The sequence below is a fragment of the Doryrhamphus excisus genome, chromosome 1, assembly GCF_030265055.1.
Source record: "Doryrhamphus excisus isolate RoL2022-K1 chromosome 1, RoL_Dexc_1.0, whole genome shotgun sequence".
Taxonomy (NCBI): domain Eukaryota; kingdom Metazoa; phylum Chordata; class Actinopteri; order Syngnathiformes; family Syngnathidae; genus Doryrhamphus; species Doryrhamphus excisus.
The window spans coordinates 38572722-39003112 of record NC_080466.1 but is presented as its reverse complement, the minus strand read 5'-3'; the positions used below and the strand labels follow the sequence as shown (position 1 = coordinate 39003112).

Sequence of the window (430391 nt, the reverse complement as noted above, 5' to 3'; positions counted from 1 at the left end):
AGAGCAAGTCAAGTCCATTTTATTTCCAACCAGCTTGGTCATGTGTGGATCCACACATGAGCAAGTCTTAGTGACGGAGGCAAGGAAAGATTCCCAAAAGTGTTTCTGACCCCCAACATGATTTGAAATCAGATCTGTCAATTTTCAACCCCGATATGATGAGCAGAGTATTTACATATCTGTGTTTTTCCACTTGCAAAACATTACAAAAATCCTTGTTGCTAGTTGTAAAACCATGCCATGTTTTTGTGACCTCTGTCTATTATGTCTGTAAATACCAGAGGGGTTGACTGAAGTCACAATTTTGATGACTTTGCACTTGACTTGACAATATCATCAATGACTTGCAACTTGACTCTGACTTTGACATCAATGACTCCCTACTTGACTCTGACTTTGACATCAATGACTCCCTACTTGACTCTGACTTTGATATCAATGACTCCCTACTTGACTCTGACTTTGACATCAATGACTCCCTACTTGACTCTGACTTTGACATCAATGACTCCCTACTTGACCCGGACGACCCGAATAGATTGTTACATTGTTAAACTGGGAGACAATAAACGGTGCTTATGTAAGTACTCATAAATTTAATTCCTAAGACTTTGGGTTTGATTCAAGCTGTTATGTCTTGACTTGAGACTTGACTTAAGATTAAAGACTTCAGACTTACAAAACATTAAATTGTTCAAACCTCTGCTAAACACTCTTGAGACTGTCCAACTGGTCTGAAATGATGCTGCCTGAGTACCGACTAGAACTACAAGAAGAGATCACAGTTCTCTGGTACTTGTGTCACTGCAATGGCTGTCCCATTTGCGTCTCCCAGAACCTCAGAAGTAGAACGGGTAGGTTGAGCTTTCAGCGATCAGGCTCCTCTTCCGGGTTCGGTAAGGGGTGGAAGTCTTTTCCAAAATCCAAAATTCTCAAAAAATTCTTAATATTACACATCATTTCTTGTCAAAGCATCTTCCTGCTGGAATATATAATTTACAATTTATATCGCAACTCTGTGGATATACAGTATGCAATTGTGAATCTAATGTTCCATCCTTTTTACTGCCTTTCTGTATACCTTTCTCCTTTGTCCCTAATTGGTCGATTACTCTCCGTCCTGTTGGAGGTTTGCTCCTTCGGAGGGAGTTTTTCCTTGCTTTGGTGGTGGAAAAACATGGTAGCGAACAAGCAAAACATCTCTGAAGAAGCACGGGCGAGACTGCCTGTAAGTCATTGACCATTTATCTAATGATTATAGATTATAAAAATTGACTTGACACTAGATAATGCAACATTAGTTAACTTAAGCAAGTTCAAAGGACTTAACTAACATTCTGTTCAACATATAGGTAAGCAAAGACTAAGTCTAAAACTGGGGGTCAGTGGGTCAGAACTCCATTACACTGGTCCTGTTTTGGACGGCTTGACTGCTGTTTGGATAAAGAGGTCACTCTATTAATGTTTTACTGAAGTTAGCCAATCAGCATTCATCCTCTGAGGTGAAAGGGACCATTCTTCCTCGTTTGAGTATTCCACGTTGACACAGGTAATAGAGTACCAGTGTGGTTAGAAAGTTTCCAAATCCTGTTGCAAAGCGGCACTGCAGGCCCATCTGTCAAGTCTTGCTTCCAAAATAACCGTTTGTTCTCCACCATTGCTTAAATTCTCATTAATATGAACATAAAAGCTCAATGTGGACTGGAAACGTATGTTGGATTGATCACTTTTTGGCATAATGACTACATGTTAATATTGCTTGACTCTTCTTTTATTCTGTTTTCTGGCATTTTTGCACAAGAACAAGTGAAATTGATTAATAATTGTTTGATCTTCCTAATTGAACAGGTTGATAGGCCATTTATTTTATCATGGAGTGTATTTTGGTTGGGGAAAAGGTCTTTTTTTTCATTTGAGATGACTTTTTTCCTGACCCTTTTTGTTGCTCTGTGCTCACTCCTAGTATGACAGTATGTGTTGGGTTGATAATAAGACAAAAATGCTGACTATTCAGTTTTTCTGTCCTCATACAGTAGGGGTGTCTAAACTTTTTCCATTGAGGACTACATACAGAAAAAAAAGGAAGATGTGGGCCTAATGTTGAATTAAATTGAAGTCTTTCTTTTGTAAAAACAAGCTGACCCAGACCGCACTTTGGACACCACCGTCACATAGTCGATGGATGTCTGCCTTATGGCCGACAAATACGAAAGCGTTTGTTCCTCTTGCTATTTATACTGCAGTGTAATCCAGCGGGGAAAAGATTTGTCTACTGAGCTCTCTGGGTTGTCCGATTTGACGTGAACAAACTGGTTAAACGTCAAGCTGGAATTACCGAAGTCACAACAGGTTATTTTGTTCCGTGCATACAAAACATCTGACAGCAAGCATACATTCCTTACGTGAGACCGGGGATGTCCAAACTTTTTCCACAAAGCCCACACAATGACAATTTTTTTGGTAATATTTTGACTTTATTTTTGTCAAACTACAGCTATTTTTACGTTTTGTTGTTTTTTTCAATGGGGTTGCACGGCGTTCGAGTGGTTAGCACGCAGGCCTCACAGCTCGGAAACTTGAGTTCAATTACACCCTCGGCCATCTCTGTGTGGAGTTTGCATGTTTTCCCCGTGCATGTGTGGATTTTCTTCGGGTATTCCGGTTTCCTCCCACATTCCAAAAATATGCTAGGTTAATTAGCGACTCCAAATTGTCCATAGGTATGAATGTGAGTGTGAATGGTTGTTTGTCTATATGTGCCCTGTGATTGGCTGGTGACCGGTCCAGAGTATACCCCACCTCTCACCCGAAGACAGCTGGGATAGGCTCCAGCACCCCTGCGATCCTCGTGAGGATAAGCGTTCTTCTCGTAATGTTCTTCTCGTAATTATAATTTTATTTTACTTTATTATTGTAGGACGCCACACATGTCCGCAAAGTCAGTCTTGTATGGGGTAAACAGAACAGGGGCGAGCACAGTTCCTTGCGGTGCTCCCTTGCTGCTGGTCAAAACGTCGCACCTGCAGTTCCCCAGTCGCACGTACGGAGGTCTGCCAGTCAGGTAGTCTGTGATCCATGCCATTCGGTGTGATCTATACTCCGACCCATGTCAGTTTATCCCTGAGGAGCTGAGGCTGGGAGGTGTAAATGTAATCCTCACAGCACTACTGTCTCTTTCCAGGTGAGCGCGAGATTGGTGAAGCAAGAAGATGATTACATCCTCAACTCACACTTTTTCCAGGTATGTAAGATGGAAAAAGGTGCTGGAGCCTATCCCAGCTGTCTTCGGGCGTGAGGCGGGGTACACCCTGGACTGGTCGCCAGCCAATCACAGGGCACATATAGACAAACAACCATTCACACTCACATTCATACCTATGGACAATTTGGAGTCGCCAATTAACCTGAAAACCGGAGTACCCGGAGAAAACCCACGCATGCACGGGGAGAACATGCAAACTCCACACAGAGATGGCCGAGGGTGGAATTGAACCCTGGTCTCCTAGCTGTGAGGTCTGCGCGCTAACCACTAGTCCGCCGTGCCGCCCTGCAGGAGTAATAAACTCAAATAAAACAAACATGTCATGGAGATACTACTAGAAAGTCAAGTTCAAGTTGGATTGAATGTTATTCAGGTTCACCACAGATGCTTTTAGAGAAGTAGGAAGAGAGAAGTGATAAAAATGTGACATACTTTGAAGCACACATGCTTGGAAAATGTTTTCTATGGGGTAAAAACCGCATGATAAGTTCAGTACACAGGTGCTAAACACATTAACACTAACCCTAACTAACACATTCAAGTGATTAATCATGATAATGGAGTCTTTCCAATTGCTGATGAGTCGTTTCACGGTATGACTCCATAACCTCCGTCAGCATTTCACCTCAATGATCTCTTCTATACGTCATTGTTGTGCTTTTTCCTGTGCTATAAATAGCCCCTAAGGTGCTGAGACAGTCTAAATTTACTGTTCCATTCCGTCTTATAGTTGGACAGTTTTGGTGGGTGCGGAATGGTGACTCAGCGCCATGTGGACTGCTTTGCTTTGTGCTGGAGTAGAGCGTGGAAGTGATATGGGTGTGGAAATGTAATGACTGACTGGATCATGGATAAAATATACTGCATATTGGCTTTTGGTAGTCTTACATAAATTGTGTGGTGGATAAGAACGGAGCTGTGTGTGCTACTCACTTCTTTTTTTCCCCACTTTACAAAATAGCCATTTGTAGAGCACAGGCCCCTTCAAGGCCAAGCAGAAAAGGAAAACGAATTAGTTGTGCATTTCTTTATGACTCAACAGGCTATTTCCTGGAAAATGATGTAAAGAATTACCAATAGGGGGCGGCACGGCAACCTAGTGGTTAGCGCGCAGACCTCACAGCTAGGAGACCAGGGTTCAATTCCACCCTCGGCCATCTCTGTGTGGAGTTTATATGGTCTCCCCGTGCATGCGTGGGTTTCCTTCCACATTCCAAAAACATGCTAGGCTAATTGGCGACTCCGTAGGTATGAATGTGAGTGTGAATGGTTGTTTATATGTGCCCTGTGATTGGCTGGCAACCAGTCCAGGGTGTACCCCGCCTCTCGCCCGAAGACAGCTGGGATAGGCCCACGACCCTCGTGAGGAAAAAGCGGTAGAAAATGAATGAATGAATTACCAATAGACTAAGTGACCCAAATGGCCAGAAGTGGAAAATAAGGACTAGGTAGTATTGATATCAGCTTGACAATCATGGCAAATATCCATTTTGTACCATGAACTTGTAGTATTTGTCAAACACAGTTGTTTGTGTGTGTGTTTTTAGCATTTGCCACATATTTTCCTTTGCATTTGTTTTTTTTTTGTTAATCTTGCAGCATTCATGCGATTGCAGCATTTCCTGTTTGTACTTCTTTTGTGGTGTTTTTTGTTTATTTTTTTCTGATTATAGTCATGATCAACAAATTAAAGACAAAATAATTCAAAATTCCGAGTAAAAACTACAGTTATCAGTATCAGCATTTAATTGACTTAGTATCTGATCGATACCGCAAACCTGCAGTATCGCCCACCCCCTTTAGGATTCAGGACCAATCAGCTTTTGTTTGCTTAGTGCCATGCGCGTGTATACGGGGAAGTCACCTGTGTGACGTCACATGTTTGACTCCTAGACATCCCTCACAGCCACCGTGTCGGTGTGTTCAGTAGTGGTGGTTGCAGGAGGACCAGACGGGCGCGCACACACACACAGCCGGGGTCAAACACTAACTCACTACAGAAGCTTTACAAGTCGACTACGCCTCCCGGGGAAAAGTGTAGGGGAAACACTCGACGCTCGCAAGGCACTTTTTCGGCGGAAGCGGTAAGTTATAATGTCTTGTGAAAGTTACTCTTTGGTCTGCGTGTGACTTTTGGGTCAACATATTTATTCACAATGTAAAATAAGAGAATCATAGGACGTCGCTTTTTGTGTTATTCCACTTGGCAGTTGAGTGATATAATCCCGGTAGTGGCACTACTACTACTACTACTAGTAGTTACTTTCGAACCGGCGAAAAAAAGAAAGGTTTCAATCTCTAAATATTTCCTTCGTTCAGTCCATACAAAAGTTCTACCTTTCATGTTAATTCATGTTTGTATCGACAACAGGCATTAAAATGTATAAATACCTTCGGCGCCAGCTCGTAGTCAATGGCAACCAGGCTAGTGTGTAAGCTAGCTAACTTTTAGAAAACTCAAAACTAGAATGTGTTTAAAATGAGACATTACAACGTTGTCAAATGGAGGTTTTATTTAAAAGAAAACTTTCCAGGGGGCACTGTAACCTTGATATGCATGGAGGATCAGGTTGCTTGATTATTATCCACTAGCACTTTATGTTCTAATCCATCTTTCAGCCATGTTAGAGAACACTAAGGCACTAAGCCTTTCAGATTTCTTATGTCTTCTTTTAAATTAATAATTCAATGTTAGAAAATGGTAACTTGAACATGTTAAGCACCAACAGGGTTAGAATGAGACTGGTTACTTTTCTTCCTCTGTTTATGAACACTCCAACAGTGCATTCAAAGCAGATTTTTTTTAATAACACCGAAGTCACTCACACTGTTCACATAACACCCGAAAGACAAACTAAGCACATTGATAAGAAAATATTAAATGAAGATGCAAGTTATTGATTATTATTTGATAAGAGCAGATCCTTTCACATGTTCAAGGATCTTTATCCGAGGAGATGGTCATGCCAGTGTAGTGGCTTGGACCAGACATGATTTTTTGCAATGTCTGGTTTCACTTCCATGGTTGGTGGCTTTACTTTTCTTTGGGGTACTTCCATCTCAGGGAGCCTGCCTTGCGCTTGGGAGTCATGATGAAGGTATAAGAGAGAGAACGAGGGTAACGTTGTAGCTCTTGAGCGAGTCTTGTATTTGCAAATGAAATTGTTTTAGTAGAAACTTTTAAGTAATTAATGGCGATGCATCATAACCAGGAAATATCATCAACCGAGGACCCTCTGTCTCAGTAATTGAGATATAGATGATGCATGCTTTTGGAATTGTGCATGTGTATATCATATTATAGATGAATGGATGGACGAATGGATAGACTTCCTTTATTGTCATTACACAAAAACACAGCAGTGAAATTGCCAACAAAATGTCGTTGCCTGGCTCCTGTAATACACCAGAAACTTAGTAGATAAATAATAATAATAATAATAATAAAGAGAATAAATAGATGACACCGAATATAAACAACGTAATGCACAGGAACATTATGTTCCTTAATGTGATTTTTGTTGAGCATTAAACCATCACAATTGTCATCACCATGACGAATTCTACTGTATCTATCGAAGTTGCACAGTGCCAAACCATTCCTGCATCGACAGCATTCTCTTTGCTTCTGGAAGCAGCAGTCTTTCTGTGAGTGTAATACTATCTGCGTGCAGGTAGCACTGTGTCAATATTAGCTATTGGCATCATAAGTCGCTTGGAGGACGCTCCCTGGACATCTGTTTAGTAAGAAGTTGCTCACATGGAACTTTAAGATGATTTTTCTTGTTGAAATAATAATTCTACCCTGGCAGCCCGGTTTAGGATTATTCGTTAAAGTGAGAAACACCCTGCAGATATGAACACATGCAGAGAAAACACACACACACGCACACACACAGAGTGGAAGGGTTCATGTTATGCTGGTATAGCAGGTTTGACAAGCTGTCAAAGATTTGAGTACAAGAGTCACAAAAGATAAGTAAGGTGTGTGTGTGTGTTTGTCATTCAAACTGCTATTTTTCACCTATTTGTGATTTCTGCATTTGGAGCTCTGCTGGTCTTTGTTGATGAAAAGTCTTGTGACCCAGTCTGCCGCTGACTTGTGTGTACGTATGTATGCATGTATGTACGTACGTGTGCGACTGGAGGGCAAGGAGAACAAGTGTTAGACATTAATCTTGCTTAGTTAACCAAAGGAGGGCTTTGATTCTGCCCAGCAGCTCTGCTGAGTTTCATTAAAGGCTGCTTTGTTCAAGGTTATTAGTGTGTGTGCTCACAGGATGCTGTTACTGTACTAATATTACATGCCGCTGTGCTGCAGCAAAAATGGCAGATTAAAGACGTTTAGTTTTTACTTTCATTTTCGGTAATGGGGTCAAGGAACACATTCAATGAACCTTAGAAACTAGTACCGTATACTGTGTCTTTCTTGTATTATATTCAAATATAACATCATTATTTACTTACTTATAGCTAACAATGGACGTCATGGGAAATACCTAGTTTGACATACATAAAAAAACTTCAACGGTGTTCCGTTTACATAACTGACAAGTATATTAACCAAGCTACAGTGATATTATTATTGTAGCAGCTAACATAAAAAACAATTTTAATCTCGCGTACTAACACAATGTGTTGCTAATTGCTAATCTCAGCGTGATTCACTTATGGAAGAGTGGATACCTAGCTCTCAATTTTGCTACAAAGACTAGCCGTCAGCATTTATTTTTACCTGTGCTGGAAGACACAGCCATCCCAATGACAACGGGCATCATAAGTGTTTGTTTGGGTAGTGTTGTTAATCATCAAAATAAGGCTAGATTCTGCAAATATTACATGGTATCATCAGTGTACGTGATCACAGCATGGATATCAAACCATGCAACGTTGTTTGAGGTTTTTTTTTAGAGCGATTCATAGTCAAAATAGGTGTATCCCAATGATGTCTGATGTCAGCTAGCTCATATTAACTCATTTTCTTGTGTTATAATGCACAGAAAAGGGAATGATAAGAATTCCAAAATAAAAAAAAAATCCCCTTTCAATTACATTTGGCAACACCACATTGCCATGATTGCAAATTAATTTCTGGAAGTCGATTACAGCACACACAAGGTTATTATTTATTTTCTATTTTTGGCTTATCCTTCATCGCCTTATTAAACTGTATTTGTTTGTCAATTGGCGCACATTTTCCTTGTCTGGTAAGTGGCAACGGCACACCAGAAGCCACATCAACTAACTGGCATCAAGCCATTACTGTTTAAGTTCCTTCCGCCTTTGCCCTTACTACTATGATACGCTAACATGGCAAAGAGGCTTATTGCTGCGTATTAGAGCGGTATGCTAATATCCTGTAGAAGGAGAAGCACACGTGTGATGTGTAAGATGGGTTAGGGTACTAAGGATATTTTTTTTTACACACTGTAATAATCTTTTCAGTTCCTGTTGACTTGAGTATAAAGTGCTTTAGGCACAAACAACTTACAGTACGCAAATTATGCAAACACTGTCATTTTGTTTCTGGAAAGAATGCGGCGTATGTGATACACTGTATTCAATGTTGCCTTTCAGGCGTGCAAATGAGCACCTAACAGTGCAAAGTTCCACAACCTGTTCCACCAGCTTGCTTACTGCGTATGCCACATTTTTCATCACTTGAATGCATAACCAAAATTTGTCGTGCATCTGTTGGCATGACCTTAAAAACTCACATTCATGGTGGAGTGGAATTTATCTTTTTAAGTTATGCCTTCAGGGGTGCCCAAACTGAAACGAAAACCCTGAAATCTGAACTGCTGATAGTAATAACTAATAATAAGATAAAGTATTCCAATGTGAAAGAGCTGTATTTTGTACATTTTTCTTTTGCTTGTGTGTTTTTTTTGTATTAGTCATTAATTGTAATTATGGTTAATTAAAAAAACTCTAAATTGGACTTGTTGAAACTAGTGGAGACCCTGTATAATGGTATGATGTAACATGCAGTATGATGTAATTGCTCGTTTCATTCACATCCTTATGTCGGTTGTCTTGCTGAAGGATGTTCAATTTAGTGTAGCCCCAGGAGCATACACACACACACACACACACACCATGCACCATTTACAAGTAAAGGTCTGTTATAAAGTTTTCTTTCATCTAGGGTCCACCAGCCCAGCTTCCAGAATGTAAACTGGAAAGCCCCCCTCCCATGTCTCGCTCTTTTCCCGTCCCACCCTTTCACCCTTTGTATGTGTTCACTTTTTCCAGCTCCTTTGGGGATATAAAGCACACTTTTTTTTTCTATGTCGCACAGTATTTATATTTGCTAGAACTGAGAGGTATAATTATTCTATGACATTATAAAGTTGGTTAAACAGCGACTATTGTGAGCGAGCCTCTCACGCCTCTTGACTTGACGCAGAAACAGTTAAGGGTTAGTCAGCACAACAACAACAACAGAGGCGTGTGTCACTCTTAGTAAGCATCAAAAATCCGTTCTTAAAAGTCTACAACAAAGACTGTTCTGTAATCTGTAAATATACTGTACATGCCTTCTTTTGTGTGCAATGGAGCTTGTAAATCCTTGCAAAGCTGGGGGGGTTTCCAGCACGCACAGGAGGCTTGATTTTCAAGTTTTTCAAGATTTAAAGCTTAAGGTTTTTTTTTTCTCTTGTTGTTATCTACACACTGAGAAAATGTCAACATGGCCTTCATTAAACTTCTCTTTTAACACCGATGCTTTGCTGATGATGAACTGTGGTCAGCACCCTCAATTAAACCAAGTAAACTTTTATGACCTTGCCATCGGAATGGAGAATCATTAGGAACCAGAAGTGGAACAAGGAATTAGAATCATTAGAATCCGAATGAAATGATGCACAATCCCACTCATAAGCACTTCTTACAGTATATAGCACTGCTTCTCAAATAGTGGGGCAGGGCCCCCCCTAAGAGGTGCAGGGGAGGGGGGTACTGTCAGGGGGAGAATCGAGACGCTTTCATTTCAATGCAGACCTACCAACATTATATTATGAATATGCTTGTATGCTCTCCATTTTGTTGCAATTTCAGATAAATGTATAAATATTATCAGTTTCTGTAGTATTTCAAATCGGAGGGGGGGGGTGTTGCGGGAAAAAATACTTCTGTCCCTTACAGGCGGCATGGCGGAAAATAATTGAGAAGCACTGGTATATAGTAATACGTGACGCAACCCACAAAATGTACATGCAATGAAATTCAGCTTGAATGAAGTCGGGGGGTGGGTTGGTGGGGGGCTTTATGCCTTATGGCATACCATAATATGAGTCTTTTTTTTTTTTTACAAAAAATGTTTTATATTATGATTTGAAATAGAAAAAAAGACAAAATATGTCATTCAAACATAAACTGCAGTATTAGTATTATAGGTTAACTATTCATTCATTCATTCATTTTGGGGGTGTTGGAGCCTATCCCAGCTGTCTTCGGGCCAGAGGCGGGGTACACCCTGGACTGGTCGCCAGCCAATCACAGGGCACATATAGACAAGCAACCATTCCCAGGTTAACTATTGTGCAACATATTTTATTTTGAATATTTTTTCAAAGTAAAACACATCTGAAATGTCAGTAATTACATTTTTCATCACTACTTTCTTTTTCGGCTTAGTCTTAGTGTATTGTTGCTGCTGCTCTGTATTTTCACTCATATATATCTTCTCACATAACTAAAAGGTAGTTTCCAAAATGATGTAATAAGATGGAAATTTCGACTTCCTCGCTTGTTCCCATCTGACGACACTGTTAGCTCTCTTCCTTTTTCTGTTTCTGATGCACGTAAACATCTTTTACTTAACTGCCAATCTGATGTTATTCCAGGAGGCTGAGGTGAGCTGTTGCCATGGCACCCTTCCTGCGTATCGCCTTCAATGCATATGATGTAGGCGCTCTGCCTGCTCTGTCTGAACCCCCCATTTGTGCCATCAAAATAAAGGAGTCTGTCAGCACAGGTGTGTATAGCAAATGCATACAGTGCGTTCTCTAACCAACAATAGCCGATAGAGCACCAGTAACTCGTGGAGTTGCTGACAAAAGAAATACATTTATTTTATACAAACATTTCAAATAGGAATCCGACCGAATCCTAGCCGCAAGACCACCAGGGACTGACTTTGTGGATTTCATAGTCACACCTACTAAGTAAGATAAGATATTTGGATTAGGTAGTAATTTAGCTGCTGAAAATCCCTTGTGATGAATGGAACTAATTCACATTTATGCACAAGGAGGCCATGCAGGGATGGGAGAGATGAATTTTAAGATGCTATGTGTACCGTACTATCCATATTTTTACAGGGAACTGGCCGGTGGTCTCCAAAGTGCGGCGCAAGAGCCATTTATGGTCCGTGACTGTCTTTTTATTGGCCGATGGCACTTTCTAAATGTTGCATTTAACAAGATAACTACATAAACTAAAGTACAAATGTTCAAAAAGAGCTGTAATGGAGTTTAAAAATTTTATGGAAAACGTATCGTAAGTCAATAATATGAGAAACAAAAAAGAAAGTTGCAATTCTAGGAAAGTGAGATTGGATAGAAGTTACAATGTTGGGATCATAACGTCAAAATATTCAGAAAATATAGACATAATATTACAAGACAAAATGGACAAGAAGAAACTTTAAAAATTTGTAAAAAAAATATATATATAAATAAATACAATTAAATCAACAAAAAAGGGTAATAGAAGCTGAAAAAGTTCATACTAATATTAGCTAAATGGCTTAAGTAAAAATAGCTTTAATAATAATAATAATAAAATCAAATAATAGATAAAATAATAATAAAATAATAATAATAAATAATATAATAATAAATGAAATAAAAAATAATATCTACAAATTATTTAAAAAAAATTATAAAATAAAAATTAAATACAACAAAAAAGCAAAGCTTAGATGCAGGCTGTCTATGTGAAAGTGTGTCCTAAAGTAGCCCTGGCATCCTTTTGGTATGTGGCCCTCAGTGGGAAAAGTTCTCTGCACTTCATGTACAATACACATATTTAGTTATACACTAAATATTGCTATTCCTATGTCAGGTTGGCCATTTTGTTGGTCTTGTTCTCCCAAACTAATTATATTCTTATTTTTGACAGAGCGAGGAAAAACATTGGTTCAGAGGAAGCCCACCATGTATCCAACATGGAAGACCACATTCGATGCTCATATTTATGAGGGGCGTGTCCTAGAAGTGGTTCTCTTGCAAGGAGCTGAGCAGCCATTGGCCAAGGCTTCAGTTGGCGTGTCTGTGCTAGCAGAACGCTGTAAAAAGTCCAAAACCAATGGTCGTGCTGAGTTCTGGGTGGACCTGATGCCTTCTGGAAAGGTTCAAGTGGCTGTCCAGTATTTCTTGGAGGACAGCGATGCGAGTAAGTCGGCCATTTTCAGTAATATTAACTGTTCTGTATGTAAAGTTCAGGCTGTTAGATAAAGTTAGACTTTCTCCTGTGAAATAAACATAAGCAGGAAAAGCAAAACACATACATTCCGTGACCGGGAATAGAACCCAGGCTTGCAGCGGTGAGAGTGCCAAATCCTAGCCACTAGACCACCAGGGACTATGTGGCGACTTCCACTATTGCACAGTCCATTATGGGGGGGTCGGAGGGCAGGTTGGAGCGGGAGAGCAAGGAAAATGCTCTTCTTCAGTGTAGCTGCATGCGACTCCATTTTCCGCCGGGTGCACGTAACCATTTCCCAAGTGAGTGTCATATTTACAAGCCAACCCGTAGTGCATCATGATCACGAAATGCTGTAAACCGAGGACCGCCTGTATTTATCCACCTGCAAAAACAACCCTGTATTCTGCCATTGTTATTTTGAATGTAATATACTCACATATGCACAGGTCCGAACTGGTTTTTCAGGAATGATTTGAAAAATAATTCCATTCAGCAGTAGTTTTAGCACCTGTCATTTATAAAGTACTTTACACTGTTCAGTTACTTCAATATTAAAAAGTAGGGACAGCTCATTGAGTTTAAAAGTGTCTTTCTTCGGTGGAATTTATTTAAAAAATCATACACAGGAAGAGCAAGGTAGGGATGTACATTTGTACCCTTCTCTTCATGTATTATTTATGTCTTGGCTATGATGTAATAAACAGCCGACCAGTCAAACTGTAAATGATTACTTCTTAATCTGCTCCGATACGAGCTAGCAGGGTGTGTCTGTGTCGCTGCTGGTAAGACGACCTTATACCTCGGTCGACGCCATGTAATGTGGCAGAAAGATAATGATACAATTTTACTCACTCTAGCAGACACTAACAGTTTCAGTCTGCAAATGCTAACTAATGTTAGTTTTAGATGAGAATACATGCTAATAATTTGTTAGCCGTTGGTCTTATTCAGAGGCAAGTAGCCCATTCCGGGGGGGTTGTGAGTGGAGTGGACGGTTTTAAGAGAGAGCTCCACACTTTATCAGCTTTCTGCCACACACGCCACAGGTTTCCTGAAAAGCAAGCTGGAGTATTTTTAGCTATTTTCTTCCATTCCCACTTTCATGGCCTGGCTCTTTGAAGTGGCGTCCAAGACAAGCATCTGTCAGCGAACGGCAAATAGGGAACGAGTTTATCTCTTTCATCTCATTCCACTTCTTTGTCTATCAGCCGTCCTTTTAAGATTGCCCTTTCCTACAAAGTATCCCTTTCGCTCCCTGCTTGAGTACTCAAGCACTCGCTCTCCTTATCGCTAGGCTCTGCCTGCTTTGTTTACCGCTCTCACGCCTCCTTTGCTGTCTTCTCCCAGTGACTTTTGACCCCACCCAGTTGACTTGCATCAGCTGCTTATTCCCGCTTGTATCTTTCTGTGTTTACCCTTCATTCAATTGCTGCACCCGAGGCCTCGTTCCTTTATTAGCTGGGGGGGTTATGACTGCTGACTATTGCATAACAGCAGGTGGCAGCGCCCCAAAACGTAATGGTTGGGAATCAGTCAGGTTAATGACTTAAAACTTATTTCGGTAACACTTGGTAGGGAGATGCAAGACTGGGAATTGACACAATAGGGCCCTGTCAATCATGTCAGAATAGGAATGGAATGGCCTTTATTGTCATTATACAAGATGTACAACGAGATTGGAGAGCTTCTCCTTTCAGTCTAGTAGTTTCAAGTTAAAAAAAAGTATATAAAAGTAGAGTAAAAAAGACAATTTAACAAGATATATACAAGATATCCAAAATATACACATAGCATTGCACAGGAGCATATGCAGGAGCAGACATATTGCAGATATATTAATTTTAGTGCAATGATAAATGGGCCATAGTGCAAATAGTGACTGGTGTATACAGATGAGTAAAGTCACATATGAGTGTATTGTATTGCGTTGTTAAATAAATAAATATGATTGAGGTAGTAACAGAGGCAGTGATGGAAATATTATAATTGAATAATAGAATTGTCAGTCTGTATCGATACATAAAGTCGTCCCTCATTGACAGCGTACTTCCTGGTGGCTATTATCGCATCCGTATAATACATATAACACTTTGGGACCATTGTAGAATACTTCTCTACTGCTGCTGTTTGTGTTTAAGGGGAAACTCACGATGCGCTTCAATCATTTTATTAACAAACACTCACACAGGAGCTGCTGTCGGCCACTCTCTACGCTGCTAACCTCTTGCAAGCACTCAGCTGAGAGTGAACTCTAGCCAGGCAGGCCCCGCTTCTTAAAGGCAGATGCACGTGATAGCTATTGCTAACCGTGATAGTGAGGGTGTGATGTTCCAACCGAGATGTAGCGAGGGACAAATACATTTTTTATTTGTTGGGATCTACAGAAAAATTGCTTGGTTTTTCAGAATAGACATCAAATGTTTAAATAAGACTGCAGAGTTATTGAAAGACAATTTACGTCACTCCCAAATGTGTGTGTGTGTGTGTAACATTTCCTTGAATCAGCTCTTTTACTGATTGCTTTTTTTCTTCAGCACAAAACCAACAATCTGTGAGAGTCGCCCCCGAGGACGGACTCACGACTCTGAACAGGAGGAGGGGAGCGTTCAAACAGCCCAAGCTTCACATCATCAAGAACCATGAGTTTTCTGCCACTTTCTTCCACCAGCCTACCTTCTGCTCCGTGTGCAGGGAGTTTCTCTGGTGAGTTCAGCCTGGGTCGAGCCGGTCAGCATTTTAAACACAATGGAAGAAACAACAACAAGTCTTTTATTATTATTATTGCAAGAGTGAGTCAGAAGGGAATGCATCAAGGTTGTCGTGTTACATTCCAACTACCGTAAGTCAGCAGCTCAAACCTGTTGGTCAAACTCCTACCACCATCTTGTAACGCACCATACAGGTTGATTTTTTTTTTATTGTATTATCTTCATCTCAGGAGGTTTTCGCACTTGATAAAACTTAGATTGACATTGTAGATTTGGATATGATGCAGGTGATAAATGGCAACCTTAGCATATCTAGTGAATGGTATCATGTTTAGCCAGAAGCTTTAAAGTGGTGCGGAATTTTAGTTTTAATTCACACAAACATTGGATAGGCCTGCATAATTGTATTAAATTAGCATCATACCTACGCTGAATCAATCATTTGCTATGTCACATCACAAAATCATACTTTATTTTTCCACCCAGGGGGCTCAACAAGCAAGGCTACAAGTGCAGACGTGAGTTTTCGCCAATCTTTCACATTTCTACATCAAATCATCTTCACATTGTGACCCGATATTTGGTAATATATCCCACCCAGAATGCAATGCAGCAATTCACAAGAAATGCATCGAAAAGATTATCGGCAGATGCACCGGCACAGCAGCCAACAGTCGTGACACGATGGTGAGTTCGATTTGGATGTGCTGCTGTTTTTTTTTTTTTTGTTTCCCTTACGGTCTCTTATTTGCAGTGCAAAAGCAACACAAATATCCTTGTCATTTTGAGTCTACCTACTAAATATGTATATATGTGTGTAGTTCCAGAAAGAGCGCTTCAAGATTGACATGCCACATCGCTTCAAGTACCATAACTACAGGAGCCCTACCTTCTGTGACCATTGTGGCACCCTGCTGTGGGGTATTTATAGACAGGGCCTCAAATGTGAAGGTGGGCAGCGTCTTTATTTCAATTGTCATCCCTTGTACTTATTATGGTATGAAATTATTTAGTCTGCTTTTGACACTTTGCTCCTCCGTTTCCACTTTGTTAATCAATGGATTCTTGTTTTTTTATTGTTTTTTTCACAACAGATTGTGGCATGAACGTTCATAGTTATTGTCAGAAAAAAGTGGCCAATCTGTGTGGCATCAACCAGAAGCTATTGGCTGAAGCTCTGTCTCAAGTCCCCCAGGTTCGTAACACACATGATAGAATTTGCAAACATATTTCGTATATATTTAAGGAATAACTTTACATTTTTAATTAGAACATCAGAATATTGTTCAATTATCTTCATTAGATAACACACAAGAATACTTCAATGTCACATGTATGCTTAAAATTTAAAAAAGAAAGTAGTTCCCTGACCGGGAATCGAACCCGGGCCGCGGCGGTGAGAGCGCCGAATCCTAGCCACTAGACCACCAGGGAGTGCTATAAGCAGATAGTGACGTGGAACAACATCGCAAAGTCAATACTGATGTTTTGGCTACACATAAATGATGATTTTACATCCTAGAAATCCCTGAAGAAGTCCGATAGCAATGGAGCCGATATCGGCATCTATCAAGATGTCCAAAGTGCAACAACAGACCCTGCTGGTAAGCCGTTGTCATAGCGACTTACATACACTCCCATACCAGCAAGAGTTGAAATGTGATTGGAAGATCAAGTCCCATTGCTCTGCATTCTTACGTATTCACTGCGAAATGTGAAAATGTTACAGCTGGTGGGAATGGCAAAATGCAAGATGGCTCCAGTTCTTGCGTACTTCCTGTTTCCCGGGTACACCTCACCGTCAACCACCTGGTCTTCCATAAAGTTCTGGGCAAAGGCAGCTTTGGCAAGGTGTGCTATCTGTAGTCCATGGGCTGTTTTTAAACCAGATTGGAACATCTAATGAAGCTGCTGTGATCCTCAGGTGCTGTTAGCCGAGCTAAAGGGCAAGGGTCAGTACTTTGCTGTGAAGGTTCTAAAAAAAGACGTGGTTCTCATGGATGATGACGTGGAGTGTACCATGGTGGAGAAGAGAGTTCTTGCCCTGGCCTGGGAGAACCCCTTCCTCACACACCTTTACTCCACATTCCAGTCTAAAGTGAGCACACGCAAAGCTACACTGACGTCAGAGCATCTCATCACTGTGTTCGATTCTGTCTAACGTGTTGTTTACTCAGGAGCACCTTTTCTTTGTCATGGAATACCTCAATGGCGGCGACTTGATGTTCCATATCCAAGACAAAGGCCGATTCGATCTAGTCAGAGCCACGTGAGTACACTTGGTTAAAGATTGTTGTTGTCCAGATCACTCAGCTGGCATCCTGACTGTTGTCGTTTTGAACTCCGACCTCCAGATTCTATGCTGCTGAGATAGTAGTGGGCCTGCAGTTCCTCCACTCCAGGGGAATTATCTACAGGTAACATCCACTTGAGAGACGTAACAACTACGGAAAATATTCAACTCACACGGCATCACAAGACCGCAACATACTCTTGAACTTTAATCTCAGACGACAAGATAGCGAGATAGTTATCATATAACCAATGCATGACATTCATCTCTGGAACCCTGCAGGGATCTGAAGCTGGATAACGTCATGCTGGACAAGGACGGCCACATTAAAATTGCAGACTTTGGAATGTGTAAAGAGAATATATTTGAAAACGCCCGAGCCTCAACATTCTGTGGGACTCCAGACTACATTGCACCTGAGGTATTTGAGGTTGGAGTCCGTCTGGAGCGGGTGTGTCCATGGGTGGTTTATTTATTTAGCAAAAAGGTAAAAAAATGGAAAAAGACACTAATAATAACATAAAGCAGCAAATTTCAGACATAGCTGCAAATAGTGATTAATCATGATCAATTTAAAAACGGATTAATCTGATTAAAATTTTTAATCAGACCTGCTTTTAACATACACAAAAGCTTTTTTAACCTTTTAATATAATTTTTAACTACATGGACTGCATCCCTTTCATTTTCAGTATGCAGCACTCAGTGGAAAACGTTTGGACACCCCCGCTTATAGATGGAACTAGCGTTATCACAATAATCCTTTGTTGCAGTACTGGAGACGTCTTTCACACTGCTCTACTATCTCACGTGGCAGATCCTCTTAGGACAGAAATACACCTTCTCGGTCGACTGGTGGTCTTTCGGCGTCTTGGTCTATGAAATGCTGATCGGTCAGTCACCTTTCCAAGGTGACGATGAGGATGAACTGTTTGAGTCCATCCGGTCGGACACCCCTCACTACCCTCGCTGGATAACAAAGGAGGCCAAGAAACTGCTTGAGATGGTAATTAGTCCTACTTTGTGTGTTGAATTGATATGCAAATACATGTTATAACAGGTTACATTCAAGTTTGAATAACAAAATTTAACAAATTTAACACCACCCTCGGCCATCTCTGTGTGGAGTTTGCATGTTCTCCCCGTGCATGCGTGGGTTTTCTCCAGGTACTCCGGTTTCCTCCCACATTCCAAAAACATGCTAGGTTAATTAGCGACTCCAAATTGTCCATAGGTATGAATGTGAGTGTGAATGGTTGTTTGTCTATATGTGCCCTGTGATTGGCTGGCTACCAGTCCAGGGTGTAGCCCGCCTCTCGCCCGAAGACAGCTGGGATAGGCTCCAGCACCCCCGCAGTAGAAAATGAATGAACAAGTGCTTGTGTTTCATTTTAATCAAAGAAGTTGTCTTCTTTTTCTTCCATCCTGATTGCAGTTGTTTGAAAGAGATCCCGCTTCCCGACTCGGAATGGTGGGAGACATCCGAGCACAACCTTTCTTCAGAAATACCAACTGGTCAGCTCTGGAGAAGAGAGAAGTGGAGCCCCCTTTCAAGCCCAAAGTGGTGGGGATCATTCAGATTTTCTTTAAATAAAAAAAAATCTTCTGTCCAAAACACAATGTGAATCACGCCATCTTGCTTTCCACAGAAATCCCCAAGTGACTGCAGCAACTTCGACCGGGAGTTCTTGAGCGAAAAGCCGCGCCTCTCCCAAGGCGACAAGAACCTTATTGACTCCATGGATCAGGCGGCGTTCCGTGGCTTTTCTTTCGTTAATCCCAAATTGGAACATCTGATAAGCAAATGAAAAGACAATCTGGCCATCTTACAGTAGGGATATTTTCCTCCCATCTTCAACTGGATGAATCAAATCAAAACACAATAAGACACTATACTGTAAGTGTAACAAAGGGACATACTTCATATAGCAGTGTAACTAATAATCACAACTAAAGGGGTATTTTTTTTATTACTTATGTATAATGTTTTCTCAATGTAAACACTCTCACTAGATCATCAAATGTACTGTATCTTTAAATTAATACTGTGTATACGCAGGTAGGGTCAGATCCAAAACCTCCAGTTCGTAATGTGGTCCGATTTATTATATCTACACCACACGATTCCCACAATTCCTGCACTGACTTTAAGCCAACTGCACACTGTAAATGTCCTAAAAAAATGATTAATTTATTCTTTGTCAGTTTTCAGCTGGCCTTAAACCTGCACAAATATGAAACACAGATGGCGTCACCTGCAATATATACATATAGGTATTGAAGGGTGTTTTTGTTGGAGGAATTGGTATTTATCACGATGCAAATAGAGCTAGTGCTCCCTTTACTTTTGTATTTACACACTTTTACTGTTGATGATAAATAAATAAATGCATTTCTTCAATTGCATTTTGTTTTCATTGCATTTATATACAATAATGGACAATAATTGATATTGACAATAATGGAAAAAAAAATCACCTGCATTCTGTTTTGGCGATGTTACACACAGTGTCACCATTTCTGCATCATCTGCCTTCCGAATTTTGGCTTCCTGCACCCCAGGGAGTAAAGTACCGCTTGAGAAAAAAAAACCTCGACCTCTGGTGCCATCCAGTGGTCAGGTGCTGTCACTGCAGCCAACCGCTTCAACCTGAAGATTACAAGGCGAGCACATTCCTGCAGTGACCTGTCCTCTGCACCCTTCCATCGTCTGATGCCGGAGGAGATAAATTCAAATGATTATACTTGAAAAAAAATGAGCTATGCATATTTTCAACAAACAATGGAGAAATGAAAGTTGCTGCTTAAAAAAAAGCCAAGTGCAATTGGAAGACCCCATAAAAAAATAAAAAAACATACACAATGTAATGATGCATTAACATTGTTGGTCAAATAGCCTAATGTGATACTTTAAATGAGTGCCTGCATTGGAAAATTATTTATTTTTTAAATGTCTTCCATTGTTTTCACCGCTGTGATGCAAGCTCGGATCGCCGAGCTGCAGCAGCTCTTCATCATTATAGTGCTTCCATTTCAACGCATGATAAATGCGGGCATTTTTTTTTCTTCTTCTTTCTTTTGTTGTAACAGGCATCCAAAGGCTTGGTCTATTGTGGAGGATTAGGAAACAGCAAGCCTGCTTTGCGTGATCCAAGTGAGCGACAAAACCTGTTTGTGTTTTTTTTTCGCTCCCTGCAATATAATAAATAGATTTATATGACCTTTCTGATGCTGAATAAATGAACTTGCATTCGCAGTGCCATGCATTATTTGTCCGGCAGTTTTCTCCACGAAACCCCCCTCAAACCCCCCCACTACACCCCCCCTCTCCCTCCCCACGACTTGAGAGCTTTGTGCAGCACAAGTGCCACTATTGCAATGCACGATCGTGCTATTGCAATTAATTCACAATCGAACCGTGCTATTGCACAACATTTGACTAGTTCAATGAATATAGTTACAAACAGAAACTGAGCAACATGATTTCATCCAGTGACCGGAAATAATAATAAAATTATTAGGTTGCAAAATACTAAATGAAAAGCTGATTGTTTGTAGTTATCGAAAGTGGGTCGATTATATAGGCAATTTATTGCATGTCAACCCTTTACCTAAGTGCGGATTCCGTTGGGGATTAAATTTATTCACGATTGCTGTGGAGAATTATGGCTACACCTTAGAAATAATACAAGATCTCCTGCTGTTTTTTTTTTCTTTCATTTTTCTTTCCAGATGTTGCTGTGGATTGTGCTTGTGTGATATTTTATTGTGTGTGAAGATGGAAGTCAGTGTGATGTTGTAGCCCGGGCTCAGAGGCATATCAAGAGGCGGAAGCGCATGCGCAGTAGCCATTTGTGCCATATTGGAATGAGGTCGTGGACGAGCAGTGCAAATCAAGCTAACAAGGACGCGGACCGGTTGACACCGGAAGTATTGCGGTTGGTCTCGTCGCTGCAACGAGCCTGGCTGTTACCGGGGAGTCGGCCACGCGCCGGCGTTCGTCTTATTTTGAAATACTCAAACCAGAAAGGGGCTCGTGAGTCGTGCTAGCTTAACATAACTGCTCGCGAGCAGGCGGAGAGAGGATCGGCATCTAAAAAAGCGACTTGGAAAAACTACTTAACGGTAAGAGACCAATTTGGCGACCAAATATTCACATACTCTGCACTCTTTGTTACGTTTTCCTGGCGGTGTTTTGCGCCGCGGCGAGGCATTCGTCTTTTTTCCTGTCTCTCAAAAAGACGAGTGCGGTTCGGTCGAGTGTAAGCGCCCTTATTGCTCGTCAGCCTGCTCGCTTATTGCTCAAAGCCGTGACGTGCAGTAACTTGACTCGCTTGTTCCATGCGTCCACACACACACACACACACACACACACACACACACACACTGCCGTTAACTCACGCAGCGTGTGTATCATCCCAGCTATAGGAACGAAGCTGTGTGTGTGTGTGTATCGCTGGCATCAGTGTGAAAGTTAAGGCGGTGTAGACTCTTGCCTTGCTAAGCCACAATGGCTCATCTCAGTCAGTCAGTCAGTGCACAAGCGACACTAACACTTTATTCACTTTGCCCTTCAGTAGCTTAAACAGACTTGCATAATGCGACATTCAAGTGTTCTTTAAAAAAAAAATACCAGAGCTGGGTGATGTTTAGGTTTTTTTTGTCTATATCTGTGTTGACTTACCACCGCTGCCTTCAACTTCCCCATTGTGTAACCTTTGCTATGGCAGAGCAAACATATTTATCATAATAGGTTATCTCAGATTATATTCTTTTCTGTGTAGTTATTGGGGCATAATATGCTAATCTGCATGTGACACAAACCTATATTTAAATAAAAAAAAGAGCAAGTATTACATGCTTGTAGTTGGGATTGCACACACAAAAAACTGTCAGTTATGTTTAATGTCAATTTTAGCATGAGGGCAACTGTCAACTGTCATTCATTTGTTTTCTACCGCTTATCCTCACGAGGGTCGCAGTGGGGTGCTGGAGCCTATCCCAGCTGTCTTCAGGCGAGAGGCGGGGTACAGCCTGATCTGGTGGCCAGCCAATCACAGGGCACATATAGACAAACAACCATTCACACTCACATTCATACCTATGGACAATTTGGAGTCACTAATTAACCTAGCATGTTTTTGGAATGTGGGAGGAAACCGGAGTACCGGGAGAAAACCCACGCATGCACGGGGAGAACATGCAAACTCCACACAGAGATGGCCGAGGGTGGAATTGAACTCGGGTCTTCTAGCTGTGAGGTCTGCGTGCTAACCACTCAATCGCCGTGCAGGCCAAAATGTCTCATATGTTCTCATTATCCTCACGAGGGTCGTGGGGTGCTGGAGCCTATCCCAGCTGTCTTCGGGCAAAAGGTGGGGTACACCCTGGACCGGTGGCCAGCCAATCACAGGGCACATATAGACAAACAACCATTCACACTCACATTCATACCTATGGACAATTTGGAGTCGCTAATTAACCTAGTATGTTTTTGGAATGTGGGAGGAAATCGGAGTAGCCGGAAAAACATGCAAACTCCACACAGAGATGGCCGAGGGAGGAATTGAACCCGGGTCTCCTAGCTGTGAGGCCTGCGAACTAACCACTCTGCACCGTGCAGCCTGTAAACAGTCATTTATTTCCAAATTAGGTGAATCATCTACTCTAATTTGTCCATAGGTATGAATGTGAGTGTGAATGGTTGTTTGTCTTTATGTGCCCTGTGATTGGCTGGTGACCAGACCAGGGTGTACCCCTTTCTGTCGCCCCAAAGTCTGCTGGAATAGGCTCCAGCGTACCCGCGAACCTAGCGACCATACACAAAATTTACGGTTCAGTTTGGTTAGGTTGAAATTGCCAACGTTTTTATTACCTCAAAAGTCGATACACACACTTGACATGACATGAAATTCAAGCGATACGGTTCGGTACACGTGTGTATTGAACGGCTCGGTACAGATACACGTATTGTTACACCGTTTATTACCACATACAACATCTGTTTGGTATCCGTGGTAGGAACTTGGCAGCTGTGTTGTGTCGTATGTACAGTATTGCACCAAACAAGTGTTAGCTCAACCGCTTCAGCAGCTCAAACAGGAAGTCATTCATCACGCCTCTTATAGCTCTGTGCTTTTTTTTTTTGTTAATACGACATGCCTGAAGAGGAGCAGTCACATGACCAAAACGACACATAAGAACCAGTATGTAAAAGTCAGCGTTGAACGAATGAGAGTTTAAGTTGTGTGTCGCTTTGTTTTGTCTTTATTTATAAAAGAGACTTTCTCTTCAATGCTGAGCGGATCCAGATCACATGGTTCATTTAGCTTATTTTTTCACGCTTTTGATAACAGGGCCAGATGGCATTTAAACTGGAGATTTGTCGAGACGGGGTGACCTCACTGGCGGCAGAAGGCGTTCAACTGTTTTCAGATATTTGTGCACTTCTTTTACACAATGCTTGTATCACATTGTGTACTGTTTAGGGGAGTAAAGTCCCAACTTCCTTGTTTGCGACCTTGTCAAGTTGGAAAAGGAAACTGAGAACGTACCTTTTTAGCTTCTCATATTTTCTGCATTTGATGTCAAAACCATTGCATTTTTTATGTAAATGATCCAAATATAACATTTATACCCTATTACCAAATGAACAAAAAGTCACTATTAAATGTATTATCACAGCAAAACCAACAGAAATATATATATAAAAATATACCCATTAAGCAAAACAATGAATAAAGTTGGCATGTTTGGTAAAAAAAAAAAAAAAAAAAGTTAGTATAAAAATAGTATAGTTCATGTAAAAAGTTAGAATGCTACAAGAATAAAGTCAAAATATGAGAGGAAAAACTCACAATATCTTAATCATGTAATTTTAGTTGCATAGAGTTGAAATATTAAACAAAAATTATGTAATATTTAAAAAAATCTGTAATATTATGAGAAACAAACAAAACCAACAGAAATATATATATATATATATATATATATATATATATATATATTTCTGTATCTTTCTGTATATATATATATATATATATATATATACCCATTAAGCAAAACAATGAATAAAGTTGGCATGTTTGGTAAAAAAAAAAGCAACTATACTATAGTATAGTTCATGTAAAAAGTTAGAATGCTACGAGAATAAAGTCAAAATATGAGAGGAAAAACTCACAATATCTTAATCATGTCATTTGTCATTTTAGTTGCATAGAGTTGAAATATTAAAAAAAATTATGTAATATTTTTAAAAAGTCTGAAATATTATGAGAAACAAACAAAACAACAGATATATATATATATACATTAAGCAAAACAATGAATAAAGTTGCATGTTTGTTAAAAAAAAGTTATAGCAACTATACTATAGTATAGTTCATGTAAAAAGTTAGAATGCTACAACAATAAAGTCAAAATATGAGATGAAAAACTCATAATATCATAATAATGTCATTTTAGTTGCATATAATTTAAATATTAAACAACAAATATGTTATATTTTAAAAAAAATCTGTAATATTATGCGAAACAAACAAAATAAAATTTGTAATTTTTGGGGAGATTATGTAAAAGCTGTAATATTATGGGAATAAAGTCCTAATATTCTGAAAAGAACATTTCTCAAAGAAATTTGCTCACCACGCTTCAAATACTACACTATTGTGGAACCTCCTGAGACTTATTTTGAAACATCAGACTGACATTGTGTCAGAATCAGAATCAAAATACCCTATATTATCATTTTACATACAGTAGAATGAAATTGCAGCAGCTCCATTTGCGGTACAAGACAGTATGACAGTACAAAATATAGTGTGTTGTATTCAGTCATATTATGTTATTATTATTATTATGATTACAAATGCCATGCAGAATTGTTTGTTGTTGAAAACCACCATAAAGCAGCAACAGAAAGCCATACAGTTCTGAAAAATAAAACAAGATTTAAAACCACCATTAAAAAAAACGGTCCCCAGACTACCATGAAAATATGAACAAAAGCACAAAATAAAGAAGCATTTTGCTAGTTGTACTATCTTTGGGATCCGTGTTGAGTCGTGGTTGTGCCAGTGGAATGGAGGAGGGGGGGTGCGGTGACACACCCTCCCCCTGCGCCTTTTTTAATTGAGTTGAGTGCCATTCCCCAAAGTGCATGGATGTGGGCAGGTACAATTTTTGAGATTTTTTTTTTTCCCCCCATTTCAAACAAAGAAAAATGAACCCACCAACTGTGAGACGGGGCGCTATTGATAGAATGCAAAAGGCCTTGAGATGATGCTAATTTCAATTCATTAGCAAGAAATGCATTGGCTGTCTGTGATTGTGCAGCTTCCTGCTCCGAACCCCCCCCCCAGAGGCTGGTGCAGAAATGCTTAATCACATGCTAAGTGCTGATGAGAATTAGATTCTAAGATTCAGTAAGTGCTTGTACAATGTGTGTGTGTGAGTGTGTGTGTGTGTGTGTGTGTGTGTGTGTGGGCGAATCGGTTGCTTTCTCTTTCAGGCTAAGGTGCTGCAAAGAAATTGAAGGCTGCTGGTAGTCGCGGTGTTTGAAACGGGGAAGTTGCTTTTCTTCCTGTGTGTGTGTGTGTGTGTGTGTTTGTGTATGTGTGTGCAAGTCTCAGCGGTGCAAAGGGCTGCAGAAGGCTATAGCATATGCAATCCAATAAACAAACGTGTCTGGAAATATTGAAAAAGTAGTAGATTGTGTTATTATTTTTTAGGGCTGGTAAACTTAAAGTGAAAGCAAATGTATCAACATATGCTTCCATTAATGAGATCAGCATCACATGTGAGAATAGAGCCTGTCAACTTTCATTCTTTTCTACTCTTTACGTTAGAGAGTGTGACCTCGGAGACAATGAGACCCTTTGCTGTGTATGTATGTGTTGGCGGGAGGGCGTGTGTGTGTGTGTGTGTGTGTGGGTTAGGAACACAGAGGGATAGGTCGTGGGTGAAAGGCGGCGCAGATCCTAGCGGAGCACCGGGGTCGCCGTCGTGAGCCGGGAGGGGGTGGTGTGTGATGTCGCCCCCCCTCGGGTTTTAATAGAGACGTCCCGTATGACAAAGACCAGACTGACAGGTCCGTCTGAAAGGAGTCATCATCCCGATCGCCGCCGTGGTCTCACACACACCCCAACGCTACCCTCATTCATGCTGGAAGTCTTGTTGAATGAACTTCATTTCACGTGTGCATCACAATGCTGCCCCGGGTCACGTTTGACGTGTCAAAGACGCTTCTTTATGTTTCAAATTTCAAGTCAGGATTCAAACTCTTTTTAAAATGAAGATGACATATTTGACTTTGTATACTTAAACAAATTGTTGCCCGTGTAAATTGTATTGTATCTCATAGAGACAATCCACCCTCTGTTTATTTTTTGTTTTTGTGCACCGTCATATTTTGTGTTTATATTTTCCTAGTGGATTAACCTAAAACTTCGAAGCATCGATTTATTGAGTAATTTTTTAGGCCCCAGGCGGTCAAATCATTCATTCATTTTCTACCGCTTTTCCTCACAAGGGTCATGGGGAGTGCTGAAGCCTATCCCAGCTGTCTTCGAGCGAGAGGCGGGGTACACCCTGGACTGGTCGCCAGCCAATCAGAGGGCACATATAGACAAACAACCATTCACACTCACATTCATACCTATGGACAATTTGGAGTCACCAATTAACCTAGCATGTTTTTGGAATGTGGGAGGAAACCGGAGTACCGGAGAAAACCCACGCATGCACGGGGAGAACATGCAAACTCCACACAGAGATGGCCGAGGGTGGAATTGAACCCTGGTCTCCTAGCTGTGAGGTCTGCACGCTAACCACTCGGCGGTCAAATCAATATAAACCAAACACAAACAATTAGTGGTTTAGTCTACAATATATCAGAAAAGACACACAAATATCAATGACTGTTTTCAAGGTCAAAGTTCACGTGTGTGAATATCTTATGTTGCCTCCAACACAAAGATAATAGGTCAAAGTTCATGGATGATTAAGGAAATGTAAATCATGTGAATAACATTTGAAGAACTGAAATCTGAAGATATTTTCCGCTTATCCTGCTGGAGCCTATCCCAGCTGTCTTCGGGCAAGAGGCGGGGTACACCCTGGACTGGTGGCCAGCCAATCACAGGGCACATATTGACAAACAACCATTCACACTCACATTCATACCTATGGACAATTTGGAGTGGCCAATTAACCTAGCATGTTTTTGGAATGTGGGAGGAAAATGGAGAAAACCCATGCATGCACGGGGAGAACATTGAAACTCCACACAGAGATGGTAGAGGGTGGAATCGAACAGCTGTCTTCTAGCTATGTGCTAACCACTCGACCCCCCGTGCAGCCAATATTTACATTTTAAAATAGATAATTACCATACGACTGGTCTACAGATTTTTGGACTCAAAATCAATCAACTTTGACCCCAATGGTTTACTCAGAGGTACGGCTAATTTATGACCATGTTCTAATCTTGTGACGTCAGAGCTACAATACTTCAGAACTACAACTAATTGTTTAAATACTGGGCCACTTGCGAGTCACTGAGGAAAACTGCTCTTCCTTTGGCAGGAGCCAATCACAAGCTCTCGGGGGGGGGGGGGGCATCGGAAATCACAGGAAGTCATTACTCAATATAATAGTTTGGCTCACAGTGTCATATAGATAGAAGACTATAATCATCACGCAGCAAACTAACACTAAATATACAAGACAAGTACCAATATGTGTTGAGACAGCTACATACTTCCGCTGACAACTCATTTGTTTACGTTTGCTGATATTGTTTTGGCTGAATTTACCGACAACATAAAAAACGCAGATGTGGCTGCAGGTGCAATTTCCGATATGGGAATCTGATACAAATACTGGACTGGATCGGCCCATCCATAGTCCAAAGGACCTGCATACAAATGATATGTTTTCAGTTGATTTTGCAGCACGGTTGGGTTTTTTTGGGGGGGGTTGTATGTGTACAATTCTAGAAACAATAACACTTCCTGTAGCTCACCCTCCTCTAAATGTACCTTCAGTGTCATTCCAACACAGTTAACTCATTATATGTATACAGGATCATAAACAAAGACGGCCAATTGGATATTTTGGATTTTTTTATTTTTTGTGTGGCAGCTTCTGATCCTACATTACTATTTTTTATAGTATTTCCACCTTTAGCTTTATCATTATATTAAATCCTAGCATTATTTAAGGTTACATAGTCTATTGACTTGACCATGTCGCCTGTTAATGAAATATGTTCATCACATTAGAACAAAAGCAGGATTCAGATTCTGTTAGTTCTGGATACGCTCTTGTTTTCTTCTGTTGCTTTTTCTCATTCATTTACATTAAATGGATGCTAAGCCTCCTCTGTTCTCCTCCACAGCTCCTAATCTTGGCGGCTGCGAGAGGACGCCAGCATGAGCCAGGAGTCACTGGAGTCTGGTAGGATAGCTTTTGCTTGTGTAAACAGCCAGATTATATTTTAGAAAAGCAGGTTATAAAAAAAAAAGGAAAATGGCTGTATGTCTGTTCCAGATGGAGACTCCGCTCAGGATGTATGCGACTTCAACTGGGATGACTATTTGGAGGAGACTGGCGCTGCTTCTGTGCCTCATCACGCCTTCAAACATGTGAGGAGTCACTTCTTTTTAAAGCCAGAACGCTTTTCACAACAAATAATAAGAAACGTTTTATGCAAAGGGATCCTTAATGACCAAGATTGGACCAAAAAAAGACTGCAAAGTAATGTGCTGTTGTAGCACTAACACTACATACGGTCTGTACCCGTGCAGATATTGAAATTTCTCAGAGCTTTTTATTTGTAGCCACAATACCGTTCATTTGCATTCATCTCTCGGTCAACATTTGCACCAGTGCTAAACTGCAAAGGCAGTATTCCTGTCATATCACACCAACGTGCTGCCCTCCCTTCTCCCTCGACTATCTCCACATACTACCCCGGGCTGTTTAATACGTGTACTCAATGATGCACAAACACCGCTAGGAACACAGCAAGCATTTCAAATTTTCAAGTGAATGTAGCGGCTGAAGCCTCTTATCAGCAAGAAAGCAAGAAAAAATGTGGCGAAAGTCAGGTTATTTTTACCGTTTTATTCGTTTAATTACGGTGATGTGGGAGGAACAGCAGAAATTGGGAAAAAACTGCTGTGATATTATGAGAATAAAGTCAAAATATTAGCTAATTCACTAGCCACGTTTTCATGAGGAGTTTTTCTCTTTCCGAATGACCTTTCCGAAAACAATGGTATACATCAGGGGTCTCAAACACGCGGCCCGCGGGCCAAATGTGGCCCGCAGGACACTACTTTGAGGCCCCCGCCTTGATATGAAAGTTTAATGTTAGTGCGGCCCGCGCAAGTTTGATAGCCTCACAGCTTGGACACCTGAGTTCAATTTCACCCTCGGCCATCTTTGCATGTTCTCCCCATGCGTGCGTGGGTTTTCTCCGGGTACTCCGGTGTCCTTCCACATTCCAAAAACATGCTAGGTTAATTGGCGACCAGTTCAGGGTGTACCCCGCCTCTCACGCGAAGACAGCTGGGATAGGCTCCAGCTGGAATAGGCTAGTAGAAAAGCAGTAGAAAATGAATGAATGAATGAAATAGATGGACACACAAGGGTGTCTCCCACTACTGGCTACTACAAACCATATCATGATCTATGACAGGGGTCTCAAACACGCGGCCCACGGGCCAAATGTGGCCTGCAGGACACTAGTTTGAGGCCCCCGCCTTGATATGAAAGTTTAATGTTAGTGCGGCCCGCGCAAGTTTGATATGGATGCTGTATGGTATCATGTACCCAGAAAAAATTATTACGTTTGATTAATGTTCATGTTAAAGGTTATATAACTGTTAATAGTTATCCTCCCTATCCGTGTGGAAGTGGTAATTTTTTGGCTATTTAAGTTTAAAGGAAATAACTTGAAGGCTACCGTTTAGGTCGCTAGCTCTCTAGTTTGCGAGTTAGCATGTGTCTCAAGACCCTGCAGTTGCGCAATATGTTGTAAATAAAAAGAGTATAAATGTGACTATAGTCGTGTTTTGTCATGTCTACAGGGCTCTAATAATGCTTTGTTCAAAATAATTTGTCTACCCACCAACTATATGTGGTTTCTTAAGTTTTTATTATTTGCCGTTTTATTATTATTATCATATTTATTTATTTATTACTGATTGATTGATTTTCTTTATTCTTGATTTGTTTATTTATTTTTCATCTTATTTTGTGCAGAAAGATATTTGATTTTTTATATTTGTTTTTATGGCTTAAAATTGCTCTGAAATAAAATAATTTAGTGGAGAGATCCAGGCTTCATTTTAAGACATGTAGCGAAGCCTTTGGGGTTTGTTGCCTTTTGCTACCTTTGTAAGGTAGTCTTGTCCTGAGCTGTTGGGGTTCTCCACCCAGCTGCGCCTCAGGAAGCAAACTAGCAACCTTCTTGCATCATTTGGTCTGTAGCAGATCTTGAACTGACTTCCTTCCCCAATCCAAGCAAACATCCTTACAGAGGAACTTCCTGAATATCATCTTCATGCTACCGTATTTGTCTCAGGTGGACCAGGGTCTGCAGACAGGCTTGACTCCAGGCATGAAGCTGGAGGTATGTGTGCGCTCGGAGGCCGACGGTCCTTACTGGGTGGCCAGCATCATCACGACGTGCGGCCAGCTGCTGCTGCTTCGCTATGAAGGATACCAGGATAACCGCAGTGCCGACTTCTGGTGTGACATTATGACCGCCGACCTCCACCCGCTGGGCTGGAGCCGCCAGCATGGCAAGACCATGAGAGCCCCAGAGGGTAAGACTGTTGGGGGGTTTTTGGTTTGTAGGAAAGTCAACAATAATTACCAAATTGGGTAGTTTGCTAACACATGCTAAATGTGTGTTTGACACAAATGTAACAACCTCAACCTTTGTGTGTGTTGTTCCCCTTTAGTCTGGGAGTCTTGCAGCACTGCTTGTTTGCTCCAAATGTGCACAGTTTTGCACAATCAACTGCAAAACAAACACAGTTCTCTCTACAAAGAGCAAAAGGGACCACTGGTTTCGCCATCACACGCAAATTCTGACCCCATACTTGAACATCCAGTAGCACGTGATAAGTGAACCTTTACTCTCATATTACCCAATACAGTGATCAGACAAAAATAATCCATTTAAGACATAAATAAGACTTACATGTGTGGTACAGTAATTTGTTCTGGGCCTGTGGAGGACAGGAAGTGGCGTTGGGGGTTCAGGGTTGAGTTCTAACTTGGAGGGCATTATGGCCGCAACAGGAGCCTGTGTTTTTTTTTTATTCATTCATTCATTTTCTAGCGCTTATCCTCACAAGAGTTGCAGGGGTGCTGGAGCCTATCCCAGCTGTCAATCACAATCAGCAACTTGTGTTTTTATTAGGTATTATTCTTCCACCTTGTCTGATGCTGGCGACCAACCCTGAACATTACAGTAACATTACTGCCACCTAGTGACCAGTTAGAATACTAAATATTATGGGTGTCACAACATCTCACAAGATTAAACCGTGACCATATTTCTCCTTCAGGCCTGGAATGATATTTAATAAATGAATTAATCACACAGTAAATAAAAATTAACAATTATACATTAAATGTAATATAGTAGTACTTCTATTTTTGTTATCAATGGTTGCAAAGACTTCAATAAGAACTGAAACGTATAAAAACAAAAGGCAAAATTTCCCATAGGAAATAATGTAAACCCAATGGATCCATTCCATTCATTCATTCATTTCCTCACGAGGGTCGCGGGGGGTGCTGGAGCCTATCCCAGCTGTCTTACACCCTGGACTGGTCGCCAGCCAATCACAGGGCACATATAGACAAACAACCATTCACACTCACATTCATACCTATGGACAATTTGGAGTCGCCAATTAACCTAGCATGTTTTTGGAATGTGGGAGTACCCTGAGAAAACCCACGCATGCACGGGGAGAACATGCAAACTCCACACAGAGATAACCGAGGGTGGAATTGAACCCTTGTCTCCTAGCTGTGAGGTCTGCGCGCTGACCACTCGACCACCGCGCCGCAGATCCATTCCACACACATGCAAAAATAGCACCAAAAATGTACATTTCACAGGGAATAATTGTAGATTTACATGCAGAAAAACACACTAAATAAATATAAATAACACATAAAATTGACAAATGAACATTTACCATCATTTTAGGATGCCATTATTATCCTTTAATCCTTGAATTCACTACTGTTTCTCACCTTTTTCATCAAATTGCTGGCACCTTCAACTTTCATTGGCCCCATGGCGGGTTATGTTGCAGTAGGCTGCTTTGTTTGGGCACTCAGTAAGTGCAGTATTGTACAAAAAACTATTTCAACAGATGAAAGTAATATTTTTTCTTTCAACAATGTAGCTGAGTGATGTTTTTTTCGTTAATATATCTGAGAAATTAATAAAGTACGATATGATGGATTGATTTCCCAGTTCAGTCTGGTGTTCTGGGTACTGAATGTCTGTATTATATGTGTGATTCACCTCAGGTGTGCGTGAGAAGCACCAGGACTGGGAGGCTTTGCTGGAGAAGGTCCTGGCGGAGGAGTGCAGCGCGCCTGCCAACCTGCTAGAATTGGTAAGACGAGGGAACCGCAGCGGCTGCCCTTCAAAAATGACTCACTTGATGGGTGGAGCTTGAGCGGCATTTCTTTCACGTGTGTGCGTGTGTGCATTCCTCAGTAACGCTACTGATTTGGTAAACCGGTAAATAAGCAAAATGGCTGCAAGTGAAACTGCAGGGAAAATAGAACCATCTTTAATGCAACACCGAGGTGTTCCTGCACGCCGCCATGTTTCATATTCTTCATAGACTTGGAGGAAAAACCACTGAAAATGTCCACACATTCACATTATCTCTCGTCTCCTCATTTAACCTCAGCCTCGGCGTGGCGGAGACCCGATGGAGCTGCTGAGCGGCGGGTGCTACGTGGAGCTCCAGGACAGCGTTGACCCAGGACTGGCCTGGGCTGCCGAGGTAGAGGAGAACGTCGGAGGAAGGCTGAAGCTGCGGCTCGTCGGCACCGAGGGCCTGCCGGACACACCCGCAACCCTCTGGCTCTTCTACCTCCACCCACGCCTCCACCCACCCGGCTGGGCTCACGAGCACGGATGCACCCTCAGGCCTCCGTCTGGTCAGTGGCATCCGACGTGTCTCAGGATCTGCATTCATATTTATTCTTGGAAACAAAGGGAGACAGTTGGATATGTTCATTTGTTATCGATCTGCTGAGAGAATCCAGCACTCACACTAATTATTATTCTGTAAAAAAATGCTGAATGATATATATCTTAAGTGTTATAAGTTTAAAATACTTATACAGTTAAATAGAATTAAGATACATGGTAGCTCCTGGAAACACATATAGTGTGATTTCATCTTTATATGTTTTTATTCTGTATTGTTGTAATCATAGGCTGCACGGTGGTTGAGTGGTTAGCGTGCAGACCTCACAGCTAGGAGACCAGGGTTCAATTCTACCCTCGGCATGCGTGGGTTTTCTCCAAATACTCCGGTTTCCTCCCACATTCCAAAAACATGCTAATTAGCGACTCCAAATTGTCCATAGGTATGAATGTGAGTGTGAATGGTTGTTTGTCTATATGTGCCCTGTGATTGGCTGGCCACCAGTCCAGGGTGTACCCCGCCTTTCGCCTGAAGACAACTGGGATAGGCTCCAGCACCCACCGCGACCCTCGTGAGGTATAAGCGTTAGAAAATGAATGAATCTTTTTATTCTGTATTGTTGCAATCATAGGCTGCACGGTGCTCGAGTGGTCGAGCGCGCAGACTCACAGCTAGGAGACCCGAGTTCAATTCCACCCTCGGCCATCTCTGTGTGGAGTTTGCATGTTCTCCCCGTGCATGCGTGGGTTTTCTCCGGGTACTCCGGTTTCCTCCCACATTCCAAAAACATGCTAGGTTAATTGGCGACTCCAAATTGTCCATAGGTATGAATGTGAGTGTGAATGGTTGTTTGTCTATATGTGCCCTGTGATTGGCTGGCCACCAGTCCAGGGTGTATCAGACAGCTGGGATAGACTCCAGCAACACCCGCGACCCTCATGAGGATAAGTGGTAGAAAATGAATGTTTTTATTCTGTATTGTTGCGATTATAGGCTGCACGGTGGGTAAGTGGTCTTTCGCCTGAAGACAGCTCCAGCACCTCCACGACCCTTGTGAGGATAAGCAGTAGAAAATGAATGAATGTTGTGATCATATTTTGGGGTATTTTTTGGTCTCATTTCAAACACTTAACATAAAATATCTGATTTACATGGAAATGATTCCTTTTATCGCGTCTACAACACACTTGCTAAGCAGCTGATTTGTGTGTGTTTGTTTCAGAACTGATGGCCCTGCGAACGGAGGAAGAGTGGGAGGAGGTGAGGCAAAGGATCACGGACCTGCCTCAGGATGAAGCTCTGACTGCAGAGCTCAGTAAGGTACTGACTGCGTTTACATTAAGTTTGTTTGCATTGAATGAAACGTGTCTGAGATATGTTTTTGTGTTCAGGACCAGCCTGCCATTGCTGCTCATTGTTTCAAGGAAGGCATGAAATTAGAAGCGGTGGACCCTGCTGCTCCTATCTCTATCAGGCCGGCCACCGTTGCCAAGGTATGAGTGAAGTCCGTTGGCTTTGTTCACGTTTAGCTTGACACGGTCATTCGTCAAAGTCGCATTAAAACATGATCTCCGTTTTTAGGTGTTCAATGAGGAATACTTCCTCGTGACAATGGATGACCTTTGTGGTATCGAGGAGTCTGAAGCTTCTGGGAGGTCCTTCCTGTGCCACAGAGACAGTCCGGGGATCTTTCCTGCACAGTGGAGTCTTAAAAATGGACTGCCCCTCAGTCCGCCACCAGGTCCTCATAATAAAAACCTGATTAGCTCATTCATACTGCAGCTTCTTTTCCAGGAATCTAACTTTAAAGCCAAGAAAATCCCCTATTTATTTTCTCTTTGTATGCTTTGTGTCATGTATAGGGTACCAGGGTCCGGACTTTGACTGGGCAGATTACCTGAAACAATGTGAAGCCGAGGCAGCGCCTCAGCACTGTTTCCCAAATGTAAGTCAACATCACCTTTGGCATCTACTAGCCAAGTGCTAATGACAAGCAAATGTGAACGCTCTTAGTAGTTGCTGGTATCTCCCTGTTGGTGTAGGAAGATACTAAGGATTGACCGATATGGTTTTTTTGGGGACCATGCCGATACCGATTTAATTCCATCACCCTTAGCCGATGGCCGATTTTGCTTGGGACGATATTTGTGGCCGATACTGCATTTGATCCCTCAATTTACATGAAAAAATGACCATGATAACAAATATTATCACATGCTACAGTATTAATTGGCCCTGTACCCTAGAAACCGCCCATGAATGATACTGGAAAAGGCCGAAATGATACTGTGTCAAAGCCCAGGGCAGTGATACTGATAAAATATAGAGTTTCAGGGCTCGACAATAACGTTGTACCGATGGCCCGGGGCAAGTTAAAACAAAATTCGGGCAAGTAAATCCAATCATTAATATTCCCGTCGGGCAAGTGCACTTTAGCATGCCGTACTGCCAAGAGTTTTTTTTAAAGCGGTTCTTGTTGGGTGTTGGTAAAACACGGACTGCGTAATTCCGGTGGTAATTTGCAAACCAATCCTTGCAAATCTTGAAATGGACCAATCAGAATCGTTTTTTTAGACCGCGGTCTGTAATCCACAATCCGCGTTTTACCCACACCCGTTCTTGTTCGCGATCAACCAATCAGCGATCGTTTTACTAGGAAAACGTCTATCATGGCGTCCATGCCAACATCGTCTAATTCTTCAACAACTTCTGAAGGAAAACACCAAAAAGTGATGAAACAGTGCCTCCTAAACAAGTATTTTATTAGCGGCAGCAAATCAAATGATGGCAAAGGTGAGTGAATCACATTGCTGTGACAATTTGAAGTGGTCACAATGAAACACCACCCATTAGATCCAATACCAAGTGCTGATTTTGCACAAGCTACAAAACCTAGCGGTTTCATTTCTCTGTGTATTTTTCTCACCTTTGCTTCACAAATTATTGTTTGACCATTGAGCATTTTTTCTGGATTAAAAACACTTTACTAGTACACAAACGTGTCTATTCAATAATGTTTCATTGTGGTGCACAACTTATAAATATCACTGCTTACTACGACTACCATGTGTAAGGTAGCATGGCTTGCCATGTTAACATACATCTCCACAAATTTTCAGACATTCCTCCAAATACAATGCATCAGTACTATTATCTGATGAATTATCAGCATATATTGATATATGATATCATTATGGCAGTCTTTTCATTTTACATGGGGCAAGTTCGGGCAAGTAGTTCTCACCTTAAGGATTCCCCATGGGCAAGTCATTTTTGTTTTTAACGTAGAGCCCTGAGTTTAACCATGTCCAGTATCAGCCCCCGTAGCTGTTCACTCTGGTATCGTGCCCGTGAAACAACCAATCAGAGAACAGCACACGAGTGCTTAGTGCCTAGTGCTTCTCCAGTCACCAAAAAACCCAAACTAGATTAATGGAACTTTAATTGTCAGACATTGATAAGATAAGACTGTTGATAAAATATTATTGTTGAAATATTTTTGCAATTATTGTGTTTACACTGTTTAGATATAATACATGTAATAAACTGAACATTTTCTGGAAACAAAATGGTCTTTTGATTAAATAGTATGTGATAATAAGCTCATGATTAAATAGTATGTGATAATAAGATCATCACATGGTTTGTCTGGTATCAGGCCCAGTATCATAACCTATAATAATACAGGTCTCATGTTTAAACAAATATTGATTGAAATGTAAACATGGAACACAGTAGGATTCGGCTTTCTTAAACACACATTTAAACGGCATTATGAACTTTAAAAGGAATAAATATTCAACCATGTGCAAAACATTTCTGTCCTAGTTTAAGTTTTATCTAGCATCGATGTGATGACTGCTCCTCCGCAGCGTGATGCGTACCCTGACGCATACACATAACACGACACGCATTTAAAGTTGCATAGTTGTTCATTCTTGTTCTGCTCAACTAGTGAGAGTGCTTTTATTCATCTGTTGCGTTGGTATGTGATGTTTTTGGGCTCTCTTGTTGTCCCACCGTGACTTAAACTGTTATGGCTAGCGATCATCCAGTGAAATGTGATGGGGGCTTAGTAAAGTGGTAAAAGGAAGCTAACTCTATTACTTGTGAAAACGCGCCCTTGATGTGATTCAACAGTGGGGGGCGGGGTACCGCGACTACGTGTGTTGCGGGGTCCTCTGCGTTGCCCCCGCGGATGCCTGACTGTAAATCATGCGGTGGAAAAATACATCGGCGAACCCACGTGCGTATCAGCTGATACCGATACAAGGAAAAAAACGCAAATATCGGCCGGCCGATGTATCGGTCGATCCCTAGAAGATACCATAATATCTCTTTATTTATCTGTACTATACAGAGCGAACTTAAAACTGAAACCAACAAAAATCCAATCCAATCCACTTTATTTATATAGCACATTTTATAAACAGAGTTTCCAAAGTGCTGCAAAGACTAGTAAAATTAAAAAGTAACAATCCAAAACTAAAAGATCATTTAAGAAATAAAATAGTAAAATAGATATTAAAATATTAAAAACAAGAAACAAAGCAATAAAAGTATAAAAAAAAAGCAACAAAATGGAGAGCAGTGACGCATACGAGCGTATTTAAGAGTTAAATACTGCATAGTCTATAATCTAACCAACTCACGTGTGAAATATATACATGCCACCTTTGCCCTTTTAAACTTTACGGAGGTCAAAATAATAGTTTTATTGTCTCTTTTCAAACGACCAGGAGACATCCGAACACAGCTTCAAAGAGTCCATGAAATTGGAGGCTGTCAACCCGCTGTCACCAGAGAACATTCACGTGGTAACAGTCACCAGGGTCAAAGGTCAATACATTTGGCTCAGCTTGGAAGGTGAGAGCGAGGGCGGAAAGAATGTGCAGTGTTTTTTTTTGTTTTTTTTCCAGTAGAAATGCATGAACATGTTCTCCAAACGATGGAGTCACAGCTTTACTAACATTCATTTTAAGGAAGGGGTTCTTCTAATATGTTTTATTTAACCCGCCTTCATCCAGGACTCAAGCAGCCCATGCCAGAGTTAATAGTTCATGTGGACTCCCTGGACATCTTCCCTGTCAGCTGGTGTGAGACCAATGGCTATCCTCTTGTCTACCCCATTAAACCTGCGGGTAAGCCGTGCTGTAAGCTTTTATAACTCCACAGATTCACTTCATATTAATAAATCATGCTGTTTGTGGTTGAATATGACATATTTTAAATTGTACGTATTTTTGGCCCTAAATTTGAAGCATTTTAAGCATAAAAATTAATTCGTTTTCTACCGCTTATCCTCACGAGGGTCGAGGGGGTTGTCGTACGAGAGGCGGGGTACACCCTGGACTGGTCGCCAGCCAATCACAGGGCACATATAAACAAACAACCATTCACACTCACATTCATTGGCTCCATGGCGGGTTATGTTGCAGTAACATGGCCGAGGGTGGAATTGAACTCAGATCTCCTCTCTCTGACGCCTGCGTGCTAACCACTCGTTAACCGTGCAGCCCATAAAAATAATGAATTGAATAAAATACGGGCTGCATGGAGGTCGAGTGGTTAGCGTGCAGACTTCACAGCTAGGAGACCTGAGTTCAACCCCACCCTCGGCCGTCTCTGTGTGGAGTTTGCATGTTCTCCCCGTGCATGTGTGGGTTTTTTTTTCCGGGTACTCCGGTTTCCTCCCACATTCCAAAAACATGCTAGGTTAATTAGCAACTCCAAATTGTCCATAGGTATGAATGTGAGTGTGAATGGTTGTTTGTCTATATGTGCCCTGTGATTGGCTGGCCACCAGTCCAGGGTGTACCCCGCCTCTCGCCCGAAGACAGCTGGGATAGGCTCCAGCACCCCCGCGACCCTCGTGAGGAAAAGCGGTAGAAAATGAATGAATGAATGAATGCATGGTGACCGAGTGGTTAGCACGCAGGCCTCACAGCTAGGAGACCCGAGTTCAATCCCACCCTCGGCCATCTCTGTGTGGAGTTTGCATGTTCTCCCCGTGCATGAGTGTTTTTTTTTCCGGGTTCCCCCGGTTTCCTCCCACATTCCAAAAACATGCTAGGTTAATTAGCGACTCCAAATTGTCCATAGGTATGAATGTGAGTGTGAATGGTTGTTTGTCTATATGTGCCCTGTGATTGGCTGGCCACCAGTCCAAGGTGTATCCCGCCTCTCGTTCGAAGACAGCTGGGATAGGCTCCAGCACTCCCACGACCCTCGTGAGGAAAAAGCGGTAGAAAATGAATGAATGAATGTTATTATTATTGTTGTTGTTATTATTATATTACTATTATGTGATTGTGTTCCTTTTTTCAGGAGCATTTTGTAGAAAATGAATGAATAAAATCCATATATGCTTCTAATTCTGTTCTTTATCTAAGCACACACTCTGTCTCTTTATGTTTTAGTGGAGAACGAAAGAAAGATTGCTGTGGTGCAGCCTGAGAAACAGTGAGTCTCAAATGTGTTGTTTAGACTGGAACATCTCCAACTGTTGGATGCCCAAACTTCTCCAACTGACTCATTTTGCATCACTTTACAGCAGAGCTCCACCAAAGTCATCGTCACCAGACAATGTTAAGCAGCAGATGGCAAACCACCCAGAGGCTGGTTAGTAAAAATCTGTCCTTGAAAAAAAAAAAAAAAAAACCTGCTTCCCCCTCTGTGTGGCCTGGTGTAATCATTTGCATGTTGTGTTTTGCATCCACATTTCAGGACAAGGGAACGGGAAATACTGCTGTCCCAAGATCTACTTCAACCATCGCTGTTTCTCGGGGCCCTACCTTAATAAGGGCCGGATTGCTGAGCTGCCTCAGTTCATCGGACCTGGGAACTGTGTCCTTGTGCTCAAAGAGGTTCGATAGTGTCTTTTTTTCCCTTTAAATTCATTGTGAAGTCCCTCAGTGGTGTCCCAACAGCAAAATGGGCAGAATAAAGTCAAAATATTAAGAGAAAAAAGGAGAAACTTCCATGAGAATGAAAATGTCATTTTAGTAGCCAAAAATTTTAAGAGAAAAAAAAATACTACAGGCAAAACAAAGAATTAAGTTAAAAGTTTGTAAATTTAAATTAAGGAAAAGTTATAATACTATGAGAAGTCACAATACAATATTATGAAAAGAAAATCTACAAGAAATAAATATTTCATTTAATATGTAATTATAAATATTAAATTTAAAAATATTAAATTTAAAAATATTAAATTAAAATATTAAATTAAAAAATATTAAATTTAAATATTAAATTTAAAAATATTAAATTAAAATATTAAATTAAAATGTTTAATTAAATATTTTATTATAAATTTAATAATTATTAGAGCAGAAATGTCAGCATGATGAAGTCAAAATATGAAATAAAAAAAAGTCATATTCTAACAACTTTTTCAAGAAGAAACTTGTAATATGAAGGAAAAACATATGTTTTAGTACCATAAAGTTGAATAATTCAAGAAAAAAATGATAATTAGGTTGGGGATAAAGTAAAAGTTACCAGAATAAAGTCAGATTTTATAATACGAAAGTTTAAAGAAAAAAAAATTCAATAATCAACAGTAGAAATGGAAAGGACAGCTGTGATTTTACGAGAATAAAGTCCAACTTCATAACAAAAAAATGTTGCAATTATACAAAAATAAGCTTGTAGTATTATGGGGAAATATCATATGTAATTTTATGTGCATTTCACCTCCTGTGTATCATTTGATGGAGGTACACTTGACACTAACACAAAATACCAACCAAACATGCAGTTTACCACAAAGTATTCCATTTCTTTGCTGGTGCAGGTTTTGACCCTTCTCATCAACTCTGCATACAAGCCGAGCCGTGTGCTGAGGGAGCTGCAGCTGGATCAGGAGAGCCGCTGGCAAGGCCACGGAGAGACTCTCAAAGCCAAGTGAGGAAAAACCACCATTTAATCCTCAGATCCTAGTTCTCTTGTCTTTTCAAAGAAACAGCAGTGGAGAGCAAAAGAGCTCACAGCTGGGCTGGAAAGCATACGTACTGGAATGTAAATGTACTCACAGCTCAAGTGGAAAATAAATACTGCATGTATTCCCTTGAAAGCCAGCACAAGGCCCTGGTACTTCATCATTACAGTGAGCATACCAAAGATGATGGATATTGGATCTAAAAAAGGCTTCTCTTTGCTTTGCAGATACAAGGGAAAGAGCTACCGAGCCACAGTGGAAATAGTTCGCACTGCAGATCGCGTGGCTGACTTCTGCAGGAAGACCTGCATCAAGTTGGAGTGCTGCCCGAACCTGTTTGGACCCCGCATGGTTCTGGAACACTGCTCCGAGAACTGCTCTGTTCTCACCAAGACCAAATACAGTAGGTGGATTCATCACACCGCCGGACACGCTTGGTACCTCTAAAGTGCAACACCCCGGAGGTCGTTGGATATTGTGAGCGCACCGGCACGCATTTTCACAAGTCAGCATCGGAGGATTAACTCTGCATGTGGTTTTGGATTTATGCTACACTTACTCCAAACACAGACCAGCTGCAGAGAGAGCTATGAACACTATATACACTTAAGTGACTAAAATATCCCATTTGTCTTCAGGCAAGAAGCGGGCTACACCCTGGACTGGTCGCCAGCCAATCACAGGGCACATATAGTAGACAAACAACCATTCACACTCACATTCATACCTATGGACAATTTGGAGTAGCTAATTAACCTAGCATGTTTTTGGAATGTGGGAGGAAACCGCAATCCCTGGAGATAACCCACAGGGACAACATGTAAACTCCACACAGAGATGGCTGAGGGTGGAATTGAACTCACTCACTCACTAGCCACCGCACTATGCTATACAGAAGAGCACAACAAGGAACTCCCAATGCTAACACATATGAGTCTATGTCCTATTTTCTCAGTATATTGGGTACAGTATATTATAGTATACAGGGTGATATGAGTATAAAGGTGAATATAGGGGTGTTACTTTGTGGCTGTAGGTCTCTAATCATGTTAAAAAGTGTATTTAGAAGGTCGTATACAGGTTTTCTATGCCGTAACTATGAAAATATTCAATTTGTAAACAAGGAATCCTACTTAGTGGAAATTAAAACGTATCATGGTCAGGTCCGGAACCAATTAACGTCAATAAACGAGGGATTACTGTAAACCAAAGGGTCAATTATACCATTAAAAACTGTGATTATCTGTGGAAAATGTTCTTCCAAAGCCAAAGCCGCAAATATTGACGTCATACACTTCACTGTGTCATAATGAGAACTACCGAGTACTGTATTGACATAGTAATTATAATGTAATAATATAATATAATATATAATAATATAATTATATGATAATAATTATCATAGTTAGCATGTTTTTGTGTGGGAGGAAACCGGAGTACCGGATGCACAGGGAGAACATGCAAACTCCACGCAGTGATGGCGGAGGGTGGAATTGAACTGGGGTCTCCTAGCTGTGAGGCCTGCGCGCTCGTCCGCCGTATAGCCTGTGTAAATGATCATTCATTCATTCATTTTCTACCGCTTTTCCTCACGAGGGTCGCAGTGGGGTGCTGGAGCCTATCCCAGCTGTCTTTGGGCGAGAGGCGGGGTACACCCTGGACTGGTCGCCAGCCAATCACAGGGCACATATAGACAAACAACCATTCACACTCACATTCATACCTATGGACAATTTGGAGTCGCTAATTAACCTAGCATGTTTTTGGAATGTGGGAGGAAACTGGAGTACCCGGAGAAAACCCACGCATGCACTGGGAGAACATGCAAACTCCACACAGAGATGGCCGAGGGTGGAATTGAACTGGGGTCTCCTAGCTGTGAGGCCTGCGCGCTAACCACTCCGGCACCGTGCAGCCTGTGTAAATGATCAATGCTTCTCAAATGTAAACGATGCCAATATGAAAGTCATTCATGCATGCGTGTTGTCTCACCTCCAGCATACTACTACGGGAAGAAGAAGAGTAAACGTGTTGGCCGCCCGCCTGGAGGCCACTCCAACCTCGAGGCTGGAGTGAAAAGAAGAGGGAGGAGGAGGAAAAGGAGGAAGCAGCTCTTTGTCCATAAAAAGAGACGCTCTTCAGCTTCGATGGATAACACGCCCGCTGGTTCTCCACAGGTAGCACACACACGAGTGGCACTTTCTTAAACAGTTGGAATCCCTGCTAACCGGATGCCGACCTCCACATCTGTGGTTCACAGGGCAGCGGTGAGGAGGAAGATCTTGATGAAGATGACTCCCTGAGTGAAGACACGGGCTCAGAACTGCAGGATGATCTCCAAGATGATTCGGAGCAATCAGTGGAAAAGTCTCAGCCCACCACGCCATCCCCTTCCCCTCCTGCAACTCCCAGACCCACACGACGGCGCCGGAAACCCCGTTCACCTTCTTTCTCCGATGATGAGAACCACCCTCCATCACCAAAGGTAGTTAGAGCCGCCACAAATAACAACTTGTAGCGATTTAGCTGTAACGTGTTGGAACGCCAAGCAGGTTGGTCCTATGAAATAAGCATGTTTACATACCAAATTTATATTTGTACTGATGAGATTGATGTGATTGTTATGATCATAATTGTAAAACACAGTAAACCCTCGCAGACTTTGTGCTTGGAATTTCAAAATTTTGCAAAAACATGAATTCCTCATCACTATGTTGTGGTTGAATACAGCCAATTTGCATATTTAAGTACATTTTTTGGCAGAAATGTAGCATTTTCAGGCATAAAAACGGGAAAATTAAGTGATATATAAATAAAGAGCACAACAAGGAGCTCTCCCAATGCTAACACATGTGAGTCTATGTCCTATTCATTCAGTATATTGGGTATAGTTTATTATAATATATCGGGTGATACGAGTGTAAAAGCGACTATAGGGGTGTTACTTTGTGGCTATAGGTCTCTAATCATGTTAAAGGTAGTTAGAGCCGCCACAAATAACAACTTGTAGCGATTTAGCTGTAACGTGATGGAACGCCAAGCAGGTTGGCCCTATGAAATAAGCATGTTTACATACCAAATATATATTTGTACTTATGAGATTGATGTGATTGTTATTATCATAATTGTAAAACACAGTAAACCCTCTCCACTTTCTTCTTGGAATATCACGATTATCCCGGTTTTGCAAAAAACATGAATTCCTCATCACTATGTTGTGGTTGAATACAGCCAATTTGCATATTTAAGTACATTTTTTGGCAGAAATTTAGCATTTTCAGGCATAAAAACGACAAAATTAAGTTATATATAAATACAGGTCATTCAGAAGATAATGAGTAGTATTCTACACTTGTCACTAGCTTTCATTAATGTCACAGTAGCCACTAGCCACCGCACTGTATTATTCAGAAAAGCACAACAAGGAGCTCTCTCAATGCTAACACATGTGAGTCTATGTCCTATTTTCTCAGTATATTGTGTATAATTTATTATAATATATTGGGTGATACAAGTGTAAAAGCGACTATAGGGGTGTTACTTTGTGGCTGTAGGTCTCTAATCATGTTAAAAGTGTATTTAGAAGGTCGTAAACAGGTTTTCTCTGCCCTAACTATGAAAATATTCCATTTGTAAACAAGGAATCCTACTTTGCGGAAATTAAAACTTATCATGGTCAGGTCCGGAACCAATTAACGTCAATAAACGAGGGATTACTGTAAACCAAAGGGGCAATTATACCATTAAAACCTGTGATCATCTGTGGAAAATGTTCTTCCAAAGCCACAAATATTGACCTCACAGACTTTACTGTGTCATAATGAGAGTTACCGAGTACTGTATTGACATAATAATGGTAATGGTTTATTTCTATTCGAACATGCATCAGATTACAATTGAGTGCATCCCATAATGAGTTCCCAGTTCCACATGTCCAAAAGGAGTAGGAAGAAGCAAAGCTTATTAAATCCTACCCCTCCATCTGGTACTTTTACAATCAGTAACTGTTACATTTGTTCACTTCCTGCCTTTCTGAACAATGATTTTAATTTTATTAAATTAAATTAAATTAAATTAAATTAAATTAAATTAAATTAAATTAAATTAAATTAAATTAAATTAAATTAAATTAAATTAAATTAAATTAAATTAAATTAAATTAAATTTTATTTTATTTTATTTTATTTTATTTTATTTTATTTTATTTTTTACACATACTGAAGTATGAGGTGAAATGACCATATAATGACATAATAGGTACCATAGCAACCGTCAACATAGTGATATATATATATCACATATAACACATGTTTTGCTTCTTTGACCTTTCTCTCCAGGGACAGTTCTTATCGTCAGTTTTATGATAATAATAACTAATAATCACAGTTTAATACTTATGTCCTTGTAAAGGAAGGTTTCTTTGGCTTCGCTCTAATGGCATGTGTGTTTCTCTCATCCATCAAATGCAATAAAGCAGACCAAACACGTGTTAATGGGTTGGTGACATTAGTATAAATTAGCATAAATTATAAATTTGTATAAATTCCCCCTTATTTTACAGACGTCAAAGACTGAACCTCATCAAAAGTTGTGTTTGGACACCAGCCCTCTGGAGTGGAGCGTTACTGACGTGGTTCGTTTCATCAGGACCACTGACTGCGCACCTCTGGCACGCATTTTCTTGGATCAAGTAAGCGACACACCCGTACGTTCCTCGTGGTTAACGGTCAGTCCGATCCGTAGCGAGTGATCACTGTCGCAACCGTTTCTTGCAGGAGATCGACGGCCAGGCTCTTCTGCTGCTCAACCTGCCGACTGTGCAGGAGTGCATGGACCTTAAGCTGGGACCGGCCATCAAGCTGTGTCACCACATTGAGAGGGTCAAACTGGCATTTTATCAACAGTTTGCCACGTAGCTGAAGGACGATGAACGAGAGACTTAATTCATACTTTAAAAAAAAAACAAAACACTGTCTCATATTGACCTTACTTACACTGGACGCCCTCTGGAACGCAGCACCAAGACCGAGTCGTGAGGAGCTTGACAGAGCAGCATCAACATAAGATTTTTAAGGTGAAAGAAAGCTGCACAGGGTAAATAAAACACTTCAGGTCCAGGAGGCACAAGTAAGCACTGAAATTAACGGTTGCCCTGAAGCCTTCAGATAAATTGAAAAGCCTTCATTATTAATAAGTGTGCTTTGACTCCAAGGTGATGTTGAGAGTGTGTGACGCTTTTTCGGCTTTTATGTGTTTTTTTTTTAAAGGCTTTTTAATTATATTTGTGTCTTCGGAGTGCTCCAAATCCTTCTTTTTTAATTTGTTTGTCACTCTGATATATATTGTCTTAGCTGCAAGGCTAAGGAAAGGTTGATTGCCTCAAAGTGTGGTACATTCACACATTCACCGGTCAAGTGTAAAGATATTTGGTGTGGACATATGATACTTAATGTATGTCTTGGCAACTACTACAATGCAAGCACTTGAAAACAGTGAATGCCCTTAAATTAAAAAAAAAGAAATTCCAAGTTTCACCTCAGGAGTGGAAATTTTTGAAGTTTGATTGTTTTATAATTCAAGGACTTTGAAATGCAGGCACAAGTACAATCCTGTACTCTGGTACGGTAATACTGACTTGACTGCATGGTTGTATATATATATATATATACATATATATGTACACAAATAACTTTAGCATAACAGGGTAATCCAATATTAATTTGGCAAAATAATGTGGAAATGTTCTAAATATTCTTAATATTTGCACAAATCAGTTGAAACTCTTGCAGTGCTTAAACAGTTGTTGATGTGGAGCAATATTCAGGTGATTATTTGAGCCAATTCACACCATAATTTATTTTTGAATGAACTTATATGAGAAAAAAAAGATTCAAAACAAAGATGCTTTGTTAAGAAAAACAATGTTCTCTCATTTAACTTGTTCTTGTAGTGTTTATTCATGTTGTGTATGCAAAAAAAAAGCTTCTGTAGGTTATCTTGTTCTCTCATTTGTTTTTTTTTTGTATCAATGGTTCTCAGTACACTGTAACATTTTCATTTCCTGTTTGAATATGATCATTATTTAAAGAAAACCGCAATAAAAAACCAGCCAGCTTAATTTGAAAATCATTTGCAGCCGTTTTTCTGTCAATTGACTTCATTTCCCAGGGTTCATTTCCGCGGCGGTGTAAGTCACGTGACGCTACGTCTGTCAACATGAGTGGGCACTCGGCTGTGTGGGGAAGCTGCGGGATGGAAAGCGAGTCATGACCTGCGAATTTTTTTTCGTCTCGGTCACCTTTTTTTAAAAGCTGCGAAACGGGTGATTTTTACCGGCATTCGAGTGAGAAGCGAATTCCTTGAAATTCTTCTTCAAATTACAGGAGTTTTGTTATTTTTTGTCGCACGGAGTAGTTAGCTTGTAAGCTAGGTAGGGAACTGTTATCGCTAGTAACAGCATCACTACGATTTTGTCGCTTAATTTTCCCCACATTGATATTAAATTCATATTAAACAGTATTAAATGAGCGTATTGATATGAATTAATCCAGGTAGCGTTTGAACTCAACTATAATTGATGACTTGGTGTTTGTGGCGACAGTAAATGTTGACTCTCACAGCACCGAACCCTATTAAGTTACCATTAATGTTTAAGACTGACCTATCTTTATTTACAAGTTCCCGACTGCCCGTCGAGTTTAAATTTACTTTATAAACGTCCGGCAGGGGAGAATGAGGCGTCGCCATATCTCACACAATACTGTCCTGCTTACTGCATCGATTAGCTGACCAACATCTGCTGCAGCCCTGGAGGACTAAAGAGGACTAAGGAGGACTAAGGAGGACTAAGGAGTCCACGGCCTGTGACCGAGGAGCAACCGTCCAAGGTTTTTTTCTTTTCATACCTTTACGTCTACGACGGGCGGGCTGGACACTCTTTCCCAGCAGGGGGACATGGCAGTCGCAGGACTGTCCTCGCTGTCCCTCGGCAACACGTCCTCGACAACGACCCCTGCTACTGATAACAAGGGCTGTGAGAATGGCGCCCTAATGGACTCATTTGGGATCTTCCTTCAAGGACTCCTGGCTGTCATGGCTTTCAGCATTCTCATGTGTGAGTATGGATCATCTTGACTGCAGTTCTTTGTGTTATTGAAGAACTTGTCCAGAAGCAGCACTTTGTAAACTCACTGGGATGTTGACTATCATGTGCTATGAACAGTAGCAAACTGGGGCAAACATGCATCAACATCCAAACAAAAACCGACGCAATGTGGAAATGGTGCAAAAATACCGCAATCACGATAATACTGCAAATCCCAAAATCAACTACATTAGTGAAATACTGAAAGTTGGTGTACCGACCCTTATTTACATGGTGACTAATGTGCTAATGAGTCCTTTTACAATCCGATTAGATGGACCAAACATTATTGTTTTCAATTTCGTAAAACAATGAAAAGTTGTTCAGTACGGGTGTCACAAGATGATACACAAGATTGGGTCTCTATTTTAACATTACTTTTGAGAAAAATATAATGACTGTGTGACTGTCCGAAGGTCTCACCCCATTCATGCCGTTGTTTTATGGGCCAAACGGCTGAAACGGCATGGTGCTGAAACCGATGCACGGTGAACTCTCTTCCTGCGTGTTTAGAGGCGGGAGACGAGGAAAACAAGACACCCATGTATGGCATGAAAATACAACAACATTAAGACTAAATACTTGGGATGTTCGATAATTATCTGCTTGTTATTTGCATAAAAATGTGATATCGGTATCAGATTTTTTCTCTATCATGAAAAACGATATTTTATAAATGCTGTATACTACACATATGTGTTCATTTCACCACAGGAAATATGTCACATATGACAATATGTCACAGTTGGACAATATCGGTATATCGGTTTTCCGTAAAAAAAGCCAATATCAGACATCCCTACTAAATACTATATATTTTTATGTTCATATCATATTTTTTCCCACTTTTTCATATTGCGCTGAAGCATGTTTACCGCTTTCCCAGGTCTTATTGTCCCCAAATTTCCCCTCTCATTCCGTTTGGATGTTGCAAACGTCACATTAAAATGCCCAAGTCATATTCAAACCTCAAGTGTTCTGCCTGTGAGGCAAAAGTCCGAACAATTTGGCAAGTCATTTTAATCCAAAGGGCAAGAAAAGCCTGAGAATATTGCTTGTCTTAATAATTAATAATGTGACTCAGGAGTATCACTAGGACAGGGGCGGCTTAGCCCCCTGGAGATGCACAGGATATGAATGAATGTAGTAGACATTGAAAAAAAATCGAAAAAACAAGTAAGGAACAAGAACCAGGATATAACTTTCCCACTTTTGGACAGATTTAGTAGAGATACTCAATTGTTTTAGGCCACCATTAAATTTACACAAGTACACACAATTGACACTGCAAAACCACTGCTCAAGCTCTGCAACCATTCTATCCAGTGGACAGTGATCAATTATATAATAATCATCATTATATTATTAATTAGCCTACTATCATCATTATTCTTCTGATTAGTAGTAGTAGGCTAGTATTGGCCTGCTTATTGGCTTGCTTATTTGCCTGCTTTTGCCCTATTATATGAAATTTATTTTGATTTTTTTTGTAAAAAAAAAAAATATATAAAAAACATAAAATTATTTAGGGGGGAAGACCCCCTAAAATAGGCCCTAATGACGGCACTGATGTGACTGTATTGTCCAGACACGTAGCTAGCTGCTTATTGAATTCCAGTTGGGTGCCACACCTGGTGTATTTCAATGGAATCTCAACCTGACTGACTCACAATGGAAGACGTTATATTGTGCAGTGCAGGTTAAGAGCCAGAGCGAAACCCTGGTAAACAGAGCTGTGGTTCCATTGGGTCAGTGTCTGGCACGGAGCTGACAGCTGTGCGACTTAATGAGCGCAGTCTCGGCTGCGTGCGTCCCGTCACACTGCGGCCTCTTGTAGAGAGCGGAGAGGAATGTTCAGTACCACTGTTTTGCTCCAGGCAGCACAGTGAGTAGTAGTAGTAGTAGTAGTAGTAGTAGGTGTATGTATGTGTGTTCGAGAGAGGCCGCCGCCCGTGTCCAGATCACACATCACTGCCAGCTTGGCATTGGGTGTGTTTGGTATGAAGTCACACTTGTTCACAATAGATGAAGTCACAATTTGCATTCAGTAAACAGTATAGCAACCCCACAACTTTTGCTATTTCATTCATTCATTCATTCTTTTTATACCGCTTATCCTCACGAGGGTCGTGGGGGGTGCTGGAGCCTATCCCAGCTGTCTTCAGGCGAGAGGCGGGGTACACCCTGGACTGGTGGCCAGCCAATCACAGGGCACATATAGACAAACAGCCATTCACACTCACATTCATACCTATGGACAATTTGGAGTCGCTAATTAACCTAGCATGTTTTTGGAATGTGGGAGGAAACCGGAGTACCCGGAGAAAACCCACGCATGCACGGGGAGAACATGCAAACTCCACACAGAGATGGCCGAGGGTGGAATTGAACTCGGGTCTCCTAGCTGTGAGGCCTGTGTGCTAACCACTTGTCTACTGTGCAGCCCAATCACAAGACCACATCCATTCATTCATTTTCCACCGCTTTTTCCTCACGAGGGTCGTGGGGGTGCTGGAGCCTATCCCAGCTGTCTTCAGGCGAGAGGCGGCGTACACCCTGGACTGGTGGCCAGCCAATCACAGGGCACATATAGACAAACAACCATTCACACTCACATTCATACCTATGGACAATTTGGAGTCGCCAATTAACCTAGCATGTTTTTGGAATGTGGGAGGAAACCGGAGTACCCGGAGAAAACCCATGCATGCACGGGGAGAACATGCAAACTCCACACAGAGATGGCAGAGGGTGGAATTGAACCCTGTTCTCCTTGATTTGCTATTTGATTGTTAAACCTGCTTTAAAATGTAGAACTTTTTGCATTTGTACTTGCATTTTCAGTAGGTTACAGCATCAAACCAAACGTCTATGGTTGCCGTAAGTAACACACAATGCACAATTGCACCACATGGACAATGCAGATCTCGAAATAAACACAAATATACATGCCAATCTATCATCCGCAAGGCATGCCGGGTAACCTTTTTTTAATTGAATCATTTAGTGAGCCACCGGAAGTAAGAATAAATCACTTGTTGAATATCGATGTTGCGTTGCTAACAATGACATTTTGTAATCTGATTTCTGCATCCGGGCTGCACAGTGATGGGCGGGTAGCATGTTTGCGGATGTCGGGGCCCTCACACCACCCTCACCGAGTCGGTCTCTGAGAGTCCGAGCATGCGCATTAGTGACTTGGACGAGGTCATTTTTGTTTGCGCTCTGGCAGTCCTCCTCCCGTTTGTCCTTGCAGCAGGACAGAGAGCGGTTCCGCAGCTGGGTTTGTCTCCTGGTATCTCCTCCATGCCCTTGAAACTGCTGGGAAGACATAGCCAAGCATCTGAGCTGCACTATGTACAATATGCATTGCTTCATAACCAGACAGGTTAATATCCCACAAGTGTGATTGACTATTATTATTATTTTTGTAATAAGAATTGCAAGTGGCGGCACGGCGTCGAGTGGTTAGCGTGCAGACCACACAGCAAGGAGACCAGGGTTCAATTCCACCCTCGGCCGTCTCTGTGTGGAGTTTGCATGTTCTCCCCGTGCATGCGTGGGTTTTCTCCGGGTACTCCGGTTTCCTCCCACATTCCAAAAACATGCTAGGTTAATTGGCGACTCCAAATTGTCCATAGGTATGAATGTGAGTGTGAATGGTTGTTTGTCTATATGTGCCCTGTGATTGGCTGGCCACCAGTCCAGGGTGTACCCCGCCTCTTGCCCGAAGACAGCTGGGATAGGCTCCAGCACCCTCGTGAAATTGTACATATTGGCTAAAATGTTTGTGAAATTCCCATCTCAATAACCTTGCTGGTGGTTGAGATTCCACTCTCTTGTGTTGAATAGGCGGTTCTTCTTTGATTGTGTCGAGACCAATATTTCCACAGGAAATCCAGCTGCATTGATTTCCATTAATATTGCATGATCGGTCGCTACATCTCACTCAGCATCCGTTTTTTTTTTCCTCTCCTCAGTGAAACGCCTCAGGGAGCCCAAACATGAGAGGAGACCCTGGAGAATCTGGTAAGTCGGCTGTGTTAATTCTTCCAATGAGTAGTACTTAAGCCGTAGTGTACTATATGATATGTCTGATGTCACTATGCAGGTTCCTGGATACTTCCAAACAGGCTATTGGGATGCTCTTCATCCACTTTGCTAATGTTTACCTTTCAGACCTCACTGAGGAGGATCCCTGCTCGCTGTGAGTTGGTCCTTTCTGTTTGTCCGTTTTGTCATATATTCGAGTTTCTTTTGATCACTGCTCTTCTTTTTATACATTTTAAACATCTCATCCTTATATCTCCTAGATACCTCATTAACTTCCTATTAGATGCCTCGCTGGGCATGTTGTTGATCTACGCTGGCGTACGAGCCGTCAGTGCGGTTGTCGAGTGGCGGCAGTGGGAGTCTCTCCGCTTTGGAGAATACGGTAAAGGCTGCAGGGGTTGATTTGTTTGTCTGTCTCTTTTTAGCTCTACAGCAGGGGTGAGCAAACTACGGCCCGGGGGCCACGTGCGGCCCACCAAGCGTTTGAATCCGGCCCGCCAGTTGTTTTCAATTTTTAGCATACAAACTGGCAACATGACTTACAAGTCGGAGGTCTTATTTATTTAAAAAAAAAAAAAAAAAACTGTAAAATTAAATTACATAGTTTGATGTGGTCTGATGTTTAAATGAGAACATACAGCTGATAGTATAACACTTTTACAGATAAAATAAAAATAATTAAAGGATAATTATTAGCATAAAATAGTGTGTGTGTGTGTGTGTGTGTGTGTGTGAATATTATATTATTAATTACTCTATTATATATTCTCTTATATTATGTTCTGGCCCCCCGGACAATTTAGTTTACTCAATGCAGCCCACTAGTCAAAGTATTTGCCCGCCCCTGCTCTACAGCCATCTAGCATATTCCTGTAATACATCTAATGCCCATTGGAGGGCAGCAAACTACACTAAAAAGTTAGTGTATACACTCCATGTGGAGTCCTGTGTGGTGTGAAACACAACACATACTGTACAGCAGTGTGAACACTGAATTTCCCCTCAAGGGACGGTAATCAGTATAATACATTTAAACAGTTATTGTGTTTTAATGATATCTCTCCTGTGTCTGTATAGGAGAGCCCATACAATGCACAGCATGGTTGGGCCAGTGCATACTCTACATCCTCATCATGATGTTTGAGAAAGTCCTCATCATGTTGGTCCTCCTCATCCCCCAGTGGAAGAAGGTCAGCTGTGTTTTGAATCATAGTCATTGTTCTTTTTAAAAAATAACAACTGTAAACTCCTATTATGTGCTTGGTTAAAGTGAGAATCAGAATCAGAATGGCCTTTGTCATTATACAAGATGTACAACAAGATTGGAGAGCTTCTCATTTCAGTGCAATAGTTAAGTTAAAAAAGTATACAAAAAGTAAAAGTAAAAAAGACAGTTTAACAAGTTATATATAAGATGAGATGCAAACTTGTGCACAGCACAATTGAGGCTCAGTGTAATGACGATATGAGGTAGATGGGAAATATTGATGGAGATAGTTCAGATTTCTATGTTGTTCACGTAATATTGCACAGGAGCAGATATGTATTGCACAGACACCAAAGTATGTATTAATTTTTACTGCAATACAGATGAGTAAAAGTCACATATAAATGCATTGCACATGAATTGTTAAATAAATAAATATGTTTTCAAGGTAGTTACAGAGAGAATCCCATTGTTCTATGGAAGCCGTCATATCATAAATGTATAATATGTCAGCTCAGGTATTTTTTTTTTCTTGGCTTATCTTTAATTTTGCTTAGTCCCACATCTGATTTTACTACTTCCACACAAGAGTTTGACTCTTCACTCGCCTCTCAGATTTGTTTATTTTTGCATCTGTGAACAGGGTTACGCAACCACTGAGCTGGTTTTCATGAAAAGGGGCGGCGTGTAGCACGGGGGGCGCAAAGGCAGAACAGGACTCATAACTTTTTTGGGACAGTCCCCAGACCTTTTCATTTATTTTTCAGGAAATATGACACACTCCTTGGTGGAGGTGTGCGCGTTACAGAGTTCCTTTTGATGGAGGCATAGAGACTTTACTTCTTTCACAGCTGAGAACTCAGTCGAAATAAAGTGACTCATTCAGATGCATGACTTTTTAAAAAAAAATGTAATTAGAGCAACTTTGAGACATTGGAGGTTCCACTGTAACGTACACATCAAGAAAGTTTTATCATGTTTCTAATATCAGAATCATAATCGCCTTTATCGTCATTGTATTGCATACAACGAAATTTGAGTGCAACTCCACGGTGCATTTTGTAGAAAGTAAAAATAAGAATAAGGAAAAGGATAAAAATAAAACAAGGAATAACAATATAAATATAAAAGTGGCAGGTGCTGTTCAAAATATGTGTAAATATATCCAATCCAATCCACTTTATTTATATAGCACATTTTATAAACAGAGTTTCCAAAGTGCTGCACAGACTAGTAAAAATAAAACGTAATAATCCAAAACTAAAAGATCATTTAAGAAATAAAATAGAAAAATAGATATTAAAATATTAAAAACAAGAAACAAAGCAATAAAAGTATAAAAAATAAAACCAATACCAATAAAAACAAAGAACTAAAAGACACAGGACCATAAGACTCACTCCGAGTTAAAAGCCAGAGAATAAAAGTGGGTTTTAAGACGAGACTTAAAGCTTTCGATGTTGGGGGGCCTTTTTTACTTAGGAGGGGAGAGAGTTCCACAGCCTGGGGCCAACCACAATAAATATATGTACATGTATCGGCCGTGTACTGTGTGTTTGTGACCTACATGTGAAATATGTACATTGCAGCTAGCCCTCCACAACCCCATAACCAATCCTGACCTGGAACTGGCCATCGTGATGCTCATCGTTCCGTTCTTTGTCAACGTAAGTCTCTTATTTTCAACTCTTGACACGCACGTATCGTCATCCATCGGGGAGCATGTCGTTCACTGCAGCATCCTCTGTCGTCCCCCAAGGCGCTCATGTTTTGGGTCGTTGATAATTTCCTCATGAAGAAGCATAGGACCAAAGCAAAGCTGGAGGAGAGAGAGGAGGATTCTCGGGGGAACAGCAAGGTGCGCTACAGACGAGCGTTGTCCCACGACGACTCGGAGTCAGAGGTCAGTGTCGCTCGTGTGCAGACGGTGGGAACTTCTTTAGGCGCGGTACGCTCGCACAAATGTTTGTTGTTTTATTGTGATGGTTTGCGGTCATGTTTTCGGGGCACCCCAACATATCTAGACTGTACAGTAAACCTCGGATGTATCGGACTCGGATATATCGGAAATTCGCTCACAACGGACAGATAAAAAAGAAACGATTTTTCTGTAATGCATTTCCAATAAAAATTCATTGCATATAGCGGATTTTTTATAACAGATTTCTCCTATTTTGGACAATATCTCCAGTCCCGTTCCAATGCATTTCCATTAAATTTCCCTCGCATATATCGGATGGCCGCATCGTGGCGCTCCGATTCGCCGAATCGTGACAGGCCGCTATACGACGTCATTTGCAGCGTTTGCAGCGTTGCCTGCGCGTCCAGGTACATTGGAAACATAGTCAAGGAAGTGCCTTTTTATAACGGATAAAATCCGATTTACGCATATACCGGATATAAATCCGATATATGCGTAAAACGGACATTTTCCGGTATACGCATATAACGGATTCCGCTTATATCGGACAAAACCAGTGGGAACAATTGAATCCGATATATCCGAGGTTTACTGTTTGTTGTTTAAGTGTTTGTTGTTTTATTGTGATGGTTTACAGTCATGTTTTCGGGGCACCCCAACATATCTAGACTGTATTAGATTAGATTAGCTTAGATTCAACTTTATTGTTATTGCTCATGTCACTGGTACAGGGCAACAAAATGCAGTTAGCATCCAACCAGAAGTGCAATTTTATAAGTACCTTAGTAGTAAGTAAATGTAGGAAAAAAAATGGACAGACCTATGTAAAAAACTATAACAGGCTATGACTATAATACAGTGAGGATATGTACAGGGATATAAATGACTATAATATGGCTATTGTAGATTATACAGATTATAAACAGTATGGATGTGACAATATATAATAACAGTAATATGTACAGTATTGCAATGAAGTGACTAGAGTACGGTTATTGCAGATTATATAAATTATAAACAGTATGATCTACGAATGCAGCAAGATATTACAGTAATATGTACAATAGTGCAATGAAGTGATGGGGGGGGCATAGATCAGCGGGGGGATGTAAGTAGTGGAAGGGGTGGGCAATGGGGGGCAGAGTTCAACATTGTATGGGGAGCTACTGCATCTTTGAAGTATTTTAGTGTATGTTCTGTCATCCAAATTTTATTACCCCCCACCCCAGGCATTTTTTCTCTCTCTCTTACTCACTCAGGTTTGTTTATTTGAGTTTGCTAGCAGGGTTATGCAATCACTGGGCTGGTTTTAAGGCAAAGGTTAGAGATGTAACACGGGCAAATGTTGCGGTCAGAGAGTGTATATTCATAAGAAATACTACATGTACTTCCTGTATGTGTGCGAGGCTGAGGAATGCAGTGTAATGTTAACGCGTGGGGGGGGCGGAAGTGGTTCTTTAATTTGTACTCTGTGGGACAGAGTCAGCATCGGGCCAGTGGCGCAATGGATAACGCGTCTGACTACGGATCAGAAGATTCTAGGTTCGACTCCTGGCTGGCTCGAATTTTTGGAATGATTATATGAATATAGAAATAATCTGTTCCAGGTTCAACCAGTCACTATTATGAAAACCTTTATTAACAATAACCATCTAATGTAGCATCCATTACATGGAATGTTTTGGTCAACAGTGTAACCACAGCACATGGTGTATTGAAGGAAAAGAGACCCTCCCTCATGCCCAGTGGGGGGCAGGGGCCCTTTTCTCAGTGTGCCCTACTAAAAGGCCATGACAGCACAAAGGGCCAGTGGCGCAATGGATAACGCGTCTGACTACGGATCAGAAGATTCTAGGTTCGACTCCTGGCTGGCTCGTGTTTTTGCAGAAATTTGCAACATGCAGGGTTTTCTCAAGGTTGTGCATTCAACTTCCACTAACCACATGCTTTTTATAGATTTCTTTCAAATATTTTCAGAGGATATAATGGAAAGATAAGACCTCACAGCTAGGAGACCCGAGTTCAATCCCCCCCTCTGGCATCTCTGTGTGGAGTTTGCATGTTCTCCCCACGTTCCAAAAACATGCTAGGTTAATCGGCGACTCCAAATTGTCCATAGGTATGAATGTCAGTGTGAATGGTTGTTTGTCTATAGTGCCCTGTGATTGGCTGGCCACCAGTCCAGGGTGTACCCCGCCTTTCGCCCCAAGACAGCTGGGATAGGCTCCAGCACCCCCTGCAACCCTCGTGAGGATAAGCGGTAGAAAATGAATGAATGAATTTTGACTTGATTCTTGTAAAATTACTGTTTTTTTTATTTTTTATGAATAATGAAAAGATAAATGATCTGTTCCAGGGTTAAACTGTTGCCATCAACCACCACTGAGCAGCAAACTAAGTTAAAGTTATGTCATGATTCCAAAGCGCATCAAAGCACGTGGAGCCTCGTGCTGTGTGTGTGTGTGCTGGTCTGCAGCAGAGCACGTGGCAGTGGGGGAGGGGCTGTGGGTTTTCTTTTGAATTGCGAGGCACGGTGATTCACAGGGCCAGTGGCGCAATGGATAACGCGTCTGACTACGGATCAGAAGATTCTAGGTTCGACTCCTGGCTGGCTCGTTCTTTTGCACAAATGCTTTTATGCCAGGCCGAACCTGATGAGTCAAATGGAGAAATAGCTTTGGCAGAATAACTTAGTGCTTCTGACTGATCAAATCATCCTCTTACAGCCTTTCGTTATTAATTTTTAATGCACAAATTTAAGCAATTTCAGGTTTATATCCACTTGCAGTGACAGGTTTTACCACTGCGCCCTGAAGGGGATGAATTAGAACGCCAATACACGTAATGCACAAGTCGTCATTCAAACATACTTATTTGTTGATATGATGCACACAGAGCAAGGAACAACTTGGTTTCCTTCCTGTTGTGGTCTCCTCGCACTGTGAGGCATTCAAGCGCACTTGTAATTTTTATTATTATGCACTGGTTGGTTTTTTTTTTTTTTCAATTTTATCATGACTGCACCCCACTTTTGGGGTACTTACCATACTTAGAATTAGAATACTTAGAATTGTATTGTGCGGAATAAGCAAAATAATTAAATAAAGTTAAGTTAACAGTTGGAGAGTATTATTAGATTTTGCCGCCAATATTTTCATTCATTCATTCATTTTCTACCGCTTTTTCCTCACGAGGGTCGCGGGGGTGCTGGAGCCTATCCCAGCTGTCTTTGGGCGAGAGGCGGGGTACACCCTGGACTGGTGGCCAATCACAGGGCACATATAGACAAACAACCATTCACACTCACATTCATACCTATGGAACATGCACACTCCACACAGAGATGGCCGAGGGTGGACTTGAACTCGGGTCTCGTAGCGCTGAGGCATGCGTGCTAACCACTCGTCCACCGTGCAGCTAGTATTATTTTTATTATACATTATATATTCATAACATTTTCAAAATATCATAGAATTTACAAACATCATTTAATTGGCTGTTCTGGTCCAGACACTGCAACATAGTTTTTCTAATAAACAACTACTATATGTTTTTTTTACCCTTTGGTTAGTTACTCAAAATCAGCTAGCAAGAGCTAGCTAGCGAGCTAGCTGTCTTTGGTTAGTTACTCAAAATCAGCTAGCAAGAGCTAGCTAGCGAGCTAGCTGTCTTTGGGCGAGAGGCAGGGTACACCCTGGACTGGTGGCCTGCCAATCACAGGGCACATATAGACAAACAACCATTCACACTCACATTCATACCTATGGACAATTTGGAGTCGCCAATTAACCTAGCATGTTTTTGGAATGTGGGAGGAAACCGGAGTACCCGGAGAAAACCCACGCATGCACGGGGAGAACATGCAAACTCCACACAGAGATGGCGGAATTGAACCCTGGTCTCCTAGCTGTGAGGTCTGCGTGCTAACCACTAGACCGCCGTGCTGCCCCAGTATTTTCATTTTAACAGCAAATTAATGTTGCCTCCAAATATCAGTTATGGGCCTTTTTGAATATTGAAAACCAGTATCGGCCCGAAAACCACCTTTTGGTCCACCTCGAGATTAGAGGACACTGTAGGTCACAACCTCCTGAGACAAAAGAACACTCCACCTGAACTTGCATTATCTCATGTTTTCTTTTTTTATTTTATTTTATTTTTTAGATCCTGTTCTCAGCAGACGATGAAATGGACGAGTCAGACGAAGAGGATGTTCGCCGCCTCACAGGTCTAAAGACGGTGAAGAAAAAGAAGCTGCGCATGGGCATCCCCGTTTGACAGAGTGCCTCGTTAAATCGCGCCGCCGCCAGATACGTTGGAAGCAAATGTGTATTCCGCCGCACTTCCTCCTCCGCAGACAAACATTGGATTCCCTTTAATGGCGCGAAGGACTTGGGATTTTTTTTGTGTTTACAGCCAGCTGTTTTTAACTTCTGACGCAACACTCCCGGGATGAGTTTTGTCACGTTAAAATGGAGGCCTACTCAGCATCATAGAAAAGGATAACCGTATGGACGTCTGTGGATGTGGATCACAATGCAAGTGAAAACTTTATTGGAATTGTATTCTTCTTCTCTTGTAGACGTACCACCAAGGCCTGTATGGATGTGTGTGTGTTGTGTGTATGTGTGTGTGTGTTGGACATTCCTCAGGTTTGAAGGAGTGTTACCTGACCAGAGCGACTCCCAAGCACAGTTCCACCCCAAACTACTGTGATTGTTGTACCTCATGTCGCTTGGTGTGTGCACAAAGGTTTGCAGCAGAACCCTTTTCACTTCAACACACAAGTCCAGCCACTGCAGAATCCCTAAAATGTTACATTGTTTGTGTCATTGATTGTGTTTCATACGCAGCTTTTATTTGTGGGCCAAAAAAGTTGGGCTTTGCTCGCTCCGGAAGTGTTCTTCTTTATCCCATCGCTCCCGACAAGACGAAGAGATACGGGAACCCGCTCTTGCACAATTAACTACAGTAAACCTCGGATATATCGGATTCAATTGTTCCCACTGGTTTTGTCCGATATAAGCGAAATCCGTTATATGCGTATACCGGAAAATGTCTGTTTTACGCATATATCGGATTTATATCCGGTATATGCGTAAATCGGATTTTATCCGTTATAAAAAGGCACTTCCTTGACTATGTTTCCAATGTACCTGGACGCGCAGGCAACGCTGCAAACGCTGCAAATGACGTTGTATAGCGGCCTGTCACGATTCGGCGAATCGGAGCGCCACGATGCGGCCATCCGATATATGCGAGGGAAATTTAATGGAAATGCATTGGAACGGGACTGGAGATTTTGTCCGAAATAGGCGAAATCCGTTATAAAAAATCCGATATATGCAATGAATTTTTATTGGAAATGCATTACAGAAAAATTGGTTCTTTTTTATCTGTCCGTTGTGAGCGAATTTCCGATATATCCGAGTCCGATATATCCGAGGTTTACTGTACATTTGTTTTTGTCTTTCTATTTCGTGTTCCTTCGGCACAGCAGTGTGCCCGAGTGACATTACCAGCATATGTTTAATCGTTGTTGATGTGTTTTGTTTTTTTTAATTGTTTATACAGGGATCCAGGTGTATTCCGCAGGCTGTGATTTGAAGAATGTGACATGCGTAGACCTCGATACTGTTAAGTGACTGTGGACCAAAAACAGTTCATGGGAGATAAGGTGTTAGTATAAACATATGTGGACCCCTTTAAAAGTCAATGGAGTGTGACGGTGACGACCGCGCCGCTGTGGACGATGTCACGGTGATGAGAAAATGCTATTTTACCGGAAAGCAGGTAAATACAACATCTTTGAAGCCGTCGTATTAGCTAGGCGATGCATTCTGTTGATTTGAGGGAAAGGGGCTCGGTACTATTATACTGTAAGTGATTTTTCCAATAAAGAATGTGATCAATTCTTCGGAGTGTAATGCAGGCTGCTTTCTTATGTATACTATTTAAAGGATGTAAGGATGTAGGATGTAAAAAATATATATATTGGGAATGTCCGATAATTATCAGTACAGCATAAAAATATATTTTGGTCGATATCGGTATCTGATTTTTTCCCCCGACCATGAAAATTGATATTTTAAAAAGCAAAAATGCTGTATACAACAAGTGTTCATTCCGCTACAGTAAATATGTCACATAAATCGACTCATATCGGTATCGAAAATTTAGAGTTGGACAATATTGTCATATCGTTTTTCAGCAAAAAAGCCAATATCTATGTGTAATATCATTGTCATCCATTTGTGATACCACATGTCCTCATTTGGGTCACGGGTGAGCTGGAGCCTATCCCGGCTGACTTCCAGCGAGAAGCAGGGTATGTAATTAATTTTTATTTTTTTTTATTTTATTTGGGCAAATATATGAAACATTACAGTGCATTTCTTACATCAATCAAAATATAACTTTCCATTATTTACATTTGTATTAAAATATCTGATCACAAGCCCAAAAAGGAGTAGGCTGAAGCAAAAGCTTATAAATGCCTACCCCTTTTTGCAAGATATAATCATGTTCATTCCACAGTCTTGTTCTCTCCTGTTATTATTGTAATTATCATTATCATTATTACTATAATCTTTAACTTTATTACCATTATTATTGTTATTATTATCACCAGTATTATAATCATCATTAATATTACCATTTCCATCATTATAGTTGTAACAATTTTTTTATTTTTTTAAAATTATTTTTTTAATATATATATATATTTTTAATAATTATATTTTTTAATTTATTTACATTATTAATTATATATATTTTTTATTTTTAAAATTATGTTCTTGTAGAGTGCTGTATCATTCTGTCTGTTGTTTTCTGAAATCCGCAGTATTTGTGCTTTTATTGTCAATTTATTAGCCCACTTTTCCCCGTGCGTTTTTTTACAATTTTCTTTCATCCAATTGAATTTGCACTGTATGGATACTGTATGTTTTTTTCAGCATCATTATCTTTCTTTACTGATTTAGAGAAATGAGTTGTGTCTTTTATGGTACCAAATACGGTTCCTTGGTTTGTGATTTCTGATGTATTTTACACATACAGGCAAATGACGCAGCAGGGATGACCGTCATGGCACCTCAGAAGATGATAGCTCCAAACAGACGTCCTCTGATGTCATCCTCTAAGATGCTTTTCCTGGTTTTAGATGCTGGAGTTGTCGTTATTGTGAACGGGATATCAGATAGTGTACATAGTGGCAGCACTTTGGAGTTGTGAGCTCATCGCAGAGCGAAGACTCATTCCAGCTGCTCCATCCCTCACATCACACCTAATAATACACCCTGACTACAGGCACCATTGGACGGAGACGAGGGGGGGGGGCTTGACTCACTCACTGAGTCTGGACCAGGACTATAAATACAGTATCCGGTCAAGGCTAGCAGGGGGTACAGCAGACAACAACTTGGACAGACATGTCACAGGTAAACTTCATTCATAAAGGACTTTTCATCATTGAACACACACACACAATAAGCAGCGCTGCGTTTGTGTCCGTCATAGTCAGGTGAAGTGAAGAAGAAAAAGCGTCCGCCGATGAAGGAGGAGGACCTGAAAGGAGCCCGCAGTAAACTGGGTCTGAAGGGCGAGGTCAAGAGTAAAACCTATGAGGTCATGGCTGAGTGTGGTAAGTCAAAACGTCTGTTTGTTTCCTCGCCGTAAAAAACACACACCTAACATTTCTATTGGCTAGCGGCTAATGGCTGTTTCCATTCCAACATCTCAACTGTCGTTTTGTACCGCACGCAACCTACATTGTTGGAAAAGGTGTCATATAGTGCTATATACGTAATTAGTAAAAATAAAATGGCATGAATATATCATTGTTTAACACTTGTGATCCATTTAGTTGACATTTTGCAGCAATTTACATTCAAAAAAATTTTTTTTAGATTGTGAAACCTCCTAAATATTTTGGTAACACTTCACAATAAGGTACAGAAAATGACTTTAGTAGTAGTAGTAGTAGTAACTTGAGCCGGTGAGATGCTTTATGGCCTGCTCTTCTCCAGCAGATATCAAATCCAAATCAAATCAACTTTATTTGTATAGCACTTTTCCTGCAAAGACATGCAACACAAAGTGCTTTACAGAATTAAAAACAATTACCACAATTAAAAGGAAAAACAAATACTAAGAAAGCCCCTCCCTCCCACCCTCCATACTAGACACACACACACACACACACACACACAATCACACACAGTAGGGAGACATGGCATGGCACTGAGGATCAAGGAAACGCCACCTTTGGGGCCGTCCACACTGGGCCGTGCCATCGGGGGACCAGCACCCGGGCCCCCCCGACTCTGACAGACGGACGGGCGGACCCCCACATTAAAGGGAGGAACCCCCAGCCGGCCGGGTCGAAGGGACCCAAGTATGGCACCCCCTCAGCAGACCCGACACAGCCCCCAGTGTGGAGGACCCCCCACTGAAGAAGTACTGGAGTTAAAAGCTAAAACCTAAAAGCATAAAATAGGACTAAAAAGATAAAAACCTAAGAAAAGTTAAAAAAATATTAGTTAAAAGCCTGATTAAAAAGGTATGTCTTTAATTATTCATTCATTCATTCATTCATTCATTTTCTACCGCTTTTTCCTCACGAGGGTCACGGGGGTGCTGGAGCCTATCCCAGCTGTCTTCGGGCGAGAGGCGGGGTACACCCTGGACTGGTCGCCAGCCAATCACAGGGCACATATAGACAAACGTCTTTAATTATTATATTTTTTTTAAATATCAACAGTCTTCGCAGTCCTGAGGCTCTCCGGCAGGCTGTTCCACAGGTGGGGGGCCGTAGTGGCTAAATGCTGCCTCACCATGGGTTTTGGTCCTGGGTTTTGGTATTGTTGGTCCGCGGGGGTTGATATGGTAAAAGCAGATCAGATAAATAAGAAGGTGCAAGGGCATTAAGACATTTAAAAACCAGGAAGAGAATCTTAAAATCTACACCTACAGCAGATATCTACGGCTGTGTGTCGCATGGAGGGCACAGGAAGTCCCACCCTCCATGTCTTTAGCAAACAAATCGTGTCATTATTCTTTTTCTGTTGTTTTTGCCGTGTTGGTGGTCTCCGCCTGGTAGCTCAGTAGCTCACATTAAGTACTTGGGCATTCATATATCGAATGACGCAATAAAAAAATGGCTGCCCATCAAATAGAGTACAACATGAGTGGCTCCCTGCTGTTGTTATTTTTGGCAACCCACCCCGGGTCTATAAGATATAAGGTTAGCCAAACAACATAATCAAATGTATAGCTCTCACGTCGGTAGCTCACATACTTAGTTGGCAGAGCTCCAAGCTTTTATTTTAAGATGTGTAGTGAAGCCCGTTTATTTGTATTGCTGTCTTCTTTGAAGGGGTGGCCTTTACACAGAGAGGGCTCATTCATACAATGCATATATTGAATATAGAAAATGGAAACGTGTATTAAGATACTTTTTTTGTGTTTTGATACAGGCTGTCCAAATCCTATCCACTGTTTGATAGCAGAAACATTCGGACGACCTGTTCTTTTTTTTATGACCTTTGAACTGTCCACTCACAGTTTTATCTGCACACGTTTGTGGATATTTGTGTGGGAGCGTGATAATGGTAACGGTAATGGTTTTATTTCATTTGAACATGCATCCCATAATCAGGTCCCAGTTCCACATGTCCAAAAGGAGTAGGAAGAAGCAAAGCTTATTAAATCCTACCCCTCCATCTGGTACTTTTACAATCAGTAACCGTTACATTTGTTCACTTCCTGCCTTTCTAATATAATTTATTTATTAATTATTTATTTAAAAAAAATTAAAATGTTAAAAAAAAGTCATGTAAAAAAATTAAAATGTTTTAAAATATTTTTTTAAATATTTTATTTTATTTTATTTTATTTTATTTTATTTTTTTTGTATTTTTATTTATTTTTTCGTCACGTACCGAAGTAGGAGGTGATATGAGCATCCAATGACATAATGTGTACCATAGTAAGTGTCAATATAGTGATATATATAGCACATCATGACTGGTTCAAGACTCTTCATCCTTGTATTTAGCAAACATCAACTGCTTGTATTGTTTCTTGAATTGGCTCATTGTTGTGCATTGTTTGATTCCCTTACTCAATCCATTCCATAGTTTGATTCCACATACTGAAATGCTATGGCTTTTTAACATAGTCCTAGCATATAAGTGTTTCAAATTTAATTCTTCCCTAAGATCATATTTCTCCTCTCTTGTAGAGAAGTATTGGATGACATTTTTAGGTAATGACACAGTACTTGTGTGTTACAAACATGAATCAATGTCAATTATTAATTAAAATTAATTTGGTTACTACCGTCTTAACTATATTCATTTGTTCCTGCATTGGCTTGGAAGTACCATTATTTCATATTCAGATTCCACTGAATGGACTTTCATTACAGCTCCTGTTTATCTTTGCAGAGCGGATGGGCAAAGTTGCACCATCGGTGTTTAGCGGTGTAAGGACGGGGGCCGAGACGTCCCTGGAGAAGCCAGCCGCCAAAGCTCCTGGTGCCAGTGTCTTCAACAAGTAGTCCCTCACTGCACGTTTCATGATATTAGTGGAATCAGCTGTTATTGTCGTCAATGTGCTGCTTTTTATAGCTCTACAGATATATGTTGTTTCAACTTAAAAAAGAAGGGGGGGGGGGGTTGATCGAGACTAAACCTTTGTTGACACAACAGTTATTGTACTTTACAGTTTGCACAGTGGCAACCTTCATGGGTCAAATCTGATATGCTGTAAAGAACATTTTTTTCAATGTTACTAATTTTACTATTAAAGAGTATGTGAACATCCCTGACTACAACACGACTCTGAAAGTCATGTTGCCAGCTTGTATGTTAAAGGTTTAAATACTTTGGAAGCAACTGGCGGGCCGGTTTGAAACGCTTAGCGGGCCGCATGTGGCCCCCGGGCCGTAGTTTGCCTACCTCAGCCTTATGCTTTGCGCTCATTGCATAGAGTCGAAAATATCATCAACACACATACCCGAAATTTAGTAAACATGTTTATCATTGTGGCTGCACGGCGGACAAGTTGTTAGCATGCAGGCCTCACAGCTTGGAGACCCGAGTTCAATTCCACCCTCGGGCCATCTCTGTGTGGAGTTGGCATGTTCTCCTTGTGCATGTGTGGGTTTTCTCCGGGTACTCCGGTTTCCTCCCACATTCCAAAAACATGCTAGGTTAATTGGCGACTCCAAATTGTCCATAGGTATGAATGTGTCAGTGAATGAACCAGTCCAGGGTGTACCCCGCCTCTTGCCCGAAGACAGCTGGGATAGGCTCCAGCATACCTGTGTGAACCTAGAGAGGATAAGTGGCATAGAAAATAGATGGATATTGGATGTGGTCTTGTGATTGGGCTGAACAGTAGAAAGTGGTTAGCACACAGGCCTCACAGCTAGGAGACCCGAGTTCAATTCCACCCTCGGCCATCTCTGTGTGGAGTTTGCATGTTCTCCCCGTGAATGTCTGGGTTTTCTCCAGGTACTCCGGTTTCCTCCCACATTCCAAAAACATGCTAGGTTAATTAGCGAATTGTCCATAGGTATGAATGTGAGTGTGAATGGTTGTTTGTCTATATGTGCTTTGTGATTGGCTGGCGAACCATCAAGGGTGTTCCCTGCCTCTCGCCTGAAGACAGCTGGGATAGGCTCCAGCACCACCCGCAACCCTCGTGAGGATAAGCGGTAGAGAATGAATCATGAATTTATCATTGTTTTGTAGTTGCCATTTGTCAGGAATCTTGGATATTTTCATTTACCGTGTGCATCTAATCCTAAATAAATTCCTAATTTTTCCCGGAAAATCTCAAGTTGTTAAAGTAACTGATGAGTCATGCAAACTTTGTTGCTCACTTCTTCGCTAACCAAAACAGCAGCACCTACCATGTAAGCAGCCTCACCAATGAATTCAAGTCTAGATAGTCTTACCGGTTGCTTGTAAACAGGTTCTCAAAGTACTATTAAGATAATCTTATGTTTTATAGACTGTTTTTACACTGTTATGAAAATGGATTATTTGCACATTTAAATGGCTGGCCTGGTCCCCTCTGCTTGTTGGGTAAGTAAACACCCACTCCTCTCCTCTAAAGAGAAAATGTGGTAGCCATGTTTGTGTAGTAGTTAAATTGCACTGCCTATAGCGACTGGAATCCAGTAGAAATGAGCGCATGATGTATAATTCAACTGTAAACAAACATCCAAGGGAGTCTTTGGAACACGACAGTGCTGCAGTATTTGCTTGTCGGGTAAAGTCATAAACACATACATCATTCACACTTGGAATATACGGTATCTCAGATTTTAGTACATAATATTTAAGTTAGTGAAAAGTATGGATTTTCTATACAATATATGATGAATGATGGAGTTTTTTTAAAAATGTATTTTCCATATGGGATCATCATAGCATCAGCAGATACTATTGGATGTTCCTAATTGTAATCTGCATGTTTATAAACCAGGGGTGGGCAAACTTTTTGACTCCCGGGCCGCATTGATTTGGGGTGTCATATTATATAGTATTTTACACGTAACAGTCCATTTTTACATGTATTTTACACATTTTACACGTCATGCAATCTGCTATATGTGCACTTTTAGATCATTTATTTGATGTAAAGTGTGTTATAAATTAAATGTATTATTATTGTTGTTATTATTTTTATATTTATTATTTATTTATTTATTATATTTATTATTATTTATATATATTATTGTTATTATCTGTGATTGGCTGGCGTCCAGTCCAGGGTGTACCCCGCCTCTCGCCCGAAGACAGCTGGGATAGGCTCCAGCAACCCCCCGCGACCCTCGTGAGGAAAAAGCGGTAGAAAATGAATGAATGAATGTTATTATTATTATTGTTGTTATTATTATATTACTATTATGTGCTTGTGTTCCTTTTTTCAGGAGCATTTTGTAAACAACAGAGCACATCAAATAACGAAATTGATAAAACAGCTACTTCAATCACCAAAAGGTTGACTCAAGCCATGACGCCAGGTTGTATGTTGATTTTAAATGAAATACTTTAAAAGAACAGGCGGGCCGTATTCAAACATTTGGCGGGCCGGATTTGGCCCCCGGGTTGTAGTTTGCCCACCCCTGTTATAAATCTTAGAAATACATTTATTTACAATAGGATTAGCATAGGATAGCAAGTTTGGAAGTAGTAACCTATGAAGTTGATGCGTTTCTGACACTGTCCACTTGATTCTGGGTCACGTTGCAAAAAGCATGTATTCTGACATCGGGACTGGAGTGCAAACAAACCTGAAGCCAGAACGCACACACTGTGCTTTCTTTCCACCTTCTGGCCTCTTGGACGTCGCGTGCACGTTAGTTGGTCAGCGCTCCATCCCTCCCCCCTGACCAAAGAGCTTACCTCAGTGGTGAAGTCAGCCTGTGTTCAGTTGAGCTTTGGTCATGTCTGGAGCGTTGGGTGTCCGACTACTGCTGCTGTGGGGCAGCGCTTGCCTTTGGCTGGCCAGCCCAGCCCAGGGGGATCTTCTCATCCCAGGACAGGATGGACCTTTCAGGGTAACATTTTAACTTCTGCTTAATGGCATGTGTCGAGCTGTTTTTATTTTTCATACATTTTTTCCAATTGTATTTCATTTTCTGTAGGAGACAGGAGGCCCTGCCAGGACACAGCAGGTAAATTATTATGTTATTGTTTTGTATAATATAACAAAAAACTACTCGGATAAGATATGACGGGCTGTGTAGCGTTGAAGTCGAAGGCGATCCGACTTGCGACTTTTTAATTGTAATACAAGTGTAAAATGACAATGATATTTTATGGTTATTTTTAACTTAAGTGGAACCTCCGATTTTGTCATATCAGACAAAAACCGAATCAATTTCTACCGTAAGAAATCATGCAAATCCAATTAATCTGTTCTATTTCATTCATTCATTCATTTTCTACCGCTTTTTCCTCACGAGGGTCGCGGGGGTGCTGGAGCCTATCCCAGCTGTTTTCGGGCGAGAGGCGAGATACACCCTGGACTGGTGGCCAGCCAATCGCAGGGCATGAATCTGTTCCAGATATCCAAAAAATATGAACACAACACATATTCTATGTAGAATAATTCTAGTTTTATATGCAAAAAACATTTTTAGTCTGTTACAAATGTAACAGTGGGCGGTTAGAACTCGAACTTTCTTCTACCTTCATACTTTACGATTACTTTTTTCTTGAATTCATGCGTGTTTCTTTCCATTTTTATCAGAGTTCTAGCACTTGCACATTTTTTTTTTTGGTTTTGCACTCAATTTAAAAAAAGTTTAAAGTCTAACTCAGTAATACGTAGAATGCTTGAATGTTTCATTCGTGCACTGCACACAGCATTTAAAAGGAGGCCGATACGTTCTATGAATAAATAAACCAGCCACTCACACATAATACAGTTGATTAAAGGATTCCTTCGTTGGAATCTGTCTATAGTGTCCCAATAATTATAAATAATAATAAAACCGAGGTACTACTGCGTATTTAAAAATGGTTGAACTTTTTCCAGATAACTTTTAACAGATAAGGTTGTGGTTCAACACTGAAGATGTGCTGTCCAATTCCCATCTAATTATCCAACATTTCTTTCTTACAGAAAAGAAGTACAACAGATGTCACGGTGAGAAATGTATGACAAGGAAAGGAAACAAGGAAACAACAGTGCAAAATCCAAAACACTTTTGTTTATATTTAGTATATACTGTATTTTCCGGATTATAAGTCGCACTTTTTTTCATAGGTTGGCTGTTCCTGCGACTTATACTCCAGAGCGACTTATAAATGAAAAAAATATTTATGTTACATAAACACTGGACACCTTTTCTGTTCATGTTTATTTTTTGTGTAGCTGAATAAGCATTGTGTTAGCATATCTTACACCTATTCAGCCTGTTCTCTATTCTTTTATTGTTAGAACTTGCCTTCCAAGAGGACGTAATGTCGGTTTTGGTCAAGTAGTTTGGAAAATAAATTACCAGCAAAAATGGGACTTATACTCTAGTGCAGGGGTCTCAAACTCAATTTACCTGGGGGCCACTGGAGCTAGGGTCTGGGCAAGGCTGGGCCGCATCAGGTTTTCCAAAAAAAAAACAAAAACGCATTCATTAAAAACAGAAAAATATACAAACTTTTTCAGTGCTTTGGTTCCGATTTTCTACAGTAAAAGCTCTGATAAAACATTCCACTGTTCTCAAATATCTTACTTTTTATTTTTCTGCACAAAATAAGATGAAAAATAAATAAACAAATCAAGAATTAAGAAAATCAATCAATCAGTAATAAATAAATAAATATGATAATAATAATAAAAACTTAAGAAACCACATATAGTTGGTGGGTAGACAAATTATTTTTTTCAGATTAAAATGAACAAAGCATTATTAGAGCCCTGTAGACATGACAAAACACGACTATAGTCACATTTATACTCTTTTTATTTACAACATATTGCGCAACTGCAGGGTCTTGAGACACATGCTAACTCGCAAACTAGAGAGCTAGCGACCTAAACGGTAGCCTTCAAGTTATTTCCTTTAAACTTAAATAGCCAAAAACTTACCACTTCCACACGGATAGGGAGGATAACTATTAACAGTTATTTAACCTTTAACATCAACATTAATCAAACGTAATAATTTTTTTCTGGGTACATGATACCATACAGCATCCATATCAAACTTGCGCGGGCCGCACTAACATTAAACTTTCATATCAAGGCGGGGGCCTCAAACTAGTGTCCTGCGGCCCACATTTGGCCCACGGGCCGCGTGTTTAAGACCCCTGCTCTAGTGCGTTTTTTTTTCTACCTAATTATGCATTTTTGGCCTTGTGGGACTTATACTCCGGAGTGACTTATAGTCCAGAAAATACGGCAACTACCCCATAGAGCATAAATGGTACATTCCAACCACTGTTTCAACCTTTGTGCCACTGGCTGTTTCACTCATGACACTCGACGCAGGTGGAGGTGTATAGCGTGACGGTGGACTGCACGGTGGCGTCGCGTTTCTCTCACACCGTCATGACCTCCAAGGCTTTGAACAAAGCCAACATCTCACAGGAAATCTTCTTCGAGGTAGATCTCCCAAAGACGGCCTTCATCACCAACTTTAGCATGTAAGACGCCGTTTCGGTCGTACGTTGTGCTTCATTTTAGCATCATGACTCATCATGTTGTACGTTTCTCAGGGAAATCAACGGGCAGGTTTATGTCGGAGAGGTGAAGGAGAAGGAGAAAGCCAAGAAACAGTATGAGAAGGCGGTTTCTTCTGGACAGACTGCTGGACTGGTCAAGTGAGTCGATCAAGGCCAAAACAAGATCATGTTATCGTTTCTGATGTTTGTACTCCGATGAAGGGTTTCCGGGAGGAAAATGGAGAAGTTTTCCGTGTCTGTCAACATTGCAGCTCAAAGCAATGTCACTTTTGTTTTGACCTATGAGGAGCTTCTTCAGAGGAAACAGGGCCAGTATGAGATTCTGACCCGAGTGAAACCCAAACAGCTGGTCCAGGAGTTTCAGGTTAATGCAGCTTCATGTCGGAATTCTGCATCCGGAACTGACTATGCAGCTCCATCCCTCCTCTTTCTATGTGTGTGTGCACCAGATCGTGGCAAACATCTACGAGCCTCAAGGCATTAACTTCGTTGATGCCCATGCAACGTTCCTCTCCAATGATCTGCTCCCCCTGGTGGAGAAAACTGTCACAGAAAAGAAGGTAGAACCCGTCATTCACTTTGGGTCGACTCAGAACATTGAGTCAGTATTATTCCTAATCGGACACCAGGGTTCAATTCCACCCTCGGCCATCTCTGTGTGGAGTTTGCATGTTCTCCTTGTGCATGCGTGGGTTTTCTCCGGGTACTCCGGTTTCCTCCCACATTCCAAAAACATGCTAGGTTAATTGGCGACTCCAAATTGTCCATAGGTATGAATGTGAGTGTGAATGGTTGTTTGTCTATATGTGCCCTGTGATTGGCTGGCGACCAGTCCAGGGTGTACCCCGCCTCTCGCCCGAAGACAGCTGGGATAGGCTCCAGCACCCCCTGCGACCCTCGTGAGAAAAAAGCGGTAGAAAATGAATGAATGAATGAAAATGCGACTTATACTCCAGTGCGACTTATGTATGTTTTTTTGACCTAATTATGCATTTTTGGCTTATTTTTTACTTATTTTCCAGTGCGACTTATGTATGTTTTTTTGACCTAATTATGCATTTTTGGCTTATTTTTGACTTATACTCCAGTGCGACTTATGTATGTTTTTTTTAGACCTAATTATGCATTTTTGGTTTATTTTTTTACTTATTCTCCAGTGAGACTTATGTATGTTTTTTTGACCTAATTATGCATTTTTGGGTTATTTTTTACTTATTCTCCAGTGAGACTTATGTATGTTTTTTTGACCTAATTATGCATTTTTGGCTTATTTTTTACTTATTCTCCAGTGCGACTTATGTATGTTTTTTTGACCTAATTATGCATTTTTGGCTTATTTTTGACTTATACTCCAGTGCGACTTATGTATGTTTTTTTTACCTAATTAAGCATTTTCTGCTTATTTTTGACTTCTACTCCGGAGCGACTTATTCAGGGTACTCCGGTTTCCTCCCACATTCCAAAAACATGCTAGGTTAATTGGCGACTCTAAATTCTCCATAGGTATGAATGTGAGTGTGAATGGTTGTTTGTCTATATGTGCCCTGTGATTGGCTGGCGACCATCAAGGGTGTTCCCTGCCTCTCGCCCGAAGACAGCTGGGATAGGCTCCAGCACCCCCGCGACCCTCGTGAGTATAAGCGGTAGAGAATGAATCATGAATTTATCTTTGTTTTGTCGTTGCCATTTGTCAGGAATCTTGGATATTTTCATTTACCGTGTGCCCCTAATGCTAAATAAATTCTTAATTTTCCCTGGAAAATCTCAAGTTGTTGTCAAATTAATGATTAATTGACGAGTCAAGCAAACTTTATTGCTCACTTTTTCGCTAACCAAAACAGCAGCACCTACCATGCACCCCCGCGACCCTCATGAGGAAAAGCGGTAGAAAATGAATGAATGAATGAATATTCCTAATCGGGATTTGGACTGACATTTAAACAGAATGTGAAGAATAGAAGCAATATGGTTGATTTCTTCCCTACCTCTCTAGGCACACATTTCCTTCTCACCAACCGTGGAGCAGCAGAGGACATGTCCAAGTTGTGATGGAAGTCTGATCGATGGGGATTTTCTCATCAAGTACGATGTAAACCATGCAACCAGCCTCGGGGAAATCCAGGTCAGCGGTAGACTTTCTATAAAGGGCGGGGTTTCAGTTCATCACATTGTGCCTGTCATTCAATTGGAGCCTTTTATCTGCCCCTCAAGGTTGTCAATGGATACTTTGTGCACTTCTTTGCCCCACCCGACCTGCCCAGGGTGCCAACAAATGTAGTATTTGTCATTGATAGAAGCGGCTCAATGTACGGAACTAAAATTCAGCAGGTAAGAGGCGGATATTTGTAGAACTTTTTTTTTTATGTGCATAAATCTGTGATAGTGACACCTCTGCTTTTGGATTAGTCAAGCCAGTGAGTGCTATCAAACTGATTATTTCAGCTGCTGTCAATCATGATCACTAATGAGAAGTTAATAGTGCTGGTCAGGTTTAAAGACCTTCTGGAAACTACAGCATATTTTTCATTGGCCAAGTTGGTTGCCTATTTATTTCAGGTTAACACCGTATACTTTGAGATGTTTTTTTTTTGTCTAGACACGAGAGGCAATGATGAAGATCCTTCAAGATCTCAAGGAGGATGACTACTTTTCCCTCATCCTATTTGATGACAGAATAGAATCCTGGAAGAAATCACTAATCAAAGCGACAAAGGAGAATGTGGCTGAAGCCACATCTTTCATCGCAAATTTGTCGCCGAGAGGAGGTAAAAAATAAAAATAAAAAAATAAAAAGCAATTAATTTAGTGTCATCCACCCTCAGTCATCTCTGTGTGGAGTTTGCATGTTCTCCCCGTGCATGCGTGGGTTTTCTCCGGGTACTCCGGTTTCCTCCCACATTCCAAAAACATGCTAGGTTAATTGGCGACTCCAAATTGTCCATAGGTATGAATGTGAGTGTGAATGGTTGTTTGTCTATATGTGCCCTGTGATTGGCTGGCCACCAGTCCAGGGTGTACCCCGCCTCTCACCCGAAGACAGCTGGGATAGGCTCCAGCATACCTGTGTGACCCTAGTGAGGATAAGCTGCATAGAAAATGAATGGATGGGAATATTGGATGTGATTTTGTGATTGCACGTTGGTCGAGTGGTTAGCATGCAGACCTCACAGCTAGGAGACCAGGGTTCAATTCCACCCTCGGCCATCTCTGTGTGGAGTTTGCATGTTCTCCCCGTGCATGCGTGGGTTTTCTCCGGTTTCCTCCCACATTCCAAAAACATGCTAGGTTAATTAGCGACTCCAAATTGTCCATAGGTATGAATGTGAGTGAGAATGGTTGTTTGTCTATATGTGCCCTGTGATTGGCTGGCCACCAGTCCAGGGTGTACCCCGCCTCTCACCCGAAGACAGCTGGGATAGGCTCCAGCACCCCCGCGACCCTCGTGAGGAAAAAGCGGTAGAAAATGAATGAATGAATGAATGAATGAATTTACGTCAAACATATCTGAAAACACTTGATGTGTTTCTAATCATCTGTTGTCTGATGTAGGCACCAACATAAACGACGCAGTGTTGCAAGCTGTGAAAACGTTACGGGCAGACAAGGCGGAGAACAGAGTCCCAGAGAGAAGCATCGATATGATCATTTTACTCACTGATGGGATGCCGAATGAGGGTACATACCCTGGGTGTCTGTGTACGCTGATTGCTGATGCGCCTAAATACAAACACATTGTGTCTCTTTGCATCTGAAGGTGAATCCAACCCCCAGAGGATCCAGCAGAATGTACGTTCTGCCAACAACGGAAGCATGTCCTTGTTCTGTCTGGGATTCGGAAATGATGTGGACTACTCCCTCTTGAATGGGCTGAGTCAACAAAACAAGGGATTGGCTCGGAGAATTTTTACAGGCTCGGATGCAGCTCTTCAACTCCAGGTGCTGAATGATGGCTATGAATCAATTTTAGTAGAATCTTATATAGATAAGGAAAAACGATAAAATGTTATCGAGTGGAACCTCTGAAGTCAACTAGGACACTGGTTGTTGGGTACATATAGAGTCCGGAGATTACTGCATGTCTTCACATAAAAATTGAACCAACTGTAGTTCAATTCCCACTGTCCATATCCATCCATCAATTTTATACCACTGGTATAGGGGCTGCACGTTGGTGAAGTGGTTAGTGCACAGGCCACACAGCTTGGAGACCCGAGTTCGATTCCACATTCAACCCTCGGTTTTCTCCGGGTACTCCGGTTTCCTCCCACATTCCAAAAACATGCTAGGTTAATTGGCCACTCCAAATTGTCCATAGGTATGAATGTGAGTGTGAATGGTTGTTTGTCTATATGTGCCCTGTGATTGGCTGGCTCGCCTGAACACAGCTGGGATAGGCTCCAGCACCCCTGCGACCCTTGTGAGGATAAGCGGTAGAAAATGAAAGAATGAATGAATGAATGGTATAGGGGCTGCACGGTGAAGGAGTGGTTAGTGCACAGGCCACGCAGCTTGGAGACCCGAGTTTGATTCCACCCTCGATTTTCTCCGGGTACTCCGGTTTCCTCCCACATTCCAAAAACATGCTAGGTTAATTAGCGACTCCAAATTGTCCATAGGTATGAATGTGAGTGTGAATGGTTGTTTGTCTATATGTGCCCTGTGATTGGCTGGCTCGCCTGAAAACAGCTGGGATAGGCTCCAGCACCCCTGCGACCCTTGTGAGGATAAGCGGTAGAAAATGAATGTATGAATGAATAATAAACCCTGAAGTGATTCCAATTGAGTCCCCATAAATTTCATAATTTCATTCATTCATTAATTCATTCATTTTCTACCGAGTTCAATTCCAATCTCGGCCATGCATGCATGGGTTTCCTCCCACATTCCAAAAACATGCTAGGGATTAATTGCCGACTCCAAATTATCCATAGGTATGAATGTGAGTGTGAATGGTTGTTTGCGTATGCGTGCCCTGTTATTGCTGGCTTGCCCGAACACAGCTGGGATAGGCTCCAGCACCGATGCAACCCTCGTGAGGATAAGCAGTAGAAAATGAATGAATAAATGAATGAATGGTTATGGGAAGCTGGAGCCTATCCCAAATAACTTTAGGTGAGAGTCAGGGTATAACCTGGACTGGTTACAAGAAGTTATTTATTTTGACTAAGCAAACAGGACAGAGACAAGAGTCTTTCATAAACTGGATGACGTTCATCTTGAATGAGGAAAAATCCTGTTTCCACACAAATGTTTGCATGGATTTCTTCCAGGATTTCTATGAGGAAGTGGCCAGCCCACTACTTTCAGAAGTGCATGTACGTTACCCGGACAATGCGGTCGACTTCCTCACCACCAACCACTTCAGCCAGTTGTTTAACGGCTCAGAGATTGTGGTGGCTGGTCATGTGACAGACAATAACCTGGATAACTTCATGGTGGAAGTTGTCGCCCAGGGGGTGAGTAAAAACCTTTATCTTAAAGCATTCCATATTATAGAGACATTGTCTAATGCTTTGTAAACCCCCCCCTCAGTGTGAAGAAAACTTCCAAGCGCAGGGCAAGGCCAGTGCTCTGGACTGGGGTACTATTTACCCTGATGAGAAGTACATCTTTGGGGATTTCACAGAGCGCCTGTGGGCGTACCTCACCATCCAGCAGCTACTGGAGAAAAGGTCAGTCAAGCTCAAATATCAGTTGGTGAAGCATTGACATCTCTCTTTCTTACAAGCCTAACAAAAAATAGTCGGACACCAACCTCTCAGAATCCTCTTTGTTTGTCAATATCAGCATGGTCATTTATTGTCAGGCAGAGTTCATAGGGCGAAAGCGTTAGTTTGAGGGTGAAACAAATATCGAGGTCTTCATTCTTACAGCAAGACTGGCAGTGAGGATGAGAAAACTAATTCCACAGCCAAGGCCCTGGACATGTCCCTGCGGTACAGTTTTGTCACCCCTCTCACCTCCATGGTGGTCACCAAGCCTGAAGATGAGGACAAATCGAACAGCACCCTTATCGCTGATAAACTGACTGAAGGTAAGACACATAATAATAATAATAATAATAATAATAATAATAATAATAGGCGGCACGGCGGTCAAGTGGTTAGCACGCAGACCTCACAGCTAGGAGACCAGGGTTTGATTCCACCCTTGGCCATCTCTGTGTGGAGTTTGCATGTTCTCCCCGTGCATGCGTGGGTTTTCTCCGGGTACTCCGGTTTCCTCCCACATTCCAAAAACATGCTAGGTTAATTAGCGACTCCAAATTGTCCATAGGTATGAATGTGAGTGTGAATGGTTGTTTGTCTATATGTGCCCTGTGATTGGCTGGCCACCAGTCCAGGGTGTACCCCGCCTCTCGCCCGAAGACAGCTGGGATAGGCTCCAGCACCCCCGCGACCCTTGTGAGGAAAAGCGGTAACAAATGAATGAATGAATGAATAATAATAATAATAACAATAATAATAATAACAATCATAATAACAATCTCGTCACTCGTCGTCGTCCTTGCTACTTGAACCACAACGTCTTTCTCTTTAGTGTCAGATTTGAACAAATTTGAACCATAATTCCTTCATCACACATGTTGTCGGCCTCTCTCTCTTTCGGTGTACTCTGTGTCCTTTTCAACTGGCAGTAGTCTAGCCTTTTGAAACATGTTGCATTACAAATAAAAATAAATGTGTTACCATGCAGCTTCTTCATTTAAAAATATTTTGATAAATTCATTTATTCATAGACATAATGTTATATTTTACGTTTTCTTGTGTGTCGGGGTATTGTGTGTGATAAATGTTTCTTTGAAGACAATTTTCTTGTGACTGTTGCCATTTTTTTTTTGCTTCCTGTTTTCTGACAGAGGAAAGACAACAGGCAGAACGAAGTGGTAAGACTCCCACTTTTTTTAAATCAATGACAATAGCGTATATTTCTGATATCGCTTCTTTGGGTGCGGTGTCCAGGACATTATTCCACTTCAATGACACCCGGCCATAACTACCACAGTACACCGTCATATTTCGGTAAGTAGTATCCACACAACAACAGTAATAATCCAAAACAGAATCAAGTTTAGTTTGATATCTATTTTGATTGCTTCGTCTGCAGTGGATGGAGATCCTCATTTCATCATCGAGCTCCCAGACAAAGATGACTCTCTGTGCTTCAACATCAATGACAAACCAGGGACTATTTTCAACCTGGTTAATGACCGAAAGTCAGGTGAGCCCAGACTCTCATTAATATCACCTCGTTCTTGCTGATTTACATCAGGAAATTTGGACATCATCATTAATTCGAACAACTCCAGTGTTCAGTTTGAAGTATGGTTAGAATGAGAAACAATTGGCAAAAATGTGGCTAATATTGCCAATATTTTCCATATTACCGTATTTTCCGGATTATAAGTCACACTTTTTTTCATAGGTTGGCTGTTCCAGCAACTTATACTCCAGAGCGACTTATAAATGAAAAAAATATTTATGTTACATAAACACTGGACACCTTTTCTGTTCATGTTTATTTTTTATGTAGCTGAATAAGCATTGTGCTGCAGGGCGCATTAGTGGTTACCACACAGGCCTCAAAGCTAGGAGACCCGAGTTCAATTCCACCCTCTTTTTGGAGTTTGCATGTTCTTCCTGTGCATGCGTCGGTTTTTGTTGAAATTATTAATGAAGGTTTAAATGAAGGTGCTAACCGGGGTTCTAGGCCAGATTGGCTACCCGTTCTTCCTGGAGCATGCCTGGAAACGCTCCATGGAAGGTGAGGAAGCGCAGCATGTGAAGCTAAATTACTGTTAAGGATCCGTGGAAGGTGGGCAGTTTAAAGGGGAAAAGGGTTTGCAACCCGATCATAACAATGAGATGTTCCACCTGGTGCACACCCAGAGAGGTTCCAGGGGAGGTGGAGAAGTGCAGCATGGAACTGGACCTCCAGGAGCTCGGACATAGCCGGGGAAGGGGTCGTCCAACGAGGCATCAAAACCAGGAATTGAAATTCAACCATTTGAACAATCTTGGGATGATCTGAATATTAGTCCCGGTTCTTGTCCGTGTTTAAGACTCCATGCTTCAACTTGAGGGACTCTAACAAGCGCAATTCCATGTCTCCTCAGGTATTTTGGTGAATGGCCAAATCATTGGAGACAAACAAATTCCTCCCGATGGCAAAATCAACACCTACTTTTGGCGTTTTGGCATCATTCAGCAAAGGTTAGGAGTGAGACTGGAGGTGAGCACTAAAAGCATCTTCGTGCTTGAAGACGGCATGCGGGTCAAGTTGCAGTGGTCTAACACAACAACCCTCAAAAGAGACAAGTGAGTGCTTGCACAATGAGGATTACACTCCGCAGATCGCCCGCAGCGTTAGATGACAGCACAATCTAATGAGGGATCAGTGTGATTCAGTGTAGTTCTACACCACCTCAAACTCTAACCACAATAATAAAGATGTTGGAAAATGAGTAGCTTTTTGACAATCCCACTGGATACATTCTCATTGTACCTCATTGTGGCTGGTACATCCCAAAACAAACACTCATATTGCTTCTGTTTTCCTCTCAACCTAGCATGGATCTTCTCTTGACCAAGGACCGCAGCCTTACAGTTACTCTTAAAGATTCTGTCAAGTTTGTGGTCCTGCTACACAAGGTGTGGAAGAACCACCCGTACCACCAGGACTATTTGGGTTTCTACACGCTGGACACCCACCTGCTGTCCCCGTCTGTACACGGTTTGCTAGGTACTGTATAACAACACAATCATCAAGTCAACCCCAACATTCCAGAAAAAACGCATGCTAGGTTAATTGGTCACTTAAATTGTCCATAGGTATGAACAGTGATGGGAAGTGGTTACTAACGCCGTTACTTTTTTCAGTAACGGGTAATCTAACTAATTACTTTTACTGTCAGCATAACGCCGTTACACCGCACGTTACTGAAGTAACTAAAAATATATCACCGACTTCATAACAAATCTGAAACGCAGAGTGACAAGGGAGGGGATGAGATAACCACATAAACAATGAGGATTGGCTAAGGTTTGGTAAGATTGCGTTTTCAGCCAATCAGAGAATTAAGTGGGCGGGTGTTTAGAGCACATATAGGCAATGAGGATTGGCTAAGGTTTAGCAACATTGCGTCTTCAGACAATCAGAGAACTTGGGTAGGCGGGTGTTTAGAACACATAAGCAACGGGGATTGGCTAAAAGTTTAGTAAGAGTGCGTCTTCAGCCAATCAGAGAACTTGGGTGGGCGGGTGATTAGAGCACCTCCAAAGTGCCGGGTAGTCGATGCAGCATAACAAGACATGAGTGAAGAGGACTGTCGTGGGAAGACACCATTTGCCAAAGGGAAGTACAGACACTATTTTAACCTCGTTGAGGTTAAAGGTAAAAATGTACACGTCGAATGTATATATTATGTCCCCGAAAAAAAAACTTTGTCCACGTCTTGTGTGAGCAACTCAAACCTACTGAAAAGCTAATGCTACCTGCCTTTGCTGTCCTGTTGCTTTTACTGGTAACTAGTTACTTTTGTAGTGAAGTAACTCAGTTAGGAACTCACTTTTTTAGGAAAAATAACTAGTAACTCTAACTAATTACTTTTTTAAAGTAACGTGCCGAACACTGGGTATGAATGTGACCCTCAGTGAGGATAAACGGTTGTCAAGTTGTCAGTTGCTAGCTAGAAAACTGCCAAGCTAACAGTTAGCCTTCAATTTATTTCTTTGAAACTTAGAAACTTAAGGTGCTGTTTCAATTTTCAATATGTTTTGAATAATGATAGACCATAGACTACCACGAGACAGCGATCGTTTCTTAAATAAAGAATCTCTGAAAAAAAACACATATATAAGCAATATTGTGATATACATTGCATTTGGTCGTTCAGTAATGACAATGTAACCAAGATAAATCTGGAAAAGTTGAACACTTGACTTGAAATAATCTTCTCATCAATCAGGTCAGTTTTACCATGGGATTAAATTTGAGGTCACAAACCTGCACCCAGGAGAAACCTCAGACAAACCAGATGCCACCATGTACGTCAAAGGAAAGGAGCTTAATGTGACCAGGTAGGCCGTACACCTGAGACTATTCACTGATGGTGTTAGTGTAAAATACTGAATATACATGTGAGATTCTGTTGATCCACAGAGGCTGGCAAAGAGACTTCAGGAGAGATGTGAAGAACGGAGAAAATGTTCCCTGTTGGTTCATTCATAATAACGGTACAGGTCTCATTGATGGAGAAGCTTCAGACTACATTGTGTCTGGCCTCTTTAACAATTTTTAGAAATGGCAGTTTCGACTAAGAAAAGATGAACTGTCACTCTATTTCCCCATGAATGCCAAAATTCAAATTAATACACACACGGATGGCTGTGTTAATCTTCATCAGTGTGTCTTCATTGTTAGTTTATCACATTATTCTCAGCATTACACAGATTATTGTACCCTTTTTGGATTTAACCAGTCAAGTATTCCACAATAAATTGAGATCCTTCATGTTTAAACTGTTTTCTGTCTCTCATACTTGGTTTCCGCTCATATTACCGGTATCAATAATTTTCTTCATTCATGTGTAAAGAGTTGACGGCACTGTCATCGATACAAAAAAAAAAATACAAATAGTGTAATTTACACAAGATGTCCGTACTGCATAATAATATTACAAGTCTAGATCTGACTTCAGTTGATGAAACCTTCCATGCATTCTTGATCCCATCCCACACATCCTTTTCCGGAAAACACAAATTAACAGTCACTGACTCACACAGAGTCAGTTTACCCCTCCTGTGGGCGGGGGTAAAGCTTTCTCTCACATGCCTTGAATTCCCACAGCACTTGGTTTCAGCCATGCAAGGGGATCAGCCGTTCTTGTTTGCGGGCATGCCTGTGTTTTGGAGACTCCTACTGTGGCTTTGTGTCTGCATTGTGCTTCCAGCTGAGGGACAAGGAGCTCTGGTTGTTTCTCACAGAGATGCTGTCATTGAGGTAAAGCAAACGTTCATTGTACTGCAAGTTACAACCAGACAATGTGTTCCTTTACTAAGAACGAGGATGGGAATTGTTATTCTCTCCAAAAATGCATTGCTAGGAAAAATTGGACCTTTAACTGATTCGACGCAAACAGGAAATAGCACTGTGTTGCAAGCATGTGCAGCAAGGATTACTTTGTCAACATCCTGTAAACAAGATTTGTTGTGCACAGATGGCAGGGATGCATACTGTACTGAAGGGGAGCAAAGTGCAAAAATGACTCAAGGTGTCTGTGCATAGCAGGGGTGGGCAAACTACGGCCCGGGGGCCACATGTGGCCCACCAATGGCTTGAATCCGGCCCCCAGTTTTTCAACTTTTCAAGTATTTCAACTTTTAACATACAAACTGGCAACATGACTTGCATGTTGGATGTCTTATTTAGTAAAAAAAACAACAACAACAACAAAACTGTAAAATTAAATGACATAGTTTGATGTGGTGGCGGCACGGCGGTCTAGTGGTTAGCGTGCAGACCTCACAGCTAGGAGACCAGGGTTCAATTCCACCCTCGGCCATCTCTCTGTGTGGAGTTTGCATGTTCTCCCCGTGCATGCGTGGGTTTTCTCCGGGTACTCCGGTTTCCTCCCACGTTCCAAAAAAAAAAACATGCTAGGCTAATTGGTGACTTCAAATTGTCCATAGGTATGAATGTGAGTGTGAATGGTTGTTTGTCTATATGTGCCCTGTGATTGGCTGGCGACCAGTCCAGGGTGTACCCCGCCTCTCGCCCGAAGACAGCTGGGATAGGCTCCAGCACCCCCGCGACCCTCATGAGGAAAAAGCGGTAGAAAATGAATGAATGAGTTTGACGTGGTCTGATGAGAAAAGGGACATAAGAACATACAGCTGATAGTATGTGTGTTAAATATATGTTCTGGCCCCCCGGACAATTTTGTAAACTCAATGCGGCCCACGAGTAAAAATATTTGGCCACCCCTGGTGTAGAGTCTCAGTCAATCAAGTCATGGTAATCCGCAAAGTTTTTAAATGGAGACAACTGGACTCTTCTTATTTATTGAAGATGTGCTACATGCTACATGCTACACCCTGCATTTGTATAAGAGTTAATGGGTCTCTCCAATGTAGTGATCATTGTACTCCTCACTACGCTGCACTGCATAAACCACAATGCTGAGTTTGCATCATGGGATTCTGTCCTTGGAGTGAACCAGCTTGTCACGGCTGGGTAAGTCGGCGTTGCGTTGAGACTTCGGGATGTAGAGAGCAGTACCAAAATGCAGATAAAAATATGTCTTTTAATGATGGTAATGGTTTTATTATAGATTACAATTGAGTGCATCCCATAATCAGTTCCCAGTTCCACATGTCCAAAAGGAGTAGGAAGAAGCAAAGCTTATTAAATCCTACCCCTCCATCTGGTACTTTTACAATCAGTAACTGTTGCATCTGTTCAATTCCTGATAATTCCATGATAATTTTGCTATGCAGCAAACAAACGGCAACTCCTCAAACCGAACTAAAAGTACGTAATGAACCAGCAAACTGAAGGAGCAAACACCTGAACTAAATAAGAGGGGAAAAATAGAAAACAGGTGTAGAAAGTAGGAAATGGAAACGAGGCAGTACCAAAATAAGAGCATACAAGGGTAACCTAAGCTAGAACAAGGGGAACAGGGAAGGGGAACAAAGGAAGTAGTGTCAAAATAAGGGCGTAGACACCGGAACAGAGGAAAAGAGGAACACTAAGAGCTGTCACAAGACTGTGAAGGCCAATCGTGACACAGCTTTAGTCTTTAGCTTGAAATGCATCAGTATGCTATGTTTGGAGAAAATCCTTTTCAGGTTCTTTGGCGTACCAGCCACCATTTAGACTTCTGTCTTTTTCCGCCAGGAAAAGAAGAACCGCTACACCCGAGGCTAAGGATAGAAACAAGAGGTGGTCTCATGTGGCGGTCTCTTACATGATGATTTGTCAAAAAATTTGGAAGGATTTTCCCAAACATGACAAACAAAAACTGGTTCACCCATTTATCCATTTTGTATCCTCATGAGGTTAGCAAGGGTATGCTGGAGCCTATACCAGCTCACAGCTGAGGGGCGGGGTACACCCTGGACTGGTCGCCAGCCTATCGCAGAAGCTGGATCACCCCAAAGACGAAAAAATCCAGAGAAGCAAATTCAGCAATGTGGTACACTGCAGTGAGAGTGCAATGACCCCTACGTTGGCAAGACCATACAATCCTTATACAAACACATGGCACAACATTGAAGGGCACTTTGTTTGAGTCCACAGTTCATTTGCATCTCTAAAACAGATATTTCTTTGAGGGCCATGTAGTGTAGACCACTGCACTACTCTCTCTCCCAAAGATGATTTCATTTTCCGGCCATTACCAGAGTGGCCACTACCAGTTATTTTGCCATGTGAACAAACCCAATTATGACCACCCCCAAGGAAGACACCCACCAGACAAATAAAGACTAAACAATTCTCCAATAAACAAGAAGAGTCAATTCAATATTTGCAGATTCTGTGATCAGGATGCAGATTTACAGACCTCTGTCCAGATGGTCCAAATTTGGAATATTACAAAATACCACAGAGAGGTTGGGATATATCCAAATAAAATCATTATATAACTGTTTCTGTCCCATAGTACAATTTTCAATTCCAATCTTGTTTTATTGTGTGCTAGGAAACCGATCAAGCTGTGGGCACCCGGTCAATACAGGTATTGTATTTTAATGATTTCAACTCTTTACAGATATATTCTATACAGTCCTTCTATTGGCCAGACATTATAATCAATTTATTCAGTGAGCTATTGTTAATAATACTGTTCATTTTGAAGAATTCCGCTCAGAAGGACACTGGCATGGACCTTATAGGGGACCTATCATGTTAATTTTCTGCCCTTTGTATTAAGTTGTGTACTCCTATAGAGCGCTACACACAATAACCTGCACAGAATGCTTTCTAGAGCTTCCGGAATCTATACTCCTTTGTGTAGCATCTCCAAGGATTTCCTGCTTCCGACTCAAACGGTCCGTTTCGTTTATTCACGCCCACTCCGCTGTGATTGGTCGCACTGTGATTGGTCAAACACAACATTCAAACTAACATTTATAGGTCAGAAAAATGGAAAAAGCATAATAGGTGTCATTTAAAAATGATAGTTGAACTCTTTGTAAACATTGTATAAGGTATATAGAGGACATTTTATTTATTATTTTATGTATATTCTTTCATGCCCACACATTTATATATATATATATATATATATGTATATATATAATAGTACTATATACAATATATTATTATATATTCTGTTCTATTCTATATTATGTTCTGTTTGCATGAAGAATAAAAACAGAAGTTGATATTTTTTGTTCTCTCCAACAGAAAAGAGGCGCCAACAATGTAAGAAACATTTTTTAACCTTATATTTATTTATTGATTGATTGTTTTCAATTTAATGAATAATATTTAAAATGACTAGGGATGTCTGATAATTATCTACACCGATACTTTTTGGTGCGATATCGGATTTTTTCCCAATCATCAAAACCGACACATGCGTATGTGTTCATTCCACCACAGGAGATATGCCATGTTGCTATCGGCTGATATCGGAAATTGAGAGTTGGACAATTTCGGCATATCGGTTTTCTGCAACAAAAAAAAAGCCAATATCGGACATCCCTAAAAATGACATCTTGCTATGTGGTTGTAAAAGTGTCACCTTCCATCATCAAGTCACATGAATACCATTTGTTGCATCCTTTCAGATGATCGAGGTGCGCAGTTTTCGAGTTTCCTGTGCGGTGACGTCTCGTTTCGCTCACACCGTCATGACCTCCGAGGCCCTGAACAAAGCCAACACCTCACGGGAAATCTCCTTTGAGGTGGAACTCCCCAAGACGGCCTTCATCACCAACTTTACTATGCAAGTTAAAAACATGTTTATATTTTTAATTAGAAATGTGTGCCACCTTAAAAAAAAAAAATCCCAACTTGCTTTCTGCTTCTCAGAGAAACGGATGGTCACATCTATGTTGGAGTAGTGAAGGAGAAAGCGAAAGCCAAGAAAGAGTATGAAAAGGCAGTTTCTTCAGGAAAAACCGCCGGCCTGGTCAAGTGAGTCGCATTAACTGTCTGAAAATAACACAGGATGTAAGACATTTTAGTGAAACAGTACCAACAAATACTTTCAGGGCATCTGGAAGACAGATGGAGACGTTTTCCGTGTCTGTCAACATCGCAGCGCAAAGTCATGTCATTTTTGTTTTGACCTACGAGGAACTCCTTCACCGGAAACTGGGCCAGTATGAGATTCTGACCCGGGTCAAGCCTAAACAACTGGTGCAGGACTTTCAGGTTTGTTGCACTTTTTTTTTTTGTTACTTAATAATGCCATAAAAGTAAGGATCTTATTGAAATGACAATATGTTGACTTTAAAATGTGTGCATTAGGGTTGTGAATCTCGATACACATCTCGATGCACTGCCAGTGACACGATACTTTAACGATAAATGGAATTTTCTGGCGATACGATGCGATAATTATAGGTTATCCCATGGTTTGTCGAGGGCTGATACTGGGCCTGATACCAGACAAACCATGTAATGATCTTATTATCACATACTACAGTATTAATTGGCCCTGTACCCTAGAAACCGCCCATGAATGATACGGGAAAAGGCCGAAATGATACTGTGTCAAAGCCCAGGGCAGTGATACTGATAAAATATAGAGTTTAACCATGTCCAGTATCAGCCCCCGTAGCTGTCCACTCAGAGCACGTTGCTCTGGTATCGTGCCCGTGAAACAACCAATCAGAGAACAGCACACGAGTGCTTAGTGCCTAGTGCTTCTCCAGTCACCAAAAAACCCAAACTTGATTAACGGAACCTTCGGTCTTGGGCTGATACTGACACTTGGGGGCATGATACCTGGCCTGATACCAGACAAACCATGTGATAACCTATAATTATCACATACTATTTAATCATGAGCTTATTATCACGTACTATTTAATCAAAAGACCATTTTGTTTCCAGAAAATGTTCAGTTTATTACATGTATTATATCTAAACAGTGTAAACACAATAATTGCAAAAATATTTCAACAATAATATTTTATCAACAGTCTTATCTTATCAATGTCTGGAAAAAAATTAAAGTTCCATTAATCAGTATCAGCTACGGGGGCTGATACTGGACATGGTTAAACTCTATATTTTATCAGTATCACTGCCCTGGGCTTTGACACAGTATCATTTCAGCCTTTTCCCGTATCATTCATGGGCGGTTTCTAGGGTACAGGGCCAATTAATACTGTAGTATGTGATAATCATTTAGTTCAAATCAGTGAGATCCAATATGATACGGTGCAATTTCTTGATGCAATTCAACATGATACAAATTATTAAACATGCTTGCATCAGATTTTTACCGATAACCACAAACGCATCGCGGTGAATCTCGAATTTCACCGGTCAATTGCAACCATACCCATTGCACTCGCATCGCTCCGTATGCGCATCGATTAATATCGATTAATATCGATTAATATCATTTAATATCGATTATTTTCCACACCCTTAGTGTGCATGCATGTTGATGTGTTTGTGTGTGTGTGTGCAGATATCAGTTAGCATCTTTGAACCTCAGGGCATTGCTTTTGTGGAGGCCACAGGAACATTCCTCAGCAATCAGTTGCTCCCTCTGGTGGACAAAACTGTCACAGACACAAAGGTAAAGTTTCCCAGTGGAACAGTGGTGTATTTTATACTACTATTTTTAGTAAAAAGCCTGGTATATTAGTATTAGTATCAATATGTCAGCTTCTTCTGTGTGTATTTTTGCCTTTTTTCTGGTTTCATTTTATTCCTAGCCATTACTACCGGCCAATAAAAAAACACAAACGGCCCCCTGGACACACTTTGGACACCCTTGCTGCAAATCCTGGTTGAATTCTAAACCGTTTGAACTTGTGATCATTCAACTTTTCAGTGTATTTAACACTATATTCCCAATCAGGTGTATGGTCAGAGTTTTGAAGGTCTAAAGTGGTTTTACTGCATATACTGCTGTTGATGTGTCTTTGTGTGTTTCAGGCTCACGTTACATTCTCACCAACACTTGAACAACAGAGGAAATGCCCAGCATGTGAAGGTACCAGAATTGAGGGTGATTTTGTTGTCAAGTATGATATTAAACGAGTAGAAAACCTTGGCGAAATTCAGGTAAAGCAATCAGACTTTCAACTCGTGTTTTCTATTTACCCGCAACGCCTCTTCGATTCAGTGATGTTTACTTTCTGCTTTCTCATACATGTTTCTTCAGGTCGTAAACGGCTACTTTGTGCATTTCTTTGCACCGCCTGACTTACCCAGAGTGCCGAAGAATGTGATATTTGTGGTCGACAGGAGCGGTTCAATGAGCGGACAAAAGATAAAACAGGTAAGTTCCAACTGTGTTATACACTTATATGCTAGGACTACATTAAAAAGTCATAGCATTTCAGTATGTGGAATCAAACTATGGAATGGATTGAGTAAGGAAATCAAACAATGCACAACGATGAGCCAATTCAAGAAACAATACAAGCAGTTGATGTTTGCTAAATACAAGGATGAAGAGTCTTGAACCAGTCATGATGTGCTATATATATCACTATATTGACACTTACTATGGTACACATTATGTCATTGGATGCTCATATCACCTCGTACTTTGGTACGTGACAAAAAATAAATAAAAATAAAAATAATTACAAAATAAATTATATTCGGAAAGCAGGAAGTGAACAAATGTAACTCTATGGAATTCTAGCTCATGTAGCGTTGATGGCTGTAGTAATATTTTTTTTCCATGAACATTTTATGCAATGTTGGAAAAACAAAAACAAGGCAGATGAGATAAAATGATGGAAATATGTCCGATGTCTTATCACGGGTGCTAAAAATAAAAATAAAAAAACCCCAAAAAACTTAAACTGTATTATGAAAGCAGGAAGTGAACAAATGTAACAGTTACTGATTGTAAAAGTACCAGATGGAGGGGTAGGATTTAATAAGCTTTGCTTCTTCCTACTCCTTTTCGACATGTGGAACTGTGAACTGATTATGCGATGCATTCAAATGTAATCTGATGCATGTTCAAATGAAATAAAACCATTAACATACATCAACGTATCAACTCTTGCAGACCCGGGAAGCCTTGGCAGCCATTCTAAAGGACCTCCACGAGGATGACCGCTTTGCTGTGATTCAGTTCGATAGTGACATTATCACCTGGAAGGATTCCGTCGTTAAAGCAACAAAAGGAAATGTGACAGATGCCATTGCCTACGTGCAGAAACTGAGGGACAGGGGAGGTTAGACGAGCGGGATCAAGTTCTTAGCATACATATACAATATAATTTCTAATCTGCACTTGACGCCATCTTTTATGTGCTTTGTGTTTTAGCTACTAATATCAATGCTGCTCTACTGAAGGCCGTGGAAATGCTGATGAAGGACAGACAATCCAAGAGGCTCCCAGAGAGAAGCGTTGATATGATCATTCTGTTGACTGATGGGATGCCCAACCACGGTGAGCCCCCTTGGCAGCATGAAAGAATGACTTGAATCATTCCCAGTTGAATTCAGTGTTACTGGAAATGTACACACAGGGGTGTCCAACCTGCAGGCAATCCAGGAGAATGTACGCTCGGCTATCGATGGAAAAATGTCACTGTTCTGTCTTGGATTTGGAAATGATGTGGACTACTCCTTTCTGGATGTGATGAGCAAAGAAAACAAAGGATTGGCTCGCAGAATCTTTGAGGCCTCGGATGCGGCGCTTCAACTCCAAGTAGAGTAAAACTCATGAAAACTTTCAGTTCATTCATTCATTCATTTTCTACCGCTTTTTCCTCACGAGGGTCGCGGGGGTGCTGGAGCCTATCTCAGCTGTCTTCGGGCGAGAGGCAGGGTACACCCTGGACTGGTCGCCAGCCAATCACAGGGCACATATAGACAAACAACCATTCACACTCACATTCATACCTATGGACAATTTGGAGTCGAAAACTTTCAGTTGAAACTGCGAGTGAATTCTGATATGCTGAACTGAATTTGGCTGGTGGACTGGTAGAAATCGCATGGTGGCCTAGTGGTTAGCGTGTTAGCCACACCATCAGGAGATCTGTAAGATATGAGTTCAAATCTGTAGTTGACGTGTTCTCCCCGTGCATGTGTAGGTTTTTTCTCCGGGTCCTCCAGTATATGTGCCCTGGGATTGGTTGGCCACCAATCCAGGGTATATACCCCGCTTCTCACCCGAAGTGAGCTGGGATAGGCTCCAGCATACCTCTGCAACTCTAGTGAGGATAAACGGCATACATGGATGGATTTTCCACCAGTAGGGGGCACTAAATAAATTGCCCATTCATTCACTATGGGAAAAAAACATTCATTCATTCATTCATTTTCTACCGCTTTTTCCTCATGAGGGTCGCGGGGGGTGCTGGAGCCTATCACAGCTGTCTTCGGGCGAGAGGCGCGGTATACCCTGGACTGGTCGGCAGCCAATCACAGGGCGGGAAAAAACATATACGATTATAATTGGTTTGAATCAGAGTTATAGTACAAAAAAATGAAGCACAATAAGAAAAGGGGGTATGTCGGAGCCTATTCAAGCTAACTTTGGGCAGGACACCCTGGGCTGGTCACCAGCCAATCACAGGGCACATATAAACAAGCGACCAGTCACACTCACATTCATACCAACGGACAAGATATTGTTGAAAAATCTATGGTATTTATTTTGTGTTTCAGGGTTTCTATGAGGAAGTGGCCAGCCCACTGCTCTTGGAGGTGAACCTGCGCTACCCTGACAATACCATTGATTTCCTGACCAAAAATCACCACAGCCATTTGTTCAACGGCTCAGAGATCGTGGTGGCCGGTCGCTTAGATGACGGCCACCATCTTGATAACTTCCTTGTGGAGGTGTTTGCCCAAGGGGTGAGTGAATGAATACCGCAATATTCCTCCCGAGTCAACCACTGATGACACCACAGACAAGCGAGATAACTTCTGGTTGCCAGAATGCTAACAAGGAAGGGTGTTTTCTGATTAAAAATAATAACATAACAACATTTTTATGTTAACCGAAAAACATGCTAACTAAGGTTCCACTTTATTTTCTCTCCTCACACAGCCTGAGGCAGATTTCCAAGTGCAGGGAAAGGCCAAAGTGGCAGACTGGGACGTGATCTATCCAGAAGACAAGTACATCTTTGGGGACTTTACAGAACGTCTGTGGGCTTACCTGACCATCCAGCAGCTACTGGATCAGAGGTTTTCTCATTTCCAATGTCTCTGTCTGCACCACTAATGGAACCTCAGAAAGAGAACATTTAAAAGTGTTATTTTACCATGCACTCTGTCATTTCAAGCATCGAATTTTTTTTTCAGTCGCATTGGTAGTGAAGAGGAGAAGGACAGAATCACAGCCAAGGCCCTGAACATGTCTCTGCGGTACAACTTTGTTACCCCGCTCACCTCCATGTTGGTCATCAAGCCTGAAACTGAGGACGGACCAGACAGCCCCCTCGTTGCTGATAAACTAACTGAAGGTAAAACGCCTGTTGAGCTTTAAGCGTCTACGGCAGGGGTTCCCAAACTTTACCAACTCAGAGCCCACTTGAAAATAAAAAAAACCTTTGTCCTATAAACAGTAGATAGATAAAATGCTGTGTTCTCAGTGCACTTTTTATTTTTATTTAATAATAATAATCTCATATGTTATTACTTAGGCCTATAAATATTTTTGTTTAATTGTGCAATAAATAATTTACAATAAAATAATTTAAAAAATAATGTTTGCAAAAATGAATAATATTTTTAATGACCGCTCATTGCTCACCTGCAGTACCACCACAGCCCACCAGCGGGCGGTACCCATACTTCGGGAATCACTGGTCTAGGTGTTTTTTCAATGCTTTTTTTTGGCGATCAGACCAGGGTGTACCCCGCCTAAAGTTAGCTGGGATAGGCTAACGTGGGCAAGTAGCATAAAAACATATGGATAAATGAATGTTTATGATTTTTTTTTAAATAGACGAATAACCGCCTTCATCATTTTTGGGGGTAAATTGTTTCCCAGAAGAGGTTGAACACATGAAATGTAGAAAGCAAACAAATGAGTTGTCATCAATGTGAATTTATATAAACATGTATTTGTGTTTTGTTTGTTGAATAGACCAGCGACAGAAAGCAGAGAGACACCGACACCGTGGTACGATGCTCACTTTTATCTTTATCCTTTTTGGGTCTGCATCTACTTGACGGTATGATTTCCATTACTTTCCTCAGGTTCCTCAGCCCATGCTGCACCTCCACGTCGTCAATCAATTGGTAAAGTTTTACTATTATACTTTCATTGTTACTGCTAACATGCATAAACCTCCCGTAAAATCCTGTGTATAAGCTGCTATCTTTTTCTTAAACCAATTTATGGCTAAATTGTAGTCACATGACATCTCCTTTACTTCTGCACGACTGCTCATTGTTTAAATACTGTGCCGCTCCCGAGTCAGTGAAGAAACTTTCTTTGGCAAGAGCCAATCACAAGCTACCAGAGCACGCACAACAAGCTTCTCATCCCATTGAAAATCTATATATATATATATATATATATATATATATATATATATATATATATATATATATATATATATATATATATATATATATATATATACAGTATAACAACATAACAGTCAGACTCACAGTGTCATCTTTACTAACAACACAAAATTCATCACACAGCATCTTAACATCTTTAAAATCTCAGCATCTTTAAAATGGGAGAAAAATACTGCTTTTTCCATCAGGCATTGCTTCTGAGCAACACATACATTAGAGCACTGCAATGACATCAGCCCCCCGCCCCCACCCGGCTCCCTCTGGTGGACATATGATTTTCTAAAACAAAATGCATTATGGGAAAACTTTGAAATGGTATAGCCTTTGAGTGTTAAGTTGCTGTGTGATGAGTTTAATGTTGTTTGTGGGACTACACAGTTGACAGGCTCCTTGTGAGTTTTTTCATAGCTCACGTTTGTAGCCGACTGGTCCTTACGGACTCATGAGGGCCAAAACACATGCGGCTGATACACCGGAATTTACAGTATTCATAACCAATTGAACAGAATATACTATGTCTGTAAAATAATAATTGTAGAACTACAATTTATTTGCTTTTATAGTGGATGGAGATCCACATTTCATGATAGAGCTTCCAGACAGACATGACGCTCTGTGCTTCAACATCAATGGCAAACCAGGGACTATTTTCAACCTGGTCAGAGACCCAAAATCAGGTCACATCTTAGCATTCATGTACAGTATGAAATGTTTTTTTTTTCCTGTAGATATAAGCTAAACAAACTGTTATTACCTTCAGGCTTTGTTGTAAATGGTGAAATTATTGAAAAGAAGAAATTTGTCGAGGATGAAAGGATGAATACCTACTTTGGTCGTCTTGGTATCAGCCACGAGACTTTGGGGGTGAAGCTAGAGGTGAACACAGAGGACATCTCAGTCTTCCATGGGGGCAAACACGTCAAGCTACTGTGGTCGGAGGTGACCTCTCTGAAAGACACAAGGTGAGTCAAAATGGTTGACGGCCTCAAACCAGGCTACAGGTTTTTAGCCTGCACTTTCAACACAATGTCCAATGCAACTATTAAGGTGTCAGGGAGTTAGATTACCAACGTACATCCGCACAACCACACTGGCTGACTGTCTAATCAATGTTTAGCCATACAAAAGCAAAGACCGTGTACCAAAAAGCAGAACACAATTTACTCTATATGAAATTGGGGTGTATGAAAACCAAGGTTTGACTTTAATTGGCGACTCCAAATTGTCCATTGGTATGAATGTGAGTGTGAATGGTTGTTTGTCTATATGTGCCCTGTGATTGGCTGGCGACCAGTCCAGGGTGTACCCCGCCTCTCGCCCAAACACAGCTGGGATAGGCTCCAGCACCCCCTGCGACCCTTGTGAGGATAAGCGGTAGAAAATGAATGAATGAATGAATGAAATCGAGCCGTATGAAAACCAAGGTTTGACATTGCAGTTCAAATTTCATGGTGTCACTCTGTCACTGTTTTTCAAAATAAATCCAACCTATTATTAGTCAATAAATATGCATATTTAAGCAAATTTGATTGGCCTAAATTAAGCATTTCAAGCATAAAAATAGCTAACTTAAGGGAAATGCTAATATAAGGTATTCAGAAAACACATTCAAAGATGTGATCTAGCATTCCACACTGGTCATTAGGTGTCAGTAATGTTAAATATGTGCCCTGTGTGTACCCCGCCTCTCGTCCGAAGACAGCTGGGATAGGCTCCAGCACCTGCGCGACCATCGTGAGGATAAGCGGTAGAAAATGAATGAATGAATATCTTATTTTTTGTTATTATGTCTACGAGATCAGGTAATACCAGTGTAAAGAAGGTTGTACAAAAGTCCGAAAATATTCCATTTGCTTTTATTAATAATTGTGTTTTCCATCTAGTATGGACCTCCAGTTGACAAAGAACTGCAGCCTGACAGTCACCCTGAGACACTCTGTTAAATTTATGGTCATCAGACACACAAAAGTGTGGAAGAGACGTCATGATCAACAGCACTATTTGGGTTTTTACACCCTGGACAGCCACCATTTGTCCAACTCAGTACATGGACTGCTAGGTAGGAGCCATTACAAACGTATAATGAATGCATCTGTAATAAAAGTCAAGCCATGACAAAGCTATGATGGCCCCAGGTCAGTTCTACCATGGTGTTGACTTCGAAGTGACAGATGTGTCGCAGCAGAAAACAGACACCACCATGTATGTGAAGGGACAGACGCTTAATGTGACCAGGTATGCAGACTGTATCTAACACACTATATGCTCCTCACTTAAGGAAGGCCATCATAAACTGTTGCTTTTCTCTCCTGTGCAGACACTGGCAGAAGGACTTCAGCAAGGATGTGATAAACGGGGAAAATATTCCTTGCTGGTTTGTAGACAACGATGGAGCTGGCTTCATCGACGGAAGAGCCTCTGATTACATTGTTCCGGACCTTTTTTGAAATCATATGCATCTTTTTTTTATGTTGATATATGTGTGTAAGTTCACCACAGCCACAAATGGTATCATATTTGCTTAGGAGGTTGCAGTCAACACATAATAATGACATCAGGTTGTAATATCTGCAGGTATAGTTTGTTTATTTACAGTTTTATATACAGTATATCTATATTTTTATATTTCATAACTCAACATTTTTTTTGAACAATTATATGTCGAATCATGCAATTAAGAATGTTTATAGAAACAAAATAAACACTATTTGGTGGAGGTGTACATATATTTTCAGAGTTCTTGCACTGACGATCACCTTCTGCACATCACTTGCAGAAAAAAATGCACAAAAAAATGCATCCAAAGCATTTTTAAAAGCTTTTCTGATTAAAACTAATCTTCAAAATGTGAAACAAGGCTTTAGGGTTGGCGCTGCATTATTTCCAAACCTGCTAAGCTCACTTCAGTTACATTTAAAGGCAGAATGGACATATTTTTAGTTCCTACAATGAGTAAACACCAGAGTAAATTGTGCAGGGAGTATGAGAGTCCCTAGCTGTATTATTTTCTGAAAGAAGGCTCACTGTGCTGCATTTTGACAACCTCTCATTTAAAGCTGTAAAATTAGGAAACACCGCAGAAAGTGACTTCCTTTTCTCCATGAATTGATCACTCAGTCATCATATAAACATTATACAATTGATAATGGTATAGAATATATTTACAAAAAATATTGGTCCAGAAAATAATACGCGGTTGTGCTCTTTTCATGTGGATGAAAGCAGGAAGTGACGTCCTCTTTTCACGCGCACATTTGTACTTTATGATTCCTTTAATAGGTTTTTGCTGTAACAAATGAGTGAATGAAAAGAAGCTAGAGTGATACATATTTCATTTATAATACTAACAATTAAAACATGCTACATTAGAATATATTTAAGCAGCGTCTTTAATAGTGTCGTTTTTACAAATCTGGCAGTAACGATCTTGTTTGTCCCAATGCCGTTGCCGTACCACATCTGCTGGACTAAAGTGGCTTCAGGTGAGTCTTTCGTCTTGGCGGGAAGCAGTGACGTCACACTCATCGGATACAGTAAGAAACAAAAACCCATACAGTACCACATAAATAACATGGTTGTTTTAATTGTCTGATTGATAATTGATGCGAGTTTAACACATACTGCAGTGCAAGTTGGTAGTTTACTCTGGAGGTAAATATGGGTGTTATCGTGCACTAAAGACAAGTTAAGCAAAACAATGTTTATTTCTTGCTAGCTAGCTACGTCAGACCTGAGTCAATGCCCTGCGTCATGTCATTTCTAATGTTAAAAGTCAACTTTCTCCGTTTTAGTAATTCGTATCCATCTTCCAAGAAAGCCATGTCAAATTAATTGTTTCTTTTTTTTTGGGCAGGTTGACCCAATTTCAGCCCTCCCATAGAGTGACAACAGCACAGTACCCGAACAAATGCTAACAGTTCAACGGTCTACAGTGAATAAACAGATGGAGTAAACTGGTAAGTCATTACTTCAAATTAAGCTACAGTCTACACACATGCGCAGTACAGTGTAACTAAGTGTCTACCAGTGGCGTCATTAGGCCTATTTTAGGGGTGTTCTTAAGCCCCCCTAAATAATTTGATTTTTTTAATCGTTTTTTTTTTAATCTCTGGCAATAGCAGGCTTATACTAGCCTAATACTACTAATAATAACTAATAATAATCAGAAGAAGAAGAATGATGATAGTAATAATAATAGGCTAATTAATAATATAATAATGATTATTATGTAATTGATCACTGTCCACTGGACAGAATGGTTGCAGAGCTTGAGCAGCGGTTTTGCAGTGTAGATTGTGTGTCCTTGTGTACATTTAATGGTGGCCTAAAACAATTGAGTATCTCTACTAAATCTGTCCAAAAGTGGGAAAGTTATATGCTGGTTCTTGTTCGTTATTAGTTTTTGTTTGATTTTTTGATATTTTTGAATGTCTACTACATTCATTCATATCCTAGACCCTAGTGACGCCCCTGGTGCCTACAAAGTCGATATTTTAAAAAGGATAACGGTAGGTGTGTCACATTACAGGTGATATATTAACTTCATATTGTCCAATGGAAACCCATATTTGATGCTGTCATACTGACACAAGAGCCAAATATTTTATTCTCGTAAGCTTATAGTGACTGTAACCTCCAATTTTAAGCTTCCAGGATGTTACAAAACATCCCCCCGGTGTGCTTTCCGTGTTGACTATCATGAGTTAAATTAAAATCCTGGAGTTAATTCCTCTTGTGTATTTGTATTTGTATTGTATTATTTACAATTCAGCACAAATATTCCCTTCCCTCTCCATGTATGGGAAGTTACAGTATATGCTATCCAATGCAACAAGAACAGTTTTAAGTCTGTAGCCTCTTATTACTTGGCTATATTTATGTTCACGCGTGTGTGTGTGTGTGTGTGTGTGTACAGGGCAAGTGTGCTGACCCCAGTCATGTTGGAAGTTCAGGAGTTGAGAGGGATTTTCTTAAGGGGATCTTTGCAAAAGTGTTTGCCTGTGTGTGTCTCTTTGCATGTGTGCGTTAGTGATTAACGCCAGATGTGCAAAGCTCAGGGTGTCGGCAAATGCGTTGAGAGGGCCCCACTGTATTTTGTTCAGCCTGGTTGCTGAATATGCTCAGGCGACCTCTTCACACATGGCTGATATTAACATCTTCGCTGTTCATCCCCCTGAATCCCCCTTAAGGTGGGAAACATTAGGTCAGCCGGAGCAGAAGGAAGTTTTAATAAGGATGTACTGCAGCCAAGGCAGAGTGTGTGGTTTATATATATATATATATATATATATATATATATATATATATATATATATATATATATTTACATCTCTTTGTACTCCAGCAGAGGGCGGGAGAGAGCTGTGGAAGGGCTGCACTTCCCTATGGCTGAAGTCACACTCCTGCAGGTAAAGACTTTTTTCTTACTGCTATAACGTTTACTCAATTGTTGTATTGTTTTGAGTTTTATATAAGGGAACTACAGAAGAACTTTATTAAAGTGCACAAAAAATGTCTATTTCATTACATGACAAAGAACATTAATCACCATAAGTCTAATATATTGTCCACATTATTTTATATCCTTAAATTGTAATGGTTTTTGAAGTGATTAATAATGTAAGTGCATTTTTTTTATATTTTCGGAAATGCTGCTGTGTTCGAGGGCTTTTTATGGTAATGGTTTTATTTCATTTGAACATGCATCAGATTACAATTGAATGCATCACATAATCAGTTCCCAGTTCCACATGTCCAAAAGGAGTAGAAAGAAGCAAAGCTTATTAAATCCTACCCCTCCATCTGGTACTTTTACAATCAGTAACTGTTACATTTGTTCGCTTCCTGCCTTTCTAATATATTTAAAAAAAAATGTTATTTTTTGCTATTTATTTATTTTATTTTAGTTTTTTTATTTTTTTTGTTCACTTCCTGCTTTCCATAATACAGTTTAAGATTTTATTTTTTTTAATAATGTTTCAATAACATCAAACAGTCAAAGCAGACTCCTGAAGTGATTCATAATGTAAGTGCATTTTTTTATATTTTCGGAAATGCTGCTGTGTTCGAGGGCTTTTTATGGTAATGGTTTTATTTCATTTGAACATGCATCAGATTACAATTGAGTGCATCCCATAATCAGTTAGCAGTTCCACATGTCGAAAAGGAGTAGGAAGAAGCAAAGCTTATTAAATCCTACCCCTCCATCTGGTACTTTTACAATCAGTAACTGTTACATTTGTTCACTTCCTGCTTTCCTAATATAGTTTAACTTTTTTTAATTTTTTTAATTTTTTGTCCCTTACCGAAGTACAAGGTAACTTATTTGTTTAATTATCATTTTTTTCTAAACCACAGAACAGAATATGTATTAAAACAGGGGTTTTAATACTTGGAAATCTATTAGAATAATTGCTTCTCATTAATATAGCAGCAATGTTTACAACTTTAATTTCCAGTTTACTTGAGTACTTAATGTTTGTTCTAATGAATAGTTTCAGCAACTTTTCCCTTCATCTGAATGACTTGAAGCAACTTGAAACCACATGTGTGATAGGACATTTGTCCCCATGTTACCTGCCAATTTGTTGCTCCTTTTTCTATTTCAGTCTCACTTTTTTTTCAAACTTTTTTTCTCATCCCCTACCTCTGTTGTTCCCTCCCTCCCCTTGCTTGTCTATCTACCTTTTGTCCCTGTGTGAATATTTCACATTGCTGCTGCCGCTGGTGCGTGATGCAGAGCACTGAGCATTCATTGTGTGAGCACATGTGGGTGATGTGGTATGCGACTCCTCGACGCGTGGTCTGTTGTGACGGCTGTGCTGCCTCCGACGCCAGCTGACTAGCCGCCTGTGCGGCTTCACCTAACTGGTGACACGGACCCCCATACCCACACGCCGAGGACCATGCCAAACATACTTGTACAGTAGGTCCACCGCAGTGCATCAGCAGACATGATGCACTGTGGCCTGCATGCCCTCTTGTTTGCTGGGACCTGTTAAAAACATTATTAACTTTTCTTTTTAAATTGGCTGTTCTGTAGAGTAAAATTGACTTTTATTTGAACCAGAAAATAATAATTTATATCTTTTAATATGACATCAGAACTAGCTGACGGGCCACTACTCAACAGTTCCTAGAGGGCACTTCAATACTTAGTGCATTTGTATTTCATTTCAAGTGGTAATTTTATCACATAAATCACTGGTTTAGAATGCATATTTAAAACACATTATACACTTTACTTCCTGAATTGTGCACTTTTTAACTGTTAAAAGTTTGGGCATAGTATTGCATTTTAAAAGGTGCAGTTGTTGTGCAGGTAATTGAAACCACGTTTCAGGCGTCCGTAGTAAACATGTCACATCAAGCAACTTCGGTTTTGTGTAAAAGAGGTCTATTATAATATTAAAGCGTGTGACTTCATTCATTCTCAATTATTTTAACACTATAATAGTCTGTTTGTTTTTCAATTATTCTAATACTTTATACATTCTATGATAAAAGTCACAATGTAATCTGCAAATGAATACATTATATTCATGCATATATTGTGTGTATATACACAACTCAATATTTTTGGAACTGAATTATGTGATGGATTTCTTTGTGACTTTATGTATGATCAAGTAAAATTAAACCATTACAATTTAAGAATATTTTTAACAGTAAGCTACTGTATGCTTATTGTTATGGTCGGGGGGGCTGTTCATTCTACAATCTCTGTTGACTGGCTTGCTAATGGCAGACAAATGTGTAAAACATAGCAAAAAGTCATTTGTATGCTTAGCGTCTCAATTGATTGTGGAGACGCATGAAAGTAATGTAAACACAGGTGGTGTAAATTCATTCATAACTCAATTTAGGCAAGCTGATGATTGTGATGATTTCATGGTGATGGATTCCCATTGTATTTGCCTTGCATTATTGAAGGTTTTAAAAGTTGTGTGTCTTCTAAAACACGGTGGAAGGCCAGACAATATTGCAGCGCGCCGCGGTGTAATCCTTGGTATTTAGTGTCTTCTCTAGTGCTGCCGAGGTGAAAAGTTGAACCTGGTGTTGACCCTCTCTTGAGAGAGGGCTTAGCTCTGAAGTCAGGCGCGGGCCAAAGGCACATGCAGGATATTCTCAAGTTCCTCTTTCTCTCCCTCGTGTGCACCCCTCCGCCGTCACACTCCCCTCCCACACGGAAACAATTAGCATCCGTGATAAGACATCGGACATATTTCCATCATTTTATCTCATCTGCCTTGTTTTTGTTTTTTTTCCATCGTGACAAGAGTCTCGTGTCCTCGTGCAACAGCGCCGTTGATCAGCATCTCATTGAAAGGTGGAGTGGAGGAGGGAGTGTAAGAGTCGGAGAGGGGCATTACGTTTATCACAAATGGGAGCTGAATTCCAGATGGAATGATAATACAAAAAAAAAAAAGGACAAAACAGCAACGCAAGTGGAAAACAAACAGATTAGGCATCTGGGCAAATCTAAATTTACTAAACAAATGTTTGCTCTTGTGAGAAAGACTTATTTTGTGTTGTTTAAATTATTATATCTCCATACGCTTTGTATGATATGTTTCATAACATCAAACACAGTCAAAGCAGACTCCTGAAGTGATTCATAATGTAAGTGCATTTTTTTTTTTTTTTCGGAAATGCTGCTGTGTTCGAGGGCTTTTTATGGTAATGGTTTTATTTCATTTGAACTTGCATCAGATTACAATTGAATGCATCCCATAATCAGTTCCCAGTTCCACATGTCTAAAAGGAGTAGGAAGAAGTAAAGCTTATTAAATCCTACCCCTCCATCTGGTACTTTTACAATCAGTAACTGTTACATTTGTTCACTTCCTGCTTTCCTAATATAAATTTTTTTTTGTTTATTTAATTTTTGTCAATATATAGCTGGATTTCTAATCTTGGTAATTGGTAATGGTTTTATTTCATTTGAACATGCATCAGGTTACAATTGAATGCATCCCATAATCAGTTCCCAGTTCCACATGTCCAAAAGGAGTAGGAAGAAGCAAAGCTTATTAAATCCTACCCGTCCATCTGGTACTTTTACAATTAGTAACTGTTACATTTGTTCGCTTCCTGCCTTTCTAATATATTTAAGTTTTTGTTTTTTTTAAGTTTTATTTTTTGTAATTTATTTATTTATTTTATTTTAGTTTTTTTTTTTCATTTTATTTTTTGTTCACTTCCTGCTTTCCATAATACAGTTTAAGATTTTATTTTTTTAATTTTTTAATTTTTAGCATCCGTGATAAGGCATCGGACATATTTCCATCATTTTATCTCATCTGCCTTGTTTTTGTTTTTTCCATCACCACCTTTTATTTAGAAATAAAAGGTGGTTCATGATTGCATAAAATGTTCATGGAAAAAAATTACTACAGCCATCAACGCTACATGAGCTAGAATTCCATATCAGAACAAAATCTAACATTCTTCCTGTCCAGTGGAGCGGGAGAATACGGGGCCTAAAGATACGAGTCCGACAGTAGATGTTGAGTCGTACTGGAATATGTTCTCCATCTGTTTTTAGTTTTTCGACCGGTTGTGATAACCTGAGCATGACCCCTGATTGGTCTAATCTCACCCTCATCGTCTCTCCGGCTGGTCAGCTGACAGAACATTGTGCAGGGGGAGAAGAGAATTTGTTTTGCATTGTGGCGATTGTCTGTTAGTCAGGTTTGTCCAAACTGTAGAAAGCCGTTCAATACACGGGGAGAGAATGTTTATGGTGAGTTCAATGAGCCAAACATGTTGACTTTCTCTGGCGAGAAGCCTGTGTAATAATTCTGGCTGTGTTTCTCTGTTATGTGTACAAACATGACCGAGCAGAGTTAATGTATGTATTCGTTGTAGTTCACAGCCCGAGTTCTTGTCACATCTGTAAGCATTCATTTGCGCACTGTTTGTAAAATGTCTGTTCAAAGCTAGTCCACACATCAGTATCTTAAATGGAACTCGCTCAATTATGAGCAAAAATAAATTATTTAGGGTTTTGTGCATACTACAGCGCATGACAAACCGATGTCCAGTCTAGTAGCTGCTTTAGGCGGCTTGTTTGGAGGGTTTTAGTTTAGCCAGATTAGATCAGAGGACCGCTGTTTGTTTATTTTTGATTCGGGAGGGGCAGCGGTCCCAGAGGAATATCCCCTCCCTTCAACTACTACTCTGCGATCCCTCCCCAGGATTCCTCCTCAGGGCACAGTCGACTGGAGCCCTCCTGACCTCCCCGTCACCCCTTCCCAAACCATGTTAGCCAACATATCCTGGGAAGAGAAAAGAAAATGAAGACTTTCTTAGTCTTCACCAAACTAAATGACAACCAGATCCGTGCCACCCAGGCGGGCAAACCCCTTAGGCTGTGGTCAACCTCCGAAGAGGTTCATCCCTGCAAGTTTGACCTCTCTTTCATCTTCTTGTAGGTTGCCAATCTGGTTGGTCTTGCGCTCGGCTCGGATTGGCAAGGTATCAGGCGGACGAACCAGCTTAGTGTGTTGTGTCTGTGTAGATTTCCACTCATCCAGATCATGGTAATCCGTAAAGGTTCAATTGGTGCGACTGGCCTTTCATTCAAAAGGCTTCTTCAAACTCCAGAGATATGAGTACGGAATATTTTGACAGAAACATCGCTTTGACATCTGAGTGTCAGGACTGATGACGCATCTGTAGAAATTACAGTTGCGTATCGTTTACATATTACACGATTCCGGTGCCAAATCTGTACTTTTCAAGCACGCCGGTACTTACAACAAAATTTGTGACATCCATGTTGAACACAATAGTTTAATTAATTATTTAAGTTCACCGGTATGAAATTAAATTCACAACAAATTGTCCTAATTATCACAGGAAAACAACACAAAAATGAGCAATATTTTACGGTCCTGTAAGTGCATACGTTCTTTACAATTTGAGCCGAAATTGATGACAAGATAGACATAGACTTTCTTTATTGTCATTGCACAATAACACGAAACAACAACGAAATGTCGTTGCCTGGCTCCCGTGTAATAATAAATAATAAATAATAATGTGGAGAATAAATAGATTACATCAAATATGAACAACAATGTACAGCGTAAACAGTAATTTGTACAAATAATTTAAATAATTTATAATAAATAACAATAATTTAAAGTTTTTGGCAATGTTGCGAGTTAACCAAACATGCAAGAGTTGTGTATAAATTGAGTACAAAGTGTCAAGTGGCACTTTTACGGCAAGCCGAACCGGATCAGGATCGGAGCCGCAATGGATTCGGTGTGATCCCTGGGTTTGAGCGCTTCGGCCTCATCATTTTAGCTACATGGCTACTATGCTCACAGAGTTAACCTAAGGACACCAACACACCTGCTAGCCTTTGAAGAAATGTTATCATTACAGTCCTCACTGCCTCGCCCAAATACACCTCACTGGCCCCCTGACACCCCTACCCCCACCCCCGAGGGCCCGCTCCACTATTTGAGAAGGACTGAAATAGAGACTTGTTTGTTTAATGGTAAAAAAAAAATGGCAGCACACATAGAGCATCGTTGTGGTCTCTCTATTAGTTCCATTAGTGTGATTGCCTTTGACGTGTTTATCGATAAAGATCGCAGCATATCCTGCTGCATGGTCTTTTGGGTCCCATGACTGAAATATGTACTTTCTCCCCCCCCTTTCTCACATTTTTTTATTTGCATAGACACACACAAATATCTGACCTCTTCTTCATCTCCCGCAAGGCCTTGGGGTGAGGCAGACTGGCACCAGACAGTTATTCAAACCCTCAGGCAGCTTCACAACAGGTCAGACGGAGACAAGGAAAGGTGGTGAGATAAGCATATAGGTGCATCTGATCATTTACAGGTAAACTAGTATATAGATGTGATTTTAAATAAACTAATAAAATAAAACATTTTGTAATATTCTGTGTTTGTTTTGATGAAAATCTCCTGCCAAAAACACACAAGTAAAAAAAAAAAAAGTATTTAACTTTTTTTTTTTAGATTTTCTTCAACCAATCCGTACAAAACAACAAAGTATGTTACTCACCCATAAATTAATTGTATTTTATTATGTTTCATTTTATTTTAATCCCATGAAACGGGGAATAAAAGCAGGGGATACACTATAATTGGATTAAAAGTCGTCTTTGTAAACATTGTGACCCATATCTTTGACACGCCTCCTTTCTCTTTCTCTTTAAGCAAAGTCTCTTTATAGCACGAATGCCTACAGATGAAGGTCTCTTTTTTGGAATAGGACATAGGATGTGGAGTTAGACTTTGGAGTCTTTGTTAAGCATGTGCTTCTGTGTTTCGTGTTGGTTTTTGTTCTTCTAAATCCTCAGTTGGTGTTTGTCTCCTGGCTCTGCTCTGAGAGATTACAGACAAAGGTTTGAATAGCTATGAAGACATAATTTCAGCCTTTTAATGTTTCTCTGAATAAGTAATGCTTTATATCAAAATGACACTGGTTTGAAGTTTTGCTCTTTAAAGGAGACATAGCCCAAAGTATTTGCTGAGTTTTTTAATTTTTTTTTTAAATTTTTTTTGTCATCTCGAGACTTGTTCTGACTTTATGGTTTGAGAATGCATTGTATCGGACAAGTGATGTCAGTAAACCATGCCACCAGAGATGAGCCATATCACAAGAGGCATCACTGGAAATCCGAGTTGTGCCATTAGACAGAGAGAAAGGCAGCATCTTGAGAGAGAGAGACAGAAAGGGGAGAGACACAGAACGGATTGTTCCGCAACAGACTGACGGACCTTTTTAGCCTTATCTTCCTGAGCTACTCTTACAGAAAACCAAGGAGAGAAGGGAAAAGAATGCCCTAGTCTTTCTCTCCTCATTCCCCATTCCTTCCCATTTCTCTAGTTTGCCTCTTCTGTCCCCCTTCATCTATTATTCTTCAGCCTTTGTCCATTAATTTTCACCTTCTTTTTACATTGACTATTTACCTTTTCTTGTTGTTTCCTTTTGTCTTAATTGCCTTATTATTTATCAGCCTTTTGTCGTGTTCTTTGTGCCGACTGTGCTTATATTTTATATTAAAGAGGAATACTTATGAGGTTTTCCTGTAGACTGATATGCATGTGGGCGGCATGGCGGTCGAGTGGTTAGCGCGCAGACCTCACAGCTAGGAGACCAGGGTTCAATTCCACCCTCGGCCATCTCTGCGTGGAGTTTGCATGTTCTCCCCGTGCATGCGTGGGTTTTCTCGGGTTACTCCGGTTTCCTCCCACATTCCAAAAACATGCTAGGTTAATTAGCGACTCCAAATTGTGAGTGTGAATGGTTGTTTGTCTATATGTGCCCTGTGATTGGCTGGCGACCAGTCCAGGGTGTACCCTGCCTCTCGCCCAAAGACAGCTGGGATAGGCTCCAGCACCCCTTCGCGACCCTCGTGAGGAAAAAGCGGTAGAAAATGAATGAATGAATGGTATGCATGTATAAAGTCTATCCCAAGTACATCCTGCTTCCCGTGTATTGGCGTAATCTGTGAGGTATTCCATGCAAACCCGAGCCCGGTATCTCTTGGCAAAAGATCTTATTTGCATTTGTTTACATGTGCCACTGTGCACGTTTTGGATTTTCTGTACTTCGTGATGTCTTTGGTGCCGCACTCGTACCGATCCTGATCCACTCAAGCAACAGTATTTGCTTGTGATGACACTGTGAGTCTTCCCTCTTCTTCTTCTCTGACAGAATGTAACGGATGGATAATTAGATATCAAAGGGAGGCAGGCAGGGTGTGGCGAGGCGCGCAGGCTTCTACGATGGTAAAGCACTTATTAATGAGATAGGCCTTATCTGCTCTTCTCCCAGGAATTCTGCCTTTGATCGGCCCGACTCTGGACTTAATACATTTTTGATTGATAGGCCGAGATGACAGAGAGAGAGAGAGGCGGTGTGGTTGGGGTAGAAGGGCGGAGGGGATGCATATAGGGATGTGTGTGTGTGTGTGGAAGAGGGGAGGGGCAAAGCTCAGATGCAACTGTAAAGATGCCCTTCACATGTTTAAATAACTTATGACAATAATAGTTTGCTTTATGAGATGAGATAAATGAAGATGAGCCCGGCACAATTCGGGTATATCAATCTCCGTTATAAACTCGCGCACCTACTGTATAAATGTACGCACCTTTATACATTCCTCTGCACATCCAGACATAAATCCAGTAAGACAACTCAAACAGACAGGCCTACTCCGTCACCTTAACCCCATCTATAACTCACACACTGGGCACCAGAAAATCCTTTCCTAAGACAGAGCAGGCAGGCAGGCAGGCCTGCGGAAGGGGACTGAGATAAGACCCTATCCTTGCCTGGAGATGAGTTATAGCCCACCCAAGAGGATGTGGCTAGCAACAACCTCGCACACGTTGCTCTCCTTGCAAAGATTGGTATGCCTGGTGTTCTGCTGTTCATGAGGCATCGGGCGACCTCACGGACGGAGATAAGTACCTGATTCACAAAAGCACAAAGCACCTTGACCAGCGCAGGCAGCATTGGGTCTTGGCGCACACTTCCACACGCTTGTGCATAAAGGTAGCGATTTGCACAGAACACTGAAAGTCACACACATCATCAAGAGAAAAGGTGATTGAGCAGAACCATTAAAGTAGCACCGCATCTCCTTCAACTGCACATCAGCTCCCGTTCATTACCATGGCAACAAAGTGATGGGATTATAAGCAAGTGAATCATCACCTCTTTACACAGATTGGAGTGGTATATCAAAAATAGAAAAATGAAGTGATTATAATGTGTTTTGTTTATGGGCTTTGTCACGTTCCTCTTTGCATCTGTGTGATGTCACGTTATTAACGTGTTGTAAGGCCTAAAGTGGAAACGCAAACCAATTTGGGGTTTGCGTTTACACTCGGTTCAGTTCAGAAAAGAACTGATCAAACATCCTTTGGGTCAATGTAAGGATTTCTGTTGACTTCAGTGGTTTGGCTTATTATCTAAGTCTTATAGTGTGAGGTAGCCCCCCCCCCCCCCCCCCCCCTCCGGAGGCACCAGAATACTTTTGATGAGGTGCAGCAGCTTGAGGAAAAAAAAATGAAAGCATTCGCAAAGCCTGCTAAGCTAATTTCAGTTATGCTAATGCAGGGCTGGTCAAACTACAGCCCACGGGCCACATCTTGGCCTCCAAAACATTTGAATCTGGTCCGCCGGATGCGTCCCAAATTACTTACCGAGATTAATTTGGTTTTAGACCCGACCGTGATAAGTGAATTTCCACAAAGTTGGATTGAACATTAATAAATGCAATATTTTTGAAGTTATGGCATGGCGTAGAAAACCTGTTTACGATCTCCTACGGTTTGTAACATTACCAGAGCCCTCAAAACATGGAATTACACCCATATAGTCACCTTTACATTTGTATTACTCGATATAGTAAATATTATCTGAGAAAATAACAAGATAACATGGACTCACACATAAGCAGTTCCTTCCAGCGTACTATACATCAGAGTATGGCTATTAGGCACAACATCTTGTGTCACAAGTTTAATCGCAAGATTAAATGTGACAAGATTTCTCATTCAGTCTTATGTGCATTAGGCCTGGAACAATAATTAATTAATTAATTAATCATACAGTAAATGAAAATGAACGGGATGAATGGCGCTGCAATGCTGCCTCTGTCCACCATTGAAGCCCACAGCCGAGAGGGAGGCTGACGTCATTGCATCGCCCTGGCAGACGCAATGCATTATGAGAAAACTTTAAAATACTTTTTTGGGGTAATTTTAAACATTTTCTGTGTATTTCTCAGGTATGACTTTTGAGTTAAGTTGCTGTGTGATGAGTTCAGTGTGCTTTGAGCCATATTGTGATACTATTATAATGACTTCCTCGTTTTTGGGTCCTGCCAAAGAAAGAGCTACCGTTTCTTCAGTGACTACTCGCATTTCCTCACAGTATTAAAACAATTAGTTGTAGTTCTGAAGGAAATGTCACAAGATTGCGAATTTATAAATTAGCCACACCACTGTATAAGCCACAGAGTTCAAAGTTTAAGAATAAACAATGGCTTATACATCGAAAATTACAGTATTTATTTGTTCGACAGTAGCTAATGTACTGTAGCTAAAAAAAGTAAAAATGACCACAATTGCCCCGTAGCATATTGGAGGCACACATCATTTGGCCCTCCCCTTCGAAATAGTAAAGAGTGCATGTAAACAGGGACTGTGAAAAATCGAAAAACCAAACAATTTCAGAAATGTAACTGATTTAGTGGATGTAAACATGCTGACTGTGGCTTAGGAACATGGCGAAACGGGCAACGTTCATCATGGATGGGGTGGGGGTAATAAGGCAGGGGGGGAGGGGGTTAAGATGATAAGAGCGGGAAAGACAGATAGAGGGAGAGAAACCCATGTAGAGGAAAAAAAAATGATTAAAAACAGAAATCGCCCATTGGAGACTGATAAACCAACCCATCGTTAATTGGAAGCGTCTTACTCGTGGGGATATACCGTAGCTGAATTAGGTCTACTATCTGCTGTCTCTTCTTGGCTTCTCACACTATTGTCTCCTTGTCTCTTGACTTCTACATCTCAAATGATCACCATTGGAAAATTGTACAAACTATATTTGCGCTATATTCTATACGCCAACCTCCACAACTTTTATATGTGTTCTGGGTTTGCAACTATTTGTCTAAAACAAGAAAACAGCTTTTTCTTAAATTCAAATATAAAAAAGATTTAAGTCACTGATGGAGATATAAAATAGCGAAGTTTTGAGTGATCTTAGCTTTTCGGGCATATAAGAAATGAGAGATGGGGTGGTGGTCATAAACAAAGGGCTGACAGCCTACCCATCACCCGGGCAGGTCTGGCTTTTTGCTGCCCAGATAAAGCAGGGCTTCTGCCGCCTCTATCAATACCATCCATCATCCATCTTTGTCTGCTGTCCCCGCGTTCTTATTCACTCACAGATCAGCCCCTTTCTGCTACACCTGCCCCTGTGCCAGCTGTGTGTACATTTGTACTATCAGGTTTTTCAACTTGATTTTAAATTGAGGTTTTTTGATGGATTTTGTTGCTTCGTGTTCTAGTTTGGAAACCTAGATCACTCAACAGTTCTGCGCTTAATTGGTTGGACAAGGCCTTGTGATTGGCTGGCAACCAGTCCAGGGTGTACCCCGCCTCGCCCGGAGACAGCTGGGATAGGCTCCAGCATACCCGTGACCCTAGTGAGGATAACCGGTATAAAAAATGAATGGTTGGATAAATGAATAAGTAGGACTTCTGATTCATAAATTGATATTTTCATAGTTAGAGCTTAGGAAACCTTGTTACGACCTTCAAAATAATTTTTTAAACATCATTAGAGACATCTACACATAAAACAACACCCCTATAGGCACCTTTACACATCAAAGATTGTGTGTGTGTTCCAATAACAATGCAATGTGTTCTGGACATGTGGAGGACAGGAAGTGACGTGGGTTCAGAGTTCGGATTTAGCTAGTGGAGTATGGCCACAACAGTAAATTGCCTTATTATGATTCATATGTTATTATTATTGTGCCTATTATGAAATAATTCATTGAAAATCTGTTATTCCACAATCAAGTTTGATGCTGTGTGGATGACCAAACATTACAGGGATATTACTGACACCTAGTGACCAGTGTAGAATACTACATAGCAGAATGTTTTGCAATGCATCTTCTGAATGCATGTGATATTTGTATTGTAGTTCATTTTGTCATTTTTATTCTTGAAAACTTTAAATTTAAGAAGAAAATACATACATAAAGTGAAAAGTCGACGGACGAACGACTATATTTTCTGGTGAAGCAACTCTGATGACATGCCCGAGAGATGTTTTCCCAGTTTGCTGATGTTGTGTGATGTGCAAGGTATCCAACACTAGTCTGGAAAGAACATTAATCATTGTGATGTCCAATGTCCTTTGTGCCTGTTATCTGTTTTGTTTTTACTTTCTTTGAAGAGCCAAAAGTCAACAGATCCTGACGAGGGAATTGAAGGCAACTGCAGTTTTTCTGATATTGCACTTTCTGTTAAAGTGTAAAGTTACACTTTTCAGAAGTACCTGACAAAGCACTTCAATGTGATTTCTTCTTCTTTTAAAAAATTTTTTTTTTTAAGAAATGATCCCTCAATGTGACCCATTAGGGCCACTATTGTTCCCTCATCAAGCTGAGTTTTGTGTAAGCTTGTCTGTCTTCTTTTTGTAGCTAATGAGGAATGGATATTATGCAAATGGAGATGGGCACTTGGAAGACAAAATGTTGACATCTCCCATCCCCTGCTGCACACCTAAATACACACACAAACGCCACCCAGACTGCTTTGTTTTGGCCCAATTTGGGTCTCTGTCTCTTGGCTGTCTCTCAAGCATCCTTTTAAAACAATTGCAGTCATATTGCCTTTGATCTATGTGGCCTTGCCCGTTTCACACCAACCGGACAGGTGCTGAAAATAGAGAATGCTGTCATCCATTGTAACAATTAACGTTGCGTTATCTACCATGGAAAAAGAAACAGAACAGAGGAACTAAAACCGGTCTTATTTTGAAAATGTGCTTTGATGAGCTGCCTTTTGGCAATGCCACCCCTCCACCAGCGCTCATATTAAATACGAGACTGATTGGTGTGGGGGGGCGTGGTATATTTTTATTTAAGCAAAGCAAAATGAACATAAGACATTTTTTTGCCTTCAAAGAGTCAATTTAGTTTTAGTTTTTTTTTCCAAAACTTTTCTAGATGTAGTGTTTTTTAATTTCTTCTGCACTTCTTCAGTTCCAGCAATCAGGGGAATTAAGAGATAGCATGGACTGTATAGACAGAGTACAGCGGGACAGCAAGGGAAAAGGCTCAACAAGAGTATGAATTAAAATGAATACAGCCAAGAAATGGGAAAATGGGCTATCATTTGGGCAGTATAATGAATAAAGTGCAGATATCAGTTTCTTTCTTTTGCCGGTGGGGGGGGTTGGGGGCACAGTGTGCAAAGCCAGAAAACATGACAATTGTCCCGTTATATATCTCTAATTCTTTTTCTCGCTTTGGGAAGTAAAGTTTCTGAGCTGTGGGAGCCCACCATATTACCCAAGTGCATCCTTATATAACCCTGAGATGCTCAAATTAAACTTATAATTAAGGCAAAACAAGGCAAACATTGGCATGGTACGGTTAATTAGTTTCAGACATGCTTAATGTATTTAATCTTCCCCATGTCGGTTACTAATTATTCATATCCTTTACAAGTCGACATTTAACAGTATTTCACAGAGTGTGGCAATCTGTAGACCAGGGGTCACCAACCTTTTTGAGGCCAAGGGCTACTTTGTGAGCACGGATAGTATGAAGGGCTACAAGACCTGTTTGCGGTGAACTTCCAAAATGACAAAACTGCACGGATCACTTTTTAGTAATCAGAACAAAAGGAATAGTAGTAGTAACACTATGTGAAGCGACTGCTCGCATATCAATGTTAATTATTTTCCACAATAATGGTAACAAAAACATATTTTTTAACAAGAAACATTTATTTATGTGCTCACATATTTGAAAGTCAGAGGGAACACCTTTCTGTGATTTTTTTTTCCACTTGACTAGTGAAAAAAAGTCCTTTGTTTGTCCAAAGTTGCCTTTAACAAACGGGCCTTTTCCGTCCTTAATGCGCTGCTGGGTGGGTAGCTCGCATTGACGCTTTCGTGACAAGTTTTGAAGTGTCTCTCCACATTGTACCGCTTTGGTATTGCAACAGTCGTCCCACAAATAAGACACATACATTTTTCTTCAAAATATGTAAAGAAAAAATCTTCCTCCCAATCACTGTGGAAAATGTAAGTCCTTTTTCGCTTTTCTGCCATGTTTTTGGGGGCTAAACTGCACGAGTAAGCTAACTCCTCATCACCGCTGCACTATATCGGAAAAGCGGTGAGCTTTGACTTGAGGTAAGAGTTTGTTATAAAATATTTTTGTTTTAATTTTTGATGTTATAAGACGATTAAAAAAAATACATTAATGTAAGCAATTCTGATTCAAAATATAAAGCACAAAATAACAATGATAATTTGTGACCAGTTCTATTTTTAGAAGATGCCTCGCGGGCGCCTTAAGTGGTCCACAGCGTTGGTGACCCCTGCTGTAGACGATATCAGGAAGTCCGGATCGCACTGATGTCACAAAACACAAACAATCTTCTTTAAGAGCTCACTTCCAAATGTGCAGACTTCATTATATGAGACTTTGACATCGTTTAACAAGAGAATATAACATTCTAACAACATTTATTGGTCAGAAAAGAGGGGAAAAAAGCATAATACGTCCCCTTTTGATATTGTTGAATTTGGCGTAATATAGTCGTCAAGTGTTGAGGACTTCAAGTTGCAAAAGTCTTTGAGTCTTTAGTAAGGGAGATTTTGTTTTTCTCCCTTAAATGGGACCTATTATGCTCATTTTTCGGCCCTTTGTATTGAATTTTGGACTCCTGTAGAGCAGCTACACACAATAACCAGCACACAAAGCTTTATGGTTCTTCCAGAATCTGCACCTACTCAGCTGTATTTTTTTTGCATTTTTTGGTTCCTGTGAAAACGATCTGTTTTAATGTATTCCACCCCCATCCCGCCTCCAGGCACACCCACTCCGCTGTGGTTGGTCACATTCCCGAGTGCATAGAAACACTTCCGGTTTGTGCCGCTAATTTTACAAGAGTTGGTAGATGTTGTTTTTTTTTTTTTACCTCCAATCAACATTTTAACATACAGCCATATGTGTTGTCTTACAACCACGCCCATATAAGGAAGTCCGCCCCTCTGTGACATCACAAAGAGCCAGGTTTACCACGCCTTTTGAAAACGGAGCATTTTGAGCCATACCAAACTTCTTTCAGGGCTCACTTCCAAATGCGCAAACCTCCATTATCTGAAACGTTGTCATTGTTTAACACGAAAATAAAACATTCTGACTACATTTATAGTTGACTAATATTTACATTGGTTTGATCTGATACATTTAAGTGTCACAAAAAAAAAAGAAACGTAGGGGGAAATTTTTTCACACCACTGTATATTGAACAAATACATGATCTTTATCGCAACATGCTGACAACTGTAGACAATGATGTGTGATGTCAGCACAGTCTCCTACAGCTTCCTGAATTGTTTTTGAAAAGGCAAATGACATGCCCCCCCACCCCATACCCATGGAAAAAAAAAACCTGATACCATGTTGGCAAGTTGTTTTTTCCCCCCATCTATGGCTTCACTATCTACATTCTCCTAATTAATTTGCCTTGTGGACATGTTCTTCTTATGGTAATTTATGCTGTTTAAAATGTTTGGTTGAAGTTGATAAGATCTCTTTCAAGTAAAGTGCTGCATTGTAGAAGTGAATGAAGTCCCTTTTAGGTTGTATTCACACCAGGATCATTTAGGGGTACTCTGTTCCATTGGAATGTTGAGAATTGTCAATGTCGGAATGTCATTCCAGTGGTTGGTTTGAGTCCCGACCAAACTGCCAGGGCAAAAATCACACGATTACTTACATACTGAGCCTGTAGAGCAGGGGTCTCAAACTCAATTTATTTGGGGGCCACTGGAGCTCGGGTCTGGGTGAGACTGGGCCGCATCAGGTTTTCAAAAAAAAAAAAAAACGCATTTATTAAAAACCAAAAAATTTTTAAAAACTTTGCTTTGGTTCCAATTTTCTACAATAAAAGCTCTGATAAAACATTCCACTGTTCTCAAATATCTTACTTTTTATTTTTCTACACAAAATATGATGAAAAATAAATAAACAAATCAAGAATAAAGAAAATCAATCAATCAGTAATAAATAAATAAATATAATAATAATAATAATAATAAAACTTAAGAAACCACATATAGTTGGTGGGTAGACAAATTCTTTTTTTCAGATTAAAATGAACAAAGCATTATTAGAGCCCTATAGACATGACAAAACACGACTATAGTCACATTTATACTCTTTATTTACAACATATTGCGCAACTGCAGGGTCTTGAGACACATGCTAACTCGCAAACTAGAGAGCTAGCGACGGTATCCTTCGAGTTATTTCCTTTAAACTTAAATAGCCAAACACTTACCACTTCCACACGGATAGGGAGGATAACTATTAACAGTTATTTAACCTTTAACATGAACATTAATCAAACGTAATAATTTTTTCTGGGTACATGATACCATACAGCATCCATATCAAACTTGCGCGGGCGGCACTAACATTAAACTTTCATATCAAGGCGGGGGCCTCAAACTAGTGTCATGCGGGCCACATTTGGCCCGCGGGCCGCGTGTTTGAGACCCCTGCTGTAGAGCATGTCATCACTCGTGTACCAATAAATTATCGGCAGAAAAATCTATGATATTACCTCATATCTCACTTTTACGCCAGTATTATTATTGCTATTATTATCAGACATATCTAAACACAGCACTTACAAAATGATTACATAATGAAGAATTTCTCAAATTCAAATACCAGAGATATATTTTTGTATTACAGATTGTAATAATACATATTAATAGGCCAAAATCTCCAACTCCAGTGTCCAGTTTTGGATTATGTTGATCAAAAAAAAAAGTATAAAGTCCAAAACCTCACACTTTACTGGGATGTTTGAAGTGAAAAAAAATGATTATCATCTGTGATCTCATAGACTAATTTCTTGGCTCTAATGATGATGATCCCCAGTCATGCATGGTCGCAAAGAAAGAGAGAGCTCCGCATTGAAGACCCCTGTATTCCCGCTCATCATCGCCATTAACCCCCATGACTCAGCCCGGTCTAATGCTCACACATCAAACGGATCCACTGTGACGTAAGATGACTGTTATTAGGAGTGTGTGTGTGTGTTGTGTGTGTTGAGCAGGGATAGAAAAGGGTTTGATGATTTGTGCTGAGGAATGTGATGTGTTGGAGGTCATGTGAAACACCGCTGGCACTCCGAATAACACCACACAAACGCTATCACGGCATGACCCGGAAGTTGTCAGGTCACGTGTGAGGCCAAAAGGCTCGTCTTTGTTGACAGCGCCCCTTTTCCAAGCTATACACAACTTGCACTCCTCAACCTCCTGGGAAATGTTGCTTCCTGGCCGCTTAGCTCGCTCGACACAGGAAGAGACACTTGGTATGACCGGCCGAAGTATAGGAGAGCCTTTGTTGTTGGAAGTATAGATCAGTATACATATTATGACCTCATTCTCGTACTAATAGGTGTGAGCTACGACCAAATCTTCACACAGGAAGTGCTGCGGCTGATTAATTGAAACGAACATCATTCATTTTACTAATCAAAAAGCCATCATGCAATTTCTAACTGCAGCCCGCCAGGCTGAGGTATCGCCGGTTTCAACCGCAAAAACCACTAATCAGTGTTAGAGGGTCTAAGAATAGAGAGCAGTAGAAACTTGGAGATGATAAGTGGAGGAGGGGGAGGCTTGAGGGAAAAGTCGCAAAAGTTCAAGTTGCATGTTAAACAAACAGCTAAGCCATTTGATTGGCTGGGACTTGAGGTTTGCACAAGTTAAGTAAATTAGTGTAAATTTGCAGGAGTAACCCAATTTATAGAGAAAACATCTTTTTAAATGAGCACAATAGCGGCCAAAATATCGAGACTGACGGAAAACCTGACGACTACTATTCTACTTAATCACCAAGAAACACTCCAGATATGTCTAAAAAGGTGTTTATACCGTATTTTCCGGACTATAAGTCACACTTTTTTTTTATAGGTTAGCGTTCAATGATACACAATGAAGAAAAACCCAAATTATTTACAAAATACTCTATATTTTGTCACCATGTCAAATACATGTGCCGTATTTTCCGGACTATAAGTTGCACTTTTTTTTATAGGTTGGCTGTTCCTGCGACTTATACTCCAGAGCGACTTATAAATGAAAAAAAAAAAGTTTATTACATAAACACTGGACACCTTTTCTGTTCATGTTTATTTTTTGTGTAGCTGAATAACTATTGTGTTAGCATATCTTACACCTATTCAGCCTGTTCTCTATTCTTTTATTGTTAGAACTTGCCTTCCAAGAGGATGTAATGTCAGTTTTGGTCAATTAGTTTGTAAAATAAATTACCCGCAAAAAATGCGACTTATACTCCAGTGCGACTTATGTATGTTTTTTCGATTTTTGGCCTTGTGTGACTTATAATCCGGAGCGACTTATAGTCCAGAAGATACGGTACTGTATCTGTATCTAAAATATAAGCTAATGTAACTATGTCAACAAATGATTCCCTTTTGTAAACAATATATAAATATCCACAATACATTTGTACATCAAAAAAAACAAAGATATGTGAAAATATAGCGTCTCAATCCAACACCGTTACTACCCTGGTATCGATGATGTCCCATCTTTACAAAAAGTGTGTTGAGAGTGCATATTTGGGGTGCATTTGTACACAAACTTTACTTTTAGGTCCTTGGCCTCTCATATTACACTCAAAATATTACATTTGCACTTTAATGAACGGACTAATAAAATAATAGTTAGATTGGTTATTGCCATTGCAAGAGTAACTTTATAATCATTTACAACTGATTGCCTCTTTGTGTCATGCAGACCATTGTATCAACAAGCTATACTGTCATAAAGCACTTATTTTGTCATTACAATTGATTGTCCTAATATGTATTGCACTTGATACACAACATTGTTATGTATGTTTTTTTCTACCTAATTATGCATTTTTGGCCTCTTGCGATTTATATTCCGGAGTGACTTATAGTCCAGAAAATACAGTAATCAAAAACTGATTAATAGCAATTATATCATAGCCAGATACAAGATGCATCGCAAATACTAGTAAATTGCTATATTGCCATTTTGTGTTAGTTGTAGACAGTCAAGCATTGCTGCAGTGATCATTATATTTGTATATATTTATTGACATGGACGTCTAGGTCAGACTCGGTGAGCGTATGCCTCATTAAAATTTGCCTCAAAATGATTTGCCTTTGGTGAACATTTTCGGGTTAGCGTACAATATGGCGCCGTGTGTATTTTTTTATTATCCCAAAACACCCTTGTTAGCAGCTTGCTACTACATGGAAACAGAAACCCAAAGTCTATGATGTTATCAGCGGTTGATTTTGTTGTTCTTTGCTGGCTAACACAGTTACGCCACATAACTCAAATGTTAATACAAAACACATTTTTAGAGTTTTTTTTGTTGCATAGTACAATTCTAAATGCATATAAATGACAAATGAAAGGATAAATTTAAGGTTACTTTTACCTTCACTGAGGACTTGATTGTTGCCAAAGACACAATACAGCAGTAAGATCAATATGGACACCACCTTTGTGTTATATATAAAACGATGAAAACTGGTTTTGTGTCAACATTTTTGTTTTTTGGAACAGATTAATTGGATTTACATGATTTCATTTGGGGTGAAAATGTATTTTACGATCTTACATTTGGGTTAGAGTACGAGTATGACTTTCTGGAACAGATTAATGTAGCAGATTAATTAGTTTTTTTCTTTTTAAAATATCGACTGAAACATGAATCCTGTTATTAATGTGTGTATATCATGTTATTATTCTTATTCTGAGACCTAGATACCATAAAGTCCCTATAAATAAATCATCTTTCTCAGCATTTCTAACAAGGTCATAGAAGCTCGTCAGTGTGTGCTCATGGGAGTACAGAATGTGTGCAAGCACGCTAATGTATGTTATAGTGTTTAACATATGCAAGCCTTTATAAACAGTCTTCAGCGCAAAGAGTGGCAGGGCTCCCATCAGATAAGGGTCTCCAACGGGAGAAGGAGGAGAGAGAGAAGGGTGGAGGGAGAGACACAATGAGTGAGGGGGTGAAAGTCGAGGCTGAGGTTCAGAAATGAGCACAACAAAATGTAGCCAAGAAAATGTCTCTTGTGGACATTTTGAAACAGTTAACAAATATCAACCCATTTGTCCGCAGGAGCCTTTTATTCAGGCTTTCGAAATTTTAGCATAACATTTCCGTGACCGGTTGATGTTTACCATGAGTTAATTCAGGAGGTACAGAGCATTCGTTTTTTGGGAGGAAATGAGCTCCATAAAGTTTTAGGCCAGCAGCTATTATGCTCAGTGGAATTGTACAAGTGAGTAGTACACTTGAGTGTAACGGTAACACTGTTTTTTTCCGTGCATGAGATATGAGCTTTTCTTTACAGCCGAGAATTTTGATAATGGTTTGATTTCGTTTGAACATGCATCAGATGACAATTGAATGCATCACATAATTAGTTCACAGTTCTGCATGTCCAAAAGGAGTAGGAAGAAGTAAAGCTTATTAAATCCTACCCCTCCATCTGTTACTTTTACAATCAGTAACTGTTACATTTGTTCACTTCCTGCTTTCCATAATACAGTTTAAGGTTTTTTTTTGTTTTTTTTTTAAATAATGTACCTCGTACCGAAGTATGAGGTGATATGACCATACAATGACATAATGTGTACCATAGTAAGTGTCAATATAGTGATATATATAGCACATCATGACTGGTTCAAGACTCTTCATCCTTGTATTTAGCAAACATCAACTGCTTGTATTGTTTCTTGAATTGGCTCATCGTTGTGCATTGTTTGATTTCCTTACTCAATCCATCCCATAGTTTGATTCCACATACTGAAATGCTATGGCTTTTTAACGTAGTCCTAGCATATAAGTGTTTCAAATGAAGATCATATTTCTCCTCTCTTGTAGAGAAGTATTGGATGACATTTTTGGGTAATTGGTTATTTTTAGCCTTATGCAGTATTTTAGCTGCTTGAAGATTAACTTTTGGTTTTGTATTTATAAATTTTTTTTTTTGTATTTTACCTGCTTTACACTTTTATTTGTGTATCTGATAGTAAGGCACGTCAAGGCATTGGCTACTTTCATTCATTCATTTTCTACCGCTTATCCTCACGAGGGTCACGGGGGTGCTGGAGCCTATCCCAGCTGTCTTCAGGCGAGAGGCAGGGTACACCCTGGACTGGTGCCCAGCCAATCATAGGGCGCATATAGACAAACAACCATTCACACTCACATTCATACCTATGGACAATTTGGAGTCACCAATTAACCTAGCATGTTTTTGGAATGTGGGAGGAAGCCGGAGTACCCGGAGAAATAGCAGTGGTTGGAATTGACCCGGGTCTCCTTGCTGTGAGGCCTGCTCACGAACCACTCTCTACCATGCAGGCCTTGGCCACTTTATCTCTTTTAATGTTATCTACCGCTGCCCTCTATTCCCTCGACCAACACAAAAACAAGGACCTCTGCCTGATAGAGGAAAATATAACACTTGGCGTTGTCGTTCGACCTACAGTATCTATCTCACAAACGCAGAGAAAATGTCTCCAGCGGCCTTTTGAGTTTGTTTGGGTGTTCTTGCACAAACATTTTCTTTCTGTCGTTCGATTCTCTCTGTTTAAAATGTGGACCGAATGGCTAGTCTGCCCCAGATCAGCGAAATCTCCCATTTTGCAACACTCTCCGCCAATTTCTGTCACTACGGGAGACAAATATGCATTGCCAAGTTCATTCTTCCCCCCATGCTCCATGTGCCCAGTGGCTCCCTGAAACTCCGCTCCTTTCGCCTTTGAAGTGCTGCATGCAGAATGGAGATTCTTTGCATGGTAAATTTGCCAGGTTGCCTGCAGCATATCCATTACACAAGTTTAAAGAATGCTTCAGAGTCGTTTTGGAAAAGGGCTTTTCTTTCTTACTTCACAACCAATCTCTTGGTGTTTTTGAACTTGGGTTAGTCATGAGCCATGTAATCTGTAAATTGGGCTCTTTCTTCCGAGCTTTGCGCTACACCATCCAGGAGTGTTTGATGTGCGGTTATTTTGCTCATTACAAGTTAATTTTATTGTTATAGTTGGCAAATGTTTCTGGAGGTCATAATGTTAGTTAGAGTTTGAGGAGAAGTGAGCAAGGGGGGGGGAGAATTAGCGAGTTGAGCGAGCGTCACGGCGGGGTGTGGAGAGCTCATTTGAAAAGCCAACGCCGGCTATCTCCCCCTGCTCACTTGCAAGCCTTTTAGCAACAACCTGCTGGGTGGTTTGAATAGCTAAGGAGAAGTTGATCTGGGATTTAGCGTGGAAAAAGGGAGCCAAGGCCTTTTTATCTGTTGTAAAAGGTTGGGAAAATGGAGATTTGTCGTGTTTGTAAGGCGGAACCATAATCTCTTCCAGAGAGAGTATGGGAATCATACACCCCATTCATGGAGCCTTTTCTTTTCCTATTCTCTCCCAACGCTGAACTTGGCAACCTGGTGTGATGACATATTTTGCTCACTTTGTTGATATGAGGGATCTTGGACGGCAAAATGTTTTTTTTTTTTCAGAATGACAGGATTGTAATAGCTTTCTAATTTCATATTGCGGAGGATCAACACATTAATAATGTATGGCTCCTGAACAAAGAAATTGCGAGCGGCTAAATGTCATTGTTGGAGCTTGGCAGTGTGACTCTGAACATCATAAAACATGCCGCTAAGTATTAAATTCATGCCACTGAATCACGCTGTAATTCTATTCTTATAGCGGCTGAAGCCATTGATGCAAATAAGATTGGATTTTACGCTGACATTTTAGCGTTCAATGATACACAATGCGTTCAGTCGCTTGTAAGAAAAACCCAAATTATTTACAAAATACTCTATATTTTGTCACCATGTCAAATACATGTACCGTATTTTCCGGATTATAAGTCACACTTTTTTTCATTGGTTGGCTGTTCCTGCGACTTATACTCCAGAGCGCCTTATAAATGAAAAAACTGTTTATGTTACATAAATATTGGGCACCTTTTCTGTTCATGTTTATTTTTTGTGTAGCCGAATAAGCATTGTGTTAGCATAGATTACACCTATTCAGCCTGTTCTCTATTATTTTATTATTAGAACTTGCCTTCCAAGAGGACGTAATGTCGGTTTTGGTCAAGTATTGTGTAAAATAAATTACCCATGCGTGAGTTTTCTCCGGGTACTCCGGTTTCCTCCCACATTCCAAAAACATGCTAGGTTAATTAGCGACTCCAAATTGTCCATAGGCATGAATGTGAGTGTGAATGGTTGTTTGTCTATATGTGTGTCCTGTTATTGGCTGTCGACCAGTCCAGGGTGTACCCCGCCTCTCGCCCAAAGACAGCTGGGATAGGCTCCAGCACCCCCCGCAACCCTTGTGAGGAAAAGCGGTAAAAAATAAATGAATAAATGAATGAAAAATGTGACTTATAGTCCAGAAAATACGGTAATTACCATTGAAATGGTATTGGTATATACCAATATATGATATTACTTGGTATTTTTTTCTTTTAATTTTAATTTCTCTCTGCGTCTCAACCAAATGTAAACACCGTTGGACTGTGTCCTTTTAATACCGTCAACTTTGTTGACAACAATCAACGAACACCCATCATGGATTCATTCATTCATTCATTCATTCATTCATTTTCTACCGCTTTTTCCTCACGAGGGTCGCGGGGGTACTGGAGCCTATCCCAGCTGTCTTCGGGCAGGGTACACCCTGGACTGGTGCCCAGCCAATCACAGGGCACATATAGACAAACAACCATTCACACTCACATTCATACAATTGGAGTGGCCAATTAACCTAGCATGTTTTTGGAATGTGGGAGGAAACCGGAGTACCCGGAGAAAACCCACGCATACACGGGGAGAACATGCAAACTCCACACAGAGATGGCCGAGGGTGGAATTGAACGCTGGTCTCCTAGCTGTGAGGTCTGCGCGCTAACCACTCGTCTGCCGTGCCGCCCCCATCATGGATTATGATGATTAAAACAGTTTAATTGACAGTTAAAGTATTTTCCCCCCAAATAGTGTGTGAATTCTAAATTGTACGACCTAAAGTCATTCAACTTAAGAGTTTCCAGTGTTCTTCATGGGGCCAAAATAAACTTCCTTGCAATCCTTGCAACATGTATACTAAATGGGCTTCAGGCTAGTATTTGCACACTTTTATGTATATGTTTGTTTTAAAAAAAAAAAAATGTTGGCACACATAAATGAGTACGCTCGATTGCTTACACAGGCGCACACACACACACACACACGCCACCTTGCCAGCAACTAGGCTCGATGTCAATCAAGTGGGTGTCTAATTAAAAGGAACAGGAGAAAGCTGCTGGGGACAGCAATCGCTATCAGACTTCCATTTTCATATGAATGGCCTTTTTTAATTAAACTCAACCGCTAATAAGCCTCAGTATCCAGCCCATGTAGCAGTTTAACAGACAAAGAGCCTGAAAGAAAACACGCACACATGCGCTTCACAGAGACTGTGGGGGGGGGGGTGAGAGGTAAAGACAGAAGGGTAAATAATGAAGAGTCAAAAGCAGAGTGATGCATTGCCTTTGAACCTGTTGGCTCCCTTTTGTTTGTGGAGGCGCTTTGCCAGCAGCTATTGTTGTCAACAAAAGTTGACGGTATTAAAAGGACACAGTCCAACGGTGTTTACATTTGGTTGAGACAGAGAGAGAAATGAAAGCCATTTAAAAGAAAAAAAACACCAAGTAATATCATACTCTCTATAAGGGTCTAAGCAATACGTGTATACCAATACCATTTCAATGGTAATTACAGTATTTTCTGGACTATAAGTCGCATTTTTTTTGCTGCGGGTAATTTATTTTACTACTTGACCAAAACAGACATTATGTCCTCTTGGAATGGGTGTAAGACAGGGGTGGGCAAACTATGGCCTGGGGGCCACATTCGGCCCGCCAAGTGTTTGAATACGGCCCGTTCTTTCCAAAGTATTTCAATTAAACTTAACATACAACCTGGCATCCTGGCTTGAGCCAACATTTTGATGGTTTAAGTCGCTGTTTTATCAATATTGTTATATGATTTGCTCTGCTGTTTCGAAAGTGCTCCTGAAAAAAGGGACACAAGCACATATAGCAGATTGCATGACATTTTTACAGATACAATAATTGCAGGTGGACTCATTCATTCATTCATTTTCAACCGCTTATCCTCACAAGGGTCACGGGGGTGCTGGAGCCTATCCCAGCAGTCTTCGGGCAAGCGAGAGGCGGGGTACACCCTGGACTGGTGGCCAGCCAATCACAGGGCACATATAGACAAACAACCATTCACACTCACATTCATACCTATGGACAATTTGGAGTCTCTAATTAACCTAGCATGTTTTTTTTGGTTTGCCCACCCCTGGTGTAAGATATGCTAACACAATGGTTATTCAGCTGCACAAAAAGTAAACATGAATAGAAAAGTAATATAAACAGTCTCTGGAGTAAAAGTCGCAGGAACAGCCAACCTATGGAAAAAAAAGTGCGACTTATAGTCCGGAAAATACAGTAAATAGAATTTTAATTAAAAATTCGAATTGGCTAATATACCCTTCAGTGTAGCCTGAGTCGCTCAGAGTGCAAGTCAACACATAAAAAAAAACATGTGAGTTATTCTCCTGAAAGGGGTACCTATGACAGTGCATTTATTTTGATAGGGGGTGTTGATAGTGTTGACAGTTTGATACTAGGTAGATATTTATATATTTGTATAGTGTACGTAAATGGTTTTGACATTGCAACAAATCCATCCTCTGCAACGAGTTGCATATAGAGCTTCACAACTCACTTTTTTTTTTCTTAATTTATTTCAGACATGCATACTATGTTACATTATTCTTTCTCACATATACACTTACAATACACTTACAATATCTATATATATCTATCTATATATATATATATATATATACACATACACACACACATATCTACACATATATACATGCATACACACAACACCTCATTACTACACATGTCTGAAAAGGAGCAGGAAGAAGCAAAGCTTATTGAATCCTACCCCTTCTCCACGCCATAGCAGTTACCAATTCAATAAGTGATTTTTTCCACACATATAATCACAGAATCTTATATAAGACAAAACAACAAAAGAAGAGTGGGAACATCAGACACCCCAGAAAAACCCCAGGACATTGCTGAAGCACACCACCAACCCCGCCAGTCAACCCACCTGGCCCCGACCCCCCTATCCCCTTTTATGACCACGGTCAGTTTGAACAATGGACAACATCTTACAGTTTAGGTGTGCTCGTCCTCTCCAGCAATACTAGCCATGCTGAAGGCAGTGAGCTACCTTCTCAATCTGTTTGTCCCCCCCCCCTCTCCATGTACACACGCTCTTTCTCTCCATCACTGGAGAGAAGTGTCTCTCTTCATCTGTTTTCTGTGCACGCTCCAGCTCTCGCTACCTTATTATACTGTCAGGGACACGTGGCGGCCTGATAGATGTTCCCCTCAACTGTTTACTGCAAGTAGATGATTTAACTCCGGCTCTCTATTCAACTCGACCTTGTTTTCTTATTCTAATACAAGATGACTTCGTCTTCTGTTAACAACAAATCATTTTTAGCCGCAGGGTTAGAATATAAACTTGCAAGATAGGGTATATGGAGTGGTTGATGTTCAAATGGAAAATTGGGAATTTCTTTATTTTTACTAAAAAAAATGTGATATCGTTCAGTCGACGGCATGCTGTGCAGATAGCGTTACAACTTCATGTCTAAACATAAAATGTGTGTGTGTTGGAGTAACACTGCACCAGGCACTTTCCAGCTAAAAGTAGCCCAGAGTATATCAGCCTGTTTCCTGTTAAGAGCTTCTTAAAGCCCACCTCGCTGCAGCCTGCAGTCTCCGGCAGAAAAGACCCGTCAGAAGTCACTGGCTCTGTACATTTATTGCTTCTTTCCTCGTGTTTTGTTTTGATTTGCTGGACGTTTGGGAGTGACTTTGTGAGAAGGGTCTGATGTCTGCCGGGATACCGGAGTGGTACGTTACACAGTGGAGTTGAAATGTTGTTCCAATTACAGCCTTCGTTATGGGTTTGTCATCTGCTGTTTAAGAACACGGCAGCCGCGCGTTTCATGCTGTGGCAGGAAAGTCTGAATACTTTTTTTTTTTTTTCTGCTGTCTGAAAGCAGCTCAATGCAAAGCAGTGTTTTTATTTCTTGGTGTATTATCACAATCATAATGTACAAATAAAAGCCATCTTTAGTTATACAGTAAAACCTCAGATATATCGGATTCAATTGTTCCCACTGGTTTTGTCCGATATAAGAGAAATCCGTTCTATGCGTATACCGGAAAATGTCCGTTTTACGCATATATCGGATTTATATCCGGTATATGCGTAAATCGGATTTTATCCGTTATAAAAAGGCACTTCCTTGACTATGTTTCCAATGTACCTGGACGCGCAGGCAACGCTGCAAACGCTCGCTGCAAACGCTGCAAATGACGTCGTATAGCGGCCTGTCACGATTCGGCGAATCGGAGCGCCACGATGCGGCCATCCGATATATGCGAGGGAAATTTAATGGAAATGCATTGGAACGGGACTGGAGATTTTGTCCGAAATAGGCGAAATCCGTTATAAAAAATCCGATATATGCAATGAATTTTTATTGGAAATGCATTACAGAAAAATTGGTTCTTTTTTTATCTGTCCGTTGTGAGCGAATTTCCGATATATCCGAGTCCGATATATCCGAGGTTTACTGTATAACTGTTGTTACACGGGCTTGGCTTTGTCCATTCAGGCAGATAAAATAACTTGCTACTTGGAAGTGCTCCAGGCAATAAGACAAAATGGTGCACGTACAAAAGGAGCCTAACATAATTAGGGGGCAAGTGAGATACAGGGGAGTGTGTTGATGTGTGTTGATGTTAACACCATTAGCCCAACAGCGCAGGAGTCCGTCCGGCTGTCTCCCCGAGCGCAGAGGTGAGTTACCTGGGCTGACTTACGTGGCCTCCCATTGCCCTCAAGGATACAGTGTTTCAGCCAGGCCCCCGTGTCCTCCCTTCTCCACAGCACTTAGCAGTGATTAACCCCGGATTCAGCCAGCCCACCTGCCATCTGACTACCATTACAGCCCCGCTTATCTACTTCGCCATCTCCCTACAATAGGGCCGGAACCTGGGCTAGGCTAGGGGGATTGTGCTGGGGCGAGGCTCCTGCTCTGTTTAATAATAAATCATTAGCTAAATACTTTTGTCCATTTGTGTCATGTTTCATGTACTTCAATTTTCTGCTCTGTTCTTCTCATCACCCCACGGTCTGCCCCCACCCCCCCATCCTCCTCATCACAGCCATTCCCAACTATTGTCATTTTCTGTGTACTGGCTCCCTTGACATGATAAATGGTGGCTCTCATTTATTCCAGAGTCCAAGACTGATTATCAATCAATTCATTATGCAGCAGTAGTTTTGCTACTGGATAAAGTTTTGTAACACTTTCACACCTTTTGGTTAATCATTCAGCTATTGGTACTGATTTTTTTATACTGTATACTGAAGAACTAAATTTGAAACACTTATATGCTAGGACTACATTAAAAAGCCATAGCATTTCAGTATGTGGAATCAAACTATGGAATGGATTGAGTAAGGAAATCAAACAATCCACAACGATGAGCCAATTCAAGAAACAATACAAGCAGTTGATGTTTGCTAAATACAAGGATGAAGAGTCTTGAACCAGTCATGATGTGCTATATATATCACTATATTGACACTTAATATGGTACCCATTATGTCATCGGATGGTCATATCACCTCGTACTTCGGTACGAGGTGCATTATTAAAAAAAACAAAAAAAAAAAACAAAAAAAAACTTAAACTGTATTATGGAAAGCAGGAAGTGAACAAATGTAACAGTTACTGATTGTAAAAGTACCAGATGGAGGGGTAGGATTTAATAAGCTTTGCTTCTTCCTACTCCTTTTGGACATGTGGAACTGTGAAATTATTATGTGATGCATTCAATTGTAATTATGTAATTGGATGCTCATATCATTATTTAAAAAACAACAACAACAACAAAAAAACCTTAAGCTGTATTATGGAAAGCAGGAAGTGAACAAATGTAACAGTTACTGATTGTAAAAGTACCAAATGGAGGGGTAGGATTTAATAAGCTTTGCTTCTTCCTACTCCTTTTGGACATGTGGAACTGGGAACTGATTATGTGATACATTCAATTGTAATCTGTTGCATGTTCAAATGAAATAAAACCATTACCATTACCACCTACAAGCTGATTCGGCTACCACTGTGCATTTTCCCTGCTAAATGACACTGTAAAGGTGCAACTATTGTGGAGAATGCATGGCAGACCCACAAACACACACACACACACACACACATTGACAGCAACAGAGGCAATCTGGACAGCGAGGATGAGATAAGTCTTTCTGTTCGTCTAACTTGTATAAAGTGATTATGGGGCGTACTGAGCCCTCCATATTTAGACTTCTTGACGCCCCATCCTCTGTCACTCCCTGGTCCCACCGTTGTAATCTAATTTTCCGCTGGCTGAGGCCGTGGAGATTCTTGGGTCACAGTGCGAGTCCCTCCAGCCTACAACCCCCCCTCCTCTCCTTTTTACCATACGCCGTGTCCTCATGCAGTAACTAAGAAGTCGCCATGTGGCCGACAGCACACATTAGCTCTGTCTCCGTCAAGTCAGCCCTTGCCAAACCGTAACGCACCGCCTTGGTAATCAGAGAGAGATTAGAGGGAAATAAATTGCATTGGCTTGTATTTGCTTTCTGGGCATGCTATCATTGCACAGCACCTTACAATACCTGACAGAGGTGGAGATGAACTGCGTTGCATATCCCTTTTTTTAAGAATTTTAATTGATCATTTAGCAGGATTAAAAACGGGGATGACGAGTGGTGTCTGTCGTGCTGAAACCGAGAAAGGAGGCCACACCTGGAGAGGTCACAATCCTTGTTGACCTCACACTCACTGCAGCTTGACAATACATCACTCTGCATGTCAACACTTGCATACGGCCCTCCATTGCTACGGTTATCTTACATAGAGAGTCACTTTTGGCGATGGAGAGGAGCAGCGGAGTCTGTTTGATTTTATCCCAATCCGACCATCCCAATGAAACGGAAGCCGGTTATCTGGACTACACACTCTGTATCTGTTGACACCACTTGATTTTATACATGAATGCAATGTAAAAAATGTAATTAATTGATTTATATAAACTTTCTAAGTTGCTAATTTTATTTTTTAAGTTATGTTCAAATAATAATCTTGGCTATTACATGAACTTAATTTAGAATGTCATATACACTCAAATTTTATTATTGGTAAGCTTAAAACAAAATTCAGGTTGCCATGACTTAATAAAATTAGCTTGGTAACATAATATATACACACACACACATATATATAGTATATATATATATATTAAGTTACTGCTACAGTAAACCTCGGATATATCGGATTCAATTGTTCCCACTGGTTTTGTCCGATATAAGCGAAAACCGTTATATGCGTATACCGGAAAATGTCCGTTTTACGCATATATCGGATTTATATCCGGTATATGCGTAAATCGGATTTTATCCGTTATAAAAAGGCACTTCCTTGACTATGTTTCCAATGTACCTGGACGCGCAGGCAACACTGCAAACGCTGCAAATGACGTCGTATAGCGGCCTGTCACGATTCGGCGAATCGGAGCGCCACGATGCGGCCATCCGATATATGCGAGGGAAATTTAATGGAAATGCATTGGAACGGGACTGGAGATTTTGTCCGAAATAGGCGAAATCAGTTATAAAAAATCCGATATATGCAATGAATTTTTATTGGAAATGCATTACAGAAAATCGGTTCTTTTTTATCTGTCCGTTGTGAGCGAATTTCCGATATATCCGAGTCCGATATATCCGAGGTTTACTGCTACTTAAAAAGTTGTGTGCATTGTTATTATAAATAAGTAGACAACAAATTAAACTACTTTGAATAAAATGATTAAGTCAGTTGACTTAACATATTTCTTTGAGTTACGAACTTAAAAACTTGTCCTTATGACAACAATTATTCAGTAAGCATTACTTAAAATAAGCTTTGAGTGAAGATGAAAAGCTAATTTGTGCAATGCAATATTGTTTGTTGGTTCAAAGCAATTTCAAATTAAGTTGTCATAACTAAGAAAGACTAATGGAAACTGTTGCGTTGATTTTTTTTTTGTTGAGGCTAAACGTTTATTTTTTGAGTGTACCGCACAAAAAAAAAGGATTCGATTCATTAATTTCAGTTTTGTTTATTGTATTTCATAAACAGTTTGTCCCGAGTACCATGGTAATACTGATATTTTTATTTAGCATGTCCCACTCTTGTACTGTGTTTTTTTTTTTTTTTTCTCTGCCACTCTCTTTTTCTCTTCCGCTTTATGCCTCCCTTTCTCCTTCGGGCCGTAGCATAGCCAGTAGCTGATAGGCATCTCCTCTGGAGTCTGCTGTAGTCTGCCCGGCTTCAGACAAAGTGCCTCCATCAGACCAGTGAGGCTCCCTGGGAACCTAGTAGCAGACCCCCTGGCCCCACCACTTGTGTGTGTGTTATTTGTGTGTGTGTGTGTGTGTGTGTGTGTGTGTGGATGGCAAAGGCTCAGCTTGGGACATTTTTTAGTTTCACTCTCCGGTGTTGTATGTATGCGTCTATGACATGTAAACCGCAGCTTTTTGGGAACACTCATATATACATATATATATATATATATATATATGGAAGCCACACACTATATACAGGAGGCATGGAATCATACACTCTCTCTCTTCCAACAAGCCACTACCCACATCGGGGAACACTTGGCCTTTTGACTTTCCTCACAACTAAAAAGAGAGGGTCTAAATGGACAAAAACAATACCCAAAGGAGGAAATCAGAATTGCTTTTATCAGGGTCTCAGTGTACAGTGTACACACGCACACACACACACACACACACACACACATATAAAATACTTTCTCTGTCTGACATCCATGTGACCTCCATAACTTTCCAAAACTTAAAAATGCAGTCGAGAGCTATTCTCCTGTCGTGTGTGTGTGTGTGTGTGTGTGTGTCTGTGTGGGTGTGTGTTTATGTGCATTCCTCTCCCGACTATCGCCACCATCGCTTGACAAGAATTACATAATTGCTGCCTGTGATCTCATTCTCCTCAAAGAACATTTTTGAAGTTTCTCTTTTTGTTTCCTTTTCTCGTCCGACTTGTTTTAAGCGTTAAAGTCATTCACATGAAATCACCCCAATTCTACCACTCGCTGCTTGTGGAAAATTTTCGACTTTTTTATAGCGTGAGGGATTGTTTTGAGTAGCCGTGCCTATGTACGTGTACAAAGTGATTACGTTAAATGTGTGATTGTTTAAAAACATTTGAAGTACAGAATTAAAAAAAAATGGTAATGGTTTTATTTCATTTGAACATGCATCAGATTACAATTGAATGCATCCCATAATCAGTTCCCAGTTCCACATGTCCAAAAGGAGTAGGAAGAAGCAAAGCTTATTAAATCCTACCCCTCCATCTGGTACTTTTACAATCAGTAACTGTTATATTTGTTCACTTCTTGCTTTCCATAATACAGTTTAAGGTTTTTTTTTTTTTTTTTTTTTAATAATGCACCTCGTACCGAAGTACGAGGTGATATGAGCATCCAATGACATAATTACAATTGAATGCATCACATAATCAGTTCCCAGTTCCACATGTCCAAAATGAGTAGGAAGAAGCAAAGCTTATTAAATCCTACCCCTCCATCTGGTACTTTTACAATCAGTAACTGTTACATTTGTTCACTTCCTGCTTTCCTAATGTAGTTTTTTTTTGTTTATTTTATTTTTGTCACATACCGAAATACAAGGTGATATGACCATACAATTACATAATCGATACCATAGTAACTGTCAATATTAAATATCAAAATTTAATTAGATTTAAGCCACACAATATTTTTACAATAAAAACATTATTAGCTTAATTGTTTTTTTTTCAAAATCAAATTTGACTTCAACTTAACTGAAGTATACTACAGTATAAAAAATGTTTTTGTCTGTCCTTAAATGACTGACCTGTTATTTTTTTTGACTGTACTCCCGGGTAATAGGTCTCCTGCTAACATTTTTGTGTAATCGTACACGGCTCTATGCGTATTATGCATGCAGCTACAGTGACTAGAAAAGGCAATGTTGTACAGTAGTCTCCTTCTATCAACACATCACTGCACCCCTTGCAGTCCTGCTTATTGTCAATGGAGGGCAGAAGTGATCTGTTGAGCTTTGTCTTAGTCTGACTGTGAGCTCCAAGACCATGCAGGGTATGTGTCAGAACACAAAACAACCTACTATGATATTAAGATGAAGACAATTGTAATTACTATGTCACCGTCCATATATTAAAACCTCAGCTGCATTAAATATTGTAGCCCCACTGCATGATAGCTGGGATCCCGCTTAGATTTTTATGTACATTTTAGAAGATAAAGCATCGCCCTAGCACTGGGCCTGCCCTTGTCATCTTACATTTTCTTTAACAGTCAAATCTAATAGCATTGATTGCATGAAACAGGGAAAAGCACCACCACTGCCCCCCCCCCCCCCCCCCCCCCGGTCTCTGTTGTTTGGTGGCTTTATTGTCACACAGACCTTATCTCAGATTGACACCTCTGGAAGCGTCCCAGGAGAGGGACAGATTTGCTGCAGGATTAAACTAATTTACCAGATGATTGAATGTGAGTCCAAAACCACTCTTTTGGAGTAGATGCAAAAAAAAAACAAAAAAAAAAGGGGGGGTCTCACGGTGTAGCCATGTTATACAAATGGCTTGGCAATCACATGCGTGTGCGTCAGTGTGTTTTCCCCATAACGTGTCCTCATTTGCATGATGTTTCTTATTACATACTATATATTATATGCCATCCCTATTTTTTTCATTATTGCTTTCATTGCTATCAGAATAGTTCTTTATTGTCATTGTAACAAGTACAATGGAATTGAAAAAGTGCCCAACAGTCATCATTTGCATCATTCATATATCAGCTACATAAAAAAATTGGAAATAAATAAATAAAATAAATAAAATAAATAATAAAATAAATAAATAAAATACATAATAAAATAAATACAATAAATAATAAAAGTAAATACATAAATAAAAGATTAAAATAAATAATAAAAATAAATACATAAAACACTCAGTCAAGCATAAAATACAATTAAAATGCTATTGCACGATGTTAAGATTATTCCTTAAGGCATTGAGGGTACTTACTCTTTCTAAGTCTGTATGTTTTTTATTTAATTAACCTGTAACGTCTACCTGACGGCAAAAGTTAAAATATAAGAGCTTTTTTTTTAGCACATCGAGCACCGTGAAGGTCGTCCTGTGAAGGGAATGGGGGCAACCGACTATCCTGTGGGCCGTGTTGATGACCTTTTTGGACGGCCTTTTTTGGGGGGGGCACAGTGCAGCTACTGAATGAATGTTATGTGTGCATGCTTATTTTTGGTTGCAGTCCATTCCGAATGTGTTATTCCAATGTAGCTGTGCAGAAGAACACATTGCACCATCAAGGTTGAGGAGATGTACATTGAAAAGTAAGCAACCTGAATCTAAATCCACCTGCTATCTGTGGATTTTGAAGCATTAGCTGTAGACGTGAATCATCATCATCATCATCATCATAAGGATCCAGAGCAGGTGGGCCTGTAGAGATGCGGTTTTGCCATTATCACTTTGAGTGAAAGAGTGTTAACACTCGAGTTGGCATTTGTTCACTCTCTCCCAAAATATGTAAAAATATATTTCCACTGTGTCCAAAGCAATTTGCGACGGGTGTGTATGTTCTCTAATTGGAACATATTCAATAGAACACTTTAACTTTCTCGGAGTGGTGTACACAATATTACATGAATTAACATGCAAACCAGTCACGCTCGACACGCTCACAATTCAGCCACGCAAAAAAGAGATTGCAGTGACAGCACAAAAAAACATAGGCGAAAGAGGAAATAAGGGCAAAAGAATAGGAAGGAAATTTGCTCCAAAAATTTAGCTGTAAGCCCGCTGAAGATCTTATTACATAGACCGAAGATAGAGATCTCAGCTGGAATAATACTTAGCACATGCTGCCCTTTTAATTAAGCAGTAATATCGTCAGAGAGGAATGGAGAGCAAATCTGTTTCTGTCTTCATCTTTTGTCGCTCCCTCTCTTCCATATCACCGTTCCCCATCTTTACCCCCTATTCTCTCTCTCTCTCACAATAATCTCCTGAGAAGGACTGAGGTGTGGGATGGAGGGGGTGGACACGGGACACACTCCCTGTGAAGTGTGTCTCCTTAAAGGCCTTACACATGTTTCTGTGTTTCTCTCTTACCGAGGCTGTGAGCTCCCCGCTGATGGCCCCCGAGGCCCTCACTTTGAGGTGTGTTGTGTGTGTTTAAGCACAATATGCGTGGATCCACTCTTTATAGACTCCGATTCCACTCCTGTGTTATGGAGGACCACCTCAAAAAGCCCGTGGGTGGTGATACATGGCATGAGAGGACTTAGTGCCCTCAGGCTGAGAAGCGTTCCTCATTTTGGTAGCGATGTCTCATGTCGGCGTCGGATAGGAACCAGTTGTCCAAACAGGACCATCCAGTCTATTGGCGTCTGAATATCACAATCTCTCACCATGGGGCAGCTGGCAGGGACTCGAACTTCATTTAGGGTCAGTCTCCATGGTGTTTTGATGTCAAACTCAACAAAAATGAAAGTGTTCTTAGTTGAACCTATGCTGAGGTCACAACAACTACATATATGACCTAAATCAGTGATTTTCAACCTTTTTTTGAGCCACGGCACGTTTTTTTTTTACATTGGAAAAATCTTGTGGCACACCATTAACCAAAAATGTTACAGAATGTCACCACGACCTCAATAAGTCTATCGGAGGAACAAGCTAGGTGTTGCCACACGGACCGATATTACATTGCTATGCCAGTCTTTACACCACAGACACTCGACAGTAGCCAAGTTTTTACATGACCACTTTTTCTCTTTCCGAATGACCTTTCAGGAAACAATGGTATCCATAGAAAGGAATATTCCAATCTCTTGTCTACATGCGCCGTGAAAATCAAACAGAATAGTCAATAGGGCATGCCCAGTAAAACGTAAACATCAACATCACGTGATACCGGCTTCCCAGAGTTATTCTTTCACTTGTTGGAATAACTCCGTATTGTACAGTTTTTCATCTGTCCAGTCTTGAAATTAAGTTTCAATCAAAAACAAACTTGGCTTAGTCCAGTGCCGATTCCCAGCTGTCTACGGGCGAGAGGCAGGGTACACCTTGGACTGGTCGCCAGCCAATCACAGGGCACATATAGACAAACAACCATTCACACTCATATTCATACCTATGGACAATTTGAAGTAGCCAATTAACCTAGCATGTTTTTGGAATGTGGGAGTGACTAGTGGTGTGTTGGTCATGAACAAACGGGTCAAAAGAACTAGTTCTTTTTCTTTTAACAGAATGAACGAGGTCACTGACAAAAAGATCCGTTCATTTAGTTCAATTGGTCGTTAGTTTGTGATCTCCCCCTATGCATAGACCCGTTCAGTCGTGTCGAGTCAGTCCGTTCACTCATGTTCACGTTCGTTCCGACTCAACAGCCCAACAACACGTGATGACTAGTGGTGTGTTGGTCATGAACGAACGGGTCAAAAGAACTAGTTCATTTTTTTTTTTTTTTAACAGAATGAACGATGTCACTGACAAAAAGATCCGTTCATTTCGTTCAATTGGTCGTTAGCTTGTGTTCTCCCCCTGTGCATAGACCCGTTCAGTCGTGTCGAGTCAGTCCGTTCACTCATGTTCACGTTCATTCCGACTCAACAGCCCAACAACACGTGATGACTAGTGGTGTGTTGGTCATGAACGAACGGGTCAAAAGAACTAGTTCATTTTTTTTAACAGAATGAACGAGGTCACTGACAAAAAGATCCGTTCATTTTGTTCAATTGGTCGTTAGCCTGTGATCTCCCCCTGTGCATAGACCCGTTCAGTCGTGTTGTGTCGAGTTAGTCCGTTCACTCATGTTCACATTCAAATACACCAAATGCAATTGGAATATTTGGGTCCATGTATACTATTGACATAATATTTGCAAATGATGATTAATAAATGTTAATTATAAAAAGTGATATTGGATAATTCCTCACGGCACACCTGACAGTTTCTCAAGGTACACTAGTGTGGCTGAAAATCACTGACCTAAATGACTTTTTCTCAACGTAAGGAGAAAATGGGATAGATTTTGGGAATTCTATCCGAGTAATGCCATAAATATAAGAGCAAAGAGTAGGTGATTTAAATTTCCTGATATAATGCTGTATTACTGTTCTCTGGTACAAAGCTTTTAATCCTTTTGAGTGTGCTATTTAATCTAGTGGCTGACTGACGCCTCTGTGCATTTCCAATTGTACGACATGTAACACATAAAGCCTTTATTCGGATGTGTTAACCATTGCTCCGCGCTCCATACAAGTGCAAATCAAGTTAACAATTCTCTGTTAGCCTGTGTCATTACTCTGCTTGCTCTGGCATAGAAACTCACTCTGTAAAACCGCACACATTGCACACATTGCACACATTGCACACGCAGGAGCTGCAAAAGGCCACATGTTAATCAGCTGTGTGTTAAACTTGCAGCAGGGAAAAAGACAACAGATCAGCTCAATTAACACAAAAAAGAAAGTGCTCCGTGCACACACACACAGTCTTAGCCATTGCACCTGCAGCTGAAGGGGCATTGTTCCAACAACCCCCCCCCCTCCTCTCGCTCACTCTGGCAGAAAGCTGTTTTGTGGCTGCTCTTTTCTCTCCTCTCCGGGCCCTGGCCTTTGCACACAGCACCCCCCCTCCCCCCTCCCCTTTTCTCCTTTCTCCCGTTTCCCTGCTCTCTTTCCATGGCGCCGGGCGCCCCTCGCCTACCTCACTGCAAACACAGCTGACAGAGGGCCGCTCACGTGCCGCTCCGCAGGGCCCCAAAATCTCTTTAAGTGCATACGAGAGGGAGCGTTGAAGAGAAAGTGTGGGCTTGTGTGTGTTTGAGGAGGCTCCATTGGTGCTATGGATACTGGTCTGTTTTCACAAGACGTATCTTGTCATCTAATCCCATCACTATAAAATAATAAGACGTATGAGCAAACTCCACCAACTTTATTTGATGATCTATGAAATCTCCAATTTGGTGGTATTTTTTTTTTATATTCTACAATTCATTTTTTTACATTTTTTACTTATTTTTTACTTATTATTACATAGTAATAGTTTGACTCGTGGGCCGCATTGAGTTAACAAAATTGACCAGAGGGCCACAACATATATTTAACACATACACACTATTTTATGCTTATAATTTTCCTTGAATTATTTGTCTAATTTTATCTGTAAAAGTGTTACTTTACTATCAGCTATATGTTCTCATGTTCCTTTTTTCAGGAGAACTTTAAACATCAAACTATGTAATTAAATTAAATTAATTAATTTTGTAATTAAGTAAATAAAATTTTACAGTTTTTTTTTTTTTTTTTTTTTTACTAAATAAGACATCTGACTTACAAGTCATGTTGCCAGTTTGTTTGTTAAAAGTTGAAATACTTAGAAAGCAACTGGCGGGGCCGGATTCAAACCATTGGTGGACCGCATTTGGCCCCCGGGCCGTAGTTTGCTCACCCCTGGCATAATAAGTTGTGTGCTTTTTGGGTTAGTGATTAAAATATCCCTTAATTAAATGCAAAACTCCTTACATTTATTGATGTAATACATATAATTATATAACATAATTTTGCCCAGTAATAGAGAAATTGATATAGCTTGGCTAACTATTGTAAACCAGCCGAGTGCGAAAATAAATGTTTCTCGTCTTTTTTTTCCCACTCTATAAAACATTCCTTACATAAATCAGTAAAACACAACACTGTGGAAAATATACTCATGCAGCCTGAATCTAGCAATAGCATGCTAAAGTAAGCTAACACTGCTAGCTTCCATTCCCGCTCCATAATTGTTCGCCAGTGTTTATCACAATCAGTTTTCCACGAGACTCTGCTTTAACAGTAAATTTGATTTTTAATGGCCAATTCCGTGATTCCATTAAACGCGGTAATAACGCTTTTTTTCTACATTTACTTACTACTAAGGTACTTATAAAATTGCACTTCTGGTTGGATGCTAACTGCATTTTGTTGCCCTGTACCAGTGACATGAGCAATAACAATAAAGTTGAGTCTAATCTAATCTAATCATAGAGTCCTAATGAACCTCGGTTAACATCATTAATCCGACTAAACCGAAAAATACCATATATATGCTATATGACGTTCCACTGTAGTTCCATTATCTCTATATTTGATAAAATTGCCCAAATTTGTATTATAACATGTATTTGTATTAAATATTGTATTATAACAAGTACTGCTAAGGTTAAGTGTACAATGAAAGGTGAAAATGAATACAAAAAGTGAGTAAGTAACAGCATATTAGAGGCTTATTACTGACTTATTTGTCCTAAGAATGTATATTACGTATCCGCACCTCCCTGGAAAATCATTCCGTCCTTGGCACTAATGTCGTTTTGCATGGCTCTCCTCTTTGGCTCCTTGTCCCATTTGTCACAGCAGTCTGTATTGCTCATTCTCACTGATCATCCTATCACAGTGCTATTTTTCATATTTCTCATATCCGCTCCCCTTATCTCTCTTCCAGCGCCTGGGCCAGACACGCAAAGCTAATACAGGCTCCCGGTACGTGCGCGGAATTCAATGATGAAAGATCACAGAGCTGTGAAATACATATAAATTTCACACGTTATTCAGTGTTTACCTATTATGATATCAGGCTTATCCGATTTCCAATAACTCGGGTGTTGAAAACATGAAATGACATTATGCGGATCAATGAGAAACTGGAACCCTGAATTTACAATTTTAACTGTAATTGTCAATTATAATCGTATATCCTGTATTATTAGTTATTAGGATTCTTGATAAAGCAGAAAATATTATTTACACATTGAAATGAAATGTGTGTGTGTGTGTGTGTGTGTGTTTTGGAGCATGTATGCATTTTTCTGCAGTGATTGATGGATTGCTGGTATTCTAACCATTCTAGCCTCGTGTTTTACTGCCCTGCTGGGCTGCTCCGTCATAAAGACCCCGTCTGCTTGCATCTATCTCCCCAGGTTAAAACAAACACAAACACCCACCACCACCACCACCACCACCATTCAGCCTGCTTGGCCTGCCCTCCTCCTTGCCTGGCTCCACCATCCCCGTCCAGGGGGCAATAAACTCGTTATCTCCCCCTCTCAGATCCTAATCTGACGGCCCGCCGCCCATTTCGCTGCCAGGTGAGTGGGGAGGAGTTGGGGGGGGGGGGGTTGAGTCTCCCTCTCCAGCTCTTACTGCTCCAGCTCCCCTCTACTCGCCTTTTAAATCCCTTCAGCTTTACTTGGCTGTCAGCACCATCTTAACCCCCCCACCCCCACCCCCTGAAACCCTCCCCTGCCTGGGGCTCTGACGACACCCCCCCCCCCCCACACACACACACACAACACACACACTTCTCCACGTTCTCCTCCTCCTTCCATCCTTTCAACAATTAATCCAGCTATTGATCACAGTAAAACTAAAAGGTCGGAGTCTGCGGGCAAACTGGTTGATGTCTTAACAGACTAGCTGACACTGGTGTAGCAGTCATGGCGTCAAACCCGTGACTGAAATTGGAAGCTCTACCTCAGTGCAGGTACCTCTTAGGTTGTCAAACAAAACTCTTTTGGTAATATTTTTTCCCAAAATTTTGGATTTTTGGTGGCTTTTTTTTTTTGGAATAATTATTGTAACATGACTCCTTGTCAGTTATATACTGTATGTTAACCATCACTTTTTATTTAAAAAATCAATAGAAACTAATCCACAGCAAATTCCATAGTCTGTAGTCTGTGATGGCAATGACATTCGGTCATGTAAATATGACCGATGAATAAAATAATACTGCACGGTGGTTGAGTGGTTAGCACGCATGTCTCAGCGCTACGAGACCCGAGTTCAAGTCCACCCTCGGCCATCTCTGCGAGTCACAAATGCATGAATGCTTTGTTTGAGGACTGTTTCGCCGTACAATAACCGGGGCTGTGTATGAAAACTGTGAATTTCTTCTTTTGGTAATTAAAATAACATATTTTTCTGAATGATAATAGTGTACAAATTATTGTTAATAATCAATATAATTCACAAAAAAATTTGAGACATTAATTTATGGCATAATAATGACAGTACATTGTATTAAAATCGATTAACTTTAATTTCTCAAAAGAATTTAACATTGTGGGCTGCACGGCGCTCAAGTGGTTAGCACGCAGTCCTCACAGCGAGGAGACCGGGGTTCAATTCCACTCTCAGCCATCTCTGCATGGAGTTTGCATGTTCTCCCCACGCATGGGTTTTCTCCGGGTACTCCCTTCAAAAACATGCTAGGTTAATTGACGACTCCAAATTGTCCATAGGTATGAATGTGAGTGTGAATGGTTGTTTGTCTATATGTGCCCTGTGATTGGCTGGCCACCCGTCCAGGGTGTACCCCGCCTCTTGCCCGAAGACAACTGGGATAGGCTCCAGCACCCCCTGCGACCCTCGTGAGGAAAAGCGGTAGAAAATGAATGAATGAATGAAAATAATACTAGCTGCATGGTGGTTGAGTGGTTAGCACGCATGCCTCAGCGCTATGAGACCCGAGTTCAAGTCCACCCTCGGCCATCTCTGTGTGAAGTTTGCATGTTCTCCCCGCGCATGGGTTTTCTCTCCGGGTACTCCTTTCAAAAACATGCTAGGTTAATTAGCGATTCCAAATTGTCCATAGGTATGAATGTGAGTGTGAATGGTTGTTTGTCTATATGTGCCCTGTGATTGGCTGGCGACCTCTCGCCTGAAGACAGCTGGGATAGGCTCCAACACCCCCATAACCCTTGTGAAGATAAGCGGTGAAAAAAATGAAAATAATGCTATTTAGTTTTTCCAATAAATGGGCCATTTCTAGACCTGTTCAATAATAGAAGAACTCTAAAATGGCCTAGTTTGTGTTCTGGAACTATACAGAACATAAAATGAACCTGACTTTCTAGGACAGGAGTGAGCAAACTTTTTGACTCGTGGGACATATTGGGCTGAGAATTTTGCCTGGGGGACTTGAATGTAGTTCAGACGACATCCCGTTGCAGTTGGTCCCAGTAATGGAAAATGACCCAAGTCATTCATTTTAACAAACGCTCACATGAACACATATCGGTGTTAGTGTACGCATGGAAGTTGTTCATTGAAACCTTGTCATCAGTAGATAGTGTTTAGATTAGGTCTCTAGTGGGGTTTTCCTGAGCTATTGCATGTACATGTAATGAACACTAAGCTGCGTGGGTGCTAGTGACATAGTCGCCCACTATGCGGTGATCGGCGTCTCAGCCCATGTAGTCTACGTCCCGGTCTTTGATGTCAGGACTTGGGCAAGCTGTTTGGGTGTTTGGGCAGGAGCTGGGACCAGACCGGGGGGGGGGACGGAGTGTGATGGAGTGATTACTCTCCTCGCCGCTCTCCTGTCTGCCCTGGCATGAATGCCCCTCTTCATTCACCCTAAAAGGCACATTATTGGCCGAGGAGAGTGGGATATCCTGGCCACTGACCCCAGAGTAAGGGGTCAAGGGGAACAGGGGGGCAGATGAAAGGGAACATAATTATGTGGACGGGACAAAAAAGAACCTTGTTTCCAAATAACTATTTTGGTGGGAAGGGCGAAGAGGGTAGGGTTGAAAGGGTTACAATTGAGATCAAGACATTTTCCCTCGCGAAGTTATGTTCTTATCGTGTCCCCGGCCCCTTCCATGTGAGGACGGAGTCCAGTTCTGATGGGCACTTTATCTGATGACGATTGGTTGAGGCCCTCGGGCGCAGGAAGTGACAGCATGCTTCTCACGGCACCTCCCCCCTGTGAGAAACTAGCTGTGATCCATGGACAGACATCTGTACACTTTGCTTAAATATGTATTTATCAGAATAAGAATTATGCAATTTTAGTCACAGCTAGGAGACCCGAGTTCAATTCCACCCTCGGCCATCTCTGTGTGGAGTTTGCATGTTCTCCCCGTGCATGCGTGGGTTTTTTCCGGGTACTCCGGTTTCCTCCCACATTCCAAAAACATGCTAGGTTAATTGGCGACTCCAAATTGTCCATAGGTATGAATGTGAGTGTGAATGGTTGTTTGTCTATATGTGCCCTGTGATTGGCTGGCCACCAGTCCAGGGTGTACCCCGCTTCTTGCCCGAAGACAGCTGGGATAGGCTCCAGCATACCTGTGTGAACCTAGTGAAGCTAAGTGGCATAGAAAATGGATGGATATTGGATGTGGTCTTGTGATTGGGCTGCACAGTAGTCAAGTGGTTAGCACACAGGCCTCACAGCTAGGAGACCCGAGTTCAATTCCACCCTCGGCCATTTCTGTTTGGAGTTTGCATGTTCTCCCCGTGCATGCGTGGGTTTTCTCCGGGTACTCCGGTTTCCTCCCACATTCCAAAAACATGCTAGGTTAATTGGCGACTCCAAATTGTCCATAGGTATGAATGTGAGTGTGAATGGTTGTTTGTCTATATGTGCCCTGTGATTGGCTGGCCACCGGTCCAGGTTGTACCTCTCGCCCGAAAAAAACCGGGATAGGCTCCAGCACTTCCCATGACCCTCGTGAATGAATTTCAATTGAATTTCCCGGCATAGACCCATTGTTTCAGCATTGTGCAGAAATGTTTATTGGGTAGAGGTGAGGGCTTTGGAAAGGTCATTCCGGAAGCTTAATTTGGCAACTATGGTAATCATAACTCATTCAAACTGGTTGTCATGTTCGTCAATGATTTTTGGATGTAGGTTGTATTATCATTTCATCCTGGACAAAGAAATTGGTGGAGGTAAACTTTGTCGTTTTGGCATGTGTGGTAAAGATAATGTTATGAAGTTATATTTACAAACTAAAAAAGTTGAAAAAAAAAAATTAAAAAAGTGCACCGACACACATTCCAGACAAACAAACATTCCCTCATTGCCGTTCCTGTTGGACTCTTCCTTAGGATCCTCTCAGGCCTCACCCTGTCATCCTCCTGTCTCTCTTCCACTACTTCGCTGCCGCAGATATGGTCGATGTGGACGGGTACTTTGTCCAGATCATCCGTGAGATGAGATGAGAGGAAGTGGGAGGTATTGTTCTTCCTGTGGCGTTAAGCCTCTGGGCGATTACCCTGTCAGGAGGGAGAACTCGGGTGCTGGAGCCGACTGCCACAAACTTGCACTAAATCCCAACTGATCGTAAAAAGAGGACGATTTTGCACTTTAGATTCCTCCCATCTCTTAATGCAGCCGATGAGGCAGAGGATCTTCTCGCCTCTCGCTCATCTTATCCACTGCTGCTATGCTCCTCAGCCGGAAGCGTCAACCCCTAAGCTTATGCTGCGGGGATAAGACTCAACGCCTTGTCAGGCTAGATCAACGTGATTTTTTACAATGCAGTCCGAGAGACAGGGGGCCCGTATAGCCAAGCGTGGCTAACCAACGGCACGTAGTCATCACTTCCACATGCTCAAGTAACGCTCAGACATGACACTTTATGGTCTAGCTTGCTTCAGCAAAGTCGGATACTGTAATCTAACAACAATCTAGTACACAAAACCTGCCAACTGCATCGCCTGAATCTGACTACCTCACACATACCTGCACTATCTCTTCTTTTTTCCGTTTATCATCCGGGATGATCTCGCTGAATGCCTCATTGAACTCCATCGGTTTATCTTATCTTTTTTTTTTCTCAGAAACACACCTCAGGACACTTCTACAAATTCTTCAAGTCGTCAAAGCATTTTTTTTTTTAAGATCACTTGAGGATATGTCCCCTCGAGATGACACCGTGGGTGTGTGTGGTGGGGGTGGGGGGGGGGGGGGGGTAAGAGGGAAGTTAATGATACAGCAAATGTGGTATACATTCATACAGTCCAGGCTTCAACAATGTTATTATTAAAGGTTGTGATTGCATTTCCTTTCACAAAAGCCTCAATGACACGGCGGTCTAGTGGAGAGACCCGGGTTCAATTCCACCCTCGGCCATCTCTGTGTGGAGTTTGCATGTTCTCCCCGTGCATGCGTGGGTTTTCTCCGGGTACTCCGGTTTCCTCCCACATTCCAAAACATGCTAGGTTAATTAGCGACTCCATATTGTCCATAGGTATGAATGTGAGTGTGAATGGTTGTTTGTCTATATGTGCCCTGTGATTGGCTGGCGACCAGTCCAGGGTGTACCCCACCTCTCGCCCGAAGACAGCTGGGATAGGCTCCAGCACCCCCGCGACCCTTGTGAGGAAAAGCGGTAGAAAATGAATGAATGAAAAGCATCAATGACAAATGGGTTTTTGCTGGAAAGACGGCTAAAGGGGGGCAAAGTGAGAAATAACAGAAATATATTTACCCGTCATGCAGCTGCATGATGACATCCTCCCTTCATGTTTGATTTTCTGCTTATGTTTGGTTATCATATTGGCCTGCACTACTTTATCACCCACTCCCTTTTCTATTTTTTAAGTTTTACGAGTGACGGTTGGGAATACAGTGCAGCGTAAATCTCTGGCAGTAATAAAGCTGCTATGGTCAACGTTCCTCGCTAATGCTTGTTCGTCTCTCCCTCATCACAAATTTGTGCTTTTTTTTTTTTTTACAAGACAAAGCTAAAGTGCCTTTCATTTGGCTTTAAGTCGTCTCTAAGTGTCAGCTCTCGATCCAGTTTTGGGAGATGCAGGCTAATGCAAACGTATCATCGGCTTAAGCAAGTGGAATAAGACCAACATGAATAAAGTCTGCATCCCTTACACACACCTCTAACGACATTGGCGTGCAAACACACACACACACACACACACACACATGAACTGAGTTCCTTTTGCCTGACCGCATTCCTGAAAAGAACAACCATGAATCTCGGTCGGGAATCTGCAACCTGGTATGGTAAAGTGGCTCGTGGCAGCACTCCTATGCCTAATAAAATCATTCCTGGGTGGGCAGAAGAGCCCGACAACTTCCTGACCTCCATCCATCAGCGAGAGGGGGAGTGACTGGATCATAAACTCTAAAAAAAAAATGTTTTTTTAAATAAAAATCAGGCTTGCATGGTATCGGACACACACTCGCCATGCAGCCTCAATTGAAATAAACTTTTACATTTAGTTTGAGTATTAGTATAGAGCTGCGCCTCTTAATTATTTTTTGTTATGCCCCCCCCCCCCCCCCCCCGAAAACCAGGATGATACAACAAAATGGAGAGCATACAAGCGTTTTCAAGAGTCAAATTGCATGCTGAGTACTATAAATGTGTACATGTTGGTAGGTCTACATTACAAATGAAAGCCTCTCATGTGTGATTCCCTCCCCCCTCCCCCTCTCCGACAGTTTTCCGCACCCCTTGATGGTGAAGCACTGGTATGGAGTAACCTTGATTGCCGTCATTCATCTGTTCTCAAACCAAAACGTACTCTAACTGAATACTCTGGTCTCCTAGCTGTGTGGCCTGCATGCTAACCACTCATATGCCATGCAGCCTCAATTGAAATAAACTTTTACATTTAGTTTGAGTATTAGTATAGAGCTGCGCCTCTTAATTATTTTCTGTTATGCCCCCCCTCCCCCCGAACTTGAAACCGAAACCAGGATGATACAAAAAAATGGAGAGCATACAAGCGTTTTCAAGAGTCAAATTGCATGTTGAGTACTATAAATGTGTACATGTTGGTAGGTCTTCATTACAAATGAAACCCTCTCATGTGTGATTCCCTACCCCCTCCCCCTCTCCGACAGTTTTCTACTGGTATGGAGTAACCTTGATTGCCGTCATTCATCTGTTCTCAAACCAAAACGTACTCTAACTGAATACATTTTTCCCTATATGAATATAATGCAAATCCAATTCATCCATTGCGGACAAAACACTTTTTAGATAGAACAATTAGTTTTACATGCTGATAACAATTTGAAATACATATAAATACACATAAAATACGACTAGACGGGATAAATTAACATTTAAGAACTTATTAGTTCTCAACTTAAAGTTTTTCAAATAGAATGGGGACAAAGTAAGAAGCCATTGCTGACTTGCATTGTTAAGGTAATATCATGTAAGGTTAATGTCTCAATCAATGTGACGTTTCAATATTTTTTGGCTAATTTAATGTAGCGAAGGACTGTATCAGTATTTAGTACTAGATAGGCTCTATGTATATATTTGTATAATCATTCTACCTGCGAAAAAAAACAGTTCAAATCAATCATTCAGGTCCCCAAATCGATGTGACGTCCCATCCCATGATAAGCTTATGTAAACTTCTGACCAGAGCTGCACATAAAGGACTCCACGTGTCAATATTTATGACCGCGTTGTAAGAAACTGCATCCACGCAAGATCCTAGAGGGGGTCAGTGCTAATCTGCCGTAGGTTTTAGTATCTCGAATCCTTCCCGTTCCCATTAGTAAGCGCCCTAAATAAAGCTTTATCTCTGACACATGCAAATGAACAGATGCAGCAGTAAAAAAAAAAAGATGAATAGATGAAAAGGCTGCTATTACAGTAATCTACCTTGGCAGAGATGAGAGGCTTTTATCTGTCTTAAATTAACTAGCTGATCCACAGTCCATCATATGCCGGTCCGAAAGGCATCAGGTAGTGTAGCGCTGCACAAAAAAAAAACGTTTTTAACATAAAGCACTACACAGGAAGTGGGACGGTTTTATCAGGCGTAAACTCATCTAAGAGTAACATCTCTCCTTTTATAGTTTTTGCTTAGTTTTTAAAAAGCGTTGATGACTATCAAAACTGCAGTACAAACGACGCACTGCTGGTTAGCTTTTTCTCCAAACTCATTTTCAAGGCTTGGACCTGTCTAGAATTTAGTTCTACAGTAAACCTCGGATATATCGGACTCGGATATATCGGAAATTCGCTCACAACGGACAAAGAACCGATTTTTCTGTAATGCATTTCCAATAAAAATTCATTGCATATATCGGATTTTTTATAACGGATTTCGCCTATTTCGGACAAAATCTCCAGTCCCGTTCCAATGCATTTCCATTAAATTTCCCTCGCATATATCGGATGGCCGCATCGTGGCGCTCCGATTCGCCGAATCGTGACAGGCCGCTATACGATGTCATTTGCAGCGTTTGCAGCGTTGCCTGCGCGTCCAGGTACATTGGAAACATAGTCAAGGAAGTGCCTTTTTATAACGGATAAAATCCGATTTACGCATATACCGGATATAAATCCGATATATGCGTAAAACGGACACTTTCCGGTATACGCATATAACGGATTTCGCTTATATCGGACAAAACCAGTGGGAACAATTGAATCCGATATATCCGAGGTTTACTGTATCTCATTGATCAGTATGGACTTGGGTTCCAGGTCCCCTTCTTGCTCCCAGTCCAGGTGTTGGGCTTCACTGGGTGTCTAAATCTGTTAAGTAGCGTCTCACTGCCTTGTGTTTAGCTTTGTGATAAGGAGCAGAGTCTCCAGTCGCTACCTCACACACACACATTGTCACATAAAGCAGCCATTACTTTGCATCATTGAGGTTTATTTTACCTGATAAGGACTCTGAGAAGCCACTCTCTCTTTTTGAATCAGCCCTGAATAGGAGTGACTGTTGTGAAGATTCGGTGTATGGTTCAATGAGAATCACCTAGTCACATTTTGCCACCATGTTGCTTGCCTTCCTGGTTTAATGCAGAAGTGTATTTATTCAGCAGGGCTCTACCTTTTTAAATAGAGCAAGTAACCATATATGGTAACTTAAAAAACAGGGTCATGTGACTTTCTCATGCCAATCAGCCAAGATCAGACAATGTCACAGGAAGTGACATCATGGGCTGTGATCAATCATGAGTGAGCCAGAGAGTAATCAAACTTTTCTTCATTCAGAAGTCGGAAATTGCAATTTTCTGACGCTCGGGGCCCCGACACTCTTGGCCCAAAGATAAAAACTAACCATGATAAGTTGATCAAAGTCAATCTAACTACAGTACCTCTGTTGATGACACCTTGTGCAGTTTGACCTGTCCCTTTTTCCATACCCTAAATGGGCAAGGAACCGTATATGGTAACTTCTTTGATCTTGATTTGCACCCAAAACCTGAAACCTTTTTTTCAAAAGTAAAAAGAGAAAAAATGTCTTCTTATAGCCCCCGATAACACTGAAGGATTGAATTTTTAAATTTCGATTTTAATTTTAAAGTATTTCAGTGAGTGCCCTATCAAGGGTTAAAACAAAAATGAATTGCCCATGGGAAATCCTTAAGGTGAGAACTACTTGCCCCAACTTGCCCCATGTAAAATGAAAAGACTGCCATAATGATATCATCTAATTTTTGTGGCATCACATGAGAATCTCAAATTCAAATGATTATTATTTCTTGTAGTTGTTTTCCTACATAGATCATGACGTTGCATGGAAATCTGGATTTCCATGACATTATTGAATAGACACATTTGTGTACTATTAAAGTGTTTTTAATCCAGAAAAAAAATGCACAATAATTTGTGAAGCAAAGGTGAGAAAAATCGGCAGTCGAGTGGTTAGCGCACAGACCTCACAGCTAGGAGACCCGGGTTCAGTTCCACCCTCGGCCATCTCTATGTGGAGTTTGCATGTTCTCCCCGTGCATGCGTGGGTTTTCTCTACTAGGTTTCCTCCCACATTCCAAAAAAAAAAAACATGCTAGGTTAATTAGCGACTCCAAATTGTCCATAGGTATGAATGTGAGTGTGAATGGTTGTTTGTCTATATGTGCCCTGTGATTGGCTGGCCACCAGTCCAGGGTGTACCACGCCTCTGACCCGAAGACAGCTGGGATAGGCTCCAGCACCCCCCGCGACCCTCGTGAGGAAAAGCGGTAGAAAATGAATGAATGAAAAGGTGAGAAAAATACACAGAGAAATGGAAGCGCTAGATTTTATAGCTTGTGCAAAATCAGCACTTGGTATTGGATCTAATGGGTGGTGTTTCATTGTGACCACTTCAAATTGTCACAGCAATGTGATTCACTCACCTGTGCGTCATTTGATTTGCTGCCGCTAATAAAATACTTGTTTAGGAGGCACTGGTTCATCACTTTTTGCTGTTTTCCTTCAGAAGTTGTTGAAGAATTAGACGATGTTGGCAGGGACGCCATGATTGATGTTTTCGCAGTCAAACGATCGCTGATTGGTTGATCGCGAACAAGAACGGGTGTGGGTAAAACGCGGACTGCGGTCTAAATAAACGATTCTGATTGGTCCATTTCAAGATTTGCAAGTATTGATTTGCAAATTACCACCGGAATTACACAGTCCGTGTTTTACCAACACCCAACAAGAACCGCTTACAAAAAAACTCTTTGCAGTACGGCATACCAAAGTGCACTCGCCCAACGGGAATATTAATGATTGGATTTACTTGCCTGAATTTTGTTTTAATTTGCCCCGGGCCATCGGTACATCGTTATTGTCGAGCCCTGTTCAGTAATGTATTTAATTCATTATTCATTAGTGTATTTAATGTACTTGCTCACATGTACAGTATGTCCCCTGTTTTTAAGATTTAAAACCTTTTGAGACAGAAATGACCACTTAGAGGGGGGTTTGAGAACCGTTTTTAGGACTTACGCCTGCTGCACTTAACAGCTTGGTGCAAATACGCTCAGCAGAAAAGCTCCCCATTGTGCGCCTAAAACAATCAGGGCTAATTAAATGATCGTAAACAGACCATTCTCGCAACCAGGGCAGCTGCTGGAGTGAAAGTGAGTTTTTTTTTTACACGTAACTTTACTTTTAGTATGTGCACACATGCACTGGCACTCGCTAACATAACCTTAGGGTGACACCTTTTACTCTGCAGGACCTGCTAATTGGCCCAAATGACTGCAACCTAACTCAATTACGTGTTGGCTGACTGCACAACAATAATGGCATCTTTCCCGCGCTTTTCATAGCATAGAGTAGTGTTTTTCAACCTTTTTTGAACCACGGCACGTTTTTTTTTTTTACATTGGAAAACTCTTGTGGCACACCACTAACCAAAAATGTTACAGAATGTCACCATGACCTCACACGTGCATCAATAAGTCTATCGGAGGAACAAGCTAGGTGTTGCCACACGGACCGATATTACATTGCTCTGCCAGTCTTTACACCACAGACACTCGACAGTAGCCATGTTTTTACATGACCACTTTTTCTCTTTCCGAATGACCTTTCGGGAAACAATGGTATCCATAGAAAGGAATATTCCAATCTCTTGTCTACATGCGCCGTGAAAATCAAACAGAATAGTCAATAGGGCATGCCCAGTAAAACGTAAACATCAACATCACGTGATAGCGACTTCCCCGAGTTGTTCTTTCACTTGTTGGAATAACTCCGTATTGCCAGTTTTTCGTCTGTCCAGTCTTGAAATTTAGTCTGAATCAAAAACAAACTTTGCTTAGTCCAGTGCCGATTGCTGGCCTCCATTTTTAAAAGTGAAGAACGTCTGGATCTGCGTGTTACGTCATATCTGAGCATGCGCTGAAAGAACGCACCCGGGATAAATTTAAAACAGGAAAAGATCAAATTCAATCTTGCTAATATTTTATAATTAAACTCAGGACATGTTTTGAAAACATAGTTTGAATCAAAAACAAACTTTGCTTAGTCCAGTGCCGATTGCTGGAATGTGGGAGGAAACCGGAGTACCCGGAGAAAACCCACGCATGCACGGGGAGAACATGCAAACTCCACACAGAGATGGCCGAGGGTGGGGCTATTGACATAATATTTGCAAATAATGATTAATAAATGTTAATTATAAAAAGTGATATTGGATCATTCCTGGGCGGCACGGCGGTCTAGTGGTTGGCACGCAGAACTCACAGCTAGGAGACCAGGGTTCAATTCCACCCTCAGCCATCTCTGTGTGGAGTTTGCATGTTCTTCCCGTGCATGCGTGTTTTTTTTTTCCGGGTACTCCGGTTTCCTCCCACATTCCAAAAACATGCTAGGTTAATTAGCGACTCCAAATTGTCCATAGGTATGAATGTGAGTGTGAATGGTTGTTTGTCTATATGTGCCCTGTGATTGGCTGGCGACCAGTCCAGGGTGTATCCCGCCTCTCGCCCGAAGACAGCTGGGATAGGCTCCAGCACCCCCGCGACCCTTGTCAGGAAAAGCGGTAGAAAATGAATGAATGAATGAATTATAAAAAGTGATATTGGATAATTCCTGGGCGGCATGGCGGTCTAGTGGTTAGCGCACAGAACTCACAGCTAGAAGACCAGGTTTCAATTCCACCCTCAGCCATCTCTGTGTGGAGTTTGCATGTTCTTCCCGTGCATGCGTGTTTTTCTTTTCCGGGTACTCCGATTTCCTCCCACATTCCAAAAACATGCTAGGTTAATTAGCGACTCCAAATTGTCCATAGGTATGAATGTGAGTGTGAATGGTTGTTTGTCTATATGTACCCTGTGATTGGCTGGCGACCAGTCCAGGGTGTACCCCGCCTCACGCCCGAAGACAGCTAGGATAGGCTACAGCACCCCCTGCAACTCTCGTGAGGAAAAGCGGTAGTGAATGAATGAATGAATGAATGAAATTATATGAGGAAAGCAGGAAGTGAACAAATGTAACAGTTACTGATTGTAAAAGTACCAGATGGAGGGGTAGGATTTAATAAGCTTTGCTTCTTCCTACTCCTTTTGGACATGTGGAACTGGGAACTGATTATGTGATGCATTCAATTGTAATCTGATAATTCCTCACGGCACACCTGACGGTTTCTCAAGGTACACTAGTGTGCCGCGGCACAGTGGTTGAAAATGACCGGCATAGAGCACCACAAATGGCCACAAGAGGTCCTGCCTGCCTTATTCACAGGTTATATGTTTGCTCATTGATTGTATGTATTTATATGTACATGTTTCATTCATTCACAGTCTGACTGCATGCTAAATATATGATTTCAATGCATTACCTGTTTCTTTTGACTGGAAATTGTCACTGTCTCCGTCTAATTGGATTCAGAGAACACCAGCGGCTAATAATATGGCCTGCTGCCATCAAGTCGTCCTTTTTAAAGCAGCTCTGATCTGATTGCTGGAGTTTATTGGAAAATGAAGAGCGCAGGGGCAGGGCCCGAGCCCTCCCTGTGTTCCTCTCAATCGAGCTCTTTTCACGAAGTGCTTCAGCCTTTACCTAGTTACCGGTCTTATCAGTCACTGTGAGTTTGGGGGTCACTTTGGACAAAGACCTAGAGGGACTTATTTAATGTAATTTCATTGACAGGAAATGGTACTTTGGATGCAATTAAGTACTTTTAAGGACAGGTAACGGGGAGATGTGAAGCGCTGTTTAGACTTTGTTTAAAAGCCATTTGAATGTGCGGCTTGTAGCGCTCGTATCACAATTTGGAATCAGCTCGACCGGCGTTAGGGCGTCTAAACCTCTATTTTGATTTTCACCATGAGTCTCCCGCCACAGTAATGGTTTATTTCCATTTATACCCCCAGCGGAGTCAAAGTCACTCATTGCAAATCTTGATGATATATTTTCTTTTGAGAAAATAAACAGTCTGTGATTGTTTGGCGTCCTTGGAGAAAATGGTGCCTGTTTGCGTTCTCAAGACTCCCAAGTCATGTCTCCAGTCTAGAGATTTCTTTTTTGGTAAAAAAAAATGGTAACAAAGTGTGTTGAAAACATTTTCTAATGCCCCCCCACCCCCATCTATGACTCAACCCTCCCCCACTGTTGGGTTTTTGCAGCCACCACCACTCTCTCCGGTCTCTGTCGCTTGGCGATTTTATCTCACTTTCTTCTGATTTCATTTGACCGTCGACGGCTAATCAGAGGCCAACATCTGGCTGTTTCCAATGGCAACCGACTGAACTAAATATTCCAGGCCTCCGAAGGTGGGTCACGATTTGAGGGGAGAGAGGCAATGAGAAATGTCCCCAGATTGACAGCTGTGATGGACAGAAAGGAACATGGTGTGGAACTGCTTCTGTTTTTTTATTTCAATGTGCGTATTGGGGAGTATGTGTTACCTCATTTGCCCCCCTAACCCCTCAGAGTCCGCTGCCCATCCCCAGGTCCCCAGTGGGAATGGGTGGAGATGGGAGTTTGTTTGTTTAGTCGTCTGTGCACGACGGGAGTGGGGCTATTAGTTTGAGCCATTTTGTAACCACCAAAGCTTCCATGAAGGCGCAGTTTAATCTTAAGTACATTTATTATTATTATTATTATTATTATTATTTGTCCATGTTGTATTTTACATCCACTCATTCATGGATTGACATCATTTAACATATGAATTATTGTCACTGTCCTGACAGGACGTCTACACAGCTTTTCCTGGCCTTAGCCTCTCATTCATGTGTTCATTTAGCCGGCTCCATTAAAGTTTGTTTCCCCGGGGCAAGTAAAAAAAAACCTCATTTAGCGCAGCCTGCCCTGCCAAGACGGGAAACGCCAGACCCCCTCAGCCCTAACTGGATTAGGAACCAGCCAACGGATGGGCCGCGGGACAGAACTCCCTGGTCCCAACCACTTAAGAACATGCAACATTAAAATTGAACCGTGTGGGAAGTGAGGGGGATCAATACAGTAGATAGCGAAGGGGGGGGGGGTGGAATACAAACTAATTTCCACTGGGATAATGTGAATCCAGATTGTATTAATTTGCAGGTTATCGGGTCGTACTCTCACACGCAGACATCTTCATCAGTTGCACTTGTACAGTCTAATACCTGCAACCAATACAACAGCTTTGACAAATTTTAAAATCTGGTATTTATTTAATTTCATGTTTTTATTTAGGATAACATTGTGATGTTGCTGAAATAGGTTGCATTTTACAAGCAGTGAACTATGCTGTTCATCACCTGATCAAATGTTTAAGACCATATCTCATGGTCAAATTGGTCTGGGCATGTTTGATGCCAATTGTAATGGTAATGGTTTAATTTCATTTGAACATGCATCAGATTACAATTGAATGCATCCCATAATCAGTTCACAGTTCCACATGTCCAAAAGGAGTAGGAAGAAGCAAAGCTTATTAAATCCTACCCCTCCATCTGGTACTTTTACAATCAGTAACTGTTACATTTGTTCACTTCCTGCTTTCCTAATATATTTTAATTTTATTTTTTTTTGTAATTTTTTTGTCACATATGACCATACAATGACATAATGGTTACCATAGTAAGTGTCAATATAGTGATATATATAGCACATCATGACTGGTTCAAGACTCTTCATCCTTGTATTTAGCAAACATCAACTGCTTGTATTGTTTCTTGAATTGGCTCATCGTTTTGCATTGTTTGATTTCCTTACTCAATCCATTCCATAGTTTGATTCCACATACTGAAATGCTATGGCTTTTTAACGTAGTCCTAGCATATAAGTGTTTCAAATGTACTTCTTCCCTGAGATCATATTTCTCCTAGAAAAAAATAGTTTGAATAAATGTATAATGTCACCATAACGTCAAAACATTATGACAGAAAAGATAATATTACAGGAACAAATTACAAATATTTGTAAAAAATGTGATCTTAAAAAAAAAAGGAAAAACAAGCCAAAAAGTGTAATGTAAGGAAAAAATGTTCATACTAATAATATGCTTCAGGAACAATAACGCAAAGTTGAGAAGCAGTATTTTTTTCTTTGCTTTTCTCTGTGGATTTTACATTTTCCAAATGTAAAAGTGTTCCACACATCCTTTTTGATTTTTTTTTTTTTCAATACGTGGCCTGCGATGGGAAAAATGGTTAGGGAATCCACAGGTATCCGTATTAAACAAGGCCTACAATCCATTGGCCTACTTATTCCTAGTGGGGCAATATGCTAGTCAAATAAACCAGGCTTTAGGTGTCAAGTGTGACCATGGTAATTTCCAAGGGTGTTTGCGATGTCGGAGGAACAGGAAGTAAAACGTAGGTAAACGGTAAACAAAGCAAAATGACTAATATTCCTTGACAAATTGTTGACATTTTTCAATTTCATCATTTTTGTTTTGTTTTTTTGAACTTTAATAAAACAACAGGAGAAAGGAAATGAAAACAGCTCTCAACATACGGACAGAAAGGGGCCGCAAAAAAAAAAAAAAAAACTAACTCGATTGTTTTTCTGTTGAGGAACCTGGTTACCGCAAACAAATACTGCCTTCACTTAACGGTGCGCATAACTGTGGAAGTCAGCGTTCCAGGAGTGACATTTCTGTTAAGTGTTTAAGCACTCATTGTTGTAACCCTCCTTCACTGCTCCTCTTATCTGGCTCCTTCTAATGTCCCCTTTTATGACCATTCATTGGTGATTTACATGTTTTTCCAAATAGGCAGACAAGGATCACAGTTCTTCCCAATCCTTAACACATTTATCTTTTTGTTTGATATAGCTAAGTCACGTAGCATAGCCCAATGTTGTTGGTTTCAAATGTAATTTATTCAGTAAAACAGTTTTTTCGTATTTACTCCACATGTTTGTGTTCCGGAGGTAAAAATGGGATTAGCAGCGAGGGCATTCCTTAGAGCATCCCGGGAGAAAAAGACAGAGATGTAGGGAGGAAGACACGTTTTAGTGCTACACTAACATAAATGCTGTTTGATCTTTTGTGACGCAGTAATTCACAGCAATTAAATACGAAACATGTCCGTCCTCCTACCCTTGACTTTTCTTTTGTCTCTAAATCAGTGTCATCATTTCATTGATAATCTTTTTGGTCATTCTTCTAGAATGTGGCTTTTTTTGTTGAGGTTCCAAATAACTATACATTTATTTAATATGCCGCTTGTCCTCACTAGGGCCGTAGGGGTATGCTGGAGCCTATCCCACATCCTCCCGTTATTGTTTTAGTCCTTTTCATAGTCCTTCATGAACCGAAGATTAATTTACAGTATTCCATAATGGCGATGTACGCTGATTGACACTGGTTTATAGTCAATCAGAACGCAGAACACAATGGGCGGGCTCTCTCTTAGTCAGTCAGGACTGTTGTGACCAGTTCATTTCAGTGAACCGGATCATTCAGTAAAAAGAGCTGTTTGTTTGGTTTATTGGTCGTTAGTTTGTGATCTCCCCCTGTGCATAGACCCGTTCAGTCGTGTCGAGTCAGTCCGTTCACTCATGTTCACGTTCGTTCCGACTCAACAGCGCAACAACACGTGATGACTAGTGGTGTGTTGGTCATGAACGAACGGGTCAAAAGAACTAGTTCTTTTTTTTAACAGAATGAACGAGGTCACTGTCAAAAAGATCCGTTCAATTGGTCGTTAGCTTGTGCTCTCCCCCTGTGCATAGACCCGTTCAGTCGTGTCGAGTCAGTCTGTTCACTCATGTTCACGTTCGTTCCGACTCAACACGTGATGACTAGTGGTGTGTTGTTCGTGAACGAACAGGTCAAAAGAACTAGTTCTTTTTTTCTAACAGAATGAACGAGGTCACTGGCAAAAAGATCCGTTCATTTAGTTCAATTGGTCGTTAGCTTGTGCTCTCCCCCTGTGCATAGACCCGTTCAGTCGTGTCGAGTCAGTCCGTTCACTCATGTTCACGTTCGTTCGTTCGAACTAGTTCTTTTTTTGAACGGCATGAACGAGGTTGGTGCTGGAGCCTATCCCAGCTGTCTTCAGGCGAGAGGCGCGGTACACCCTGGACTGGTGGCCAGCCAATCACAGGGCACATATAGACAAACAACCATTCACACTCACATTCATACCTATGGACAATTTGAAGTCGCTAATTAACCTAGCATGTTTTTGGAATGTGGGAGGAAATCGGAGAAAACCCACGCATGCACGGGGAGAGAGAAAGGGTGGAATTGAACTTGGGTCTTCTAGCTGTGAGTCCTGTGTGCTAACCGCTTGGCAGTTGTGATGAAATTTAGATAATATAATATCCTACAGAGAAATGTGACTGCTTGATCATCATCATGGAATAACGTCATGGTTTTTTTAACAATTTTTTTTTTCAGCTTACATAACCAAGGAGGTTATGCTCAGCTCTTGTAGTATTTCTCCTTTAATTGACCAAATATTTATCAAACCCTTCAGCACAAACGTACACCTCAGCTATCGCTGTTGTACTGCATTGTCTTGCTCCATTGGTCGGTTTGAATGAAACTGAAAAGGCTCATTCTTTGCTGCCAAAACGCATCAAGCCAGCAGTCCTCACAAACGCTACGGTTAGAGTTATACCCCAGGGATCGTGAAGGACAGAGCCGAGGGGGTGGGGGGGGGGGAGAATAGCAGAGGAGAATGTCATTAAATATCAGGGGAGTTGTATGGATCTGTTATGGTGTGGTTATAATTAAGGGGGACAAACAATGTGTAGAGGGGAGTGTAGTGGGGTGTAAATGCATTAGAGCCGCTTAACCACAGCCTGCTGGGATCAATATGTCTCCATTCACATCAAGCTGGACTGGAGCTGTCCAGCTCTAATAGTGCTGAGATACAGTCACCACATTGAAACAGGTAAAATGATAAATAAATACATGCAGTATTATTAATTGACGCTTGTTAGCATTCCAAACCAGACACCTGTTGAATGCAACAAGGAGTCAAACTGCGGTAGGTAATATAATTTAAAAAAAAATATCAAAGTGAAAGTAAATGGGATCCCTCTTTGAAGAGATGATGACAGAAGAAGAGAAGGGCACTGATAACCTTGCTGGTTTAAAAGCTTCCTCCGGAGTTTAATCAGGGCTCCCGATTACAAAGACAAGTTCCCAATGTCCCCCCCCACGTCCCAGCACCTGATGTCCGCCAATGATAAACAGCTTTATTAATTAAAAGGCCCCAATTGAATCTGATCAGTGTCTGCTGGGAAGCTTCGGAACGATTAGCTACAAGACCTGACAAAGCTTATTTCTCTTGTCATGATCGACTATTTTGATAAATGAAGAGAGACAAGGCAACGCGCTGTCCACCTTGCCGCGTGCGTGACATTGAGTCAAACACACTGAATACCTTTTTCATGCAGAATAGTACTGTCCGGAATTTTAGCCTATGTAATTTTAGATTAGTCATGAAAAAAATCAGTAAGTATTGGAACTGCACTAATATTTCTAATAAAATTAATTTTATTGTCCACAAAATTTCCTTCAATTTTATTAGTAGTTCACACATATTGCTTATCAGATGTTTGTTGTACTGAACACACATCTCATACTTGAGGATTCCTTTGAAAAAGACATTACTTCTACTTTTATTTAACTCTTGTTTGGGAAAAAACGGTGATCAGCTTTGTGTCCGACAATGAGTGCTCCTTCTCGGGCAGGTGAGATGGACGCAGCTCCCTCGAGTCCCGGTTCTTCTGAGCTCCACAGCACTAGCTGTGCTTCTGACAAAGTGTGTCCGACAATGAGTGCTCCTCAGTGGTCCCTATCTTTGAGTTCATACAAGTCAGGGGTCTCCATCCACTTTTCAATTAGCTCTCCAAAGACTTTATTTGTTTGTTATCAACTCCTAAACTCACTAAATTAGAAAGTATTGTGCACAGTAGTCAGGAAGTAGTTGGGTAATGTGACCGATTACAGTGGAGTGGGTGTGCCTGGAGGCGGTCCGTGAGTGGAATGAAGACTGTTTTGGCAGGAAGCAGAAATCAGCAAGAATAGGTGCAGATTCTGGAGGAGCTAGAAAGTTTTCTGTGTGGGTTATTGTGCGTAGCTGCTCTATAGGAGTCCACAACTCAATACAAATGGTCAATAATGAACATAACGGGTCCCATTTAATGCCATTTGTGTGTACATTGTGGTTGTGTGCAATTATTTTTCTTCATGGTATAAACCGTGAAGAGTTACAGTATGTTGTTCGAGTCTATTTAGTTTAATTTTTAATGCCTTTTTAATATCTCCATCACATACACTACCGCTCAAAAGTTTGGGGTCACTTGCAAATGTGTTTGTTTTCCAAAAAAAAAGCACATTTTCATACATTTCTCAAACAATTTTTTCCATTTCACAAACATTTTTATCCATTTCACAAACAATTAAAATTAATCAGATGATTAATTTAAGTCCTCTGCATCAATCTTCTGGTATGGTTGCTAATCCAAGTTAATCATTTTATAAGGCTAATAGATTATTAGAAAAGCCATCTAAAAATCTAAACTAAAACAAAAATGTCCTACTATGCTGTTAACTACTCCCTTCAGAGAGCAGCACAAACCGGGTCTAACAAGGACATAAAAACGATGCACAACTGTGCAAGAGGACAAATATCTGAGAGTATCAACAGTGAAGCGGCGACTTCAGGATGCTGGACTTCATGGCAGGACTGCCAAGAAAAAGTCATATCTCAGACTGGCCCAAAAAATTTCCAAGTGATCCCAAACTTTTGAACCGTAGTGTATTTTGGCGGTTTTTCGTTCACCAAAGTGTCCGTCACAGCAGGAAGGTTGACACTTAACCATCAGACACTTAACTCTTCATAGAGAGGTACGTGATCATCGTTCAGCTCGGCTTGGCTTGGCTTGGCTGGGACACCCCAGCACGGCTACCTCTTCACCCCCCCTGAGGGAGTCCTGTGTGATCAGATAAGACGGAGTTCCCAGATCAGGGTCAGACTGACACTTGTGTGCCAGAGGAAGAGTGATGGGCTTGGGATGGAGATGGAGCTGGAGAAGCGATCCCTTCTGCTTGAAGGGCCCTTGGGGACCTTTTGAGGCCACTATGTATGTTAAATGTAAGGATACACAGCACTTGATTAGAAATACATTCATGAAGGGAAACTGGACGTTATTGTTCCATCTGCATTATTGTTTTTACTTAGTCTGGATGATACTGGACTTGGTGGTATGTCACATATGCTAATTATTGTCATTTGATCCAATTAGCTTTCACTTGTCTCTTTGTGGATGTTTAATTTCGGGTGTGTTTGGTGAGTCTCCTGGGGCAGGTCCTTTTCATTGTCAGTGACAAAACGATGGTGGCATATTGGGATATTGGGAGTGGTAGTTGCTGTTGATTCCCACATACATTTTGAACATCGATACAGCAACACATTTAACAGGGGTCAAAGGGCAAAGGAATGATTTTATCTCGACGAAAACCACAAGATAGAATCTTTCTCAAAGAGCATTACAAAAAAGTGGCCAAATTATCTGTCCACTGAATGGTAATCGGGGCGGCACGGTGGGCGAGTGGTTAGCTAGGAGACCAGGGTTCAATTCCACCCTCAACCATCTCTGTGTGGAGTTTGTATGTTCTCCCCGTGCATGCGTGGGTTTTCTCCGGGTATTCCGGTTTCCTCCCACATTCCAAAAACATGCTAGGTTAATTAGCGACTCCAAATTGTCCATAGGTATGAATGTGAGTGTGAATGGTTGTTTGTCTATATGTGCCCTGTGATTGGCTGGTGACCAGTCCAGGGTGTACCCCGCCTCTCGGCTCTCGAAGACAGCTGGGATAGGCTCCAGCACCCCCGTGACCCTTGTGAGGAAAAAGCGGTAGAAAATGAATGAATGAATGGTAATCGGGGCGGCACGGTGATCGAGTGGTTAGCGCGCAGACCTCACAGCTAGGAGACCAGGGTTCAATTCCGCCCTCGACCATCTCTGTGTGGAGTTTGCATGTTCTCCCCGTGCATGCGTGGGTTTTCTCCGGGTACTCCGGTTTCCTCCCACATTCCAAAAACATGCTAGGTTAATTAGCGACTCCAAATTGTCCATAGGTATGAATGTGAGTGTGAATGGTTGTTTGTCTATATGTGCCCTGTGATTGGCTGGCCACCAGTCCAGGGTGTACCCCGCCTCTCGCCCGAAGACAGCTGGGATAGGCTCCAGCACCCCCCGCGACCCTCGTGAGGAAAAAGCGGTAGAAAATGAATGAATGAATGGTAATCAAAGCAAAAACCGAATTATAAATAACATATCTGTTAGTCTTGAATAAACAAATTCATTTCCCGTGGCTTCATGGTGCTAACAATGTCTTATAAATTGTTCACGGTAAAAAAAAAAATACTTGATGAAGGGGGAATAACCTTTTAACCAGCTTGCAAAATTCCTCTCTAATGATTCTGAGAGAGAATGTTTTGTGTCCAACAAGAAAAAAAAAAAAAAAACACGGATATTCAGAGAAATGTACTTTTCAAGGACATGAAGGATTCCTCCAGGGTGTTGAACTTAACCAGAGAAGAAATGTTTTTGCAGACACTGACTGTATTATTGTCTTCAGCCTGCAGACAACCTTTCACATATTTTCCCCTTCTGGGTGTGAGAGCTTTGAGACTTCATGTCTCTGCTGCAGCCACACACACACTCACACAATTATGTACACATTCCCTTTTATATCCATGACGTGACCCATTAACCCGGCGCATCGCAACATTTACATTCAGTCACACACACTCATATGATTTCACACTTATACATTGCGCTGTGTACACACAGAGTTGCAGACGTGCAGATACGCTCATGTAGCGTTTTTTAACTCACGACCAGAAAACACACACTTTGTTAAGCCAGACGGTCTAACTGTCTCTTCTAATTGAGTAGAGTGTGTGGCCTTACGTGGCCTTGGTATGACCCCTCTGGAACTAAGGACAGGACTGAGCCTCCGCTTTGATACATTTGATACGGTTTAAGAGAGGAATGAAGACTTAAGTCTGTTTACATTTGAACTGGATTAGCGTTGGGGGTGACTGTGCAGTACCCGAAGAGGAAAGAGGGAGTTGAGAAAAGAACACGGCAGAAGACGTTTCTGGAAAAGGAATACGTTTGGTACTATAGTACCTTTTAGTACCATACAGAAGTACACTGAGAGGGTATCCACGCGGAAAGTATTTTATCGTTTCAGCCTTTTATCCACACGGAAACGGCATTCTGGGTGACTTGGAATGGTATTTTTTTGAAAACTGAAAACGCCGGCGGTTGTGTGGTTAGTGCGCAGACCTCACAGCCAGGAGACCAGGGTTCAATTCCACCCTCGGTCATCTCTGTGTGGAGTTTGCTTGCTCTCACCCGTGCATGCTTGGGTTTTTCTCCGGTTTCCTCCCACATTCCAAAAACATGCTAGGTTAATTGGTGACTCCAAATTGTCCATAGGTATGAATGTGAGTGTGAATGGTTGTTTGTCTATATGTGCCCTGTGATTGGCTGTGGCCACCAGTCCAGGATGTACCCCGCTTTCCGTCCAAAATCAGCTGGGATAGGCTCCAGCACCCCCGCGACCCTCGTGAGGATAAGCGGTAGAAAATAAATAATATGTAATATAATACATATTAATTGATAACGCACTTTACATCAAATAAATTATCTCATATAGTGCTCATATAGCAAATTGCATTACACTTTTACAGGTACAGTAATACCAGGTGGACTATATAATATATAGTCCCCCCCCCCACCCCCACCCCTGGTCTAAATGAATGATGCCAACCATGCCAAGAGCCGAGGTACTTGCTGAGTATTATGTCTATTATTATGATTATTATTATTATTTGTCCAATAACAATAATAATGACAAAACATTATACAATAATTAACATGCTTAAAAACCTGTCACTGACTTGATGACCGAGTGCTTCTCTGTCAGTCCCAGTCAATGATTAAGACCATTATAGTTATTATTAAATTATGAAAAAGCAAAATGGAGATTATTGGAAATCTGTCTGAACATTAGGAAACTCAAAACTTTTCATTTTCTCCCTTTTCTGAATTAATGATTGGGCGTTGCTAATGGCTTCCTACATTTTGTAGAAGGCGGAACCATCTAGAATTTCATCCTTTGGATGCTTGCCAGAGGTTGTTAGATCCTGTAGGTAACATATTAAGATATTTAAGACATATTATTATACATGTGTCCTGTTGTTACAACATATATACGACATATTATGACGCCCCTCCCCTTAGTAAATCTTAGTGAACTGTCTTCTGTCCAGGAATTATTATTGTAACTATATCATTAATGACAAACCATATACATTGAGGAAAAATGGTCTCGTAAAGGCTTAAATTAACTTGTCACTTAAAAAGAAACAAAAAACAGGCCCCTCAATTTGGATGAGTATTATCTGGTAAGTAAATGATAACGTTTTGCCTGAAGGTGTGTCTGGTCACTTTTGCAAGTCAGACACATGGACACACATTGACGACACTGGCGGTACAATGGATGGTATTGTTCGAGTCCTCCACTGCTCATTCAAGTTGGCCACATGAAAGAAGTCAATGGAAGGAAGAATGACGAATGAATGTGTTGGTGTTTCTGGTTTGCAGGCTTGTGCCGTGCTGGGTTGAGTATGTGAATGTGTGTGTGTGTGTTGAAGCAGGGCAACATATTTGTGTGTTGCTTTGCTTGTTTGTCACATGATGTCCTGTGGCAATCGCTAACTAACCGTACAGGCGCCAGTAGAGGATGAGTTGGCGGGGGTGAGCGACGGGCATGAGAAGTTACAGAATTGTGAAGAGGAGCCATGGAGGAGGGGGGTAGGGGGGGGGCACTCTGGCTGACTGCTGTCACATGACGGGCATATAATGAAGACAAACTACGTTCAAACTGTTGAATAATTGTCGTTGACTCGTGACCTCTCCTGGCATTTTGTGTCCATGAGCTTTGTATGCGCTGAAGAAGTCACCATCCCCGTGCTGGAGGATGTACTGTACTTTCAGTATCACAAAGAACACATTCACCTATGTAATCTTTATTTATTATTATTGCTGTAGGGATTTATTTGGACACAAGATTAGGGCAAACGACTATGATAATATTTTATTTTTGGTAGGTAGTTATAAGTGCTATTTTGGTTATTTACACTCCTGATCAAAATGTTAACCCTGCTGAAAAAAACGGCATAGACCAGCTACCAGCATGACCAGCAAGACCAGCTTATGTTGTGTTTTTGGACTGGTATGCTGGTCTCCAGACCAGCAAGACCAGCATATGTTGTGTTTCTGTGCGAGTGTGCTGGTCTCCAGAATAGCATACTAGCATATGTTGTGTTTTCGTGCTGGTATGCTGGTCTCCAGACCAGCAAGACCAGCATATGTTGTGTTTCCATGCTAGCGTGCTGGTCTCCAGACACAACATAAGCTGGTCTTGCTACATAACATACATAACATAAGCTGGTCTTGCTAGTGTGCTGGTCTCCAGACCAGCATACCAAAATAGCACTTTTAATTACCTACCAATAATAAAATATTATCAGTCGTTTTCCCTAATCTTGTGTCCAAATAAATCCCTGCCACATATAGACAAACAACCATTCACACTCACATTCATACCTATGGACAATTTGGAGTCGCTAATTAACCTAGCATGTTTTTGGAATGTGGGAGGAAACTGGGGAAAACCCACGCATGCACGGGGAGACCGTGCAAACTCCACACAGAGATGGCCGAGGGTGGAATTGAACTCAGGTCTCCTAGCTGTGAGGCCTATGTGCTAACCACTCGACCGCCATGCAGCCTATATATTATATTACTGTTGTTAAATTTCATTCATTCATTTTCTACCGCTTATCCTGGAGTGCTAGAGCCTATCCCAGCTGTCTCCGGGCCTATTAGGCGGGGTACACCCTGGACTGGTGGCCAGCCAATCACAGGGCACATATAGACAAACAACCATTCACACTCACATTCATACCTATGGACAATTTGGAGTCGCTAATTAACCTAGCATGTTTTTGGAATGTGGGAGGAAACCGGAGAAAACCCACGCATGCACGGGGATAACATGCAAACTCCACACAGAGATGACCGACAATGGAATCGAACTCGGGTTTCCTAGCTACTCGGCAAAGGTTGTATTTAAAACCTTTCTTATAGTAGATTTTTATCACTTCCAGTTAAAGTTTGCATGTTAGTCGACACTTTTTCTGTGTGTCTGTTTTGTTAGTTTTTTTTGGGGGGGTTGTTGCATTCGCCCTCTGTATGGGCAGTGTTTGGCTGTGTGATAGGCCACTGTGAAATGTGTCTGACAGCGGCAGCCAGTTGCACTTTTGTGTGTGTGTGTGTGTCCGTATGTGTTTGTGATGCCGAGATGAATTGCAATTTTAACGTATTCATGGCTGATGTCAGAGAGAAGCCAGTTGTATTTACTGTATTCCTGTCATTAGGCCACAGGAGGAGGCCTAATGGAGAAAGGAAACGTGGGCATGGACTTGATGCTTGTGCAACAAAAGAGCAAGGAAGGAGAAAGAAAGAATGTTAATAGAGTAGGAGTGAGGAAATGAATCAATGGAAGGCACTGCCGTTCTGTCTTATTCAACAAGCGCCCCCCCCCACCCCCTCCTCTCGTCTGTCAGCTATTTTTTTCCCCCTTTTTCATTTTTGAGCTCTTGATCACTTCTCTTTCCCCTTTCCACAACATTCCGTGCAGTTTTGTCATCCTGCCAAGGAAACAAATCAGAGTGTACCTCTCCCAGTTGCCTTCCCTTTGTCCCATTCTGCCTTTTTTTGCTTTTTTTTTTAGCTGTCTACGAAAGTGTCTCAGCACACTACGCTCGGACCCTCCACCCTCCCATCACGTCCAACTGGGAGTGATGACTGTTGAGCATGTATACAGCAAGTAATGAAAAAGGATCGTTCTTCCCTTCGGTAGAACCTGGGTTCCCAAAGTGGCATACGCGTTGAGTTCAAAGTTATAAAATCTACATATAATGGTAATGGTTTTATTTCATTTGAACATGCATCAGATTACAATTGAATGCATCCTATAATCAGTTCCCAGTTCCACATGTCCAAAAGGAGTAGGAAGAAGCAAAGCTTATTAAATCCTACCCCTCCATCTGGTACTTTTACAATCAGTAACATTTGTTCACTTCCTGCTTTCCGAATATAATTTCATTCATTCATTCATTTTCTACCGCTTATCCTCACGAGGGTCGCGGGGAGTGCTGGAGCCTATCCCAGCTGTCTTTGGGCAAGAGGCGTGGTACACCCTGGACTGGTCAAGACAAACAACCATTCACACTCACATTCATACCTATGGACAATTTGGAGTCGCCAATTAACCTAGCATGTTTTTGGAATGTGGGAGGAAACCGGAGTACCCGGAGAAAACCCACGCATGCACGGGGAGAACATGAAACTCCACACAGAGATGGCCGAGGGTGGAATTGAACCCTGGTCTCCTAGCTGTGAGGTCTGCGTGCTATCCACTCAACCACCGTGCCGCCACCTCATATAATTTAAGTTTTTATTTTTTTTTTTTACTTAATTTTTTTTGTCACATACCGAAGTACGAGGTGATATGAGCATCCAATGACATAATGGGTACCATAGTAACTAACAACCTCTTCAAGACTCTTCATCCTTGTATTTAGCAAACATCAACTGCTTGTATTGTTTCTTGAATTGGCTCATCGTTGTGCATTGTTTGATTTCCTTACTCAATCCATTCCATAGTTTGATTCCACATTCTACATTTAGTTCTTCCCTGAGATCATATTTCTCATATTAAGTATTGGATGACATTTGTCAAACTTTAATCAAAATTTGACCTTACAAAATACACATTTTTGAACCAGAATTTGTATTTACTATAAAATTAAGTAATCATGTTGAATATTTCAAGTTAATGAAGATTAAAAAAGGTTCAATTGAAATATCTGAAGATGTATAAACAGTAAAAAACTTCCCTTGTTTGGATGAAGTGTTTCCTGTTTGGTGAGATCTATTTTGCCCTTTTCTAAGGGTTTCAAAGTGGATCCCTGATTCCTCAGTTCTCCTTTGTGTGCATACAAGGCTTTTTGCACATGTCTTTTATCATCCATTTTTATTGGCACCATTGTAATTGAATGAAGTCATTTACATCACTGACTTTTAAATTAATTTTCTTGTGGTCTTTTTTTTTTTTTTCTCAAGATGATCTCCACTGAAGCATAACTGTGCTGGCATGTTTTAATCACACGGGCAAATTGAATAATTCTATCATTTTGGTCTTGTCTTTACCTTTTATGCTGGTGATTAACTGTGTCACCAGTTGTTCGGCTGGCAGGGTGGATAAGCTGGATTAGATGTTTTTTCTTACATGAATTCCTCTGTGTGTTCGTCTGTGTGTGTATATCTGTATTTGAGTGTGTGTTTGACGCCAATTAAAGATGGATTGGCAGGTTAAAAGCCTGTAAATGTAGCACAGGGTAGGATGAGACTAACATCGGCATCCTCACTTGACCTTCAGCTCAGAGAGAATCATATAATGATGTCATAATAGTGGTGAGATGTCTGTCAGTCCATAGCGACGGGGGGACAACGGGACACGTAAGAAACCGAAAATATTGGGGAGGGATGGGCTAACATGCTGATCTAATTTATGCTGGATATCGATTTTAGTCTTTTTTTTTATATAAAAGCCGTGTTTTAGTACGACAAAATGCAATAATTAAACAATGGACAATAAGCTCCATCCATCCATTTTCTATCCTCACTAGGGTGGCGGGGGTGCTGGAGCCTATCCCAGCCGTCTTTGGGCAAGAGGCGGGGTACACCCTGGACTGGTTGCCAGCCAATCACAGGGCACATATAGACAAACAACCATTCACACTCACATTCATACCTATGGACAATTTGGAGTCACCAATTAACCTAGCATGTTTTTGGAATGTGGGAGGAAACCGGAGTACCCGGAGAAAACCCACGCATGCACAGGGAGAACATGCAAACTCCACATAGAGATGGCCGAGGGTGGAATCGAACAGCTGTCTTCTAGCTGTGTGCTAACCACTTGACCACCGTACAGCCAATATTTACATTTTAAAATAAATAATTACCATAAGACTGGTCTACAGATTTTTTCTACAAGCATGCCCACGGAGAACATGCAAACTCCGCACATATATGCCAAGCAGAGATTCGAACCCAGGTCTTCCAACATGCTATCTGTCTCTTGCGACTTTATTTGGTCTAATTAGAGATTATTTTGCAGCGATAATTAAAAGAAACAGTACACAGTCTGCTTAAACACATAATCAGTGCGATTACTTATAAGGGGAAAGAAAGAAGTCAGAAACAGAGTTGTTCATCATTCTGTGTGCGTTCCATGATCAAATAAACCACCCACACATTATAAAGATGATTAAAGGAGTCTCTGACCGGAATCTGTCTATAGTTTCCACGATCCATTCTTCACAGAGACTGAGTCACAAATGCATGAATGCTTTGTTTGAGGACTGTTTCGCCGTACAATAACCGGGGCTGTGTATGAAAACTGTGAATTTCTTCTTTTGGCAATTAAAATAACATTTTCACAACATTTTTTGAGACATTAATTATATGGCATAATAATGACAGTACATTGTATTAAAATCGATTTAACATTGTGGGCTGCACGGCGGTCAAGTGGTTAGCACGCAGACCTCACAGCGAGGAGACCAAGGTTCAATTCCATACTCGGCCATCTCTATGTGAAGTTTGCATGTTCTCCGTGGGCATGCGTGGGTTTTTTCTGGGTACTCCGGTTTTCTCCCACATTCCAAAAAAAACATGCTAGGTTAATTAGCGACTCCAAATTGTCCATAGGTATGAATGTGAGTGTGAATGGTTGTTTTTCTATATGTGCCCTGTGATTGGCTGGCCACCAGTCCAGGGTGTACACCCAAAGACAGCTGGGATAGGCTCCAGCACCCCCCAGGACCCTTGTGAGGATAAGCGGTAGAAAATGAATGAATGAATTTAACATTGTAATTGGAACAACAGCTTTTAAGTAAACAAACCAAAAAAAGACAAAAAAAACCCCAATGAAAATAAAATGGACAACACAACCACAACCAAAAACTACACCCTGCATCTGATTGTTGTGTTTCAGGTGTGCATACAAGTTGGTTGTATTCCACTTCTTCCTTGTTGCTACTTTCAAGAAAAGAAATGTCCTCTTTCATAGTTTTTGTATACATTTTTTTTTTTGGTTAAAGTCATTACAGTTAGCATACGGTTCACAGGACACTTTTGATTGGCTTTTATTCTTAATCCCAAACAGAATAAACATAAACACACGCACTCAACTGATCAATTGTAGTGCGATAACTGCAAATAAATGTTCTTCCTTAACTGTGGTGGACGTGTTGGTCTGAAGCATTTTCTTCTACCATTGAGTCGATACAAACAAGCAAATGATGACGGTCATGCAGAAACCACAGGGAAGTGGGTTTATTTCACCGGCCCATTTTTTTTTTAACTCATCTTTCTCTCACCACGGTGTCTTTTCTTTCCGACAAATATGACAGATGCATATCATGCTGCAGTCTGCTCTGAGGAGATAAGGACCGGTGAGGTGCTGGGGTTGCAACATCCCACTGGGCCAATGAGTGAGCACAATGCCGTTTCATAGCGATCCTCCACTGATAGGCCTACTGTGCATGTGGAAATGCACATGATGCCGCTGATAATTGCTGTCACCACTACATTTCTGCATCCATTCTGTAATGCTGGCTGGTCTGGACATGTACTCTGAAACTTGGATAAAAAAAAAATATATAATATTTTTTCAAAAGTTAAAATTGTTGACGTACAACTGAGGAGGTTTTGCCTCAGTCACTCAGTCATAGTCGAGTTTTTCCCGAGTGGAATAATAATCGTCTTTCGTTTCTCTTTCCAAGATACCTCAGATCAGCGTTACCCAACTTTTTTTGACCCATGTGTTCCCAGAAATCTTCATATATATAATATTTTTTTTCAAAAGTTAAAATTGTTGACGTACAACTGAGGAGGTTTTGCCTCAGTCACTCAGTCATAGTCGAGTTTTTCCCGAGTGGAATAATAATCGTTTTTCGTTTCTCTTTCCGAGATACCTTAGATCAGCATTACCCGACCTTTTTTGACTAACATGTTCCCAGAAATCTTCAGAGGGCAGGGGCAGTTCCAACATTATACATATATATATATATATATAATATTTTTTTCAAAAGTTTAAATTGTTGAGGTTCAACTGAGGAGGTTTTGCCTCAGTCAAATTGAGTTTTTCTCGAGTGGAATAATAATCGTCTTTCGTTTCTCTTTCCGAGATACCTCAGATCAGCGTTACCCAACGTTCTTTTTCTGTGTTCCCAGAAATCTTCAGAGGGCGGGGGCAGTTCTAACATTATATATATATATATATATATATATATATATTTTTTTTTTTTTTTTTTTTTATTATTTTTTTTTTCTTCAAAAGTTAGAATTGTTGAGGTACAACTGAGGAGGTTTTGCCTCAGTCATATGGAGTTTTTCCCCCGAGTGGAATAATAATCGTCTTTTGTTTCTCCTTCCGAGATACCCTTGATCAGCGTTACCCAACTTTTTTTGACCCATGTGTTCCCAGAAATCTTCATATATATAATATTTGTTTTCAAAAGTTAAAATTGTTGAGGTACAACTGAGGAGGTTTTGCCTCAGTCATATGGAGTTTTTCCCGAGTGGAATAATAATCGTCTTTCGTTTCTCTTTCCGAGATCAACGTTACCCAACCTTTTTTGTCCCAGAAATCTTTGGAGGGCGGGGGCGGTTCCAACATTATAGTCATCTAATGTGCCTTATTGATGATGTATATACCTAAGACAGTATATTATGCACCAACAAATATTGGTTTGTTTGCATTGCCACACAGTATCAGCATTTGAGGCCAAATATGAGGTGAAATCATTGGACCTTAAAGCATTCCCAATGGTTGCCTTTGGATGATTTGGTTTTAAAAACACTGCGTCCCAACGTCCCAGTGTGTGTTTGTGTATCTCCAATTGTGTTTTACCAAACACATAAGTAAAGCTGGAGACTGAACCAAATGATGTCTCCGAGTGTGGATAAAAACGTCTTTGTTAAGAAATGCCCTCTTGGTGAAGAAATGAACAATTATGTGATGTGTTTGTGTCTGTGCACATTTATCAGAAGTATTAAGTGAATATCACACAGAACAGTAAAGCCACTGTTACATTTCAATACAAACTGTCAACACTTTGGCCTGTCTTGGAAAAGTTTGCTTTAACTTTATTTCTGAGAGGCTGTGGTTGCGTTATAAAATGAAAAGATGAAAGTTGGCTATTGGTTCTGATGTTTTTTTGTATATATAACATATAACAGGAGTGGTATTACTTCCCGGCCGCAAAGGTACTATGGAAATACTTCATGTGCAATTGCTTTAATGTCACGGGCGGCACGGCGGTCGAGTGGTTAGCGCGCAGACCTCACAGCTAGGAGACCAGGGTTCAATTCTGTGTGGAGTTTGCATGTTCTCCCAGTGCATGTGTGGGTTTTTTTCCGGGTACTCCGGTTTCCTCCCACATTCCAAAAACATGCTAGGTTAATTAGCGATTCCAAATTGTCCATAGGTATGAATGTGAGTGTGAATGGTTGTTTGTCTATATGTGCCCTGTGATTGGCTGGCCACCACCAGTCCAGGGTGTACCCCGCCTCTTGCCCAAAGACAACTGGGATAGGCTCCAGCATCCCCCGCAACCCTCATAGGAAAAGCGGTAGAAAATGAATGAATGAATGTTCATGTCACTTTACTTTGTGTTGAGTTCAGTGTACGTAGGATAAGCGGCTACAGGTCATGAAGGAAACCCATTCCAGCCGCTAATGTCAACAGTTTTAAAGCTTGTTACTATGAATGAGTGGAGGAATAAATCGAATAAATGGACTTATGTCATTGCTGATTTTTTACAATCCAGTGTATGACTTGCAGTTTTTACAATATGGTGGAACGCAGTACCAATAACATAGCCTCTGGCTGACCCGGTCTATAAATGGAGATAGCGTTTAAAAAAAAAACGGCGTTGGGAGAGCCACAAAAATGCTGTGTCATTGAATCCCCCCGCGAGCTCAGTAGGAGTTAGCAAGGCGCTGCAGGTCTCTGTGGGCGTCAACTGTCATCCCATTCTCTGTCTCAACACCCGTCCTAGTGGGAGAGCATCCATGCCGGGGAGGGTCCTCCTCACTTCTCTTCTGGCTCCCGGCCAAGCTGTCCTGGACCCACTCATGCCTTTCTCCAGTTACCTCCCAGTGAAAGTGATTTGGGTGGAAAAGAGTGGGGGGGACATAATACCGGCACGTAAGAGGATGGCGAGTTCAGACACCTTGTCCCCTGAGCTTTCCGAGACATTAGTACTGTACTTGCTCTCTGCTCTGAATGGGCTCATTTGTCCTCGGACATCAGGGATGGATTTGTGTTGTAGAGCAGGTGAGCAGGGGGTGGGTCGGCATAATCCAATGTATCCTGAATACTACCTGTCCCAGGTGGACACCCTGAATGCTCACTGACCCATCTGAAAGAAGAGGGGCCTCCTTTGTGGGATACGAAGTTGGGGGGGGGGGGGGCTTGGAGATGTTTTTTGTGTGCACACCCTTTACCTTTAGGGTGAGGAGCTCAGTCATCCGGGAGGGGCTCAGAGTAGAGCCGCTTCTCCTTCACATCAGGAGGAGTCAGTTGAGGTGGCTCGGTCATCTCATCCTCCGGACGCCTCCCTGGTGAGGTGTTCCGGGCATCCCCAAAAGGCCCCGGGGCAGACCTAGGACACGCTGGTGGGACTATGTCTCACAGCTGGCCTGGGAACGCCTTGGTGTCCTCCCGGTGGAGCTGGAGGAGGTGGCCGGGGATCGGGAAGTCTGGGCTTCCCTACTAAAGACTGCTGCCCTCCGCGACCCGGACCCGGATAAGCGGAGGAAAATGGATGGATGGATGGATGGACCCTTTACCTTGTAGTTGATTTCACACTTTATTGACGACGCAAAGAATGCGTGAACCAAACAGGACATTTGACTGATTTAAATTCATAAATTCATAATTCTCTATGTTTGAATTGTCCAGACTACTTTGACTGGAAATAATCTTTTCGGACATTACATTACAGGTGTATGAATTCTGTTCCTACACTACGATATAAACTGAGTAAATAGAAACAATAACAATAACAACACTGCACTACTTTATTACTGTTGCTTTCATTGGAGCGAATGCTTTGACATGCCAAAGGGATTCGATCTTTGTCCTTAATGATGGTCGTTCAATACCAAAAAGTGCTGTCGACTTTGGTGGCTGTTTCTCCGATCTCAGAGCTACGATGTTTATTTTCACTTCCATAGTGATGTTTTTTTTTTCTTTCCTGGGTGTATTCCCACCAGAAAAGCGTAAACGTGCGCTCAGTGTACCTTCCAATGAGGCACATGCTGTGGCTGGGGCTGCACGATGGTTGAGTGGTTAGCACACAGGCCTCACAGCGAGGAGACCCGACTTCAATTCCACCCTTGACCATCTCTGTGTGGAGTCAGGCTAATTGGCGACTCCAAATTGTCCATAGGTATGAATGTGAGTGTGAATGGTTGTTTGTCTATATGTGCCCTGTGATTGGCTGGCCACCAGTCCAGGGTGTACCCCGCCTCTCGCCCGAAGACAGCTGGGATAGGCTCCAGCATACCTGTGTGAACCTAGTGAGGATAAGTGGCATAGAAAATAGATGTATGGGAATATTGGATGTGGTTTTGTGATTGGGCTGCACAGTAGGGGAGTGCTTAGTACACAGGCCTCACAGCTAGGAGACCCGAGTTCAATTCCACCCTCGGACATCTCTGTGTGGAGTTTGCATGTTCTCCCCGTGCATGCGTGGGTTTTCTCCCGGTACTCCGGTTTCCTCCCACATTCCAAAAATTGGCGACTCCAAATTGTCCATAGGTATGAATGTGAGTGTGAATGGTTGTTTGTCTATATGTGCCCTGTGATTGGCTGGCGACCAGTCCATGTTGTACCCCGCCTATCACCCGAAGACAGCTAGGATAGGCTCCAGCACCCTTTCGACCCTCGTGAGGATAAGCGGTAGAAAATGACTGACTATGCGCTGCTGAAACTAGTTTAAACCGAGGTTAGTTTTTAATTCATTTAAGTCGGCGCATACGTAACCACAAACTGCTGTACCCAAAGAGAACTTGTATTGAGTATACACTATGGCCATATCCCAACAACCACATCAATGTGTGACTCTCCTCTTGTTTGTGTTGTGGAAAACTTTCAAGACAGAATGACTCGTTCCCCTTTCTGTCTAATTGGTCACATTGCTTTAAAAATCCATATCCCGAGTAGAGCATGATGTTTTTCTACAAAAGCAGGTCATCGTGTTGACGGCTTGTATTGGTGAAAAGATGTAAAAGGCCACTTTGGATATTAATGGGTGAAATGATGCAAGATCTCAAACACATTTGACTTTTTCAAAGTAATTTCTGACATTCGGAGAGATCATCCGTGAGATTTGGCTCTTCTGACAGGTCAGGATGCGGTTGCTTCCTGTCAACAGAGGTCATCAGTGATTATCTGCTGTCAGCTCGGCTTCTCTGAGTGTCAGTTTTTACTGTCATGGCTTTTGTCGATTACATCACGGCTGTGTGGATCAATCTGAATACTGTTAAAGCGCTGTGCGTGTTAATTAGGTGTTTTATATCAAATCAAAATCAACTTTATTTGTATAGCACTTTTCCTGCAAAGACATGCAACACAAAGTGCTTTACAGAATGAAAACAATTACCACAATTAAAAGGAAGAAACAAAAGAAAGCCCCTCCTTCCCACCCTCCATACTAGACACACACACACCCACACACACATCCACACACATCCACACACAATCACACACAATCACACACAGTAGGGAGACATGGCATGGCACTGAGGATCAGGAAACGCCACCTTTGGGGCCGTCCACACTAAAAAGATAAAGACATAACACTGGAGTTAAAAGCTGAAGACTAAGAGCATAAAATGGGACTAAAAAGATAAAAACATAACACTGGAGTTAAAAGCTGAAGACTATGCATAAAATAGGACTAAAAAGATAAAAACATAACACTGGAGTTAAAAGCGGAAGACTAAGAGCATAAAATGGGACTAAAAAGATAAAAACAAAACACTGGAGTTAAAAGCTGAAAACTAAGAGCATAAAATGGGACTAAAAAGATAAAAACATAACACTGGAGTTAAAAGCGGAAGACTAAGAGCATAAAATAGAACTAAAAAGATAAAAACATAACACTGGAATTAAAAGCTGAAGTCTAAGAGTATAAAATGGGACTAAAAAGATAAAAACATAACACTGGAGTTAAAAGCTGAAGACTAAAAGCATAAAATGGGACTAAAAAGATAAAAACAACACTGGAGTTAAAAGCTGAAGACTAAGAGCATAACATAGGACTAAAAAGATAAAAACATAACAATGGAGTTAAAAGCTGAAGACTAAGAGCATAAAATAGGACTAAAAAGATAAAAACATAACACTGTAGTTAAAAGCGGAAGACTAAGAGCATAAAATGGGACTAAAAAGATAAAAACATAACAATGGAGTTAAAAGCTGAAGACTAAGAGCATAAAATAGGACTAAAAAGATAAAAACATAACACTGTAGTTAAAAGCGGAAGACTAAGAGCATAAAATAGGACTAAAAAGATAAAAACATAACACTGGAGTTAAAAGCTGAAGACTAGGAGCATAAAATAGGACTAAAAAGATAAAAACATAACACTGGAGTTAAAAGCTGAAGACTAAGGGCATAAAATGGGACTAAAAAAATAAAAACATAAAACTGGAGTTAAAAGCTGAAGACTAAGAGCATAAAATAGAACTAAAAAGATAAAAACAACACTGGAGTTAAAAGCTGAAGACTAAGAGCATGAAATGGGACTAAAAAGATAAAAACATAACACTGGAGTTAAAAGCTGAAGACTAAGAGCATAAAATAGGACTAAAAAGATAAAAACATAACACTGGAGTTAAAAGCTGAAGACTAAGAGCATAAAATGGGACTAAAAAGATGAAGACTAAGAGCATAAAATTGGACTAAAAAGATAAAAACATAACACTGGAATTAAAAGCTGAAGACTAAGAGCATAAAATAGGACTAAAAAGATAAAAACAACACTGGAGTTAAAAGCTGAAGACTAAGAGCATAAAATAGGACTAAAAAGATAAAAACATAAAACTGGAGTTAAAAGCTGAAGACTAAGAGCATAAAATGGGACTAAAAAGATAAAAAAAATAACGCTGGAGTTAAAAGCTGAAGACTAAGAGCATAAAATAGAACTAAAAAGATAAAAACAACACTGGAGTTAAAAGCTGAAGACTAAGAGCATAAAATAGGACTAAAAAGATAAAAACATAACACTGGAGTTAAAAGCTGAAGACTAAGCATAAAATAGGACTAAAAAGATAAAAACATAACACTGGAGTTAAAAGCGGAAGACTAAGAGCATAAAATGGGATTAAAAAGATAAAGACATAACACTGGAGTTAAAAGCTGAAGACCAAGAGCATAAAATGGGACTAAAAAGATAAAAACATAACACTGCAGTTAAAATCTGAAGACTAAGAGCATAAAATGGGACTAAAAAGATAAAAACATAACACTGGAGTTAAAAGCGGAAGACTAAGAGCATAAAATGGGACTAAAAAGATAAAAACATAACACTGGAGTTAAAAGCTGAAGACTAAGAGCATAAAATAGAACTAAAAAGATAAAAACAACACTGGAGTTAAAAGCTGAAGACTAAGAGCATAAAATGGGACTAAAAAGATAAAAACGTTAAAATATATTAGTTAAAAGCCTCTGCCCAGTTTCGTCCATCAGAAACAATGAGAGGGGTACTAATATCTCTTGTCTCTTCATCCAGGAAATGAGGAAGTTGACATTTGGGTGCCTTTTACAGCAGGTTCACAATGACTGGTGGCTATTGCTCTTCAGACAGTTAAGCGCTTAGTCAGTGCTTCATCATAGCCTCAGTAGAAGTTCTGCTTTTGCAGTGTCAATAAACAAAAAACGGCAGGAAAACAAGTCTTGTTTGGATTATCTGAATACTGTCCTCCATTGCGACTTTAATATCCTTCTAAGGGGTCTTACGAAGAAGTGATGCTTTTTTTTTTTTTTTTTTTTTTTTTTTTTTAGTTAGGCCCAAGCAAAGGTCAACCCCCCTAAATTGCAACACACACACACAAAGACCTGAATCTGAACTGCACTCCACTTCCTTTCATCTTAAGCACCCCTCTCTCCCTAACTCAACTTAGTGAAAGGATGCTTGGGATACCTTTTGATTCCTCTAATTCAATTTCATGAAAAAACAAATACTCTTAGGGACTAGGAGACAAGGAAAGAGTGGGAGTTCCAGAGGAGGAACACAAAGAGATGAAGAATTACATGTAGGGAATAAGCGGTGGTGACGGTGGGGTTGTTAAGAACAAACGGGATGACAGGAGGGAGGGAGGTAGGGAGTCGGGATGAGTCGAAACATCCAGTTCCAGGTTGAAGTCGTAAACCTTTCTTTTGCTCTGATCTAGGTGGCCGTCATGCTCACAACCCCCCCGCCCCCTCCAATGCATTAGAGATCTCTCCACTTCATCTGTACCGTGGAAGACCACTGATTACAAAGATAAGTAACATCTCATTTTTATGGCTCTTTTTTTTTTTGTCGAATAATACATGAGGAGTTAAGTAAGGATGAATTCTTCACGTCATCTGTTGCTCTGCAGAGAATTGCTGAATGAGTACCATAAATTCTTATATTATATTATAAAGTCAAGCTGTGTTTGCGCATCCTGACTGACATTTATGTTATTAATATATTCATCTCAGGACTAACTTTGCCTAAGAAATTAAATATTGCCCCCAAAACACAACGTTCTCACACTTCAGTCAGTTCCGTACACATGCATGATCCATCGGGTCCATAGATGTGTTCGTTCAGGGGTTGCCAGCTCTGGCAGAATGCTGTATTATTTTTGGTAAGGGCTGCTACCTTCTCCCCTCTGGAGGGCCTCATTGTAGAGCGCTGGCTCTCTCTTTCGCCCCTCTCCAGCTCCGGGAGTGAAGCCAAACCCAGCCGGCTCGCTGGCTGAAGCAGCACACCACCCGGTGGAGCGCTGCACCCCCCCTCCACCCCTAACGCTGTGCTCCACACAAGATGGCTAGCACACGTATTGGCTGTGGTCTTTTCCGGTTAGCGTTACGGGTTACGAAAATAACCCATATACCTCGAACCCCTCCTCCCCCCGTCACTTATTCAGCATAAATAAGCGTATTCCGATTGCTGTCTGTTGGAATACTGGTCGGAAGATGCAGCCTCATCAGGAATAGGAGCTAGCTCTTTAGGGGCTTCTTGGGTTGCAGCACCAACTTCCCAGTCCACCCACTGGTTTGGTTCCTCACCTTGGCGGCATGACTTAATACGAATAACGTGACGCTTCAATGGTGTGTGTGACATATCGCTGGTAGCTGACTACATCCGAGTGGCAATCGAAAGACTAGCAGCATTGGAAGTGCATTCATTCATTCATTCATTCATTTTCTGTCGCTTTTCCTCACGAGGGTCACGGGGGTGCTGGAGCCTATCCCAGCTGTCTTCGGGCGAGAGGCGGGGTACACCCTGGACTGGTGGCCAGCCAATCACAGGGCACATATAGACAAACAACCATTCACACTCACATTCATACCTATGGACAATTTGGAGTCGCTAATTAACCTAGCATGTTTTTGGAATGTGGGAGGAAACCGGAGTACCCGGAGAAAACCCACGCATGCACGGGGAGAACATGCAAACTCCACACAGAGATGGCTGAGGGTGGAATAATGAATAAATGAAATAATTAAAAAGTAAGATAAAGACGAACAAATAATAATAAAATGACAGGCCATGTAAGTTGCTGTGTGATGAATTAATAATCTATAGTGTGCTTTAAAAATGTATTTATTCCAAAACATGCTTGCGAGGCTTAAAGTTGTGTTCTAATGATGGTTTGATGTTGCACCAGAAGGACCGAGAGCCATAGCATTTCTGTTGGCATGTTGGAGCCTATCCCAGCTGTCTTCTGGTCGCCAGCCAATCACAGGGCACATATAGACAAACAACCATTCACACTCACATTCATACCTATGGACAATTTGGAGTGGCCAATTAACCGAGCATTCATTCATTCATTTCAAATATGTCGTTCAATATTTTTCTACTTTACGTACACCTTGAAGTTCTTACCATCAGCCAACCATTCTGGGTCCGAGTCCATGGCGGAAGTCGCACTCGCAACACTGTTCACTACAAGCTGATGTTTCAGCATCTGTGCTACCTGACTTTTACCCAGGTTGAGCATCACCTGCTTGGGGTATTCCAAGTCCAGGGACGTAAATCAGTCCAAAATTCACACAGAAGGCCAGAGGAACACTGGCAAGCTCATCCATCACCACGTTCCCTTCTAAGACGATAGCCACTCTGTAAAGGGTTCAGCTGGGGGGACTTCCTTTTAACAGACAGGATTCCCACTGGAATCTGACTTGGAGGAGTCCCTGTCAGTTGCATCCTGACAAAGAAAGAGATTTACAAGCGAGAACGCAGCCATTCCAGCTAGATAACACTGTTAACCGCTACAAATACCGTTGTTGGAATGAGGTTGGTAGAGTGAAAACCAACAGAAAATAAACTACTTTTTCAATACAGATGAAATACATACAAGGATCATCACTCTAGATCGGGGGGGGGACAAACTTTTTGACTTGCGGGCTGCATTGATTTAACATAATTGACGGGGGGGGCAGACTATATAGTATTTTACACGTAACGGTCAATTTTTACACGTAAAAGTGTCATGCAATCTGCTATATGTGCACTTTGAGATCATTTATTTGATGTAAAGTGTGTTATAAATTAAATGTATTATTATTGTTATTACTGTTGTTAATAATATATTATTATTATTAATATAATATTATTATTATAAATGATATCTTATTACTACTAATAATAATAATATATAAATAATATATAATAAATTATAATAATAAATAATATTTATATGGGCGGCACGGCGGTGTAGTGGTTAGCGCGCAGACTCACAGCTAGGAGACCCGAGTTCAATTCCACCCTCGGCCATCTCTGTGTGGAGTTTGCATGTTCTCCCCGTGCATGCGTGGGTTTTCTCCGGGTACTCCGGTTTCCTCCCACATTCCAAAAACATGCTAGGTTAATTGGCGACTCCAAATTGTCCATAGGTATGAATGTGAGTGTGAATGGTTGTTTGTCTATATGTGCCAAACAATATGATTGGCTGGCCACCAGTCCAGGGTGTACCCCGTCTCACGCCCGAAGACAGCTGGGATAGGCTCCAGCACCCCCCTGCGACCCTCGTGCGGAAAAAGCGGTCGAAAATGAATGAATGAAGTTAAAGTGTAATGCATGTGACACCTGCGTGCATTTAAAAAAAACGTAAACAAAAACAGCATCCTCCGTGTCCTCGCTCGCCATTATTCCAAATTGTTCCGTAGCGAGCCTGTGGGAAACCCCGGCATATCAACCTCTGCAGCAGATGTGAGCAGGGTGGAGAGTTCAAGGAGAGGTAATAGTCAACTTTTAGTTTGAACTCTTTAATCGGTTGCTTTGTCTCTTGGGTGCATGAGGGCACAGCGAACTCTGTGATGATGACCTCTAATTGGCCCTCATCGAGCAGCCTCATTAATCGTTGGTTCTGCTCAAAATCTCTCCAGCCCGTTATTTTACTGTAATCTTCCAAATGGGAGAAATGGGGGGAAAAAATAGAGAAAGAGTTGCCAATAAATAGTGCAAAACGAGAAGTGGGTTTAAAAACACGAACAAAACAAACAAAAATAAAGAAAAAAAAAGGGATGAGATGAGGGAGAAACGGTGGACGCCTGCTTCCTGGCGGGCCTCAGCTGCGTGCACATCTGTGTGTAAATGGTCGGAGCAGACCCCCACGTGTTTGCTCAGGTCGCCTGATTGCCTTTCCTTCCTCTTCTCTATCCCGCTAAAGACCCGCTGTCCTTCCTCTCACTCCAATCACCGCAGCCAAGAAACAGGGCGGCAGGCACAGGGACTCCGAGTGACTCCCGCTCAACTTTTCTCATGACTCAGTATTTGTTGCAGAAAATTTATATCGTTCTTTAAAAAAAAAAAAAAAGTTGGGGTGTGTGTTACCTGGTTAGATCATGGCTGAACTTGTGTTTGTCTATGTGAGAATGCATGTGTGTGTTTGTGTCTGGAGCCTGCTGTCTGGGTGCAGGGTACAATGGGCCAGCCTGGGGCTCAGCTCCACAAAGAGGCCTTCTCTTAACAACGTACCATCACAGTTTGAGGAGGAGCCTGACCAAACCATTTCCACGCTTTAGGGATCACTTTTGATTTTTAATAATCAAGCCCTTGTCATCGTTTGTATGGCTATATAAAGCCACTTTTACATCAAGCCACATTTTTTTCTGGTCCAGGGTTCAGAGGCGTGAAGAGACGACGCTACAAGGTGCTGTGAAGTTATGGAAACATCGTTGTTCAGACGCAAAGTTTAGATCAGGGGTGGGTGAACTTTTTGACTCGTGGGTCGCATTGATTTAACAAAATTGACAGGGAGTGGAGGGGGGGCAGACTATATAGTATTTTACACCTAACAATCCATTTTTACACGTATATTTTACACACATTTTACCATGTAATTTGCTATATGTGCACTTTGAAATCATTTATTTGATATAAAATTAAATGTATTATAATAATAATATTGCTATTATTGTTCATTCATTAGTTTATTTTTTACCGCTTATCCTCACAAGGGTCGTGTGGGGTGCTGGAGCCTATCCCAGCTGTCTTCGGGCGAGAGGCGGGGTACACCCTGGACTGGTTCGCCAGCCAATCACAGGGAACATATAGACAAACAACCATTCACACCTATGGACAATGTGGAGTCGCTAATTAACCTAGCATGTTTTTGGAATGTGGGAGGGTGAGATTGAACTCGGGTCTGCTAGCTGTGAGGTCTGCGTGCTAACCACTCGACCACCGTGCAGCCCTATTATTATTGTTATTCATTCATTCATTCATTTTCTACCGCTTTTTCCTCACGAGGGTCGCGGGGGTGCTGGAGCCTATCCCAGCTGTCTTTGGGCGAGAGGCGGGGTACACCCTGGACTGGTTCGCTAGCCAATCACAGGGCACATATAGACAAACAACCATTCACACTCACATTCATACCTATGGACAATTTGGAGTCGCTAATTAACCTAGCATGTTTTTTGGAATGTAGGAGGGTGGGATTGAACTTGGGTCTCTTAGCTGTGAGGTCTGCGCGCTAACCACTGGAACGCCGTGCAGCCCTATTATTATTGTTGTTATGATTATTAATAATAATAGTAATAGCTGAAGTAATAATAATAACACCAGACCACATCAAATAACCAAATTGATAAAACAGCTACTTCAACCATCAAATGGTTGGCTCAAGCCATGATGCCAGGTTGTATGTTGAGTTTAATTGAAATACTTATTTCAAATACTACAATACTTATTTTAAAAAGAACAGGCGGGCCGTGTTCAAACACTCGGTGGGCCGGATGTGGCCCCCGGACCGTAGTTTCCCCACCCTTTGTTTCGACCAATGAAAGAGAGCTTTATGAAGCGTTGACATTGCATTTATGTAATAAACTTTATTTTCTTCACTTTTGTGAGATGGAAAAATGATAAAAACGTACAGCTCAGGGACTTTTTTTTTTTTAATCTATAAGTCAGTGTTTTCCTTTGCGTCATAACCATAAAACCAAAATCAGAACAATTTCTGTATGTCTTTGACAAAAAAAGCTTGAAGAGTGAAAATAAATTATTGTAGCAATAATTATAACATCAAATATAACAACCATAATAGCAATTAAGTATTTATAAACACTCTATTTACTGTATTTTCTTTCACCATAAAAGGCCATTATTAAAAACAGGTGAACATTGTGATGGAACGTTGAGTCCAGCATGTGAAGAACCGAACCGGTTTTTGGGTTCTACTGTTCAGCCAGACTTTACATTTCCAGCACTGAAGCTTCTGTCCACAGTAGTTTTTTGTCTGGGAAAAGGTGGACAGGGTGCACATACCTCTGAATATACGCAGAACCGGTGACCTCTCGTGGATTTCCTGCTACGGGGTTGAGGTGAAGCGGGTACCGAAGTGACTTAGGAAGAACAAGCAAAAAAAAAAAGAACGACAGGCGTCAAAAATTCTCTTTCTTGCGCTTCAATCTCCTCACAGAGTCCGCTTGACGCTCCGTCCAATCAAGTCAACCCGAAGTTATTAAGTCCAACGGAGCGGCGCCGGGATCCGACCACTGTACATGACGCGGCAAGTCTGCTCAGCTTCCGTTTTATTATGAGTGACAGGTGGGGGGGGCTTTTAATGGTAATGGCAACACGGTGGCTCAAGACAGGAAGAGAAGTTCAGTGAGGCTCTGCCCAAACCGGAGAGCGGTTGGTGTGGTGGGGGTGGCCGAATGAAGGGTGAATGGGCGTGGGAGTCGGCAGCATGTGTCCCGAGTGGCTGAAGGGGGGTAAGTGACCCATGTGGGTCATGTGACTTGTGAGGCCGGGGGCAGCGCCAAAGGGAGAGGCCTTGTCCTGCATGCACTTGGATAGCTCTTCGAAGCCGTCCCCTGATCGCTTGTTCCTCTTGGACTTGCTGGACATTTTGCGGTTGCGTGTCTGGATGCCTTCTTTCTTCATGGTCAGCGGTCTGTTGACCTGTGGGTGGGGGGGTCGGGGGGGGGGGGGGGGGGGCATCGCATTAGCTGGACATATCCCACACAAAAGCTGCACTGACATCATGAATACTGCGTTTCAATTGCGCTTTTACTTCAACTGCACATACCCACAACAATAAATATATCTGGCATTACTTTAAACTCAAATGTCTAATTTAGATCACGGCGCTATAAATAACGAGCAGCTGTTTTGCATAAATTATGCTCGCATTATAAGGTGAGTCGTGGGGGGCGTGTTTGTCTTTTTGTCTAATTCAAACCCCAACAGTCGTCTTTGGTCAATTTGAATACATGAGGATGTGATCTGAAAGGACCAGCCTCAGACAAATCCTCATCAGTGTAACCGACGCCGTTACACTGAATGACGGTCCCACCCACTCCCCCCACCCCCGCAGCCTCTCAGGGGAGTAACGCCCCCCATTGAAACAACGATGGATTAATAATAATAATAAAAGGACGACCGGTGGGTTCTGCTCGACAGGGCGAGCTGGCTTTTGCTTGACACTCACAGCTTCTCCGCTCTTAAATCGATACAAGCTGTCCGCCCACTTGACCAGTTAACGACCAGCCTCCCGTCATCACCCCCCCCCCCACTCCTTTTACCTCCCCAAACCATGCACTGTGTGTGTGTTTACTGGGGCTACTTACATTGTGCAGTTTGAAGTAAAGGCCACAGGCGTTACACACTGGGTCTCCATTCCCATTGCGCCTCCACAGGGTGGTGGTGGTGGTCTGGCAGTTTGCACAGCAGGTGCCTGCACGGCGAGCGGCAGACTGCAGGAAGCAGACAGAATATGAATTTATTGTGGTTAAGAGGATGCGACACAAAGAATATCACAGTAACCGTTTCGTAAATACAAGTTTTAGAATGTTTTGCAACCATTAATTCATTCATTTTCTACCGCTTATCCTCGAGGGTCGCAAGGGTGCTGGAGCCTATCCCAGCTGTCTTCAGTGTACACCCTGGACTGGTCGCCAGCCAATCACAGGTGTTTTGCAACCATGATAAAACAAATATATCTCCTCCTGAGAGTATGTTTTTGCATTTAAAAATTCAGTATACTACTGTTAGCATTTTAGAAAATACGAAAAACCCGGTGCCTCGCTTGGCAGTAGGCTCCTGCGTCCATTGCAGATCAATTCTACACACATAATAAGAAACATTAACTTTACATGCAACCAACCCTCTGGGTCTGAGCGGCATCCATGTTTTTTTTTTCTTTAAATCAAATCCAGCTGCACGGTGTTGTTAGCCGACGAGCTACACCGGGATTTATTTTAAAGCAAAAAAATAATAGAATAAAGTTAGCATTTCAGAAAAAAAGCTTTGCATCCCAATTGTGCACACCGAGAATGATAAACAGGAGAGGAACATAAATCCATGTTTTTTTTTTTTCCAATCCCCACCCCTCTCTCGGTCCATCTCTTCACAGCGTATAAGCGGCTCTAGTGTTGTGATAATCTCTTTACAGTATATGTCAGTCTGGCCAGAGAGAATGCGGCGTGCTGGGTGAAGGCGGAAACAGCCGGGAGCCTGACTTCCTTATCTGGGCCGGGCAGATATCCGGATAGGAAACAACTGGATGCCCCTTTGAACACGGCTCTGACAAACACTTGAGTTGAAAATGCAAAAAGCTGCAGCCACATAGGCAGACCCCAGTGGAAAATGGAATCAACTTTTTTTTTTTTTTGTGCGTCTGTGGCTAGGGAACAACTCGGGAAAACATTTCCATTATAAACTGGTGAAGAGGTTAATACGTATATGTTACAGAGTAAATATATAGCTGGATTTCTAATCTTGGTAATTGGTAATGGTTTTATTTCATTTGAACATGCATCAGGTTACAATTGAATGCATCCCATAATCAGTTCCCAGTTCCACATGTCCAAAAGGAGTAGGAAGAAGCAAAGCTTATTAAATCCTACCCCTCCATCTGGTACTTTTACAATCAGTAACTGTTACATTTGTTCACTTCCTGCTTTCCATAATACAGTTTAAGGTTTTTTTTTGTTTTTATTTTAATAATGCAATTTTTTTTTTTAATAATGCACCTAAATCCTACCCCTCCATCTGGTACTTTTACAATCAGTAACTGTTACATTTGTTTACTTCCTGCTTTCCTAATATAATTAGGATAAAAATAATTATAATTATATATACAATTATATTATATATTCTATAATATATAATAATAATTTAATATAATATATAATTTAATATAATATATAATATAATATATATAGTATATAATTTATTTAACTTTATTTTATTTTTTTATTTTTTTTTGTCACATACCGAAGTACGAGGTGATATGACCATATAATGACATAATGGCTACCATAGTAACTGTCAATATAGTGACAGTTATAGTGACAATATAGTAATTAGCCCTGAAAATAAAAAAAAACATCTGATTTGTTAATTTTTAAAGTCATAATTATTATATTTAAGCACAAAAAACATGTATCCAACTGGTCTTTTATCTTTAAATGGACATACAATTTATTCTTCTAATTTTCCAGTAATATATAGTACTATACTTTCTATGATTTGTATTACAGTATCAAATCTATATTGATTTGTCAGCACCTTGTCCATTCAGCGTCTCATTTAGTCCACCGCGCTACTAACTGAAGCAACATGGGCATTGGTATCAGTAACAGTATCAGAAGTAGCAGCAATAATGATAGCAGGAACAATGGCAATAGTCGAAGTATTGTAGTAGGGCCATGAAGGTGGATCATCAGGGGGGGTGAGAGCAACAAACAATTCCCGGAAGATCATAGGGAAAATATAACTTTCCTGGCATTGTGCTGTTAGGCATCTGTTTTTTTTTTTTTTGCTCCTATTTGGATGCTTTTGGAGTTAGACTCACCAATCTGCGTTTAGGCTTGATGAGCGGTCGATTCTGGCCGTTCATCTTATGGTACAGTCCGCAGGCGTTGCACAGGTAGTGGCCAGTACCGTCCCGTCGCCACAGAGGAGTGGAAGTGGCACCGCAGTTTACACACTCACGACCCTCTGCATATAATTCAAGAGACAAGAAGAAATTTTATATAATTAAAAATGTCTGGCTTGGTTGCTAGCATCATTGCGGATATCTGCTGCTGGGCTGGATGTCCCGATCGGACCTGAATGACCCCTGAAGTCAGACTATGTCTTCTTATATATCAGAGTGAGCGTATGTAGATTGGGATATAAGAAATAGTAAATATGTCAATGCTTACATGACCCGTTCACAGTTATTGCAACTGCTTAGAATAAAAAAAAATGGCCTGTTGCTCAACTCAAGTATCCCATTCTCCCTGAAGTATCACCTCATTATTACTGATATAATACCAGCGACACCCAATGGTCCCACCCTCGCTCTAAATACAATGGAATCTGACCTGAGTATAAAGCTACGTTCCTTTTGAAATGCATCTTGGTCCTTTGTCTTCCCCCTTCAAGTGTTTCACAAGTCCAGCAGGGTCATTAGCGCTTTAAATATTCATCAGCGAGCACACAAGTCTTATGCAACGTTTAGTGTTGAAATTAAAAAAAATGATAAGATGAAAGCTTTGCTGTGAAAAAGGCAGGGAAAAAAGGAGGGGTTGTGTTTTGCGGCTAATTGAACAGGAAGCCACTGTAAGGTGTATATATATATATATATATTTTTTTTTATACGTGTCCACACAGCTGAAATGTCAGTGTGGCATTTTGTACACCAATCAATCAAACTTTTACTGACGCTGGACATCCACTTTAGGAGATAAGAGTCTTTTTTTAATGTCACAGCCGATGTGTTCCTGATTCAGACACATTCATTCTATTAAAATGTCACCTGGCAACATTTTTGGCCTACAAAAGCTCACATCAGTCAGACCGTTCTTACTGGTATAGTACCGCAGAAACAAAAAATGGTGACAGGTTGTGTGATTAGATAACTATTATTATTGATTTACTGATACTAATAATGTTAGACTGTTTGTTAATCTGTGTTTTCTTTTTAATAATGATAATAATATAATAGTAAATACACACATATGCAAACAATGGCATCTAAATGAGAGAAGGTCTGGTTCACTTTTCTGCTTAAGAACACAAACAGCAGGACTCTGTCGCCTGTTCTTTGTTAGTGCGTGGAGGCTGCAGGGAGGGGTGGAGGTCGTGATTTGTTCACTTGGAGGTATACAGGATATGGTAGGAGCCAGGGCGTCGTGACTCCCTCTTTTTTTTTTTTTTTTTTTTTGGAGAACACGATTTTTAAAAAAACACGACTACATTATTTGTGTCACAATAAAACAACACATATATTGATATTTTACCTCCATTCAGTACAGAATTATGATATATTTAAATAGTTATGTAAGATTGAATTGCATCTATTACATAAATTACACACTGTGGAAAATATATTTTTTTCCACTTTGAGTTTAGATAGAAAATATATTTCTGAATACATCAAATGAGTATACAGTAATGCCAATTATGATTTTTTCCAAGCTATGGAATGTTTTTCTATGTTTTGTATTTGACAGTGTGCGTGTTTTTTATATTCCACGTACGTGATGTGAAGAAAGCAGTGAGACTCACCTGAGCTCGACCGGGCTTTGCTTTTGCATTTGGGCGTGAAGCTGGACGAGGATCCGAGGAGGCTCCCTGGGTGGAACAGACTCCCGCTGTACTCGTGTGGGGTATGCAGAGGGTAGCCCGGGTACGTGGGGATCGGATGGTGCGTGGCCGGGGCCTGGCCGTTCATGGAGGCCAGGCCACTGCGGAGCGGACTGCAGCTCTCCATCTTCATACTGTCCGCCAACGGCACTTGATACTTGATCGAATCCTTCTCGTCCATTCTGGTCGACGTGGGAGTGGGAGATGTGGGTCCCGGGTCCGGAGACACGTCTTTGGGCGGAGTGGGTGGGAAGCTGTAGAGATGCGGGCTTGAGTGGCTCGCAGGAGTGAGCGAGGACACCGGAGCCGTGCCCGTGTTGCTGCTACACGGGTAGCCGGAGCTGGTGGGGTGCAGGCCGGGTTTGCTGAAGTGACTCACCGCCCATGCGTTATGGTGGTGGGCGGCGGAGAGAGCTGCTTTCCCCGGGTCCAGCCAGGGAATACCGGGGCTGTGGATGAGGTGTGGTCGGCAGACCTGGTTCCCAGCGAGGCGAGCTGAAATTGCAAATATCTTACTCATATTTCTTTTGAACTAATGCATTATATATTATATTACAAGTACCTGCCAAATTATCACATTTACTCAAAGTTTACATGTAAAAAAATACTACATTAGCAGTGACATCACTTGTAGAATATTCTATGAAATAACAAATTCCTTCCAAAGCAAAAAAAAGTCTCTTCTTCTGAGCTGCAGCCCACGGAGTAAGGATTGTTATTAGTAAATTTGCGGTTTTTATTTTATATCCGGGAAGTGCCTCTCTCTCTCTCCCTGCCCCAGTAGAGAGGGGTTAAATGACACACTTCCCTTTCCTTTTGCTGTCATAGAAATTCCTTTTATCTTGCAGAATATGAGGAGAAATGTCACCCAGAATGTTTGTGCCAATTGCATGAAATATTTATTCTATTCTAGTGAATACACATCAGTTGAATTAAATAATAATAATAATTTAATTTCCCTCAGTTGTGAATGTAAAATAATAATAAAAAAATAATAATCAGCATCTTACCGTGAGCTTGGCTGTAGGTGACCCTTGCTCGGGAGTTGGTGTAGTACGGGTTCCCTTGAGAGTCCAAGTGGTTCAGAAACATGTCTACTTCATCTTGGGGCAGTAAAGGCGCCATGGGCTCCATGTAGTTGTGGCTCAAGCTGTGGTGATGCGAGTCCGGGTGCTGGCCGTTGAGCACGGCGTGATGGTGCGCCATCCACCGAGACTGATCTGCCGCTGCCACCTCCATAGCGGAGCCGCTGTGGGTTTTTTTTTTGAGGGGAGTCTTTATATGCGCTGCGTTTGCTCCTCCAGTGGAAGTTTAATCCTCTTGATAATATATGGTCCCCGTGTTGTGTTTATGAAATTCAGAAATTAGAATCCTCAGACAACACGGTCTTCGTTTTTTTTTCCCTCGGGGTTATCTACAAAGGAGAAATCGGGTTATTTAAATGTCATTTTATACAGATTAAATAGTACTTCACGCTCTGTAAAAAAAAAATATGCAGTTTTCTCTCCGTAAGAAAAGACAAAGGTGTCTTGTTGGCTACCTGTTGCGGGATTCGATCAGCTGACTGCAGCTTGAACGCGTCAGCCTCCTGATCCTTGCACTGCTGGGGATCATTAATGAGATGTGGCGCGGACTGATGCGGCTGGCGCCAGTAAATTCCCATATCAAGCCACAGGAGGCGGGGCTCTCGCTCTCAGCCAATCAGAAGCCGCGCCGCCGCAATTGGCTCCCTGAGTCTTCGCTCTTTTTTTTTTTTTTTTTCTATGCCAATTGAAGTGAAAGACTTCTCAATCAGCGGTGTAATATCTCCTGTCTCTCTGCAAGCTTTCACAATGACGACGCCGATAATCGTTTTAGCGCTTTTAAGACAGACATTTAACATGGCTTGCGAGCTCATTGCTCATCCTAACTAATATGATTATTTAGAAAATGTAATTCCGCACAAAGTCGCTGCTGTACCTTTTGTGAACCAATCAGCGAAAAGCACTTAGAGACTTTAACATCTCTTTCCAAACAGCTTGCAGAACATTTTTTTAATCATTGAAATGACCGAATTAACCAAACAAAGCATTATACGTGTTGTTGTTTTTTTTTTTTAAAGCACCTCTAAAACCAACAGAGGAGGAGTCGATTTATGACCTCTCATTCGGTCCCATTGTTAAGGGCGGCTAATTGTCTATAATAGTAGCAGAGCATTCCACTTGTGAAAACAGGGGTTTTTGTCTCCGGGACAGGGCTATCAAAGACACTTTGCATACTAATGGCGTCCTTTTCTTTCTGCTGTTGGCACCAGGGATGGGTGCAAGGCATCACCTATGTGCTGTCCATCAAAACCCTGTCTCTCTAAAAGACCTTCACAGGCAAATCAAAGGTCCCAATAAAGCTAAAGTCAAATCATTTGTGTTATTCACAGCCTGTTAAATATTAACACTTTGATTTTATAGTGGAGTGTCATGTTCGATAAACATTTTTAACATGTACTTTGTTTAAATTACTAATATTTTTCACATTTTACATTAAAAAAATGCACAGACCGTCACTTGAAACTTCTTAAAAGAGCCTTCTGGAACAAAAAACCCAGGATCCAATTGGCGACGATCTTTGACCCAAATTAAGCTAGTTATTTATTGTTGCCGAGTCAAATGGCATTGGCGAAAAAAGGGTTTTAAAACAAAAAAAAAACGTCATTAAAAGTCCCATCGCCTTCACAAAATTGCCTGTTTGGAATTTGCACAAGAGCACCAAACACGGGACATTGAAAGGTGGAGGAAAGTTCTCGGAGAAAAAGATGGCTTTCATGATCTGCTTTTTCTTTCAATGGAACAATAGAGGTTAAGGTTGTGCAGGGGTGTCTAACGGCTGATGGCTATGTGGAGATGTTGCAGGGGGAAACCTCCCATGACTGAAGGCCCCTCGTCTGTGTGGTAATGACTGGCTTTAACGGGACAACTTTAGTTCAGAACTTTAGTTCAGTTCTTCCAGAGGAACGATGTCACTCTTTTGGACAATCCTGCATGTTCCACGGATCTAAAGCCAACTCTGAACATTTGGGGTTGGATAACAAGGGAAATCATTTCCAGACAGTGAATGCCTTCTGTGAAGCCATCTTCCCACTATAGCCTATCAAACATGCCTAAACCAGTATTTTTTTAAACATTTTATTTCTATTTTAGTGGGATTCAAGGATTTTCAAACCTTTAGTCAGGTGATGAACAGCTTATTTCAGTTTCTGCCGTTTCTTCTTTCTGCATTTTGAAGTTCTACTAACAACCCCCAATTAAGATCCAACAGTGTAACTTTCATTCATTCATTCATGCTCTGGTGGCCAGCCAATCACATGGCACATATAGACAAACAACCATTCACACTCACATTCATACCTATATGGACAATTTGGAGTCGCCAATTAACCTAGCATGTTTTTGGAATGTGGGAAGAAACCGGAGTCCAACAGTGCAACATTTTTGCTGTTTTTCAACTGGTCTTAAAGGTTTTGCTAGGATTGGGGTTAGATGCTGTGTATACTCAGAAGTTAGAGCCGCTTTTTAGCCTTTTGTAAAAACATAACAAAACACATACATTGTTGTGGTGCATTGCATGCAGCAATAGCTCCTTAACATAATTATTAGATTTTGAAACACATCAGGGAAATACAGGACTGTACCATTTGTTGGTCCCTGGTTGTCTCTTCTTGGAAGAACATAAAGACAAACCACTTTTGCATGTCAGTGTAAATGTGTTTTCATGTTGGTTGTTTCCATTTGTTAACTTTTGTCTATGACGCACTTCCATCAGGGTTATACTTATAATATGAAAGCCAAAGTCGTACCAAACACCAGATCTGAAGGACATTGGTTGATCTTCGATTTCAGGTCTATTTAAAGCTCTAACTTTTGCATGTAGCATGCAGCTTCTTTCTCAGCAGCTTTCTGTTGCCATCAGCTTGCACTTTAGAGTCACACTTCATCAAAAAAAACAAAAACAAATGCAAGCTCGAAAGAATAGCGTAGGATCTTTGATTTCAGGTCTATTTAAGGCATTAGCCATGTTGCAACGATCTGGCTTCATTTGTAGCTTCTGTCTCAACAGCTTGGTCTGAATCAATGTGATCTGCGGTTGACGATGCAGCCAGTGGAGAGGTTGAGCGTCGATCCTCATTATCAGAACTTGATCAAATGAATTGGAAAATTGTGTATTGTTTACCACCCTCTGCCATCTCTGTGTGGAGTTTGCATGTTCTCGTCATGCATGTTTTCTCCGGGTATTCCGGTTTCCTCCCACATTCCAAAAACATGCTAGGTTAATTGGCAACTCCAAATTGTCCATAGGTATGAATGTGAGTGTGAATGGTTATTTGTCTATATGTGCCCTGTGATTTTCTGGCTCGACCGAACACAACTGGGATAGGCTCCAGCACCCTTGTGAGGATAAGCGGTAGAAAATGAATGAATGAATGTATTGTTGAATTTATAGTATGTGCAGAACTGACACCACTGCAAGGTATACCTTGACAAACTCTCCAGGTAAAACATTCCGTATAGCTCTAACGATCAACAATTCTGTGTGTGTGTGTGTGTGTGTGTGTGTGTGTGTCAGTCAGCAAGCAGTCCTTAAATCACTGGCATGTTGCCAAAGGCAGTGAGTTGATGAGCTCAGTCCAAAGAGCTTGTCAACCCCTAAAACCAACAAATTAGTGCCGTAGTGACCACCTGAATAACTGACATTCCAGCGGACCACTCCACAGACTGACTGACAGGTGGACTGGGACCACAGCAGCTTTGCTCACGCGCGCGTGTGTGTGTATGTGTGTGTGTGTGTTATAAATGACGGGATTGTGATGCATGGCAGGAAAAAAAAAGGCTGCACCGCATTGTAGAACGGTTGTCCTCTCCAGCCTTTGCAATTGCGTCCTATGCAGACCCTTGGAGGGAGTTTGAAGCTGCCTGCACTATTGCTGCTGCCATTGTTGTTTGCATGTTTGCCAAATGGATTACTCAACAGGATTTAGCTCTCTTGTCATTTCTACCTTCATTAATCCCATTTGTATCTGCAGTGGAACAAAAGACAAGTGAGGGTGAAGTGATTGTGTGTGTGTGTTGGTGAGGATAGGGGGTGGGGGGGGGGTCTTTGTCAAGGACACTGCACCATTGTTTCACATATAGGGGTTGCTATCCCGGGCGAGACATGCATGCACCGTCCCCTATTGCAATGGCTCGGAATGGAAGTGTGGGTAACAACTGTATCACTGCAGCACCACTAATGAACAACAAGATTATCATTCCGATCCATGCTGTTATTATTATTATTAAACGGGATTGCCTTTATCTACCTGTTTGCTCCCATTGGGCACGGTCATCCATCATTATCCAGAGTGGAGGTGTGTGACTGTTCAAAAGTGTGCACTCTTTGTGTGTGTTTAGCTGAAGGGGGTGTGTGAAGAGCCATGTGGGGCTTGTGAAGATAAGCAGAGACACAGAGAGAGAGAGAAAAAGAGAGAGAGAGAGGGGAGAATGACACAGACCAGCCAAAGCATTATTGTCCCCTTTACTCACGGCTAATTAGATGGAGCCAGGGCACCCAGGGGGCTTTTTGGAACCACCAGCACCCAAGTCACAAGAGCATATATCTGCACAGAATGAGACCTGGGTGGTGCTATGAGAGCCGCCTGGCCCAGTTTAAGCACTCTCTCAAGCTCGCAATAATAATTATGTTTCAGAATGAGACAGCTTGCATGCATTGAGATGGAAAATATTCCCCTTTTGGCAAACTTGACCTTTTCTTTTCTTCTCTTGCACAGTTGGCATTCCACAAGCAAACAGAACAGACAGGAGGAGGAGAAGAAGATGGCAACCAGGTATGGTCTCCATGCAGGCCCCTGTGATGTATGTTCTACTCATGCATGAAAGATGGCTATAGTCATTATATGCACTTATGCAGCGTGACAATTGGACACTTTGTCATTACTAATATCTGTATGATGGTATAATAATCACTTTTATGATCTCTGATTTTTTTTAATGAACAGCCCAAGGCAGCTCATGGTTATTTTTTTTTAAATATACATTTTGAATAAATGTTATAATAGAATTATTACCATAAAGCAGCAACAAAATTATTCTTGAACCAGTCATGATGTGCTATATATATCACTATATTGACAGTTACTATGGTAACCATTATATCATTGTATGGTCATATCACCTCATACTTTGGTACAAGTTGCGTTATTAAAAAAACAAAACCTTAAACTGTATTATAGAAAGCAGGAAGTGAACAAATGTAACAGTTACTGATTGTAAAAGCACCAAATGCAGGGGTAGGATTTAATAAGCTTTGCTTCTTCCTACTCCTTTTGGACATGTGGAACTGGGAACTGATTATGGGATGCATTCAATTGTAATCTGATGCATGTTCAAATGAAATAAAAGCATTACCATAAGTTATATATACTTAAAACCAGTGTGCCACAATACATTTGTTTTATGGACCACCTTAGATTTCAATATTTTTGTTAGCATTAATATATAATATACATAATATTACCATTATTAGCAGCTATACAGTCAAAAACAATGATACCCATACTATTATTTTAGCCTTCTAACCCCATTAATTAATTATAGTACATACAATGAAATATGAGGGAGACACTCACCTGCAAGACAGTCACTCCATCCGCAGCTTCGTCTTTTCAATCCATAAATATTGTGCAAAAAAATATTATCGAGGTTAAAAAAAAAGATGCAGTGCAAAAGAAAAGAGTGCAATTGCAGCGTTTGTGGTAAAAAGCTGTGTTAAAATGCACTCTCCGTCTGCCCCTTCCCTCTGTGAAGGCTGTCTCCAAGGCTGAGTGGAAATGAGCAGAAACTTGTGCGGCGGTATAAGGAGGAGAGAGCTGCAAGCCACCAAGCCACGTACGTATGGAAGGCGCGGCAGAAAGGCAGCAGGACTCGGGCTTCCGGCTGCCTCTTCAAGCAGGCGACTATAACGGATGACATTTAAGGTAATAATCACCTGACACCTTTTACATCTTTCAGACACAATAGCGGCACGTGCAACACAGCCAGCAGTGCCACTTAAAGGTATATACACAACATCTTTACCGCCCATTATAATTAAATACTGTATAATTATGGTTGTAGTTATAGACGTCTTGTAGCTACAAAATACCGTTAAATTAATACTTACTATAATTATTACACGTGTGTTATTTTGTTCAGGCGTGTTAATTATATTCCTAAACTCAAGCCCAAGTGGTGTATCTTTGTATGATACACTTTTCTTCATGTAAAACTTTTAATCAGGACTCCATTGGGTGATTTTATTTTTATAATTTACTTTAAGATACTGCATTTTCGTTACTGACATTTTTTTTCCACGCAAAAGTATCCCCCCAGCCGTGTTAAACAAGAACACAGTTGTGTCTCCCTCTTTGTGTGTGTGTGTGTGTTCGATCCCAGAGCATCACCAACTTTATAAAACATGCAAAGCCCCTCAAATCTCCTGCACGCGACCTGCATGGTGCAGGGCAGGTGCAAGTGGAGCTTGCACCACCACCACCGCCAGTACAACCACCACCACCAGTAGCAGCACCAGCAGCCTTGCAGCCCTGCAGCCTTGCAGACCCGGCTTGTGTTCCCCAGAGTGCACACGCTCACAAAAAGAGCAGAAAAGAATTGCTTAAAAGGCTCAGACAACAAAAAAAAGGAGGGGGGTGTGGTGTGTGTGTGTGTGTGGGGGGGGGGGGGGGGGATAGAAAAGAAATGCGAGTTTCGATTGAATTAAATACCTTTTTGTTTCAGGGGTTTGAACTCACCAGAGCAAAGATCTGATCTCAGAATCTGAAATAAGTGACACGGGTGACATTGGACACGCCAGTCACCTCCCTAGAAATAAACTAATAATAAAATAAAGTGTAAATATAAGCACAGAAACTATTTTTAAATATTTGAAAACAAATACCAAGAAATGATATCTGATACTTCTCAACGCCAAAGTACAATATTCGTTCATACGTTTAAAAAAAGTTAAAATATTCATATATTTATACAAATATTTACATTATTTATTTACTTAAATGTTCTTATTATAAAATTATTTTATTATTATTTTATTGTCGTTATTTACAAATTAAAATATAGTCATATGCTATTTAAAAAATACAAATAAATGAGTAAATATCGCATTGTTATTTACAAATTAAGATATATTAATATAATATTTAAAAAATACAAATAAATGAGTAAATATCGCATTGTTATTTACAAATAAAAATAGATTGATAGAATATTTAAACTAGCACATTCTGATTATTATTGGTGGTGATAATAATATATATTTATTTCTGTCTTATATGCGGGTTGCTACACTTCCTTTCCGTCTGAGATGATTCTATATATATATATATATAAATATATATATATATATATATGCCAGGGCCCTTCTTCTCCTCCTTCTGATTATTACCACGGGTAATATTTCATCGGCACCACGCAATCTTTGTTCCCTGTGAAGATAATAAATGGCCTAATCGTTATCAGCAAACTGCTGGGGGTGTCAGCACCGACCGAGGCTGGAAGCGGGGTCCAAAGTGCCGCTGAATAAATTGGTGTTCCTTATCTCTCGCTCCCAGATTATCGCCGCCTTTTCAAACTTGCACAACAAATACATTGAATGCATCTAATGCATCATTTGTGTGTTGGAGGGGTGGGGGGGGGGGCGTGGGTGTGTGTGGGGTGGGGTGGGGGGGGTAAGATCGTGCAGGTTGATAGAGATAGATAGGCGCAGAGAATGAGAAATATTTACACGGATGCGAGCTGCAGCCAATATAAGCTCCATTTGGCATTTATTGGCCGGGTCATCTGTACACACACTTAACATATCAATACAAGCTATATTAAATATACATCACAGTGATATGATGCATATCTCTCTGATTAGTCCCATCTCGGCTTTGTAGTTAGCTTCACCTTTTTATCACATTTTTAATGCATTAGGGGGGCAAAGCTGGTTTACTAATACTTTCAAAATGATAAACAAGACCATGGATCTCAGTGTATATTATATTTAGGTATACTGTTTGGTAAGCAATAATTTGAAATTAACCACTTTTGCATTATTATCATTATTATTATTATCAATTTTTCAGATAAGTTGCATGGACATCAACTTTAATTGATGTCAGGTATGATTTTTAGGACAGTCTCATTTACCTTACTGTGGGGGTGTCCAAACCTTTTCCACATACACAAAAATTGAAAAATGTGGGGGCCATATTTACACATTTTAAAACCAATTCAGTGTAGGTTAATATCAAATCATAAATATAAATATAAATATAAATATAAATATAAATATAAATATAAATATAAATATAAATATAAATATAAATATAAATATAAATATAAATATAAATATAAATATAAATAATATTAAATTCAGGCCTTCACTTTGTGTTCTATAGGGTACAAAGCTAATTAGTGTATTACATAAAAATGCATGTAATTAATAATTTATTTATTTAGTTTTTTACAAAATGCAAAGGGTCAATTATAAAAAAAAAATAGCTAAGAGCCATAAATAGTCTCCGGGCCACACTTTAGACACCCCCTGCCTTACTGGGAATGACCTTTTCCATTTTAGGGCCACATTTTCCAGAAAGTGATTCCTTCATACTACATACCTTGGTGGAGAAATAGCTGTATTGCACTATTTATGAGTGACACTTATGACAAACATTTTTTCGAACACACATACACACACACATACACACACACACACCTTTTTAATACTGTGGCATCTCCACCAGCCCTGGTGGTGCTCTGATGGTCTCCTAGACAACCGAGATAAGAGTGCAGCAGTTTTTCCATATCGGCCCTGGAGTCTATTATAGCGCAGGATTAGCTTTTCTGAAAAGGTCAGACGCAAAGTCACCAAAATGTTTTTTTTTTTTTTATATAACCATGCATGGCCTCAGCTCGAACCTGCCTGCATCCATAAACATGCATGTGACATTTTATTTAATGAAATTTGACTAATAGCTCTATGACTATATGTACTTCAAACCTGACAATGCAGCAAGAGAAGCCTAATGTCTTTTGCTCACTGCAGCATATTCAAGGCCTTAACTCCTGCTTCAGAAAATTGGCTGTTATATAGCGGCCCCTGGTGGCTGCAGAGAGAATGCAACAGCACACATTGAATAGCAGCCATGTGTGAGATTGAATCCAATGCACTTTATGCATGAATATATCTATGGAGGACTGGTAACAATGGAGCAGTGAGACTATTACACAGCTGGAATGTTCCAGCTGGGATTCCCGGTGGCTGGACAGGAAGTTAAAGCAGCTCTGACAGGAAGTGTGCACTCATGGAGGGTCAGCGTTTTGGCGGAGAGAAAGAGGGAGAGAGATGTTTCCTGTTGGCGTTCGCAGCATGTTTAGACGCCTCGCTCATAGTCTGATGGCCCCTTTGCTTTTTCAGGTCACTCAATAGCTCAACCCTGGCAACCTTTTTAAGAGCTTTTCAGATAGTCTGCACGGTATTGGGCCACAGTAATGTGCAGTACCGTAGATGCTGGTCAGCTTCCCATTTGTTTGGATTTCCAAACTATTTTTCCCACAAGGAAGTCATGGAAAGAGAAATCTCTTCCAGGTTAAACTGTACAGGGGAACCTTGGTTAGCGTCATTCATTTGTTCCAGAAGGTCCGATTCTAACCAAAACGGATGCTAACTGAATCAAATTTTCCCATCAGAAATAATGTAAATCCAATTAATCCGCTCCAAAAATGTTGACACAAAACACATTTTTGTAGTTTGTACATGCAAAAAACATGACATAAAATGAAACAAAACAAAATAAAATATAAAACAAAATATAAAACAAAACAAAATTAAAAAATGACAGCTTCCCATTTGTTTGGATTTCCAAACTATTTTTCCCACAAGGAAGTCATGCAAAGAGAAATCTCTTCCAGGTTAAACTGTACAGCGGAATCTTGGTTAGCGTCATTCATTTGTTCCAGAAGGTCCGACTCTAACCAAAACGGATGCTAACCGAATCAAATTTTTCCCTCAAAAATTATGTAAATCCAATTAATCCGCTCCAAAAATGTCGACACAAAACACATTTTTGTAGTTTGTACATGCAAAAAACATGACATAAAATAAAACAAAACAAATTAAAATATAAAACGAAATATAAAACAAAACAAAATTAAAAAATGACAGCTTTCCATTTGTTTGGATTTCCAAACTATTTTTCCCACAAGGAAGTCATGGAAAGAGAAATCTCTTCCAGGTTAAACTGTACAGCGGAACCTTGGTTAGCGTCATTCATTTGTTCCAGAAGGTCCGACTCTAACCAAAACGGATGCTAACCGAAACAAATTTTCCCATCAGAAATAATGTAAATCCAATTAATCCGCTCCAAAAATGTTGACACAAAACACGTTGTTGTAGTTTTACCTGCAAAAAATTAAATTAAATTAAATTAAATTAAATTAAATTAAATTAAATTAAATTAAATTAAATTAAATTAAATTAAATTAAATTAAATTAAATTAAATTAAATTAAATTAAATTAAATTAAATTAAATTAAATTAAATTAAATTAAATTAAATTAAATTAAATTTTGAGATGTTGAGATGTGATTATTGACTTCTGATAACAAAGGCGGCGGTGGTGGTGTTTGGGAACAGTTTTCAGTGAAGGTAAAGTAACCTCAAAGTAATAGTTCGGACTTTTGACATGAAATTATATGACATTCCCATCAGCAGTGTAGCCCAACAGTGACTTAACCCCCGACTTGGTCCCCTAAGTCCAGTTCTGGTCGGATTTCGGTGATGAAAAACATAGAAAAACAGATGCAATTGGAAATGTGAACATGCTTGCATTTTCAGCAAAACCAAATATAAAAATTCGGAATGTCAGATGATTTAAAAGTTTGATTAGGTTAATCACAGTTGTTAAATGAATTAATTATGATTAATTATCATTTTCATCTACAATATGTCTAAAATATGCCCATTTTTACTGTATTTAATGACCAGAACGGTAAATGACAGGACAGGATTATATACATTTTTATATACTCATGGCTCCAAATGAAGTGAATATGTCAATCAAGCTAAACGATACCACACTAAAAAAAATCAATTTGTCTAACATTAGTTTCTTTAATGGTAGCAGAACATTTGAATCACACTTTGAAGCGTATTATTATGAGCAATTAGCAAAGTTTAAAGACATCGCACCATTTCAAGTAAATGTACTTGTTTTAAGTGTACAGCATACTTAAATGTAGCTAATTGTACATCCTGAGTGATAAGAATATCCACTTGATGTTTTTATTTATCTTCCTGTTTATTTAAACACAAACACTCGCATTGAGAATGAGGAAGTGTCGTTCCCAGGATGAACGGGCGAGAGACGTGTGTGAATTGGAGATACATGCAGTTTATGGTGTTGGAATTGTTACTGTTGTTGATTCTGTTCAGGTCAGAATGAAGTCATAAAAAGCGTCAGACTCCGACTGTGTGATTGTGATGCTCCACTGTGCTTCCGTCTGCCATCATAACAGATAGGTATGCTCGCTCTGGCATGCATTTGTTCATTACGCAAAAAAAATGTAACATCATTCAGACTCGAGTCACGCTTTTGATGACTTTGGACTCGACTTGACAATAGCCAAGTGTAAAAATAGTATCATATTTCAGTGATCGTTTATTTTGCATTTGTGAGGACTCGGAAATTTCAAGCTTACGACTTGACTCGACTCGTCTTTTCTTGACTTGAGACTTGACTTGGACTTGCACGTCTTTACTTGAGACTCATGCAAAGGCGCCATTTGGACATATCTATGTAGTGCAGGGGTGGGCAAACTACAGCCTGGGGGCCACATCCGGCCCGCCAAGTGTTTGAATACGGCCCGCCTGTTCTTTCCAAAGTATTTCTCAACATAAACTCAACATACAACCTGACCTTTTGATGGTTGAAGTAGCTGTTTTATCAATTTAGTTATTTGATGGGGTCTGTTGTTCACAAAATGCCGCTTGAAAAAGGGACACAAGCACATATAATAATAATAAAATAATATATTATTATTATTATTATTAATATAATTATAATATTATTATTATTATGTATTATTATAAATTTAAATATTTTAAATGTAAATATTTAAAATATAATTCTGTTTATAAAATGCCCCTTTAAAAAAGGGACGCATTACAACACATAATAATAATAATAATAATAATAATAATAATAATAATAATAATAATAATAATAATAATAATAATAATAATAATAATAATAATAAAAATAATAAATATTATTATTATTATAATATTATAATTATTATAATATAATAATTATAATAATAAATATTATTATTATTATTATTATGAATAATTACGAATGATTATGAATAAATATTATATTATATTATATTATATTATATTATATTATATTATATTATATTATATTATATTATATTATATTATATTATATTATATTATATTATATTATATTATATTATATTATATTATATTATATTATATATAATAATTATTATTATTGTCATGTGCTTAAACAATAATTATTATTCATTTTTATTATTCTTATTAATATATTATTAATTTTTATTTATGTTTTTATTATTTATTATTATTAATAATTATTATTATTATGTGCTTGTGTCCCTATTATTATTATATTATGTTATTATTATAAATATATTATTATTATTATTTTATTTTATTTTTATTATCATTATAATACATTTAATTTATAACACACTTTACATCAAATAAATAATCTCAAAGTAATAATCTCTCATGCAGATTACATAACACTTTTATGTGTAAAGGTGTGCAAAATATACGTATAAAATATTATACAGCCCCCCCCCCCGCCAATTTTGTTAAATCAATGCGGGCCACGAGTCAAAAAGTTTCCCCACCCCTGGTGTAGTATTACCAGCTATTTCGACACTAATGGCCGTGTGTTGGCTTATTATCAGGTCAGGGGACGGTAAATCTATCCTGCTTTTCAAGCTGTACACTGACTAATTTTGATTATATAGTCTTCGGAGGTACCACCGCAGCCTAATAATGGCGAAACAGTATGTCACAGGATGCAGATGCGGGCCACATGAAATGAAACTTCCTGCCCATCAAAGCCGTCAGTGCCAGTTTGATGGACTCCCCCCCGAAGGTTTGGCGTGTTGCTTCATGCAAGAAAAATCAAGAGGAAAAGGGGATTTATAGGAGGAGGGCGAGATTTGAAGTAAAGATGCGATGGCGAGATATGTGGGACTGCGAGAGGAAAAAATCTCTTTGTCTCTCGTCAGCTTTGGTGGACAATCAAAGTTTCCTATCAGCTGTGGAGTAGGGGAAATTGGCTGCCCTGGAAAGGAGAGGGCCACTCTCACAGCTAATGGGAAGTGCCCCTGTCACTATACTCGGGTCCGATAGAGAAAGTAGGAAATGTGTGTGTGTGTGTGTTTCTGAACAGAGAGCGGCCTTGTCTCCCTGACTGTCATGCAATACAGGGTGATGCATCTAAAGTAGAGCTTCATCTGCTGCTTATCCTCTACACCAAGGGACTTCTATGAGCCATGCAGGCTTGGGCTTTTTTTGGGGGGGGCCAAACTTCTCCTGAGAGGCATGACCATCACTGCTTTGATGGAGCGCCATGTGGCAGAGATCAGCGGGTTTTAGTGGGAGTTGTGGACAGTTGCAAACAAGGGCGACAAGGGAAAAGGATTACTGTCTCGTCGATACAAATCCACACCGAGAGGGGGGTTGACATCAGCATGCTCAGATATAGGCGAGAGCTTGGGAGTAAAAGTGTGTAAACATCCGCATCGGGAGCAAAGATGGCAGCAAGGGGCTTTGATGCTTGTCTGCTCGCTCCCCATCTTCCAACCACCCACCCCCGCCGCCTCCTCCTCGTCTACGCCAGACAAGAATGCGTCTCTCTCAAGAGGACATGATGCTGTATGAGTGATATAGGCTGGTAATGTTTATTTACATTCATTCATTTTCTACCGCTTTTCCTCATGAGGGTTGCAGTGGGTGCTGGAGCCTATCCCAGCTGCCTTCGGGCGAGCCAGCCAATCACAGGGCACATATAGACAAACAACCATTCACACTCTCATTCATACCTATAGACAATTTGGAGTCGCCAATTAACCTGTTGTTTTTGGAATGTTTTGAAACAAAATAACAAATTAACTGAATTAGCTGCACGGTGGTTGAGTGGTTGATGCACGGGCCTCACAGCCAGGAGACCCGAGTTTGATTCCACCCTCTCTGTGTGGAGTTTGCATGTTCTCCCCGTGCATGCGTGGGTTTTCTCCGGGTACTCCGGTTTCCTCCCACATTCCCAGCTGTCTTCGGGCGAGCCAGCCAATCACAGGGCACATATAGACAAACAACCATTCACACTCACATTCATACCTATGGACAATTTGGAGTCGCCAATTAACCTAGCATGTTTTTGGAATGTGGGAGGAAACCGGAGTACCCGGAGAAAACCCACGCATGCACGGGGAGAACATGCAAACTCCACACAGAGATGGCCGAGGGTGGAATCGAACCCTGGTCCTCCGAGCTGTGAGGTCTGTGCGCTAACCACTCGACCGATTTGTTATTCTAAAAAGTGCCCGGAGAGGCGGGGTACACCCTAGACTGGTTGCCAGCCAATCACAGGGCACATATAGACAAACAACCATTCACACTCACATTCATACCTATGGACAATTTGTGTGTAAACATCCGCATCGGGAGCAAAGATGGCAGCAGGGGCTTTGATGCTTTGACGCTCGGCATCCCACCCCCCCTCGCCGCTGCCGCCTCCACCTCCTCTACGCCAGACAAGAATGCGTCTCTCCACACCAAAGTCTCAAAGACTCTGCTTGAAAGTCTCCCATCTCCATCCCATGCGCTCCTTCCTCCTGTCTGTCAGTGGCGTCTGTCAGCTCTGCTCCTGGCCGCCTCCTGCAGCTGCAACAAGGGCCATATAGGCGCCCCCATTGTCCTCCCCGCCTCTATCCCCCTTTTTTTCTGCCATCACGTGTGTCCACACGCGGGCGGATCACACCTGCCACCTGCAATGGAGGCTGGTACCTGAGGGGCAGGGCTTTCATCCATCGCTAACCTCTCATCCCTGTCACTGAGGAATGGCCGCAGAACACAGAGGAGCTGTTGTGAGGAAGGGTTTTGTTTTAAGCAGAGCCAGACCAACGTTTGTGTTGGAGGGGAGGGTTTTCGGTTCACGTTTCCCCCTTTTCGCTGACATCCTTTTATATGCAGGGCGAGAAGGATTGAATGAGTGCGTGTCATAGCCGTGTGGACCCGAATATGAGTGTGTGTGTGTGTGTGTGTGTGTGTGTGTGTGTGTGTGTGTGTGTGCACATAATAACACGGTGACAGTGAGGGTGGTGGCTCTGTCTCGGTGATTTATGAGAGCGTGCTCTGAAGGGTCTCCAGTGCAGGATATTGTTCCCTGACTGGTGACTTCTGCCTCTCTCGCTTTCTTTGCACATCTTGGTGTGTGTATATGTGTGTGTGTGTGTATATATATGTGTGCGCTTTCTCAACAACACAAAGATTAAGAAGGAGCTAGGGAGCTGCAGGTGAGGGCTCCGTGTAATCAATCACCACCGCGTCACAAAGTCAAAGACTTGTGGATTAACCTACAACAGAGTATGACTGTATATATATATATATATTTTTTTTTTTTTGCATATTCATTATTTTTTGGCAGATAAAGAAAGCGCATACTCTACATCAGGGGTCTCAAACTCAATTTACTTGGGGGGCCACTGGAGCTCGGGTCTGGGTGAGACTGGGCTGCATCAGGTTTTCCAAAAAAAAAAAAAAATGCATTTATTAAAAACAAAAAAAATTTAAAAACTTCCAATTTTCTACAAGAAAAGCGCTGATAAAAAAATTCCACTGTTCTCAAATATCTTACTTTTTATTTTTCTACACAAAATAAGATGAAAAATAAATAAACAAATCAAGAATACAGAAAATCAATCAATCAGTAATAAATAAATAAATATAATAATAATAATAATAAAACGGCAAATAATAAAAACTTAAGAAACCACATATAGTTGGTGGCTAGACAAATAATTTTTTTTCAGATTAAAATTAACAAAGCATTATTAGAGCCCTGTAGACATGACAAAACACGACTATAGTCACATTTATACTCTTTTTATTTACAACATATTGCACAACTGCAGGGTCTTGAGACACATGCTAACTCGCAAACTAGAGAGCTAGCGACCTAAACGGTAGCCTTCAAGTTATTTCCTTTAAACTTAAATAGCCGAAAACTTACCACTTCCACACGGATAGGGAGGATAACTATTAACAGTTATTTAACCTTTAACATGAACATTAATCAAACGTAATAATTTTTTCTGGGTACATGATACCATACAGCATCCATATCAAACTTGCGCGGGCCGCACTAACATTAAACTTTCATATGAAGGCAGGGGGCCTCAAACTAGTGTCCTGCGGGCCACATTTGGCCCGCGGGCCGCGTGTTTGAGACCCCTGCTCTACATCATTACTCCACTTCAGGAAAAGGAAGATAATAATCAGCTTCACGCATGAGAGGCACCTTGCAGCTCAACCACATGGGCCAAGCAGTCCAACACCTTGCAGTGAAGCCGTCATCCACCCTAAACACACGCACGCCACATCAGGATACAGTGCTGCACATGAATTCCGGTTTAAACAGTCTTTTTGCTCGACTGACGCCAACAGATAAACCGCCCTTCTTCTGCGAACGGTAATCACATCCTGGACCCCAGAGGACATGGCTGCAAGGCCTCAAATCATCAAAATATGAAACTGGGAAGGACTTCATATTAGCTTGAAGGCTCCTTGCAACTTCTTGATATCAATTAATCAAGTTCCGCACTTCTGACTAAAAGAGGACATGATGCTATATGAGTGATATAGGCTGGTAATGTTGTTTATTTTCATTCATTCATTTTCTACCGCTTTTCCTCATGAGGGTTGCGAGGGTGCTGGAGCTCGGGCGAGCCAGCCAATCACAGGGCACATATAGACAAACAACCATTCACACTCACATACCTATGGACAATTTGGAGTGGCCAATTAACCCAGCATGTTTTTGGAATGTGGGAGGAAACCGGAGTACCCGGAGAAAACCCACGCATGCACAGGGAGAAAGGGTGGAATTGAACCCTGGTCTCCTAGCTGTGATGTCTGCACGCTAACCACTCTACCGTCGTGCAGCCGTTATTTATTTTCAGCTTTTTATACATATTGGTGAATAAATATGTTTTAGTACAAAATGAAAAATTAACTGAATTAGCTGCACGGTGTATGAGTGGTTGATGCACAGGCCTCACAGCTAGGAGACCCTAGTTCGATTCCATCCTGTCTGTGTGGAGTTTGCATGTTCTCCCCGTGCATGCGTAGGTTTTTTTCCGGGTACTCCCGTTTCCTCCCACATTCCAAAAACATGCTAGGTTAATTGGTGACTCCAAATTGTCCATAGGTATGAATGTGAGTGTGAATGGTTGTTTGTCTATATGTGCCCTGTGATTGGCTGGCCACCAGTCCAGGGTGCATTAGGGTGTTTTTAGTACTAAATAACAAATGAACTGAATGAAAAAAAAAACTAGGGGCTGCACGGTGACTGAGTGGTTGATGCACAGGCCTCACAGCTAGGAGACCCAAGTTCGATTCCACTCGCTCTGTGTGGAGCTTGCATGTTATCCCCATGCATGCGTGGGTTTTCTCCGGGTACTCCGGTTTCCTCCCACATTCCAAAAACATGCTAGGTTAATTAGCGACTCCAAATTGTCCATAGGTATGAATGTGAGTGTGAATGGTTGTTTATCTATATGTGCCCTGTGATTGGCTGGCTCGCCCGAATACAGCTGGGATAGGCTCCAGCACCCCAGCGACCCTCGTGAGGAAAAGCGGTAGAAACTGAATGAATGAATAAAAACACTTGGATTTAACCCATGTCCTCTGACTTAATAGGTAGCAGCTGTACCATTACACCACCAAAGACAGGTGAGTGGGCGCGTTCTGCATTTTTATTCTCTTATTCCGCTGTGTGCTGTCCATCATTGAGACTACTCTCTTGGTGCTCTGTGCCCCATTGTAACGATTCACGTCCTTTGCGCATTTGTCGAGAATGCACCCCCCCCTTGCGCAATAATGGGGCAGCCCATCGATTGCAGGGCCCTTATAGTGTATGATTTGCGTGTATACATTCTAAACAGTTCTTTTTTTTTTCTCTATGCTTGACAGATTCGACTGCTCGCTCTTCTTCAAAGTGGTCATGTGATGCGACTTTTACACAGGAAGCCAACACAGGCAGAGGCGGACCGATTAAGGATCTGCGGTGACTACGGTAACTAACTCTCCTGGGCCAACCCGGTGGAGAGACAACACAACAGAGGGGCCCCACAGTCCATGGGAGGGCCCATTTTATGCAAAGGGACACATTCTTGGCAAATTGCGCTTTGCTGCCGTGACATCAAATCCGCCCCGAGGCTCTGCCCCCAATTAGCGAATAAAATTCACCTGATCTCCTGTCAGTCCCTGTTGGAGTGGTGGTACACGGCAGCCTCTGATACAAGACCTGGGGAAAAAAATTCAACAAGAGGAGGCTTGTATTAGGACCAAAATGTCCGCCACCAAATTTCAGCCCCCCCTTAGGCTAATTATAGATGCTGACTTAGCATGCTCCATAGCTGTGAATGGTAGGTCATACTCTATGTGGACTGTGATTGGCTGATAATAAGTCCAGGGCGTCCATCGCTTCTTGTTTAAAGTCAGCTGGGATAGGCTCCAGCTCACAACAGAATAAGCAGGCAGTAATATTCATTCATTCATTTTTTTTCTACCGCTTATCCTCACGAGGGTCGCGGGGGTGCTGGAGCCTATCCCAGCTGTCTTCGGGCGAGAGGCGGGGTACACCCTGGACTGGTGGCCAGCCAATCACAGGGCACATATAGACAAACAACCATTCACACTCACATTCATACCTATGGACAATTTGGAGTCGCCAATTAACCTAGCATGTTTTTGGAATGTGGGAGGAAACCGGAGTACCCGGAGAAAACCCACACATGCACGGGGAGAACATGCAAACTCCACACAGAGATTGGCCGAGCGTGGAATCGAACCCTGGTCCTCCGAGCTGTGAGGTCTGTGCGCTAACCACTCGACCGATTTGTTATTCTAAAAAGTATTTCCAGTTATTACTTTTTTTCCGCCATCGCACGTTTGGCTCATTATTCTAATCGCCACTGCACCCCCCCCTTCATAAGTATTATGGCCAGCAGTTAAGTCATCACGGCCCTGATAGCATCAGTTCAGTGCAGCAAAGCAGACATGAGCTCAGTGGTTTGTCGGATAGTCCCCTGGAGTTGAGGTGTGTGTGTCGGAGCGGTCCGCCTGCTGTGAGAATAAGTCTGAACGACCTCCCACTGCTGCAAATATCCACTCATGCACAAACAAAATTGCCATTGTGTTGGCCTTTCCACGGCAACCGAGCATCAGCGCTAACAGACATTGTCTTTGCTTTCCCCCGCTGTGTACTTTCAGAATGATTATTGTATGCACGTACAATATGTTAACATTAGTATTGTGAGGGGAAGGGGGCCTGTTACTATGGAACAGGAAATGACTGGCCGGGACCCATGATGACCTCATGAGGGAAAGCTGTGACCTCACTCTGACCTCTATGGGCTCCTGCAGGTCGGTCGCTCTGCTGAATGCATGCAAGCTTTTGATTGGTGCTGAATTAAGACTACTACAATGTTTTGGAAAGCCCCTCTGTAGTTATAAAGAGGTTGACGCTTTTATTTTTAAATGTTTTCCTCCAGAAGACTATTGCTTTATGACAAAAATCTGTTTTAGCACAACGGCACCCCCCTGTGGTGAACCAGGTTATTGTAATCCTTAGTATGTTACAAAAAACATGTTAAATTCCAAATTTTGTTCTCCAAATTTTTTTTATTTCAAATGTGACAGCTTTCCGTGTTATGTCTTGACTCACATAACCTAATCTCATAGTGGAAAAAAAAACGCTAAATACAGAAAAAGACTTTAGCCGAGAAAATGACAACACCATGGTTTCAGACAAAAAAAAGAAAAAAAGTCAGAGCTTTAAAATTTTTCATGTCAGGGGCAAATAGAAAAATAGCAAGTGCAAAATGGAGGTAATTATCAAAGTAACCATTATCACACCCAACCACTTCAGAAAATCTTTACATACAATTTGGTATGTGAGAAAAGACATAACGGAGAACATTTTATTCATTTTTGCAAACGGTGAAACACGTAAACCAAAAAAGGTTGCGAGATAAACATGAAAATGTCACGTCAATCTGAGCATATGTGACAACGCTAACAAAGCCGAGAAGAGAATTGACTCTGATCCAGTATGACAAGGCACAAGTGTTTGGATAAACTCATTGTGACCACAAGATGACGCGTTACTGGCTGTACAGGATGTAAATAAAAAAAAAAGCATGTTGGTCACATTTACTAGGGTTGTCATACTTAGACATGATGATGATGATGTGGGTGCGTGGTGCATTTAAAGGGCATCCAGCAGACTGTCGATGCGACTGATGAGCTCGTGTCTCTTGCTGGCTAGCGTCTTGTCACTCTCGATGTACGCCTCCTTTTTCACCTTGCCGGCCACCAGCCGCTCCGCCTCCTGGCTGGCACGAGACACCAGGTCTTTGACCTGGCCGTCCAGCTTCTGGACCTCCCCGACCTTAAAAAAAAAAAAAAAAAAATCACACAGATGAGACAACGGCGGTCACTCTACACCAGGGGTCTCAAACACGCGGACACTAGTTTGAGGCCCCCGCCTTGATATGAAAGTTTAATGTTAGTGCGGCCCGCGCAAGTTTGATATGGATGCTGTATGGTATCATGTACCCAGAAAAAATTATTACGTTTGATTAATGTTCATGTTAAAGGTTAAATAACTGTTAATAGTTATCCTCCCTATCCGTGTGGAAGTGGTACGTTTTTGGCTATTTAAGTTGAAAGGAAATAACTTGAAGGCTACCGTTTAGGTCGCTAGCTCTCTAGTTTGCGAGTTAGCATGTGTCTCAAGACCCTGCAGTTGCGCAATATGTTGTAAATAAAAAAAGTATAAATGTGACTATAGTCGTGTTTTGTCATGTCTATAGGGCTCTAATAATGCTTTGTTAATTTTAATCTGAACAAAAATAATTTGTCTACCCACCAACTATATGTGGTTTCTTAAGTTTTTATTATTATTATTATTATTATTATTATATTTATTTATTACTGATTGATTGATTTTCTTTATTCTTGATTTGTTTATTTTTCATCTTATTTTGTGTAGAAAAATAAAAAGTAAGATATTTGAGAACAGTGGAATGTTTTATCAGAGCTTTTCTTGTAGAAAATTGGAACCAAAGCAAAGTTTTTAAATTTGTTTTGTTTTTAATAAATGCGTTTTTTTTTTTTGGAAAACCTGATGCGGCCCAGTCTCACCCAGACCCGAGCTCCAGTGGTCCCCCAAGTAAATTGAGTTTGAGACCCCTGCTCTACACTCATGCTTACAAACATACAAGTGCCACTCACCTTATCTGCCAGGTCGGAGCCTTCAGCCTTGAGGCGAGCCTGCAGTGAACTGATCTCGTTGGTGAGAGCGCGGTGGTCGGCCTCTAGGGTTTTCCGACCGCTGTTGAGCGCCCCCGTGTCCCGAGATTGCTTATAGCGGTTGACCACCTCGTCCATGTGTCGGTAGAGACCCAGACGCTTGTTGACCAGGGTGAGAACCTGCTCTGTGATGGAGGCTACCTTCATTCGTACTTCAGCAGCAGGGTCCTGAAGGAAGAAGAACACAGTCAGGCTAAGTCATGATTTCTTTCCAGGGGAAAAAAAACATAGTAACTCTTTGTCCACTAGATGGTGCTACTGCAGCTCATGTGATATAATGGTGTCTAAATCAAGTGGTGTTGTTTTAGTTGAAACATTTACAGCTGTGGGAAGGTTAATCTGACACGGATTGCAGGGGTTGGGGGGAATTGATATATCATTTATAATAATATAACAGCAGTTTTTAGGACCTCTAAAGGGTTAAGAAATGACAAAGGGGGACAAAAAAAAAACCTTTGTGATGGCAAAATCCAGGCGAACGTAGATGATGACAGTGAAGAAGAGAATGTAGAAGGCGCTGACAACCAAGAGCGGCTCCTGCAGCATCAGGATCTTATTGAAGTTGTAATGAACCTGCAAGCGACAAAAGATGACCAATTGGGAGTGATTTTACCGTTTTGTTATCAGAGGTGGAGGTTTTAACTGGAAAAATTATTCTTTTTTTTTATTTATTTCAGGATCTCTGCACTTTTCCATTGGGGAACGTCTTACCACCACATCCTGAATGTGCTGCTCCACCAGGTTGTTCTTGGTGGCCACCAGCACCGGCCGACCAAAGGTATCAAGGTATGTGTAGTGCAGTTGGTTCGGCATGCGATCAATTTTATACGGCGTATCCATTTGGATGTTTCTGAAAGAAAATGACAGAAATGAGCAAATACGCTCCAGGAAAAAAAAATCTGCGGCACATACTGTGTGGCGCACTCACTTGGCTCCCTCGGGCAGGATGATTTTCACAGTCATGGAGTCAATCACCTGGTCGTCATAGACGTGGTCAACCAGTCTCATCTTCAGTGCATACTGGTCCCCTAAAAGATGCAATTATTTCCGAAACACACAATTAAAAAAAGGACTAGATATGTTACTTTACGTTATTAGAGGCGGGGAAGACTTTCAATATTAGTGTAGACCTACCAACATATGAATTTGTGAAGCATACGTGTGTATGTTTTGAGTTCCTGCCTATTTTCGTTTTTGGTTCCTACCTAGCTGCATGTAAGTTAATGAGGCGGAACTAATTGTATAATCGTCGTTTCCGCACGTACATGTTTAATCGTCACACCCGTAGAAAATAAGCTCCGTTGTTTGCCACACTATTGAGAGCTCAAAAGCTAATAAATGCTAAAAGTTAACAACATATCTATAATTCCTTCCTAAGGCATGTGTGCAGCTATTAAGGTGCAGTATATGCGTTTTGTATTTTCGTTTCAGTTTCTTCGCGTTAGTTTACAGTTTGCTGTACTAGCTAAGGCTAATCATGCATTGTGTTGCACATGCGATGGTTGTTTTATTATGGAAATGTTTCTATGTAATGTGACAAGTTTATTTGCACTACTGTAAAGAAAAAGGCTTAAAGAACTAATTGCTGTCACATCCGAGGGTGTTACAGCAAATAATCGAGAACCACTGATTTATAGAAATAAAAACCTGTTGTAGGAACAACTACGACACCTAGTGATCAATGCAGAATATCACATCTTCAATGTATTTGTATTTCACTTCATTTAGCCATTATGCTGAAATTAAGCAAAATGTGTACAATTTGCTAAATGTCCACATATCTTTACTAATAATAGGATGTATTCAACCACTAACCAGTGTGATTTATGAACATATTTTTTAAAAAATGTGACCTCTTGTTTACCGTTTTCATACATACTGAAGCACACAAGGGCCAATATGATTTTTCCACGCGCTTGCAAGCTAAACATGTCACCATCTTGTACCACCATGTTAGTACGACTCACCGAGCGTGTAGAGATACTCATAGCTGGGCAGGTTGTACCCAATGATGTAGTGGGTCTTCCAGCCACCAAACAAAGGGAAGCGAGGCCTGACCTCCACTTCCACCGAGTCATCCAGAACCTGCAGGTGGGAGGTGGAGATGTTCCCGATCTCATCCCTGTAGTAGACATCTTGTGCCGAAGCAGGAAGAATAGTCTGTTGGGAAGAATTATCATCAGTCAATACTTTCATTTTTGGCAAGGGACAATAATAAGATAGTATGAAAACACACCTTAAAGGACTTAACAGACGAGATCCCACTGTCTGACTGACGCTGGTAATCGTAGCGTGAAAACGGGCCCTTTAGTACGGCGCCAGTGTGCCGCAGATCAACGGTCTCCTCCACAGCGATGTTGCCCCAGTGAGAGACCTCGATGGTGCGAGTGATGCTACTGACAGTGAGGAAGGGGGTGTTGTTCTCAAAGTGGATCTTCATGGTGTCCTAGACATTCGATGACATGCACAGTGAGAACGGCGTTCCACTTTCTAGCAGCTTCACCGACAAAATCGCCCAAAGTGAAAGTCAGTCGTTACCTCGCTAAATGACGCCACATCATTGAACGGACCATACTCGATGATCTCATCCGTCTTGCTGGGGTTACCCAACTTGGTGTAGCTCTCCACAGTTTTGGATGCCAGGCGGACACGTGTGGTCTGAGTGCGGGTGGGGTAAGGTGTGTAAAAGTAGTGGTTGCCTTGGAAGACAACCAGCTGGCGCTCGGCCTGAGTGATCTGCGAGGGGAAGGGCTTGAGCACGTGGCTGAACGTCATCTCCACCTTGACTTTCATCTGATCACCCACAGACAAGCTGGATGGCAGAGTGACTTTGAAAAGGTCCCCGCTGCAAGTGAGCAGACGTGACCATCAACAACGATGATGCTAAATATGAAAATGAGACATTTACATTGAGAATGATGTAATACCTTATGCCGTTAATTTTTGTCTCCTGGATTTTAAGTGAGCCATCCTCCTCTTCATCATCATTGGCCTGCGGAAATATATACATTTCGCAAGAGTTTTGAGATGGACGGAGAAAGCTTTTACCACACCAAAAGCAGTATGTCTTAGTACAAGCGTTCATTAAGCCTACAAAGCATTAAATCGTGTTTATAGCTAGGAAGTGGGCGGAAGTTCTGCGCAGTCGCACCCGGAAGTATTCTTCCCAGCGCATACGTGTCATTCAGTTAACAGAAAAAACGTGCACGGCTGCGGAAGTCAGCTTTCTGTAAATTGCATTCCAAGTGATTAATAAGCACTTCACTCAAAAACATTGTTAATAAACAGTCTGAACAATTAAAAAAAATAATCTGCGGTTGACGGTGCACGCGTTGATTTGGTTACGAGTCGGTCAAAACCTGCCGCACAGCTAACGTTAGCATCCCCTTGCTAAGAGGTGTGCTTTGTTGCACCTCCTTGCTAATAGGTGTGGTTTAATGCATAAAGGCAACTTATTATACCATAGGTCTGAAGCGTAACACGAAGATACACGCGTTTGACAGAAGTAACGTGTTTGACAGTGTTTTCTGCTCTGCTATGGAGTAGCACACAAGCTAGCAGGTTAGCAAAGCGTCGTGGTAATGCTGCATTTACGGAGTCACTCTTTCAAGCTCACCGAGGCGCCAACGTATGCCAGATGCGGTGCAAGATCCGGTTCCACGGCTAATATGAAGCTTTGGACGGCATATCGTCCGTGGTTAGCCAAGGTGATTTCTGCAGTGATCTTAGCTAGATGAGTACTCAGGTCCACTGTCCTCTTGACTTCGTCGTTCACCAACATATCCGTCCCGGGCCCGGCCGCCGAGCACAGTGCGACCAAAAGACACGGTAGAGCACCGAGGAGGCACCTTCTCGCCATGGCTGAAGCGATTCAGACGGCAAATGCTGTCAGGGCCGTTCAATAACGGGGTGTAGCTGAGCAGCAAAGAAAGGCCACCGCGCTGCTCTTCTGTGAGCTAAAAGATGACGCTTCATTCATTCAAACGTGATGACGTCACGGGTTAGTTATGAGCCGGAACAAATGAAACCGATTGGCGGCTGTAGTTTGTCATTACGTTTTTGTTCTTTTAACACTTTGATACTGATTGATAATGATTTGATACTGATTGATACCGATTTTGGGAAAAGTGTCCTATGCCAATTATATTAGACGATTTAAGAATTGGATTTGTACACTTTGCTGATCGTCAAGCCGAAATAGCTCAGTTGGGAGAGCGTTAGACTGAAGATCTAAAGGTCCCTGGTTCGATCCCGGGTTTCGGCAGCGGATGGCGCTCTTTTATTCGGAGTAAGAAGCATTACATTGCATTCGTGTTCACATGTAAACAGTGACAATTGCTGGTTAGTGTTGTGTTTTTTTTACTTAAAATTTCCTTTAGTTAAAATTGAATCCTCTGGGAAAAGCCCTCTGATCATTAACAGTCAATGGTACAGCCTTTCTGATCTAAATATCAAAATAATCTCTGCTGGTACTTTTTAACTGGTTTGGCACGTATTTCCTGATGGACAGCAACTTTTTCAAGATCATCCATAATTGCTTCGCCGCCTTTGAGCATGAACCCTATGAGCATTGTGCTCCATCCACAGATTTTCCATAGGATTAATATAAGAGCTCCAGAACCTTGACTTTGGTGTCCTTCGAAAAAGTCTGTACCAACTTTGATGTCATAGTCTTGTTGAAAGCTCCAGTGATTACCGAAACCTAGACTGACAACAGACATCCCATAATCAACAGCACTCAGAACATTCTTACATGAAACATCAAGGAAGCCAGATGAGTGACTGGTGTTTTTTTTTTTTTTGCTGCCTCTGCGTGGTTCTCAGCTGAGCAAGGCGTAGCCAGCGTGTGACGTCATCCTCCCCGACACAGCTTGTTTTGGAGGAAGTGGCTCGCGACGCTAACTGCTAGCATGTTAGCTTGACAGGAAAAGCCAACGTCAACGACAACAAGACACCATTGTGTCAAGTCGCTAGTACACCAAGTGATATTTATACATTGGCAGAGACACCGGTGTGTTCGACAAGGAGAGTCGGTCACAGGAGGTAGCTATAGTAGCTTTTGACGACGCCGAGGCTTGAAACGGAGAGTTTTGCGACGACAGACATTTAAAAGGAACTGCTAGCTCGTTAGCTAATCTGTGCTCTCGCTAGCCCTCCGGTCAGAGGCTGAGGAAAATTCACTTTCTTTATTTTTTTACGACAGGATCGTCTCACAAGGTACGGTTGTGTGATGCTTTTCTTATTTTGCTTGTCAGAATGTAGGGCGAAGTTTAGGTCAATTTTGTCACATTCTCCGAACGTTATTCTGTTGCGGAATGACCGATGGTAGGTGTTTATTTACCATGGGACGGATAAAAATTTGCTATGACGTAAATAACTGTTTATTCGTGGTGCCTATTTCCATTACATATTGCACTGTATGAATCTGTTGGGATTTTATGTTATGTCCTTTCATATTGGCTAACGAATCACTTGAGTGTCTTTATGGACGGGAAATAATGACGGGGCATCATTATGTGTTAATATATTAGGTAGACATAATGAGAATTAATTGTGAATTTAGTTTGCAAACATATTTTCCCTGGAATGGCCGTTGAAACTGACCGAGCTAGCACTGTTTGCCAAGTCATGGTTCCGTTAGCCGTGTGTTTTCCAAGCATGTGATCCGTCCCTGACACAGTGTCATGGGGTGCAGATTACCAGCACGCTTTGCTCATGATAGTACACTTTACGCCACATCACGACAGGAAGCAAATCACTTGCCTGGATTTCAAAAACCTGATTCCTAAATCTGAACACATTTATCTGATGGCTCAATCAAGAAAACGAGTTTGGACTTTGGTCGTTCCAGCTGTATGTTCTGGGGTTCTTGTCACTTTGCACACTCAGCTGAAGTGAGGAATGCTAAGTGGTGTTTACAGCTAATGGTGTCCAAAGTGCGGCCCGCGGTTGTTTTATTCTATTTTTTTACTGCTTTTTGGCACCTTCTTAAATCAAAAATATTAAACATGAAATCTACAGTGGTCCACATGTGTAGCAACACCATAAAACAAATGCATTGTGGCATGAGAGAACTGGTTTTAAGTATATATAAGTTATGGCAATGGTAATGCCTTTATTTAATTTGAACATGCATCAAATTACAATTGAATGCATCACATAATCAGTCCACAGTTCCACATGTCCAAAAGGAGTAGGAAGAAGCAAAGCTTATTAAATCCTACCCCTCCATCTGGTACTTTTACCATCAGTAACTGTTACATTTGTTTACTTCCTGCCTTTCTAATATAATTTAATTTTTTTTATAATATTTTAAAAAATATATTTTTCCAATTTTTAATTTGTACGAGGTGATATGACCATAATGTGTACCATAGTAAGTGTCAATATAGTGATATATATAGCACATCATGACTGTTTCAAGACTCTTCATCCTTGTATTTAGCAAACATCAACTGCTTGTATTGTTTCTTGAATTGGCTAATCATTGTGCACTTATTGACTTGTGTTAACTAAATGTATACAGTATCAAAGTGGCCCTCACATCCCTTCATTTCTTCACTATTCAGGCCTCAGTAAAAAAAAAAAACTTTGGACACCACTGGAATGCAGCGGTTTCCCTCCCCCAAATAGTGACGTGTATGTAGGATAAACACAGAACAATATGGACATGTAATGATTAACACTAGTCTTGTGACTGGGGCATCCTCGTCGTAGCTTTGAACTCGGTGTAAACCTCCCAAGTTGACCAGAAGGCATTCCACAACACTGCGAGACGACCTCATTTCCAAACAGTGTTTTCCATAGGAATCAACTAGAGTTGAAATGATCAGACTGTCGCTATCATGAAGTTGATATGCTTATGTGAATTTCTATACAGTGAAACCTAAACTGTATACTCACTCATTGTCAACGTGGCTACATTGTGCTGAGCTGCCTGGACATTTTGGTTTTGTGTGAAACGGCACACAAACCAAATAAAATATAAAGATTATTAGGGATGTCCGATATTAGCTTTTATTTTGCTCAAAGCCAATATGCCGATATTGTCTAACTCTCAATTTTCGATACATGGGTTACTTTCTAAGCGTCCGCTTTTATTATTGTATTCTTCATCATTTGTTAACTAAACTCTCTAAAACTGATCCATTGTCTGCCAATATCAGCAACTCGGTTGGATGTATTTGAAGTAAGAACAGTGAGTATAAAGCAAATTAGCATGAGTGTAATAGCTTGTATGGTTACAAGTTTTATTTTCAAATATGCCGTAGCCATTCAAAAAAATGATATATATTCATATGGGGTCATCTTGTCAGTGTTTCTCAACTCTTCATGTTTTCTTTTGGGGTTTCAGTTGAGGCACAATGACGTCAAGGAAGAAAGTACTACTCAAAGTAATCATCCTCGGAGACTCGGGGTGAGTGATCCGCAAGTGGTTTCAAGTGGTTTCCAGTACACCTTTGTGTCCCTGTCCTTCAACACCTCTTCATTTCTTGTCCAGAGTGGGGAAGACCTCATTGATGAACCAGTATGTGAATAAGAAATTCAGTAACCAGTACAAAGCCACGATAGGTGCGGATTTCTTGACGAAAGAAGTCATGGTGGACGATAGACTCGTCACGATGCAGGTAACAGGAATGGGAGTTGAAATTCTACATTGTTTGTAAATGAAATACAAATATTTATGACCTGATGGACCATTAATAAGAACAGCTGGAAATAATCTACACTATCAAAGAAATTGTACATATAAAGCAGTAGTGTGAGCAGAGGGTGAGTACGATCACAGAGTTTAAATGTAAAAACCATAATGAAAGTGATCTGTGTTGCAGCGTTGACTCCCCCATCTTGTTATACCGGTGTAAAAATAAGTTATCTGCAGTAAAATGACCCCCCCTCCCCCGAAAAAATTGTAATAACCAGGTTAATTTGGAGTCTTCCTGCTTTGAATGATAGCTGACTTCCGTCACTTTATTCATTCATTCATTCATTTTCTACCGCATATCCTCACAAGGGTCGTGGAGGGTGCTGGAGCCTATCCCAGCTGTCTTCGGGCGAGAGGCGGGGTACACTCTGGACTGGTCGCCGGCCAATCACAGGGCACATATAGACAAACAACCATTCACACTCACTCACACTCTTATGAGGTCTTATGTGATATACTAACATTTGATTGATTGTTGATGATACCGTATCTTTAAGAAACTGATGTTGGGTCATTATCGATATGTTCCCTCATATTTGGAATGATATGACTTGTCAACGTAGGTTTCATCATATGTTTTATATTGTCGCTATTGTAATCCTTCAGTTGATTCTACTGATTGTAATTTATCATGTTTTTTTGTTGTGTCAGATTTGGGACACAGCAGGTCAAGAGAGGTTCCAGTCCTTAGGGGTGGCATTCTACCGTGGAGCAGACTGTTGTGTTCTAGTCTTCGACGTGACCGCCCCCAATACCTTCAAGACTCTAGACAGCTGGAGGGACGAGTTCTTGATCCAGGCCAGCCCTCGAGACCCAGAGAACTTCCCCTTCGTGGTGCTTGGCAACAAGATCGACTTGGAGAACAGACAGGTGACTTTCACTTTCCTCTCTATACAGTAAACCTCGGATATATCAGATTCAATTGTTCCCACTGGTTTTGTCCGATATAAGCGAAATCCATTATATGCGTATACCGTAAAATGTCCGTTTTACGCATATATCGATTTATATCCGGTATATGCGTAAATCGGATTTTATCCGTTATAAAAAGGCACTTCCTTGACTATGTTTCCAATGTACCTGGACTGGGCAATAAAAGAGACGTAAGGTAATGAGAATTTAACTTTATTGGACTCTGAGCATAACAAATTGTTAATTAAGCTAGGCCCTGTTACGCCCGTCAGGCCTACGTTATTTCCAATAGTGAGGTTAAGATCTCATTCACTGCTGTGCTAGTATTATTGACGTCACTCACTTTTATATTTGTCCTAAATCTGGAGCCAGGAGAAAGACAATAGCCAGTGACATCAACAAGATTAGCTGAACGATGCGACCATCCGATATATGCGAGGGAAATTTAATGGAAATGCATTGGAACGGGACTGGAGATTTTGTCCGAAATAGGCGAAATCCGTTATAAAAAATCCGATATATGCAATGAATTTTTATTGGAAATGCATTACAGAAAAATCGGTTCTTTTTTATCTGTCCGTTGTGAGTGAATTTCCGATATATCCGAGTCCGATATATCCGAGGTTTACTGTATAAGGAAAACGCGGTCTGTTATTTGAGCATAATTGGAATCAGGCTCTTCTGTTTTGACGTTCAGGTAACAACAAAGAGGGCACAGGCGTGGTGTCAGAGCAAGAACAACATCCCTTATTTTGAAACCAGCGCCAAGGAGGCCATCAACGTGGAGCAGGCCTTCCAAACCATCGCGCGAAATGCTCTCAAGCAGGTACCCCAGCCGCCTCAGTGGTAACTCAGAAAAGCTGGGACACATTCGGCAACCGCTACCGTCTTTTTCAGGAGACCGAAGTGGAGATGTACGAGTTTCCGGAGCCGATAAAGCTGGACAGGAATGAGCGAGCCAAGCCTTCAGCAGAGACCTGCAGCTGCTGAGGACTCTATATCTACAGAGGGGTCGTCATCACCCTCAACACCCTCTCATGCCTTGTCTAAATATCCTCCTTTCCCATGACCCCACTGTGTTGACCCCTAATGCCCAACATCCCGCTCATAAGAGTACACAACCGACATGCTGCACCCTCCTCCTGTGTAGGAAACACATTTTCTATCTATAAGTATGAGCCTCTTAGCCCAAAGAACACCTTCAACAAACATTTATATGTTGTTTCCTTTTCCAGTGGTTTTCCTTTATTATTCATATTTTTTGTCTAAACGGCAACGGTGGTTTTCAGTTCTATGAATATTGCTGCTCTCACAATCAGTTCCTTTTACTTTGAGATCAACAACAAAACAATATCCTTATCATCTTTGTGCTTTGTTTTTGTAGCTATGGTGGTCATTTGTTTTATTTGTACACGCTGCCACTACTGCATGAGTAGAGAACACACACTGCGCCCCTCGTTTCAGACATTTTGTGTTGTGGCTTTGCTTTGGTTTACTCTCCACCTCATGCAGACATTCACTATCATAAATACTTGCTGGGGGTTGGGATTCAGGTTTGGAGGAGCAGAATGGCTGAATTCCAGTTAGTATGCTGCCTATTGATTTGTTGCTAATTGATGAAACGATGAAATGACACGTCCAATCAATCCAGTGTGCAGGTTGTGTGTGTTTTATTTTATTTTTTTTGCTCATTTAAAAATAGCCTGTGAAGACAACACCTGACAGGAAACTGCATTGAGGCTCAGGGTAGTGCAAGGTCAAACTAAGCTGTTCTTTGTACTCCTTTTGCTGTTCCTCTTATGGGAGAGAAGAGCTTTTCTGTCATTAACAGGATGTGGGAATGAATGGAATCAAAACCTGACAGTCCTGAAGAAAAGAGACAAATCTCACAAATAGAAATAGTCCTAACAGTGATGTTTCTTTTTATTGTCAACTGTTTCCAAGACTTTGTACAATTGCAATCATTTTGTGGGGAAGACTACATGTAAATCTCCATGTCTTACTGCCAGTTGCTTGTGTTGGCAAACAACTAAGTGCTTGACATTTCTTTTAACCAATCAGGTGTTTGTCTGCTTGAATTATGTTGAAACTGAAATGCATTATAGATTAGTGACAATAGCTAACAGACTGCAACTTTGAAAAAGGTGGTGGAAGTAGTGGCATTCATCATGATATTAATATGATCAATGCATAGCAGCAACGTTTAAAAAATGTCTTTGCCTTTCAAAAGTAATAAGGGTAATAAAAACCTCAAATTGAACAAGCAGTTTATTTCCTTTTGAAAACATTTAACCATTGAGCAAGACACAGTAAGTAACATTGTGACACATTCACAACACCAACGTCAGTTCTGCTTCACTGGATTTTTGGTTTCTTGTTACCCCCCTGCAGCCACTGCTCAAGTGCTCCTGTGGATGTGCTCTGAGGCTCCTCTGTTTCTACCTCATGTTGACTCTCACAAGAATCCGACTCCTTCCTCTTTGAAGAGCCACTGGCCAGCCAGCTCATCATCATCTTGCTGCTTGCTGTCGCTTTTGGCTCCTGCAGGGAAGGAGATGGGCACATTTGTCAGCTGACTTTAAAGGTAAACAATTGCAACTACATAGGATGTACACATAAAAGTCAGAAACATGCAAATTTATCCATGGACATTATATTTAGCAATTAAGAGGTCTTAACAATGGATTATGTGAAGCCTTGTACTGCACATGTTTTAAAATGCCCGTGTTCCAGCACCACATAAATCAGTTACCTTTTTCTGGTTGAGGTCCACAGGTTGGAGGCACTCGGGTGAGTTGTTGCGTGAGTTATTGACAAGCGATGAAACAGGATGATAGGTCAATATGTTTTGTGAATGGAGCAGTTTCACTGCATCGAGAGATTTCACCTCCCCGAAATCAAGCCATTGTCTCACTTCCTCGTCTCCGGCCAAGATGGCTGGCATCCTATTCAGACAACACTCACTTTAGCTCCACTGAAAGGTTTGAAATGGGGTTTCAACCATGAGTAGGGGTCTAATGGGATTAAAATGGGACACGATTTCTTGTTCAGAAAACTGTTTTGCAAGCCCCAAAACAGACAGAAAAAAGCTACACTCTGCTTTGCTTCAGAAAAGCTTCTCTTCAAGTCAGCATTTCAAGAAATGCTCCAAACGTTTGATAGACAGTATGAATTGGGTGTGAGGAAATACATGTCACAAACATCAATTCCACAAATTCACAATGTCAAATATTACATATCTAAATAAATATTGCATTATTGTGATTTTTTATATCATGGTTTATTTGGTCTCAAAAAATGTTGACAATTATATCGCTTAATGTCAATTTGTGGGACAATAAAACCCACTTGCATTGTTTTGTGACTCTGATACGTTTTTTAAAAAATTGTCAAATTCATATATTTTTTTCATTGTACTTTCCTTAAAAATAATGTTAAAATCTCGTCTCATAAACCCAATCTCGTATATCGTCAGGTGAGCTGGGTGTCTTATGACATCACTACCCACAACTGCCCTCACCTGTCATGGATGCTCTGCAGATTTGGGGAAGCGTTCACAGTGATCACGCTGTACGTGTAGCGAGGCTCACCACCAGCTGGAGGTGTCCAGCAGTCAAAAAGTCCAGCCATGGTAAGCAGCCTCCAACCCGTCCACTCACCCGCCACGTCTTTTTCCTGCCAACACAACATGTATTGAACATGGGCTTCACATAAGGCTAACTTTTAACAACTATTAACAAAACAATGTCTCGCCTCTGTCAGGTCTGTCTCGGACTCATTTTCTTCACATACTTTGAGATCGTTGTCATCTTTTTCATCCTGACAGGACCTCTGAGTCTGAGGGAAGTAGATGAAGAAAGGCTGCTTGTCTTTCTCCTGCCTTTTCCATTCATAGAAGCCATCAGCGAGGATGACGCAGCGCTGTCCTTTCAACAGGGGCTCCTGAGGAGTGACAGCAAAGCCGTCAGAGATGCTGACATTGGCTACCAGGCAGGTACTCGTAGAACATGCACCTTGTAAGACTTCTTCTGCAGAATGTTCTCACTGCGGCAGTTGCTGGTGCTGTACTGCATCTTGCTCGGGTCGTTCTCTTTAAACCAGGAAGGTACCAGGCCCCAACGCATGGCTGCTAGTACACGCTCATCAGCAGGAGCATTCTGGAGATGCAAATCATTATTTATGAAGATAATGCTCACTTTCTGACATGGTTAGTTTAATAGTAAGTTTAAAGTATGCACAGTTTTAATATTGAGATCACCCAGGTCATGTGACACAGACAGGTTACCTTGTCAAAATGTCTGTGGGACAGCAGAACGGGGCTCATGGACTGGGGACTCTTGTTGTACGAAGGTCGGTATTTATCCGCATCTCCGTCCCTCCAACCGGGTTGTCTACGCTGTCCACGCCGGTTTCTATACAGGCAGGCTCGGCTCACCTCGTCAGGGGCCAGTGTGCACGCAGTCCTTCCACACATTTTACCGTCAAACTCCGTTCACCTGAAACTTTTTTTAAACAAAAATGGCTGCTTGAATTCGCGCGTTTCCGTGCCAGACGATGTAAGCTAATAACTTCGTCAATAAACTAGCATAGCATTACGTTAGCTTGGCCAAATTGTGAGGTATTTTTTTTTACAAAATAAGCGAAGCTTACCTGTTTTATAGTGTTTTATTCCGACTGCGCAGTTATATATCGTCAAGTGAATCGAACTAGTAGTGTATGAGGGGTGTGTGTGTGTATTTTGACAGAAGGAGACGTGCCCCGACACAGTCCTCGACCGTGTACGTATGACGTCACTGTGACGCATCCAAAACAAGTACCAAGCCAAGATGGCGGCGCTCAAATCTTCGCAACTCCAAACCAGCAGAAAAAGTAAGAATAACAAATTGTCTAGAACCACTCGGCTGGTTGGAAAGGTTTTTTTTTTTAAATTTTGTGTTTGTTTATTTTAAATGTTTATTTTCGTACATTTGTTGTGTGGTATTTCCTTCAAATTATTGTAGCGGTTGCTTCAATTGATATGTGTTAGAAAATGTGTTTACAGTGTTGCGTTCTGTAAATCGTTACAGATTAGCAATGGTTAATTCGAAAATTAAAAAGAAAAAAACATGAAATAATCAACTAATTTATAATGAAGATGCAATGACACTTCATGTCATGTGAGTAATTTATTTATTATACTGCACATTGAAGCACAATGCTATTTACAGTTACACAATTCAACATGTCTGAACGGGAGTAGAAAGAAGCACAATTTATTTCACCTTAACCCTTCTCCTGTTACAGCACTTACTCATAGTTTTAATTCCTGTATTCAACATGTGGCTCTTTTTAATAGTAAAAGGAATAGATCAAGATAAAGGAGTGAAAAGACTTTGTGAATAGCCTTTACAATAATATAGTTATTAGCATGTTATTAAACATAATTAAATTATGAGCGAAATTGTTTAATGGTATGATAAAGTAAATGTGAACAGATTACAAGTCAAGGTCGTGTGTTGGCATGGCAACAGTAAACCGAGCTGGGCCGTTCCTCTGGTGAAACAACACAACAAAGTCACACATTTGGAGCCCAGCAGGTAGGAACAGATACTTTTACCCATCAGATCCTGTTATTAATGATATAATTTGTGCATTGCATACTATTAGATGTTTGGACTTAAAATAGGGCCGAAGGAGTTTTATTTGTGCTCAAGTTTGTTTCAGAAAGTATTGTGTACATTTGTTGAGAGGATTTATAAAAAAAACAACTATATTTTGATGTGTGGCGAGATAAACATAATGATAATGGAAGGGGAGCTGAATCACACCCTGTCAAGGTGCAAATCTAACAGTTGTAGCCAACTGTGCTGCAATTTGACCCTCTGGAATACAATCTGTATTGTCAAGAGAGTTTTAATCACTGTATCACACTCCATTGAGCTACCCTGCTGTAACATTGTACCACATACATTCATGTACACAAAGGTGTACTATGTATAGGAATACATCTAAGACATAATAGGTTGATTTAAACTTCATATAAAAGTCATCTGATGCCATTTAGAGACATGATCAGCTATAACAAAATCATCATGTTCACGGATGAGAATGACGCCAGGTTTTTCTGCAGTTGAGAGTTTTAAAATGAGCCTTGAAGATACACTCATCTTCACGCCTCTAGACAGTCAGCTGAATTAATCATGAGGTGACACACTTGAGACAAATCTCTGAATCCAGAGGCCATTTATTAAAGTTTTATGAAGTTACTCTTAAGCGGAAGATGCCAAGCGTTTAGTTACAATGCCTTTAACTTTACATCACATTTACACAGTATGTCTATAGTATAGACATACTGTGTAAATGTGATGTAAAGGGCAAACTATGGCCCGGGGGCCACATCCGGCCCGCCAAGTGATTGAATATGGCCCGCCTGTTCTTTTTAAAGTATTTCATTGAAATTTATCGTACAACCTGGCATCATGGCTTGAGCCAACCTTTTGATGGTTGAAGTAGCTGTTTTATCAATATTGTTATTTGATGTGGTCTGTTGTTTACAAAGTGCTCCTGAAAAAAGGGACACAAGCACAATAAAAAAATAAAAAATTAAAAATTAATAAAACAAAAAATATTAATTCATTCATTCGCGGGGGTTGCTGGAGCCCATCCCAGCTGTCCTCGGGCAAGACGCGGGGTACACTCTGGACTGGTGGCCAGCCAATCACAGGGCACATATAGAAATACAACCATTCACACTCACATAAAATACAATATTTAAATAATAATAAATTTAATTTATAACGCACTTTACATCAAATGAATGACCTCAAATTGCACATATAGCAGATTGCATGACACTTTTACAGATACAATAATTCCAGGTGGACAGTTACGTGTAAAAAACATAATAGTCTGGCCCCTCGTCAATTTTGTTAAACCAATGCGGCCCGCGAGTCAAAAAGTTTGCCCCCCCTGGTCTATACTGTATGTGTGTACACTTTAAGGTATTTGCTTGAGCTTTTCACACACCCCGACAGATGAGGACCACTAGGTCACAGCAATGGTCCAACAATGCAATCAAGCTGAAATCAAAGCCCTGGAAACTAGTAAGTCATTTCACAACAAGCTTGCAACATTTGTTTGCTCAGCCGCTGTTCCTTTCTTTCACAACCATGTGTAAATATAGTAGCATGCACTAGAAGCGAACTTTATTCAGACAATTATTAATCATTTTGAATGTGTGTAACAGCTTCACCCCCATGCCGACACAGTGTCCACCTACCTGTTATCAACCCAGATAGACTAAAGACAGCCAAGGCCATTGTGCACCAAGCTGTCAAGGTAGGTCAAAAATAATTGTGTCTAGACATGTGCAATTTTTAGTTTACTTTCTAATATTTTTGTCACTTTTCTTACTTGTAGTTACATAAGGTGTTCTCGGTCCAGGGCCCGTACCCTGTCATTCGGGCTGCACTGAGGGCCAGAGGCTGGGTGGAAAAGCGGACTTGTCACTCTCATCAGCACACCTCTGCACATCCTGTTAAAGAGACCAGCTGTAATAACGCTGGTGGCATTGAGAGTGAAGATGATGGTCAGCTGAAGTTATGATGGGAACCCATACAGTATGTGGCCTTGTATCTTTCCCTAATTTTGACAGTTGATCCTTCTCCTCAGGTGACCAAGAGCAGGATCCAGACGGACGTTATGGTCTGATGGTGAGGACACAAGGAAACATGTAGGATAGCCGTGACGGGATGTGACTCGATGTTGAAAATGTGTGCTTTTTCGGTAGTGGCAGTTGACCGATTATTAACATGATGATGTATTCCACAGTCTCGCCTGGTGCGCAATGAAATAGTTTATTTCTACTGGACAAACAGGAGAGATGCCATCAACACCAGCATCCTGCAGAAAGATCAGATCATCAATCATTTTGCCAAAGCAGGCAGTTTCACCACTAAGGTACGTTCACGTGGTCTTTTTTTGGTTATACTGTATTCAGTGGTGGGAGTAACTGTTTTTATCGTGCTGTAACTGCTTGTAACCCAGTATAAAGGTGACTATAGGGGTGTTATTTAATGTCTACAAAGCTCTATTAATATTTTTTTAAAGTTTTCTATGCCCCAACTATGAAAATATTCCATTTAATAATATTGCGGGGCGGCACGTCGCGCGCAGACCTCACAGCTAGGAGACCAGGGTTCAATTCCACCCTCGCGACTCCAAATTGTCCATAGGTATTAATGTGAGTGTGAATGGTTGTTTGTCTATATGTGCCCTGTGATTGGCTGGCGACCAGTCCAGGGTGTACCCCGCCTCTCGCCCGAAGACAGCTGGGATAGGCTCCAGCACCCCCGCGACCCTCATGAGGAAAAGCGGTAGAAAATGAATGAATGAATGAATAATATTGCGTTCTCCCTTGTGGAAATTCATCTATCACGCGATAAACGAGGGACGACTGTAATATAAAATAAATGACATTTTGGAAGTAACGTGTTTAACACTGACAACAGCGCCTACTCGTAAATCTGTTCCAGGTAGGATTGTGCGTCAACCTGAGGAGCCTTCACTGGTTTGACTCGGCCGACCCGGACACATTTTTTCCTCGCTGTTACCGACTCGGAGCACGGGACGAGAAGCACGCTTTCATTGGTCAGATATTGCTTACTTAGTCAAACAGAGGAAACGTATCTAACCAAATGTGTCCTTCGTACAGAGGACTACAAGAGGACAGCCTGCACCAGTCTTTTGAAGTACATAGTGGAAAGAGTGCCGAATGTACACAAAGAGAGCAAAAATGATCCCATTCGAGGTACCGTGTAATTATTTTATCGTGTGTTTCAGAGCAGAGCTTTTTATCATTGTTTTTTCTCCATTTTAGAAACATCGGAAACTGTGATTCTTCCCAAAATGATCAACACAGCCCTCAAAGTGTGCCAGGCTTTTCTCGAGAGTTTAGAGCACGCTGACATTGACACCAGCTTGGACTCGTCTCAATCCCTTACAAAGGAGGAGTGGGAGGAGTTTATTGACAGATACTATTTGGTTGTTCAGTGAGTACTGAGTGTGTGTAAAATATTCATGAACTAGAGACATGATATACAGTAAACCTCGGATATATCGGACTCGGATATATCGGAAATTCGCTCACAACGGACAGATAAAAAAGAACTGATTTTTCTGTAATGCATTTCCAATAAAAATTCATTGCATATATCGGATTTTTTATAATGGATTTCGCCTATTTTGGACAAAAGTCCCGTTCCAATGCATTTCCATTAAATTTCCCTCGCATATATTGGATGGCCGCATCGTGGCGCTCCGATTCGCCGAATCGTGACAGGCCGCTATATGATGTCATTTGCAGCGTTTGCAGCGTTTGCAGCGTTTGCAGCGTTGCCTGCGCGTCCAGGTACATTGGAAACATAGTCAAGGAAGTGCCTTTTTATAACGGATAAAATCCGATTTACGTATATACCGGATATAAATCCGATATATGCGTAAAACGGACATTTTCCGCTATACGCATATAACGGATTTCGCTTATATCGGACAAAACCAGTGGGAACAATTGAATCCGATATATCCGAGGTTTACTGTAGTTTTCTGTTCTGCTTTTCCACTCAGTGGAAGTGCCCGGATTGATATCAGTGATCAGTTATTTGGCCGCTGCAAGGCAATGCTGCAGAGGCTGGCTGAGGTCAGTCCACAACTGGACACGGATGGCATACACAACATCTGGATCATCAAACCTGGAGCCATGTCCAGAGGCAGAGGTGAGATATCACACACATCGTATTTTTGAAAAATAACTCAAATTTGCCTTTTCTTGCAGGTATCAAATGCGCCAAACGTTTGGATGAGATCCTCAATATGGTGTCCAGTGATCCAGCTCTAATCAAGGAAAGCAAATGGGTGGTTCAGAAATACTTGGAGTCTCCATTCCTGGTGGAAGGCACCAAGTTTGATGTGCGCCAGTGGTTTCTCGTCACAGACTGGAACCCTCTCACTGTGTGGTTTTATAGAAAGTGCTACTTGCGCTTTTCTACGCAGCCTTACTCAGTGGACACAATGGACAAGTAGGTGACATCTTATAACTACAAATGTGCTTCCTACAAATTCATACCACGAGTTGGTTATTTTATTTTGACTCAGTGTTTGCACGCTTGAATTTATGCCAACATATTTACGTATTTCATTTTCACTTTCTTTTCAGCTCAGTTCACCTGTGCAATAATTCCATCCAGAAGCATCTGAGACCTTCTCATCACCGCCATCCCAGCATCCCGGAAGACAACATGTGGTCAGACGACCAGTTTAAGACCTTTCTGTCCACTCGGGGCCGCCAGGCTCAGTGGGAGAATGTAGTGGTCCCCGGGATGGAGAAGGCTATTGTCCATGCATTGCAAACGACACAAGATCTTGTCGATTCCCGCAAGAACACGTTTGAGCTCTATGGCGCTGACTTCATGTTAGGTATGAGTATCATGCAACACACTGTATGTCCTTAAATTGACACGCTTTGCCTCGGTTAATTGTTATGTGCGTCATTCAGGGTCACATGGCCACATTCTTAAGGGGGTGCTGCAAGGATAAGAGAATAAAAAAATCATATTTGTGGTCTCATTCTCAATTTGTAGGATGTCTGGTGTGTTATAAAGGAGCGCACAGCACCTGAATGAGATTGGACGCCTGCATGGGCTGTGGAGGATGATAGGGATTATCTAATAAAGAAAATCTACCAACTATTATTTTTGCAGGCTGTGACTTACATCCATGGCTGATTGAAATCAATGCCAGTCCGACCATGGCTCCCTCGACACCCATCACAGCCCGTCTTTGTGCAGCTGTGCAGGAGGACACGCTACGTGTGGTCCTGGATCGGAGAGCAGACAGATCAGCAAACACGGGAGACTTTGAGCTCATTTATCACCAGGTAGATAAGTCGGATAATTTCCAAATAGCCGGAGAGTCAAAATGATAACTTCAGATTTCTATTTTCATTTGTAGGCAGCAGTAGTCGTACCACAGTATGTAGGGGTCAACCTACTCATCGAGGGCTTCAGGCCGAAGTGCTCCCGTCTGCTTCCTCCTTTGAGGCCTCTCGACCGTTCAACCCCAAAGTATCGTGTCAAGGTCAAGAAGGAGATGTCCACAGAAAAACCAAAGCCTTTACCCAAGGTGGTCAAGAGTGCTGATACACCAGTAAAAAACATCCATCGTCTTCCTCCTCCTCCTCCTTCCCAGCCACCAGTGCCTATCCCTATTGAAACATTCACTCTCCAGCTACCCAAGACTGGACACAGGTCTGTCCATGTACCCCTTAATGCTTGCTCACATTCAGTCTTTCTGTGGAGAAGGGGCTTGGAATTAAGACCTCTTCTGTGAAGGACCAAAATAATGCCACATAAAACAAGGGTCACAATGTTTCTCCTGTAAGAATCAGCACCAATATAATCTGTGACAGAGATGGGACACATTTATTTTTTTCAAATTTCAAATTCCTTTGGATATTCCTTTAATATCCCTCAAGACATGGTGCCCAGATAAACTATTTTAGGTGTTGGTATTATTTCAGACGCTATGAAAGTTTTGCAAGTCCATTAAATTTAAATGTGAATTTCAGAAGATATACATAAATATGGCTTGAAGCCAAAGTGATAATACATTATAATTCGGATCTTTTCCACATATGTATATATCAGAATTTTGTAGCTAAATAACACTACATGATTTGATGATAAAAATATATGTTCTTATTAAAATGTATTAACAGCTGTCTTCGTTTGCTTTCCCAATCACATTTAATAACACGTTTGAACAGACGGTGGCGCTAAATAGCCTCGAGGCGGGCAACACAAACGAAGAAGACCCACGACTTGAGAACAGCGGAAACTGCTGTCCTCTGTAGCCTGGACTGAAAAATGGCGGCGTCTGTGTGCCGAGTTGGGAGCACCGTGGGTCGTGTACTAGCCAAAGCCCGTAGTGTGAGTAAGGCTTTGAGTTTGTTTTCAAATTAAAACGGCGCGTTATATTCTCATAAAGGTCCCAATAAAGTAATTAAATTGCTAAACCTTCCGTAAGTGGTTAACTTGAGTTAGCAGCTTAGCATTGGCTAGCTCAGTGTGAATGCAAGGTCAAGCGGCAAATAATACTGTGACAGCTAATTTCTTTCTGTTATTAAGATTATATGTGACGTTTGATTGATACCTTGTATTATTTTGCTTTTATACGTTGTCAGTTTTAAACATTGAACTCACTTCCTTGGTTTGCCCTCAATGTTGCTACGCTTCCTTGCTAACAACTTTAGCAAAGGGGACTCAGGCATTGTCATTCGCGTGTTTTTGTCACTCAAGATGTCTATTCAATCATAATTTAGTCTGTGACTTTGAAGTTTGACTTTGACACATTAATAACTTGAACATGTACACGTAATTTGACCGAAACATTTCCCTTTTCATAGACAATTGCTGTTTACTGAATGTCCTGCTATTTTCAAATGTAAATATGAATTTAATTGACTTCAATGATATCTCTGATTCTGTCCCCCAACCTCCAGCCCGTCCTGCTGTCTCTGAGGCGTGGACAAGCCTCTGTCAGCTATGCCCAAAGCCTGGTTGGAGCCCCTGAAACCCGTCTCACTGCCCTGGATAATGGCCTGAGGGTCGCGTCTGAAGAGACGGGACATGCAACATGCACTGTAAGGACATCACGCAATCGTATCAATGCAGGGCTTTATGACATTGTGCTTCTTCTCAACTATGCTGTGCACATTTCCAGGTCGGACTATGGATCAGTGCTGGCAGTCGCTACGAGAGCGAAAGAAACAACGGTGCAGGCTTTTTCCTGGAGCACATGGCGTTTAAGGTGGTCATACATTGATGCATTAACTCAGGGAAGTTGAACCTAGTTCAGCAGTTCCATCTTGGTCCTTGCTTCCACAGGGAACCAAGAAGCATCCTCAGGCTGCCTTGGAGCAGGAGGTGGAGTCGATGGGTGCTCACTTGAGTGCCTACACCTCCCGGGAGCACACTGCATACTACATGAAGACTCTGGCGAAAGACCTGCCTAAAGGTAACGTTGGATCAGTGAAGCTTTTGTGTGTGGTCTTTTAGGCAAGAGTGTGAACACATGCGTTCCCTCAGCTGTGGAGCTGCTGTCAGAGGTGGTGCAGAGCTGCTCGCTCACTGAGGCGGAGCTTGAGCAGCAGCGGGGCGTCGTGCTACGTGAACTGGAGGAAGTAGAAGGCAACTTGCAGGAAGTTTGTCTGGACCTGCTGCATGCCACAGCCTTTCAGGGTACCCCTCTGGGTCAGAGTGTACTGGGACCATCCAACAATGCCAGGTAGACCAAAGTACATCCGATTTGAGAACTATAACAGATTCTGACAGACCCCGTACATTTCTAATAAACACTATTGTGTATTCTGGAAGAACTCTCACTCGCCAGGACTTGGTGGATTACATCAACAGTCACTACAAGGCCCCACGTATGGTTCTGTCAGCTGCTGGAGGTAGATGATCTTTGTGCTACCATACAGTGAGACGTTTTCTACACATATTAAGTATTCATGTGGTGTCTACTGTGTAGGTGTTAACCACGAGGAGCTGGTTGGTTTGGCCAAAACTCACTTCAGTGGCGTGTCCTTTGAGTACGAGGGAGATGCTGTTCCTGTGTTGTCACCCTGCAGGTTTACAGGAAGTGAGGTGAGATGTTGTTTTTGCAGGGATGCTTAATAATGTGTTCCTTAAATGTCATGGTGACTCAGAGATGATGAATCCACTCCATCGATGAGTGGCCGGCTGTGGTGTATCTCAGTATGTCTCCAACTTGAACCCTTAATTCCAAAATCGCAAATATTTACCAAGTGGGTAGCTTGCAGTGTCAATTTTCACACTAATGCTACTTGAACAGTATTCGTGCACAAGTGGGATTTTTTTTTTATGCATAAGGCATATTTTTATTTTCTTCTTTTCAGATCCGCATGCGTGATGATGCTCTACCTCTGGCTCACATCGCCATCGCTGTGGAGGGGGCCAGTGCTGCCAGCCCCGATATTGTGCCTCTCATGGTGGCTAACGCAATCATTGGAAGCTACGACCTCACCTACGGTGGTGGAAAGGTTTGGCATCTTTATTTTAGGCATCGTTTCCAAAAGACATAATTCCATATTCCCCTTTAAGCTTTGCCCACTTGAGACTGACCATGTATTGAGTGGCCATTATGGAGGGGTAAATCAATATACTCTCTGTTAACCTGAGTCAGGGGGTTTCATCCCTGCCTCCGGACCTGTTGGGAGGAACATCTGCAATACAAGTAGAAGTTTAAATTCTCGTCACATATTTTCTACCAAAAAACGTCGAAACGCTGCTTTAATTTGTAACTACTTAAAAGAAAACTGGACGTCCGAGGGAATTTTGCGCATGAACACATATCTTGACCTTTTCAGTGCATTCTTAAGAGAAAAGTATGAGATAGCTAACAATGCATGTCATGGGACCAACCAGTTTTGGTGCAAAACAGTGTTCCATTGACATAACTGACCTGTGTATTAACCATGCTACAGTAATATTATACTATTATACTATACTTATCTTACACAACGACTCGCTGGCCGCTCGTCTCGGCGTCATTCCCAGACAAAATAGTGGATAGCTAGCTCTCAATTTCGCTACAACGACTCGACAAGATGCTCGTTAGCCATCAGCATATTTTACCTGATGACTGTAAGCACACGTCTTGTGGTGGAAGACGCAGCCATCCCATTGAGAGCTGATATGTAAGTGCTGTTGTTTCTATGGTGCTGCTTTTGTTGCTGTTAGAAGTCGCATCAACTCCTGGGCTCAATGCCCCTAAGAAAGATGTTTTGGTAATGTTTTATAATCAAAATATGGCAAGATACTGTAAGTATTACATGTTATCATCAGAGTATTTCTTGATGCATGATCATATCAAACCATAAAACCTTGTTAGAGGGTTTCGTAGTTGAAATCAGTGTATCCCAATGATGTGCATTGTTGGCTAGCTCATATTGACTCGTTTTGTCTTGTTAAATGCACTGAAAGGGGAAAGAGGTGTTTGTGTTTCACATAACGATTGTGGGTGATGGGCAAAATTTTTCTTGTCTGTGAAATGTTGGTGGAACACGTTACAAGAAATAAAAATGTATTCTAGCATCCATAAGTATTTTTTATTGTTTTCATGGTTGTCAATGTTCCTGATTTGATCTGATTGATTTTTTTTTTTTGTATTGATCAGTACATCCTTTCCTTGTTCATTTGTAGCACCTGAGCAGCCGTCTGGCCCGCCTGGCAGTGGAAGAAAACCTGTGCCACAGCTTCCAGGCCTTCCACTCGTCCTACAGCGACACCGGCCTGCTGGGAATCTACTTTGTGACGGACAGGCACCACATTGATGATATGATGCACTGGTCCCAGAACGCTTGGTCAGAAATCACACACACGCAACACAGTGTCTTCATCTGAACCCCCTCTCTCCCCAAAAACTGAGACTTGTTTTGACTCACCCAGGATGAACCTGTGCACCACAGCCACCGAGAGTGATGTAGCAAGAGGCAAGAATGCTCTGAAGGCCAGCCTGGTAGGACAGCTCAACGGTACGGAACGCTGCTTTCATGCACTTTACACACACACACTCAACAAGTTCCCATGAATAATCACAACACTGTTTCTCGTAGGAACAACACCGATTTGCGATGACATCGGCAGGCACATTCTCAACTACGGCCGCCGTATTCCTCTGGCTGAGTGGGACGCAAGGATTGATGTGAGTCACTCAGACACGGAGGATTTAGCTGACGCGCGCTTGCTTGACAACGCATGCTTTCTTTTCAGGCCGTGACCCCCAGGATGGTACGTGACGTGTGCTCCAAGTACATCTACGACAAGTGTCCTGCTGTGGCTGCTGTCGGTGAGTTCGAGTTCCCCTTTCATGTCTTTGCGTTCGCTTCTTTTCCTCTTACCGTCCACCTCTCCTGCCCCCTCTCCGTCAGGGCCCGTCGAGCAGCTTCCCGACTACAACAGAATGCGCAGTGCCATGTACTGGCTCAGGTTTTAACTTTTCATTGTGACGTTGCTTTGTTTTCGCTCCTCAACCTCTCACCAAGGATGCTGTCTGTCTTTCAAACACGTCTTTTATCATGCACGCTGGTAGCCACTAAGCCACCAGTCCGACAGTAAAAAATGAGCGGACGTACTGTAAACATCGTAAATGCAACCAGTGTGGAGCAACAGTATATTTATCATTTCTGTAAGATTTGTTTCTGTCCTATTGTACATAACAGAAGCTCTCATTATGATGAAAATAAAAAACAAAAATCTGCACACCTATTATTATTCTTTCATGTTTATTTGAAAACATTTTTTCCTCTTTATTAACTTCATTAGCAACCTCTCTACATCTATTAGATCGTGAGACTTGAAAGAATAAAAAAAAAACGCTAAGTAGTCATGCCTCACCAGCCATGAACCTCCCCACACGTCACCGCGTACTAATGTTGACGTCACTTTTCACTGATCCAACTGATGAGATCTTACATGGATGATAGACCAGACCGTAGATGACGTCATCTAATGTCAATATGCGGTCACGCTGTGTGACAAAAGATGCGACTGGTACACATGAACGTTTTGTTACGACGATGGGTGACATATGTGCACTCCATGTTTGTGTATCTGTGGACATCCGCAATGATTCCTTTTGCTTCAGGAGCCCCGAGGGCCCGGCCAGCGTGTAATATTTGAGTCATTAGTGAGATGAGGACCGCTCCAGTGACGGACTGGAATGGAGGTGAATAAGAGAAGGAGGTACTGCATCCTTGTACTTTTCCAGGGGGCATTTTATCTTTTTACTTTAGTTTGACGCACACTTCTCCTTTTATGAAACTATATATGACAGCAAGCAGCACACACGTTGAAATATGATATCATTGAATGACTTTATTCCAAGTGAACGTCACACAAAAGCACACGGTTGCCTTTTGAAAGTGGTTCAGCAGTCGTTGCTTATCGGCCTAATGAAGCCTTGGAAATATCTTTGCAGTATTTGGGAATGCTCTTTCAAGTAGAACAGCTTCTTTTAGAATTTGTGATGTAAGAAGCCTCACTTGGGGTTCTGGAGAAATCTCCGAGGTCTGACAGGTTAACAGGAAATGTCCCATTGATTTAAACATTGCGCTTCTGTGCAAGAGCAAACGGAGTAACTAAACTAAACCGTGTCCACAAGAATACAGATATTTTAAATACGCTTATTTGTTTATGCATTTTGGCATTTCAGCCAGCGGCAGATGATTTGAAAAAAAGAATGTTCATGTCATTGTACATCTTATATCTCACTATATTGGATGTACGTGTTAATGCATGACCAAGTCTAACTTTTTTTCAGGATTCTGACGTATTAGGGCCACATTGAAAAACAGCCCCCCCCTCCCTCCGATATTTCAAGAATAAAGTTGTAAATTTTGGACACAAAAGGCCATAAATTTACCAGGAAAAAGTCGTACCTTTTTATAAGAAAAAAAGTTGTACATTCAGTAGAAGAAAGTCATAAATTTACAAGGAAAAAGTTGTGAATTTACCAGACAAAAAGTCATAAATTACCTTTGAAAAATGACAAATAATGCCTGTTACAAAGTAGTATTAAAATAATGATATATCGACAATAAAGTCGAAATCTACTTGTAATATTATGTGAATGGAGTCGTAAATTTTTAGAAAAAAAGTCGGAAAATTTCCAGCAAAAAAGTCTTTAATTTACCAGAATAAAGTTGTAAGTTTTAGAGAAAGTCTAAAAAAAATCTAGGAGAAAAAGGTAATAAATCTACAAGAAAAAAAGTTGTACATTCGTGAGAAAAAAGGCGTAAATTTTGAGAATACAATCAAAGTCAAAAATCTTGTAAATTTACTAAAAAACCTGTAATATTACGAGAATAAAGTTGTAAATTTATGCGAGAACTCATAGCTTTATGAGTGGCTTTTGCTGCCACGTTATAAATAAAAGCTTGAGTATGACATATAATATTACAACTTCATTCCTGTAATTTTGCAACTTTATTCTAAAAAAAAAAAAATCTCAGCTTTTTTCTTCCAAAGTGGCCCAAATAAATACACCAGTTACATATTCACTCTCAGAAGAATAATGTCAATCATGCACACAAATCGGTGATCCATGTCTTATCATTGCAATCAATAACAAATTAAATGAAAAGCGAGAGCATTTTAGCGCGGCAGAGATCATATCGACCTCATATTTGGCGTCAGAGGATATTGGTCACTGTTGACTGTCCAATTCTTTACAGGCAAATGATTGTGATTGTGTTATTTTTAGACAACGATCGCAATGAGTGGGGAGGAAATGAGATTAAAAGAAGGGAGGGGGGGCGGTGAGGTCGGCAGTGAAGACGGGGTCGTGCAGGCACTTGAACGTCCGACTGCGTGGACCACAGGTCGCTCTTGTCGCTGGAGTGGAGATACGAAGAGTTTTTTTTAGTCATTTATCAAGAACAGGGAGTCAAAGTACTTTTGTCACGTGACCAGCCATCCACTAAGTAAGTATAAGTCACTATTCTTAAATCTGATTGGTTAAAGAAGTTGATTATTGTAAAACTGAATGTCAAATGTGCATCTTTGCTAAATTCGATAGCTTTGAAGTAGTTTCCAACCTTTTGTCATCATCGCTCTCTGCCCGACAACAGACTTGCGGCCATGAGAACGGCGAGGCTTTGTTTCTGCCTGCTTCTGCTGCACGCTCAGAGAAGCAGCCCCGCTCTCGCCGGGTTTGACGAGGACGCGGAAAGAGGCACGGCGTCCGTCGACATCATCGACCGCAGCGGAGTGTTGAACTCATTGCTCCGTTCGGAGCATCGCACGGTTCTCCGGCAAGGGCGCGCCCAGGTGCCAAAGAGAGCCCAGCAGGGTTCCCGTTTCGCCTTGTCCCTTGACGTCCCCACCAGCATCCTCAGCGTCCTCATAGATCTGGCCAAGAACCAGGACTTGAGGACCAAAGCGGCAGCCAATGCAGAACTGATGGCACGGATTGGCAGGAGGAAATAAGAATGGAGGAGAACTGACACTTGTTAGTTGAGGTAGTACTCACTTGTATGTACCATGACATCACTTGTACTCCATAAATGCAACAATATCACATCTGCTCGACTCTTTCATTCCTTCATTGCTCTCATTCTTCTCATCCAAACTCTCCTTCTCGCGTGTGCACGTGTCATGAATCCACACAATGAAACATTACGATAATTCGTATTCATTTCACCTCGCATGGACAAGCAGCAGCGAGCCGTTAAAGGCAAATGAATGCGTCACGGCGATGCCTGATAAACATGACAAAGACACGGCAGGATATTGACCTCCGCCGGAAAGAACGACCTCAGCGTTGATTTCATCCAGGCTTTTGTTCACGATGCTTGTTACATTTGACACTTCTTGGCTATTTTAAGTCTTTATCTGCAACGGAAGACGATCTGCAGCGTGATTCATGCGGGCTCCTGCACTGAGCATGAAATGTGATTCAACAGAGTGAAATAAACTGTTCATCTGATTCACGCTGGAGTTGGCTCTCTTTTTATGGCGCCCATCACCTTGACGCTATCACGGCCTGGCAGACGTATGTATGCACTAAGCGGCAAACGCCACATCATTTGTAGTCTGTATTTGCTACTAAAACTCGGATTTATATCTATTTCAGTCTACACGCTGGTGTGGAAAAACTGTTTGCCGCTTTCCTGATTTCTTCTTTTTTGTCATACTTTAATGTTTCACATCATCAAACTAATTTAAATATGAGTCAATGACAACACAACTGAACCCAAAATGTAGTTTTTAAACACAAGTGAGAAAAAAAATCCAAACCTATATGCCCCTGTGTGGAAAAAGTGATTCCCCCTCCCAATTAGGACTCCAGCAAACCACAGTGAGAGCCATTATCTACATGCAAAACATCCAACGGTGGTGAACATTCCCAGGAGAGCCCCCCCCCAAACAGAATGACCCCAAGAGCACAGCGACGACTCATTCAAGAGGTCACAAAAGACCCCGCAACTCTGCATGGCAGAGTTCCAAGACCAGGATGAAAACCAGTTTTGAAGAAAAAAAACATTGAGTCTCATCTCAATTTTGCCAGAAAACATCTTGATGATCTCCAGCACCGCCACCCCCCCCCCCCCCCGTGACCCTCGTGAGGAAAAAGCGGTAGAAAATGAATGAATGAATGAATCTTGATGATCCCAGACCTTTGGGAAAATACTCTGTATTCTCTTTATAAACTGTATCTGATTATAATCAATAATATGATAAATCACAGCATCATTCAATGAGCTGAAATATTTAAAGTAAAAAGTATCTGTCCCTGTATTTTGTTACTTTGGAATCGATATCAAATTTAGCAGTTACGGGGTTACATGCCATAGACATAGATGGACGCCACATCGAGCGCTGAGCCGTACGTCAACGTCGCAGCCATATTGGGTGGGTCAAGACTGCTGTAAATGAATACAGGTAAATGTACTCTCTAATATACTTGGGAAACAGTTGGGCAGCAAAGTGGCGCCTAACTGTTTCCCTAGTATACTAGTGCGTGTGTGAATGTATGAACGAGAATAATTAAGTTATTTTTTGTTGAATGGCGCCTTTTGAAAGTCAGTAAATTTCGTAGTATTAATTTACAGCGCAGCCTGACCCATCCAATATGGCGGCGACGTTGACGTATCGCAGAAGTGGACAAAACCACTCGATGCGGCGTCTATCTATTATGGTTCGCTGCACTCAATAAAAAAAAATTGCAAGTTCCGGTCAGGACCGGACGTCACGTGACTTGCAGCAATCAACCAGTCGTAAACATTAGCCAGGTGTTTTCAATTAGCACTCTGGCTCTACCTAACGGCACATCGTCTGGTAAGTGCGTTCATTTATATCTTTTATACTTAGTTTGTTACATTTTGTTTCACAATATACAGATAATTTAATATTGTCTTTGTTCTTTTAAAATAAACAAACAAAAACTACACACGATAATGACAAACAAAACAGAACCAAACCCCATTTCCTCCCCTCCTATGTTCATTTTCCACAATTTTTTCAAGTTATATATATAGCATTTTCATAGTGTGGCAAAGTTGAATTAAGTATTGTAGGATGACCTTTTCTCTATTTACCAGTGTAATACCACACACTGAACATTCTGTGCATATTTATCAGTACATATTTACCTGTACTATCTTTTCCTACTCGGTTATTTATTAAATGTGTGAGAGTAAAAGATGTTCTGTTCACGTGGAACCTTTTGGACTGTTGGCTTTGTATCCTACTCTTTTGGCATCTACACAAAAATTGAGAAATTGGGTTTTTTTAAGGATATGGACTTTCATCTGATCACGCTATTGCCTTTTTGGGCCCTATGGTTGACCTTACAGTATACCTAAATAAAGTACACACTATCATGTACGGCTTTCCGATCATATTTGAAGGAACTGGTTTTGAGATTGTAGCTCAAATTTTAATTAATGCATGTAAGAAGGTACACAACCTAGAGAGAACTATATGCAATATTTTTTTTCTTTTCAACCAAAAAATATAAGACACCCACCACCTGGCTAGCATATGTTGCTAATAGGGATTTCAAAAAAATATATATATTTTTCTCAGTTATCAATTAATATAATTGGTGTAAATTAGCCTCTTCCTGCTGTCTCATAGATTCGTTTTGTGTCCACATCAATACAAAACATAAATTCATTCAATAATTTTCTACCGCTTGTCCTCACGAGGGTTGCGGAGGTGCTGGAGCCTATCCCAACTGTCTTCACACCCTGGACTGCCGGGGGGCCAACCAGGGGCAGGGCACATGTAGACAAACAACCATTCACACTCACATTCATACCTAGGGATAATTTGGAGTCGCTAATTAACCTAGCATGTTTTTGGAATGTGGGAGGAAACCTGAGTACCCGGAGAAAACCCGCGCATGCACGGGGAGAACATGCAAACTCATTGAACTCTGCTCTACTAGCTGTGTGGCCTGCGTGCTAACCACTCGGCCACCGTGCAGCCCCAATACAAACAATACCAACCAAACGCCACAACCAAAGGCTTTTAAAAAATATTCTTATTGTTTTCATGACATGTAAATCAAATGAGTTATGGTGTGACGTCAATGTCAAATATTGATGAAAAAAATGCTCTGCTTTTATTAATGGTGTTTCCATATTACACAGTGTCGTCGTATGTTTCAATACCAGTCACATAAGATGTGGCTAAATAAGAGCAGAAATATGTCTAAAGTTTGTTGAACTTTGCACACATTTGAATGCAAGGCGGTCATGGGGGAAGGACTAGGGTGTTGCTCAATGACACTGACGGCATGCAACTTGCTCAACAGCAGTACAAGGTTCAGCGGCCAGCTGTCTCATTTGTCTGGCTTCTCCCAGCTTCAACCACCAGTTCAGCACAGAGGCAACCACAACCAGGATTATTTCCAGGATCATTCGGGAGAGCCGTGCCAGTCTTTTTTGGCGTAAGTTTTTTATTATTGTCTATATTATATATTACATGACCAGTACTGACTTTTATGGTGCTCATTCCATGATTGGTGATTCCAGGTTGTGGAGCTCTCTGAGCAGCAATGGATTATGCCATGAAGTCTCTCAGCCTCTTGACCCCAGCTACCTTCTCCAAGTAATAAAAAAACAATTCCAAATTTAAAGTAAAGAGATGAGTCACCCTCCCCTTTTTTTTCCTCATCAGATGTGTGACTGCTAGCATGTCAGCCAGTGCATCCATGACACATCAGCTTCTGTCCGGCCGAGCATCTCGACCAAAGCCTTTCCGTGTGACTAATGCTGACCGCAGCTTGAAGAAGGGCATCATGGCTGATGCGCTAGACGACCTCATCAACAAGGTTAGCAAAGAGGCTTGAATATTTCAAGGCGGGGGTGTTCAAACTTGTATTTCACGTTTTTAGTCTCAACCTTTTCAGCTTTTTTGACCTGATCTTGCATGACTTGCATCCCAAATGTGGTCTGCCTGGTTTCAGTTTGTCGCTATTGGTGACAGAGTATTAGTGCTAGTATCATTTCAGCTTCTTTTCTTGTTGTTTTTTTCTTGTTTTTTCTTTTTTTTTTGGAGTAATCTTGTTAACTTGTAGTTTTAGAATGTGCTGTGGACTCCAAATTCCCCCTCGGGCCACACTTTGGACACCCCTGACTATTAGTGCTAGTATCATTTCATCTTCTCTTGCTGTTTTTTTTTTTCATTTTTTTGCGTAATTTTGTTAAATTGTAGTTTTAGAATGTGCTGTGGACCCCAAATTCCCCCTCGGGCCACACTTTGGACACCTCTGACTCAAGGTGTTAAGGGAAGAGAGAAGAGAAGGGAAGTAAAGGAGCACAAATTGATGTTGGGTACACTATTTCAGGCCGCATGTTGGCTACACAGTCAGGAGATCGGGAAGACCTGGGTTCGATTCTCCGTTTGGGAGTTTTAGCGTGCTTGGGTTTTCTCCGGGTACTCCGATTTCCTCCCACATTCCAAAAAAAATGCCAGGTTAATTGGCGACTCCAAATTGTCCATAGGTATGAATGTGAGTGTGAATGGTTGTTTGTCTATATGTGCCCTGTGATTGGCCGGCGACCAGTCCAGGGTGTACCCCGCTTCTTGCCCAGAGAAGGCTGGGGTAGGCTCCAGCATACACGTGCGACCCTAATGAGGAAAAGTGGCATAAAAGATGGATGGTACACAGTTTGTCATATTTCAGCCTATATTTTTGGACTGTGCTTGACGGTGATGGGTATATGGGTATTATGTTTATTATGCCATTTTTAGTACTTAGTACTGCATTCCCGTGGTCCTGTCTGTGCAAAGTTGCTGGATATGTGAATTTCTCTCTCCTATCTCGCAATTATATCACCCATTTTGTCCATGTGAGCCACTTCATGACTGTGATCCATTTACGCCTCAGGTGAGCGACTCATTAAATGTGCTGTGTGCCAGTGGACTGGTGCTGGATGAAGATGGAACATGCGTGGACACACAGGAGTTCTTCCTGACGCTGCCGGAAAACACGGTCCTCATGGTGCTGGAGAAGGGACAGAAGTGGACCCCATTTCAGGTACGGCGGATGGTCAGCCACTAGATGGCACTGCAAGATCAGCTGCCTGTGATGCTGATTGAAGAGACTCACTGTGCCACTTTAATAACATGAAAAATCTATAGAGATGCGTGGATGTATTTTTATATACACATCCTTCATAGTAAATGTCATAAAATGCCACTTTTCACCCACTAGTGGCATTTCCAGTACCATCATATAAGACCTGTTGACTGACCCGTTCCATTCCCAGAGCGTCAATGTCTGCAGCCCTTTTGATGTGAGTCTTTCTCCAGAACAGCCCGTCCAGAGACGAGCTCAGCAAGTGCAGGTTGAGGCCTCGGACTGATGTGGCCAAGCTGACCTTTGACCTCTACAAGAACAACCCCAACGATTTCATTGGCTGTTTGAATGTCAAAGCGACACTGTACGGTGTTTACTCGGTCTCCTATGACCTGCGCTGTTATGCCGCCAAAAGGATGTTGAAGTGAGTGAATGTTTTTTTTTTGACTAAAACACACAAATATATGAAATGGTGTTAAAAAGGAGTACAGGCCATAATCTTAAATATTTGGACTCCAATGCAAATGATTTTTTTCTACTCTGCAGGTACTGCACATGTGCTGCACAATAGTATTTGTAACAATCATCTGGCAGTGAAAATACAATCATCCATTGCTCTCTGCACCTGTGTGGGTGGCAGCTTTGAAATAGCTTTGATTTTACTGAGATTAATTTTTGTGAGGAGTTATGTCATCAGCAAAGAGATGTGCAGGGTTCCAGCTTTGGCACGGACCTTGTAGTGTGGAGGATTATATTTTAGAATTGTTTGTGCCCCGACACTGAAGTACACACCATTTGTCTCAAACATGAGATGAGAAATACTGAAATCTGTCTATTGTTTTCAAGGGAGGCTTTGCGGTGGACCATCTTCTCCATGCAGGCCACCGGCCACATCCTGCTGGGTTCCTCCTGGTACATCGAGCAGCTTCTGGAGGACTGTGAGGGGAGAGTAGAGAAGAGGTTGGTCCTGCCTCGGGAAGGCAGAATCGGGCAGCTGCAGAGCTTGCTGCTGGGTCGAGCCGCCTACTGAGTTTGAACTCTGCATGTCAGCTTTCCCTGCCAGAGCATCTGACACTGTACGAGCGTCTTATCTCAGACACTTTCCTATAGCTGAAGAAGCAGCAGCAGCTGCAACAATATGAATCTTGTTGGATGTCAAATGTCATCCTGTGTGGAGAGTCAATAAAACTTAGCACTTTTAATGTAAACCCCTATGTGTGTGGCCGAGTGGTCCAGCTGGCTCTCCGGTGCTTTCACTGTCCTGTGGAGGAGCACCAAAGTAAACATTACATTAGCGGCCCAAGTGCCAATTTGACCATCTAGTCAAAAAAAATGCTGCACAAATGTGACTCAGAAGTCGGTGTACTCCTTTTTAATGTGTGTTCTGTAATGCTGATGTAAGATGATGGAATAAATGGCTGATCTTATTTAGCTTGTAAAAGCAAATGTATATAATGCAGATACAATATGAATTTTGCACATTTTGTATTTGTTTGAAATTGCTTTATATTAAACTTCGACTTATCTGCATATGCACAGAAAACATTCCGGGTAGAGCGTCTCATCTCATTGGCCGTGTCATTCGAGTGCAAGCTGGTTATTGCAACTATTAGAGGTTGGCACTTTCAAAATGTCTCCTGTCAGGTCTTCCTCAAGCACTGAAGTATAGTATAGTGTAATATGGTATAGACCAGGGGTCTCAAACACGCGGCCCGCAGGACACTAGTTTGAGGCCCCCGCCTTGATATGAAATTTTAATGTTAGTGCGGCCCGCGCAAGTTTGATATGGATGCTGTATGGTATCATGTACCCAGAAAAAAATTATTACGTTTGATTAATGTTCATGTTAAAGGTTAAATAACTGTTCATGGTTATCCTCCCTCTCCGTGTGGAAGTGGTAAGTTTTTTGGTCTATTTAAGTTTAAAGGAAATAACTTGAAGGCTACCGTTTAGGTCGCTAGCTCTCTAGTTTGCGAGTTAGCATGTGTCTCAAGACCCTGCAGTTGCGCAATATGTTGTAAATAAAAAAAAGTATAAATGTGGCTATAGTCGTGTTTTGTCATGTCTACAGGGCTCTAATAATGCTTTGTTAATTTTAATCTGAAAAAAAATAATTTGTCTACCCACCAACTATATGTGGTTTCTTAAGTTTTTATTATTTGGCATTTTAATATTATATTTATTTATTACTGATTGATTGATTTTCTTTATTCTTGTTTTGTTCATTTATTTTTCATCTTATTTTGCACTGAAAAAGTTTGTATATTTTTCTGTTTTTAATAAATGCGGTTTTGGGGGGGGCTGATGCTGCCCAGCCTTGCCCAGACCCTAGCTCCAGTGGCCCCCACGTAAATTGATTTTGAGACCCCTGGTATAGACAGACATTTGTAGAGAACGTGCTATGACTTGTGTTGATGCTGCTGTAAGGCTCCGCCCCCTTTTTCTATCGTGTCCTCTGCTGTGTGCATCCATCAGGACAGTGAGCTGTGTGCAGTCTTCTGTGTCGGTCCACGCGTCCCACGGAGGTGAGCAGATCTCAGCTGCCCGGTTCTCAAGTGACGTGAGGGGGATGAGTGTGGGGGGTGCGTCCTACACTGAATCCCCTGCAGATCAACCATGTGCTCCGAGAGGAGACGCTCTTCTCATCTCCATTCGACTGGCGCACATGAACAGTGACTAATTGGGTAAGTGTGCACCTGTTTTAATTGTTTGTGTGCACGTGTTGTCGCCATGGCAATGTTGAAGGTCGCTTGCAACTTTTTTAGTTACATGCATGCACATCCAACAATAACATTGCATTACATAATTACATTTGTTGGGGACTGATTTTGTGCGCTCCACTCGCACTATCCATTACGCACAGCCATGATGGCTGTTATGGCGCCATAACGGGTGTTCAAAGTGCAGCCCGGGGGCCATTTGTGGGCTGTGGTTTGTTTTATTGCCCTTTTTTAGGCCTATATACAATACAAGCACAAATTACAATGTAAAAAAAAAAATATATTTTTCTCTGTGGAAAAAGTTTATACACCCCAAGATGCACAAAATATCGATTTACAAGAGGAATGTGTGCTTTTTTTCATTCGAGACTGGGGGCGCTTTGGACGTGGGACGTGGGAGTGGGTGCTTGACGCTTCCAGCTTGTTTATTTCTCCCACGCTCTCAAGGGTGTTCTCCCTGCAGCAAAAAAAAAAGTCACTCACTGTGCATTGACTTTACACTGTGTGTTGTTTCTTTGTGTGTTGTGGCGTTGTCAATGCTCACGGTTGTTTCGTTTTTTTATCATTTGATATTGTTATTATGAATGAGATACTTGTACTCCAAGAGGTTGTCAAGTTTATCTCGTTACTTCCATCAACAACAGCAGCATGAATAGAAACAGACGCTTACAATGTCCGCTCTCATTGGGATGGCTGTGTCTTCCAGCACATGATGTGTGTAAAACATTCTGACAGCAAACGAGCACCTTGTTGAGTCATTAGTCGTAGCAAAATTGAGAGCGAAGTATCCACTCTTGTGAGTGATGCTGAGACGAGCGGCTAGCGATAAATATATATATATATTGTATATATTTACATATTTTATATTTATTTATTTAATGTATTTATTATTTAATTTATTTATTATTGTATTTATTTATTATTGTATTATTGTATTTATTTATTTGTATTTATTTTACATTTTATATTTTATATTTTATATTTTATATTTTATATTTTATATTTTATATTTTATATTTTATATTTTATATTTTATATTTTATATTTTATATTTTGCGTTCGCTTGTACAGGTCCAATATTGCCATACGTCCAATCCAATCACAGTATGGTTAGCTGCCTCATAAAAAGTAGTTTTCTCTCATTAGACCACACAGAAAAAGAGAAAGGTGTGTTTGTGTTTCACATAAGGATTGTGAATGACGGCAAAATTCCCTCCAAAAGTGCAGTTTTCCTTTTTAAATTGTATAACATACAATATAAAGTATAACATTTTGGGAACTTTGCCGATTAGGGACTTTTTAATACTGAACGTTTTTGAACATTTTTCACATTATGAATGACTTATTATGAGAATTAATTAGCTGTTAGATATAATCACCAGTGTGTCCTGAATCCATAGAATAGTAGAGTACTGAATTTAATTGGGCTGTACGGCGGTCATGTGTATAGCGCGCAGACCTCACAGCTAGAAGAACAGAGTTCAATTCCACCCTCGGCCATCTCTGTGTGGAGTTTGTATGTTCTCCCCGTGCTTGTGTGGGTTTTCTCCGGGTACTCCGGTTTCCTCCCACATTCCAAAAACATGCTAGGTTAATTGGCGACTCCAAATTGTCCATAGGTATGAATGTGAGTGTGAATGGTTGTTTGTCTATATGTGCCCTGTGATTGGCTGGCCACCAGTCCAGGGTGTACCCCGCCTCTCGCCCGAAGATAGCTGTGAGGAAAATCCGGTAGAAAATGAATGAATGAATTTAATTGCCTTTACAAATGAACAGGGTCCATTTTTAGTTTAGCATTTTGCTGCTTATCTCAAAACTGCAGAGACAATAATACTATCAGATGCCTCTCATAAACAACCTTCATAAGAGCCACCCGAGGACAAAGACTAGGAAAAATACACCAAGCAGGTAGACGGCAAGAGCAGTGAAGAAGAAAATAGGAATACTTGCAACATTGAAGATGAAGTTTGGTGTGTCTGAGTTGTCTTTGTGCATTGTTGTGGATTTGTTTGCTCTGTGTTTGTGCAAAAAGGGAAACCCAGTCTGCATGAAAAATGACAAAAGGGAGTCTGTGTGATTGTGTGGGTATGAATGAAATCATCCCAATGTATTAATACACTTCTAAACTCTTTTCTTTTTGTTAAACTTTACCTCCTGCTGGTTTTTCGATGGCTAGCTATTTCAGCTCCAAGATAAATAATTCAGTTAACAGGACAACACAAAGGCTCTCGGCGCAGAGTCTGCATGCTTTGCTCAAACCTCCACCCTTCTTCAACTGGAGAGTCCACCTGAATAATGGAAATGATTCCCGGTGCAGTGAAGACTATAACGGCAGCAACGCATGCTCTCATCGCACTCTTACGCTCATTGCCTTCTTCTTCTTCTTTAGTCGCCCAAAATATACATTAAAGATGAAGTCTTTTTTCTCTCTCTCTCTCTCTCTCTCTCTCTCTCTTTCCATATTTCATGCCGGCATGCTCGCCGCTCCCAGCCGTGCACGCTTCTCTGCTGCAAAATAATTTCTGATTTTTGCAAGAACGAGACTTGTATTTAGTTGTATTGTATACTTGAACAGCCGCCACAATTAAGGTTCTGTTCAAGTGCAGACAGAAGGTCAATAAGAGTGAAGCAGACTGACATTCTTGTAAGTGTTGTCGCTGTGGTGTCTGAGCGTGTGCAGGGATGCGATTACGGTATTTCACACACCTACACTGCCATTGAACAGTGACTGAGTGTGGACGCGGGCGGCACGGCGTTCTAGTGGTTAGCGCGCAGACCTCACAGCTAGGAGACCAGGGTTCAATTCCACCCTCGGCCATCTCTGTGTGGAGTTTGCATGTTCTCCCCGTGCATGCGTGGGTTTTCTCCGGGTACTCCGGTTTCCTCCCACATTCCAAAAACATGCTAGGTTAATTAGCGACTCCAAATTGTCCATAGGTATGAATGTGAGTGTGAATGGTTGTTTGTCTATATGTGCCCTGTGATTGGCTGGCCACCAGTCCAGGGTGTACCCTGCCTTTCGCCCGAAGACAGCTGGGATAGGCTCCAGCACCCCCGCGACCCTCGTGAGGAAAAAGCGGTAGAAAATGAATGAATGAGTGTGGACGCCATACAAATGTCAAAAACATTGCTAATGTTGCATGTCAACAAATAGTGAAGCTATTAGTATTAGGAGTGATTACCATGTGATACATTCCCTCTCAACTCCTGAGTTTTTTTATTAGTTCTGAGATGTGCGATGAGAAAGAAACATTATCAAAACAATTAAAAGACAATTTTGGCTACCTTATTAATGATAATATCGACAAACGCGTCAAAACAGATTTAGAAAGGCCAAAGTAGCCATCATTTTGCCAATGTCCTTGTACACTGTTGTGGTTGTCATATATTGTCATGTTGGGTGTAACAAACTTGTATTGTATTGATGTCATCCTACTAAAAACGCTTTTCTAAGAATTCACCACACAGCAACTTAACACTCAAAACGTTTATACAAATATGAACCAATACTAGATTGAAATGGAAAAAACCTCATCTATTAAAGTTTTCCTATCATGCCTTATGTCTGAGCAACGCATTTATTGGCATTCACTGCAATGACCTCAGCCTCCCTCTGGGCTCTGAGCTCCTCTGGCTAACATTACTGCGCCATCAATCAATTTTCCTTGCTGCTTGTCCTCCAATTAAATGCTTTGCTCAAACAATTTTATTTTGTATATTTATGAGGTATACATTTTGAGTGTTAAGTTGTTGTGTGATGAGTTTAATGTTGCTGCTACAAGTGCCAGGATTTTGTTAGCAATATTGGCATCGTACCGCTAAGTGAGTTTATCCGTAATCAGAAAAATAAAAATGAAAGCTTGTGTAGCTTGAAACGCCGCGGGGGAGCAAGAGCGAAACAGGAGTGGGGAGCTAAATGTCAGCTGACTGATGTCACATGACTTCTACATAGTGACGTTATACGCAATCAACCTTATCTACCTTGGTGATCTACCGGTGGCTTGCGATCGACGTAATGGCCACCCCTGGCTTAGTGACTACATAGAAACATAAACAAATAAAAAAATTACCGTTATATAGATTTCAAATAATCCATAAAGAAATAGTATTGACTTTGTGAATGTCAGCTTTGCGTGTAAAGCCGCCAAAAGCCGCACACGTGAATTAAATAAAGTGCAACATGAAATAACAGCAGCTTTAGTCACATTTGAAGGTGAAAGTCGTGCCCCCCTCCCTCTCCGCAAGGGTTAGCCGTACTAAAAAGCGGGCATCTTGAAAGCGGACATCCAGCTGAGAGTCACCCTCAGTGGGGGATTCTGTGTTCAGTTCCTGTTTGTTTCAGATTTCAGATGCGCTGGCCTGAACATTTGCAAGCCTCTAATGTACTCCGGGGCGCTGCATTGGATGAGGCTATCATCCTCTCTCTATTCAAACTACAGCTGGAATTGGTCTCAGCGGGTGCTCAGTGGTACAGCAAGATGTGTGTGTTATTGCACATGTGTGTGTGTGTGTTCCTTTTCACGCACCGCTTGACTCCGAGCAGTGGTGAGCAAATGTTATGCTCCGACATGACAATTGTCTGCATCATGGACTGCTCATTGGAGAGAGAGAGAGAGAGCTTTAATAACTGCTTGATGTCTCAATAGGGAGCCTATTTACACGCCACACATAAACGCGAGCGTATTGTGGAAAAAGAAGAGTACACGTTGTGTGTGTGTGCTCGGGTCTTGCTTACAAGCTGTTCTCTACAGTCGTCGGTCGCCCCCTCACGTTGCAGACTTCTGAATGCTGGTGGTTTCTATTCGTGGGAATTGTTTTTGTCCCGAGTGATGAGCATTGTTGGAATTAGAGCTTTGACAGAAGGAAGTGACTGAAGCTTCCTTCTTTTTTGGCACAAAGGCAGTGCTCTCAGAGGAGTCGTTTTATGGATCCCGCCTTCTCTCTCTGGTCTATCTTATGCAAGGATCAAATGCTTGACCAGTTGGTCTTACCAAAAACATCACAACATGGTGCCTTAAATGGTGACGTTAGCGCAACAAAGAGTAGTCAACACTAAACCCAGAGCAAAGTAAAGGAGATAGACACCGAGTTGCTCATTGTTCTGTGTGTCTTCTGTGAACAAATTTAGTATCTAAAAAATATACAAGAAGGATCAAATGCTTGACCGTTGGTCTTACCAAAAACATCACAACATGGTGCCTTAAATGGTGACATTAGCACAGCAAAGTAGTCAACACTAAACCCAGAGCAAAGTAAAGGAGACAGACACCGAGTTGCTCATTGTTCTGTGTGTCTTCTGTGAAGCTAAAAAAATATACAAAAAACAACCATGTTAACGGGTTTCCATACTGCATTTTGTTCCAGCAAAGCGTTTAATTGGTTGTGGCTGCTGGATGCTGCAATGACGTCAGCCTCCCTCTGGGCTCCTCTGGCTCCCTTTGGTGGACAGAGGCAGCATTGCGTCAGTCTCTTGGCAGCCAAGGGTCACAAGGGTCGCGGGGGGTGCTGGAGCCTCCAGGCGAGAGGCGGGGTACACCCTGGACTGGTGGCCAGCCAATCACAGGGCACATATAGACAAACAACCATTCACACTCACATTCATACCTATGGACAATTTGGAGTCGCTAATTAACCTAGCATGTTTTTTGGAATGTGGGAGGAAACCGGAGTACCCGGCGAAAACCCACGCATGCACGGGGAGAACATGCAAACTCCACACAGAGATGGCCGAGGGTGGAGTGAACAAATTTAGTAGCTAAAAAATATACAAGTACCAATAGGAGTAAAAAATAAAAAAAAACAACCATCTTAACGTGTTTCCATACGTTTTTGTTCCATTTTGTTCCAGCAAAGCGTTTAATTGGTTGTGGCTGCTGGATGCTGCAATGATGTCAGCCTCCCTCTGGTGGACAGAGGCAGCATTGCCTCAGTCTCTTGGCAGCCATAACCAATGAAATGCTTTTCTGGGACTTTACTATCTAACTTTGAAATATTTCCTCGCTTCTGTTTGAGTAATAAGTTGCTGTATGATGAATTTAGCATTTCATGCAGCCCCGGTATAATATACCATAATGACTGTATGATGACCATTTTTCAGAGTATAGTAAATCTTTACTGTTATACCAGCTGGACACAGCCTACTCTCAAGTATAACCAAGTTATTATTAATTTGTATAGTATTGTCCCTTGTAAAGATGTACTGTAAAAAAAATTTATATGTTCCATTAAAAACAAAAGCAGTCATAATTCATTAAGATATGCCTTTATTCGTCCCTCAGTGGGGAAATTTGTGATTGCAGTGATAAAGTTAGCGCCAATTCACACTGATTTGATTGTATGATTTGGTTCCCTTCAGTGTCAGATAAATAAATATACTGTATGTGCCAACACCACAGCCATGGAGCATCCACAGGGTTGAATATAAATGCACACATGATCTTCCACGCAGCAACCACACTCGCTCACGGTGCCAGGAAACCTCTCCCACTCTCCAACAGAGAAACCACTCTGCTCCTCCCACCTTTCTCCAACACACTGTGATATGTTTTAAACAGTCGTTCAATTGAACTACGGCACTCAATGTTTAATTATTATTATCATAATATCATTATTATTATGAGAACTGAAGACACGTCCAGTTCTTCTTCAGTATATGTAGCCACAACAGTCCTGATTGCCTAAGGGAGACACTGCCCATAGTTTTTCTGCTTTCTGATTGGCTCTAGACCGTTGTCAATCAATCTCCTTAGTGCACGACTGCCTTTTCCACCTTAATGGCTAGGGCGCAATTAACGAACCTTCGGATCATGGAGGAGTGAAACACTTCAACAGTTTTAACAAGGATACAAAAACACTACAGGCACAGATAGATAGGCATAGATTGATCATTAAATTGATTGATTGTAGTGAGTGTTTAAACAAGAGAAAAATGTGTGCTTGTCTGAGAAAAGTGTACAAAGTGTATTGTGAGGGACTTTATTTTGGGAACCCACCCCCCGCCATAAACGAGGGAACACTGTACATTAAATGTCCCCTTAATTTATCTGCATAAGCAGTGAAATGAAAGATGGTAGCACAGCACAAACGTGTCACACGTGTATGTGATGATGACAATGGATCCATTTGTCTCTTTTATTCCAGCCAGCCAAGGAGTGACCTCCCACAGCGGCAGTGTGACCAAATAACCACTCTGCCACCCCTTTGCTTTTTATTTTTAGAAGCCCCAAGCCAATGATGGCAAGGTGGTGTATAACAGGTCAAATTGAACCCGCAGTGACGAGCCTTCCTATTCCCGTGGGACAGGCTAGATTGAACAGCTTGTCAAAAATGACAATCTGTTGAGACGGTTAAAAAAAAAAAAGGTCCTGAACATTCAGGAAAAATACACCAATGCAAGATTGGATAAACCAATTGTGTTCAAAGTACGGCCCACGGGCCATTTACGGCTTGTAGCTTGTTTTTTATGCTGAAAATAAATCAATTAATTGTTTATAATTGTTAGATGTTACACTAATAACTTTGTTTTGTCGCTCATAATATAAAAGCTAAGTTGTTCAGATATCTGAGAACAGGGGCGTGCAAAGTGTTGCCCGGGGCCCGTTTTTTTTTTTTATTTCATTAAATCTCAAATTATAATTTAACAAGAAAAACTTTAAGAAAAACAAGAAAAATGAAAAAATCTGCAGTAATTTTACACAAATTGCATAATATTATGGGAGAAAATTATGTTATTTTAGTGGAATTAAGTTTTGGGGGGAAATAAGGTGGCAGATATAAGATATAATTTTATGGAAAAAGTCAAAAATATTATCGGAATAATATTTATAATAATATACTAATTATTAGGAGAAAATTATTTGGGGGAAAAACAAAAATAAATGGAAAAAACAGCTGTATTTTCTAAAAAATAAAGTCAAAATATTAAGAGAAAAACGTATTCTAACAAGACAAAATTTTACCAGAATAAACTCCTAATATGAGGAAAAATATTGTCATTTTAGTGGCAAGAAGTGGTAATATGAGAAGTGGTAATATAATATAAATAATATTACATCTATATATATATATATATATATATATATATATATATATATATATGTATATATATATATATAATAGCAAGTTATCAGATGATTACAACAAGGATTAAATGAAATGATCAGTGATGCTCGTCATTTCAATGAATTCTTAATTTTTGTGTGTGCTTATGTTTACTAATCATCACTTCCTGTTTTCTTCATTGCCAGAAAATGCAGAGGTAAAGTGTAAACACCGCTTTACTTAACCCAGGCAGCTATTACTCCGCCAGATTGTTGCACATCTGACCTTTTTTTCTCAGTGATAAAGAAAGCTTCTCACTTTATGCAATTTTCAATGAGTCTTTTGTAAAAGCGGGCTCTCTGTTGGGGTTTGGAGGGAACTAGGAAACCAGAAGCTCTGAGGGGCAAGCCTGATGTAAGACTTCAGAGCGGAAAAAAAAAAAATCTCCCACCTCTGTTCCCTGGGAGATCTTGTTTATCGGCTCACAGTCTTGTCTTTTACTTCCTTCCCGATGCTGTTCATTTTCTATAATGAATCTCAGTTCTCACTTCGTTGGAATGGCTAACCTCATAGAATGATTAAGAAAATACACAAAGTTTGCTTTCCTTAATGTACTACCGAACCCATCTATTCACCAATGTGAATATCTGCACTGCTTTCCCACTTCTATCAATAATTGCCTGTCAAGAAGTCCATCATTTGCTTACACAATTTGCTTAAAATACACAGAAGAAGAGTACTGTTGATCTTCAGGGACTTCCGTTTCCTCCCACAACTGCTCTTTCCTCCATCCAGGGGGAACAGAACCCATGTCATTGTGTATTTCTTAGCCACTTTTTGATTGTTAAGTTGCTGTGTGATGATGACTTATACCCTGGAAATTTTGCTAACAACGAAAACCGAGGTACCACCGTATTGAAGAGTGTATCTTCCATTGTCGTTGCATTTCACAAACGTGCGTACTAACTACAGTAAACCTCGGATATATCGGAAATTCGCTCACAACGGACAGATAAAAAAGAACCAATTTTTCTGTAATGCATTTCCAATAAAAATTCATTGCATATATCGGATTTTTTATAACGGATTTCGCCTATTTCGGACAAAATCTCCAGTCCCGTTCCAATGCATTTCCATTAAATTTCCCTCGCATATATCGGATGGCCGCATCGTGGCGCTCCGATTTGCCGAATCATGACAGGCGTTGCCTGCGCGTCCAGGTACATTGGAAACATAGTCAAGGAAGTGCCTTTTTATAACGGATAAAATCCGATTTACGCATATACCGGATATAAATCCGATATATGCGTAAAACGGACATTTTCCGGTATACGCATATAACGGATTTCGCATATATCGGACAAAACCAGTGGGAACAATTTAATCCGATATATCCGAGGTTTACTGTACATGTACGCCTGCACAATCTCATGAAATCCAATACAAAAACTCTAGTACTTAGTTTACCTTTACATATCTCATAATGACCAGAAAGTAGTCATTTTTGTCGCAATTCTTTGAGGATCACATGTTTTTTTTTATCGCTGTATTTTTTCCTGCGGACGTACCGACCGACTCTTAATGGCGTCACCGTAAGCGGGGGGGAGATATGCTCTAACTTGACTGTGTTTCTCTCACACTGTCACCACAGAGGTCTGTGTCACACGCCCCCAATGATATATACCACCTGCGTCCTCATTAAACTATACCCTTGTAGTACGGTTGCCGTGGCAACCCTACACGTTGGCTGGAAAGGGTGGTGGGGGGATAACTGAGCAACTCAGAGGTTAATGGTTAGGAGTTGTTTTGGATTTTTTTTGGGTGTTTGTGCGGAACGTTCCTCATCCGATGCTTTCACAGTTGACTCGGTTGTTGACCGACTTGCAGGGCGAAGCGGAAGGGAAACGGATTTTTCTTTTTGAAAATCAATTGATTTCCCTCAGGCGCTATCTGAAGCCCTCGCTCTAATCAGCGATGAGCAAATGTGTTTGGGTTGGCTTCTCTTTATCCTTGCAGTCTGTCAATAGAACAACATAGTATCTGCGTGCAGGCCATTACAAACCGGAGTGCAGTGCAATAAAACACATTCATCAGTGTACTGGTACTACACTTTCCAGTACATTTAACAATAACTACCATATTTTAGATTCAAATTAAAGTTAAAATTCAGCTACTGAATTGTAGTTACAATTAGACATATTTTCCACTGCAGTGCTGTTTTTTTTTGTTTTTTTTTTGTGGTACCAGGGTTTGGTTTCTCACTGCACATTGTACCTCCTAAGTCACTGTAGTCGTCATAGCAACGCCACATGAAACTGCTGTGATGTCAACCTCAACATTATACAAAAGGAGCACCTTCCAGTCAGGGGAAGATTATTAAAAAAAAAAAAGTTTGTTTGTTGTTCTGAACACAGAAATACTAACGTGGAGTACTTTGTAAGATAGCAAATAGAACTTGTGACTCATAAGCTTGTTTTAATTTCATCCTTCATACGGGGCCACGTTGGAGGTAGCATGCCGTTTCCAGAGCTTCTTTATTTTTGCTTGTTATTAATTATCATGTGAAGACAAAGAATGGTGCAAACCACTGCTTTTTTTTTTCTTTTTTTTTTAGTCTGGCGTTCTTTGCTGTGGGACACACCACCACCTCTTAAAGGGGAACTGCACTTTTTTTTTATTTTGCCCATCATCCACATCATTACTACATGTCTTTTCCTTTTCTGTGAGTTCTAAAGAGATTTTGTCCCAACAAAGCATTTCATAAACCGCCTCTGTCCACCAGAGGGAGGCTGACATCATTGCAGTGCCTTGGCAGCCACAACCAATGAAATGCATGATCGGAAGCCGTTAAAATAGTTGCTGTTTTTATTGTATATTTCTTAGCCACTTTTTGATTGTTAAGTTGCTGTGTGATGATGACTTATACCCTGGAAATTTTGGTAACTGGGTCCTGGAGCCTATCCCAGCTGTCTTTGGGCGAGAGGCGGGGTACACCCTGGACCGGTTGCCAGCCAATCACAGGGCACATATAGACAAACAAGCATTCACACTCACATTCATACCTATGGACAATTTGGAGTCGCTAATTAACCTAGCATGTTTTTGGAATGTTGGAGGAAACAGGAGTACCCGGAGAAAACCCACGCATGCACGGCGAGAACATACAAACTCCACACAGAGATGACCGAGTGTGGAATTGAACTCGGGTCTCCTTGCTGTGAGGCCTGCGCGCTAACCACTCACATTCAATTTAGAGTCGCCAATTAACCTAGCATGTTTTTTTTGGAATGTTGGAGGAAACCGGAGTACCCGGAGAAAACCCACGCATGCACGGCGAGAACATACAAACTCCACACAGAGATGACCGAGCGTGGAATTGAACTCGGGTCTCCTAGCTGTGAGGCCTGCGTGCTAACCACCGCTTTCAAATATATAAAATAATTTGTATTGGGTGTGCTATTGAGATGTTTCATTAGATTAGAACTAAGATTAGGATTAAACAAAAAGGCTACTGGGCTGTGTTTATCTGTGAGTGGACACTAGCTATTTAGTTCCCTATGTAGTTAGGGTGAAATACAGCTACTGAAGTAATATCATCATTGATATAGATACATTTAGCATAAAATTCACAGCACAAATGCATGGCATTGTAAAATTTGAAATTGAACCCTGGTTTCTTAGCTGTGAGGTTTGCGCGCTAACCACTAAACCACCATGCAGCCCTTAATGTGAAACTTTATACATGTATTACCTTTTCCTGCATTTACTGAGAATATGACATGTAATATAGTTCATTGATTCATTGTAAATGATGCCTTCAAATAATATATATATTAATGCAATAACTGTTTATAATAATTTCCAAGCAATGGAGCTGCATGTGATGTCATCAGACTAATTCCACCTCCATGTGCTCCATTTTGGGCAACAGTTGATAATGAATACATTCAATTTGTAGTAGCGGCATTCCAAATCACTGACACAGTCTGGAAGAGTCGCAAGAGGTGGAAATCTAACCAATTTGGGGCAAATTGCTGACTGCATTGTTTTTATTGATCCGCCGAGGGAGCAGCTGATTGCCTGTGGGCCTGATTACTTAGTTTTCATTCAATTTGTTCATTCCCCCCCCCCCCCCCCCCCCCCCGAGTTCCAGCACAAGTTAGCGATGGCTTATTGTCGCGCCGTGTGCTTTGAAAAGCTACATGCTATGGTTTCCTCCCACATTCCAAAAACATGCTAGGTTAGCGACTCCAAATTGTCCATAGGTATGAATGTGAGTGTGAATGGTTGTTTGTCTATATGTGCCCTGTGATTGGCTGGCCACCAGTCCAGGGTGTACCCCGCCTCACGCCCAAAGACAGCTGGGATAGGCTCCAGCACCCCCCGCGACCCTCGTGAGGAAAAGCGGTAGAAAATGAATTATTAAAGCTGGTTCAGATGTGGGCGGCACGGTGGTCTAGTGGTTAGCGCGCAGACCTCACAGCTAGGAGACCAGTGTTCAATTCCACCCTCGGCCATCTCTGTGTGGTTTGCATGTTCTCCCCGTGCATGCGTGGGTTTTCTTCGGGTACTCCGGTTTCCTCCCACATTCCAAAAACATGCTAGGTTAATTAGCGACTCCAAATTGTCCATAGGTATGAATGTGAGTGTGAATGGTTGTTTGTCTATATGTGCCCTGTGATTGGCTGGCGACCAGTCCAGGGTGTACCCCGCCTCTCGCCCAAAGACAGCTGGGATAGGCTCCAGCACCCCCGCGACCCTTGTGAGGAAAAGCGGTAGAAAATGAATGAATGAGTGAATAAACATAAGATCCCATGTATGGAAATATATTTCCTAATACATTGCATTATATTTGCCAATATACTGCAATATATATTTTTTTCCCATAAGGGCATGCTGTGATGGATCAGAGGAAGAAAGTCAAAGACCCTGCTATAGATAGACACAGGTAGATAGATGACTGGATGGATGGATCGGTGGCGGGATCAATGGACGGCTGTCCAGGATGCGTGCGTGTCACATGTACAAAGTGATTGATGTCATCCACTATGAAAGAGAATAATGTTGTTTTCATTCTGTCCTCCGCAGCTCATTCCTCATCTGTCATCTGCCTCGGGGGGGGTGTCCCACAGCTCGCTCGCATCCATCCCCGCAACAATGGAAGCTCATCCTGGTGTATCATGGGACTCCATCAAGGCAGTGACAGGTACAACATGCGAGGACTGAGAGGCAGCCATGGAGACTGACAGCTACACTTCCAACCCGGGAAGTCTAGGGGGAGTGGGAGTCGGCGAGGCGGGCGCCGGCGAGGTTTGGCCCGGCGACCCGACATCATGGTACACACCGTACTCGCTGGGTTTCCAGGTGTCCCTCACCGCCTTTCTAATGCTGGAGCTGGTATTGGGTTTCAGCAGCAACATCACGGTTCTGGTTCTCTACTGCTCCCAGTCCAATTTAGTGGACTCGGTCAGCAATATGGTGACCGTGAGTCTGCACGTCCTGGACGTGGCGGTGTGCGTGCTGTGTTTGCCTCTCACGCTGGCGGTGGTGTTGCTACCTCCCGGCCCCAATCTGGCTCTGATGTGCTGCTTCCACGAAGCCTGTGTCACCTTCGCTAGCATCGCTACCGCCGTCAATATCCTTGTAATCAGCCTGGACCGATACGATATCTCGGTGCGGCCGGCTAATAGGCTGCTGACGACACGCCGAGCGGCGCTGCTACTTGCGGCGGTGTGGCTCACATCACTTGCCGTTTTTTTTATCCCGTTCCTGGAGGAACAGTTGTTTCGGGGTGAAGGAACTGAGAAGAAAGGCCTGGAGACACCATCGCCAACATGGCGTAACCGGACGCTGTTGTGCATCGGCGGGCAAGGCGGTCGCTTGACATTGGGAACATATTACCACCTCATCCTTCAGGTGCCCATATTCTTCACCACTGTGACGGTGATGTTGTTCACGTACTCCAGAATCCTGAGGGCTCTAAACATCCGCATCGGAACCCACATCAAGAAGAGCCAGAGGTTTATGGGTCCATCTTGTACGGGCCTCCACAAGAAACCGATAAAAAGGAAGACCAAGCTGAAACTCATGAATAGTCCAGCGCCAGAAGAGGAGCAGTGCACCGCGGATGGAACTAAACAACACAGCCACCCTCCGCTCATTGCTTCCTCTTCACCCACTCCCACAGCGACCTCCCCACCAGCAATCTCTTCTACCGCCCCGCTGGTTACACCCGACGCAGGTGCCGCCACCCCAATGCCGGCCACTATGGGTGTCCAGGCGTCCGTATCGGCTATAATCGCTCTTCGTCGAGCAGTGCGGCGTCATCGGGATCGGCGAGAACGTCAGCGGCGCGTGTTCAGAATGTCCCTCATCATCATCAGCACCTTTCTCGGATGCTGGGCTCCTCTCTCTGTCGTCAATATGCTCATCCTGGCCATCGGTCCCAGTGACGCCCTGGTCAGTCTCCGCCTCTGGTTCTTAGCGTTGGCTTACGGGACCACGGTGTCTCACCCTCTGCTCTATGCCTTCACACGACAGAAGTTGAGGCGTGCCCTTCGTGCTAAGGTTAAAAAGAGAGTGGTGTCCTTGCTGCAGGTGGACCCTTCGCCGGGGGGCACCGTTATACATAATTCTTGGGTTGAAAACAGGAAAACCAGTCGTCAGGTGCGGCTCGAAGCGAGCGAGGGTTCTGACCGCTGCCTGGCTGAGGCCCTGTGAGACGTATTTGCACACACGCGTTAGCCTGTTATAATTCAAAAACAAGAGGATAGTCACAGATGTGTTCCGTCACCACGAGAGTGTGAAGGTACGATAAGGAACGAGAAGAAACAGATGTGCACCTCTGGGAAAGGATTGCAAGGAAGCGGAGAAAGCGAGCGAGCGATGCAACTGAACACAATCACACATAAGCAACTTTCACATTTTGAATATGATAATATTTCCCCTGGCACGGTGGTCTAGTGGTTAGCGCGCAGACCTCACAGCTATGAGACCAGAGTTCAATTCCACCCTCGGCCATCTCTGTGTGGAGTTTGCATGTTCTCCCTGTGCTTGCATGGGTTTTCTCCGGGTACTCCGGTTTCCTCCCACATTCCAAAAACATGCTAGGTTAATTAGCGACTCCAAATTGTCCATAGGTATGAATGTGAGTGTGAATGGTTGTTTGTCTATATGTGCCCTGTGATTGGCTGGCGACCAGTCCAGGGTGTACCCCGCTTCTCGCCCGAAGACAGCTGGGATAGGCTCCAGCACCCCCCGCGACCCTCGTGAGGATAAGCGGTAGAAAATGAATGAATGAATGAATTTTCTGATTGGGGCTGCACGGCGGATGAGCGGTTAGCGTGCAGACCTCATAGCCAGGAGACCCAAGTTCGATTACACCCTTGGCCATCTCTGTGTGGAGTTTGCATGTTCTCCCCGTGCATGCGTGGGTTTTCTCCGGGTACTCCGGTTTCCTCCCACATTCCAAAAACATGCTAGGTTAATTATCGACTCCAAATTGCCGTATGAAAACCAAGATTTGACTTTGCGGTTCGGATTTCATGGTGTCACTCTGTCACTGTTTTTTTTTTTTTTTTAATAAATCCGACCTATTATTAGTCAATAAATGTGCATATTTAAGCAAATTTGATTGGCCTAAATTAAGCATTTCAAGCATAAAAATAGCTAACTTAAGGGAAATGCTAATATAAGGCATTCAGAAAACACATTCAAAGATGTGATCATGTGGTCATTAGGTATCAGTAATGTTAAATATGTGCCCTGTGATTGGCTGGCGACCAGTCCAGGGTGTACCCCGCCTCTCGCCTGAAGACAGCTGGGATAGGCTCCAGCACCCACCGCGACCCTCGTGAGGAAAAAGCGGTAGAAAATGAATGAATGAATATTTCCCCTGTCTAACACATGTTTACATATGGAGCTATACGACGGAACGACGCTTACATAACGGCTCCGAGGAATGTGCGTCGCCAACCGGTGATCACATTCGCCACCCACTCGGAAGCAATCCAAGACAGCTTTAAAAAGAATGTTGACGCATCTAAATATTTCAAGTCTATTTGATACGACCTCTGCCTTAATTATGCGCTCAGCCGTGTTGTTTTGTGTCACGAACACAACGGGACTCGTTTTGGATATTCACTTGCAAAGTGTGCGTGCACACACAGTGTGTACCACATTAAATATGGTGCTGTGCTTTAATTATGTCAGAGTGTAGGAGGCTTATATTCATAGAAGGGGGGAGGCAGAGGATAATTATAAACACCGAGTGTGAAATACTCCGATGCATTTAGCCAATAATAAGTTGTTATTGTTTGGTCAGATGTTACAGTGTTATTACCCAAATGTGCAAATGTTCTTTCTTCTCCGTGAATGCAAACTTTTTGTATCAAATGATTATTTGATGTTGTGATGTTGACCTTGAGGAATGAAAATTCTGACGTACTATTGATGAGGAGTTTATACTTGCAGCTGATTTGAAGCTAGGTGGTTAGCATATGAGCACAAAAATATGAATTGGGCAAATGTTTGGTATTGATCCAGTAATTAAATACAGTAGAGCTCCGCTATTATACGAGTGGCGAGTAATAAAAATGACTTGCTGTACATATCGTACTCCTGCACTACAAAAGAAGGCCTCACTCACTCACGGTGCAACAAAAAATAACACAAGTAATATTTTGCGGGTTTATAAATAAATATTTATCCACTTATAGTCCATGAGGTACACATACAATATGTGTTCTACATGTGCTATAATTTTTTGGTTGCACCGTGAGTGAGCTCCTGTTGATTTGAAAGCGGATTGAATTTTTTTTTAAACAAATCACAAATATACAGGTATAATACTACTTGGGCATTTTTCAACATAATCGAATGGTTGTGATTTTTGCCCTTAATATTTTTTTTATCAGAATAAAAGACAGGACCAAGATTTTACGCAAAGAAAAATACCGTATTTTTCGGACTATAAGTCACACTTTTTTCATAGGTTAGCTGTTCCTGCGACTTATACTCCAGAGCGGCGTATAAATGAAAAAACTGTTTATGTTACATAAACACTGGACACCTTTTCTGTTTATGTTTATTTTTTGTGTAGCTGAATAAGCATTGTGTTAGCATAGCTTACACCTATTCAGCCTGTTCTCTATTCTTTTATTGTTAGAACTTGCCTTCCAAGAGGACGTAATGTCGGTTTTAGTCAAGTAGTTTAAAATAAATTACCCGCAAAAAAATGCGACTTATACTCCAGTGCGACTTATGTATGTTTTTCTCTCCGTAATTATGCATTTTTGGCCTTGTGTGACTTATACTCCGATGCGACTTATAGTCCAGAAAATACGGTACTGTATCTGTATCTAAAATATAAGCTAATGTAACTATGTCAACAAATGATTCCCTTTTGTAAACAATATATAAATATCCACAATACATTTGTACATAAAAAAAAACAAAGATATGTGAAAATATAGCGTCTCAATTCCGATACCGTTACTACCCTGGTATCGATGATGTCCCATTTTTCCAAAAAGTGTGTTGAGAGTGCATATTTGGAGCGCATTTGTACACAAACTTTACTTTTCGGTCCTTGGACTCTCATCTTACACTCCAAAATATTACATTTGCACTTTAATGAACGGATCAATAATAGTTAGATTGGTTATTGCCAATGTAAGAGTAACTTTATAATCCTTTACAACTGATTGCCTCTTTGTGTCATGCAGACCATTGTATCAACAAGCTATACTGTCATAAAGCACTTATTTTGTCATTACAATTGATTGTCCTAATATGTATTGCACGTGATACACGGCAAGGATGATTTTCAACATCCATTTGGAGTTTTAGCCATGCTATACAGGCATGCGATTGTTTCCCTGAAAATGACACCATTGTACATGCTGTATATACAATTTTACATGTACAGTACGCACATGATGTTACGCAGACTATTGCAGATTATGTTTTTGCAGCCAGCTGGTGTTCAGACACAGCCCAGACATCTGGTCCCGTGGCTCGCCTCAAACGTTAGCATCCTGCAAACACAAAGAGAACGAGCGTCACTTCAAGAGGAGCACCAAAAGATTGAAAGGTTTATTAATAGGACCTGTGTTGGCTCTTGACTTTGTTGTGCGTACTTGTGTGTTTCACTGCGCTCGTACTCCCCTTGCAGGGGCCATGGGATCTCTCACCATCACTACTAACACACTAACTGAATGTAAACACAGCCAGAAGGATGTATATTTATACTGTGCTGTATGTACACACCTATTTACTGTCTTTTTTTCATGATGTCATGTGAATGTACTGTATTTTCATTTCCTTTAAGTTGAATATGATAAATAAATACTCTGAAGGTCTCTTATTGCCTTTGCTCCCATCCATAAAAGTATTTATTTATTCACGGGATAGTATAGTTTGGCTTATTTGTTTCAGACATGTTTAAGATTTAAATAAAGAAATAAAATTTAATTATAATATTTTAATTAAAAATTAATTATTTTTTTTAAATAAAATATTTAATTTAAATTAAAAAGTAATAAAAGTAATTATAAACATTTTTTATGTCCAAATAAACCTTAAAAAAATAAGTTGCTAGAAGTGGGGGAGTAAATATTTAGACTGAATTGCACAATAAAATTCACAAGTAATTTTTGTAGCTGTATTAAGTAATAACTTGGTTATGTTCTTTGAATGAAATATTCTGCCTAATATTGTTGACATGGCGGCACGGCGGTTAGCACTCAGACTTCACAGCTAGGAGACCAGGGTTCGATTCCACCCTCGGCCATCTCTGTGTGGAGTTTGCATGTTCTCCCCGTGCATCCGTGGGTTTTCCATGGGTATGAATGTGAGTGTGAATGGTTGTTTGTCTATATGTGCCCTGTGATTGGCTGGCGACCAGTCCATGGTGTACCCCGCCTCTCGCCCGGAGACGGCTGGGATAGGCTCCAGCACCCCCCGCGACCGTGAGGAGAAGCGGTAGAGAATGAATGAATATTGTTGACATACAAAAGATTCTCACTTGTGCCCATTTTCTCCTTTGTCATTTGATTCTAATAATGTGGTAGTTCCCGATTACGACACTAGAGGGGTAAGTAAACGCATCAGTGCAGAGTCTTAGTTAACTCCAAGGACGCCGGTCAAAACACGAACCTCATTATTATGTTCATAACGGACAATGTTTGTCCGTAGAAAGTGAGTACTATAACCTTCTTTGCATTTTATTCCAATTTTCCAACGGCTTAAAGTTGTTTTTATCATGTTTTGTTGTCGTCCGGTGACTGTTAGCAAGCCCATAATTTACATTGTAACATTACATTGTGTCACTGATAATGTTCAGCTTTGAGTGTTGTTTTGTCCTACTGTGTTCAGCCGTCAGTAAACGCACCACAGTTCGTTAGTTGAGCGATTTTTGTCACCTCTGAGCCTTCTTGAGCCTCATTCACCATTTCACAGGGTTGATGCTGTGCGTGAATGCATAGAGTACCACATCATAAACCTTAATAAATCCACCAAACAGACGACAACCTGCCATGTTCTTTAACTTGAACACACACCCCCATACCAGGGGTCGGCAACCCAAAATATTGAAATCCGATTTCTTTAAGAATGTTTGTGTCATGTTTGTCCTCCTACAGAAACCATATTAAAACAAAAAAATATATTTCCCTCCCAATCTTTTTCCATTTTCAAACATTTTTCAAAAAGCTCCAGGGAGCCACTAGGGTGGCGCTAAAGAGCCGCATGCGGGTTGCCGAACCCCAGTCCTATACTTTTGACTGCTCCAAACTAGTGCATCCTTGGAGACATTCTCACCATGCCGAGAACCCTCAGTTTCAGTGATCGTTTAGCATAGCATTCCAATGCTAACCGCTAACGTAGCTAGCTAATTTGGACTTGTTAGCATTACATTTTCATTTTCATTAGTTTTGCAACTAAGATTACTTATTATGTCGGTTTATACACTGTTTTCGATGAATGTCAAGGCCTGTGTTGTCGTCCTATGACAGTATAGCCAATTGAACAGCCCTAACAGGCCTGTGCTTATATTTGCTTATATTTACATTGTAGGAAATAGTGCAGTGACTGTTTATTATCTAGCTTTAGTGCAGGAAGTAAACTGTCAAACAGTCTAGATGGGGAACCCCCGCTGGCCCCGAATCACACAGCTATTCAGCATTAGCTTGTTTAAAGTGCTCATGACACCAAAAAACATGTTCATGTAGTTGTTTCCGCTGTGAAAAATAACATTCAGAGGCATGTTTCCTGGGTTAGATGTGTGCTCCAATGTTTTAAGTATATATTATTATTCAGTTTGCAAGTGACGTCATATCCGGACAGGACAGTCCCACCCGGATTTTAGGCTTCACTACTGATATTGTTCTTTATTGTAGCATCACTAGGAATCTTAGAATAATAATATTGGTTTTCATGCCACATTGCTTACTAAATCACAATCGTCTCATTGCAGTGTGCAAAAAGCTGTGGCTATCACTGCCAGTAAAACATACACTCACATCACAATATTAATGAATGTTATTATTGTGAATACTGCACAGTATGTCATTTCTGTTGCATGCATTAATGGCTTTTTAAATCTAAATCCCAATCTATTCTATGCATTTTCAGTGAGATGAGCCTGGCTCAGTAGGCGCTTTCTCTCTACCTGATCAGGTCATACTTGTCCCAGTGAGCCAAAGAGTGCACTCTTCTTCAAAAGATGCCAACACATGCTTTTGAATACTGCGTGGGAGTTTTCAGCTGCGTGGGACTGAGGTGCAAACCAACTCTGCAGTCTAGGAAAAAGAAGGTCATTTATGTGGGATTCAGGCTGCAGGGTGATCAATCAACAGCATTTAAACATAGTCAGTACAATGAGGCCAGTGATGCTGGTTTTGTGGGAGCATGTTTTGTATCACTTAAGCACCAGTTTAGCTAGGGTAAAGTGGTATATGCAAGCATGGTGTTATGTGTAGATATTAGTGCTAAAACAATAGGATTCAAGTTAGCCACATGCAGTCATGATGTTACATTGCATGGGAAAGTTTAGGTGCAAGCTGATTTTTTTGTAGTTTCTTTCAAAAAAATATTTTTTTAATGCGACAAAGTTAATGTTTGAGTGCCCTCTAATGGTCAAACTGTATTCGACGTGTCATATGCCGAAATAGCTCAGTTGGGAGAGCGTTAGACTGAAGATCTAAAGGTCCCTGGTTCGATCCCGGGTTTCGGCATAAGGGATAACCTTTTAGCGCTAATTTACATACACTAAATATAAAATGTGAACAAACGCATGATGAATAATTATATATATATGAATATTTATATGAATAAATATATAACTAACCTATCCCATTGGCATCGGGGACAACCTGGACTGGTAGCCGACCAGTAGAGTCTCGAGTTAAGCTCACATGCACAGTCTTGTAATGTGGGAGAAAACCCACGCATGCGCGTTAACATGCAAACGAACTAGCTTGGCCAACAGAATGTTTGAGTTATCCATTTCCGATTTTCCAACATGTTAACCACCAAAGACATGCATAACATAAAATACGTTTAACTTCCGGAGTACACCATGGTCGCCATTTTGGTAGGCAGGGCCCACATCCGGCCGTGTTTGGCGTCTTTGGTCCATTGTTGAGCGATCAATTGTTGGAATACAGACCAATGGAATCATTCACCCCCCCTTCCAAAAAGACAGGTATGTGTAATAAAACGTATATTTATAACACGGGTGTTTGTAAATAAACGGGACATATGACTATAATGAATGGAAACATCCTTTCACACACTGATTTCTGATTTATTGCCCATTACATGTATTTTGGTTAAGTCAACAGTCTTGCTAAAATGCTAAATGTTTTTTAATGATAATCACATTCGCCGGTAGATGGCGGTATTGTTAAATAATTCACCCCCATACAGAGTAAGTCAAATCTTCGTACTTAACGACATGATTCTATTTGTTATCCGTGGCTCTTTATATTTAATATATTCATTCACTATAATGCATTAATGGTACATTACCAATAATAAAATGACTACACGTCATCATTAATTTATGCTTTATATATGGTAAGAAATTTGTAAGGTTTTTAAAAAAATGTTATGAATAACACACATAATCATAACACACTATGTCATGTCTAATATTTACTGCAGGTTGTAAACATTTTTACAAGTAAAAGTTGCTTGTGCTGTTCTGCCGTTCTGTTGTTTGTCTTGTGCTGTGACTTTTTACCTAAATTTGCTAGAAGGGGAATAAAATAGCACAGCTGTTCTTAATAGGAAGTATATAAGAAATCAGCCATGTTGTCAGGAACGTAATGGATGAGCTGTTAGTTCCACTGCAGACCCAATGACGTCAATATTAGAGTATACAGTGTTGGGTTCAGGCGAGATGTTGTTTAATGACTTGATTGGACATAGAAAGAGCTAAATGCTACAAGAAAGTGCACATATTAAGGATACATTCAAATAAAAACATTCATAGGATTGTGACTTAGCACAACACCACCGTAGCTTAAGCACTGAAAGACTCCGATTTAGCCAACAAGTCCAGTCAAAGGTTGCGGAACATTGTGAAGCGGGTATAGCATGTCCAGGGCCACGGTCCAACAGGTCCAGGGCCACCAGCGACCTAACAGACCAAGGATTTACGTCATTCCCATTGTAACCGGGATGAATGGCCCGTTGGCTGTGTGCTGATGTACCAATCAACAGTCCATTGATGATGAAGCGACAGAAAGCGGTCTACAGAAGCCACATTGTGCGTGAGTGACAGAAGAATTGAATTGTTTGTGCCTTTTTAAGCTTGTCAAGTAGCCCATAATCCAAGTCGTTAACGTTGTTAAATGAACATTTAAGGCCAGATGAGTTACGTCAGAGTTTGGAAGCTGTTTTTTTTTACATTTTAAATGAATTAATCCTGCATGTGTGTCTGTGTTATTGTATAATTGTGTTAGAAGGAAATGAGGCACAGGTTATACGTTTTATTGATGATTGTTCCACCTTTTAATGTGTTGCTATGTCATTTGGAGCAAGGTAACATCCTGTGTGTGGTAGCCACTCATTGTGGCAGGCACCGCATTTTTCCATTGGTAGAATTTGGTTTCCTGGGGAGCTTTCTTCCTGCCAGTTGTGATCGTTGAATGAAGTCTGCAGGTGGTGGGCAGTCCAATAGTCGGTGACGAGAAGATGTTTTGCTCTGGTTAATCAGGGCTCCCTTCACTTGCAAGGCATGTCTCATAGATGTCTCAGACAATTGGGCCTTGGTTCAAGGCTTGCATAACCGCTGCGGCTGCGACGTCTACCATTGTGTTTTTCTTGCAAGTCTCCTTTTGTAGAGTCAACCACTCGGTCGTACTGATCCGTGCTGTGTAGCTTACTTGTTGCCAAAAATCGGGCAAGTTGTCGTCACGGCATAGATAGTGCAGATGTTAGCTGCCTCATTAGCATCGAGTCACACATATAGTAATGCTGTTTAAGTACATTTACGACCGATCTTACTCAACTTTGAGCGGTCACCAAATGTGGACATGTGGCAAGCAACAATCACCTAGCAACAGTTGCTACAAACGGAAGTGAAACTTGCTAAATGTCTTAAAAGGGGACCTCTTATGCTTTTTCCACTTTCCCGACTTTTCTGAAAGACTATCGGGATGGCTCTGAATGCTCGGTTTTAGAGTTTTTTCTATCACTCGCTGAAATAGGGGCGGCATGGCGGTCTAGTGGTTAGTGCGCAGACCTCAGCTAGGAGACCAAGGTTCAATTCCACCCTCGGCCATCTCTGTGTGGAGTTTGCATGTTCTCCCCGTGCATGCGTGGGTTTTCTCCGGGTACTCCGGTTTCCTCCCACATTCCAAAAACATGCTAAGTTAATTGGCGACTCCAAATTGTCCATAGGTATGAATGTGAGTATGAATGCGAGTGTGAATGGTTGTTTGTCTATATGTGCCCTTTGATTGGCCGGCGACCAGTCCAGGGTGTACCCCGCCTCTCGCCCAAAGACAGCTGGGATAGGCTCCAGCACCCTCCGCGACCCTCGTGAGGAAAAAGCGGTAGAAAATGAATGAATGAATGAATGGCTGAAAGAGCTGGAATACAGCTGGAATAGGTGCAGATTCTTGAAGCTCTACAAAGTTTCCATGCAGGTTATCATGTGTAGCTGCTCTATAGGAGTCCACAGCTCAAAAATGAGCACAATAGGTCCCCTTTAACTATATTGTGGGTCAGACACCACACAAGCAAATGAATCAAAACTCGGCAAATACACTGGTGGACAAGTTGTGAACTTCGCCACGCTATGAAATAATAACGTACATTACTAGCGTTCTGTTTACATTTTTTTCCTCTTGAAAATAACACATTTTTATTAATTATAATACCCCGCAACCATGATATTTTTACCATACCATACCTATCATTTTTAAGACCAGGTAAATATAGGAAGACACAAACATCTGTGTGCTTGCCATATAGCACCATAGCACTAAAAGCCAAGCATGCATTGAAGGTGGAGTCTTGGGATGCCTTTGGGTCAGTGTTTTTACCAACAGCGTTCATAACATTGATGGATGACTTAAGCCTGACTCGAGACAAATGAAGATGTTACAGGACTCTGTCAAGCGGTGATAACTTGAAAAATTCCTGCGGGAATTTTGAATGGTATGTTGCTAAACTCCTGTTGCTAAACACTGGCCCGGGTTGACATTGACTTGGCATATGTTCTCTTGCATAACAGCACGAGATGGAGGTTTTTGCATTATATTTTGCTTGCTTTGCTATTATATTTTACATATTTTAGCTCTACTGTAACATACTGCTCTACTGCTATTTGTACCTTATTTTATTTTACTATACTACTTTACATAGTACCATTCCCTTATTTTTTTGAACCCTGCATGCCCCCGTGTTTACCAAACCTACCTACCTACGTATCTGGCTACCTACCTACGTATCTGCCTACCTACCTACGTATCTGCCTACCTACCTACCTATCTACATATCTAATACCTACCTACCTACCTACCTACCTACCTACCTACGTATCTGCCTACCTACCTACCTATCTACATATCTAATACCTATCTACCGACCTACCTACCTACCTACCTACCTACCTACGTATCTGCCGACCTACCTACCTACGTATCTGCCGACCTACCTACCTACGTATCTGCCGACCTACCTACCTACCTACCTACATATCTAATACCTATCTACCAACCTACCTACCTACCTACCTACGTATCTGCCGACCTACCTACCTACGTATCTGCCGACCTACCTACCTATCTACATATCTAATACCTACCTACCTACCTACCTACGTATCTGCCTACCTACCTACCTATCTACATATCTAATACCTATCTACCGACCTACCTACCTACCTACCTACGTATCTGCCGTCCTACCTACCTACGTATCTGCCGACCTACCTACCTACCTACATATCTGCCGACCTACCTACATATCTAATACCTACCTACGTATATAATACCTACCTACCTACCTATCTACGTATCTAACACATACCTACCTACCTACCTACCTACCTACCTACCTACCTACCTACGTATCTGCCAACTTACCTACCTACCTACTTACCTACCTACCTATCTACGTATCTAATACCTACCTACCTACCTACGTATCTGCCTACCTACCCATCTACGTATCTACCTACCTACGTATCTGCCTACCTACCTACCTACCTATCTACATATCTAATACCTACCTACCTACGTATCTGCCTACCTACCTACCTATCTACATATCTAATACCTATCAACCGACCTACCTACCTACCTACCTACGTATCTGCCGACCTACCTACCTACCTACCTACATATCTGCCGACCTACCTACATATCTAATACCTACCTACCTATCTACGTATCTAATACCTACCTACCTACCTATCTACGTATCTAACACATACCTACCTACCTACCTACCTACCTACCTACCTACCTACCTACCTACCTACCTACCTACCTACCTACCTACGTATCTGCCAACTTACCTACCTACCTACCTACCTACCTACCTATCTACGTATCTAATACCTACCTACCTACCTACCTAGGTATCTGCCAACTTACCTACCTACGTATCTGCCAACTTACCTACCTACGTATCTGCCTACCTACCTATCTACGTATCTACCTACTTACGTATCTGCCTACCTACCTGCCTACCTACCTACCTATCTACGTATCTAACACATACCTACCTACCTACCTACCTATCTACGTATCTAACACATACCTACCTACCTACCTACCTACCTACGTACCTGCCAACTTACCTACCTACCTACCTATCTACGTATCTAATACCTACCTACCTACCTACCTACCTACCTACCTACCTACCTACGTATCTGCCAACTTACCTACCTACGTATCTGCCTACCTACCCATCTACGTATCTACCTACGTACGTATCTGCCTACCTACCTATCTACATATCTACCTACCTATCTACATATCTGCCTACCTACCTAGGTACCAAGAGTGACAAGGAAAGGTTATGTCATTGGTCAGAGTCCAACTTCCCTGGCGTCCTTTAAAACCAAACAGACATTTTCCCAGCACACTGAGCAGAAAATAATGGACACACCCACAAGTTCTTGAACTAACTCCAAGAAAAAGTGGAAGAATTTTCCTCTAGCATGCCTTTCAGAATGGCGCATTTCTTGGTAGTAGTTGCCCTACCTGTACTTCTGCAGATGTGTACAAGTATTATGTAATTAAATTAAAGTTTTAAATGCGGCCTTTCGGGTTTAGCCATGAGTGGTTGCCACAGTACGTCAATCGCATGATTTGTTTGGCTTGGTTTTTATGCCAGATGCCTTTCCAGGCTTAAGATAGGCACTGGATATCTGCAGTGGCTGGGTGTTGGGGCCCATCATACACGTGACACACAAGGCAGCAGTAAAAAATCTTACTAATGATTAGTAAAATAACATTTATTGTCTTTTTTGTGATTGACAGAATAGGAAGCACCATTGACCGTGTACTTGTCTATGAACCGACTCACAAGTCACAAGTTGAAGGAGCTTGACCAGGAACGGTCAATGGCAAGGGGTTATGGTGGTTACCCAATACGGCAATGTGTGTCAGCACAGTAGCTGTCCAAGCACCACTTCATCGTTGCTTCATCCAAGCCAGGCTTCCATTTCTGTCATCCATGTTGGCACATCATTGCTTTTCACACCATCTGTTTTATGACTTTATAAATGAGGAAGTCCAAAATAGAGGCAGTAGACAAGGACAGAACCTGTGATGAAAAGCAAGTCTACCTGATAGGTCCAGAAAATAAGGCCTGACTGATACTGTGTTTGCCTCTCTCTCTCGCTCTCAACCACACACAACCTGTAAATCCCACTGGCAGGATTGGGTATCCCACTGAAGTATTTCGTCAATGGATATCAGTCTGGAGCCGGCCTGCTTGTCTCCGTCTCGCTTTCTCGACACACACACACATGGTTCGAGACTTCTTATGTAACAATGCTCTTCAAACATTTTGGAGGACGAAATAGCATGACTGCACAAAAGAAAACAATGCATACATGCCATTATGTTTCCAAACACTAACTAACTAACTTATTTAAACAGTCCCTGTTTCATTCATTTGCTTCTCTTTAATATGTCATTTGTAATTATGTTTTACATTGTTCGATTTTATGTAAGCCAAATTTGCATAAATTAAATGTAGAGTTCTTGCCGCCAGCCATGACCAACTAGCTCTCGCAGTTCAGCCTCATTTCTGGAAGTGACATTAGCCATGTATACATGGACCCGAATATTCCAATTGCATTTGGTTTATTTGCTCAAACGTAAAGAATTTATCTTTGTGTACACTTCATTCCGAAAGAAAAGTGCCAATCCGAATGAATATATAATCGGATTCACAGGTTGTATCGTTTTTCTGTCCTTGTTAGACCCAGTTTGTGCTGCTCTCTGAAGGGAGTAGTTAACAGCATGGTAGGGCATTTTAGTTTAGATTTTTTGATGGGTTGTCTAATAATCTACTAGCCTTATTAAATGATTAACTTGGATTAGCAGCCATACCAGGAGATTGATGCAAAGGACTGACAGTTGTTGATAGTAGGCCTCTATGCAAAAATGTAGTACATCATTCTTTGAAAATCATCTGATTTAATTTTAATTGTTTGTGAAATGGAAAAAAATGTTTGTGAAATGCATGAAAATGTGTTTTTCTTTGGAAAAAAAAGAAATTTGCAAGTGATTCCAAACTTTTGAGCGGTAGTGTATACCATACTTTCAAGACAAATGTTTCTTCTAAAGGTGTTCCATGGAAGCAGTCGTTAGTGAATTGATCACTACAAAGAAAAAAAAAACTACAGGTATAGTGTTGTCTTAAACCCTCCTCTTTTGGAAAAGAAAACAAACCGTATCACTCGGATGATGTGAACATCCAGCAGCAACACAACATTTTGGCTTGACTATTATTTTGATGAAAAATACACCGAACCAAGTGGACGATTTACCTTGAGAAGCGTTTGTTTAGATGAAAGGTGTCATGTCGCTGCTTTTATAGGTCAGAAAAGTGTGAAAAGCATAATATGTCCCCTTTAAAATAGAATATGTGCTGTAGTATAGCATGGGTTGTAATACAAGTGCATCCCTAGTCACTTGCTCTTCAAATATTAAGTTTTTTACAAATATATTAATTCATTAATCATGCTGTTGCGTGGTTGACTTTGGCCTATTATTAGTAAAAAAAAACAAATCTGAGAGACGGAGGTGATAGTTTAAAGTTAGTGTGCTCTATCTTAATGTTATTTCTGACCTTAAAATATTCGCTGATCTTCCTGGTGACATTATTCTGTTGTGATGGTTTGACAAGTTCTAAGCTTTAGCACATTATCAATGTCTGTATCAGATGACCCATCCTCGTTCATTCAGAGTTTTTTCCGTGGGCTTGATTTGGCATCCGTGCAGTCTCGATTGAAAGTGATGCCAACAAATGCAAAAAGATCTTCACAGCAATCCATTAGAATAGCTGTAGCGTAATGGAGAGGGCAGTTGTATGGTTATTACATAAGACAAAATGAGATGAGGGTTCCCTCGCATTGCGGAAGGCTAGCTGGGCTGCCACCACACTCTGATTTACTGTCGTTGGAAACAGGTGGATGCTTTGATGATGACTAGCTGTATATTAACTCATGAGCAATGTTGGCGACGCAGGATAAGTCAAATGTTGAGATGATGTATTCATCAGGTGATTCAAAAATGGATGATAAGGTTATTGTTCTCATATCTAGAGAGCGTATTCAGATTGTAAACATTTTATATGATATAGCTTTGGAAATATTACATTTTTAAAGAAGGAATTGTACTTCTGGGACCAAATCATTGCTATAAATGAGGGATAACTGGACCTCAAATAGGCTGCGGAGCCTCATAGACTTCACCCCTCACCAAGTGACTGACCATCATGGCTGTGGTTCACCTTCATGGCCGGGCCTTACAAATTTGTCACCATTTCTCAGTCATGGAAAGTGTGACCAGTTTTAATCTGTGATAATCTCTCAGGCTTGGAATCTTTAGTCAAGTTTCTAAAGAGGCAGGTTTTGTTTAAGGTCGGCATTGGTGTGGATTGTTGGCTTCTGTTGGACGTAAACAAACGTTTAAAAAAAAAAGGGTGTGGTATTTGTTATTGAGAAGGTAAAGAGCATGATGCCAACTGACTGAAAGTGAGTTTTGCACGGTGCTGGGTCGAAGCCAGACACATTCTTCCCTCTGCCTCACCCTCCTTCGCTCATAGCCTATCAACCAGAAAGGCTCTGTAAGAGGACCTTTTGTTGGGGTGTTACTAAATTTACATTTAACCCTTGTTCTAATCAGGTGTCTCATTAGGAACCATGTTTATGTCAAGCTCCAATTTGGACAGGTATTCCGAGGCCCACCATAAATGTTGGTGTAAAGCCATATCTAGAATCTTATCTTATCAGGGGCTGCAGCAAAGTTTGGTAATGGTAATGGTTTTATTTCATTTGAACATGCATCAGATTACAATTGAATGCATCCCATAATCAGTTCTAAGTTCCACATGTCCAAAAGGAGTAGGAAGAAGCAAAGCTTATTAAATCCTACCCCTCCATCTGGTACTTTTACAATCAGTAACTGTTACATTTGTTCACTTCCTGCTTTCCTAATTTATTTTTATTTTTATTTTTATTTTTATTTTTATTTTTATTTTTATTTTTATTTTTAATTTTAATTTTAATTTTAATTTTAATTTTAATTTTAATTTTAATTTTAATTTTAATTTTAATTTTAATTTTAATTTTAATTTTAATTTTAATTTTAATTTTAATTTTAATTTTAATTTTAATTTTAATTTTAATTTTAATTTTAATTTTAATTTTAATTTTAATTTTAATTTTAATTTTTAATTTTAATTTTAATTTTAATTTTAATTTTGACAAAATGCATGTAAAGAAACTTCATGAACGGTAGCAGAAACTTTTGCATTAGCGTTTCTTGGAAACTACATAGCAGATATTTATAAGCAGCTGGTGGCAAATTTTGTTGTTTTAAGTCAGGAATTCAGCAACCCACAGCTCCACAGCCGCATATGGCTCTTCAGCTTCTTTGTTGTGGTTCCCTTCCCAATGGTCAAGTATTTGACCCCCAAACTTGTTGGGGCCAGAGTAAACATGTTTGTCAACAAATGTAAACAGAGTTTACATGCTGCTTGTATTGTTTCTTGAATTGGCTCATCGTTGTGCATTGTTTGATTTCCTTACTCAATCCATTCTATAGTTTGATTCCACATACTGAAATGCTCAACCAAGATTCAAACATATATGACTCGAACTAAGCCATTGCTAACAATTAGCATAGGACTGTTGTGTAATATTTTCAGAGGCATCCAGCTGTGAAATATAGTATTCAGTTAAGGGCTGTATTTGAACCCCTTTTTCACCGCAGGGTACCGACTTGTCTCGACACGACAATACTTGGAAAGTGCAGGTATTAGCAGTTTCTTGTTCTAGTACCTGGGGATTCTGACCTGACGTTCAATGCTATCATTACTTTGACAGGTGTTTCGTTTGACGTGTTGACATGCTTCGCTCCTCGGTATGATAGCTTTAGACCAAACTATTCTCTTTCTGGCTTTGCTGGTACTCATTTCATCAGCTCACGTGTACTTGCACATGGTGTTATGTGTACGAATGTACTTCGACTTGTATCGTCATTTTTCTTTCTTGAGGAACATGCAGTTTATTGGGCATACAAATAAGTACTTGTTGTACGGTCAAGGTAAAAGACCTTGTTTCTTTGGGAGCTGGTTTTATTGATGGCTATTTTTGCTTTTATTTCCTTTGACCTTTTTGTTAAGTAACATAGCTCTTACGTGTTGATTATATTTGTGTGTTTTATTGGCAGGCTTCATTTGTACAACCCGATCGGGCAGATTGTCCGCCACCATCTATTGTTCTTCCCTTGCCAATTCTCACCATGTGGTTAACAGCGCAGTTGTTTTCCAGTGTGATGTAACTTTTAAAGCCGTTCCAGGTAAATGTCAGTGTAGAATTTGGATGGGTTGGCACCAACTGTGGCATTGTGTACATTGTTTTGTCAACAGGACGCTCATGTGAACTTTAAGAATGGAATCTTCATCTGATTCTCCAAGCTTTGCGGAGATATGGTCGGAGGCGGCACATTGTTGTGGATTAACACATGAAGTTGCTATGCCCACTTTCAAGGCTGCCATTATAGCCAGTGATGGACGTAAGAGTGTTAAAAATAACAGCGTCGTTATTTACAGGTGACCTAATTACTTTTAAAAATTTTACAATGCCATGCATTTGTGCTGTGAATTTTATGCTAAATATATCTATATCAATGGTGATATTACTTCAGTAGCCGTATTTTACCCCTACTAGGGAACTAAATAGCTAGTGTCCACTCAGATAAACACAATCCTAATCTTAGTCCTAATCTCATGAAACATCTCAATAGCACACCCAATACAAATTATTTTACATATTTGAAAGCGGTGGTTAGCACGCCGGCCTCACAGCTAGGAGACCCGAGTTCAATTCCACGCTCAGTCATCTCTGTGAGGAGTTTGTATGTTCTCGCCGTGCATGCGTGGGTTTTCTCCGTGGACTCCGGTTTCCTCCCACATTCCAAAAACATGCTAGGTTAATTGGCGACTCTAAATTGAATGTGAGTGGTTAGCGCGCAGGCCTCACAGCAAGGAGACCTGAGTTCAATTCCACCCTCGGTCATCTCTGTGAGGAGTTTGTATGTTCTCACCGTGCATGCGTGGGTTTTCTCTGAGTACTCCGGTTTCCTCCCACATTCCAAAAACATGCTACGTTAATTAGCGACTCCAAATTGTCCATAGGTATGAATGTGAGTGTGAATGGTTGTTTATGTGCCCTGTGATTGGCTGGCGACCAGTCCAAGGTGCACCCCCCCCCCCCCCCCCCCCCCCCGCCTCTTGCCGGAAGACAGCTGGGATAGGCTCCAGCACCTCACGTGAGGATAAGCAATAGAAAATGAATGAATGAATGAAAAACACAGGTTACTTTTGCAGCCGTAACCCACGGAAAGCTGAAACTCAACTCTGAAACCCCGATGTCACTTCCTGTCCACCACTCACTCTGCTCAAATCTTATCTATGTCTTAAATGGCTTATTTTTTCATATTATGTCTACTATATTGAGTAATATGAGTGTAAAGGTGACTATAGGGGTGTTAGTTTATGATAAGCGTTAGAAAATGAATGAATATTTGAAGACTTGTTAAGTTACTTTCCATGGTAATTAATGACATTTATGAGGGAGTAATTCGATGTGTAATTCGATTCGAGTGTAACCATCAGATTCCATATCATATGTGATGTTTTGTTTGAATTCCATGAGCTCTAATAAGCACCATTGCCTTGAGCTCCAATATGGCACCATGCAAATACAAAGCATAAATGATGACTTTCACACTTTAGCTAGCATCCAAGATGGCAGAATGTCTTATAACAACACAAGCTGTGCTTCCAAAAGTTGTGTGTGTACATTTTCAACACACTCAGAATCAAGGTAGCGCTTTTTGCAATCAACGCTCACTCAGAAACCAGCTCACCCGAAGTGGCCTCTCCACTGTTTACCTCTCACGTGACCTCAGAGTCCAGGAGGCATCTGGTTTGATAAATCATTTTGATGAGAGGTTAACAGAGTTTGAGGCAGCCCATGAGCAAGGCAAGCTGCATCCTGCTTCAGTAAAGTGTATAAAACGACAGCTAAGCTTTGTAGTGCTCCATGTGATGAATCCAAAATGATGACAGGAGAGAAGCTGGTTTCAGGAGATTAAGTACTTGTTATGATGAAAAAAAAAAATTGTGCAAGATTGAGCATCGGCTGTTCCTTCTGCAAATGGATGAAATGTGCTGAGGGTTGCATTCTGCAGTCATTTAGGGTGAAGATTTTGTCCAGTGGGAGGGCCATCAACGTGGGATATGGCCAGGCATTTTGCTTAATCTTTCTGACATGTGCGCTTGCCCTCACGTGCGCACACGAGTGCCCCGGCGCAGAGTGGTCCGTGGCTGCCAGCGCTGCCCACGACTTTGTGTCAACAGGCAGCGTCTCCGTCGACTCCATGTGTCAACATGTGATGCATTTCATCGGAGGCCTCGCTAAGTCCTCCTGCTGTTTTCTCACCTGTGCTACATTGGACCTTTATGCCTCAGACCCCATGCCGCATAAGTGACCCACCAGTAGAGAACACATTAAATAGGGCTTTGCCGTACATTTTGTCAGCAGTGGGAGGGTCAGGCTGTCATTTTATCATTTTAGTATCTTACTGATGTGATTGGGGGCCGATGTTAACGGATGTATTTTTGACATCACTATAACACAGACAGAAAATTCATTCATTCATTTTCTAATGCTTATCCTCACTTGTCTTACACCCCGGACTGGTGGCCAGCCAATCACAGGGCACATATAGACAAACAACCATTCACACTCACATTCATACCTATGGACAATTTGGAGTCACCAATTAACCTAGCATGTTTTTGGAATGTGGGAGGAAATCGGAATCCCAGAAGAAAACCCATGCATGCACGGGGAGAACATGCAAACTCCACACAGAGATGGCCGAGGGAGGAATTGAACTCGGGTCTCCTAGCTGTGCGTCTGCGCGCTCCACCACTTGACTACTGTATCGCCTATGATTGCAACAAAACCGAATAAAAACATTCATTCATTCATTTTCTACTGCTTATCCTCACGAGGGTCGCGGTGGGTGCTGGAGCCTATCCCAGCTGTATTCGGGTGAACCAGCCAATCACAGGGCACATATAGACAAACAACCATTCACACTCACATTCATACCTATGGACAATTTGGAGTCGGCAATTAACCTAGCAACTTTTTTCAATTAACATAGCATGCAAACTCCACACAGAGATGGCCGAGCGTGGAATTGAACTCGGGTCTCCTAGCTGTGAGGCCTGCGCGATAACCACTTACATTCAATTTAGAGTTGCCAATTAACCTAGCACGCACGCATGCACGGGGAGAACATGCAAACTCCACACAGAGATGGCCGAGGGTGGAATCGAACTTGGGTCTCCTGGCTGTGAGGTCTGCACGCTAACCACTCTCCGCCGTGCAGCCCCAATCAGAAAATTCATTAATTCATTCATTTTCTACCGCTTTTTCCTCACAAGGGTCGCGGGTGGGTGCTGGAACCTATCCCAGCTGTCTTCGGACGAGAGGCAGGATACACCCTGGACTGGTGGCCAGCCAATCACAGGGCACATATAGACAAACAACCATTCACACTCACATTCATACCTATGGACAATTTGGAGTCGCCTAATAACCTAGCATGTTTTTGGGATGTGGGACGAAACCAGACTACCCAGAGAAAACCCACGCATGCACGTCGAGAACATGCAAACTCCACACAGAGATGACCGAGCGTGGAATTGAACTCGGATCTCCTAGCTGTGAGGCCTGCGCGCTAACCACTCGACCACCGTGCAGCCCAGTCAGAAAATATCATCACTAAATGTTGCCAAATAGCCGAGTAAGGAGGAGATAATAAATAACGCTCCCTATGAGCGGGGGCTCAGTGGACCCCCCCCCCCAAGCACAAGTCACTTCTGTGTTGCTGGTGCTCACAGGCTGTTCAGAAACACGACACTTGTCTTGTAGCTCCTAGCGCTTAGCCCATTTCTGTCTCATTAAATAGATTTGTTATCTTTCAATTGTGTATGTGCGGGGACTGCTTGACCTTGCGTGTTTGAAGAATACGTCAACACATTTCAATAAAGCCCACACCAACTAAGAGTCTTATATTACCATATTATGTTCTTGCACGTGTGTGAGCTTTAGCCAAGGATTAATAGATTTTGTGCTTCTGCATGCAGTGGGCAAACTATCTGTTTCACAATTATTATATTATATTTATAGTCTGTTTAAGTACAAAACACCAGTCTTTTTTTTTTTTAAAGAATATGAATAGAGACGTAAATGCACAGTCACTATGCGCTGTGACGTCTGTGCACTTTTTGGGTGACACCGAGCTGCATACAAATTCAGTTTGTCTTTGCACAGCGATGTGAAAGTGGCCCGCAGAGGAACAACAGAGGGCATGTCATTGTGCTTAGGTCAGTGCTGAGCTTTTAATAGAATGCGATAAGGTGTGTAAGCGCTGTTATTTGTGGTAGGGAGAGATGAGCGTGTTTATAGCCGTGAGTGGATGTTGCCAACATGTATTCCCATTCTCCTATCCATCCAGCATCATCTGTGATTGCGGACGGAGAGGCTGCAGACATCCTGACACATGCATGAGGAAATGTCAAGGATGTAACCAGACACGCACTCATGCATGTCACGCATCACGACGTGCTGGAGCTCGAGTATTGTTCGCTTACGTATGAACATACCGTACCTGTTTTTTAACACAGCTGGCATAATCTTTCTCAACATTTTGTAGGAGTAAAATTGTTCAATAGTTTTATTTCATTTGAACATGCATCAGATTACAATTGAATGCATCACATAATCAGTTCACAGTTCCAAATGTCCAAAAGGAGCTTATTAAATCCTACCCTTCAATCTGGTACTTTTACAATCAGTAACTGTTACATTTGTTCACTTCCTGCTTTCCTAATATAATTTAAGGTTTTGTTTTGTTTTGTTTTGTTTTGTTTTGTTTTGTTTTGTTTTACTTTATTGTATTTTATTTTACTTTATTTTTTAAATTTTATTTTTTTTTTTTGTCACATACCGAAGTACAAAGTGATATAACCATACAATGACATAATGGGTACCATAGTAACATAATTCACTTCCTGCTTTCCTAATATAATTTAAGGTTTTGTTTTGTTTTGTTTTTTTGTTTTATTTTATTTTATTTTACTTTATTTTACTTTATTTTATTTTTTAATTTTTTTTTAATTTTATTTTTTTATTTTTTGTCACGTACCGAAGTACGAAGTGATATGACCATACAATGACATAATGGGTACCATAGTAACCGTCAATATAGTGATTTATATATATAGTACATAATGACTGGTTCAAGACTCTTCATCCTTGTATTTAGCAAACATCAACTGCTTTTATTGTTTCTCAAATTGGCTCATCGTTTTGCATTGTTTGATTTCCTTACTCAATCCATTCCATAGTTTGATTCCACATACTGAAATGCTATGGCTTTTTAACGTAGTCCTAGCATATAAGTGTTTCAAATGTAGTTCTTCCCTGAGATCATATTTCTCCTCTCTTGTAGAGAAGTATTGGATGACATTTTTAGGTAATTGGTTATTTTTAGCCTTATGCATTATTTTAGCTGTTTGAAGATGAACTATATCAACAAGTTTAAGTATTTGTGATTTTAGAAATAAGGAGTTAGTATGTTCTCTGTAGGCGGCATTATGAATTATCCTTACTGACCTTTTTTGCAGTACATTTAGCCAGTGAGGATTGCTTTTATAGTTATTACCCCATATTTCCACACAATAAGTTAGATATAGTAGAACCAGAGAGCAATAAATTAAGTTCACCAACTCAAAACTACAAAAATGGAGCTATTTACAGTACATGTATTTTGTTTGTTTGGTTTATGTAACAACTGTTAAAAGCTACCACATTGCCCCATGTCACTTCCTTGTATTTGTCTTGTTATGGCCCATGTGATGTGATTGGCTGTTTACATGTCACTCACAGCACATATAGATCTGGGCCCCGTTTCAAGAAGCAGGTTCAACCAACTCTGGAGTCTAACCCTGAACTCTGAGTTGATCTACTCTGAGACAGGAAACTCTGACTTACGGGTTTCAGAACAGGTGATTTCAATTGGTTCAATCAACACAGAGTTTGTTCACTCTGAGTTAAGCGCGTGCACCACGACTTTAAAAAGCCCTGATCAATGGAGCCCCGTTCCCTCGATTCACCATGGAAACGAGTGAGAAGAAAAGATCGTCATATTTCAGTCCTCTGGAACTGGATATATTAATGCGGTCATACGGCGAATTTGAAAGCGTTTTTAAAAAGAAAAGCAACACGGCTGCAGCAGCGAAAGAACGCGAGTCGGCGTGGGAGAAGATTACTGCTCGAGTCAATGCGTAAGTTTAAATTTATTATATACATTCATGTAATCACAATAATATTAGGCTACAGATGCAAACAAGTAGAATAGTGTTACAGCTACAATTTATGTCACGTAGATGTAATCCCACCGGCGAAAAAAGAACGTGGAAGCAGCTGAAGATGAAATATAAAAACATTGTTCAAACAGGTAAGCCCTCAGCATAACAGTCAGGGTGCCTCTTTTTAATCATGTTTACCACTAAATATCATTCAGCGGCTGTTTCAGTGTGCATTATCTCCAACATAATATTGTTTTCACACACATAAATGTCCTCGCCTGTATACAGTTAAATCAGACATATGAAAAGCAACATCTAACTTCTACTCAGCCAACAGAAAGCGGGCATCTGCCCGCAAAACTGGCGGAGGACCACCCCCACCACGTCTGACCGAGGCAGAGGAGCTGGCCATGAGTCAGACTGTCGGGAGGCCAGTCGCAGAGGGGATCCCTGGAGGAACCTCATCCTCGGACATGATTACACAGGAGCCACCAGCCTTGATAAGATGCAATAGGCCTAGGTCTCAAACTTCTTTTGGGCCTATAGTTCAATGTTAATTTCCCTTTCATGTGTTTTTCTTTTGTCTCAACAGATTCTGAAGGCGTACTTGGTCTAGTGGATCCATGTGCCACTTTAACTGTAAGTAGCCAATAGTCCAGAGATTATGCCATATTTAAAGTATAGCATAGTGAAACACAACACTCTAAACAGGATGATGAAGATGATGGGACCACAATGTCTGCTGCCTTCTCTGTGGTGTCTGAGAGGGAGCCTGAGAGGCCTACAGAGGTAAAATCTTGATGTTACTGATTTCCTCTCCATTCACATGTGTTTACATGCTTTTGTGGATTATAGTGACTTTTAGCCTACACTGAAGTATTAACGGATTCTTATCCATTTTAGCAGAGCATGGCTGGGCAGCAGGAAGAGGGTCCCTCAACCTCCACAGCACAGATTGACACAGTGAGATGCGTATTCAGTAAATTCCAGAGGTTAATTCAGTGGAATTCATGTGCAACTGTATAATGTCATCCTTATGTGTTCTCAGCTACCACTAAAAGAAATCTACAAAGTGCATTTATTAAAAACAGTACAAAAAACAGAAAAAGAAATGGTGCTGCTGGACCGCCAGATAACTAAAACGGATCTGGAAATTGAATTATTAAAACACAAGTTAGAGGTGGGTGCATGGTCATAGGTGAATTGTGTTGATGATTGTAACAATTAAAAAGTAAGAAACCATTTTTTTTCTTATTTGTAGGAAATAAAGAAGACCAAATAAATTTTTTTTTGTCTTTCTGTTTATTTTACTGCTGTTGGTGATGGTGATTATGAAAAACGACCAAACTGGCTTTAAACACGCGCGACAATGAATGAATCACACCGGAGACAGAAAGAAACTCGAGGTTCATTGAAGAAAACCTGGTCCCGACCAGGTTATGTTCACAGAGTCTGTTGCCATAGTAACTGACACCGAGGTTAAGTTACCTCTCTCTGTGAAACAGGCTGGAGTTACTCCTCTGTCTCTGGTTTGACTTACCTCCCTTTTTGAAACGGAAAACTCAGAGTTTCCCTCATTTCAGGGTTAACATACTCCGAGTTTTCACTAAACCTGCTTCGTGAAACGGGGCCCTGGCTGTTCATCTAACTCAGTTGGAAAGTGTTTTTTCCTCTCCCTGTTGCTTCTAATTGCTGCCTTGTCCGCTCTGTATGGGAGGCTATACTGAACTAATTAATTAGGTATGTAGGTTATTAATACAAGAACTGTTTCATGCCCTCCAAAAGATGAGTGAGGGAATATTATCTTTTGCTAATATTAGATTTTAATGCAAGGAACAAGAATTGTGACCTGGGGACACATTGGAGAGTTTCAAAGTACTTATTCTACTAGTAGATCATAATATTAAGGGTTCAGGTTATGAGCCGAGGCGGTTTATTTGTATTTGCCTCCTCACTCTTTAAATACATAACTTTATTGAGATTAAAAAAAAAACAGGCGAGAAAGTGGCTGTTTAGATCATGAGTTTGCCATTTATTTGTCCAAATACCAACTGTTTACAATTTAGTTTGGATGAATTTGCCAAAATTTAAGCTAGCCGAAGTGAGCAAAGCATTATTATTATTTTCACAAAATAAAACACCGCCTTACTTTTCTTATACAAAAAAAAAACATGCTTTTACTTTGAAAACAAGAACCAACTCGCAATATATCCTGGTTGACACCGCTTGTTTGGTCCATCCTGCTGCTCAGTGTTCAGCCTACGTTTTTTTTTTTCGAGGTGACGTCACATTGTGTTGCATTCTGGGTAATTTTAGTGTGAGTAGTAAGCTGACGATACATACTCAACATTTCTGGCCAATGCGAGAACTTTTCTTTTCTGCATACTCAGAGTTATTATGAGTACTAGATAAGTCTGCGGTTTCGAACACATCCATAGACAACCTTCCTGGTCAGGAGGCCATGTAGCTTCAGGAAGGGTTGAAGCGATGATGGATTGACCTCTTTGCTCGGCTGCACATTTATAGTTGTGGCCCAATCAGGCTGTGGTTCTGCTCGTGCAGGTCGGCAAAGAATGTACTTATCAGCCAAGGTTCTGTCAACATCCCTCACATGTGACCATGTGACCATGTGACTTCTACCTTTTTCTATATCGGTGTCAGCCAAGCAAATTGTTTCCCCTCTGAATGATCCCCTTGTTTATTTGTATGTGAAGCAGACTTTGTGTAATAATAGATCCTCGGCCGTCTGAATTGGCGAATAGCATAGTCGTATTTTTAGTGTGGACTTATGTGTTTGGTGACCCAGGAGGATTTGGTTAGAGGGTTTATCTGGTGATGTGATGTGAGAGGATCAGTCTGGAAATGACCCTGCAGATCACTATGCAGGTAAGAAGTTTCCACGACGTGTGTGTGTGTGTGTGTGTGTGTGTGTGTGTGGTACCAGAGATGTAGTACATTTCTATTTGCATGTATTTAAACAACACATATGTTGGTCTTTATTAGCAGGTCTACTATACACTTAACCTTTATCCTATACATATATGTATACAGTACACGAGTCAGTGGTGCTATGCACGTCTACAGTCCATAAATCATTCCAGGTTAATCCAGTCTGCTGCCAAGTAAGCCAGATTATTTGTCTGATGAACACAGGAAGGTCAACACAGGAAACTACAATCTAGTTCTTAGAACCAGGATGGAAGCAAAACACTAATTTTGCATTTAATACTATAAACATTCAGTAACTTCCATATCATTTAACTGTAGCATAAAGAATATGTACATCTGAGATCACCATGACGCCTTTGAATGCATTAAAATTGGATCAAAATTCATTCCTTACCTATTCAGGAGAGACACACACGTGACAAATGTTCTCTTCCAGACGCACCTTATTAGGTCTGCCAATCACTTTTGTGGGACGTCTGAACGTGCAGCAAAGCCCCCCCGGAGCTACGGCAGCCTTGATTCAATAACGACCCACTTCATGCCAGTCATATCTGCTTCCACTCTGTCCCACTTATAGCTGTACTGGTGTACTGGTTCTGTTTAGAATATCAAAGCCCTCCTGATTAAAGTGTGAGCTGTTTGATCTCAGTGAATGTGGTGATCAGGGTGAAGATGTTGGAGCAGTTGTTCTCTTGACTTTGACCCTGATGAATACCCATGAGGAGATGTAATGCAGTTCATATGTTTTCTGCAAAAATACTCGGAGTTGACGTGCATTATATCGAAGTATCTTTCAGAAGTAAAAAAGCTATAACAGCTAGAACTCTTCTGGTAAGATACTTAGGTGTGTCCATTCATCCAGAAGAACATTTGGGAGGTTTTATGGGCATAAAAATGAGATATAGGCAGGTAGGTAGATTTTTTTTCCCCAATGTGGACGAGCAGGTGATTGATTATCTAAATAATTCAACCAATTGATCCTTCATTACTTAGTGAAATGTTAGATTTTTTATTGTGAATGTATTATTCATTCATTCATTTTCTACCACTTATCCTCACGAGGTTCACAGGGAGTGCTGGAGCCTATCCCAGCTGTCTTCGGGCGAGCCAGCCAATCACAGGGCACATATAGACAAACAACCATTCACACTCACATTCATACCTATGGACCAGGGGCGTCACTAGGTTCTGAGGACAGGGGGGGATGCACAGGATATGAATGAATGTAGTAGACATTAAAAAAAAAATCCCAAAAAACAAATAAGGAACACTAACCGGGATATAACTTTCCCACTTTTGGACAGATTTAGTAGAGATACTCAATAGTTTTAGGCCACCATTAAATATACACAAGTACACACAATCTACACTGCAAAATTACTTGATTAATCTACAAAAATGTCTACAAAAATGTCTACAAAAATGTCTACAAAAATGTCTACAAAAAAAACTACTCGACTACTAAAATATTTGATAGCTGCAGCCCTATACAATAAGCTAAAACTTCCTGTCTGCCATTGATGCTGCTCCCCTACAAGATTATTATTATATACATTCTTTTTTCTTATTATATCTATTATTTTGAGTCATACAAATGTAAAAGAAATCCTACTTAGAGGAAGTTCACTGATCATGGAACCAGTTAACCGTGATCAACGAGGGATTACGGTATAACCGACGACGAAAGCAAGCTAATTCCATTAGCACGCATCTTTGTCGCAGACACACACACTCACAGCCACAATAAAAACATTGCACATTACATACCGTCAGATGGAATCTTACAAAATAATGTTCTCAGAAACAATTTGCTTCAATTTGCAACATATGAGTTGGTTATGCTGCTAATATCGAAGAGTTAATATCGAAGTCCAAGTATTGGACTTATGACTTTGATATTCAAGTGACTCAAACTGCATCAGTTAAATGTCAATAATGGAGTTGATATCACTGAAATGAAACAGTCCAACTTACCAATGGCAATAATAACAATGAAGACATGAACCGTCATAGTAAACAGAATTACCACCATACAGTTGCAGTAACTACAATCTCATTGCTTGACATCATTATTACTGTAATAATAGCATACAGATAGCATAAAACATCATGGATATGTCCTCTCTCTTTTGTTAAGGCCAGAAAAGCACTGACGTTGACAAGAAATGAGGACTAGAGTTCACTTCCTGTTGGCCTCTCACCCGTGTCTGTGTGCATCCTGTACACGTGACAGCCACATTGTGCGTCGTCATTTGCACCACAGGTGGCATGTACACAATAATACAATAAAAATAGACACACAGTGGATATAGCAGGTATACATGTTCCTGTATACGGTAGTTTTTTTTGCAATTTAGAAATAATATGAAGTCATAATTGGTTTTCTCCGGGTACTCCGGTTTCCTCCAACATTCCAAAAACATTCATTCATTCATTCATTCATTTTCTACTGCTTTTTCCTCACGAGGGTCGCGGGGGTGCTGGAACCTATCCCAGCTGTCTTCGGGCGAGAGGCGGGGTACACCCTGGACTGGTGGCCAGCCAATCACAGAGCACATATAGACAAACAACCATTCACACTCACATTCATACCTATGGACAATTTGGAGTCGCCAATTAACCTAAACCGGAGTACCCGGAGAAAACCCACGCATGCACGGGGAGAACATGCAAACTCCACACAGAGGTATGGAGGGTGGAATTGAACCCTGGTCTCCTAGCTGTGAGGTCTGCGCGCTAACCACTCGACCGCCGTGCCACCATCTATGTCTTCAATGGCTTTTTTTTTCATATTATGTTTACTATATTGAGTAATATGAGTGTAAAGGTGACTATAGGGGTGTTAGTTTATGTCCGGACTGCTTTAATAAAGTTAAAAAAAAACTGTATTTATTAGCTAAATCTAATAAATACAGAATATATAATACTGTAGAATTATATACAACTCCACACAGAGATGGCTGAGGGTGGAATTGAACCCTGGTCTCCTAGCTGTGAGGTCTGCGCGCTAACGGCACTTAGCCGTGCCGCCCTATTCCAAAAACATGCTAGGTTAATTGGCGACTCCAAATTGTCCATAGGTATGAATGTGAGTGTGAATGGTTGTTTGTCTATATGTGCTCTGTGATTGGCTGGCCACCAGTCCAGGGTGTACCCCGCCTCTCGCTCAAAGACAGCTGGGATAGGCTCCAGCACCCTCGTGAGGAAAAACGGTGGAAAATGAATGAATGAATGTTTCTGTCTTCACTTTTGTCTTTGCCAGTATAGGAATGTTAGGATTTATTATTCCGGTCCTAGCAAGGACAAGCATGCTGTGTTGGCTTGAGATCAGGCCACTAACTTGCCACACCTTTCCACAATGAATAGTGGAAATTGGCAAAGTATAGTTAGTTATGCTGTTATAAACAAGAACAGGCAAAAACATAGCCTTCATTACTGAGGTAAAAAAAAAAATTAAATACGCCTCAAGAAGTACAATTGCTAGGCTATTTTGTACTTGTTTGTCATCTTAGCCTATTTTTTTACCTCTAGTGTTCCAAGAGGCCGGATTAAGAGAGATTAGTGACAATCTTTCTGACTCTATTCTCTGCTCTGTCGGGCTAACTTTAATGTACAGTGCACGTAGACTCACATGCACGCTCACACACAAGAAAAAGCTTTATTTATACTGTATGGTTAACAAATGGATAATATTTATCAGTGGTAATGGCATACAGTCAGTAGTCAGTAGATTGCACTCATGAATGACGGCAGCGGTGAGTAATTATTTAATCCCGTGTTATTTTACCGGCTAAATAATCTGTGTCAAGAGGAGGTAGGAGCCTTTAAGATGAGGATTAAAGTTTCCACTCTGGTCATAGCACAAGGTCTTGGCAGACCTCATCACCCATTAAGGTATGTCCTTAGACCACACCCTGTCCTTAAGTCACTATTTACCGATCACTTTCATTGAACTATTGTTTTATATCATGCAGGTTGTTGATAGTTTGGGATTTAATAATATTCTTAGACTGTATTAGTTTTATGGTTATTGACACCTGAAGCCAGTTTTATATAATAACCATTATTATATTATTAATTAGCTTATTATTATTCTTCTGATTATTACTACTACTACTAGTATTAGTAGTAGTAGCTAGGTAGTATTAGCCTGCTTATTGGCTTTTTTATTAGCCTGCTTCTGCCCTATTATATAAAATTTGTCAGAGATTAAAAAAAAATAATCAATAAAAAAAATCAATAAAAATATGTAATTATTTAGGGGGGCTTAAATAGGCCTAATGACGCCACTGTGGCTTGTCCCTTATGCACAAACAAAGTTACTTACACAGGTTATTGCAATAAAGCTAAAACTCAACTCTAAACCACTGATGTCACTTCCTGTCCGCCACTCATTCACCTCCCCTAGCAAGAGTGTTATTTACAGTCCGTCTTAAATGGCTTATTTTCTGTTATTTTATCTACTATATTGAGCAATATGAGAGTAAATGTGACTATAGGGTTGTTATTTTACATTTAGAGGGCTCTAATAATATAAAAACTTTATTTAGAAAGCAGTAAGCACTTTTTCTATGCTCTAATTCTGAAAATATTTCATTTATAAAGAAAGAATCTTTCATGTGATAAATGAGGGAGTGGAGTCGTCCCTCACTACACCGGGATTCGAACATTGCTCCCTCATTCTCGCACTGTTTTTCACAAATTAATTAATTAATAAATGAGCCCTGTTGAGACCTGATGAGACATTGTCTTAGACATTACATCACCTTGACACAGCATGGAGTGGTCCTCCCATTCCATGTGGAAGTGGTACGTTTTTGGCTTCTTCCTGCAGCCTTCTTCCCCGTTTTGTTTCTGAGAACAAGTAAACTGGAGGCTAACTAGTTAGCTCGTTAACGTGCTAGATGAAATGTCTTATGTCCCTGCAGTGATCTCCTAGCCTGCACAGTGGTGTAAACAATGAATAATAGGAGTGTAAAGCAGACTATAAGGGTGTTATTTCATGTCTACAATGCTGTAATAATGGTAAAAAATATATTTACAGGTTGTCTGTGCTCAAACTATGAAAATGTTCAGCTTATTGAATCCTATATTTTGCGGAATTTAACATTGTCAACGAAGGATGAAATATATTCTGCTGTAAGCTCATTTATTCAGGAATTTTCTACTGCTTATCCTCACGAGGGGTGCTGGAACCTATCCCAGCTGACTTCTGGTTGCCAGCCAATCACAGGGCACATATAGACAACTATTCACACTCACATTCATACCTATGGACAATTTGGAGTAGCCAATTAACCTAGCATGTTTTTTGGAATGTGGGAGGAAACCGGAGAACCCATAGAAAACCCACGCATGCACGGGGAGAACATGCAAACTCCACACAGAGATGGTGGAGGGTGGAATTGAACTCAGGTCTCCAAGCTGTCAGTCAGGCCTGCGTGCTAACCACTCGTCAAGTTGATTTATTGAATTAATGGAAATCAGTCTACTTTATCCAAATGAGTTCTATGCAAAAAATGTTCCTATTCAAATATGAACGTTTTTTTTTTTTTTTTCAAAATATAACAAATTTTTTTTCAAATATTAACGTTCATCCAAATCAGCATCTAAAATATTACGGCTGCTTTTGTGCACCTGATTTAAATATTGCAGCAGACACTAACTCACGTGTGTTTTCAACTCCTCTGCTCCTGACGTTTGACTGGGGGGGGGGGATATTGCAGTTTTACGCTGTCACAGCAGCTGAGTTTAGCCCCGCCCCTTCACTCTTGTTATTCTTCTTGCTAATTCCTCCCTCACCCCTCCCTTATGTGTCTTTTTTGTTTGTTTCCTCTCTCTCTCTCTCTCTCTCTCTTCGCTGGAGTTGCCACCCAACTGCTTGCTTTGGATGCAGCTGATTGGTGGTCTTCTTGGAAATGGGGCGGAGCCTCTTTCTGACTGGTGCGAGCTTGTCAAGTGGAGAGGGTACAGACGCTGTGCTGTCAGAGAGCCTTCAGTTCTCAACGGAGTCTCAACAGAGGGATCTCTTCGTCTTATCGGCTAAATAATATAAAAAAAAAAAAAGGGAGTCAATCTATTGTCTAGGATAAGTGAGCGCTCTTATCTCCTTGTTCTCCTCATGACTTCTCCTTTTGATGAGCACCGTCCTGCTTAGGAAGAAGCAGGTGATCTGCACAACAAGGGCCCTCGGGAAACAATTGCAATATCTTGCACAATATCTCGCTCTTGTTGTGACTGTGCACATCTGCAATCGTGTGAGCATTTCAGCGTGTGTGCGTGCGTGAAGAGGCTAATGCCCGCGGAAGTGTGGTCAGGGCCAGAGGAGGATGAGTCCGGCTATCGAGGCTCAGGCCCAAGAAGCCAAGGATGCAGAGAACCAGAAGCAGCAGCAGCAGCAACAACAGCAACAACATCCGCAGTGCTACTTGGAGAAAGGGGTGATACTTGAGCCCTTCGTACACCAAGTGGGGGGGCATTCGTGCGTCCTGCGTTTTGGAGAGCAGACCATCTGCAAGCCGCTCATCCCACGCGAGCATCAGTTCTACAAGAGCCTGCCCGCTCAGATGAGAAGGTTCACCCCGCAGTATCGAGGTAACTACTATCACTCTGCTTCCTGTGTACAGAATGTAAACAAGAGCTGTTTGCGGACGATTGTATTTGCACAGGTAAGTCAGGTGTGTGTGTGTGGGGGGGGGGGTGCTATATGTTTCCTGGCATGCATCCATCACATGACATGGGTATCAACTTCCCCTGTTGTTCCCATGCACAAATCCAAAGAGTTGCTGCCAAGGGACCTTTGAGGTCACCTGGTTGATATCCGAAAACCTGAGCTGATGTTCCTCGACACGCCTTTCGTTCGTCGCCTCTGATGAGCGTGAACATTAGAAGACACAGTAGGACTGGTTTAACATGTCAACCTCAGCAAACTCCTAACAAGCTCTGCCGGTTTTAAACTTGCATCTTTTAGTGCAAGATGGGCTCTTTTGTCCCACATTTGCTTCTTGTGTTCACATCCAAGAAAGAGTCATGTGACCACAAAAGGGTGTTAAATTTCCCGTCTTTGTCTTGTTGCTCTCTTTTTCCGTCAGCATCTTTTCCACTTTTTATCTTTGTTCTCACGTTCTTCCTCTGTCCTTTATCTTGAGGTCAACTTTTGCATCATGACCAAGAGATCATGGGGTGATGGGATATCTACTTGAAAAATATACTTTCTTGTGTGATATAGTTTGTGTACATTATATACATTGTACATGACTTTGTGTGATGTGGTAATAAATAGCGTTTTTAACATCACGTTTCTAGTGCGGTGTCTTTTGTGTTTGGGCTCTACCTCGGAGAACATTTTTCTTCTTCCTTTTATTTGTTTCTACCTATGCTTTTTTTTGGGTGTTGCCTTGGCAACATTTAGCAGTTTGCATCAGATAAGCCGGGCTGCAACTAGCAATTATTTTCTTTGTTGATTAATCTGCTTGTTGTTTTGATTAATTGAATGCAAGAAACTTGATTTTCTAAATATAACTTTATTTGTTAATTTTTGTTTCTCATAGTATCACAACTTTTAAAAAAAACAACTAATAATTTGTCTTGATTGTTGAACATTATGCTATGTTTTTCTTAGTTAATTGTAACTTTTTGGTTAATATTTTGACTTTATTCTTGTAAAATCACTGCTGAGTTTTCTGTTTTGGCTGCTGTTTTTTGTGTGGAGTTTTCTTGTTAAATTATATTTTTAGAAAGTGCCCTGGGCCAATAAAAGAAAATCACGGGCCGCACTTTGGACACCCCTTAATTAGTGGTTTGGTCTGCAACATATATAAAAAAAGAGGCAAAAATGATGCTGAAAAAGATACTGTATGTTTGCTGTCATGGATTATTGGCATTTGAAAGGCTGAAATCAGAAGATTAAAAAAAAAATGGATTAATCATTGATTAATTATTGCAGCTCTCACACCAATGAGTGTATATGCATATTGTCACAAATAGAACCCTGCAAAGCAACAAAATAAATGAAAATGACCCGTGTGACCTGCTGTTCCAGGTGTGGTGTCGGTGAGTTTCGAGGAGGATGAAGAAGGAAACCTGTGCCTCATCGCCTACCCCCTCCACAGCGACCCGGCGGCCGACCTGGAGAACAAGGACCCCTCGGCTGACAGTGAACCCAAGAGCAAGATGCTGAAGTGGAGCAAAATGATGACATCTTCGCCTCTAGTGGAGAGCGATAACCTCAGCAAAGATGGACGAAGTCGCCACTCGCGCAAAGATAAGAGGTGAAAAGAAATAAACACACATTTCCTTGCACATACACCCTCAGGTCAAATGACTGCATTGCAGAACATCAACGTTTGCGTATTTATATAAACATAACATTGCCGTCCTTCAGGGTAAAAAGCGGAATTCATCACATTAGTCCATCTGATCCAAATTCTATCTCCTCCAAAACCTTCAGTGCTCACAAGCTGCTGGAGGATGTGGAGCTGGAGTGGCTGCAGCAAGCCGAAGTGCTGTACTACCGCCTGGAGGAGCACAGTCATAGCAATGCCGTCCCGCAGCTCAAACACAACCCTTGGAGCCTCAAGTGTCACCAGCAGCATCTGCAGAGGATGAAGGAGAACGCCAAGCACCGCAATCAATACAGTATCCTTTTTGGGAATGCTGTTTATATTATAGCACGCATGCACGCACGACAGCTTTTGGCTGTTTAACACGATCTAATGTCAGGGGTCTCAAACTCAATTTACTTGGGGGGCCGCTGGAGCTCGGGTCTGAGTGAGACTGGGCCGCATCAGGTTTTCCCCCCCAAAAAACGAATTTATTAAAAACAAAAAAATTCTCAAATATCTTACTTTTTATTTTTCTACACAAAATAAGATGAAAAATAAATAAACAAATCAAGAATAAAGAAAATCAATCAATCAGTAATAAATATAATAATAATAATAAAACGGCAAATAATAAAAACGTAAGAAACCACTTATAGTTGGTGGGTAGACAAATTATTTTTTTCAAATTAAAATTAACAAAGTATTATTAGAGCCCTGTAGACATCACAAAACACGACTATAGTCACATTTATGCTCTTTTTTTATTTACAACATATTGCGCAACTGCAGGGTCTTGAGACACATGCTAACTCGCAAACTAGAGAGCTAGCGACCTAAACGGTAGCCTTCAAGTTATTTCCTTTAAACTTAAATCGCCAAAAACTTACCACTTCCACACGGATAGGGAGGATAACTATTAACAGTTATTTAACCTTTAACATGAACATTAATCAAACGTAATAATTTTTTCTGGGTACATGATACCATACAGCATCCATATCAAACTTGCACGGGCCGCACTAACATTAAACTTTCAAATCAAGGCGGGGGCCTCAAACTAGTGTCCTGTGGGCCACATTTGGCCCGCGGGTTGTGTGTTTGAGACCCCTGATCTATGTCATTGGTGTCGCTTTACAAAAACACTCCCATTAGTGACTTGATATGACCGTGTCTGTAACGCATGCAAACACGACATTCAACAATGGAAAAAAAAAAACTTGACTCAATTTCCCAGAATTCATCCTGCTGGAGAACCTAACCTGGCGGCACACAGTGCCGTGTGTGTTGGACCTGAAAATGGGCACTCGGCAACACGGAGACGACGCCTCGGAGGAGAAGAAGGCTGTCCAGATCCGAAAGTGCCAGCAGAGCACGTCGGCATCAATAGGAGTCCGACTGTGTGGCATGCAGGTACCTTCATTGTTACCCATTGTTGTTACACGTCGAGCTTTGCTGAGGTCTATGCATTAACCGAAAACAGATGCCAGATCAGTTGTCATGCTTCTAAGGCTTCCATCAATGCCTTTATGGAAATGTTATGGAAATATATGATGTATTCACAGTAGGTGTGGGAGCCATAAAAGAAGCAACATCGAAATCGTCTCTATTATAAGTATAGCTGCAACAGTTAATCCATGATTAATCAACAGTTATTGCAAATGTGCTCTGATTTCTCTGAAATCAGATCTATTATCTTTTTGTTTACGTACAGTAAATCTATTCATGATTTCAGTATGGCTTTTTATCATTCCTAGAGCCCTCTAGACATGCAATAACACCCCTATATTGAGCTTTACACTCATATTAACATGGTAGCATTGGGAGAATTCCTTTCTGTTCCAGTTTCTGGACACTCCCTGTGGTGGCTATCGTCCCAATAATGTGACATTACTGACTCCTGGTGGTCAGTGTAGAATACTACATAGAACGTGTCTTTCAATGCGTTTTCTGAATGCCTTATATTTGTATTTTATTTCATTTAGCCATTTTTATGCTTCAAAATATGTCATTTTCGAGGAACAATATGCCGTAATCAACCACGTATCAGTCCCAGAGCCCTCTAGACATGCAATAACACCCCTATATTGACCTTTACATTCACATTAACCGATATAAAAATACATAATGTAGGCTCGCACGTGGTAGCATTGGGAGAATTACTTTCTGTTTCAGTTTCTGGACACTTGCAATTCCTGTGGTGGCTATTGTGTCAATGTGACATTACTGACTCCTGGTGGTCAGTGTAGAATACTACATAGAACAACATGTCTTTCAATGCGTTTTCTGAATGCCTTATTTTTGTATTTTACTTAGTTTAGCCATTTTTATGCTTGAAAATACGTATTTTTTTTTGTCATAATGGGCCGTAATCAACCACATATCAGTCCTAGAGCCCTCTAGACATGCAATAACACCCCTATATTGAGCTTTACATTCATATTAACCGATATAAAAATACATAATGTAGACTCACACGTGGTAGCATTGGGAGAATTACTTTCTGTTTCAGTTTCTGGACACTTGCACTTCCTGTGGTGGCTATTGTGTCATTAATGTGACATTACTGACTCCTGGTGGTCAGTGTAGAATACTACATAGAACAACATGTCTTTCAATGCGTTTTCTGAATGCCTTATTTTTGTATTTTACTTAGTTTAGCCATTTTTATGCTTGAAAATACATATTTTTTTTGTCATAATGGGCCGTAATCAACCACATATCAGTCCTAGAGCCCTCTAGACATGCAATAACACCCCTATATTGACCTTTACATTCATATTAACTGATATAAAAATACATAATGTAGGCTCACACATGGTAGCATTGGGAGAATTCCTTTCTTTTCCAGTTTCTGGACACTTCCTGTGGTGGCTATCGTCTCATTAATGTAACATTACTGACTCCTGGTGGTCAGTGTAGAATACTACATAGAACAACATGTCTTTCAATGCGTTTTCTGTATGCCTTATTTTTGTATTTTAGTTAGTTTAGCCATTTTTATGCTTGAAAATATGTAATTTTCGAGTAATAATAGGCTGTAATCAACCACATAACAGCAATGATTTAATAATTAATATATTTTGGAAAACTGATAGGGTGAAGCTGTGAAATTTGAAGCATGAAGTGTATTTTTGACATCGGAAAACAGCGATTGACATTGTTAGTGTTTGGTTCAGATTAATTGATTGAATGTAAGATTAATTGATGAATAAAATAATCGTTGGTTGCAGCCCTAATTTTAAGATGGAAATATGATTTCTTTATAATCTCCATAATGTGTTTTTCCGTCCCACCAGGTGTATCATTCTGATACAGGCCAGCTGATGTTCATGAACAAGTACCACGGACGCAAACTCGCCCTGGCAGACTTTAAGGAAGCTTTGCTCCAGTTCTTCCACAGCGGACGCCGCCTGCGACAGGAACTCCTCTCTCCGGTGCTGCGCCGGCTCCGAGACATGCAAGCTGCTCTGGAGGCCTGCGAATCCTACCGCTTCTACTCCAGCTCCCTGCTCATCATCTACGACGGGGCGCCACACCGCAAACACAAACGCAGACGCACCGAGAGCGGCCTCTCCGAAGAAGAAGAAGAAGAGGAATACGAAGAAGATGAGGAGGCGGAACCCGAACCAGAAATGGAAGAAGAAGACGAAGTAGGGGATGCGGCAGGTGCACTTGATTTCCCCCGCTGCGCCTCCACACCGGGTGATGACAGCAGCAACGGCGGGGGGAGCTGCCTGTCCCGTTCGGGCCCTCGTAGCCCAGCGGTGGACGTCAGGATGATAGACTTCGCCCACACCACCTGCAGACATTACTGTGAGGACAGTGTGGTCCACGAGGGGCAGGACAGCGGATACATCTTTGGCCTCCAGAACCTCATCACCATCATCTCCGAGCTGGAGGACCACCGCTCAGGCTAGACTCTCAACAAGTACACAACACAACACAACAACACTACGTTATGTCTGACGCGTTTTTTTGTTGGTGCTTTGCAAGGTTTTTGTCCTGTCGTATTATTTTTTTAGGTTTAAAACTGTCACTTTTAACAAGACTACAAGGAAAAGGGTCGCTTGCAAAAGAGTAGTTCAAGAACTGCTTTTCATTTCCAAAGAAATTGCACACATAAACTGTACATGCACTTAAACACATTCAGCCGGGTGAGCGTGTGTGTGTGTGGGGGGGGTGAACTTATCCGATTTGAGAGACGTATAAATAAGCATTTTTACTTCCAGAGACTATATTCATACAAGGCTAGAGATGTATTTATTTATTAGACGCGAGTCTAAGTCAAGTAAACTAGAGGGAGAGCGCTACATTCCATGTTATTACAATAATGATATTCATTAATGTTCTTATATGATGTTTGGATACCTCTATCTGGTATATATCTGTTTTGTCTGCAGTTTCATGGGGGAAGAATTAAACTTTGGTTTGTGTTAACGTCTCCATGTTACTACTTTTTTTTTTCATTTTGGCAGCATTTGATTTGACTGGTGTGAACGTTATACTCCTAATGTGGCTCATTTATTCGTTTTCTACCACTTATCCTCACAAGGGTCGCACGGGGTGCAGGAGTCTATCCCAGCTGTCTAGGTTCACCCCGGATTGGTCGCCAGCCAATCACAGGGCACATATAGACAAACAACCATTCACACTCACATTCATACCTATGGACAATTTGGAGTCACCGATTAACCTAGCATGTTTTTGGAATGTGGGAGGAAACCGTAGTACCCGGAGAAAACCCACATGAGAACAGAATAGGCTAACTGCTTAGCCTAAAAACTTCCACTTCCACACTGTCTATCATGTCTAAGTGTCCAGCAATGAAAATGGCAAAAAAATGCTACTATACTAATGTTACATGTAACGTAATAGTGCTAATGTAAGCATATTAGCATGCCAAGAATAGCATTTTTATTACTTTCAAAGCTAGACACATATAAACACGTTAGTATGCTAACATATAGCTTAATAATGCCAAGTGATAGACGCATATAAACACTTAGCATGCTAACATATAGCTTAATAATGCCAAGTGGTAGACACATATAAACACTTAGCATGCTAACATATAGCTTAATAATGCCAAGTGATAGACACATATAAACACTTTAGCATGCTAACATATAGCTTAATAATGCCAAGTGATAGACACATATAAACACTTTAGCATGCTAACATATAGCTTAATAATGCCAAGTGATAGACACATATAAACACTTAGCATGCTAACATATAGCTTAATAATGCCAAGTGATAGACACATATAAACACTTTAGCATGCTAACATATAGCTTAATAATGCCAAGTGATAGACACGTATAAACACTTAGCATGCTAACATATAGCTTAATAATGCCAAGTGATAGACACATATAAACACTCAATATGCTAACAAAGACTGATGTCAGATCTGGAATAACGAGGTTGTTCTGTCAGACGGGATGACGGCAGCGTGAGCAGCTTCAGCCAGTCCTGATTGCTTCTATCCAGTCCAGGCACACACACACACACACACACACACGCACAAGCCAATCAGTTTCAGGCTGCATTCAGAGCAGCAATGTTCTGTTCCGTTAAGCGAACACAAGTTAATGTCAACAGCAGAGCTCACGGCTCATTACCATTACTATGCTCTCTGTTTGGAATGTACTTTTATTGGTCACGCTGACACACACGTCACTAATCTGTCAAAATTGTCCTGCATTCATTCCACAGACTCCATCTGCTGTGTTCGGTGAGACACACTAGACTTGAACAATGGGCTTCAATTGCAGGTTGGAATTAATTATCCCTAATAAAAACATGGTTCGGCTGCACGGCGGCTGAGTGGTTAGGCCTCACAGCTAGGAGACCTGAGTTCGATTCCACCCACGGCCATCTCTGTGTGGAGTTTGCATGTTCTCCCCGTGCATGCGTGGGTTTTCTTCCCACATTCCAAAAACATGCTAAGTTAATTAGCGACTCCAAATTGTCCAAATTGACCCTGGACTGGTGGCCAGCCAATCACAGGGCACATATAGACAAACAACCATTCACACTCACATTCATACCTATGGACAATTTGGAGTCGCTAATTAACCTAGCATGTTTTTGGAATGTGGGAGGAAACCGGAGTACCCGGAAAAAAACCCACGCATGCACCGGAAGAACATGCAAACTCCACACAGAGATGGCCGAGGAGTGGAATTGAACCCTGGTCTCCTCGCTGTGAGGTCTGCGCACTAACCACTCGATCGCCGTGCCGCCATCTATGTCTTCAATGGCTTATTTTTTTTTCATATTATGTTTACTATATTGAGTAATATGAGTGTAAAGGTGACTATAGGGGTGTTAGTTTATGTCTGGACTGCTTTAATAAAGTTAAAAAAAACTGTATTTATTAGCTAAATGTAATAAATACAGAATATATAATACTGTAGAATTATATAAATCATACACACATAATACTGTAGATAATACTGTTGTCAAATACTGTGATTCTTCACTTTGTGCATGACTGTAGTCGTTCAGTTTACCAGATTGGTGAATTTTAATATTTATGAATCCATTCAAATAATCTGATTCCAGAACACGGGAGGCATAACCAAATCTTCACAACGGTGTCTTTTGATTTGATTGATGTCTCCCATCCTCAGTGCTTCTACCCGACACGACAATAAACGGACAAACTTTCCGTGTAATCCTGACCCTTTAGTTTGAATGGACCCAGGTCAGGGGTGGACGTTTTGTGGTGGTTTTCCCAGTTAGCCTAAACAGGACACCCACTTTCACAACAACAAAGTCAACATGACCGTGACATTCAGAGATCCTCCCCGAGTTCTTTTCGAGGGACGTTTTTGTGCTACTGGGATAGCGGGACTGGATGTAGAGATGCGGGAGATAAGCCCTTCTATCGGCTCCCCACTGGGAAGCTGGGACGGGGGTGGTGGCTGCATGGTGTTATATAACAGCCTTGGGGTCAGTGGGCTGTTTTCACCCATCAAAATGATCCCATTCTGTCATCGTATGCTCCGTGTGTGTGTGTGTGTGTGTGTGTGTGTGTGTGTGTGTGTGTGTGTGTGTGTGTGCCAGTGGGCATGCAAATGTATAGTAAACCACATGCATAAATCCACTATTAAGCTTCTCTCGTGTGTGTGTGTGTGTGTGTGTGTGTGTGCCCATTGCTTTGTGAGGGTTACCGCTGCAAGTAGAGCAGTTGTATAACAGTGGGTAAAAATATCACCATGGCAACAGCCGGGTAGGAAATAAAGTGCCAAAGACTTTTGGGTCTACTATCATCAAATAATAACGTTTACATCATTATATGGTCATGTGACACTGATAAAGGTATTAGGGCCTATTACACTAGTCTACAAGCAAAATGCTATTACCCATTAAAAAAAAAGTAAATCAGATGTGTAGATTGACGATAGTTTCCAAGATATAGTATTGAGTCAAAATGGGAAATTTATGCAAAATAAGTGTGTCTGTCTGCACATTCTAATACATTAATTTTAATATGTCTGGAGTTTTTACATGAAATGTTTTGTTTTGGTAATGGTAATGGTTTTATTTCATTTGAACATGCATCAGATTACAATTGAGTGCATCCCATAATCAGTTCCCAGTTCCACATGTCCAAAAGGAGTAGGAAGAAGCAAAGCTTATTAAATCCTACCCCTCCATCTGGTACTTTTACAATCAGTAACTGTTACATTTGTTCGCCTTTGTAATTATTTTTATTTTTATTTTTATTTTTATTTTTATTTTTATTTTTATTTTTATTTTTATTTTTATTTTTATTTTTATTTTTATTTTTATTTTTATTTTTATTTTTATTTTTATTTTTATTTTTATTTTTATTTTTATTTTTATTTTTATTTTTATTTGCAGAGTTGGACAAATAGACTTTTGCATGAGCGTTTCTTGGAAACTACATGGCAGATATTTATAAGCAGCTGGTGGCAAATTTTGTTGTTTTAAGTCAGGGGTCAGCAACCCATCGCTCCAAAGCTCTTCAGCTTCTTCCCCTTCGCAATGCTCAAGTATTTCACCCCCAAACTTGTTGGGGCCAGAGTAAACATGTTAGGGGGTGCTGGAACCTATCCCAGCTGTCTTCGGGCGAGAGGCGGGGTACACCCCGGACTGGTGCCCAGCCAATCACAGGGCACATATAGACAAACAACCATTCACACTCACATTCATACCTATGGACAATTTGGAGTCGCCAATTAACCTAGCATGTTTTTGGAATGTGGGGAGAACATGCAAACTCCACACAGAGATGGCCGAGGGTGGAATTGAACCCTGGTCTCCTAGCTGTGAGGTCTGCGCGCTAACCATTCAAAATAAATGAATTTGTAGACAAGTGTAATTTGCATCATTTTGTCATTGCATTTGTTTTATGGTGTTTATGCTTTGGGATTATGTCAGTGTTTGGATATTGCTGCCTGGTTTTGGATGTTATGCAAAACTTTTATATCAATTTTGTTTTTCCCACCTGGAAAGGATTTTCTAATCCCATCAAATGCGACTTCATTTCCAATGAATGCTGCTTGCATCAACGCACTCACATTATCTACCTCTCTTTGTCACACACACTCAGAATGAGATGTCCCAAACATCCTCCTTTTGTGTTGTTTGCGCATTACTTGGTGGCCGTCTGCACGCCAACAGTCCAGTGGCTCCGACATGTGATCTGCACGCAGTCCTTTCAGCGCCATCAGAGAATCGTTCCATTGTGTGTCCCGCTATTTAGTGTGCAAGCATGCAGTGGATGCTGCTGCTGCTGTCGTTGCTGCTGCTGCTGCCCCTGGCTATGAAAACAAGAGTGAGGGGGTTGAAATCAGGCAGCATGCTGTGACTAAAAAGGTTGGCTGGGGACTAAAGAGAAAAAGCTACATGAGTCACGGGGACGGTAAATCTGCTTTAACGCCGTGTTCAATCAAGCTTCAGACAATGATGACAAGCTCTGGGGTGTTTGCATAGACGTATGTCAAATAGAGTGACAAAGATGCTTCATTATGTCAAAGGATGTGCAGGTCGGTATTACAGGTTTAGTCGCCACCTGTATGCACCTGTAGGAAGCCACTCCAAAGGTGTTCAAAGTGTGGCTTTCGGACACTCCAGCAATGTCATTTAACAAGAAAACGAACAAATCCCAAATGTTACCGTAATGACCATATGGCTACAAACTACAGACTCAAAAAACATTTTAATAATTTTGATAATAATTTATATCATTCATCTTAAATGAACAACATTTTTCTTGTAAATCAAAAAAAATATTACAAGAATAAAGTTGTAAATTTATGAGAAAAAAATGTAATGTGACCATTAGCATGCTGATCTGCTCAACGGCTCTGTTTTGTGCTGCCACGTTATAAATAAAATCTTGCCTGAAGCAAGAGGAAAGTCACACGTAATATTACGACTTTTTTCTTGTAAATTTGCGACTTTTTTCTTGTAATATTATGAATTTTTTCTCGTAAATTTACGCTTTTTCTGTTTTTTTTCCTGTAAATGTCTTGTAAATCTACAACTTTTTTTGTGGAAATCTATGATTTGTTCTCGTATGTGTTTGACATTATTCTTGTAAATTTACATTTTTTTCCGTAAACTTGCGATTTTGTTTCTTGTTCATTTTACAACCTTGTTCTTGTCTAGTTACTGCTTTTTTGTCAGAAATTTTGGACTTTTTTCTTGTAAATTTACAACTTTTTTATTGTACATTTCTCTGAAACTCTTTTCTCGTAATATGACTTTTTCTCTAGAATTTACTTTTTTATTGGAAATGTTTTTTCTCATAAGTTTACGACTTTATTCTGATGAATTTTAGTTTTCCTTTTTTTCTCGTAAATTTCCAATAAATTGAAGACTTTTTCTCACAAATTTACAACTTTTTTCACAGAAATGAACGGCTTTGTTCTTGTAAATTCCCGCCTTTATTCTTGCAAATTTACAATTTTTTTTGTAAATGTATGACTTTTTTTCTCAGAATTATTTATGACCTTGTTTTTGTGAAGTTACTACCTTTTTCTGAAATGTATGGCTTTATTTTTGTAAATTTATCATTTCTTGTGTAAATTCATGGCTTTTTTCCTCCTAAATTTATGACTTTAATCTCGTAAATGTACAACTTTTTCCTTCTAAATGTACATTTTTATTCTCTTACTATTATGACTTTTTTCTCGTAAATGTGCGACTTTGTTCTTGTACATTTATGACTTTGTTCTCATAAAATAATTTATTTTTTCCCGAATTTATTTATTTATTCTTGTGAATGTACAACTTTTTGCGGGTAAATTTATCCCATTTATCTGCTCACAAACACACATGCCCCCACCAACCAACGTGCCAACATGCCAACTGCAATCAGAAGAGCATCTGATGAGAAAACTCACACCTAACACACAGATAAGTGGTGTCATAATTAGAGCGTTATATAAGTGGGTGTCAGTGACGCTGTGGGCCAAGCGTCTACACGCCCCCCCGGCTCCTGTCGTTCTTGCGCACACTGCTGTCTTTGCCCCCGTCAAACTCATTTACACTGACCTCCTAATTACTCTAATGAACTATCAGAGGAACGGATTAACCCCCGAATGCTCCCTTTGCTCCAGCTTAGCCATGAAGGTCAAATGACGAAAGAGTCTAGCGTGTGAAATCGGACGCTGGGTGCTCGTCTTGCTCGTGTTCCAGGAGCCAGGCTTCAGTTGGATTGGATGGTGGGATTATCATGTATGGTATACGTAGAAAAATTGCTCAATGCTTTGATCACATGATGCATGCTTTCAGGACAAATATATACACGGTTTATGTTTAGTCATCTCTAAAAATAAGTGACACATTAGGAAAATAAACCCAATTAGCCGGCTTGCAGGATATTAAGACACCGGCATCAGCGCTCGACATGACACGCTTATGCGTCACACATTTTACTACGCTGAGACACATGTGTCCAGTTACACATGCTAGCTCCAGTGGCCCCCCCAGGTAAATTGAGTTTGAGACCCCTGCTCCAATGTATTTATGCTAAACTTTAGATACGGTTCAAATGGAATGAGATGAAAACTTACCACTTCCACATGGAATAGGAGGAAAACTGTACTTGCCATGCAGGCCAGAAAAATGTATATAACTTGTATTTCAATATTTTTTGGAGTCAAAATGGGCTATAGTCAACCACAAAGTATTTATGGATTCATTAATTGTTTAAAGTCTGCAATATGCAAACCATATTATTTTGGACTAGTATCACACTTCCCTCTGTAGTAGTAGCAGTATCCAGTACCAGTAGCTACGTTGTTTTTTTGTTAGAAATGTAGGACTTTTTTCTTGTAAGTGTCTCGTAAACTTTCAACTTTAGGACTTTTTTTTATTGGAAATCTACAACTTTTTTCACAAAAATCTATGATTTGTTCTTGTATATGTATGACATTATTCTTGTAAATGTAATATTTTTTTTGTTTTTTTAATTTTTTACGACCTTGTTCTTGTCTAGTTAGTGCTTCTTTGTCAGAAATGTTAGACTTTTTTTCTTGTAAATTTACATTTTTTTCATAAACTTACGATTTTTTTTTCTTGTTAATTTTTACAACCTTGTTCTTGTCTAGTTACTGCTTCTTTGTCAAAAATTTACAACTTTTTTATTGTACATTTCTCTGAAACGCTTTTCTCATAATATGACTTTTTCTCTTTTTTAGAGAACTTTTTTATCGGAAATGTACGAGTTTTTTCTCATATGTTTACAACTTTATCCTGATGAATTTACAATTTTATTTCTAAATGTATTACTTATTTTTCTTGTAAATTTCCGATAAATTTAAGACTTTTTTTCACATAATAGGACTTTTTCTCTGAAATTTACAATTTTTTTCTCAGAAATGAACAACTTTGTTCTTGGATATTTCCGACTCTATTTTTGCAAATTTACAATTTTTCCATAAATGTATGTATGTTTTTTTGTATGTTTTTTTTTCTCAAAATTGTTTACGACCTTGTTTTTGTCAAGTTACTACTTTTTTTCTGAAATGTATGGCTTTAATTTTTGTAAATTCATCATTTCTTGTGTAAATTCATGGCTTTATTTCCTCCTAAATTTCTGACTTTAATCTTGAAAATGTACAACTTTTTTTTCTTCTAAATGTACAGCTTTATTCTCTTACTATTACGACTTTTTTCTCATAAATGTGCGACATTGTTCTCATGAATTAATTTATTTTCTCCTAAATTTACTTATTCATTCTTGTGAATGTACAACTTTTTGTGGGTAAATTCATAAGAAGTCATAAAGTCTCAAAAGCTTGTTTTTCAATGTGTCCAATAATGTCTACAAACCAAAAAAAAAACCCAGCAGAATAACAAACCCTCATTGTCATAATAACATTTTGAACAAACGGAACAAATTGAATGATTGAGAAATTCATCAACTTGGATGACAACTTCTGTTTCAAGAGGAAGAAGTAAATAGGCTCCATCTTGAAGTGTTGACGAAGCATCGGTGTGCAGCGACTGAAGGGTCCTTCTGTGCTACAGTATGTTCTTGTCCTCACCTCCATGTCAGCTCATGACCCTGTGGTCATTATGTAACCACGTGAACAAATATCTCTTTATCTGAGGCCAGACAAGCACGCTCTTGGCTACCCCCCACCCCCCACCTACCCCCTCTGGCTCTCATCATTGTTTTTGTTGGAAAGCCATTCTTGTGACACGCAGAGTGACGGGGAGATGATCTCTTTATCCTGACTAGGTAGTGTCAGACTAAATATCCAAATATAGGGAAAACACATTATTTTACATATAACTCAGATGACTGAAAGACTAATCTTTACATCAGTCACACAATTGAAATACTTCCTGTAGGTATTAGCTAAAATAATTTAGTATATCTTCATAAAGTGTGTGGAATTTTGATTGCGTGTGAACTTCATTAGAGACATTAGATGAGTTGGGGTTGTCACGTGATCAGGCTGCCATGGAATGCAGAAGAAATGCTGCCATCTAGAGGACATAAAGTATATCGCTGTCACTTCCTGGTTTTGACATAGTGGGCGGCTACTGGGTGGTAGGCGACCAAAGATAGAGTATGAGGATTTTTTGTGGTAAAGTACTATGTGAAATAAAAACTTTTAAAGAGACATTTAACTAAATATAAGTAGGGTGTGCCGAGTATGCGGTCACCCTGGTAAGGAGTTACTTACTGTTCTTCTCAAAATGGTTACTGTACCTTTAAAGGTTTAAGGAGTACGCACACAATAATGGGAGATAGATAAAAAACGATTTAAAACGGTTGAATGTTATATCAGTGTATTTATATCTATCTATATATATATATATAGTGGGCGGCTACTGGGTGGCAGGCGACCAAAGATAGAGTATGAGAATTTTTTTGTGGTAAAGTACTGTGTGAAATAAAAACTTTCTAAGAGACATTTAGCTAAACATAAGTGAGTGTATGCGGTCATCCTGGTAAGGTGTTCCTTACTGTTCCTCTCAAAATGGTTACTGTACCTTTAAGGGCTTAAAGGAGTACGCACACAATGATGGGAGATAGATAAAAACTATTTTAAAAAACTATAACAAAACGGTTGAATGTTACGTCATTATATTTATATCTACATAGTTGGCAATTGTTTATGTTTAGGAATACTAAAATTATTCCATGTTTGTTGTACCGGTCCTTGTCCACATCATCGGACTGAGCCACAGCTCTTCTTCGCAGGTTAGTCGCGGGTCACACACGGAGTGTTTATTGCTTAGTCTGGAGTAGCGCGCCCTCTAGAGGCTCGGCGACTTCCACGCCAAAAACTACATTTCAGTTGTACAAAAGGCAACACAATGCACATTTATGAATGGCATTGACATTGATGGAATTTAATTTAATTTGTATTTGTAATTGTAGAGTTGTTGTGTGCTCATAGCGTGTGTTTCGTGTGTGTGTCCCGGAGAAGTGACGTGTGTTTAGCGGCTGGTGTGGTGACGTGTCTCTAATGCTCGTTCTTTTCTAAGGGAGCTGCTGGATGGAGCCACACTGACTCCACAGAACACTCTCAACTGGAACCACTACTAACTCACCGGGAGACGGCCAAAGGATATAATGGGAAGTAAGTGCGAATTCTACCTTTTTATTCTTAATTCAGATGTTGATTCAGGGGGTTAGCTTTGCAATTGTCATTTTCCAGCAGTTTTAAACGTAAGAGGATCGGCGGCAAGCTAATTGGCTAACACTGTCTCTGTAGGTGGCAAGTTGAGCTAGCTTATAACGGGGCTAATTTGAAGTTTATAACAACCTTCTCCACAATGTTTAACCTATTTAGAATACCTCATGGCCTGAGGCACTTGCGAATTTCTTTATTATTTCCCGACGTCGATTTTTCCTCGTTTTGAAATCATTTGCTGATCATGTTTGTGATTGGATGCTAGTTAGCCACAAGCTAACATTCACTGACCAAAAAGTCTCGGACATTATAATTTAACGGCAGATACAGACAACTAGAAGTTGAGTTTTCTTGCTCTTTTTTAATGGTGTATTTCCCTACAAGTTGCACTAAAGGGACTTAGTACGTCACTGACTATCTAATATGGTGAACCACGTAAGCAAACGGGTCAATGGTTTTCTATAGTATGTATTTATTATACAATAATAGTTTTGTTGTTGTTCTTTCGTGTTCCGACGGCATGAGAAACAGTGCACCTCTGCAGACTTTTCTCGATAAATTGTCATATTTGGTTTGCGTGAGAGCCGCTCGGTTAGTGATGACGTAGCATGGAAGGTTATATAAAAATATAAGCCTTGCATACAATAAGACCTCACTGTGGTGTGTTTTGTTTTGCAGTTAAGTTTTTGGAAGTCATCAAGCCGTTCTGTGCGGTTCTACCAGAAATTCAGAAACCAGAAAGAAAGGTAAAGCTATCATCCTCGTGTATTGCAAATATGATGTGTACGTACATATATGTGAAATGTTGTCTTCTATTCTCACAGATTCAGTTTCGAGAAAAAGTACTATGGACCGCCATCACGCTCTTCATTTTTCTGGTGTGCTGCCAGGTTAGTATCTGGCAACCTCACTAAATGGCTGCAATGTCTTTTTTTTTCTTCTAATATTTCCCAATTTCCCCCCTTTTTATTTAGATTCCTCTCTTTGGCATCATGTCATCAGATTCGGCAGATCCCTTCTACTGGATGAGAGTAATTCTGGCGTCCAACAGAGGTACTTTTGCGAAATATTATGATGGATATGTCGCATTATCTTTTAAAGATTTCCTGGCTTTTTATCAGTTGTGACGTAATCTCATTATCACATATATTAGGTCATAGGCCAAGCGGAGTAGGGGGTTGTATGCTTTGTCTGTGCTACACGTGTTGACAACGTGTCACACTTGTGTTTTGTTGTTCAGGTACTCTGATGGAGCTGGGTATCTCGCCCATCGTCACCTCAGGCCTCATCATGCAGTTGCTTGCCGGTGCCAAAATCATTGAGGTGGGAGACACTCCCAAGGACCGCGCTCTCTTCAATGGTGCTCAGAAGTGTAGGTGTCCTCATGGGCTATTTTTAGAATGACGCAGGAACATCAGCTTAACAAGATTGTAAAACACCAATTGTTCATAATATATGTATTTTAATGTATTTTTTTACAGTGTTTGGAATGATCATTACCATTGGGCAGGCAATCGTATATGTCATGACTGGCATGTATGGTGACCCCTCAGAGATGGGTGCTGGAATATGCTTACTCATCATCATTCAGGTGAATAAATAATGTCTATGTCCCTTACTGAGGCTGCCAAAACAATTCACTAATCCTATCAGAGGTCAGACAGGAGGGCCTACAAACTTGCCAATGGTGATTAATCATGATTAGTTTGTAAACTGATTAATTTGATTAAAAAATTTTTGTCATTTGCACAGCCCTAATTAGTTTGCGTAACTTCATGTTACTGAAACAGTGTCTGTTGTTTAGCTCTTTGTTGCAGGTCTGATTGTTCTGCTGCTAGATGAGCTTCTCCAGAAAGGCTACGGTCTGGGCTCTGGTATTTCCCTCTTCATTGCCACCAACATCTGTGAGACCATTGTCTGGAAGGCCTTCAGCCCGACCACCGTCAACACGGGCAGAGGTGCGGCCAATGACAGCGCCACGGCCTTGTCAAGATGTGAAAGCTGTGAGCTGAACTACTTCTGTTTCTTCAGGTACTGAGTTCGAGGGCGCCATCATTGCTCTTTTTCATCTGTTGGCCACACGCACGGACAAAGTGCGTGCCCTCCGAGAAGCTTTCTACAGGCAAAACCTGCCCAACCTCATGAACCTCATTGCAACAGTCTTTGTGTTTGCAGTGGTCATATACTTCCAGGTGAGCACTCAGTTTCTGTGTCTTTCTATATCAAAAATGAGCAGCTGTGAAACAATGCAAAATGTACAGATGGCTTGTGTAGTGAACGTTGCAGGCCACATTTGGTTAAAAAAATTGTGTTTATATATTGGGGGCATCCAACAAAAAGACATACTTGCTCACGGTGCAACAAAATGGCAAGGTACTGCATCACATAAATCAACAGCTAAGCGCCAAACATAACACATAACTTTAAACTCTTAGTTCCAAATGCCCACAAGGCATGCTGGGTAGTCCAGCTGCAACAACAGTATGTACTATGAACCGTAAAACATTGGATATCAAGCGTATGTTAGCTCGTCTTTCTATACTTGACCTCCTTAACATCTTCAGCAAAACTAGCAAAAATGCGACAAACAGCTGCAAAATGCTGGGAGAGAGTACACAAACTACCCAGCATGCCTTGTGGGGGAAAGGTTTTTATTTTTTTTATTTTTTTTATTTTATTTTTTTACTTTTTTACATCGTATAGATATTTTTTGTTTGTTTTTTTACTGACTTTTTTGGTCAATCAGGTGTGCCACAATAGCACAGTCATATTGCTGGCTGCAGTTTCCATGTTGGAGGTTTAAAAAAAAAAAAAAAGGAATTTCAAAATGCCCGGTGGGCCGGATTAAGGCGTTTGGCGGGCCTGACGTGGCTCACGGGCTGCAGTTCGCGCACCCCTGTCCTAGAGGCAGTGACTATATATACTATAGCCATGTCAGAGTGATTACATGACAATCATTCTATGACCCTGTCACACTGCATAGGTGTTGATATTGCAATCCCCAAAAATGTATACAACAAAACACCTGCTTTATTAACAAGTTAGGGAACAGGTATGGTACCTTGTGAATGGGAGTTTGAAGTTTTGTGCAATCAAAGTATTGGTCGAATTCCAGATTATAGTATGACAGGCTCTTCCACTCTATGTATTTTGTATTTACCCGCATTGGAAATATATGTTTCTAATGTAGTGAAGTAAAATAAGATGAAAATGTCTTTTTGACTTCCAACAGGGCTTCAGGGTAGATCTCCCCATCAAGTCTGCACGCTATCGCGGCCAATACAACACCTACCCTATCAAACTGTTCTACACCTCCAACATCCCCATCATCCTGCAGTCGGCCTTGGTGTCCAATCTGTACGTCATCTCCCAGATGCTCTCAACACGGTTCAGCGGAAACTTCCTGGTTAACCTCCTGGGAACTTGGTCTGTAAGTGGAAAAATGTGACCTCTGGTCTTTTAATCCTAAATGAGGAGTGAAGTTGGACTGGTTTTACGTGTTAAATTTATATTTTCATTCTTATCTAGGACACATCCAGTGGTGGACCAGCTCGGGCCTACCCAGTGGGCGGCCTCTGCTACTACCTGTCTCCTCCAGAGTCATTCGGTTCTGTTCTGGACGACCCTGTCCATGCCGTCATATACATTGTCTTCATGCTTGGCTCATGTGCCTTCTTCTCCAAGACCTGGATTGAAGTCTCTGGATCCTCTGCCAAAGATGTATGCTTTGTTTACATGTGTGCAACTTGACTTTTTCCATAGCACTTCATTATTAAACTTTAGAATATCGTGGTTTTTTTGCATGTCAGGTGGCCAAGCAGCTGAAAGAACAGCAGATGGTGATGAGGGGACACAGAGAGACCTCCATGGTGCATGAGCTTAACAGGTGGGAATTAGCTTGGGAAATGTGCTTCCAGATGTATTTTCAACATAATTACATTTCATAAATTCTCTCCCTTTGCAGGTACATCCCCACAGCTGCTGCCTTTGGTGGCCTTTGTATAGGAGGACTATCTGTCATGGCTGACTTCCTAGGAGCCATCGGTTCCGGTACAGGAATCCTCTTGGCTGTAACCATCATCTACCAGTACTTTGAGATCTTTGTCAAGGAGCAGAGTGAAGTGGGAAGCATGGGAGCACTGCTCTTCTAGAACATGCCGACTCTGCCATACACAACATTACACACAGATCGTCCATACCGCATCACTTCTGTTTCATATTTTTTGCACAATCCGTTGATTGTGCAGCTGGAATAGATCATTTTACCCCTCTTTTTGTCTCTTCGGCTTTGCAAAGAGTCTTTTTCTTCCCCCTTCCAAGCTTTGCTCAAAGTATTGCCTCCATTTCTTCCGCTATTACCCATCAACCTGCAGGCTGCCTGACTTCCCTCTTGACTGTTTGGTCAGCTGAAGAATCCCTCAACGCACCTCATTGTGGTGCTGGCTTTGACTCACCTCGGCCATTTTTTCACTGTAGCATGTTGAACGAACACTAAGTAAGACACAATATTTTGAGGGAGAGTGTTCAAAAAGATGTCATGTTCGTCACAGGCAGCAATCAACTTTTCTAGAGGTTTATTACCGGGATGCAAAGAGTATAAACAAAATATACTCGTAGTCCTGGTAAGGTTTCTGTTTTATCTCCACAAGTTGTCCACATTTGTTGATATTTTCAATAATGGACTGTTTATATTAATTCTGTTCTTTAGGTAGGACGCAGTATTTTGTGTCCTATATCAGTGGCTGGTAAAGGAACGTGATGGTGTGTGATGTCTTGCTCTTTCATTCCTAGACTGAATCGCTGCACAAAAACTGCCGGGGTGGTCGTTGCCGGGGCGGGGTTTGACATGGATGCAAAAAGGGGGGTTCATTTTGGTTTTTACTCTTATGTAACAGACATAATTGTGTTATTAAAAAAATGTTTTTTTCCAACACTTGGGAATTGAGTATTTGTCTTTCTTATTGTCATTTTTAAGCAACCTGTTTTGAACATGAAATCAGTTGTTTTTTGCTGTTACTCATCCGGAACTTGACATGTTTCCAAATTAACATACAGTGACAGATGTCTTCCACTAGGGGTCTCTGAATATACAGTTGTAAGAAACTTCATTAGGAAACACAAATGTCATGGCTGCGCTATTTACGTTAGGTGTACGACTTGTACGTAATACGCGCAACATTTTACGACCACTTCCGTGCAGCTGTCGCTAAATAAATAGCGGGCATCACCCCTAGTTTCATTAAAGCCATAAAGATATGATACCGAACTCAAGTAAATAAGCTTTCATTACAGAAAACACAAGGAGTCTATATTAATATTGGACAGTATCGGAGACTGTAGCGATTAGAATAAGAGATATGTGACGTCATCACAGTGCGCCGTTCAGTAGGTCATAGGGTTTTACGGCTCCCCAGCCGGATTGTCCGATGAAATACTCTCAGTTGTTGAGTATTTTATCTCAGGCTGACCACATTTTACCTGTGTGGAGGATATTCGACGGACACAAACGGCGACAGTCATGTCGTATTGCAAGCAAGAAGGTAATTTAGACATTTCATTCATTTGAGCGCGTGTCTGCAATGTCACCGTGCGTGCTGCCATGCTAGGCTAACTTTCTTCAACTTGATGCTATCTGAGTCGTTGACTGACTTTTAACATTTGTTTGTTTTTGTCCCCTTAAATTGAAATGAACATGTCCATGTCTAGTTGGTAGTTACAACAATGTTTTGCCTCAGGAGTACTCGCTGAAGTAGTACTTGTTTTCAACTGCTTGTTAAATGTCTCGTTTTTATTCCAGGGAAAGATCGCATCATTTTTGTGACCAAGGAGGACCACGAGGCCCCAAGCAATGCTGAGCTGGTTGCAGATGATCCCAATGATCCATATGAAGAGCAAGGTTGGTCATTTAATGTGTGAATAAAACAAATGTTCACATCTTAAGTCCAAAAATGTCATTGTAAGATACACTATTGCAATTGGTATCATTACGTCTGTTTTTTTGGTTGACTTTTAACTGGAATGGTATGAGGAACTTGGAAACTCCGGGTGGGATATTTCCTATTTCCCTGTAGCCTGGAACACAGCCATATGACAGTACAAGAGTTAACAGGATTTCATAATCATAATAGTCATTAAAATGATGTGGAAAAATAGTAATACATCTATAATTAGTCAAATATAAATCCCTTGAAAACAGTAGAATATCCATATACCACTGTCTGGTGTCTTGTGTCTGCAGGCCTCATCCTGCCCAATGGGGACATCAACTGGAACTGTCCATGCCTTGGCGGAATGGCCAGCGGGCCTTGTGGCTCTCAGTTCAAGGAGGCCTTCTCATGCTTCCACTACAGTACGGAAGAAGTGAAGGGCTCGGAGTGCATCGACCACTTCCGGAACATGCAGGAATGCATGCAAAAGTTCCCCGAGCTCTATCCTCAGGAGGAGGAAGAGAAACAAAGCTCCAATCAACCAGACGCCGACTCTGGTTCTGACTCTGCCGCCGCCCCGACTGAGGGCTCTGCCTTATCACAAGAAACAGACTCTGCTCCAACAAGCTCAGCTACAGACAATCAGGATGCCAGCTAAGATTAGCCTGTCGTCATCCACGGGCTCATTAAATCTCACTTTGTAAGCACTGCACAGCATTCCAGCTCTGGGTTGCCCTTCTTGTGCAGTGGGTGGCATGTATGGGTGGTATTTGCATGGCACCAGAATGCTGAGAAACAGGAAATAATGTAAGATATCGGATGGTTATGGTTTTTGACTGCAGCACTTGTGGTTATTAAGGTTCACTGTGTGTTCAGATCTGCATTTCTTATGCTTATTGATGGACTATTTTGTCCGGGTACATGGAGCAAAAAGAAAACGGGAGGATTCTCACGTTTTCTTCAACAAATCTAATCGCTCATCCTTACAGTTTCTAGAACGTATTGTCCTTCAAAACATTTCCATATGAGCGTACTTGTGTGACCTATTCATGTTCTTCCTCTGCTGCCAGCGTTAGAGTTTCAACTAGCAGTCCATTACCAAAATAATGAATTTATGGAAAGTACAAATACTTTATGAGTGTATTAGTCATACATAAAGGCTGGTTCAGTTTTAATTTATACAGCATTGGCCATCCGGTGTCAACATACTAAAACGAGTGAACCATTTATAGCCTTACAATTCAAAGTATCCCTGTTATGGTTCCTGGAAGTATATTATATTTAATGAAAATGAATAATGTGTATTATCATAGCTGATCTGCGTGCTTGTGCAAGTACTACCTACCTACCTACATTAAAGCCGGATGATTGACTTAAATGAACACACAAATCAGGACTTTTCAAAGGTTTTGCTCTCTCCGTGATACAAAGGGAGACCTGGCCATTGGGAAATATTCAGGACCATCGTCTTTGTCTGCTGCTCATTGAACAACCATGTTGGCCGGGCAGTCATTTATGAAGAATTAAACTAAGTTGCTGAAACAACTCCTGCTTGTCCCCCTTCCGTCGCTTTGCTTTCTCTCGCAGCCTCCCAGTGGGTCACTGTAAAAGTATTGCCAGACTTATGCAGCCACGCAAATATTACATTTATTTCATTCTTTCATGTCCGCATTGCTGTTTTCCAGTTTAGTGACCTAGAGTGCTGGTGATTTAACTCCCCGTGTGGTCTTTTTGAGTCTCTTCTATGTCAATCACGAGCATCCGCTTCTTAGGCCCTCTGTTATGAGAAGGCCCAGTCTGGGTGTCCAGGGGACCACCGCACTCTGCAAAGTGACCAGCAAACGGCCCGTGGAAGCCTCTTCTGGTCCTGCAAGAAGGTACTCCATACCTATAAAGGAAAACACTGGTCATTATTCTAACTTGTACTTGATGTCGTCAATATGCTATAAGTGCATATACAGCATTTGCCTGGGTTTAGGATCGGACAGGTGCACCCACGACTGGTCCAGGACACGGGAAAGATGCTGACTGTTCCCAAACTCAGTGCCACCACACCTGATCGTAGGACCTTGCGTACTTTGACCTGCACTTCAGCATGGCTGCCTTTGTCGTGAGCTGACACCACGCTCGCCTTCATCACTGTCATAATGACACCGGTTCATCGTAACGTGAGTACACTCAAAATTGTTTCCAGGAATACTGTACATTCTTTCTTACCATAGTCGTGTCGGATCTTGCAGAGGTCAGACGTACTTCTCAGCTTTTTCTCCTTACAGATGCACTTCCCTATGCGCACATGTAATGGGTTATTTTAGCTACTGTATGTGTTGACTAAGCAGTTATGTAACGCTATAGGCGACATGGTGACATTACACTGCTGTAACTCTAGAAATAGAGCTGTTTTTTTCATGGAACATTGTTGTATATGGCTAAAAGTAACATATTGTGCTCCATTTCTGTACTGTTTTAGCTGTTTAAAATGGAATGGAATGGAATGGCCTTTATTGTTATTATACAAGATGTACAATGAGATTGGAGAGCTTCTACTTTCAGTGCAGTAGTCAAGTTAAAAAAAAAAAAGTATACAAAAAGTGGAGTAAAAAAAGACAATTTAACAAGATATCCAAAATATACACATAATATTGCGCAGGAGCATATGCAGGAGCAGATATATTAATTGTAGTGCAATGATAAATGGGTCTTAGTGCTTAGTGCTTTGGAGAGTCCATCTTGCTTGTTCTGTTTAGATATTATTTTGCTCCTTTTCATTCATTCATTTTCTACCGCTTTTCCTCACGAGGGTAACGGGGGGGTGCTGGAGTCTATCCCAGCTGTCTTCATGCGAGATGCGGGGTACACCCTGGACTGGTCGTCAGCCAATCACAGGGCACATATAGACAAACAACCATTCACACTCACATTCATACCTATGGACAATTTGGAGTCACCAATTAACCTAGCATGTTTTTGGAATGTGGGAGGAAACCGGAGTACCCGGAGAAAACCCATGCATGCACGGGGAGAACATGCAAACTCCACACAGCGATGGCCGAGGGTGGAATTGAACCCTGGTCTCCTAGCTTTGAGGTCTGCGCGCTAACCACTCGACCGCCGTGCTGCCCATTTTGCTCCTTTTTTAAATACTATAAAAGTTTCTCTTGCTTTAACTTTTTATACATATCATTCAATATTAAGCAAAGTGGTGTAAAAATGCATATATTTTTTGTATGGTGACTAATGTAAATGTCTATTGTCTTCTGTAGTTTTGAACATACCTGTGGAGTGCAGTGCAGATACGGCCTGTTCTTTTGGCCAGTGTGCCTCCTCTTCATCCATAAAGAAATGAGACTCCAAAGCAGGGATTCTTCCACCCACTGGTACGTTGAACACCTGATTATTTGGGTGTCTGCAAGACCCGTGTATCATTTAGAAACTAGATTTTTCCTGTCGTGTGTCAAGTCTTAAAAGCTCACCTGTTTAGACACTGCCCAGTGGTGGGATTACAGTTGTTAGGGCAAGCACAGGCTTTGCACCCTTCCTCTCCAAAGCCCCAATACCCGGGCAAACAGCGCGTGCAGCTTGTGCCTCCGACGCCGGATTTACACTTGCACTGTCCACTGCGAGGGTGGCACCAATGGCCCTCCTCTCCAGGACTTGGACGTGAGGAACCTTGAGGGTCACACCAGCAGCCTGACAGACAAGATATATAGATTAAAAAAATTCTCTTGAAAATATGTATTACAAATGATTATTTACGTTGGCAAGTGAGTGGAGAGCTGATGGGTAGAGTCGGGTGACGGCGGTAGCCCCGACGGCACCGTTGGCACCTGCGGCCGTAGGTGTTATGTCTGCAGTTATGACACACGCCGCCGCTGATACCCCCGGTGGAGAGCCACACTCTCTGGGAGAAGTGACAGCTATCTGCGTGACCGTGACACTCGCACTCTGGTGTCGCATACATGCCATGACAGAGACACAAAGTCAGGATGACAAAGAAGTTTAGTTGTACAGATATTTTTTTTCTATCATTGTTCAATACATTCCACCCTCGGCCATCTCTGTGGGGAGTTTGCATGTTCTCCCCGTGCATGCGTGGGTTTTCTCCGGGTACTCCGGTTTCCTCCCACATTAAAAAAAAATATGCTAGGTTAATTGGCGACTCCAAATTGTCCATAGGTATGAATGTGAGTGTGAACGGTTGTTTGTCTATATGTGCCCTGTGATTGGCTGGCCACCAGTCCAGGGTGTACCCCGCCTCTCGTCCGAAGACAGCTGGGATAGGCTCCAATACCCCCTACGACCCTTGTGAGGAAAAGCGGTAGAAAATGAATGAATGAATGAATGAATATAATATATAGGCTGCATGGCGGATGAGTGGTTAGCACACAGGCCTCACAGCTCAGAGTTCAATTCCACCTTCGGCCATCCCTGTGTGGAGTTTGCATGTTCTCCAGTTTCCTCCCACATTCCAAAAACATGCTAGGTTAATTAGCGACTCCAAATTGTCCATAGGTATGAATGTGAGTGTGAATGGTTGTTTGTCTATATGTGCCCTGTGATTGGCTAGCGACCAGTCCAGGATGTACCCCGCCTCTCGCCCGAAGACAGCTGGGATAGGCTTCAGGACCCCCCGCGACCCTCGTGAGGAAAAAGCAGTAGAAAATGAATGAATGTTCAACACATCCCAGATAATGTCAACCTTGTTTGGGACACATTTGTATTACTTTTGTACTTCTCACAACCTCTAGAGGGCACATTTGCATCTGGTATTATAAAAGTTTACTACCCTCCTCAGTAATGTGACAACTTTTTCTGACGGAATCGCTTTATTCTTTCTATTTCTAGGATGGTCGTCCGTGATCACTTACTCTGGCATGGGTTTGCATCTCCGCTGCTGCCGTTAGCGGGCCTCCACGGACGGTCATTGTAGAGCGACGCACACTTCTCACAGTGGTAGCCAGCTGTGTGGTGAGTACACACGCACCGAGCAGACACCTGTAAGGCACATGGAGGGATTGTCAGTAACCTGCACTGTCTAGAGAAGCACATTAAATAACGACCAGTCACAGCGTTATGTACGTTATAATATCTATATCACAAATGATAGTTGAACCTTCAGGTGACTGAGTGAAAGGAACCCAGTATATCATCAGACATGATGCCACATTTTATAAAAGGTTACATGCATAAAGTATACAGTACAGTGAACCTTCGGTACGACTGCAATGACACACAAGACACCGACCCAACAATGAAGATGCAATTTCCCCCTTAGCATATTCTATGAAAAGCTACTCACCATGTTACTGTCCTGCTGTGTGTTGTGGCTGCTGTGGAGTGGAATACAAAACTCAGCATGTCCATGACACAGACAAGTCCCTTTTGCCAGAAAATTATAAATGGCATAGGTGCTCGTTGAGGCTCGTTGTTCTGCGGGTGTTTCTGAATCAAACATGGACTGCGGTTTGTCCTTTGGGGGTTGCCGCAGGGGAGGGCATGTTTGAGCTTTCAGCAGTTTAATTCGGAGGTTGGTGAGGGTCAGATATGCAAGAGCTTCTGGACTGTACGGGTCCAGAATGATATCACTGCCGGGGTCCAGTATCCGTAATATCACCTTGGAAGAGACAGTGCACGAGTTGGGAGTCTGACTGCTCAAATCATGCCACGTTTTGTACATCTTACCTCCCCACCGCTGCAGGGTTCAGCACTGCTGTAACGGGACGTACACAAAGAGCCAGGCTGATTAAAATCATCGGGCAAACCAAACTCCATGCTACAGTTGTGTGCAAACACCTTAAGAACATCCCAGGATTTGCCAAAGTCAGTAGATCGTTCAACGACCATGGCGGCAGGCCGCGGTGAGCGGAACAACACAACCACATGGGACAGACAGAACTGTGTTTCCAGGTCCAGATGGATCTCATCATGTCCCGCTTCTACAATGGTCCCTGCACTGGATTCCCACCAGGTATTTGGATGCAAGAAAGGGTCATCAGTCATGTGACTGGGTGGGTGGGGGCATGGTATGGTGGTGTTCCCGCAGCTGCCCGAGAGAGTGGTGAGGGCTCTGCTTGTAGCCAGGTTCCTAATAGGCGGACTGCAGGCATGGTCTGCACATCTGGAAACTGAAGCAGATGCACAGTCAGTGTGGCTTCATTATAATAAACCTCCATCCATTTTTCTCCGCGTATCTGGGTCCGGGTCGCGGGGGGCAGCAGTTTTTAGTAGGGAAGCCCAGACTTCCCGGTCCCCGGCCACCTCCTCTAGCTCCACCGGGAGGACACCAAGGCGTTCCCAGGCCAGCTGTGAGACATAATCCCTCCAGCGTGTCCTAGGTCTGCCCCGGGGGCCTTTTCCCGGCCGGGCATGCCCAGAACACCTCACCAGGGAGACGTCCGGGAGGCATCCGGACTAGATGCCCGAGCCACCTCAACTGACTCCTCTCAATGTGAAGGAGAAGCGGCTCTACTCTGAGCTCCTCACCCTAATAATAATAATAATATAATATAATAATAAACCTTCAGAACGGAAAGGCGCACGGTTGTTTTTGAAATTGTTTCCACCTATAAGTCATGTGATTCTTTGAGTTCAGGTTACATGCAGCCCATAATTCTTCCCCAATGGACTCTCGGGTTACCTTTTCATAGCGAGCGGCAGTGCGGCATTATCTATGACCTTTTACAGGACGTAAAAGCATACATGTGTAACTGAAGAACTACTATTATGAGAGAAGAAAGACTCCTTAGTAAATACACCACAAATATGACCATTTGCTCCCTTTGTTAAGATAATAATGCTTAGTTTTGATGGACAACGTCAGACATTTATTCATGAAAAATGTTCATTATTGTGGTGTAAAACCACACTGCATCATATGTACGGTGTTTACATGAGGTGGCCATTATCTTATAAACACAGCATAACGCAGTGCTACGCTACACCCCTCATTCACTTCACCCACATGAAATAGTGCACCTCACCTGCACGACCCCGTGTCACGACCACAAACACCCAGCTGAGCGCCAGTAGCATCCGTCGATCACCCTTCACCATCATCCTAAACGCTCTCACGCCTTTTTCCATTTTCGCTTTACAATCTCGATCCAGGAGGAGAAAAAAGCTCCAATATCATGATGAACAGACAAGAGCATTTCTTAGTTGATTACGCAATGTTTGTGCATAAGTAGTGTTGGGTGGGGTGAAAGCCTAAAGCCTTAAATATCAATACAAATGTGGACTAATTTAAAGCATCAGTAATGACATCAGTCATGTTCTTCTTCAGTAAGAATCCCAAACGCTCCTCATGAGAAACCACAAAATATTATCCAGATGAAGCGAAGAATCCAACGGGAAACTGAATAGATTGCGTACGAGTTGAGAGGCAGACAACAGTGTTGTCCTCCAGTCAGGTTCAAAGCTCTGCGCACTGAAGCGGAGGGAGCGCTCTATTTATCCACACAACCCACCCACTTAAAGTGTCTCCGCACACACCGTGGGGGGAAGGATATTGGAGAAAATCCACCTCAAAGTGTAGCGGCGTGTTAATGCACAGAGCCACTCTGATTCATGGCATTAGGTGTGGGCGATACTGTACTTTGATACCGGTCCAATATCAAGAAAATACAGGCCAATACTGCTATCGGCTCTCATTGAAATCCTTTGACTTTATGCCCGCAAACTTTTTTCTGTTTATGTAACAAAATAATAACCAATATTAACGTTACTGATATTTGCGTGGGTTTCCTCCCACGTTCCAAAAACATGCTAGGTTAATTGGCGACTCCAAATTGTCCATAGGTATGAATGTGAGTGTGAATGGTTGTTTGTCTATATGTGCCCTGTGATTGGCTGGCCACCAGTCCAGGGTGTACCCCCTCTCTCGCCCATAGACACCTGGGATAGGCTCCAGCACCCCCTGTGACCCTCATGAGGAAAAAGCGGTAGAAAATGAATGAATGAATACTTTTGGAGTGTTAAGTTGATGTGTGATGAATTTTGTGTTCTCAGTAAGATATAATGACCTCGTGCAAACAAAATAATAACCAATATAAACCCAATTAAAAAACAAAAGTGAAAAGTGTCAGTCTGACATCCTTGATATTAACGTTACTGATATTTGCGTGGGTTTTCTCCGGGTCCTGCGGTTTCCTCTCGCACTCCAACAACATGCTATGTTAATTGGCGACTCCAAATTGTCCATAGTGAATGTGAGTGTGAATGGTTGTTTGTCTATATGTGCCCTGTGATTGGCTGGCCACCAGTCCAGGGTGTACCCCGCCTCTCGCCCAAAGACAGCTGGGATAGGCTCCAGCACGCCCGCGACCCTCGTGAGGAAAAAGCGGTAGAAAATGAATGAATGAATGAATACTTTTGGAGTGTTAGTTGATGTGTGATGAATTTTGTGTTCTCAGTAAGATATAATGACCTTGTGCAAACAAAATAATAACCAATATAAACCCAATTAAAAAACAAAGAAGTGAAAAGTGTCAGTCTGACATCTTTGATATTAACGTTACTGATATTCGGATCGTTCGGCCCACCCTTACCTGGCAGCCACTGTGATCACAGTCAGTTCTTTTTCAGAGAAATGAGCTCTATCTGCTTCTGCTTCTCTTGTTTTTCAGCCGCACTAAATCCAAATTACGCGCCTCTTTGATGTCTAGCCGGAGGAAACCTGAGACGAGGATAAAAATAGTCCTTCGTGCAGCCTTATGGTGCATTGAGGCCCCAAAGTGATCTGACAAATGGAATTGGCTTTCCATCATCTGTATGTCTGGCTAATGGGATTAACGCTGTCAGTCTTCATCGTGGCAGCTGATAATAAACACATGCGATGCGGCGTCTAACCGTGCATTTTTGTATTCATTCTTGTAACCACACACATGGCTGACATATTCCACTCCCTCCTTTTACAAATAAACAACATGCCTTTTCAGTTTTATTGCTCAACCAGGAAAAGCAGGACCGCAGAACTGCGTTGGTTTCAAAAAATAGCAACAATAAATTTATACGAGCACAAAAGGACTAACATTGTTAAATAAAATCAGCTTTTAATATGATAATACTCAGAGAGGTATTCATTTATGACAGCGGTTGTATTGTTTGTGTGGTGGTTGTTTTGGTTATGTTATGAAATAATCAAAACGCGGCTTTAGTATACTTGAGAAGGCAACATGTATGCCACATTGTGCATTCATTCATTTTCTACCGCTTTTTCCTCACGAGGGTCACAGGGGTGCTGGAGCCTATCCCAGCTGTCTTCGGGCAAATACCGAATGTGAGTGTGAATGGTTGTTTGTCTATCACATGGCACATATAGACAAACAACCATTCACACTCATATTCATACCAAATGTGAGTGTGAATGGTTGTTTGTCTATATGTGCCATGTGATTTACACAGTCCAGGGTGTACCCCGCCTCTCGCCCGAAGACAGCTGGGATAGGCTCCAGCACAAAATGGACAATTTGAAGTCGCCAATTAGCCTAGCATGTTTTTTGGAACCCGGAGAAAACCCACGCATGCACGGGGAGAACATGCAAACTCCACACCGAGGGTGGAATTGAACCCTGGTCTCCTAGCTGTGAGGTCTGCGCGCTAACCACTAGCCCACCGTGCCGCCCCTAAGCGATGCAGATTAATTGAATTGTGGAATAAAATGATGAATCCCGTCATTTTATATACTATATTGCGCATCTGGAAAGTATTCCACATTTAATTATATGACAGACGTACGTACTCCAAAAGTGTTGTAGTATAACTGCCTCCAGGATATTTTGTGTGGGTTAATTGCAATCATTAGGGTTTGAGGTCCAGGTTTTCATCAGGGTGGAAAAGTGAGCTGTAAAATACTTTAAAAAGTCAACTGTATGTGGTCCAAAATGCAAAAACACGCTAAATTCTTAATTGGCTGTACAGTCACTAAGTGGTATTTTACCCAGCCCCAAAGTAATTAAGTTGTAAAATATATAAAGATGCGTTACATTCTTCTTTTTTTTAATAGTTTCTTTTATTGTTGAAGATGGCTCTTCATTGCAGCGCCCAACTGTGAGGGGTCAAATACCAGACAGGAGAGGTCGGAGGGGGGATCTCCTACCTGCCCCATGACTGCCTCTCTAATTGCTCCTCTTCCTCTCATTTACAAGGCTTAATGGGGGTTGGAGGTCAGTGAGCAAGGGTCAGATGAACAGTGACCGGCTCCACCCTTTTTTCCTCGTAATCCTCAGCGTTTGTTCACACTGCTCATACATGCGTGTATAAGAACGTGGTGTCACTCCAAGCATCTCCTGCGTCTTCTCTTGATGCATCCCCTTATGTCATGTGTTCTCCTCTGGATGTGGAGGATTAGTTGCCTGGATGTTAGGATCAGACCTTACATGTTTGGATATTTCTGAGATATACTTTTGGAGTGGAGTTTGCATGTTCTCCCCGTGCATGCGTGGGTTTTCTCCGGGTACTCCGGTTTCCTCCCACATTCCAAAAACATGCTAGGTTAATTGGCGACCCCAAATTGTCCATAGGTATGAATGTGAGTGTGAATGGTTGTTTGTCTATATGTGCCCTGTGATTAGCTGGCAACCAGAAGACAGCTGGGATAGGCTCCAGCACCCCTCGTGAGGATAAGCAGTCGAATGAATGAATGAATGTTCATGACCAACACACCACTAGTCACTACCACATTCCAAAAACATGCTAGGTTAATTGGCGACTCCAAATTGTCCATAGGTATGAATTTGAGTGTGAATGGTTGTTTGTCTATATGTACCCTGTGATTGGCTGGCCACCAGTCCAGGGTGTACCCCGCCTCTCGCCCATAAACGAGGCTCCAGCACCCCCCGCGACCCTCGTGAGGAAAAAGCGGTAGAAAATGAATGAATGAATGAATACTTTTGGAGTGTTAAGTTGATGTGTGATTAATTTTGTGTTCTCGGTAAGATATAATGACCTCGTGCAATCTCCAATGGGTTGACAAGCTGGTTGTGAGTGCATTGATACCTTGTGATTGGCTCCTGCCAAAGAAAGCGCTACCGTTTCTTCACTGACTCGCGAGAGGCACAGTATTTAAACAATTAGCAGTGGTTCTGAACTAAAGGAGATGTTACGAGCCTCCATGCGCGGATTTGTCGGTTTGTTTACATTGAGACATGGAAGTCTCAATCAGGAGGAGTAGTCTCTCGCTTAATTATAATTATAACGAATTATAACATTCTGTTGTCCCTAATTCAGTCCTTTGTTGTTTTCGCGTGACTGAAACTTAAATTTTTAAGATTAATTCATTCATTTTCTACCGCTTTTCCTCACGAGGGTCACAGGGGTGCTGGAGCCTATCCCAGCTGTCTTTGGGCGAGAGGCGGTGTACACCCTGGACTGGTGGCCAGCCAATCACAAGGCACATATAGACAAACAACCATTCACACTCACATTCATACCTATGGACAATTTGGAGTCGCCAATTAACCTAGCATGTTTTTGGAATGTGGGAGGAAACCAGAGTATCCGGAGAAAACCCACACATGCACGGGGAGAACATGCAAACTCCACACACAGAGATGGCCGAGGGTGGAATCGAACTCGGGTCTTTTAGCTGTGAGGCTTTTGTGCTAACCACTCGACCGACGTGTAGCCACAGTAGAATTTGTGGTCCCATTTATCACAGCAAGTCTTCCAGATTCTGTAAAACAGAACCAGACCACCACACTACCACCACCATATTTTGCTGTTGGTATGATGTTCTTTTTCCGAAACACACCTTCCAAAAAGTTCAACTTTCGTCACTTTTTCCACATAGGGCCATGTTGAATTGGATTTTTAATGCCCTTACAATAAAAAGTTCAATTTAAAAACTGTACCAGAGTTCACTTGCAATCTCGGACGGCTTGTTTAGTGACAGTAACCTGGTAGAACTTCACATTTGACCGAACCAAACACGAGTCTGAACAAACCCTTAAAATATTTTTGTTTGGTTTTTACTTTTTTATTAGCTTTGTGCTTTGCGTCTCGTTATTAGTTCCAGCTTCTCATGTCTCCTCCAATCATCTCTCACTCCACTCGTGGCCTGTCCAGGTGTGCTTCATTGTCTCATTAGTTTGTGTATATTTAGTTTACTAGTTTCTGTTGAGTCTTCGTTTCATGTGGTTGCTTGTTCCGTGATGCATATTGAATGTTCCTCACCTGCCTGCTGTTATACTCGATTATTGATTTTTTTCTGACACTCCATTGCCTTTGAAGTTCACACCATGTATAGGGTTTTGGAATAAGACTGCAAGATTTTTTTCAATCTATCATCTAACTATCATGTGCTGGGTCTTCAAGTCGATAAGAGATGATACCGACTGAGGTTTAAAATTAGCTACAGGCATGAACGGATGCACTGGTTTATGTTGGTTATATATATGCTGAATATTTTTACGACCCTCCTTCTAAACACCCCCATAGGAATCAAGCAAATGAAAGGGGGGCAAAAAAATCAAATGCAGGTGTTTGAAGTCCTGCAGGACTTTGCAGGGTTGGGATTGAAGTGTGCCCCCTCATCTGGCCATGTTATTGCTTTCTGGCACTTTTGAACTCATTAGCCGTGCTTTTTATTGGACTGCAAAGCATCCATCTGCGGTACATGACAGCAACTTCAATGCAGTACCAAACTTCTGGGATCGCTGCTGAAACTGTCAAAAATCTTAGTTTTAATGTAAAATGGTCGGCAACAAAACATCCATTGACTTTCCTCAAAGCACGCAATCAACTTTAAAAGAATATTGTGCATCAGTATCTTAGTGACTGTTAAAATACTCACAGGTGGTCTTGACATGTTTAAAGGATTAATGCAAAAAGGTTTTACGAGGCTTCAGCGGTAATAGAAAATTTCATTGCCGGTGTGCCAGTGCAAACATTTGATCACCCGTTGAGGGTGTGCCCACAATTGTGGTTTTCTGCAAAGGGGAAGTATAAATATGTTCTAAAGCTTTCCCAACAGCCTTGACAGTAAGTGGGAAATAAGGTTTTTTTGATCTGCTAACATCTGGTCTTCATAAGGAGCTAAATTTGGCAGCACACCCCCCGATGTCAACAATGGAAAATAGGTTTTGTATTCCCGAGACCTCACAACATCACAGCATTGCAAGAAACAGGAGAAAGCTGCTAATGTAAGGCTGAAATTATCAGGTGACGTTAAGCCTGCTGTTAAATGACTACCGGGTGGATCAAAGCTAGAACAAAAGCTGCATAGTTTGGAATCTGTTTCACTGCAAGCGTACAGTCAGGTACCATCATTGGCGGCGGCTTGCGCTGCCAACCAAACATTGCTTTAGGTCTCACCAGCTCATCACAGACTTGTGGTTCTTCTGTGGTTTGTCTTTGGAGCCTCCGTTGCCGGGAGGATGGTCTCACCGATTGAATCGATGCCATTAGTCATGTGTTAATCATTAATAAAAATGCTTTGACAGCATGCTTTCAGCGCTGACGCCACTCGGCTGTGATAATGTCATCAGATGTGGTTGATTTCAATGTTTAGGAAAGATTTCTTTTGGTTTGGGCTTCCTCGTTAGATGAGATCATTGTTTTGAGACCGAATCCAAGGGCCTCCGACATGTCAACAAGTGTATCTTGAGTAATGACCAATTACCGCACAGAATTTCGGTATCCATAGCATCCAAATCAAGCCACTCTTTGTATTTGGGCATTGCTCTTTGGCTCTGCCCTTGCCATAGAGTTCCCATAGAAGACATTTACCTCAGGTCTTTGTCATTTGGACCTCAACCAAAACATAACGCCTCCTCTAACTTAATCACCCACTTTCACACACCTTTTTGCTCCGCCCGACATAGCTTTTTCCTTATATGCAAGGCAGCATGTCCTTCACAAGGGACACGTGAGGCTTCAAACACATGAGACTGTTCATTTGTGCTTGGCTACCCAATCTCAGGTTGCTCTGATGCGTTTCAACTGAAGAGGCCAGGGGCAGGAGCAGGGGCTTGCAGTGCATGATGCCTGTGATCTTCATGGGAAACAGACAAGGTTGTGGTGCCCCTGTGACCCTGGAGTGTGGGGATCGCACGGGTCAGTCGGGCCCCCCCTCCTCCTCCCCTTACAGACACATTCACACTGTCATGAGTGTGAAAGGAACACAACAAAATCGAGCCCATGAACGTGTGCACTGGAGTCAGACATTTTTGTTTACACGCAGGCACATTTTTAAATGCAGTCGTATAAGTTCTTATTTTTAGGCCTTTCCATTCCACTTGATATTACATTTTTACATATCAGGTTATAGCAGTTACCATTTTAGGAAATACGGCATTCAAACTCTGCCAAACTTGTGATTTTTCCTCAAAGAAAATTAACTTTTTCTTCTCTAAAATAATTTTTTTTCCACAAAGAACACTCCTCATTCACTATAAGTTAGTAATAATTGATATATATGAGAAGTAATATGTACAGCACACATTTCAAGAAATGCTGCACACGTTTGACAGACAGTACGAATTGCCTGCGAGAAAATAAATGTCACAAACGGCAATCCTGTAATTTTATGGAATGAAAGATGACATATTAAGGAAAATATTGCATTATTATATATTAAAACTGGTTTATTTGGTCTCCAAAAATGTTGACAATATTGTTATCATTATAGTTGCCTTTCATTGAGGTTACTTTGTGCTTTCTTTTTAGTGTAATGTTGAGTTTTTTTGCAATATTTTGCATGGATGTGCATCACTTGCTAAATATTAAATGTCATATTATGTGTGAAGCATCTTAAAGCAAAGGTAAAAAACCTCGAGGTTGCATACCCAAATTCTACAGGCTGGAGAGCGGCACGTGACATCATCTCCATGGCAACCGTTGTCACGTTCAACTTTACCCACCACTGGTAAACTGAGATTTTCCACAGTTTAGTAAGGGAAAAAGAATGGGGGATTACATGCGGGGTTGTAAAGTTACTCTGCCTTAAAAGGTTAGGACCACACTATAAAGTCAATGATGCCGAAAGTGCGACTTTTTGCAGGCTTTTCTCCGGCAGACCTTCCCGTCATTCTTGTTCAGCGGAAGAGCTCACTCTAATCACTACAGGTATGCGCCCCATTTTTTAAAATGTACGAATGACGAGTATGACGTGCACAAAACGTTTGGTGAGCTACTTATCTATAGCGTGTGGCAATACTACAAGTTTTGGCATCGATCTGATATCGACTAATATAGGGACAGTATAATACCGGTGTATGCTAATACCTGTGTATGCTAATACCGATAGTTTTGACTTGACATATTTCAAGATTTAGAGATTGTACTCGGTGAAAATTAGTTTAATCAGAATAAAAACAGGACACAGTTAAGGTATTTTTATTTATATGATATAATACAACAATAAATATGAGTAAATATCATAATATAACTGTCATTGAGTACGCCCGTACATCACCAACGAGTTTTAGCTAGCATGATGTGTAGCAAGGCCATCTATGACAAAGCATGTTTACAAATAGCGACGTCATCGATTACGTTTCATGACGTCAACTTCTCGAAGCGGAAAATTTAAAATACACAGTCGGAACTCTTGTTTCGGGAGCCAAACAACGGTGACACAGACAAAAAAAGGGGATTGAAATTTTCACAAAATAAGACATGGACCACAGAATGTTGTGCTCGTGGCTTCACGTGATGTTTATGGCAGCCATCACCCAGCCGAGCCGCCTTCGTCCACACAAGTAGGGACGTCAGCAAAAACTTATACGAACGTAATACGACTTCACCCAAAACAACAAAAAATAAGGTATGTCAAATATTACAACTATTCTACCGTTAAAGTAACTAGCAATGTAAAACAACTTTGGCAGGTTATTGCCTATATCCAGCAAAGTAATGGTCATAATGATATTGATATACAGTCGCTGTGTCATCCACCACAGTTCTATATCACTGAAATAATAATAAACAGACTATTGTATCCAAAAACTATTGTGTCCCTAATGTATTAGCACCAAATTCTGCTTTTTAGGGGGACCTATTATGCCTTTTCCACCTCTCTCACCTATAAATGTAGTTAGAATGATGTATTCCCGTGTTAAACCGTGCCAAAGTTTCAGATAATGAGGTTTCCGCATTTGGAAGTGAGATTTGGGATGGCTGAAAACGCTCGGTTTCAAAAGGCGTGGTAAAACTGCCCCTTTGTGATGTCATCGTGGGGCGGGCTTCCTTATATGGTGCACTCTTTGGGCGTGTGACCAATCAGAGTGTCCGGAGGTGGGCCGAATGTGGAAAAAATTAAAACAGACTGTTTTGGCAGGAAGCAAAAGCTTTATGTGCGGGTTATTGTGTGTAGCTGCTCTATAGAAGACCACAACTCTTTGCAAAGGGTTGAAAAATGAGTATTTGATGTTATTTCCTTCTTTCTACACACCAGGTAATTCCATTTAAGCCTGATATGGAAGGTAAACATCTACCTGGTTCTGGGGCATCTACGCCCCGCTCATCCCAAAGATCTCCAGAATATAGACAAACAATTGGACGTCACCGGCAAGAGCTACCTCCTGAAAGAAAAGGTTCGAGGAATAAACAGAAGGGCCTCTACTCGGATGTCTTCACTACTCTAAGATGCAAGGTAAAAACCATTCACAATTTCAATCAACCAAAGCCATGTGAAATGCATCAGTCGCCATTGTGATATGCATCTGCTAGACTTCTGCAGAGGAAGCAGACACCCAGCAGCGGTCACCTACTAATTGTGATGCATCCCAAGGTAGGAACCAAAGACACTTCTTGTGCTCACAAAACTTGTCCATCCAGGACCACAGTGGAATCCTCATGAACTGAGCTGCTGTCCAATAATATCTACTCTTTTTTACTCATTTTTCTGCAGGCACAAGCTCACAGTCCCCGTTTGCACAATACATGTTTGATGACAAAGATTATTATGGGCCATGCTCAAAGGAATTACTCACATCATACTTCAGTCATGGTGGAGATACACCCAAAGTCCAGATGCCCTACAAAACCGTTAGTGGCAAAATCCCTCGTGATTTAAAAAAAGAGCGGTATGTACTACATTTGTGTAGTAAGGGATACTCTTATTCTGCTCCTCACTCACATACGATACAATGTGTTGTCCACAGATGTCGAAGAGAATACTTGAAGCTTAACTTTGAAGAACTTCTGGCGGAAAAAAATATTGACTCTAATCTTCTAATGCCACGTTGTTTGAGTAGTAACGATGAGCAGTCTCTTTTGTCACCCTACCTTCCACTCGAGGTGAGCCATGGCCACGTTGTGTTTGGATTTTTCAAAGTAAAACGTCACATTTTGGTGTATATTCTCAAATATTTTTCTCCTAGATATTTGACAATGAAGAGTTTGATTGTCGGACTGTAGAAGACTGGCTTTCTCTGGGAAAGCCTCAAGGATCACCTGATCGAAAACCAATTCCTGCAAAAGCGTTACTGCCAACAGATGACACAGTATTGTTGGGTAAAATGCGTGCAAAAATACACATTGTAAATCAGGGGTCTCAGGCTCAACTTAATTGGGGGCTGCTGGGAGTAGTATGGGTCAAGCATATCAAGTATTGCACTTTTTTTCATAGGTTGGCTGTTCCTGTGACTTATACTCCAGAGCGACTTATAAATTAATATATATATATAATTTCACAGACAGCCGCAAGAGGGCACTGCAGACTTTCACACTGATATCTATTTAGAACTTGCCTTCCAAGATGACTTAATGTCTGTTTTGGGCATTCATTTTCAGTGGGAACACAAAATTCATCACACATCAACTTAACACTCAATGAATACTCAAGTATTCATTCATTCATTCATTCATTTTCTACCGCTTTTTCCTCACGAGGGTCGCGGGGGTTGCTGGAGCCTATCCCAACTGTCTTCGGGCGAGAGGCGGGGTACACCATGGACTGGTAGCCAGCCAATCACAGGGCACATATAGACAAACAACCATTCACACTCACATTCATACCTATGGACAATTTGGAGTGGCCAATTAACCTAGCATGTTTTTGAAATGTGGGAGGAAACTGGAGAAAACCCACACATGCACGGGGAGACCGTGCAAACTCCACACAGATGGCCGAGGGTGGAATTGAACTCAGGTCTTATTTTGGTAGTAGTTTGTAAAATAAAATACCCGCAAAAAATGTGACTTATGTAACTTATGTATGTTTTCTTCGACCTAATTATGCATTTTTGGCCTTGTGTGACTTGTACTCCGAAGCAACTTATAGTCCAGAAAATACTGTATATAGTCCAGAATCAGGTTTCAACCAGGTGACTATCATGTTAACAAACAGGAGATCATTCGTAGATCAGTAGATAACACATTCACTTGCAGTATCATGCCTTCCCAGCATGCTTTGCAGCACTTGCTTTATAAAAAGTGTTCATTTCACTGTGTGACCAGCTCACTGCTTGCCCAATTAAAGCTCCGCTTCCTTTAAGCAAGCTAAAGTGCCTCCCAGCTTCTCCCCAGGGTGTGTGGTGCCATACTTATACTAAATATTAATGCCATTAGGGGGTCACAACAACATGGGATGCACGTTTGAGACCCATGTTGTAAATAATACAAAAGCATTACTTTAACAGTCTTTTTTCTCCCCCCTTCTCTCTGGCATCAGATGACGAGCAACCTCCCCCGTCACTGCACTACAGCTGGCATTTAGTAGGAGTTCTTGACTACAATAAGGAGAAATGTCAGTACTTGGTGGAAAAGGTTATCCAAAACAGCAGGCTAAAAGATAAAGGACAGAGCTGCCTTCAAACAGGAAACAGGCACTGGATACCCAGGATCAGGTTGTTGTTCAGCGCCGAGGACCCACGAGTCTTTGTCCAGCGGATCCAGTTTGCTATGCTCCTACGACAGAAAACAGAAGCCCTCATCCTGTATAACTTGACTGTTGACTGCATGCCTGTCTGGAAGGAAACGCCATCTCTCGATCCGCATTGTCTCTACCGTATCAAAAGATGTGCCCGCTTAAGCCATGGCCTTAAACGAGATATGTGAGCGACCAGCTTCTAATGAAAATATATTAGAAATCAATATAATGTTATTAACAAGGCGAATGTTTTCTATGCAGTGTCCAAAAGTTTGTAGAAGGACTGGGGAAGGAGATAAAGCTGGATTACGACCGCACTATGAATCGCTTCATTTTGGATAAAATGGTAAAAAAGGACCCACGGGAGTTTTCCCACATCCTGGTGCCACAGAAGGAACCTGAACATGTGCCACTCATAGGTAAATGAGGACTTGTGTGTTTTACCACGTGTGTTTATAATTTTAACACTGGACACTGCTTTGCCTGTGCAGGATGTGTAACAGTTCCTCACTTTAACTATAAGAAGAACCAAGCTGCATTCTTTACCAAATCCATGCTGACAGAACCTCAAGTGATCTACACATTATCCGAAATAAGATTCGAGTGCAACAAACTAGCAACCATGAAACTATTCAACGTCTCTTTAACCAAACCTCTGCGACTGGATGAGTTTGAAGCAAACCAAGCCCAAATGCAGACTCAGGTATTGCCACAAAGTCGTGATTTTTATTTACAGTGGACAAAAAAAAAACAACTTTTTGATTCTGACCAGATTAGCTTGTTTCTTCGTGAGGCATGGATGCTCACCGTGACGTACAGCCTCCGACACAACCTCAGCAATATTGGCAAAGGCGCGTACAACATGAACGAGACCAAATGGGACATGTACAAGGTTTCCAAGCTGAACAAACTGATGGCTGTGGTGCACTACACCCTGCAGGACTCCCTGCGTAACCTTGTAGAGGACTCATTGGCCTGCCTGAGCAAGCTCATATTGGACGCATGCTGCAGTGTGCTGACATGCCCTGACGACCTGGTGTGGGGGGACAACCGTACCACAAGCCCTTACAAGTAAGGCAGCGTTCACATTCACATCAATAATGGAATGGAATGGAATGGGATGGAATGGCCTTTATTGTCATTATACAAGATGTACAACGAAATTGGAGAGCTTCTCTTTTCAGTGCAGTAGTCAAGTTTAAAAAACAAAAAAAGTATATAAAGTAGAGTAAAAGAGACAATTTAACAAGATATATACAAGATATATACAAGATATCCAAAATATACACATAGTATTGCACAGGAGCATATGCAGGAGTAGCTATATTAATTTTAGTGCAATGACCTTGAGTCGGCCAAAGTCAACTGGGATAGGCTCAAGCTCACACATTTGGCAGGGTTATATAATGTTTGAATTACAGTTTCAATGTAATTGTCCGTAACGTTATCACTTTGATTTCATCTAGGCCAAAGAACAAGCCTCTGTTCCAGGTCGACTTGCTTTTGAGTGAAACCGGCGTCCATTACAGCACGCCTCTGGAGAATTTTGAGACCTGTATTTTGAACCTGTTCAATGAGGGCATCCTGGCTACGCACAACATACCAATGCTGGACAGGGTAAAGCACGTTTTAAAATATGTTGATAGTGTTGTGCAAATGAAGACTGATGACACGTCTGTTCTGTTTCTGTCAATACTAGTTTTTGATGAAGCGCTTGTTATTCGGTGACGAGCCTGTGCTGGAGTCGGTGAATCTTTGCGAGCCAAAAGTCAAAAAGATGAGAGAGACGATCTGCATGGCTCTCCAGAAAGCGATTGTACCCCTTAAAGCTTATGCTGTAGAATACACAAAATACATTGAGCTTTACAACTTGGACATAGCAGCGTACTTCACGTGAGTGTTTTCTCAAATCAAAACTTCCACAAAGCTGTTGATCAGACCCTAATCTTATATTTCTATAATGTCTTTCAGATCCAGTAGTGACGATGAGAAGACGTCCAAAGTGGTGAAAAAGGAAGTGGAACAGCATATCCAAGAAAAGGAAACGCTCTTCGTCTCCCTGCCATCTTCCATTATTATCGGTGCCTTTATTGTGCATGTTGAGGGAGTACGTCAGACTCTATTAAATAAATCAAAGGCTTTAGCCGTTGCAACGCTGGAGCACCATGCCGACAAGCTTAGAAAGCAACTGGATGATGTAAGTTTGTCATTTCATGCAGCACATGTAATATACTTCTGCACAGGTAGAGTGTCCTCCTGAGCTAATGTTGTCTTGTGTGTGTGTCCAGGAATGCGATGAGTTCAGCTCTATTAGTTACACACTAAACGATCGTCCCAACAGCATCGAGGACCTGACAGACAAAAGGGAATGGATGAAACAAATTCCCGACCAGCTCAAGAGTTGCAAGGTACACAATAATATTGATAAAACAAAAATAAAGTGCTATAGTTATATATTTATATATATAGTATTGTCTTTTTCTTCTTCTTTAGGAGCGTGTAACGAAGATTTTAGCAGAGTATGAGCTATTTGAAGAATTCTTCTACCCCTTATCAAATGATGATTTTAATCAAAAGTAAGTAGAAGCCAATGTATACCCACTAGCCATCACTTTACTGTGTCTGTTTAATATTTTATTGCATTATTCATTCTGATCAATAAGGTAACCAAAATAATGCTAATGCTGTTCTAAACCGTATTATGTACCTTATTATTTGATTTTCAAAGGTGGAAAGCCATCGAGTGGCCGCAAAGAATCATCAGACAGATGGAAGATATAACCAAACAGCTTGTTGAAGAAGAGGAGCGCTTCAAGAAGATCCAGATAGTTGACCAGGATGTGTTTGAGCAGCGCCTTGAAGCTCTGCAGGTCAGCTGAGCCATCTTTGATTTATTCATTCATTCATTTTCTACCGCTTTCTGTCGCGGGGGTGCTGGAGCCTATCCCAGCTGTTTTTCCGTGAGAGGCAGGGTACACCCTGGACTGGTCGCCAGCCAATCACAGGGCACATATATACAAACAACATTTGGAATGTGGGAGGAAACCGGAGTACCTGGAGAAAACCCACGCATGCAAACTCTACACAGAGATGGTCGAGGATGGAATTGAACTAGGGTCTCCTAGCTGTGTGGCCTAGGCGCTAACTACTCAACCTTGATTAATTCATTCATTTTCTACAGCTTTTTCCTCACGAGGGTCGCGGGGGTGCTGGAGCCTATCCCAGCTGTTTTCGGGCGAGAGGCACCAATCAGCCAATCACAGGGCACATATAGACAAACAACCATTCACACTCACATTCATACCTATATGGACAATTTGGAGTCGCCAATTAACCTAGCATGTTTTTTGGGGGAAAACGGAGTCCCCGGAGAAAACTCACGCATGCACGGGGAGAACATGCAAACTCCACACACAGATGGCCGAGGGTGGAATTGAACCCTGGTCTCCTAGCTGTGTGGCCTAGGCGCTAACCACTCGACCTTGATTCATTCAGTCTTTTTAAAATTCTTACTGCTAATCCTGGTCGGGTTCATGTTTTGGCAGGGTGCACGCTGGAGTGGCCACAGGCCCAATTAGACAATCAACCATTAACACTCACAATAATTAACAATAATTAAGAAAAATTAATTAACCTAATGTATTGTTTTGAATCAGTTTCAGTAAGCCGGTTTGTCATAGTTTAAGTCCACCTCTGCTTTCTTTGTAGATGTTGGTTGGCAAGTTCACGGCTTATTCAGATGTCGATCATGCCACTGAGGTGGCCAATGAGGTGAAGCGTGTAAGCAAGGAACTGAAAGAGTGCCAGGCTCTCGCTCAGACCTACAACACCAGAGAACGTTTGTTCGGTTCTCCTGTCACTAATGTGAGTAAAACAGCATGCAAAATATAAGTGATATTATAAGTATTATAATAATAATAATGATCTCTTAAATATATCATTGTCCATTTTTCAGTATGATCGCCTGCAAAGAATGGCAAAGGAATTCCAGCCGTTCTATGACCTCTGGACCACGACCTACAATTGGATCCATCGGCATGAGGGTTGGCTGAGCGACCCGCTCACTAACATTGACCCCGAGCTGCTTGAGCGCAATGTTACAGAAGCCTTAGATACGATGCATAAATGTATCAAACAGTTCAAAGATAATCCCGGTGAGTCACGCTGATAACTCTTCAAACTTGATAAACGTGTGTTTATCACTGACCTGCTTCGGCTATGTTCTGCTTTACTAGATTGCCAAATGGTGGCATCCGTCATCCTGGCAAAGATTGAGGCCTTCGGTCCTAACGTTCCTCTGGTTCAGGGTCTGAGGAACCCGGGGATGAGAAGTCACCACTGGAAGGCTCTTTCAGATACCATTGGGATAAAAGTTGTGCCCAAAGCCAATCTTACCTTGTCTCGCTGCTTAGAAATTGGCCTACAAAATCACATGGATGCAATAACTCAAGTAGCTGAGACGGCCGGGAAAGAGTACATCATTGAACAGGTAGCTCAGTCATTTAAGTTTATGATACAGTAAACCTCGGATATATCGGACTCGGATATATCGGAAATTCGCTCACAACGGACAGATAAAAAAGAACCGATTTTTCTGTAATGCATTTCCAATAAAAATTCATTGCATATATCGGATTTTTTATAACGGATTTCGCCTATTTCGGACAAAATCTCCAGTCCCGTTCCAATGCATTTCCATTAAATTTCCCTCGCATATATCGGATGGCCGCATCGTTATGCTAATCTTGTTGATGTCACTGGCTATTGTCTTTCTCCTGGCTCCAGATTTAGGACAAATATAAAAGTGAGTGACGTCAATAATACTAGCACAGCAGTGAATGAGATCTTAACCTCACTATTGGAAATAACGTAGGCCTGACGGGCGTAACAGGGCCTAGCTTAATTAACAATTTGTTATGCTCAGAGTCCAATAAAGTTAAATTCTCATTACCTTACGTCTCTTTTCATTGCCCAGTCCAGGTACATTGGAAACATAGTCAAGGAAGTGCCTTTTTATAACGGATAAAATCCGATTTACGCATATACCGGATATAAATCCGATATATGCGTAAAACGGACATTTTCCGGTATACGCATATAACGGATTTTGCTTATATCGGGCAAAACCAGTGGGAACAATTGAATCCGATATATCCAAGGTTTACTGTAGTAACATTAAAGCGGGGAGCCATTCATGCAGAAGTAGGGATAAACTGAGACAGTTATGCTAATTCACATTATGAACCTGTCTCTTCCACTAGGCCCTGGATAAGATGAAACATGAATGGTCTGGAATTGCCTTCGATCTAATGTCTTACAAGGACACCGGCACCTACATCCTGAAGAGTCCTGATGAAGCATTGCAGCTGCTGGATGACCATATTGTCATGACGCAAAGCATGTCCTTTTCACCCTATAAGAAGGCCTTTGAGGCCGAAATCAACAAATGGGAGAGCAAACTCAGAACAACTCAAGTAAACTCCATAATGCACAATCCGGGTTCAAATATTTGAGTTCTGTTGTGAGTAACATCGTACTCATGCTGTGCTACTGCCCTCTTGTGATGCTTGCAGGACGTGCTGGAAGAGTGGCTGCTCTGTCAGGGCTCATGGCTCTACCTGGAGCCTATCTTCAGCTCGGACGATATCAATGAACAACTACCCGTGGAAGGACAGAGATACCAACAAATGGAAGAAATATGGAAAAGGATTATGAGAAATGCTTATGAGAGTCCAAAAGTTAGTCTGAATAAAACCAAAAATGAGTTTAAACGACCTTAAATCAGTTTTAGAGTCAATTTTACAGCTTGCTAATCTGTTTTTGTTTTTGTTTTGTTTGCATCCAGATCATTGAGTTCTGCCCCGGTCCACATCTGCTGGACAAACTGAAAAAGTGTAACATACTTTTAGAACAGGTTCAGAAGGGTCTCAGCGAATACTTGGAGATAAAGCGAGACGCCTTTCCAAGGTAACCCCCTCTCTCAAAATGGCCAGAACTACCACTCAACCAAAGTTGAGCAGTCTAAAATTATGTTGCTTCTGAAAACAGAGGAACAGCTTCATGAGGAACATTTAATTTTGTTTATATTCAGAATCTATATTATACTATATATTATAATCCTGTTTTGTTTGTATTATTGAATATTGTAACTATTGGATATCGATGCCGATTGAAGTGAACACTGCACAAAGTAACAGCAAATCTTTGTTTTTTAGGTTCTACTTCCTGTCAGATGATGAGCTTCTGGAGATTCTGTCTCAGACCAAAGATCCCACTGCTGTACAGCCACATTTGCGCAAATGCTTTGAGAACATTGCACGGGTAGGTTTTCGTTTTTTTAACATGAGTTTCTTTTCAGTATTTGAACCATCTATAACAACTGGAAACACATCTGAGACTGTCACTGTTGCGTTTCAGCTTAAATTCCAGCCAGATCTATTGATCACACATATGTACTCCGGGGAAGGAGAGGAAGTGAAGATGACGCTGACTGTTTCACCCGCTGGGAATGTGGAGGATTGGCTGAGGGATGTGGAAAGATCTATGAAGGCTACAGTTAGGGATTACATTGAACGCTCACTTAAAGTTTACCCGCAGGTCTGTGAGTTTAACTTGAGTGTTTGTGTTTACCGTCTACAGCTCTTATATATACATATATACCCTCTTGATGTCTCAGGAACCTCGTGAAAAGTGGGTTTTATCGTGGCCAGGGCAAGTGGTGATAGCCGGCTGTCAGGTCTTCTGGACGTTGGAGGTGTCAGAGGCTTTGGAGGAAGGGGACTTGGCCGACCGTCTTTATCCTCAGCTGCAGACACAGGTGCAGAACTGTGAAAACGTATTATGTGCCATGTGTGTAGTTTTGCAGCAAGTTCCTGTAAACATACACACCACGGGATATACTTATAGGTTATTACATGGTTTGTCTGGTATCAGGCTGATACTGACACTTGGGGGCATGATACTGGGCCTGATACCAGACAAACCATGTGATGATCTTATTATCACATACTATTTAATCATGAGCTTATTTATCACGTACTATTTAATCAAAAGACCATTTTGTTTCCAGAAAATGTTCTGTTTATTACATGTATTATATCTAAACAGTGTAAACACAACAATTGCAACAATAATATTTTATCAACAGTCTTATCTTATCAATGTCTGACAATTAAAGTTCCATTAATTAAGTTTGGATTTTTTGGTGACTGGAGAAGCACTAGGCACTAAGCACTCGTGTGCTGTTCTCTGATTGGTTGTTTCACGGGCACGATACCGAGTGGACAGCTATGGGGGCTGATACTGGACATGGTTAAGCTCTATATTTTATCAGTATCACTGCCCTGGGCTTTGACACAGTATCATTTCGGCCTTTTCCCGTATCATTCATGGGCGGTTTCTAGCGTGCAGGGCCAGTTAATACTGTAGTATGTGATAATAAGGTTGTACCGTTTTATCTGTGTGTGTGAAGTTGGGAAACTTGGTGCAGCTGGTGAGAAGCGGCGTGTCGAAAATGCAGCGAGCAGTGTTGTCTGCCCTCATTGTCATTGAAGTGCACGCTAAAGATGTCGCAGCCAAACTGGTGGAGCAGGCGGTGTCAAGCGTCAATGACTTTGAATGGATTAGTCAGCTCAGGTCTGTTCAGTTTGCTGCTTTTACTCATTCATTATAAGTCGGTATAACGCAAGATATTTATGTGGGCATAATTTGCTTGTAGATATTACTGGGCCAGAGAGGACTTGTACATCCGAGCAGTGAATGCAGAGTTCCTGTATGGATATGAGTACCTTGGAAACTCTGGGCGACTGGTCATCACCCCACTCACAGACAAGTATGCTACGTCTCCCATAAATTGTGGTTATCCCCCTGGTGTATTTATGGCTTTACTTCAAAATCCTATTTAATTATACCTTTCTCAGATGCTACCTGACGTTGACTGGAGCTCTGCACCTCAAGTTTGGAGGCGCTCCCGCAGGTCCAGCAGGCACAGGAAAGACAGAAACCACTAAAGATCTGGGAAAGGCTCTCGCCATCCAAACAGTGGTCTTTAACTGTTCTGACCAGTTGGATTTTATGGCAATGGGCAAGTTCCTCAAAGGCTTGGCAAGGTGGGTAGCTGTACTTCTCTTTTAACTAAAATTCATTCATTTTCTACCGCTTTTTCCTCACGAGGGTCGCGGGGGTGCTGGAGCCTATCCCAGCTGTCTTCGGGCGAGAGGCGGGGTACACCCTGGACTGGTCGCCAGCCAATCACAGGGCACATATAGACAAACAACCATTCACACTCGCATTTATACCTATGGACAATTTGGAGTCGCTAATTAACCTAGCATGTTTTTGGAATGTGGGAGGAAACCGGAGTACCCGGAGAAAACCCACGCATGCACGGGGAGAACATACAAACTCCACACAGAGATGGCCGAGGGTGGAATTGAACCTTGGTCTCCTAGCTGTGAAGTCTGCGCGCTAACCACTAGACTGCCGTGCCGCCCATTTTAACTAAAATATTAACCAAATATTATCAATGAATGTGATTCAATGTCATGTCAATGTCAAGACTTATGTCTTGTTGCTGGTCTTGTGCAGCTCTGGTGCCTGGGCGTGTTTTGATGAGTTTAATCGTATTGATGTTGAGGTGTTGTCTGTGGTGGCGCAACAGATCACCACAATACAAAAGGCCCAACAACAAAGGGTGAGATGCTGCTTTATTAGAAACCAACTGAGTTTCAAACTTAATGTCAAATTGACTTGAAGTTGTACATCAATCAATAATATATTATATATTCCGTACTATATTCTGTTTACAGGCAGAGAGGTTTGTTTTTGAGGGTTCCGAGATCCCACTTGTCCCTTCCTGCGCTGTGTTCATTACCATGAATCCTGGTTATGCAGGCCGCACAGAGTTGCCAGACAATCTCAAGGTTTGAAATGCCGATTTAATTTACGAGGATGATATGATGCAGAGAGAAAGCAGCCATAAAATAGAATGATCTCTCATTGCAGGCCCTGTTTCGTCCAGTAGCCATGATGGTCCCGAACTTTGCCATGATTGCTGAGATCTCATTGTACTCATTCGGTTTCAGCGATGCCAAAGTCCTCTCTCAGAAGATAACCAGCACGTTCACTCTCTCATCTGAACAGCTTAGTTCTCAGGTGAGGTTGTAGAAGAGAAACTTCTGGATTCATTTCAACATGTAGCCTTTTGAAAACCGGTCCGTTTATAACCCATCCATCCATTCATCATCACGGGGGGTATGTGGGAGCCTATCCCAGGTGACTTTGGGCGCCAATCAATCGCAGTCATTCACCCTGATTCATACCAATGGACAATTTAAAGTTGCCAATGCTAACCTAACATGGATGTTTTTGGAATATGGGAGGAAACTGGAGTACAAACTCCACCCAGAAATGCCCAGCAGTGATTTTAACTCCGATCATCCGGATTTCCTGACTGTGTGGCCAACATGCTAACCACTGTCATAACCAAAGACACAATGTCCAAATAAGAATGTTCAAAAATGTTCCAAAACCTGCACAAAAATGACTCCAAAAGTTTAAAATGCATATATTTTTAGGAAAAACGTTTCATCTAAAGTAGCGAGAACTTGGGGAATTTGAACCTCCGTTGTGCATGACGTCCCCTATTTTATGAGACTTCAACTTTGCAAGCGTCAGAGGATTAACACATGTTCTGCTTTTTGGAAACGCTCATTCAAAAAGCCGCCCACACGGCAGCCCTTAGGAATTACGCCACCTGCAGCAGAGTACTTTGTGATTGAAACTGTCAGACAGATACTAATTAAAAACAATGTGTTTATTCTTATTCTATTTTACTTAGCCATCACTGCATCATACTAAAGAGATGTGTGTGATCACATTGTATTGTGCAGGTGTAATACATACAACGAGTGCAACCTGGGGAGACAGAGCCTTTTCCATCGCTGCCCCCACCCTCTGGAACTCTTTGCCCCATTCACTCCGTGCTTGCTTCGACCTTCCCACCTTTAAAAAACAACTCAAAACCCACCTGTTTAAATCCGTTTTTAATGTCTAACTTTTTATACCTGACTGCGGTGTCCCACCCCGCTTTTAAGCGTTGTTTTTAGCTCTGATTGAATGTATGGATATTGTATTTTTTACTATTTATTGTTATATTTATTAGGGCTCGAGCACTGACCAGTGCGAAAGCCCTATTGTAATCGTAATGTTTATTAGGGCTCGAGCACTGACCAGTGCGAAAGCCCTATTGTAATCGTAATGTTTATTATTATTATTATTATTATTATTAGGGCTCGAGCACTGACCAGTGCGAAAGCCCTATTGTAATCGTAATGTTTATTATTATTATTATTAGGGCTCGAGCACTGACCAGTGCGAAAGCCCTATTGTAATCGTTCCGTTTCTTTTTATTATTAGGGCTCGAGCACTGACCAGTGCGAAAGCCCTATTGTAATCGTTCCGTTTCTTTTTATTATTATTATTATTATTATTATTATTCTTCTCCGCCTTTGAGCGCCATTTTGAGGGCCTTCACATGCCCGAAAACTCACCAAATTTTGCGAGCGCATCAGGTCTGGCGAAAAATTTGATATTTTATGGGTTTCAAATATAATGTTCCAAAATTGGCTCTCTAGCGCCACCTTGAAATTTAAAAAAAATTGGCCCCCGCCACCAGTTTCACCGATCGTCACCAAACATGGTGGAGACGTCTATCGTGACAGGACGGACCAAAAAGTCTCAAGAACCCATATTGCAAAACGAACAGGAAGTCGGCCATTTTGGATGGCGCCGGCCTTTTTCGGGCCAGAAGTTGGGGTCGTATCTCGACGAACTCCTCCTAGGGGGTTTGACCGAATGAGTCCGTTGTTGCATCAACGGACACTAGACGGATGGCCGACGTTAAATTGCGAAGGATTTTGGGATATTCCATACGATGTGGGCGTGGCACGCCCCCAAATTTTGCCCTTTTTCATCTGTCCGGGCCTTGCACGCTGAGCGTAACTGTAGACGTGAATAACTTGGCTCCACGTGGTCAGATCTTCATCATACTTGATACATGTGATCATGGCCCCGCCCCGAAGGTCCCCGTAGGTCACTTCCTGATTTCGTCGCAGCGCCACCTATTGGCGACAGGCTAAAGGCGTGTCATCTACATGAGGCCTTTTCTGGCAGGAGATTCATCAGATGAACACCGAGGTCACAAGGTCACTGCCTGACAGCCTGGTGAAGCCTGTTGATGGACCATGATGCAGGAAAAGCGCACGTGGTGGGCGTGGCCTGGCGGCGAATGCTCAGGCCTCGCCGTTTACAAAGAAAGGGTCATCATTCGCCCGCAGAAGGTCGCATGTGCTTGAAAACTCATAAGGGGGGGCAGATTCCGGGCCTGAGGGCCCTGGTGGAGCCCCCATTTGAAACCAAGCCAAATTGACTCACTAGCGCCACCTAGAAGTTTTAAAATAATTATCCCTCGCCTCCCGTTGCACGTATGGGCATGATTTTCGGAGGAGACATCACTCGTGACAGGACGCACAAAAAAGTCTCAAGAACCCATGTTCAAAAACCAACAGGAAGTCGGCCATTTTAGGTGGCGGCGGCCATTTGGGGGAGGATGTAGGGGTCGTATCTCGACGAACTCCTCCTAGGGGGTTTGACCGAATGAGTCCGTTGTAGCATCAACAGACACTAGACGGGTGGCCCACGTTAAATTGCGAAGGATTTTGGGCTGCTACTTAGGATGTGGGCGTGGCACGCCACCAAACTTTTACTTTATCCTTAACTTTTACCTTATCTGGCCCTGCCTGGTGTCTGGCCTTGCCTTGAAGCAATGTACATCAAAGTCAATACACAGTTTGACTGACAGACTGATGATGTCAGTTGATGGACTGTGATGTGTGTAAAGCACATGTGGTGGGCGTGGCCACGGCGAATGGTCAGCCTTCGCCATTGACCATCGAAGGCTCATATTTTGCCCGCAGAAGGTCACAGGCTGCTGAAATCTTACACGTAAGGTCAGAATCCAGGCCTGAGCGCCCTGGTGGTGCTCCCATGTGACACCAATCTAAATTGACACACTAGCGCCACCTAGAAGTTTCAATTCATTATCCCTCGCCACCCGTTGCACATATCACTATGATTTTCGGTGGAGACGTCTATCATGACAGGACGCACCTAACGCTCTAGAAACCATGTTCAAAACACAGCGCCACCAACTGGTGGAAATGTATATCTGCTGTAACTTCCTGAGTCATGGTCAGATTGTCTTGAAAATTTTTTTGGTGTGTTGGGTCAATCTCTGGTCTGTTATACTGTGTGTACATAGACTGTATAGCGCCACCAACTGGTGGAAATGTACATCAGCTGTAACTTCCTTCCACATGGTCGGATCGGCCCCAAATTTTTTCTGGTGGTTTGGGGTACCCTCTGGTCTATGACTGTGTGTGTACATAGACTGTATAGCGCCACCAACTGGCGAAAATGTATATCTGCCGTAACTTCATTATGCATGGTCGGATCAACTCCACATTTTTTTGGCTGGGTTGGGTCAATCTCTGGTCTGTTATACTGTGTGTACATAGACTCTATAGCGCCACCAACTGGTGGAAATGTATATCAGCCGTATCTTCCTTCCACATGGTCGGATCGGTCCCAAATTTTTTCTGGTGGTTTGGGGTACCCTCTGGTCTATTACTGTGTGTGTACATACACTCTATAGCGCCACCAACTGGCGGAAATGTATATAGCCATAGCTTCCTTTCACATGGTCAGATCGTCTCTAAATTTTTTTTGGTCGGTCGGGTCACCCACCACTCTTTGAATCTGCGTGTCCATAGACTCTATAGCGCCACCAACTGGTGGAAATGTATATCTGCCGTAACTTCCTTCCACATGGTCGGATCGGCACCAAATTTTTTCTGCCGGTTTGGGGTAACCTCTGGTCTATGACTGTGTGTGTACATAGACTGTATAGCGCCACCAACTGGTGGAAATGTATATCTGCCGTAACTTTCTCCCACATGGTCGGATCTGCCCGAATTTTTTTCTGGTGGTTCAAGGTATCCTCTGGTCTATGACAGTGTGTGTACATACGCTATAGCGCCACCAACTGGTGGAAATGTATATCAGCTGTAACTTCCTTCCACATGGTCGGATCGGTCCCAAATTTTTTTTGCTGGGTTGGGTCACCCTCCACTCTGTGACTGGGTGTGTACATACACTCTATAGCGCCACCAACTGGTGAAAATGTATATCTGCCGTAACTTCCTTCCACATGGTCGGATCGGTCCCAATTTTTTTCTGGTGGTTTGGGGTACCCTCTGGTCTATGACTGTGTGTGTACATAGACTCTATAGCGCCACCAACTGTTGGAAATGTATATAGCCATAACTTCCTTACACATGGTCGGATCGTCTCTAAATTTTTTTGGTCGGTCAGGTCACCCTCCACTCTTTGAATTTGCGTGTCCATAGACTCTATAGCGCCACCAACTGGTGGAAATGTTTATCTGCCGTAACTTCCTCCCACATGGTCGGATCTGCCCAAATTTTTTTCCGGTGGTTCGGGGTACCCTCTGGTCTATGACAGTGTGTGTACATACGCTATAGCGCCACCAACTGGTGGAAATGTATATCAGCCGTAACTTCCTTCCGCACGGTCCAATCGGCACCTAATTTTTTCTGGTGGTTCGGGGTACCCTCCGGTCCGTTACCATGTGGGCGCATAGACTGTATAGCGCCACCCACAGGCGGAAACGTATATCCGCTGCAAGTACCTACCGCACGGTCCGATCGTCACAAATTTTTTTATGGCTGTTTGGGGCGCCGGACGGGACGTGACCGCGCAACCGCCTCGCCGCCGGCGTCGCCCCCTCCTGGCAGACAATTTTAAGTGCCGTAACTCCCTAACGGCTTATCCGATCGCCGCAGTTTTTCGTACGGCGCGTCCGCACGCCCGTCCGGTCACGCGCACGCCCCCGACCCGCGCGTACCCCCGACCGCGTCGGGGTGCTCGAGCCCGCTCATCACTGCTTGCAGTTTTAATTATTATTATTATTATTATTATTCTTCTCCGCCTTTGAGCGCCATTTTGAGGGCCTTCACATGCCCGAAAACTCACCAAATTTTGCGAGCGCATCAGGTCTGGCGAAAAATTTGATATTTTATGGGTTTCAAATATAATGTTCCAAAATTGGCTCTCTAGCGCCACCTTGAAATTTAAAAAAAATTGGCCCCCGCCACCAGTTTCACCGATCGTCACCAAACATGGTGGAGACGTCTATCGTGACAGGACGGACCAAAAAGTCTCAAGAACCCATATTGCAAAACGAACAGGAAGTCGGCCATTTTGGATGGCGCCGGCCTTTTTCGGGCCAGAAGTTGGGGTCGTATCTCGACGAACTCCTCCTAGGGGGTTTGACCGAATGAGTCCGTTGTTGCATCAACGGACACTAGACGGATGGCCGACGTTAAATTGCGAAGGATTTTGGGATATTCCATACGATGTGGGCGTGGCACGCCCCCAAATTTTGCCCTTTTTCATCTGTCCGGGCCTTGCACGCTGAGCGTAACTGTAGACGTGAATAACTTGGCTCCACGTGGTCAGATCTTCATCATACTTGATACATGTGATCATGGCCCCGCCCCGAAGGTCCCCGTAGGTCACTTCCTGATTTCGTCGCAGCGCCACCTATTGGCGACAGGCTAAAGGCGTGTCATCTACATGAGGCCTTTTCTGGCAGGAGATTCATCAGATGAACACCGAGGTCACAAGGTCACTGCCTGACAGCCTGGTGAAGCCTGTTGATGGACCATGATGCAGGAAAAGCGCACGTGGTGGGCGTGGCCTGGCGGCGAATGCTCAGGCCTCGCCGTTTACAAAGAAAGGGTCATCATTCGCCCGCAGAAGGTCGCATGTGCTTGAAAACTCATAAGGGGGGGCAGATTCCGGGCCTGAGGGCCCTGGTGGAGCCCCCATTTGAAACCAAGCCAAATTGACTCACTAGCGCCACCTAGAAGTTTTAAAATAATTATCCCTCGCCTCCCGTTGCACGTATGGGCATGATTTTCGGAGGAGACATCACTCGTGACAGGACGCACAAAAAAGTCTCAAGAACCCATGTTCAAAAACCAACAGGAAGTCGGCCATTTTAGGTGGCGGCGGCCATTTGGGGGAGGATGTAGGGGTCGTATCTCGACGAACTCCTCCTAGGGGGTTTGACCGAATGAGTCCGTTGTAGCATCAACAGACACTAGACGGGTGGCCCACGTTAAATTGCGAAGGATTTTGGGCTGCTACTTAGGATGTGGGCGTGGCACGCCACCAAACTTTTACTTTATCCTTAACTTTTACCTTATCTGGCCCTGCCTGGTGTCTGGCCTTGCCTTGAAGCAATGTACATCAAAGTCAATACACAGTTTGACTGACAGACTGATGATGTCAGTCGATGGACTGTGATGTGTGTAAAGCACATGTGGTGGGCGTGGCCACGGCGAATGGTCAGCCTTCGCCATTGACCATCGAAGGCTCATATTTTGCCCGCAGAAGGTCACAGGCTGCTGAAATCTTACACGTAAGGTCAGAATCCAGGCCTGAGCGCCCTGGTGGTGCTCCCATGTGACACCAATCTAAATTGACACACTAGCGCCACCTAGAAGTTTCAATTCATTATCCCTCGCCACCCGTTGCACATATCACTATGATTTTCGGTGGAGACGTCTATCATGACAGGACGCACCTAACGCTCTAGAAACCATGTTCAAAACACAGCGCCACCAACTGGTGGAAATGTATATCTGCTGTAACTTCCTGAGTCATGGTCAGATTGTCTTGAAAATTTTTTTGGTGTGTTGGGTCAATCTCTGGTCTGTTATACTGTGTGTACATAGACTGTATAGCGCCACCAACTGGTGGAAATGTACATCAGCTGTAACTTCCTTCCACATGGTCGGATCGGCCCCAAATTTTTTCTGGTGGTTTGGGGTACCCTCTGGTCTATGACTGTGTGTGTACATAGACTGTATAGCGCCACCAACTGGCGAAAATGTATATCTGCCGTAACTTCATTATGCATGGTCGGATCAACTCCACATTTTTTTGGCTGGGTTGGGTCAATCTCTGGTCTGTTATACTGTGTGTACATAGACTCTATAGCGCCACCAACTGGTGGAAATGTATATCAGCCGTATCTTCCTTCCACATGGTCGGATCGGTCCCAAATTTTTTCTGGTGGTTTGGGGTACCCTCTGGTCTATTACTGTGTGTGTACATACACTCTATAGCGCCACCAACTGGCGGAAATGTATATAGCCATAGCTTCCTTTCACATGGTCAGATCGTCTCTAAATTTTTTTTGGTCGGTCGGGTCACCCACCACTCTTTGAATCTGCGTGTCCATAGACTCTATAGCGCCACCAACTGGTGGAAATGTATATCTGCCGTAACTTCCTTCCACATGGTCGGATCGGCACCAAATTTTTTCTGCCGGTTTGGGGTAACCTCTGGTCTATGACTGTGTGTGTACATAGACTGTATAGCGCCACCAACTGGTGGAAATGTATATCTGCCGTAACTTTCTCCCACATGGTCGGATCTGCCCGAATTTTTTTCTGGTGGTTCAAGGTATCCTCTGGTCTATGACAGTGTGTGTACATACGCTATAGCGCCACCAACTGGTGGAAATGTATATCAGCTGTAACTTCCTTCCACATGGTCGGATCGGTCCCAAATTTTTTTTGCTGGGTTGGGTCACCCTCCACTCTGTGACTGGGTGTGTACATACACTCTATAGCGCCACCAACTGGTGAAAATGTATATCTGCCGTAACTTCCTTCCACATGGTCGGATCGGTCCCAATTTTTTTCTGGTGGTTTGGGGTACCCTCTGGTCTATGACTGTGTGTGTACATAGACTCTATAGCGCCACCAACTGTTGGAAATGTATATAGCCATAACTTCCTTACACATGGTCGGATCGTCTCTAAATTTTTTTGGTCGGTCAGGTCACCCTCCACTCTTTGAATTTGCGTGTCCATAGACTCTATAGCGCCACCAACTGGTGGAAATGTTTATCTGCCGTAACTTCCTCCCACATGGTCGGATCTGCCCAAATTTTTTTCCGGTGGTTCGGGGTACCCTCTGGTCTATGACAGTGTGTGTACATACGCTATAGCGCCACCAACTGGTGGAAATGTATATCAGCCGTAACTTCCTTCCGCACGGTCCAATCGGCACCTAATTTTTTCTGGTGGTTCGGGGTACCCTCCGGTCCGTTACCATGTGGGCGCATAGACTGTATAGCGCCACCCACAGGCGGAAACGTATATCCGCTGCAAGTACCTACCGCACGGTCCGATCGTCACAAATTTTTTTATGGCTGTTTGGGGCGCCGGACGGGACGTGACCGCGCAACCGCCTCGCCGCCGGCGTCGCCCCCTCCTGGCGGACAATTTTAAGTGCCGTAACTCCCTAACGGCTTATCCGATCGCCGCAGTTTTTCGTACGGCGCGTCCGCACGCCCGTCCGGTCACGCGCACGCCCCCGACCCGCGCGTACCCCCGACCGCGTCGGGGTGCTCGAGCCCGCTCATCACTGCTTGCAGTTTTAATTATTATTATTATTATTCTGACGAAATGACGGCCTTTTTGAGGGCCTGAACATGCCCGAAAACTCACCAAATTTGGCGAGCGCATCAGGTCTGGCGAAAAATTTGATATTTTATGGGTTTCAAATATAATGTTCCAAAATTGCCTCTCTAGCGCCACCTTGAATTTTAAAAAAAATTAGCCCCCGCCACCAGTTTCACCGATCGTCACGAAACTTGGTGGAGACGTCTATCGTGACAGGACGAACCAAAAAGTCTCAAGAACCCATATTGGAAAACGAACAGGAAGTCGGCCATTTTGGATGGCGCCGGCCTTTTTCGGGCCAGAAGTTGGGGTCGTATCTCGACGAACTCCTCCTAGGGTGTTTGACCGAATGAGTCCGTTGTTGCATCAACGGACACTAGACGGATGGCCGACGTTAAATTGCGAAGGATTTTGGGATATTCCGTACGATGTGGGCGTGGCACGCCCCCAAATTTTGCCCTTTTTCATCTGTCCGGGCCTTGCACGCTGAGCGTAACTGTAGACGTGAATAACTTGGCTCCACGTGGTCAGATCTTCATCATACTTGGTACATGTGATCATGGCCCCGCCCCGAACGTCCCCGTAGGTCACTTCCTGATTTCGTCGCAGCGCCACCTATTGGCGACAGGCTAAAGGCGTGTCATCTACATGAGGCCTTTTCTGGCAGGAGATTCATCAGATGAACACCGAGGTCACAAGGTCACTGCCTGACAGCCTGGTGAAGCCTGTTGATGGAGCATGATGCAGGAAAAGCGCACGTGGTGGGCGTGGCCTGGCGGCGAATGCTCAGGCCTCGCCGTTTACAAAGAAAGGGTCATCATTCGCCCGCAGAAGGTCGCATGTGCTTGAAAACTCATAAGGGGGGGCAGATTCCAGGCCTGAGGGCCCTGGTGGGGCCCCCATTTGAAACCAAGCCAAATTGACTCACTAGCGCCACCTACAAGTTTTAAAATAATTATCCCTCGCCTCCCGTTGCACGTATGGGCATGATTTTCGGAGGAGACATCACTCGTGACAGGACGCACAAAAAAGTCTCAAGAACCCATGTTCAAAAACCAACAGGAAGTCGGCCATTTTAGGTGGCGGCCGCCATTTGGGGGAGGATGTAGGGGTCGTATCTCGACAAACTCCTCCTAGAGGGTTTGATTGAATGAGTTTGTTGTAGCATCAACGGACACTAGACGGATGGCCCACGTTAAATTGCGAAGGATTTTGGGCTGCTACTTAGGATGTGGGCGTGGCACGCCACCAAACTTTTACTTTAACCTCAACTTTTACCTTATCTGGCCCTGCCTGGTGTCTGGCCTTGCCTTGAAGCAATGTACATCAAAGTCAATACACAGTTTGACTGATAGACTGATGATGTCAGTTGATGGACTGTGATGTGTGTAAAGCACATGTGGTGGGCGTGGCCACGGCGAATGGTCAGCCTTCGCCATTGACCATCGAAGGCTCATATTTTGCCCGCAGAAGGTCACAGGCTGCTGAAATCTTACACGTAAGGTCAGAATCCAGGCCTGAGCGCCCTGGTGGTGCTCCCATGTGACACCAATCTAAATTGACACACTAGCGCCACCTAGAAGTTTCAATTCATTATCCCTCGCCACCCGTGGCACGTATCACTATGATTTTCGGTGGAGACGTCTATCATGACAGGACGCACCTAACGCTCCAGAACCCATGTTCAAAACACAGCGCCACCAACTGGTGGAAATGTATATCTGCCGTAACTTCCTTATACATGGTCGGATCGTCTCCAATTTTTTTTTGGGTGGGTTCGGTCACCCTCCAGTCTGTGACTGTGTGTGTATATAGACACTATAGCGCCACCAACTGGTGGAAATGTATATCTGCCGTAACTTCCTGATTCATGGTCAGATTGTCTTGAAATTTTTTTTGGTGTGTTGGGTCAATCTCTGGTCTGTTATACTGTGTGTACATAGACTGTATAGCGCCACCAACTGGTGGAAATGTATATCACCTGTAACTTCCTTCCACATGGTCGGATCGTCTCCAAATTTTTTTGGGTGGGTTCGGTCACCCTCCAGTCTGTGACCGTGTGTGTATATAGATTCTATAGCGCCACCAACTGGTGGAAATGTATATCTGCTGTAACTTCCTGATTCATGGTCAGATTGTCTTGAAATTTTTTTTGGTGTGTTGGGTCAATCTCTGGTCTGTTATACTGTGTGTACATAGACTCTATAGCGCCACCAACTGGTGAAAATGTATATAGCCGTCACTTCCTTCCACATGGTCGGATCGGCCCCAAATTTTTTCTGGTGGTCTGGGGTACCCTCTGGTCTATGACTGTGTGTGTACATACACTATAGCGCCACCAACTGGTGGAAATGTATATCTGCCGCAACGTCCTTCCACATGGTCGGATCAGTCCCAAATTTTTTCTGGTGGTTTGGGGTACCCTCTGGTCTATGACTGTGTGTGTACATAGACTGTATAGCGCCACCAACTGGTGAAAATGTATATCTGCCGTAACTTCCTTATGCATGGTCGGATCGTCTCCACAGTTTTTTTGCTGGGTTGGGTCACCCTCCACTCTGTGACCGGGTGTGTATATAGACTCTATAGCGCCACCAACTGGTGAAAATGTATATCTGCCCTAACTTCCTCCCACATGGTCGGATCGGCCCGAATTTTTTTCCGGTGGTTCGAGGTACCCTCTGGTCTATGACAGTGTGTGTACATACGCTATAGCGCCACCAACTGGTGGAAATGTATATCTGCCGTAACTTCCTTCCGCACGGTCGGATCGGCACCTAATTTTTTCTGGTGGTTCGGGGTACCCTCCGGTCCGTTACCGTGTGGGCGCATAGACTGTATAGCGCCACCCACAGGCGGAAATGTATATCCGCCGCAAGTACCTACCGCACGGTCCGATCGTTGGGAATTTTTTTATGGCTGTTCGTGGCGTCGGACGGGACGTGACCGCGCACCCGCCTCGCCGCCGGCGTCGCCCCCTCCTGGCGGAAAATTGCAAATGCCGTAACTCCCTTACCGCTTATCCCATCGCCGCGGTTTTTCGTACGGCGCGTCCGCGCGCCCGTCCGGACACGCGCGCACCCCCGACCCGCGCGTACCCCCGACCCGCGCGTACCCCCGACCGCGTCGGGGTGCTCGAGCCCGCTCATCACTGCTTGCAGTTTTAATTATTATTAGGGCTCGAGCACTGACCAGTGCGAAAGCCCTATTGTAATCGTAATGTTTATTATTATTATTATTATTCTGACGAAATGACGGCCTTTTTGAGGGCCTGAACATGCCCGAAAACTCACCAAATTTGGCGAGCGCATCAGGTCTGGCGAAAAATTTGATATTTTATGGGTTTCAAATATAATGTCCCAAAATTGGCTCTCTAGCGCCACCTTGAATTTTAAAAAAAATTAGCCCCCGCCACCACTTTCACCGATCGTCACGAAACTTGGTGGAGACGTCTATCGTGACAGGACGGACCAAAAAGTCTCAAGAACCCATATTGGAAAACGAACAGGAAGTCGGCCATTTTGGATGGCGCCGGCCTTTTTCGGGCCAGAAGTTGGGGTCGTATCTCGACGAACTCCTCCTAGGGGGTTTGACCGAATGAGTCCGTTGTTGCATCAACGGACACTAGACGGATGGCCGACGTTAAATTGCGAAGGATTTTGGGATATTCCATACGATGTGGGCGTGGCACGCCCCCAAATTTTGCCCTTTTTCATCTGTCCGGGCCTTGCACGCTGAGCGTAACTGTAGACGTGAATAACTTGGCTCTACGTGGTCAGATCTTCATCATACTTGGTACATGTGATCATGTTCCCGCCCCGAAGGTCCCCGTAGGTCACTTCCTGATTTCGTCGCAGCGCCACCTATTGGCGACAGGCTAAAGGCGTGTCATCTACATGAGGCCTTTTCTGGCAGGAGATTCATCAGATGAACACCGAGGTCACAAGGTCACTGCCTGACAGCCTGGTGAAGCCTGTTGATGGAGCATGATGCAGGAAAAGCGCACGTGGTGGGCGTGGCCTGGCGGCGAATGCTCAGGCCTCGCCGTTTACAAAAAAAGGGTCATCATTCGCCCGCAGAAGGTCGCATGTGCTTGAAAACTCATAAGGGGGGGCAGATTCCAGGCCTGAGGGCCCTGGTGGGGCCCCCATTTGAAACCAAGCCAAATTGACTCACTAGCGCCACCTACAAGTTTTAAAATAATTATCCCTCGCCTCCCGTTGCACGTATGGGCATGATTTTCGGAGGAGACATCACTCGTGACAGGACGCACAAAAAAGTCTCAAGAACCCATGTTCAAAAACCAACAGGAAGTCGGCCATTTTAGGTGGCGGCGGCCATTTGGGGGAGGATGTAGGGGTCGTATCTCGACGAACTCCTCCTAGGGGGTTTGACCGAATGAGTCCGTTGTAGCATCAACGGACACTAGACGGATGGCCCACGTTAAATTGCGAAGGATTTTGTGCTGCTACTTAGGATGTGGGCGTGGCACGCCACCAAACTTTTACTTTAACCTTAACTTTTACCTTATCTGGCCCTGCCTGGTGTCTGGCCTTGCCTTGAAGCAATGTACATCAAAGTCAATACACAGTTTGACTGATAGACTGATGATGTCAGTTGATGGACTGTGATGTGTGTTAAGCACATGTGGTGGGCGTGGCCACGGCGAATGGTCAGCCTTCGCCATTGACCATCGAAGGCTCATATTTCGCCCGCAGAAGGTCACAGGCTGCTGAAATCTTACACGTAAGGTCAGAATCCAGGCCTGAGCGCCCTGGTGGTGCTCCCATGTGACACCAATCTAAATTGACACACTAGCGCCACCTAGAAGTTTCAATTCATTATCCCTCGCCGCCCGTTGCACGTATCACTATGATTTTCGGTGGAGACGTCTATCATGACAGGACACACCTAACGCTCCAGAACCCATGTTCAAAACACAGCGCCACCAACTGGTGGAAATGTATATCTGCTGTAACTTCCTCCCACTTGGTCCGATCTGCCCAAATTTTTTTCTGGTGGTTTGGGGTACCCTCTGCTTTATGACAGTGTGTGTACATACACTATAGCGCCACCAACTGGTGAAAATGTATATCTGCCATAACTTCCTCCCACATGGTCGGATCGGTCCAAAATTTTTTCTGGTGGTTTGGGGTACCCTCTGGTCTATGACTGTGTGTGTACATAGACTCTATAGCGCCACCAACTGGTGGAAATGTATATATGCCGTAACTTCCTGATTCATGGTCAGATTGTCTTGAATTTTTTTTTGGTGTGTTGGGTCAATCTCTGGTCTGTTATACTGTATGTACATAGACTGTATAGCGCCACCAATTGGTGGAAATGTATATCAGCTGTAACTTCCTTCCACATGGTCGGATCGGCCCCTAATTTTTTCTGGTGGTTTGGGGTACCCTCTGGTCTATGACTGTGTGTGTACATAGACTCTATAGCGCCACCAACTGGTGGAAATGTATATAACTGTAACTTCCTTCCGCATAGTCTGATCGTCTCTAAATTTTTTTTGGTCAGTCGGGTCACCCTCCACTCTTTGAATCTGCGTGTCCATAGACTCTATAGCGCCACCAACTGGTGGAAATGTATATCTGCCGTAACTTCCTCCCACATGGTCGGATCTGCCCGAATTTTTTTCCGGTGGTTCGGGGTACCCTCTGGTCTATGACAGTGTGTGTACATACGCTATAGCGCCACCAACTGGTAGAAATGTATATCAGCTGTAACTTCCTTCCACATGGTCGTATCGGCCCCAAATTTTTTCTGGTGGTTTGGGGTACCCTCTGGTCTATGACTGTGTGTGTACATAGACTCTATAGCGCCACCAACTGGTGAAAATGTATATCTGCCGTAACTTCCTTCCACATGGTCGGATCGGTCCCAAATTTTTTCTGGTGGTTTGGGGTACCGTCTGGTCTATGACTGTGTGTGTACATAGACTCTATAGCGCCACCAACTGGTGGAAATGTATATAGCCGTAACTTCCTTCCACATGGTCGGATAGTCTCTAAATTTTTTTTTGGTCGGTCGGGTCACCCTCCACTCTTTGAATCTGCGTGTCCATAGACTCTATAGCGCCACCAACTGGTGGAAATGTATATCTGCCGTAACTTCCTCCCACATGGTCGGATCTGCCCGAATTTTTTTCCGGTGGTTCGGGGTACCCTCTGGTCTATGACAGTGTGTGTACATACGCTATAGCGCCACCAACTGGTGGAAATGTATATCAGCCGTAACTTCCTTCCGCACGGTCGGATCGGCACCTAATTTTTTCTGGTGGTTCGGGGTACCCTCCGGTCCGTTACCGTGTGGGCGCATAGACTGTATAGCGCCACCCACAGGCGGAAACGTATATCCGCCGCAAGTACCTACCGCACGGTCCGATCGTCGCGGATTTTCTCATGGCGGTTCGGGGCGTCGGACGGGACGTGACCGCGCACCCGCCTCGCCGCCGGCGTCGCCCCCTCCTGGCGGAAAATTGCAAGTGCCGTAACTCCCTTACCGCTTATCCCATCGCCACGGTTTTTCGAACGGCGCGTCCGCGCGCCCGTCCGGACCCGCGCGCGCCCCCGACCCGTGCGTACCCCCGACCCGCGCGTACCCCCGACCGCGTCGGGGTGCTCGAGCCCGCTCATCACTGCTTGCAGTTTTAATTATTATTATTATTATTATTATTCTGCCGATTCGACGGCCATTTTGAGGGCCTGAACATGCCCGAAAACTCACCAAATTTTGCAAGCGCGTCAGGTCTGCCGAAAATTTCGATCTGGTGGGGGTCCCGAAAACAATGTTCCAAAATTGACTCTCTAGCGCCACCTTTTATTTTAGAAAAAATTGGCCCCCGACACCAGTTTCACCTATCGTCACGAAACTTTGTGGAGACGTCTATCGTGACAGGACGGACCAAAAAGTCTCAAGAACCCATATTGTAAAACGAACAGGAAGTCGGCCATTTTGGATGGCGCCGGCCTTTTTCGGGCCAGAAGTTGGGGTCGTATCTCGACGAACTCCTCCTAGGGGGTTTGACCGAATGAGTCCGTTGTTGCATCAACGGACACTAGACGGATGGCCGACGTTAAATTGCGAAGGATTTTGGGATATTCCGTACGATGTGGGCGTGGCACGCCCCCAAATTTTGCCCTTTTTCATCTGCCCGGGCCTTGCACGCTGAGCGTAACTGTAGACGTGAATAACTTGCCTCCACATGGTCAGATCTTCATCATACTTGGTACATGTGATCATGGCCCCGCCCCGAAGGTCCCCGTAGGTCACTTCCTGATTTCGTCGCAGCGCCACCTATTGGCGACAGGCTAAAGGCGTGTCATCTACATGAGGCCTTTTCTGGCAGGAGATTCATCAGAGGAACACCGAGGTCACAAGGTCACTGCCTGACAGCCTGGTGAAGCCTGTTGATGGACCATGATGCAGGAAAAGCGCACGTGGTGGGCGTGGCCTGGCGGCGAATGCTCAGGCCTCGCCGTTTACAAAGAAAGGGTCATCATTCGCCCGCAGAAGGTCGCATGTGCTTGAAAACTCATAAGGGGGGGCAGATTCCAGGCCTGAGGGCCCTGGTGGGGCCCCCATTTGAAACCAAGCCAAATTGACTCACTAGCGCCACCTACAAGTTTTAAAATAATTATCCCCCGCCTCCCGTTGCACGTATGGGCATGATTTTCGGAGGAGACATCACTCGTGACAGGACGCACAAAAAAGTCTCAAGAACCCATGTTCAAAAACCAACAGGAAGTCGGCCATTTTAGGTGGCGGCGGCCATTTGTGGGAGGATGTAGGGGTCGTATCTCGACGAACTCCTCCTAGGCGGTTTGACCGAATGAGTCCGTTGTAGCATCAACGGACACTAGACGGATGGCCCACGTTAAATTGCGAAGGATTTTGGGCTGCTACTTAGGATGTGGGCGTGGCACGCCACCAAACTTTTACTTTAACCTTAACTTTTACCTTATCTGGCCCTGCCTGGTGTCTGGCCTTGCCTTGAAGCAATGTACATCAAAGTCAATACACAGTTTGACTGACAGACTGATGATGTCAGTTGATGGACTGTGATGTGTGTAAAGCACATGTGGTGGGCGTGGCCACGGCGAATGGTCAGCCTTCGCCATTGACCATCGAAGGCTCATATTTTGCCCGCAGAAGGTCACAGGCTGCTGAAATCTTACACGTAAGGTCAGAATCCAGGCCTGAGCGCCCTGGTGGTGCTCCCATGTGACACCAATCTAAGTTGACACACTAGCGCCACCTAGAAGTTTCAATTCATTATCCCTCGCCACCCGTGGCACGTATCACTATGATTTTCGGTGGAGACGTCTATCATGACAGGACGCACCTAACGCTACAGAACCCATGTTCAAAACACAGCGCCACCAACTGGTGGAAATGTATATCACCTGTAACTTCCTTCCACATGGTCGGATCGTCTCCAAATTTCTTTGGGTGGGTTCGGTCACCCTCCAGTCTGTGACTGTGTGTGTACATAGACTCTATAGCGCCACAACTGGTGGAAATGTATATCAGCTGTAACTTCCTTCCACATGGTCGGATCTGCCCCAAATTTTTTCTGGTGGTTTGGGATACCCTCCGGTCTATGACTGGGTGTGTACATAGACTCTATAGCGCCACCAACTGGTGAAAATGCATATCTGCCGTAACTTCCTCCCACTTGGTCCGATCTGCCCCAATTTTTTTCTGGTGGTTTGGGGTACCCTCTGGTCTATGACTGTGTGTGTACATACACTATAGCGCCACCAACTGGTGGAAATGTATATCAGCTGTAACTTCCTTCCATATGGTCGCATCAGCCCCAAATTTTTTCTGGTGTTTCGGGGTACCCTCTGGTCTATGACTTTGTGTATACATATACTCTATAGCGCCACCAACTGGTGGAAATGTATATAGCCATAACTTCCTTCCACATGGTCGCATCGTCTCTAAATTTTTTTTGGTGGTTCGGGGTACCCTCTCGTCTATGACTGTGTGTATACATAGACTCTCTAGCGCCACCAACTGGTGGAAATGTATATAGCCGTAACTTCCTTCCACATGGTCGGATCGTCTCTAAATTTTTTTTTGGTCGATCGGGTCACCCTCCACTCTTTGAATCTGCGTGTCCATAGACTCTATAGCGCCACCAACTGGTGAAAATGTATATCTGCCGTAACTTCCTCCCACATGGTCGGATCTGCCCGAATTTTTTTCTGGCGGTTCGGGGTACCCTCTGGTCTATGACAGTGTGTGTACATACCCTATAGCGCCACCAACTGGTGGAAATGTATATCAGCCGTAACTTCCTTCCGCACGGTCGGATCGGCACCTAATTTTTTCTGGTGGTTCGGGGTACCCTCCGGTCCATTACCGTGTGGGCGCATAGACTGGATAGCGCCACCCACAGGCGGAAACGTATATCCGCCGCAAGTACCTACCGCACGGTCCGATCGTCGCAAATTTTTTTATGGCGGTTCGGGGCGCCGGACGGGACGTGACCGCGCACCCGCCTCGCCGCCGGCGTCGCCCCCTCCTGGCGGAAAATTGCAAGTGCCGTAACTCCCTTACCGCTTATCCCATCGCCGCGGTTTTTCGTACGGCGCGTCCGCGCGCCCGTCCGGACACGCGCGCGCCCCCGACCCACGCGTACCCCCGACCCACGCGTACCCCCGACCCACGCGTACCCCCGACCGCGTCGGGGTGCTCGAGCCCGCTCATCACTGCTTGCAGTTTTAATTAGGGCTCGAGCACTGACCAGTGCGAAAGCCCTATTGTAATCGTAATGTTTATTATTATTATTATTATTATTATTATTATTATTATTATTATTATTATTCTGCCGATTCGACGGCCATTTTGAGGGCCTGAACATGCCCGAAAACTCACCAAATTTTGCAAGCGCGTCAGGTCTGCCGAAAATTTCGATCTGGTGGGGGTCCCGAAAACAATGTTCCAAAATTGACTCTCTAGCGCCACCTTTTATTTTAGAAAAAATTGGCCCCCGACACCAGTTTCACCTATCGTCACGAAACTTTGTGGAGACGTCTATCGTGACAGGACGGACCAAAAAGTCTCAAGAACCCATATTGTAAAACGAACAGGAAGTCGGCCATTTTGGATGGCGCCGGCCTTTTTCGGGCCAGAAGTTGGGGTCGTATCTCGACGAACTCCTCCTAGGGGGTTTGACCGAATGAGTCCGTTGTTGCATCAACGGACACTAGACGGATGGCCGACGTTAAATTGCGAAGGATTTTGGGATATTCCGTACGATGTGGGCGTGGCACGCCCCCAAATTTTGCCCTTTTTCATCTGCCCGGGCCTTGCACGCTGAGCGTAACTGTAGACGTGAATAACTTGCTTCCACATGGTCAGATCTTCATCATACTTGGTACATGTGATCATGGCCCCGCCCCGAAGGTCCCCGTAGGTCACTTCCTGATTTCGTCGCAGCGCCACCTATTGGCGACAGGCTAAAGGCGTGTCATCTACATGAGGCCTTTTCTGGCAGGAGATTCATCAGAGGAACACCGAGGTCACAAGGTCACTGCCTGACAGCCTGGTGAAGCCTGTTGATGGACCATGATGCAGGAAAAGCGCACGTGGTGGGCGTGGCCTGGCGGCGAATGCTCAGGCCTCGCCGTTTACAAAGAAAGGGTCATCATTCGCCCGCAGAAGGTCGCATGTGCTTGAAAACTCATAAGGGGGGGCAGATTCCAGGCCTGAGGGCCCTGGTGGGGCCCCCATTTGAAACCAAGCCAAATTGACTCACTAGCGCCACCTACAAGTTTTAAAATAATTATCCCCCGCCTCCCGTTGCACGTATGGGCATGATTTTCGGAGGAGACATCACTCGTGACAGGACGCACAAAAAAGTCTCAAGAACCCATGTTCAAAAACCAACAGGAAGTCGGCCATTTTAGGTGGCGGCGGCCATTTGTGGGAGGATGTAGGGGTCGTATCTCGACGAACTCCTCCTAGGCGGTTTGACCGAATGAGTCCGTTGTAGCATCAACGGACACTAGACGGATGGCCCACGTTAAATTGCGAAGGATTTTGGGCTGCTACTTAGGATGTGGGCGTGGCACGCCACCAAACTTTTACTTTAACCTTAACTTTTACCTTATCTGGCCCTGCCTGGTGTCTGGCCTTGCCTTGAAGCAATGTACATCAAAGTCAATACACAGTTTGACTGACAGACTGATGATGTCAGTTGATGGACTATGATGTGTGTAAAGCACATGTGGTGGGCGTGGCCACGGCGAATGGTCAGCCTTCGCCATTGACCATCGAAGGCTCATATTTTGCCCGCAGAAGGTCACAGGCTGCTGAAATCTTACACGTAAGGTCAGAATCCAGGCCTGAGCGCCCTGGTGGTGCTCCCATGTGACACCAATCTAAGTTGACACACTAGCGCCACCTAGAAGTTTCAATTCATTATCCCTCGCCACCCGTGGCACGTATCACTATGATTTTCGGTGGAGACGTCTATCATGACAGGACGCACCTAACGCTACAGAACCCATGTTCAAAACACAGCGCCACCAACTGGTGGAAATGTATATCACCTGTAACTTCCTTCCACATGGTCGGATCGTCTCCAAATTTCTTTGGGTGGGTTCGGTCACCCTCCAGTCTGTGACTGTGTGTGTACATAGACTCTATAGCGCCACAACTGGTGGAAATGTATATCAGCTGTAACTTCCTTCCACATGGTCGGATCTGCCCCAAATTTTTTCTGGTGGTTTGGGATACCCTCCGGTCTATGACTGGGTGTGTACATAGACTCTATAGCGCCACCAACTGGTGAAAATGCATATCTGCCGTAACTTCCTCCCACTTGGTCCGATCTGCCCCAATTTTTTTCTGGTGGTTTGGGGTACCCTCTGGTCTATGACTGTGTGTGTACATACACTATAGCGCCACCAACTGGTGGAAATGTATATCAGCTGTAACTTCCTTCCATATGGTCGCATCAGCCCCAAATTTTTTCTGGTGTTTCGGGGTACCCTCTGGTCTATGACTTTGTGTATACATATACTCTATAGCGCCACCAACTGGTGGAAATGTATATAGCCATAACTTCCTTCCACATGGTCGCATCGTCTCTAAATTTTTTTTGGTGGTTCGGGGTACCCTCTCGTCTATGACTGTGTGTATACATAGACTCTCTAGCGCCACCAACTGGTGGAAATGTATATAGCCGTAACTTCCTTCCACATGGTCGGATCGTCTCTAAATTTTTTTTTGGTCGATCGGGTCACCCTCCACTCTTTGAATCTGCGTGTCCATAGACTCTATAGCGCCACCAACTGGTGAAAATGTATATCTGCCGTAACTTCCTCCCACATGGTCGGATCTGCCCGAATTTTTTTCTGGCGGTTCGGGGTACCCTCTGGTCTATGACAGTGTGTGTACATACCCTATAGCGCCACCAACTGGTGGAAATGTATATCAGCCGTAACTTCCTTCCGCACGGTCGGATCGGCACCTAATTTTTTCTGGTGGTTCGGGGTACCCTCCGGTCCATTACCGTGTGGGCGCATAGACTGGATAGCGCCACCCACAGGCGGAAACGTATATCCGCCGCAAGTACCTACCGCACGGTCCGATCGTCGCAAATTTTTTTATGGCGGTTCGGGGCGCCGGACGGGACGTGACCGCGCACCCGCCTCGCCGCCGGCGTCGCCCCCTCCTGGCGGAAAATTGCAAGTGCCGTAACTCCCTTACCGCTTATCCCATCGCCGCGGTTTTTCGTACGGCGCGTCCGCGCGCCCGTCCGGACACGCGCGCGCCCCCGACCCACGCGTACCCCCGACCCACGCGTACCCCCGACCCACGCGTACCCCCGACCCACGCGTACCCCCGACCGCGTCGGGGTGCTCGAGCCCGCTCATCACTGCTTGCAGTTTTAATTATTATTAGGGCTCGAGCACTGACCAGTGCGAAAGCCCTATTGTAATCGTAATGTTTATTATTATTATTATTATTATTATTATTATTATTATTATTATTATTATTATTATTCTGCCGATTCGACGGCCATTTTGAGGGCCTGAACATGCCCGAAAACTCACCAAATTTTGCAAGCGCGTCAGGTCTGCCGAAAATTTCGATCTGGTGGGGGTCCCGAAAACAATGTTCCAAAATTGACTCTCTAGCGCCACCTTTTATTTTAGAAAAAATTGGCCCCCGACACCAGTTTCACCTATCGTCACGAAACTTTGTGGAGACGTCTATCGTGACAGGACGGACCAAAAAGTCTCAAGAACCCATATTGTAAAACGAACAGGAAGTCGGCCATTTTGGATGGCGCCGGCCTTTTTCGGGCCAGAAGTTGGGGTCGTATCTCGACGAACTCCTCCTAGGGGGTTTGACCGAATGAGTCCGTTGTTGCATCAACGGACACTAGACGGATGGCCGACGTTAAATTGCGAAGGATTTTGGGATATTCCGTACGATGTGGGCGTGGCACGCCCCCAAATTTTGCCCTTTTTCATCTGCCCGGGCCTTGCACGCTGAGCGTAACTGTAGACGTGAATAACTTGCTTCCACATGGTCAGATCTTCATCATACTTGGTACATGTGATCATGGCCCCGCCCCGAAGGTCCCCGTAGGTCACTTCCTGATTTCGTCGCAGCGCCACCTATTGGCGACAGGCTAAAGGCGTGTCATCTACATGAGGCCTTTTCTGGCAGGAGATTCATCAGAGGAACACCGAGGTCACAAGGTCACTGCCTGACAGCCTGGTGAAGCCTGTTGATGGACCATGATGCAGGAAAAGCGCACGTGGTGGGCGTGGCCTGGCGGCGAATGCTCAGGCCTCGCCGTTTACAAAGAAAGGGTCATCATTCGCCCGCAGAAGGTCGCATGTGCTTGAAAACTCATAAGGGGGGGCAGATTCCAGGCCTGAGGGCCCTGGTGGGGCCCCCATTTGAAACCAAGCCAAATTGACTCACTAGCGCCACCTACAAGTTTTAAAATAATTATCCCCCGCCTCCCGTTGCACGTATGGGCATGATTTTCGGAGGAGACATCACTCGTGACAGGACGCACAAAAAAGTCTCAAGAACCCATGTTCAAAAACCAACAGGAAGTCGGCCATTTTAGGTGGCGGCGGCCATTTGTGGGAGGATGTAGGGGTCGTATCTCGACGAACTCCTCCTAGGCGGTTTGACCGAATGAGTCCGTTGTAGCATCAACGGACACTAGACGGATGGCCCACGTTAAATTGCGAAGGATTTTGGGCTGCTACTTAGGATGTGGGCGTGGCACGCCACCAAACTTTTACTTTAACCTTAACTTTTACCTTATCTGGCCCTGCCTGGTGTCTGGCCTTGCCTTGAAGCAATGTACATCAAAGTCAATACACAGTTTGACTGACAGACTGATGATGTCAGTTGATGGACTATGATGTGTGTAAAGCACATGTGGTGGGCGTGGCCACGGCGAATGGTCAGCCTTCGCCATTGACCATCGAAGGCTCATATTTTGCCCGCAGAAGGTCACAGGCTGCTGAAATCTTACACGTAAGGTCAGAATCCAGGCCTGAGCGCCCTGGTGGTGCTCCCATGTGACACCAATCTAAGTTGACACACTAGCGCCACCTAGAAGTTTCAATTCATTATCCCTCGCCACCCGTGGCACGTATCACTATGATTTTCGGTGGAGACGTCTATCATGACAGGACGCACCTAACGCTACAGAACCCATGTTCAAAACACAGCGCCACCAACTGGTGGAAATGTATATCACCTGTAACTTCCTTCCACATGGTCGGATCGTCTCCAAATTTCTTTGGGTGGGTTCGGTCACCCTCCAGTCTGTGACTGTGTGTGTACATAGACTCTATAGCGCCACAACTGGTGGAAATGTATATCAGCTGTAACTTCCTTCCACATGGTCGGATCTGCCCCAAATTTTTTCTGGTGGTTTGGGATACCCTCCGGTCTATGACTGGGTGTGTACATAGACTCTATAGCGCCACCAACTGGTGAAAATGTATATCTGCCGTCACTTCCTCCCACTTGGTCCGATCTGCCCAAATTTTTTTCTGGTGGTTTGGGGTACCCTCTGGTCTATGACTGTGTGTGTACATACACTATAGCGCCACCAACTGGTGGAAATGTATATCAGCTGTAACTTCCTTCCACATGGTCGCATCGGCCCCAAATTTTTTCTGGTGGTTTGGGGTACCCTCTGGTCTATGACTGTGTGTGTACATAGACTGTATAGCACCACCAACTGGTGGAAATTTATATCTGCCGTAACTTTCTCCCACATGGTCGGATCTGCCCGAATTTTTTTCTGGTGGTTCGGGGTACACTCTGGTCTATGACAGTGTGTGTACATACGCTATAGCGCCTCCAACTGGTGGATATGTATATCAGCTGTAACTTCCTTCCACATGGTCGGATCGGTCCCAAATTTTTTCTGGTGGTTCGGGGTACCCTCTGGTCTATGACTGTGTGTATACATAGACTCTATAGCGCCACCAACTGGTGGAAATGTATATAGCCGTAACTTCCTTCCACATGGTCGGATCGTCTCTAAATTTTTTTTGGTCGGTCGGGTCACCCTCCACTCTTTGAATCTGCGTGTCCATAGACTCTATAGCGCCACCAACTGGTGGAAATGTATATCTGCCGTAACTTCCTCCCACATGGTCGGATCTGCCCGAATTTTTTTCTGGTGGTTCGGGTTACCCTTTGGTCTATGACAGTGTGTGTACATACGCTATAGCGCCACCAACTGGTGGAAATGTATATCAGCCGTAACTTCCTTCTGCACGGTCGGATCGGCACCTAATTTTTTCTGGTGGTTCGGGGTACCCTCCGGTCCGTTACCGTGTGGGCGCATAGACTGTATAGCGCCACCCACAGGCGGAAACGTATATCCGCCGCAAGTACCTACCGCATGGTCCGATCGTCGCAAATTTTTTTATGGCGGTTCGGGGCGCCGGACGGGACGTGACCGCGCACCAACCTAACCGCCGGCGTCGCCGGAAAATTGCGAGTGCCGTAACTCCCTTACCGCTTATCCCATCGTTGCGGTTTTTCGTACGGTGCGTCCGCGCGCCCGTCCGAACACGCGCGCGCCCTCGACCCGCGTGTACCCCCGACCCGCGCGTACCCCCGACCGCGTCGGGGTGCTCGAGCCCGCTCATCACTGCTTGCAGTTTTAATTATTATTATTATTATTATTATTATTATTCTGCCGATTCGACGGCCATTTTGAGGGCCTGAACATGCCCGAAAACTCACCAAATTTTGCAAGCGCGTCAGGTCTGCCGAAAATTGCGATCTGGTGGGGGTCCCGAAAACAATGTTCCAAAATTGACTCTCTAGCGCCACCTTTTATTTTTGAAAAAATTGGCCCCCGACACCAGTTTCACCTATCGTCACGAAACTTTGTGGAGACGTCTATCGTGACAGGACGGACCAAAAAGTCTCAAGAACCCATATTGTAAAACGAACAGGAAGTCGGCCATTTTGGATGGCAGCGGCCTTTTTCGGGCCAGAAGTTGGGGTCGTATCTCGACGAACTCCTCCTAGGGGGTTTGACCGAATGAGTCCGTTGTTGCATCAACGGACACTAGACGGATGGCCCGCGTTAAATTGCGAAGGATTTTGGGATATTCCGTACGATGTGGGCGTGGCACGCCCCCAAATTTTGCCCTTTTTCATCTGCCCGGGCCTTGCACGCTGAGCGTAACTGTAGACGTGAATAACTTGGCTCCACGTGGTCAGATCTTCATCATACTTGGTACATGTGATCATGGCCCCGCCCCGAAGGCCCCCGTAGGTCACTTCCTGATTTCGTCGCAGCGCCACCTATCGGCGACAGGCTAAAGGCGTGTCATCTACATGAGGCCTTTTCTGGCAGGAGATTCATCAGATGAACACCGAGGTCACAAGGTCACTGCCTGACAGCCTGGTGAAGCCTGTTGATCGACCATGATGCAGGAAAAGCGCACATGGTGGGCGTGGCCTGGCGGCGAATGCTCAGGCCTCGCCATTTACAAATAAAGGGTCATCATTCGCCCGCAGAAGGTCGCATGTGCTTGAAAACTCATAAGGGGGGTCAGATTCCAGGCCTGAGGGCCCTGGTGGGGCCCCCATTTGAAACCAAGCCAAATTGACTCACTAGCGCCACCTACAAGTTTTAAAATAATTATCCCTCGCCTCCCGTTGCACGTATGGGCATGATTTTCGGAGGAGACATCACTCGTGACAGGACGCACAAAAAAGTCTCAAGAACCCATGTTCAAAAACCAACAGGAAGTCGGCCATTTTAGGTGGCGGCGGCCATTTGGGGGAGGATGTAGGGGTCGTATCTCGACGAACTCCTCCTAGGGGGTTTGACCGAATGAGTCCGTTGTAGCATCAACGGACACTAGACGGATGGCCCACGTTAAATTGCGAAGGATTTTGGGCTGCTACTTAGGATGTGGGCGTGGCACGCCACCAAACTTTTACTTTAACCTTAACTTTTACCTTATCTGGCCCTGCCTGGTGTCTGGCCTTGCCTTGAAGCAATGTACATCAAAGTCAATACACAGTTTGACTGATAGACTGATGATGTCAGTTGATGGACTGTGATGTGTGTAAAGCACATGTGGTGGGCGTGGCCACGGCGAATGGTCAGCCTTCGCCATTGACCATCGAAGGCTCATATTTCACAGGCTGCTGAAATCTTACACGTAAGGTCAGAATCCAGGCCTGAGCGCCCTGGTGGTGCTCCCATGTGACACCAATCTAAATTGACACACTAGCGCCACCTAGAAGTTTCAAATCATTATCCCTCGCCACCCGTTGCACGTATCACTATGATTTTCGGTGGAGAAGTCTATCATGACAGGACGCACCTAACGCTCCAGAACCCATGTTCAAAACACAGCGCCACCAACTGGTGGAAATGTATATCTGCCATAACTTCCTGATTCATGGTCAGATTGTCTTGAAATTTTTTTTGGTGTGTTGGGTCAATCTCTGGTCTGTTATACTGTGTGTACATAGACTGTATAGCACCACCTATTGGTGGCAATGTATATCAGCTGTAACTTCCTTCCACATGGTCGGATCGGTCCCAAATTTTTTCTGGTGGTTCGGGGTACCCTCTGGTCTATGACTGTGTGTATACATAGACTCTATAGCGCCACCAACTGGTGGAAATGTATATAGCCGTAACTTCCTTCCACATGGTCGGATCGTCTCTAAATTTTTTTTGGTCGGTCGGGTCACCCTCCACTCTTTGAATCTGCGTGTCCATAGACTCTATAGCGCCACCAACTGGTGGAAATGTATATCTGCCGTAACTTCCTCCCACATGGTCGGATCTGCCCGAATTTTTTTCTGGTGGTTCGGGTTACCCTTTGGTCTATGACAGTGTGTGTACATACGCTATAGCGCCACCAACTGGTGGAAATGTATATCAGCCGTAACTTCCTTCTGCACAGTCGGATCGGCACCTAATTTTTTCTGGTGGTTCGGGGTACCCTCCGGTCCGTTACCGTGTGGGCGCATAGACTGTATAGCGCCACCCACAGGCGGAAACGTATATCCGCCGCAAGTACCTACCGCATGGTCCGATCGTCGCAAATTTTTTATGGCGGTTCGGGGCGCCGGACGGGACGTGACCGCGCACCAGCCTCGCCGCCGGCGTCGCCCCCTCCGGGCGGAAAATTGCAAGTGCCGTAACTCCCTTACCGCTTATCCCATCGTTGCGGTTTTTCGTACGGTGCGTCCGCGCGCCCGTCTGAACACGCGCGCGCCCTCGACCCGCGTGTACCCCCGACCCGCGCGTACCCCCGACCGCGTCGGGGTGCTCGAGCCCGCTCATCACTGCTTGCAGTTTTAATTATTGTTGTTTTTACTCAACTCTATTTTTATTTCTTTTTTTTCTCGACTGTGAAGCCTATTTGAGTACTCTGAAAAGCGCTATGCAAATAAAATGTATCATTATTTATTATTATTATTTCTAATCAATTTTCTCCATGCTCAGGATCACTATGATTTCGGAATGAGGTCTGTGAAATCTGTCATCTCTGCTGCTGGGAATCTGAAAAGAGAAAATCCTAATATGAATGAGGTTTGGAGGAAAAAAATCACAAACGGTTCACTGTGCAACTTTGAAATACTAAATAATCCCACCTACTCCCAGGAGTTGATCTGCCTGCGTGCCATCAAAGATGTCAACGTACCGAAATTTTTACGAGAGGACCTGAAGCTCTTTAATGGCATTGTGTCTGACCTTTTCCCAAAGACAAAACAGGAGCCAATTGATTACGGCACACTTGAGGAATCCATGCGTAATATATGCTGTAAAATGAACCTAAAAGATGTGAATGGTTAGTATTTACACTACATGCTTTTATCTGTCGTGGAGTAGATTGATCGTTGTTTTATATGATTGCAGAATACATCGGTAAGTGTATTCAGCTGTATGAGACTACTGTGGTGAGACATGGCCTTATGTTGGTGGGACCCTCCGGATCAGGTAAAACCAAGGTAAGTCTTTGTGCTGTTTTCTTTGTACAGTAAACCTCGGATATATCGGACTCGGATATATCGGAAATTCGCTCACAACGGACAGATAAAAAAAGAACCGATTTTTCTGTAATGCATTTCCAATAAAAATTCATTGCATATATCGGATTTTTTATAACGGATTTCGCCTATTTCGGACAAAATCTCCAGTCCCGTTCCAATGCATTTCCATAAATTTCCCTGGCATATATCGGATGGCCGCATCGTTATGCTAATCTTGTTGATGTCACTGGCTATTGTCTTTCTCCTGGCTCCAGATTTAGGACAAATATAAAAGTGAGTGACGTCAATAATACTAGCACAGCAGTGAATGAGATCTTAACCTCACTATTGGAAATAACGTAGGCCTGACGGGCGTAACAGGGCCTAGCTTAATTAACAATTTGTTATGCTCAGAGTCCAATTAAGTTAAATTCTCATTACCTTACGTCTCTTTTCATTGCCCAGTCCAGGTACATTGGAAACATAGTCAAGGAAGTGCCTTTTTATAACGGATAAAATCCGATTTACGCATATACCGGATATAAATCCGACATATGCGTAAAACGGACATTTTCCGGTATACGCATATAACGGATTTCGCTTATATCGGACAAAACCAGTGGGAACAATTGAATCCGATATATCCGAGGTTTACTGTAGAATGATCTATATAAATATTATCATTTTTGTTAACTTTTAGTGTTATGAGGTTCTCGGTGCAGCGATCACAGCTCTAAAAGGTCAGCCCTCTGTCAGCGGTGATTTGTATGAGGCAGTTCAGACTTATGTGCTCAACCCCAAGTCGATCACCATGGGGCAGCTGTACGGGGAGTATGACTTGCTCACTCATGAGTGGTAAGTGAAACATTTCTTGGCATAAAGTCTAAAATATGGAATACCTACAATAATGTTGTCATATCCATTCCAGGACAGACGGCATCCTCTCGTCTTTAATCCGGATGGGTACATCAGTAATGGACAATGATAAAAAGTGGTACATGTTTGATGGTCCTGTAGATGCTGTTTGGATTGAGAACATGAACACTGTGCTGGATGACAACAAAAAGCTTTGCCTAAGTTCTGGAGAAATCATCAAGCTCTTGGATGTATGGTCAAATATTTTTAGAGTTTTGATTCTGTCTACTGAGCAGAGTGTACTCAGGCAAGTAATATCCTCCTCTTGCAGACCATGACTATGATGTTTGAGGTGCAGGACTTGGCTGTGGCATCACCGGCTACGGTGTCTCGCTGCGGTATGATCTACCTAGAGCCCAGTGTTTTGGGCCTTGTCCCCTTTACAGAATGTTGGCTCAGGCAGATCCCCAATATCTTGACACAATTCACAGAACAACTCACTTCCCTGTTTGAGAGGTTCTTGCAGGTGAGAATGGAGAGAACATAAGGCATCTTTGTTATGTACTGTATGTTCTACTCTATGTTTTTTTTCCCCCATGTTTACACAGGATTCTATCAATTTTGTTCGCACATCAGTAAAGGAGGTCATCACGTCACTCGACAGCAATCTGACCTGTAGTCTTCTCAAACTTATGGACTGTTTCTTCAATCCATTCAACTTTAGTGAGGTTTGTATGCGATAATAATCATGTTGTGCTTCGCATGAATGCTCCATAAATACTAGCTTGGAAAACCTGATCAAAATATAGCCTGCATGTCAAACTTTTAATGGTAAAATTATGTCCATGCCACAAATACCCTGGTGCTACACTTTGGCTTCAACAGGGCGTAGTCCACCTTTTATCACCTGCGATATTAGATAGCGTCCATGCAACCCTTAACAGATTGATTGATTAATGGATGTCACTAGGTCCCGCACAGTGTCCTATTGTCAAAATTTTTAAGCCCAAATCAACCACTGCTATATGATGTGATGTCTAATATGTTGTGATTTTTGTGTAATAATAATAATCATTATATAGCATAATGCAATATTTTCTTTAATATGTCATCTTTCACTTTGTAAAGTTGCAAAATTGGCATTTGTGACATGTATTTTCTCACAGGAAATTTGAACTGTCTGCTAAACATTTGCAGCATTTCTTGAAATGCTGGCCACAGTAAAGAGCAGCAATAATGCAATATTTTCTTTAATATGTCATCTTTCACTTAGTAAAGTTGCAAAATTGGCATTTGTGACATGTATTTTCTCACAGGAAATTTGAACTGTCTGACAAACATTTGCAGCATTTCTTGAAATGCTGGCCACAGTAAAGAGCAGCAATAATGCAATATTTTCTTTAATATGTCATCTTTCACTTTGTAAAGTTGCAAAATTGGCATTTGTGACATGCATTTTCTCACAGGAAATTTGAACTGTCTGACAAACATTTGCAACATTTCTTGAAATGCTGGCCACAGTAAAGAGCAGCAATAATGCAATATTTTCTTTAATATGTCATCTTTCACTTTGTAAAGTTGCAAAATTGGCATTTGTGACATTTATTTTCTCACAGGAAATTTGAACTGTCTTGACAAACATTTGCAGCATTTCTTGAAATGCTGGCCACAGTAAAGAGCAGCAATAATGCAATATTTTCTTTAATATGTCATCTTTCACTTTGTAAAGATTGCAAAATTGGCATTTGTGACATGTATTTTCTCACAGGAAATTTGAACTGTCTGCCAAACATTTGCAGCATTTCTTGATATGCTGGCCACAGTAAAGAGCAGCAATAATGCAATATTTTCTTTGATATGTCATCTTTCACTTTGTAAAGTTTCAAAATTGGCATTTGTGACATGCATTTTCTCACAGGAAATTTGAACTGTCTGACAAACATTTGCAGCATTTCTTGAAATGCTGGCCGCATTAAAGAGCAGCGATTCTTTTGTGATGACTTTCTGCAAACACAACCTATTTTGTGCTGTTCCGTTTGTGCTTATTTTGCCAAACATCCCGGTGAATGTTGACTGTCGGAACAAAGGCTGTGCATCTCCATGTGTTGTTTTTTTTTTGAGTTGGGCAAGTTTGTTTTGTTGAATTTTATGGAATAAATTCGGCATATTGCTTTGTTACCTTGCTCATATAATCAATATTCTAACATTGCTCCTCACGTGGCATGATGCTTCTGTGTAACGTTTTGGTGCTGAACTAATGCATACAATAGAGTAACCCCACTTCCTCCTTGTAATATTTTCTTTATTAACTCAATTTTACTCAGTTTTTCAAAAATAACATGCACCAACCAGAGTTCTTTGTGTCTCTTAGGATGACAAACCGCCACCCCGAAATAAACTGGAGCGTGTGAATGAGCTGATTGAGCCTTGGTTCATTTTCTCCCTGGTGTGGAGTGTCGGTGCCACAGGAGACGGTCCCAGTGGCCAGCGCTTTAGTGCCTGGCTCAAAAACAAGATGGTCGAAGAAAAGGTCGCATCCACATCTCTGCTTTTGCGTCACATTGTCGGACTATGTCATCGTGAATGTAAGTTAATGTAACTGTTGTTTCGCTTCAGGTTCATTTGTGTTTTCCAGACGATGGTCTGGTGTACGACTTCAGGCTTGATGACGCAGGGATAACTCGTTGGAATGACGAGGAAGACGATAACAAAAACAGACAGGTGAACAGTTCACGTTGAACAGAAAGATTTACGACATTACAGAGATGTATTGCATATAAATTGTTTGTTATCTGTATCCAACAGGTTCAGTGGGTCAATTGGGTGAATGATGCAAAGAGTGTTTTAATCACTCCAGATACAAGTTATTCCGACATCATTGTTCCCACTGCGGACACAGTGAGAATGACTTTCCTCATGGATATGCTTTTGTCCAATATGAAGCCTGTAAGTCCATGAATGCTTTCATTTCAAATAGATAATAGTAAAAGAATGGTAGATACACAATGCTGTCGGCACGGCGGACGAGTGGTTAGCGTGCAAACCTCACAGCTAGGAGACCAGGGTTCAATTCCACCCTCCATCTCTGTGTGAAGTTTGCATGTTCTCCCCGTGCATGCGTGGGTTTTCTCCGGGTACTCCGGTTTCCTCCCACATTCCAAAAACATACTAGGTTAATCGGCGACTCCAAATTGTCCATAGCTATGAATGTGAATGGTTGTTTGTCTATACATGCCCTGTGATTGGCTGGCCACCAGTCCAGGGTGTACCCTGCCTCTCGCCCAAAAGACAGCTGGGATAGGCTCCAGCACCCCCCTCGTGAGGAAAAAGCGGTAGAAAATGAATAAATGAATGAACAATGCTGTCATCTGTTTTTATGTATGATTAGAAAATGAATGAATGACTAAATATCTTTCACTGATATATTTGTATTTTTTGTGAACCAGTTGCTTTGTATTGGGCCCACTGGCACAGGAAAGACACTTGCCTTGGCTGACAAGCTGCTAAAAAATATGCCCGGGCAATACATCACACACTTCCTCATGTTCTCAGCCCGCACATCAGCCAACCAGACTCAAGATTTTATAGACAGCAAGCTCGATAAAAGGTAGGCTTTTCCAATAGACAAGCAAAATATTCACCAACCAGCCATTTGTAACTCAACATTTGAATTGCTAATTTGTTAGGCGGAAAGGTGTATTTGCGCCTCCGAAGGGCAAGTACTTCATCTTCTTTATTGATGATCTAAACATGCCAATGTTGGAAACCTATGGCGCCCAGCCCCCCATTGAACTGCTACGGCAGTGGATGGACCACGCTGGCTGGTATGACAGGAAGCAGATTGGTGAGTATGATCGTGCACATTTATGTTATTAGTCCTAAAATACTACTCTATAATGGATTTTTAGACCGATAATATCTGCCCAATGCTTGAAAGTTGACATAAGTTTGTGTTTTGTTACATTCATACTTCTTTTCTTTTGTGCCTTCTCACAGGGGCTTTTAAGCAAATAGTGGATATCAATTTTGCCTGCGCCATGGGGCCGCCAGGTGGAGGACGGAACCCCATCACACCACGCTTCACACGCCACTTTAGTTTTCTATCGTTCACTGAACTGGAGGATGCCAGCATGAAAAAGATTTTCTCTACAATTCTCGGCGGTTGGATGAGTGAGTCGGTGGTGCCACTTGTGCGTTAGTTGTAGTTGTTGAGAGTTTCTAATTCTGTGTATTTTCTCTTGTAGATGGAAGCATGAGTAAAAAGAATCCAGGAAGTAAGTCAATCCTACCTGAACCATTTTGTAAACATTTTCCAGTAGTCCGGCTGTTTAAAACTTATCTGTTAAATTACATGTTCTAAACTAATAAGTCTGATACACTGCAATCAACTTTTTCTGATTTTTGTCAAATTATCATTGTTGACAGGATCAGTGCCAGAAATTGTGCCACTGAAAGACGCCATCGTCAAAGCCACTATCCACGTCTACACGACGATTTGCTCTCAACTTCTCCCAACTCCTGCAAAATCCCATTACACATTCAACCTAAGAGACCTGTCCAAGGTCTTCCAGGGGGTCCTCATGGCTGAGACCACAATGGTAGAGGTAGGTAGTACTACACAAAACTTAATATGCAGTAATGGTGAAACACGGACTACCGGTACTAACAACTAATGTTAAGAAAATCATGAAACAGTGATTATTCATTCATTTTCTACCGCTTATCCTCACGAGGGTCATGGGGGGTGCTGGAGCCTATCCCAGCTGTCTTCGGGCGAGAGACGGGGTACACCCTGGACTGGTCGCCAGCCAATCACAGGGCACATATAGACAAACAACCATTCACACTCACATTCATACCTATGGACAATTTGGAGTCGCCAATTAACCTAGCATGTTTTTGGAATGTGGGAGGAAACCGGAGTACCTGGAGTAAACCCACGCATGCACGGGGAAAACATGCAAACTCCACACAGAGATGGCCGAGGGTGGAATTTAACTCGGTTCTCCACTTGTGATTAATGATGGCATAAGGTGTTTATAGTTAACACGACTTTGCTTGGTCTTAGAACAAAGAAATGCTGCTTCAGCTGTGGTACCACGAGAACTGCAGAGTTTTCCAGGACCGTTTGGTGTGTGTGGAAGACAGGGACTGGTTCAACAGCCTCCTTAAGGACTGTATTGAGGAGTTTGGCTGCAAGTACGACGAAGTCGTGCCATGCCAGCCTGTCTTATATGGAGATTTCATGATTCCCGGTGCACTCCACAAAGTTTACACATTCATAGAAGACAAAGAAAAGGTGAGTGTAGCTAATATAACCAAATACTACTGAGTCGAATGTTATTCATAAACAGTGAATCAATTGTTGTGTGTCTTTCCAGCTCTCATGTTGTGTTGATATTTTCTAGTTGGAAGATGTTATGGTGGAGTACATGGAAGACTACAACCAAAACTGCACGCCCAAGATGAAGCTTGTGCTCTTCATGGATGCCATCCAGCACGTGTGCCGAATCAGTCGTGTCCTGCGCCAGCCGCTAGGCAATGCCCTCCTGCTTGGCGTCGGTGGCAGCGGACGACAGTCCCTTACAAAGCTTGCCTCATATATGTGAGAACACTTCATTTCCCTCCACATTAATGAGTTAAACACAAAAATCTTGTATTGACTTATAAGACATAGATAGCAACATCACGCAGCTCGAGGTTTATTTTTTTCGAACTTCCATATTGTGGCCTTAAAAAGTGTTCCTGTTCATATTTAGATCCGAGTATAAGTGTTTCCAGATTGAGCTGTCCAAGAACTATGGTCAACTTGAGTGGCGGGAAGACATTAAAAGCATCATGCTGAAGGCTGGCATCCATAACCAGCAGATCACCTTTCTGTTTGTGGATACACAGGTTATCACTTTTCTACACCGCATATGTATCAAAATATGAACTGTCTTTACATATAATTCCAAAGTATCACATCTGAAATATTAATTAATTGCATTATTTACTCACCAGATTAAAAGTGAGTCATTCCTGGAAGATATCAACAGCATTTTGAACTCCGGTGATGTTCCCAACTTGTATGCATCAGACGAACAAGAACGCATCCTGGCAGCAATGAAGCCAGTGGTGCAAGAGCTGGCTCAGCAGCCAACCAAATCCAATCTTATGGCCGCCTACCTTAAAAGAGTCCGTAGCAACATCCACACTGTACTTTGCATGAGGTTAGTGGTCTCTTTTTATTGATTTTTTTAAATTAATTTCCCGTGCTCACATCCCTCCACGTTTTATTGTTTGTAGTCCTATCGGGGAGGTGTTTCGTGCACGACTGAGGCAGTTTCCCTCACTGGTAACATGTTGCACCATAGACTGGTTCAGCGCATGGCCCGATGAGGCTCTGCAAGCCGTGGCCATGTCATTTCTTAATGAGCTACACGAGCTCGATGCTAGCCCCGATGTAATGGATGGACTGGTAAGAACGCTGCTTGTGTTTTTCTTTGTCATTAAAAAAAAACCTTGCTAATCAGCGAGCATTTCATTTCATTCCAGACAAATATGTGCATGAAGATCCACCAAAATGTAGCCAGCAAGTGTCAGCAGTTTCTTGCTGAGCTTTCTCGACAAAACTATGTCACACCCAAGAGCTACCTGGAATTACTCAACATCTTCTCGGATCTGATTGGACGCAAGAAACAGGAGCTGTGTCGTGCTCGGAAGCGCATGAGCACTGGTCTGGACAAGGCAAGGCCTCAAGTTCATTTTGCACCATAACACCTTTGGGGGAGGGGAGACTCTAATGTGTTTATATGTGTAAATATTCTTTATTAGTAGACTTTTGGGATTAAAGTTGTTGTCCTGATTCTACAGCTTCTTAGCACTGCAGAGGACGTGAGTAAGATGCAAGAGGAGCAGGAGTCGATGAGACCTCTTTTGGAGGAGGCTGCAAGGGAAACTGAGGTCACAATGGAGACCATCAAAGTAAGATATGCATGCGATGCACTGTGTGGAGTGTGTGCTGATAAACCAATTGAGCTTTTCTATTTTACCATGGCAGAAAGACTCTGTGATTGCAGAGGAGACCCGAAAGTCGGTGCAAGAAGAGGAAGCCAAAGCTACAGAGAAAGCCCGTGTCGCAGGAGAGATTGCCAGCGATGCGCAGAGAGACCTGGATGAGGCGTTGCCGGCGCTCGAGTCTGCTCTCACCAGCCTCAAGTCACTCAACAAGGGAGACGTCACTGAGGTCACACACTATGATCTTCATGTGGAAGCTACTCAACCTTCTTCATATTGAATTATATAACTGTTGTTCACAGGTGCGTGCCTTGCAACGCCCTCCTCAAGGGGTGAAGTTGGTAGTTGAGGCTTTGTGCATCATGAGGGAAGTCAAACCTAAGAAGGTGGCTGGAGAGAAACCCGGAACCAAGGTTGATGACTACTGGGAACCTGGCAAGGTTTTGCTGCAGGATCCTGCTAAGTTTCTGGATAGCCTTTTTAACTATGATAAGGTAAGAATATACATTTAGTATATTCACTATTTCACCAGAAATATAAACTACGCCTGTCAAATGACTCAAAATTGTAATCTGATTAAACACAGATTAAGTAATTAATCATAATGAATCACCATCAGCAACTATGTCTGAAATATGCCAATTTTTACTGTATTTAATGAGAAATGTTAATGACAACAAATGATAATTTATATCTTTATGTATTAACAGCTCCAAATGAACTGACTATGTCAATCAAGTCTCAAAATCTATTTGTGTAACACTCAACACCAACTATTATTATGAGCAATGAGGGTTGCATTCACAGACATCACGTAATTTAATGTAAATCTATTTTTTTCAGTGTAATTTCCAGCATACTTAAATTGTACATTTGAATTAACCATTTCCCTCCCAAATATTCAGTTTTGATATTACTATCTTAAACGGTTTTAGCTTTAAAATGAGATAAAGGCATACTGTAAATAAGAAAAAACATCAGTATGACCCAAAGTTCGTGATGGGAGTAAATCCACTCTTCTAATGTGCATAGTAGGATGGCACCAGGCTCCGAAATGTTCAGATTCCTGTCTCCACCATACCCAACAATCTCATCAAAATGTCTGATCGACTTGTTAGACCAGGGGTGGGCAAACTACGGCCCAGGGGCCACATCCGGCCCGCCAAGTGTTTGAATACGGCCCGCCCAATCTTTCAAAAGTGTTTAATTTAAACTCAACATACAACCTGGCATCATGGCCTGAGCCAACCTTTTGATGGTTGTATCAATTTCGTTGTTTGACATGGTCTGTTGTTTACAAAGTGCTCCTGAAAAAAGAGACACAAGCACATAATAAAAATTAAAATAATAATTATTATATTATTATTATAACTATTATGATTATTATATTTATTATATTAATGCTAATTATTATATTATTATTAATTATATATCATAATATTGTTATATTTGCATATTTTACATAATAATAATATAATAATTATGATTTAAATTTTATTTTAATTATTATAATATATTATTATTTTTAAAATATTTAAATATAAATATAAAATAATAAATAATAATAGCAGATTGCATGACAATTTTACAGATACAATAATACCAGGTGGACTGTTACGTGTAAAATATATAGTCTGCCCCCCCCCCCCCCCCCCCCCCCCCCCCGGAAATTTTGTTATATCAATGCGGCCCGCAAGTCAAAAAGTTTGCCCACCCCTGTGTTAGACTCTTCCTCACCCCTCGCACGCAAACACAGCCATCATCATTATGATTTACAACGGGATCTTGAACACTACTGCTGCCTTTACATTACATTGAAAGTAATATCAGTTTGTGATGATAGGTGTCAATATTCATTTGAAGTGTATCATCTGTGATGTAGATCTGATTCAGCCAAATTATAATTTATTGTTTACTGTTTATTGTGGTTGTAGGAACTTCATTTAATCAAACTAGGTAGAGATACTGTATTCTCGGAATATTATATGTCCCCCATTTAATGTTTCAGGATAACATCCCAGAAAGAGTGATCACTCTAGTGCAACCATACATAGATAATGAAGAATTCCAACCAGCTGCCATTGCCAAGGTTTCCAGAGCCTGTACTTCAATTTGCCAGTGGGTCCGAGCCATGCATCTCTATCACTTTGTAGCAAAGGCCGTTGAGCCTAAACGGGTAAAACCTAAATTATTGTCCTTTTTGTGAATTTGACAATGTAAGAATATTATCTAAATATGCATATTGTGTATATTTGAACAGCAAGCTCTCCAGGCAGCCCAGGCGGAATATGATGAGTCCCAGAGGAGTTTGAAGGCCGCTAAAGAAATGCAGGAAGCAGTGGAGAGTGGTATCGTTGCACTGCAAGTCAAGTACCAAGACTGCTTGGCCAAGAAAAATGAACTGGACCACAAGTTTCAACTGTGTGAGATACGCCTTGTTAGGGCAGATAAGGTCAGAGCAAAATCAACACCGTTGTGATGTGAAGGAATTAGAATTACTGTACAGTATTCCCTTGTTTATAACGGGGGGATAGGTTCCCAAAGTAGCCCTCAGTAGGTGAAATCCGTGAAGTAGCCAACTTTATTTTTTTACAATTATTATACACATTGTAAGGCTTTGAAACTTCTCACCATTACCATTTTCGCACATATTTTTTTTTTGTTTAAACACTCTGAAAGTTCAAATTTTGTTTGACACAAGAAATTATTAAGGGACTCACTTGTATTTCACTCCTTTTACTGTGTCTCTTTGTCCTTGCTCCGTTCCACTGTAGTGTTTTTGTATCCTTGTTAAAACATATTGCCTCCTCGCCTCCTTTTTGAACTGATGATTAATTTATTCCGTAATGGCGCCCCACAGCCGCCACTTCTAGCATGTCCAGAAGTTCAACTTTTTGTGCGATGACTGGCTTACTCTGCCTTTTGTTTTGCAGAACGTTTTGTCAGCATTGTGTGTTTTGTCAGGGAGAAAACTTGCAACAAAAAGTTCTCAAAATTTCTGGTTGGTCCATATTGATTAGACTATACTGTCTTTCAGCTTATAGCTGGACTGGCAGATGAGAAAACACGCTGGAAAGATACTGTGCAACATCTGGAATACATGGTCAATAATGTCTCAGGTGATGTATTACTATCTGCCGGATATGTAGCATACCTGGGACCCTTCACGGTAAGCAGGTGTCTCCACTGAAGAAAAAAATGGATCTATATTTTAACGTTTAGTTAATGATTTGAATATTTGTGTTCCAATGTTATGTGTGTGTGTGTAGGGAGAGTACAGGGCTGCTTTGGCAGAGGAGTGGCTGCGATCTTTCAAGGAGCTAAACGTTCCACACACTGATGCGCCCAATCTCATGACCACCCTTGGTGATCCTGTCAAGATTCGCTCCTGGCAGGTCAGAATCTATTTTGTGATTTCTCTTTTGAACTATTACTATTTCTCATATGACATATGTAATGTTTTATTCTATGAACAGCTATCAGGATTGCCTAAGGATAACCTTTCGGTGGAGAATGGTGTGATTGCCCAGTATTCTCTCCGCTGGGCTCTTTTTATTGATCCTCAAGGACAAGCCAACTCGTGGATCAAAACCATGGTATGTTCGATATGTACTTTTAACTGTATCATTATACAGATAAAGATATTCTGCACTAGATGTCTTAAAATGGTACATTCTATCTGTTTTTGTCTTTCTCTGTCATCCAGGAGAAGGACAGTGGACTGGAGATAATAAAGCTCAGTGACCGGGATTTCCTACGCAGTCTCGATAATGCAATTCGCTTTGGTAAACCCTGCTTACTTGAGAATGTAGAAGAAGAACTGGACCCTGCTTTAGAACCTGTACTGTTACAGCAGGTAAATACTGCATGTATGACTGTACATTAATACCACTATACTGTATGATAGTCCGCCACGCTGCTGAATTCACCTGTTTGGCCCTTTAGACATTTAAAGAGCAAGGCACCTTAAAACTGAAGCTGGGTGATTCTACCATTCCCTATCACAAGAGCTTCAAGTTCTACATCACCACCAAGCTACCAAACCCGCACTACTCTCCGGAGATTTCCACTAAAGTCACCCTTATCAACTTCACGCTGTCACCAAGGTAATACACCTTGTATACAGATTCATTTATTTGTTTTTCTACCACTTGGGTGTGCTGGAGTGTAGGCAGACAAGCCAAAATACAAAGGAACAACCATTCATACCCCTAAGCTGTGAGGCCAGCGCGCTAACCCCTCAGCTGCACTCTATTTTATGCTTGTTAATATTAATGTATTAATATTGGCTTTCTTACTGAAATTCGGCAAATCGAAACGAATGTCAGGAAATGTCTTGTGTAATAAACGAACACATGATGCTTCTTGTACTGTGATGCCACTAGATGCATTTCACAAATAAACACTGTTTAATAAGACAAGTTGTGCAATATGCCATAAAAGTTATTAATATTTATTTATTTATTTTATTTGGGCAAATATATGAAACATTATAGTGCATTTCTTACATCAATCAAAATATAACTTTCCATTATTTACATTTGTATTCAACTATCTGATCACAAGCCCAAAAGGAGTAGGCCGAAGCAAAAGCTTATAAATGCCTACCCTTTTTTGCAAGATATAATCATGTTCATGCCACATGCCATTATCATTGTAATATTATTATTGTTATTATCATTATTGTTATAGTCTTTATTATTATGATTATTATTATTATCATCAATTATTATAATCATCATCATCTTATTCTCAATATTTTGTCTCAAAAAATTAATCAACTAAAATAACAAGTTTTCCTACTATCTAGTAATGCTGGTAACTATACAATTTGTAAAGCTGCACATTTCCATGTGGCACAAACATCCGTTTAAGAATAACATGTAAAAGTAAAAAACTGTCATCCCTGTCTTGCTGATATCATTGCTAGAAAGAACAATGCCAATATCAATGAATATTTTGTTTTGTCTCCAGTGGTTTGGAAGACCAGCTTCTGGCCCAGGTGGTGGCGGCGGAGCGACCAGAGCTGGAAACGGCTAAGAACCAGCTGATAGTCAGCAATGCCAAAATGAAACAAGAGCTGAAAGATATTGAAGATGAGATCTTGTTTCGTCTCAGCTCCACAGAGGGGAACCCTGTGGACAATCAAGAGCTCATTGAAGTGTTGGAAGCGTCCAAAGTCAAAGCTGCCGAGATCCAGGTTTGGTTCCGTTGTAGTAGTTTTTTTCCTTTCAGAACTGAAAGCAAAAGCCCTCTAATCCTCATACAAACCACAGTAAGATACAGTCCTATTGGTTCATCCCAACCACACTTATTTCCACTGGTGGATGAATCACTGACTACTTAAGTAAATATTTTTGGCTTTGTTTACTTTTTTTGGCTAACACAAGTATTTTGTCTCCGTCAGGCCAAAGTGATTGTGGCAGAGGAGACAGAGAAGGACATAGATGCCACACGTCTGGAGTATGTGCCTGTCGCTGTGCGCACACAGATTCTCTTCTTCTGTGTCTCAGACTTGTCCAACGTTGATCCCATGTACCAGTACTCTCTGGAGTGGTTCCTCGGTATATTCATGGCGGGCATCACCAATGCCGAGAGAGCAGGTAGCTTTCAGTACGTATCAAAGATTCTGTTTGACAGTCTCCGCTCACTTTATTCTTACTGACAGACACGGTGGAGAAGCGAATCGAAAACATCAATGAATACTTCACCTTCAGTCTGTACTGCAATGTGTGTCGCAGTTTGTTTGAGAAGCACAAACTCATGTTTGCGTTTCTCCTTTGTGCTCGCATTCTGATGAACGATGGGGAAATTGACATGGTGAGTAAACGAGGCGTTTGATCCATTGTGTTTTTAGCACATAAGCAATGAGGTTTGGCTAAGTAGTTGCTTTTACTGGTAACTACAGTAAACCTCGGATATATCGGATTCAATTGTTCCCACTGTTTTTGTCCGATATAAGCGAAATCTGTTATATGCGTATACCGGAAAATGTCCGTTTTACGCATATATCGGATTTATATCCGGTATATGCGTAAATCGGATTTTATCCGTTATAAAAAGGCACTTCCTTGACTATGTTTCCAATGTACCTGGACTGGGCAATGAAAAGAGACGTAAGGTAATGAGAATTTAACTTTATTGGACTCTGAGCATAACAAATTGTTAATTAAGCTAGGCCCTGTTACGCCCGTCAGGCCTACGTTATTTCCAATAGTGAGGTTAAGATCTCATTCACTGCTGTGCTAGTATTATTGACGTCACTCACTTTTATATTTGTCCTAAATCTGGAGCCAGGAGAAAGACATCAACAAGACTAGCATAACGATGCGACCATCCGATATATGCGAGGGAAATTTAATGGAAATGCATTGGAACGGGACTGGAGATTTTGTCCGAAATAGGCGAAATTCGTTATAAAAAATCCGATATATGCAATGAATTTTTATTGGAAATGCATTACAGAAAAATCTGTTCTTTTTTATCTGTCCGTTGTGAGCGAATTTCCGATATATCCGAGTCCGATATATCCGAGGTTTACTGTAGTACCATGCCCAACACTGTCTCTCGCACAGTGCAAATATTGAACTAATCAACATGAACGACGTCAATGTGCTTTTTCATTCATGTCAGGCTGAGTGGCGTTATCTGTTATCGGGCGGCATGGCCAGCCAGGAACTTCCCAACCCAGCCATAAGCTGGCTATCTGGTCGGGCCTGGAAGGACATTTTAGGCCTGAGTTCCCTGGAGACCTATAGCGACTTGGCATCGACCTTTCACAAACATCTGGAAGGCTTCAAGAGCATTTTTGACAGCAATCTTCCTCACAGGCAAATTATGCACAGCAGCGACACAAAATTTCAGGAACGTGAACTGAAAGAAGGTGTCAATGTGTGTAACAAACTATCCGGGTTGTGTTTGTTTGCATTTAGAGAGCCTCTCCCTGGAGAGTGGGATGGGAGGCTGGACAGCTTTCAAAAGCTGTTAGTTCTGCGATGCCTGAGGGCTGACTGTCTTGTTCAAGGCATACAGGACTTTGTGTCTGCAAAGCTTGGACAGCGCTTCATTGAACCTCAGGTAGCGTTGTGCTTCCTCCGTCCCTTATGGCTTGAAGTGCATGGCATTTGTAGTCATTACATGCTTTCCACATATATATATAGAACTGCAAAGAATAGATAGATAAATCAATGATGACATGAAGGAAATATTAAAAGAATTGTGTTTTATGCAAGCAGCAATATCTACACTATGTTTCTATGGCTTGATTCTCCTTTTCAATATCTTTTAACTAGACCTCAGACCTGGCTGTGGTCTTCAAGGAGTCTTCCCCCTCCTCTCCCCTCATCTTTGTTCTGTCTCCCGGCACTGACCCGGCTTCTGACCTCTATAAGTTTGCCGATGCGATGCACTTCTCCAAGAAAATGACTGCCATCTCCCTGGGTCAAGGCCAGGTTAGAGACGTTGCTTCTCCTTGACTCACTCAAAACATTGTGACTTAAATGTATGCTGTATGGAAAATCTGCTTGTTTGGCGTCTGTTATATTAACATCACATCTCTTCTACATCCAGGGTCCCTTGGCTGAAGCCATGATGCGCACTGCCATGGACAGAGGTCAGTGGGTCTTCTTTCAGAACTGCCACCTGGCCCCCAGTTGGATGCCGTCACTGGAGAGTCTTATTGAGAACATTGACCTGAAGGTACTGTGGCGTCAGTGTTTATTTGTCAATACTATATGTGCCCTGTGATTGGCTGGCGACCCCTAGGTCAGCTGGGATAGGCTCCAGCATACCCGCGACCCTAACGTGGATAAGCGGTATAGAAAATCAATGGTTACTGGGGCGTTTATAATGTTTTCCTTTTGACACCACCAACTGTTCCTTCACTTTCTTTCCCATAGGTGCACAAAGATTTCCGTTTATGGCTCACAAGTCTCCCCAGCAATAGATTCCCAGTGTCCATTCTTCAAAATGGGACAAAGATGACCATTGAGCTACCCAAAGGCATCAAGGCCAATCTACAGAAAACCTACCTTAAGCTCACAAATGATTTTATCACTTCATCCAACAAGGTGCGACTCTTACACTATTATGAGTTTAAAAACATTCCCTCTTCCTTTCAGGAAATGGGTTGACTCGGTTCTTCTCTCCAGGTAGCACACTTGAAGTCGTTGCTCTTGTCTCTGTGTTTGTTCCACGGAATTGCTCTGGAGCGAAGGAAGTTTGGTCCTTTAGGCTTCAATATTCCATACGAGTTCACAGATGGCGATCTGAACATTTGCATCAGCCAGCTCAAAATGTTTCTGGACGAGTACCAGAATATTCCATATAAGGTGACTTCACTCAGCCTGTTGGAAATAAATGTACAGTAAACCTCGGATATATCGGATTCAATTGTTCCCACTGGTTTTGTCCGATATAAGCGAAATCCATTATATGCGTATACCGGAAAATGTCCGTTTTACGCATATATCGGATTTATATCCGGTATATGCGTAAATCGGATTTTATCCGTTATAAAAAGACACTTCCTTGACTATATGTTTCCAATGTACCTGGACGCGCAGGCAACGCTGCAAACGCTGCAAATGACGTCGTATAGCGGCCTGTCACGATTCGGCGAATCGGAGCGCCACAATGCGGCCATCTGATATATGCGAGGCAAATTTAATGGAAATGCATTGGAACGGGACTGGAGATTTTGTCCGAAATAGGCGAAATCCGTTATAAAAAATCTGATATATGCAATGAATTTTTATTGGAAATGCATTACAGAAAAATTGGTTCTTTTTTATCTGTCCGTTGTGAGCGAAATTCCGATATATCCGAGTCCGATATATCCGAGGTTTACTGTACAACCATTGATTTGCCACTGACAAATTCCCTTGGGTTGTTTCTTCAGTTATTTGACTGCAATTTCCTATCATTGATCATGGTTCACATACATATACAGTATGTGACAAATGTCTCATTCATTGGCTCCACATCTGTCCAGGTTCTGAAATACACTGCAGGGGAGATCAATTATGGAGGCCGAGTGACAGACGAGTGGGACAGGCGCTGTCTTCTTAGTGTACTGGAAGACTTCTACTGTCCTGCTGTGCTTAGTGAGGAACATATTTACTCTGAATCTGGAGTTTACCGGCAGATTGAGACAAATGTGGATATCAAGGTGAGATTAGCAATTCAAATTTAATGTGCAAATACTTTCCGTATTTTCCGCATAATGTTATTTTCCAAGGTGTACACGTACTTTTACAAATCAAAGCCGTGCTTTTAATGCATAAATTGCTACTCGGGGTGGGTGCGTGATATGTCATTTCTGACTTTAGGGCTACTTAGCATACATCCACAGTCTGCCCATCAATGACACACCTGAGATATTTGGTCTCCATGACAACGCTAACATCAGCTTTGCCCAGAATGAGACGTTTGCTTTGCTGGGAGCTGTGCTACGTCTCCAGCCTCGAACTGCATCCGCTGGAGGCAAGACCTTGGAGGAGGTGTTGAATTTGATCTATTCCTATTTAGTGTTGACTGCATTGCCTTTTTGTTGTCAATAGATAGATAAATACTCTCTAAGAGAATATAATGTATAATTTACTTGTACAACAGATAGTGGAGGAGATAGTAGCGGGCATTGTGGTGAGGGTCCCAAAGCCTTTTGATATTCAGGAGGTGATGGAAATGTACCCTGTACTCTATGAAGAGTCCATGAACACAGTCCTCATCCAGGAGGTCATCAGGTAACAACATACAATATTCCTCTCCTTCATCTGTACTACTCATTACCAATAAAATCAATGCATGAACAGCTCTCATCCTCCGGATTGCATGCATCCAGCAAAGTACGGCCCGGGGAAAAAAGACCAATACATTTATAAAAATAAGTAAAGTCATAGTATTAGGAGAAAATATAGCATAAAGTTGAAATATTAAAGGAAAAAAGTTTTAAAATGAGAAAGAAACAAAACAAATAATAAATAAGCATTTTTTTTCCAAGTTGTCTGCTGTAGCTAGGAGACCAGGGTTCAATTCCACCCTCGGCTATCTCTGTGTGGAGTTTGCATGTTCTCCCCGTGCATGCGTGGGTTTTCTCCAGGTATTCCGGTTTCCTCCCACATTCCAAAAACATGCTAGGTTAATTGGCCACTCCAAATTGTCCATAGGTATGAATGTGAGTGTGAATGGTTGTTTGTCTACGTATATGTGCCCTCTGATTGGCTGGCGACCAGTCCAGGGTGTACCCCGCCTCTCGCCCGAAGACAGCTGGGATAGGCTCCAGCACCCCCGCGATCCTCGTGAGGAAAAAGCGGTAGAAAATGAATGAATGATTGAAGTTGTCTGCTGTACTTTGAACGTCCATCCCATCCATTTCCTGTGCTGCTTGTCCTGGCTAGGGTCTCAAGAGTAAGCTGGAGCCTATCCCAGTGGACTTGGGGAGAGACGCACATATAGACAAACAACCATTCACACTCACATTCATACATATGGGCAATTTACCGTGTCCAATTAATTGAACATGCATGTTTTTGGTGGGAGTACCCGGAAAGTACAGGGAGAACATGGAAACTTCAGGATGTTTACTTTAAAAAATTGAAAGTAACTCTGTCTTTTGTACTTTCCAGATATAACAATTTGCTAGCAGTCATCGCAAAGAGTCTGAATGATATTGTGAAAGCTCTGAAAGGTTTAGTGGTGATGTCATCAGAACTGGAGCTAATGGCTAACAGCTTGTATAACAACAGTGTTCCTGATATGTGGAAAGCCAAGGTAAGACACACACACTCACACACTCACACACAAATATCGTTTACAACACTTCTAATTGTCTGGCTGATACCAGGGTCCATAGGTCAGATTGCCTGTCTTGGTTATGTTGTCCCAGTTCCCCTTTTCATTCCCCAGTCTTGGGGATGAAAAGTTGTATCTGTCACAAAATTGGACATTTTATGAGAATCGATTTAATCAATTTCTATTGTTTTCATTATACACATGCGATACAGAGACACTGACGGGCACCCCCCTTGAGCTAGTAAGGGGTGTTTGGTTCCTTGCTCAATTGCATCTCGGCAGCGCTCAGGAAATGATTCAGTGGGTGGATTTCATTTCCTTTTTTTTTGCAAGCTCCCTTTTTGCTTTTCTTTGCGGTTTGCATCTTAGCTCCTCCCATACAGAGACTCCATTGAGAATTTGAATAAATCACTCTGAAGAATAAGAGAGGACTTTAAGTTCAGGCCTGTTGCCAATTTCTTGTTAAAGAAAGGCATTAGACGATGAAATACTACATGCAGTAACCATAAACTAGCTCAAGTATAAATATCACTCTGTCAATGTGGCTACCCTGCTCCACCATGGATGTAAAACACAATTCTTCCCTGACCGGGAATCGAACCCGGGCCGCGGCGGTGAGAGCGCCGAATCCTAGCCACTAGACCACCAGGGATTGAGTGTTAATGTCTCCCCTATTTAGGCGTACCCCTCTCTGAAGCCTTTGGCATCCTGGGTGTCCGACCTGCTTCAGAGGATCAGTTTTCTTCATGGATGGATCTCTAATGGCATTCCGCCTGTATTCTGGATCAGCGGCTTCTACTTCCCTCAAGCCTTTCTCACCGGAACCTTGCAGAATTATGCTCGGCGCTTCGGCATCTCCATAGACACCATTGGATTTGACTTTGAGGTAGCTGCATGTCGACTCTACATTATCCATAGGTATGAATGTGAGTGTGAATGGTTGTTTGTCTATATGTGCCCTGTGATTGGCTGGCGACCAGTCCAGGGTGTACCTCGCCTCTCGCCCCAAGACAGCTGGGATAGGCTCCAGCACCCTCGTGAGGAAAAAGCGGTAGAAAATGAATGAATGAATTTTGGAGAAGTCTAACATATCCATCCATCTATTTTCTATGCCGCTTATCCTCACTTGGATGGCAGTGGTATGCTGGAGCCTATCCCAGCTGTCTTTGGGCGAGAGGCGGGGTACACCCTGGACTGGTCGCCAGCCAATCACAGGGCACATATAGACAAACAACCATTCACACTCACATTCTTCTCCAAAATGAGTTGTTTATTTGAAAGTTATGGTAATATGTCTGTTTGTCCTCTCAGGTTGTGTTGAAAGCAGTGTCTGATATAAACGAGAAACCAGACACAGGCTGTTACATCAATGGCTTATTCATCGAGGGGGCTCGCTGGGATAATGACGCCGCTCAGCTCACAGAGTCCAGACCTAAGGAGCTCTACACGGAAATGGCTGCCATTTGGCTTATTCCCACACCAAACCGGAAAGCTCCGACCTCTGGGATCTACATCTGCCCCATCTACAAGACCTTAACACGTGCTGGTCAGTATACTATTAAGCATAACTGTTCTGCTCATCACCCTCGGCCATCTCTGTGTGGAGTTTGCATGTTCTCCCCGTGCATGAGTGGGTTTTTTCTCATGGAGTTGTGATCCATTTAATGCTCTTAGAATTCATACGCATGGTAAAAAGATTAAATACAAGAATTAAACAAAACAAAACAGTGGCGGTCTAGTGGTTAGTGCGCAGACCTCACAGCTAGGAGACCAGGGTTCAATTCCCCCCTCGGCCATCTCTGTGTGGAGTTTGCATGTTCTCCCCGTGCATGCGTGGGTTTTCTCCGGGTACTCCGGTTTCCTCCCACATTCCAAAAACATGCTAGGTTAATTGGCCACTCCAAATTGTCCATAGGTATGAATGTGAGTGTGAATGGTTGTTTGTCTATATGTGCCCTGTGATTGGCTGGCCACCAGTCCAGGGAGTACCCCGCCTCTCGCCCGAAGACAGCTGGGATAGGCTCCAGCACCCCTGCGACCCTCGTGAGGAAAAAGCGGCAGAAAATGAATGAATGAATGAACAAAACAGTAAAAATAAGAACACCTCCTTACTCCCCTTACGCTGGAAGAGGTGTTGCAATGGAGGAGTCTTTTTGGTAGGTTCAAAGGTCGCAGTGTTATAGCGCCTGGGACCAGGCACGACATGCAGCCAATGCTCGTCCACTGAGCATTTTACAAAAAGCTAATTTAATGTCACTTTCACTTTTCGTTTCTTGGGCGGCTGCCCCCAGAAGCATCTGACTCATGCTTTGGGGGACCATACATAATGGAGGGTTAAGTTATTGGAACTGCCATCACTAGGGAGCTGCGGTTCATTGAGGGAATGGAGGAGTGGAATAAGTTTCCAGTAACAATCTATGTTGTGTCATTTTCAGAGGATAGTAAATCTATACTGCATTCTATACTGTACACAGTCGACACTAAGTTTTACTTCTAGTAAAAATGGTTGCGGTACTCACCTTTGTGAGATACTATAATGAGTTTAGGTTATTACCATGTCTAAGTGCGGGTATTGCTCAGGTTGGATCTCCTTGTAGTGGTTTGTATTACTCCCCCCCAAAATAGACAGCAGTCAGCTCGTATCGTGTTTCATGAAGGCCCAGAAAGTGGAGCTCTGTATTTTCCATCCCAAGCGCTCAGTCGTCACCTCGTGTTTTCACGTCGGTCTGTGTGGAAGCCAAACTCTTATAACAGAAGAAGAAGAGCGAGCAGTTTGACCGGTCCGGTTTATGTCACTGAAGTCCTCATCTGTTTTTTACAGGCACCTTGTCTACTACTGGTCATTCTACCAACTATGTGATTGCAGTGGAGCTGCCAACAGATCATACCCCGGGACACTGGATCAAACGGGGAGTGGCCCTCATTTGTGCTTTGGATTATTGAAAACACACTACGCCCATTAGTTAGTGTGTTTAATATTATTTTCACAGCAATAATAAATAGGGCAGCCTACAGTTAGCATTACCTTGAAACCATTTTGTAGAGGGGTGGTGCCGCCCGGTTCAAGAACTGTGACAGTTTGGTGAGGATCTGCATAAAGGTGTGGATAGAGGAGTTATTTTTCCACATTTAAACGTTTAAAAAAATAGTGTGGATAAAATACTTTCAGTTGCTGAAGACCGTCTCACATCTTTTGGAAGACTTCCAGTTTTTGGCAGCATAACACTCAAATACAGATTCACCTTGTTAAGTTCTGACTTTGGACACCCCGCAGGAGACCACCTCCCTGAGCTTCTCACAGCCTGAGATGGTTCTCATGGCTCTCATGTTGGAGATGTGTTTTAGCGCTAGACTATGAAAGACTTGTACAAAAGCAGTTTATACTCTGAGGGACTGGGAGCCAGCGCAGATACCTTAGCACTGGACTACTATGGTCATAGGTTCTATGGTTCTAAGCAGGACTCGAGACTAAGGCATCGCTAAACACTAAACAGCGCTTATGACTTGTTAGGACTCGGATATTTCCACCCCATGAATTTGGACTTGACTCGACCTATCTTGTCTTTACATCAGACCCCCCCCCCCCAACCCCCCTAGTTCAGCTGATGAAAAGAGTTGTAATTATTTAGTAATAAAACATCTAATGACATGGCCTTTTGTAGACTTTTTGCACAGTGCTGTATCAAATACTAACACTTAAACATGACATTACTAAGTAATTATTTAGTAATAAAACATCTAATGACATGGTCTTTGTAGACTTTTTGCACAGTGCTGTATCAAATACTAACACTTAAACATGACATTACTAACAACATTATGTTACGTTTTTGTCCAGATTTCAACTGAATCAGCACTTGTTGACAAGCTGCTGCTCCTTTAAGACATCGGTGGGGGGGTAATGGAGGGTTGGGGGGGTGTCGGGTTGTGAAATGAGATTTTACAGTAGAGGGTGGTGCTTCCAGACATTGTTCATGTGAAGGCAATTCATGTGCATTACTATTTTAATGAAAACATAATCAAAGCTTTACTCTTTTTGACAGTATAAAGATGTTTACGGTTGCGAGCCGGTAACCAGGAAGTTTTCTGAAAGCTGCGAAGGGGCGGGAGGGTGTCCAGGACAGCCGGGACCCGTCGACTTGACGCATATACTGGACATCAATAGTCCGAGTCATCGACTTTGGTTGAATCACTCCGGCTTTTTTCCTCCGCCGAGGGGGGACGACGACTAGTGCGAACATGCTACAGGATGGAAACGGGAAGGAGACCCCGCTGCGAGCACCAACGGCGGAAACCGAGCACGAATCGTCGGATATTGACCCGAGGCAACAGCCGCCACCTCCCCCTGCTGCCGCTTCGGCCAGCGAAGAGACCCACTTCCCCTTGCCCGGCATCACTAAACTGGACATCAAAAGACACGCAGTGACAGACGATTATAAAATCTCCAGTCAGGTTCTGGGTTTAGGAATCAATGGCAAAGTTATGCAGTGCTTCAACAAGAAGACTGGAGAGAAGTGCGCCTTAAAGGTAACACTCACCTGTGCAAGACAATACTACACTTCGTCATATACACTAACAATATAATAGAAGCATTGATTGCTGCCCTAAATTAACACATTTTTACAGCCACAATTTGTAATTGACTATCTCATTGGAGATGAAATTGTCTTTACATTTCTGTGAAAAAATGCAATTTTTACAACTAAGTTAGCCACCACTTAAAGTAATGGGGAATGCGTTTTAACATAAAACAAGTGACAATAACAAAAGTACTGGAACATCACTCTAGTTTTGCTTTCAATCTATGTCTGCACATGATCTCTGGTGTATATTATTTCACACATACTGTACATGAATGGTGATTGCTGAATTTAGCTTTCCTGACATCACAATTGTACATTTCGTGCAACTTAAGAGGGGTTTTCCTGTTAATGTTGGTTAAATTTTGTTTACATTTCGTTTACAATGTTTACATTCTGGGGATCCACTGCATCTACATCCTGCAGGCCAGTGTTTCATTGGTTGATAAATAAATGACCTCCCCCCCCCCCCCCCCCCCCCCCACCTGGGTTCAATTTCACCCACGGCCATCTCTGTGTGGAGTTTGCATGCGTGGGTTTTCTCCTCCCACATTAAAAAAAAACATGCTAGGTTAAATGGCGACTCCAAATTGTCCATTGGTATGAATGTGAGTGTGAATGGTTGTTTGTCTATATGTGCCCTGTGATTGGCTGGCCACCAGTCCAGGGTGTACCCCTGCCTCTCGCATGAAGACAGCTGCGATAGGCTCCAGCTCCCCCGCCACCCTCGTGAGGATAAGCGGTAGAAAATGAATGAATGAATGACCTTTTTTTCCCCTCCCAACAGATTGTTTTTGTGATTTTACGGTGTCGTCATGTCGTGAGTTTATTTATTTATGCATATGCTCACCCATCATGGTCCAAACGAGCTGTGGGCACTCATTGGACAGCCGAACTGGGGAAGTGAGCCGGGTCGTGCAGCCGAGTCGTGCACTCCATTCTGTGTAAAATGTGCTGATTCAACAATCACATGACGCATTAGGTTAACATTGACAGAACTAAGATTTAGTTTCTTTTCATTTGTCTCAGATTTGAGAGTTTTACGACTAGCCGTTATGTCCGTGCTAAGCTTTAGTTTCACATGTATATATGACTGCTTCTACTCTCTAGACTCCCATTGCTTTGCCCCCCTTCTGGTTTCATATGCTCCCAGTGTGGACATGCAGCTAGGGTTCCCAGAAGCCTCTACATTGAAGTTTGATGAGGGTGACACTTTTATTCAGGGCGCACTACGCCTTGCATATACTGTTAGCACCGTCACCTGCCATTACCGGACCACAGACTCACTCGCTGAGATTTAAAAGCTTAGAAGCGGGATTCCGTAGCCATAAGTTAACACAAGAGGAGCTGCAGACGTAGAGACAAGGTGAGGACTTAAGGCCAAAGGTGATGAATCTAATCCAAGCATTCACATTCTTGTTTCTTCTTGTTTTTTAATGCACAAAATTAGACACATGAAATCCAGAAAATGATATGTAAATGTCACAAAAAAGTGGGCTAATAAATTGACAATAAAAGCACAAATACTGCAGATTTCAGAAAATAACAGATGGAATGATACATCACTCTACAAGAAGCAATGAAGTCTGGAAAATTAAATACTTTTTTTTTTTAATCCAAAAATTGTTAACTATAATGATGAAAATAGTAATATTAATGATGATTATAATGATGGTAATAATGATAAAGATTATAACAATAATGATAATAACAATAATAATATTACAATTATTATAATAACAGGGCAAAACAAGACAGTTTTTTACTTTTACATGTTATTCTTAAACGGATGTTTGTGCCACATAGAAATGTGCAGCTTTACAAATGGTATAGTTACCAGCATTACTAGATAGTAGGAAAACTTGTTATTTTTGTTGATTAATTTTTTGAGACAAAATATTGAGAATAAGATGATGATAATAACAATAATAATAATGGTAATAATGATAAAGACTATAACAATAATGATAATAATGATAATAACAATAATAATATTACAATGATAATAATAACAAGGGAAAACAAGACAGTGGCATGAACATGATTATATCTTGCAAAAAGGGGTAGGCATTTATAAGCTTTTGCTTCACCCTACTCCTTTTTGGGCTTGTGATCAGATAGCTGAATACAGATGTAAATAATGGAGAGTTGTATTTGTATTGGTGTGGGAGATGCACTGTGGTGATTCGTGTATTTGCCCAAATATATATAAAAAAAGCATTCACATTCAGATCATTTCATCAATAACAAGCAAGTGTGGGAGAGTACAAGTATGTTTCTATGCCCATGTAGTTGCAGAAAATCCTGGGTTTACATGAATTAACACGTGTCCTTTAGGTGAGACAAGAACAACTGATAGAATAGCGCACACTCAGTTCAAAGGTGATGACAACAAATATTTGTGTTCTTCGTCTTGTCGCTTGTGTCCTGCTTGTAAAACGAGCGGGACCGCTCCTGATTGTAATTAAAAGCCTGCGGTTGCCTAGCAGACCACAGAGTTCCTTATTGCCACTAAAGCTAACTTAGGCCGTTTGTTCAGCATTAGGATCACTTCAAAGCCAAAAGACGAGATACTGAGTTTTTAATGTGGAGCGAAGGTCAGCGGGTTTCAACTACTCATGAGCTTTTTAATTACATATTCTTCTAGAGGTGCTGAACATAATGGATGGCTATAGCCTTCATCCACTTTGCAGCAAAGCTGAATGGAAAACTCCATTCAATATAATTCATAGGCAGGCATCAGGATTCTATTAACTTGTCTGACTGCAGGGAGTCAGAGGCCTCGTTTTAATGGCCAGCTTTTTATAACCTTTAAAAATGAGAGAAGTGTATGCTTTTGCAGAGAGAGAGAGAGAAAGAGTTCCTCTTTAATGTCGGAGGGGCCATTTAGAAAAAAAATGGAATACAAACTAAGGCATGTGGGCACGCACACAGCGTGATAAGATTTATGTTATCGTTGACTAACCTCTATTGTAATCTTAATTTATTTTTAAATGAATGCTACTACATTATTTGTTTTGTTTCTCATATCACAACATTTTTTTTCCTATACTATTTCACTATACTATATATATTTTTTAATATTATGATTTTACTCTCAACTCATTCAATCCCCAGCCATTTTCCAAAAGCCATCACTCTTGGTACTGGCCATTTTTGATGATTTGATTTGTGTTCTTGGGCTATATAGACATGGTCGTATATACCAAAAGAAAGACTAGACCCTCATCTTTCATCAGAAAACAAAACTTTGTTTCTATCTTTTTCCGTTCTTTAGTAATCAGGAGTAGAACATAGGTAAGTTTCAGCAGAATATCACTTCTCAACAGAAAATGGGAGAAAAAAGGGCTTTTTTTTGAGAAGATACATTCCGCATGGTGGAGATGCAGGCCGAGTACTTATAAAATGAATTTCTTCCACCTTGTGGTCGTTTTATTGGCTTAAAACTGCATCAAATATGCTCTCTTGTAGAGTATCACCACCTGTTTGTGCCTCTCTCACAAAAATACGTATAAATACGTCTTTGCTAGCAAGCCTTTGCGTTGGTAAAAAAATTATAAATACATTTTTGGTGGCGAATGAGTTAATATTTCATCTTTATTCCATTTTTACTGTTGTTTTTTGTGTTGTTGTTTAATTGTATTTTTAAAAATGTGCAGTGGGTCAATTAAAAAAACTCTGTAGGGTGTAAATGGCCTGCGGGCCGCACTTTGGACACCCCTTAGTGGTAAAGCTTTTGATATAAGCTAAGAATATAAGCTAAGAATAGCAAAGCACATACGTACATAGACCACATTTATCCAGTTATGGTGGAACTTGCTCTTTATTAAATATCATGTACTATTGCTCTAAAATGTGTAGCTTGTAGTTGCCACATTATATTATTATTGTTATTATTATATTATATAATAGTCATTTGGTAAGAGGTTGTAATATAATTATGAATTCCTGCATGCTATTTTTGTAAAGGAACATTCATTCATTCATTCATTCATTTTCTAACGCTTTTCCTCACGAGGGTCGCATGGGGTGCTGGAGCCTATCCCAGCTGTACTCGGGCGAGAGGCGGGGTACACACTGGACTAGCCAGCCAATCACAGGGCACATATAGACAAACAACCATTCACACTCACATTCATACCTATGGACAATTTGGAGTCGCCAATTAACCTAGCATGTTTTTGGAATGTGGGAGGAAACCGGAGTACCCGGAGAAAACCCACGCATGCACGGGGAAAACATGCAAATTTAAAGGAACATTCCATTTCAAAATGCTTGAATCCTTTTCTATGCCTGACACACATCTGGATTTTTACTGAAGAAATTCCTGCAATTCGACCACCAGGACTCCACAAAAAAGCTTTAATAACTGCCTTCAATCGCGGCAAAGCTTTGCTCCAAGCGGTCTGTGATCTTAAATGAGTTAATAAGTCTCTGGTGACTCTTGTTAAAGCTCATATTCTGTTTAGTGATGCTGCAAGTGGAGCTCCGAAGCCTCAGTGTTAACTTTTGCTGTAGCCTTTTTGATCCCATCAAATATGGGGGATGAATTAGAACAGAGGTGAACCATTTTTCTACATCGTGTTTTTGGAATACAGAGCCTACACGTGTGGGAAGTATAGAATATAATATTCTTTTCCATGAAGTTGTATTGGTGAGGGGCGGCACGGCGGTCGAGTGGTTAGCGCGCAGACCTCACAGCTAGGAGACCCGAGTTCAATCCCGCCCTCGTGTGTGGAGTTTGCACGTTCTCCCCGTGCATGCGTGGGTTTTCCCCAGGTACTCCAGTTTCCTCCCACATTCCAAAAACATGCTAGGTTAATTGGCGACTCCAAATTGTCCATAGGTATGAATGTGAGTGTGAATGGTTGTTTGTCTATATGTGCCCTGTGATTGGCTGGCCACCAGTCCAGGGTGTACCCCGCCTCCAGCCTGAAGACAGCTGGGATAGGCTCCAGCACCCCCGCGACCCTCATGAGGAAAAAGCGGTAGAAAATGAATGAATTTTGAATTTAAAATTTAAAATTTTTAATTTTCCACCCTCGGCTTTTGCACGAAGTTTGCATGTTCTCCCCGTGCATGCGTGGGTTTTCTTCGGGTACTCCGGTTTCCTCCCACATTCCAAAAACATGCTAGGTTAATTAGCGACTCCAAATTGTCCATAGGCATGAATGTGAGTGTGAGTGGTTGTTTGTCTATATGTGCCCTGTGATTGGCTGGCGGCCAGTCCAGGGTGTACCCCGCCTCTTGCCCGAAGACAGCTGGGATAGGCTCCAGCACCCCCCGCGACCCTCGTGAGGAAAAAGTGGTAGAAAATGAATGAATGTATTGGTGAGAGGTACAGAGCCTCTGTGTGAAAGGCATCCTCCACATAGACGTGAAAGGTTTTAATGAAAGTGCGAGGAGGCTGTTAATTGGTTCGGGCGAAACGAGCCAGCCTGTGTTTACACTTATCACCACATCAGATGACTCACTACATCTGTGTTTCTTGTCGTTTTTAATCCATTCTTTGTTTTGTGTTTTTTTTTATTACAGCTGATCCCGCAGTACGGGAAATGAGGGTTGTAAAGCGATAAACGAAAGTACCAACACGAAAAGCTCTCATTACTTTGATTGTAGTCACGGCTCTAAGCATGTCACACACAGTGGCGGCTATCACTCCCACATCCACGCCGTGCGGTCAGATGCTCCTACTGGCTTACCTTTCTTAATAATCTGTACTGAATGTGTGTGTCTATCACATGTCAGTTAGTCATCTCCTTCCCGTCTGACCATAGCGGCCTTCTCGTGAAAAGCAGATCACACCATGTCTGTCATATCCCAAAATACACACTGACTGTACATGCATGCTATGTTCAGTGTCCGCCACCTGCTGTTTGTGTTCGTGTCATACACGCACGCTACTGATACCACCAGGTGGTGGCTTCATCTGCTTGTTTTGTCATTAGTTTGTTTCCGTAAGGTCAGACAAAAATGGAATTATGACAATAAATTCATTCCAGATACACAAAATACACAACGCTGGCACACACTAAATAAATGACCCTAAAAGCAGCACTATGATCATTAGGGCTCGAGCACTGACAGTGCGAAAGCCCTATTGTAATCGTAATGTTTATTATTATTATTATTCTCCCAAAATGATCGCGATTTTGAGGGCCTTAACATGCCCGAAAACTCACTAAATTTGGCGAGCGCATCAGGTCTGGCGAAAATTTTGTTGGGTTTTTTATGTTTTTTTTTTGTTTGTTTTTTTTTTAATTTTTTTATTTTTTATTTTTAAAATTTTATGGGTTTCAAATATAATGTTCCAAAATTAACTCTCTACGCCACCTTGAAATTAAAAAAAAATTAGCCCCCGCCACCAGTTTCACCGATCATCACGAAACTTGGTGGATACGTCTATCATGACAGGACGCACCAAAAAGTCTCAAGAACCCATATTGCAAAACCAACAGGAAGTCGGCCATTTTTGATGGCGTCGGCGAATTTCGGGCCAGAAGTAGGCGCCACAAGTACCTTCCGCACAGTCCGATTGTCGCAAAATTTTTAATGGAGGTTTGGGGCGTCAGACGGGACGACTTATTCGATCACCCCGGTTTTTTGTACGACGTGTCCGCGCGCGAGCGTACCCCTGACTCGCACATACCCCTGAGCGCGTCAGGGTGCTCGAGCCCGCTCATCACTGCTTGCAGTTTTAATTATACTTGAATTTCAAGCAGTATAAAATGATGATGCTAATAATTTACATCCTGCACTCATTTCTTTTTGTCTTCCAGATCCTTTACGATAGCCCCAAAGCGAAGCGAGAGGTGGAGCTTCACTGGCGGGTCTCTGGCGGCCCCCACATTGTGCGGATCATCGGCCTGTATGAGAACATGCATCAAGGGAAGAAGTGCCTGCTCATCATTATGGAATGGTACTGTACACTTTGCTATCATGTGACTATTTTGACAATGTAACCGTTTGATAAAGGATAAAACCGGCATATTTGTTTATAGATGATATTTAAGATTAGGCTTTATTCATGTGTCAGATTTCTCATAAATGATGATGAACACAATCTAAACGTCATGCGTAGGACGTGTCCAGTCACGGATGGTGATGGTGATGGTGACTGATCCAGGCAGAAGCTGTGATGGGATTTAGTTTAGTGGGTACGCTGGCTTCCTCCCACATTACAAAAAACATGCATTAGTGTTTCCCACAATGGTTGGGGTTAGAGGGGGTGATGTCATTGTCTCATCTGCATAACTGGCCATGACACAAAACTCAGCGTTTGTGGGTGGATGAGTAAAAGTTTGTGGTTTGTGTCATCAGAAATATGTGAGATTATTTCATGTTTTTAAAGCTTATATAACAGCAGACCTTGACCTTACTGACTTACAGCTTATGATAGGCGATTTCAAAAAATACATTAATGATGTGTTCTGGGCGGCACGGCGGTCGAGTGGTTAGTGCGCAGACCTCACAGCTAGGAGACCAGTGTTCAATTCCACCCTCGGCCATCTCTGTGTGGAGTTTGCATGTTCTCCCTGTGCATGCGTGGGTTTTCTCCGGGTACTCCGATTTCTTCCCACATTCCAAAAACATGCTAGGTTAATTGGCGACTATGAAGGTATGAATGTGAGTGTGAATGGTTGTTTGTCCAGATGTGCCCTGTGATTGGCTGAAGACCAGTCCAGGGTGTACCTCGCCTCTCGACCAAACACAGCTGGGATAGGCTCCAGCAACCCTTGTGAGGATAAGCGGTAGAAAATGAATGAATGAAGATGATGTTTTTATGTGCAGTCCTTTAGCAGGGGACTATACTACAGTTTAAATGTAAGGACAGTGCCCTCTGCTGCCTGACTCATGTAAAAACACCCTAGAACACAAAGGGCTCAGTCCCTGCAAATATACTGTATGTGTGCTGTGTCCCACAGCATGCACATTCCATGTCATGTGACCCCATACTGACACAACAAAGTGACTATGTCTGCACAGATGCCGACCTACAAGGTCAAACTTTCACATGGACTTCTTTTGTTCCCCTCCTGACGTTCACACCTGTGACATGGGATGCCAATCTCTTTACGTCATGTATTTATTGACCTAATACGGCATAGCGGCGGTGTGTGTTCCAATGTTTGTAGTGACCTTGTGTTACTCAGTCTGCTGTCAACTACTTCCTGGGACAGTGGAGGTCAGCTGAGGACAACATCTAGTTGAGTTAATGCACAAATCCTCTCTGCACACACAGAAACTTACTTCACTCCATTATGCGTGTCAATATCTTGTGTGTTTGTGTGTGTATAGCATGGAGGGAGGAGAACTGTTCAGCCGGATCCAGGCCAGAGGAGACCAAGCTTTCACAGAGAAAGGTGAGAATGAATCCATTAAGGGATTTCTTTAGACACAAGATAGATGGAGTACAGGGATCAGCCCATACAGAATCATGTATTTCCTCAAATGGTGGAGGTTACTTTACAGCATGAAACAAAGGTTTTTGTATCAATCCCACTTCTTCTTTTTGCATTTTCAATCTTTAATCATGACCTCCATAAGATCAAACAGTGCAAAATGTAAATTGTTATGTCTTATTTAAATCTTATATGTCTAATTTCCTTTATTACTTTACTATATTGGGTAATACAAGTATAAATGTGACTATAGGGGTGTTATTTCATGCCTGAAGGGCTCTACTTGTGTTTTAAAAATGCATTTAGAAGATCAACTCTAACTACAAAAATATTCCTATATTGGGTTATACAAGTATAAATGTGACTATAGGGTTGTTATTTCATGTCTAAAGATCTCTAGTTGTGTTAGAAAATGGATATTGGGTAATACAAGAATAAATGTGACTATAGGGGTGTTATTTCATGCCTGAAGGGCTCTTCTTATGTTTTAAAAATGCATTTAGAAGGTCAACTCTAACTACAAAGATATTCCTATATTAAGCAATACAAGTATAAATGTGACTATAGGGGTGTTATTTCATGTCTAAAGGGCTCTAGTTGTGTTAGAAAATGGATATTGGGTAATACAAGAATAAATGTGACTATAGGGGTGTTATTTCATGTCTAAAGGGCTCTACTCATGTTTTAAAAATGCATTTTGAAGGTCAACTCTAACTACAAAGATATTCCTATATAAAGTAATACAAGTATACATGTGACTATAGGGGTGTTATTTCATGTCTAAAGGGCTCGATTTATGTTTTTAAAATGCATTTTGAAGGTCAACTCCAACTACAAAGATATTCCTATATTAAGTAATACAAGTATAAATGTGACTATAGGGGTGTTATTTCATGTTTGAAGGGCTCTAGTTGTGCTAGAAAATGCATATTGGGTAATACAAGAATAAATGTGACTATAGGGGTGTTATTTCATGTCTAAAGGGCTCTAGTTATGTTTAAAAATGCATTTAGAAGGTCAACTCTAATTACAAAAATATTCCTATATTGGGTAATACAAGTATAAATGTGACTATAGGGGTGTTATTTCATGTCTAAAGGGCTCTAGTTATGTTTAAAAATGCATTTAGAAGGTCAACTCTAATTACAAAAATATTCCTATATTGGGTAATACAAGTATAAATGTGACTATAGGGGTGTTATTTCATGTCTAAAGGGCTCTAGTTGTGTTATAAAATGCATATTGGGTAATACAAGAATAAATGTGACTATATGGGTGTTATTTCCTGTCTAAAGGGCTCTCGTTATGTTAGAAAATGTATTTAGAAGGTCAACTTTAACTACAAAAATATTCCTATATTGGGTAATACAAGTATAAATGTGACTATAGGGGTGTTATTTCATGTCTAACGGGCTCTAGTTGTGTTAGAAAATACATATTGGGTAATACAAGAATAAATGTGACTTTAGGGGTGTTATTTCATGTCTAAAGGGCTCTCGTTATGTTAGAAAATGTATTTAGAAGGTCAACTTTAACTACAAAAATATTCCTATATTGGGTAATACAAGTATAAATGTGACTATAGGGGTGTTATTTCATGTCTAACGGGCTCTAGTTGTGTTAGAAAATACATATTGGGTAATACAAGAATAAATGTGACTTTAGGGGTGTTATTTCATGTCTAAAGGGCTCTAGTTATGTTAGAAAATGCATACGGAATAATACGGAAAATTTCACCTGTCACATGTACTTCATTGTGGTTTTCCTTTGTTATGACTTCTGGTTTGAGACTGTCTATCTTTACATCAGAGGCGTCTGAGATTATGAAAGACATCGGCACAGCCATCGAGTTTCTGCACAATATTAACATTGCTCACAGAGACATCAAGGTGGGATCAGTATTTGCCATGTTTGAGTTAAAAAAACAAAACAATACTAATAATTTTGTTTCCACCCCCCTTTTTATAGCCTGAGAATCTACTGTACACCTCAAAACACAGAAACGGAGTCCTCAAACTAACAGACTTTGGCTTCGCTAAAGAGACCACACAACACAACCCCCTACAGACCCCCTGCTACACACCATACTATGTGGGTGAGTCCTATTTTACTCTGTGGGGGCATTCTTCAAGATGAAATGACACAAGGTACCTTGATATTTGTGTACAGAAGCACACAAATGTAGATTTTTTTGTTGTTCTTCCATCCTAAATTCCTTTTTTTAATGTATTTTGTTATTTGATTGGTAACGAATCAGCACCAGAGGTTTTGGGTCCGGAGAAATACGACAAGTCATGTGACATGTGGTCTCTGGGCGTCATCATGTACATCTTGTGAGTATATTTGTTTACTGAGTGGCCGCTACATGGATACACACCTTAAAGTATAATAGCGCCCGTATCGCTCACTTCCAGGTTGTGTGGCTTCCCTCCATTTTACTCCAACACGGGTCAGGCTATTTCACCGGGAATGAAGAGGAGAATCAGAATGGGCCAATATGAATTTCCCAACCCGGAGTGGGCTGATGTGTCTCAGGAAGGTGAGATTTGGTTTAGCCAATTGTTAACAGATTAACAAATTAACAGATATTAACACTGTTTTTGATATAATTTTTTTTTCTGTGTAAAGATTCCAGGCATTCTGGGTGGCACGGCGGTCTAGTGGTTAGCGCGCAGACCTCACAGCTAGGAGACCAGGGTTCAATTCCACCCTCGGCCATCTCTGTGTGGATTTTGCGTGGGTTTTCTCCGGGTACTCCGGTTTCCTCCCACATTCCAAAAACATTATAGGCTAATTAGCGACTCCAAATTGTCCATAGGTATGAATGTGAGTGTGAATGGTTGTTTGTCTATATGTGCCCTGTGATTGGCTGGCCACCAGTCCAGGGTGTACCCCGCCTCTCACCCGAAGACAGCTGGGATAGGCTACAGCACCCCCAGCGACCCTCGTGAGGAAAAAGTGGTAGAAAATGAATGAATTCCAGGCATTCTTAAGATGTCAGCGCGTCACGCACACACACTTTCATTTCAGTCATGGGTGTGCCGGAGACTATCTTTGACGACTTTGGGCAAGCACCCAGGATTGCAACATTCATAATCACCAATTCATCTAACAAGCAGGTTTTTGGATTGTGGGAGGAAGCTGGTGTTCCCAGGAAAAAAAGGGAGAACAGGGAGAACATGCAAATTCCGAACCATTCATTCGTCTACGTACTTAAGCGCTAACCACATTGACCACTGTGTAGCCAAGTATTATTTATCAAGCATGAGCGGTAGATGAAGAACATCGAGTAGGAGACTCAATGTGTCGTCCATCTGACACACAGCTGCAAATATCTGCTGGAGAGAGAGACGGCCTCTCGCAGTTTCAGCCCTGAACAAATGAATTCACTTCACATTTTGACTCTTTTTAGGTAAAGACTTAATTCACCAGCTGCTGAAGACAGACCCCAATGAAAGAATGACCATCACTCAGTTCATGAATCACCCTTGGATCAGTGTAAGTTTGCTTTACACACACATACACACACACACACACACACAACATTTGACACATGTTGACACAAACTGTTGTTGTCGTGCTCTGCAGCAATGCATGGTGGTTCCGTCCACTCCACTCCACACCACCCGGGTGCTGACTGAGGACCGAGAGATGTGGGAGGATGTGAAGGTCTGAACTACACCAACACTGACCTCCTCTGGTCATTGTGGGACATTACAAAATAAATACATTTTTTTAATTTCTTATTTATAGGTACACTAGTGGACAAAATTGTTGGTACCCTTCTGTTAATGAAAGAAAAGTTCTGACAAAAGTCATAAAAATTCTATGAAATTTCAGCAATGAAAGATGCAATGAGGATGAGTGGTTAGCGCGCAGGCCACACAGCTAGGAGACCGGAGTTCAATTCCCCCCTCGGCCATCTCTGTGTGGAGTTTGCATGTTCTCCCCGTGCATGCGTGGGTTTTCTCCGGGTACTCCGGTTTCCTCCCACATTCCAAAAACATGCTAGGATAATTGTTTAACTCCAAATTGTCCATAGGTATGAATGGTTGTATATGTGCCCTGTGATTGGCTGGCAACCAGTCCAGGGTGTACCCCGCCTCTCACTCAAAGACAGCTGGGATAGGCTCCAGCACCCCCCGCTACCCACGAGGGTATGAATGCATAAAAATGGAACTTCAGCTCTATGTTCACAAACAGAAAGATGAAGCATATGAAGAAAAGAACATGGAGGAGGCTGTGTTGTGTTCGAGGGCTGCTTTGTTGCATCTGGCACAGGGTGAATTGAATCTGTGCAGGGTACGATGAAATCTCAAGACTATCAAGGGATGCTAGAGAGAAATGCGCTGGCCAGTGTCACAGGCCTGAAACACAGCTAAAAACACCCAAGAACGACTAAAAGGAAAACATTGGACTATTCTAAAGAACCTAGACCTAAATCCTATTGAGCATCATTGGAAGGAGCTGAAACATTCATTCATTCATTTTCTATCGCTTTTTCCTCACGAGGGTCGCGGGGGTGCTGGAGCCTATCCCAGCTGTCTTCGGGCGAGAGGCGGGGTACACCCTTGACTCGTGGCCAGCCAATCACAGGGCACATATAGACAAACAACCATTCACACTCACATTCATACCTACGGACAATTTAGAGTTGCCAATTAACCTAGCATGTTTTTGGAATGTGGGAGGAAACCGGAGTACCCGGAGAAAACCCACGCATGCACGGGGAGAATATGCAAACTCCACACAGAGATGGCTGAGGGTGGAATTGAACCCTGGTCTCCTAGCTAACCACTCGACCGCCGTGCCGCCCGGAGTTGAAACATGCCGTTTGGAAAAAGGTGCCCTTCAAACCTGAAACTGGAGCAGTTTTTTCATTAACCAAATGATACCAACAATTCATTATTATATAGCATAAAAACAAGTCTATGTTACATTAGGCTCCGATGTTCAGTACTGAGGTGATAAAGTGATAACTACTTTTAAATACTTTGAATTAACATTGAATTTATGGGAGGAAAATGTCTAAACTTCATCAAAACTAAACTATTATTTTCCCTCTGAAATAGTAATACAAACGCACACAACGGTAATGTGTCCTAAACTGAATGTTGACATCCACATGCAATACAAAACATGTATTTGGTGTACACAAAGACATGTGTTGGTGTAATAGCAACACGCAACTTCTCTTGTGTCACGGAGTTGGGCAATTGCATACGAAAAGAATGAGTCGCAATACTTCTTAACAGCACACAATACGCAAGTCTGCTGTGATAAGACGTTAAAGCCACATTGTCGTGAATGGTAGATAGTAATATCATAGAGTGTTCCACAATGCTCACAATGCTGTTGTGTAATGATTTCCTTTATTCCTTTATAGTGGATAACCTCTTCTTACTTCATATTATATTCAAGTATGAAGGATAAGAGGTTGCTAGTCCATTGCCTTTAATATGTAACTTATTATCTTTTTTCACTCATACCAGCAGTTTGGTTATTTTTTTTTTTGCAGACATTCAGACTAAAATACCCTCAAATGTTAAAAAAAAAAAAAAAGCCACGGGGAAGCAAAGATGAACATCCACTCTCACGCTAACATACATGGAAGTCTACCAGAGATAGAGGAACTGCATTGCAACTTCCTGTACAGTTACTGTTACAACACAGCTAGCTAAAATATTTTTTCGGGATGTCCAATACTGGCTTTTTTTTGTCGAAAGCCGATATGCCGATATTATATAACTCTCAATTTGTGATACTGATACCGATATGTGTAACATGACACATCTTCTGTGCCGGAATGAAAACATATGTGATCTATACAGCATTTTTAAAATATCGGTTTTCGTGATATCAACCAATATTTTTATGCTGATATCGGGCCGATAATTATCGGACATCTCTAATATATTTATGGTTATGTATTCACTTTTATATTCACTATACTTACCTCAGGAGCCCTGGTGGTTGTAATGGTACACGCTACGGCTACGGCATAGGTTAGCTTCCCGGCAAAGTCCGACAAAGATATTTAATTTACATTTAAAAACATAAATAACTTGACCATTTATGTTTATATTTCTGAATTGAATTAATCATAGGACATTTTTTAATTGAAATCCATTTTATTGTAATATTATTATGTATTATTTATTTAATCGGCATGATATTGATAAAATTATGGCACCAAAAAAATGCATAGGTTAGCTTCCCGGCACAGTCTTTGGAGATATTTAATTTACATTTAAAAACATGAATAACTTGACCATTTATGTTTATATTTCTGAATTTGATTAATCGTAGGAAATTTTTTAATTGAAATCCATTTCATTGTAAGATTATTATATGTTATTTATTTAATCGGCATGATATTGATAAAAATATGGCACCAAAAAACTGCATAGGTTAGCTTCCCGGCACAGTCTTTGGAGATGTTTAATTTACATTTAAAAACATAAATAACTTGACTATTTCTGTTTATATTTCTGAATTTAATTAATGGTAGGAAAAATTTTAATTGAAATCTATTTTATTGTAATATTATTATATATTATTTATTTAATTGGCATGATATTGATAAAATTATGGCACCAAAAAACTGCATAAGTTAGCTTCCCGGCAAAGTATTTTGAGATGTTTAATTTACAATTAAAAACATAAATAACTTGACTATTTCTGTTTATATTTCTGAATTTAATTAATCGTAAGAAAATTTTAAATTGAAATCTATTTTATTGTAATATTAAATATTATTTATTTAATCGGCATGATATTGATATTGCACCAAAAAAACTGCATACTTAACTGCTTTCTTATGGCAACGTTTTCTTCTCGATGTGTCTCACAGGAGGAGATGACCAGCGCTTTGGCGACCATGCGTGTGGACTACGACCAGGTGAAGATTAAAGACCTGGATACCTCCAGCAACCCCCTCCTCAACAAGAGACGCAAGAAAGCTGCCGCAGGGGCCAAGAGCAGCTCCACAGTGTGCCAAAGTCAGTGAGAACCCGAACGTTCAAGTCAACAAGAGTGGATACTCACACTATGAAGGAAAAGCTTTGGACTATCCAAGTGGATGTCTGGGAAGAGATTTGGATAAAGAGACAGCATTGAAATATTAATAAGGATATTATCTGACTTTTTCAGAAATTATGTGTTAGAAGAAGGTTTTTACTACATTTTTAAACTGCCCCTTTGTACAAGAGCCAAAAAATGACTTAGTTAGGTTTCATACAGTATTTGACATATGCACTAATGTGACCATCACACACAACTGTGGACTGACTGTGAAAGTAGAGCCATTGGGCTTTGTTGTCTATTGTGTGCATTCAGATGCCTTTATCTGGGAGGTTAGGGCAAAGTCTGACACCCGTGTGACCGACTCCTGAACCCTGGGAGTACTTTTCATTGACAATAAAACAGCTAATCAATATTGTGTCTGATTTGGGAGGTGTTGTCTAACAGTGTGAGGCCAGTGAGGTTTGGTTGTGACACAGAGTCACAGTTGAGTAAAAGGACAAGAGTGTCTGCAATTTTTTTTCTGCCTGTAGATATGTCCAGTAACGTATTTGTGGGTATTTTGTTTGTATTAGCTTGTTTTATGACACTTTTCAGACTTTTTTTTAACTTTATTGGGGTCTCTATGCACTCCCTATACACATAATAGACGGCCTATGGATGAAACCATTTAAACGAGAGGTGTTCGTTCATGCAGTACTGCTACAACTCTGCAGGGGGCAACAGCGAGGCGAACACGTCACAATCAAGCAGTACTAAATTCAGTAGAAGTAGACTCATTTTTTTTAAACAAATATGGCGCTATCGAGTGATTTAAAAAAAGGAAAAAGTACACTACATACTCAAAGTCGGTTTTTAAAAGCAACTGGACTGTAAAATATATATTTATACAATATGCGGTGTTTACTTTCTCACTAAGTAAACGCTGTTTCGGAGTACGACAGTTGCCTGATAGTTCACCGACACAGAGATGATAAAGGACTTTATGCTAGCTGCTGTCAACAAGGTTGGATTGGTGACCAAAAACAGGTAATGACATCTACTGTACAGTATATACCCAATAGGCGATATATGTTTTGTTGGTCAAATCATGTGTTAATGGTGTCTACTAGTTTACTTTTATTCTGACTTTAAAAAATGCACTTAAACAGCAAAACATTAATTCATTCATTTTCTACCGCTTTTTTCCTCACGAGGGTCGCGGGGGGTGCTGGAGCCTATCCCAGCTGTCTTTGGGCAAGAGGCGGGGTACACCCTGAACTCGTCGCCAGCCAATCACAGGGCACATGTAGACAAACAACCATTCACACTCACATTCATACCTAGTATGGACAATTTGGAGTCGCCAAATAACCTAGCATGTTTTTGGAATGTGGGAGGAAATCTGATGCATGCACGGGAATTGAACCCTGGTCTCCTGTGAGGTCTGCGCGCTAACCACTCGACCGCCACGCCGCAACAGCAAAACAAAGCATTCAAAATGTGGTCCCTCGGATCAAATGGACATAATGGAACAGCGCATTTTGAAACTGTGGCCCTCTCCATTATGTAGTATAACATCGCTCCTCTGGAACATCAAGATATGATGGATGTCTTTGTGGAGGAACTTCTTCCAAACTTGGAACAGGACATCAGGTTTTGGTGGATGCAACAATTGGATTCAGGTCTGGGTATTGTCATCAGAAGGAAACCAGAGCCCACTGCGTCACCAATCTGAGGATCTCATCCTGGTACCGAACAACAGATGGCTAGAACATGGAGATCAAGCCTGACCCGCCAAAACTAGTCATCCTGGAGGAAGTAGGCTGGATCCTTCTTACACCAATGGCAAATCCGCCATTTTGTTGTTTTCCTACAAATGTCTTTTGGACTTCCTGTCCTCAAGGAGTCTTCTTCTGACAGTTTCTACAGAAACATGCACACAAGCGCCTGCTTTAGATGACTTCTCGGCAGTGAACTTCCTGTACAATTGCCTCTGTTTCTTCTGGTGTACTGGCCTGTGTCCTGGTATCACCTCCTCACTGTTGACACTCTGCCGGAGGACACAATAAGCAACTTGGAGAAGCTACACAACTTGATACATGGCGGTGACTTTAATGTTGTAGCCGTAATGGGAAAATGTTTTGTAATTGCAGCTGTGTGGCTTAGACTTCCTTTAGAAAAGGTCAATGTTATCATGTTTACATTATCTGCTCAAGTACCTTTCCCCCATTTTCATCACATGGTTCCCTGTGTAGTATTTAGGGCAAGGGTTGGGATAAGCGCATCATAAAAAGTATCTTGGCATCACGCGTGTAAATACAGTACGTCAGCCATGATTAGATGCGGCCCAAATAGAGCATGACCTCTCAGCTGTTGTTTGTTGCTCTGACGCTGAACAGAAGAACCAAAGCAGACACAAGCGAAGGCTCACGGTGTATATGTGGGAAATTTTACAGCATGTTGTAAATGACGTATTTTGTGGTGACGGGACGCTGCATTGATGCATCATTCCCCGTTATTAGTCAGTCATGACAACGTACATGCACGGCGACAGCAGGATGTTGACACAACAGCATGCCTCGTACTTATCAGCGGTAATATTCCACACAGGAAATGTCTTTTTTCCCATAAAAAATGTATAAACATTATAAAAATATTATATTATTATATAGGGTTCCATGTTCTAGCGACAGGTACCACCAAAACCTGATGTCCTGTTCCAAGTTTGGAAGAAGTTCCTCCACAAAGACATCCATCATATCTTGATGTTCCAGAGGAGCGCTGTGAAGAAGGCCACAGTTTCAAAATGCGCTGTTCCATTATGTCCATTTGATCCGAGGAACCACATTTTGAATGCTTTGTTTTGCTGTTGCGGCGTGGCAGACGAGTGGTTAGCGCGCAGACCTCACAGCTCGGAGACAAGGGTTCAATTCCACCCTCGCCCATCTCTGTGTGGAGTTTGCATGTTCTCCCCGTGCATGCCTGGGTTTTTTTCAGAGTACTCCGGTTTCCTCCCACATTCCAAAAACATGCTAGGTTAATTGGCAACTCCAAATTGTCCATAGGTATGAATGTGAGTGTGAATGGTTGTTTGTCTATATGTTCCCACGACCCTCGTGAGGATAAGCAATAGAAAATGAATGAATGAATAACTCAACCATGGCATGTCCCACAACAAAGAGTGACAAAAACCTCTCATTCCGTGTGGAAGTGGTTACAGTCCAAATTGTCCATAGGTATGAATGTGAGTGTGAATGGTTGTTTGTCTATATGTAGGTGGGATAGAATGAATATTATAATACATATATAATGTATAGAAATAAAAAAAAGGAAATAAAATGAATTGGCATTTTTTTTTCATTTAAACACAAACTAAATACATTGCTTGTCATTATTTTGTGTCATAAAACCCGAGACAGCCATTAATGAAAGTTTTAAACAGGTAAAGAATGCTGTGTTCATGTGTCTACTGACTAAAACGATGTGGTAACATGAAACGATGATTGCGTTGTGTCTACACTGACACGTATGGCGGGCCCTTTTTGTACAGAGTCAACATGTCCGACAGCGCTGTCTTGTACTTGGCTGTGATAAGGCACAGTGAGACAGGTCTGACTGGTATATGACGTGTGTGTGTGTGTGTGTGTGTGTGTGCGTGTGTATGCGGGGCAAGCTGCCTGAGGCTTGGGTGTGTGTGGTGTGCATGGGCCTGAAGTGTGTATTCCAGTCGGGGGCTCAATGTGGCCTTTCGGGAGGCATGCGGTTTAAGGTCAGTCAAGTGCCACTGGACTTGGAAGTGCGTCTTCGCTTCTTGATGTGTCGCCCCCAACTGCCCGTGTCCTTTACCGAGTCCTTTGTGTGCTTTTCTTTCCACAGATGTAAAGTCACAGGTTTAATGCTTGATTATTAGTGTCATTATTATAATCGGTTGCTGGGAGGCTTATTGTCACCGCTGGCACCGCCATTGTTTTTTCAACATTGTACGCTCTTTCCTTTTCTGTACTCTCATATTTAAACTGCACAGTTGTGGCTTTGTGCTTTAGCAGTGATTCAACTTTATTCAATTTAAGTCATTTTTTACGTCATACATGTTAATGCCAATCTTTCTTAATGTTGCTAATTAATCTGGCCCACACAATTAAGCGATTCCTTTGTATATAGAAAACTCTATACCAGTGCAAATGGTATTGTACAGGGTCAGGGCCGGTTGATTTTCGTTTTAATGCAGATCCAGTAGCTCTGAAGTTGGTAACCCATAACAGGATCGTGTTTCGAGCTGGTACGGGATCATGTCTACTGAGATTGAAGTGCAAACGGAACGCTCGTTATGTTGCAGTTACAGATTTGTTTGTTTTGATAAACTTTTCCAACATGAAAGCACGATGCTCACCAGTCCAATTCATGGCAGCAACTGAAAAAGAAACAAAAAATAACGGCATTATAAAAAAACTAAGCAAAATGGCATTTTATGTACATTTCGAAAATAAAAACCCTTTTTTGTTTCTTTACTTTATTTGCCTTTTATTTAACCTACAAATGTGTCAGATCATTTTGCATGACTCTCTCTCAAAGGTCAAAATAATTGAACTGAAAGACAAGACTGAAAACTATTACACCCTGTCTGTACAAAAGACAGCCAAAAGTGATTATTTTAACTACAGCAAAGCATGCTGGGAAATTCATAATCTACCCATTCCACAGCTGCAAATTCTTCCTCCGAAAAACATTGTTTTTCACGATAAAGAGGTCTATGCTGATGACACACAAAACAATGTGTCATAATGTGTCGGGTTGAAGAAAAATACCATCAGATTGCAGCAAAACTAGTCCTGCAAGTTGGTCTGTTGTGGAATTGGTCTCTTCCTGTAAAGAGCGATGCACCTTAACCTGCAACGCTTGAACTCTCGTCTTTTAGAAGGTACATGTTATGCTCTGTTATAAGTACATGTACACATTCAAAAAGTGTGCATTTACCAAGTTAATAATGTTAACACTGTCACAGAGGTATCAATGTAACCATGTTTTTATTATTGTGTTTTATATTTTGGTTACGTAAGAGGAATAATAAGGGGAAAAATTATTAGAAAGGCAGTATGATGCAATGCCAAGTATAATCACTGCCCAATTAAATTGAGCCCAATATTGAGCTCTATTTTTCAGTTGTCTTGTTTATTTTCACAAATATCTGTCATTATTTTGCGTTGTTCGTGTTATTACATTGTTATACTTTAATATTTACAAACTTGGAGAATAAGTTAATGAGCACAAATGTATGCGCCCCATGAAATCTGCCTGGCAACAAGTGCATCTTATGTGTGTTGTGATGTGTGCTACTTGTTTATAATACGGTGAAAATATTCCTTTTAAAGTCAGAGAATAAGTTCTTGGACTCAGGAATATAGTCTGTGGAACTTTATTGGGTTATGGGGCACAAATGTATGCGCCCCATAAAATCTGCCTGGCAACAAGTGCGTCTTGTATGTTGCGATGTGTGCTACTTGTTTATGATGCTGTGAAAATATTCTTTACCAAGTCGGAGAATAAGCTCTTGGACACAAGAATATAGTCGCTGGAACTTTATTGGGTTATGGGGCACAAATGTATGCGCCCCATGAAATCTGCCGGGCAACAAGTGCATCTTATGTGTGTTGTGATGGGTGCTACTTGTTTATGATACTGTTAAAATATTCTTTACCAAGTCGGAGAATAAGCTCTTGGACACAAGAATATAGTCGCTGGAACTTTATTGGGTTATGGGGCACAAATGTATGCGCCACATGAAATCTGCCTGGCAACAAGTGCATCTTATGTGTGTTGTGATGTGTGCTACTTGTTTATAATAAGGTGAAAATATTCTTGACAAACTCTGAGAATAAGTTCTTGGACACAGGAATATAGTCTGTGGAACTTTATTGGGTTATGGGGCACAAATGTATGCGCCCCATGAAATCTGCCTGGCAACAAGTGCGTCTTGTGTGTTGCGATGTGTACTACTTGTTTATAATACTGTGAAAATATTCCTTATGAAGTCGGAGAATAAGTTCTTGGACACAGGAATATAGTCTGTGGAACTTTATTGGGTTATGGGGCACAAATGTATACGCCCCATGAAATCTTCCTGGCAACAACTGCGTCTTGTGTGTTGCGATGGGTGCTACTTGTTTATAATACTGTTAAAATATTATTTACCAAGTTGGAGAATATGCTCCTGGACACAAGAATATAGTCGCTGTAACTTCATTGGGTTATGGGGCACAAATGTATGCGCCCCATGAAATCTGCCTGGCAACAAGTGCATCTTACGTGTGTTGTGATGTGTGCTACTTGTTTATAATACCGTGAAAATATTCCTGACAAACTCTGAAAATATGTTCTTGGACACAGGAATATAGTCGGTGGAACTTTATTGGGTTATGGGGCACAAACATATGTGCCCCATGAAATCTGCTTAACAACAAATGCAGCTTATGTGTGTTGCTACGTTGTGCTACTTGGTTTCTAATGCTGTGAATTAAGTCAAATGTTCTCGTTTCCCTGTTCTGTAGCCTTCCTAAATGGTTGATGGTGTCCATATTTTCAGCATCTGCTATATATCCATCATGTGCTCTACAATGCAATGTTTTCTGCAGTGTACTAATCTATATTTAACCATCACTGTCATGGGAACTGTAAGGGCGAATGGGGGCACTTCCTTGTAGCCTTAGGGTGGGTGTGGTGTTTGATGGTGCAAGGGGGGCAGGTATCGCTACCTAATTCAGTCCAGTTGTGTAGAAAGCCTCGCTTCACACACTCGGCGGTTGAGTGAGTGAGTGAGTGAGTGTGTGTGAGTGTGTGAGTCTCTGTGTGTCAGTGTGCGTTCACAGGCAAACGAAGGACGCACGGGAACACCGCGGGGCTCCATCGGCCAGAAGGTCCATGATGAGAGGCTGCTCCGGCCGATCCAAACACGCACAGATCCAGGGCAGAACGGGTAAGAAGGATTCTCATCATATCCGCCCAAGTCGCAGGAAGTGTGTGGTGAACGGAGGAGACGTAAACAAGAGTGGACGTACCGTGTGTGTGTGTGTGTGTTTTGTCTCTGAGACCTTTCCCCTACATAACAACACGCTGCCTTTTTGCGTATCGTCTGCACACGGCGGTTTGTTGCTCTAGTTTATATTTGGCCACTTTGAACATGCCTTCCGTGCTAACAAAACATACGATTGTTTGCTATGGCGATAGCGACGTTGCATCTTCCGCAAGCATCTTGTCGTTGTTGTGCTGGTTTTTATGACTGTGTGCGTTGATGACATGTTCAACATAACTACGTTTTTACCAGTAAGGACTGGAAGCGATGATGATGTAGTCCAGTGCAGGCTAAAAAGCTGTTAGCTGATGGGAGGAAGAGCCCTTCATCAACACATCCTTTGCAGATTTAAACCATTTCCGTCATATTCAAACTTGTTAAGACGAGTTATCGTTTATGATATATGGGTTGCATGTATTTCCACATGTGCAATCATAAAGATGTATTTAATTAGAAAAGCAAATGTAGGTCAGGGGCCCTGTTGCTCCTCTATCGCGAGTTTAATATAACCACTGCATTAAAATAGGTGAACAAACTGACCTATATGTAAGGAGCATGTCTTATTATGTGCAATGTAATCCAATAGAACGTCACTTTTGTAAGCTGTGTGTCCTTACGTGTGTAAGATTAAATTTCTGACTTGACAGGAGGTTTAAAAAAATCACACCTCTATGAAATATGTGTTGGATTTAGACTCTGGTAATTGCTGGAAATAAAGTTGATGATGCCATTACAAGCGTAAATAAACATGGAGTGCGAAAAAGAACAATGCTGCCATCTAGTGGCTGTTTAGTATACATTGCTGCTTTTTTAATTTGCGCACTTTCCATACTTCAATACTGTGTGTTCTGTATTAGGTACACTGTGTACCTCTAGTTCCTATTGGCGAGTATTATGACAGCCTGGTGCTATTATTGGCGTTACGCACTTACCGGAAATGACGGTAACAATAGTGCCCCAAATTGTGAAATCCCTCCCCTCCCAAGATGGCGACGTTTGAGGGTGGGCAGGTTATTAGAATAATAGCTAATTTCTGGTTTACATCGCCTGGAATAGTAGAATAGTTGCAGGTTGTTTTTAATAACCCTGACAATGTTGTATTTTTGTTTTTTTTGTGGAGCTTATGGTAAGGTTTATTGATGTCAGTAATAAAATATATAGTAAAAATGAAACATGTAGTATGTAATACAAACTACTGTACTTGCATCTTATTAGATTAGGATATTGCAAGGGTTTGTTATTGATTTGTCCTATGAAAAGATATTTTCAGAAATATAGTGACAAAAAGTGATATCCCTCGCCATGCCGTTCCATTTATGTATTGCTCATGTGCAAACTCCAAGCAATAAAACTTCCAAAGTGGTTAGTTACAAAAGGAGCGGTATTTCAAGTTTGTGTACCATCTGTGCTGCTTTTTCTTTTAATGGCTGCCAGAAAGTGTTTTTCTGTACGTAAAACTTTTGTTTTTTTCTTGTCTAATGTCCAATTCTTATATACTGTTTGCAGATAACCATGAACATTTAAGTGCTTGATTCGAGACATGTCTCTTTGCAGCTCTGAGCGTTGGCAGGGGGTTGGGATGGGAAGTTGGAGCCGACCTTTGACCCCTGACCAATTGAGGTTGGGGGAGGCTGTTAACAATCTAGAGTACGGTATTGTATTAAAAGAAACTTACTATAGTGCCCCACTGGGATGTCAAATTATTTTTAAAACCCCTGAAATTTACTCATTTTAAATATATAGTTGTGGTTTTTTGACTTTCAAATAAAAATATTAAAAGTGACCCTACATACTGTGGAAAAGGTTGGACACAAAAATACTACTTTACATAAGCTGCTATAAAATATAGTGCCAGTGACAATTCATGTTTAATGAAAGAGTTAACGTCTGAATTTGTCGTCATTACGGTTGAACAGCAGAAAAGTGGCTGCGTGTCTGCTATTGTCATTACGACCAAGCCTCGGTCTCGCTGTGTACATGGGCACGTGACGCTCGGCGATGCGCATGAGCGCAAGCAAGCCACCCGCGGACCGTCCATCTGCATCTCCGTCGAGCTTCTCCGATGAAACCCCGGTCACCTTCGGAGCAGCATCACGGGAAACGACCCCGTGTCCCTCCCGCCGCGGCCTCTACCTCGCCGCAAGACGGAATGGAGGATAACACTCCGTCGAATCCGCGGGAACTAACCCAAAACCCCCTCAAGAAGATCTGGATGCCGTGTAAAAATGGCCTTCCCGAAAGGCACATTTCTCAAAGAAAGGGTGCGTATGGCGACGACGTGCCCTCGGCGGTCTCTAACCAAGCTCTCTCTAATGAGTTGCTATTCTGTTCGCCGTGTGTAACAACTATTCAAGAATGTTGCTCGTTTGCTTCTGGTGGCTTGTTTGCTTAAACTGGCGAGACGTGATAAACGAGTCAGACAACACCGACGGAAGTGATGTGCTAGCTTAAACTGTTAGCGCCCGCCGAGCTCGTGCGGTGCTTCGCCTCAGGCGACTTGCTGCGACACTTCAATGGACCGAAACGGTTTTCATACCGAAATAAACGGTAAACTAGACGGTATCTGTCGTGTAGTCATGTGTGTGTGATACCATCAAATCAACTGTCTAGTGCTGTTTCCAGGATGTAGTGTGTTGCTTTCTGTTTTAGGTAGACTCATTATTCTATTTAGCGGTGTACTCTGTTCTTGAGGCTTTAGTTCTAGCTGGCTAGATTTCCGGTAACACCGTTTTGGGAATATAGGAGGAAGCACAAGTACCTGGAGAAAGCGAACACCTTCACGGGGAGAACACGCAAACTCCACACTGAGATGTTCCATCTTAGATTTGAAACATTAATCTCCAGTCTGAGGCTGACATGCTAACCAAATAGGCAGCCATGTTTTAAGAAAATGAACACAAGAGTTAGCATGCTGTTTCTGCAGTCTGTCCTCTCACCCAGTCATCTGTACAAACATTGGACCAGTGTGGCAACTGGTCTTAACTGTGTGCAGATGTGCTGGATTGTAAAAATTTGGGTGTTTCACAACCAACCCTCTTCTTTGACTCCCAATGTCCTCAAGACAAGACATAGAAACATAATTAATCACTTTGTCCTTCTTCCTTTGCAGTATGTATGACCAACTGCCCTACCCTGATAGTGACGGTGGGCCTTCCTGCCAGGGGGAAAACTTACATCTCCAAGAAGTTGACCCGCTATCTCAACTGGATTGGGGTTCCCACCAGAGGTACGTCTTTATTTTAGCTTGTTAAAAAGGATCATTGCGGAATGTGACGCTAATTTGAAATCCATACCTCTGTCTTGTCCAGAGTTCAATGTAGGACAATACAGGCGAGAATGTGTGAAGATCTACAAGTCCTTTGAGTTCTTCCGTCCAGACAATGAAGAAGGCTTAAAGATCAGAAGGTAAAAGTCTCTCATCAGTCCTCAAATGTTCTGATCTGATGTTAATCGATGGGATTACTTGTGATGCATGCAGGCAATGTGCTTCGGCAGCTTTGAACGACGTGCGTCAATACCTGACAGAAGAAGGAGGCCAAGTTGCGGTAAGTCAGATGTTAAATAAAATGTTCAAACACAAAGTGCCGTTCTTAAGCATCGTTTTCCCTCTCGCATAGGTTTTTGATGCAACAAACACGACAAGGGAAAGGAGGGAGACCATCATTCAGTTTGCAGAGCAGAATGGTTTCAAGGTATTGTCAAGTAGAATCGGGATCTCAATTGTATGCAATAAAATCAGGATGAAGAGTCTTGAACCAGTTAGGATGTGCTACATATATATCACTATATTGTTACTATGGTACCCATTATGGCATTGGATGGTCACATCACCTCGTACTTCGGTACGAGGTACATTATTTAAAAAAAAAAACTAACTGTATTATGGAAAGCAGGAAGTGAACAAATGTAACAGTTACTGATTGTAAAAGTACCAGATGGAGGGGTAGGATTTAATAAGCTTTGCTTCTTCCTACTCCTTTTGGACATGTGGAACTGTGAACTGATTATGTGATGCATTCAATTGTAATCTGATGCATGTTCAAATGAAATATTACCATTACAATTCATAAATCAGCCATCAGTACTAAATATAGTTTTCTCATGTCTTCTTTAGGTGTTTTTTGTGGAATCTGTGTGTGAAGACCCAGATGTCATCCAGGAGAACATTGTGGTGAGTATCGTCGATCTTCCGTCTGAATGAGTTTGTGCAAGATATCGTCAGTGCATTGTTGTTTCCGTCCAGCAAGTGAAGCTGGGCAGCCCCGACTACACCAACTGCAACACGGAAGAGGCGGTGGAAGATTTCATGAAGAGGATCAAGTGTTACGAAAACTCCTACCAGACCCTGGATGAGGTTTTGGACAGGTGTGGTGGAGCTGGTTTGAACATGGTAGTGAATGGAGCAGCAGAGATGCACAATCGAACATAAAACTTGAGGTCTCTGGTGTCTCTTTTTAGGGATCTCTCCTACATCAAGATCATGGATGTGGGTCAGCGCTACATGGTCAACAGGGTGCTGGACCACATCCAGAGTCGGATCGTCTACTATCTCATGAACATCCACATCACACCTCGCTCCATCTACCTGTGCCGCCATGGTGAGAGTGAGCTCAATGTCAAAGGTCGGATTGGAGGAGACTCTGGTCTCACGCCAAGAGGCAAAGAGGTACGGCGGACGTGACCTGACAGACTACTACCAAAGTGTCTGCATGGACTGGTAGATGAAAGTCTAATGAGGTAATCCTCCGAGCGCGTGTCAGCTTTGTGTCCTCATGTCTTTCCAGTTTGCCAAGAAGCTGAGCCAATTCATCCAAGCCCAAGGCATCAGTGACCTGAAGGTGTGGACCAGCCAAATGAAGAGAACCATCCAGACCGCCGAGGGCCTCAGTGTGCCCTACGAACAGTGGAAGGTCCTCAATGAGATTGATGCTGTGAGCGCGCCGTCTTTTCTCATTGTAATGTATGGTATGTATGTAATGTTTGATCAAGTTCTGTGATGCAACTTCAGGGCGTATGCGAGGAGATGATGTACGAGGAGATCCAGGATAACTATCCTCTGGAGTTTGCGTTGCGGGACCAGGACAAGTACCGCTACCGCTACCCTAAAGGAGAGGTCAGTGGATGAACTCGGAACAAAGCACATCGACGCCATGTTGCTCGTTTGTCAGCAACATGCCTCATTTTTCTTTTGCGGAAATTCCCTATTCATTCATTCATTTTCTACCGCTTATCCTCACGAGGGTCGCGGGGGTGCTGGAGCCTATCCCAACTGTCTTTTGGGCAAGAGGCGGAGTACACCCTGGACTGGTGGCCAGCCAATCACAGGGCACATATAGACAAACAACCATTCACACTCACATTCATACCTATGGATAATTTGGAGTCGCCAATTAACCTAGCATGTTTTTGGAATGTGGGAGGAAACCGGAGTACCCGGAGAAAACCCACGCATGCACGGGGAGAATATACAAACTCCACACAGAGATGCCCGAGGGTGGAATTGAACACGTGTCTCCTAGCTGTGAGGCCTGCGTGCTAACCACTCGGTCACCATTCATTTTCTACCGCTTTTCCTCACGAGGGTCGCGGGGGTGCTGGAGCCTATCCCAGCTGTCTTTTGGGTGAGAGGCGGGGTACACCCTGGACTGGTGGCCAGCCAATCACAGGGCACATATAGACAAACAACCATTCACACTCACATTCATACTTATGGACAATTTGGAATCGCCAATTAACCTAGCATGTTTTTGGAATGTGGGAGGAAACCGGAGTACCCGGAGAAAACCCACGCATGCACGGGCAGAACATGCAAACTCCACACAGAGATGGCCGAGGGTGAAATTGAACCCTGGTCTCCTAGCTGTGAGGTCTGTGTGCTAACCACTATCATACCATATTACTCAACATTTCCACAACCTAATGTTTTGGTCGGAATTGAATGTTAAACAAATCCTGTTCCATCTGTACTGTAAGCGTCTAATAGTTTCTCCTCCTCTGTCTCAGTCCTATGAGGACCTGGTGCAGCGCTTGGAGCCGGTCATCATGGAGCTGGAGCGGCAGGAGAACGTTCTGGTCATCTGTCACCAGGCCGTCATGCGCTGCCTGCTTGCCTACTTCCTGGACAAAACAGCAGGCAAGTCTCTGAAAGTGGAGCACATCCTTTGAGGTCACACTGGTGGATATCTGACCCCAGTTTCTCATGACGAGTGTATGTGCTGATGTTTCTGTGGGAGTTGAATAAACATCTGATGTGTTCATCCACACAGAGGAGCTGCCCTACCTGAAGTGCCCCCTGCACACCGTTCTGAAGCTAACCCCCGTGGCCTACGGTAGGAAGCTCTGGTCTTTGTCTAGACTGTACACAATGAAGTCTCTTCTAACGGAGCTAACCTTCTGTCACCAGGCTGTAAGGTGGAGTCCATCAGCCTTAATGTGGATGCTGTAAACACGCACCGAGAGAAACCAGAGGTGGGTACAATCTCTACACATAACTCACCCACATTGTACACAATAACACCGGATTAGGCTGTGAACATTATGATGCAACATACATTTTTCAACACTTTATTACAATAGACGTGCTTTTGGAATCAACACTGACCTCAGGTCCTTTTCACGTGTTGGTAACAACACATAAATGTTACAAAGTTGTGTTGCCAGTCGCTTCTAAAGGAGCATAGAATAAGAATACTGATAATTGGCAACATGAACCGAGCCTTAAGCATTTTTCATATGTGCCATTATTCCTGCACATTATTCCCGATTTGTTGTCTAGATGAACTGGAAAAAGATAAAAGGTGTGGCTGGGATTTTCCATGTTAAATTGCTTCTGAATGAATATATCATTTTAATGTGTGTATATTGTCATGTAAACGTCACATTGAATGAAAATATAACCTCCCAGTTACCAACACAGCCACACAAATGATTGGCCAAATATGATTTTTTTTTTTTGCCTTGGTGAGTCTCCCACCTTGTTTTGATCCCACCCCCTCTGTGTGTATGCTTCCCCCCCCCTCCCTCCATCAAACAGAACGTAGAGGTGTCGCGGATGTCAGAGGAGGCTTTGCTAACAGTGCCAGCTCACCAATGAGGCAGTGTCCCCTTGCCCCCCCCCACTACCGCCCTCCTTTATTCTTCTTTGCACACTCTGTAACCCTTCCGATGCACACTGCACCTGGCAACCTCTTTCCTGTCCGCCTTGCTTTGATCCGATTTACTCCACCGTCGTCTCCACTTCCTGCACTTGTATGTTAAGATGTAACGATGGTGATAGCTGACTGGAATCCAGTTCTTTTTTTTTTTTTTCATTTTTAAGTAATAATACTTTCTCCCATTTTTGGAGAATAAATGGAGAGCTTGTTAACCTGATGCTGAGCTCTCGCATCTGAAGCAATAATGAAGTTTTTTTTGTATGTAGTTTTTCTCATGATTCTCATCCTAAATCGATATCTTCGTAGGCGATAAGACACCTTATGGAATTTTTGCAATATTGCACAACTTTTCTTTTGTCATCCAATGTTCTCCTTTACAACTGCTGTGTGTCAAATGTCATACTGTCTACTAAAACTCATAAAAGTACAATGATATTGTTAAAAACCATGTGAAGTGTCTTTTATGGGAAAAAAAAATCACTCACCAGAATGAAGAAAAGATTTCTGTTAACTGTTTCTAAATAAACTTCACTTACTCAGCACTGCTCCAAACCCAATCTCGTCATAGTCATTTCTTCAAGACCTCCAGGGTTCTACTTTGCATTCAACACAGACATACTGTACCACAAGTACTTTGCAGCCTGCATGGTGATTTACATTAGTTTCTACTGCATTTCCCCTGCTGGCCCCCCCACTCACACCGCTCCACAGCTTTTGGGCTTTGGCCATCACTTCATGATACAACACTTACTTTGCAACTTGACTTTATGGCTCACCTTGAGTTGTTTTGTATGATTTAGATCCCAGGTGTCATAACTGGCAGGAGGAGGAATGTCATTATATACATAGAGAGCCTATTTTGAGTATTTATGCATATGGATAGTTGCCAGTTTGAACTGGTGGAATGAACCATCCGATTCATGATTAGATTTGTCTACAGAGCATGCTCAGGATGACCTCTGTGACGACCTCCTGTGTACCGTGCTTGAGTACATTTCAGAGAACTGTCAGTCAAATCAGGCCGGACGGAGCATGGCACAAAGATTATAGAGACCGACCCAAAAATAAACGATTACATTCCCCATATTGTTACACTTCAAGACAAAACTCTTATCATGATACACATACAACACGCGCCAATCTACTTCTTAGACAAGAGCTCTGACACTTGATGTGTTGCTCTTTCTAGAACGTCAACATCCATCGAACAACGGAAGATGCCCTGCAGACCGTCCCTGCTCACCTCTGACACCCTGCCAGTGACTCAGTGAGACTCCCAACGTTTCCGCCTAGCGTGCACGTTGTGTTCACACGGGTGTCCGTCAGGGTGAAGTGCCTCCTGTGATGCATACTGACACACACCTCTTTAATAGGCTCCATTTAAAGCATCTCGGCTCGGATAGCACACATCACCTTTTCTCCAGAAACTAGGAAGTCTGGGTAGATGATTGACCACAGGTGGTCCTCAACTTATGAACAAGTTAAGTTAACTAATGTATGTTAAGTTGCAGAGGAAGTCGGAACTTATACCAAAATTATTTCTAATCATGTACACAGAACACAGGGGCATACTGCACAAGGAAGTCACAATAGAGAGACCATTACGCTGCTCACTTCATAGTAAACCATACTGATCCTTTCACATGTTCAAGATGTTATCCTTGATGATGGTCACAGTGTTTGAGCTGCTTAGCCTGGACTTTTCCACTGAGCTTTTAACAATGTCTGATTTCACTTTCCTTTTCTTTGGTACGTTGCTACCATAAGTGGAAGACGTAATGGAATTGGTCTTTTCTATGTTTTATTGCGCCTACGTAAGTACTGTAGTTCTTTCTCTTTTTTTTGTACAATATATATTCCTGCCGCAAGGCATGCTGGGTAGCTTATGGTACTCTTTCTGCCACCATTCTAGAAATGATTGATCATTAATAAATTCCATACAGAATTCATGGGTGGGCAAACTGTGGCTTGTGGACCGACACACCAGACATTTTCAAATTCCTTTCCCTTATAACCATGCCAAAAAAAGACCCATATATTCCTGCCGCAAGGCATGCTGGGTATCTTATGGTACTCTTTCTCCCACCATTCTAGAAATGATTGATCATTAATAAATTCCATACAGAATTCATGGGTGGGCAAACTGTGGCTTGTGGACCGACCCACCGGACATTTTCAAATTCCTTTCCCTTTTAACCATGCCAAAAAAAAATATATTCATGCCGCAAGGCATGCTGGGTACCTTATGGTACTCTTTCTCCCACCATTCTAGAAATGATTCATCATTAATAAATTCCACACAGAATTCATGGGTGGGAAAACTGTGGCTTGTGGACCGACCCACCGGACATTTTCAAATTCTTTTCCCTTTTAACCATGCCAAAAAAAACATATATTCATGCCGCAAGGCATGCTGGGTAGCTTGTGGTACTCTTTCTCCCACCATTTTGCTGTTTTTTTTCTCTCTCAAACTTACAACATACTCTTGAAGGTCGTAGTTCATGTTGTTTCAGCTGGACTACCCAGCATACCTTGCGGGCATTTGGAAGTAACACTTTGAAGTTACTTGCTGTGGATGTGTTGAGTTTGCGTTTGGTCGCACCGTGAGCAAGTATGTCCATCCGTTTTGAGGTTCCCGCCACCAAATTTTGTAACCGAATGTCAAAAAATTTGCCCACCCCTGAGTTGATCCATAATTTTGATTGTAATGAATGTAATGTAATATGTTGACATATTTCCCATTGTTGTATTACTGTGTTCATAATCGTCCTTTAGTTGGTACTTTTCCACGCCTCCCGTACCTGGAAGTCATACTTTATGGAACGTTTAATCTTCGTCTTCAAATATGAATATGAAAACTGCCATTTGTTATTCTACTGACCTCACCTGAAGCAGATGTTCCACTGTGCGATGAAGTCATAGTGATTCCCCGTTTTGAAGGAAAAATCTGCGTAAACTTGGCGTTAAAAATGAAGACAAATCCTGCTTTAAAGATGTTGCTGTGAGATTGAAACACAAATTCAATAAAGACGTGTTATTTATATTTTACACACAGAGCCTTCATCTTTTAAAATCAACGTTGCAATGATCTCATGATCACAGGTGGACGGAGTATCAAACTTGGAACCTTCTGGTTGGGAGATGACCACTCTAACACCTGATTAATCCCTCGTTTATCGCGGTTAATTGGTCCCAGACCCTGATCGTGATATGTGAATTTCTTCAATGTCGGATTCCTTTTTTAGAAACGCAATATTTTCTTCATTAGAATGTTTACAACCTTTAAATATGTTTTTAACATTATGAGAGCCGTCTAGACTTAAACAAACACCCATATGGTCAGCTATTACTTATATAGTAAACATAATAAAAGTAATTACTTATATAGTAAACATAATAAAAGTAAATCAGCCATTTAAGACAAATCTTGTGTTGCTATAAATGTGCTCCCAAAGAGAGCAGACAGGAAGTGGTGCACAGGAAGTGACGTCAGGGGTTCAGAGTGGAGTTTTAGCTTGTCGTGGGTTACGGCCACTGTTGCCAACATGCTGATTTTCTCGTAGGTTTGGTGACATTTCAACCGTCCTTGATGACATAATTTGTCAAAAGTGACTAGCCACAAATCTAGCGAGTATTTAGCGACTATTAGCGAGTATTGTGCCTGTTGTGACATCATTCAAAGCGGCAATAACAGCCTGTTGTGTGACTCACGGAACATTACTGACACCTAGTGACCGATGTAGAATACTACACATCAATCACAGGATCTTGGAATATATTTTCTGAATGCTTTATATTTATATTTATAAATAAAATAAAAAAATCATGGAAAATTAGCTTGAGTAATCAAAGAGCGTACCCCACTACAAAACATCATAATTGATTGATATATTTTTGAAAAACTGCGCAAGAGTGAAGCTGCAAAATTCTAACGACTGTATTAATATATTCTTTGCAGTCCATTGCTGGTGCCAACAGTAGTAAATGCAATAAATAGGATTTATTATATTGTTGTACTGTAGCTGTTTTTCACCAATGGATGATTCAACGTGGCCACAAGAGGGCGCCAATCATTGTAATTACACATCCAAAGTGCTGCCTGTGGGCCATTTTTAAAAAAAATTTCCCTCTATATTGTAAACATTATAATAATAACTAAGAAGGCAACTTCGACTATGTTGAAATTGCTTGTGAATGGAAGAGCTGTCGTTATTTATGTGCCTTTTTGCTTTTGTCGTGTTTTACAGTTTATTTTGCCTTAAAAAAAAGGATATCCAAATTACTTTGGTGATACAGTTCGTGTTTGAATAATTTGTATTTCCAAAGGCTTCCAAAAGTCCAAAATACGCTACTCGGTGTCGGTTTTTTAAGCTAACAACACATATCTAATTTGTTTACTTACCGTATTTGTCCAGCCTTCAAGGGAACTCATGTCGCAGCTTAAATGGCGTCATAGGCGGACGCATTTAACTGACGTCATCTCAATCGCCAAGCTGTTTTTTGTTTCCTTTCGAAGAAGACGGTTTGATCTCTGTACTTTGAATATTTACTTTTGGTTATATATCTACAACTTCAAAAATCAATCAAATATCAGGTATTTATGATGAAAAAGCGCACATATAGTAAGTTACCCTTAGAGACGTGGAAGTGCTTTTTTCATGTATTAATTTGTATTGATCGTTTAGTGTATGCTAATACTTTTTGGCCCTCGACACACTCTTAGAATATAATTTCACAAAAAAACTTTAAAAAAAACACAGCAAAAATTAAGTAATTTTACAAGAATAAAGTTATTATTAATTATTAAGAGAAAAAGTTGTAGTCCAACGGTAAAATTTGTAATTTTACAAGAATAACACTGTAATACATTGCACAATATAATTACATTTTAGTAGCATAAAGTTGAAATATTAAAAGAAAACAAACAAAACAACAAATAAAGATATCATTTTTTCAAAATCTTGTCGGTGGGATAAAAGTCACAATATTATGGGAATAAGGTCGTAATTCCAAAGGAAATAGAAATTGAAATTTGTAATTTGATGAGAATAAAGGCAAAATATTACAAGAAAAAAGTTGCA

General features: G+C 41.8%; 21 protein-coding genes, 3 long non-coding RNA genes and 8 other non-coding genes across 52 annotated transcripts; 25 read left to right on the top strand and 7 right to left on the bottom strand.

The window, feature by feature from the left end:
- The first annotated feature begins 5159 nt into the window (after nt 1-5159).
- LOC131126337 (protein kinase C delta type-like) lies at nt 5160-20101 on the top strand. 2 transcript variants are annotated; one of them, XM_058068767.1, is made up of 17 exons: nt 5160-5346; nt 11110-11240; nt 12389-12661; nt 15229-15397; nt 15889-15920; nt 16004-16089; nt 16224-16353; nt 16497-16597; nt 16925-17006; nt 17132-17253; nt 17327-17500; nt 17580-17671; nt 17757-17819; nt 17978-18116; nt 18513-18701; nt 19131-19259; nt 19345-20101. In XM_058068767.1, the coding sequence occupies exons 2-17, from the start codon at nt 11132-11134 to the stop codon at nt 19501-19503; spliced, it is 2049 nt and encodes a 682-aa protein (XP_057924750.1). In that variant the 5' UTR covers nt 5160-5346; nt 11110-11131; the 3' UTR covers nt 19504-20101. The 2 variants fall into 2 exon arrangements, with proteins under 2 accessions (XP_057924750.1, XP_057924759.1); XM_058068776.1 differs by lacking the exon at nt 5160-5346 and adding an exon at nt 6831-7368.
- Nucleotides 16765-16836, bottom strand: trnae-cuc (transfer RNA glutamic acid (anticodon CUC)). Its single transcript has one exon. It is a non-coding gene; the product is annotated as a tRNA-Glu (tRNA).
- Nucleotides 20102-21665: 1564 nt separating the features above from the next.
- Nucleotides 21666-47951, top strand: sfmbt1 (Scm like with four mbt domains 1). The gene is made up of 21 exons (XM_058091719.1): nt 21666-21820; nt 29094-29152; nt 29246-29340; nt 31287-31530; nt 33263-33351; nt 33655-33907; nt 35123-35220; nt 35292-35393; nt 35482-35641; nt 35763-35845; nt 38640-38766; nt 38928-39041; nt 40320-40362; nt 40454-40521; nt 40627-40766; nt 41699-41808; nt 42070-42245; nt 43841-44019; nt 44103-44327; nt 46404-46532; nt 46618-47951. The coding sequence occupies exons 2-21, from the start codon at nt 29128-29130 to the stop codon at nt 46756-46758; spliced, it is 2601 nt and encodes an 866-aa protein (XP_057947702.1). The 5' UTR covers nt 21666-21820; nt 29094-29127; the 3' UTR covers nt 46759-47951.
- Nucleotides 47952-48057: 106 nt separating this feature from the next.
- On the top strand, nt 48058-69415 carry LOC131143053 (store-operated calcium entry regulator STIMATE-like). Of its 5 annotated transcripts, XM_058091726.1 has the most exons (10): nt 48058-48956; nt 52967-53015; nt 53098-53193; nt 53300-53421; nt 54117-54229; nt 55836-55913; nt 56006-56149; nt 60332-60439; nt 63686-63809; nt 66616-69415. In XM_058091726.1, exons 1-10 carry the CDS (start codon nt 48797-48799, stop codon nt 66726-66728), a joined length of 1107 nt encoding a protein of 368 aa, XP_057947709.1. In that variant the 5' UTR covers nt 48058-48796; the 3' UTR covers nt 66729-69415. The 5 variants fall into 5 exon arrangements, 4 of the variants coding, with proteins under 4 accessions (XP_057947709.1, XP_057947706.1, XP_057947707.1 ...); XR_009133123.1 differs by lacking the exons at nt 63686-63809; nt 66616-69415 and adding an exon at nt 61021-62081 and having other exon boundaries at nt 60332-60919; XM_058091723.1 differs by lacking the exons at nt 63686-63809; nt 66616-69415 and having other exon boundaries at nt 48062-48185; nt 48628-48956; nt 60332-62081.
- Nucleotides 57658-57730, top strand: trnar-acg (transfer RNA arginine (anticodon ACG)). The gene has a single exon. It is a non-coding gene; the product is annotated as a tRNA-Arg (tRNA).
- Nucleotides 57971-58043, top strand: trnar-acg (transfer RNA arginine (anticodon ACG)). Its single transcript has one exon. It is a non-coding gene; the product is annotated as a tRNA-Arg (tRNA).
- Nucleotides 58711-58783, top strand: trnar-acg (transfer RNA arginine (anticodon ACG)). The gene has a single exon. It is a non-coding gene; the product is annotated as a tRNA-Arg (tRNA).
- Nucleotides 69416-69566: 151 nt separating the features above from the next.
- Nucleotides 69567-82895, top strand: LOC131142985 (inter-alpha-trypsin inhibitor heavy chain H3-like). 2 transcript variants are annotated; one of them, XM_058091718.1, is made up of 22 exons: nt 69567-69743; nt 69831-69860; nt 70814-70837; nt 72179-72333; nt 72406-72510; nt 72574-72736; nt 72822-72932; nt 74366-74494; nt 74584-74700; nt 74969-75137; nt 75922-76047; nt 76127-76308; nt 77643-77828; nt 77905-78044; nt 78246-78406; nt 79232-79258; nt 79335-79394; nt 79480-79593; nt 80489-80690; nt 80942-81114; nt 82340-82451; nt 82534-82895. In XM_058091718.1, exons 1-22 carry the CDS (start codon nt 69630-69632, stop codon nt 82670-82672), a joined length of 2739 nt encoding a protein of 912 aa, XP_057947701.1. In that variant the 5' UTR covers nt 69567-69629; the 3' UTR covers nt 82673-82895. The 2 variants fall into 2 exon arrangements, with proteins under 2 accessions (XP_057947701.1, XP_057947700.1); XM_058091717.1 differs by having other exon boundaries at nt 70814-70846.
- A 130-nt stretch (nt 82896-83025) lies between these two features.
- Nucleotides 83026-96805, top strand: LOC131142969 (inter-alpha-trypsin inhibitor heavy chain H3-like). Its single transcript, XM_058091716.1, has 22 exons — nt 83026-83373; nt 86078-86113; nt 86785-86802; nt 87171-87328; nt 87415-87519; nt 87597-87759; nt 89030-89140; nt 89503-89631; nt 89732-89848; nt 90596-90764; nt 90857-90982; nt 91062-91243; nt 92209-92397; nt 92594-92733; nt 92851-93011; nt 93638-93673; nt 93751-93792; nt 94647-94760; nt 94844-95045; nt 95967-96142; nt 96219-96318; nt 96401-96805. The coding sequence occupies exons 1-22, from the start codon at nt 83026-83028 to the stop codon at nt 96528-96530; spliced, it is 2952 nt and encodes a 983-aa protein (XP_057947699.1). The 3' UTR covers nt 96531-96805.
- A 784-nt stretch (nt 96806-97589) lies between these two features.
- Nucleotides 97590-209068, top strand: LOC131143104 (uncharacterized). The gene is made up of 7 exons (XR_009133164.1): nt 97590-97616; nt 97937-98039; nt 99428-99491; nt 195035-195091; nt 196071-196240; nt 208285-208317; nt 208558-209068. It is a non-coding gene; the product is annotated as an uncharacterized LOC131143104 (long non-coding RNA).
- Nucleotides 183463-190894, bottom strand: gata2a (GATA binding protein 2a). 2 transcript variants are annotated; one of them, XM_058091722.1, is made up of 6 exons: nt 190778-190894; nt 190248-190651; nt 189160-189732; nt 187460-187605; nt 185232-185357; nt 183463-184563 (listed from the first exon to the last, which is right to left on the bottom strand). In XM_058091722.1, the coding sequence occupies exons 2-6, from the start codon at nt 190474-190476 to the stop codon at nt 184264-184266; spliced, it is 1374 nt and encodes a 457-aa protein (XP_057947705.1). In that variant the 5' UTR covers nt 190477-190651; nt 190778-190894; the 3' UTR covers nt 183463-184263. The 2 variants fall into 2 exon arrangements, with proteins under 2 accessions (XP_057947705.1, XP_057947704.1); XM_058091721.1 differs by having other exon boundaries at nt 187460-187618; nt 189161-189732.
- Nucleotides 209069-210188: 1120 nt separating the features above from the next.
- On the bottom strand, nt 210189-215957 carry rpn1 (ribophorin I). Its single transcript, XM_058068878.1, has 10 exons — nt 215579-215957; nt 214890-214954; nt 214501-214807; nt 214199-214408; nt 213930-214122; nt 212891-212990; nt 212674-212812; nt 212416-212535; nt 211885-212130; nt 210189-211039 (listed from the first exon to the last, which is right to left on the bottom strand). Exons 1-10 carry the CDS (start codon nt 215819-215821, stop codon nt 210857-210859), a joined length of 1806 nt encoding a protein of 601 aa, XP_057924861.1. The 5' UTR covers nt 215822-215957; the 3' UTR covers nt 210189-210856.
- A 196-nt stretch (nt 215958-216153) lies between these two features.
- Nucleotides 216154-216226, top strand: trnaf-gaa (transfer RNA phenylalanine (anticodon GAA)). Its single transcript has one exon. It is a non-coding gene; the product is annotated as a tRNA-Phe (tRNA).
- Nucleotides 216227-216825: 599 nt separating this feature from the next.
- LOC131126417 (ras-related protein rab7-like) lies at nt 216826-222834 on the top strand. 2 transcript variants are annotated; one of them, XM_058068937.1, is made up of 6 exons: nt 216826-217005; nt 219317-219379; nt 219464-219590; nt 220319-220537; nt 221277-221405; nt 221477-222834. In XM_058068937.1, exons 2-6 carry the CDS (start codon nt 219327-219329, stop codon nt 221567-221569), a joined length of 621 nt encoding a protein of 206 aa, XP_057924920.1. In that variant the 5' UTR covers nt 216826-217005; nt 219317-219326; the 3' UTR covers nt 221570-222834. The 2 variants fall into 2 exon arrangements, with proteins under 2 accessions (XP_057924920.1, XP_057924912.1); XM_058068929.1 differs by having other exon boundaries at nt 216829-217179.
- Nucleotides 222485-225391, bottom strand: hmces (5-hydroxymethylcytosine binding, ES cell specific). 2 transcript variants are annotated; one of them, XM_058068906.1, is made up of 7 exons: nt 225230-225391; nt 224865-225081; nt 224593-224736; nt 224333-224521; nt 224100-224254; nt 223332-223524; nt 222485-223120 (listed from the first exon to the last, which is right to left on the bottom strand). In XM_058068906.1, exons 2-7 carry the CDS (start codon nt 225051-225053, stop codon nt 222935-222937), a joined length of 1056 nt encoding a protein of 351 aa, XP_057924889.1. In that variant the 5' UTR covers nt 225054-225081; nt 225230-225391; the 3' UTR covers nt 222485-222934. The 2 variants fall into 2 exon arrangements, with proteins under 2 accessions (XP_057924889.1, XP_057924898.1); XM_058068915.1 differs by having other exon boundaries at nt 224372-224521.
- Nucleotides 225392-225494: 103 nt separating this feature from the next.
- Nucleotides 225495-232335, top strand: LOC131126390 (tubulin monoglycylase TTLL3-like). Its single transcript, XM_058068865.1, has 14 exons — nt 225495-226155; nt 227593-227661; nt 227805-227896; nt 227978-228146; nt 228230-228270; nt 228389-228517; nt 229093-229207; nt 229272-229367; nt 229437-229608; nt 230183-230331; nt 230391-230634; nt 230772-231031; nt 231316-231491; nt 231566-232335. The coding sequence occupies exons 2-14, from the start codon at nt 227616-227618 to the stop codon at nt 231941-231943; spliced, it is 2067 nt and encodes a 688-aa protein (XP_057924848.1). The 5' UTR covers nt 225495-226155; nt 227593-227615; the 3' UTR covers nt 231944-232335.
- A 58-nt stretch (nt 232336-232393) lies between these two features.
- On the top strand, nt 232394-236914 carry LOC131126402 (cytochrome b-c1 complex subunit 1, mitochondrial). The gene is made up of 13 exons (XM_058068893.1): nt 232394-232542; nt 233115-233255; nt 233336-233422; nt 233500-233629; nt 233701-233899; nt 233989-234068; nt 234146-234261; nt 234534-234677; nt 235840-236000; nt 236086-236171; nt 236253-236341; nt 236410-236485; nt 236568-236914. The coding sequence occupies exons 1-13, from the start codon at nt 232480-232482 to the stop codon at nt 236630-236632; spliced, it is 1437 nt and encodes a 478-aa protein (XP_057924876.1). The 5' UTR covers nt 232394-232479; the 3' UTR covers nt 236633-236914.
- LOC131101802 (small nucleolar RNA SNORA26) lies at nt 234741-234862 on the top strand. The gene has a single exon (XR_009119311.1). It is a non-coding gene; the product is annotated as a small nucleolar RNA SNORA26 (small nucleolar RNA).
- Nucleotides 236915-238986: 2072 nt separating the features above from the next.
- Nucleotides 238987-239991, top strand: ucn3l (urocortin 3, like). The gene is made up of 2 exons (XM_058085073.1): nt 238987-239120; nt 239268-239991. The coding sequence occupies exon 2, from the start codon at nt 239278-239280 to the stop codon at nt 239623-239625; it is 348 nt and encodes a 115-aa protein (XP_057941056.1). The 5' UTR covers nt 238987-239120; nt 239268-239277; the 3' UTR covers nt 239626-239991.
- A 1397-nt stretch (nt 239992-241388) lies between these two features.
- cidec (cell death inducing DFFA like effector c) lies at nt 241389-246156 on the top strand. 2 transcript variants are annotated; one of them, XM_058077125.1, is made up of 7 exons: nt 241389-241476; nt 242960-243094; nt 243180-243255; nt 243325-243478; nt 244538-244687; nt 244963-245153; nt 245576-246156. In XM_058077125.1, exons 3-7 carry the CDS (start codon nt 243203-243205, stop codon nt 245757-245759), a joined length of 732 nt encoding a protein of 243 aa, XP_057933108.1. In that variant the 5' UTR covers nt 241389-241476; nt 242960-243094; nt 243180-243202; the 3' UTR covers nt 245760-246156. The 2 variants fall into 2 exon arrangements, with proteins under 2 accessions (XP_057933108.1, XP_057933116.1); XM_058077133.1 differs by having other exon boundaries at nt 241451-241476; nt 242963-243094.
- A 1072-nt stretch (nt 246157-247228) lies between these two features.
- On the top strand, nt 247229-265851 carry LOC131141990 (G-protein coupled receptor 22-like). The gene is made up of 2 exons (XM_058091636.1): nt 247229-247413; nt 260578-265851. The coding sequence occupies exon 2, from the start codon at nt 260725-260727 to the stop codon at nt 262207-262209; it is 1485 nt and encodes a 494-aa protein (XP_057947619.1). The 5' UTR covers nt 247229-247413; nt 260578-260724; the 3' UTR covers nt 262210-265851.
- Nucleotides 265852-268651: 2800 nt separating this feature from the next.
- On the top strand, nt 268652-268724 carry trnaf-gaa (transfer RNA phenylalanine (anticodon GAA)). The gene has a single exon. It is a non-coding gene; the product is annotated as a tRNA-Phe (tRNA).
- A 352-nt stretch (nt 268725-269076) lies between these two features.
- On the top strand, nt 269077-300861 carry LOC131136960 (inositol hexakisphosphate kinase 2-like). 3 transcript variants are annotated; one of them, XM_058084362.1, is made up of 5 exons: nt 269077-269194; nt 296138-296366; nt 296546-296733; nt 297655-297830; nt 299717-300861. In XM_058084362.1, exons 1-5 carry the CDS (start codon nt 269161-269163, stop codon nt 300335-300337), a joined length of 1248 nt encoding a protein of 415 aa, XP_057940345.1. In that variant the 5' UTR covers nt 269077-269160; the 3' UTR covers nt 300338-300861. The 3 variants fall into 3 exon arrangements, with proteins under 3 accessions (XP_057940345.1, XP_057940334.1, XP_057940327.1); XM_058084351.1 differs by lacking the exon at nt 269077-269194 and adding an exon at nt 269930-270266; XM_058084344.1 differs by lacking the exon at nt 269077-269194 and adding an exon at nt 294033-294690.
- A 9476-nt stretch (nt 300862-310337) lies between these two features.
- Nucleotides 310338-315491, top strand: LOC131136079 (protein transport protein Sec61 subunit alpha-like 1). Its single transcript, XM_058082581.1, has 12 exons — nt 310338-310504; nt 311237-311304; nt 311383-311448; nt 311533-311611; nt 311799-311930; nt 312040-312149; nt 312363-312516; nt 312590-312750; nt 313791-313988; nt 314087-314278; nt 314368-314444; nt 314523-315491. The coding sequence occupies exons 1-12, from the start codon at nt 310498-310500 to the stop codon at nt 314707-314709; spliced, it is 1431 nt and encodes a 476-aa protein (XP_057938564.1). The 5' UTR covers nt 310338-310497; the 3' UTR covers nt 314710-315491.
- A 421-nt stretch (nt 315492-315912) lies between these two features.
- On the top strand, nt 315913-318190 carry chchd4a (coiled-coil-helix-coiled-coil-helix domain containing 4a). Its single transcript, XM_058082593.1, has 3 exons — nt 315913-316098; nt 316356-316454; nt 316797-318190. Exons 1-3 carry the CDS (start codon nt 316077-316079, stop codon nt 317141-317143), a joined length of 468 nt encoding a protein of 155 aa, XP_057938576.1. The 5' UTR covers nt 315913-316076; the 3' UTR covers nt 317144-318190.
- Nucleotides 318120-324068, bottom strand: si:dkey-202e22.2 (netrin-4). Its single transcript, XM_058082570.1, has 10 exons — nt 323466-324068; nt 322168-322610; nt 321785-322099; nt 321354-321480; nt 320242-320430; nt 319959-320175; nt 319761-319891; nt 318703-318771; nt 318454-318624; nt 318120-318373 (listed from the first exon to the last, which is right to left on the bottom strand). The coding sequence occupies exons 1-10, from the start codon at nt 323566-323568 to the stop codon at nt 318237-318239; spliced, it is 1902 nt and encodes a 633-aa protein (XP_057938553.1). The 5' UTR covers nt 323569-324068; the 3' UTR covers nt 318120-318236.
- On the top strand, nt 321294-325493 carry LOC131136095 (uncharacterized). The gene is made up of 3 exons (XR_009131687.1): nt 321294-321453; nt 322184-322453; nt 325110-325493. It is a non-coding gene; the product is annotated as an uncharacterized LOC131136095 (long non-coding RNA).
- A 5724-nt stretch (nt 325494-331217) lies between these two features.
- Nucleotides 331218-394909, top strand: dnah1 (dynein, axonemal, heavy chain 1). Of its 5 annotated transcripts, XM_058079478.1 has the most exons (78): nt 331218-331548; nt 332879-333076; nt 333154-333214; nt 333335-333509; nt 333588-333723; nt 333807-333939; nt 335099-335480; nt 335558-335715; nt 335788-335999; nt 336069-336367; nt 336763-336913; nt 336996-337189; nt 337268-337493; nt 337585-337704; nt 337790-337872; nt 338025-338166; nt 339005-339160; nt 339252-339450; nt 339532-339785; nt 340558-340770; nt 340870-341034; nt 341142-341263; nt 341512-341617; nt 341714-341893; nt 341973-342113; nt 342768-342931; nt 343014-343127; nt 343216-343404; nt 343883-343988; nt 344104-344217; nt 344300-344449; nt 371932-372018; nt 372091-372277; nt 372346-372437; nt 373159-373313; nt 373387-373564; nt 373645-373839; nt 373922-374041; nt 375685-375843; nt 375930-376034; nt 376119-376259; nt 376760-376920; nt 377000-377157; nt 377310-377483; nt 377558-377587; nt 377739-377917; nt 378382-378612; nt 378722-378918; nt 379073-379208; nt 379317-379525; nt 379602-379773; nt 379851-380042; nt 380169-380279; nt 380356-380541; nt 380615-380806; nt 382321-382488; nt 382573-382764; nt 383350-383481; nt 383582-383707; nt 383789-383908; nt 384019-384168; nt 384258-384418; nt 385287-385512; nt 385720-385915; nt 385981-386132; nt 386946-387142; nt 387245-387389; nt 387605-387763; nt 387882-388010; nt 388211-388381; nt 388463-388642; nt 389305-389481; nt 389642-389812; nt 389925-390055; nt 390938-391082; nt 391783-391989; nt 392415-392649; nt 393925-394908. In XM_058079478.1, exons 2-78 carry the CDS (start codon nt 332900-332902, stop codon nt 394044-394046), a joined length of 12561 nt encoding a protein of 4186 aa, XP_057935461.1. In that variant the 5' UTR covers nt 331218-331548; nt 332879-332899; the 3' UTR covers nt 394047-394908. The 5 variants fall into 5 exon arrangements, with proteins under 5 accessions (XP_057935461.1, XP_057935442.1, XP_057935476.1 ...); XM_058079459.1 differs by having other exon boundaries at nt 386946-387389; nt 393925-394909; XM_058079468.1 differs by lacking the exon at nt 331218-331548 and adding an exon at nt 331590-331607 and having other exon boundaries at nt 386946-387389; nt 393925-394909.
- On the bottom strand, nt 391684-391755 carry trnae-cuc (transfer RNA glutamic acid (anticodon CUC)). The gene has a single exon. It is a non-coding gene; the product is annotated as a tRNA-Glu (tRNA).
- A 130-nt stretch (nt 394910-395039) lies between the features above and the next one.
- Nucleotides 395040-411510, top strand: mapkapk3 (MAPK activated protein kinase 3). 2 transcript variants are annotated; one of them, XM_058069414.1, is made up of 10 exons: nt 395040-395630; nt 402463-402602; nt 403982-404046; nt 405895-405974; nt 406054-406180; nt 406343-406418; nt 406500-406624; nt 407498-407583; nt 407674-407754; nt 410939-411510. In XM_058069414.1, exons 1-10 carry the CDS (start codon nt 395343-395345, stop codon nt 411092-411094), a joined length of 1224 nt encoding a protein of 407 aa, XP_057925397.1. In that variant the 5' UTR covers nt 395040-395342; the 3' UTR covers nt 411095-411510. The 2 variants fall into 2 exon arrangements, with proteins under 2 accessions (XP_057925397.1, XP_057925398.1); XM_058069415.1 differs by lacking the exons at nt 407498-407583; nt 407674-407754; nt 410939-411510 and adding an exon at nt 406714-407373.
- Nucleotides 411511-411979: 469 nt separating this feature from the next.
- LOC131126678 (6-phosphofructo-2-kinase/fructose-2,6-bisphosphatase 4-like) lies at nt 411980-428358 on the top strand. Of its 4 annotated transcripts, XM_058069413.1 has the most exons (15): nt 411980-412137; nt 414764-418060; nt 421266-421382; nt 421465-421561; nt 421635-421701; nt 421774-421848; nt 422271-422327; nt 422400-422521; nt 422615-422822; nt 422941-423087; nt 423165-423269; nt 424160-424289; nt 424423-424485; nt 424560-424624; nt 425190-425872. In XM_058069413.1, exons 2-15 carry the CDS (start codon nt 418006-418008, stop codon nt 425247-425249), a joined length of 1368 nt encoding a protein of 455 aa, XP_057925396.1. In that variant the 5' UTR covers nt 411980-412137; nt 414764-418005; the 3' UTR covers nt 425250-425872. The 4 variants fall into 4 exon arrangements, with proteins under 4 accessions (XP_057925396.1, XP_057925395.1, XP_057925394.1 ...); XM_058069412.1 differs by lacking the exons at nt 411980-412137; nt 425190-425872 and adding an exon at nt 426500-428358 and having other exon boundaries at nt 414195-418060; XM_058069411.1 differs by lacking the exons at nt 411980-412137; nt 414764-418060; nt 425190-425872 and adding exons at nt 420120-420417; nt 426500-428358.
- On the bottom strand, nt 425467-429743 carry LOC131126750 (uncharacterized). Its single transcript, XR_009129278.1, has 2 exons — nt 429713-429743; nt 425467-428309 (listed from the first exon to the last, which is right to left on the bottom strand). It is a non-coding gene; the product is annotated as an uncharacterized LOC131126750 (long non-coding RNA).
- Nucleotides 429744-430391: the final 648 nt, after the last annotated feature.

Bases quoted from the DNA above. Each gene is read 5' to 3' on its own strand.
- LOC131126402 (XM_058068893.1), top strand. From the start codon at position 232,480: ATGGCGGCGTCTGTGTGCCGAGTTGGGAGCACCGTGGGTCGTGTACTA. The intron at 233,900-233,988 runs GTAGACCAAAGT...GTATTCTGGAAG, and splicing joins GGACCATCCAACAATGCCAG to AACTCTCACTCGCCAGGACT. The intron at 236,001-236,085 runs GTCAGAAATCAC...TGACTCACCCAG, and splicing joins CACTGGTCCCAGAACGCTTG to GATGAACCTGTGCACCACAG.
- LOC131126337 (XM_058068767.1), top strand. From the start codon at position 11,132: ATGGCACCCTTCCTGCGTATCGCCTTCAATGCATATGATGTAGGCGCT. The intron at 16,354-16,496 runs GTGGGCAGCGTC...TTTTCACAACAG, and splicing joins ACAGGGCCTCAAATGTGAAG to ATTGTGGCATGAACGTTCAT. The intron at 17,007-17,131 runs GTAAGCCGTTGT...AAAATGTTACAG, and splicing joins TGCAACAACAGACCCTGCTG to CTGGTGGGAATGGCAAAATG.
- sfmbt1 (XM_058091719.1), top strand. From the start codon at position 29,128: ATGAGCCAGGAGTCACTGGAGTCTG. The intron at 31,531-33,262 runs GTAAGACTGTTG...GATTCACCTCAG, and splicing joins GACCATGAGAGCCCCAGAGG to GTGTGCGTGAGAAGCACCAG. The intron at 41,809-42,069 runs GTGAGGAAAAAC...TTTGCTTTGCAG, and splicing joins GGAGAGACTCTCAAAGCCAA to ATACAAGGGAAAGAGCTACC.
- hmces (XM_058068906.1), bottom strand. From the start codon at position 225,053: ATGTGTGGAAGGACTGCGTGCACACTGGCCCCTGACGAGGTGAGCCGA. The intron at 224,522-224,592 runs GTGCATGTTCTA...GTCACTCCTCAG, and splicing joins TGCAGAAGAAGTCTTACAAG to GAGCCCCTGTTGAAAGGACA. The intron at 223,525-224,099 runs GTGAGGGCAGTT...TTGTCTGAATAG, and splicing joins CTGCAGAGCATCCATGACAG to GATGCCAGCCATCTTGGCCG.
- LOC131136079 (XM_058082581.1), top strand. The intron at 311,305-311,382 runs GTAAAGCTATCA...CTATTCTCACAG, and splicing joins TTCAGAAACCAGAAAGAAAG to ATTCAGTTTCGAGAAAAAGT. The intron at 311,449-311,532 runs GTTAGTATCTGG...CTTTTTATTTAG, and splicing joins TTTTTCTGGTGTGCTGCCAG to ATTCCTCTCTTTGGCATCAT.
- gata2a (XM_058091721.1), bottom strand. From the start codon at position 190,476: ATGGAGGTGGCAGCGGCAGATCAGTCTCGGTGGATGGCGCACCATCAC. The intron at 187,619-189,160 runs GGTGAGTCTCAC...TTCTTGTCTCTT, and splicing joins GCAAAGCCCGGTCGAGCTCA to GAATTATATGCAGAGGGTCG. The intron at 184,564-185,231 runs GTAAGTAGCCCC...CCCCACCCACAG, and splicing joins TTTACTTCAAACTGCACAAT to GTCAACAGACCGCTGACCAT.
- rpn1 (XM_058068878.1), bottom strand. From the start codon at position 215,821: ATGGCGAGAAGGTGCCTCCTCGGTGCTCTACCGTGTCTTTTGGTCGCA. The intron at 214,409-214,500 runs GTAACGACTGAC...TCGAATGTCTAG, and splicing joins ATGTGGCGTCATTTAGCGAG to GACACCATGAAGATCCACTT. The intron at 212,536-212,673 runs GTAAGACGTTCC...TGTCGCTTGCAG, and splicing joins AGCACATTCAGGATGTGGTG to GTTCATTACAACTTCAATAA.
- LOC131143053 (XM_058091726.1), top strand. From the start codon at position 48,797: ATGGCAGTCGCAGGACTGTCCTCGCTGTCCCTCGGCAACACGTCCTCG. The intron at 56,150-60,331 runs GTCAGTGTCGCT...TTTATTTTTTAG, and splicing joins ACGACGACTCGGAGTCAGAG to ATCCTGTTCTCAGCAGACGA. The intron at 60,440-63,685 runs GTTTGACAGAGT...TGTCCGTCATAG, and splicing joins AGCTGCGCATGGGCATCCCC to TCAGGTGAAGTGAAGAAGAA.
- dnah1 (XM_058079459.1), top strand. From the start codon at position 332,900: ATGGAAGGTAAACATCTACCTGGTTCTGGGGCATCTACGCCCCGCTCA. The intron at 333,077-333,153 runs GTAAAAACCATT...TGCATCTGCTAG, and splicing joins TCACTACTCTAAGATGCAAG to ACTTCTGCAGAGGAAGCAGA. The intron at 389,813-389,924 runs GTGTTGAATTTG...CTTGTACAACAG, and splicing joins GAGGCAAGACCTTGGAGGAG to ATAGTGGAGGAGATAGTAGC.
- LOC131126417 (XM_058068937.1), top strand. From the start codon at position 219,327: ATGACGTCAAGGAAGAAAGTACTACTCAAAGTAATCATCCTCGGAGAC. The intron at 220,538-221,276 runs GTGACTTTCACT...TTTGACGTTCAG, and splicing joins TCGACTTGGAGAACAGACAG to GTAACAACAAAGAGGGCACA. The intron at 221,406-221,476 runs GTACCCCAGCCG...CGTCTTTTTCAG, and splicing joins CGCGAAATGCTCTCAAGCAG to GAGACCGAAGTGGAGATGTA.
- chchd4a (XM_058082593.1), top strand. From the start codon at position 316,077: ATGTCGTATTGCAAGCAAGAAG. The intron at 316,099-316,355 runs GTAATTTAGACA...TTTTTATTCCAG, and splicing joins GTCGTATTGCAAGCAAGAAG to GGAAAGATCGCATCATTTTT. The intron at 316,455-316,796 runs GTTGGTCATTTA...TTGTGTCTGCAG, and splicing joins TGATCCATATGAAGAGCAAG to GCCTCATCCTGCCCAATGGG.
- LOC131142969 (XM_058091716.1), top strand. From the start codon at position 83,026: ATGTCCGTACTGCATAATAATATTACAAGTCTAGATCTGACTTCAGTT. The intron at 92,398-92,593 runs GTGAGTGAATGA...CTCCTCACACAG, and splicing joins TGGAGGTGTTTGCCCAAGGG to CCTGAGGCAGATTTCCAAGT. The intron at 94,761-94,843 runs GTCACATCTTAG...TATTACCTTCAG, and splicing joins GGTCAGAGACCCAAAATCAG to GCTTTGTTGTAAATGGTGAA.
- si:dkey-202e22.2 (XM_058082570.1), bottom strand. From the start codon at position 323,568: ATGGAAAAAGGCGTGAGAGCGTTTAGGATGATGGTGAAGGGTGATCGA. The intron at 320,431-321,353 runs GTAAGTGATCAC...ATGCGACACCAG, and splicing joins AGATGCAAACCCATGCCAGA to AGTGCGAGTGTCACGGTCAC. The intron at 320,176-320,241 runs GTAAATAATCAT...CTTGTCTGTCAG, and splicing joins CTCTCCACTCACTTGCCAAC to GCTGCTGGTGTGACCCTCAA.
- LOC131126678 (XM_058069411.1), top strand. From the start codon at position 420,219: ATGAAACCCCGGTCACCTTCGGAGCAGCATCACGGGAAACGACCCCGT. The intron at 421,562-421,634 runs GTAAAAGTCTCT...TGATGCATGCAG, and splicing joins GAAGGCTTAAAGATCAGAAG to GCAATGTGCTTCGGCAGCTT. The intron at 423,088-423,164 runs GTGAGCGCGCCG...ATGCAACTTCAG, and splicing joins TCCTCAATGAGATTGATGCT to GGCGTATGCGAGGAGATGAT.
- LOC131141990 (XM_058091636.1), top strand. From the start codon at position 260,725: ATGGAGACTGACAGCTACACTTCCAACCCGGGAAGTCTAGGGGGAGTG.
- LOC131126390 (XM_058068865.1), top strand. From the start codon at position 227,616: ATGGTCCAACAATGCAATCAAGCTGAAATCAAAGCCCTGGAAACTA. The intron at 229,208-229,271 runs GTCAGATATTGC...TCCTTCGTACAG, and splicing joins CGAGAAGCACGCTTTCATTG to AGGACTACAAGAGGACAGCC. The intron at 231,492-231,565 runs GTAGATAAGTCG...TTTCATTTGTAG, and splicing joins TTGAGCTCATTTATCACCAG to GCAGCAGTAGTCGTACCACA.
- LOC131136960 (XM_058084344.1), top strand. From the start codon at position 294,426: ATGAGTCCGGCTATCGAGGCTCAGGCCCAAGAAGCCAAGGATGCAGAG. The intron at 294,691-296,137 runs GTAACTACTATC...CTGCTGTTCCAG, and splicing joins GTTCACCCCGCAGTATCGAG to GTGTGGTGTCGGTGAGTTTC. The intron at 296,367-296,545 runs GTGAAAAGAAAT...CAAAACCTTCAG, and splicing joins CACTCGCGCAAAGATAAGAG to TGCTCACAAGCTGCTGGAGG.
- mapkapk3 (XM_058069414.1), top strand. From the start codon at position 395,343: ATGCTACAGGATGGAAACGGGAAGGAGACCCCGCTGCGAGCACCAACG. The intron at 405,975-406,053 runs GTGGGATCAGTA...CCCTTTTTATAG, and splicing joins TTGCTCACAGAGACATCAAG to CCTGAGAATCTACTGTACAC. The intron at 406,419-406,499 runs GTGAGTATATTT...GCTCACTTCCAG, and splicing joins GGCGTCATCATGTACATCTT to GTTGTGTGGCTTCCCTCCAT.
- ucn3l (XM_058085073.1), top strand. From the start codon at position 239,278: ATGAGAACGGCGAGGCTTTGTTTCTGCCTGCTTCTGCTGCACGCTCAG.
- LOC131142985 (XM_058091717.1), top strand. From the start codon at position 69,630: ATGTCTGGAGCGTTGGGTGTCCGACTACTGCTGCTGTGGGGCAGCGCT. The intron at 72,511-72,573 runs GTGAGTCGATCA...ACTCCGATGAAG, and splicing joins CAGACTGCTGGACTGGTCAA to GGTTTCCGGGAGGAAAATGG. The intron at 80,691-80,941 runs GTGAGTGCTTGC...CTCTCAACCTAG, and splicing joins ACAACCCTCAAAAGAGACAA to CATGGATCTTCTCTTGACCA.
- cidec (XM_058077125.1), top strand. From the start codon at position 243,203: ATGGATTATGCCATGAAGTCTCTCAGCCTCTTGACCCCAGCTACCTTC. The intron at 243,256-243,324 runs GTAATAAAAAAA...TTTCCTCATCAG, and splicing joins ACCCCAGCTACCTTCTCCAA to ATGTGTGACTGCTAGCATGT. The intron at 245,154-245,575 runs GTGAGTGAATGT...ATTGTTTTCAAG, and splicing joins GCCGCCAAAAGGATGTTGAA to GGAGGCTTTGCGGTGGACCA.